Source organism: Saccopteryx leptura, chromosome 2 (genome assembly GCF_036850995.1).
Source record: "Saccopteryx leptura isolate mSacLep1 chromosome 2, mSacLep1_pri_phased_curated, whole genome shotgun sequence".
NCBI lineage: Eukaryota > Metazoa > Chordata > Mammalia > Chiroptera > Emballonuridae > Saccopteryx > Saccopteryx leptura.
In genome coordinates, this window is record NC_089504.1 from 214312819 (window position 1) to 214889534 (window position 576716).

The window sequence follows — 576716 nt, forward strand, 5'->3', positions numbered from 1 at the left end:
AACAGTTTCATTGGCTCCAAAAATGTGAAGTAACTGATACCGCTTTACTTGTTATTGTCAATCATTTGAATATTCTATCGGCTGATTTAAAAGAAAGATTTTCTGATTTAAAACAAATTGATTTCCCAACATGGATGATGCAGCCAATGTTAGTGGATTTGTCTGATATATCAAATATGCAGTATCAAGAAGAACTCGCAGAATTGCAAAATGATGAGTCAGTTAAAGCTTTATTTAATATCAAAGGAGCGATGGCATGGCTTTGTGAGGAAACAGAAATCAAATACCCAAATTCAACCAAATGTGCAAGAAAACTATTGCTACCGTTTCCATCTTCATTTTTAGCTGAATGTGGATTTAGTGCTGTAAATGATTTACTGGTAAAAAAAAAGAAATCGGCTGGATGTAACACAACGTGGAGACTTGAGACTAAAGCTAACCAAATTGGAACCTAATATAAAATCTCTGTGCAGCAAGCATCAAGCGCAAGGATCACACTAAATTAAAATAATAAATTAATATAGAAAAATCTGAATTAAAATTATTTGGAATTTAAATTTCTGTTTTTCATTATATGTTTTGAAATTTTACTTACTGTGTTTTGTTAACAATTTCATAGTGATTTCTTCCTAGAACCTATCATTTATGTTTATTAAGTGAACAAATCAATTTTTTAATGTTAAAAATTATGTATGTTACATAGTGGAGGACATAAAAATTTTAGAAAGGTTAAGGTGGGGCATGGCACAAAAAAGGTTGGGAAACACTGGATTAGACCCTCATTCTGGAATAAAAACTTAGCTGGGTATAAAATTCTAGATTGTTAGTTGGAGCTGTTTCTCTATTATTTTCTTGATTCTACTAATCTTGATAAGAAGACTGCTGTTTGTCTGTTCCTTGTAGTTATTCTGTTCTTAACCCTGAAGTTCTGTAGTTATATTATGTGTCTAGGGGTAGACACTATTTTCTCTGCTTGAAATTTGGACTCTGCTTTATAGTGAGGCGAGGAAAAGAATGAGTTCTTTGAGATTTCATAGAATGTTGGCACCAGAGCCAAAATGAGAACTCAGGACTCTGGACTCCCCAGTAAGTACTTATTTTATTTTATTTTTTTCTGAAGCTGGAAACGGGGAGAGACAGTCAGACAGATTCCCGCATGCGCCCGACTGGGATCCACCCGGCACGCCCAACAGGGGCAATGATCTGCCCACAAGGGGGCGATGCTCTGCCCTTCCAGGGCGTCGCTCTGCCTCAACCAGAGCCACTCTAGTACCTGGGGCAGAGGCCAAGGAGCCATCCCCAGCGCCCGGGCCATCTTTGCTCCAATGGAGCCTTGGCTGCGGGAGGGGAAGAGAGAGACAGAGAGGAAGGAGGGGGGGGTGGAGAAGCAAATGGGCTCTTCTCCTATGTGCCCTGGCCGGGAATTGAACCCGGGTCCCCCGCACGCCAGGCCGACGCTCTACCACTGAGCCAACCGGCCAGGGCCCCCAGTAAGTACTTTTCACACGGTCCTGCCTTCTTCCCAGGTGGGTGAGGTCTGCTCCCTGTTTCTGAGGCTATTTAGGTGATATGGAAGGGCAAGCAACCAGGGAGCTCACTTGCATGAGGATTTTCATTCTTTAATTGGATGTATCTTCATTGAGGGCAGGAATTCTAACTTTTTTTTTCTTAACCTTGTTGACACTGCAATGTCATGTACACTTATTTCAGAGAAAACAGACTTGGGAGTTGGGAAGACTTGGATTGGAACCTAAATTGCTACTGACTGCTGTGTGGTGTTGAAAAAAATTGTTATCTTGGAAGGTTATTCTTCTCATTAGTAAATTGAAAGTATCACCATCTTCCTTCTAAGACATATCTTCATATTTGGCAGGTGCTCAGTACAAGCCTGCTGGACAGGAGGTTGAAGCAGGTGATGGGGAACTATAAACAACTAACCTAAGAGCCACCCAAACACCACATAGTGCAAGATGAGGAAGGGACTATGCTGGGGTCCAGCCCCGGGGGGGACCCAGGGGTCCCACAGGAGGAGACGGCGTCGGCGAAAATCGAGTGAGAGAGCCGAATTCTTTTCTTTCTCTTTATTCTCTAGTTAACATTTACTGCCAGGCATCTCACCCAAATGCTAGTACAGCTCCTTTTTTATACACACACACCAAGTTACAATTACATGGTATTAATCATTGCTTCTGTTTCACTATGTTTACATGTTTCCAGATAACAGTTAATTTATATCTATAAACTACAAATCAGGTGGCAAATCATTCAAAGTACAACTACAAAATAACTTGAATAGCGATAAAAACATTGGTAAAAGCTTTTAAAGGATTAGTACTAACTAATAACTCAACTTTACTGTTGTTGGGAGTCAAGGGGCAGAGAGAGATTAACAGACGAAATCATTAAGGATTAGCAAAGGACCACCGCTTGCTCAGGCAAATGGCCTTGAGTTCATGCAGTATCCTAATTTTTCTCACAAGACTTCAAAAGGCTTGCTTATTAAGAAATTGTCATAACATCAAGAGTAACTTTTGCTTAAAGATATATAGAGTGCACCTGCAAGATAGCTTAGTAGCAACATAATATCAGAAGGCATTAATTGCTATTGCTTCTATGGATCCCCCCATATTTCTCTTTATTATCTGAACGAAAAACCCTGGAAAGTATATAAATCTCATGAGAATGTCTCACTGAGAAAGCCCAGCAACTGCCTTTAGTCATAAAACAAGTCTCTTAGCAAAACATTCTTTTCTTGCCGACTGCGCTCCCATCTAAGGCCACGCAACAGGCCACTTCACTACACTTTACCTAATATTCTAATGTCTAGTTAAACTTTATTCATTTACTATATTCATACACTAGTTAAGTTCTAACTTTATTCTTTCTAACATGATTAATAAGAAGAAATTCTCCTACAAACTTAACCCTTTATGAGAGATATTATGGCCAGCCTCTTATATTTATGAGCCCAGTTCAAGGGGCTTACAGGCTTTTCTGTGGAACTTACACCTTCTGTCTCATTTCCAAAGAAATTACTACAAATCTACAGGGAAAGCACGGTACTATTATCCCTGTGCCACAAATAATAGCACACACCCAGAAAAAGGGGGGATATAAGGCCAGATTAATTCAAAAAGTCAAAGGGGGAAGTATCGTTGTGCCTTTCCTTTGCGGTGACTTTGTCAACCCACAGCCATTGGTCTTCACTGCGGTGACTCTGTCAACCAGCAGCCGTTGGTCTTCTCTGCTGTGACCTTGTCAGCCAGCAGTTGTGGGTCTTCTCCTGCTGTGACCTTGTCAGCCAGCAGCCGTTGATCGGCTCCCGACAGGACTACAGATAGGAAGCGAGAGATTTGTTCTTCTATTGTCCCCATGACTTGGGGGCACCTCTGGATAAGAAGTGGTTCAGGCTTCTATTTGCATCACCATGTGGATGGTGTTGCTGATTTTGGCTACCACTATCTTGATTTTTCTGAGAGTGAAGAAGATTTATGAAGGAAGAAAGCCAGATCCCCAGTCCCTGGCTTACTCTGTGAATTCATTCCAGAGCCTTCCAGTATTGTTCCCCAGAGGTTTCTGAACAAGAAAGGGGGTGAAGTTTTAGTATTTGGTATGCTTTTGCTGGAGGTAGGCTAGTTTCCTCCAGCACTAAGGTTAACGGCAGTCTACAAATGGAGTTAGGTCGCTGCTATGAATAATGCTTCTTTGCTTCGTAATTACTTAATAATAGGGTAATACTTAAGAGGATTTAAAAATATGTAAATCTTTTTTTTTTTTTCAGGACAAAGCCTGTGCATTGAAGGGTTCTGAAAAGACAAATTAATCCACGTCAAATACAATGACTTAACCCTTTTGATGTAGGTGTTCCAGGTGCCCTATTGGTCTAGCCAATTCTTTGTAACGCTGCTGCTGTGACCCACCCGAGGTTAGTGCTAACACAGTTGAAGAAAGCATGTGGCTCCAGTAAAGGAAGAGAGCAAATCTCTTTTTTATAAAAATTCTGGCAGGTCAACTAGCCCTCTATCCAGCAGATTCCCCTAAAATTAAAGCTGTTTTATAGGAGATGCCAGATCCTGGGTCATACTTTGAGAATGTTCCCTGAGCTCTGTGATAACCACCCTGGGGTCACATCTGGCCAGGAGGCCACATGCCAAACACTTCATATTTAGGGCTGAATTTGCAAGTTTACAACAGGAGGGAAAAATACAATAGTATATGCCAGAAATACCTTGTCTATAGGAAACCTAAGGACACAGAATTTGTTGATCACAAACCTTGTATATTTAATAGTATTATGGTTGGTCCCTACATGACTAACTCTTCATATCCTCACCAACATTAGGTGTTGTCAGCCTTCTGACTTTTAGCCTTTTAGTTAATATGAAGTGGTGTCACATTGTGGTCTTAACTGGCATATCTTCAATGGCTAAGGATGTTGATCACCTATTTGTATGATTATTGTATATCTTTGTACTTGTCTACCTTTTTCTTTTTCTTTTTTTTTTTTTTTTTTCATTTTTCTGAAGCTGGAAACAGGGAGAGACAGTCAGACAGACTCCCGCATGCGCCCGACCGGGATCCACCCGGCACGCCCACCAGGGGGCGACGCTCTGCCCACCAGGGGGCGATGCTCTGCCCATCCTGGGCGTCGCCATATTGCGACCAGAGCCACTCTAGCGCCTGGGGCAGAGGCCACAGAGCCATCCCCAGCGCCCGGGCCATCTTTGCTCCAATGGAGCCTCGGCTGCGGGAGGGGAAGAGAGAGACAGAGAGGAAAGCGCGGCGGAGGGGTGGAGAAGCAAATGGGCGCTTCTCCTGTGTGCCCTGGCCGGGAATCGAACCTGGGTCCTCCGCACGCTAGGCCGACGCTCTACCGCTGAGCCAACCGGCCAGGGCCTGTCTACCTTTTTGTTTCAAAAACAATTCTTCAAAGCTTTTGTCCATTTTTAATTGGGTTACCTTTTTATTATTGAGTGGTAGAGGTTCTTTAAATATTATGAATAGAAATAATTTTATTAGATATATTCATTGTAAATATTTTACCCCATTCTCTACCTTGCCTATTTACTTTCTTAATTATCGGTTTTGATAAGCAAAAATTTTCAATCTTTATAAAGGTAAAATGATCAATTCTTTTCTTTCATGGCTAGTGCTTTCTGTACCCTGTCAGTCCAAAAGTTACAAAGATATTCTCCAAATTTTCTTTTAGAGGTTTCACAATTAGGTTTTTGTTGTGATTTTGTTGAAATCATCTACATCATGATTTAATTTTTATGTATGATGTGAGATAGGCATTAAGATTTATATTTACTCCTTATGTTTAACCAATTGTTCAAGCAAAATTTGTTGAAAAGACTCTTCCTCCATTGCCTGGCTTTGATGGCTTGGTTGAAAATAAATTGACTATATAGGTGCTGGCCTATTTTTAGACTATTCTGGTCCATTGATCTATTTACCTGCCTTTATATCAATACCATACTCTCATAATTACTAGAGCTTTACTAAGTCTTGAAATCTGGTAGGTAGTATAAATGCTCTGATTTCACTGTTCTTTTAAAATTTTGGGTCTTTTGGCATTTTCATGTAAACTTTAGAATCAATTTATTTTTATTTTTAAAAAGTCTGCTGGGTTTTGTGTTGAGATTTATTGAATCTATATATCAATTGGCATCTTAATTAACAGTATTGACCTCTACAATCCATGAATGTGGTATATATTTTTATTTATTTAGGTTTTTTTGAATTTTTCTCAACAATGTTTTATAGTTTTCTGTGACTAGGTCTTGCACATTTTTTACTAAGTTTAATCCTAAGTACTTTAAATTTTGAAGTTATTAATGCTAATTTTCAATAAATTGTTCATTTTTTAATTTTTTGTTGCTAGAGTATAAAAATTCATTTGATTGTCATATATTGACTTTGAATCCCATGAATTTACTTATTAATACTAGAAGTTTTGTTGTTTATCTTAGGATTGTCTGCACTCACAATCATATCTTCTGCCAGCAAAGACAGGTTTATATCTTCTCTTCCTATATTTATAATTTTATTTCTTTATTTTTGTCTTATGGAACAGAGCTAGGAACTCTAGTACAATGTTGAATAGAAGTGGTAAAAGTCAGCATCCTTGCCTTGTTCTCAACCTGATCCAAGAATAAATAAAATGTATTTTCTCTTAAGTATAGGTCACATTTTCCACTTATCTGCATGTTTTATAATTTTTTATTGTATTCTGCAAACTATGTATAAAAGAATAATAAAGACTGATGAACTTTTGTTTTGTTCAGTTTTTTCTTTAGAGATTGCAGTCCTTTTCCTCTGAATGCAGTAAAGATGAGAAGATAATCACTTGGCTTTCTCCTAGTGTCTAGTTGAGCCAGAGAAGTTGCAGGTTAACTTGGCGGGAGTTAACCTATGATTAGACAATCTAGGATACTAAGCTATAATCTTTTGGATCTTGTCAGTGTTCTGGCTATAAACAGGTTGATTGCAGTCTCAACTGAGGCAGAGGCATAGAATCTATTAACCAAAAGAAAACACAGGACTTAATACTTTTTCTGCTTAGCAACCCCTCCTCCATTGCCATTTTCATGACAAAACTTGGAGTGAGGGAAGAGGAAAATTGTTCCATTCTTCCCTTTGTGGCTCTTCTAGACTCCATTTTGTCTTGTCAGCCCATACTACCATCCAAATCCCAGCTGACAGCTCTTTGTTCGCACTTAGTTTTTTATCTATGGGAGGCCAACTCTACTTAGACCTCAGTATGGAAGCAGGAGGCTGTCATGTCTCTCTGCTCATCCATGCCTTTTTTTTTTTAAATTCAGTTCTCAAGGCTTCCTCTGGCCTCTCCTGTTTTTACTCTTATAAAAGTACAATTTGTCTTTTGTCCTAGTTTTTCTTGTTCTTCCCAGGGGAATGAAGGTCTTTCTCATGCTCATCTGAATGAGAAATCTCCTGTGCTTGGTGTTTGCTCCATGCTTTGTCCAGTCAATAGAATCATAGATATCTTTCCTTGTGAATACAAATGGTTTGCCTCATAATTTTAGAGCTTTAAACATTTTTACCTTTTTCTCCAGAAGTAATCTTTCCATTATATGCAACTCGGTAAAGTATTAAAAGCACACACACAAAATAAAAACAATCTCTAAACTAACCATTGTTAACTTCTTTTGCCTTCTTTTTTACTGTGGAATAATTTGCACACAGCAAAAAGTCCAAATCTTAAGTGTGCAACTCAGGGAATTTTATATATATTTATACTTTGTGACCAACACTCAGATCAAGATATAAGACATTTCCATTATGACTCTTTCCTGTAAATACTCCCTTTCAGAGATAACCATTATTTTGATTACTAGCATAACAGATTGGTTTTGCCTCCTTTACTCAAATAATGTCTGTGAAATTATCATATTGTCATGTGTCTCTGTTGTTTTTAGTGCTGTATAATATTCCATTGTATTTCATTGATGAATTATATATACCACAGTTTGCTTACTCATTATTCAGTTAATGGACTACTGAGTTGCTTCCAGCTTTTGGTTTGTTATGAACAAAGCCAACATGATTGTTCTTATACATGTTTTTTGTAAGTATATACACTAATACTTCTAATTTTACCTAGGGTAGAACTGTTGTATCATAGGGAGGTATATATATAGCTTTAGTGAAAATTTCCAGTTTTCCTAAGTAGTGAAACCACTTCATATTCCAGTAGTTGTTTTATATCCTCACCATCATTTGGTATTATCATTTTTTTTTTTGAATTCTGTCATTCTCTTGGGTGTGGAGTATAGCCTCATCAAAATCTAACTTGCACTTCCCTGATGCTCTCTCATTCTTTTTAATGGCTACTTGGAATTCTCCATAATGAATGTTCTAGAACTTATCCAACCAGTTCCTTATTGATGGATATTATCTTTGTCTGCAGTTTAAATTCTTACAAACACGGTGGAGTTACAAGGCTTTGACACACAGCTTAGAGCCCACATGGAAGTATTTCTGGGCACAGGTCACGAGGTACTTGGCACAATAGTATAAAGCTCAAGGGAGCAAGCCTGTCTGCAAAATCCACACAGTCTGTCCACAAGCTAGATCTCTAGCATTATGCTGCTTTGTCTTATGGGGAACAGTTTCCCGAAACCAAAACATATGAAGACATGAGACCTTTCCCATGCTGAGCCCACAGCACTTCTCCACACTTGATCTTAATCCAAGAGCCAAGAAGCAATAGCACAGCCACTTCTCAAGATGTTTCTTCATCTCTTGTTTCTTGAAATGCTCTTTCCTAGGATTCCCATTGCCTCTGACATCAGCAAAGATAGAATACCTTTCCCTGGCTGTTTTTTAAAACAAGGCATTTTTAAGAAAATAGTTTTGCTGCTTGTCACTGCAGTGAAGCAGACGAGTGACAACAGAAACCAATCAGAGGCAGTTATCCAGCTTAGAAGTCCGCCTGCAGACTTCTGGTCTCGCGGTCTCAGTTCTCTGTCCACACTGCCTGATCTCTGTTGCGGAGATGGGAATTAGAAACTCCTTCACTGGAGATTCTTTTCTCCCCCTATATCAGTCAAGTTTTCTACAGTTAAACTTAGAGGAACTCTTTCCTTGAAAAAAAAAAAAAAAGGCTTTTTCTTTTTAAAATTTCTGATACTGAGAAAGCTTTGAGTCTATCCAAACCCCAGAAGTTTAGGAAAAGCTTGAGATGACTGGGACTGAATCTTCCTGGGTCCAGAAACCCTTCTGAAAGCCACCCTCGACAGTGGTGATGTTTTCACATTCAGTCATTCTGGATTCAAATCTTGGATCCTCATCTATTTAGCCATGTCTGTTTGGGTAACCCTAACCTCTCTGTGCCTCATTTTCCTCATCCACTATATATAGAAAAGAGTAGGAGTCCTCTCATAAGTATGGCTGTATCTGAGCTCTTAAGACAGTGTCCAGCAATAGCCCACAGATATGCTGATACAATAATATAATTGTGATTTTCACCCCTAACAGACTATAGCCCAATTAGGAAGGGGCAAGGCATGTGAGAGATGTCAGGCATATCAGTGACCACAAGAAGTGACATTGGAACTATTATGGTACCATCAATGGAGTCATCAATAGCATAGGTTTTGGAACTAGACACACAATGGACTTTCCGTGTGTCTCTATGGTCTTCTTTACTCCCCTGGTTAGTTTCTGGCTTTCCTCCTGACAAAGAGAGAAAAGGAGTGAGCTCCAGGGCTGCACAGGCTGGTGGGTGTGTGGGGGTCCCATGTGGGCATCCCGTAAGGGAGTTTCATGGGGTTCCAATAAAAGGGTCTTGTGGGTCAGGGTCCCATGAGATGTCCCATAACAGTCTCATGAGGAGTCCTTCCTATGTGGGGTTATGTGAGGGGGTCCTATGAAATGGTCCTGTGAGGAGAATTCCAGGAAGGGGGTTCCTGTGAAAAGTCCCATGAGGGGGTGTCAGGACCAGGGATAGGGTGGGCAGGAGTCCAGCTGGGCTCTGTGCAGGCAGAGCACCATCAGCAACAGTAGGAAGCCTTCTTCTGTGAACCCTGTCCATGGGGTTTCTGTACTCCTCCTGCCCAGGGTGATAGCCAAGGACTCTTATCTCCTAGGATACTAGCCTGGGAGACAGAGGTCACATTATAAGTGTTTCCACCACCTCCCCTCACTGAAGTAATGCACGGGCGCAGCCTGAGTAGGCAGTTCTCATCTTCCTCCAAGTGGCATTTTGACAAAGTGTTTTGTTTGGTTTTTGAAGCTCCCAGAGCACGTGAGAAATGCTGGGCCTCTTCACTTCCAAGTAGGTAGCTGCTCATTAAATCACATGGGATTTAGTCCCGAAGGTGGGGTTCACTTAGGCTGTGCTGGGACTGGCATCAGAGAGCTAAAGAGCCCTCTCTTACCTCTGCCATTGTGTAAATGAATGTGAAGTCAGCCAAGAACCTCTTCTCTGAAGGCTTAATCAGGTTGGGACTGAGGGCTACTTGGAAGAGGTGACAGCCCATGGAGTCCATGTGCCAATCTCAGTTCTCAGGACAACTTGTGCTTTTGGATCTACCTGTTCATCTCTGCTTCTCCAGTTAGTGGGTGGGGGGTGGCCTGACACACAGCGAGATCACGTGTGTCTGAAACTTCTTGCTTACATTGTGTCCTCTGTCTCCTTTGCCATTCTCAGCCCAGGCATCCACATGAGCTCTGCCACAGAGAGACGTCCAAACAACACTACTGCAGCTGTCCTGTTAGCCTCTTCTGCCACATTTGGGAACCATCTGGGGGAAGTGGAGATCAAACGCAAGCCTGAGAGGAAACCTCATTAAATCTAACTGGCAAAAGATGAACAAATATGCAGAACTAAGGGACAGACCCACAGGAAAGCAACATAAAGGGGAAAATAGTGGGAAATCCAACCTAGGAACAATGTCCTTCAAGAGGCAAGATGGTGGACTGCAGTGGCTCAAATGCATTGAAAACTTCCGCAGTGCAAGCTGCAGTTATAATACCCTTATCCCTTTATTTTGTAGCCATGGGACAGGCACTTTTATTGGGTGTATGTATTCTGTTTAAACACTTCCCATCGTACTTACTATGCCCTTGGCACTGGCTAACTACTTTACAAAGATCACTCTAATCCTTAAGACAGCAGTCCACTATGGGTGCTATTACTGCTCTCACAGCCAATGGTGTACCAATAGTCAAAATCTGAGCCCAGGTGGTCATCTCCTGAGCCTGCATTCATATCTACAATTTAAAAGACTGATCAGACCAAGTGTGCTAATGACACAAAGCAACTGGAACTCTCATGCACTGCTAGTGCAAGTGCAAATGGTACAACCACTTGAGGAAGAGTTTGTCTATTTCTTTAAAAGTTAACCATTGCTACCATATGACCCGGTCAGTTCAGTCCTAGATATTTACCCAAGAGAAATGAAAGGATAGGTCCACATAAGGACTTGTATACAAATAGTCATAGCTGATGAATGTGTGAAGTAGTCATGGCCATACACTGTTAGTAGGACTACATTTTTGTAAACTTTTTTGAAAGGGCAAATTAACAACATCTGTCATTTTGTTTTCCCAAGAGAAATTTAGTCCCCAGCTTGTGTGAGGCCAGTTCTGTGGATTCCTCTTTCATTTGGGACATTTCAGTTGCTCTGAATATTCAGAAAACAATGGAAATGGAACTGCTATAGAAATACACAATGAAATATACAATATATTAGTTATATGTTTATTAAGATTTTCCTTTACATGCCCTATTTTTCTTGCTTAATGAAGTTGCATTAGTAAAATTATTATAAGTGGAAACTGTTGAAAACATTTTAATTGCATGGCTGTTGCATATTTGCAAAAATTGCTTATTAAAACTTCTAAACAAAAGCTAACTTCATAACTCAGTATAATTGGTATTATTTTTATCCCTAAATACTTCAAAGTGTATTTCCTAAAACCAAAAACATTCTATTATATAACCACAGTGCAATGATCACAGTTAGGAAAATTAACATTATCCAATGCTATCTAATACACTGATGCCGCGGACCAGCGCAGCTCCAAATAACAGTGCGGAATTGAGGAAACACACTTTGTCAGAACAAAACCGATGGGACCAGGAGGACTCCTCAAACTGCCTGGCAGTATCTGAGTGCCTCATAGCCCCAGTTCGCTTTATTATATAGTTATATGCAAATCAAGGACCCTGATACAAAGTTGCACATCAAAGGCTAAGACAGGAACTCTCCCAAGGCTAAAACAGGATAGTTAGTGTAATTTACACAGGATACATTAGTGAAATTTACAAACATCTGAAACAAACAAAGAGTCAGAGGAAGGGCATGTATATTGCTTCCTGCAACCCAAGGAAGCAAGTGGAGTGGGCACAAATACTCAGCATCAAAGCCAAATATGGAGATGGAGGGGGGAGAACTTAGCCCCCTGCCAAGCCTCGAATCTATTGTATAATGGCTTTTTGCCATTAACAGTCCACAACACACTGACTATATTCAAATTATGATGATTATTTCAATAATGTTTGTTATCGCTTTTACCCCCAGTACACTAGCCATTCCTGGATCACTTGTTGCATTTAGTTTCATATCTTTAGTCTCCTTTAATCTGAAGTAGTTCCTTAAGAAAAACATGATAAGACTAGAAGTCAAAACAAAAATTAGAAATGTCTTTTTGCCTGTATATCTTAAAACTTTGTTTAAAAACTCTTGTGTCAAAGGACTAATGCAAACCAATTTCAGACTTGCTAGGAAATGATGATGATGAAAACATATCAGAATCTAGGGTGCATAGCTCAGGCAGCGCTCAGAGGTAAACTTATAGCTTATACTTATATCAAGAAAAATAAGAGAAAAACAATAAATTAATTAACTGTCAACTCTAAAATTTAAAGAATAATAAATCTGAAAGCCAATCACAAGGCAAAGTCAGAAAATAGCTTGAAAAACAGAAGAAAAGTAGAATTAATTAATAAAAACCTGGTTCTTTGAAAACAACCAACAGAATAGATAAATCAGTAGCTAACCTCATCCAGAAAAAAAAGACAATAAATAACCACAACAAAAATCCTAAGAGAAGGAGGAGATGAACATTAAGATAGAGAAAATAAAATAAATCTTTAGCGATCACTTATAACTTGAACTCAAAACACTTGAAAGCTTGGATGAAAAAATAATTTTCTATGACCTACCAAAATTGAGTAAGTAAATATAGAATGGCTAAGCGACATATTCAAATAGAAAATTAGGACTTCTCTCCACCTCCCATCCTCAAATCACCAGGCTTCAAAGGGAGCTGAAAAGAAAAGTATATGATCATCCCCACCTATGCAAAAGAAGATCTATCCCCTCATCTTTTATGAATAAAGTTTAAAAATGTGTCTTAATGAGGTGCACTGAGCAAAGTCAGGACTGTGACCACCCATACTATTTAATATCTTATTAGAAACATCATCATATGCAGTTATACACACACACACACACACACACACACACACACACACACACACACACACACAAAGATTTGGAAAGAAAGAGCTAGAACAAGCCCTTTCAGATTGCAGTTTTGGTAAAAATCAAGGTAATAGACTGAGAAAATACTAAAAGAAAATTCACTAACATAGCAGGACATAAAATTAACATAGAAAAATAGGTAGTCCCTATAGAAACAATGACCAAACAATAATAAAAACAGACAATATAGGAATTAACAATGAATATGCAAAACATACATGAAGAAAGCTTTAATTTGAAAGACACTCAAGTAGACAAATAAATGAAAATGCAAGGCATGTTCTTGGACAGAAAGACTCAGTATTATGAAGATGTCAAGTCTCCTTAATGTATAACTAAAAATACCGAAGGGTTGTTCCTCTCCTCTGAGGCCTAGAAAAATTGATTCTAAAACTCATGTGAAAAAATAAAAGTGAAAGCATCACGAAAATGCTAAAAAAGATTTGCAAATGCAAATCTATCCATAGCAGATGTTAAACATACTAGAGAGTGTTCATAATTAAAAGTGTGGTTCTGGTGTATAAATAGACTAATCAATGGAACAGACTAGAATATTCAAAAATAGACCCACATACATATGTGGCGTTAAGTATGATAAAGGAAGCACCTCAAATTGGGGGGGAGGGAATTGAGTTTTTAATAAATGGTATTGGATGGTTTGGATAGCCATTTGGAAAAATAAAATTGGACCTATATGTCACACTGTATACTACAGGATAAGCTTTAAATAGATCAGAGATCTAAATATAGAACATAAAACCATATAAGTACTAGAAGAAAAGATGTGAATTGCTTTATAACTGGGAGTGAGGATATGTGTCCTAAATATTGTTCAAAATTCAGGATCAAAAGAAAAAATCATCAGTTCAACTATATTAAAATATAAAACATCCATGACAAAAAGAAAAAGAAAGCAAAAAACCAAAAATAAGTTAAGAACAAACACATTGCAAGTGGTCACTAAGGGGTAGTTTAGTTAATGTGAAAAAAGAGTTCCTAAAAATGGACAATAAAAAACTAAGATCAGTGGAATAATGGGCAAGAGCCATAAATACACCTTTTCTCAGGAAAAATGGATGTCATTGGCCCTCAATATACATGTAAGTGCTCAGCTTCGTTAGTAGTGAGAGAAATGCAAATCACTGCACTGAAATACTGGTTCTTAGCCATCAGGTTGGCAAAACCCCAGAGATTTGATAGCTAATTTCATTGGCAAGGCTGTGCAGAGAGGATCAGTATACATTGTTGACCACAGTGCAAAATGGCACAGCCTATTGAGGGAATCAGCCGAGTCCAACAAAGTTACAGATGTGTTTTCCTTCATCTGTCCTGGGGACGCACACATATGCAAGAGCAGGAAATGACACAAGCATGGGGGTTTTCTTTGCAGCCTTAGGATTGGAAAGCATCCAAATGTCTTACTTTGAGATGTTGCTTGAAACTATGGCAGACCACAAGATGGAGATCCCAATTGCTGCAAGGATTGAAGACTGATAGGGAGTAACCTCCAGCTTGTGTCGTTAAATGAAAATATAGAGTGAGGGTCTGTGAACACAGTGCACTCTCCTTTGTATAGAAACAATGTCAAAAAAAGAAACCCTGAAAGAACTAACCAGAAACTAATGAAAACGGATGCCTACAGGGAGCTGACCGGAGTGAGGCAGAGGTACAGTCTGAGGAGCACAGCTTCGCCAGGGTACCCTTTAACTTTTGACTTTTTTCCCCTTTTTTTTTCCCAAGTGAGATGAGGGGAGACATAGAGACAGACTACTGCATGCGCCCCAACTGGGATCCACCTGGCAACTCCAATCTGGGGCCGATGCTCTACCCATCTGGGTCCATGTTTGCAATCCAGCTATTTTCAGCACATAAGGCAGAGGCTCCATGGAGCCATCCTCAGTGCCTGGGGCTGATGCGCTGGGACTAATTGAGCCATGGCTGCAGGAGGGGAAGAAAGAGAAAGAAGGGAGAGAGGGAGGGTGGAGAAGCAGATGGTTGCTTCTCCTGTGTACACTGACTGGGAATTGAACCATGGACATCGGCACACTGGGCAAATGCTCTACCACTGAGCAAACTAGCCAGGGCAAACCTTTGACTTTTGAACCAGGTCAATATTTTACATATTTAAACAATTAAATTACTAAGAAAAAATTCACGATATTGAAAATAAGCTGAGAAAAAGTAAACCCAACTGCGTATCTAATTGATAATATAACCCCAAAAGGAAAAAAATCCTTTCAAGGACTTTCAGAACACTGTAGACTTACCCCCCATCTTTAGTGTGATGTAGGACAGAAAGGACCAGAAAGATCCCTTCAGTGTTTAGGGGAAAACAGATTATAAAAGGCAATTTTGTAAAAGTGTGGAAGTTTAAATATGGCCGGGCATTAGAGAGTGTTTAGGAATTATTTTTAGCTTGGTATATTGTATTTTGAACTTGATTCAGGAATGATATTGAGCTTGTGTAGAAAGCAGTCCTTATTTTTTTAGAGATGAACACAAGTATCTATGTGTGAAATGTCACGTCTATAATCCACTCTAAAATATTTCAACCATAAAGTCATGAAAGCAAGTATGGCAAATGGTTAACAGTGGTCACCTAGGAAGTGGGTCCAGGGATGTTCATGGCACTGCTCTCTACTCTTCTGTATGTTTGAAATGGTTCATGAATGAAAATGAAAATCAAAATGATGATTAACTGTATAAAACAAACCAGAAGGCTCTAATTCAGACAAGGGGATTGTGGGTGGTGTGGTCTCTTAAGCAACTCTTGAGAATGAAGTGAATGTGTAGAGAGTAAGGGGCTGGTCTCAGGAGGGGCTTGGGGTCACAGGCAGTTGATATAGTCTCCAAAACCTTTATGTTTAGTATCTTTTCTTATCCTGGGAAAGCAGTCCTTCAATAAACTAAGAAATTATTATGAGGCCTGTTCTCATAAGGAGCCGTTCTTCTCTACAGTCCAAGTTTGAGCTCAGCCTTCTATTCTACGTAAACCAGATGCTGTTATTGTCAGCCAGCAACTTCTCTGGAAACCATGACGGGTGCTTGGGAGATGGTGCAGCTGCTCCAATCAGCCCCCAAGAGAGAAGGGAGATTGCGTGTGTCTCTCCTCTGACCCAGCAGAGCACCCATCTGTAGGGCGGCAGGCAGGAGGGAGGGGTGTGGGGTCCTGAGCTAGCGGAGGGGCATGTGGGGTCTCAGATGCAGACTGTAACATTTTAGAAACCAGTCACTGGTGTAGCAGCAGTTAACTGGAAACCTTCTCCTCTCTTAGTCGAACATGAACCAAGGGCACCCGACAACCGATGGGTCGTAGACTCACAAAGCACATGTCAGCAGGTGACTGACTCTGGATGATGGAGGCTTTCCTGAGGGAATCATCCTGTCCCTGGCTAGGGGCACTCTCAGCCTGTCCATGGGGCTGAGGCTGGGTTGAGGGCATGTCTCCCATGTTCTTTTGGATGACTGTTTTCTGAAGTATCCAGGGTGTTTGGAGCCAAAGTGACATAATCCATGTTTAGGATTTAAGGAGCAAAATCAACTTATAAACACATCATCATTTTTTGATGAAGCACAATTTTGGACCCTTTAGTAGATTTTTAACAGGAAGAGTTTCAAGAGGGTTCAACTCCTGGCTTTATGGTGAGGCGGGGTTGAAAGCTATGCTGCACTTCAGTGAGAAAGTCTGTGGCTTACTGATGCTATAGCAAAGCACCACAAACTTGGTGGCCTGAAACAACACACGTTTATTTGTTTAGAAATCATTACATTTAGTTCCGGAGGTCAGTGGTCCAAAATGGCTCAGAAGGGTCAGGGAAAACTCGGTTTCCTGCCTTTTTCAGCTTCTAGAAGCCACCTGCCCCCTCCTGCATCTTTGAAGCCAGCAACATCCCATCTTCCAGTCTCTCTGACCCTTTCCCTTCTCCCATGATCACACCTTCTTCCTCTAGTAAGAACCTTTGTGATGACACTTCCCCTCCTCTGATAATTCAGGACAGTCTCCCCAGTTGGAGAAGATCCAAACTATTAGAGAGGGTGGGATGGGAACCAGCAGGAGGGCACTGAGCCTGAAATGTAAGTGGCCCCGATCGGTCGGGTATGCGGCTGCACCCAGAGGGTGGGTGGTCTTGGGGCTGTGACGGGAGACCTTCGGAAGGAGGAAGGGCCAACATGCAACCCCTAGGGAAAGAAGCTTCCCAGCTCCTCCTGGGGGAAAGGACCGCTGGGCTTAAATCCAGGAGTGAGGGGTGTGGAGAGGGGAAGTCTTAAAACATGACAAGAGTTTAAGAGGATTGGGGATAAGAAGTAAAGACAGTTTTCTAACTAACATAACTGCATAACAAGATATCAGCCATTTAATAGCTTAAAACCACACAAATGAACCATTTTCTGGTGTCTATGGTTCAGAGGTCTGGGCACAGCCCAGCTGGGGCCTGCTCAGAGCCTCAGAGGCTGGAACCAAGTTACCAACCCATTTTATCTGGAGCTCGGGGCCTCTTTCAGATGTACTGGTTGTTGGTGGGATTCAGTTCCTTGAGCTTGTGGGGCTGGGGCCCAGTTTTGTTGCTGGCCACCATCAGGTTCTTGCTGCCTGGCCCCTTCCACAGGCAGTTCATAGGAAGGCCCGCAAGAGAAAGCTCTCTGACGTCTCTGACCCACCCAGGAGAATTATCCCAAGGTCAACTAATTAGGAGCCTTGGTTACTCTGCAAAATCCCTGTGCCATTTGTGCAACATTCCATCCTAGTCACGCTCAGAGGAGGTATGGGGAGTGGGTGTACACGGGACAGGGTCAAGATAAAAAATAAATGCTACCAGGAACATAATAATAAAAGCCTAGAGGGAGGGATGCTCACAGGGATTTCTTGAAGGTTGGACGTGCTCTGGCATGAACAGACACCTGGCCACAGGGAGCAAGGAGGAGAGTCGAGGAGCCTGTGGAGCTGATGTAGACGGGAGAACCAGTAACAGCAATTTTGCCTCTCTCTTTTCTTTTCTTTTCTTTTCTTTTCTTTTCTTTTCTTTTCTTTTCTTTTCTTTTCTCTTCTTTCCTTTTCTTTTCTCTTCTTTCCTTTCCTTTCTCCTCCCTCCCTCCCTCCCTCCCTCCCTCCCTCCCTCCCTTCCTTCCTTCCTTCCTTCCTTCCTTCCTTCCTTCCTTCCTTCCTTCCTTCCTTCCTTCCTTCCTTCCTTCCTGTCTGTTCAAGGAAGTGTGCAGATCTTACAGGTACCGTCTGAAGAATTTTGACAAACACATACCCGTGTAACCCACACATCATCAAGGTAGACAACATGTTCATTATCCAGAAAGTCCCCATGTCCTCCCAGCTAATTCCCACCTAGAGAGGCAACTGCTGCCTGATCTCACCACTATCAGTTACTTTTCCTGTCCTCACACTTCCTGCAGCGGATCCTGCATCGAGTACTCAGCTGGCTTCTTGCATGCAGCACAGCGCACATGAAACTCCCCTGAAACCTCTGCTCCTTTTTGTCACGAGTCTAGTTCACAGCACAAGTGATCCACAATTTGCTTGTGCGTCCTCCTGTTGATGTGTGGTCAGGTTGCTTCTAGTTTCTGACTCTTATTAAAAAGGTTGCTATGTACTTTCTCTTATGTGTCTTTGTTTGAACATAAGAGCTTATTTTTTCATTGCTCTTGTCCAATGCTCAGCAGGAGGTGGTGAAGTTGTACAGTAGGTGTGTGAGTGGTTTTAGGAACTGTTGAAATTCTGAAGTGGTTGACTGTTTCACAGAGCCACCAGCAGCTTGTGAAGCTCTCAGCTTCCTGACAGTGGTGGTGTCAGTACAATTTCAGCCATTCTGGTAGGCCCGGAGTATTCACTTTGCATTTCCCTTAAGATGTGCCAGTCTTAACTGGAGAGGTGGATTTTAGTCTCTAGTCTAGGGGACCAATTGTCCTCATTTCAGCAGCTAAAAGGGAGCCCCTAAGTTTACAATCCTGCCTCAGGGAGGATGTCTATTTCTAGAGCCAGCCACACCATGGGTATTGCCAACACTGTCTCTTTACAAAGTGGCTGCCACACCAGCAGATGGGCACTCTGGCTGGACACATCTGTAGGCAGAGCTGGCTCCCTTAGGTCTTGGCCAGTGAAATGCATGGCCAACAGCCCTCTGACAAATGCCTCCCACGTGCTTTCAAAATTATAGATGGAAAAATGTTCCTTCCTGCATTTCCTTAGTATAAAAATGCACTATAATGAACAAATGTTCATTGTTTGATTATTTGATATAAAAAGTGAGGGTGGGGGCCCCAGATGTTTTGCTCAGTGGATAGAGCATTGGCTTCACATGCAGAAGTCCTGGGTTCGATCCCTGGTCAGGGCACACAGGGGACGCCACCACCTGCTTCTCTCCTCTCCCTCTCCCCCTGCTCTCTCCTTTTCTCTATTGCAGCTCAGCTGGTTCGAGCGTCAGTCCCAGAGGCCAAGGATAGCTCAGTTGGTCTGAGCATCAGCCCCAGACGGGGGTTGCCAGAAAGGTCCTGGTTGGGACTCACATGGAAGTCTGCCTCTTTGTCTACCCTCCTTTCACTTAAAAATAGAGAGAGAGAAACAAAGAGCAAGGATGGGTGAAAAACTGCCACTTACAGGCTATCAAAAAATCATGTACCTAAGACCATGCGCCTTGGGAGATAATGCAACCATTCAGCTGTCCAGGCGGAAGTAACAGCAAGGCCACGGGCACTGAGGCCACTTTCACAGACGGAGGTGAGAGCTGACCTGGCGCGTGGTCATGACCTGCAGGGCCGAGCAGCACTGTGTCAGGCTGAAGGAGAAGTTGCCATCAACCAGACCGTCCCAGGGGTCCTGCCTCCCTTCTTACACGTAGATAGATTATGGAATGAATATACCCTGCATGTCCCCAGTGCTGGCAGATGGATCCTGGGAGCTTCCAGGGTCAGCAGGTGGGGCCAACCTGATGGAGGAACCGATGGTGGTTGGGGGCCCAGCCCACTTCTTTAGACCCCATGTGTCCCCATTTTTTTTTTCAAGGAACACCCTTCGGAGGAGAAGGAAGGAATTGCAGCCTGGAGGCTCCTCAGTGGGTGGCAGGGCCCGGGAGAGAGGCCTGGGCATGGCCCTCTGCAATTCTGGGCTGGGAAAAAGGGGCTCCATGATCTAAAATACTGCTTTTATAAAGGAAAAGGACTCAGAGGTAATGGGCTTGAGGTTTCCTTCATAACACATTTCTTAAAAGTTGACTTTTGTAGAATGAACTTACTCTTATCTTTTCCTAGTGGGTGTGGGGAAGCGAGGGACTAAGAAGGACAGCATGGAGGAAAGTGTCGCTGCTTTCGGACTTGTGCTCGCAGCCAGCTGGTTCCAGTTAGAGAGATGATTCCAGCTAAAGATGAGTCACGGATGGATTAAAGGCGCACTCCCTTCTTAAAGGGGAAACGCATACTTCTGATTCTCATTTTTCTTCAGGAAGAGGTCCCATTGGAAGGGAGCCTGTGCACTACGGGCTGGGGAGAGGCAGGTGTCTTCCTCACCTGCCCAGGCCCAGGCCACCCTCCCCTAGGCCACCCTGTCCAGGCCAGCCCTCTGGCCTCCCTGCTGTGGGCATGTCCAGGAGGCCTGTGCTGCTGTGGCTCAAAACAGAGAGGGGTTTGATGTCAGCTCCAATGAGGGCACTGTGCCCCATCACAGCCCTCACAGGCAGGCATTGAGATGTTATGGACCCATTTTGCAGTTGAGAAAACAGGTAAAAGGGCAATTGACTGGCTCAGGTCTGTCTTGTAGGGCTGGGTGGGCACAGATGCAGGCCCCAAGAATGGCGGCCTAGCAGATGGAAACTGACCTGCTAGCAGTTGTCTGGTTCCTAGCTGGTCTGCATAGGACATGAATCCAGGGGATGAGATGAAGTGTCCATGCAAAGCCCTCAGGTGACTGGGCTGGTTAATTCCATGTGGAGGTGATGCTCTTCGCAGAAATCAGGATTTCGGGCATTGTCCCTGCCCCCCCCCCCCAATGGCTTTCCTGCAACTCAGCTCCTATGGTCACATATTGTGAGGCATCTGAGTCAGGGACACCCCTTACTCCGCTCAGACATCGGTGCCTTCTCTGAGGACCATTCACCGTGTTCCCTCCTGGCAAGGACTGAGGGGAGGTCCCGCTGCTATGGGTGTCTTATCCTGCACTCCTGCCCTCATTTGCTGGCCTACTGCAGCCTGTGGCCAGGAGCTAGCTACATCCTCCCTTCCCCCCATGACAGCCCTGCGGGATGAGATGAGCACTGGTATACCAATGGCTGTGATTTCCTCCTATGACTGTGAGTGGCCTCACCTGCCCCTGTGCCCCCACCCTTCCTGAAGCAGAGGTCCAATCCCCGCGATGGGGGAAGACAGGTTTCATAGCCATCTTGCTGGAATCCAGGGCCAGTTTTGCCTCCTGTGTCCCTACTGCCCTTCTGGGTTTTATCGTTATGGTGGCCACCTCTCTCAGCCCCCTGTGGTCGAATCTGCTTGTGATTCTGCCACCCAGGGCATCAGGGCCCCTCCAACCTGCTCCCCATCTATAGTTAGTCTTCATGTCACCGACATCTTACCCCAGAACTGAAAGAGGGGTGGCCATGGTCTGGCCAAGGCAAGCACTGCCCTGTCCGGCAACGAGTCGGAGGTGGGCATCCCACCAGATGCCCTAACCTTCTCCAGGCCTTTCTACTGACACCAAGTGCAAACATGGTGGGATGCTAACCCCTCAGAAAGACAAACACAAAGAGAAAAGTGAAAACTTTTATTTGGAGAATTTGCTGACAGGGGCACCGGTCAGAAGAACACAGGAAGAAGTAAAAATAAAACTAACAAATAAAGATGGTCTTCAGTAAAATACAGAGCCAATCACTCCCTTGAGGAAGAGAGCTCTGGCTTGTTTTTAAGAAAGCACATCACTGTGTGCCACCAGGTGGCCCGGGAGCTCAGGCCTGTGTACATGGGTGGGGGTTGACAAGATAGCACCTTTGTTCTTGGGGTTTGCGAGGGCATGGGGAGAACAAGACACTATTTCTGTTCTCTGGAGATGATGCCAACGTCCATGTGCTGCCCTGAGCTCTCAGGACGAGGCTGTGGGGACAAGGCTCAGGCACTAAGTGACGAGACCTTCATCAAAAGGGTTTAAGAAATCCTCAAGAACCTGGCTTTCCAAAAATCCTTGACTTTTGGACTTTGACTTTATGTTCCATACAGTTAATGAGGGGAGTAGGGGTGTCAGTGCACAACTGACACCCCAGAGAAATGAAGTTTTGGGGGTTCTGGAGGCTGGAGCCTGCGGAAGGTTCAGGATGTTAACCTGGGGTGGTGAGATGGGGTTCAGGTGTGCAGGGAGAGGGGCAGGATCCCACGACCGGGATGCAGACACCGGGTCACATGGTGGCTTTTTAAGCTTCTCCTTAAAAAAAAAAAAAAATTTAGCTAATCCGGTCAGTCAGGAAGATTTATGTCACATATTTACTTTGTTTCCGTTTAGGGGAGGCTGGCTAGCCCTGGGCCATCTTCCTGGACACTGTCTGGTAGAAGACACCCTGCAACAGGGACTGGTAGCTGGGCACGCGGAACAGGTGCCGCTCGCCAAAGGCCACGTCGTACTCGGCCCTCTTGCCTGTGACCAGGACACGGATGTGTGGCTCATTCACCTGGTGGCCCACGACCACCACGAAGACCTCAATGCCCGCCTGCTGGGCCTCCTGCACGGCCTTCTCAATGGTCTCCTCCGTGGCCCCCTGCGAGTTGCCGTCAGAGAAGAGCAGCAGCCTCTTCTTGGTGGCACCTGACGAGGCCTCGCGGTAGAAGCGGGTCACGTATCTGAGGGCATCGTTGACGTCGGTGGCGGCGTTGAAGAAGTCCATGCTGTCCACAGTGCTGGCCAGCACGGTGTAGTTCTGCAGGAACTGCAGGGCTGGGCGTCCCGGCTGCTGCTGCCTGGTGCCACTGTATTGCACCACTGCCACGCGCACATCCTGGGCGGCGTCTGCCCGGCCGGCCGTCAGGAAGCGCTCGGCCAGCCGCTTGGCAAAGCGCTTGGTGGTCTCAAAGTTGTGACTGCCCACGCTGGCGGAGCCATCCAGCAGGATAGTGATATCAGCTGGGGAGGAGAACGTGACTGCAGGGGGAGGGAGCAGGGCGGTTGTTAGCAAATGGCAGAGCCCACAACCCCCCAACATAACCGGGGGACTGGGCCAGAGGCACCAAGCCTGGGAGAGCCAGACCCCATCGGACTGACGACTGACATTATCTCCAGACCTTCATTACCGGGCGCCCCCCACCAGTGCCCTGTCCACACCCCAGATACTCACTTGGGCAGGTATAATCTGGACATTTCTTGTCTGTAAGAGAAAAATCCCATGTACCATGAACCCAGAGACAATACAGTCCACTGTTCCACCTGTCACCCCCAAATGAGATAACATGAGCACGTCCACATGGAAGGTGGGCGGTAGCCATGCAAACAAGTGGCTCCCCAGAATGCCTGGCCAACCCTCTACCTGGCCCACTCCACCCCACCAGGAAGAGGGGTCCCCTTCTTCCAGGGTGGATCTTTGAGGTGATGGAATGGTGCCCACACATTATTTTGTAACCCTCACACTAAGCCAGCAAGACTCGGTGAGGCCAAGTCTTGACCCATTCTGAGAATAGGGAACCAAGGCTCAGAGGGGAGAAAGGATGGACTGCAAGTCAGACATCATGTGACATGCTGTCCCTGTGCCAGGCTCTCCCTGGGAGATGCTGGCCGTGTGCCCATTGTTGGGGGAGAGGGCCCAACTCTGACCCCAGCAGCTCTCTCTGGCTGTCCACCAGCTGCCTGCACTGTGACCCTGCTTCCTGCAGAGCAGGGTGGGAGCAGCCCTGCAGCTGGCTGCCCCCACGCCCACCTATGCAGATCTGGGTGGTGATGTTCTTCAGGAAGGCATCCTCCAGCAGCTCGGCATAGTTCTCCTTGACCAACGAGATGCCTGGCCGGCCCGGGGTTGCTAGGCCTTGGCAAGAAATGTCGTTGAGTTGGTCAGAGCCCGCGACGAAGCCAAACACATCCTTGATGCCCACGGAGACCACCTGTGGGAGGGACAGCATCAGCCAGTCCTGGTGGAGAGGGCACTCTCCGCACGTTAGGCTGCGAATGTGGCAGCATGAGGCACTGATGTGGGCCCCACCTGGATATCAGGACCACAAAGCACAGTGAGTGGGGTGGTGTCCCTCTGGGTGTCTGAGCGGCCATCCGTGATGACCAGGGCGATCCGGTTGTTCTGGGTGGGTGGCAAAAGCCGGTTCCGGGTGTACTGCAGGGCCTCGCCCGTGAACGTGCCGCCTGCCATCCACTGCAGCTTCTTAATGGCTCTGCAGGGCCAGAGCACTGTCAGCGCGGGGCCAGGGCCCAGGTCAGGTACAAAGTCACCACTGGGGTGAGGGGTAGGGCCTGGGCCTACTGTGGGGGTTGGGTGGGTTCTTGGAGTTGCACATACAGCTGGCCAAGCATGTCACACTCACTCCTTGAGTTCCTGGGCATTCCTGATGTTGGGATCCCTCATGTCCACGTGCTCCTGCATCTGGTTGTGGCTATACTGTACCACGCCCGCGTGTGACTGCCCGGGCTCAAACTGCAAGTGGACGGGCACCGAGGTCAGGAGTGGCACCAGCTGCCCCTCCGCCCTCCATCTGTCACAGGCCAGATCAGGCAGCAACTCTAATAGGCTGGTGGGTTGGGATTTTGGCTTTTGAGAAACACAGCACGCTGTCTCCCAGGGCCCCCAGGACCCGGCCACTCTCCAGCTTGTGTCAGGACAGATCCCCACCACCCGGCAACCACTTTCCCCGGAGCGTGGAGGCCAGAGAGGGGCACACCTTGACCAGCTCATCCCGGCTCAGCCGGTCAATGACCTTGATGATGAAGTCCTTGGCAATCTCGAAGTTCTGCAGCCCGATGCTCTCGGAGCTGTCCAGCACGAAGAGGATGTCGATGGGGCCGCACTTACACTCTGCAGGGGCAGGGGCAGGGGCAGGTGCAGCTGCTGCTTTGCAGCATGCTCGAGGAGGAGGGGGCACAGTCCCACCACCCGCGGGCCAGTCTACCTCAGAGCTAAAACCACAGGAGCTAGACAGTGACACTCACCACAGCAAGCTGGGAAAGAGGAAGAAGATGAGATTAGGTGACATTGAGACCCCAAGTCCTATGTAAACCCTCCAGCTAGCTCCCTGGGCTTCCCTCACCAGGGTTCCTAGCCCCCTCTCAGTGGGAAGGGAAGGGAGGCCAGTCGTGGGGTTAAGAGTGGCCCAGCCCACAGGGATGTTCTCACTGGTGGGACACCCTCCTACACTTGCTTCCCCCTCCCTCAGGCACTGACAGCAGAACATACTCTTTCTAATTAAGGTAGCTATTCAAAGGTGGTGACACTCACAACACATTTTCATGATGATGTCCAAGATCTCGCATTCCTGAGAAAGGAAGACACTGTGTGAGGGGCTGAGCGGCCAGTCACCCAGCTGGGCTGCTCTGGGTGCTGGGGGTGAGGCTGGCCTTTCGGGGCATCCTCCCCTGGGACCACAGCCCGGCTGACAGAGGGTAGGGCTTCTCATGTCCTAGGGTGTGCCTTGCTCAGTAAACAAAGGCTTCTGCACAGGCACCGATTATGGTCACTGACATGTGGCTACCACGTGCCCTTTAAGTTCTCATGTGTTCCCCTGTGGCTGTCATGTCTCTCCATGGCTGTCACATGTTCCCTGTGGCTGTCACATGTCCCTCCAGTGGCCTTCACAAGTCCCCTTGTTGTTGTCATGGGTTCCCATCCCCATGGGACCCTTGGCCAGAGTGGTTGGTCCCTGAGTATGTTCACAGGCACCCTACTTACATCAGGTCCTGGCGGTCCCGTGTGTCCTGGGGGTCCCTGTCAGAGAAAAGATGGGAGAAGGGTTGGAGGGTCTTCCCTGAAGCCCCACTCGCCACATTCCCAAGCTGCAGGTCTGATAGGAGCTCTCAGCAAGCCCCCCTCTGCCCTTATGACCCCACCTTCCATTAGGAGCCCCTGAATGCCAGGGACAGTGGAGGCTTCTGCATATTAAAGGGCTGGCGGAGAACCAGTAATGGCGTCTACTCTACAACCACTGTCCAACAGTCCCTTTCCTGGTGGCCGGAGGGTGTGCTGGCCGGGGCCCAGTGAGCAGCCCACCTATGCTCACAGCCAGGGAAAGCGTCCTGTTCATTCAGACAGTGCTTCCTTTACGAGCAGGGGCCCCAGGCCTAGGTGCCAAGACCTCACCTGGGCCCCTGCCCTGAGCTTGGCAGTGCTTCTGTCACTGTTACCTGGTGACAGACCCCCTCTGCTCCCCATTCAGCACTCCAATGTACCCCTTAAAACCATCCATTCCCTCTGATCCCACCTGTCAAAGTCCCAACCTCCCCAGGCCTTCCCCAGAGGCCTGCTACCCAGATTCCCACCCTCCCTTACCCAGCCTCTCTCCACCCACTGCAGCTGCAGAGTCCCAGGTGTGCCCACCCTCCCCCCCACCCCCCTGAGCCAGCCATGCTTCCACTCACCTGGGGGCCTTCGGGGCCCCGGTGCCCCTTCGCACCTTTGGCACCACGGGGTGAAACGTCATTGTTCTAGAGGAAACAGCATGTGTCACAGACACAGCAACTGGTCCCTCCCAGTCCCCTCCCTCAGGATTTTATAACATGTGGGGAGAGTGGGGAGGTGGCTTCACTCACATCCTCTCCAGGGTCTCCAGCTTCTCCCTCGTCCCCCTTGAGGCCGGGGTAGCCTTTAGTGCCCTGCAGGTGATGGGGGGGGGCACACGGTTAGCAGGGTGCAGAGTCCCAGCGCAGGCATATGTGCTGGGCGGGGACCCAACCCAGTGTGAGCTGGGCAGCAGCTGGCCCACGCCTCCTGCGAACTCAGCTGAGCTCCTCAAGTGGAAAGGACTCGTCTACCGGGGGCATCCTGGCCGCTCTTTTCCTTCCCCAAATTTCTATCTTAAATCAGCTTTACTAAGCTACAGTTTATACGTATTTCCTTTCATTTTTAAGAAGAAATTAGCGTGCGGAGGACCCGGGTTCGATTCCTGGCCAGGGCACACAGGAGAAGCGCCCATTTGCTTCTCCACCCCTCCGCCGCACCTTCCTCTCTGTCTCTCTCTTCCCCTCCCGCAGCCAAGGCTCCATTGGAGCAAAAATGGCCCAGGCGCTGGGGATGGCTCTGTGGCCTCTGCCTCAGGCGCTAGAGTGGCTCTGGTCGCAACATGGCGACGCCCAGGATGGGCAGAGCATCGCCCCCTGGTGGGCAGAGCGTCGTCCCATGGTGGGCGTGCCGGGTGGATCCCGGTCGGGCGCATGCGGGAGTCTGTCTGACTATCTCTCCCTGTTTCCAGCTTCAGAAAAATGCAAAAGAAAATGCAAAAAAAAAAAAAAAGAAGAAATTTTAAAAGGAGAAAGACAAAGGAGATATTGTTTGCCCCACCCCCAGTACACATTTCCTGGGGGAGAAACAGGCAGAGAGCAGCCAGAGGTTTAGGGGAGGCTGGGATATGGCCCTGCTCCCATGCGCGCTGAGGGAGGTGTCAGTCAGCAGGTGCACAGTGGAGACATCCACAGACAGAGATACGTGTTAGGTGGAGGCCTTGGCAAAGAGCTTAGCCCAAGGATGCATGTGTTTGCAGTGTGTGTACATGTGAAAGTGTTTGCACAAGTGAGAATGCTTGCATGTGTGTGCATGTATGTTTTTGCACGTACATGTGCATATACCAGTAGCCTGGCAATGGGCGTGTACTCACGTTTATCCCAGGTGGGCCCCTGCTGCCTGGATAGCCCTGCAGGAGAAGGCAAGAGAAGGCAGGATAATCACACCGGGCTTTGACACAGGGCCCCCATGGACAATCCCAGCTACCAATTCCTGGGTACAACCCACCAGCCCAAGTGTGTCCAGCTGGCTAAAGGGGGCAGTGGGTGTGGGTTGGGGGCACTCACAGGGAAGCCAGGGAAGCCCTCAGTGCCATTTCCAGGGGGGCCATCTTCACCCTGAGGGAGCAGACAGTGTCTTGTCACAGTGGTAATGTCTCTAGACAGCGTGGGCACAGGAGTGGCACTTTTGTGTCCCTCAGCTTGGATGGCCTCTCCCAGCCTGGACTGCCCCGGGGGGCCCATGCCCACCTCTCTCCAGATCTTGGAGCAGGCAGACAGGTAAAGTGTCCACGTGTTCAGTGATCACAGTGACCGTAGTGACTGCAGTATCCATAGATACTGACAGGACGGTCACCTGCGGAGGATGCTTCCTGTCCGATGACTGTGACCAGGACCCTCAGTTAGACCCCATGAATCTGGGGCTTGAACCCAGAGTTTCCTAGGGTCTCAGGCAACCAGGTGCCAGCCTCTTCAGGACCCTGTGCCCTCAGGCCTGCCACTCACCCTTTCGCCCATCAGTCCGGGGTCTCCTGGGGGTCCTGCAGGCCCCAGGGTGCCTCTGGTACCCTAAGGAGAAGAGGAATGGGTTTGGGAAGAGGAAGTGGGCACAGGAGGAACAAGGGAGGCAGGCTCTGAGGCACAAGGTCTCAAAGAGGAGAAGGAGAGCGAGGAGGAAATAAAGCAGCTGCTGGGCAGTGACTAAGAGGATTCTAACCCCATGGTCCCGGGGCCAGTGAAGATGAAGCAGAACAGGACCCTGTGGGGCTCAGAGTCCAGCCTCCAGCATGACCACCAAAGGGAGCCTGGGACATGACCAGAAAGAACAGCCTGTGAGCCCAACAAGGGCGTTTAGAGGAATAAACAGAACCAAACACAGGTGTGGCTTTCTAAGCACATGTCAACAATATCTTGAAAAATTGTTAGGGTTTCAGGAAAATGCTCATAATGAAAAAACAACAACAAATCTTGTAAAGTCAGATTTGTAAGGCATAACACGCAAAGGAAGAAAAAGAAATTGGAAGGAGATAAGCCAAAATGCTCATATTCTTCATTTCTGGGTGGTATTATTTTAGATTTCAATTCTTTTTAATTTTTTTCTGAATTTTCCAAATGTTCTGAAAGTCATATAACTAAAATGAAATGAAACACTTCTAGGGGCCAGTGGCTCTCCCAGGGAAGTTCTAGGTGGAAGGGAGGGAGTCTGGCATCAGGGTTGGCCCCTTTTAGGGCCGACAGGGAGGGCTACTCACCTCAAGCCCTGGAGGCCCTTCGTCTCCTCGGTATCCTTTAGGTCCAACGGGGCCAGCATCGCCCTGCAAAGAGATGGACATGCCCCACTGGACCCTCTCTCTGCCCTACACCAGCCCTCCTGTCTTGACTTGCTGGCCGGCTTCACCTATGCCCTCCCTGGAGGCATATCAACTGTCCTTCTGGGCCAGGGTCTTGGTCCCTAGCCAGGCCAGAGGAGGAAGGACAAGTGTACATTCTTCACTGAGATGCTGGCCCCTGTGCCCCACCAGCTGTGACCCTGCACCCAGAAGCCTGTCTACTGGGCCTTGTCGTTAGGTTGGTATTTCCAGACAGGTCCTCCTGGGACGATGTCCTCTGATAACTACGTATAACCTCCCATCGTCCAACCTGTTCCATCAACTAGCCGGCGACCAGGAGGCTGCTGCTGTATTGCCGCCCTGGCCACAGCCACACAGGGTCCACCTGCAGCCCATGGTCCTGGCCCTGGTACTCTCACATAATTCAGGTAGTCTCAGCATCAGATACTTTGCATATTGACCACGAGGACCAGCAGTCCCCCAACTTGGGGCTCACAGTCTACAATGGAACATGAAAATTGAGGGGGGCAGGAAAGGGGATGGAAACAGAGGCCCTCTGTGCCCCAGGCCAGGCCTGTGGGAGGCCTCATCTGATAGTGCTTCCAGGACCCCACTAGCATACCCTGAGAAGCCCTCCCCAAAGACAGCGTAAGACCAAACAAGCTCTGGGCAGAATTTCTGCTGTGCTGCTTCAGCAGGCGGTCTGCTGGGTGGGTGCCTCCTGGAACCCAGTCCGCCGGCCCCACCACGCCTGGTGGGCAGCACTGGCCTCCACAAAGGCGGGAGGGGTGGCGCCCAGTGAAGGGTGGGGAGGAGGGCATGAGGCTGGCACCCTTTTCTCCACTGTCTGCATTTCTCAACTGCTTTTTCTTGAGATTTGAAAAAAATAAATTTCCCAGAAAGTTCCAAAGGGACACTCTGGTGTGGGAGCTGACTGCCTATTCGGTCTGAAGTTGTGGGGGTGGTGACAGGATCAGGAAAAAGCGGAAGTCCTAGAGGTAGAAACAGCGTTGAGGCCCAGAAGTTGAGCATCCAGAGTGGATGGACCCGGTTCCAAAGGTGCCTACACCTCTTCCCAGCCCCCCAGGTAGAACACCACCACCTCAGCTAGGAGCACATGCTGGAAGCAGACTGTCCCCAGTGGGGCCACAGGCTGGAGGGGCACAGGGCCTCCTCCCAGAGGAAGCAGTCACCCAGCATCACCAGGTGGCCTGGTGTGGGCTCCCCTCCCTCACACTCTGTCAAGTTCCCGTTTCACAGTGACTATCAATTACGGTGGCACCTGGGGACATATGACATGCAGGTGCCAGAGGGATGCAGCAGTGTGACCCCCAGTGATGGGTCCCACATCCAGTGTTCCATACTATCAGTGTGGTGAATGACTTCCGGCATGGTGCCTGGGCTGCAGGGACCACAGCTGGCCAGTCCTGGCAGCACAGACCCCACAGTGGGCACAGGGACGCTGTCCTCGGTCTTCCTGTCTGGCAGAGGCTGGCAGCATCACAGGCAGCAGCCCCAACCCAGCCTGAGCGTCAAACCTACTGTGAAGCCACAGTAATGACAATGTTGGAACTGGGGCAGAAACAGGGAGACGTGGGACATGTTACAGCAGCTACAGAAAGACACATAGATAAGGCATGAAAAGAGGATGAAAGTGCATTTTAAACCCTGGGAAACATGGTGTAAGTGAGAAATTGTGTTGTAACAACAGGCTTGTTATTCACGGAAAGTCAATCCGGGTACCATCTCACTTATAACCATATAGTATACAGGGGTGGGCAAAAATAGGTTGACAATTATAATATGAATAATACAATAATCAGTAAATAGTAATAATAGAATAAACTCTTTCACATACTCACAATTGTAAACTACTTTTGCCTACTTCAGTGAATCAAAGATACCAGCAAAAAATACAGTAAGAGGAGTAAACATACGAGGAATCAATCCTGCCAAGGAGCAGGACATCCTACACAACAAAATATCATAAATCTGAAAAATGTCTGCAGGCTCATCATATCAATGTGGGACAGAGACACCAGTGGGGAATGAACAGCCTCATGAACAGCCAGGTACAGTGACACCCGGATCCATGCTCAACGTTTCCCACAGAGGACACAGTTTTCACCTGAAAAACTGAAATGCACTCCAAGTCTGATAATATCTCATGTTGGAAAAGGCATGAGTACAATCTCTAGTACACTTTTGCAGATAACATAAGCTGGGGCTAGATAGACAGACCAGTAAAATTACTTGGCAATTATCTCTCTCTCACACACACACATCATCTGGCCAAGAAATTCTATTTCTAAGAATTTATGTTCTGGATGTAGCCTTGGACATATTTCAAGATGGATGGAAGATGGTGAATGGATGGATAGATGAATGAATGGGTAGAGGGATATATGGATAGATGGTAGATGGATGGATGAATAAATGATAGATAAATGATTAGATATATAGACAGACAGATAGATAATGGATGGATGGATGGGCAGACAGACAGAGACAAAGGAGCTGCAAAGTGACAGATGGATGTTGATATTTATTAGAGTATTTTTCTGTAAAGCCAAATACTGAGGACAATCTACTGGATGTTGAGAGGAGACTAGAAAGGCACATTCAGTGGGTTTCCACAGTGGGAAACTGAGAAGGCCTGGGCAGGTCTCCACCCTTCGTGACTCCTCCCCCAACCCAGCCCACTGGCAGGATCAGAGCCTGGGTTTCCTCAGGGTCCCACTCTCCTCCCCTCCCCAAGCATGGCTCTGGTAGGCAGCACATTCAGGAATTCTGGAACCTTCTATTCACTGAACATCCAAATTGACTTCCAGCCAGGATCTCATACCTGGGCTCCAAAAGCTGAGCAAGTCCCCTTACCCTCCACCCCACCCCTCATGTATCCTGGGAGCTTTGATGCCCTTATTTCAATGTGAGACACCACCATCCAGGGCTCCATCCTCAGGGAGTCAGCCTTACCAGGCAAGGGGGTGGGTTGTGCCCACAGCCCCTGGGATCCCTCACTCCCCTTCTGCTGCCAGCCTTCCTACCTCCCTTCCTTTTGCAAATTAGCTTCCACCCCCCTAGCTTCTGGCCCCAACCAAACCAGGGCATCCCTCCCCGCCCACTCTTGAGGGCAGAGATTGCGGGCACAGTGGAAATCTTCCCACTCAGCTCTGTGTCCTGCTAAGTGCCCACCAGATGACAAAGGGGTCCCTCTGTGAGTGCGGGGCATCTGGGGGCCACAGGGTCTAAGCCTGCCCTTATCAATTCCCACTTTGCTACCCCAGCTGCCCCCAGCCTTCTGCATCTGGCTCCAGATGCCCACACCCCAATATTTCCCAGGTCACACCCCCTACGAGAGTCCTCCCACAGCTTCCTGAGCTGCTGGGGGCCTGGTTCAAACATGGACACCTCTTCAGATAGCCAGGTTTCCTACCGGGTCTCCAGGGACGCCAACAGGGCCTTCTCGTCCCTGGTCACCTGGGGGTCCAGCTTCACCCTGGGGAGGAATAAGCTGGTGAGGTGGAGACCCAGAAGGGTGAGGAAAGAGCTGGAAGAGTCGCTGTCCACCATGTGCTCAGGCCCCATACTTCGTTCTCACAGTTTTTTATGTTTTTACCCCAAGGTTACTACGTACACAGAAGTTGAGTGACTTATGTGGTTTCAGGAGGCTGAGCAGGGAGGCCAGCAGCTACTCCTAAGGTCCAAGGCTACTTACTCTCTATGCGGACTCTTTTCCCGGAGGCTCACTAACAGGGTTGGGAGCTGGGGCCCATCCCGGGTGCTCTGACCTCTCCGTGGGCCAGCATGCTACCTAGCCGTATGGCCTGGCCTTCAGTCCCACTTCTTGATCTTACTCCATAGGGCGTGTTTGGAGAGGGTCAAAATCCAATTACCTCTGCTTTGATGTCCCTCCCAACCCCTGCATGGGGCTTCAGGGTAAACTCGTTCTCCCCATTGGGACACCTGAATATGCACCCGCCCATCAGAGCCTCACATGGTCTTGTTCTGGGGCTGAGCTGCAGCATTGCCCAGGTCAGCAGGGGGCAGAGGGCTCGGCCACATCTGGCCTTTCCCCCCAACTCTGGAGCTATGGGGTGGGGTCCATCTCCCCACAAACCAGGCACACAGTCTGCCTGGTGCCTCTGCTTTCTGGGTCCAGAAAAACCTTGCTACTGAACTGCGGGACCTGAGAAAGCTCAGCTTGGCCACTGGGCCATTCAAACCACAGGGCAGCAGCCATGGGGCAACCACCAGCCTCGCAGCCACAGGTCTGTGCAGTCACAGTGTCCCTGTGTTCCTGCTCTTGAAGGTTTAACCAGAGAAAGTTATTCCAAAGAAGACGGCTCTGTCCGCAGAAACATTCACAGGGTTGTAGGGGAGATGGGAAGTTGCAGGTATCTTTAAAAGGCCCGGGTGTGTGGTGGAGGGGGCTAAGGAAATGGGACCACATGGAACGCTGTAGAGCCATGACGGACAAGGAGCCAGAGCAGAAGACACAGAGCTGAGAACACAGAATGTGCTGTTGTGAAGGAAACGCGTGTGCACAGGACAAAACCTCAGAGAGCACACCCCTGCGTCTGGCCATTTCCTCTGAGAGCTGGTCCTGGGGATGAAGGGACAGATGCTGTGCTGCGCTGTGCTCGCTGCCTCAGTGGGGCCTGGCTCCCAGCCTCCCCTCTGATCCTGGGCCCAGAGCACAGCTCAGAGGTCTGGGCGGGGCTGGCTACAGGAGCAGCTGCACTTCCCGCACTGGGGTTGGGGTGGGGTGGGTATTGTCTTTGTTTGGGGAAACAGAAATCTAGGGGCCTAAGGGGCTTGGTGGCATATGTCCTGTGATTCTGACAGGCTGACCTCTGCCTGACCTCAGTCTGTCTCCCCAAAGAGGTGACGTCCCAGCTGAATGAACCGTGTGACTCACCGGGTCTCCTCTAGGGCCCCGCACGCCTGGGGTCCCTCTTTGTCCTCTTTCCCCAGGGCCACCCTGTGTGTAGAGAAGCAGAAGGAGGTGAGGCCTCAGCCCGTGACTCCACGATGCAGGCAGGATTCAAGGGCTGGGTGCAGGACTGGCTCCCACCCCCAGCAAGCCCCGTCTGGCCATGTAGCCATGTCTGGCACTAAACAGTGAGGCCGAGAGCCCAGAGTGCCACCCTGCCAGACTCACCCTTTCCCCAGGCGTGCCATCAGGTCCCGCGTTGCCCTAGGGTGGAGAGGAATGAACAGAAGCATTAGTTTAGGACAGAACTCAGCCCTAGTTTCAGGAACGGGGAGCAGGAGGCTGAACGTGGCTGCTCACCTCGTCACCGGCCTCACCCTTCTCTCCTGGCGGACCGGGGTCTCCAGGTTCTCCCTGGGGAGAGCAAGTGTGCACTCATTCATCTCTGTTCTGGCCAGTACCGGGACTTCAGCTGGCCAGTTCCTGGCAGCCCTTCCCAGGGCCTGGGCCCCACCAGGCTGTGGTGGAAGGAGGGGACGGGGTGGCCTCTCCGTGCCTGCTCACCTCATCTCCGGAGGGCCCCGTGCTCCCTGGCCTCCCAGGCTCCCCATCAGCTCCAGGCTCACCCTGGAAAGATCAGAAGGGTCAGCCCTGCCTGTCCTGTCCTGGGGGGGGGGGCAGACACCCTGTGCCAGCCCTCTTCACCCAGACTTCAGGCTGCTGCCCCCAACCAACTCTATGATCCTCAAATGTTTAGGGTTCCTCCCACCACCCATATCTCTGCACCACTCCCGCATGGTTGCTTTGCCTTACTGCCTGCTCCTTGCAGGGACAACCCCAGTTCTCATTAGTGAGGCCCAGTTTCCAGCGAGCTCGGCTCTAGGCCTACTCAGGAATGCATGAGCTGGAAGGTGATAACCGAAAACGCATTCCTGGAAACCCATGTAGTTAGGGTGCATGGGCAGACGACACTACTTCTCTGTCTCTCCTAGCACTTCCTGCTGCCTTGGGAAATCCCAACAAAATACCAGGAACAAAAAACTCAGCTTCAAGCCCAAACTGTTAAATCTGAGAGTTCACTTTCCTGCCCACTTGCCACCAGCACTGCCTGTTCTTAAGCTTTGGTTTCTCCATGAGAAGATAGATGCTGGGATGTGACATGGAGCTGCAGGCTGTGTGGACATTCCACAGGCGCTGTGGGCCACCTGCCCCGCTGCAGAGGCTGGAGGGTCCAAGACTCAGTGACACAGGGTGCAGGGAATGTTCCTGTCCTCTGGGCAAATGTGCCTGCCATCAGCTGTGATGTTTAACCAATAATCTTTGTTTTCTGCCATTATTGCCCCCCAGTTCCCCTGCCTGCCCACAGAGCAAAGTGGCAACCAATGACCCTCTGGGGCCATGGGCCTGGCCTGCAAACTTTGTGGTCACTCAGTATGCAATAAAGTCCTGGCGTCAGTCCCCAGGGGGTTCAGGGCACTAACCTTTCCTCCCTTTGGTCCAAATGCACCTGCATCACCCTTGGGCCCTGGGGGTCCTTGAATGCCCTGGTGAGAAGACGGCAAAGGTCAGTCCACAGTCTTAACCAAGCAGCCATCAGGCCGCATATCTGTACACAGCAAAGCCCTCTGGTGACTTTGTAATGTTACAAGGGACCCAACTAATTATAACCTCCTTTGCATTGTAAACTACCCAGGATTAGCATATACGTGTGATCTATAATGAAACCAGACTCCTTAGCCTTGGCATTTTATTGTTTTTGTCCATTTTAGGGAAGTTATTACGCAGGCTCAACAGTCTGCAAAAATGCAGGCGTTAGGGGGCCTGCAACTGACTGTTAAGAAATTTGGGCCACACAGCCAAGACTGCTCTAAAGATAACCTTCACTTCTGTAATCCCACTTAGCTAGGTGCCTGTATCCCGCTCTTCTCCCCCCAACCTCACCCTTGCCTAAAAATGTGGTTTCAGCCTTTAAAAGTGAACTGCTAAGCTTATTCGGGGCTGCATGATTTGAGTCTGTATTGAGCTCCATGCAAGCTGCAGGTAATAAACTCTTCAAATTTTTCCTGTATCTCCTCGTGTCTCTTTGGAACTTGCACTTTACAACAGTAAAAGCATCAGTAGAAGAGTTTGAGCTAATGTTCACACCTGAGAACTTACAGTCTTAAAGTATTGGTGAGAGAAAGCAACTTACAGCGAATCCAGGTGAGCCTTTGCAGCCCGGCAGGCCAGGGTACCCCGTCTCTCCCTGGAAGGAGGAAGGCAGATTTGGTGGTCAAGTCTTTTGGCTATTGCTCATCCAACCACCTCCCAGAAAAGCCCCACTCTAGAAGATACTCTGAGCTTGGCCAGGTGGCTTGGGGTCCATTGGGACCTCAGGCTTTGCAGGGAAAATGCTTTTCCTACTTCCTCTGACTTGCCCGAGAGTGCTCACCTGAGGTTCCTGTCTGTTCATGTCTGGAAAGGTACTTGGTTTTGCCCACTGTCCCTCCCTTCCCTGAACTGGGTTCCCTGGCCACCAGCCCTTCCCCGCGCTGGAAGTTACCTTCATGCCGTCCACACCATCAATGCCACGCTTGCCCTTCTCACCCTGTGAGGTGCAAAGGCCAAAGGATCAGGTGAAGGTCAGACAGTACCCACCCATGGGGCAGAATACATGTCCCCACTGCCATACTCACCTTGTAGCCCTTGGGTCCCCTGGAGCCCTGCAGAGACAAAAAGGGAGGGTGAGGGGGTGGTCTCCCCTGCCTCCACGGTCATGAGGAAAGTTCCCCAGAAATTGGCTGTGTTCTCCCAGGGAGGCGGAGGAGGGCAGTAAGGAGGGATTGGCCTCCCAGGTCCCATGGTGGGGGGCACCAGTCAACCCCTAGCCAGCTTGCTGAGGCCTGGCCACACTGGGGACAAGCAATGTTGTGCTTGTCTAGATGAGGAGGGCTGCTCTGGACCCAGAGGGACACGTCCCACTGTTGTGTCTTACTCACCTTCTCCCCTCGGCCTCCCTTTTCTCCCTACACGGCAAACAGAGGAGGAAAAGGGGGCTGTTACTGGTGTCCCAGGGCCCAATGCCCCGGGATAGCGCTGATGTGCTTTGGCTCAGCCCCAGGAAAGGCCACTGTGGAGAAGGAGGGGAGACATACCTTCATTCCTTGGTAGCCGACAGGTCCTAGGTCCCCAGGTCTTCCCTGAAACACAAAGGAGGGTGTGTGTTAGTCCCCCTTGCGGGCAGGTGCAGCCCCCATCCATCTGCCTTATTTCCTACTCCACTCCGGCCTGGTCAGCCAGAGAGACTGGGCTGGCTGGCTGCCCACTGGCACCACTGGCCCTGGCTACCCTGCTGGCTGGCATCTGAGGCAACAGGCCTGCTGTGAAGGCCCCACCTCTACTCCTGGGGTCCCCTCCAGAGAGCTCCAGAGAGGGGGAAGGGGAGGAGGAGGGGGAGGTCAAGGGCCCCCAGGAGGAGCTAGGTGAGGGTGTGGGAGATTGGCTATGGCTGGGGCAGAGGTTGTGGGACTTTTCTGACCCAGCCCCCTGCTTGCCACACTGAGCACAAGCTGTGTGTGAGTGGAGGCCTGAGGGATGGGTGGGGGAGGGGAGTCCACCGGGTGGGGGGTGTTGGATGGAATGTCTGTGCAGTGCACCCTCTGGGCCTGGCTGCCAATGGGGGCTATGTCTTCTGAGGACCAGGACCACGACACTCAGAAGCCAACTATCCTTCTGGAAGTTTCTGCAGCCTGGTCCTCCAGCCTCAGGCTTCTCAGTGCTCCCACCCTCAGGATCAGGCACTGGCACTCACGGGGTCTCCGGCTTCTCCTTTCTCTCCTGGGAGACCCGGCTTCCCTCGTTCTCCCTAGAACACAAAGCAGATTGAGGTTAGGGGGCAGTTTCTCATGTATTTCTGCAAAGTTGGTGAAAGGGACCCCTATTTCCTTGTGTGGTTTTCAGGTACTTTCCCCGTCATCCATGGTCCCACTTGGGATCTGCAAGGTCAGTTCCATGTGTCCCCTCCATCACGCCCCATGGGGTTGTGGGGCCACCTTGGAGGCTGGACAGAGGTCCCTGAATCTTTCTTCTCTTCCATCCTATCCCCCATTCTTGCTGCTGTGCTGGGCTCCCAGGTGGGCAGCATAGGCATAAAGGCCCCCCATGGAGAGGCTGGATCAGCTCTAGTGGTCAGTGGCCACATGGATGCATGCCACTGAAGCTGACATTTTTTAAGAGAAGCCAGAAATCTGGACATTCCTGAGCAATGTCCCAATTTGTAAATACTAGCAACAAGTCTTGATTTCCCAAATCCCCCTGGATAGGCCATACCTCACGCTAGCCCTGGGCCACCCCATTGGCCTTGGGGTCTCTGTGCCTGCACTCTCTCTCCATGGCAGGGGTACCTGCTCAGCTAGGGATGCCTTCATTGTCCCCTCATCCAACCCAGTGGCAAGTGCATGGTGAGTGCTCAGGACAGCTGAGTGGGCCCCACTGTGTCCCTAACCCCTGGGGCGTCAGCCTGCAAGGACATTTTTTCCTATGCTTACTTGACACCTCTCTCCCTCCTCGATGTAAGCAAGGGTAGGGTACAGCCACTCACCTCATACCCTGGGTCACCCCGTGGTCCGGGCGGTCCTCTGGCGGGCTGCAAGGAAGAGGGAAGAGTTATCCCAAGGTTCCAACCCAAGAGGCCCCAGGGTGGGTGACAGGCCCACACTTACCTGGCACTCGAAGGAGCAGCACTACAGGAGAAGGGAAAGAGTGACACGTCAGAAAGCCAAAGCACAGCTGCCATGCCACAGGTGTCTGCGGGTGCCCAGAGCGCTTGGCTTGGGTGCCCGGTGGAGAAAGGAGCCAGTGGTGACACCCTGGGCAGTGGGAGAAGGTACGGGTGGGAGAGGGGCTCTTACCACTTGTTCCACATTATTTTTCTGAAAACAAAATGAAAAAGTCAAGTTAATTTACATTTCCTGCCACAGGATTTCCCGACTTCCAGGTGTAGTAGGGTGGTGGTGCAGTGACCACTCACAATCATGTCGGTGATGGTGTCGATGGTCTGGCTAATGACCTCCTCCGCATCACGGTTCTGCCCCCAGTCGGCTGCCGTGAAGTTGCGCCGGTATGTGTGGTCTGTGGCGATGATGCTCAGACGTGGCTCCTGGGGTGGACACAGCAAGAACAAAGGTGACGGCAGGAAAAAGTCTGGGAGTATGGATCCCTCCCCTTGCCTGGTCCTCCCCACGCCTCCTGCACTGTGGCACCTGCATCTCTGCACAGGCTGTGCCCTGTGCCTCCTCCCCAGCCATAGGCCCAGGAAGGGGATCCTACCAGGTGGTCAGGCGTGATGGCCACTGAGAAGACTTTGATGCCCAAGTGCTTGGCTTCGTTCACAGCATCCTCCAGGCCCCCACATGGCTCCTTGTAGCCCTCCAGGGGGTGCCCATCGGTTACCACAATCAGGTACTTGTTCTCCTTCAGATGGGAGCCCCTGCAAGAGGGTGGGCAGCCATGAGACCTGGCCTGGATCCCTCAGGCCTCCTCTGACCCAGACAGCATGGGAGCCACCCCAGAGGGAGACCCAGACCCAAGCATTGCTCTGCAAAGTGGGATACTAAACAACGTTTCTCTTTGTTGAACTCGCTATAAAGTGGGATCATAAAAATGTGCATGAAACAGAAATCAGAGTTTTATAGGGTCACATTTCCCTAAAAGACTATTTTGGAAAATGCACATACAGCTAGGAGAGAGGCACAGGTCTTCACCTACCCTGAGGTGTCCTGACATAGAGCCTCACCTCAGACAGCAGGAGGGGATGGCTGAAGATATGCCCACCAGCGAGTGGGGGGCACTGGGGTTGTGGCTAGGCTGAGGCACAGCTAGGAACCAACTCTCTTTCTGGACATGGTGGCTGGGGGCTGCTCACCACTCTAAAGATTCCAAGTAATGTGCAGAGCCAGCATTGGGGACATAGATACTCTAACAGGAATCCCTTCCCTCTGTGTGACCTTCTCTGTCCCTGTCTGTTACATGCTTTTCTGTCTCTGCTCTCTGTGCCTGTCTGTCTCTCTAACTGCAGACATCACCTCTGCTTGGTCAAAGGTGGCAGTGATGGGGGCATTTCAGGTCCCTCCTGCCTTCACTGGTTGAGAAGACAATGGACAGCTCCAGGAAGGGATGAAGGAATTCAGGGTGACCTTTGGTGGCCTTGAGGCAGGCTGGGCAGTAGTCACTAGCATGATCCCCTTGGCCACTAGGACTGGTCCTGGAAAATCTTGGGAACCAAAGCTTAGTTTGCCAGTGGGCACCCCCTGGGTCATGGCGAGTTTCAGTGTAGTGACCATGCATGGATCACGAAGGTGGAGGCCCTCCAGGGACACGGGCCTGGGTAGCTCCCCAGAGGCAAGAGACTTGCTGGGTACTGAGGCCAAGCGCTGGCCCACAGAAAGAGCCACCACGTGTGCATGGGCCTGTGGGTAGGGGGTGCTCACCCAATGAGCAGCTCCTCCAGCCCCTTCTTAATGGCACAGTCCGTGTAGGTGCCCTTGCCAAAGTACTTGACCGCGTCCACGCTGGCTTTCAGGGCGTCGCGGCCGCTGGGCATGCGCGTGAGCCCGCGGATGATCTCCACCTCATCGCTGTAGTGCAGCGCACCTGCATTCCACACCAGGTTGCGGTCGCAGCGGTAGTACCTGCAGGCGCGGCGGGTGAGTGGTGCGCCTCCCAGGCCCCAGCCTGTGTCCACCCGGCAGCCCTGGCAGCCCTCCCACTCCCTGGGTGCTGTCCACCCAGCGCGAGATTCAGGTAGAAGATCGTCAGATCCCATCCCGCCCCAAAGGGAGGAGCTGGCCAGCCATGGGCTGGGCTTTCCATGCGGCCCTAAGACGCCTGGTCCGTGGCCTGGTCACCATGCCTGGGAAGGCCAGCAGGAAAAGGAGGCACCAGCTCCAGCCAGTGAACGATCACTACTTGTCCTCCAGGGATTACAGATGAGGAGTTGTGTGCGCCTGGCGGTGGGCAGGGCCATGGGGGATGACTCCTTAGTGGGTGGTAGTGGTCAGGGTGATGGGGCAGACCCCTCAATGGGGGGTGTGGGTTATGGGGGCTGGGCAAGGCCAGTTCTAAGCAGGACACTGGTGAAGGGTCCCTCTCTGCAGTGCACTTGGAACCCTAAGGCTCTCAGTTTTGCTCTGCCCAGGCCTGGGAATGGCCTGCCGTACAGCCTATTCAGCAGATGGAGTGACTGAGGCTCCTGTGACCATGTTAACAGTAGCAATCTCAAGAGACACCTATTCCAGGTCACAGGTAGGGAAGCTGAGGCACCAGAGACTGAGTAAGGGGCCAAAGGCACATAGAGGGGGATGCTGGCCCACATTGCTGCCCCAGCACCCCTCCTATACAGACCCCAGCATCCTTTGGCCCCATGGACCTGGACATTTGGGGTAAGTGAGGGGTTTCAGGTATCATAACACCCTGCATTGGGCAGCCATATCCTCTCTCCCTGCAGCCCCTTTTGGTTGGGGGAGATTCAAGGCCCTGGTCAGTAGGTCAGTAGGTCAGTAGGGACGGGGTGGATTAGGGATAGGGCCCTGCAAAGGCCGGGGGAGGGGAAGGAGTTGGTTTCTGATCTGTGTACCAACCTCCCCCCCCTTCCACCATGGGCGTGCCCTGGTCTTGGCCACATCCATTGCTCAGGACTCTTCCACCCCACCCTCCCAGTGCTGTGGACTCATCACACAGATGAATGAGCGAGTGGGTGAATGAATGAAGTGTGCCATGCCCAAACCCAGAACCAAGCTGGCACCTTTCCAGGCCCCTCTGTTTGCAACACTGGGTATGTTGGGACATTGAGTCCAGACACAGGCTCTGACCGGCCATGTAGGCAGCAGTTAGTGTTCAGGTGGTTGGCAAGGTCAAGGTCTGAGACCGACTTTCTAAACCTGTTCAGTTTGGGCTGGAAGGCATTTCTTCGTATGTGTTTGGGGTGACAAACACATTGTACCTTGGGCCAATCCTACTGACCAGGGCTGTCAACCCCACTCCATCTCAAAACTTTCTTTGCCCTATAGGAACCACTGTGGACATTGGGACTCGAGTGGCCAGGCCAACACTTCCCTTCTGAGATAGGGAATTTGAGGCTGGGCTCTGCCTGCTGGGCTGCGGCTGGCATGGCACCGGGCCGGCCTGTGCCCAGGGTCCACTGGCCTTTCCTCTGAGAGGCTCATTGGATTGCCGGGGAGAGGTCAAGGTGTGCCCTCCTACCTGTCTTTCAAGTTATCGATGAAGCGCTTGGTGAAGGACTTGACCTTGTCCACTAGGGCCCCATAGGGCTTCAGCCTCAAGGCCACACTCTCAGAGGTGTCCAGCACAAAGAAGAGGTCCACGGGACAGTCTGGGCCGGGAACAGAAGACCTGAGGCTTGTGCGCTGTGCCGCCTTTACCCGCTTTCCCTTCTGACTCCTCTGACCCCATCAGCCACCTCCCAGGACAGATACTGCCACGGCACTGGGCAGCCCTGGTCAAGAAAAACTAGCACCCATTGATGGGGGTGGGGGTGACTGTGAAAGCCCCACTTCAGTCCTGAGAATCCTGCCAGACCTCCAGGAAGGCAGGGAGCCCTGCCCTAGACAACTAAGACTACTTTCTCACTAAGTTTCCAAGCTGGATTTAAAACAACCAGGCGGCACGAGTTTCAGAAAAAGGTGTGTGGGAACAGGTAACTATGTTTCTGGACTGACTGCCCGGCAAGGAATCAAATGGAATTAACTGAGGTTGAAAAAAACCGCACTCAATGGTCAGGACAGGAGCTCACGGAGCGGAGCGAGGGAGGCTGATACCCGAATGACGGTCAGTCTCCTCATTGGGGCCCTCCTGACTCGCCTGTGGTGACCAGAGCCCCCAGGCCCTGCTGGAGGAGCCAGTGGGAACTGAACCCTGAGCTGATGAATTTAAAGCACCCTTGCAAAGCTCCCCATCTATAGCTCTCGTGTCCAGGGAAGAGGCCAGGGTCCTGCCCAGGTCTGGGTGCCTCTGGTCCCAGGCCCTGTCTCTCGCGGCAGCAAAAAGCACAGTCAGAGATGCAGCAAATCCACTCACCTTGGAAGGCAATGGCCCTCTCAGCCACCGAGAGGTCCTGTGCAGTGGCCCAGCAGGCCTGCAGCAGCAGGGGAAGCAGAGTGTGGGCCAACCTCATGTCACCAGCCTGCGTGTCACCATCAAGCGAGGGCAGGGGTCAGGGTGGGCTGACAGTGAAGACCAGAGAGAGAAATTGTCTGTGCTCTGCCGCAGTTACTGGAGGGAGGGAAGGAGGGGCCGAGGGAGGAGGAGTGGGTGGAGGAGGAGGAGGCTGGGCGGGCCCAGGGTTGCAGTGGAGGCCCGGGTCCCTCCAGCTCAGGCGTGAGTCACTCTGAAAGGAAAAGTCTCTGGACTCTGCAGCGGCTTTGAGCCCAGGACAAAGCTAAAGGATCCTGGCTAAAGCATTTACCGTTCATGGGGACTGTGCTTCTTGTGCACAGGAGAACAAAAATGCAGTTGAGTTTAAGATGTCTGAAAAAGAACTGTAACCCCAAGTATATTTCAAAAAGCTTGCGGCATTTTTTGGTTGTTTCCAATCTAGACACCTTCTTCTGGAATTGGTCTGCCTGTGCCCCAACCCTGTACTAACTACTTCCTATAAACATGCTGCTGTTGGTTTCAGTGTTTCAAATTCATTGCTTTGCCATATTTCTGAGTTATTTTTCAAGTATGTATTTCTTCAGTTGAGTCAAATATGTATTTGGAAAAGACATTTCATTTTTACCATGAGAAAACAAAGTTAACAAATACATATATTTGAAGCCCTGCGTGGGCGAGTTCTTGATGTGGTCAGACCCACTTCTTATGCCAGAGAAGGTTCCAGAAGATCTTGACTGGAGATGGAGCTCTTGACACTTGTCTAAAATCAGCCTAGGCCCTGGCTGGTTTGCTCAGTGGTAGAGTGTCTGCCCGGTGAGTGGAAGTCCTGGGTTCAATTCCCAGCCAGGGCAGACAGGAGAAGCACCCTTTTGCTTCTCCACCCTTCCCCCTCTCCTTTCTCTCTCTCTCTCTCTTCCCCTCCTGCAGCCAAGGCTCCATTGGAACAAAGTTGGTCGGGGCACTGAGGATGGCTCCCATGGTCTCTGCCTCAGGCGCTAGAATGGCTCTGGTGGCAACTGAGTAACGCTCTAGATGGGCAGAACATTGCCCCCTAGTGGGCATGCCAGGTGGATCCTGGTTGGGAGCATGCGGGAGTTTCTGCCTCCCTGCTTCTCACTTCAGAAAAATACAAAAAATAAATAAGTAAAATCAGTCTAAATGATTTATAGTTTTAAAACATACCAGAGTTGTCTATCATAAAGAAACGTTTGAGAAAAACTTCAGAAATCATACTTCTCAATGATTGTTCTAGGATTTCTTCCAACATTTCCTTCATTTCCCCCCACCTACTTTAGGGGATTTTTATAAACTAATTGTATGGATAATCTGGCCTGCCACTGATTTCATCCAGATTGTGATGTAGGCATTTCTCCCTGTGCCCTGGGGTTTGGTGCTGTGGTCTCCAGCTTATGGGCATCCAGTTCATATCCACACACAGGGCTGTGACCTGCTCACTCGGCCTCTCCAAGTCTGAGCTGTTTTGTCCTCAAAGAGAAGCAACTCTACTATCTTTGCAGGTCTGGGAGAAGAGTATGTTGTGTAAAAGACTAAAATAGTAGAGACCTAGCCAGGCCATGCGTGACTCCGAGATGGCAATGGGTGCTGGGCTGAGCCCTGTGGCTGGGAGTGATTTGTTACACAGCAGGCAAGAACGGAACACTGACTATAAAAATGGAAAAAAATGTCCACCTTGTTCACACAAGGCCAGAGTTACCTGGCCTTCAGGCCTAATTGCTTCTCTGGCCCTCCCTGAAATGGTCCATGTCATGTGCCAGTTTGCAGAACACCAGTGAGTGTCTGTTCCATGGGGAGGCAGCAGACTCCCCACTTTCAGTCTGGCAGCTCCTACGTTCAAACCCAGCCTAATTCTCTAGGGCATGGAAGGGACTGTGTGGGTTTGCTGAGTAGAAGGAAGTTCTTGCTCAGAGGGTACCAGCTCCAGACGGGCTGGAGGCACGTTCGGATTCACAAGAGCTCAGCAACGATGTCTTCAGAGAGATTTATTTTTCTTTTTACAAAAAAGTTACATGCTCATCATAAAGAAATTACAAATATAGAAAAACATCATCTTGTCTCACTGACTAGAGGTAATCAGAGCTAACACTTCCATGTCTTGTATAGTGTTTCTGCTTAAACATCTTTACAGATGTGTGGGCCCCTGGTATCCATCTGTTTATATACTTTCATCTGTGGTCTTTTCTGATGATAAAAGTGACGCCTACCTAATAAAGAAAATATGAAAAAGTACAGAAAATAAAAGGAAAATAAAAACCACCTTGAACCCTGTGTCCAGATATGCACAGCTGGCTTGCTGTGCTTCTCACTGTGGTGGGGCGGGGCTGTCTCTGACTTGTCACTCTCAGATCTTTCTCTTTCTAGGAGCCCTGCAGGGTCCTCCTGAGGGTTAGGATTGTCTCTGAAAATGTCAACGCCACCCCTTCCCAAATCCAAGCCAGTCAGTAGTCAAGTGTTTATGCATGAAATCTGTCCCAGCTCCTCTTGGGAGCCTGAAGGCCGTGAGGACATCTGTGTGGAGGGAGCTGGAGAGAGATGGGCCATGGGGGTCTGCAGGGACTGGGCTGGGGGAGGCGATGATCCTTTGTGGAGGTTAGCAGCAGGGCTACTTCAGATTTGAAAGGACCCTCTGAAGCACCTGGTGGCACACTGGCAGTTGGCCCTGGAAGAACCTAGCCAGGTAGGTGAGCTCTCCAGGTGAGAAGAATCAAGGCCCTGGGGCAGAAGGCAGAGATGGGCTGGGGTGCTCAGGAGGCTTGGGAGACGGCTGTCCCTGAGGACCTGGAGGAAAGGTGGTGTTGGTGACAGGGAGAAATACCTGCTCCTCTCTGGATCCTGGCACCCATGTTGGGCAGCTGTTTCTGGGAAGCTTTGGGTCCACAGGCATGGGGGGGTGGGCTGTCAGATGCGCCCAGAGGGCACAGGGCACAGAGCAGAGCTTTCCTCCATGGCCTGCACACCTCCATGGCCTGCAGTGTGTGTGTGTCTGATGGTGCCCAGGAGCAGATCTGTACCCTGGAGCACATGTCAGTCCCCTGTCCACCCTCTGGGCCACCCCCTGGGCCAGACTGGGACCCTGGAGACCTCCTGACAGGAGCCCTTCACGAGCCTCAGTGAATGGACCCCTGCTTTCTTCCCCTATTCCCATGTCCCCGTGACTTTTGGTGCCTGGAAGTCAGTGTGGGGAATGCTGTCGGGGCTTTAAAACCAAGAGGGTGGGTGAGAACCGGCGTAAAGACATCCTAATGCGAAGTGGCAGGAGACTCTGGTGCTGCCCAGGCACGCGGGGATGGGATGGGGAGGCGTCCCCGCTGTCTTCCTGGAGCCCCTGCCCCTCCTTCCATCTCCTTCTTCCACCTCCTCCTTCCCTCCCCCGTTCCTCCCATCCATTTCTGCTCCCATCCTCCCTCCATGGAGCAACAGCGCCCCCTCTGAGACACAGAACCCAGCCCTAGGGCAGGGCCTTCTTCCTTTAAAAAAAATTCTTTATCCTCCTCTCCCTCCTCCTTCCTTCCTCCACCTTTTTTTTTTTTCCTCTAAGAAAACATCCTGGCAACAAGTGAGGCACGGGGGTGGTCCAGCTCCTGCAGGCTCCTCCAGTCACAATCCAGGCCTGGGGGTGCCTGCACCCTTAGCTCATGTACACCCTCACTGTGTTTCAGCCAGGGGACCTCTGCCAGGAGCACCATTGGTCAAGCCGGGCTTGAGGGCGGGGCTGTCACCACCCCAGCCCAGAGTGCAGGTCCCACAAACACAAGGTCTAGTTCAAGAAAGACAGCAGGGCCTTTATGGAGGGAGAGCCGCAGGGTAGAGGAGGTGAGGACCGAGTGAGGAGAGGAGTTCTCACCAGACCTCCATTCTGGTCTCCAGGCCGGGGTACCATGGATGAAGCCCCCGATGGATGAAAGCTCCATGAGTAATGACCACCCATCTCGGGCATGGCCTGTGGAAGGCATGGACACCCCCGGGGGGCAGCAGGAACTCTCTGACTTTGCTTCCACTTAAATCAAGTCCCCTCTGCAGACAATGGGATGTTTCTTGCCAAGTGTAGGGGCCCCCCCATCAGCTCATCCCCCCTGCTTACCCCTGTTCTCTCTATGTCCTGCAGCCTCACACCACCATGTCCACATAGTGAAGGTGACTAGCAGAGTGACCCACACTATATCCCATGCCATCTGCCAGCCAGCAGTGCCCTGAGCACAGGGTTGGTGCAAAGTCAGAACACACAGCCAGTCCTCTCAAACCAGACTTTGACCACCTGTCCCCTGGGTCCTCCTTGGCAAGCTCTGGGCAGCTGCAGATCTCCCTCCCTCCACAGGCTTTTACCTATGTTTCCCAGTTCGGTGCTTCCTCATGTGCAGGAGGTAGGTGAGCAGAGTTTACCTCTTCCCTCCCCTTTATCCAGATGGGGAAACTGAGGTAGATTATCTAACCCATAGCCACACGGCAGATGAACCACTATGGAGACAGACCCAGGCTGCTGGCCTCGGCTGAACCCTCTCTGCACTGAGCTGGGCATCTTCCTGACCTGCCCAGGGCGGCTTGGACATAAGCAAAACATCCTTCTTGAGCTCCAAAAACTCAGGCTTCACCTGATAGAATTTTCTAGAAAAGGAAGACAAACATAGGTGGGTGAAGTGTCAGGACCTGGGGGACAAGCCCTGTTAGCATTTGTTGAATGGAACCCTTTTTTATTTCTTTTTAATGCCTCAACTATTGAGTGAATTTTCCTCCCAACTTAGAACATGATTCATCAAGGAAAACACTGTTTTCCACAGGTTACACATGTGGTTTCCATGGCATTGTGACTGTAGACCTTGGAGTAGGCAAATGCCAGCCAGCCTGGCCCTCCCTACCTCCCCACAAGGCACAAGACCCGAATGGCAGGCTCTGTCCTGGGTGCCTGTCCCTACCCTCAGCTTGGACAGACTCTCTCTCTGTTCTTGTCTCCAGGTAACCCCTCTCCAGGCCAGCTCTATCGTGAGGGGGCCAGGGCACTGGCCCCGAGCACCCAGGACAGAGCGGTCCTGTTCCCCAGCCTGTGTTTGCCAACTGCACATGAGTCAACTGGACAGGAGCAGCCAGTGGTCACGTCCAATGCTGGGGCTGATGGGGAAGGGCTGAGACAGGCGGTGGACCTTGGGTAGACCGATTACAACCAGGCTGGCCACCCAGGAGGAAGCCTGGGCCCGAGGGAGCATCTGAATCACACAGTCCTGCAGGCACTTTCCTCAGGTGAGGACTCCAGTCCCAGCTGACTGAGGAGCCTGCATCGGTTGGCAACAAGGAAGCCAAGACCAACAGAAAAGAGGCCGGGATGGGGAGGCAGCTCCCAGCGAGACCATGCATGCAACATCCTGAGGAGATGTTGAAGTTGCTGCTACGGAAGGGGGGGGCAGGTACCCTGGGCTGCCAGCCTGTTGTTGGTGGGGACAGGGACAAGCTTATCACTGGAATGCAGCCTCCAGACTTATTTGCAAAAATCACATCAAAATGCATGTTTGTGTGTTTGTTTTGCCTGAAAAAGTGCAGTCAATCCCACAGACACAACAATGGGATTGTTTGGTAAATTAGGGGCTAAAGTGAAAAGCCTGAACTGGGTGGATGAGGCCCCAAAACAAGTGCTCAGGAACGTTCAAAAGACGTCCCCTCAGAGACTGGGAGGGTCTTCTGTGCAGACCCAGCAGCACTCCTGGGTTGTCTGGGACATCTATGGATGCTCGCCTCTAGTCACTGGGCAGGTGGGATCAGGGCCCAGGAGGAGACATCCGTCTCACCATGGCACCGCAATGCTGGCCCACTACGTGTTTTTTCTGTCATCTCGCTTGCATTAGTTTAGTATAAAACTGCATTGGAAGCTCTGTTCTCTCACACCCCTCCCTCCTGGGGACACTGGCCAGGGGAGCCATCATCAACTGCACTTGAGAAACTCAATGAGTCCCTTTGGCTCTCTTTCCAGGGCCACGTGCATCATCTGAATTCATCTTTGTTCTGTTGCAAAGAACTGAGAATTTTATTTTCTGGTCAGAATCAAAAATAGAGGCTGTGCTTGTGGGCACCATGGTCTGAAAGAAACACGGAAAAAGGAGAGAGGAAAGAAGGAAGGGATAGAAAGTGGGGGTGTCCAGATGGGACATCTGTAACAGACTGATACCATGCAAGGGGCCATCTGAGTGTCCTGGGTGGAGGGGCAGCCACTGCTGGACTAATTACAGGTGGGAACCCGGTGCCTGAGGGCTGCTGTGCCCGCCCAGGTCACACAGGATGGTCAGGACAGTGTGGGAGTGGGCTGGCAGGCGATGGATGGACTTCCCACTCCTGTCAGAGGCCAGTCAGACCCCAGCCCTCCATCACTTTGTGTTGTACCACATTCTCAGTGTCCTGGGCAGTGCCATGATTTCAGGGCACTGCCCACCCACCTGTGATGCGAAGGTATTTGTGCCCTGAGTGAGCTGGATGAGGGGCTGGCCCAAGGACCCCACAGAGGACAGGTTGAGGATAGCAAAGCTCGCCAGGCACACTGTTGTGCCCAGTAGGCTCCCAGACAGGACTCAGGCTGTGTCAGAAGGGGAGGGGCCCTTGAGAGGCTGGGAAGTAGTGTCAGACGCCCTGAGGCCATTGCTGGGAGCTGGGGGCGGGGTGCTTGCATACGCCTCAGGGCTGGTCCACAGGAGGCCAGGCCCCAAGACCCAGGCCCTCATAGGGAACCCGTGCTGGCACAGGAAGCCTCACTGGGGCCACCCCCTGCCCCACACACCCAGCCGTCGTGACTCCACTGTGGGTCTGGATGGGTTAATCTTTTTCCAGTTACCTCACGATGGCCTCTGGTTCTATGGAAAAAGCAGAGCATCTGGCACTGATATTTTCTTAACGGCTGTCTGAGCCTGTGGGGGAAGCTGGCTGCTTTCCTCAGAGCCTTGCAGACTTCCATGGGGTTGGGGAGCCTGGGGGAGGGGGCTTCCCAGGCAGCACTGCCACCAGGCCCGCCTACCACCAGGGCCCAGAGCGATCCAGCAGGGTCACCGCAGCCAGCCCAGCATTCCTGAGAACAAGAGTCATTTCCTATGCTGCTGATTCTTGGGGCTGGGGTCCTGAAGGCAGTGAGGCTGCAGCGGGCACAGCTGGCCCTGGGCTGGCCCCTTGTGGGGTACAGTGAGGCACCTTAAGGGACTGCTGAGGGTTCCACCACCCTGAAAGCCTTCAGGGGTGGGGTTCCCACTCTTACCCAATAGGTGGTACCATGGGGGTCAGGACCCCAGCCTGACAAGCTGCCTCCTGAGCGGAAGACCTCAGGATTTTCTCCCCACCCCACAGCTTCCTCCAGGGCGGGGCACTGGGGGTTGAGGGCTTGGGCCTGGACCTAGGAACACTTGTGCTAACGCCACACTGGTCTTCTGGGGGCCTGGGTGCAGGGCTGCCATGGCTGGGTCCATGGCCTGTCCTCCCTGAGTCACACAGCAGTTCTGAGGCCCCATGCACAGGGAAGAGGAAGATGGGCCAGGGACCCCACAGGGCAGCAGTCCCCGCCACACCCGGGGTCCTCCAGGAGGCTGGCCCTGGAGGGAAGCACTGCTCCTCCTCCGCTGGGCCGGGTGCAGAGGGAAGCACTGCTCCTCCTCCGCTGGGCCGGGTGCAGAGGGAAGCACTGCTCCTCCTCCGCTGGGCCGGGTGCAGAGCCCTCAGCCCATCACTAGGACCTGTCCCAGCAAGCCCTGCCCCTCACTTCCTTCCCTGACAGCATCTGCGGGGGCCACTGAGACACACCACAGTTCAGGGAAGCCACTGCGTCTCCCCCGGTGTACTCTGAGGCCCGGTATCCCAGTGAGGCAGAGGCGGTCACATTAGGTCTGGTCCTAGCTGTCACCTACTGACTGTGTGACCTCAGGCACATCAGCTCCCAGAAGCTGTTTCCTCAAATCATCCAGAGTAATCCCAACATGTGCTCAGGGGGTGGAAGCTGGTGGAGGTGACAGGGTGACTGCCGGTGACCAGGCCAGGCTCCCAGTGAGACATCGGTCCAAAACCGAGCCCCTCCCCCCTCATGCAGTTCCTGTCTCCCCATATTAGCTCACATCCAGGGTTGGGCTATGCCAGCTGGTGGACCTCTGGAACATGCCTGGTTCTTGTGAGGCCTTGACAACGTCCATTTAAGCCCCAGAATATTGCTGTCCCATAGGAAAGGGATGGCAGCCGGCACCAAGGCCACTAGGGTCCCACTTCGTCAATCACCTTAAAGAAGCCTTGTTAAAGCTTCTCTGTGACCTGACCAGGCGGTGAAGCGTGGATAGAGCATTGGACTGGGACGTGGAGGACCCAGGTTCAAAACCCCGAGGTTGCTGCCTTGAGCGCAGGTTCATCTGGTTTGAGCAAAGCTCACCAGCTTGAACCCAAGGTCACTGGCTTGAGCAAGGGGTCACTCGCTCTTCTGGAGCCCCCCAGTCAAGGCACATATGAGAAAGCAATCAATGAACAACTAAGGTGCCACAACGAAGAATTGATACTTCTCATCTTTCTCTCTTCTGTCTGTCTGTCCCTGTCTGTCCTCTCTGTCACACACACACACACACACACACACACACACACACACACACACACACACCTTCTCTGTGGATTTTCCTTGGGCCCTTGAGGTGTGGGCCAGGCAGGGAGGGACTAGGGTCATCCTGTTCTGGGCCACAGGTGGGCACAGGGTCTGGGGTCCCAGGGATGAGCAGGGTTCACCAGAAGATGAGGGGGCTTCAGGGGTCCTGGCTTGATGTGCTTACTCCTGCACCCAGGAAACCATGTGGTCAGGTTCTGATGGTGGTTTCAGAGCAGAGGGAGGCTTAGGTGAATGTGGGCCCCTCACCCAGCAGCTGGGGTACTGGGGGGGGGGCTGGGACCTCTCTGGGAGGCAGAGGCCAGCAGGGAAGCACCCTCCCATCTGGGTTGCAGCTCCTGCCAGTGCATAGGTTCTGGATGGCGGGGCTTCAATGACAGTGGGGAGGTGTGGGTGGCTCAGCTTTGGGCAGCCCCATCCCTGAGACCCTCAGCCACTGTCCCAGACTACTGAACTTGCCGTCAGCCATGGCACTGAGTTCAGGAGCAAAGCCTAGGGCAGCTACAGAACAGATGAGCAGAGGCAGGGCAGTGGGCACGAGGGGCCAAGGTTGCAGTTGCTCTGCGTTTCTTCTCCATCCAGAGAGGCTAACCCAGTGTGGGGCCCACATTGCCTGCTACTCATAGCTGCCCCGCCTTCCTCTCCCTCCCCCCACAGCGGCCCTGAGCGAGCATCCTGGACTCAAGACAGAAGGGCCAGGGGCGCCCTCTGCTGCCCACCACAGCACTTGCACTGAGCAGCCCAGCCCCAGCAGAGGGGCAGCCCTGCGACCACCTTCATGAGGGACCTACTGATGCCCTGGAGATACACAGGCAGGACATGGCTTCCACCAGGGACAGGAACTTGTGCGACCTCCAGTTCTGCCAGAGATGCAGCGAGGCTGGGTTAAACTTTACGCTAAAGTCCTACCCAGGCCTTGAGAATGGGGTCAAGCAGGGCCAGCAGCCAGCAGGCTCAGTTCAGGACTCAGAGAACATGTGGTTCATCCTTCTGCTCTCGTCAGCCTGGCCAGCCTCCAGCCAGCTGCCCCAGGAGCACCTGCCCTGCTTTCTGAGCCCTGAGCTGGCCAGGCCAAGTGTCCCTGAACATTTCTACCTATGTCTATTCTTGTCTATTCTCTATCATCTGCCTGCCTGCCATACGCACGCACACACACACACACACACACACACACACGCACACACACACACACGCACACTATCATTCATCCAGCACGGGCTTATTCTAACCTCATTTTCATGATGATAACTCCCTTCTCTGACAGTGGGGACTGGCTCCCCTTACACACAATATGTGTATCTACTAGCTCAATCCAAGAACACACAAAAGCAGCTTTTGAGTTGCTAATCCATTCCTATGTGAAAAGCAAACCTACTAACTAGAGTTTAATATTTGTTTACATTCTTTTGTCTATAGCCTGAGAATATAGAGTCAAAATATTCTGTCAAAAAACTCTTAGGTCAGTTCCCACCCTTGCCCTCGCTGTCAGTGTGTTTATACTCATTGCAAATGCAGTTAGGCACACATTCCACTTGGCTTCCCCTTCCTTTTTCATTTCAGTCGTTCATGCTTCTGAGTATGTGAGACACTATCACAGTTCTGACATTTAGAGCTACAGGAAGACTACACCCCCAGGGCTGCCCCCCCCAATCACCTTCCCAACTCCTACCCTTTCTACTGTGTTGCCACTCAGAGACCCTCTCATTCTCTGTATGGCTGCAGAGACTCCAGTGGGTGGACGTGTGACTCCCATCAAATATCTGAAGGTGGCAGTGACACAGGGCCTGCCTGTTCGACTAACCCTGCCTTCTACTCAGCACTCAAAGGCCACACCCATTTGAAAATCCCCTTGAAAGCAAGTGTCTCATCCCCCCCAACCCAAACCACTTTCCTACTTCACGGATGTGACGAGGAAAACACACTTCTGATGCGGTGTGGGCGCGCACAGCTGTAGGTCCTAAAACATCATCCTTGCCTGGGCCTGTTTCCCTCCTTCTAAGCAACGTTCACTGGCATCTTTCCTCGTAGCGGAGAATAACATATAATTATTGCACAAAAATTGGAAGACAGAAGGGGAACATAACGTCTGTAATTGCCCCATACAGATGGAACATGTTGAAGTTTGTGCTTCTAACCTCAGTTTACGTGAAAGGTAGGTGGGTGACAGAAAAGCCAAGCCGAGCTTTGGCCACCAAATTTAGACCCACCCTAATCATAGGCCCTGAAAGAGCTGGGACTGAGGCCAACTGTGCCTAAAATAGGCACACTTTTTAAACAAGTATGGAAGCACATTGTACCAGCCCCTTTGAAACTTATGTTTCCTGAGGAACAAATCATTAGCATCTTGTTCTATCATTGGAGAAGGCGGTTTCCAGTGACAGCAGGTTGTCCCCCGCATCAGTATTTATTCAGAGTCCTGTTTTTTATTTCAGTTTTATTTCCCACTGCTGTAAGAATGGACATAAATATTTGAGTCCTTTATTGATTGTTTTCTCATGAAAGGCTCCTACTCGAGGACTTGCTGCCCGCCTCCTCAGTGGATGCTGGCACAAGATGGCATAGGAGAATCACAAAGGAAGTAGTAGTTGGTGGCAGTAACTCCCAGAGCCAAGAGAGGACAAGACACACCCACCTCGCTGGCCTGTGCCCAGGTCAGGAGGCCCCGGTTCTCAGCGCAGCTGTGGATCCGAGGAAGGCGGCGAGCACCAGCTGGGGTTGCTCTCTGGGCGGATGGATAGACAGGGCACCTTCTCCTATAAACACATGGACAAATCACAGTTTCCCAGATCCCAAGTCAGCGCAGCCAGAATCTGTTGATATCCCATATACACAACACCAATTACCACCATGCTTTACTCTTGAGAGGTTTATAGCATCTCTGGAAAGAATAGGAATCTGGTTAGCAGGAATTGGGGTTAGAAAGACAAAAGATTATCCCTCTGTGGTACCCTGGCCCTCCGGGCCATGTGTGACCTGTGACTGCCTTGCTGGCCACCCACTGTCTATGGCCCTTTGCTCCTGCATCAGCACTCTTGCTGCCTTGTGTGGCATCCACATTTTCATCATGGTCCAGTGGCATATGCCCCTTAGATAAGAAAGGAATTTGTCAAGCCTCAAAAGTCCACAAACCGTAAAGAAAAGATGGATTAACTTTGATTTGGTATAAACATCAAAAGACACCAAAGGTTCCCTAGAACAAGCTGATAATGCAGGCTATAATTGTAGCAACTCTACTAACACATGATTAATATCCAACACATATAAAAAGCTCCTAAAACATGATGGAAAAGGTAAACACACCAAAAGAAAAAGGGCAAGAGACATGAGAAGGCATTTCACTAGGAGGAACTGAGGTTGGTATTCAAACGTAGGGGAAGAGATCATCTTGGAAATCAGAGAAATGCAAACTAAAATCATAATAGGTATTTTACACCCACTAGAGAAGAAATGTGAAAAAGTCACCTAATTCTAAAACCTTTCAGATCGTGCTGATGGGAGCAACTGGAATAGGCACTTTGGAAAAGGGCTTGGCACGACCAAGTCAGCCCCACCACGCACTGACCCTGAGGCGCACATCTGGAGAATGACCCAACCAGGTGCAGTGGCCTGGGGCAGGTGTACCAGGAGGGGGCCTCCCTCAAGCAGCCAGTGGGCCGATGTGTGCATGGGAGCAGACTAAATATTAGTGTTTTTTATGAAGTATAAACCTTCGTGCTGTGTACCAGGAGGCTCCAGGAGAATGTTTATGTTGGCAGTCTTTATAACAGAAACTGGAAATAACCCCAATTTTTCCTGCGATGGAGTGGATACGTGTGGCCATACCCGGGAATAAATGCTGTTTGGCCAAGAAAAGGGGCTACAATGTCAAACCACACACAGAAGTTGCAGGGAAAATGCTAGTCTTAGAAAAGGCATTCAGGAAGATTCTACTTATCAATGCTTAAAAACACGCAAAACTCAGCAATACAATGTGTAGGCGTGCATCTATACGGAGGGAAATGGAAAGGGCAAGCCGCAGGTATGGTTTCCACCAGACTTGAGCGTGGAGAGGTGTCTACGGCCCTCTAACGCACACATGGAATCCCAACTGTAGGAGAGTCCACCTCTGCTCCTTACGCTACACGAGCTCTCCCCAGTGCAGGAGATGATGATACATTGCTTTTATATTTTAACAATTTTGCTGAGATAGTTTCCATATCATTAAATTTACCCTTTTAAAATGTTCAGTTTAATTGTTTTTAGTACATTCATAATTTTATGCAACTATCTAATTTTAGAATATTTCATCACTGCAAGAAAGCTTGTACCCATTGACATTCATTCTCCAGGACATTCCCACCCTAGCCCTTGTACCACCAGTGTGATTAAACTGTAAGATTTGACTATTCTGGACATTTCATAGAAATGAGTTCACATGATAGATGTATCTGGATTATTTCACTTAGCATGTTTTTGAGGTTCATTCCTATTGTAGCATGTATACAACTTGCCAAACAATATTTCATTGTATGCTTTCTCGTTTTTTATTTTTATTTTTGGTCTATCCATCAATTGATGGGCATTTTGGTTGTTTCCACCTTTTGGCTATTATAAATTATGCTGCATGAACATTTATGCACAAATGTCTGTGTGGACATGTTTTCATTTCTCTTAGATAGACCCAGGAGTGGAATTGCTGGGTCATGTGGAAAAGCCACATTTAATCTCCTGAGGAACTGAAACAGCCACACCATTTTATATCCCCACCAGCAGTATATGAGAAGCCAATTTCTCTACATTCTCACCAACACTTGTTATTGTCCATTTTGTTTATTCTAGCCTATACCAGTGGTGTGAAGTGGTCTCATTGTGGTCTTGATTTGCATTTCCCTGATGACCAATGGTGTTGATTGTGCTTTCCTGAGCTTATTGACCATTTGTTTATCTTTTTTGGAGAAATGTGTATTCAAATCATTTGCCCATTTTTATTTACTTTTTATTGCTGAGTTGTAAGAGTTCTTTATATATTTTAATTACAAGTCCCTTATCATATATGTGATTTGAAAATATTTTATCCCAGTCTATGGGTAGTCTTTATACTTTCTTGTTAGTGTCCTTTGAAGCACAAAGGTTTTTAATTTTGTTGAAAGCCAAGTTATTGATTTTTTTCTTTTATAACATGTTTTTTTGGTGTGTGTCATATCTAAGAAATCATTCATCCAAGGTCACACAAATATACTATATTCTCTACTGAGGGTTTTATAGTCTTTAGCTCTCACATTCAAGTCTACTATCTAGTTTGAGTTAGTTTTTGTGTTTGGTGTGAGGCAGAGGTCAAATTCATTCTTTGCATGAGAATACTTAATTGACCAGCACCATTGGTTTAAAAGATTGTCCTTTTACCCATTTCATCCTCTTAGCAGCTTTATTGAAGGTCAATTGATGTAAATGTGAGGGATTATTTCTAGACTGCTAATTCTACTGCATTATCTCTGTGTCTACCTTGATGTCACTACCATGCAGTCTTGATTATTACAGCTATGTAGTAACTTTTGAAATCAGGATGTGTGTGAGTTCTCTTTGTTCTTTTTTGATGGTTGTTTTCCATATGAATTTTAGGAGCTGTTTATCAATTTCTGTTAAAAAAGAAAAAGCCAGCTGAGATTTTGGTAAGTTTTGAGTTGAATATGGACATAATATTCTTGGTTGACAGTTTTTACTTTCAGTACTTTGAACATGTCATCCAACTGTGTTCTGCCCTTGTTTCTAATTAATATTATTGGGGTTCCCTTGAATGTGGTGAGTCATTTTTCTCTTATTGCTTTCAATTTTTTTTCATTATTTTGCATTTCAATATTTTTACTTTAATGCATTTGGGTGTGGATATCTTTGTGTTTATCCACTTAGAAGTCTGTCAAGCTTGGATAGATTATTGCTTTTCATCAAATATGGGAAGTTATCAGTCATTATTTCTTTGAATTTTTTCTATTCTTTTTTCTCTCACCTCTGGTACTCCCAAATGCACATGTTGTTGCATTTAATAGTGTCCCACATTTTCCTGAGGCTCTCTGTTTGTTCTCCATTTTTTTTCTTTTAGTTCTTCAGGTTAAATTATCTCTATTGATCTGCTTCAAGTTCACTCATTTTGTTCTGTCAGCTCAAATCTGTTTTTGAGTCTACTGATTTTTTTTATTATACATTACAACTCTAGAATTTCCATTTGATTCTTTTTAAATCATTTTTATCTCTTTATTTATATTCACTTGATGAGTTAGTGCCATAATGTTTTCCTTTACTTATTTTGTGTGTGTGTGTGTGTGTGTGTGTGTGTGTGTGTTTCTGAAGTGAGAAGCTGGGAGGCAGAGAGACAGACTCCTGCATGTGCCCAACCAGGATCCACCTGGCAAGCCCACTGGGGGTGATGCTCTGCTCATCTAGGGTGTTGCTCCATTGTGGCTGGAGCCATTCTAGCACCTGAGGTGGAGGCCATGGAGCTGTCCTCAGTGCTCAAGCCAACTTTGCTCCAATGGGGCCTTGGCTGCGAGAGAGGAAGAGAGAGATAGAGAGGAAGAGGAGGGGTGGAGAAGCAGATGGGTACTTCTCTTGTGTGCCATGACTGAGAATTGAACCTAGGACTTTAACATGCTGGGCCGACGCTCTACCACTGAGCCAGCCGGCCAGGGTTTTCCTTTATTTCTTTAAGCAAGGTCTCCTTTGGGTCTTTGGACATATACTAGTTCAAATCTTTGTTAGGTTCAACATCTGGGCTACCTCAAAGACAGTTTTTGTTGCCTGTTTTCCCCCACATTTTTCTGTTTCTGTCTCATAATTTTTTTTAATTGGACATTTTAGTCACTAAATTAGTCTAATCACATCACTAAAACAAGCAAACAAATAAAAAACAAGAAGCTGAGTTGGGTGATGTTGCAGTTTGCTCTGATTGCCTCTCTCCACAGAATCTCTGTGCCTTGGAGTGGAAGCTAAGGAGGAGGGGACTCACTATTCACCAGCTATTTCAGCTATGGGGGTGGGAGAGATGGGCACCTCCACCTGGCTGCAACCACCTAGGTAGTATATAGTTCTCCTATAGCACATAGTGCAGAAATGGGATGTGCCAACATCCACTGGCTGCCATACTGGTTCTTCCACTTTGGGACATGGTGAGACGGGCATTGCCACTTTCCTGCTGAGCCCTCCAGAATGGCTTCTACCTAACTCAGAGAACGGTAATTGTCACCATAGTTCAAATTCCATTGCCTCCCACTGCTCTGACTGAGTTTCCATAAATTTTGTGGCATAAATGTCTCTAAATTTGTCAGTTGGGCATTTGGCTAATCTCCAAAGACTTTAGATGATTGCCTTTGTTAATTTTGACTAATGTTTAGAATACATCTTTGGGGGAGAGGTTTTGCTGTGTTCTTCACACTGCTATTTCAGGAGTTCTCTCTGCTCCAGATTTATACTTTTATTTTATTTTATTTTAGGTGAGAGGAAGGGAGATAGTGAGACAGACTCCCACATGTGCCCTGAGCAGGATCCACCCAGGATCTGTGGTCAATGCTGGAGTACCAAGCTATCTTTAGTGCCTGAGGCTGATGCACTCAGGCCAACTAAGCTATCCTCAGTACCTGGGGCTATGGTCGAACCAATCGAGCCACTGGCTGTGGGAAGGGAAGAGGAAGAGAAGGGGAAGAGAGAAGGGGGAGAAGCAGATGGTTGCTTCTCCTGTGTGCTCTGACTGGGAATTGAACCCGGGATGACTATATGCTGGGCCAACATTCTATCCACTGGGCCACCAGCCAGGGCCTCTTGTACTTTTAAAAGGAAAATTAAAAAAAAATTATGGGTTATCTCTGGGTGAGAGATAATATTTAGCTCAGTTTCTCTCTTTTGGCTTACCTTTATTTTCTGACTTTCCAAATGAACATATATTTCTTAGACAATAAAAAAAAGACAATAAAATCTTGCTTAAAAGCGTTAGAACATGTGGGGCTGAAGCAGTCAGTCCTGATCCCACTTGCTCTGCATGTAACTCCAGGTGGCTGCTCCCTCTTCTCGCAAGCACAGGTTCCCCCACCTGACAGTCTTCTCACTCCAGTCCTGTTTATTTTGGGACTGGTAATATTTCCTCATAACTTTATCCTCAAAGTTCCTGGAATCTCTTTGTGTCAGCACATACCTCTCTCTGAGGCTTTTCTTCCCCCTGGCGGACCTAAGGACCTAAAGTTGACACAGCTTTATAGCTTGGGGGTTGGTTGCAGGTGTGTTTTTAGCTGTGTGGTTTGTGCTGGGACACAAGGCCCTTGGCAAGAAGCGCCCCCACATTTCTGGGGTTCCACTGAGGCACCAACAATGTAGCCTCCTCCCCCAGGCTGGGAAGATGAGGGATCCCAGGAGTGGGGTGACTTCTCTGGGCTCAGGGATGTGCCTGATGGTCTCCATGTGTCTTCATTCTCTCCCTCCAGTAGAACAAAGGCAACTCCCTCTTCTGTCCTCAATTAACAGGGTCTGCCTGGCTGGAACCAGAAACCAGCTCCATCTGGAGGAAGCTGCAGCGTGTTTGGAAGGGGTCAGTGCTGCAGAGGGAGGGCTGGACGCAGGCTGATTCTGAACTGGGTCCAGCAGCCACGCCTGCCTGCCCCGATCCGTCTTCAATTCACCCTTTCACTTGGGTTATTTGTACCACTGATATTTTGTCTTCTGGTCCTCACTGCATGCATTTCAGACCTTGTTTATTTGAAGATCAGAAATATGCCCAGGGAGACTGGGGATATGGGCGCCTCCCTTCCTCTGTTAGCTCATAAAATCCCATTGTGAGCTCATGCAGCTGAGGAGGGGTGGCTGGGATGTGGCCAAATTTTCAGACAAAAATCAGATCCAAATTTATACGTTGGCCGGGTCCCATTTTGGATAGTTCTTAGGGCGTAAATAGAAACAGAGCTTATGAATATATATGATCCCAGGATTAAATGACTTATAAATTTTTTTGTTCATGAGCTCGGTGAATTAACCAGAAACACATGGGCAGGTTTCATGTAAAAGCCATGATTTTACAGTCCTGCTCCTGACGGCACCTTCCAGGGTGCCGTGATGAAACCGGAAAGCAGACTGGCTGACTCCTTGCAGGGGCCACGCTCTCCCCTCCTTTCTGATCAATCGCCGGTGCTCTTGTTCTTTCCCTTGTGTGTGTGTGTGTGTGTGTGTGTGTGTGTCTTCTCTGGGCTGCACCCTATGGCTGAGGACATCTCTACCACATCAGCGGGTGCTCAGGTCCTTCGGGGAAAGAGCAGAGAAGTGCATCCACCTACCCAGCTTTTCTTCTGCACGGGGGTGGGGGGGCTCCCCGCCTCAGCCTGGTCACCGGGATCATGGTTTTGGGGTCCCCACTCTACAGCTTTCCCTCTGGGCTTTCCTAGCTTGTTGCCATCTGATGCTGGACACAATTTACAAGTCTTCTGGGAACATTCTGGTCATTCCTTGGGTTCTGAAACTTTGGTCAAGTGGACCAGGACTCCTGTCTGTCCCCAGGCGGCTGTGGTAGGAATCTAGATGGAGTGGTCAGTCCCCTTGGGCCTTGGCCTTTGATTCTGCACTCTTGTCCTGGTGGGCTCAGAGCGACATCTGACTCCCAGAATTCAACTCTCTGTGCAGCCCAGGCCTCCTCCTCCCCCTTTTTGCTGTCCTCAGACACAATGGACACGAGTGACTGGGGATGGGTCAGGGCTGTGGGTGCCTGCTTCACACACCTGGGGTAGCTCTTGAGGGGCCCTCCATGGCTCTCTGCTTCCTCCTAAGGTTGGGAGGTAGGGGGGCCTGGGAAATTTGTCTGGAGACCGAGTGTGCAGACAGAAGGGTCTGGAATGCTGCACAGTGGGTGCTGAATGGAAGGCTTGGAGAGAGAACATGGCTGTGACCCTAAGAAGCTGCCACCTAATCAGGAAAAGCCTGGCCACACCCAGGACGGGAGCTGCAAACGCTGCTGTTAAGTCACCATGTCACCATCTGAGGGCCCCGCCCTCTTGATATCAAAGCCCCTTTGTCTAGGGTTGAGGGGCTCCTGCCAGGATGAGCTCGGCATCCCCATCTGTAAAGCGAGTAAATCAGGTGATCCCTGAGACTTCTCAGGCCTGTGTATGTGCACACATGCACGTGCTCACAGGTATGTGTCTGAAGGGGGTCAGTATGCACTGTTATCTGAAAGAGTGGGGTACAGGGGTCAGCTCTGAAGGCGCATGGCCAGCCTGGCTCAACACCCAGCCTGCTGTGCCCCTTCCTGACGCTAGGAATGCAGATGTCACCCAGAGCCCGTCAGTCACGTGGGAGGAGGGGAGCCCCTGCATGCAATCAAGATTGAATAAGGCCAAGAAGGTAGGGAGGAGCTGCCCGTGCAGGGTCACAAGGCCCGTGGTGTGTCTGGGACTGGGAAGCCCCCAAATGCATGAGGACTGGAGCCAGGAGGTAAAGGGGTGCGTGGGTGGTGTGGCTGACCACTGTGGCTGTTCCTGGAGGCGGCAAGACCACAGCCTTGACCTGACTCAGTGGGGTTTGTGCAGAACCCACCACAGGGCCTCGCCCCCGCGCCTGCCCCAGATTTCCGTCAGAACCCCCAAACTGGGCCTCTCTGGGAGCAGGCGACTGGCTTGCCAGGCTGGGCACCCTGCCCTGACCACTTGGATCAGACCCTTACTCATGCAGACAAAGGTCGGGGCTGCGTCCCAGCCGCCTTGCCCACCCAGCTGGGCTCCCCCAAGCCTCGGCGCCAGCCCCACCCACCAGATGTTATTTGGGAAGGGAGGACACAGATTTTCCTTTTACTCTGTCTCCTTCTCTTCCTCCGTCCCCTTGCCGGCAATGCTGGCTGGGTGGTCATTTCCGGAGTCAGACTTGGGCCAGGACCCAGCTGTTCTCCAGAGCCCCGCTGGGGAGGGGGCTGGCTGATGCTCAGGGCACCTCCAGGGCCTTCTCTTGATAAACATGCCCACTACCTCATGGCAAGCCCAGAGGGAGGCTGTGCCCTCCAGCCACACACTGGGCATCACCCCTTCCCACCCACCTCATGTCCCCTGCTCCTGTGAGACCCCAGTGGCATGGGACCCAGGCCTCACCTGTGTATGGATGGGCCCACCTCCACACTCTCAGGTGAGTTGCTAGCCAGGCCTACCACACCTTAGGACCAATCTAGATGTGGCACGCGAGGTTCTTCAGTACATATGTAGTCCACAGGTGGCCCAGCCTTGTGGTAAAAATATTCAAATAGGTGCCAATGTGAGTTTTCACATAAAAATCCGTCTCCACAAATCCACACTGCATGGACTCTGCCCTGTGATAAGTGTGTTCTAAACACATCCTGGTCATTTCCTGCTGTGCTCCCACCTGAGCCCAGGCCCCACCTGCTGTGCCCGCACCTGAGCCCAGGCCCCACCTGCTGTGCCCGCACCTGAGCCCAGGCCCCACCTGCTGTGCCGGCACCTGAGCCCAGGCCCCACCTGCTGTGCCCGCACCTGAGCCCAGGCCCCACCTGCTGTGCCGGCACCTGAGCCCAGGCCCCACCTGCTGTGCCGGCACCTGAGCCTGATGGGTCTTTTTGGCCTCTGAGCCTCCACTGACTCATTCCAACCTCTGGTTTGAAAGAGAGAACCAACTCAGGTGGTGTTTAGCAGCAACCCCAAAGTCAGGGACCTTGAGTCCTCCTCTGTGTGAGGGGCTCTGTTCCGCACGTGGAGTGCCTGGCTGGGCACAGCCTGCTTGGTCCCTGGGCCCGCATGTCCTCTGTACTCTGACTCAGACTCTGAGCATGTGCCCGGCTGGAGGCACCTGCCTCAGGATGCTGGGTCCCTGCAGAGGGGCTGCTTCATAAGGTTGGGAAGATGGAGCACAAATGAACAGGTAACTGAAAAGAATAAAGCTGAACCACATTTGGCCTGCACCCCTGCAGAGCCGCTGGCCAGCCGACATGCGGCAGCTTCCCTGCTAGCATGCGCCACACAGCTCGGAGCTTCCTGCTGTCAGGGAATCTCCGCCTTAAAAATCAGACACAACTCTTTGCTCTTGTTAAATTGTGACCAGGCTGAAAACGAGCAGAGTCCTTGGGCCTCCCACAGTGTGTGCTCCCAGGATGCTCCCCAGGACCCATCCTACCTGAGGTCTAGGCTGGGGATCCCCAGGCCATGTGGCTAATTGTGTGCAAGTTTCTGCTAAAGACATTTGGGGATGAGACCAAGAGAACCTACTGCCAGGAACATATCACGCTGCTGAGGAAAGGGCTAATTCAGCCATAATTTAGCTTGTTTTACTCACGAAACATTTCCGGAAAAGAGCCCTGGGTTCAGACCTTCCCTGACAGCTGCTCCCATCTGGGGCAGTAACTTGCTCTTCCCAGAGAGCTGGGGCTGTACTCTGGGGGCCCTTGGGAAGCCATGGGAAGTTAGCCTGGCAAAGCCACCACCACCCCTTCCCACAGTCAGACCCTCTGAGGAGGGGGCTTGGGGGGGGTTAGGGACAGTGAGAAGGTGCAAGGGCCACCCCCACAATGGAGGGTGTGCCCGGAAGGAGCAGGCCTTCACGTTCTGCCTGTGGATGTGGGGCTGACAGAGCAGGGGGAGAGGGTGCTAGCCTGCAAAGGGGCCTCACTGCACTGGAGGCTGTGGGGTGGCCAGAGTGCAGGCAGCCAGACCTCCACACCCCAGCGCAGCTCAGCCCTGCGGTCCTCAGCCGGGTACTTCCTGTCTATGCTGGGGGGGGGGGGGGGGGGGGCGTTTCATGCCCAAAGGCCTGCTCAGCCCCAAAGTTACTTAATGAAGGATTTTCAAGACAATATGAACCACACCCAACCAGTGCTGGGGAGCCTGGGCTGGGCACGAGGAAACATGCAGAAAAGGACCGAGCATAGACAGGGAGCCAGTCGGGTCCCTCCTGCTGGCCAGGACACACTGACCACATGGGGAGGGAGGTGGCTGCTCCTCTGAGGACGAGGCGGTCTGGCTGGGTGGCCCCCACTGGTTTCTCTGAGAAGACCCATGGAGCCCACCACAGCACCCCGTCCTGGGGCCCATGGGGGAGGCTCTGCCTACAGGGGTAGGTGACAGGAGCCCAGCAGACCGGGATGGAGGGGCTCACCCCAGCACGCACCATCGCCCACAGCTAGAAAGGCCCAGGGAGCGTCATCCAGACCCTGAAGGGGGACCCTGGCTAGAGCCCGGGCCTCATGGGGTTAAGAGGGGACCCTGGTTCAGGTCTCACCCAGCTCCTCCACTGCATCTGCATGTCTGGGAATCTGAAGACCTGCCCCAAGCCTAGTGTGGGCACGGCAGGGCAGACATCCGATGCCCAAACACTCATCCCGTGATTTAGATTCCTCCCCTCCCCTCCTCCTACCTCTGGATGGCTGTGGACCTCAGGAGCCTGCTTGCCTTTGGTCTCCTATTTTTATGGGGATTCTAAACATATAAAACTAAATGTTTTTCTCCCATTAATCTGTCAATTTAATTATTAAAGCAGCCAAAGCACCTAGAATGGAAGATGGGGTATTTTTTCTGTCCCTACAGTTACATGTTGTGTGATTCCACTTAAAAGACTTTCTGGCAATGACGAAACTGCAGAGACAGAGAGCAGACTTGTGGCCACTGTGGATGAGGGCAGGAGGAGGGCCGGCCTGGAAGGGGCAGCACAAGGACATTTTGTGGGGCCAGTGGAACCGACTTGAATCTGAGTGGTGGTGCCTCTGTCCAAACCCACAGAACTGAACATGGTGAAGACCGAATTTCAGAGTACATAAGTTAAAATAAAAATGTAAAAGGTCCACAGCCTGGGAGGAAATGTTGGAAGAGCTGTTTTAAAGGAAACTAAAAAGACAAAAATAATGTGAGTATGAACCTAGATAGATCCCACTTCAGAAAAAACACAGTTACCTATGATCTCCTTGGGACTAGGGGCAGATGGATATAGACCAGGAACGAGATAAGAAGATGCACTTCTCAGCTGTGAGGACTGTATGCTTCTGTAATAGAGTCCCCTGCTCTTAGAAAGGAGGCCCCACTGACACATTCAAGGAGCCCTGTCAAGAGGTCTGCAGATCCCTGACAAATAATGGGGGTGGGGGGAGAGAGAGACCGAGATTCAGAGACAGAGGCAGACCCTGGCAACAACTGTATAACTTTCCAGATTTTCCATATGTTTTATTTATAATGAAGGTATATTTTTAATATGCTGTGGAGAAAATAACTCTAGACAAGTCTTAACATCTGGGGCTGCAATTAAATTCTAAATTCCTAAGCCAAGAGAACTCAACAGTATTTTCCAATCGCTCCTTCCAAGCTGGACGGATGTGTTCCTTGTTTAATAGGCTCTGCATCTGTTTGGAAAGTTCTAGAAACCAAATCAAGAATGCATTTTGTGGCCCTGGCTGGTTGGCTCAGTGGTAGAGCGTCGGCCTGGCATGCAGGAGTCCCGGGTTCGATTCCTGGCCACGGCACACAGGAGAAGCATCCATCTGCTTCTCCACCCCTCCCCCTCTCCTTCCTCTCTGTCTCTCTCTTCCCCTCCCGCAGCCAAGGCTCCATTGGAGCAAAGTTGGCCCGGGCGCTGGGGGTGGCTCTATGGCCTCTGCCTCAGGCGCTAGAATGGCTCTGGTTGTGGCAGAGCAAGCCCCAGATGGGCAGAGCATCACCCCCTGGTGGGCATGCTGGGTGGATCCCGGTTGGGCGCATGAGGGAGTCTGTCTGACTGCCTTCCCGTTTCCAACTTCAGAAAAATACAAAAAAAAAAAAAAAAAAAAAAGAATGCATTTTGCTTAGTCTTGCTTCTGTCCTCTGTACTATACTGTAACGCGCTGAGCAGGAAGCTGCTGCAACTGCTGCTGCCTCCTGGACACCTGGGCTTCCATCTTCCCTGTTGCTGAGGGCAGAGCCCCTACCACAGGGAGCGCATGGCAGGAAACCCGGGGGCCTGGGGAGGTGAGCACAGTGGGAGCTGTTGGTCTTAATCACAATGCTGGCCAGCAGCTGACCAACCTTCCATTTGTATTCAACTTCCTTACACAAGGATAATTTTTTCCCTGAATTTTAAATGACATGGCAAGAAAAATGACTATACTGTTTTATTTAAATTTCATCAGTAATTTCAAAACCAAGTATAATCTCCTATTTTCAAGTGTGCAATTTAAAAGATTTTTTTTTTTGCAAGTCACAATTATCCATAAGAGAGCATGCTGAACTCTCTTTAAATGACCTTTAAATCTCTCTCTCACACACACACGACTATTGGAGGCATATTTATCAATAGATGGACATCATTTCTTAATTATTATAAAAAAATAGAAGCCAAGGAAGTGGACCTGGGACACTCCTCAATTGTAAGGAAGACTCACGATGGCAAGGCTGCCCTAGGGTGGGCTTAGGGAGTGGCCTGGGAGCCCTCACTGGCGCTGGCCTGGTTTAATCAGGGAGGGACACGTGGAGACAGTGACAATCAGCACAGCTTCCATGGACTTTGTTTATGTCTTGGAAGTCTTCACTTGACTTGGGGCCCTGCTGCTTGACTTTGAAAGCCAGGCGGCAGTGCTAATAGCAGGGCTCAGGTCTCTCACAGGACACCTTCCCTCCCTGGCAGCCCCTGCAGCCCTCAGGCCTGTGCCTGGGCTCCTGGCCTCCTGCGGCTGAGAGGAAGAGGGAAGGCGTGTTAGGGAGATGGTCCCAAGGAGCAGGGGTGGGGGGCAGCATCCCTTGAGGGCTCGCACCTGGTGAGCACCACTCTGGGCCTGGAGTGAAGGCTGACACACACAATTAATACCACACACTCATCGGGTCCTTCACGTCTATCTGTGCAGCCTCCCAGGAGTCAAGAAGGAGGCACTGAGCTCCAGCAGCGAGGTGGACGAAGGAGAGTGTGGATGCACTGCTGAGACAGCTCCAGAAGCCTCCTGCTAAGACCCACTGGCCTCACAGCCAAAGGCACAGGAAATTTTTGGACATTCAGGAAGAATGACCATCAGTGGCTCCTCCCCTACCCTGAACACCCCTGGGCTCCTTCAGCATGGCGGGGCTAAAACAGCACAGCACCCTGGGTCGGAGTTGGGCTTGGGATTCTCACCTCCCGGCAATCTTCTGAATCCTTATTAATGTCAGCCATCAAGGCCACAAAGAATTTGTTACCTACAAATGTGACTGGATCCTCCGCTAGTCATTTCTTTAGAAACATGTCTTCCTCAAAGTTCCTTAAGATATAATGTTTGGGTAAAATACATACTTCAGTGGTTTTGATGGGGATGTTTTATGATTCGTGGACTTTCTGAAATCTTATTTATAGATGGTCCACTTTGCCTGAGCAAACATGGTTAAAAGATCCTGTTTAAATCGCAGTATTTTCTTTACAAAACTTTTCAGAAAGCACCTCCTTCTCTCTGAATCTCCGCCTGTCTGGCTTGGTTGCCTGTGCAGGTCACACTGATTTTTTCCTTCGGGCTACTTGCAGTGAAAACAAAGTGTTATGCAAAGAAATTTCTAATACTTAATGAAATGGGCCATTTCCAAACAAAAGATAATTTACCAAAACAGAGCACAGAAGATATTTTTAAAAATTCTAGACTGATGTGTCAGATAAACAGAGAAAGGTGTTTTAGCGCCCTCTCCTCCACTCCAGCCCCCAAAACACCAGGCCCAGAATACTGAACAGGAAAATTCTTTCTTTTTTCCTCATAGAACTTTTATTTCTAATTTTAAAAACCAAATTGTGACTTACCATCAATGATTAGTTCTACCTCCTGGGGAACCTGTTAAGATTGCCAAGAGCACGTGGCACTAACGCTATTACCCATTCCCAGGCTATCGAAAAAGGAGGACAACTTCTAAATTCTTTTTTAGAAGTGAATATAACATTGACTCCAAAGCCCGACAAAGACTAAAAATAAAAGGAAATTACAGAACCACTTTACTTATGAATATCAATGTGAAAATCCCAAATAAAATATTAGAAAACAGAGACAGGCATTACATTGAAAATAACATATAATAACTAAGTTATCACAAAGGTTGTTCATTATTAGGAAATATATTAGTAGACTTCATTATATTAATACCATCATATTGATATATGCTCAAAAAAGCATTTGTCAAAATTCAAGAGCTATTACTAATTAAAGTAAAACACTCAATGAAACAGGAACAAGTAGATACTTTAAAAATACAAACAACAACAAAACATCCCTATCTCCAATCACAGTTCAGGGGGGAGAGCGGAAGCGTTTTTTGCTAAGGTGGAGACCACCCATGTCCACCACTAGAATGTGCTGTTGTGCTGCACATTCATTCTGGTTCCAGTCAATGAAATCAGGAAAGAGAAGCAAATTAGATATAAAAACTGGTACGCAGTAGGTAAAACACACACTCCTTGCGGACCATTATAACTATGGGTTTCATGCAACATGATCAAACACAACACAGCTGTGCCAGTTAGTCTCCAGCACTTTATGTGTAATTCACGTGGTCCTCACCTAAATCCTACCTGGGAGGTACGTGATACCACATTTTACAGCAGAGAAAATAGGCATAGAGGCCAAATGGCTCATCCACACCCACACAGCCAGTAAGTGGCAAAGTCGGGATGAAATCCTGCAGTCTTCCCTCAGAGCCACAGACAATAGTCTATACTGGGAAAATCCATGAGAATCTCTTGAAAAACAACTGCAAATGATAAATCAAGCAAGGTGGCAGGACACAAAATTGATATATAGGACAAGAAGTAATCAGGTAGAAGATATGATAAGAGGAAACACTCCATTAGCCTGACTTGTGGTGGCATTGTGGATGGAGTGTCGACCTGGAATGTTAAGGTCGCAGGTTCGAAACCTTGGGCTTGCCTAGTCAAGGCATATACGAGAAGCAACTACTAGTACAAGCCGATGCTTCCTTCTCCTTCCTCTATCCCTTTCTCCTCTCTAAACACCAATAAATAAAAATTAAAAAAAAAAAGAAAAAAAAAGATCCCATTACAACAGCAACAAAAACAAAACAAAAATGCCTAGGAATACAATTAATAAGAAATGTGCACAATGAAGGAAAAATTAAAGCCCAGAAAATAAGTGAAAGATATGCCACGTTCTTGGACATGGAGACTCAACACATAAAGCTGTCAGTTCTTCCTAAGTTAATAAATTTAATACAATTCCAATAAAAATAACAACTGGTTTTGTTTTGGAATAAGCAAGCTTATTTTAATTTTTTTAATTTTTATTTTTTTCTGTATTTTTCTGAAACCGGAAACGGGGAGAGACAGTCAGACTCCCGCATGCGCCCTACTGAGATCCACCCAGCACGCCCACCAGGGGGCGACGCTCTGCCCCTCCGGGGTGTCGCTCTGTTGCGACCAGAGCCACTCTAGCGCCTGGGGCAGAGGCCTAGGAGCCCTCCCCAGCGCCAGGGCCATCTCTGCTCCAATGGAGCCTCGCTGCGGGAGGGGAAGAGAGAGACAGAGAGGAAGGAGAGGGGGAGGGGTGGAGAAGCAGATGGGCGCTTCTCCTGTGTGCCCCGGCCGGGAATCGAACCCGGGACTTCTGCACGCCAGGCCGACGCTCCACCACTGAGCCAACCGGCTAGGGCCTAAGCAAGCTTATTTTAAATTTGCATGGAAAATAAACAAAAAACCCTAAGTAAAAAAGACCCTAGAATAATAGTCAAAACAACTTTGAAAAAGAACGATGTTACCTGATTTGATTCAAGATACAGTATACAGCCACAGTGATTAAGAGTGTGGTATTGGTATAAAGATCGACAAATTGATCAAAGGAACAAAAACAGATCCTAGAAATAAACTCACCCATATATGGAGAACTAATTTTTTTTTATAAAGGTGCAAAGGCAGTTCAGAAGGGGAATAAAATGACAAAACTTATAGAATAAAACATATGAGAAAATCTTGTGATCTCGGGTTAGTCAAAGATTTCTTAAGTATGACACTGAAAGCACAATCCATAAGTGAACAAATAGATAGCTGAGACTTCATCAAAATTAAAAACTTTTGTTCTTCAAAAGACATCATTCAGAGAAGGAAAAGACAAGCTACAGACTTACAGAAGAAAATATTTGCAAAGCATGCACTTTAGGACTCTGTTGGTCAAATAAATTTGTAAAATATGATTTTTATGTTTGCTCTCATTGTGGGCTAGGAAGCGCCAGGTATATGTGGGTCTGTGAAATTGCAAATTACCTTCCTGCTTGGGAAGGGCCATTGTTTTGCTAATGTTTGCTGGAGGAGAGGTTTTCACGCCAGAAAGTTTGGAAAGAGAAGAAGGAGGAGGGCCTGACCTGTGGTGGCGCAGTGGATAAAGTATCAACCTGGAATGCTGAGGTTGCTGGTTCAAAACCCTAGGCTTGCTGGTCAAGGCACAGATGGGAGTTGATGCTTCCTGCTTCTCTCCCCCTTCTCTCTCTCTTCTCTAGTGAATAAATAAATTTTTTAAAAAATTAAAAAAAAAGGAGGAGGAGAAGAGGGAAGCCATGTTTTGCAGGGAGAGCAGAGAGAATGCAGGGTGCTGAAGAAGCAGCCAGTTTGGGCAGAGAAGGCGAAGGTGTGCAGATGGGGAACCAGAGCTGAGGGACTTTGCGAGCTCTACTGAGACTGGTGGGACCTTTGATTCTAGGAGAAACCGGAGAAGACTCTCCCGGTTGTGGAACTGGAGAATGTGTCAGTGGCTTTGGGAGCCCTGTGTGTTTGCTCACCGGCCCATGCAAGACTTGAATAAAGGAATGGCCCACCACTTTTTGGCTCTACTGTTTCTTTACCATCTGCCTGAATCCAATGAGAACCTGACGTGCCTGGCCATGACGGCCGCAACTCCTGGCCATACAGACTCATCCCCAGAACATATGAAGAACCCTCAAAACTCAATAAGCAAACCAAATTTAAAAATAGGTACGAGATTCAAATAAACCCTTCAGCAGACATGATCAAGATGGCATAGAAGCACGTGAAAAAATGTTAGCCACAGGAAATGCAAATTAAAACCACAATGAGATGCCTTTTCCCACCCACTGAGATGACGAGAATTAAAGACTGAGCACACAGATGTCACTGAGGGTGTGGGGAACTGGCACTCCCACACATGGGAGTGGGGGGGGCGATGTGGAATGGTACAACCACTGTAGAAAACAAGTTAGACGTTTCTTAAAAAGTTAAACATATCTATCACATGATTTAGCCATTTCACTCCTAGCTACCTGCCCACAGGAAATGGAAGAATATGTCCACACAGTTGCACGTGAGCGTTCACAGCAGTTTTATTTGTAGACACTTAAGGGCGAGCTGCCCTGATAACACTTCCTCACTGTGGTCTGGAGGCCCAGCTCTTTAGGATGCTGGGCATCACCTGAAGCAGATGACCTGCCTAGCACACAGTCATCCCATCTAGGCTCAGTCTCCTGTGCTGACTCCTGCTGGGTGTCCTGCGTAGAGCCACCTCAACGCTCCCCAAATTGTTCCTGGGCTGATGCTGCCACCCAACAGGCTCCAGAAGCACCTCAGAGACCGTATTTCCATAGTGGGCTGGCATATACCTCAACCCCAGCCTGTCCCAGACCATCCTCCACCTTCCCACACCTCGCTGGCAGCTTCTCCAGGCTCAGGCTGAGAGCCTTCTGTCTGCCTAGACCCTTTCACAGCCTGAATCCTGTCGGTTTTCCTACAAAATGCCTCCAGAATCCATGCTCCCTGGCCCAGCCCCACCTTCCAGCAGTGCCCACAGCCCCCAGAACCTGTGCTCCTTGCCCTTGTGTTACCTGCACCAGCTCAGGCACCCAGCCCTGGCTCATCGTCCCTCCACCTGCTGTCCTCAGCCCAGGCCATTGAGTCACCCATTTAACCCCGCACTTCAGATGCCCTCCTCATTGCTGGGTTTATCCCATCACGGGCCTCTATTGCTTTCTAAGGCACTTACTCACCTTGTCTAGTGGGCACCCGCTGCCCCCATGCTAATGGGGGTTCCCCACATCCCTGTCACTTCCCAGGTCCCAAGTGGTGGCCAGTGCATGGTCAATGTGTCCAATGGGTGAGTGAATCACAGAGATATAAACCATCTGGCATGTGATGTGGCCAAGTGCTGCTATGCTGTGTACCCACCCAACCTCGACCAGGGGACCCCAGGCACGGTAAGGGGAGAGTATCCCAGCAGTCTAGGCACACCGGGCGAGCGCCTGAGGTCTGGCTATAGACTGGGCTGACAGGAAGGGGACTCCTGTTGAGAGGCAGGTTGGGTGGAAGACCATCCCAGCCACTGCATGCCTGATGGAATCTGGGAGAGCAGTCTCTGCCCACTGTGGGTCTCCCTCTGCATGGCCTGTGTCTCACCTAGGGCTTCAGTGTCCAGTGGGGCTGTGGGTTCATTCAAGGTGAGCACAAGAGAGCCAAGCAGAGTTTGGTTAAAGTGTGAAATGTGCATGCTGGGAAGTGGCGGGGTCACTGTGTGTGGCCTGGCCTCCCAAACCCTCGGGGGCAGTGGGAGAGGCTGGTTTCACATGTTAAAAACTGGCACTCTGAAGCCAGGGCAAGAATGGAGTTTCCATTATTGTCATTTAAGTAGTTCTGCAAAAGTAAAACTAGAAAGACCTGTGTAAGTCAAACATTTAAGAAAGGTTTGGGAGAGACAGGACAGTCTTAATTTGTGTGAGAGAGAATCAATTTTGTCAGACAGCAGGTGGCCACAGGCCCGGGACCTATGGTGTGTGAGCAGGCACATGAGCACGTGAGTACACGCGAGGGGTCTGAGCAAGGGGCACAGAGAGGAGCCAGAGCCAGTGGGGGCAGCCCACGACATTTATTGAACTCCGACATGGTGCAGAGGTGCCTCCTGGTCAGTCCGTGCCCTGAAGCCACCCCGAAGCCACCTGGGACCCATGTGTGGCCCCTCCATGACGTCTCTGTGAAGTCAGGGCCTAGCACCCCCTTCACCCCGTTTCTCAGGTCAGGACCTGGCACCCGCTCTTCCTTCCCTTGGAACAAGGGGAAGGCTGCAGCCTGGCTCCAGCGTAAGACTTGCATGGACACATGGGCCAAGACACGCAAGGCTGTGAGGGGAACAAAGTCAGCAGGTGGGGCCGGGCGAGAGGGGCAGCCACGGTCTAGATGGGTGAGGAGTGGACCACTGGCCGGAAGTGCTGTCAAAAGGTTAAATCAACTTTTAAAACGGTTACGCTTACACTAAGGAACAACATTTCTAAAATGTCACAGATGGGAACGCCCCCAAGCATTGAACATAATAAGCACGGCACGCGGATGCATGAGCAGACTGGAGCAGAAGTTACTGAATGAGCAGATCGGGGCAGGCCTGGAGCTCACAAGAAGCTGTAGATATAGACTTGCTTTGTCTGCATGTGTAACTCTATGGTATAGATAATTTTGTTAGTAAAGAAAACCTCTATTTGTATTTGTGACAAAGGGCAGGCTGTCTGTACAGAACACGTGAGCCAGGTGGATGCCAGGGGTCGCGATGTGGAGGATGCTGGGCTGGATTAGAGCGCTCCCATCCCAGTGACCTCAGATGTCAGCCTGGAAGAGAGAGGCACAGGAAGATAGGTCACAGCGTTCTCATAAAGTAAGCTTAGAAAGGAAATTCGTCGCTCTGTGGCATCTTCACAGCCCTGGCATCTGTCTCCCTCTTAGTCGCTGCTCAGTAGCCTTGAATTGGAGACCAAAGCTTCTACTATTAGTAGAAGGACCCACAAGGGACCAGATCCATGGGTTCTTCCTTCCCCGCCCGCAGGAGCCCCCGCACCTGTCACCACATCAGGGGCACGATGAGAACCAGCTGGACAATCAGAGGCCACCACAACCATTTCTATGGCAACCACTTGAGGAGGGGCACTGGAGTCACACTGCCCACAGAGGCTGCCTCTCTGTCCACCTGGGCCTCCCTACAGCCTCTTCAACATTCTGGGATAGGGAGAAGGGGCTGATCTTGGGTGGAGGGGAAGCAGGGCATCTTCCTGCCCCCCTGAGAGGTCCCACCTCCCTGGGTGTGGTCACACTGTGTTCTCCAATGTGCCGTGGGCACGGAGACCCATGTGAGTGGCCCAGAAGAGTCATCCATTGCTCTGGGCTCCTGACATGTGCCCTGGCCGGGCCGCAGGACCTCCCCTCCCCCGTGGCATGACCTTGAACCCTCACACAACTCCCTCGGGCATGAGTCTAAAAGTGTCTGCATTGGGGGTCTTTGCAACCACACAACACATGAGAGCAGAATGATTTATTAACATTTCTCTGAAACTACAGAACCCCTAATGCTAAATCTCAATTAACCCAGGTGTGTGGCTGGCCCAGGCCCTGAATGGTACAGCCACAGCCTTCTTGCAAATACCCTCGCCTCTAACCACCCAGCCCCTCAGCAAAGAACCTTTAGGGTAAAAGGCCAAGTGGGAAAGTCCCCACGCCTGTGTGGAGACTTTCTCCAGCACTTCCCATGCCCAGGCCCAGTCAGGGAAGAGAAGCCCTGAGGAGACACTCCACACCCACAGCCAGCCAGTCTGAGTGTCCTGCCCCTTGACCAGTACTCACCTGGCATTGATGAGGTACTGGGCAAGGCTGATGTTGGCTGGGGTCCCTGTGATGGTGATCTGGCGCTCTGATGACCCTTCTGTGGCATTGGCGATTTTGATCTGAGCTCCAGACATCTGTCGAATTTCATTGATTTTGGTCCCTTGGCGTCCAATTATACAGCCTATTAGCTAGAAAAAAGAATGAAGGAATTTCTTAGAGAAGAGCCCACAGCAGCCCTAAGCATAGTGCGCAGAGCCCTGGGGGAAGCTTTTGAGAATGGGCCAGCCTTGGTCTCCACCGCAGGCCACCAACTCCTTGCCTCTGGAAGAAAGAGGCACTGCCTCCCTGAGGGAGGGGTAAGAGCTGTTGACACCAGGGTTCCAGTGGTGCCCTCTCTGCAAGCTGTCCCAAAAAAGCAGGAGATTGGTGAGTCACTTGCCCAGTGTCCTTCAGGGTCCTGGCAGATGTGGAGCCCAGAGACCCCGTATCAGCGCCAAGGCCAAGGCCATGTTGGTTCCTTCTTGGCTGGGTTCTCAGGGTGGTGGGATGTTTGTTTGAAGCCAGAGTAAAGCTTGCTGCTGCCTAAATCCTGTATTTTGGTAAACTTGCATGAAATTCTGAGGACACAACAGATGTTCCCTTTCCTTCCCATCCTATGACCTCTGCTTAAGAATGTACACAGCCATCTGAAGGAGTAGACGGTCATCAAGAATGAAGCAGCCAGAGAGACAAGAGCCAGGGCCTCCTTGGGACACAGGACCACCATGTGTGGGGCCAGACTGCAGCTTGAGGTCAGGACCAGCCCTGAGGCCCCTCCCAACCCATCTTGCTGTGCATGGGGGTTGGAGTCCATGGATAGGACTGAGTCTCTTCATTCACATGGGGCCATGGATGAGAGTTCTAAGCATGAACACAGAAAAAAGAGGCTGGACAAGTGGCATCTGTGCTGTTGGGTTTCCTGTCCACCATTCACATGGCAGCCTGGGCAAGGGTGTCAGCGTTTGTGATGACATCAGTTGTATGTCCACAAGGTGGTAGGTGCAGGGCTTGGGGCTGGACTGGAGGAAATCCATTTCCAAATGAAGCACGAGGACAGCAGCTCCCCAGGGCACAGGTGCATCTCAGCTCGCTCTTGTCCCTGAGGAGACTCACAGCATCTCAGTCTGTAAGGCCTTCTCGGCTCCTCTCCTAGGTTCGACCAGCTCCCTCACTAGACCTTAACAAAATCTGCCCAAATGTCCAAACCTCTGTCCCCAAGCTGCTTGGCTTCCTCTACCTCCTGCCCAAGTCCCCCCAAACTCCACCCACATCTCAGCAGCTTTGTCCTGCACCCCTCTGTGCCCGGCCCCGAGGTCAGGGAGAGGGACTTCCACAGTCACTAGCCTGAGACCCTGGACTCACTCTTCCTTGGCACCTCCCGCTGGCTGAGAGACCTAAGGGCTCCGCTCTGACTAGGGCCAGTCCAGGCAGGTGACTGGCAAGCCAACTGGGACAGGCCACAGGGGCAGCAGCAGCACTAGAGGAAGAATGAGGGACTAGCTGAGTTGCCCGAAGATGCCATCGCTCAGGAGGGCCCACCTGCTCTTCCCCGCTCTGACTTGGTATGTCCTCCCACTGTCGCTCTCTGTCCTCACACCTTCTTCAGCCACTACAAACTGAATGTCTGACAGCCCACTTTCCCTTCCAGAACCTCTGCCCTGCAGAGTGGGGGCCCTGCCCAGCCCAACCGTGCTGAACGCCTGTGTACAGCCTGCTCCCGAGAGCCATCTGGGAAGGTTTCCCTGGCATGCGCTCCTACATTCTCAAGCACATTTGCCCCCCCCCCATTTTCTTGTTGAAACCATTCTCACACCCACTCTCTCTTCTTCCCTGGCCTCAGGCATCCCCCTTCCCTGAGACTTCATACCCACGGGCCCCTGAGCTGTTCCCCCACCCATCCACTGCTGACAGAGAACATCTCTCTTCCAGATAAAACTGTGCATCCCAAGTGTTAATGAGAAATCACAGCTGCCGGTGTGGCCCCCACACAGACTGGGCTGAGCACAGGCTCTGCTAAGTAGCTAGAGGGGGATGTGACAAGTCACAGGACTCTCTAATATGAACAGGCAGCTCCAGCTCTGCCCTGGCTCTTTTGGCAGAAGGCATGCTAGTCCAGCCCTGCAAAACAAGGCTGCTCTTTCACGTGGCCTCTCTGGCTGTCTGGCCCATTGGACATTCAGTCCAGAGACCAGCTCTCCTCTAAGCCTTTGTGTCTCCATTGGACATTTAAAGAAAGACTACAGAAGTACTCTCAAATAACACAACCCCCTTCCAACCAGCTTTTCAAGTCAAACCCCACAGGCACCACGGGGCACACCTGCCCTGCCACATCTCCTGCCGCTACCTGTGTGAGTCTCTGTTCAAGCAGAAAGGGCCCAAGCATGGGGCTGCCACAGGAACAACCTGGGTGAGGCAAGCTGTGCAACAGGTGGTGAGGGCACCGTGCTGACTGTCAGAGATGGAGCCCAAAGCTAGCAGCTGCTGGGGGCAGCTCCACGCATGCTTCGGCCCAGACCCAGCCTGGTTCCTGTGACCACAAGGGCGGGCTGGCCGTGTTGTGGACCCTGTGCGTCATTTGGTCATTATGTTCATCTCGCTGCCCAGAGTTCCTTTGTGCAGGTAAGTTGTGGTGACATGTAGGTGTCAGCACAACTTCCCTTTATTCTAACTTTGATCAAGAGACAGAAATGGACAAGATGACAGGTAATTGTCCCAACAGACACTCGTTCTACTTCCTTCTCTCCAAGGTGGCAGGCTGCCCTGGGGCGCACGTCCCCTGCATAAGATCCTTTGCCAGGAAGGGTCAAGGAGTGTGTTTGGCAGGGCACACAGGTCCCAGAGGTGCCCTCCTTCTGAGGGGCTCCTCCAGTAGGAGAGTGGCAGCCCTGCTCTGGAAGGGGACCCAGGAAACAAACACACTAGCTCTATCCCCTTGCTTTTTAGGTTCATTTTGGTTTTAAAACAAAAGCCCAGATCAGAGTAGGATACCTGGTGTTGGTGAAATGGTGGTTTAAGAAAAGGCTACAAGCAGAGAGCCCACAGCAGAGAGGTGATTGCGTGTATTGTGCAGATGAAGAGCCCCGGAGCTGCTGCCTGAGGACTACCCACAGTGGGAGGACATGTCGCAGCCCTTGAAAGCAGAAACCACCTCCATCTGAGGAGGCAGGGCCACATCAGCCGTGCAGGAGCGGGGCCTGCCGCTGCCTGCAGCCATCTCTTCCAGCAGGCCCTCTTGTCCAAGTGCCCCAGTGCCTGTCTCCTCCGCACAAAGGGTGGGCCAGCCCGAGCTCACACAACTGGGCTTCCTGTGGTTCGTCCTCTTAAGGGAAGAGAGAGGATCTCCTGCAGGGCTGGTGTGAGGGACAACACAGTGAAGGCTACTGAAGGCTGCAGTTCCAGTGCAAGAAAGCCATGTCTCCCACGAGGCAGCTTCTCTGTGTTGCTCGGGGAAGCTGCCCCGCCAGGACACATGGCCAAGATCCTGGTGTCTTGGGTTGGGGATCCGAGTCAACATTCTGAGTATGATCCAAGGGTTCAGAGGATGATGCCGGGGGCACTGATGTGAAGGGAGCTTGAAAAGCCACCTCCTCAGCTGCGTCCAGGCAGGATAGACGGTGGGCACCAAATCCTGGAATCCAGACAAACCTGGGACATCCCACATCCTGCACACTCACAGAGGAGCCCGGACCCTCCAGAGACCCAGGGAGCATGAAACAGGCCACGCCAGAACCTCCCTTGGTTACCATTCACAAAGGGCCAACCTTGAACCAGGGTAGTGCCTCCACATGGTGTCAGCGGGGCCCTGAGCTCCCCAGCCTGCTCTGGCATCTGAATTCTGAGTAAGCTCTGAGGCCCCGTTTGCTCCTTTCTTATCTGGTATCTAAGGGCCTTTATGGGCATTAAACTGCTCAACGTGGGAAGGAAGGGAGAGGTCATGTGGTGGGGTCAAAGGGGCTTGGGCATACTCACATCATTGGGAATGGTGAGCTCGTGAGTGCTGGCCGGGGGGCTGGCATCCAGACCTGGGCATACCAAAGGTAGGTACACAGTTAGGCTGGAAAAAGGCTACTCATATAGCACCCAGTGCCCAGTCCATGCTTGGCCCACACAGGCAGGGGCTGGCCTGAGGGATAGGGTCAGTACAGTTGGAGGCCAAGGGCCCTGTGATCTCTTTGCTCAACTGCAATGCAACTCCCGAGTCCCAGCATCTCTCAAAACAAGGAAGAAAACCCCCAGCAGAACGATGTTTTACTTTTTCTCATTTGAGCACATCAGATGTCCCTCCTCTGCCATGTGGAGGGACATCTCTTGAAGCCCTTCACAGACACACAGGAAGCACCATGCTACGCAGGCCTTGGGGTGTAGCTACGTCTTGGCGACTCCACGGTGTGCCCAGGGTGCAACCCTTTGGCCCTGGGCTTGTCCTCCACAAGTTCTCTGTCCCCTCTGCTCCTCCTTCTCTCAGACAAAAAACACTCAGCCCCCTCTGCTGGCCACCAACCCTGCTGTGGTGTCCGCTGTCTCTCATTGTCCTCTGACCCTACACTCCCCAAAGGAGTGCAGGGCCTACTTCCAGGCCCGACGGCCCAAGCCCAGTGGCCCAGGCCCAGCACGCAGCTCTCCCAACCTGCTACTTCATTGATTCAAAACTAGACCGCCGGGCTGCTCGCTGAAAGGCTGCATTTCCGCATGGGTGTCCATGTTGGACCTGAAGACACAGCCTAATTTGTCACTAAACCCCAATCTTATCTTGACACACCTCAGCTTAGGGCTTGCCAAATCAAGACAGCTTTTCAGAGTTCAGGACAAGAGCGACTCTTGCTTTGTAAAGAGTGACAGCAAAAGGCACAGGGGGACTCTGGCAAGAGAACCTGTGGGGACCAAGGCCCAAGGTGGACTGGTTTCTTGTATCCAGCACTTCTATCTCCTTCTCAGGAGGTGTCTCAGACCCAAAGCCACAGCTGAGACCCTGCTCTTCTCCCATACCCGGGCCCAACATGGGCCCGGCATCTCGGGACCTACTGCTCAGCCCAGACCCTGAAGCCCCTTGGCTCCACCCATTCTCTTCACCCACAGCTAACTACACAGACTGGGCTCATGTACCTTCAGAATATTCTGGAACCTGAGCCCTCTTTCACCCCACACTGACCCCTTCTGGTGCCCTTGTCTCTCAGTCTAATCTCCATTCAACCCCAGAGAGGTCCCAACGAAACACAGGTCAGATGCCTTCAAGACTCAAAACTTGCCAAAGGTCCCAGCTTCTTCCCCGTGCCCCCAGCCTCCCTCCACGCTCCCCGACCCGGACCAGGGGCTGACCTGTGCCCACTCTCACCTCCTACAGCCCCACCCCTCTTCCTGCTTCTTCCTCCGCGGCAATTGTGTACCCAAAGCCAGATGCACTGTGGCCAGCTGTTTCACTGCTGTGAGTGACCCTGTGAGGGCAGGACTGTCCTGGGGCCTGTCGAGCATGAAGACTCAGTTGGCATGAACCGATTTGTCCTGAATCATCTGTTACTTTTCTTTTGCAAAGCTAAACCTAGAGTTTCTATTCTTTATCTCCTTTTAATAAAGGTACTTTCAATATAATTATTGGGTTGTTCAAGCATCTCTATGTGTTCTATAAATAGTGACACTTAAAATGTCATGTAAAAGATTTGCCCAGTCTGTCTGAGTCCCACACGGGAACGGCTCACAGCCCGGCTTAGGATGGATGTAAAGTCATTAGCCATGTTTGTTCAGCTCGGTATATTTTGATCGAGAAGAAGAAGGTATCCCATTTCTTTTCAAGAAGAAAGTAAAATTGAACTAATAATGTGAAGACACATGTTTAAAACTCGTATTCCTGTGTGTCAGGGCTCTGTGGCCAGGGTTAGTGCCTCTCTCCTGAGATGACGACAGGCCGGCTCTGGAGCAGAAACAATGCTTCCCCTACACAACTGAGCCTGCCTGGGAAGCAGTGCTGACATCAGCCTTCAGGATCCTGTCAGACGAGCCAGTGCTTCTCCTCATGACTGGCCTGTGTGGTCTGCTGCGATGGGGGACACCCATATGAGTCCATGTAAATGTGTGCATCATGATGAGAGCACGAGCTTCGGGTCCCACAGGGCCATCAGGGGGAGATCGTCACAGGGAGGAGTGAGTCCCTGTCCCTGAAGCCCAGCGGCTGTGGGGAGGGCACACCAGGGAAGGTGTAAGGCCAGAGCGGAAAGGTGGGGGCTGAGTGCCCTGGGTGAGCCAGGCCCTCAGGGTTCCCAGGCCACCTCCAGGAGCCCTTCACCAGAAATGATAGGAAATCATGTTATAGTCGCTGAGGACTCTACAGACACACATATATCACCCAGATATCAAGTTTTTTAGGGTTCGTATCCACTTCCATAAACAAAACATTCTATAAATGCTTTTTTCTAATTTTCATTCATTAAATTCTGCATTAACTTAAATAAAGGCTGCACCAAGATAGAACCCATTGCCAGCCCCTGGAACGTCAGGGCCAGTATCTCAGCTTTGAGATACCACGAGCCCCAGGGTGCGCAGCCTGTGGGGACGTCTTGGAGGCTTCCTCCAGTCTCAGCTGCATCCTGGGGCCCAGAACACACCAAGGGGGTGACAGCCAGCAATGCTGGAAACACTCCTCCCGCATCTCCTTTTAGCTGGACACTTGGTCTTCCACTCTGATCCAGGATTTCAACGGGGATGGGAGAGTGGGTGGTACCCCCCCATGGGAAACCTGCTATGTCAGGTTTCCATTGGCCCATCCCTCCCGCCCTGGTTAATGGGATCTACAAATCTCCGCCCTGCCCTGTGGTGTCACAGAGCCATTTCAAGTCGAATCAGAAAGGGTGCCCAGAGTGCTCTTATCCATGAGGTTGCGCTCCTGCCTCCTAGGAAATACATTTTGGGAAGGCGCACATCATGGAAAAGTTCGTACTGTAGCCCCCCCCCCCCCCATGCTGTGCCACTAGGAGAATAAATGACAACACAGACAGTGACTCTGCCATGTTCAGAAACTTTGGATGACTGGCAGCTGTGCTCTGAGCACTGTTGAAGCCCGTGACCCACCACAACGCTCCCAGCAGTGACCAAAGCAGAAGCTGGGAGCAGTGGATGTGAATCTGGTGAGGGCACCCCGGTAAGTCTCCGTGTGCCGAGGAGCCTGGCCGCCCCGTCCTCCCCAGGCCGTGCCCTGGAGCCCAGGCCTCCACTCTCCACTAGAGCACTTTGTTTTACCTGATGATGGGCCCATCAGATTTTGAGCTTCTTCGGAGGAGTGTAAAGGCAGCTTTTCTCCTGGAGAGCAAAGAAGAAACAGATTTAATGTTTTGCCCTCAAGGAGATAAGCAAGGTCACTTCAACTAGGGAAGCTCAAAATCTAGCGCACAGCAGACCAGTGTGTCTGGCTCTCACTGGCCACAGCCGCCAAGACGATGCTCTGTGTGTCATCGGAGGGATCCACCCCTACTCCTGTGCCCAGAGGGAGCTGAAGACAGCTGTGGCCTCTGCTGGGAAGTGGCTTATCTTGGTTTTCCCAGGGGCAGGGAAAGGTGCCATCTTGGGTGGGTGTCACTCCTGGGATGTGACCTGGCCTTCAGCAGAAGAGTGTTCCCACATAATTGTCTGAGCTCTGGTTCCCAGAGAGAACAGGCTCCAGAGCTGGTCAGATGAATGTGTTCAGCAGTAAGGGCCCCCAAGTTGCCTGTGGGCAGCAGAGAACAGGCCCAGACCCTTGAGGGGGCAGATGTCCCTTCACAAGATAGCCAGCTGTGAGGTGACTCACCCACCTCGGGGGACACAGACAGGCCTTCCATCTGGCCCTCAGCAACGTGCACACTGACATATGTTAATGCATCCTTGGCATTCACAACTAGAACTGTACCTGCTTGCTCACTGCCCTGAATAAAGACAGTTCAGAAAGAGAAAAGTCCCCAGGTGAGAAGAGAGGAGGTCAGAAAGGGCAGCTGGGTACGTACCGGGGAAAGCGGGGTTGGTCTGTCCGAGGGGAGGAAAGGGGGTTTGCTGCATGGCCAACTGGTGGAGCTTGGTCAACTGCTGGGGGTAGGAGGGACATGAGAGCTAAGAAGGTTATTGTCATCGAGTACAAGTCACACCAAATTAAAAAGGCAGTAACAGAACTTTGTACAAATAGATATAAAGAGGGGCCATGCGGACACATGGCAGACTCAGAACTCAAGGACTTGGCCTGGGAAAACCAATGAGCTGTTTGTCGGCGGGTGTGCTGAGCTTTCCTCTCCTTGGCTCCCTGGCAGCTCCGGCTGAACCAGACAGACTTCCCCAAGCACACAGCCTGGGGGGACAAGTACCCCTCACACCAGTGGGGAGGCTGCTCAGCCACTGGGCTTCTCAGGGAGGGTCGAGAGCCACAGAACAGGACCAGCTGGGCCTCTAATGCTGTCAGTTATGCTGTCACCCAGTGCTCTCATGCATCTGTGGGGAACCTATATGATGTTCCCTTCTGCAGCCTGCCCTGCCCCAGCCCTGTCCTGGGCCTGGGTCACTCCTGAGGCCAGCCCTGCCTCACACTCTGCCTCCTGTTACCTGCAAGAGTATAAGATGTAGTGCTGGAAGGCTCTGTGTTGGGCATGTGTCAGAGCGCCCAGGGTCCTCCCTGCATCTGTGCCCACTGTGTCTGATATCCCCTTGTCCTCTGTCCTCAGCCACTAGATTTTGGAGTAGGGGTTTTGAAATGCAGTTTCTTTAGTTATTTTATCTGAGTTTCATTTCTAAAAAAAAACTAAACATAACAAAAGACAAAGGTAAACATAAGACTTGGCCACATGTGGGACCATAGGCAGTGGCTGCGTGCTCAGGACCCTCTCACCCTTCAGAGATGCTGGGGCTGGATGTCCCTAGGCCTGGCTGGGCCACAGCGTCCAGGCCTCCCGCGGCCTTGAAGGATGGGCGGTGCATTCTGGGAAATGTCCTCATGCCCAGTCCTTTCCCAGCAGAAAGACCAGCCCTGATGCTCCCAGCACAGCTTCCAGAGCCAATCCTGGACTCATTCGGAGACAGAACAAGGACCTCTGCAAAACCCCCAGAGGCCAGTGGGTGGGGGCCCTCAGCGAGCAGAGCTGGTGTCCCCAAGTGACACGAGTATCTAAACACCCACACTTGTCCCATATTGCAGGATCTGGACTCCTGGAGCTCCAAAAAATGTCTCAAGGAGTCAGCAACTGGGTATTTGGGTTTCTGACTCCCCGGCACCTTCACAGACCAGCCCCTAGGGCCATCGATGAGAAGATTTGACGCTGGTCTCCGAGAGCCGGGCATGCTCTTCTAACAAGTTAGCTAATGTTCAGAGAAAGGCCAAACGCCCCTTCCTAGTGCATGGAGGGTCATGCTGACCCCAGATGGCCCCTCTTCCAGAACCTCCTGTCCCGTCTTCATCTGCAAGCCCTCTGGGGGCAGCCTGCGGGGACAGGGGTTTGTGATGTGCTGGACTGTCAGTCTGGCCACCTCCTGCTTCCATAAATCAGGGTCTCAGGCAGAGGAGTGTAGTCCCCAGCTGCTGCCTGAAGCCAGGCCACAACCAGCCTGTGGCCTTCTGGTCACACCTTTGAGGTAGAACATTGGCTGTGTGAGATGCTGGGATGCGGGTGGTCCATTTTCCTAGGCTGCTCCTGTAGCATTTCCAGTACAGAACTGTCCAGCTTCTTCCTCCATCTGAAAAGCAGCCTGTCCTCCTCCTAGGTGTCTCCCTGTCTCCTGGGGTGCTCCCTGACCTGCAGCACTTGGATGGGCCTGCTCAGGGACAGGCGGCCACATCCCAGGTTCCACGGGGCCACTCTATGCACAGTTATTGTGTTGGGGTCCTGAGGAGAGGTTAGGGGACTTGGTAACCTAGGGTCATATTCAGCTCTAAGAGTCCCTGATGGGAGGTGTTGGTCAAGGCCACAGCAGGGGCTAGGGTCTGATGGTCACCTGCTGCCCAGCACATATGCCCCTTGACCTAACTTCACTAGGCACAGTCTGATCTGCGTAGATGGGCATTAGAGCTCCTGAGAAAGGTGCTAGAAGAGCATGCCGGGAGACACTACCACAGACCAAGTGGTGAGATGTGGCTGCACGCCCTGTACTTTGGGTGAGATGCTTGAGAGGCCAAGGGACCCTATAGAAAAGGGGCCTGCAGGCATCTGAGACCCTGCTGCATAGGTGGGCAGCCTAGCAAAGGCTCCTCTTCTCAGGAACATCAAAGAGCCTTGTAGAAGGTCAGACAACAAATACCCAAAGGCATCCTGGGTTGTGAGGGCTAAGGAGTGCACAAAACCATCCTCAGCCTCCTGGAGACTGAAATGCATCAACTAAGTCTCCTGGGGATTGAACTGCACCAACTTGATCCCACAAACTCCACCTCCTACTTGGGGCTTGGGGCAGCGGTGGTCTCTGTATAAGCCACATGGAGCCATCAGGGCATTTGGTGGGGAGCTGTGCTCTGAATCCACCCACACAGAAGAGTTCAAGTTAGTACTAAGTTTTCCTCACAAAGAGGTAACTACAAGTTCCCAGGGTCCAAAGGAAACCCTACTTCTGGAGACAACGAACATGAAGTTGTAGAGCGCAGGCCAGTCCAGTCTGGCTCAGTGCAGTTAGTCACCAAGGACTGGGCATGCTTTGGGCTCTGACCAGCACTGGGATGTCCATGCCAATGCGGTGCTCACACAGCAGAGTGGCCTAGTGTGACCTGCCCCCGGAGGGCTCCAGTCCTTCTCCCAGGGGGACGGGGCCAGTGGGGAGCCTGAAAAGTCCCAACAGGCTGCTCTCTGCTTCTGTTCTGCTATCTCACTCTGTCACCTGCTCATGTGTCTGATGGCTAGGCTACCAAGCTCCCATGAAGGTAGGCCCTCTCCTATCTGTCCCTGCATCCCAAGAGTGCACAGCTGTGCATCCACATGGGAAAATAGTTTACAATATAAACATCAGAGGAGAACGGGGTTCTGGAGGCAGGAGAACCTGCCTGAGTCAGCTGCAACCCTGACAGCTCTGTTGAGACAGGCCCAGCCAGTGTCCGTGGGCCACCCTCCCCATCAGTAAACCCACGTGTAAATGGCAAGCTGTGAAGTACTGTCCAGGTTAGCTGGGTGAACAGTCATGGAAACTACCAGGAGCTTTCGCACCTGCTATGAGAACAGGCTCCAGCCATGGAAGCCCCCAGGTCTCTCCCTTGCCTCCTCGGCAGGTAAACGGAGGAGGCGCATCAAGCAAGCTTCGCTCAAGAGCTACTGGCTGTGTGTGATACAGGCACAGCCCCATTCACACCCAGGGGTCTGATTCCCCGAAGTTCAGCAATTCCCACTGCAACACACTTGCTGTTTTTTTATAAAACAATGGCCACACCAACATAATAAGTCCCCGTCCTTACTCACCCATGAGGATAAAGTGACATCTTGAGGAAGCACGGCACCAGCACTGTGGAGCCTAGATTAACACCCCCAGCAAGCGGACTGACCCAAGGACATCAACTAGCTTCTCTCATCTTAGCTCTGCCCCAAATTAGTTAAGAACTTCACCTTTTTGGGACTCAATTTCAACATTTTTTTAAAGGAAAGAGCAGGACAAGGTGCTATGAAAAATTCCTACATTTTGTTCTTTCTTTCATAAAAAAATAATCAGACTTTCAGTTCCCACCAGTGCCTATAAATCAAGAGGCAAGGAAGGAAAGAGGGAGCGAGGGAACAGCAGAGGATTCATATTCTAGATCTTTCTCTGTGGCTTGCTATTTCCACTTAACATTGTGTCAGAATATAAAAACACAGACAAATACTAAACACAGACCATTATTAAAACTTAAGTATCCATAAATAATGTGTTATCACAAAATGTACCATGCAACGGCCTCATGGCAGCACATACACCACCATAGTGGTTGGACATGCATTCACGTCTCCTTCCTGTAAAATGCTTGCGTCTTTTGTCCATTTTTCTATTGGGTTGATTTTTGGTGATTTACAAGAACTCTTTATGTATTTCAGATACTAATCTTATTTCAGTTTTATCTGCTGAAAAGATCTTTTCACCACTCTCCTTATGGTTTCTTTAGAGACAGAATTTTAAAATTTATTGTAGTCAAAGTAGTTAATATTTTCTTTATGGTTTATGTTTTAAGAAATGTTTCCCTGACCTGTGTACAGAAAGATATTCTACTATATTGTCTTCTAAAAGTGCTAAGTATTTCTCTTGCGTTGAAGTATTTCATACATAGGAGTGGTTTCTTTGTTTATATTGTAAACTATTTTCCCATGTGGATGACCAGCTGTCCTGGTATCTCTGTCACAGACCAGGCTCCCTCATCCAGATCCATGCTCTTTGGTCAGATCCACTTGCCTGCATTCTCACCTTGCACCCAAATTACACTGTCTCAGTTAGGACCGCCCTATTGTAGGTCTTCTAGTCACTAGGACAAATCTCCCTATCATATAGTCTCTTTACAAATATATGCTCAGAAAAATTAGGGAAAATTTCAAAATGAATATGAAGCTATAAAATATCCCTTAATTTTTGTGAGCAGTGTATATTGGTGATTCTTGGCTCTTTCATATAAAAATTTTAAACAGCTGGTCACAATTTTGATTGCAATTGTATTGCATTTTGTATCTCAATTTAGGAAGAATGAACATAATTAAGACACTTAGTATTCTTATTCATGAATATGATATGTCTCCATTTATTCTGGTATTTTGGTCTTCTTTAACTTTCAATAAAGAAAAGTTGTTTTAAAGTAATCTTTTAATTATTGTTTCCAACTTAACTGTTTTGTGGTCTATATGATTACAATTTCTGAGAGATGAGTCTTCTTTATGGTCTAGAACAGAGGTCTCAAACTCGCGGCCTGCGGGCCGCATGCGGCCTGCCGAACAATTTTGTGCGGCCCACAGACTAATCTACGAACTACAGTTTCTGGTCGTTTTGTGACACTGAAAAGTGTTGCGTAACAGTTGCCTTTTGTAGACCTAGTGCGGCCCGCCGAACGGCTGTAATCTTGCTCTGCGGCCCACATGCTGAGTTGAGTTTGAGACCCCTGGTCTAGAATGTGATAAAATTTTGTAAATGTTTTCATGAATTCTACAGTTATGTTGGGTGCAGTGTTCAATGTGTCAGTTATATCAGTCTCACTGACTGCACTGTTAATATCCTTTTTATTCTTGTCTACTTGACCTTTATTGAAAGAGAGCTATGTTAAGGTCCCAATACAATGGCTGTCAAACACTCTTCATGGTTTGTCATTTTTTTCTTTATATATGTTGAAACTATGTTTTAGGTGCATATAAATTTTGAATTGTTATATCTTCTAGAGAACTGAACCTTTTATCAACATGTAATGACTAAATTATGAATTTGCCTCAAGGTCTTGTGGGTGATATTTTCCTAGAATAGTTTTTTCTAGTCTTTCAGTTTCTCTGGGTTATTATTCTTTAGGTGTGTCTGCGTCTCTTTGAAAAGAAATAAAGGTAGATTTTTTAAATGTCTGACTGCTTTTGATTTTACTAAAAAGTCTTGTACTATGATTATAATTATCCATATAGACTAATTTCTGCCATAGTTTTTTTGTATTTCTAATTGCCCTGATTTTCTAGGGCTTTCTTTTTTTTATTACTTTTCTTCTTTTGTAATGATTAATAATTTTTTCCTTCATGACTTTCTTCTCTGTACTTTTATGGAGTTTATATAAATGAACTTTTTCTATTGTTGGTCACTTTAAAACTATTATTAACATGCACATTTAAAACCTAAATTCAACACCTCTACCCTCTTCCTGATGATAGTGACCTACCTACAGGATGTGTTAATTAGCCTCAACTTATCCTAGTCTTATGTATTCTATTTCTGTCCATTTAGATCTGTTATGTTAATCCCACAAATTAGACAGCATTAACACTGATTTTACAAAGTGTGTTTTCATTTACCCAAATGTTTAAATTTTAGTGTTGTAGAAATCATCAATATTCTTTGTATGGTTTGTGGTTGTATTAATGAAAGAAACAGTAGCTGTCTGCTCATACTCCTCCTTGTCTTTCTAGTCTTCCTTCTAGAATCACTTCCCTTCTCCAGAAAAGCTTCCATGAGAAGTCTGTTGGTCACAGCTGTTTGTCTGAAATGTTTATATTGAGGTCCTTGGAAGATGCTCTTTAGATAGAATTTTAGGTAGACAGTGACTTGCTTTATTATGCCATCATCTTCTGGCTTCTACTGTTGCTAGTCACTCTTGTTCTTTGTAATATTCTTTTTTGTCTAATTACTTTAAAAATTTCCTTTTGGTGTTTGGTGCTGTGTGGTTTTGCTTTGTTTGATTTGTCTAAAATGAATTTTTTTTTGTTTCTCTTATTTGGGATTTGTTGGATTCCTGAATGCAAGAATTGGTTCCTTTTATTAACTCTGAAAATTTCTTATGGCTTATATCTCTTAGGATCTCCCTCTCTCTATCTGTTATCTCTTCTTGGGTCACCAATTGAAATACATGTTCTTCTTGCTTATGGATCTCCCTCTCCATCTGTTATCTCTTCTTGGGTCTCCAATTGAAATATATGTTCTTCTTGCTCATTCTTTGTTATTGGTGTTCCCCAGACTTTTCATGTGAAAACAGGACACATAGAAGTCTTGGTGATGAGAAGAAGCAAGCTGGGAGGAATGGTCTGCCCAGAGCCCTGCCACTGAGTGGCTCAGTAGGAGAGGGTGCTGAGCCCTCTCAACCCCAGGAAAAGGGGACAAAGAAAGGAAGGTTTAGCTCAAGCCAACTATGATGACAGTTATCCAGACCTCCACTTTTATGAGGATAACTGTAGTGGCCTTGATCTGATAGTAGGTGGGCCATGGGCATCTCTCTACAACTTGGAGTTACTCAATCTGGAAAGAGCAGAGACTGGTGTGTGGCCATCAGCTGGTGGCCATGGAGAGCAGTGCTGGTTAAATTTTCCACATGTTTACTATGAAATCGAGGGACACCCTCAGTGCCACCTTCCACAGAGACACTGAGGAAGTGGAACAGGAAAGCCTACGTTCACAAGAATCTTCAAGTGTCCACAGTGAAATGTGTAGCCCAGCAGTCCCTGGGAAGGTGTAATTGTGCGTCCTTCCACTGATTGCTTTACTTCAATTATAACTCATGTGTTGCCACAGTTTCCCCATATTTACTTTCTAAAGGACAAGCCTCCTGGCAGATAGTGGTGCCCATATTACTCCCAATTACTTACCAGCCTCTGCTAAAATCAAGTGGCATTGGGAGTGAGCCCGCCCCTCCATTCACTGACTCCTCAGCTCTGGGCAGGTGGCCACTAGAAACTTGCACTTCCTTGTGTGTGCAATTGGATGGTCATCCTGACAGCTACGTCATGCTGCAAGGTTCAGGTCAGGAAGCAGAGCTGGCTAGTGCTTTGTCGCCTCTAGCATGTTACTTTTGTTGTTGCTTGCATTCAGCAACCTCTTTAAATGAGGGGATATTAAGTATAGGAGTGACGTGAAAATTGAAAACTAGAAATAAAGATCGCACATGAGGGGGTGTTTGAAGTTGACGAATTTCTTTCAAAAGAAAATAATTTCTTCCTGGTATGATCACATTAACGTGGCAGAAATACTGGATGAGAGAGAATGGGGCACTGTCTGTCCAGGCTTCGTGGCTCTCCATATCTGCTCCCGCTCCCATGCCTGGAGGCCTCGCTGCCTGAGGCCAGCGCAGGGCACATGGAAGGGAGTGGCAGCTGCTGGGACTGATAGGCAGGTGTTCCAGCACTCCAGTGGTCAGCCGCTTTGAGTCCTCCCACCACCCAGCTGTCCTTGTGTCTTTCCAGAATGTACGAAGAGTGATAAGCTTCCAGAAGGATTCGGGTAAAGGATGTGAGAGCCTGGAGGGAAACTGGCAGCGGGGTGGGTGGGAGGGGATGAGGATTCTTAAAGGTAAATCGGAAAGCCTTCTTTAAAACTGGGCACAGAAAAAATATCTATAATTTAGTTTTATATAAAGAAATACTCAGACCTAAGAAATATATTTTTCTAAGTCTGTGTCTGATTCAGATAAGATACAATATTAAGATGCTAAAAGATGACTATGGTGTGTCAGCCACTGTGGTTGAAATATTTAAATTGTGAATTTAGTTATACTATAAAATAAATTAGTACTTCCTGTAATTGTTATATTTGGGTTCTAAAAAATGAAGCTTTAAAAAATTACTACTGAACTCTAAGCTCAGATAAAAACTGCCTGTCTGGCCATCATCACCTATGTCACCAAATAGTCATTTTATATTTATTTTGGATGAATTGTAAGTGATTGTCCAAGTCTTCAACTTTCTGTGCCTGCAAGAAAAGCACTGATAAGAGCTCGCCCTAAGTCTGGTCCCAACAGCCAGCACCCACCTACTGCCGGTCACAGAGCAGGGCATCCCGCGCAGGAAGCCCTTCGACAGGAAGTAGCCACCTTTCCACAGAAAGCTCTACACAATGCAGTGAGAAAGTTACAGAACAGTGAGAAGTTAAACTAATCTGGAAAAAAACTGTCAAACTACTCACTTTTAAGAGAAACTGAGAAAATCAGAAAATCAGATGAAAAGAACAAAACAACTGATATAAAAATCAATCAACCAAACCAATCAAAACCCCTCATCCTCTCATAGGCACCTGTGCCTACATTGGACATTTCAGACCAGAAACACTTCCCTGTCAGCTCAGAGCCTGAGCCAGGAGGCAGTGGGGGTGAGACCACAGGCCTTCATCAGTGGGTTTGTGGGTCTGAGCATCGACCTTTGGGCCCTTCACTAAGGTTCTCCGGCTATAATAAGGTCAAAGAACCCTGTTGGGTTCTCCAGCTATAATAAGGTCAAAGAATCAGGTCTTTGAACCTGCTGCTGCACACACTCACATTTCTAAGAGACACAGGCCGCCCTGCCCCTGGTTAAATGAAGGGGGTGTGTGCCATCCTAGAAACCAGGCCTCTTGGCTCCATTCTGATCTCCCTTCCCCGCCACTATGAGCATTCCACTAGAGGCATGGAACCTGCCCATTGCAGTGCCGCTGATCCCACCTGGGCCACACACTCCATCACTCTGCATAGCATCCTGCATGTGGGGCCAGGCCAGCCCTCCCCCAGGTGCTGACATCTGCCATCCAGTCCCATGGGCTGTGGGGGAGACAGTGTGGGACATCACCCGTCTGGAGTGAGAAAGGTGCCCAGGCTATGGGGTAGCTTCCACTCATTGTTGAGGTCTCACTGCTCCCTTGCTCTGATTTTCACGAGTAATGCCATTTTCCTCCTGGGAGTAGGAGACGACAACTTTTTTAAAAAGCTATGGGTGGTTCTTTAAAGAAGGCTGAGAAGGTTCACACCTTCACTCCCTGACCACCACTGAGATGAGATCTGATTAAAATAAATTCACAGAAGGGTAAAAAGCATCCCAAATAATGGGTATGTGGGGAAATCTCTGGCAAAGCAAGGTATTGGCACGCATCCCGAAGGGAGAAGCTGAGGCAGCCATGGGCAGCTGCGATGGTGAGCGCAGGTGAGCAGGTTGTAGAACTGCGGTGAGCTGGCGCCAGAACAGCGTTACTGCACCAACTGCCTGAGGTTGGAGAGCTGTGTCACCTGCCCAGCTTCCAAATGGCAAGTGGAGCTCTAATGAAGACATTCAGGGCAGGAGGAAGATGGCAGGGGTGTGTGCCCAGCACTGATTTAGAACTATACCATCCTCACCACAGGGCTAAACCAGGAACCATCGTTACAAATGGCCTCAGGAGTTTGACACATGGGGATGGGCTTCTCTCCACCACAACCTCTATCCATTTCTTCCTACTTGTGCTGATTAACAAGGGGTTTTTATCGTATGTTTTTTTAAATTTACTGATTTTTAGAGAAAGAGTAAGGGAAAGAGAGAGAGACAGGAACATCAGTCTCCTGTATGTGTCCTGACCAGGGATCCAGCAACCTCTGCACTTTGGGACGACGCTCTCACCAACCAAGCTGTCCAGCCAGTGGTTTTTTGTTGTTGTTGTTTGTTTTTTCTTTTTAATAGAAAAACCATCAGTATTTCTTTTCTACTCAATAAAATATATCCTTCAATGATAGTGAACTGATGTCTGTATTTCCAATAAATGTACTTGCTTAGTGTAAATTACTTCTTAAAAACCCTCACCTGCCTGCCTTTGCAGCTTCCAAGGATGACCCTCCTTTCACCTGTCCAATTCAAAGTGCAAGTTTGCAGAAGAGCCCAGCAGGGGCCTGCCTGCCTGGCGGCACTCCCTGTCAGGAACAGCAGGAGGATCTGAAGCCTGGCAGATGTGCAGGATGGTACAGAGAAAGAAAGGGCTTCTCAAAACCGACTGCAGTTTGACAAAGGCGGCAAAACTGCCTGCCCGCCTTAGCCGCTTCTCTTATTTCCTTTCTCTTCCTTCACCATCTAGTGTCGCCATCTTTAACTGCTGTATCTATCCCCAGGAAGAAAGCCCTTCTGCTCTCCATTGCTGCCCACATCTCAGCCTTGAGAGCTGCACGTGGTCCTCTCAGCCCCCAGGCCACAGGAGTCAAGGATGCATGTGCAATGTCTTTGTCCTCCAGCACCAATATTACTAACTCTAGATTGAAACCAAGGCCTGTCCTGTTGTCCATCATACACATGTAGACCCTGTTTCACCTAGGGCTTCGAAATAGGATCTGTAGCCTCCCTAGTGTTCAGATACCCTGACCTATCTCAGACCTGTTTGACAGCAAATGTCTTAGGTGCTTGTAAGACACTGCCATTCCTGCTCATGAGGGGTGGGCGGGCACCAGGGACTAGGCAGTTCTGCAGTCACCGCTCACCCAAGGGCCTGTGTGTGGACGAAAGTCCCCACTGCAGCATCAAAACAATTTGCCATCAGGCCAAGTCCTCCACACGAGTAGAATTAGTGCTAAGAGGTTAAAGGTTATTCAAGGTCATATGGATACAACAGAGGTCAGGAACATTGAGAGCACGGTATTAATATTATGGTGTAATATTAATATTGTAGCAGTTCACAGCAGCATGCAGGTGATAGATCGTAACAAGAGAGAAGAGGAAGGAAACAAAATGAAAACTCACATCTGGGTGCGGGATGGCGTATTGTCCTTGGATTGTGTAGGCCTGGAGAGAAAGACAACATCAGCTCGGGAAGCGGCGGTCCTCCCCGCAGAATAGGCTCTCTCCCGGGTGAACTTCCACAAAAACAGGTCCCCGGCCTCTGCTTACAGCAATCCCCTCCCAGAGCACATCTCCACCAGCTTCAACCATGTAGAACAAAGGGCAGTGACCCGGGGTCAAGCCTCACCAGCGCCCCATGCTGGCAGGAGCTACAACCACACACAGGAGCCAGGGCGTTGCACCCACTTCCTAGAGGCCTGCAGGAAGCCAAGACAGTGGGGAGGGAGGGAAATGGCTCAGCCCTGAATGCTGCCGACCCCCCACCCGCAGTTTCTGAAAAGAAAATACCTAAGAATGATCTGATCTCTGTTATAGTTTACTAATTATTAATCTTTTGAAAATTTAATCAATCACGAGAGTAAACTAAACACTTTTAGGAAATATTTACTCCAAGAAAACCAAACAAACAAACAAAAACCTTTAAAAAGTGACCCAGAACCAATTCTGCAAAGCCAGATTAAAGAAGAAATGCACCCAAATCAGTCACAAGATTGACCAGTTCATCTTCCAGCCTGAGGATGGGGTGGCTGTTCTGACCTGAGGGGCAGCACACTCATGGCACAGCTCCTAGCGGGCCAGGTGGGTCCTGAGGCCTCATTTGGTTTCAGAATTTCATTGGCCTTCAAGACAGTGACTGTGACCAGCTGCAGTGAGTGTGGGGTCCTGCAGCCCCTCCCACCAGTCCCCACACAAACCCCATTGACAGGCAGAGGTCCCGCCCACCCCACCTGCCTCAATAATCCATCAGTTAAGATGCTTCCATAAACTCATGGCTAAAAAACAAACCACATGGAGTCAAGGGAGAGTAAAGCCCAAAGACTTGCCATCAGGCTTCAGTGACGTGGAATGTGCACACCAACCCCAGGCCAGCCACTCTCGGGGCTGTACGCGTGGGGTGGCTCAGGTGTGCGGGGACATGGCTTCCAGCACCCAGCAACGTGGGGCCCCACATCATGTCCTAAGTGTCTACCCTTAGCTCTGATGCCCACCTGTGCAGGTTCCTGTGAATCTGAGAGGGAAACGTTAGGCTCATCCATGAGTCACTTCCACGGACCAAAAACCGATGGTGGTTTCCAAGGTTCTGCCAAATGGCAGGTTTTGCATTTGCTGAGTTTTCATCATAAACAACCCAGCCTGAGAGTTAAAAGACCAGCCAACCACTGGACAGGTCACAGAGAGGCCCCAGTCTGGCACTTCAGGGGAAGCAAAGAAATCTTATCAGATAGATCAGGTTCCTGGAGGAAAGGCCAGGAGGCTGTCTGTGCTTGTGTTTTGAGTCCACAGAAGCTGTGTCCACATCTCACCTTGGGGCTTTTGGAGGTGCCCCAGACCATGCTCCAATGTGCCACCAAATATACACTGACATGGGACACATGCTGTCTCCACAGAGCCAAGCAGGGTGACAGGCTGGACTTGGAGCTCCGCAGCCCTGCATGTCTGAGCAGAACTGCATACGTGTTCCAACAGGGCAGGTCTTAGCCTGACATCTGAAGTCTCTGACTTATCTTCCTTCCACTTTGGTGGCTGTGGTCTTCAGTTCTGTTTAAACTGTGTGCACAGCCGACTGCCCCTCTGGATAGAAGTAGAGTAGAGGTAGACAAACAGCCAGGTAAAAGGTTCTGTTGAAATGAAACCTAGATTATCAGCTGGAGAAGTAGGAACTACCTCTCTGTAGCGGAGTGCCTGCCGGACAAGCTGTGCCCCTCCTCTGCCCCTGAGACCTCCAGGGGTGTGTCACTGCTGCGGGCAGGCCACCCACAGGGAGGGCTATCTTTACACAGATAAGAGGGGGTAAGATTCTCAGGCCACACATCTCTAAAGTCCAGGTGTGTCATATGTCCTATGTGGACAGTGTGTGGCCCAATCTTGGAGAATATCCCTTGCTACGTTAGGTTCTACTTACGTCCTATTTCTGAGTCTGTACTGTAGCTCCTCTGCCTGGCTATCTGTAGTGTAATGGTGACTTTCATGTGACTTTGTCCCCCATAGATGACCAGAACTAGCTATTGGCTAGACCAGACTGTCCCTAGGGCACAGGCGCTGGGTTAAGATGTTGGGAGCCTGGTGACAGCCTCAAGACAGGTGCCCTTGATGGCAGGGCCCGTCCTTGCTTTACAGGCAGGGAGAGGAGATGGATGGTGAGCATTGACCACAGTCTACCCAGCCAGGGCTTCCTGGGCCGTTGTTTATGTTAAGATTAATGTGCCTCCCTTTTGAATAAAGTCCCACACTTCACCAAATTAGTATGATCGTGGGTTTGTACCTACCTTAGGGTCGAGACCATACACGTAACTAACCTACTAGATAACCATAACTGTGGCGAGGGAAACAGACTTCTGAACAAGGCCTGCTTTGGTCCCCCCAACTCCCCTGAGGTTGGTGAGGAGAGGAGTACAGCAATGTACCCTCAGGGCCTCCGTTTCTAAGCGCTGTGGGCAGACCACCCACTTATCTTTACACAGAGAAGTTGGGGTGAGATTCTCAGGCCTCAGGGGCTGTTGTAGGAGGATGTATGAGTGTGAAGTCTCCTGGCAAAAGTCTGGGACATTAGAAGACTCAGCATGAGTCAGGTTCAGGAGACAGAGATGTCCCCAATACAGACATCCATGGGGCCGGCAGTGTCTGGACAGGTAGGACACTGCCACATAGGAACCACAGAGGAGTGCCGGTGTCCCTCCAATGCTACTAAAGCTGTAGAAACACAGGTCCCATACCTCCCCTAAGATGTGAGTCAACCCTGAAGATAAGATTCCTTTACATAGTAAAGAAAAACATGGAAGAAATTTGCTATTTGCCTCTTTTGTTTCTTTTTTAATAATCAAGTAAAACATAACAGCCATTCTCCCCTGACCTGGGTCCCCTCTGGTAAGTCTCTGCCTTGACTCTCCCTTGAACAAAGACACACATCATTGTCAACTGGACACAGAGCTCCTCCAGGCACCACTGGCCGGTGTTTCCAAGGTCCATCCACCTACTGCGCCTGAACGACTCTGGAGTGAGCAGGACAAACCAGCTCCTGCTCAGATGCCTCTGGGCATAGATCCCTCTCCTCGGCTCTCTTTAGGCCCTACTAAGTTAAATCCTGGCCTTGTATAAAATTTCTCTGTGACCCCTGGCTTTTCACACCCCTTCCTGGCAGGAGAGCAAGGAAGGCAGTGGTTCCAGCCAAAATAACTGGTGTGTGAAGTGGGCATTCCCGGCCTGCTGTGACCAGGAAGGCTCCCGTCTGGCTGGGCGTCTTTCCCTTCCTCGGAGACACGACTCTTCCCTCAGCTGCTCCTAGGAACTCATTGGTGAGAAGCTGGGAACGTGTGTTCCAGGGGAAAAGAGGGCCTTTGCTCTTCCAGTCCTAGTTGTTTCAACAGGGAATCATAAAAGTCACCTGCAATGCTCCTGGCCCTCTTATCTAAGCTTCTTAAAACTATTTGAGGATTAGATTTGAGCAGGCGCAGCCCGGACAGAATGGTGTGAGCAGGGAACCAGGGTCCTCCTGCACCAGGTCAGGGAGAAGATGTATCTGGGGCCCAGACTCCACAGGGCATCTGACTGGGCCCTTTCTGCCTGCCCAACCCCAGCCTTTCTTATGTGGCACCCATGCCCACCCCCTGGCCACTTTGGTGCCTGGCAGTGAGCCGGGAGAGCTCTGCGTCCAGCGCCCCAGGGGTGGAGACGTGCACGTGAGAAGGGAGAAAACCTGAGTGCACTAACGGGCAGCGGCGGGGGCTGCAGTAAAAGGCTGAGGTTGGCAGTGGAGGCCGCGAGCGGGTCGGCTCTTACCTGACCACCTGCAAAAATGACAGGGGTGGAGGCGGGCTTTGGGCGGTAGGGAATGGTGGCACCTTTCGGTGGGGACTAGGAAAAGGGACAGGAGAGGGAGAGAGAATGTTAGACAGTCCCGCAGTGTGACAGATGTGAGGATGGGGAGGCCTCCTTCCCAAGCCCGCCCACCACTGTACCCCAGCTGCCCCAGTTCCCCAGGCCAGCAGTGCCGGGTTGCCGGGAAGATGCCCCCAGGCAGGAGGGCACCTGCCCAAAACCATGTCTTCAGCACCCCAGACTCCTCCAGAGGTTGTTTCCCCCCTCCTCTTAACCAATGCCCTAATTGCCCCCACATGGGCACCAATCAGCAGGATGGTGGGGAGTGTGAGTCCAAGAATGGGGTTAGGGGAGATATGACCCTGTCCTTGACCGTGGGGCCCCACACACTGCACAGGCAGCCAGACAGCTGCCTCTGGGCCTGGGCGCTGCTGCTCCATGCATGTGTTAGCCCAGGGTTGTCCTGAGAGGACAGCTCGCCCTTCCTCTTGAGTCCTCTGGAAACAGAAGCCAGCTGTGCGTAGCTCCACCATGGGCACTCAGGACCAGGGCCCCAAAGGCCCTGCTTGGCCTGTGGTGATGTTCAACTGATGTCATCACAGCAAAGTTAGAAACATTCAATTTCACTATTTAAAAAAGGAGCCATTATTTTTTTTAAAAAGCATAGAGTCCAGATGAACTATTCAACCGTCACAATGAGGTTTGCTATAATCTCCTTTGATTATTCTGTGTCCAAAAGTATAGGATTCTTATCTTCTGATGAGTGATATTCTGAAATACCAGAAGTCTGCCAGGCTCTGATAAAGTCCACCTATCCCCTTGGTCAGAGGCAATCAGTCCCTCCTTGTCCCTCTGGTGGGTAGTCTTCCCTGGTTGAAGAGTCTACAGGCCAGGCCTGGTGATAGAGTTGGGAGTCCCCCAGTCAGTGGCACCATCAGCCATAGGCAGAGGGTAGGGAGGGAGGCCTGTCCCTGCTGGGAGTTCTGGAGCCATGGCCCGTACAGGCCCAGTCCACAACCTAGCCAGTTGGCTATGACTCAGAGTGCCCCCACCTAAGACACGCAGCCATGGGGGACCGCAGAGTGGGTAGCAGCTTCAACACTGCAGCCCAGGCCATATCACGAGAGCTTGAGCAGACTGTGCAACCTTTGTCCTGCTGTGTGACTGTGGCTGTGCTGTTTGACTTTGGCCATGTTGTATGACCCTGGTTGTGCTGTGCAACCTTGCCACAAGGCGGAAGGGGAACTGAGAGGGTCTGTGAGCTGACCCCTCTGGTGTCTGTGGTGCAGTATTTCTGCAGTTATGACTGCATGCCTCTGGAAATGTCTGTGGTCTAAACCACAGAGTGGTTGTGACTAAACGGAGAGTGAATGAGTGACCATTTTCACTGCTTCAAGCAGAGGCCTCAGTCTGGCTAGTGCTCCCATCCCTGAGCCGGGCATTATGCCCCTCATGCCATCAGACTAGCCCATCACACTTGCTCCATGGTGCCCTCTGACCCCACCAAGGGCAACAGCTGCAATCCCAGCACTGTGAGCTGTTCCAGGCCATCTTGCCAACCCTAGCTTGGGACTCCTGATTCCCGGTGTCCTCTGATGGAGGAGAGCCCTCTGAGCACAGCCTCCTGCACCACTCCCCTGGGGCAGGTGCAGCTGGGTGTGGTTCTCCACAGGCCCCACCCAACTTGCTGCACTGAGGGGCAACCCTCTCGGTGGTCATTTCAAGGGTGTGAGGCCCACTCAGTACTCATGCCTGAAAGTCCTCTGCTCTCTGCTCTATTTGTTCAGTTACTCTTCACTTAGAAATGCACTCAACTGTTCCCAGGTGTGATGAATCCTTCCCAGGTAGGACGGCTGCTCCTGACCTCCCGGAGCTTCACAACACCAACAAGAACAAGGGATTTCATCAGTCCAGTGCCTGTCATTCATATTTGCTGCATGTACTTCACCATTCACCATCCACGGGAGCCTGAGCCATCAGGAAGGAGACGGGGCAGTTCCAGCCATGGCCTGGGGCGTGCCAGCTCCCCACACAAATGGGGATCAAGCCTGTGTTTAGGGGCTGTCTGACCACAAACGTGACACCAGTAACGCCACTTGGGAGGAGTTCTGAGGAGACCATGAGTTCTGTTTCTGACTTGATTAGGGATGTGGGTGGGCAGCTGTGTAGATACTGGGTCACTCTGCCACCCTGAGGTGCCCACCGCTGCTTAACAGATGGACATTCACCAGCTCTCAGAGTCCTAGGCCTTGTCACCACTGCCCATGTGGCCCCTCCAGGGTCCCAGCGGCTGGAGGCTAAAGGGAACATGGACCAGCACCAATTGTCGCCACAACCAGTAGTTGGGGAAACTTCAGAACATTTAGAAAAATATTTTTGACTTCACAAAATACTATCATACTTCAGGAAAATAAAAACTATACAATTTTTAAAAAGAGTTGGACATGTGTTTTAACATCAAGCTCAGTACAAAAGAGAGATAAGCCACAAGCCGCCTGGCGAGACTTCAGTTCCTGGGAAAGACTGCTGTGGTCACTCAGGCAGGGTCTTAGGCCCGGGCCCAGGGGCCACAAGCATGGGCTAGAGGCAGGTCCAGGTGGCCCGGCCACCAGCACAGCTACTGCAATCTTTCATTTGAGGCCGGATGACTTCATTTAAACTTAAAGAAAGACGTTAACTCTTGATGGTTTCAATGACTCGTTGCATTTTGGGTACCGGTTGAAATTTTAATCTTAGGGTTTTTCTCCCCAAAATTTCAAGAAGCTTTGTATCGCTCAGCCATACTTTCTATGCTTCTTCTTTGGATTTTAATTCTTTTGTTTACTTCTCTGTCATTAACAACTTAAACATTTTCGTGTGCTTTTCTTAGGTCCTGCCCTTTGTACTTTGTGAGGCTCAGAGGCCTTCAGCAGGCCCAGCATGAGGAGTCTTGCCCGCAGTAAGCAGCCTTTCCACCTCCAGTGCCCGTCTCTATCAGAGACCGCTTTCCACTGCAGACCCCCTCCAGGGCAGACCCCCTCCAGTGCAGAACCCCTCCAGTGTACACCCCCTCCAGTGCAGACTCAGAGCGCTTCCAGTACAGACCCCCTCAGTGCAGACCCAGAGCCCCTCCAGTGCAGACCCCCTCCAGCGCAGACCCCCCTCCAGTGCAGACCCCCTCCAGCGCAGACACCCTCCAGCGCAGACGCCCTCCAGCGCAGATCCCCTGCAGTGCAGATCCCCCTCCAGTGCAGACCCAGAGCCCCTCCAGTGCAGACCCCCTCCAGTGCAGATTCCCCTGCAGTGCAGATCCCCCTCCAGTGCAGATCCCCCTGCAGCGCAGACCCCCCTGCAGTGCAGACCCCCTGCAGCGCAGACCCCCCTGCAGCGCAGACCCCCCTCCAGTGCAGACCCCCCTCCAGTGCAGACCCCCCTCCAGTGCAGACCCCCTCCAGTGCAGACCCCCCTCCAGTGCAGACCCCCTGCAGCGCAGATCCCCCTGCAGCGCAGACCCCCCTCCAGTGCAGACCCCCCTCCAGTGCAGACCCCCTCCAGTGCAGACCCCCCTCCAGTGCAGACCACCTCCAGTGCAGACCCCCCTCCAGTGCAGACCACCTCCAGTGCAGACCCCCCTCCAGTGCAGACCACCTCCAGTGCAGATCCCCCTGCAGCGCAGATCCCCTCCAGCACAGACCCCCTCCAGTGCAGACCACCTCCAGAACAGACCTGTCTCCACTGCAGATGTCCACCATTTTACTGAAGCCCCTCATGGAATGGAATAACTTCTCATTCAGTCCAGAAATAAAGGCAGGGGCTGATGCCTCCCCATGTGTTCTCTCCCCTAATATCTCAGTGAAGATGATGGACCCTCCCTACAGATGGCAGGCCCCAGAGCTGCCTCTCCCATAGTGCCCAGCATGGCTTCCACTCAAGTTGCCTTGGGCCTAGATCAGGGACCTAGGTCACATTTCTGACATCTGGCCACCACACAGCCCTGACTTCGTGAATCACCACAGACTTCTAAGGCACCAAAGCATTTGCCCACTGACACTAGGCAGCCACAGCCAGCTTGGATTGAGGGCAGGCTAGCTATAAGCATAGATGCAGAAACTGTACCTCCAGCATTACCACACAGATCTGCTTGACACACTGGATGATGGCGTCGGGAGTCCCTGAGATGGTCACTGCCCGCTCTGTGGAGTTGGGCAGCATGTCCCCAGCCACCTGGACCTGGGCACCTGTGGACTAGAGAAACCAGACATTGGAAGGTACACAGCAGAGGGAGGAGGCAGCGAATGTTGAACTAGCATTTCCTGGATCCTCTTGGGGGTGTGCCTAAGGCACAGTGCACTGAGAAGGGAAGCCACCCAACATTACCCCCATGTCGCCCCTCCACATATCCCCCTGGGGAGCTTGTAGGAAAGTCTCATCTGTCTCATCCCACAACCGTCCAGCACAGAGCTCATGCAGGGCAAGCATCACTGCCCAGGCTGCACTGTAACTGGCTGACAGGTATTTGCAGGAGACAAAGACAGAAAGGGAGTCACTTTTTCAAATATGTGGAATTCTGTCTCCTCTGTGGAGTGTTAGGTCACAGAGAATTATAGATTCTAGATGGACCTAAACTTTGTGGCCTCTTCCCGTGAAGGAATGAAGACTTGGTGGCCACCCTCTTTCAGGAAGGGAAGGATCAGGATTTCCTTGAAATGAATGAACATGTGACTATAAAGTCCACAGCTCCAGCCAACTCTGTCCCAGCTGGGATAGCTCTTATTCCTCCAGGAAACTGGGGACAGAGATCACAGGCCCCATGTGTAGGGCCTCCATGACCCAAAGCCACACAACTAGGGTGAGGTGCCACAATCTGCCCTGTCCCAAGAGGCCTGTCCCAGTCCCAGTGGGGGAACATGCCTCCTCACGGTGCCCAGCACCTCTACGCACGCCTCCTTATCCATCCAGTCACCCAGCACCCCCTGGGCTGGGAAGGGTCCTGTTACCTCCCTGATTTCCTTGATCTTGGAGCCACCTTTGCCAATCAGGGAGCCGCACTGGCTGGCAGGGACCACCAACCTCAAGGTCACCGGGGGCTTGCTGGTGGCAGGGCTGTTGCTCATGGAGTTGATGATGTCCTGAGGATGGAGGAAGGTGTGCGTGTTGCTGACAGCCTGTGCATGAACACCAAGAGTGCAGAGGGAGGCTCTGCCCCGAGCCCTGACAAAGCAGGGCAGAGGCACAGAGACCAACGAAGGCTCTTCCCTGAGCAGCTCGCAGGCCACGGGGAAGAGGACACGCGTGGAGACGCATGCACTCCTGGATGGAGGAGCACACGCCCTGGTAGATGGCTGAGTGTGCAGACAGAGGGCACAGTAGCTAGGCTGGGCTGCTTACAGAGGCTTGAAGGTGCAGTCAGGCTCAGAAGGACAAGGAGACAGTGGTGGGATGGACAGAAGGGGATCCACAGAGGTGTGTGTCAGAGCGGCCATGGTGCTGCTATGGACCGGGCAGGGCGCAGATCAGAGTGTGCCTGGCCTCAGGGCCTGACCTTTGTCCTTAGGGCCTGGCAGAACATGGGGGTTATGGACAGACAGAGTAACAGACTTTTGACATAAAAATGTATACTCCAGCTTGATCACCCTCTCAGTAAAAACATTAAATGTATATCTAAATACTTTTTGGCAATTTCAAAAGGACTAAAAACACATTAAAACTTTAGGATGTGACTCCCCGATACAAGTGCACAGGCACTGACAAACGCCCTCAAGGGATTCACTCTCTCATCTGTGTCCCCTTATCCAAGCCAAGTTACTTCACCCAGGGTGGGGTCACTGCTACAGAGACAGCTGAGGGTCGATGTGCTGGCTAGGGCTGAGGACACATCAGATGGGCATGCACACCTTCTGACTTTACAAGGGAGACGCTGGCCCATACCAGGTAGACCAGAGCAGGGAGAGTCCTAGGAGGCAGAGGAAGGGACAGAAGCTGAGAGAAAGTGTCCTGAGTGGGTTAGACTGTGACCTTCTCCACACAGAGGGGAAGAGGTGCCTGAGAACTGGCTGGGACCAGCCCTGTCCACAATCTGTCTTGAGTGGGTGCATCTTACCTCCTCAAACTTGTAGGCAATCATGGCAAAGGCCTTGAAGATGGCATCAGTTGGGCCCGTGATGGTCACGATTCTCTCTGGGCAGTTCCCCTCCGAGATGTTGATCCTGGCACCACTCTAGAAGGGAATTGGGCAAACCCCAGAAACTGGATTAAAACTGCAGGGCCAGGAACGGGCTGGCTTCTTCCCCAATAGCTGATGCAAACCCATCTGGTTGGCCTCGAAGGACAAAGCTCAGCACTACACAGTCAAGTTCTCTCCAGTACTATGCTCCAAGGTAAGGTTTGATTAGAGAGAGGGCCATAGTGACCAGGAAGGATGCAGTGTGCCCACACAGCTCCCATGGGAACTGCTGGGGTGTGTGCTGGTGGAGGGAGGCCCTCCGTGCTGCTGTGGGCTCCTCGTCAAGTGCAGTGGCCACAGAGGCCCTCCCACCCATCGGATACGGAACACAGCTGTAACACACAAACTCACCTCTTCACGCATCTTTTTCACAGTTTCTCCTTTCTGGAAGAAAGATTTAGACAACAGGATGAAGGGTCACTCAGGGGTCTACTACAGGCAAGCAGAGCGTTTGGTGCAGCAGTGTGAAGTGTTGGGAGCCCCCTGCACCTTGGTGTGCCCCAGGTGAGCGGTCATCAGCTCCTCAGAAGGCAGGCTCCCTACCAGGTGCTACCAGAACCTGACACATGGCACAACTCACTCAGCCCTCAGCACACCTGGCACATGAGTCCACAGAGGAGGAAACCCAGCACTTACCCTGGGGCATGTGGCTGTGAGGGTGGTGGGCTGGGTGGGACCCGGGGACCTGACTGGGCAAAACACTGGGCCTGGACCACTGCTCCATGGAGTGCAGACGGGAATACACCCAGGTCACAGCTGTCTCCATCTTCATCACAAAGCAGGACCAGGCCCATAGCAGGAAGGGAGGGAGGCACCGACTGAGGCGCACATGGAAAGAACTGGACTTTGAGCACTGCAGGGACCCCCACTGCATAGGGACCACTTGGGATACCAGGGACCCTGAGGTAGTCAAAATGGGACCAACAAGAGGGCAGCACCTCACCTCTAACCTCTCCCACAGGCACAGGCTCCAAATCAGCTCTGACTTTTCCCCGTGGGAATGTTTCTTCTATTTTGGAATGGCAATGAAGAGACTCACTGCCACTCACAGAGGAAGGTGACTGCTCTGCGGGATGGCTGGGCTCTCACACCCGGGAGGAAGGTCTGACTACCAGGGTGGCAGCAGGTGGGGCTCCTGAGCGACCCGCTGGGAGCCAATGAACAGGATGCTCTCATACCAGCCTCATAGTGGCTCGGCCTGAGAGTGAGCGACTTGGGATCCCCTGGGATCTTCACAGCACAAAGATGCGGCTGCTCCCACAGCACCACCCTCCCCCCAGCACAGAGACCTCGACAGAGGCAGAGCATGTGATTAATAATTACCTTCCCGATGATGCTTCCAACTTCCTGCAGGGAGAATCACAAAAGCTAACGTCATACAGCAGAAGGAGAAAAGCACTTGTGATAGGCTCTGCAAACCCGTCTGCTATGAGTGAGGAAGTGACATTTAGACGGTCACGAGAGGGCTTGCAGGACCTGTCTGGAGGGGCCCTCTGTGCCCTTCTGACCACCACTGACCCTGGTCCTGCTTCTGAATGACAGACAGCCGAGCAGAAGAAAATGGTAGCTACTTTTCAGTACAAGTCGGGAGGCATGCTTATGCACTAATAGCTGCAAGGAAACACTGCAAAAAACAGACAAAATGTAAAATCTCCCTTGATTTTGTGATGTAAAGAAAAGTTAGCATTGCCTTTGCTACTTGACTTTAAAAAGGTAGAACATTCAAAGGCACCCCTGAACTTGCCACCACAGTTCTAAAGCCTGGATCCAATGACAGTTTGGACATGTGGTCCTGGCCAGGCCTGCCTTTCCCTGCCCAGGACAGACCCATAGGGTGCTACCATGCATCTCATAGAGGTGGGGCCAGCCTGCTTATAGTTGCAGAGAATGACATCTTTCAAAATAAAACTAATTTATCTTATCACAACAAAGTCCTTAGCCATTATGTTTCTGCTCAGCCATGGGGAGGGAGTGTGGAGTAGGGCCTGGGGCAGCAAAGGGCAACTGGGTACAAGGTAGTAATCCCTCTAGTGGTCATTCAGAGGCCTCACCTCCCATGGGCAGGGTTTGGCACTTGTGGTGGCTGCAGCTAGAAGGTGAGGCCACATTCCTGATCCCACAGACTGCCTGTGCTGGTACGTATCTAGCTTCCAGAACCTTGACCAAATGCCACTCCCAGCCAAGGGAAGGAAAGACTGGTGGTCATCTTTCCATCACAGAAAGGGATGCTCTGAGTGTGAGCTCCCCGCTTCTGGAAATCTAGGGTGAGCAGAGCCATAGGAACGGGGTCAGAGCCTCTGCAAGCCTCCTGGCAGGAGACCACGCACGTCCTAAGAACTTCTCATGGCACACATGTGGGACCTGGAATTGGGGGTGTGAACTGCTGGGCCCACTGTAGAGATTAATATGTAAATAAAGATGCAAATGTGTAGGCATGTGATAATACAACATTCACACGTGTACATATATACACATATACATAGGCACATATGTATGTTTTCCAGCTCTGTCTGGGACCCAAGCTAGAACAAGGGTGACGATCACCCCATGTACATCGATCTGGGCCTCAAACACCATCCTCCCTTCAAAGAAGTCAGGCTTCTTTGGAGAAAAGCAGACTCCAGGACTGCGGCAGGGAAAGCATGAGTCATGAGCAGCTTTTTGGGCCAGAAGCCAGGCAGTGCTGTAAAAATGATGGGCCACGTCAAAGGGATGTAGAGCCAGCCAAGAGGGGCCCCCACAGGCTAAGTCAGGAGCAATCTGAGCATCGAAATAAATAATGACAGAATGGGGAATAATCAGATAAAACAGCAACCCTGAGTGCATGCAGTCATGAATGCGAGTGGGGAATGAATGAAGGCACCGGAAGCCCGCTGGCAAAAGGGGTATTACATAGTGTCTACACCCCCACATCGACCACCTAAGGATAGTGGGAGGAAAGCAGCACCAGGCAAAGATGCCAGGCAGGTGTCTCCCTAACTTGGTGATCAGTAATGGGACACCCTGAAATCGAGGCCTCCTAATAGGAAGGCTTCTGTGACTTTCCTGCCAACAGAGAGGAAATATAAAAAAAATTCCAGTGTGAAGGACATTCTACAAAAGAACTGGACAGAAATGTTCAAAGGTGAAAGGCCAAGGAAGGTCAGGGCAAGTCCTTCAGGTTGAAAGAGGCTGGAGAAGTGACAAGGACTTAGAGTGAGAGGCCACCTTGGCGTGCCCTGTCAGTAAAGGCAGTGCTGGAATGACCGAGACTGTGAATGGAGTCTGCAGTCAGGTAGCTAGAACAAATCAGCATCACTGTCCTGCCCTGAGGGGCGTAGGTGGCGATGCAGGGGACCGCCTGTGCACGTAGGAAACACAGTCTCTAAGGTACTGTTCAACAACAGGCTATCTCAGCAAATCATTTGTTTTGAATGAGTCCAGGAGAAGTGTACTTTAGGATGGACTGCTCTTGCTCTATAAGTCTGAGATTGCTTAGAATTTTTAAAAGTCTAATGTAAAACAAAGGCCCCAGCGGAGGGCAGGAACGGCCTTCCTCCCAGCTGGTCTGACACCTTCTGAGGAGCGGGACAAAGGCAGGGCTTGTGCTTCCGTACCTTCCCATGCATCAGCAGGCGGATTGTCAGGGTCACGTTCAGGCCACCTTCTGAGACCTTGGACTCCATCCTTCTCCAGAAATGTGGCCGGGGGTGGTGGTTTAAGGAGCCAAGGGTGCAGTGAGGAAGGACAGATGGGACCCAGATGGTGTCACCTGGAAAGAGAAGGCATAGCTACTATCTGAGAACATCAACGGCCAGCTTACTGGGGAATGTGCTGGCCTCTGGAGGCTTCCCAGGGCATGGGAAAATGACCTGCTGGGGCTTGGGGTACAGGGCAGTGGGGGGTGGGCCTCAGGAAAGCCCTCCAGGGACGGATCCAGCCCCACTGCTCAGTAACTATGTGACAAATGCAGGTCACCAAGCCCTCTGGCCTCAGTTCCCACCTCTATAACAAAGGAAGAGCTCTTTTAGCTGTCAGAGGGGCAGCGGGGTCACCCAGCAAGCTCTGGGGCCCTCAGGTACATACAGTGAGTGCCAACTCTGCTGAGAAGTTAGTTTTGCCCAATCCCTTCACATGGGTACCAGGATCCACACCCTCCCGCTGCAATCCTCTTCACCCTTAAAAAGTCAGGAAATTTCAGTATTGTGCCCTTGACATCTTGAGTTGAGATTCCTTGATAATCCTCACTTCTAAAGGGGATTTAGTCTCTATCAACTAAACTACCAAGTTGCTGAGCACCCCCTTTATAAGTTTTCAGAAAATACTTTACACCTACGTACCACTGGTCTGTTTAAGCCATACCTTCTGCAGACGGCTGGCTCAGTGCTTGGCCCACCAGACAAAGTAAAGGCTCTACTTTGTGAGTTACAGGCAAGGAGTGACTGCAGGCAGGGAGCCTCAAGTATTGGAGGGAGGAGCGTATTGTGCCCCCAGGCTACATGCCGGTGCTCAGGTCCTTGGGACTTGGCCTGAACAGGTGAAGGATGGAGGACAGTATCCAAGCAGTGACCAGAGTCTCCTACCCAGGTCTGCATGGGAGTCTTGGCTGCAGCTCCTTCTCTGGGAGGAGCAGTTCTTCCTCTGGGCTGGATTCTGAGGACAGGACTCCTCTACCCAGTGTATGGAGCAGCCTCATGAGACAGGCACCAGTGGGGAATTTAAGCAAGGTCAGGTGAGGGCTGGAGTGAACAGGGGGGAGGGGACTTTCATATCAGAGGGAGAGGGGTCTAGGAGATTGAAAATGCATAGCCCAGATACTGAGGGTGGCTAGGGAGCACCAGACCCTGACGCTCAGGCTGAGAGGTGCTAAGTCCCTCTGAGGGCAGGGGTCATAGTGAGTGGTGTTCGTGCAGCATTGATGGAGTATGAACAGGCAGTCTCTGGGACCCTATCTGCGCAGTACACACACAGGGGGCGGCTGGAGAGCCCCCTGCCTGGGAGTACAGAATCATGGCAGGGTATGGGGGTATAGGGGTGTACAGGGATACTGCAGAGTCACGAGGGTCCCACAGGAAAAAGGGGAAATGAGGGTTATGAGTGGCCCCCAAGGGAGCAGAGGACCAACTCGTCTTGGAGAGGGTGGGTGGGCAGCAGGCAGGGGAGCAGAGAACAGGGGCCATAGAGAGCTGACAGCAAAGTATCTTTGTTGTACAGAAAGGGAAGGAAGGGCTGGCTGGGAGAAGATTCCAGATGACCTGTGTTGCAGGTCCAGGCCCAGGGGTTCCACGAGAGACCCAGGAGGGGCCCTGGGCCGCCCCCGTAGAAGCCACCACCTGCCCAGGTGCGTACCTTAGCGTGTGCCAGGACAGTGGGGGTTGAGGTTTTGGAAGCCCTGACAGAAACCAAGGGCTGGCTCTGTGAGAGCTCCTCACACAGTGCTCCCTTCACACACTTAGTCCCTTCACTAACGAGGGAGTTACACTGCCAGCGGGCAGCCTCATCCTTCAGGAACAGAAGTCCTGTGAAGCCTGCACGTGTCCCCGTGCACCTGTGGGCTGACTGGACACTGGTCCTGTGATGTAACTTGTAAAGATGGGAGGCTCTGTCCACACACAGGAAAGACTGTAGGTTAAAAGACAAACTTTTCCTTTAACTTTATTTCCCTTTAATTTTTTGGGCAAAAACAAAAAATGTCTTTTTCTTATCAAAAATATTTCTCTGCTAAAAATATGCTAAAGGGAAAACAAAAATAAAGCACAGGATCAAAGCACATCCTATCACCTATATGCTGCGTAGGGGAGACCTGCAAAGGGCAATCACGGGTGGTTGATGGGCTTAGCACGCTTCAGCGTTAGTAAATATACACTTGCATTTAAAAATGTATTTGCAAACAGAAAGCCAACTAAATGGGAAATGATTTTTTCAAACGACAGCTCAGATAAGGGCCTAATATCCAAAATATACAAAGAACTCATAAAACTCAACAACAAACAAACAAACAATCCAATAAAAAAATGGGAAGAGGATATGAATAGACACTTCTCCCAGGAAGAAATACAAATGGCCAACAGATATATGAAAAGATGTCATCTTCTTTAGCTATTAGAGAAATGCAAATCAAAACGGCAATGAGATACCACCTCACACCTGTTCGATTAGCTGTTATTAGCAAGTCAGGTAATAGCAAATGTTGGAGAGGCTGTGGAGAAAAAGGAACCCTCATACACTGTTGGTGGGAATGTAAAGTAGTACAACCATTATGGAAGAAAGTATGGTGGTTCCTCAAAAAACTGAAAATAGAACTACCTTATGACCCAGCAATCCCTCTACTGGGTATATATCCCAAAAACTCAGAAACATTGATACGTAAAGACACATGCAGCCCCATGTTTATTGCAGCATTGTTCACAGTGGCCAGGACATGGAAACAACCAAAAAGCCCATCAATAGATGACTGGATAAAGAAGATGTGGCACATATACACTATGGAATACTACTCAGCCATAAGAAATGATGACATCGGAACATTTACAGCAAAATGGTGGGATCTTGATAACATGATACGAAGCGAAATAAGTAAATCAGAAAAAAACAGGAACTGTATTATTCCATACGTAGGTGGGACATAATAGTGAAACTAAGAGACATTTATAAGAGTGTGGTGGTTACGGGGGGGAGGGGGGAATGGGAGAGGGATAGGGGGTGGGGAGGGGCACAAAGAAAACAAGATAGAAGGTGACAGAGGACAATCTGACTTTGGGTGGTGGGTATGCAACATAATTGAACGACAAGATAACCTGGACTTGTTATCTTTGAATATATGTATCCTGATTTATTGATGTCACCCCATTAAAAAAATAAAATTATTTTTTAAAAAAAAAAAATGTATTTGCAGGCAACTTCAACACAGTCCAACTATTAGTTCTAATTATGCATAATTATAACATTTAAATAGCAAGAATTTTAACATGAAGGTATGATACACAGCAGGAGAATTTAACAATTATCCTTCCATATGAATGTCCTCTATCCCACTGTCTAGTACAGGAGCCACTAGCCAAATGTGCCTATTTCCGTTTAGTATCAAAAATCTACTAGTCACATTTAGGTGTTGAGTAAACGGCCTTGCGTGGCTGCTAGCTGCACATAGAGGAGCAGACAGAAAGCGGTCTGTCACAGAGAGCCCTGGTGAATGGTGCAGGGCACGTGGACATCAGGAGGGAAGGCCCCAGAAAGGAGAGGTCTGGTGGTGTGGCATGGGACAAAGCATCCTTTCTACAGAGGCACCCTGCGGCGAGCCCTTTTAACTCCTGTGTGCGGAAGGCCAAGTTCCCAGCACCCCTAAATGATTGTGCAGTGCCAGACAGGGGTGCCTGCCCCCTTTTTAATTAGAAACACCTCCTCCTGTGTCAGAGGACAGCAGGGCCCTGCAGCCAGCTGTTATGTAAACGTCTCCAGTCCGTGGTAGAGAAAGTGGGTCAGCGAGCGCCAGGGGTGCTGCAGGCTCCCGGCTGTCCACTGCCATCAGTCACACAGGCCAGCGAGCTGCTGCAGAGGCCAGTGCCTTCCCTCAGCGCACACTAAGGGTGTGTGTCACAGGGCTCTCTGCAGACTGCTGGGGACAAAGAGCAGTCCAGGGTAGTGGTTAAGGTCACTTATCAGTCAGTACCCTTAACCCCAAAGAAGCCACTCTGTGCCAGCTGGGGAGTGGCATGGGGAAGGCAGCTCCCCCCGGGTTGTGGGTCTCTAGGTGGGCATGGGTCATCCTCTGGCTGTCCTGCCAGGCTCCGGGACACCAGCTTATTCCAGCTAGCCCCAAGAGTACCCGGGCCTTGTACCCACCTCAGGGGCCACTGCTGCCTAGAACACACAGGAGCAGTGGGGGGATGAGGGGGAGCAGCAGCCGACTATTGAGGTCACAGTCACCCAAAATCAGAAGGGTGTCCTACAAATCAGTAGATTTTGCTCGCCAGGGAGGACCCCTCTTTTCTCTTTAGTGCCAGGGATTTAGTATATTTTAAAATGATTTAATGGAAGGAAAAGAAGCAGGCCTGATCCCCCTGCACGGCCCAGGAGGAGCTTGCCCATCTGCAGTCACCCACTGGGGAAGCCCATCCAGTCCGTGGTTTGAACATCACTTCGCTGACACCATCCACAGATGCACTTCAGCCCTGAACATGTCTGTACCCAACTGCCATAGAACCCCGATCTCCAACAGAGACTCAGATTCCACACGTGAGACTGCCAGAACTCCTACCCACCCAGGCTCCTGCGTGCCTGTCTCCCCTCGGTTTGTGTCACCATGCCTGCCATCTAACTGCTCAGGCCCGAACCCCACATGTACTTCCCTTCCCTGCCTCCACTCCATTCATTAGCAGATTCTGACACGTGAATGCACAGTTAACATATTTATCTATTTTCCAGTTTCTTAAGGAAGAAGTTGATGCCATCAAATTACAACCTTACTTCTTGCCTAGTACAGGTGTTTGGGTCTATAAACTTCTCTACATATGGCTTCAGCTGCATCCCACAAATTTGACATTTGTGCTTTTTATTCACTCATTTCAAAATACTTTCATATTTCCCTTTTGATTCCTTTTTTGCCTCATGAAATATTTGGAAGTGTTATTGAGTTTTCAAATATTGGAGATTTTCGGGGTATCTTTCTTTTGCTGATCTTAATTTAGTACCATTATGGTTAGAGAACATATTTTGTAATGCTTGAAATAGTTTAAATTTATGGAGATTTGCTTATGGACCAGAGTGTGGTCCATCTTAGCAAATCTGTGTTCTTGTGTAAAGGGTGGAAAGTTCCACAAATGTTAAAATCTGTCCAAGTCTGCCATCGTCGTATGGTTTTCTGCCTGCTTGTTCTAGTAAATACTGAGAGACGGGTTGAAACCTTTGTTATAGCTGTGGATCTGTCCGTTTCTCCTATCATTCTATTATCTTTAGCTTCATGTATTCTTTTTTTTTTCTTTTTTTTTTTCTGAAGCTGGAAACTGGGAGAGACAGTCAGACAGACTCCCGCATGCGCCCGACCGGGATCCACCCGGCACGCCCACCAGGAGCGAAGCTCTGCCCACCAGGGGGTGATGCTCTGCCCCTCTGGGGCGTCGCTTTGCCAAGACCAGAGCCACTCTAGCGCCTGGGGCAGAGGCCAAGGAGCCATCCCCAGCGCCCGGGCCATCTTTGCTCCAATGGAGCCTTGGCTGCGGGAGGGGAAGAGAGAGACAGAGAGGAAGGAGGGGGGGTGGAGAAGCAAATGGGTGCTTCTCCTATGTGCCCTGGCCGGGAATCAAACCCAGGTTCCCCGCACGCCAGGCCGACGCTCTACCGCTGAGCCAACCAGCCAGGGCTAGCTTCATGTATTCTTGAACTCTGCTATTAGCATTATAATGTTTGGCATTGTCATGTTCTGTCCACGCACTGACTACTTTATCATTATGAAAGATCATTTATATCTCTGGTAATATTCTTGGCTCGGAAATTCACTTTGTGTTAACATAGCTGCCCCAGCCTACTTTTGGTTAGTGCTAGTATGGTCATCTTCTTCTACCTTTTATTTTTAACTTCTTTGTGTTTGTGTATTTAAGTGAGTTTCTTGCAGGCAGCATACACATACCTACTTTTCTTTTTATCTTATTTCATTCTGCCTTTCAATTGACCATTTAGATCATTTGCAGTGGCTGCTGATGCGGCTGAGTTTAAACTGACCATTCCATCTGTTTTCTATTTTTACCATCTGTTCTTTGTTCCCTATTTCTATTATTTTTTTTTCCTCTGTCATCTTTTGGATTAAAAGCATGCATTTTATGATGCCACCTTACCTCATTTGTCCACTTATCAGTTCCAACTTTTTAAAGTTATCACAGTGGTTGCTTTGGGTTTTACTTATTACAGGACAACGTCCACTGGTCTGGGCCACTTTCCAAGGTGCACAAGAGCCTCACAGCAGTTGCTCCCACTCTGCTCTTGCCCGCACTGCTGCTGCCACACACTCCAGTTCCACCTATGTGATGAGCCCCATAGGGCATTACTATTTTTAATTTAAACTATGACCTTTTAAAGGAATTTGGATGACAAGAAAATGTCTTATTCTTACTCAATCTTCACTACTGAGTGTGCATTCAGATGTCCACCTACTGCCATTTTCCTTCTACCTGAGGAATTTCCCTTAAGATCTTTGGGAGTACAAGTCTGCTGGTGATGAATTCTCAGCTTTTGAGTGTCTGAAGCGTCTTTATTTCATCTTCAGCTTTAAAGGTCCTTTCACATGGCAGAGAATTCTAGGTCGAGAGTGCTTTTCTTTCAGTTTGGAACAGCTGCTGTGCTCACGTCCTCACTCATCCTGTTCCCAGAGGAGCCCGTCGAGTCTCACCTCTGCTCCTCTGTGTTGCGTGTTTTTCCCCTACCATAAGGGTTTTCTTAGTCACTGGTTTGCAATTTAATTATGATACGCCATGTTAGAGTTTCTCATTTTTTGTGCAAGGGGCTTCTTTGAACTTTTTGAATCTGTGGCCTTACAGTTTTCATCAAATTTGGAAAATGGTGGCCTTTTTTTTCCAAATATATTTTCTGCACCTGCCACTTCCCCACTTTTAGGGTTTCCAAATACATATATTGGCTGAAGTTGTGCCACAACTTGTTGATGTTCTGTTCATTTTCTTCCTGCCCTTTCTTTGTGTCTAACTTGATAGGTTCTGCTTCTATCTTTAAGTTCAATGACCTTAACTCTGAGATGTCCCACCTGTGGTTCCTCCCACCCAGGATACTTTTTATCTCAGACACTGTAGTTCTCACCTCTAGGAATCAGCCTGGATCCTTTCTTCTAGCTTCTACATTTCTACTTGCTTAGTTATAATAACGATTTCAACATTGGTATCCCCTAATGGTACAGCTGTCTCCATTTTTGAGTCTAGGTCAAGAAAGTGAACTCTGAATCAAGAGCGCACAGGCCACTGGTGACTTTGACAAGGGCTTTTTCTCTGGGTCACAGAGCAAGCACTCAGCAGTGCTGGGTTCCGAGCCAGTTTCCCAGAGCCAGCACACCAGCTCCCTTACAAGCCAAGATGAAGGAGGCCTGATGACCAAGTCGCTTCCTCATGCCTGCTGCTGTCCCCAGTCCCGAGGGCCGGCACACAGCTGTGGCATGACGGCATAAGTGGGGCCTACTCAATTCAGCTTGAGCTATAATGAGCTAGCCCAAGTCTGAAGTCCCCTGGTCTCCTGTGTTGAGCATTTCCAAAGCCAGAGTACCACTGGTGGAAGCTGGTCTCAACTCCCAGGCAGGGCAACAACAGCCTTCGCTGCTACCTTTACTTGTAAGGGCTCCCCCTGGTTTTCAAAGATTTGCCCTCTATGCCAGCCTGAAGAGAATTAGTGGGGATAGAGGTGGGTTTTGTGAGATTGTAATCCGTGTCTAGATGAAACCTCCATGTACAATACTTTAATGTTCTTCCCTCGCCTGTACCCCAAGGCCAAGGAGCACTTTAAGAAACACATATTTGTAGCTATTTCAAAGTACTGCCACAAGCACGCAGCTGGGAGACTAAGGTGTGGACTGTTCGAAACCTCAAAGCGAGTTAAAGGGAGAGCTGGTCTCTCAACACCAGTGCACGTTCTTTCCACCAGGAGTGGTGGTTTGACGGAGAGAGGGAAAGACAGCCGTGGGGGCCAGGAAAGTCAGGGGAGGGGTTCTGGAACACTGGGTAAGCAGGTGGCAGCCCACATTCCCACACTGCCTGATGTGAGTGCTGTCTGCCTGTGACTGTGACCAGGCTCTCTGCCCCTTGGCTCTCTGAAAGCCAATCCGTCGCTGGAGGAGCCCCTCTGAACGAGGTCTGCAGGGAGCCAGGTGCTTGGAGTCCCGTGCCAGGGCCATGTCTTCGCAAATGAGGCATCAGGAGAGAGGTGGGGAGGGTAATTCTTATACTTTCTAAAGACATCCCAGACTTTATGTGACTTAATGATTCTTCTCCAGTCAAATGCAAAAGAACAGGACACTGATTTCTGTGCTGCTGTCCCTGGAGCTCCCGGGAGCTGGCCCACAGCCCCTCGGAGCTTTCCTGCCCACACCCGCCGCCCCCACTCCAGCATTCTCTCTGGGCGTGAAGCAGACCGAGGGAGAGGTACAATCAGGAAGCAAACATATAAGGCGATCTACAAGACAACTTTATCATCATCGCCTGTATAGATTCTTTCCATGTGTGAAAAACACATTCATTTAAATTTCACTTAAAGCTCTTGACAGATTTAAGAAGTCAGCTTCAATGAGTGATTCTGTGAATGGTTGAAGGGGCATTTAGGAGGTGGCAGGAGGGTCCCAGTGAGGCTGTCACCCAGTCACTGCACAGGAAACCGCTGCTGCCAAGAGTGGAAGAGGAAGACACCTGGGAATGTTTGCTGACGGCCCCTCCTGGGAAGCTCGATGAAGCCACATAGCCCATCTGGATGTGGCACAGCCTGACCCATGAGGCACGAGGGGTGAGCACCAACAACCAGGCCTGAGCCTGCACTGCTGCTCTCGCCCAGCTCCTTCACCCAGGGACACAAAAATGCAAGGAGCAGATTGAAATTTGCCTTGTAGGTAATTGGTAATTAATAACTTTGTTAATTCAACAAGTACCATATTTCCCCATGTATAAGACACACCCTTTTATAAAAATTTGGGTTCTAAAAGCTAGGTGCATCTTGTATAGCAGTTGTAGATTTTTTACTTGCATTTCCCACTTTTTCGCACTTGTTTTTGCGCTCATTGTTGAAGACAGTGATTCATCATCAGACATAGATGAGGACAAGCTAATGGATGGGAGTTTTGAGAGTGATGAGGAGTTGTATGAATTTTATGACGAATAAAACTTGAGTTCAATAACTTTATGTAATACATTTATTTTCAAATTTCAGGCCCCCAAATTAAGGTGCATCTTCTATATGGGAGTGTCTTATACATGGGGAGATACGGTATTGCCTTGGTAATGACCAAGTTGCAGGCAGTGTGCTGTCCTACAAAGATAGATAAGCCAGAAGGGCCTATCAAGAAATCATTGTGGTGACAGAGACAGAAGATACAGAAGTCCCATAGAGCAGGTTTAACATGGGAGCCCCCTCCCCAATGTGAAGCCATCTGAGAGTGAGTCACAGGCCAGGATAAGTCCTCAGGCAGCAGTACTTGGGGACTGTGAGAGCTCCTGGGGGAAGCTCTGAGAAGGCCTGTCACCCCTACTTTCCAGAACTGCTGCTAGGACAGCAGTCTCTGCCCTAGGAAGGGAGTGCAGCTGTGCGATTCCAGCCTGGGACAGGAGGCCCTGCCCATCTTGTACCCTAGTGGACCCCTGGTGGCCCAATGTCTCCCCTAGTGGTCTCATGCTCACCCTGAACCTCAGTGCCCCTCTTGTGCCCCAGTGCTCACCTGGCCATCCTGCAGCGACAGAGCAGGGAGGCCCAGGCACTGGAGTCACCTGGATGGGTGTGCACCCCTTAGGGCCTGATCCTGGGAGCAGCATTTTCAGGTTGTCCTGATTGCTCTTGAGTGAAGCTACACTGGGGAGCCACTGCTCCTAATTACCACCCTGGCTCTCCCCCACTCCATCTGTTAGGACTTCCAGCAGGCTGCCCGTAACAGGAACCAACAACCACACCACTAGTGACCTGGTACTCAGAGCCTGCCTTTCTCCTTGAGAAAAAACTGGGAGGGGGCAGTGAGCGGGCAGAGGGGGGGGTCAGAGACTGTGGAGGTGATTGGCTGAGGACATGGAGAGACAGGGAGACTTATGACCATATGGCCCAGGGAGGGGGGGTTGTTTTTCACAATGGAACACCACTCAGCCATAAAATGGAACAAATTATTTACGCACTCAACAACCGAGGTGAATCTCCAGAGAATTAGGCCAAGAGAAAAAGTCAATTCCCGAAGGTTACACACTGGATAACTCCATTTATATAATGTTCTTGAAATGAGAAAATTACAGAAATGGAGAGCAGATGAGTGGTGCCAGGGTCTGAGGGGTTATGTGGACAGGAACAAGATGCTGTGGCTGTCACAGGGCAGCGTGGTGCCCTGTGCAGATGGAATGCTCTGTCTTGTTTATATTGGTGTCAATATGCTGGTTCCGATGTTCTCACTGTTGTATTCTAGATGTTACCGTTGAGGGAAGCCAAGGAGCATGGGATCTATTATTTCTTACAATTGCATATGAATCTAGTTACCTCAAATACAAAATTTATTTTAAAAAGCAGCCACTATGACCTAAGGTTGTATCAGACAGCTTTCAGTTCACAATAGATTAAGAGGTCCAAATATTTCCTCTGGTAATTCAAACAAAATAACCACTTGACACTGTATGGAAACATGAAAGTTATAAAACAATTAAAATCAGAGAGCAAAAATCACTAGCTCCTTTGAAGAGAAGCATATTGACCAAGTTCCTGGCCTTAGTGCTATATAGAGGGGCCTATTTCCTTCCTACACCCACCTACCCACCCACATACCCATGCCACATGCTCACCCACGCACATATGCACCACTCACACACACTTGCACCCACCGTCTCACATTCACCCACCCACCCACCCACCCATATACTCATTCATATACTTCACTTATACACCCTCATCCACTCACATACATATCTACTCAACCATGTAACCACCCACCCACCCACCCACTCACACACACATTCACTCACACCCACTCACCCACTGACCCAATCACATGCACACTTACTCAAACATGTACCCACTTACACTAATCTACTATACATGTACTCATCCACCTGTCCACACACCACTCACTCACACACACATTCACTCACTCACAATCCCCCACTCATACATGCACACACTCAGACTGGGCACAGCGGGGACTGTGGCAGACATGTTCCTTGAGAACCTCTACTAGCAACCTGGGCTCAGCCTGTCCCAGGAGATGCAGGTCACTCCGGGCCCAGCAGCACTTGGAGATGCGTGCAGCCCTTGTCCAGGGCTGGCCTGGTGCGAGGACATCATGTGCCAGCAGCCATTCTGCACAGCTCAGGGGCATGGGTGTAGATGGGGAGCGTTTGGGGATGCAGAGGGTACCCATGACTCTGTGGACTATAAAAGCCTGTGTCACTTTGCCCCAGTTTGTGGTAATGTGACTGTGCCTGCAAACATCACAAAGAAAAGGGAAAAGACCTCCCAGCCCTTGCAGGGTAGGTGCCACATGACCCCAGAGCGCGCTGAGACTCTGCTCCCGGTCCCTTTCAGGCTGGCACAAGAGTGCTGGCCTGCCCAATGGTCTTGACTGCAGTGCTCAGAGGACATGGCTCCCTACAGTCACACTCTGGGCCCTCAGCTCTTGTTCTGGAACACATGGAGGAGACACATCTTGCCTCTTCACCAATGACCTTTCATAACCTCCCCTTGCTGACACCCTCGACTATCTGCCCATTGCCTGTGTAACTCAATCCAGGCTGCTCCCATCCCCAGCACTGCCTCCAGGCCTATAGGTGCCATTCCCCCATTCTGCCGACCCCACCCCAGCCCACTGGCCTCTTCACCAATGACCTTTCATAACCTCCCCTTGCTGACACCCTCAGCTATCTGCCCATTGCCTGTGTAACTCAATCCGGGCTGCTCCCACCCCCAGCACTGCCTCCAGGCCTATAGGTGCCATTCCCCCATTCTGCCGACCCCACCCCGGCCCACTGGCCTCCCCTGCTGTGACAGGCTGAGTTCTCCTGCCCACCTGCCTGCCCCCTGGGGCCTTCTGCTGAGAGCATTCCCTGCAGGCCTCTAACTGCCAGTGCCTACTCTCCCTAACCGCCAGTGCCTCTTCTTTCCTGGGCCCACCCCCTCCTCACTGCCCTGGCCCTGTTGCACTGTGGGCAGAGGACACATTTATCTCCATTCAACACTGAACCCCCAGTTCCTAGCACCATCCTGGGCCCACAGGATGGCACGAGCAAGTTCAGAACAGATGTAAAGATTGGATGAAGTCATACAATGAGTGTTGAGCCCAGCTGCATTGCCATGACCTCACCGGCTATTCTGAACCAGAACTTCGTGATTTTTAAACTCAGATACTCAGGAAACAGCCAAGATTGCATTTCCATTTCTCCTTGTCCTCTCGTTTCCTTATTCATTCACTTGGTCATTGATGGTTTGCTGGAAGCTTCCATGTGCTGGGGTAGGAGGGGCTCCCTGGGGGACACACAGCTGGGGGCAGCAGACAGCCCAGCTAGCCAGGCAGAGCTGGAGACCCCTGGGCCTTCCTGTGGAAAATGGGAGCTATTCCCACATCTAAACTAGACAGGCTGTGATTTGCAACCCCACCAGCTCCCAGTAGAGGGCGGAGGAAACACGCATAAAGGCACAGGTCTTGTTAAGGACAATAGAAGGATGCAGAAAAATACAAGAAAAAAAGAATGAATTTCGCCCCAGAAAAGAAAACAAAGGACTGCCACACACTCTAAATTCTCTATCTACAAGATTCTTTTTGTCTGCATTTGAGCTGGTCTGATTTGAAAAGGCTTATAGTCCTGTTTTCAATTTCACTAGTTTCTGTTCTTATTTTATTATTTTCCTCCCTCTGTTTCTTTCTTACAGTTTCTTATGGTAGAAGCTTAGATTGTTTGGGGGCCTTTTCTCATGTTAGTATTTCATGCTATCATTTTCATTGATTTCCTTGTATCTTACAAATTAATGTATTTGAGTTCAAAATATTTACTAATTTTCTCTGATACTTCTTTGACCAGCACATTTAGAGATCTGTGTTTTAATTTTCAAGTATTTGAAATTTTTCTAGTTATTTTTGGTTATTGATTTCTAGTTTAATTCCACACTGGACAGAAAATATACTTTTGATTATTTCAATCATTTAAAACTCATTAGACTTTTACTCTTTTGCCCTGAATATGGCCTACCTCAGTGAATATTCTGTGTGCACACAAAGGCCGTGTATGCCCTTTTGTTGTTGGTGAGCAACCTGTAAGATCTAGCTGGTGCACTGTGTCATTTAGAACTTCTCCAACCTGAGTCCCCATCTTCTTGGTCCATCAGTTACCGAGAGAGCAGAGTTGAAACCTCCAACTGTAGTTGTGAATTTGTCCTTTTCCTCTTTCCATTCCACCAGTTTTTATTTCACGTATTTTGAAGCTCTGTCATTTGATACATATGCACATTTGGGACTGTTATGTCCTCCTGGTGCACTGACTGTTTTATATTCACACAATGTCTTTCCTTATGCCTTGTCATTTTCCTTATTCTGAAGCCTACTTCATGTGACTCCAGCTTTCTTTTTGGTAATGTTCACATGACATATTTTCTTGCCCTTTAACTTCTAACCCACTACTAGCATTGTATTTCACATTGGTGTCTTGTTAACTGCATAGTTACTGATCTTGCTTTTTTTATCCACTCTGATAATCTGTCACTTTTAATTGATCTGTTTATACAATTTACTTTTTTATATATGCAGATTTAATAATTATTAATTCTAATTAATGTGTATATAGGTATGTATGCACATTTTGAAATAATTTTAGGTCCATGAGTAGTTGCAGAAATCATACAGAATTTCTGTGTAACTTCAGCAGCTCCCACTTGACACAACTGCAAGGTATTATCAAAACCAGTGCTGGGCACGGGGAAGGCCCCCGTTTTACACACCCTTTGCTTGTTTGTTTGTCATGTACAGGTTTGCGAAATCGTTTCACAGGTATAAATTTGTCTAACCACCTGCACCAGCAGGATCCCCAGGAAGAAACTCCTGTATACTATCCCTTTATAGACACTCATTCCCCCAATCCGAACCCAGGCAACCACTGATCTAGTCTGCATTCCTGTACTTTTGTCATTTCGAGAGAGCCACATAAACTGAGACAAACAAACATAATCAGTTGAAAGTGGCCTTTTTTCACTCTGCATAATATTCTCTAGAGCTGCTAAGTTGTTGGACATAACAGAGACAGGTTCCTCTTTGCTAACCAGTAACGTTCCACTGAATGGTTGCATTGCAAGTCGTATGTCCAGTTACCAGGAAGGACACCTGGGTCGATTCCAGGTTTTGTTGATTACAAATAAAGCAGCTAAGAATGATAGTGTGCACATCTTTGTATAAACAGAAATTTTTATTTTTCTGATACCCAGGACTGTGATCATTGAATTGTATGTTAAATGTATGTCTAACTTCATAGAAAATTGCCAAACTGTGTGCCCAAGCAGCCATTTTCCATCCCCACCAGGATAGACAGACCTGGCAGTTCTGCATCTGTGTCAGCACTCGGGACTGTCAGTGTTCCCACTGCAACCATGTTAGCAGATGGAGTCAGATCTGGCTGTGGTTTACTGTGCTTTCCCTAATAGCAAAGGATGCCGAAGGTCTATTTATGAGCTATTTTCCATCCACTCATCCTGTGTGGAGTGTCTGCTCCAGTCTTTTTGTCCATTTTCTAACTGGATTGGTTTGGTTTCTTACCATGGAGTTTTAAGAGTTCTCTACATATTGGGGGTACAGCCCTCATTGGATGTGTGATTTATCAAAGACTTCCTCTGAGTCTCTGGTGTGCCTTTTCAGATCTTAAGAGAGTCTTTGCTAATCAAGTGTTTTTGTTACCAAGTGCAATTTCTCAATTTTATGGCTTTTGTTTAAAACTCTTATCTTTAATAAATGTGCCCAATTCTTTCTCCTATATTTTCTACTAAACAGTTTGTTGTTTTACATTTTACAGAGAAAAATTTGATCCATTTTGAGTTCATTTTTGTATAAGGTATGAAGTTTAAGTCAAAGGTTTTGTTTTTTGGTTTGGTTTACTTTTTGAATATAGATATCAAACTATTTCAACATTTCTTGAAAAGACTATCCTTTCTGTGTTAAACTACTTTATTACCTCTGTTAAAAATTAGTCGTCATACTTGAATGGGTGAATCCTGGGCTGTATTCTGTTTCACCGGTGCATGGGCTTATCTATGCACCAACATTCAATATCTTTATTACTGTAGTGTTAGAGTGCCTTAAAATTATTCCAACTTTATTCTTTTCAAAATTCCCTTGGATTATTTAGTTCCTTTGTGTTGGCAAGTAAAATTTAAAGTCACCTTGTTTATATCTACTACAATTGCCTCTGCTAGGATTTTGATGGAAATTGCATTAAATGTATAGATCTATTTGGGAAGCATCAGCACCTTTACTATGTTGAGTGGCCCACTTTATGAACACAGGATGTCTCTTACTTAAATGTGTTTGATTTCTCTCATCAGTGTTTTGTAGTTTTCAGCATACAAACTGTGCATATTTTTTAGACATAATGCAAGCATATAACTTTTGGAATTCCTATAAATGGTGGTGTTTTTTGTTTGTTTTGGTGGTGTGTTTTGAATTCTGGTTTCTGACTGTTCATTGATGACATATAGAATATTATTGATCTTTGTATGTTGACCTCTCATTCTTTTTTTTTTTTCTCCAAGTGAGAAGTGGGGGCTGCAGACAGATAGACTCCTGCATGCGCCTGACCAGGTTCCACTGGCATGCCCACCAGGGGTCGATGCTCCACCCATCTGGGGTGGTGCTCTGCTGCAACCAGAGCCATTCTAGCGCCTGAGGCGGAGGTCATGGAGCCATCCTCAGCACCCGGGCCAACTTTGCTCCAATGGAGCCTTGGCTACGGGAGGGGAAGAGAGAGACAGAGAGAAAGAAGAGGGGGAGGGGTGGAGAAGCAGATGGGTGCTTCTCCTGTGTGCCCTGACAGAAAATCAAACCCAGGACTTCCACATGCCAGGTCAACGCTCAACTGCTGAGCCAACCGGGCAGGGCCTGACCTCTCATTCTTAAACAAGTGAATTTGCTTATTAGTTCTAGGAGATTTTTGTAGCCTTAATGGGATTTTTCAATGTAGGCAATCACATCATCTGCAAATATAGTCAGGCTTATTTCCTCCTCCCAAGTCTGTATACCTTTCATTTCCTTTTCTTGTCATATTAACTGGCTAGAGCTTATAGCGCACTGTTCAGCAGGAATGGTGAGAGCAGACACCTTTGTCCTGTTAATGATTTTAGGAGGAAAGCATTAGTCTTTTACCATTAACTATGATGTTAGTTTATAGGTGTAGTTTACTCCATTTTGACTAGAACTAAAACCACATCTGATCTTTTATAATGACTAATAAGTTGGCAAACTCTGGTTATAACCAGTAGTACTACTTAGTGAAAGTCTAATAAAACAAAATTTTCCAACTGTTCTTTTTTTTTTTTTTTTTTAAATGTTCAAACCAACAGAATTCTAGTAAAAATATATTGTCATAACAAGATACATGGCTGTAAGAGCAGCAGAAGCAGTAAGTGGTACACAGTTCCAGGTGCTGCTTCAGAGGCAGGTCCCTCCACCCTAATGCAGGATGGCCAGGGCCATCTCTTTACATATGAGAAAAAAGAGAACAGAGTAACGATTGGACGGTTCCAGAGCTTGTGCTCCTGACCACTAGATAGGTCAACTCTATTTCCATGCCAGTGCAATATAAAAACCAATGATATTTGTTTCAGACTTGAAAGAGTCTGATGGTTGAAAGTGGTTTCCAGCTGTGAGGCTTTTTCTGGGTAGGAGGTAGAGGCAGTAAATAGATTTGGATATTAAAGTAGAAGTAGTTCCCAGCTGTCTGGGATTTATAACAGCATCAAGCTCAGGGCAAATGCACTAGCCTCCCCAATATGAGACTTCTTGCCCAGAAAAGGGAGCAGAAATCCTGCCAGCAAACCGCTACCCAAAGACTGCGCGGCTGCGGTGAGTGCCAGTTGGGGCCCCGTTAGCTGTGTTTTGTCCAGGGCTGTACCCGGCCTCAGCTGTCAGGGGGAGGTGGTTTTGCTCAGAACCTCAGGGGACGAGCACAGACTTGATTTATTTTGTTTAACAGCTCAGTGCCCCATGAGGCTGCCTGAGCCAGTACAGCAGAAACCGACAGAGCTTATTAGCTGCTTTCTGCTCCTTGAGAGACTCACAATGCAGATTGTGTCCTTGGGGCCATGGAGGGGAGGGCAGTTCTGTCCTGTAATGCTCTTGCCAGTCACGGTTAGCTTTGGAAAGACTGACAGGGTATACACAACTTGACTTCAGGGAGCATTCTGTACAGCCTGCTGGCTTGTCACTCGCGTCCACACAGACACATGTGCTGGGGCTGGAGAGCCAGCAGCCTGTCCCCCTTCCCTTCCTGCTCAGAGGCCCCAGTGCACTGGCCCCATGTCAGCGGCGGTGTGGAGTTTTCCTATTCAGTAAGGTGTGGGCTTTCCCCAGTTCTATCTCTGAAGAAGTGCCCAGTGTCTAGGGTATGACCCGCCTCGCAGTGTCTCTAACAGAGTTTCAGGTATTTCAACCATGTATTCAAGCTGAATAACAGCTCTGTAGAGGAGACTGGGCAGGCCTCCCTGAGACCCGGGTCTGGTCCTGGCCCTGCCACCCCACCTGCCCCTGCAGAGATGCGCTTGTGTGCCCAGCACCCGTACACAGCAGGTGCTCAATCTGTGTGCACACACTCTATCTTCCCACAGATGCTCTGGCCACAGTGGGAGGCCAGCCATGGCAGGGACATTCAACCGAACACTCGGGTCTTACCAGGAGCCTGGCACAAGGCACAGGAGCAAGGACCACAGGCAGCACCTCAAGTGGCTCTCAGTTTGGTGGAAAAATCTGACTGCACATTGAGACAGCTGGCAATTCCAAAGGTTGAAAATCCACCATCCCTACTTCAGCCCTCAAACATGTGCTCCAGAGAGGTCGGGGGTCCAAAAACCCCTCTTCTGGAAGAAGGAAAGGAGAGTTGCTTATGGCATCAGGGTCAATGAGACACAGCGCAGGAAAGGCTGGAGAACAGTCTCTGTGCTTCCACTGCACTGGGGAGCATTGCACGCCCCTCCCTCCTGCCCTTACCCTAGATGGAGACATTGCCCTGGTCATGGCTGGCAGACATCTGAGACCATAGGGAGAAACTAGATGTGGGCCAGTGGCAGCAAGAAAGTCAGAGAGAATGGCAAATGCACGGGGCCCACCCACTGCGGGGCTTGCTTGACTCGGCACTCTGCAGGCCCCAGTCAATGAACAACCTGAGTTTTCTGATGGCCTGTGACTGGGTCCAGTGCAGCCTGATGGGCCCTGGTGGTGAGAACAACAGCAGAGACAGAACTGTGCTGACTGAGCCTGTAGCAGTACGAGGCTGGGATCTGGCCTGATGACGAAGGTGTCTGGGTATTCACGCAGATGTCATCGTTGGCCAGACGCTCAGCACAGCAGGGAAGGGGGCTGCCCAGAGATAGATACCCCAAACCTGCCTCCTGAAACCTTCTATGTGGGGAACACGTACACTCCGCCGTGAGTCTACACTTCCTGAACTTCAGGGCCCCTGCAGGCCTTGCTAGGTGAGCACCCATGACACAGAGACAGGCCAGCACAGACAGGTACAGATGACAAGACTGGGCACATAAGACTCAGAAAAGTCTATAAATAGTTATAAGAAGGAATGGGTTTAAAAGAGTTATTGGAATTTACTTCTCTATACCAGCAAAGCTAGAATATATATATTTTTAAATTTCAATTCACAAGAACCTAAAAAAAAAATCAGAGTTGGGATAACTTTAAGAAAAGGCGTGTAAAACTTCTGTGTAGAAATCTATAAGGCACTGTTAGGAGAAATTAAAGAAGGACTGAGAATTAGAGAAATGCATATGTTCACGAACTTAAACAATAATTTAAGATGTTAATTCTCCCTAAATTGATCTGCATGTTCACTCCAACAGACAAGATGAGTTTAAAATGCATGTGAAAAATTCATCAGGCCAAGCATAGCCAGGACATCCCTGAGAAAGAACCAAGTGAGAAGACCTATTTACCAGAAAGTGAGGACAATTCAGTCTGTGCAACAGGGGCACTGGGGCACACAACTAACCAATGGACCACAACAAAAAGTCAGTGACAGGCACACACAGCGCAGGAAGCAGAAGACAGTCTTTCCAACCAGCAGCGCAGGTCAGCAGGGTCGGCAAGGACAGAACGAAACTCTGCCCTATTGAAGTCACCCCAGATACATTCCAGGTGGACTGTGGCTCGACATGAGAAGATAACATAGGACTTACCTAGGTGCAGTGAGGAGAAGGACAGATTGCTTAAACACAACAGACTCAATGGTTCCAAAAACACTAATATAATGGACTGCATTACAATTAAAGTCTGTTTGTCAACAGATGTCATTAGGAACGAGAAAAGGGGACCACAGAATGGGTGATGACATGTGCACTTCACTTAATCACTAAGGACTCTGATCCAGAAAACACTTATAGACTGCTCACAAAGAAGTGGGCAAAGCCCTGACCAGGCACACACCAAATGGCGGATGAGTCTCATCAGTGATCAAGGTAATGAAGGAAATGCAGGTTACAGTCACAGGTTGGATACCAGGATAGCCGACACTCAACATGACACAAGGCAGACCCCCACCCAAAGTCCTGGGGAGCACGGCCCGTGCTAGAAGGCCTGGCTGCTGCCCATATACTCACTGGCCCTACCCCTGAGTCAGCCTCAGCCCTATACTGTGACCCAGCACTCCAGCATCTGAGCAGCAGAAATTGTAACTAATATTCTTATCAAACACTAACAGAATCAGCATCTATGAAGAGTGATAATACACAAGACCAAAAGGAGTTTATTCTTAGAATGCATAGTGATTAACATCAGGAATCCTGTCTAAGTCATCAGTAAATTCAAGGAGAAACTCAATACCCATACAAATAACAATGAACAATACCTAATTCTGACACTGTGTTTACCGTGTGCCAGGTACACTGCTCGCTGAGACCCTGCAAGGAAGGCGCATCCCCACTTCACCTCAGACACAGGGGCAGGGGTCACAGCTGGGAAGTGGGGGACCAGGACTCAGTCCAGAGGCAAAGTCCAGATCCCTGCACTGAACACGCATACACTGCTTCTCAACAGCAGCGGGGAAGGCACTTAATGAAACTCCACAGTCACCAATGATAGACTAAGATCAAATTTAGGAGAAATGTCTTAAGTAAGGTAAAGATCATTTACCTCCCAAGAAAGCCCTGATTTTAAGTCTATGTCCTTGTGACCCTTTTTCACTGGGGTGGGGATGAGGTATAGAGCAGTGGTCCCCAACCTTTTTTGGGCCACAGATCGGTCTAATGGACCAGCCTTTAGGGTGGGAAGGATAAATGTATCATGTGACCGAGACAAGCATCAAGAGTGAGTTTTAGACGGATGTAACAGAGGGAATCTGGTCATTTTTTAAAAATAAAACATCGTTCAGACTTAAATATAAATAAAACGGAAATAATGTAAGTTATTTATTCTTTCTCTGCAGACCAGTACCAGTCCATGGCCCGGGGGTTAGGGACCACTGGTATAGAGCTTTTATTATAAAAAGGGACACGGATGATAATTTATACCAAGAGAAATGTGGCAATCAGGAAGAATTCTAGGTAACTATAACAAAAGGAAGAGTGCTGCGCTATAGCACGAAAAACAGAAGCAGAGAAGGCTAAGATTAGTTGCATTCATGAGATTTTTAAAGAAAAATAAAGCCCAGCCTGTGTATGAAGGAAGGGGGGGGCAGGGCCACACTGGTCTGCAGGGACCCTGTACAGAGGCTGAGCTCGCCGTCAAGCCCACTCCCCACACACACGTAGGGTCCGAGCACCTCTTCCTACAAGGGACATGTCACCAGGTGCTCACAGAGCCATGTTCCCACAGGAACTAGACTCTTCTTTTCCCTCCAGCACTGATTTATCCAGTGATCAATGTGGCGCCCCAGATAGACAGACACTGCAGCCTCTCTTCCTGGGGCACCCTGGGCTGGCCCTACGTGCAGTGCTGCTGAGGCAACAGCCCCTTCACTCCCTGGCAGGAGAGGTAGACTAGCGGCCAGTACTTGCCTGGAACCATCCTTCCTCTGCCAGATGCAGGGTCTGAGCAGAGGAGTGAGCCCAGGGTTCACACATGAGGAGCAGCTGTAAGGAGGCAGGTCACTGTCTGGGCCGCAGGGTCCGTCAGGGAAGCAGTGCCCCACCCTGACTGGTCAGGGCTGTACCCATGCACATCCTTGGCACTGCCCTAGGGAACAGGGGTGGACTCACGGCCTGCCCTCCTGCCCTGTCACCTCTGCAGCAGAGGGTTTTCTCAGCGGAAGGGACTCGGAGTGCAGGAGTAGAGGCCTGGCCTGAACACAGGTGCCCGCCTTTCTAAGAATGGGACAGTGCTGCACAGCTGTCTCAGGTCCTGTCCTTGGTTGTTGTCTTCATGGGATGTACACAAGTGTGGTCACCTCAGGGGTCCTGGCGGTTCTCCTTATTGAGGGGGCTGGCTTCTCTTTCCTAAAAGATGCAGGGTCATTTCAGCCTCCTGAGTAAGAGCAGCACCATGGGCATAGAGGGGTGGTAACACTACTAATGGAATAGCCCACTGTATGGTATGCAGACTAGACACAGGGCCAGCAGCATTGAGTGCTTGCCCACAGTCCCTAAGAGAGTGGGTTATGGGCAGGCAGTGGGCTATGGGAAGGGGACGCACCAGCAGCCCTAGGCAGCCTAGCCCAGGCTCCGGCCTCACTTCCCACCCTGCCATGTGCAGCAGAAGGGCCTGGGACCTAGTGGTCCAGCCTGTGACCATAGGGCGCAGGAGCTTCCAGCCAGACCACACTGTTCCCAGCCCAGGCCAGTCCTTGCACAGCTGCCCAAGGCACAGGGATCAAGTATGTAGGTCACTATGTCTTTGTGGGCCCAGGCGGGGCCAGAGGGGACTGCATCACATTCTCCATTTCACCAGCCTGAGCTCATGTTCTTAGAAGATTCACGCAGCGTTCCTGACTGAATCACGGATACTCTCAGTCACGCGGACAGAAAGCTAACATGAGTTTAGCAGGTAATTTCTTTCAGTGTTGTGATATTTTAATAATGATATTATTACAATACTGAGAAACAGCATCTGTTAAAAATAAAATAACTTTTTAAAAATGGTATGTGCCAAAGCAATTAAAACCATTAAGAATCTTCCCAATGAAGGAAAGGAAAACTGAGGGGGGAAAGGAAGAGAAATAAAGTCAAATGTGAGTAAAACTCTAAGGAGAATAAAATTAAGAGTGCTACAAGAAAAATAAGTGTTTTAAGTAGTTCAAAATAGACAAGATATATAAAGGTTAAGAAGGCAGAGACACCAACAGAGAACTAAAAATTAAAAATAAATTCAGGGGGAAAAAATCAAGACAAGTTAGATAAGAAACTACAAAGACAAAAAAAATCATGCTTAAAATACAGCTAATGGCTACAAAAAAATCAGAATAAAAAACTAAGATTACCATGAGTTGGAAATTAAGCCTGGCAGATTTGAAAGCAGCTTTCATAATGGAGTTGGGCCACAAAGATCTGTTGTGCAGACACAGGAGGCAGAGGCCTAGGGACACGTTCCAGAAATGAACACACATGCTCAAACCTGTGATCTGGCTGGGAAACACCTCCACCCCCCAAGTCCCTACCCTGTGTTCCCTGCTGGGCATGAGCTCCCTGTCCACTGAGGAAGGAGGACTGACACTGCCCTGAGCAGGAAGCTAAGAGCTTGAAGAGGACAGGCCAGGGGACCTGGTGGGGGCAGTGGTGCATCTATCCCCATGTGCCCTGCACTGTGCCAAGGGCTTTGAACTCGTGGTTAGGTCCCACCCTGTGGGAAGCCAACTGAGGGTCCCACAGGAGAGGGTCCTAATGACAGTCTGAGACCTCTCTCTGTCGGACTCACCCTGGGGAAGGGAGGGAAGTACTGAAGATGACCCCTGGGCACCTGAGGGTCCTGGCAGCTTCCAGGGGTGGGGACAACCTCATCAGAGGAGATGGTGGGAGGCAGCAAAGACACCACCTTCACCAGCAGTGAATGCACTGACCATGAGTTCCTGAGATGGGAGGAGGGGCGGGGGTCTGGTGCTCCTTTTGAAATTTAATCCCCTGACTTCAATCTGCTGATGGTCTCTTAATCTAAAAACTGTACCGCAGCCAACACATTTAATTTACTTGTATTGAGTACGGTTGCTCTTATCTGTGTTTTGGAGGAAGATATAGACAGTGTGTGGATAGCTGAGCTTGGTATTGCCACTGGCCAAGACACAAAGGCAGTTATAAACCCGTGCAGAGATGCTGCACTGGCAAAGTCAACAGGACAACCGACAGGGTACAGATTCTTGGATCCGGCCCTATTGCAAACAAGAGCTTTGCTGTGGGAGGACCTGAAATTTATCAAAAGACAGGTTTCTACTGACCTGCCCACAGCCCACCAGCAACCCCCCACCAGGGCAGGCAGCAGTCCAGGCTCCAGTGACGACACGCTGCCCTTGGCTTCCTCCCGCTTCCTCCTCAGCTCAAACACTGTATCCCAGCATGCCTCCCTGGTTCCTCAGTGCCACGGGCCAGGGTCTTTGCTGGCTGGGGCTGCACATGGGGGCTGAGGATGGGGATGCGATAGTGGTGATGTTCAGGAAAGCCCAGCCAGGCGGTGGGCTCTCTGTGCTTCTGGAAGTCTGGTCTGTTGGCTGTGGAGGGCAGGTGCTGTAAGTGCAGCCAGGGGACTGGCCAGAGCTCCTGCCATGCTTCATCCCTGGGAACTCCAGCCCAGTCTGAGGTAGGGCGCCCTCGAACCCAGGGTGTCGCCCGCTGGAACCAGCTGTCCATTCCCAGACACCACCCGGAGGTTCTTTGGCAATTTCAAGCTCGGAAAGTCAAAGATATACATTTCTTGGTTACCTGGACCAGTGGCTTTTAAAATACTTGATTGTGATGGCAGCAGAATCCTTTTTAAACCCACTGACTACCCACTAAAAACCACAAAATAAAAATGCAAAATAAATGTGGGCAGAATCACTCTGGCTAGGTGAGTGAGCAGCCCCTTGCTCGTGGGGGACAGGACCCCAGGAGTTCTGAAAAACACACAGATGGTATGACAGAACCACCCTGAATTCTCTCCCACCCTCACCAGGGCAGGCGTCGCTGTCACTGGAACCTTTTCTTAGCATTTCCAAACACCACACACACTGCCTTCTTGTTTTGCATTAACATTACAGTATGTGTTTAATTTATAGGCAAGAAATTTTAAATGCAGGTCTAATTTACAGGCAGGGAAATATACAAATCTTAGGTGTGCAGGTTGACTTTCACACAGGCACTGCCTATGTGATCAGTTCATGACATGGAACATTCTAGACCCAGAGAGATAAGTGCCTGTGGCCTGTCCTGCAGCCCAGTCAGCCCCACACAGCGCTGCTTGCTTCTGTCACCAGGGTTCCTTCCATTGTTGATTCTCTCCACGCAGTCTCCACCTTCCTGCCCGGCTTCTTTCCCCCGGAATTATGTTCCTGAGGTCTGGTTCTGCTGTGTGGCAGTCAGCCTCTCCAGTACTACTGACTGCCCTGCCTACTGGGGCTCCATCTTGGGAGCAGAGACATAGGACTGACCCTTGTTCTGTGAATGGGCATCAGCTAAGGAACAAAGTCTGCACCATGTGCACATTGGATGGAGACGTGGCTCTGCTGGAGCTGCGGGACGTGTCATCTTCATAAGTTTCCACGTGGGACACTGCTCACTTCCAGGCCCACACAGCACCCATACATCCTAACAGGGGCACGGAGGGCCCCTTTCTCCCTTATAAGCATCATGGACACACGTGTGGTGATGGTGGTGATGTGGGTTCCCAAGTTATGTGGAAGGCCTGAGTCGATGCTGCTCCATGCGGCCCCACGCACATCTAGCTGCCCCTAAGCAGGTTTCCTCTTGGCACTGCCATCTTGGACCCTCAGTTTGCTCCCATTCGACCTTTCTTAAGAATTGTAGTTTTATGTCTATGGGCTGAAGTTCCCTCTGTGCCCACAGCAGCTCCCCGTGTCCCCACAACACCCGTGTCTCTGCAGCATTGTGGGCCTGTGCCCTGAGCTGCTGCTGTCCGTTGCCAAGCCTCCTCACCCGAACAGTGCCATCAGAGCAGGGCTGTGAGCGTGGCACCACAGGCTGCCACCTTCAGGGAGTGCGCTTTGCTAGGGGTGCCCTTCCCAAGAAAAGATTGTTTTATTTTTTTAATTTTGAAATTAAATTTATGGGGGACATTGATTAGTAAGAGTACATATGTTTCTTTTTTTTTTGAGTACATACATTTCAAGTGAACATTTCTATAGCATTTGAATTGTTGATTGCATTGTGTGCCCATCACCCAAACAAGTTTGTTTTAAAACCTCGAAACATGTTTTCTATGAATCCTTAAGAACATCACTCTGTCTCACATACACTGGTGTTTGGTGGAAGGTTCTCATCGGGGTGTTTGTTTTTAATGGATATCTAACTGACATACACCATTCACTGAATAGTCTATCCATTCCTACAGATTTAAACACACACCAATTTATGAAAGCAAAACTGAACACAGAACAAGACCAAGCCCACCTCCCTGCAGGTCCACTTCCCTCTCACCCAGGACTCCTGTCTGGAAGTTCCATCTCTTGCCTGATAAGATGTTTTTTAACCAGGTTTTTCTTTTATCTTTTTGATCTGTTGGATTATTTTTAATGACAGCCCCTCACCCAACACACTTCAGTGTAGGGGTTGCAAGGGGCAGAGCCAGAGCTCGGCAAAGGGTGTGAGCGGCTAGTTTCCGAGCTGGCTGCCCTGCTTCTCTGGAGCATGACCCCTGCTCCCACCCAGGCCCGCAGAGATGTCTGGACATGACAGTGGCCCCTGCGGTTCCCCTTGCCACCCAGGAGACAGCCTGTGGCCACTCCCTTCCCAGGAGAGGGCACCATGAGGCATGGGCTCCTGTCTTCTTGAGCCCAGCAAACAGGATCACAGTCTCTCCATGCTCCCTCCTCTTTTGGTTTCCCATGAGCCACCTGCTTGGGAATGGGACGAACGGGCACAGACATAGATGGCTCTGTCAGACCTCAGCACCACAGAACAGACCTGTACACCTGTACAATGGAAAACCTGTGAGACCATACCATGCATTTCCCCGGCTCATAACTGACCTGAAGGATCATTAGACAGCTAAGCTTAAGAACATGGTAATTTGGCTAGGACTCTGCCTTACTGCAGCCACGGGTCACAAGCCTGCTCCACCAGGAGTGCCATGTGACCATCGTCTTCACTTTCACTCCTGTGTGGTTGATCCACTGGCTTTCACACTCACATAGACATCAGCACTACTGGGAAGGTTTGGCAAGTCAACCAGACCGCACCCCAGAGCTTGACTCAGGATGTCTGGGGGAAGGGGTAGCTGAGAACCTGCTGTTCCAGAAAGTTCTCAGGTGATAGTGATTGTCCAGGACTCTCCTGAGAACCAGTTCCTGTACAACTCATAAAATAATGTCGCCAACACTCGGAAGGAAGCCCAGTGCTCTCCTGCAGGCACGCTACTCCAGCTTGTAAGGACAGCGCCCCATCCCAGTACCAGCCTGCTGGTCTTCAGTTCCTGGCCCCTGCGGCTCCCACCTCAGCCAGAATGAAAGCATGTCCTCAAGAGCTCCAGCTCTGGGGTGCTCAAGACACCAAACCCTCCTGAGGCTTCTTCGCATGGTGACAATCTGCTTTATGGTGGGTGGGTTTTGCCCCTCATGCAGAGCCCAGGGATCTCACAGACAGGGCACACACCCACTGACACACAAAGTCCTAATGGTCCCTGGCACCTGCAGAAGGCCAGTCAAGCCCAACTCCATCACGTGCCCTTTTCAGTTCCCAAATGAGTCAAGGCCAAAAGTGATGAGCATGCTGCTAAGAGACCGGCCCTGTGTCTCCCAGGGGAGCATGAAAGAGAAGGACGCGCACACTGGAGTCAGGGGGCCAGGGACCAGCTGCGAGGACCAGTGGGCCCAGTCTTCCTGTTCTCTGTTAGGATGGTCATCTTCCGAGAAACGCAAAGGAGTCAGAGTCAGTTGCTTCTGCATTGTTGTTTTATGTTACTTCTAGAAAAACAATAGTCTATTCCGCCGTAAGAAAGGAAAAATCAACATCCCAGAACACTCGCTGGACAGACACACTTCTCATTTCCCCCCTAAAGGCAATAATTTGAGGGTATAACTTTGTAATTTTATTGATATGAACACACATGGTTGTCACACCAAAATATCTCAGTCTTGTTACCACAGGAAATAATTGGGTGGTCACATTACCCTAGAGCATGGCCATGGACTCATGTTCAGTGCGTCAGGAAAAGAAGACTATCAAAGACTGCATCAAAATACACAGGCCCTTCCCCAGACATGAAAGAAATTTTATAATCATAAATACAAAAAACACTAAAATTTTCTGCCTTATCTTAATGAGACAGTAGAAAGATTTCCCTTTCTTCAAAATTGGAAAATAAATAAGAAAATTCCTTTAGAAATATTCCATGAAATTGCTTCAAAGGCTGCAGCTGGAAGAAACTGGACATCACCTTAAAGAAAGGGCATTGCACAAGAGAAAGCTTCTTTTGTTACCAAGGGTGCAACTGCTCCTTTTTATATCTAAAATGTACAGGAATCGGTGATGTTTACATTTATTTCTATGAACTTGACCATAGACTCATGTTTCCTGGAAAGTTAGTTAAAATACAAATAAAATATAAATATTTTATCTATGAAAGGCAAAAATCTTTTTTTCCCTGGTAAACCATAAATACCATTATGACTTCAGTTTTGGAAAATTATTTCTGGCTACATTTTTTTCCTGCAAATCCAAGCAGGAGATATAATTTGTCTCAGAATGGTACCAGCAATCAGTCCACTATACAAATATTGTAGGGATTTTATTTGCCAAAATATGTTCATCAGAAGGATCCTGAACTAATGGAATACCTTAGTTCATTTATAGAACAAAAGACCAAAGTTTTGTTATTTATAAGCAATAAGATTTTTATTTAAAAGCCTTACAAATACTTTAAAACTATTATTCATCCCACATGTACTTCATCACCAAGGAATCACATTCACTGGCCTTTCCAGAGATAAAAGAATTATGCTGTTTAATAAATGTCAAATATAAAAGAGCCTGTTCCGTCCAGCAATAATATATAAGTATTAACCTTATCCTCACACACAGACCTCAGTGTGTTCATACCACTGGAAGCCAACAGCTCACCTGTTTCCTTGTAGGTGAACATTCCCAAACAAAGGCGCTCACCACACTGAGAGCTCAGGGCCCTGCTTTGCAGGGATGGCTGACATTTCTGAGCATGAAAAATCACATTCCCACACCTACCCCAGTATCACTAATGACAAACATCTATAAGATTACAGATTCATTTTTCTATATAATAACACTTTAATATTAGAGGGCTTATAGTTGACCTTGATCTTTTTAAAGGAACCAGACTGTTAAGATAAAGGACCCAATATTACGAACACCCTCATCTGATATCTAGATCTATAAGTATGATGCCCTGTCCGCTTTCCCGTCCCTGAGAAAAGCACCGCACTGCTGCAGCAGGACCTCCTGACACTTCCTGACGACAAGCACCCACCCCACTCCTCGCCCTAGATGCTGTGGGCTCCATGCGAACTGAGTCCACCTTCCTCGCCAGGGCAGCTTTAGCCAGGCCCCAGCACCCCCTTACCTCTGAACAGAGTGGCTGTGAGGTCGGGCACGGCTGGGTAGATGTGGCTATGAGACAGATGGTTACTCTCCCCGTTTAAAGAAGGGGAAAATTAGAGTGGTGTTTTGTTCTAAACCAAAGGAGGCTACAAATCCCATTGGCCTCAGGTTGGAAACCTCGTGACATGGGAGCAGGCACATGTGACCTACTTTTTGCCCAACTCCCCTCGTCCTGTTAGAGGGGTGCGCCTGGCACGGCCATGCTGTCATTTCAATGAGCCCTCCCCCAAACAGGGGCCACCGCACAAATGCCTGCAGGACATTCACTGCAGCCGCTAAGCCCTTGGAGAGGAAGAGGTGGGTGGGGGACCTCATGACTGATGTTAATCAAAATGCAGCTCTTCAGACTCGAGCTGTCACTGCCACTGTCCGATGTGAGGGCTCTGACCTAGGCAGTGGGGAGTGGAAGGGTGAACTGGGACCCAGGAGAGAATGTGGCGCATGCACCCTGGTCCACCCATCGGGACGGGCACTTTGCCACCAAGCAGAGAAAGTGGCCCTCCAGCTCCACCTTTTATTGAGTTATTACCTGTATCTCATCATCTCACATGCAATCAGGCATGGATAAATGACAAAACACGTATCAATAGTGGCACAAACATGGATGCAGAGTGGACTTGCTGGCTGTGAGGATAGGCGTGCGTTTGGCCAGAAGGCACTGAGCTGGCCACTGCACATGCCCACAAACTATGCTGTGTCTTTCTAACACCAGCAAAGGCACAGAGACAAAGGGCAGGGGCATACAGCTATCACTGACCATTCCTTACAGGAAAAATATTTAATAACACAAGTACTCAATACAATATACAGATGATGTATTATAGAATTGGATACCTGAAACCTATATAATTTTAATAACTATTGTCACCCCAATAAATTCCATAAAAATTTTCTAAAAATATATAAATAAAATAGCATGAGTATTAGATGCTACAGAAAATGCATATAGCAAAAAAATAATCTATAATTATCCAGAAAGACCAGTGATAGTAACATATTTCTGAAGTCTATCTATTCAGACTTTTTTCTAGTAGGTATGTGATACTATATTTTTAACAAAAATAGAGTCAAACCACCCATGATTGTTCTGTTTTTCTCACTTACCTTTATATCAAAATATTCTCCTGTGTCAACATATTTAAATTTACATAATGGTGATCAAAGTCCCATGGCATTCTATCTTCTAGGTAAGATTTTATGCATTTTTATGATAAGAATGTAACCAATCTGCTACAACTGTGTTTTGTTACATTTAATACACTTCAATCTTTGGGTGTACCTCTTTGTGTTCCTCTCTTATCTCTTTGGACTACATATTTATAGATATATTTTCTGGGTCAAAGGATGTACATGCCTGAAGCTCTGCTACATAGTGACAAACTGGCTCAGCCAGCCACATTCCCTGTCCTCCCCCACCCTTCCCAGAAGGCTCTGTCATTGGTGTCCAACAGAGCCGAGTACTGGGGACATCGACATTCAGTGTCCAGGCAGAGGAGGACATGCTAACTGTTAACGCTAAGGCAGGTCTTGCTGTGTGCCTGGCACTGCCAGCAGCTCCCTGTGTAGGATCTGTCCTTATTCTTCCAGAAACAACAGCACAGTCACTTATGGCTTGCTCATGGTCATAACGCTTGGGCTACTGAGGGCCCACACTCTTGCCCACTGGGTATCTGACAGCATCAAGTGTCGCTGAGAATATTGGGGGAAAACTGGACACTTACCTTGGGTCTGGCAGGAGCAGATCTGTGGACCTTGACAAGGCATATCTGGTGCAAGGTGAACTAATGGGACAGCAAGGCCAGTTGTCAAAGGGACGATAGAGAGGGGTGGTTACTCCAAGCCGATGTGCTATCACAGGCGTGCCGCCTGTCCATGTTCAGCAGAAGCAGAGAGGGGCAGGCGGGAGTCAAACCCACGAAGAGGTGAGAGGAAAGGAAGCAGCACCCACAAGGGACATGAAGGACCAGGGTCACCAGCTGAGAAGGAGGAGCTGAGGGTGTGGGGACCATGAAGGATATGAGAAGGTGCGGCCCAGAGGTTGAGGAAAATGGGAGATGGTGGCACCCAAGGCACCAGGGACAGATAAGCTTCACTAAGCTGGATGCTGCTGAGAGGGACAAAGCTGGGGGAGAACTGGGGACACGGCTGCAGGCAGTTTCAGGGGTGGAGGGCTCTGTCAGTGCAGGGGTGGAGGGGGGAGGGCTGGGGTGAGGAGGAGCAGAGGAAGCACACTGAGCCTACACCTCTGCGGGTCGGCCAGCACTGGTGCTCAGTGGCTCTGTGTTCATTGGAATGAGTTGGGCTGAGCGGTTGGTCACCTCCTCCTCAGCTGTGGGTTTTCTGTCTTAGTGGTTTCCACCCATTACTTCTGTGGCCAAGTGCCATGCATACACAGGGTCAGACACTGACCAAGGAGAGCATGGGTACCTGGCAAGTGTGGCCAGGCCGAAGCCAGAGGAGACAGAGCCCCACAGGGGGCCCCTTCAGCTCCAGGCTCCTGGCCTGGGGCTGCCTCTAGCCTGTCCTCCGCATGCACCTGAAGAACTCTGGTCAGCCACAGCTCTGCCTTACATAACCAGCCTTGCTCTCAACCACAGCCTGGGCCACACCAGTCATGTGAAAGGAGCCATTTCCTCCGGCTCCCATCCAAACCCAGAGCAAGGTCACAGTCTCCTGCAACCCGTCACTGACATGAAGCTGGCCCAGGCACCTGGAGGCTCAAATGGACTTAACCTTCCTCCATGGAAAGAAGAACAAAGCAAGGATCAAAATAGCACAGGACACAGGCTTACGGAATTGGGTCAAGCACCACAGGATTAAAAATGCTCAGCTGCAATTCAAAAAACCACCAAAGCCAGACAGCATCTGGGCAGGGTGGGCGAGCAAGCTGATGCTGAAGGGACAGCTAACCTCCAAAGAGTGGAGGAGGGGCTTCTTGTCAAGTCTTGTGACTTTTTAAGATGCACATGTTTCTTTGACGAGCACCTGGGAATTTGGATTAATACAAGAAACAGCCTGAGAGAGGGGATAGATAGAAGTGGCAAGGGGGGTGAAAATGGGGCAAAAGAGACTGTTTGGGGTGATGAGTGCACAATGCAGTGTGCAGATGATGTTTTATTGAGTTGCACACCTGAAGCCCCACTAAGTTAAAAAAAAGAAAGAAAGAGCTTGAAGCAGACTCCCCATGACCACTGTTGTGACCGTAGGTGAATAAAGAATCCTTGAGTGTCTTCTGAAGACTTAGGCAATGCCCTGTAATGTGCATGGGGCGGTAATCTAGACCTGGGCCGGATGGGACCAAGGCAGGCAAGCTGCCGAAGGACCTCAATGTACAGGCAGTTTTATCTCTGGGCTCTCCATTCTGTTCCATTCTAGAAGCTGAGGCCAGAGAGAGTCCTGCAGGCTCAGAACCTTGAAGCCCAGCAGAACCAATATGGACCTTTAGTGTTGGAGCACAGACTGGCATAGAGAATACATGCTCCTGCACACATGCACATATACTCACACACACATGCACTCATGCTTCTACCCATGTGCTCCTGCATACCCTCATGTATACTGGCACACATACTCCTGCACACAGGCTCCTACACACATACACATATGCATACATGTTCCTACACCCATATACACACACTACTATACCTGTACACACTCTTGCACGCATGTTCCTGAACACATGTACATATCTTCCTACACCTGTACACACAAGCAGAAACTGTCCTGTATACATGCTCCTGCATTCAAACACACACTGCTACACCCTTGCACACATGGCAGGACTGTCAGCAGCGCCAGCCCAGTGTGAAGTGCTTAGCACGGGACCATGCAAGTGGCTGGTGCTCACTCACAGGGAACCAGTAAAGAAGCTGACAACAGACCCATCTCTTCAGATTCCCTACCCAGCATTCTTTACAAAATGGCAGGATGAAGACCTACAGAGGTAAAAATGGGGATCACTTACAGGAAAATAGTTCTAAGAGAATTCTGTGATCCTTAAAAATTCAAAGGAAAGAGCCATAGAGAAACATTTCTGCCTCAGTGTCAACCTGCTCCTGCCAATACCAACTCAACGCTATGTGACTTCTCAAGAGCAAGCAAGGCAAGAGGTCCCCACGGTACAACAGCGCACCGACTGCTTTCTCTGTCAAACGTTACCAGTCATGGTCTGTCTCTCCCGGCACTGCTCCCCACTTGATATCCTGTCATGGACTACAGACTAGACCACATGGAGCATACTTCATTTTCAAAGGTGAGTCTGACTTTGTCACATACATTTTTAGCAAACGAACAAATGAGTAAACAAAAGACACTTTACAGCAACTCACCTTCCCCCATAAGCGTTTCTAAGAGTCAGAGCAGATCCATAGACACAAATGTTCAGACTTGTAACTTACAGCATCATTAACTGGAACTGGTGGTTATTTTTGTGGTGGAGCCCACCTACCTAAAACACAAAAACAATAGGGCATATGAGCTTACAAATTTATGACCCTGTCCACTAGGATCAACAGAGCAGCACATGTGTCTTAAGCAGGTACAAGGCAGCTACAGGTTAAGGAAATGTGGTGCCAGGGAGGACCTGCCTGGAACACGGCCCTATTATAACCCCAGTGAGGCAGCTATGAAACATGAGGGGCTTCCATTTTATAAATGACAAGTCCACGAGAAGTTTTCTGGTAGAGCTGTGTAAACTTTCAAGAATGTAAATAAAACAGTCAACTTCTTACTTATAATATTTAGTATATTTATATGTTTTATACTGATTTCAAAAATAACATTTATGAAGTTATATATTAGTTTAAATACATAGCTGGTTTTCCACTTTCATGGCTAGGATAGCAATTTAATTCAGCTGTGGCCTAGTAGCTCAGTTGGTTAGCACGTCATCCAGATATGCCAAGGTTGCAGGTTCGATCTCTGGTCAGGACACATGTAAGAATCAACTGATGGCCCTGGCCGGTTGGCTCAGCGGTAGAGCGTCGGTCTAGCGTGCGGAGGACCCGGGTTCGATTCCTGGCCAGGGCACACAGGAGAAGCGCCCATTTGCTTCTCCACCCCTCTGCCGCGCTTTCCTCTCTGTCTCTCTCTTCCCCTCCCGCAGCCAAGGCTCCATTGGAGCAAAGATGGCCCGGGCGCTGGGGATGGCTCTGTGGCCTCTGCCCCAGGTGCTAGAGCGGCTCAGGTCGCAACATGGCGATGCCCAGGATGGGCAGAGCATCGCCCCCTGGTGGGCAGAGCGTCGCCCCTGGTGGGCGTGCTGGGTGGATCCCGGTTGGGCGCATGCGGGAGTCTGTCTGACTGTCTCTCCCTGTTTCCAGCTTCAGAAAAATGAAAAAAAAAAAAAAAATCAACTGATGAACGCATAAATAAGTGGAAGAACAAATTGATCTCTCTCTCCCTCCTTCTTCCTTTTTCTCTAAAATCAATAAATAAAAATAAAATTTAATAATTTAATTCAAACTTTCCCATTTCAGCATGCAATTTTGTCCAAATAGAGCCACCTTCTGCACCATCTGATGTTTTTCCAGAGTGTATCATTTTTGCCTTAGTCTATTTAGGTTTTTTTGTACTTTGAATTTATGTTTATAGCTCAAACTGGAAATTTAATGCTCAGTCACAGTATCCATTTTCCTAACATCATCCTCTTTACTGTTTTTCAGTCTGTTCTGTAAGTCCATATTTATGACCTCTACAAATTATTGTTATAGACATCTTAAAAGACTTTACAACAGTATCCCAACATTTGGAATTGTGAGGTCTCAGCACCAAAAATAATTAGAAACCTATGTTAAGCATCTTTGCCTTTCTCTGAGTCAATCAGATAACCACTTCAGACAATAAACAGCAGCAATGACTCAGTTTGTCACCAGCTAAAATGTCTTCTCGATATAATATGATGAGGTTTAAAATGGACTATGTGAGCAAATACCACATTTAAGGAAATTCCATGTAAGAGAACACTGAGTAAAACCTCTTTTTTTTTTTTTTTTCATTTTTCTGAAGCTGGAAACGGGGCGGGGGGGGGGGCAGTCAGACAGACTCCTGCATGTGCCCAACTGGGATCCACCCGGCATGCCCACCAGGGGGGTGATGCTCCGCCCCTCTGGGATGTTGCTCTGTCGCATCCAGAGCCATTCTAGCGCCTGAGGCAGAGGCCACAGAGCCATCCTCAGCGCCCGGACCATCTTTGCTCCAATGGAGCCTCAGCTGCAGGAGGGGAAGAGAGAGACAGAGAGGAAGGAGAGGGGGAGGGGTGGAGAAGCAGATGGGCGCTTCTCCTGTGTGCCCTGGCCGGGAATCGAACCCGGGACTCCTGCACGCCAGGCCAACGCTCTACCGCTGAGCCAACCGGCCAGGGCAAAACCTCTTTATATGGGCACACAGCATCTCATTTGAGAAGACAGTCACACACAAGTGTTAATGATCAGAGATCAAGTAATGATTGCTGAGTTAGGCCTAAGGTCAGTGAATGAGAATTATCAGAAAGCAACAGAAGAACTTTTAACAGGGGCTAAGACAATTCAATAGGGAAAGAATAGTCTTTGTCACATATGGTTCTGGGAAAACTGGGTATCCACATGCAAAAGAATGAACTTGGGTCCTTACCTTACATCATATACAAAAATTAACTCAAAATGGATCAAAGACCTAGATTTATAAGCTAAAACTATAATACTCTTAGAAGAAAACATTGGGAAAAATCTTTATGGCACTGGATTTGGCAATGATTTCATGGATATGATAACAAAAAACAAAGGCAACAAACAAAAAATAGATGAGCTAGACTTCCTCAACATTAAAAACTTTTATGCATCAAAGGACACTAATAAGAAAGTAAAAAATATAACCTACAGAATAGGAGGAAACACCTGCAAATCATATGTCTGAGAAGAGACTAACATCCAGACTACATAGAGAAATCTCACAATTCAACAATTTTAAAAAATGTACAAAAGATTTGCATACATGTACAAATGGCCGATAAGCATGTGACAAGTAGCTAATCATTAGTCATTAATAAATGCAAATCAAAGCTACAACGAGATACCACTTCACACCCACTTGGGATGGCAATAGTAAAGTAGTACTAAGAAAAAGAGGAGTGGGGGGGGGAGGAGGAAGATGAAGAGGAGGAGAAAGGAAAGAAAGAAAAAAGTAGAAAATAACAAGTGTTAGCAAGGATATGAAGAAACTGGAACCCTCATATATCGCTGGTGCAAATATATGCTACAGCCACTTGAAAGCAGTCTGGCAGTCCCACAAACATTAAACAGAGTTACTGCATGACTTAGTGATTCTGTTCCTAAGTATATCCCGACGAGAACTGAAGACATGTTCACACAGACACTTGTACCTGAATGTTCATGGCAGCATTACCCATAATAGCCCCAAAGTGGAAAACCCAAATGTCTACCAATTGCTGAATGAAAAAAATATTTATACAATGAAATATTACTTAGCACAAAAAAGAAACAAAGGATTGAGAGATGCAACATGGATGGACTTGGACATTATGCTTTCCCATCCCATTTACGTGAGATGGCAATAGTAAAGTAATAGTAAGAAGAAGAAGACGCCTGACCTGTGGTGGCACATTGAATAAAGCGTCAACCTGGGATGCTGAGGTTGCCAGTTCGAAACCCTGGTCTTGCCTGGTCAAGGCACATATGGGAGTTGATGCTTCCTGCTCCTCCCCCCTCCTCCTGCCCTTCTCTCCCCTCCTCTCTCTCTCTCTCTCTCTCTCTCTCTCTTTCACACACACACACACACACACCTCTCTAAAATAAATAAATAAATAATCTAGAATCTGAACAGTGGATGAGTAAGTGACTAATATGACTAAGCCTGTATGGGAGAAGCCACCAGGAAACCCTGGTTCACACCATGGATTCTAGAAGGCTAATATGTGGCTCTCAAGATAAGGCATGGAAGTCAGGGAGTAAAAACAGAAATCATAATTTACATATTTCTAGAAGGAAGCCTCAGGTCCCCAGAAATCCTAATCACTAAGTGAGTACTCTTCTCTTCCATGGACAACTAGAGATTTCCTCCTGAGGAGGGTGACTCACTCAGGGCATGACAACTAGCAGTTCTAAATATAGGGAAATGCCAAAATTAAAACCGGAGTGTTATTTGGAAGAAAACAGATGAACAATGAGACCTCTTGCTGCCTTCTCTGAGTTCTTCTCAGTGTAGAAATATGTTGTGAAGTCTTGCAGAGTTAGGACAACAATTAGAGATAGCAAGGTGCCTTAGGGCAGAAATTCTGAGCAGATGAGAGTCCAGGGGCCTCCCTGACCCATACTAGAAACTGTGTGTGCTGGAAACAGCAAACCAGCAGGATAAGATTCAGCAACAAGAAATGTTTAGGCTCTCAGAACAGAGATTAGAAGTCAGCATGTTCCTTATCCTTTACTTCACCCCGTGGAAACTTCTTCTGTCTGCTTCCTTGGGTTATTTGTACTGGCTAATAGATATCTGAGTAAGGCTGAGTATGGGGCTTCAGTCCTTCGATCTGCTGACCAGAGCTGTTGTCTCCCCTGGCACCTTGGAGCATTTCATCCAGCTTCTGGGCAGTTCACTGTCACAGCTACATCTCAGAATGCCAGTCCACAGAATTATTCCCTCAATGAGTTAGAGACAACAGAAATAGTATATACAGATAGCAATCTCTGTTACCAATGCAAACTGAAAATTAATGAACTTTAACAAAAGGACAATTTACATCATTTTAGAAACATCTAAAAGAAACTAGTTAACTAAATATAAATAGTCCTATGTCACTAAATTGGTGAGGAACACCACAAGACCAGAAATCTGGACAGAGGTGTGACAGACACACTTATGCAATGTCCCACTTCTTCCAACATCACCAACACAAGCCAGGAGCCAAGTCCATCCAGCGTCCTGTGGGGTTAGAGACGAATAATGATGAAATCTCAGATAAGAAAGGTTGCTATTTGCTTTTCAAAACACAATTTGTATTAGGAGAGGAGACAGACCGAATGAGGGATGGGCTCTTTTCCTCACCACTACGGCCTTCCTTCGCTGCACGACCCACTTAGAACAGCAAAAGCCATGTTTTAACATCTTACTGAACTGGCTGCCACAACAAATCAGCTTCAAAGGACTAGTCTCCAAGGACATCAGATCCCCTCCTAGGCAGAGTCAAGACAAAAGCAGCCCATTAAGCTGCAAACTCCATACATGCCAGCAGATACACACTCACATGTTTTCACAGGGAAATGCACAGCTCACGTGGCTATCTGTGCTCTGTGCAGATACACACTCACCTGTGTGCACAGGGGCACACACAGCTCACGTGGCTATCTGTGCTCTGTGCAGACACACACTCACCTGTGTGCACAGGGGCACACACAACTCATGTGGCTATCTCTGCTCTGTGCAGGGCATGGGCTCCACCAGGAGTTGAAACATCAGACTATCACAAGGCCCAATGCTGCCCTTCCTGCTCCCACTGGCGTTTCCCTATGCCCTCGTCTTGCCAGGAAGGATAAGTAATGGGAAGGTATCTGAGAATGGTGTGGAGAAGGTGGCCTTGTTGAGTGGGGCGTTTTAGGCCATTTTAAGAATGGGAGCAGGTGGAATCTGCAGGAAAACAGGCTCTGAGAAGGTTGTGAGAAAAAAAACATGATAAACCATATTTTAACATGAGCAACCTGGTTGCTGGTATGGAAAACAGGCTGAAGTTGAAGAGGGGCAAGCGAAGCCAGGATAGAATTTAGGAGACTAAGCAATAATCCTGTCAAGAGATGATATCACTGTATGTGCAGCGAAGAAGGTGCATCAGCTGTGAGGGCCCATGGCTGGGAACTCAGTGTGATGAACAACACCCAACCCATACCCGCAAATGGCCCATCTGGTGTAGAGGCCAACGTGCCACCCTGTTACAGTTCACACAGTCTAGTGACAAGGTAATGAAAAAGCAGAATACATAAAAATACACAAACACAGCAGTGTGTGTGTATAAAACGTGGCATGTGCCATTGAGAGGTTACTCATTCTCCTCCAGCTCTCAGAGAAAAAAAAATTGGCCATGTTCTGACTCTGCGCAAGTTTCAACAAACACTGAAGACAGAAAATTAACAGACAAGGCTTTCCAGCCACCAGGCAATTAAATTAGGAATCATTAGCTTAAAGATAACTTTGTAATCCCCCTAGACAGCACATCTTTTCCATGCCTCAGTAAGAAATGAATGAAACAACATAACAATGAAATTAGAAAATAATTAGACTGCAACAATAATAAAATTATTGCATGTCTAAATCTGAGGCAAGCAGCTCAGATAGACCTCACAGGAAAAGCTGCAGCTTTAAAAGCACATATTATGAATAAGGAAAGGCGAAAACTAATGAGTGAAAATTCAATTTAAGAAGTTAGAAAAATAACAAAGTAGAAAGAAGATAAAATAAAGAATAGATCAGAAAGTAAATGAGAGCTAATTGAGAAAATGAACAAGTACAAAATTTATTTCTTCAAAGAAGTTCTAAAAATATACAACCTGCTAATGATACTGATCAGGAAGAAAAATTCAGAAGATATAGATGATGTTAGTAACTTTTTAAATGCTTAATCTTTATTTTGAAATGAAATTTAATGGGGTGACATTGATCAATAAGAGTACATAGGTTTCAGGTGAACATCTATCTCTATAGCATTTGAACTATTGATTATGTTGTGTACCCATCACCCAAAGTCAAATCATTTTCTGTCACCATCTATTTGTCCCTCTTTAGTCCCCTCCCCCAACACCTCCCTTTGGTAACCACTTCACTTTTATTTATGCACATGAGTTTCAGTTTCATGTCCCACCTATGTGTGAAATCATACAGTTCTTAGCTTTTTCTCATTTACTTATTAAACTTTGTATAACGTTCTCAAGGTCCATCCATGTTGTTGTAAATGGGAATACAGTATATCATTATTTCTTTTGGCTGAGTAGTACTCCATTGTGTATATGTACATCTTCTTTATCCAATCCTCTATTGAAGGACACTTCAGTTGTTTCCATGTCTTAGCCATGGTACATAATGCTATGTTGAATATAGGGGTGCAGATGGTAGTAATTTAAAGGAAGACAAGGGTGCCTGTTTCTGGACAAGAGGAAGGAGACACATTTCTCCCTATTCTTTCTACTGAGTACAACTAAAAATCTGGACATAAAATATGAAAGAGAAAAGAAAATCAATAAATGCTAAATGCTGAGACAACCAAGGGGTTAGAATTCTCTGATAAGGATCTTAAAGCAACCATCATAAAAATGCTTTAAAGAGCACTTATGAACATGCTTAAAGCAAATCTCTAAGAAGCTTCACATAGAAAGAGGATATGAGCAACTGATAAAACTACCAAATGTCAATCAAAATGAAATAAACAATCTCTATATCCCCATAGTCATTAGAAAAATTGCATTTATAATAAAAAGCTTCAGAAAAAGAAATCTCCAGGCCTAGATGGTTCCAATGGAAAATTTTAACAAACATTTACAGAAGAATATCTTTTAAAGAAAATAGAATACTTCCCAACTCCTCTCACCCAGATAACCAAAACCAGAAATAAAGACAGTACAAAAAAAGAAAACTACAGACCCATCTGTCTCAGGAACAGACACAAATAATTTTTTAAAATTTAAATTAGCAAAATGAACCCAGCAATGTATAAAAGAACCATATGCCATGACCAAATAAGAATTATCCAGGTATACAAGGTGGGCTCTGTATCAAAAATCATTTGGTATTACCCACCAGATCTACAAGCTAAGCTAACATTGTGCTGAAGGTCAGAGGGTCTGTGGATCACTCAGTCACATTCCTGATTCCTCCATGGAGCAAAGTTCCCTAGCCCATTTTGTAGCTCTCCTCAACCCAATGTGAGCACAGATGGCACAGGTCACTTTGCTGCCCTGGTGACAAGCATCCTGAAGATGTCCACCAAGACATCAATTAACCTGGACTGAGGTGTGACATGTTCAAGCCACAGAGACCTAGGCTATGCAGACAGTACGAAAACCAGTGGGGGGACAGCGCCTCCATACAGTGGGCTGGGCAGTGGCATCAGGTAGGGATGACAACAGAGCACAAAAGCAACAATTACTGCCTCTGCCACAGCAGAAGCAGACAGTTTGCTGATAGGAGGATGCCCTCGTTCCAAGAGGCCATATTGAAGAAAGTTCACAAGAGAGAAGAGCCCAGGAGAGAAAGGGCGCGGGCTGAGGCAGCACAGATGGGCAAACCTGATGGGAGGATGGGAGGGCCAGACGGTGCAGCCCCCTCACAGCCCGGAGGGCAGCCTCCCTCCACCCTCTTTTTTTTTTTTTTTTTTACAGGGACAGAGAGAGAGGAATAGATAGGGACCGACAGACAGGAATGGAGAGAGATGAGAAGCATCAATCATCAGTTTTTTGTTGCGACACCTTAGTTGTTCATTGATTGCTTTCTCATGTGTGCCTTGACCGTGGGCCTTCAGCAGACCGAGTGACCTCTTGCTCGAGCCAGCGACCTTGGGTCCAAGCTGGTGAGCTTTTTGTTTTGCTCAAGCCAGATGAGCCCGCGCTCAAGCTGGCGACCTCAAGGTCTCAAACCTGGGTCCTCTGCATCCCAGTCCGACGCTCCATCTGCTGCACCTCCGCCTGGTCAGGCCCTCCACACTCTTTATCTCAAGGCCCCCTTCAAGTTCTTCAAAGTCACTGGGACACCAACGTGCTCCCATTTGTGTGGGCTTTATCTCTCACTATTTACTTTATTAGAAATGAAAACTGACCCTGGTGCTCAGTTGGTTAGAGCGTCATCCTGACACACCAAGATTGTGTTCAATCCTGGGTCAGGGCACATACAAGAGTCAACCAGTGAATGCATAAATAAGTGGAATAACAAATTGATGTTTTTCCCCTTCCTCCCTCTCTAAAATCAATTTTTAAAAAGAAAAAAGATGAAAACTAAAGAACTTTAAAAATAGTTTATGTAATAATTTTAAAATGGCAATAATAAACCCAATACAAGTTAACAAAAGTAGTATTTTATGAGCAATATTTTCCAAAAGTTAGTGAGAAGTGTGGCATTGTTTTCTATTGAATATTTTTGTAAATTTATTTTTTTTAATTTTATTTATTCATTTTTAGAGAGGAGAGAGAGACAGAGAGAGAGAGAGAGAGAGAGAGAGAAGAGAGAGACAGAGAGAGAGAAGGGGGGAGGAGCTGGAAGCATCAACTCCCATATGTGCCTTGACCAGGCAAGCCCAGGGTTTCGAACCGGCGACCTCAGCATTTCCAGGTCGATGCTTTATCCACTGTGCCACCACAGGTCAGGCTATTTTTGTAAATTTCTTAAAGTCTGTCTTAATAGAAGACAGCAGGGCCCCCATCCTGCACCTGCTTCTGCATCTAACCTGTCTGGGTTGAAGTGTGTGAAGACAGCTGGCCTCACACGAAGATGCAGTTGGAACAGGGGAAGAGACTGCCATGGCCTTTCAGATAATTGGGTCGGGTTCTCTTTGTTTTTGGTCAGCCCCAACTGCCATGCCAGTTTTCTGACCTGTCCAGCCCCCAGTCCAGAATGTGCGAGGCAGGAGGAAACCCCAGGGTACCACTGTGTCCTTCCTCAGGTCCCCAGTTCACCTCTCCACTTTCCAGAACATTCCATGCTTGTTTTACATATAATGCCTGTTTAGTTGCATTCAGTGGGATGAACAAGAAAGCACCTCCTCTCCAGCCTCCTGGGAGCAAAAGCCCACAGCCCACTTTCAGTCCCACAGATGAGTCTGTACTTAAAGGACATTACGGAAATGACAGCGCAGAGCAGGGACGCTCTGGCGTCTGCTGCTGCCGCTCATTCACAGTGCTTTCTAGTAGTGCATGTGTGTCTGTCTTCTCCCAGCAAAGTCAGCTGTTCAGATCGATCGCTGTAATTGATGACTCCGGGACTTGTCTCACTCTCACATTTTTCCTGTCTTCAGTTGTATACTTTTGTTTCATAGCTAGTAATTTGGAAGTAACTGTATCTTAACGTGGAAAAAAATATTTGAACCTATTTCTCTGCCAATGTCAGAGGCAGTTGTGAAATGGAAGGTTCCACACGCATCCCCATATCCCACCGCCTATCCCGTGTTGAGACGACCTCACTGTCATGCCTGATGGAGGCCTGAGTGGACACCCCCACCTGGCTGCTCCAGCCAAGGTCCTTCTGACAAGGTCAGGTCGGGGGTCTGAGCCTCCTGGCCTCTCATTTCCTGCCATCTCAGTCTTCCCTCGGAAAGTCCTACTGAAATATGAAAAGAAATATACACAGAGAAGTGGTCTACAGAAGCCCTGAAAAAAAAGGGCATCCCTACTCCCCTACCCCAAACAGGCTGCCACCTCAAGGTCCCCTCATCCAGTGGGCTGCTCGCTGGGCCACAGGACTGAGGGATGCTGGCCTGACCTCAGGACCAGAGATGTCTTCTCTTTAGCTGCCCACCTGTGAAATGAGGAGCTTGGAGGTTTGCAAACATCTCCCTTGAAGAAACTCATTCCTTTCCAAAACAACTGCCCTCAAACCCTATTATACAACTGTGAGTGGGACTCCTCTACTACCGGTGAAAGTCCCATCTCTTTCAGTGGCCCCAGGTCCTGTGCGAATTTTTTGAGGTCCCCTCCTATATGCATAGGATCATATGTGTTCTTGCCAAAGCAACAGACTGAACGAAGAGAAGACTGTGGCAGATGCAAAATGATGAAGCAGAAGACCAATCTGGGGGCCAAACCTGGGATTTCATCAGAAGGAAACAGCATTGCCACCAATACCCCTCAAAAATCTCCCCTCACACACACATGCCTTGAAGACAAAGCCAGGTACAGAGGGTGAGAGCTCATGGCTTGGTTGTGGAAGCAAACAGCGTTTTCCTGCATGACCCCAGGCTATGAACAAGCAACCTGGTAACAGAGTGTAGGGAACATCACATTCGTATGGACCTCTGCTTCCATAAGCAAGTGTGAGGACTCTGGACACGGCTCTGAATGTGCCTTCTGCTATGATTTCACTTAGTGCCTAAGAGAATGAACAAACTGTATAAAAAGATAGAAATAAAGGAAGGAAGGAAAGGAGGGAGGGAGGGAAAGAAAGGGAGGAAGAAAAAGAAACTAGAGATCCAAAAGGTATACCAAGAATCTTGAATGTTCTAAACCCCAGGTACTCTATGAACTAATTTGCTGTTCAGCGCAGAGTTCTCTGAAATTGTCTAAAGTGTTCTAGAGAAATAAGGACATAGGTGGGACTTTGGGGAGGCAGAGTGAGGGCATGAAAAATTCTCTTCCCCCAAAATAATGGTAAAAGTACACAAAACTGTCCAAAAACAACCATTTTAGGACACAGGGAATCAACCAAAAGCATGTAACAAATTGAGAAGTATTTATTCCAGAAAATATACTGAATCTTGGATCTTATGACAAAGGGTGAGAGCTTTCCTGTCACATGTGTCCAAGCACAACTGCCAACCACTCTTGAGTGAAGACAGGCTTGCTACACAGGTGCAGTTCCTAGGAGGTCAGCCTTGAAAATAAACACAGGGCACTGGCTGAGACCTCACACTGTGGAGAGGACAGGTTCTACAGTCTTTCAGGCAGCAGGAAATTCAAAAGTGTGCTGTTGGTAAAAAAAAGGGTTATTACAGTTCTTTCGTTCCTGACAAACCAACACTGTTCAGGGACACAGGCAGACATCACCAAAGATCCTGAACCACAGACATCCATGTTGACCTGCTCTGTCCTGTGTGGATGCATGTGTGCTCACAGGTATGTGTGGCACATGCGTATGGTGGCAGTACAATCACACCTACAGAGATGCCAAGAGAAGAGCCCGGTGTTCTAGGCGCCAGAGGCAAGACCACGTGAGAACGCTTCTGGATGGAAGCATGGAGGGCACGGCATGGCTTGGGTGACACGGGAGAGACACAGGTGGCAGGTGAGCACGAGGATTCTGGAGGTGAATCCTGGACACGGTACGTGAAAACATGGACCCCTCCTGGGAAGGTGCAGGAGCTGGACATGCAGGCTGGAGCTCAGAGTGAGCTGGGTTGGAAATGGAACCAGATTTGTTGGCGCCTAGATGAGACTGAGCACCTCAGCCCTGAGCAGAGTTGAGGACCAGGCCCCAGGACAATGTGGCTGGAAGGGAGGAGGGCAACACAGCGAGTGCCCACCAGCAAGCGCCCACCAGCAAGCCAGGACAGTAGTAATGAACTGTAGAAATGATCCCTGAAAGTATAGTCTTGCCAGGACAGTAGTAAGATAAAAAAAAAAAAAGCATGAAGCACACATGCTCTCTGAGGTGGGTTCTGCTTCTCACAGTATCAAACCCAGCAAGTTCACCTGTTAAGGATGGCCTGCCAGCTCTGGACATAAGGATTCCTTGTCAGGAAAGAAGTGGCTAGACAAAGACAAATGGGGGAACTTTGTTCCCCATTGGAGTGTAATCTGGACACACACTGGTGTGGGACACTCGCTCCAACCTGTTGGGTGTCTGTCCCCGCATGGTTTCCCTCAATATCCTGTGTATGACAGTGTTGCCTCAGCCTAGACGGGATCCTCTCCAAAGAGGCTAAGAGGTTGATGGTCAACAGAACTCCCAAACTCAATGTAGGCAGTACTTTCAATCTTGGTATTGCTAGAGGCCCTGGGTCTCCCCATTGTAGCAAAGCCAGAATTGTGAGGATGAAAGAGCTACCTTGATGGCAAAGTTCTGGCCACTAGGTGGCAGCAGAACTCTGTGGTCTAATGGCAGTATGTACTTCAAAGGAGCTCTTCAAAAGACACACAGACTATGTCTCTTCCACCCAGTTTTGGTCTCTCACCCAGGGGTTTGTAGACTGTGGCCTTTCCCATTATATCTATCTTCTTTATTGTACTAAACACTGGTCCCATTTCCCAGATGCCAACTTCAAGGACAGCTGTCTATGGCCTAACCTGTATGCCACAGTGTATAGAGTGCTGACCTGGAACGCTGAGGTCACCAGATCAAAACCCTGGGCTTGCTCAGTCAGGGCACATAGAACAAGCAACAAGCACACAATGAACAACTAAAGTGAAGCAATTATGAGTTGATACTTCTCGCTCCCCCCCTCTGTAAAATCAATAGATAAAATCTTTTAAAAGAAAAAAAATTTTAAAAGCAAACAATCCTAAGTCTGTATGTGCCAAGTAACAAACCCACAAAATTCAGTAAGTAAAAACTGATAAAACTAAAGGAGTAACAGACAAACCCACAATTATATTTGGAAACTTCAACACCCCACTCTCAGAAAGTCACCAACAAATATAAAACTTAACACCAGCCACCAAAATGAGGTATTGAACACTGTTTGACAACAACAGAACACATCTCTTCTAAGTATCCATGGAGCATTCACCAAGGCAGACCACATCCTGGGCCATAAAATTAATCTTAACAAATTTAAATGAATTAAAATCCCACAGAGGGCATTTTCTAATTACGATGAAATCAAATTAGAAATCAGTAACAGAAAAATAACAGGAATGTCTCTAAACACTTGGAAATTTAACAACACACACCTATCCATAGGCCACAGAGGAAAGCTCAAGTGAAATTTAAGATGTACACTGAAGTGAATGAAAATAAAACATATCAAAACTTGTGGAATGCAGCTAAACTAGAACCGAGAAGGAATGTTAGGACTAAATGATTAAATTAGAAAAGATAAATGGCCTCAAACCTATAAGCTAAAATACCACCTTAAAACTAAAAAACAAAAACACAAAAATTAACCCCAAATAAACAGAAAGAATGAAATAGTAACTATACAAGTAAAAATCAATGAAACTGCAAACAAAAAACAGTAGAGAAAATAAGTGAAACAAAAAGGTGGTTCTTTGAAAATTTCATTGAAATTGACAAACCCCTAGCTAGACTGACAAAGAGAATAGAAGACACAGATTACCAATATTAAAAATGCCACAAGTGCTATCACTGCAGGGTCCACAGACATTAAAAGGACAGTTAGGGAATACTACCAACAACTTAACACATATAAATGACAATTCAGATGAAATACACCAATTCTTTGAAAACTACAAACTACCCAATATGAGATAACTATAACTCGCCCAATATGAGATAGGTTATTTGGATAATTCTATACTATTAAAGAAATTGAACTTGGTTTGAAAACCTCCCCCCCAAAAAGAATCTTCAGGCCCAGCTGATTTTACTGGAGAATTCTACCAAATGTTTAAAGACATTAACACCAATTCTACACAATCTTGTTCAAACAACAGAAGACAAGGGAATTCTATCCAACTGTTTCAAGATGCCACTATTACCCTAATAACAAACCCAGACAAAGACAGAACATAAGAAAACTGCAGACCAATGTTTCTCATGAACACTGATGCAAAAATCCTTAATAAAATATAACCAAATACAATCCAGCAATATATGCATATAATTATATACCATGACAACATGGAATTTATACCAGGGATACAAGGCTGATTCAATATTCAAAAATCAGCCAATGCAATCTATCATATTAACAAGCTAAAGAAGAAAAATAACATTGTATCATTGATGTACGGGGGGGAGGGGGGGGAGCATTTGACAAAATTCAATACCCATTATGATAAAAATTCTAAGCAAACCAGAAACAGAGAAAAACTTCCTCAACTAGATCAAGAACATCTACAAAAAATTACAGTTAACATCCTACTTAATTACGAAAGACTAAATGTTTCCCTCCAAGGTCAGAATCAAGGCAAGGATGTCCACGCTCATTCCTCTTATTCAACACAGCGCTGGAACCCTGGCCAGAGCAATAAGGTGAGAAAAAGAAATAAAAGGCACACATATTGGAAAGGAAGAAATAAAACTTCCCTATTTGAAGATGGACAGGATAGTCCATGTAGAAAATCCTAAGGAATCTACTAAAGTCTTCTAGAAACAACATGTTAGAAAAGTCACAGGATAAAAGATCAACATATAAAGTCAATTGTATTTCTACAGACAAGCAATAAACACATGGAAACAAAAACACAAGACCATTTATAATCACTTAAAAAATAAAATACTTTGGTATAAGTCTAGCAAACATGCACAGTACTTGAACAGGTATTGATCGACTTACGACCTATGCAACTTATGGCCATTCAACTTTACGACCACAATTGCTAGCCACGACTGCTCCACGTCTGGCAGCGCAAGCGTTGCCCAGCTGGGCATACGACAGTGCGGACCAGCTTCTGGCAGCACTACCATCTCCACGTGCACCATTTCAACTGTAATCCCAGACTCAGTCAAGCAATTTGTATTTTGTGTCTTGGATATTTTTCTTCAAACCCCTCACCAAGAGGAAATTGTCTTTGTCTTTGACTTAAAGATTTTTATAACATCATTTCACAGTACTGTACATATAGCCTACTCAACTTACGACCAAATTGTGTTACGACCGGTGTGTTGGAACCAATCGTGGTCGTAAGTCGAGCACTAACTGTATGCTGAAAACTACAAGACACTGATGAAAGAAATTAAAGATCTTAATAAATGTAGAGACACATCATGATCAAGGAATGGAAGAGTCAACACAGTAAAAATGGTAATTCTCCCCAAATAGATCTGTAAGTTTAATGCATTTCCTACCCAAATCCTAGCAATACTTCTTGTAGAGACCCAATTACTCTAAAATGTACATTAAAAGGCAAAGAAACTAGAATAGTTAAAACAATTTTGAAAAAACAAAGTGGGAGAAATCACTTTATTTTGTAAGACTTACTATACAGCAACAGTCAACAGGACAGGTGGGACTGGTGGAAGGACAGCCACACAGGACAATGGAACAGAACAGAGAACCCAGAGACAGGCCTACACAATACACACCAATTAGTTTTGATCAAAGGTGTAAAAGAAATAAAATGCAGGAAGGACAATCTTTTCAACAAATGATGCTGGAGTAATTGAGCATCTACAGGCAAATAAGGAAATAAACCTACTACAACTCACTCCTTACGCAAAAATTAACTTAGGAAAACATGAGGAAGTCTTTAGGACTGAGGAAATTATCAACTGTTTTTTTGTTTTTTTGTTTTGTTTTTTTGACAGAGACAGAGAGCGCATCAGAGAGAGGGACAGATAGGGACAGGCAGGCAGGAAGGGAGAGAGATGAGGAGCATCAATTCTTCTTTGTGGCTTCTTTGTGGCTTCTTGTTCACTGATTGCTTTCTCATATGTGCCTTGACAGGGGGGCTGCAGCAGAGCGAGAGACCCCTTTCTCAAGCCAGAGACCTTGGGCTTCAAACCAGTGACCTTTGGGCTCAAGCTAGCAACCATGGGGTCATATCTATGATACCACGCTCAAGCCAGAGACGTAGTGCTCAAGCTGGTGAGCCCATGCTGAAGCCTGAGACCTCCAGGTTTCGAACCTGGGTCCTCCATGTCCTAGTCCGTTGCTCTATCCACTGAGCCACTGCCCGGTCAGGCAAAAGTTATCTGATGGGATACTGAACTCCCAGTCAACAGCCAAAAACAGCCACCGCCATGTCAATGAGCTGTTTTGAACATCCACCACCTGAGGCTGCAGAAAGCAATGGCATGAGTCCAGCACCACCCAAGCAGGAACCGTAAGAGAGATATGCTGCTTTACATTGCTACCTGTTTGGATGAGTTTTAAAGTGGTGGTTCTTTCTGATGCTTGGGGTCGTGTCAGACCTTGCAGCTTGGCCCCGCACCATCTTTCTTTCTCCTGTCACCTGCTCTTCAGCCTTCTGAATCAATGCCTGCTCACCATGCATAGTCGGAGTCTCTACTTCTGTTACATGGTATTCTGGACTGCAGGCCTGTCCTCATACATGCACACACCATTGTTCCCAATTTTCTGCCGTTCCTATCTCCCTGCCCCTTCCCCTCTGCAGTTTCTCCCCAGAGGAGGAATACATGTCCTTACCCCATTGACACTGGGCTTGATGATGTTTGGCCAGTGGATGCTGGCTGACATGATGAGAGCAGAGGCTTCAACATGCTTGTGTGAGATTTTTCTCCTATGCTTCTGCTAGCCCCTGGAGAAAAGCATGCCTTGGGTAGCTACTGGGACAAGAAGGACAAGACTTAGAGGCTAGCCAAGCCAGCCTGCAAATGCATGACCTTGCTGTTGTGAGCCACTGTTATTCTGAGGTTGCTTGCTATGGAGCAAAACCTTATGACTACACTCTGCTCAAGCTATGGCTACAGCTTAAAATCTTTCAAAACATAGCTCAAATTTCACCACACCTATAGAGCCAGCCCATAATTTCCAAGATAGGAAAGGCCTTTCCCACCTCTGAAACACTGTGGCAAATTAGCCAAGCTGCTCCTCTAGCACCTCTACTTGGAAAAGCACGAAGGGGGTAGTTCAGCTAAATGTGCTAGAGCTCAGAAGGGTCCAGCTCAAAGGGCAGGGCATGAAACACTGTCACAACAGCAGATAGCCCCACACCAGGCCAGCACTGTGCCAAGCACTTAACACATGCTAATTCTACAAATGTGCAGTTGCTGTTATTACCTGCAATAAAGCCTGGACAGGTGAAGCAGCTTGCTTCAGGGGGAGTAATGGCTACCTGCACGGCTAGCGGTGCAGAGCCAAGAAGCACAGGCAGACAGGCTGCAGGTCCAGTGGCAGTGGCCACACAGCCTCTACACAAAACCTCGTGGGGCCCGGCCTGGCCCGGCCCTGGCCCTGATCACTCTTCCATCTGCCTCTCATCTCCCAGAAGCACCAGCCAGGGGCTGTCTCCAATCGCTGCACCTTGTGTTCCTCTTTCTCCACGGAATGGCCCCAACTTCCATCTCCAGACACCTCTGGCTGGTGACTAGTCCCTTTTAAGTCTCCTGTTTGTCTTTAATCAATCCAGGCACCTGGCAATAAGCAACCTACCAGCATTTGCTCTCATAGTAGCTGTTCGAAAAAAAACAAATTAACACTATCTCTGAACGTAGAGGACAGGATGTAGTTTAACAATTGAGTAAAAAAGAGAGAGAGAGAGGAATGAAAACCTGACCACCATGGTTCAGTCTACTTTAACAGAAACCCCACAGAGTGCATGCATGAATCAGCAGCAATAATGACAGTCAAACGAGAATGGCTATATGCTACTGATGTGAAGATCGTGTTTCCACAGAAGAGCAAGCATTAAAACATGCATGGCCAGATGGATCAGAAAGAAAAGGCAAAATGAATGCAGCATCGCTAGCCTAACACCCCATTGTGTTTCTAACAACGTAACACGGTCATCAAAGTGTGCAAGTGTGCAGTCTTGCGTTCAACTTAGTATCACCTCATACATCCTTGTTTCTTCTCTGATATGACACTTCGTTGCCCAACTCTCTCCCTCTGCCCATGGAAATCACATGCAGCACAACCATGACTCCAGGGAGGGGACTAACCATTCAGCACCTCCAATCCTACACGGTCAGGTGACTTATTTGGGATGGTAGGACTTTAATGGACAGAGGAGGCAAGACAAAGGCCCCAAAGACTCCTGCCAGGTGGCTCGCCCTGTGTTTTCCTGTGACCCAGCAGAAGAGAAGCGTGTTGCTGCCCCTTCAGCCCAGGTCCAGAATGAATGCAGAGCCGACCTGAACCGAGGGGTGAGTCTGAGTCCCGCCTGGCTAGCTGGGTAGGCAATTTCAGCTTCAGATGGCATGTATTTCACCAATAAATACTCCAGTACACATACAACCTAAGAATATTTCTCATAACTACCATGCAGTTCTCACATATAACAACAACAAAAAATTCTTTAATGTAACCCAATACCCGGTATATATTCAAATTTCCAATGGTCTCTGTCTTTTCACAGTTGCTCATTCAGTAATAATCCAAATCAGGTTTACAAAATGACCTTTCTTATGATATCTAATATTTTACTCTATAGCTGCCCTTTTTCTTTTTACATGCATTTGATTTGTTGAACATACAAGTCATTTTAGAATCTTCCAAATTCTGCACTTGGCTGAGTGCCTGTTCATGATATCTTGGTATAGCCGCTGGATTTGAATTTCTGTAAACGAGCAGCTAGCTCTGGAGGTTTGTGTCTATCCCTACTTGGTGCTGGGCTGTGACTTTCCCACGAGGTCAGAGCACAAGACAAAACAGAGCCTGGGTTGGCCCCCTCTCTTGGTGCCGTGGTTAACAGTGGGTCTGGTGGTCTCTCTGAAACAATAAGATGTAAGTAAAAACTTTACTGCATCTGCTATTTAATACATTTTTTGAAATATGGTCTCCATAGCAAAAGATAGATGCCTGCTGGATTCTTTCATTATTATTTACTGATGATTAAAACACTGAGTAGGTTTTGCCTAACAACCTCCAGAGAAGAATGACATTTCTATTCTTGTGATTCAGATTCACTGTGACTCATAGATTATTATGTATTTGCTATATTTCAATCCATTGCAGTTCCTTTTATGTTCATGATGTTACATCTCTGGCACCCAGAGCCTTTCAGAGGTGCCCCATGTGTGATTTTGAAATTACCTCATTAGTCTTGTGAGTTTCCTTCCCTTTACTCCAAACCAGATGTTTCAGGCCCATCTTGCACATTTACTTGTTTGTATAATAAACCACTTCTCCAAGAAACCTGCACCTTTGTAGACTACAATCTGGGTAGCAGAGGTGTTCATAGCTCCTAGAACTATTTCCATGAAATGTGCTGGAAAGTAAATCCTGTGGCTCATCTAGACAATGGAATACTTTCAGTGACAAAGAGAAATGAGCCATCAAGTTATGAGAAGTCACGAGGTAACATGAAGTAATATTAAATAACAAAACCCAATCTGAAAAGGCTGCATACTGCAATATTCTCCTTGCCCAGAAAATGGCACAATGTTTAGAAAAACTGAAGTCACACAAGGTATATCTGTGGCAACCACAGAATTAAATAAAAAATAACTAACAAAAAGATAGCATGAACTTCCCAAATATCTGAGAATTAAGCAACACATTCCGAACAACTCACAGGTCAAAGAAATAAACTGTAAGAGAAATTAGAACTTTTGATAATAAAGTGACTTTAAAAAACAACATCAGCATCTGTGGGATGTAGCCAAAGCAGAGTTGATGAAAAATGTAGAGCTGTATTAGAAAAGAAGAAAGGTCTAAAATCAATGACAAAAACTTCTACCTTAAGCTAGAGAAAGTAGAGCAAATTTAGTCCCAAGTAAAGAAGGCAGATGTGGCAGGCACAGTGATGCCCTTGCCCCAAAGATGCCCCTGCCCTAGTCCCTGGAGCCTATTAACATGTGACCTCACCTGGCAAATGGACTCTGCAGATGTGATCAAGTTTATAAACCCTGAGACGGGAGATTATCCTGGATTATCCAGTGGGCCCAATATAATCACAGAAGTACTTTAGGGTGTGGAACCTGTCTGAGCTGAGTTAAAGAGAAAAAGGTGAGGGATAGAGGGTCGGAGAGACATGCAACCTGGCCAAGGTGGGAAGCAGGGGAAGGCGCCATGATCTGGGGAATGTGGGACACCTTTATACACTGGAAAGACAAGGAAGCAGATTCTCCCACTGGACCCCCAATGGTAACCTTCTCAGAGATATCTTCTGGAGATCCCTGATTCCAACTGGACACTGAGGAAGGGAAGAGCTCAGGGAGGAGGGTCCAGTCAGTTCAGTGACTCGCACACTTTTAGGCCAGGTAAAGGGGACTTGGGAGAGAGGCAGCCCAGGCCTGGCTGGGAAGGGCCTGCAGAGAGCTCCTGGTGACTTCTCCTGAGTCCACAAGCATGGTGATGGTCCATATCTTAGTCCAGGATGGGGCCCCATATCCCCTGTGGGATCCAAAGCGCCGCCTGAATTCTGACCCTCAACCCTAACAACACACAGGGCCAGGATGTACGCTGAAGGTCAGGTTTGAAGACAAAGCTCCCTCCATGAGAGGGGTCACTGGATTTACAATTTGAAAAAATAAGTTTGATTTCTCACTACAAACTATTTCAAACCTAGAGACACTAAAAGCTATGAGACACCAGTGTATTAACAAATGTTAACACTGTGCTATATTTTCTTCAGCTTATTTTTAAATGAATAACAAAGAACAACAGCCCAGTAGCCTCTCCTCTGCTCTTGTGCCCCAGGCCGTGCCACCAGAAGTGGGCGTTCCCCTGCGCAACTGCACTTCTCCATGATGCATGAGCTTCTTACAGGATGTCCTTGTCATGTCAAGTGTTCAGAAAGACAGCATCAATGGCATAACACTACACATGTCCCTCTGTTGTTCACATTCAAGACTTATCTGTGTGGATACACATGAATCAACCATAACTCGTCAATCCACCAGAGGTGTATTTACATTCATTCTCCCTCACCACAGACCCCCCTGGGGGTGAAACTGAGGGTAGCACCAAACCCTGCATGTACTAGGTTTTCTCCTATACACACATTCCTATGATGAAGGAGCATTTATAAATTAGGCACAGTAAGAGATTAACAACAGTAACAAATAATAAAATAGAATAATAATAATATACTGTAATAAAGTTATGCAAATGTGGACTTTCTCTTTTTTTTTTTTTAATAAATTTTTATTAATGTTAATGGGATGACATTAATAAATCAGGGTACATATATTCAAAGAAAACATGTCTAGGTTATCTTGTCATTAAATTATGTTGCATACCCCTCGCCCATAGTCAGATTGTCCTCCGTCACCCTCTATCTAGTTCTCTGTGCCCCTCCCCCTCCCCCTAACTCTCTCCCTCCCTCCCTCCTATGTCCTCCCTCCCCCCACCCCTGGTAACCACCACACTCTTGTCCATGTCTCTTAGTCTCGTTTTTATGTTCCACGAATGTATGGAATCATGTAGTTCTTGTTTTTTTCTGATTTACTTATTTCACTCCGTATAATGTTATCAAGATCCCACCATTTTGCTGTAAATGATCTGATGTCATCATTTCTTATGGCTGAGTAGTATTCCATAGTGTATATGTGCCACATCTTCTTTATCCAGTCTTTTTTTTTTTTTTTTTTTATAATAAATTTTTATTTTAATGGGGTGACATCAATAAATCAGGGTACATACATTCAAAGAAAACATTTCCAGGTTATCTTGTCATTTAGTTCTGTTGCATACCCATCACCTGAAAAGAGATCATCCTCCGCCACCCTCCATCCAGTTCTCTCTGTACCCCTCCCCCTCCCCCTCTCCCTCCTTCCCTCCCCCCACCCCCCATAGCCACCACACTCCTGTCCATGCCTCCTAGTCTCGCTTTTATGTCCCCCCAATGTATGGAATCCTGCAGTTCCTGTTTTTTTCTGATTCGCTTATTTCACCCCGCACAATGCTACCAAGAGTCCACCATTCCGCTATAAGTGATCCGATGTCACCATTTCTCCTAGCTGAATAATATACCATGGTGTATATGTGCCCTATCTTCTTCATCCAGTCCTCTATTTTTTTTACAGTGATTAAAAGCCTTTAAGCAAACTCTTGGCCCATACAGCAAGAATCCCTAAAAGAGTAGTGTCCTTAACATGTTCCCCAAGTCTAAGATGGCCCCATCACCATGCCAAATCCCTGAAAAATGCACCCCAACCACAGTTCAGTCTGTTAGGAGCTGTCACAGGGAGCCGGAGTCCAGGAAAGTTCCCCACAGGAAAAGTCCGCATGGCACTGGAATTGTTGTCACCATTCTATACTTTGCAGCTCATGTCCAAGTCCCAATGACCGCTGCTTCTAGCTGGTAATGATTCAGGTAGACTGGAAAAAGCCATTTGCAGCATGCGTGGATATGGAGCTTCTCTTCTCCTCTGCCTGGAGAGATGAGACCAGGTTGCTTTTCCCTGGAGCTCTGTGACTGTGGCCTGGTAAAGAGAACCTTGGGATACACTAAGCTGGGTGGCAAAGGTAAATTCATAATACAAGTTGGCAAAAGGAGGAAAGAGAGCTCTAAATTAGGAGTAGGTCCCAGCCTGAAATATGAGTGGGGCATTGAGGTAGGAGGGATAAAGGAAACACTATATATTAAGCAAAGCAGCAGAAAATAGGACTATCAACACCCACAACAGAGATCTTTGAGGGAAGAATAAAAAACCTGACTATTCAGGCAAAATATACTTAAGTGGCCCTTGTGTGAATGAGATCAGTTTACCTGCTTCTTGGAAGAAATACCCTAGGCTCGTCCCCAGTATCGTAGATGGGGCCCACGGCCCTGGGCACCTTCAGCCTTCAGTGGCAAACCCCAGATTTCTGGGCAAGGTTAGGTCATAGGTGGCTGGAGCAGGGCTGGAAGAGACTGAACCCTCCCTTAGAGGAGCGAGGGGGAAGCCCACCTTCCAGTGTCCCTGTTTCCTCACAGCAGCGGTGTGTAAGCCTGGCAGGCTTTAGCTCAATGACCTTCCTTTCCACTATTAAAGCAGGACCCAGATGGCATCCTATGAGACTCCTTTGGGGTGTTGGAGCCTTTAAGGGTGTATCCTAAAAGCTGGTAGTTCCCCTGATCTCTATTGGGCTTTTTCTGCCTCTAGGTATCTTAAAAGCCATTCTCAGAAGATCTCGCTGAGGGGTTTGAGGATCCCCATCTGCCTATATAAATCTTTTCCATATATCTGGAGCTATTTGGAAAAAAGACAGAACAGTGTTAATAGCTAGATCTAATAAAGAAGGTAGTAGTTTGCAGGCGAAAAAGATTTGGTGTCTCCTGTTCAAAAGAAATGTAATTTTTTTTTTTTTTTAAGTAAAAAGCATGATATGGTAGACCCGTCGGAGTCATTGGCCTGTGTGCAGGATTCCCGGGTTCGATTCCCGGCCAGAACACACAGGAGAAGCGCCCATCTACCTCTCCACCCCTCCCCCTCTCCCTCCCGTTCGCCTCCCTCCCCCCGCCCACAGCCAAGGCTCCACTGGAGCAAATCCACCCTGGGCACTAAGGATGGCCCCATGACCTCCGCCCCAGTCACCAGAATGGCTCCGGTCCCAACAGAGCAACACCCCAGATGGGCAGAGCATTCCCCCCAGTAGGCATGCCAGGTGGATCCCAGTCAGGCGCATGCAGGAGTCTGTCCGACTGCCTCCCCATCCCCATCCTCAGAAATATACAAAAAATAAATAAATAAAAGAAAAAATACTCAAAAAAAGGGGGGGGGCATTCCCTTGTGCTTAAGCTCCAGGGAGCATGGAGTGAGCTTGAGTATGTCCTATGAAACATGGAGCTCTATGTTGACATATAAGTCTTTGAAGAAGGAGGAACTGCTGAAATAGTTTATCAGCATTTGTCCCTAAGACAGCAGTCTTTATAGTGGGAACACCATATGTAAATATTTGCTGTCTCTCTATAGATTAAGCGGGGAATATGGCAAATGCTGAAAAGCCATGATCTTTGTGCCCCTCCCCTCCCCCAACCCCCTCCCTCTCCTCCCTCCACCCTGTAACCCCAACACTGTTGTTCATGTCTCTGAGTCTCATCTTTATGTCCCACCTATGTATGGAAACGTATAGTTCTTAGTTTTTTCTGATTTACTTCTTTCACTCAGTATAATGTTATCAAGGCCCATCCATGTTGTTGTAAAAGATCCTATGTCATCATTTCTTATGGCTGAGTAGTATTCCATAGTATATATATACCAAAGCTTTTTAATCCACTCGTCCTCTGATGGACACTTGGGCTGTTTCCAAATCTTTGCTATTGTGAACAATGCTGCCATAAACATGGGGGTGCATTTCTTCTTTTCAAACAGTGCTATGGTGTTCTTGGGGTATATTCCTAACAGTGGTATAGCTGGGTCAAAAGGCAGTTCGATTTTTAATTTCTTGAGGAACCTCCATACTGTTTTCCACAGTGGCTGCACCAGTATGCATTCCCACCAGCAGTGCAGGAGGGTTCCCTTTTCTCCACATCCTCGCCAACACTTATTCTGTGTTGTTTTGTTGATGAGCGCCATTCTGACTGGTGTGAGGTGATATCTCATTGTGGTTTTAATTTGCATTTCTCTAATCATTAGTGATGTTGAACATTTTTTCATATGCCTATTGGCCATCTGTGTGTCCTCTTTGGAGAAGTGTCTATTCATTTCTTTTGCCCATTTTTGGATTGGATTGTTTGTCTTCCTGGTATTAAGTTTTAGAAGTTCTTTATAAATTTTGGTTATTAACCCCTTATCAGACGCTATGTCAAATATATTCTCCCATTGTGTAGTTTGTCTTTTTATTCTGTTCTTATTGTCTTTAGCTGTGCAGAAGCTTTTTAGTTTGATAAAGTCCCATTTGTTTATCCTGTCTTTTATTTCACTTGCCTGTGGAGACAAATCAGCAAATATATTGCTGCGAGAGATGTCAGAGAGCTTACTGCCTATGTTTTCTTCTAAGATGCTTATGGTTTCATGGCTTACATTCAAGTCTTTTATCCATTTTGAGTTTATTTTTGTGAGTGGTGTAAGTTGGTGGTCTAGTTTCATTTTTTTGCAGGTAGCTGTCCAATTTTCCCAACACCATTTGTTGAAGAGGCTGTCTTTACTCCATTGAATTGTCTTACCTCCTTTGTCAAATATCAGTTGTCCATAGAGCTGTGGGTTTATTTCTGAGTTCTCTGTTCTGTTCCATTGATCTATATGCCTGTTCTTATGCCAGTACCATGCTGTTTTGAGTACAATGGCCTTATAATATAACTTGATATCTGGAAGTGTGATACCTCCCGCTTTTTTCTTCCTTTTCAGGATTGCTGAGGCTATTCGTGTTCTTTTTTGGTTCCATATAAATTTTTGGAATATGTGTTCTATGTCTTTGAAGTAAGTCATTGGTATTTTCATTGGTATTGCATTGAATTTATAAATTGCTTTGGGTAATATAGACATTTTAATGATGTTTATTCTTCCTAACCATGCGCACGGTATATGCCTCCACTTATTCGTATCTTCCCTGATTTCTTTTATCAATGTTTTATAATTTTCCGAGTACAAGTCTTTAATCTCCTTAGTTAGATTTATTCCTAGGTACTTTATTTTTTTGGTTGCAATGGTAAAGGGGATTGATTCCCTGATTTCTCTTTCTGACAGTTCATTATTAGTGTATAAAAATGCCTCTGATTTCTGAGTATTGATTTTATATCCTGCCACCTTGCCAAATTCTTTTATCAGGTCTAGTAGTTTTTTGACGGAGACTTTAGGGTTTTCTATATACAATATTATGTCATCTGCAAATAATGATAGTTTTACTTCTTCTTTTCCAATTTGGATGCCTTTTATTTCTTTTCCTTGTCTGATTGCTGTGGCGAGGACTTCCAGAACTATGTTGAATAAGAGTGGTGAAAGGGGGCACCCCTGCCTTGTTCCTGATCTTAAGGGGATTGCTTTTAATTTTTGCCCATTGAGTATGATGTTGGCTGTGGGTTTGTCATAGATGGCCTTTATCATGTTGAGGTATGTTCCCTGTATTCCCACTTTGCTGAGAGTTTTGATCATGAATGGGTGCTGGACTTTATCAAATGCTTTTTCTGCATCTATTGAAATTATCATGTGGTTTTTCTCCTTTCTTTTGTTTATGTGATGAATCACGTTGATTGATTTGCGAATGTTGTACCAGCCTTGCCTCCCAAGAATAAATCCTACTTGATCATGGTGTATGATTTTTTCTATATATTGCTGGATCCGGTTTGCTAATATTTTATTGAGGATTTTTGCATCTAAGTTCATCAGGGATATTGGCCTATAATTTTCTTTTTTTGTGTTGTCTTTGCCTGGTTTTGGAATCAGAATTATGCTCGCCTCATAAAAGGAGTTTGGAAGTCTTCCTTCTTCTTGAATTTTTTGAAATAGCTTGAGAAGGATAGGAGTTAGTTCTTCTTTGAATATTTGGTAGAATTCACTTGTGAAGCCATCAGGCCCAGGACTTTTCTTTTTTGGGAGTTTTTTGATAGCTGTTTCAATCTCATTTGTTGTAATTGGTCTGTTTAGGTTTTCTGATTCTTCCAGATTGATTTTTGGAAGATTATATGATTCAAGGAATTTGTCCATTTCATCTAGGTTGTCTAGTTTTTTGGCGTACAGTTCTTCATAGTATTTTCTTACAATATTTTGTATTTCTGTTGTGTCAGTTGTTATTTCTCCACTCTCGTTTCTAATTTTATTTATTTGAGTCCTCTCTCTTTTTTTCTTGGTGAGTCTTGTTAAAGGTTCATCAATCTTGTTTACCTTTTCAAAGAACCAGCTCCTGGTTTCATTGATCCTCTGTATTGTTTCTTTAGCCTCTATGTCATTTATTTCTGCTCTGATCTTTATTATTTCCTTCCTTCTACTAGCTCTGGGCTTTACTTGCTGTTCTTTTTCTAGTTCTTTTAGATGCAGGGTTAAGTTGTTTATTTGAGCTTTTTCTAGCTTCTTGAGGTATGCCTGTAATGCTATAAACTTCCCTCTCAGGACTGCTTTTGCTGTGTCCCATAAATTTTGAGTTGATGTATGCTCATTATCGTTTGTTTCTAGGAATTTTTTAATTTCTTCTTTGATCTCCATGTTAACCCATTCATTGTTTAATAATGTACTATTTAGTTTCCAAGTGTTTGAATGTTTTTCAATTTTTCTATTGTGGTTGATTTCTAGTTTAATGCCATTGTGATCAGAGAAAGTGCTCGATATGATTTCAATCTTCTTAAATTTGTTGAGCCCGCTTTTGTGCCCTAACATGTGGTCTATTCTAGAGAATGTACCATGAGCGCTTGAAAAGAATGTATATTCTGCTGTTTTAGGGTGAAAGGTTCTGAAGATATCTATTAAATCAAGTTGATCTAGTATGTCCTTTAAGTCTGCTGTTTCTTTGTTAATTTTCTTTCTTGAGGATCTATCTAATGATGTTAATGGGGTATTGAAATCTCCTACTATTATAGTATTGCTGTTGATCTCACCCTTTAAGTCTATCAAAGTCTGCTTTATATATTTAGGTGCTCCTGTATTAGGTGCATAGATATTTATAATGGTTATATCTTCCTTTTGGATTGCTCCCTTTATCATTATGTAGTGACCTTCTTTATCTCTAACTATGGTCTTTGTTCTAAAGTCCATTTTGTCTGATATAAGTATTGCTACCCCAGCTTTTTTTTCATTTCCATTTGCGTGAAATATTTTTTTCCATCCTTTTATCTTCAGTCTGTGTGCATGTTTTGATTTAAGGTGTGTCTCTTGTAGACAGCATATGCATGGGTCCTGTTTTCTTATCCACGCAGCTACCCTATGTCTCTTGATTGGATCATTTAATCCATTAACATTTAAGGTTATTACTGATATGTAATTGTTTCTTGCCATTTTTTTTCTTTAATACTGTTTTTCTCTTTTGCTATATTCTTTTTTTCCTTTGATCTGTTTACAACAGGTCCCTTAGCATTTCTTGCAGCCTTGGTTTGGTTGCAGTGAAATCCTTGAGGTTTTTTTTTTGTCTGTAAAGCTTTTTATTTCTCCTTCAATTTTAAATGATAGCCTTGCTGGATAAAGTAGTCTTGGTTGTAGGTTCTTGTTCTGCATTACTTTGAATATTTCTTGCCATTCCCTTCTGGCCTCAAGTGTTTCTGTTGAGAAGTCAGAAGTCATCCTTATGGGGGCTCCTTTGTAGGTGATAGTCTTTTTTTCTCTAGCAGCTTTTAATATTTTCTCTTTATCATTTAGCTTTGGTAATTTAATTATGATGTGTCTTGGTGTTGGTTTCTTTGGGTTTCTCCTTAATGGAGTTCTCTGTGCTTCCTGAACATGTGAAATGTTTTCCTGCCTTAACTGGGGGAAGTTTTCCGCTATAATATGTTTGAACAAAGTCTCTATCCCTTGTTCTTTCTCTTCTTCTTCAGGAACCCCTATGATGCGGATGTTATTTCTCTTCATGTTGTCACAGAGCTCTCTTAGAGTTTCCTCAGACTTTTTGAGTCTCTTTTCTTTTTTCTGCTCTGCTTCCGTGCCTTTATTTATTGTGTCCTCTAACTCACTGATTCGATTCTCTGCTTCATCCATCCTGCTTTTAATTCCTTCCATTGTATTCTTTATTTCAGATATTGTATTTGTCATTTCTGTCTGATTCTTTTTTATTATTTCAATGTCCTTTTTTATATTTGTTATCTCTTTATTTAGGTCTTCATAATGGCCATCTATGGTGGTTCTAATATCTTTGAGCATCCTAACAATCGTTATTTTAAACTCTGCATCTGGTAATTTGGTTATATCTGATTCACTTAGGTCCTTTTCTGGGGATTTCTCTTGGTTTATTTGTGTTGTATTTCTCTGCCTCCGCATTTTCTCTTCATGGGAGTGGCTGTGATCACGTGCTTGGGTGCACAAGGATTGGTGGCCTTGGCCTTTGCCCCGCCCCTGTGTGTGACGTTATGCTCGTTCCTGAGGGCACTGGCGAGCACCTTTGTTCAGCTGCGGGTCTCCGCCTGTTTCCGAGCTTTCGCCCTGCCTTTGCAGGGTGATCCCACTCAAGGAACAGCTGCTAGCCTTGGCTCTACTGTTGGGCAGGGCCCAAGCTCAGCTCCGTAGCAGAACTCCGCCTCTTCTGGGTTTTTGGCTCCACCCCCGCGGGAGGAGCCGGCTACCAAGTCAGACTGCAAGCCTGGGTTGCACGGGCGGGGCAGGGATGTGCTCCTCTACCCTTGCTCCGGGGCTGGTTTCTACCCTTTCCAGGTTTCCCGCCCTTCTCCCGGAGGCTGGATTACAGGCTGCCGGCAGCTGAGCTTGGCCGCTTTTGCACGCCCCCTTCTCCCTAGCTGGGCAAGATTGAGCTCACACCTGAGCCCACTGGTGGCCAGCCGGATTCCGCCCCTGCCAGCAGAACCGTGCTTTTGTCTCCCGCTGCCGCCCGCTCTCCAGTGCGCCCTCAGCGCGTGGGTGGGGGCGTTGCAGCTCGGACCCCAAGATTCACTACTGTAGACCTGAAAGCTTCCTCCTTCTATGCTACTCTGCTCTGAATGCTGCGGGGGAGTTTGTTTGGCTGCTCTCCTGCTTCCCCTTTCTGGTATTGCTGTTTCCGGGGAAAATATTCACTTCAGCTTTGGGGAGTGACTCGTCCCAGGGGTCAGGGTGGCTATCTCCCAAAATGTTTCTCCCTATGCCTCCTAGATTGCACTCTCTTCCTGTTACTGTGGTTCTCTCCCCTCTCCTTCCGTTCCCAGGAGCCCCGGGTTAGTGTTTGTGAGAGAGATGTTATGCGCGGTCCCTTTAAGAAGGATCCTGGGTCTGAGAAATCAGACTCTCTCTCAAATAGTATCCTGACTTGTTTCCAGCTAAATACTGTCCTTACGCTTCTTCTGGGCTCTGGGTCTGCAGGCTGGGGCTTTGTTCCTGGGGCTCAGGATCTTTTCCCCTCTGCTAAACTCACTTCCCGCCACACGAGCCTCTCCCTGCTGCCGTTCGCTCCGAGAAGCTGGGCAGCCCTGTCCGCGTTTCCTACCAGTCTCTGTGTGGCTTCTTCAGCATTCCTTGGTTGAAGAGTCCTTTTAGTTTAGTCCAAAGTTGGTTTTTCCAGCTGATAGTTCATAAAATTAGTTTTTAATCCGCTTTGGTTCTGGGAGGTAGATGCTGGTACGTCCGCCTACTCCAGCGCCATCTTGTCTCTCCTCCAGTCTTCTATTGAAGGGCTTTTTGGTTGTTTCCATGTCTTGGCCACTGTGAACAGTGCTGCAATGAACATGGGGCTACATGTGTCTTTACGTATCAATGTTTCTGAGGTTTTGGGGTATATACCCAGTAGAGGGATTGCTGGGTCATAAGGTAGTTCTATTTTCAGTTTTTTGAGGAACCACCATACTTTCCTCCATAATGGTTGTACTATTTTACAGTCCCACCAACAGTGAATGAGGGTTCCCTTTTCTCCGCAGCCTCTCCAACATTTGCTATTACCCGTCTTGTTGATAATAGCTAATCTAACAGGGGTGAGGTGGTATCTCATTGTAGTTTTGATTTGCATTTCTCTAATAACTAATGAAGCTGAGCATCTTTTCATATATCTGTTGGCCATTTGTATCTCTTCCTGGGAGAAGTGTCTGTTCATGTCCTCTTCCCATTTTTTTATTGGATTGTTTGTTTGTTTGTTGTTGAGTTTTATGAGTTCTTTGTAAATTTTGGAAATTAGGCCCTTATCTGAGCTGTTGTTTGAAAATATCATTTCCCATTTAGTTGGCTGTCTGTTTATTTTTATATCAGTTTCTCTTGCTGAGCAAAAACTTTTTATTCTGATGTAGTCCCATTCATTTATCTTTGCCTTCACTTCTCTTGCCATTGGAGTCAAGTTCATAAAATGTTCTTTAAAACCCAGGTCCATCAGTTTAGTACCTATGTCTTCTTCTATGTACTTTATTGTTTCAGGTCTTATATTTAGGTCTTTGATCCATTTTGAATTAATTTTAGTACACGGGGACAGGCTGTAGTCGAGTTTCATTCTTTTGCATGTGGCTTTCCAGTTTTCCCAACACCATTTGTTGAAGAGGCTTTCTTTTCTCCATTGTGTGTTGTTGGCCCCTTTATCAAAGATTATTTGACCATATATATGTGGTTTTATTTCTGGGCTTTCTATTCTGTTCCATTGGTCTGAGTGTCTATTTTTCTGCCAATACCATGCTGTTTTGATTATCGTAAATGTGGACTCTCTAGTAATTTTCCAGTCCGCACCTACTTCTGAGCCTGTGTGACCACCCTTCACTTGTAGTAAATGGCTTGGTGTTTTCGGTTTCGGGGATGCCATGCTAAAGTCCTTGTAGAAGCGCAATGCTTTCTGGAACAGTACATTGCCATAAATATGAATGTTTTTGGTTCATGTCTCCTACCCACAAATTTAACCCTTTTTCATCTTAACTTAGCATTTATCACACACTGTGGCCATAACTTTTGCAGTTTGAGGTGCAACAGCAAAACTAACACGAGTTTCATTTTCTTTCTTTACAATTTCATGGATGGAAGAGACTTACCACATATCTCAGCAACCTCAGAACCAGCTTTTTTTCTTTATTAGGTTGAAAGCATTACCTTTTCACTGAAGGGGAAGTACTTTACGGTGACTCTTTGGCATCTCCAAATTGATAGCATCACTACTCTTGTGCTTTCAGCAGTTATTAAATAAAATAAGGGTGACTTGAACATAAGCCCCATGAACAGCCGACCCAATAACAGAGACTGCTGGTGTACAACATAGAGACGCAGGACAAAGGGATGATTCACATCCCGGGTGAAACGCAGTGAACAATGTGAGATTTCAACATGCTGTTCAGAATGGCATGAAACTTAAAATTTATGAATTGTTTATTTCTGGAATTTTCCACTTAATATGTTTGGACTGTGGCTGACTTTGGGTAACAACAGGTAACTGGAATAGCAGAAAGAAACTGTAGATAAGGGAATGTGCTGTATCCAGTCCCATGTAAACTTGGCATTTCTGAATATTCACACAGGAACCTGCTCAGGTATGTCGCCTTGTACATACATGCCTGGCTTTTCTGGTGTGTAATCCAGGGAGTGGGAATGCTGAGTCCTGGAGACATGACAGTCCACCACCTCCCTGGACTCTGCCAGGCTGCTCTCCCACAGGAAGTCCCAGTCTGGCTCCCCAGCAGCATGTGAGGGCTCTCCAGCATGTTAGCTGACCTTCCATATTTTCAACCTTGTTTACCAGCGAAGTTATAAAGAAGCCCTTCCCTGTCTTACTTCTCATTGGTGGGATTAAGGGCGGCTGGTGGGGGTAAGGGAGGCTGGGCCCCTCCGTGGGTACTGGCCAGGCATTTCCTCCTCCATGGCTCTGGCGTATTCTCTGCCCCATTTTCTAAGAATCACCTGTCCTTTGCCTCCCTGATCTGTAGCCTTCCCTGCATAATCTGCAACCAGGTTGAGCCCCTGAATGCATGAGGAGGTACTGCTCGGAGGGCACTGAGGACCCTGGGGTCATGCGTGATGTGGTAAGGGGAGGAGAGGCAAGGGAACAGGGCTGGAGGGCTGGTGGGACCCCCCAGTCATGAGGATAGGAGGTTTCAGGGACAGACTCCTGCTGGGTACCCAAGAAGACACTGTGGGAGGACAATGGTCAGGCCTGGAATTTATCTTGGGAGAGAGGTGCCCACATCCACATCCCTGCAAGCAGAAAGCCCAGGAGAACTGGCAGAATAACTGAGCTTTCAGACACTGCACCATGTAATGGTGGACAAAAAAAAGAATGTGCATGGAGTTAGGAAAGGAGCATTCCCAGGGGGTGGGGGCAAGTTGGTGTGGCCAGGAAGAAAGGTTTTCAGAAAGGAATACAAAAACAGTCAATAATTCATTGACTCTAAAAACTGGCAGGTCATGTGGAAGCTGCATCCATAGCTTCTTCAAGGCAGAAAGGAGACACACAGCTGGTCAAACGTGGACAAGACAGGCTGCTGCTCAATGTTTATTCTAAAAATTTGGGCCAAGCAGTTGCTTAAAGATAACTATGACTACAGATACTTAAAACAAAGGCATTAAACTTATTTGCAATGTGATTTGCTATCTAAAACATCCTGACGTACGAGACCCAACAGGACGTAATTTGTTAATGACATATTATAAACTCAAGATGCAAAAATAAATGTCTTAACTATATACCAGTAATAATTACACTAGAAACAAAAAATACAAAATATAAAATGATCAAGGATAACTTCAGTAAGGAGTATGAAAGATCTATAAAAGAAACTTACAGAACTTCCTGACTGCTTTGGATGGAACACAGGAAGACAGCTCTGTCTTGTCTCTGAACTAGAAGACCATCCCTCCCAACATAAATGGATAATTTTAATGGGAGGCCACCCAAAACCCAAGTAGGTTTTTAAAATCTGACAGAAGAACTCTAATGTTCATCTAGAAGGACAGAGGAATGAAATAAAGTAGAAATTTTTTAGGAAAAAATAGGATGAGTTCATGTGGCTTTTCTGTAGAAACAGACAAATAGCCATGAGAGGGAATGTATCCAAACACTCTGAGAGGGGCAAGTGCAGGCAGGAAGTTACTGTGGTGCAGGTGGCACTTCTCATCAGGAGGGATATTTTGATGAATTATAAAATGGCTCTGAGATGACCAGCTAGTCCTTTAAAAACAAAACATAACATAGCACAGCTGTCACTCGGCTTTGTGACACTGCCTCCCAGGCCTATCCCCACTCCTCTGTGCTGCTGGGCTGAGTCTGCAAACGGTACCGCCAAGGTTCACCTGGGCTTTGCTTCTCTGCTGCTGAACAGCAAATTTCCAGAACTTAGAGCTTCAACAATGCCCACGTATCAGCTCACAGCTGTGAAGGGCCGAGATCTAGACACAGCGTAGCTGGTTCTCTAGGGCAGTGGTCCCCAACCTTTTTTGGGCCACAGACTGGTTTAATGTCAGAAAATATTTTCAAGGACCGGCCTTTAGGGTGGGATGGATAAATGAATCACGTGACCGAGACAAGCGTCAAGAGCGAGTCTTGTTTAAGACACTCAAAAAATTGGGTATAGAAGGAAAACATCTCAACATGATAAAGGCCATATATGATAAACCATCAGCCAACACCATATTAAATGGCATAAAACTGAGGACTTTCCACCTTAAATCAGGAACAAGACAGGGTTGTCCACTGTCTCCACTCTTATTTAACGTGGTGCTAGAAGTTCTGGCCAGAGCAATCAGACAAGACAAAGAAATAAAAGGCATCCATATCGGAAAAGAAGAAGTAAAGGTATCAATTTTTGCAGATGATATGATCCTATACATCGAAAACCCCAAAGACTCCACAAAAAGATTACTAGAAACAATAAACCAAAACAGTAAGGTCGCAGGATACAAAATTAACATACAAAAGTCCATAGCCTTTCTATATGCCAACAATGAAATATTAGAAAACAAACTCAAAAAAATAATCCCCTTCACGATTGCAACAACAACAAATAAAAGACCTAGGAATAAACATAACAAAGAATGTAAAGGACCTATATAACGAAAACTACAAAGCATTGTTAAGGGAAATCGAAAAAGATACAATGAGATGGAAAAATATTCCTTGTTCTTGGATAGGAAGAATAAATATGATCAAAATGGCCATATTACCCAAAACAATTTATAAATTTAATGCAATTCCCATCAAAATTCCTATGACATTTTTTAAAGAAATGAAACAAAAATCATCAGATTTATATGGAACTATAAAAAACCCCGAATAGCCAAAGAAATCCTAAGGAAAAAGAATGAAAGTGGGGGCATTACAATACCTGACTTCAAACTATATTATAGGGCCACGACAATCAAAACAGCATGGTATTGGCAGAAAAACAGACACTCAGACCAATGGAACAGAATAGAAAATCCAGAAATAAAACCACATATATATGGTCAAATAATTTTTGATAAAGTGGCCAACAACACACAGTGGAGGAAAGAAAGCCTCTTCAATAAATGGTGCTGGGAAAACTGGAAAACCACATGCAAAAGAATGAAACTCGACTACAGCTTATCTCCTTGTACTACAATTAATTCAAAATGGATCAAAGACCTAAATATAAGACCTGAAACAATAAAGTACATAGAAGAAGACATAGGTACTAAACTCACGGACCTGGGTTTTAAAGAGCATTTTATAAATTTGACTCCAAAGGCAAGAGAAGTGAAGGCAAAGATAAATGAATGGGACTACATCAGACTAAAAAGTTTTTGCTCAGCAAGAGAAACTGACAACAAAATAAACAGAAAGCCAACTAAATGGGAAATGATATTTTCAAACAACAGCTCAGATAAGGGCCTAATATCCAAAATTTTAATGGGATAGGAACTATTTAAGAACTCATAGAACTCAACAACAAACAAACAAACAATCCAATAAAAAAATGGGAAGAGGACATGAACAGACACTTCTCTCAGGAAGAAATATAAATGGCCAACAGATATATGAAAAGATGCTCAGCTTCATTAGTTATTAGAGAAATGCAAATCAAAACTACAATGAGATACCACCTCACACCTGTAAGATTAGCTATTATCAACAAGACAGGTAATAGCAAATGTTGGAGAGGCTGTGGAGAAAAAGGAACCCTCATTCACTGTTGGTGGGAATGTAAAGTAGTACAACCATTATGGAGGAAAGTATGGTGGTTCCTCAAAAAACTGAAAATAGAACTACCTTATGACCCAGCAATCCCTCTGCTGGGTATATACCTGAAAAACTCAGAAACATTGATACGTAAAGATACATGTAGCCCCATGTTCATTGCAGCATTGTTCACAGTGGCCAAGACATGGAAACAACCAAAAAGCCCTTCAATAGAAGACTGGATAAAGAAGATGTGGCACATATACACTATGGAATACTACTCAGCCATAAGAAATGATGACATCGGATCATTTACAACAAAATGGTGGGATCTTGATAACATACGGAGTGAAATAAGTAAATCAGAAAAAACCAAGAACTACATGATTCCTTCCATACATTGGTGGAACATAAAAACGAGACTAAGAGACATGGACAAGAGTGTGGTGGTTACCGGGGGTGGGGGAGAGGGAGGGCGCGGGAAGGAAGGAGGGAGAGGGGAAAGGGAGGGGGAGGGGCACAAAGAAAACTAGATAGAGGGTGACGGAGTACAATCTGACTTTGGGTGATGGGTATGCAACATAATTGAATAACAAGATAACCTGGACATGTTTTCTTTGAATATATGTACCCTGATTTATTGATGTCACCCCATTAACATTAATAAAAATTTATTTATATAAAAAAAGAGTGAGTCTTAGACAGATGTAACAGAGGGAATCTGGTCATTTTTTAAAAATAAAACATCGTTCATGGCCCTGGCTGGTTGGCTCAGTGGTAGAGTGTCGGCCTGGCGTGCAGAAGTCCCGGTTCGATTCCAGGCCAGGGCACACAGGAGAAGCGCCCATCTGCTTCTCCACCCCTCCCCCTCTCCTTCCTCTCTGTCTCTCTCTTCCCCTCCCGCAGCAAGGCTCCATTGGAGCAAAGATGGCCCAGGCGCTGGGGATGGCTCCTTGGCCTCTGCCCCAGGTGCTAGAGTGGCTCTGGTCACAACAGAGCGACGACCCCGGAGGGGCAGAGCATCACCCCCTGGTGGGCATGCCAGGTGGATCCCGGTCGGGCACATGCGGGAGTCTGTCTGACTGTCTCTCCCCATTTCCAGCTTCAGAAAAATACAAAAAAACCCCACAAACAAACAAAAAAAACATCGTTCAGACTTAAATATAAATTAAATGGAAATAATGTAATTTATTTATTCTTTCTCTGTGGCCGGTACCAAATGGCCCATGGACCGGTACTGGTCTGCGGTCTGGGGGTTGGGGACCACTGCTCTAGGGGAAAGGGGCACACACTCAGGAGTCATTTGGCTGCACTGCCACCTAGCGCTGGGGCCTCTTCCTGCTGGCTCAGGTTTAGGTGAGGCTGCCAGCACTCCCGGGAGCATGCCTTTATCTGGAATCCTCAATGCTTCCAATCTCAAGCTTCATCCATTGCTGACTTCCTACTCAGACTTCACGGGTTCATGTACCTGGGTCAGGCCATGAACCTGCCCTCTGGTTCACTCAAAGTCCACTGACTAGAAGTCTTAGTTACACCTACAAAATCCCTTTGTCAGGTGACACAACACACTCGGGACCATGCCCACGTCCCAACCAGTCTCAAGGGGAAATTTAAGCAAGGCTTGCACAGCAGGATAAAATCTTAGGGCCATCCTAGATTTATGCCCACCATACCTCAAAGGCTGGCTTTCCATCAGGTTTTCCAGCAGGAGGTCCTAGAGAGAGGACTGAGGACAGAGGGCAGCAGGTTCTGCCTCTGGCTCCGCAGGCAATGGGTGGAGGGAGGCTTTTGCAGAGGCGGCTCCTTTCCCAACACTGGGCCCTTCCAGCATCTCCACTAGCATTGAAACTGGGCAGCTTCTCAAGGTGAGGGGACATTGCCTAGGACATGGTGACTTCTGGCCTGTGACTCTGCAGAGATCACAGGGCTAATCCTCATGGCTCAGCGGCTCTCAGCCTAAGCTTCTAAATAGGAACGAGAAAGCACCGACCTTTCAGCATTTCGAAAAGAACTCTGTAATTTGCAAAGTGCTACACAGATGGAGAATTTTAGGTTTTATATTCCCAGCATCATTCTAGAGTAAGAACAGGAGATAAGAGAAAGGAGCAGGTGTGGGAGATGCATTCCTTGTATTATTTCTGAAGGTGTCCAAGTCCAAACAATACCAAGATATCTGCTGGTGGGATTGGGAAGAAAGGAAGACCCGTGCCACATGCTCTCAAAAGTACGAAGCCCTCTTCCTTACACAGCCTGCACCAAGGGCCCCGTGGCTGGCTGCCCTGGCACCTCCAGACCTTCCCCTGCTCTGTACTCATGTCCCCTCCTGCTACCCAGCAGCCCAGTCTGGGGTCCTCCGGGTTGTTCCACCCTTCCTGTAGGTCTCTGCTCTCTCTGAGGCCACAGGGACATTCTAAGAGCCACTGATCTGTCTGTTTACAAGCCCCAGGCCTCCCAGTACCCAGGAGAAAGTGTAAGTCCTTCAGCCAGGTGTCCCCTGTCCCTTACTCCTTCCCACATCATTCATGCTCCATGTCCCCTCCGCTTACCCTGCTGAGCCCAACCTCAAGGGCCAGGCCATCACAGCCCTGAGCTCTCACAGCCCAGGAGACACTACAGACACTTGTAACTGTAATTATATTTCATGACTATTAATCCAAGGAGAGGTAAGGAAAGGAGGTTAAGCCATCAGAGCTGTTTTATTTGTCCAACCAGAGATGACAGGACCTTGGCTCCAATGAGACTTTGTGACCTGCTGGAATGGCGTGGGCCCGAGCCCACCTGTAGTACTGGATGGAAAGGGCCTGTCAGTGGGGCCGCTGTGAAAAGGCAAGGAGCAGTGAGAGCTAAGTGGTATGTGCACCCCTGCCGGGAGGCACCCCAACAAAGGAGCTCCCTCTAGCTACCCAGCTGAGAGACCACAGCTGGCTCATGAAGAGTCCCTGAAGGAATAGGAGGGGAGTTTGCGGAGGGCTGGTCAGCACCACAGGGCAACTAACTGGCCAGCTCAGTAATGTCATTAAAAGACATTAAAGGGACATGTGCCATGAGAATTACAAAGGTGATTTATTTCTATGATTTCATTTATTTAAACTTTGGTAGATCACAGAGAATAATCATATGGGTTTGAATCTTCACATGCTGCTTTTCTGTTTCCCTGCTATACAATCTGACCTCGTCTTGCTGGCATGATCCAAGCACGTGCTAATGTGATGGGTTGGCATGATGCAGGGAGGGGCCCGGTAGCACAGGCTGTCCAGAATTCCTCCCAAAAAGAAAGGTCAACCAAAGCAGAAACTGTGCAAGAAGCATACAGCAGTGAGATAAAAGGTGTGGTTTTCAAGTCAGAGAAGTGAACAAAACGGAATGACCAGTGCAGTGCCAGATGTGGGTCACCTCCTTGGGAAACCTCCCGGGAAAGTGCAGACACAGTGAGGAGAGCTATTGTGCATGTGATCAGGACTGAGCTGATTCCCTTCCCCCACAGGCACCTCCTTTCACATCAAGAGGTCATGCCTGACCTGTGGTGGCGCAGTGGCTAAAGCGTCGACCTGGAACACTGAGGTCGCTGGTTCGAAACCCTGCACTTGTCTGGTCAAGGCACATATGGGAGTTGATACTTCCTGCTCCTCCCCCCACCAACCCCAGTCCCCCCCCCCCCTCTCTCCTCTCTAAAATAAATAAATTTTAAAAAAAGAGAAGAGGTCACCACAGCCAGCAGGAGTGGGCCAGCCCAGGACACCAGCGGGCCTCAGACATGGCAGCCAGGACCTGGGGGAGAGAGCAGCTGATGAGGTCAGGCCAGAAGCCAGGGCAGCACGAGGGCTCACACAGGCTCGACCTCACAGATTTATCAGTCTACACAGCTCTCCTCCACAGCTAGGTCCTGGACGAGACTTCTTCAGGGCAAGTATGACAGAAAGACAGAGGAAGATGACAACAATGCTGTGGACAGAGCTGGAGAACATTCCAGGTTCAGGCAAGTGAGCATGGCAACCAGAATGGGCCAGGTCTGGGACCTCCGAGTTCAGCTGTCCTAACTCCCAGAAGGACACCAGGGTGCGAGTACAGAGGTACCAGAGCCTGGATAGGTGGAGGCATGGAGAGAATAGAGGTCCCCTCCCCTCACCCTGCTGATCCCACCCTCAGGCAGAAGGCGAGACTTCTTCCTGGGCACTGGCCAAGGGGCAAGGCTGTGTGGGAGGACGCAGGGCTTGCACGGTAGCACAGGTGCTGGGCCCAAGAACACAGATGGCCGGCCATGACCATGAGGAGCACCAGAGAGCCAGCATGAGAGGCAGCTCGGGCTGGCTGTGTGGGTGCAGTAGAGGCCTGGTGAGCAGGGAGCCTACGATCAAGATCAAGCCTACATCTCCACATGCCTGTGCCAGTGCGGCCAGGCCTATGGCCTGCCTTGGGAGCATCTCTCAAGCACTAAAGGTGCACAGTGCTACCAACGCGCCTGGTGCATCAGCCTCCATGCTTGGTCAGCCCAAGTCACAGCTCCCTTAGTTCTGATGGGTTTCTCCCTTCACCATAGCCTCTATCTATAAAAGGAGACATTGTCCCTACTTCACAGAAACCTGGTCCCAGGTCACTGCCAGGGTGTAGTCCATCTGTCTCAGAGCCCACAGGCCAGCTCCTGTGTCCTGCTCTCAATGGCCATGCGGCACGGCTCCCAGAAAGCTTTCTCTACATGAGAAGCCCCTGTGTGCTCAGCACTGGGCCCATCTCAGGGCTTTCCTGGGCCCGTCTCTCTTTGCCCTCAGTCCTCTAGCCTCCCCAGCACCCATGCTTCTGTGAACTGAGCACAGAGGACCACAGGCCATGGCTGGTTTACACTTAGCACTGGAGAAACATCACCACCACAGTGACAGTATGAAGTGCTGCAACAGGAAAGCTGCCCTGATGCCCAGTGCTCAGAACTCAGTGTCATTTCAACAGGCTACTTGTCCTCCTCTCGTCATATGTTTAAATTATATTCTGAGCTATTTCTTTGTTTTAATTAAAATTCCAGTTTAAGGAAAGTATTGAGAAACTAAAACAAAGTCTAGTTATAGCACCCTGGCTCCCCTTTGAATCCACACCCAGCACATCCAAGTGTCACTTCATCTTCCCAGAGCCTCCCAGGACATCCGTCCGGAAGAGAAGGCCCATCACGTTTTCAACTGAGGAGTTCATCCTACTTATTTATTGGACAATTTTTTATTCCAATATAATTTCAAATTTTGGGAAAAACCATATGAATATTACAAAGAACTTCTCTGCATTCTTAATGTTCCTCCAACTGTTCACGTTTAGGCCTATTTGATTGTCATGCATGTATTCATTCAAATACTCATTCATTCATTGGTTCTCCCTATTAATCCACACCTCTGAGAGTGGTTAGCAAACATCATGCTCCTTGACTCCCAGCACTTTAGTATGTATTTCCTAAAAACAGGGGCATATGGATAAACAAAGTACAATTATCAAAACTAGAACATTGTGCATCGATGGAATACTATTACAAACTTCCCCAGCCAACCAGTCATAGTTCCCCACCACCAGACACACTCTAACTTCATTTTAGCCCATCATAAACATAATAGAAGATGGCATTCTAGAACTGTGACGTTAGAAATGCTATTATCTACCATGCCTCCCTTCTAAGAAGTTCAGGAAAATGAATTTCATATGAGGTCAAACCCCACACAAGATTTTTTTAAGGACAGCCTGACCAGGTGGTGGCACAGTGGATAGAGCATCGGACTGGGATGTGGAGGACCCAGGTTCGAGATCCCAAGGTCGCCGGCTTGAGCGCGGGCTCATCTGGTTTGAGCAAAGCTCACCAGCTTGAACCCAAGGTCACTGGCTTGAGCAAGGGGTCACTCAGTTTGCTGTAGCCCCACAGTCAAAGCACATATGAGAAAGCAATCAATGAACAACTAAGGTGCTGCATCGAAGAACTGATGTTTCTCATCTCTCTCCCTTCCTGCCTGTCTGTCCCTATCTGTCCCTCTCTCTGTCTCTGTCACAAAAATATATATATATTTTTTAAGGACAAAAGAAAATAAGAAACAAAATAACATCCCTACTGACAATAAACACACACCATAAAAACATGAGAACAAATATAGAAAAACCATAATCTAGTATCTTTAAATTGATTAAAAGACATTAAGATAATAATGCAAGATAAAAAAAAGACATAAATCAGAATTAGAAAAACTCAAGAATGAGATCATAGAACTCACGAAAGAAGCTAGAACAAAAGAAAAATCTTTCAAAAATCAAGATGAAAGAGCGTCGTCCTAGCGTGCGGAGGACCCGGGTTCGATTCCCAGCTAGGGCACACAGGAGAAGCGCCCATTTGCTTCTCCACCCCTCCGCCGCGCTTTCCTCTCTCTCTCTTCCCCTCCCGCAGCCAAGGCTCCATTGGAGCAAAGATGGCCCGGGCGCTGGGGATGGCTCCTTGGCCTCTGCCTCAGGCGCTAGAGTGGCTCTGGTCACAACATGGCGACGCCCAGGATGGGCAGAGCATCGCCCCCTGGTGGGCAGAGCGTCGCCCCATGGTGGGCGTGCCGGGTGGATCCCGGTCGGGCGCATGCGGGAGTCTGTCTGACTGTCTCTCCCTGTTTCCAGCTTCAGAAAAATGAAAAAAAAAAAAGAACAAAAATCAAGATGAAATTAGAAGACACACCAGATCAAATAAACACCACAAAAGAAAATAGATGAAGAAAGAGAAAACGATTAAAAATAAAAAAAAATAATAATAAGGCAATGAGAATTCATGAGATGTGGAGAAAACAGGAAGTGCAGACACAGAGAGAGGACTGAGGACTGACACGGGGGTGGGCCAAGTGGACTCCAAGTCACAGCTCAACCAACTCTCATGTTAAAAACATATTTAAGACTAAATGCTTTGTTGGATTCCATCAGCTAACACTTTATTTATATGGTTTGCACATCTGTCTTTGGAAGGTAGAGTTACCTTTAGGTCATCTTGCGATTACTTGTACAATTTTTGCTGATCTCATAAACTGACTGGGGGAACTTTGGGTCTTCTCCACACACCTTAAAAGTCTCACTTACTTTCGGACTGGGGTCTAGTGAATGCAGATTTCTGAGAGTGGTTTCAGTCACTTCCACAGGGATGGCTTATTCAGACTGTCTACATATTGGAGCAATTTTGTTGATCTAAAATTTTCTAGAAAATTATTCATTTCATCTAGATATTGCAATTTCTTTGCATAGAGTTGTAAACAGAAATCTCTGAAAGTTTTAATAGCCACCGCATTTGCAGTGATAACTACTTCTGGTTACAAAAGTTTTACGTTTTGTCTTTTCCCCCTTGATCAAAGTTGCTGACACTTTAAGTATTTTATGGTCTGCTTCCAGTATTTAGTGCATCAAGCAACAAGTTTTCAGGTTCTACTGTATTCACTTCTCCTTTGTCTTAAATTATTTTGTAATTCTTTCTCTTAACATTTAGAGTCACAGGGTATCTCATTTTTTTTCAATGCTTCTGGTTTGACATTTCCTTCTCAGAACTGTTTGGCAGCACCCTTCATGTTGTGCTATATAGTGTTATCTCATTTATTAATCTTTAAACAGTTTATGCTATATTTGAAAGCATTCCAAACTCTCCACATATATAATGGAATCTGGTTACTTTTGAGTATAATTTTGTGGTTAATTTCCACTTTTATTGTACTTAATGACTTCTACTGTTGAAAAAATAAATTTTTCCTTAAAATAAAATATATGGTAAATATATATTTTTAAAAACCCTTTTTTTTAAACCATTGTAAATGGTCCTGGTATGTTTTTTTAAAAAAGAAAGAAGGAGAGAGAGGGGAAGGGAAAGGGGAGGGAGGGAGGGAGGAAGGAAGGAAGGAAGGAAGGAAGGAAGGAAGGAAGGAAGGAAGGAAGGAAGGAAGGGAGGGAGGGAAAAAGGGAGAAAGAAAGAAAGAAAGAGAAAAAAGGAGGAGAGGGGAGAGAAGGGGAGGGGAGGGAGGAATATTCTGGTTTGGAACTGAGTTTGTTAAGAACACTATTGAAATCTTTCATTACTACTTTTTTTTTGTCTTCTTAATATTTTTTAAATTAAAGTTTCCCGTTATGTTACTGGATTTGTCCATTTCCTGTTCTACAAGTTCTTCCTTCATAAATTTTACAGCTATGTTATTATGTACATAAAAGTTCATGAGGCCCTGGCCGGTTGGCTCGATAGTAGAGCGTCGGCCTGGCGTGCGGAAGTCCCGGGTTCGATTAACCGGCCAGGGCACACAGGAGAAGCACCCATCTGCTTCTCCACCCCTCCCCCTCTCCTTCCTCTCTGTCTCTCTCTTCCCCTCCCGCAGCCAAGGCTCCATTGGAGCAAATGATGGCCTGGGCGCTGGGGATGGCTCCATGGCCTCTGCCTCAGGCGCTAGACTGGCTCTGGTTGCAACAGAGCGATGCCCCAGATGGGCAGAGCATTGCCCCCTGGTGGGCTTGCTGGGTGGATCCCGGTCGGGCGCATGCGGGAGTCTGTCTGACTGCCTCCCCGTCCGTTTCCACCTTCAGAAAAATACAAAAAAAAAAAAAAAAAAAAAAAAGTTCATGAATATCATCTCTTTGAGGGGATTATAACTTCTTAAAATGAAGTATCTTTGTCCCACTTAAAACTTTTAATCTTTTTCTTTAAAATAACATTGTTAGCCCTGCTTGCCAGTGATTAGCATTTGCTTAGTACACTTCCCATGAATAAATTTTGTTTCTGTGTCATTTTTAAGACAATCTTGAGTTTGCCTCTTAACAGAGAAAATTAGCACATATTTTAACTAATGCCTACATGATGTCTTGCCTTATGTATTTTTTTATAATTTCTACTTTTTTCTTTTCTACACTACCTTTTGGTGACCTAATCAGGGTTTTTTTTTTGTTCCAGAATTTTTCCTCTACAAGACTGAAATTGCCACCATCTGTGCCTCTGACGAGCGGCTCCTTATAAATCGTTACTGTGTTTAAATGCACAGTTATATACCATAGGCTACAGGAATATTATCTACACATGCCCTGGAAAAGACCCAAAATTTAGTGAACTTTCATTTTTCTCCTTCTCATCACTCTATAAATACATATACATAAGATTTTTCTACTGTTATTTTAATTTGCACCCCTATGTGCATCAACAATTATTTAGAGTGAGCTACATGTCATACTGGATTCTTCCCCATCATTATCAGTGGGATCAAATATGACCCTTTTTTATATAGAGATGGTTGTCTTTTTTTCATTTTGTCAAGAATCCTAAGGGTGAGGCTGGTAACCTCTGAGTCCTTGACAGTTCTTATTCCTTGGCCCTTCAATTTGAATTCAAGTCCAGCTGTGTCTAAAATTCCAGGTTTGAAATCATTTTCCCCCAAGTACTTTGAAGATGTTGATCCAATTAATTCTAGAATAAAAACTTGCCATAGAGAAATCTGATGCCAACTGCTAGCCTGCTGAACACTTTGGGGTCTTCTCATATTTGGTGGTATCTTGAAATTGTGTCCCATATATGTCTGGGCAGTTCTGGTTTCTCACTTATCCGCCTCAATACATAGCCCTCTGACAGATTCTGTGCTCTAAGAAGGGTCCTTCTAGTAGCTTCTCATTATCCTTCCTCAGTTTTCTATGTTTCCTCCTTTTCATGCAACAGAAAATTATAGCTTCTCAAACTTGCTTTGGCCTTACCCTTATCTCTCACTCTCTCCATCTCTCTCAGTCCTCGACTTTCACTCTGGAGTAGCTCCAAGTCCTGCAGGTAGGCATTCTGGATTACCTCTAGATCCTCTAGGTCTGCATTCTGGAATAGGTCTGGGTCTTCTAGGTTTGCATTCTAGAGTAACTCTGAGTCCCCTAGGTTTGCATTCTGAAATAGCTCCTGTTCTTCTCAGTCTGCATTCTGGAATAGATCTGGGTCTTCTAGAATAATGCTGGGTCCTTTAGGTCTACATTCTAGATTAGCTCTGGGACCTCCAGGTCTACATTCTGGAATAACTCTGGATCCCCTAGGTCTGCATTCTGGAATAGCTCTTGATCCTCCAGGCCTGCATTCTGGAATACTCCTTGGCTTATTTGCCCAATCACTGAATCCTTTTTTATCTTGTCTGTACTATGATTTAAGCCATCCTGATTGTTCCATTTAGACTTACATTTCTTTCCAAAATCTTTGGTTGTTTCTTTTGAAGGAGAAAGATTTTCTTTTTTTGAGCATTCTTCTCTTTGTGCCACTAACTCTTCCCTTAAGGATCCTTTTTGTTGCATTTGGTGGTTCTTTCTCCTGTTGATGGTTCTCCTCAAACCAGTGACAGCTCTTGGCTATGCCCACAGCTCTGTTTTTGAGAGGCTTTGCTTGCCTGCCATGGATATGAGTTCCACTCACTCTGGTCTGCCTCTGGTATTAGGGGGAGAAGAAGTGGAAATATTTGGACTGCATCTGCCAAGGGTTTGTTTTCTGGAGTAATTCCTTGCTCTTCTCTGGAGTTAGTTGCTATCAGGACACACTGCCTGCTGCCCTGGCCCAAAGCACACACCAGCAATGGGAGTCAGGGCACATGGCCAGGGGTGAGAGCAGCTTCTAATCAATCCTCTCCAAGTCCTGGTGTCCACTAACCCTGAGCCGAGCATAAGAATTCTCATTGCTAGTACACTAGGTATCTCTACATGTCTTCTGGGATGTATTGATTCCATAAGCACTAACTGTTTCTATCTCTTAATAATGAATCAAAACATCGGACCCTCTACTTGCAATCATCATTGTTTCCACAAACATCTTGAGTTGCTCTAGTTGCTGTTGTCTTAGAGTGTCTGCCTATTGGGGGATTCCAGTACAGGTGACAACAGAGGAATGCTCTCAGGTAACCATCCTGTTCAAGCTGCAGAAGACTAATTTGTGTACTGATTTGTACTGTCTTTTAAAAAAAGAAAACACTATTTAGATTTTTTTTTATGCCCTGGAAAACGTAAATCCAGTTGATAAGCTGTCTAAAGTAAAAAACACCCTTTTTGAAGTTCTGGTTGATAAAATTAATCTCAGTAGCCAAGCCTGGAGGCTCGTGCATGGCCTCCACCTGTTTCCCAGCCTGGTCCTGGGAAGGGCATTGCCACAGAGGCACAGGGTGGTGGTGGTGGGGTGAGGGGACTTAAGGACAACCTGCCTGAGGTCCCAGCAAAGAGAGGGACAAGAAGCAGGACTTACACCTAAGTGACTGGCTGTTGGCCTGAGAGTGGACAGTGCCCTCGAGCTGGTGACAGGGCACGAGGTGGGCTCGGTGCAGTGGAGGCCAGGAATGAACAGCAGACTCGCTTTCAGGAGCAGAACCTAACTCCGCAGTCACTTTGTATTTATTTAAGACTAACCCTGCAATTTCCCTGTTGTCTATAATTACCCTGTGTCAACTTATAACACTTGCCTTGTAGTTAAATGGTTGGCAGTTACTATGGAAACCAATACTGTTCTCTAACTTGAAAAGGTAGTTGTATTTTTAAATTTTTTTAGCTGTATTCTACTTTGATAGAGGTTAATTTACAACTGCTGCCAACTTGAAAACAAAGTCAACTGTAGGCAGCTGCTGTTTCTGCTGTCCCACCCAGCTCTGCCCTGGGGAATGTAAGTCCATCCCTCTCTCAGGTGACCCCCCCTTACCATCATCTGCTCTTTTTAGGGGTGCTTGCTTCCCTTTGTCCTCAACTTGCTTCCTTCTTGTTCAGCAAAAGCAACAACCCTATTAAAATGTCACTCTCTGCCTAGTCCCTGCCTATACTCAGGCAGCTACATGGAAATGGAGAAAACACAAACCACCTCCACTCACACCACAGACCACACGCCAGCCACGGCACCCCAGTCGGCACACTGCGCACCTGTCAGCATATTGCACTCTCTGCTCCAGCCACGCTCCAATATTCCTGAAGAAACCTTAAGTTGAACCCTATAAAATTACCTTTTACGGCCCTGGCTGGGGGCTCAGTGGTAGAGCGTCGACCTGGTGTGCAGAAGTCCCGGGTTCGATTCCCGGCCAGGGCACACAGGAGAAGCGCCCATCTGCTTCTCCACCCCCCCTCCTTCCTCTCTGTCTCTCTCTTCCCCTCCCACAGCGAGGCTCCATTGGAGCAAAGATGGCCCGGGCGCTGGGGATGGCTCCTTGGCCTCTGCCCCAGGCGCTAGAGTGGCTCTGGTCGTGACAGAGCGACGCCCCAGAGGGGCAGAGCATCACCCCCTGGTGGGCAGAGTATCGCCCCCTGGTGGGCGTGCCGGGTGGATCCCGGTGGGGCAAATGTGGGAGTCTGTCTGACTGTCTCTCCCCGTTTCCAGCTTCAGAAAAATACAAAAAAAAAAAAAAATGACCTTTTACTATATGGCAAAAACATGTGAGTAATGGCAATTCCTAAGGATAATGTGCATTTCCATCTGATTCCTGTCTTCAAACCTCCTGGTCCACCTCCCAGGAGGGCTTCCTGGGATGGAATCCTTTGGGCACCAACCCCCACCCCCACCCCCACCCCACCGCCTCCATCAGCTTCTCCAGGTGGCCACCTTCCTGCTTCCTGGAGTTCAGCTGGCAGCCCCACCCGCACAGAAGCTGATCACTGTTGCTCCCACTGTGAAATAAACCTTCCCTAGTCCTTGCCTTGGGGTATCTTCTCAACCCTGTCCTGCTGCCTGATTGCCTCTGTTGCTCCTCTTATGTGCATACCACTTTCATTCTTGTCCCCTCCAATCGACAAAACTGCTCAAGTTGCTGATGACCTGCATGAACCCCAGTTCTCCCACCCCTACCGAGTTAGGGATGGAGTCAGACCTCATTCCCTGACCCCAACATGTATCCTTTGGGCCTCTGCATCTCCCTTACAGGTCCCTGGCTCAGACCCTACTCGGTCCCCTGTTCCATCCCAGCCAGTCAGGTCGGGACACCCAAACCCACCCCTGATCCACTTCCCTCCCCAATGCTGCTTTATGGGCCGCATTTCCTGCATGGAATCTGCACCAGTCCACACTACCAGCCTGTCTTTATCCCAGCACCAGTCTTATCTGTCCATCTGTGGACTCAAAAGTTACCTGAACCTGACCTGTGGTGGAGCAGTGATTAGCATCGACCTGGAATGCTGAGGTTGCTGGTTTGAAATCCCAGACTTGACCCATCAAGGCACAAACTATGAGTTACTTCCACCCTGGGTCCCTGAGCATCTATTCTCTACGTCGTTCTGCTCTGGTCGTTCCACCCCCATGCAGAGTGAAATCTCTCATAGGCCACAGTGGCCCACTTACACATCTCCACCTAGCTCACCACCTGCCATACTGTCCCCTGGCTGTTCCCCTGCCATCCTCACACTGAGGCCTCACAATGGCTGTTCCCTCAGTCTGGAGTGCTATTCTCCCTCCTTTACTTAAATGACACCTTCTCGGTGAGGCCAATCCTAATGGCCCTGTTGATCATTGACAACCAATCACAAGCATGTATGTGCACACACACACAGACACATACATATGCACACACACACTCCCTCGCTCCTGCTTTTCCTTTTCCTTTATCAATGGAGCTCATCACCTGCTTTCTCAGGTATGCAGTCTATCTTTGAGGACCCTCTCTGGGGACAGAGCCTGTCCATGTGTTTGCCAATGGACCTGACCCAGCCTAGAACTAGAAACCAGCACAAAGCATGTACTTGATCTGTCTTCTGAGTGAATCTGTTAAATCTGAGATTGCAATTCAATTTTCCCAGCCTCATTAGAATTATTCCTAAAATCAATTCTGATTCTGAAGTGTCTCATTACCTTCACTATGTTTCTAACCCGAAGAGAATCATCTGTGGCCAGTGAAAGCATTAACATTCTGTACAGATGAAGAATAACATCACCACAGATTCCAGGTTGCATCACGGAAGGAACAGGACGTTCTTTCTCATTTCACTACAAATGACCCTGTTAAAGGAAATGAACAGCTGAGAAGCAGGTCTGCGTCCCAGAGGCGTGAACACCAGCAGGTGGCGCTCACCCTATCAGGAGGTTAATGGGAGCCAGGGTGCAGTTCAGGGTTAAGAACCTCAAAAGTATTCAAGCAAAGGGAGCAACCAGAAGTGAGGACCAGGCCCCAAGTTGGGGTAGGAGAAGGGAAGGTCAAGATCTGGGCTGAGATGGGTCAACCAACAGGCACTGAGGTCGGGTGCAGGCAGGGCACAGGTGGGTAAAGCAGACCAGGAGGAGCAGGGGTCACAGGTGAATCATTGTCTGCAACAGGACGGGGCCGGGCAGGCAGGTCACCAGCAAGGGTAGATGAGAGTACCTGGGAGTGTCTCCTTCTCCCGGCCTGTGGACGCCTGTCCTGCCAGCCCACCTGCTTCCCCCGAGGGTGAGGACACTGTCCATCTACCAAAAAGCAAGGGAAAAGTGACAGCGTTACCTGATGAACTCAGCAAGGCCAGTGTTATGGCACACTTTGAAATCCCACTCAGCCCCAATCCCTTACCATTTCATATTGAGGGGCTCACAGAACACCTGAGATATACCTGAAATTTGGTTTGTGCCTATCAGCAGTTGTCAGACACAATCCCAGGTCACGGTGCTGCTCCCTGGTGAAGGGACACCGTGTATCCAATTGCATTCTTGCCCATGCCTCCCACGAGTGTCCCCACTGTCTCCCAAGGTGCCCTCCCGGCCTTTGCTCTAATCTACTCCAAGACCTTTTACCCTTTCCCTGCAGCTGGTATACCCTGAGTTGCACCTCAAAGCATCAACTACTCAGTGTGGCTTCTGACTTACATCCACTGTTGGAAGAGCAGCACCCTTGGTTACAGCAGAAGTCTGTTTTTAAAAATATGGCAATATATTTGGAAGAGTTCAGAGGTACCTGGCATGCTGTGGACCCCAGCCAAGTGCCACCGTCTACTTCAATGGAGTAAAGGCCTGAAAAGGAGGCCGTGTCCATGAGCACTGTCACCCACCTGGGAGGTCTTCCCTGAGACTCCTTCTGCAGTAACCCAGTCCCACCAACCCTAAACCTCCCCGGGAAGTGGCCCGGGTCTCAGGAGGCTCCTTAATAGAATTCAGGTGGCAGGAACACACTTCCAAAAAACTCAGATGAAACCTCAAGACGTAGTCATTATCTTACTCATACCTAAAGAATTATATTCCAGAAATAGGCACTGGATTATAAAGACATGCCAAATTCCTAAGAGGGGGAGAAACTATTCTTAAGCACATTATTATTTATAAGCACTTTGGTATTTATACTCCTACACCTAATACTTGCCAGATTAGAAAGCGGGTATGATTATTACCACTTTGACAGAGAAGGTAGAAGGCTCAGAGAGGGAACACAGGTATCAGGGTCGCAAGGAGGGAAGGCCCCGCTCCATGGGCACACTGCTGGCCTCTGGGGTGCGCGCCTCTGCAAGGAGGACAGATAGCTCCTTCAAAGGGTGAGGGTAAATTCAGGACACGCTGCTATTTACGGCATTTTAATGACTGTTATTCTGTGTCCCTTCTATGTAAGAGCAAGTTATGATGCCAGAACATTCTCTGCTCTGTGTGCTCCCCAAATGGTGGGTGAATTACTTCACTTCATGTTTCAGGTTTCTTAGTGATTAAATAATAGTAACAAACCATGAGTCATGTATAAGCATGGCAAAACACATAGATTCTTTTAAAAATAACAAAACTCTTCCTGGTCTTAGGTGATTTTCATAACTCTTCAAAATTAAAGAGTAAAAATATAAACAACCAAAGAAAAATCAGACTCGCTCCTACTTTGGGGAGCTCACAGTCTCCATCACCAACACTGTGGGCCCATCCAGGATGTTCTGTGTGGAGGGGGGAGACACATGCCTGCTCTACACATGGCACTGTGCTCTTTACCTTCATACATCTTAGGGTTTTCTTGAATCAGAACATGCACAGGTCCCTCGGCATAAGAATAAAATTACTGCACATTTTTAATTTCAGAGGTTAACCATAATCTTCTTCATATAGATCTCTACGAATTATACCCTGTCAAGTTCACAAGTGCTGTCTCTCCAGCCACTGCCCCTATGACTCAGTGTTCACATTCTGATCTCTCGCAAATTGAGAGGTGAGATATTTCCTCCTCAGTTTAACTGCTCAAGACTTTAAGCTCTTGTTTATGTTCACTGAATGCCTGGACCTTGTGTGTGAGAAAGGTCTGCTCGTGGACTTTGTCCACACAGAGAATACTGGTGACTCACCACGGATGGTTCAGGAATCGCCACATTTACATCCTCCCCACTACCCAGTGTGAGTTCTTATTAGCTATTTTTGGTTCTTTTACTGATCATCTCTATGAAATATTCTTACATGGTCTATACATCAGTCAGTTGGCCTGAAAACGTATGAACCAAATGGATCTGCCCTCAGTTCCCTCTACCTGTGCACCCCTCACCATCATCCTCCATCACTGCCATCTATTGCCACTGCTGCTTTTTGTGACATCTGCAATGTGAACACCCTATTCTCCACTCCCTGTACACTGTGTATGTGGGGTCCCCGGGCTTTCTCTGATTCTTCACCCCTTACTGCATGGCTCCATATGGAGTCTCGGACCATCTTCAAGGAGCTCTTCCAGCAAGGACATGGGAGAATCACTTTTCCCTAAATTCTCATATGTTTGAAATGTATTATTGAGAAAATTCTTTCTTTCCTAAAGATCTTCTATACTTTGCTACACTTTTATTTAGCATGAAAATCACTGTGGAAACAGCTGGGGCCAGTATACATAAATAGAAAAATGGGTGAACAGAAAAAGCACTTTACAAAAGAGATCCAAATGGCCAATGAGCACATGAAAAGGTACTCAAGTCTCATTAGTAATCAAAGATATGCAAATTAAAAACAAAAATAGATATAAATACACACCCACCAGACTGCCTAAAATATACAGTCTGGTAATTCCTTGCCAAGCGCTGGCAAGGACAAAGAGTAATGGGAACTCTAAACACCTTCCCATCACTTAGGCCAGGGGTCCCCAAACTATGGCCTGCGGGCCGCATGCGGCCCCCTGAGGCCATTTATCCGGCCCCCACCGCACTTCGGAAGGGGCGCCTCTTTCATTGGTGGTCAGCGAGAGGAACATAGTTCCCATTGAAATACTGGTCAGTTTGTTGATTTAAATTTACTTGTTCTTTATTTTAAATATTGTATTTGTTCCCGTTTTGTTTTTTTACTTTAAAATAAAATATGTGCAGTGTGCATAGGGATTTGTTCATAGTTTTTTTATAGTCCGGCCCTCCAGTGGTCTGAGGGACAGTGAACTGGCCCCCTGTGTAAAAAGTTTGGGGACCCCTGACTTAGGCTGTTCTCTTGTTTTGAAAATCCTTCTACTACACAGAAAAACAATGTATTCACTGATTGTAATGGGAAAACCATAAGTTCAACCCCAGCCAAAGACAAACAAACAATTTCCACAGGTAGAAAATATATCAAATGAACAGTAAGCACAAACTTATAAAAGTAACAAATAATTTAAAAGCAAATAAATACCATTTGCATTTGCACAAAATGTGATATAAGGAAAGCTTGACAGTATGCCTGGAGGAGGACCAGACTTAATAGGGTTCAGTTGGAGACAAATGGTACAAAAGTCACTCTTTGGGAAGCACATTCTTATTTCTACACTATATTCTTCACCAATTTATACTTTTTGAGGGTCATGGTTATTTTGCACTGTGAGTGCACTCACAGAGTGGCAGCACAGCGTAACAGCATTAGTCTAGGATGATGGCATATGGAGACAGATTCACAACAGAACAGAATGTGATGGGAGATGCAACCGCTGCAGCATCTTTCAAAAGACCTATCTGGTGTTCACCCAAACACTGTATACAATGACATTCTTCCCATAGTTTCTGGTGAAAAACATTATATCAAGAAATTGGTATATGTCCCCTGTTTGAAACCATAATGTTATAACATCACTCCATATTATTTATTTATGTGTTTGTTTCAGATAAAAAGGTCATTGTATGGAAGGGGAAAAGATGGTGCTCTAAACGCTGGTGGTGGTTGTGAAGAGCAATTGTGGGGAAAAAATTGTTGCCTGGAACAATCACTATGAAGCATGTCTGTATTCTGCTGGTCTGAGTAGAAGTGATGATAAAACCAGAAAGGATCAGCTAGCAAAGGAGACATGCATACCCAGGGCGCAGCGGCTCTATTCGGAGAGGCATGGCCACGAGACGAGCACCAGATGTAGACCGTGGCTCCAGGGAGAGCGATGGGCCATCTTGAAATCTGGCTGTTTCAGATTGTCTTTCTCTCTCTTTGTCAACAACTAGATGTGCCTAGATGTGAGAAGTGTGCTTTTTGTTTGTTCCCTTGCTTTCTGACTTATGCATTTCAGTGTAGGCTGTTTCATGAGTCCAGTAGCATATCTTCCAATGTTTTGAAAAGATTCATGGCCTTTACCTATTCAAATGTTTTTTAATGCACCTCCCCCACCCGAAACTCATTCCAGACCTTTAGGCTCTGCCCACAGGTCACTCACATTCTATCTTGTATTCTCTACTATCTTTTTTCTTGAACTTTAGTACAGATACATTGCATTGAACTGCCTACTCACTAAGCCTGCTTTCTGTTGTGTCCAGTCTTCTGTCCAGGGAATTATTCATTTCAGATCCTATATTTTTCAATTGTAGAATATATACATGATTCTAGATTATAATTCATTCTGGATCCCTTAGTTTCTACCACGAGTTCCAGTTTTATAGCATACAGCCCAGCTATTGGTCCTGCCTCTCCTTCCCCACCCACCCACTCACCACACTTTGCAGTGTTTGAACCACATGAAGGCTTTTGACCTGGACAATCACATTTCAGAGGACCTGGTATGTTGGCCTTTTCCAATTCTTACTGCTCTGCTCTGAGTCTGGCTATGGGTAGATGCTACACTAATAATCGTTGTTATTATGGGCACACGTTTCTGGTGACACCCCTGTTCAGGACAACATGCTGCCCAGAATGTGCTCAAAACTGGAATGTACATTTTAGTCAACCCCCACACTACACTGTTAATTAAGTTTACAATCAACCAAAACCTCTAAGTCTTTATTGACTACCCACCAAATTTTAATGAATCCATTCAACAGGTCACCTATCAGACCCTGAGTGGAATTTTAGGTAGCTTGTCATCCTGGACTCAAGACATACCATCTATTGGATATGAGCACAGGAAAAGCTTAATGTTACAAAATCTAAGGCCTGGTCAAGGCAAAAAGAATAGCAGTGTCATAAGGAAGGTGCAATTCTGTCGAAGATAGTGATGCAGACTCCTGGCTGAAGGAGAGGGAAGAGCAAGCTCTGTGAGGCATGATGGGAGGGCTGGTGGAAGAAGGCTGCTAGCCCAAGCACACGATTTCCCTTTCCGACTCCCAAACTGCCAAAGAGTCATGCAAAGAAATCAGAAAAACAAACTATGATGGTTACTAATGTGGAAACCTTACTGCAGGCTTCAGTGTGATAGCACAGATGGCAGGGAGCTGCAAGGCCCCTCCGAGACCTTCCAAGAAGTCAGAGAGCCCTGGTGGTGGGGTGGGAGACACTGGTTCCAGCCAAGTGGGGTGCCATGTAGGAGCCAAAGGTCACTTAATTTTTCTGGGATTAAATCCCAGAAAAATACAAAAAAAAAGAAAAAAAGAAACAAAGTTAGGTTAGAATTTAAAACAGCCTTAAACAATATAAAGTCCAGACAAACTGTAAAAGAAATGTAGGACTATGGGACCTGAAGGAGAACTTGTGATCAGGAGTGACACAGAGCCAGAACCAATCTGTATTCCACGTGGGCACGAGGGTTTTCTAGCACCTAAGAGAAATTACTGAAATCAGCCTGATGCCAGTTCCCTCTCTGTTGATGGGAATACTCAGATACCTTCGGAGGTAATTATAAGGGGGGTGGGACACTCCCTGGGAACCCACACCAGCCCTCAGTTCACACAGAGAGCGGTGCTTTCAAAAGGCCCTCCAAGGGTAGTTCGAGCTTGCAGGTACACCCACACCTTCTAACAGAAGGCACACTGTCACCTGGACTCCAGCCCAGTACTGGGAGGGCTATTTCCCTCCATCTCCCAAGGAGCAGGTCTTACTTATACCAATGGTGGAAACACCCTGGATCAAACCACAGAAGAGATGCAGGAGAGCACTGTGGGAAAGGCGCCGGCAGCACCGGTGGCCCTCGCACCTTGTGGGCCCTGAAATTTGCAGTGACAGTGAACAAAGGAGGAAGGGAGACTGTGCACGGTCAGTACAGGTACCCCGGGCCTGTGGTGGTGTCATCCAGAGCCTGGAATGTTGCTACTGGTGACAATTCCCCTGAACTTGAGAAGCAAGAGGAGGCCAACATTCTGGAACAGCCCTCTGCTGCTGCTGCCTCCCGCAGGTCTGTGCTCACACAGGACAGTGCAGTGATGTTCCCACACCCAAGTCAGAGGGCAGCAGCAGTGGGAAGGAGGAGACAGCAGGGATCATGGTGGCTGGGTCCACACAGAGACTTCCACCAGCTTCTGTCCTCTGGGTGAGGAAATGAGTTTCCAGGAGGTAGAGCCATCAGCTCTTATGCAATAAACACAGTAAAGAGGAGAGTTTTGAGCAGTCTTCAATGTTTCCTTTGCTAAACAAATTTAAATCCCCACAACTTAGAAAGAAAAGTCGTGCTGCTATATTACACTAAATCAAGTGAATTACCAGAAACAATCACACGAGAATGTGATAATGATATACTGGGAAATCTGAATAAGTCTCCCTTCGGATACATTTGCTTTGCCACCCATAAGAAACCAGATTAAATCCCAGTCTGATGCTAAGTAACAAGAATTCTGCTAATTATTTTCACTGCGTAATTGAAATGCCTTCAGCAATTTACTGTCAGTAAAAGCAAAGCCAAGTAACACCGTATCTAAAAGTAAGCATCTCCAATGGCAGACATCTTCATCCTGTTGAAGGGCTGTTGCTGGGGAGCATGAGGATGCCTCTGAAGGGAAAGACAACGACAGCTTTCAAAAGGGCTCGGCCTCTGCCATGGCTGCCATACAGAGGGCGGCCGCACAGCCTAAGGGGTCTCCCCTTAAAAAGGTTAAAAGACAGGCTCTGGATCAAGTGCCGGAGCCTGGAGCCTGGAGCCATGGCTGCCATGGGCAGTGGGCAGCAGAGAGCTGCGCAGGACCTTGGCTCAGGCTGCGGGCGGCAGCTGCTTGTGGGAAAGTGGGAGCCACAGAGGCACCGCCGGCCAGGGCGGCGAGGACTGGGGCCAGGCTTTCCTCACCCAGGCAGGTCTGCAGGGTGTGATTACATTCCAGTGAAGCTCTGTCCCTTAAAAAGGGCTCATTGAGACTGGAGGACAAGATGGCAATGGAGTAAGCAGACGTACCAACTTCCACTTCCCAGAACCAAAGTGGATTACAACTTAATTTTAAGAACCATCATCTGGAAAAACCAACTTTGGACTGAACTAAGAGGTCTCTTCAACCAAGAAACACTGAAGAAGCCACACTGAGACTGGTAGGAAAAGTGGAACCACGGAGAAGGCTGCCCAGCTCCCTGGAGCCAATGGCAGCCCAGAGAGACTCGCATGGCGGGAAGTGAGTTTAGAGAGAGGGAAGGATCCTGAGACCCAGGAACAAAGCCCCAGCCTGCAGCTCCAGAGCCTAGAAGAGGCGTATGGACAGTATACAGCTGCGAAACAAGCCAGGATACTGTTTGCGAGAAAGAGACATTTCTCCGACCCAGGATTCTTCTTAAAGGGACCATGCAGAAAACCTCTCTCAAAACCACTCACCCAGGACTTCGGGGGATGGGGAGAGAGGAGAGGACTGGAGCAATGGGAAGAGAGTGTAATCTAGGAGGCACAGGGAGAAACACTTTGACGGACAACCACCCTAACCCCTGGGCCGAGTCACTCCCCAAATCTGAAGTGAAAATTTCCCTGGAAACAGCAATACCAGCAAAGGGAAGCAGGACACTAGCCAAACAAGCTCTCCTGTGCACTCAGAGCAAAGTCGTTTAGAAGGAGGGAACTTTCAGGTCTACTGTATTGACTGGTAGGGTCTGAACTGCAGCGCCCCCACCCACACGGCTGAGGGCTTGCCCGAGGGTGGGTGGCGGCAGGACGCAGAAGCACGGTTCCAGCGGCAAGGGCAGGAACAGGCTGGCCACAACTGAGGCCCAGGTATGAGCTCAATTTTGCCGGGCTGCGGCGGAGGGGACATGGGAAAGTCGTCAAGCCCAGCTGTGGGTCTCCTGCAATCCAGCCTGCAGGGGAAGGGTAGGAGCTCCGGAAGGGGTAGAGACCCACCCTTGAGCAAGGGCACAGGAGCACAGCCTTGCCCAGCTTGTGGGAACCGAGGCTTGTGGCCTGACGCACGAGCCTGCTCTCCCGCAGGGGTGGAACAAAAGCCCAGAACAGGCAGAGTTCCACAACTGAGCGAGGGCACGCAGCCTCGCCTGGCCGGTGGAGCCAAGGCTTGCAGCTGTCCCACAAGCGGGCTCCTCCTGCAGGGGTGGGGCGAAGGCCAGAATCAGGCGGAAACCCACAGCTGAGCAGAGGTGCTCACCCCTGCCCTCAGGGCCAAGGCTTGCAGCCGGGCACAACACATAACCCCACCCGTGGGGGCGAGGCAAAGGCTTAGGCTACCGAGGATTGTACACCCGAGCATGTGATCACAGCCCCTCCCGTGAAAGAGAGGCGGAAACCACAGCAACAGCCCCACTGGGTTGGCACCAGCAACCCCCATACCCGAACACCTTAGGCAGCAGCAGCAGACGATGTGGCAGGCCTGCAGATAGACCACACCTAAGGAACACAGAGGCCACACCCAATGGACTCCAGTGGCCAAAACCTTCTTTTACACAGACAAAATGAGAAGGCAGAGAAATACAACACAAATGAAACAAGAGAAATCCCCAGAAAAGGACCTGAATGAGTCAGATATAACCAAATTACCAGATGCAGAGTTTAAAATAACAATTGTTAGGATGCTCAAAAATCTTAGAACAACAATAGATGGTCATTATGAACACCTAAATAAAGAGATAGCAAATATAAAAAAGGACATTGAAATAATAAAAAAGAATCAGTCAGAAATGACAAATACAATATCAGAAATAAAGAACACAATGGAAGGAATTAAAAGCTGGATGGATGAAGCTGAGAATCGAATCAGCGAGTTAGAGGACAAGATAAATGAAGGCACGGAAGCAGAGCAGAAAAAATAAGAGACTCAAAAAGTCTGAGGAAACTCTAAGAGAGCTCTGTGACAACATGAAGAGAAATAATATTCACATCATAGGGGTTCCTGAAGAAGAAGAGAAAGAACAAGGAATAGAGACTTTGTTCAAACATATCATAGCTGAAAACTCCCTAAATTAAGGCAGGAAAATGTCTCACAAGTTCAAGAAGCACAGAGAACTCCATTAAAGAGAAACCCAAGGAAATCTATACCAAGACACATCATAATTAAAATACCAAAGCTAAGTGATAAAGAGAAAATATTAAAAGCTGCTAGAGAAAAAAAGGCTATCACCTACAAAGGAGCCCCCATAAAGATGACTTCTGACATCTCAACAGAAACACGTGAGGCCAGAAGGGAATGGCAAGAAATATTCAAAGTAATGCAGAACAAGAGCCTACAACCAAGACTACTTTATCCAGCAAGGCTATCATTTAAAATTGAAGGAGAAATAAAAAGCTTTCCAGACAAAAAAAAACCTCAAGAAATTCACTACAATCAAACCAATGTTACAAGAAATGCTAAGGGGCCTGTTGTAAACAGATCAAAGGGGAAAAAATATAGCAAACAGGAATATAGTTTTAAAGAATAAATGGCAATAAACAACTACATATCAATAACCTTAAATGAGAATGGATTAAATGATCCGATCAAAAGACATAGGGTAGCTGCGTGGATAAGAAAACAAGACCCATACATATGCTGTCTACAAGAGACACACCTTAGAACAAAAGATGCACATAAACTGAAGATAAAAGGATGGAAAAAAAATTTTTCATGCAAATGAAAATGAAAGAAAAGCTGCAGTAGCAATACTTATATTACATTTTTTTTTGGTATTTTTCTGAAGCTAGAAATGGGGAGAGACAGTCTGACAGACTCCCGCATGCGCCCGACCGGGATCCACCTGGCACGCCCACCAGGGGCGAGGCTCTGCCCACCAGGGGGCGATGCTCTGCCCTTCTGGGGTGTCGCTCCGCCTGGACCAGAGCCACTCCAGCACCTGGAGCAGCAGCCAAGGAGCCATCCCCAGCACCCGGGCCATCTCTGCTCCAATGGAGCCCCGGCTGCGGGAGGGGAAGAGAGAGACAGAGAGGAAGGATGGGGGGGGTGGAGAAGCAAATGGGCGCCTCTCCTATGTGCCCTGGCCGGGAATCGAACCCAGGTCCCCCGCACACCAGGCCGACGCTCTACCGCTGAGCCAACCGACCAGGGCCGCAATACTTATATTAGATAAAATGGACTTTAAAACAAAGGCTATAGTAAGAGATAAAGAAAGTCATTACATAATGATAAAGGGAGCAATCTAACAGGAAGATATAACCGTTATAAATATCTACGCACCTAATATAGGAGCACCTAAATATATAAAACAGACTTTGAAGGATTTAAAGGGTGAGATCAACAGCAATACTATAATAGTAGAGGATTTCAATATCCCACTAACATCACTAGATAGATCCTCAAGAAAGAAAATTAACAAAGAAACAGCAGACTTAAAGGACACAGTAGATCAACTCGATTTAATAGACATCTTCAGAACCTTTCACCCCAAAGCAGCAGAATATACATTCTTTTCAAGTGCTCATGGCACATTTTCTAGGATAGACCACATGTTAGGGCACAAAAGCAGTCTCAACAAATTTAAGAAGATTGAAATCATATCGAGTACTTTCTCTAATCACAATGCATGACACTAGAAATCAACCACAACAGAAAAACTGAAAAACACTCAAACACTTGGAAACTAAATAGCATGTTATTAAATAATGAATGGGTTAACAATGAGATCAAGGAAGAAATTTTAAAAATTCCTAGAAATGAATGATAATGAGCATACAACAACTCAAAATTTATGGGACACAGCAAAAGCAGTTCTAAGAGAGAACTTCATAGCATTACAGGCATACCTTAAGAAGCTAGAAAAAGCTCAAAGAAACAACTTGACCCTGCATCTAAAAGAACTAGAAAAAGAACAGCAAGTAAAGCCCAGAGCTAGTAGAAGCAAGGAAATGACAAAGATCAGAGCGGAAATGAATAACATAGAGGCTAAAGAAACAATACAGAAGATCGATGAAACCAGGAGCTGGTTCTTTGAAAAGGTAAACAAGATCAATGCACCTTTAACCAGACTCACCAAGAAAAAAAGAGAGAGGACTCAAATAAATAAAATTAGAAATGAGAGTGGAGAAATAACAACTGACACAACAGAAATACAAAGGATTGAAAGAAAATACTATAAAGAACTGTATGCCAAAAAACTAGACAACCTAGATGAAATGGACAAATTCCTTGAAACACATAATCTTCCAAAAATTAATCTGGAAGAATCAGAAAACCTAAACAGACTGATTACAACAAATGAGATTGAAACAGTTATCAAAAAACTCCCCAAAAAGAAAAGTCCTGGGCCTGATGGCTTCACAAGAAAATTCTACCAAATATTCAAAGAAGAACTAACTCCTATCCTTCTCAAGCTATTTCAAAAAATTCAAGAGGAAGAAAGACTTCCAAGCCCCTTTTATGAGGCGAGCATAATTCTGATTCCAAAACCAGGCAAAGACAACACAAAGAAAGAAAATTATAGGCCAATATCCCTGATGAATTTAGATGCTAAATCCTCAACAAAATATTAGCAAACCGAATCCAGCAATATATGAAAATAATCATACACCATGATCAAGTGGGATTTATTCTGGGGAGGCAAGGCTGGTACAGTATTTGCAAATCAATCAATGTGATTCATCACATAAACAAAAGGAAGGAGAAAAACCACATGATAATATCAATAGATGCAGAAAAAGCATTTGATAAAATCCAGCGCCCATTCATGATCAAAACTCTCAGCAAAGTGGGAATACAGGGAACATACCTCAACATGATAAAGGCCATCTATGACAAACCCACAGCCAACATCATACTCAATGGGCAAAATTTAAAAGCAATCCCCTTAAGATCAGGAACAAGGCAGGGGTGCCCCCTTTCACCACTCTTATTTAACATGGTTCTAGAAGTCCTAGCCACAGCAATCAGACAAGAAGAAGAAATAAAAGGCATCCAAATTGAAAAAGAAGTAAAACTATCATTATTTGCTGATGATATGATACTGTACATAGAAAACCCTAAAGTCTCAGTCAAAAAACTACTGGACCTGATCAATGAATTCAGCAAGGTGGCAGGATATAAAATTAATACTCAGAAATCAGAGGCATTTTTATACACTAACAATGAACTGTCAGAAAGAGAAATCAAGAAAGAAATCCCCGTCACCATTGCAACCAAAAAAATAAAGTACCTAGGAATAAATTTAACCAGGGAGATTAAAGACTTGTACTCAGAAAATTATAAAACATTGATAAAAGAAATCGGAAAAGATACAAACAAGTGGAAGCATATACCGTGCTCATGGTTAGGAAGAATAAACATCATTAAAATGTCTATATTACCCAAAGCAATTTATAAATTCAATGCAATACCAATTAAAATACCAATGACAGACTTCAAGGATATAGAACACATATTCCAAATATTTATATGGAACCAAAAAAGAACACAAATAGCTTCAGCAATCTTTTTTTTTTTTTTTTTTTTTTTTTTTCATTTTTCTGAAGCTGGAAACAGGGAGAGACAGTCAGACAGACTCCCGCATGCGCCCGACCGGGATCCACCCGGCACGCCCACCATGGGGCGACGCTCTGCCCACCAGGGGGCGATGCTCTGCCCATCCTGGGCGTCGCCATGTTGCGACCAGAGCCACTCTAGTGCCTGAGGCAGAGGCCAAGGAGCCATCCCCAGCGCCCGGGCCATCTTTGCTCCAATGGAGCCTTGGCTGCGGGAGGGGAAGAGAGAGACAGAGAGGAAAGCGCGGCGGAGGGGTGGAGAAGCAAATGGGCGCTTCTCCTGTGTGCCCTGGCCGGAAATCGAACCCGGGTCCTCCGCACGCTAGGCCGACGCTCTACCGCTGAGCCAACCGGCCAGGGCCAGCTTCAGCAATCTTGAAGAGGAAGAATAAAGTGGGAAGTATCATACTTCCAGATATCAAGTTATACTACAAGGTCATTGTACTCAAAACAGCCTGGTACTGGCATAAGAACAGGCATATAGATCAATGGAACAGAACAGAGAACCCAGAAATGAACCCTCACCATTATGGATGGACAACTGATATTTGACAAAGGAGGTAAGAGCATACAATGGAGTAAAGACAGCATCTTCAACAAACGGTGTTGGGAAAATTGGACAGCTACCTGCAAAAAAATGAAACTAGACCACCAACTTACACCATTCACAAAAATAAACTCAAAATGGATAAAAGACTTAAATGTAAGCCGTGAAACCATTGCATCTTAGAAGAAAACATAGGCAGTAAGCTCTCCGACATCTCTCACAGCAATATATTTGCCGATTTATCTCCACAGGCAAGTAAAGTAAAAGACAGGATAAACAAATGGGACTATATCAAACTAAAAAGCTTTTGCACAGCTAAAGACAATAAGAACAGAATAAAAAGACAAACTACACAATGGGAGAACATATTTGACAATATGTCTGATAAGAGGTTAATAACCAAAATTTATAAAGTACTTGTAAAACTCAACACCAGGAAGACAAACAATCCAATCAAAAAATGGGCAAAAGAAATGAATAGACACTTCTCCAAAGAGGACATACAGATTGCCAATAGGCATATGAAAAAATGCTCAACATCACTAATCATTAAAGAAATGCAAATTAAAACCACAATGAGATATCACCTCACACCTGTCAGAATGGCACTCATCAACAAAACAACACAGAATAAGTGCTGTGAGGATGTGGAGAAAAGGGAACCCTCCTGCAATGCTGGTGGGAATGCAGAATGGTGCAGCCACTGTGGAAAATAGTATGGAAATTCCTCAAAAAATTAAAAATCGAACTGCCTTTTGACTCAGCTATCCCACGTTTAGGAATATACCCCAAGAACACCATAGCACTGGAGAACAAGAACACCATTTCAAAAGGAGAAATGCACCCCCATGTTTATGGCAGCATTGTTCACAATAGTGAAGATCTGGAAACAGCCCAAGTGTCTGTCAGTGGACGAGTGGATTAAAAACTTTGGTACATATATACTATGGAATACTACTCAGCCATAAGAAATGATGACATGGGATCATTTACAACATGGATGAACCTTGATAACATTATACTGAGCGAAATAAGGAAATCAGAAAAAACTAAGAACTATATCATTCCATATATAAGTGGGACATAAAAATGAGACTCAGAGATATGGACAAGAGTGTGGTCGTTATGGGGGGGAGGAGAGGAAGAAGGTTGGGGAGGTGAGGGGCACAAAGAAAACCAGTTAGAAGGTGACGGAAGACAATTGAACTTTGGGTAATGGGAATGCAGCATAAGCAAATGTCAAAATAACCTAGAGATGTTTTCTCTTAACATATGTACCCTGATTTATCAATGTCATCCCATTAAAATTAATAATAAATAAATAAATAAATAAATAAAAAGGGAAAAAAGGGCTCATTGAATACTTTTAACTAAAACTAAATTCTAATGTATCTAATCTGTTATGATTTGCTGTCAGATTCAGATATACAACTTAATTATTTGATATGTATATATATTGGGAAATATCACCAAAATAAATCTAGTTAACATTTATCACCACAAAAAATAAATGGTTAAAAGACAATTCCACCGGGATGAGTGTCAGGGAGCAGCTTGAAAGATAGAAGCTAGCACATTCTGCCAAGCAAGGACACTAGCAGTGGCTTTAGCCAACCTAGGTAGCAGTGGGGACTGAAAACCACAGGCACCTTATCAAAAAGTCAAACAAAATCCCAAACCACGTGAGCTCATTAAGCTCCATGAGACTGCATGCCCTCATTCACCCTGCTCATCCCTTGGAGGGTCTTTCCTTCTCATACTCCGGAGAAGGCAAGGCACGGACACTCTTCCTCTCTGAGCCTCTCGGTCCCATCTCACTGCTCCAACCTGGGGTACCAACATGCAAGCCAGGGAACAAGGGGCTGGTGGTGGCTTCTCAGGACAGGTCAACACAGAGCTGCCTCTGTCACCAGAGGGTTGTCTTATCCTGTGCATGTCCTTCCAACTCCCCACATTCATTAAAATGAAAATAAAAGAATGCCATCTTGGGAAGGTGAAATGGTGCAGCTACTAAGCACAGCAGTCTGGTGGTTCATCAAAAAGTTAATCATAATCTTTTTCTTTTGCAAACTACTACCTTCTTTATTTGATCCAGCTAATAACACTGTTCTGTCTTTTTCCAAATAGCTCCAGATATATGGAAAAGATTTATATAGGCGGATGGGGATCCTCAAACCCCTCAGCGAGATCTTCTGAGCATGGCTTTTAAGATACAAAGAGGCAGAAAAAGCCCAATAGAGATCAGGGGAACTACCAGCTTTTAGGATACGCCCTTAAAGGCTCCAACGCCCCAAAGGGGTCTCATAGGATGCCATCTGGGTCCTGCTTCAATAGTGGAAAGGAAGGTCATTGAGCTAAAGCCTGCCAGACTTACATGCCTCTGCTGTGAGGAAACAGGGACACTGAAAGCTAGGCTTCCCCCTTGCTCCTCTAAGGGAGGGTTCAGTCTCTTCCAGCCCAGCTCCAGCTACCTATGACCTAACCTTGCCCAGAATGCTGGGGTTTGCAATGGAAGGCTGAAGGTGCCCAGGGCCGTCAGCCCCATCTACGACACTGTGAACGAGCCTAGGGTATTTCTTCCAAGAAGCAGGTAAACTGATCTCATTTGCACAAGGGTCACTTAACTATGTCTTGCCTGAATAGTCAGATTTTTTTTTATTATAATAATTTTATTTTTTTAATGGGGTGACATCAATTAATCAGGATACATATATTCAAAGATAACAAGTCCAGGTTATCTTGTCGTTCAATTATGTTGCATACCCATCACCCAAAGTCAGATTGTCCTCTGTCACCTTCTATCTTGTTTTCTTTGTGCCCCTCCCCCTCCCCCTTTCCCTCTCCCATTCCCCACTCCCCCCCCCCCGTAGGCACCACACTCTTATCAATGTCTCTTAGTTTCACTTTTATGTCCCACCTACGTATGGAATAATGCAGTTCCTGTTTTTTTCTGATTTACTTATTTCACTTCGTATCATGTTATCAAGATCCCACCATTTTGCTGTAAATGTTCCGATGTCATCATTTCTTATGGCTGAGTAGTATTCCATAGTGTATATGTGCCACATCTTCTTTATCCAGTCATCTATTGTCGGGCTTTTTGGTTGTTTCCATGTCTTGGCCACTATGAACAATGCTGCAATGAACATGGGGCTGCATGTGTCTTTACGTATCAATGTTTCTGAGTTTTGGGGGTATATACCCAGTAGAGGGATTGCTGGGTCATAAGGTAGTTCTATTTTCAGTTTTTTGAGGAACCACCATACTTTCTTCCATAATGGTTGTACTACTTTACATTCCCACCAACAGTGTATGAGGGTTCCTTTTTCTCCACAGCCTTTCCAACATTTGCTATTACCTGTCTTGCTAATAACAGCTAATCGAACAGGTGTGAGGTGGTATCTCATTGCAGTTTTGATTTGCATTTCTCTAATAGCTAAAGAAGATGAGCATCTTTTCATATATCTGTGGCCATTTGTATTTCTTCCTGGGAGAAGTGTCTACTCATATCCTCTTCCCATTTTTTTATTGGATTGTTTGTTTGTTTGTTGTTGAGTTTTATGAGTTCTTTGTATATTTTGGATATTAGGCCCTTATCTGAGCTGTTGTTTGAAAATATCATTTCCCATTTAGTTGGCTTTCTGTTTATTTTGTTATCAGTTTCTCTTGCTGAGCAAAAACTTCTTAGTCTGATGTAGTCCCATTCATTAATTTTTGCCTTCACTTCTCTTGCCTGTGGAGTCAAATTCATAAAATGCTCTTTAAAACCCAGGTCCATGAGTTGAGTACCTATGTCTTCTTCTATGTACTTAATTGTTTCAGGTCTTATGTTTAGATCTTTGATCCATTTTGAGTTAATTTTTGTACAGGGGGACAAACTGTAGTCCAGTTTCATTCTTTTGCATGTGGCTTTCCAGTTTTCCCAGCACCATTTATTGAAGAGGCTTTCTTTTCTCCATTGTGTGTTGTTGGCCCCTTTATCAAAAATTATTTGACTATATATATGTGGTTTTATTTCTGGACTTTCTATTCTGTTCCATTGGTCTGAGTATCTATTTTTCTGCCAATACCATGCTGTTTTGATTGTCGTGGCCCTATAATAGAGTTTGAAGTCAGGTATTGCAATGCCCCCAGCTTCATTCTTTTTCTTTAGGATTGCTTTGGCTATTCGGGGTTTTTTATAGTTCCATATAAATCTGATGATTTTTTGCTCTATTTCTTTAAAAAATGTCATTGGAAGTTTGATGGGAATTGCATTAAATTTGTATATTGCTTTGGGTAATATAGCCATCTTGATTATATTTATTCTTCCTAGCCAAGAACAAGGTATATTCTTCCATCTCATTATATCGTTTTCGATTTCCCTTAACAATGGTTTATAGTTTTCAATATATAAGTCCTTTACATTCTTTGTTATGTTTATTCCTAAGTATTTTATTTTTTTTGTTGCAATCGTGAAGGGGATTATTCTTTTGAGTTCGTTCTCAATTGTTTCATTGTTGGCATATAGAAAGGCTATTGACTTCTGTATGTTAATTTTGTATCCTGTGACCTTACTGTATTGGCTTATTGTTTCTAGTAGTCTTTTTGTGGATTCTTTGGGGTTTTCGATGTATAGGATCATATCATCTGCAAAAAGTGATACCTTTACTTCTTCTTTTCCGATATGGATGCCTTTTATTTCTTTGTCTTGTCTGATTGCTCTGGCTAGAACCTCTAGTACCACATTAAATAAGAGTGGAGAGAGTGGACAACCCTGTCTTGTTCCTGATTTAAGGGGGAAAGCCTTCAGTTTGGTGCCATTTAATATGATGTTAGCTGATGGTTTATCATATATGGCCTTTATCATGTTGAGATATTTTCCTTCTATACCCATTTTGTTGAGAGTCTTAAACATAAAATTGTGTTGTATTTTATCGAAAGCCTTTTCTGCGTCTATTGATAAGATCATGTGGTTTTTGTTCTTTGTTTTGTTGATATGGTGTATTACGTTAACCGTTTTACGTATGTTGAACCATCCTTGAGATTCTGGGATGAATCCCACTTGATCATGATGTATTATTTTTTTAATATGTTGTTGTATTCGATTTGCTAGTATTTTGTTTAGTATTTTAGCATCTGTATTCATTAGAGATATTGGTCTGTAGTTTTCTTTCTTTGTGCCATCCTTGCCTGGTTTTGGTATGAGGGTTATGTTGGCCTCATAAAATGTGTTTAGAAGTATTGCTTCTTCTTCAATTTTTTTGGAAGACTTTGAGTAGAATAGGAACCAAGTCTTCTTTGAATGTTTGATAAAATTCGCTTGTGTAGCCGTCAGGGCCTGGACTTTTATTTTTGGGGAGGTTTTTAATGTTTTTTTCTATTTCTTCTCTACTGATAGCTCTGTTTAGGCTTTCTGCTTCTTCTTGACTCAGTCTAGGATGGTTGTATTGTTCTAGGAATTTATCCATTTCTTCTAGGTTGTTGAATTTAGTGGCATAAAGTTTTTCATAGTATTCTACAATAATTCTTTGTATATCTACAGTGTCCGTGGTGATTTCTCCACTTTCATTTTGGATTTTGTTTATATGAGTTCTTTCTCTTTTTTCCTTGGTAAGTCTTGCCAAGGGTTTGTCAATTTTGTTGATCTTTTCAAAGAACCAGCTCCTTGTTCTATTAACTTTTTCTATAGTTTTTCTGTTCTCTAATTCATTTATTTCTGCTCTGATTTTTATTATCTCCTTTCTTCGGCTGGATTTGGGTTTTCTTTGTTCTTCTTTTTCTAGTTCCTTAAGGTGGGAAGTTAAGTGGTTCACTTGGGCTCTCTCTTGTTTGTTCATATAGGCCTGAAGTGATATGAACTTCCCTCTTATCACTGCTTTTGCTGCATCCCATAGATTCTGTATGTCGTATTGCCATTTTCATTAGTCTGTGTATATCTTTTGATCTCTGCACTTATTTCTTCTTTGACCCATTCATTTTTTAAAAGTATGTTGTTTAGTTTCCACATTTTTGTGGGATTTTTTTCCTCTTTTTTGCAGTTGAATTGTAGTTTCAAGGCTTTATGATCAGAAAATATGCTTGGTACAACTTCGATTTTTCTGAATTTGCTGATGTTGTTTTTGTGGCCCAACATATGGTCAATTCTTGAGAATGATCCATGTACACTGGAGAAAAATGTATACTCAGTCACTTTGGGATGAAATGTCCTATAGATGTCTATCATATCCAGGTGCTCTAGTGTTTTGTTTAAGGCCACTATGTCTTTGTTGATTCTCTGTTTGGATGACCGATCTAGAGCCGTCAGCGGTGTATTGAGGTCTCCAAGTATGATTGTATTTTTGTCAGTTTTTGTTTTAAGATCAGTAAGTAGCTGTCTTATATATTTTGGTGCTCCTTGGTTTGGTGCATATATATTAAGAATTGTTATGTCTTCTTGATTCAGTGTCCCCTTAGCCATTATGAAATGGCCATTTTTGTCTCTGAGTACTTTTCCTGTCTTGTAGTCAGCATTATCCGATATGAGTATTGCTACACCTGCTTTTTTTTTATGTTATTTGCTTGGAGTATTGTTTTCCACCCTTTCACTTTGAATTTGTTTTTATCCTTGTTACTTAGATGAGTTTCCTGTAGGCAGCATACAGTTGGATTTTCTTTTTTAATCCATTCTGCTACTTTGTGCCTTTTTATTGGTGAGTTTAATCCGTTTACATTTAGTGTAATTATTGATACTTGTGAGTTCCCTATTGCCATTTTATATCTTGCTTTCTGTTAGTTTTGTGTCTTGTTTGATCCTTCTCTTTCGTTTTTCTATCTTTTGTTTTTATTTGGTTGTATTCCATACATCTTTCCTCTGTTGCTATCTTTTTTATCTCATGTGCTTCTGTGGTGGTTTTTTCAATGGTGGTTACCTTTGAGTAATGAAAAGGGTCCCTACCCTGTTCATTGTAGCGAACTATTTTGTGAGTACTTTTGCACTCCATCGTCCTTTGCTACTGTTAATCTCCATCTTCTCCCCTCCTTGCTTTTTGTTGTTGTCACAGTTTAAATTTGGTTTTATTGTGTTCTTCTTGGAGCTTTTACTTGTGGCTCTGTTTTTTTTTTGTTCTTTGTATCTGATTGGAGAACCCCCTTTAGTAATTCCTGGAGTGGGGGTTTTCTGATGATAAATTCCCTCATCTTTTCTGTTTCTGTGAATGTTTTTATTTCTCCTTCATATTTGAAGGATAGCTTTGATGGGTATAGTATTCGTGGCTGAAAGTTCCTCTCTTTCAGGACTTTAAATATTGGGGTCCATTCTCTTCTAGCTTGTAGAGTTTCTGCTGAGAAATCTGATGATAATCTAATGGGCCTTCCTTTATATGTTGTATTCTTCTTTTCCCTGGCTGCCTTGAGAATTTTTTCTTTGCTGTTGGTTTGTGTCAATTTCATTATGATATGCCTTGGAGTAGGTTTGTTGGGGTTAAGAAAACTCGGAGTTCTGTTTGCTTCTTGAACTTGAGGCTTTAGTTCTTTCCACAGGCTTGGGAAGTTCTCATCTATTATTTGTTTGAGTATGTTCTCCATTCCATTTTCTCTCTCTTCTCCCTCTGATATACCTATTATTCTTATGTTATTCTTTTTGATGGAGTCAGATAATTCTTGTAGGGCTATCTCATTTTTTTTAATTTTTGAGTCTCTTTCTTCTTCTCTCTGTTGTGCCTCAAGTTGCTTGTCTTCTATTTCCCTAATCCTCTCTTCTATCTGACCTGTTCTATTAGCTAAGCTTGTTACTTCGTTTTTCAGCTCGTGAATTGAGTTTTTCATCTCTGTTTGATTTGTTTTTATAGTTTCAATTTCCTTGGACATATATTCTTTGTGTTCATTGAGTTGTTTTCTGAGCTCCCTAAATTGCCTTTCTGTGTTTTCTTGTATATCTCGGAGGATTTTTAGGATTTCTATCTTGAATTCTCTGTCATTTAGCTCCAAGGTTTCCAATATATTAAATTTTTTTCTCCATAGATTTTTCTTCATCTAGCTGTGTTACCTCTCTTTCTTTTGTATCCATGATATTCGATTTTCTCTTCCTTAATGGCATCTGAGGGTGGTTTTGTTGATAGTATTAATGAGATTTAATAAAGAATAAAAAGTTAAAAAAATAAAAAATCGAAAAGAGTTGTTTTTTAAAAAAAAAATTAATAATGAAATAAAGAAAAATAAAATAAAATAAAAATTTTAAAAAAAGGAAATTATTCCCCCCCTCCTTTCTTCCTCTCCTCTCCTCTCCCCTCTTTCTTGAGAAAATCTTGTGGTGAACTGTGAATTATAACAAACAATGCCTGTAATGGAGGGCCTGAATTGGGGAAAAGTAATAAAGGGGCAAAAAAAAAGAAGAATAAAAAGGGGGGATATGGACCCACAAAAAGCAAATAAGAAAAAAATTTGGGTCAAGAATAAAATGATTTGCTTTTAGGTATTGGTTAACTAAGAGTTATGATGAGAGGAATAAGAGGAAAACAGAAAAATGGGGGGACAAATTAAAAAATTACTATTATATTTAGTGGAACAAGAACTAGATAAAATGGAGAGCCAGGGATGGGAGCACTGCTAGTGAGTTAAAAAGGTGAAGTAAAAACCCCCCAAAATGCCACAAACATAAGTTTGAGTCCCAGATAAGATAATTTGTTTGTTATTGAGGTTTGAATGAGAGGAGATGTAAAGGAGAAAGGAAGAAACTAATATAGAGGGAGAAAAGAAAGAGAGAGAGAGAGAAAAAAGAGGGAACCACTAAAAGAAGAAAAAAGAAAAAAGAGGAGAGAGAGAGAGAGAGAGTTAAGGGTTTTGGAGTGCAACCCTCATAGAGAGAAAGGAAGAGGAGAGAAAAGATAATGGGAGATGTAACACTTATGGGTAGTGTAGTTCAAGGAGAGGAGAGAGTAAGACCGGCAGAGAGTTAATCGGCCAAATTGGAGGAGGAAAAAAAGTATCAAGAATGAAGATAAGAGAAACAAACGAACAAATATAATAAAATGGGATAGGTTATAAAGTCTGCGGATTATTCTTGATTTTGAGAGGTTATCTTCTTGCTTTTTCTTTTCTCTCCCTCTTCCTGGTCGGTGACTCTGTACCCCGGGTTCTGCCCCTTTGGCACGCTCAGGTAGAGGTTTGCAGTTGATAAGTCTCTATGGCGATGTCATGTATTGTGCCTTAGTCTCGTTGGCAGTCGAGGCTCATTAGCATTTATAGGCTCCGACAGTGAGAGAGTCCGTGTTCCTGGAGCCTTTCTCCTAGTCTTTCCTTCCTCAATTAGTAGCCTGATAATCCAGCTATGGGGTTGCTGCTGCCTCTGCCTGGATAGTAAGAGGCTCAAAGAGCTGGCAACTCCCCACTCTATTTCCACTCAGCACAGGGCTCTGGGTAAGGCTCAGTCAGTCAGAGCTGCTAGTATAATCAGGCGGGCTTTCCGCCCACTCAAAGACCTCTGGCTCTGTCTGCCACTCTGTCCGGTAACACAGGCGGGCGCCCACTTCCGGGGCGCTTGGAGGAAACTCTCACTCACTGGCTGCGTGCGCAGACCAGGATATCCGGCCAGCAGTCTCACGCTCTGAGTGAAACCCGCAACGGCATGGAAAAGTTGCAGCGTTGGAATTGGCTCTCGCTCCATCCCCGTGCGCGGCTTTTGCAAGGCGCTGGGGCAGCCCGAGATTCCGCTTTGGCCCACACAAAGGCCCCTGACTCTGCCCCTCTGTGCGATAACACGGGCGCGCACTGCCGAGGCACTCGGAGGAATCTCTCGCTCACTCTCTGCATGCGCAGACCAGGATATGAGGCCGGCCGTGTTTCCCTCTGAGTGAATCCCCTACCAGCACGGAAAAGTTCCACCGTTGGAATTAGTTCTCGCTCCCTCCCGTGCGCGGCTTTCCTAAGGTGCTGGGGCTGCCCAGAGATTCCGCTTTCGGCCCACAGAAAGGCCTCTGACTCTGCCTCTCTGTGGGGTAACACGGGCACCCACTCCCGGGGCTTAGGAAGAAATCTCTCGCCCACTATCTGTGCGCGCCAACCAGGAGATCGGGTAAAATGGCTGCCCCGCTTGTATTTCTTTGTTTGGGTTCGTCGCAAGTGTTAGCTTGTATTGCCCGGGTTGCCACAGGATCAGTTTTTCCTCGGCTTGGATCTCCGTGCCACAGCCTGGTTCAGCCGTTTGTGCCGCAGCCTGGATCTATTCACCCCCTTTGCCCGCCTCAGTTTCTATATTCACGGATCCCAGAGAAAGCCGCCCTGTTTAGGTTAGTGAGGAAGGTGGAGCATTTCTTACTCCCTATTTCCTTCGGGGTTTGGTTATATATTTAGCCAATTTTTCGCTTGACCATACCTTCGGGTGTATTGCGAAACATCTGGAGGCTCCAAGGATAGGTTTTTCTGTTTCTGGTTGAAGATCTTGTTGAGTTTTGGGGGAGATTTATCAGTATCACTTCCTACCCCGCCATTACTCTGACGTCATCTCCAATAGTCAGGTTTTTTATTCTTCCCTCGAAGATCTCTGTTGTGGGTGTTGATAGTCCTATTTTCTGCTGCTTTGTTTAATATATAGTGTTTCCTTTATTCCTCCTACCTCAATGCCCCACTCATATTTCAGGCTGCAACCTACTCCTTACTCCTAATTTAAAGCTCTCTTTCCCCATTTTGCCAACTTCTATTTGCTGCCCAGCTTAGTGTATCCCAAGGTTCTCTTTACCAAGCCACAGTTGCAGAGCTCCAGGGAAAAGCAACCTGGTCTCATCTCTCCAGGCAGAGGAGAACAGAAGCTCCATCTCCACACATGCTGCAGATGGCTTTTCCAATCTACCTGAATCATTACCAGCTAGAAGCAACGGTCATTGGGACTTGGACGTGAGCTGCAAAGTATAGAATTGTGACAATAATTCCAGTGGCATGCGGTCTTTTCCTGGATGTGGACTTTTCCTGGACTCCTGCTCCTTGTGACAGCTCCTAACAGACTGAACTGGGGTTGGGTTGCATTTTTCAGGGATTTGGCATGGTGTTTGGGCCAACTTGGACTTGGTGAACATGTTAAGGACACTACTCTTTTATGGATTCTTGCTGTATTGGCCAAGAGTTTGCTTAAAGGCTTTAGCACTGTAAAAAAAATAGAAGACTAGATAAAGAAGATGTAGCACATATACACCATGGTATACTATTCAGCCATAAGAAATGATGGCATCGGATCACTTACAACAAAATGGTGGGATCTTGATAACATTATACGAAGTGAAATAAGTAAATCAGAAAAAAAACAAGAACTGCAGGATTCCATACATTGGTGGAACATAAAAATGAGACTAAGAGATATGGACAAGAGAGTATGGTGGTTACGGGGGGCGGGGGGAGGGAAGGAGGGAGAGGGGGAGGATGAGGGGGAGGGGCACAAAGAAAACTATATAGAAGGTGACGGAGGACAATCTGACTTTGGGTGATGGGCATGCAACAGAATTGAATGACAAGATAACCTGGATATGTTCTATTTGAATATATGTACCCTGATTTATTGATGTCACCCCATTAAAATAAAAATTTATTTATTAAAAAAAAAAGTTAAACATATAATTATCACGTGACCGACCCAGCTGTTCCACTCCTAGGGATATGCCACAAAGAGGTGAAAACAGGTGTTCAAACCAAACCTGTACAAGAATATTCATGGCAGCATTATCCGCAATGCCAAAGATAGATAAAACCCTAATATGCACGAATGGATGAATAGATAAACATATTGTGATCTCTCCATACAACAAAATATTATTCAACCATAAAAATAAATGAAATTGTGATATATACTACCATATGGAAAACCCAGAAAACATACAAAATGAAAGAAGCCAGACCCCAAAAGCTACATGTGCCATGTCAAGAACAGGCAAATCCAGAGGCCAAATACAGACTGGTGTGGCCAGGACTGGAGGAATTGGGGGGGGGACAAGGTTTTATTTTGGGGTTATGACGATGTCTTAGAACTAGACAGAGGTAACTGTACAACATATGAATGTACTCAATGCCACTGAGTTTTGAATAAATAAAATTTTTTTTTTATTTATTCATTTTAGAGAGGAGAAAGAAAGAGGGGAGGAGCAGGAAGCATCAACTCCATATGTGCCTTGACCACACAAGTGCAGGGTTTTGAACCAGCGACCTCAGTACTCCCAGGTCGATGCTTTATCCACTGCGCCACCAGAGATCAGGCTGAACTATACATTTTAAATGGCTATTCTCCTTGAACCAAGTCAGGCCAGAGAGGGCTCAAGAGAGACCCACGTATTCTATTTGGTAGCTGTTTCTGTGATGACAGTGGCCCTGGGCAAGGAGTGAGGAGTCGCATGAAGGCATCTTGTGGGCCAGGACTGGGCCAGGCACCTGCACTTCCTAATTACCCACCACAATCCCCAGGCAGAGCAGATCCTTGGCTTAAAGAAACTGAACAAGTTGCTCCCAGTCACATGTGGTGAGTGCAAGGCCCCATTCAAACCAGTTCCCATCCCCTACAAGGCATACCTGACCCAGGCCACAGTGAGCTCAATGTGAGCTGGTGTAGGAACAGTGCCCACATAGAGGGTATCCGCACCTCTAGGTTCTCCCTAAATCCAAGCTGGAGAGATGGCATCCCTCCAGAGCAGGTCTCCCCTAGAAAGGACCCCATGGCCTCTCTCAAGCAGCAGGGCAGATAGAAAAGCAGGAGAAAAGCCCTAACCCAGCCCAAGTTCTTGGCCTCCTTGGGGAGCATGTCTCTGCAGTGTCCCAGACAGGGCTTTCCTGCTGGCTCCTCCTGTACCGGGCATATGCCACCAAGAGCAATGAGCAGATGCCCTGCCTGACCTGCCCTGGGCCTCTACCACCAACGCTCCGCTGGCAGCTCCAAACCCCTGGGGCCCCCGCCCCAGTCAATAAAGCCAAACTCGACATACCTCTCCCTTCCCAGAGCACTGCATTTTGGGCACAGCCCCCTTGGCTCCCAGGAAGCTCACATCTGTCTCCACACTTGTAATTATCACTTAGCAAAGAGAATGATGACACCATTCTCTCCCTAGCCAGAATGTGGCACACACACAAAAAAACATTTTAAACCTCACCTTTAGGTTCTGTGACTGTTTAAATTAAAAGCATGAAAACACCCTTGAGTTGGCTTACTCCATATGTCCCCTATATGCACTAACTACATCTGTCTGCCCCCTCCCAGAAAACTCTCTCAGGCCCATCTGCCACATCATGTCCACATCTATATCCATGTCCAGCAGAAGCTGCCCAGTGGCCGCCCTATGTCCCCTACAGCTGGGTTTCTGTGAGGGGCTTCAGACAGCAATAAAATAAATTGAAACAGGCAGGAACAGGGTCAAAACCACCTACACCCTCCACGCCACAGGTAACCAGCAGTCAGATAGCTGACTATGCTGTATGTAGCACAATTGTATTTGTGAAACTGTATTTCAGAAACAGTCATTTCAATAAGAAAAACAGGGAGAGGAAACCTATGAACTAGACTTTCACATTTCTAATAATAAAGCTATCTTCCACCATTATTTCAATAATGAAAGCCACGTATAGCATTAGACAAACTATACGATTAGAAGCTAAACTAACTGGTTGTTTGATCCAGGTAAAACCAAACCAAACTATTAGCACACAAATCTGAGCAAGGTGGGGCCAGACCAAAACAAGCCAGTGACCAGACCACGGCTTCCAGGAGAATGACACAAAGGAGAGGAAAGAGCAAGTGTCCTTAAAAAGCCACGAGGGAGTAAGAAAAAGGTGGCTGTATTTGACAGATGTGTTCCATGCGTTCAGAGCAGCCCGTGTAAAGCAAAGCACATTCTCCCCGGCGCTGACAGTACTGTTCAGAGTCGCCACGCAGGAAGTTGTGCAGTGGGCAGAGGGGCTGCCCCTCCTATGGCCCTCCGCTTCTGCACCATGAACATACCTGAGCCGAAGATGGCTGAGGCCTGACCATTGTCACCCCCTCCACATCTGGGGATGCCCCTCTTCCTTCTATTCCTCTTCTGTGACAGGCATCCAACCAAACAAATTCCCTGCAGTTACTTCTGCCACCTGCTACCCATTCATCTTTCAAAAACTCTATGCAGAGAGAGTTCAGGAGAATAAAGGACAGAAGACCAAAAATGGAAGGAAAACAGTAACAAATCCTCGCCCATGAGAGCACTTTTCCATGGCTCTCCCCCACACACCATGGTACGAACACTGAAGGGCCATTGACCCTAAGCTTGTATCAGAAAGCCCTGCACCCAGCGTCCACACAAGGACTGGTACATGATCAGAGTACAGTGAGAGCTCAATAAATGTCAAATAAATAAATTATCATTCAAGTGTCATCTAAGCCAGAAATGGAGAATGTGATTTCATTCAAGGACTCAAACTCCAAAACCTCAGCTCTGCAAAATATGCCCCCAAAACTAGGAAGGCCCTTGCTACTTGCATTGTTTTGCCAGCGAAATGGCCAGTTATAGGAAGGGCAGATTTTGAGCACTTGTGTGCTCAAAAGTGACTTAATTTTGTCACTCTAAACTTGCTAAACTTCTAAGCAGGGGAGGTCAAACTCAATAATAAAGAAGAAAGCAAGTACCAAAAAAGTTAGATACATACTGCTTTTCAAATTAAATTACCTACACAAAAAACCATAACAAAAGACAAGATGATGTAATAACCACAAAAGTTTTAAGACATGGAAAAGCTCAGGCTCATGCTAACACTGCAAGGTCTGCAACTGGTCTGATCTACAAAAGTGATTTGGAGACGGAACTCCAGGGCCACTATCCCACATCACAGCAGGGGAGACCACTGGAGGAATTCCTCAGTAAGAGTAAAATGGTTTCACACATGTCCATAGATTCTATGATACTCCTTAGGTCCTATGATTCGATGATGAGAATGTTATCCCCCTCCCCTAAGAGTGGACTCTACTTGGTAACACACTTGTAAGGAATACAGTGTGCTAATATGTCCAAGATCAGGACATAACAAGCATGTGATTCCTCCTACTCCCTCTTAGGAATCACTGACTTTGGAGGCATGAGCTGCTACCATAAAGACACTCAAGCAGCACTGTGGACAGGCCTAAAGGTAGGGAACTGAGGTCTCCTGCTCTAAGCTACACAGGAAGCCAACTTGGAAGCAGCTCCTCCAGCCCCAGTCAATATTAAGGGGATGCAGCTCTGGCCAACATCTGCCACCTCATGAGAGACCCCAAGCAGAGCCACCCAGATAAACCACTGCTAAACTCCTGACCCACCAAAACAGTGAGGTGACACAGTTGTTGTTTGAGCCACTCATTGTGGGTTGATTTGGTAACCAGCAATAGAAAACAATATAGAAAGAGCAGTTGGGGTGGAATCCGTAGAGTAACAATTCTAAGGAACATCACAGTAAAGCCTGTGTCAGGAAGCCAGGGAGTTTCATGCAGAAGCAAAGAGAGAGAATGCAGATTCTGCAAGCTGAGCAGGGAGCTGCTGTCAGACTAGCAACAGGGGGCTCCATGCACAGTAACTTCCCTAGTGGGCTGCAGTGGCTGCTCCAGTGAATGCTGACAGAGGAAACAGGCAGGACAGCTGGGAGGCAGCCTCTGCTCCCTAGAGGCACAGCTGGCACACATCCCCAGAGGGGGAACCATGAAGCATACCCCCACCTGGCCGCATGTCCCTCCACTTTGTACCACCGTCACCAGAGACAGACATTCTCAAAATGCAAACCTCTTCTGCCAGTAAAGAAATTATATTTGGGCCCTGGCCGATTGGCTCAGCGGTAGATAGAGCGTTGGCCTGGCATATGGAAGTCCCGGGTTCAATTCCCAGCCAGGGCACACAGGAGAGGTGCCCATCTGCTTCTCCACCCTTCTCCCTCTACCCTCTCCTTTCTCTCTATCTCTATCTTCCCCTCCCACAGCCAAGGCTCCATTGGAGCAAAGTTGGCCCGGGTGCTGAGGATGGCTCTAAGGCCTCTGCCTCAGGCGCTAGAATGGCTCTGGTTGCAACAGAGCAATGCCCCAGATGGACAGAACATCGCCCCCTGGTGGGCATGCCAGGTGGATCCCAGTCGGGTGCATCCGGGAGTCTGTCTGACTGCCACCCCATTTTTAACTTTGAAAAAATACAACAAAACAAAACAACCCCAAAACAGCAATAACAACAACAACAAAAAAACGATATTTGAAGAAAACTGACACTCCAAACTCAAAATAAGAATTGTCATCTGAGAAATTGTAAAACAAATGATAATGTTAATGTGTATGTTCCAGGTAATAGACATGGTATTCCACAGCTGAGAGAGAAACAAATATATATCTCATGAGGGGAAGTATTGTTTTTTTAAAAATTCCTAATATGTAAGGATAAGGGTAAATGAACACAGCTTAAGAGCAAGGTGGAAAGTCAGATGATGAAGCTAAGGAACTTTCCAGAATGTAGAGTGAAAGAAAAGGGGAAAGTCTGAAAGATACCAAGGAAAGGGGTTTACGTTCCAGAAGGAATGAACACAGAGGACCCAATGAACAATATTCTGATTACATTTATAAAATCCAAAGATAAAGAGAAGGCTCTAAAACTTTAGCATGACAACATTGAACACTGAGACAGTGGAGTTTTCAGTGAAAAATTTTTAAATGGAACTTTTTAATGCATGTAGCCTATTAATATTTATACAAATTTCTCATATATCTGGACTTACATACCATTTTACGTTGTGTTTTCTATTTTCTTATGTTGCTATATTTCTTGTCTCCTTTCTTGCCTTCTTTTAGCTTTTTCCCTTCCCTATTTTATGTACTTTTTTATTTCTTACCCTAAACATAACCACATGAGTCCCTAACTTGCCAAAGTCTGATATCCTTACCCACCCAGCAACCCCAGGATCTTAAAACCTGTGACTGTACTCCCTCCCCTATTTTAGTTCTGTTGTTTTTTGCAAACCCTGGAAGGCATTGCCTTATTGCTTTTAACATCAAATGTGTGTTTGGATTAACTCACATGAACAAAACTGTTTTTAATTTCTTCTTAAATCTCAGAACTTCCATATGCTATAACTTTCTTTTCTCCTAAATAGTTCCTTTAGAAATGCTTTTAATAAAGGCCCATAGCTTGATACCCTACCTATCAAGTTATCTCAGTTTTTGTTTATATGAAAATGTGTTTATTTTGCCCACATTCCTGATGGTTTTATTCCTTAAGTATCACGTTCCTGAATGTGGGGTGATTTCTCGTCCCACCACATGGAAGATCTATCCATCTTCCTTTTTCCATCGGTGCAGTTAGAAGTCATCTGATGGCTTGAATGTGCCTTCTTTGAACAATGTTTTTTTCTGTTAAGATCTTTTACTTATCTTTATTATTCCAGAAGATCACTGTAATATGTCTAGACGCAGAAAAATTTCTCTTCATTCTACTTGCTTGGTATTTGTTAGGGTTTTGAAAGTGTACAATGGTGGCTTTATCAATTCTGGAAAACTTAGCCATTATCTCTTCAAATATTACTGCTACCTTGTCCCCTCTCTTCTCCTTCAGGAACACCAGTGAATTCCGTTAGGCCTTTTCAATCTCTCTACAAGGCTCTAATCCTTTCTTTCATTGTTTATATTGCTTTGTCTCTCTGTGCTATATTGTGGATAATTACTGTAATTATAGCAAAAAACCTTAGAAGGATGGTGAATATGGAAAAGAAGTTAAGTGACAAGAAGTGTAGAGTAAGAAAGTCTGACATAACATAATTGAGTTTTCAAAGAAGAAAATGTGGTAGAAGTAATATCTGACAAGATAAGTCATACGAAATATTAAAGGAAGCTACTCTAGTAGAAGGATTGTAATATCAAACAGAAATGGGCCTGCATGAAGAAATGAAAGAGTATTATAATAATTAAAGAAATTGAATTCAGAGTTAAAAACTGTCCAACAAAGAAAACTCCATACTCACTGGCTTTAATGTAAAATTTTAATAAACAATTAAGAGTGACAAATACCAATTCTCTACAAACGCCACCTGAAACTAGAACACTTTCCACTCATTTTATGAGGCCAACATTAAGAGCAAAACCACATAAAGCCATTTCAAGGAAAGAAAACTACAGAGCCAAATCCTTAATGAATATACATGCAAAAATCTCTAACAAAATCCTTTTTATATAATACATCATAACTAAGTAGGATTTAACCCAGTACTGTTAGTTCAACAGTAGAAAGTCAACTAATGCTTTTTACCCTTTTCATAGACTAACAGTGAAAACCATTACATCAATGTATGTAGAAAAAGAATTTGACAAAATTCAACATTTCATGATAAAAATTCTCTGTGAATTCCTTAACCTAATAAAAGGCCTCTATGAAAAACCCAACAGCTATCATCATACTTAATGGTGAGAAACTGAATGCTTTCCCTCCAGGATCAGAAACAAGGGAAGGGTACCCATTCTACCATCTCTAACCACCATCATAGTAGAGATTCCAGTAAATGCAATACTGGAAGGAAAAAAATAAAGAGCATATAAACTGGCATCTGTAAAAAAACAACAAAAAACACACTTAAGGAAGGTTGCAAGATACAAGATCAAAATACAAAAACCAGTTGCATTCATATACAATAGCAAAATAATTCAAAATGAAATTTAAAAAAATTACATTTACAATAACATGGAAAATAAAATTCTTAAGAATACGTTTAACAAAAATGCAAACTTATACTGTGAAAACAAAATATTGCCTGACCTGTGGTAACATGGTGGATAAAATGTCGAAAACCTGGAACTCTGGGATCTCAGGTTGAAAGCCTGGGCTTGCAGGGTCAAGGCACATATGACAAGCAACCAGTGAACAGTTAGAGTAAAGCAACTACTTCTTTCTCAGCCCCTCCTCTCTCTATAAAATCAATAAATAAAATCTTAAAAAGAAAAGAAAACATTACATTAAGTGAAAGAAGCCAGATACTAAAGGTGAATTATTATATGAAATGTCCAGAATCGGCAAAGAGACAGAGTAGATTAGTGGTTGCCAGGGGCTGGAGTTGGGAGGACTTGAGAGTGATTGCTAACAGGCATGGGGTTTCCTTTAAGGGTGATGAAAATGTTCTAGAAATTGACAGTGGTGTTAGTTGCACAAGCTAGTGAACATACCAGAAAAACACTGAATTCTACACTTTAAAATAGTAAATGTTATGATAGGTGAATTTTATCCCAATAAAAACAAAATAACAAGAGATGCTAACTATCCCCAAATTGATCGATACAGAGCCAACACAATTTCAATCAAAATCCCAGCAGTCCCTTTTGTAGAAACTGACAAGCTAATCCTATAATTTATATGGAAAAGAAAAGGGCTCAGAATAGGAAAACAACTTTGAAAAACAACAAACACTAAAGGAACTTACCCTCCTAATTTCAAGGTTGACTCTACAGTCAGCAAACTACTGAGGTACTGGTGAAAGGATAGATGTATTGAGTAATTAAACAGAACAGAGTCCAGAAATAGAACCTTATATTTGGTATACTCAAGAAGGATCAAAGATAGTCAATGGAGAAAATAATAGTCTTTAGACAATGTTGAAAGAAATTACACCCATAGGGAACAAAAGAAATTTTCACGTATCTTGTACCATATTTTAAAAAATTAGCTCATAGTAGATCAGAGGGGGAAAAAAATAAATCAGAGATCAAAATGTAAAACCTAAACTATACAATTTCTAGAAGAAAACACAGAAAATAATTTTTGTGACCCTGGAGAAAGTGTAGAATTATTGGCTAGGACATAGCACAAACCATAAAAGGAAAAAATTGAAAAATTTTTACTTTATCTAGAGTAAACACTTCTGCTTTTTTGAAAGATAATGTTAAGGAAATAAAGCCCATTCTGGGATAAAATATTTGAAATATTTATCTATGATACATGACTGGTATCTAGAATATATAACAAGCCCACATAACACTAAGAAAACAAACAGTACAAAAATTTTAATACATGAAGTATTAGAACAGAGAGTTCACCAAAGATGATATACAGATGGCAAATAGACAGAAAAAAATGTTCAGTATTATTAGACATCAGGAAAATGCAAATGAAAACTATAAGGTACCACTGCACCTCCACTAGAAAGAATACAATTTTAAACTGAACATCAAGTGTTAACCATTCCAAGAGAAACAAGGACTTTCACACATCATTTGTGGGTGTGCAGGTGATGAATCATTTTGAAAATGAATTGATAGTTTCTTACAAAGTTAAACACACTCCTTTAATAGGATCTGGAAAAGCTCAATCCTAGACATTTATGAAAAATGAGGAAAGCTTATAGAAGATTTATTCATAATCCTCTAAAATTGCTAATTTCCATATTTTTCAACAAATAGTGAGTGAATAAACAAATGTGGTTCATTCATTAAATATCATTCACAACAACAGAGACACATCTCAGACTATCACAGGGGAGTGAAAACCTAGACTCTGAGCTGCACGCTTTAACTCCACTTCCATGATAATCTTCCAATTACAATAAACAGACCAGTGGTGGGATTGAGCCGGTATGCACCGGTTCAGCAGAACCGATACCTAATTTTTTTGTTGAATTTGGCGAACCGGTTGTTAAAATGGCACTTGAAATCAGGATTCTCTCTAAGGTGGGTACCTGGGCAGCTGCCCAATGTGGAAATCACAAATTTACATTCCTTACTCTTTTTTAATGTTCATCTGCACAACAATGTATTCTTTTTTTAAAAATTTTATTTATTCATTTTTAGAGAGGAGAGAGAGAGAGAAACAGAGAGAGAGAAGGGGGAGGAGCAGGAAGCATCAACTCCCATATGTGCCTTGACCAGGCAAGCCCAGGGTTTCGAACCGGTGACCTCAGCATTTCCAGGTTGACGCTTTATCCACTGCACCACCACAGGTCAGGCACAACAATGTATTCTAAGCACCTGTGGTAATTTTCATTCTGTCCATAAGTGAAAAAAATTGCAGGTGAGGACGCCAATCAAGAAGCAATATGGAAATAACAGCTTTATTGTTTTTTGTCAGGTATTATTTAATATTTTTCATTAATAGTTTAAAAGTCTTTCTTATAACACAAGCTAGTCTTGTATACTTTTATTTTTCCTATTTAAGTATTAAATGCATGAAATAGTAAACTACTTTTCGGTATATCATTACTTTTATACTTAAAACTGTCATTAGGGTAGAGAACCAGTTATTAAATTATTTGAATCCAACCACTGAAACATACCTTCCTTGAGGAAAAGGGAAGAGAGGAGAGAAGGTAAAAAAGAATTTGGCCTGGTGAAAATATTCTATATTATGACTGTGCATTAATAGCTAATATCTGCATATGTTTGTCAAAACTCATAAAACTATCTCCATAACAAGTGAATTTTATACTACACACATAAATCATATCACAATAAATGATGTGGGAAAAAAAAAGAATCCCAAGAGGACAAATATAAAGAAATCTATATCTAGATACATGGTGCTAAAACAGACAACCACCAAAGACAGAAAATTTAAAAAATAACCAGAGTTTTAAAAATTCCTTTAAATGAGCACCAGTTAAATGGAAAGGTAGTTCTCCACAGCAATGGAAGACAAAAACCAGAGAGGGTAATCAGAGATAAAGTACTGTAGGATTCTGGTATCATTTGAGATGTGGCCAAAGAGACTGGTTCACTTTGGACACTGATAAATCAATACACACATAGGACAAACATGAACACAAGAAAAGCCACATTTATACAGAAAAGGAGAAAACTGAATGAAGAAAAAATTATTTGTCAATCAAGAAATGAGAAGAGAAAAAATAAACATAAGAAAGATGAGTTAAACAGAAAGATCAAAATAAGACTATAGGAAGGAGTTCAAATCTAGAAAATAAAGGAAAATTATTTGCTTCAGTCGTTAAAAGACAGAGATTATAAGCAAGGACACAATAAAATGCCATTAGACTCCATTCTGAAAGATTCATCTACAATAGGGGTAGTCAACCTTTTTATACCTACCCACTTTTGTATCTGTTAGTAGTAAAATTTTCTAACTGCCCACCGGTTCCACAGTAATGGTGATTTATAAAGTAGAGAAGTAACTTTACTTTATAAAATTTATAAAGCAGAGTTACAGCAAGTTAAAGCATATAATAATAATTACTAAGTACTTTATGTCAGATTTTCACTAAGTTTGGCAGAATAAATCTTTATAAAACAACTTACTATAGTTAAATCTATCTTTTTATTTTACTTTGGTTGCTCCGCTATCACCCAACATGAAAGCTGGAACACCCACTAGTGGGCGGTAGGAATCAGGTTGACTACCACTGATCTACAACATACAAATACAGAGAGACTAAAAGAAAAGGGGAAAAAATATATACTGGGCAAATACATCAGAAAATTTTACTTTAAAGCAAATAGACATTACCAGAAATAGGCCGCATCACATAAAGATAAAATGGTTCAGTTTATGAGCAAGATACAATGATCCCAGCCTTGCATGCACCCAAAACAAAGTCCCAACATTTTATAGACAGCAGAAATGAATGGCAACATTTTATATATAGCAGAAAATGAAGGGAAAATAGATTAAGTCCCCAATCACACAGTCAGATCTGGACACAACTATCACAGGGATCAATATATCAGCAAGAGAAAAATATCTCTAAGAATAGAAATGATTTAAACAGAATTGCCCGGTTTCATCTAATGAACACACAGAGCTTATACTCCGCACCAGCACAACTCACTCTGCCTGCTGTGCTCGACTGCACTCGAGCCACCCTCCAGTGCAGACCACACACAGAGACCACTTCGCCCACAACTCAGTGAGCCAAAAAATTAAAATATTTTTAAATACTGTATCTATAAACATAAACATATATTTTTAACATAGTATTTATAAATTGATACATAGTATTTTTTAAAATTGATATATTTGGAACTAAAACTTCTAAATAACTCAGAAGTCAAAAAGGAAATCATAGTAGAAACAAACTTTATGAGTGAAGTAATATAAAGCACGGGACATCTAACCATATCTAACCATCTGCACTGCAACAAACTGTATGTCAGAAGGGAGTGTTTAATTTTAAATGTTTATATGAAAAGAAAGCTGAATATGAATGCACAAACATTCAATAGAAATTGGAAAAAGAACAGGAAAATGAATCCAGAGAAGCAAGAAAGGAAAGGAAATAAGAACAGAAATCAATGAAATAGAAAAATCAATGTATTGAAAATTTTAAAATAAGTTAATAAAACATGAGCAGTTTTCTCTTTAATCTGAGAGTAGAAAAAGGCTATCTTACTATGACTACAAAAACAAGATTCAATAAAAGATAAATACGACTTTTTAAAAAATAAAAATGTCTGGCATGGCAAAAATGCCATGAGAAAACATTTATGACAAATAATAAATGAGAAAAATATTTGCAGTCTATATCACAGGAAAAAGAAATAATATTCCTCATATATAAAAACCTCAAACTTTTTAAAACTGAGAGGCAAAGAAAGACCAAAAGTCCTGTAGAAAAATAAGAAGCAAAGGACATGAAAAGTTTTAGAAACCTGTCTTTAAACTTAAGAAAAGATATTCCATTTCATTAATTGAAAGAGAAATGCAAATTAAACTATAGCGAGCTACCACAGCTCTCCTATCACTTGGGCAATAGCTTAAGAATACACTGGACAAGCTTAAGAATACATTCTGCAGGACAGGCTGTGGTAGGAAAGGGATGCTGATATACTGGTGGTGAGGACAGGGAATGGGGACAACCCCTAAGGAAGATAATCTGGAAACATCCAGCAAAACAATACATGCACTTTCCACTGAACCCAGATGTCCAACTTCTAGGAGCCAACCTAGAAGACATGATAACAAAAAATACAAGTGACATGGCTATTCATCATTGTTCATAATTGAAGAATAACATAAACTTAGCTATCCTAGCATGGGGGAGTGATGAGATAACTGGATATTCACACAATGGAACAGCAGCGCCAGAGAGCAGGAAGAAAAGAATACAGAAGCTCTCTGTGAATTGGTGTGAAGTGACTTCCAGGAGATATGGTCAAACAAAAAGACACCAGTGCAAAACAGTATGTAAAGATGGCTGCACAGGCCCTGGCCGGTTGGCTCAGCGGTAGAACGTTGACCTGGTGTGTGGAAGTCCCAGGTTAGATTCCCGGCCAGGACACACAAGAGAAGCACCCATCTGCTTCTCCACCCTTCCCCCTCACCCTTTGCTCTATCTCTCGCTTCCTCTCCCACAGCCAAGGCTCCACTGGAGCCAATTTGGTGGCGGCGCTGAGGATGGCTCCAAGGCCTCCACCTCAGGCACTAGAATGGCTATGGTTGCAAAGGAGAAATGCCCCAGATGGGCAGAGCATTGCCCCCTGGTGGGCATGCTGGGTGGATCCAGGTCAGGTGCATGTGGGAGTCTGTCTAAAGATGGCTGCACAACACAAAAAATGCAATTAATGCTGCTGAATGAGACACTCACACAATGGTAAAGCAGTAAAATTTCATATCACATATTGTTACAATAAAAATAGTAAAAAAAGGCATACATAACAACATATTTTATATATATTTTGTGTAAAAAAATAAGAAATTTAGAAAACATAGATATATCTGCTTTCCCAAAAAAATATTAAGACAAGAAGAATAAATCACAAAAATAAAATAGCAAAAGAGACTTGGTTTCCTACAACAGCATGCTGATGACTTTTTAACAAATGACTCTTAGGGATGGGAGGAGAGGCTCAGTCCAACCACCATGGACTCAAACCACCAACATGATGTCGTTGAACATGGAGTAGTAAAGGGGACGTACAGAAGTGGCTCTCGGGATCCGGTGAAAGGCCACTTTACAACACCACTGTCACCTACAAGGGATGGGCTAACCGGAAGAAAAAGGATTATAAGTATTGTCAATACAATAAATATTGTCTTTATTACATATACACACATATGTATGTGTGTGCATGTATGTGCGTGCATATATTTATGTACATATGTATACAGGTATGAGCACATATTTCAATCTCTGTCTATGGATAGGGCTTAGAAGCAAAGACACCCAGGAGCAATAAGCACACATGGTACCCAAATTTTGGTGTTCAATAACATTTCCATACTACAAGAAAGTAGAGCCATTCAAAGAGATGTTGATTCCGGGGCTGGGCAGGTTAGGTACAAGATGCACCTGAGACATGATACTGGAAAGTTAAAAATAAAAAGTAAAAACAAATAGGGAGAGGGGTGAAACGGAAGGAGGGAGGAAAGAAGAAAGGGTGTTATGGACTGAATGTGCCCCCCCTCCTGATTCATATGTTGAATACTCACTCCCAGTGTAATGGTATCAGGAGGCAGGACCTTTGGAAGGTGACTAGGTTGTGAGGGTAGACCCCCATGATGGGATTAGTGCCCTTACGAAAGAGGCCTCAGAACACTCAAAGGTTCTTTCCACCATGTGAGGACAGAGAGGTGTCTAGCTACAACTGAAGAGGATTCCACTAGAACCCGACTGTTGGCAGCACCCTGATCTTGGACTCCTAGCCTCCAGAACTGTGAGAAATAAGTATCTATTTTGCATAAGCCACTCAGTCAGTGGTATGTTGTCACAGTAGCCTAAGCAGACTGACACAGGGCTAAGACAGGAAGGGAAGGAGGAAGAATGAAATTACAGAAACATACCACATGGCCAGGAGACAACCTGGAGGGCTCCTGCTGATCTGGGACAATTTGTTCTCCAAAGTCATTGAGGAAAGTCAAGAATGATAAAGTAAAACAGTGATGAATTAAAAAACTGGCAGCATTGTTCACAATAGTGAAGATCTGGAAACAGCCCAGTGTCCATCAGTGGAAATGGATTAAAAAGCTTTGGTACATATATACTATGGAATACTATTTAGCCATAAGAAATGATGACATTGGATCATTTACAACAACATGGATGGACCTTGATAACATTATACTGAGTGAAATAAGTAAATCAGAAAAAACTAAGAACTATATGATTCCATACATAGGTGGGACATAAAAATGAGACTCTGAGACATGGACAAGAGGGTGGTGGTTGGGGGGGAGGGTGAGGGGGCACAAAGAACACCAGTTAGAAGGTGACAGAAGACAATTTGACTTTGGGTGAGGGGTATGCAACATAATTAAATGTCAAAATAACCTGGAGATGTTTTCTCTGAACATATGTATTCTGATTTATCAATGTCACCCCATTAAAATTAATTAAAAAAACAAACCAGGAAGCCATGAAACTAAACTGATAATACACAGATAAATAAACAGAAAGGGAAGAGGGGAGGGCTCTGCTCACAGCAGCTGGCCACGTGCTAACAGGTATACGCGGAGAGGGTTGGAGCTGGACAAACATGGTTTTGCAGCCACCACAGTAAAGACAGGTTGAGCCAAAACTCATCAGTGGAGTCTCAATTTTCCTGAAGAGCAGGATATCTGCATTTTTTTTTTGTTTGTTTATTTTTGTGACAGAGACAGAGAGACAGAGAGAGGGACAGACAGGGACAGAGAGACAGGAAGGGAGAGGTGAGAAGCATCAATTCTTCGTTGTGGCTCTTTATTGGGGCTCCTTAGTTGTTCATTGATTGCTTTCGCATATGTGCCTTGACGGGGGGACTACAGCAGAGCGAGTAACCCCTTGCTCAAGCCAGCGACCTTTGGGCTCAAGCCAGTGACCATGGGGTCATGTCTATGATCCCACACTCAAGCCAGCAACCCCACGCTCAAGCTGGATGAGCCCGTTGTCAAGCCAGAGACTTCAGGGTTTCGAACCTGGGTTCTCTGCATCCTAGTCCAAAGCTCTATCCACTGCGCCACTGCCTGGTCAGACATATCTGCATGTATTTTAAATGCCTTCCCACCAACTTCTTATTAGGTGCAAGAGGGAAAGTAGTCAGGACCCTGGGGAGAGACTGGGCAAGTCCTTGACCAAGTGAACAGCTTAATATTCCCAAATGGGCAGCCGGACATTCTATCTGTCCAGATGCAGGGTCCAACGTAGGGTCCAGATGGGCCCTGCAAAGGTCCATTTCACACAATGAGCGTCCAGCCAAAAATACACAAATAGAAACTCATCATGAGGAACAGAGGAAAGGGTGGGCCATCCTCTTTATAATTGCAATGTTATAAATGTGATAGGAAGGCTGTGAATATATTCCAGGTTGAAGGAGACTAAAGGCCCAAGAAAGCTAAGTGTAACACCTGAGCCTGGACTGGCTCCAGCCCTGGAGAGGAGCCAGTGCTGTGAACGATATGGCTGAATCCATCCAGAACACTGGAGTGCAATGCAGAGAGCACAGTTAGGTCAGCGATCACAGAGGAGCGAGTCCTATTCTTAGCAAACAGCAGCAGCTCTGCCGTACTCCACATCCAAACCCGTGGCTGCATCCTTGGGGACTGACTTCTGAGCAGCTTCCTACATTTTCTGTCTCTTTACTCTTCAACCTTTGTCTCTTTGCTAACTCCTCTTCAGGTTTTAAACTTATTCTAATCATTCCTATTTAAAAACAGACAAACAGCTCTCTCCTAGATCCACATTTTCAGAGTCAGACGTGTGAATAAGCAGCCCCCTTGATGCCAGCCTGGTTAATATGAACTGAGCTTTTTTCTTAGTCCTGCCAAAGCCTATGACACCTTTAGTTCTCCTCTTACTGTACTTTCTTCCCTTAACCTGGAAAAAAGAAAAAACATTTTGTGACAAGGGATAGTGTTACTCTGGGCACACTTAAAAAGGTACTCTCCCAAACTAGTATGAAAACCAAATGCTCCGATTTCCTGGAAGGTAATTTTGCCATGAGGACATGAAGTCTGAAATCTTACAATTTAATACTAATAAAATGAAAGGGTTAAGAAAAGTTCTAAAATGGGGTCTCTGAACTTATCTTTGCTCTGGTGCTAAATTTAGTGTATTTATTGACGCAGCAGGATAATCGAAGACCTCGGAGAACCGTGAGGGCTCGTGAAGAACTGGCCTGGAACACAGCAATGACTATGGAAAATGTCTTTTCACAAAGTCACATACTTATTTCTGAAAAGACACCAATATTCTCGCCCTCTGGCAAAAGGTTAAATGCCTGAACTTGCCATCCTCCTGGCTAGGTCATTGTTCCCCCCTGGGAGTGGGCAGGACAGGTAAGAAGATCCAGTCTCACAGATGGGGAACAAGTACAGATGGAAACAACGACCTAGCCACAGTCACAGGGTGACCAGGACAAGAGCTGGAAGCAGAAGGCCGTCTCTGGATTCCCAGACTGGCTCCACCAGTCCAGGTGGGCTCCTATAAGAAAGTTTTTCCCATGATTTCTGCTCATGCTCTGCCAAATTCACACAGGGCAATAATATGAACAGCTCTCCATTGTGCTCCCTGTAACAGCTGCGTTCCAGCTGCCGCCAGCCTGGCTGGCTCTGGTCCGAGGCCCAGGCCCTGCAAAGATGGTGCCCATGCACTCAGTGGAGTTGAGAGGCAGCCTGATAACCAGCATGTGAAGCAGGCGGGAGACAGTGAGTGAAACCCAGTGCATTCCTCAGTGACAGGGTGACAAAGCTGTGGGTTAGTTTCGGGACCTAAAAGAGCAAAATAGCCACAGCGCATGCTTAAAGTCTCCTTCTGACTTGGTGGAACTGCAGTGTCACTGCTGCCCTTCATACTCAAAGATAAGCCAGCCTCTCAACAAAAGCATCACAAGACCCACGGTAGCATGGGAATGTGTGCTCAATCAAACATTGTGACCTGTAAGTGCCACTGGACTTCAAGAGAAAGAAAATGGAAGCCTGCAATAAGCAGAATGAGTTTGCTTAAGCATAGAGGTAGAACATCCTTGGCCCCCGTGATTTTGCATGACATTCTCCAGTTGGAACACATGAGGCTGCTTGCAGACCTCCACACCTGGGGACACCTGACCTACATGTGTGAAAGAGCACTGGTCAGGGGGCCGTGCGTGAGCTGACTGGGCTGTGCACAGACAGGCTGGCTCCCGCTTGTCTGAATGTCTCCTAGAGGGGACTCGTCCTCCACCCCTGCTCACCATCCAGGGCCACCACAGACCAAAGACAACAGTTCTCAGATCCATCACTGTCTCTGCATGCGGGGCTGCCAGACAGCCTGGCAGTGCAGCCCCACAGGGAGGAGGGAATGAGTCATCTCATGAAAAGTAACCAGCCCTCCATGCCAGGCTGCAATACAACTTAAACCTCTGGGAGCACAGCACACTCTCACACCCTGTGAGAGGAAAAAGACAAAGGAAGATGTGTGCCCTGGATGAATGCCACTCGACTACAGGAGAGAGGAAAGCTACGAGGAGAGAGGAGCAAAGACCCCAGTGCCTGAGGTCTCTGGCTGCAACACTCAGTTCTCTCTCAGAGCCCGGTGAGGAAGGCCTATGCCCATCGTAAATAAGGAGTATAAACTAAAGAGTGAGACTGAAACCTCAGAGGAATCTGCTGTCAGCTAGGCTGGACACCTCCGTAGCCATCTGCACTTTACTATCGCTCTGCAGAGGATATAAAAAGTCCTCCCCTCCCAGAACTAGGACCTCCATACCTTCACTCACCTTCCTGGTCTCAGGGCCCACAAGTCAACAATGAGATGGTATCTTGGCGTGGGGGATGAGCAGGTGGGCACACCATGGATGCAGGAACTGCTGCCAGCACAATGCACAGGAGGCAGCTAGCACCTTGGCAGCGCTCCCTCAGGGGACATAGGAAGCAGCATTGCCCCAAAACTAGAGCCTCCTAGATCAAGCCAACATCCTGGCCTAACAGCATGTACACTATACACCTACCTGTCAAACAACAGCCCCCACTGCTGGTCCCCTCCTTCACTCTGAGGTATACTGACATCAAGCTAGACATGCCTCATCCATCCCTGTGGCACAGAGAGCTAGCTATTCCCCTCAATCCACTCTCCCACTTCCATGATGACAAAGCTGCCCAGGAAATGGCATGTCCCAGCCTCCCAGGGGCCACTCTGCCACATTAATGGTAGTTAGTTTTCCTGAATAACATTGTTGGTCTGCAGTAATCCTATATAACAGCACTGGTTTATAGTGGTCCTGTATAACACCATTGATACACAATTATCCTGTATAACAATACTGGTAAGCAGTGGTCTTGTAAGGCACTGTTGGCTTGCAGTGGTCCTGTGTCACATCATTGGTTTGCAATAGTCCTGTATGGCACTGCTGGTAAGCAGTTGTCTTATATCACACCACTGATATACCAATGGTCCTATATGAAACCACCGGTGTGCAGCAATCCTGTATGACACCTTTGGTGTGTAGTGGTCCTATATGACACTGTTGGTATGAAGTTGTCTTGTATAATTCCTTTGGTGTGCATAATCCCGTACAATAGTACAAATTCTGTTGGTTTGTAGTGGTCCTCTATAACACCATTGGTTTGTAGTAGTCCTCTATAACACCAGTGGGATACAATTATCCTGTATAATACTGTTGGTATGTGGCTGTACTGTATAACACCATTGGTTTGCAGTGGTCCTATATGACTTCATTGGTGTGCAGTGGTCCTGTATCACACTGCTGGTTTGCAATGTCCAGAGTGTACCATGATTCAAGTTGGCATAAGTTACATTTCACATCCTTGAATTGCTGTTGTTTACCCTCCATGTGCCTTTTCTGCTTCTGGAAGGTGAGAACACAGGAGATGCATGTACATTTGGTTGTATCAGAGGTCATGCCAACTGAGTGCAGTAGAGCCACACATAGAAAGGCAGGCCACCCAGAACCCTGGGCAATCCTAGCCTCTGGTCAGGAGGCCTCATGGAGTCCTGCCCACTCATCCCCAGGACAATTATGTCCAAGGGACAAACCTGACTTCATTAAGGCTGCCATGTTTGGGGAGCTCTGTTTCAGCTGATCTTGCCCTAGTACAGCCTCCACTGGCTCAGCTATGCTCTCAGCACATGTATCTCCCGAGTCTCCCAGCCCCCACCCTCAGCTCAGCTCACAATGGAATCCAAAGCCTCTGGAACACTTCTCCCTTGGGCCCACACAGAATTGAATCTGCTCCCAAACTTCAGACTCCTTTCTCGTTGCACATGCTCCTTCCATCCCCCCGCCCAGGTGTAACATTCCCTGGGTGTCGCTCTTATACTTGTGTGTCCCTCCTTACCCCAGTGACTTACAGTGTGTCCTCTGCAGGCTCCAGCCCACGACCACCAGTCCTAGCCAAGCTCAGGTCACCGCTCCTACATGACAACCCGAACCCCGAGGGCTCACTGTGCCCATCTTCAGTGAGCCAGACAGGCCAGGTTCTCTGAATGTAAAGCTTTAACTGGAAACAATAACAAAAGCAGTCTTCCTCAACAGGGAAAATCAGCTAGAAATTTTTAGAACAAAGACTGGAAATGACAAACATCTGATGAGAAGAGGTCATATCAAAACCAAGGGAATGGAGTTTAAAGTGTCTCAAAAGAAAATCGAGAGCTAGATACATTTGATAGAAAACAGAACACTCAAGAGACTAGAGAGATAACAAGATAAAACAATGTGCATTCAATGAGAAATTAGATAAAATTATAAATAATCAACATACTAAAAGCTATTAAATAATAAAAAGAGCTAAATAAAAAATGACATAGTTGACAAATCTGATAAAAAAAAACTGAAATAAGCATTAGAAAAAGAATGCAATAAGAGATAAGAAGACTGAAAAAGTATAACAACACAACATGTACACATCTGTGCTCATTACAGGAAAACTTCCCTGAAATGGACTATTTTCTAAGGAAAAATACTGAGGTACAAGATCAATACTCATGATAGATAGAAATAGTACAGGCATTCAAAACTCTGTCTCTAAAACAGGCTCCAGGCTTAGAGGTTTTGACTGGGGAATCTCATCAAATATTAGACCAACAACATTTGCATTCCTAAACAGATGACACAAAAATGTGTTACTTAAACAAAGGACACAAAATAGGGAAAGTTTCTCAAGTTATGTTATAGAAGCATATTATCATTTACCTAACACTGAAATGAATTAAAAATTAGCAAAAAAAAAAAAAACAAAAAAAAAACTTATATGGCTATCACCTTGGCCCTAACCCTAATCCTCACACTAACCTCCACTCTAACATGTACAGTGACCCCAACTGTAACGCTCACACTAACCCCCACCCTAACGGTAACTAATACTCACACTAACCCACACCCTAATCTGTACAGTAACTAATACTCACACTAACCCACACCTTAATCTGTACAGTAACTAATGCTCACACTAACCCCCACTCTAGTCCTAACCTGACTATCCATAACCTTATTACTCACCTTTATTCTAGTCCAAATAAAATATTGGGAGGGTATTACAATGGAAAGAGTATTTAAAAGTATCATTAAGAAGCTAAGAGGACTTATTCCAAGAATCAACAGTTGGAATTTCATCAGTGTATTTTCTACATTAAGAGTTGAAAGGAGAAAGTCATGCGACTATAATAGCAGCAAGAAACAACTTTAGTAAAATACAATTTTTGTTTTGATTTTAAAAATCAGACAACAGACTAGCAATAGGAGAAGACTTCTGTTACTTGATTTAAAGCATTTACCAGACAGCAAGCATGCTTCATGGTGAACATACTTGGGTCAGGTCCAGAATAAGTAAAAATCCAACAGACTGCTACACAGTCAATAACATCACAATAATTTTGTATGGTGACAAATGGATAGTGGGCTATTTGTGGTGAACACTTTATAAGGTCTATAAATGTGAAATCTCACTGTATTGTATACCTGAAACAAATATAATATTGTATGTCAACTGTACTTTAATTTTAAAAAATAGCTTTACATTCCAAGGGAAAAAAATAGATGTAAGGCCACAAATAAATAAATAAAGCATTTTAATACATGGCCCCATCCAAATGCATAAAAATTTACAGCTTTCTGGCCTGACCTGCGGTGGCTCAGGAGGTAAAAGCATCGACCTGGAACGCTGAGGTCGCCAGTTCGAAACCCCCGGCTTGCCTGGTCAAGGCACATATGGGAGTGGATGCTTTCTGCTCCTCCCCGCCCCTTCTCTTTCTCTCTCTCTCTCTCTCTTTCTCTCTGTCTCCTCTCTCTAAAAAATGAATAAGTAAAAAGAAAGATTTAAAAAATTTTTATACTTTCCTATACACTATAAAATATTAGAGAAATATCATAGGGAAAGTCCCTATTACAATAACCAGATAACATAAATAAGTTCTAAGAGTTCATAAGAGAAAAAGTATCTAAAGCAAAAAAGTTACAAAATGTAACCCAAAGGCTAGTAACAGAATGGAGAAATAAATTATCTTCCTATACTAGAAACTAATATTGCTGTTTCAGCAGTTTACAATTTAAATTATAGGTTTGACCTATCTGAAATGAAATCCCAATCAGATTAACTTTAACTAGAAAAATCATCATTCTAAATTTCATCTAAAAAGTGGGTAGGCCAAGAAGAGCCAAAATATTTTTAAAATAATGGCGATATCATATAAAGGTACCATAAAACTAAAATAGTAAAATTGTACCAACACAAGAACAAATAGATCCACTAGAAAATTTAGAAACAGACACTAGTATATACAATATTTTCATATAAGATGCACACATAGGACAAAAGTAGCAGCATAAATCATTGGGAAAATGAAGAATTTTTTTAAATAAACTTTAAAAAAAATTATTGATTGATTTAGAGAGAAAGAGATAGATTTGTTGTCCCACTTATTTATGCATCCATTGATTGATTCTCCTATGTGCCCTAACCAGGGATTTTTTTTTCCTTTCTTTTTTTTATTTTTTTATTTTTTTATTTTTTTTAAATAAATTTTTATTAATGTTAATGGGGTGACATCAATAAAGCAGGGTACATATATTCAAGGAAAACATGTCCATGTTATCTTGTCATTTAATTATGTTGCATACTCATCGTCCAGAGTCAGATTGTCCTCCATCACCCTCTATCTAGTTTTCTATGTGACCCTCCCACTCCCCAGCAATCTTGACATAGAAGAATAAAGTGGGGGGTATCACACTTCCTGATATCAAGTTATACTACAAGGCCATTGTACTCTAAACATCTTGGTACCAGCATAAGAACAGGCATACAGATCAATGGAACAGAACAGAGAACCCAGAAATAAACCCACACCTTTATGAACAATTCATATTTGACAAAGGAGGTAAGAGTATACAATGGAGTAAAGAGAGTCTCTTTAACAAATAGTGTTGGGAAAATTGGACAGCTACCTGCAAAAAATGAAACTAGACCACCAACTTACACCATTCACAAAAATAAACTCAAAACGGATAAAAGACTTAAATATAAGTCGTGAAACCATGATCATCTTGGAAGAAAACATAGACAGTGAGCTCTCCGACATTTCTCGCAACAATATATTTGCTGATTTATCTCCATGGGCAAGTGAAATAAAGAACAGGATGAATAAATGGGACTATATCAAACTAAAAAGCTTTTGCACAGCTAAAGACAAGATGAACAAAATAAAAAGGCAAACCAAACAATGGGAGAATATATTCGACAATACATCTGATAAGGGGTTAATAACCAAAATTTATAAAGACCTTGTAAAACAACATCAGGGAGATAAACAATCCAATCAAAAAACGGGCAAAAGAAATGAATAGACACTTCTCCAAAGAGGACGTACAGATGACTAATAGGCAGATGAACAAATTTTCAACATCACTAATCATTAGAGAAATGCAAATTAAGACCACAATGAGATATCACCTCACACCAGTCAGAATGGCGCCCATTAACAAAACAACACAAAATAAGTGCTGGCGAGGATGTGGAGAAAAGGGAACCCTCCTGCACTGCTGGTGGGAATGCAGACTGGTGCAGCTACTGTGGAAAACAGTATAAAGATTCCTCAAAAAATTAAAACTGGAACTGCCTTTTGACCCAGCCATTCTACTTTTAGGAATATATCCTAAGAATAATAAATCACTGATAAAAAAGAAGAAATGCACCCCAATGTTTACTGCAGCATTGTTTACAATAGCCAAGATCTGGAAACAGCCCAAGTGTCTGTCAGTGGATGAGTAGATTAAAACGTTGTGGCACATACACACAATGGAATACTACATGGCCATGAAAAAGTAGGAAATCTTACCTTTTGCAACAACTATGGATGGATCTCAAAACTATTACGCTAAGTGAAATAAGCCAGGCAGAAAAAGAAAAATATCATATGACCTCACTCATTTGAGGAATCAAATGAACCGCGTGAACTGAGAAGTGGAATAGAGGCAGAGGCGGGATGAAAGGGACCAGAGGGAAAGCAAACAGAGAAAAAGGGGATGAGAGGATGGGATCAGAGAAGGAAAAGAGAATAGTGAAATTATATATACATAACACAGTGTTATAGAGAGCATGAAAGCAAATCCTGGAGGGAAGGGGGGAAGGCGTTGAAGAGAGGGGGAAAGGGGGGATGTCGAGGGGAACACAGGGAGATGTATTTGGTGGGACACTTGAATCTATGTAAACACAATAAATTAAAATCAGTAAAAATTAAAAAACAAAACCGATGACATCACAAAAGAAAATATTGATGTAACTGCTCAAAACGTCAACATCAGATTAAAAGGTGAATGAGTCAACTGGGGAAAATACCTGCCATGAAGGTAAATGCATAATGTGTTTAGTAAAACAAGAGTGTTTTACAAATATGGAAAAGACTAAACTATAGTGGGAAAGCTCTATCTGCTGTACACACTGGGAACTGTGTATCTCATGTTCGCAGGGATACAGTAACACAGGCACTGTGCGCTGCTCTCATCTAGCCATCTCGAGATCAGTGTGGCAGTTACACATTATGCCAAACTGGCAGGGGTGAAGGGTAATGACACACAAACATGGGGACCACGAAAGTGCAGTGTCACAGGAGGGGGTTGCTCTATGGGTCTAGAGCTGCAGAGTTCAAGCGCCTGAGTAGAAAGATTTTTTTTCCACCAGATCTGGGGAGGTAAAGGCCATGTGAACCAGCCTCGTGGTGCTGACGAAGCCCCACTGGGGAGGACCAGATGGCCACGCAATCCAGCCTCGCCCTGGCAGAAGCACATCGGGAGGGAGGAAAGGGGCCCTGCTTTCATAATTATTTTTTTGTACAACAGTACTTGCTATATAACATTTCAATTTTATTTTTAACAAAATTATAAATGTACCTAGTTTTAAAGTCAAAGAATTCCACAAAATTTATGGTGAAAACAGTGTCCCCTCCCATAGGTGTTTCTTCAGCTCTTTTCCCTTCTTTTCATCCACATTTCTAATTCCCAGGTTCAGTTTGCTCTTCTAGAGTCTGTGTCATCCACTAACTTCCTACTATGAACATGAGAGGAGCCCTCCCCACACCTTACCCATTCAGGACTGACCATCAGTCATCAGGACTCGCTGTCAGAACGCCATCAGGATGGGCACACGGGGACCCTGGAACTTGATTCCTCCTCCGGCTGCCTCCCCCTGCACGTGCATCCTGGGGTTAATAAGGATTTGCTGGGTGTCCTGCTGCACTTATGTCAATTTATCTCCAAACTCTCAGCCCAGGATCACTCAAACATGGCAGGGAACAGCCTGCGATCCTACCCTGCAGCCACCATCTTCCTGCCCCTCATGACTCACCCAGCATGCTCCACTCACTCACCCAACAGTCCATCTCCGGTCGTCAGTGTTCTGGGGCCAAGAGGATGAAGACTGGCTCCACTTTCTGTTTAGGATAGTCCCCTCTGCTGTGCACGAAGACTCTATTCCACCCTCCAAGGGAGGAATCTTTAGTCTTCAGCCAGAGTGGGGAAGGGATTGTCAGGGTAAATGGGACAGGGGTCTGAGACTCTGATGGCTCCTTAAACAGGTTTTCCAACTATTTCCTATTTCAACCCTGTTTTTATTGCCATCCACCCCACCCCCAGGCTCCATTTTCAGAGTTATATGGTAATGTCACTCCTGAGACTTGGGGGAGACTCTCTGCAATGTGATGCATTCACCTCCCAGGCCCCCTAACACACACACACACACACACACACACACACACACACACACACGCACACACACACACACACACGCCTCTCAGCTTTCCGTTTCTCTACTAGGTCCCTCTGCTTGTCCATCTGATTCCCAAATTCTGTCCCTTCCTCTTTTAATCTCTTGGTAGCTTGTGCCCTACTAGTGGGTTTTTTAAAGAAGCAGAGGTCACTGTTAATTTAATCTCCCATTTTGGTTGAAAATCAAGAGAGGAATTTATTTTTAATTTTAAGATGGAGCTATCAAAGCCATCTTAGATGTTAACAGAGAACAGAGATGATCTGTCAGGGCCCAGAAGAAAGGCAGCACAACTAAGGCAGCAGCAGGTGCCTAAGTAAAGGAGAGGGGGCCTGCCCTAGGACACAGGGAGACCCAAGCAGGGGGCTGGGCAGGCAGCATTTGAGATGGGAAAGAGACACAGTACCAGCTGAGACTGAAGTCTGAGGAAGGATGGACAAGCATGGCCTCAGATAAAGAGCAAACCCACCAGGGAGGTATGGCCAGGGCTGGGGTGGGCATGGAAGCTGTGCCATGTCCCGTGGCCAGTCTGCTGGGCCATGTGTCTCCCTACAACACTGTACTGTTACTATGCTCAGAGGACACTCAATGACAGGAAGGGGCCAGGGTGTGTGTGAGAAAGTGATCACAGGGCTGCCCTGCGAACAGCAGGAATGGGGCCTCTGAGGGAGGAGTCCCGGTCAGCAAGCTCATCAGCACAGTCCTCCTGTCTGTACTCATTTTAGATGAGTGTTAAAGTTCTTTTTCATATGTTCCAAATTTTCCAATTCTATAGTGAAAGCTGTTATCTTAGTGTAATGCAGGGGGGAAAAAACTGGGAAAAGCAAATAACTAATTCAGTATGACAAAAAATAAAAAACTTCAAAGTAAATTAAAATGTCAATAAAGTTTTTGTTATCATTATCTCTTGATTCCCTGCTCTTAGGGTAACCCTGCCCCGAGCTGGGCTGGGAGGGGCCCCATCACCAGCTTGCTGTGAGAGCCTGGGTTCCCCTCTGCTTAACAGAGCAGGCTTTCAGGATCCCAAGCCTTGTCTCAGCAAGGGCGTCAGGCATCGCACTGAAGCCCAAAGACCGTCCCCAGTTTCACTATGTTAGACTGCCCTTCACCTCAGCCTAAGAAAGTGTGGAAAGTTCTCAGAGATGTGCAAATGGAACCCAAGTTCCTCCAAAGCCACCAGGTCCCCTGGGCATCACCCACCGCAGATGAGCTTTGTGCTGGCTCATCATATCCCCAGGAATCCCCACCGGAAGACACTGCAGGGCTCAACCAAGATTGCCAAGGGAAACAAAGCCATTTCTGTTCCAAGCAGCTGAGTCTCCTAATAGCTCCCTCCAAACCTGCAGAAGAGGCACTGGTGCCCTATAAAAAGCTGGCTGCCTTTACTTAACCAAACCTCGGGGAATTCCCGGAGTCTCTGCTGCAGCCCTCTGGAACCAGTCTTGATGGCTCACAGGCGGCGGCGTGCGCCTCTGTCTCTCATCCAGCATGGGCCTGCGGCGCTGCACAGCGCAGGCAGGTGGGTAGTCAGCCAGTCTTGCCCACCCTGGCATGTTGGTTCATCCCCAGAACGCAGTCCAGTCCAAACACAGGAAGAATTGGGACAACAACAGAGTCCAGGGAGAAAGAAGCCCAGTACATACAGTGAGTTGTTTATATGCCTGAGTTCCAGGAGCCCTTCCCTTGGGGTTTCTGTGAAAATTAGATCCAGATTTGCACAATTACAACGTTGGTCCCAAGCCAGGCGGAATTTGGATGTCCTCTTTGTAACAGCTTTAGTTTGAAAGAATAATCCGGCAAAGATGCAAAAATGACTACCTGGCTCCCCACTCCCATACTCAGCCCTCATTCCTTGCACAGCGAGAGTGACCTTGAGATGACCCTCTAGCCCCTGGTGTATCCCCAATGCCCACTGACCTCATTTCCTGCCCCCACTCCATCTCTCCCCTTAGTGGCAGCCATACTGGCCTCCTCACTTCTCCATGAGCACCCCAGGCACATCGCCCAGAGCCTCTGCTCCAGCTCCCCTGAGGCCTGGAGCCTTCCCCCTCCAACACCACAGGGTTCACCCCTGCACGCCTTTACCACTCTGCTCAGAGGCCCCTTCTCAGGGGCCTGCTCAGCCGCCAGGCCCATCCACAGTGCAGCCAGTGCTCCCGTAGCCCTCCCCTTCACTCCTCCATTGTGCCCCACCATCTGACACGCTGTTACTTATAATATTTATATTTCATCACCCCCACAAGGATGTAAGCTAAAGGCTTTCCAGAAGGGTGCCTGGCACATCACAGGCATTCCAGAAATACTTGCTGAAGAAAGAAAGGAACAAATAAGGTCTTTGTTCAAATAATTTGTTGAGTAATAACTCTCCTCTGCAAATGTTAATCAGGATTCGGTTGCCCACCAGCCCTAAATACCTATATGCATGAGGTCCCAACTCATCGCCAACATCTCCCAAGGGGGCTGATGATGAAGTCGCAGCCCTGCAGCAGGCAGCAGGCCCTGGAGGGACAGTGGGCTGTGCCTGTGTCACCTCCCACCAGGGTGGGAAGGCCCAGTACTCCATGGTGGCCACTTGAGGCTATCATCAAAATTACTCGGCCCTGGCCGGTTGGCTCAGCGGTAGAGCGTCGGCCTAGCGTGCGGAGGACCCGGGTTCGATTCCCGGCCAGGGCACACAGGAGAAGCGCCCATTTGCTTCTCCACCCCTCCGCCGCACTTTCCTCTCTGTCTCTCTCTTCCCCCTCCCGCAGCCAAGGCTCCATTGGAGCAAAGATGGCCCGGGCGCTGGGGATGGCTCTGTGGCCTCTGCCCCAGGCGCTAGAGTGGCTCTGGTCGCAATATGGCGACGCCCAGGATGGGCAGAGCATCGCCCCCTGGTGGGCAGAGCGTCGCCCCATGGTGGGCGTGCTGGGTGGATCCCGGTCGGGCGCATGCGGGAGTCTGTCTGACTGTCTCTCCCCGTTTCCAGCTTTAGAAAAATTAAAAAAAAAAAAAAAAAAAAAAAAAAATTACTCAGTGAGAAGGGCAGACACTGAGTTCGGAGCCACCTCACATCACCAAGGCAGCTCCCACTTACTCTACTCTCAGGAAGTGGACTCGGGCTCGTAAAGTCAGAGGCCACAGCTCAAATCCCAGTCTCATCATTAATCACCACAGTGACGTCACCTCCCCGAGTCTTGGAAATGAGTGGCACAGTACCTACCTCACAGGGTACATTGGGGACTAAACAAGGTATTCAGACCATCAGAACTGACACAAATCAGGCACTTCATAAACATTAGCCATTCTTATGACTATGTTTGTATTCCACACAAGACTGCTGAATACTTTCAGAAAATATTATTATAAGTTTTTTTTTAAAAAAAAAAGCAGACCTCTTAAGGACAAATTTAAAAGGAATCATTGCAAGATAGTTTTGCAAAACTTCAGTCAGAGCCACAAAGAGGAGTCCAATGGCCTGGGCATGCCATCATGGCCACAGTGCATACTCATCACTGCCCAGCTGGCGGGCACTGCCGGAGCCTGGGCCAAAGGCTTGTGTCTGTGCGGGCACAGTAACAACTGGCCCTCGGGTCCACTGCTGGATGGTTTGGTCAGGGTTGGACAAGAAAGGTTAATAGAAAAGGAGAAAATTGCCTCTATTTCAATCTTGGTTCTACAAACACCAGAAGGGAAATTGTGCATATCACTGTCACTATTGTTGCGCCCTGACTTGTAACAGGTCCGCTGTGTGACATAAAACCAGGCCACAAGGAAGCATAGCAAGACACATGGCTTCATATGCAAGCAAGATTTCACAAATCAACTGATGTAGAAAGAATCACTCAATTTAAAGACATAACCCCTATAAAAGCATTGTAAAAAGCACTACTTACATGGAACCATGTGAAGATCTTCTCTCTCTGTAGACAGCCCTGCAAACAGGTTAAAAAATAATTATAAAATAGCACAAAGAATACTCTATCAACTTAGATATCAAACTGAAGTAATTTATTTTAAAAATGTAATCATATCAGTTATTTGGAAAGTCAAGGCAGTTTTCCAGAGAAAGGATTCCACCAAAAGTAGAGTCTAAATTGAGTGTAAAAACTAAAAGATATCAAAAACACTCAGAGCCCCTGACTCCCCTACACTTTGACAGGACCAAGGAGACCTGCCTGTGCAAAGACTTCAATGGCAAGTAAACAATACTGTCAGAGTCGCCCTCAGGCAGCCCCAACGCTGCAGTTCAAAAAGGACTGAGGAGGATGGGGGTGGCAGCAATTACCAAAGGATGACATCCACTTCCATCCATGACAGAAGAAAAGGGATGACTCTCCCACCTCAAACAATTAAGAAAACAGACAAAAGAACTGAGACAGGGTGTTTAGACACAAGACAACAGACATCAACAGGACAATGATCCTTGAGGGAAAAAAATCATGTGATGCATCCTGATCACCCAGCCTGCAGTGCGGGGAGTGTTTCTAGGCTACAGTGCAGAAAGGAGGTCCAGGCAAAGCAACGGAGTCCTGAGAGGAGAAAGTGGGGTTGAAAGTCAGGAAGGCAACAGCAGCTGGAATGAGCAGGCAGAGTTGGAAAGGAGATAGCCTTACAGAGAAATGTTCCACAGACCTGTGGGAGATGCACTTCAGTCTTCACCAGCACTCCAATTAGCACATGTGAGTGAGCAAGCTACCTGTGACCAGAAAGAGCCAATAGAAGGAAGCAGGACAACAGGAGTTGTAGATCCCACAACTCTAGGAATGTGCTCGCTCCAGACAACCAGGCCAGGGAACCTTGTGACACAGGGGCCATGGGGTGAGCTCTTGGAAGAGTGTCACCTCAGCAGCAGGGCACATTAGCACCAGACAAAACTGGTGTACTAAACTAGGAACTGCTGCCTAACACTGTCCAACAATAAGCCACCAAAGGATCTCAACTTTCCAACTAAAATTCATTCCAACAAGAAAATTTAAGGTATTTAAAAGAATACAGAACCCAACAACATAAATTGCACAATGTCTTCCACCTATTCAAAATTAACAGGTATGCAAAAAAGCATGAAAATATATCTCATGAGAACAGCTGATCAATAAGAAAAAGATCCAGACATCACACACAAAAATAATTAGTACACAGGTCCTTAAAATAGTTATTATAAATGCACTGTATATGTTTAGGAAAATATAACATGAGACATGAAAAACATTTTTAAGAAGACCTAAATCAAACATCTAGAAATAATATATATATATTATTTCATTATATATATAAATTAGTCAATATGCAACAAAACAATATTACAGACAGAAACTATCTAAAATGAAACACAGATAGAAATACCCTTTCTTCTCTTTAAAAAAAACCACAAATATGTGTGTAATTGAGAACTTAAAGGGGAGGCCAGCTTCAAACAAAAACATATTTAAAAAAATAATGACAAAATATTTTCAAAAATTGATGAAAATTATGAACCTGTATATCCAAGGAAGTCAACAATTCCCAAGCAGAAAAAAAATAAAGGAAATTAAACCAAGGTACATCATAAGCAATTTACGTAAAGAGAAAAATCTTAAAAGCAGCCAGAGATAAAAGAAACATGTACAGAGAAACAAACAGCCATGGTGGAGAGAGGACTTTTCAGAAATAGTGTAAGCCAGAAGTTAATGGAATTCTATCTCTAAAGTAAAGAAGGGGGAGTGACGTCACAGAAATGGCACCGTGAGCAGCGCGTCCGACAGATCTCCCCAAAATCACAACAAATTTATCAACTAGAAACAGGAAAGTTTATCTTCGGAGCATTCCGGAGTTCCACACAAACTGAAAGCGAAAGGACTGTTATCACTTGCATCTGAGAGACGAGGGTGTGGAGGAAGCTACCGCAGGGACGTTCATTCAAGCCGCGAGGAAGTGCGCCTGTGGTGGTGTGCTATCAACAAGACCACCCTCAGATGCCAATAAGAAAGAGGAAATCGAATATTATGGATACAAAAGAAAGAGAGGTAACACAAATAGATGTGGAAAAATCTATGGAGAAAAGACTTAACATATTGGAAGCCTTGGAGCTAAATGACAGAGAATTTAAAATAGAAATCTTAAAAATACTCAGAGATATACAAGAAAACACAGAAAGGCAATATAGGGAGATCAGAAAACAACTCAATGAACACAAAGAATATAGTACCAAGGAAATTGAAACTATAAAAACAAATCAAACAGAAATGAAAAACTCAATTCACGAGCTGAAAAACGAGGTAACAAGCTTAGCTAGCAGAACAGCCCAGATTGAAGATAGGATTAGTGAAATAGAAGACAAACAACTTGAGGCACAACAGAGAGAAGAAGAAAGAGACTCAAAAATAATAAAAAACGAGAAAGCCCTACAGGAATTATCTGACTCCATCAGAAAGAATAACATAAGAATAATAGGTATATCAGAGGGAGAAGAGAAAGAAAATGGAATGGAGAATATACTCAAACAAATAATAGACGAGAACTTCCCAAGCCTGTGGAAAGAACTAAAGCCTCAAATTCAAGAAGCAAACAGAACACCGAGTTTTCTTAACCCCAACAAACCCACTCCAAGGCACATCATAATAAAGATGACACAAACCAATGACAAAGAAAAAATTCTCAAGGCAGCCAGGGAAAAGAAGAGTACAACATATAAAGGAAGGCCTATTAGATTATCATCAGATTTCTCAGCAGAAACTCTATAAGCTAGAAGAGAATAGACCCCAATATTTAAAGCCCTGAAAGAGAGGAACTTTCAGCCAAGAATACTATACCCATCAAAGCTATCCTTCAAGTATGAAGGAGATATAAAAACATTCACAAATACAGAAAAGATGAGAGAATTTATCAACAGAAAGCCCCCACTCCAGGAAATACTAAAGGGGGTTTTCCAACCAGATTCAAAGAACAAAAGAAAACAACACCACAAGTAACAGCTCCACCAAGAACACAATAAAACCAAACTTAAACTGTGACAACAAAGAAAAAAAAGGGGGGAGAGAATGGAGATTAACAGTAGCAAAGGACGATGAAGTGCAGAAATACTTATAAGATAGGGTACTACAATGAATATGGTAGGTACCCTTTTCATTACTTAATGGTAACCACCCTAGAAAAAACCACCTCAAAAACACATGACTTAAAAAAGGTAGCAACAGAGGAAAGAAGTATGGAACACAAACAAACAGAAACAAATGATAGAAAAACAAAAGAGAAGAATCAAACTAGATACAAAATTAACAGAAAGCAATTTATAAAATGGCAGTAGGGAACCCACAAGTGTCAATAATTACACTAAATGTAAATGGATTAAACTTACCAATAAAAAGACACAGAGTAGCAGAATGGATTAAAAAAGAAAATCCAACTATATGCTGCCTACAAGAAACACATCTAAGCAACAAGGATAAAAACAAATTCAAAGTGAAAGGCTGGAAAACAATACTCCAAGCAAACAACACCCAAAAAAAAGCAGGTGTAGCAATACTCATATCTGATAATGCTGACTACAAGACAGAAAAAGTACTCAGAGACAAAAATGGTCACTTCATAATGATTAAGGGGACACTGAATCAAGAAGACATAACAATCCTTAATATATATGCACCAAACCAAGGAGCACCAAAATATATAAGACAGCTACTTATTGACCTTAAAACAAAAACTAACAAAAATACAATCATACTTGGAGACCTCAATACTCCGCTGACGGCTCTAGATCGGTCATCCAAACAGAGAATCAATAAAGATAAAGTGGCCTTAAACGAAATACTAGAACACCTGGATATGATAGACATCTACAGGACACTTCATCCCAAAGCAACAGAGTATACATTTTTCTCTAGTGTACATGGAACATTCTCAAGAATTGACCATATGTTGGGCCACAAAGACAATATCAGCAAATTTAGAAAAATTGAAATTGTACCAAGCATATTTTCTGATCATAAAGCCTTGAAACTAGAATTCAACTGCAAAAAAGAGGGGGAAAAACCCACAAAAATGTGGAAACTAAACAACATACTTCTAAAAAATGAATGGGTCAAAGAAGAAATAAGCGCAGAGATCAAAAGATATATACAGACAAATGAAAATGAAAATACGACATATCAGAATCTCTGGGATGCAGCAAAAGCAGTAATAAGAGGAAAGTTCATATCACTTCAGGCCTATATGAACAAACAAGAGAGAGCCGAAGTAAACCACTTAACTTCACACCTTAAGGAACTAGAAAAAGAAGAACAAAGAAAACCCAAAACCAGCCGAAGAAAGGAGATAATAAAAATCAGAGCAGAAATAAATGAAATAGAGAACAGAAAAACTATAGAAAAAATCAATAAAACAAGGAGCTGGTTCTTTGAAAAGATCAACAAAATTGACAAACCCTTGGCAAGACTCACCAAGGAAAAAAGGCACAGGACTCAAATAAATAAAATCCAAAATGAAAGAGGAGAGATCACCACAGACATCATAGATATACAAAGAATTATTGTAGAATACTATGAAAAATTATATGCCACCAAATACAACAATCTAGAAGAAATGGATAAATTCCTAGAACAATACAACCTTCCTAGACTGAGTCATGAAGAAGCAGAAAGCCTAAACAGACCAATCAGCAGGGAGGAAATAGAAAAAACTATTAAAAACCTCCCCAAAAATAAAAGTCCAGGCCCAGACGGTTATACTAGTGAATTCTATCAAACATTCAAAGAAGACTTGGTTCCTATTCTACTCAAAGTCTTCCAAAAAATTGAAGAAGAAGCAATACTTCCAAACACATTTTATGAGGCCAACATAACCCTCATACCAAAACCTGGCAAGGATGGCACAAAGAAAGAAAACTACAGACCAATATCTCTAATGAATACAGATGCTAAAATTCTAAACAAAATACTGGCAAACCGAATACAACAACATATTAAAAAAATAATACATCATGATCAAGTGGGATTCATCCCAGAATCTCAAGGATGGTTCAACATACGCAAAACGGTTAACGTAATACACCATATCAACAAAACAAAGAACAAAAACCACATGATCTTATCAATAGATGCAGAAAAGGCTTTTGATAAAATACAACACAATTTTATGTTTAAGACTCTCAACAAAATGGGTATAGAAGGAAAATATCTCAACATGATAAAGGCCATATATGATAAACCATCAGCCAACATCATTTTAAACGGCATAAAACTGAGGACTTTCTACCTTAAATCAGGAACAAGACAGGGTTGTCCACTCTCTCCACTCTTATTTAACGTGGTGCTAGAAGTTCTGGCCAGAGCAATCAGACAAGACAAAGAAATAAAAGGCATCCATATCGGAAAAGAAGAAGTAAAGGTATCACTTTTTGCTGATGATATGATCCTATACATCGAAAACCCGAAGGACTCCACAAAAAGATTATTAGAAACAATAAACCAATACAGTAAGGTCGCAGGATACAAAATTAACATACAGAAGTCCATAGCCTTTCTCTATGCCAACAATGAAATATTAGAAAACGAACTCAAAAAAATAATCCCCTTCACGATTGCAACAAAAAAAATAAAATACCTAGGAATAAACATAACAAAGAATGTAAAGGACCTATATAATGAAAATTACAAAGCATTGTTAAGGGAAATCGAAAAAGATACAATGAGATGGAAAAATATTCCTTGTTCTTGGATAGGAAGAATAAATATAATCAAAATGGCCATATTACCCAAAGCAATATACAAATTTAATGCAATTCCCATCAAAATCCCTATGAGATTTTTTAAAGAAATGGAACAAAAAATCATCAGATTTATATGGAACTATAAAAAACCCCGAATAGCCAAAACAATCCTAAGGAAAAAGAATGAAGCTGGGGGCATTACAATACCTGACTTTAAACTATATTATAGGGCCACGATAATCAAAACAGCATGGTATTGGCAGAAAAATAGACACTCAGACCAATGGAACAGAATAGAAAGCCCAGAAATAAAACCACATATATATGGTCAAATAATCTTTGATAAAGGGGCCAACAACACACAATGGAGAAAAGAAAGCCTCTTCAACAAATGGTGTTGGGAAAACTGGAAAGCCACATGCAAAAGAATGAAACTCGACTACAGCCTGTCCCCGTGTACTAAAATTAATTCAAAATGGATCAAAGACCTAAATATAAGACCTGAAACAATAAAGTACATAGAAGAAGACATAGGTACTAAACTGATGGACCTGGGTTTTAAAGAACATTTTATGAACTTGACTCCAATGGCAAGAGAAGTGAAGGCAAAGATAAATGAATGGGACTACATCAGAATAAAAAGTTTTTGCTCAGCAAGAGAAACTGATATAAAAATAAACAGACAGCCAACTAAATGGGAAATGATATTTTCAAACAACAGCTCAGATAAGGGCCTAATTTCCAAAATTTACAAAGAACTCATAAAACTCAACAACAAACAAACAAACAATCCAATAAAAAAATGGGAAGAGGACATGAATAGACACTTCTCCCAGGAAGAGATACAAATGGCCAACAGATATATGAAAAGATGCTCAGCTTCATTAGTTATTAGGGAAATGCAAATCAAAACTACAATGAGATACCACCTCACCCCTGTTAGATTAGCTATTATCAACAAGACGGGTAATAGCAAATGTTGGAGAGGCTGTGGAGAAAAAGGAACCCTCATTCACTGGTGGTGGGACTGTAAAGTAGTACAACCATTATGGAGGAAAGTATGGTGGTTCCTCAAAAAACTGAAAATAGAACTACCTTATGACCCAGCAATCCCTCTACTGGGTATATACCCCAAAACCTCAGAAACATTGATACGTGAAGACACATGTAGCCCCATGTTCATTGCAGCACTGTTCACAGTGGCCAAGACATGGAAACAACCAAAAAGCCCTTCAATAGAAGACTGGATAAAGAAGATGTGGCACATATACACTATGGAATACTACTCAGCCATAAGAAATGATGACATCAGATCATTTACAGCAAAATGGTGGGATCTTGATAACATTATACGGAGTGAAATAAGTAAATCAGAAAAAAACAAGAACTACATGATTCCATACATTGGTAGAACATAAAAATGAGACTAAGAGACATGGACAAGAGTGTGGTGGTTACCAGGGGTGGGGGGAGGGAGGACAGGGGGAGAGTTAGGGGGAGGGGGAGGGGCACAGAGAACTAGATAGAGGGTGGCGAAGGACAATCTGACTTTGGGCGAGGGGTATGCAACATAATTTAATGACAAAATAACCTAGACATGTTTTCTTTGAATATATGTACCCTGATTTATTAATGTCATCACATTACCATTAATAAAAATTTATTTAAAAAAAAAAAAAAAAAAGTAAAGAAGGGAAAAATTGTTGACCTGAAATACCAGATATAGTGAAAATAACTTTCAAATACAAAGGCAAAATGAGGATTTTTCCCAACAGTCAAAAGCTAAAATAATTCATCACCAACATACCTGAACTATGGAAAACATTAAAGTCAGTCCATCATACAATAGGAAAATGAGATCAGAAAGAAATCTTGACTTACATAAGAAATGAAAAGCTCTGGAAACAGAAAGTTTATGAATAAATAGAAATGCCTATTTTCCTTAATTTCTGAGATTGTTTTAAAAGATAATAGACCAGTTGATGCAAAAAAGTAACTGCATATAGTGGAATCTGTAACAATGCAGAAGTAAAATGGCATGACAACAATGACATGAATGCCAGGTAAAAGTTACTGTTGTTAGTTTTTATACTATAAGTAAGTGAGCATAATGTTATTTGAAGACAGGCCATGGTAAGTTCAGGATATATAAAATGAGTCCCAAGGCAACCACTAAAAACAAAGAGATATAACTAATAAGCTAGTAATGGTGATAAAATTGCTCATAAATACTCAATCCATAATAAGGTAGAAAAAGAGGATATAATAAAAAAAAGAGACAAATAGAAACCAATAACTTATCATAACAGTAATCACATTAAATATAAATGGTGTAAAAATCCTAACTGAAATAAAGAGATGTTAAGATTTGAGTAAAAAAAACAAAAACAAAAACAGGACTCCTCACATAGACAAAATTTAGGAGCTCAGAAACACGTACAGATCATTCTAGGTTTAAAAGATATCATGACAGAAAAGCCAAGCTCTGCTTGCCAGTACTGAGCAACCTTCAGTCCGGAACAGTTTAGAATACTGAAAGATATATTTGAAAAGACCATGTATCCACACTGGGTTACCATAGCAAAACTTAATTCAGCTACTCAACTTGAGTTAGTATTAAAGATTTGGTTCAAGAACCAGCACATCAAAAGGAAAAAGCAGAAGCTACAAACTTGGCCAAGTCTGGCACTAGAAGCACCAAACTAAATCATTTCAGTGAAGGAGGAGAGAGATCTCTTTACTCATAACTTCTACAAACACTTGTTCCAGTATTGTGAATGCCTATGACCATGTACCACCTTAGACTTCTAGTGTCGAGCAACCCGGAGGGGCTGGTGCCTCTGTGTGGAATGCATCATGGGATTCCAGCCTCATGATCTCCAACAAATATGTCTGGTTGTCTCTGATTCTCCTTGGGCCTCCATTCCCTATGACACAGATAATTTTATACATCTGTATCTCTTACCTGGGGATGGTCACCCCAGCAGTCTAGATCAGTACCTCTTCCCACAGAGTCCTGGTTGAGGGGTATGGCTGGGACTGATCTTCAATGTAATGGCTAATACATCCACAGCTCTTGAGAAAGGTCTGTGATCCAAATCTTGCCAAACTGAGAGACATTTCCAAATACATTTAATGGGTCAACTCCAGTTGGAAAAGATCAGTTGTTTATCTTTTTCTATAAGAAGAAATCCCTCTACTTTCCATCATTGCCTAAAATTTTTGTCCTCTGGTTCTCCTGAGACAAATTTCAGTATCAAGGACAGTCACTGGTGCCTTTGGAGAAAGCAGAAGCCAGCTACTTTTCCTTGGGTCTAGCCTATCCCAGTTGAACTTAGCACCATGAAAACACCCCAACTAAAGTCAATACCATGTAAAAATTCCTGTTTCCTAAGGATCATCTTTATTTCTTACACAAAAAGGAAAGAAACAACAAACATTTAGGCAAGTGATATCAGCAAGATTGGTGGACCGTGAGGTCCCAGCGCTTGTACTGCCAGAAAAACAATGATTAACAGCTACTTACTGATAAAAATAGCTCTGAGAGAGCTGTGGAGGACAATGCAAGAGCTACAGCACCCAGTGTAGCACGGAAATCAATGATGGACACTTAGAAAGTATGGGCAGCATTTTACCTGTATCAGTCCATCCCACATATCAGTATCAGTCCCGCATAGCTTGCCACCAAAAGGGATCCCCTCAGTTGCAACCTACCCCTTTGGAGGAAAAGGAGAGGAAAAGACCCCAGCAGCTTTCTCCAGCAACAACCCAAGCAGCCTTTGTGGCTGCCAGGGACACCCAAAGTTTTACCACTAAGGATTCCCTCAGTCTTTGCCTATGTTAATCTCAGCTGATGGTGCGGCTCAGAATCAATGCCACTGAGCCCCCCAGAGAAGAAGCCAATGCTGTGATCCCAACCACAGTCGCCCTGGCCTACTACATGAACATCCATACCCTCGACTGTTAGGTATGAATAAAATGAACATTGATGGAGTTCAAGAAAAGGTTTTAATACAAGGTAGTGCTGGCCAAAAGGACCTCCTAGTGACCCCCAGGATTAAAGAGCCCCAAATGAGTCTGCTTTATTTATTCTGGTTTGGATACATTTTGAAAGCCAAGATTCAAAGATTATAATGAGAAATCTGACCTGCAATTGCTTCAAACAATGGTTAGAGAGATGAATCAAGATGAAGGTTGACAAAAGAACCAAGGTCCCTTGACTCAACCCCTCACTGGGGATCCAAAACCTTTGCACCAGAGGGGGTAAAATGGCCAGGAAGTGGAGAAGAGAAGTTTCTGGACTTCTTGACATGGGAGCTCCACAAACTGTGGTACCCAAATCATTGGTGAAGCCCTGGCATGAGCTACATTTAGATTGAGAGAATATACATGGTTGACTGTTTATAAGAAACTCACTTGAAATACAATGATATACATTGATGAGGAGATAAGGGTGAAAAATGATGTAACATGCCAACCCTAATCAAAAGAAAGTTTGAATGGCTATACTAACATCAGAAAAAGTAGGTTTCAGAGCAAAGAGTATTATCAGAAGTTAAAAAGGGCATTACATAATAAAAGGTCAAAACTAACTAGACAGAAGATGAGTAAAGGATATAGGAGACTCAACACTATCAACTACATTACTTAACTGACATTCATAGAGCACTCTACATCAGCAAGTTTCAACCTTTTTCATCTCATGGCACACATCAATTACTAAAATACTGTGGCACATCAAAAAGTAAATATTTTGCAAATCTGACAAAAAAAATAGGTATAATTTTGATTCATTCACACCAGATGACTATTGTTATGTTGGCTGTTGTCTTTTTTTTACTTGATAATATAAAAGAAAAGAGTTCAATGCCCCTGACTAAATAGTCAGGTATGTCACGTTTTAAAAATTCTTGTGGCATGCCGGTGTGCCATGGCATACCCAGTTGAAATCATTACTCTACATAATAACAGCAAAATACACACTCTTTTCAAGTGATCATGAAATATTTTCAAAGACCATTCTAAACCACAAAAAAGGTTAGCATCCTATATAATTCTATTAACACGAAACATCCAGAATACATAAATACAGAGTGATAAAAAGCAGATTAGTGGTATCCAGGGGATGAGAGAAAGGAGAAACAGGGAATGACCATTAAAAAATTCTGAAACTGGGTGGTGGTTGCACAACACTGAATGCCACTGAATTGTACATATTAAAATAATTAATTGCATATTATGTGAATTTTACTTCAATAAAAAATAAATAATAAGCCTGTGGTGGCATTGTGGGTAGAGCATTGACCTGGAACGCTGAGGTCCCTAGTTGGAAATCCTGGGCTTGTCTGGTAAAGGTACATACAAGAAGCAATCAGCAAACAATTAAAGTGAAGCAACTACAAACTGATGCCTCTGTCTATCTCTCATGCTCTCCTGCCCTCTCTCTAAATATTAATAAATAAAATCTTTAAATAAATAAATAATAAACAATAAGATATACAAGAGAATGTTAGAAGCTATTGCATGCCAATAAATTTAACAACTTAGAGGAAACAAAGTCTTGGAAGAATCAAGCTACCAAAACTCACTCAAGAAGAATTAGATAATCCTATATTTATTCCAGAAATTGAATTCAAGCGAAAACCTTCCCATCAAAAAAAGAGCCACCAGCTAGCTTCAATGGTGAATTTTACCAATTATTCAAGAAAGAAGTAATAAAAATTCCTTACTAACTCATTCTGAAAATTTAATACAAGAGAACACTTCCCAGCTCATTCTATGAAGCAAGCATTAACCTGATATCAAAACCATAAAAAGACATTACAAGTTAACAGACCAAAACTGTACTTCTCATAAATATAGATGTAAAAGTTCTTAAATTTTAGCATATGAAATTCTAGACTATAAAAAAAAATCACAACAAAGTGAATTTCAACCAGAATTGCAAATGGTTTAATGTTTAACAATATCAATTACATTAATATGTGGATGTATCATATAAACAAACTAAAAAAGAAAAACTAAAAAAAAAAGAATTATATGACTATCAAAATAGATGCAGAAAAAACATTTGACAAAATTTAATATCATTCATGAAAAAAATTCTCAGCAAAGTTAGAACCATTTTCTGAACCTGATGAAAGACCTTGGGTTAAAACATACAGCTGGCCCTGGCCGGTTGGCTCAGCAGTAGAGCGTCGGCCTGGCGTGCAGGAGTCCCGGGTTCGATTCCCGGCCAGGGCACACAGGAGAAGTGCCCATCTGCTTCTCCACCCCTCCCCCTTTCCTTCCTCTCTGTCTCTCTCTTCCCCTCCCGCAGTCGCAGCTGAGGCTCCTTTGGAGCAAAGATGGCCCGGGCGCTGGGGATGGCTCTGTGGCCTCTGTCTCAGGCGCTAGAATGGCTCTGGATGCAACAGAGCAACGCCCCAGAGGGGCAGAGCATCGCCCCCTGGTGGGCATGCCGGGAGGATCCCGATCGGGCGCATGCAGGAGTCTGTCTGACTGCCTCCCCGTTTCCAGCTTCGGAAAAATGAAAAAACAAAACAAAACAAAAAAAACATACAGCTGACATCATACATAAGGGTGGGAGACTGAGTGCTTACCCCCAAGGTCAGGAACAAAGCCAGGATGTCCCCTTTCAGCACTTCTATTCCACAAGATGCCAACCACACCAAGTTCATCTATCAATTCAATGCAATCTCCATCAAAATCAGAGCAGGCTAAGCTTATTCCAAAATTTGCATGAAAATATAAAGAGAATAAGGCAGCCAAAATAACTTTGAAATAGAAAACACAGTGGAAAAACTTATACAAAATAAGCTTTGTCTTATTTCAAGATAAAGCTAGTCATAAAAATAAACAAATTGATTTAAAAAACAGAATGAAGAGTCCAGAAATAGTCCACACTCTGTTAACCACGTTTTATATTTTCTGAGTTATGCTTTGACATCTGGGTCTTACTGACCCTGGAAGGCTGCCCCCCTAGAGTCAGCCAATTCCTAGAGACAGGATAAACAATGCACTAGGGCACCTTTCACACACAAGCCCACCAATCAGAGCCCAGACTCCACCCCTCTCTATGGGCCCTCACACTATGGGTCCTCCCCCTGCCCTAATCACTGAGATGACCAGGGACAGCACCTCTGTCACAGAGCCTGCTAGATGAGTCAAAACAGCCCATCCTGAGTCTGCTGACCCTGTCTTGCCCTTCACATGAAAATCACAATCAATCTTGTGTCCAAGGTTTCCCTTCACCTCCTCTGCCTCTCAATCAACCCTGGTACTTCCCCATGTGGCCGTACATAGCATGGTGTACCTTCTATTTCTAGGACTTGTGCAGCTCAACTTCTTCCTTCATGACAGTCCTTTTTCCTTGTCTGCTGGTCTTACCATTCTTGAGTTAAACAAGTCCCAGTACCATTAAAAACATGCACACATATACAGTCAGTTGATGATTATTTATTTATTTATTTATTTATTTATTTATTAAGTGAGAAGCGGGAGGCAGAGACAGACTCCAGCATGAGCCCTGACCCATATCCACCCAGCAAACCCCCCTACCAGGCAATGCTCTACCTGTCTGGACTACTGTTCCATTGCTCAGCAGCCGAGCTATTTTAGCACCTGAGGCTAGGCCATGGAGCCCTCCTCTGTACCAGGGGTCAACTTTGTTTGAGCCACTTGAGCCATGGCTGCAGGGAGGGGTGGGGGAGGTAGAGGAAGGGAGAAGCAGATGATTGCTTCTCCTGTGTACACTGACTGGGAATCAAACCCGGGACTTCCACACACTGGGCCAACGCTCTACCACTGAGCCAACCAGACAGGGCCTAGTTGATTCTTGACAAAGGTTCCAAGGCAATTGTTAAAGGAAAAGGATAAGTTTTTCAACAAATGGCACTGTAACAACTATATACCAGGAGGGAGAGAGGAGGACCTTGACATTTTCCTCACATCTTATATAAAATTTATTCAAAACAGAACACAGACTTAGATGTGATAGCCAAAACTAGAAGACTTCCAAAGAAATAATAAGAGAAAAATCTTACAGACCTCCAATTTAACAAATAATTCTTAAGTATGATACAAAAGACATGATGTATACAAGAAAAACACTGATAAGTTGAATGTCATCAAAAACCTAAAACCTTTGGCCTTCAAAAGACACTTATAAAAATGAAAAGCCAAGCTAGACCGGGAGAAAATGTTTGCAAAGCAAGTGACTCATAAAGATCTATATCCAGAAAATATAAATAACTCTCAAAACTCAGTAAGAAAATAACCTAATTTTTTAAATGAGCAAAATATTTGATTCTATACTTCGAAGAAATTGCGGATAGTAAATAAGCACAGAAAAAGATGGCTTAGTGCAGCGTTTCGATGCTTTAGGCGACCCCTGTGTTTTGGTCGTTCGACCCCCGCCGGGGTCGTGACCCACAGGTTGAGAACCGTTGGCTTAGCGGAAGAGAGAGAGGCAAGTCTGATGCCCAGGCCAGCCAGAACCCAGCCCAGGGGTGAAGCATACAGACACCTTCCTCACCATCCTGAATGCCATGGTAGAAGAAACCTAAGACACACAAACCTCCAACAGAGGGACACAGATATCAGAAATAGCCGCACTCCCTGCTGGGCAGGGACAGGCAGGCCAGGTAGGACCGAGTGATCCCAGCAGCTTGCAATGCACTGACAGGAAAAAGCACAGGGCCCAGAAGAACATGAGTGGTGGGCACCGCCAATGCCCCCAAGTACACAGTGGGGACCTGGGGACAGATCACAGTGCCCCTCAGGCGGCTCCAGACAAGGTCTTTCTGGAATTGGATCTGGGTCCTCTGTTCCTGTCTACTGACCACTCGCTTCCTTAAGTAAGCCCACACAGTCTATTGCCACAAATACTTTCTTTCCTGATAATTCCCTAAACTAATCTCCCTGTCTCTGCCCTCTGCTCCAAGCATCAAATGCCTACCTGAACAAGCTACCCAGATGTATAGATCAAAAGTCCGAAACTAATCCCACCCCACACCTGGCCTTTTGGAGGACTCCCTGCCTTAGTTGTTCAGGCCCCTGGGAGTCATCCCCAATCCTCTTCACCCCATCTTCCTGACCCTTCTCCAGCAAGTCCCTCAACTCCACCTTAGGAGATCCTCTAGCCGCACCCCCTCCCCTGCTCCACCTTGGCTGACAATCTGCCTCCCTGCAGGCTGCAGCCAGAGCTTCAGAAAACAGGAAGGCCTTGGACTTGGTGAACTTGTTAAGGACACTACTCTTTTATGGATTGTTGTTGTATTGGCCAAGAGTTTGCTTAAAGGCTTTAATCACTGTAAAAAAAAAATAGAAGACTGGATAAAGAAGATGTGGCACATATACACTATGGAATACTACTCAGCCATAAGAAATGATGACTTCGGATCATTTACAACAAAATAGTGGGATCCTGATAACATTATATGGAGTGAAGTAAGTAAATCAGAAAAAAACAAGAACTGCATGATTCCATACATTGGTGGGACATAAAAACGAGACTAAGAGACATGGACAAGAGTGTAGTGGTTGGAGGGGGGGAGGGAAAGAGGGAGAGGGGAAGGGGAGAGGGGCACAAAGAAAACTAGATAGAAGGTGACGGAGGACAATCTGACTTTGGGTGATGGGCATGCAACATACTTGAATGACAAGATAACCTGGACATGTTTTCTTTGAATATATGTACCCTGATTTATTGATGTCACCCCATTAAAATTAATAAAAAAAATTTTTTAAAAAGAAGAAAGAAAACAGGAAAGCCATATGACTTCCCAGGGCACTAAAGATGACGCCCAAACCCTCAGCTTTATTTCCACTTTTACGCCCCATTCCCAAGGGTTCCCAAGCTCATTTCACCTGGGTCTGCTCCAGCTGCTGCTGCTCCAGCTAGGGACACAGTATGTGAGCTCCCTCAGGCCACCAGCTCCACTGACACATCTTCAGAAAGGTCTCTCTGGACCACCTGCCAGGAGCCACCTCCCTTTTGTTGGCCTTCCTGTGCTAATCCACTTGTCATGTGCCGTTTTAAGTTTTTAAGCCATTTCCTTTGTTTTCGGTCACCTGCTCCCCAATCCAAATGAGCCACAGGGACTCAGGAGCAGCGTGTGTCTGAGCCTGGGAGAGCGCTGGGTGGGAAGAGGGCCCCCATAGCCTGTTGGACAGGTACACACGCGAAGAGACAAGTGAACAAACAGCTGCACCAAGCAGTGGCCTGCAGGAGGCTGGCTTCTCTCCCTGGGGCAGGACCCTGAAGGGGAATAGGCAGAACTGTAAGAAGTTTGCTGGGGGGCAAACTTTTTCAAAATCATATAATGAAACAATATTTGATAAGGAAAAAAAAAAGACATTGTACCCACCACAAGAGACTTACAATTCAACTAATCAGGGAAAAACACAATCAGGACATGTCTGATTAAATGTCATCTGCTCAGGGTTCATATGTCCCAGCTGAAAGCTTCTGCTGGCCACATAAGACAGCCCAGATCCCAGGCTCATGCATACTCACATTTGAACATGACACCTTAGTGTCATATACATAACCCACATCCATAACATAACTTATCATTGGAAAGATATTTTAAAAGCACAGACTAGAAATGAGAAAATTAACATGTAAAATCTTATTCCTTGTGTGGATTTAGTGATATATACAAATAATAGTCATGCTCTTATTTGTAATCTTTCTACTTTTAGGCACATCTACTGTTAGGAGAGCCTACCAGGAGTGGAAGCACTCCCTTCCTGAGAGACAGTTCTGTCCTTCTACTGCCCCTCTAGGGCCTGAGTAGGCCCCATGTTCCAGAGCCTGATGATGATGAACAATGTCAGCAGACAGCTACAGGAGGCAGGTTTCCCTCTAAATCCCACTGAGGCCCCCATCTTAGCCCCAGGACCCCCACCATTGCCTTTTCTCCCTCCCATGGCCTCCTACGCATATCCACATATCTGAATGACACTGCTAGCATTTTACATCAAAGTTTTAATGATCGTTACAGAATGGGTTGTCCCTCATTGCTGGGTAGGTGGGCTGCGACCCTGCAGGTTTTCCTTGGAGTGGCTCCTTCTGACAGGAAGTCTTGATTTCTGGGGTTCTCCTGTCAGGATAGAACAAGCAAGGAGAGACTAGCAGTGAACGGGGGCAGCACTAGAGGTCACTCACTAGAATGTTTTAACCCACCTCTTTCAAAGACTACTTCCTGAGGGCTTGGGCTAACACTGGTGGTTTCACAGTGGGGCACACAAACATGACTCCTAGGCACCTGCTCATAGGCTTCATTTTTGCTCAACAGGAGCTCACACTTTGACAGCTCTCAAAAAAGGAAAATCAAATACCACTGTTTTTACCTAAAACTAAATAGGCCATAGCAAAGATCCAACTTCAGGAGGAAGACAGCCTTGACTCCACATTTCTCCAGATCTGGGAGACCAACAGTCACATTCACTCGCCACCTGCAGCAGAGCCAATTCAGAGTTCTGCAGTGCCAACCAGAAGTCAGGAGTAACGAGTTTAAAACAGCTTCTCCCGAGGAAGGACAGACAAGGATGATTCAACTTCATTGCCACCACAGAACCCCCCAATGCAATTACTGTTGAGGTAATTATGCTCTTGGTGATGGTCTCAGCAGAAAAGAAATGAGGTGGCCAGGGGTTGAACTTCTTCACTCCTTTACCTCAAAAAAAATACTATCTTGGGGCCAAAGCATAGTAGTGACATGGTCAACGAAACCACAGAATATAGACCCTGAGAGCCGTTTGCCAGAACTGAGCCTGGCTATGTCCTATTGTGGTGTGTCAGTTGCGCTCCCTGCCCTGGGACAGCAGGCCCTTCATCATCCCGCATGCCCCAGTGCACGTTTCCTCCGTTCAGAAGCTCAGGGTCACGCTCACAGCGGCTGCCACATCCAGGGAGCGGGCATTGTTTGCTTCCTTTCCTATGTAGGATAGATCATCCTCTATGTGTGTGAACAGAAAAATGCACATTCATGTTTCAATCCCTTTAAATTATATTGAACTTTATTCACTATCAATTTCCAATAGTTTATAAAAGAATTTTATATCAATCTCAGCACATAGACTTATTATATTAAAATTTTTAAGCTCATGGCCCTGGCTGGTTAGCTCAGTGGTAGAATGTCGGCCATGTGTGTGGAAGTCACAGGTTCAATTCCCAGTCAGGGCACACAGGAGAAGCACCCATCTGCTTCTCCACCCTTCCCTCTCTCCTGTCTCTCTATCTCTCTCTTCCCCTCCTGCAGCCAAGGCTCCAGTGGAGCAAAGTTGGCCCGGGCACTGAGGATGGCTTCATGGCCTCCACCTCAGGCGCTGGAATGGCTCCGGTTGCAACAGAGCTACACCCCAGAGGGGCAGAACATCGCCCCTTAGTGGGTTTGCCTAGTGGATCCTGGTCAGGCACATGCGGGAGTCTATCTGTCTGCCTTCTGCTTCTCACTTCAGAAAAATACCAAACAAACAAAAAAAATTTTAAGCTCATTATACCATATTTCCCCATGTATAAGACGCATTTTTCCACAAAAAATTTGGGGTCTAAAAACTGGGTGTGTCTTATACAGTGGTTGTAGTTTTTCTCACTTGCATTTCCTGCTTTTTTGCGCTTGTTTTTGCACTCATTGCTGAAGACAGTGATTCATCATCAGATACAGATGAGGACAACCTTACAGATGGAAGTTTCGACAGTGATGAGGCGTTATATGAATTTATGATGAATAAAATTTGAGTTCAATAACTTTATGTAATACATTTTTTTTTCAAATTTCAAGCCCTAAAATTAAGGTGCGTCTTATACATGGGATCATGTTATACATGGGGAAATACAGTATTTACTTTCTTAGTTTTCTGAGTGGGTTGCTGTTATCATCAGAATCAGACATGGGAAATCTGTTTGGTCTCTCACCAGGGTACTGAAGTTGCCTAAAGTACATCTACTAGACTTTTTAGACAACTCCCCAAAGAAAAGAATATTTCAATCAGTGATTGAGAATTAGCTCTGTACACCCCTGCCTAGGACCTCCCAAAGACAGGCTACTAAGCACTAACAGGCCCTGTCAGGGACAAAGGCCAGGTGCTCAGTTGCTGCTCTTAATACAATATCCTATAATTGTAAAGCATACGCCTGCTCTTGGTGTATAAAGTTTGGAAAGTGTAGAAAAGTGCAAGAAACCAATGCCCAAACAGAAGCACTAACAGCAGAGTGTATTTCCTTCTAGTAGTTTCTCATTATAATATTTATCTATATATTTTTAAAACAAAACAAGATAGACTATATGTGCCTTCAAAACAATATATCCATGTCTATAATATTTGTAGAAAATGTCCACAACAGCTCGGTGTTAGGCTTTCACTAATGTTTATTGGATATACAGAAATATTTTCTATGAAAATCAAACATCTATTATTTGAAATTGCTTGCATTATTTTTATGGTTAGAAAAATGCTTCTATATATCAAAGATCAGACTACTTTTTACATAATTCTTCCCTACTTAATAAAAATGTTTTTCTGGCCCTGGCCGGTTGGCTCAGTGGGAGAGCGTCGGCCTGGTGTGCAGAAGTCCTGGGTTCGATTCCCGGCCAGGGCACACAGGAGAAGCACCCATCTGCTTCTCCACCCCTCCCCCTCTCCTTCCTCTCTGTCTCTCTCTTCCCCTCCTGCAGCCGAGGCTCCATTGGAGCAAAGATGGCCCGGGCGCTGGGGATGGCTCCTTGGCCTCTGACCCAGGTGCGAGAGTGGCTCTGGTCACAACAGAGCGACGCCCAGGAGGGGCAGAGCATCGCTCCCTGGTGGGCGTGCCGGGTGGATCCTGGTCGGGTGCATGCAGGAGTCTGTCTGTCTCTCCCCATTTCCAGCTTCAGAAAAATACAAAAAAAAAAAATGTTTTTCCTATAAGTATAAAAGTGATGTATGTTCATTTAAGAAAATTTAGAAAACTCAGAAGTATGTGTAAACAAAAACTAGCAGTGATTGCAGTGTACAGAAACAGACGCAATAGACCTTTTCTTGAGGCCTTTAAAATACACAAAAAATACACTTGCACACACGCATGAATAGCCATACTTTACATCAGTGGTAGTCAACCTGGTCCCTACTGCCCACTAGTGGGCGTTCCAGCTTTCATGGTGGGTGGTAGCGGAGCAACCAAAGTATAAATAAAAAGATAGATTTAACTACAGTAAGTTGTTTTATAAAGATTTATTCTGCCAAACTTAGCAAAAATTCAACATAAAGTACTTAGTAAATAATTATTATTTTATGCTTTAACTTGCTGTAACTCTGCTTTATAAATTTTATAAAGTAAAGTTACTTCCCTACTTTATAAATCACCATTACTGTGGAACCGGTGGGCGGTTAGAAAATTTTACTACTAACAGATACAAAAGTGGGTGGTAGGTATAAAAAGGTTGACTACCCCTGCTTTACATCATATAGACTGTTCTTTTGCGTAATTTGGTCTCATATGCTGGTGGATTTCTTCACCTTGTGCATCATTCCTATAAATGCTAACAGCCACCTAATGATCAATTGTGCTGTAAGTGCAGTAACTAATTTACTGACTCCTCTACTAGTAGCATCTGGGCTTCCTCCCAATAGCTCATGATCTGAACTCACGATATAATGAACATTTTCTGTACATAAATTTAATGGTTATCTGATTATTTCCTGGAGGTAAATTCTAAAGAATAGAATTTTCAGCCAAAATGCCTGAATATTTCTAAAGCTTCTGGTACACCAGGACTAAAGTGCTCCAGAAACTCGTCTCCCTCCAATCACAGAATGATGATGTGTGAGTCGGATCTGTGATTGCTTGCCAAACTCCTTATTATAAACCTTCTCAAAATATGCCAACAAGATGGTCCAAGAATGACAGGAATACATTATTCATTAACAGTCCAGTTGGCATCTTCTCACATTTGTCGGAACTTATGCACCTTTTGTAAACTGCCTGCTCAACATTCACCAGCAAAGTATCTAGATGAGAGCTAATGAAACACGTGAAGATTATAAAAAAGGAGGACACACAATTGATTTCTAGCCAAAAGTTCAACAACTATAAGTAAATATATTGTAGCCTGATCAGGTAGTGGCTCAGTGGATAGAGCATCAATCTGGGATGCTAAGGACCCAGGTTCAAAACCCCAAGATCACCAGCTTGAGCATGGGCTCACCTGCTTGAGTGTGAGGTTGTCAGCTTGAGTGCGTGACCATAGACATGACCCCATGGTCGCTGGTTTGAAGTCCAAGGTCGCTGGCTTGGCTGGAGCCCCCCAGTCAAAGCATGTATGAGAAACAATCAATGAACAACTAAAGTGCTGTGAATATGAGTAGATGCTTCTCATCTCTCTCCCTTCCTGTTTGTCTCTGTCTTTGCCTCAGTCTCTGTCTCTCTGTCTCCATCTTTCTCTTGCTCACTTAAAAAAGAAAAAATATATTGTAGAAAAGAACAAATTCAGGGTTTTTTTTAATAGTTTTATTTAGACAATTAATTTTAATGGGTTGACACTGGTCAACTAGAGCCCATAGATTTAGAGAAAACATCTCCAGATCATTTTGACATTCGACTATGTTGTATACCCATCACCCAAAGTCAAATTGTCTTCTATCACCCTTCATTTGGTTTTCTTTATGTCCCTCCCCTCCCACCATCTCCTCCTTTCCCCTCCCCCTGGTAACCACCACACTCTTGTCCATGTCCATGAGCCTCAATATTGTGTCCCACCTATGTATGGAATCAAACAGTTCTTAGTTTTTTCTGATTTATTTATTTCACTCATTATACTGTTTTCAAGGTCCATCTACGTTGTCATAAATGATCCGATGTCATCATTTCTTATGGCTGGGTAGTATTCCACAGTATATATGTACCACATCTTCTTTATCCAATCGCCTATTGAAGACCTTTTTGGTTGTTTCCATGTCTTGGCCACTGTGAACAATGCTGCAATGAACATGGGGCTGCATGTGCCTTTACGTACCAATGATTTTGAGTTTTGGGGGTATATTCCCAGTAGAGGGATTGCAAATTCAGGTGGTTCTATATCAGAATACACATTTTTTAATGAACCTAATAATAATCTAATTAAATTAAGAGAAAATTTCTGAATTCAGAGCCACACAAGGGTTGTTCCCAGTTCTCTCATTAAAAGTGGCCACCACACTCATGTGAAGCCTAAAGTCAAGATTTTAGCCTCTAACACTGCTTTCCACAAAAAGAAAAAAAAGTGCTTTGCCAAGTAGCTGTTTCCATGACTTGAGGCAGGAGAAAATAGAGGGCTTCAAATAGGGAGTTCTGACCAAAAAGTATGGTGCCTTTAAATGTCTGAGGCAGCATTGGGGCAGCAGCTGACAGGGTCCAAGGCCCAACTGTAGGAAGCTCAGTATAAGAGAGAATCATTATTAGTTTAATCTGCAACAGGAGCTCAGGCTGAACTCAAGGTCCAAATCACCCTAGAGCCTGCGTCCAAGTTACCCAGCCTATCGTTGGGTCTGAAGTGCAGAGCCTTACCTGCTGATCTGCCATGCCCTGGTAGGCCATCTAACCCCTTAGAAAGGTGCACAGGTAAGCCTCTGTAAAATCACTGCACCCTACAAGGGGAAGAGTGCTAGAGAAAGTCATTAAAACTACAGTGCATATATTTTTTAAAGTTTACATGCAGTAATAAATTTTGTAATCGTTGTATTTCTGCCTGCTTTTACTGCTAATGTATTTAAAAGAATAATTTTAACTCTGCTTAAATTGTTTTTAAAATGACAATTATACATATTTAACATATTGAGCCCTAAACAAAGTACAAACAGCTGCAAATGTTCCTCATAGATATTAAGACCCTCCCATTTCCCGCTAGTTTGTATATTTTTCATGATCTATCTGGAGATACCCTCTCCTAATCATGGGCTAGTACATTAGCCTTTGAATGTGGTACATGGTGATTTTCTCTACAGAAGTTTTGAAATCTGGCATTCTTTTACCTTCCAAGTTTGATGTTATGATCGAAGAAGTCAAAGCAAAATCACTGACCAGCATTCCCTGCTACCAGGTGCCAGCTTTTCACACCCCCTCAGCCAGTCCTCAGCTGTCTTTTCTCACCTCTCCCACTGGTGGCACCTCTGGCCACTCTAAGAACATTGGCTGCTCCTCCCCTGTGCCATGGATACCCAAGAACTGTGACATGTCACCCACATCCACCATGAAGCCCACCCTCTCTCCTAGAGTCTCCTCTCACATGGCTCAACTGCACATCCCTCATTCTGAGGCAAAATCAACGTCAGGATGAGAAATTGTGAACAGGTAGCTGGATACAATTCAAAATCACACAAATCACACTTCTCTCCCACATGGCTCTGCCCTTCATGGGTCAGGTTCCAAATACTAAACTGTACGTGGCTCTGCTGAGCTGTCTCTTCCAGCACTAATACCACTGTTTCAGGTGTTTTTTTCAAGTGCAGCTTACATTCAATATTATTTTGTACCAGTTTCAGGTATACAGCATAGTGGTTAGAGAATCATATACTTTACAAAGTATTTCTCCACCCTCCCCCCATCTGGCACCATACATAGTTATTACAACACTATTGACAATGTTCCCGGACTGTGCTGTACTTTACATCCCCACGACTATTTTGTAACTACCAATTTGTACTTCTTAATTTCTTCACCTTTTTCACCCAGTCCTTTAAGCCCCCTCCCCTCTGGTAACCATCAGCTGTTCTCTGTATTTATAAGCCTGTATCAATTTTGTTTGTTCATTTACTTTGTTGTTTAGATTCCAAATGTAGGTGAAATCTTATGGTATTTGTCTTTCTCGGACTTATTTCACTTATCATAATACCCTCTAGGTCCACCTAGGCTGTCATAAATGGTAAAATTTTGTTCTTTTTAGGGCCAAGTAATATTCTATTGTATACATGTACCAAATTTTTTTCAGCCACTTATCTATTGATGGGCACTTGGGTTGCTTCTCTATCTTGGCTATTGTAAATAATGCTGCAGTGAACAAAAATCAACAGTGTATGGCTGCTTATCCTATTTGCTATTGAAATATAGAAAAGAAAAGCTTTTAGCATGAATAACCCTTAGAAGAACTTACTTTCCCTAAAACAAAGAGACTTTTGGCAGGACTTACTTTTCTAAAAAGACTTCCTATTCCTGGCCTTGAGGCTGGTCTCCCGGACTGTGGCCTTGGGCTAGCTTTGCAAGGTTGCAGGTGTTCTCAGAATGTTTCTCCCTGAATTAACCCTATAGATAAACATTGTAAGAAAGCTTATTTCACTGCTTTGTACTACTGCTATGCTTCCTCTCCTCCCCATTCCTCAGTCAGTATATAATTTTGCCTTTAAAAGCTCGTCCCAGACTGTACTCGAGACTGCATTGATTTGAATGACTTAGGTCTCCATGCGGTCCTGCAGCCAGCATTAAAGACTCCGTAATTTGGCTTCTTGATTGTGTAGCAGGACGTCTGTTTCTTGCTGTTCCAATACAACAGTATCAGAACATTCTATAAGGCTAAAAAAAAAGAAATCAAAGCATCCTATTTTGTATCATACACTGTTGATTTTTCAAAAACTTGCTGGCTAGTTGTATATGCTTTCTTTCCTTGTTACATTTAGAAGTGGTTGACCAATTTTCTATAAAATATGGTGTAATCACATTCAATTTAGAAAAATTTTAATTATAAAACATGGTAGACAGATGACATCATTGGGAATAATTACTTTACTCCTCCATGAAAACAAATAGAACAATGTCAAAATTTTCATAATTAACTTTTTAAGAACTCTGAAAATTAACCAAAGGCCTGCAGCATTCCATGGATCATTTATTTGTCCAAGAAAATCAACTGGATCTTGGTAAGAACAGCAAGCTGTGTGGTGTTTTAACTTGTCTGCCCCTGTTCCTTCCTCCCAGCTCCACCACAGCGTGGAAAACCAGCAGCCTGGTGGCCTTGGAAGGGCAGGAGATGGCAGGCACACCTTCACAGTGGTGAACACCTGCATCCAAAAGGAAAAAGACCCCACCTCAACTACCTAAACTTCCATGTTAAGAAACTAGAAAAACAAGAAAATCCAAAGTAAAGAGAGGAAGGATATAATAAACCCTAGAGCAAAAATGAATGACAGAGAATAGAAAAACAAATCAAAAGTGGGTTCTTTGAAAAGATCAACAAAACTGACAAGTCTTCACCCAGCTGACCAAGAAAAACAGAGAAAGGACCCAGTTACTAAAAGTAAGAATAAAAGAGGAAATGTTACTGACAATCTTACAGAAATAAAAAAGGATTATAAGGAAATCTTATGAACAATTTTACATCAACAAATTAGATAAAATGAATGAATTCCTATAAACAAATATAAACTATAGAAATTGACTCAAGAGGAAATAGGTAGAGGTAGATATAGATAATACACAGAGGGATATTTCAGTGGAAGAGAATCAGAATCCACAATCCCTTATACTTACAAGTCAATTGCTTTTTGATTAAGGGGTACCAAAATGATTCAATAGAGAATGGCAACGGAACGTTTCAACAAATGCTGCTGAAACAATTGGATATCACATGCAAAAGAACAAATTTGGACCCTACATTTCATGTCACATACAAAAATTAATTCAAAATAGAACAAGGACCCAAATGTAAGAGCTAAAACTATAAAACTCTTAGAAAAAAATGAAAGAAATATGAAAGCATGACCTTGGATTAGGTGATGGTTTCTTACACACCACACCAAAGTATAAGTGACAAAAGGAAAAATAAATTCAACTTCAACAAAACTTTGGGTTTCAAAGGTAATATTAAGAAAAATAAAACACAACCCACAGAATGGGAGAAAATTTCTGCAAACCTGATATAACATACAGAAAACATAAAGAATTCTTATAGCTCAACAATAAAAAAAATAATTAAAACAATGGACAAAGGATCTGAATACACATTTCCCCAGAGAATACACAAATGTCCAATAAGGACTTGATAAGCTTCTCAATATCATTAGTCATCAGGGAAACACAGGAATCAAAATCACAATGAGATACCACTTCACACCCACTAGAATGACTATAATCAAAACACCAACAATAACAAGTGTTGAGAACATAGAGAGATATACTGAAACCCTCATGTAATGCTGGTGGGAATGCAAATGGTGCAGCCATTCCGGAAAACACTCCGACAGTTTCTCGAAAAGTTAAACATATTGTTGCCATGTGACCCAGTAAGCTCATTCTTATTTACCCAAGAGAATTGAAAATATATGTCCATACAAAAACCTGCACACAACTGTTCATAACAGCATTATTCATACCTAAAAAGCAGAAATAACCCAAATGTCCATCAATGGATGAATGGATAAACAAAATATAGTATATCCACACAATGGAATATTATTCAGTTGTAAAGGGAATAAAGCACTGATATGTACTAAAACATAGATGAACCTTGAAAATATGATACCAAGTGAAAGAAGCCAAACACCAAACAGCACATACTGTTTGATTTCATTTATATGAAACGTCCAGAAATCCACAGACAGAAAATAGAGTAATAGTATCAAGGGACTTGGGAGAGGGGAGAAACGGAAGTTACTGGTAGTGGGTACAAGGTTTCTTTTGGACTGTTGAAAGTGCTCTGAAATTGGATAGTGGTGATGGTTGCACAGTTCTGTGAATATACCAAAACCACTCAATTATACACTTTAATGAGGTGAATTTTATGTATGCAAATTATACCTCAAATCAAAAAATAAATACAATAGGCATTTACGTTCTTACTATGAAGGATAAAGAGTTGTCACATTTTGCTTTATTTGCATTAGGTCTCTACTAACAGTTCTTGCACATACAGCTAAAGCTGTATCATAGACTCTGGGTGATCACCGCCCTTCTCTATAACACCATAATGTAAAGATGCCATGTCATCCTTGACAGTCAGTGTCCACACCTTTCCCGACCATGTAAATATCCAATAACACCATACTGCACTCATACTTTCAAATTTTGTTTTCTTTTTTAGTCAGCATTGCTAATGAGATTTATGCATCTTGATATTCATAGATCTAATTCATTCATTTTAGTGCTGAATAATTTTTGACTGTCTAAATATAACAAATGTCTGGGCCCCCTTACTGGGGCCAATTAGGTAGTTTCCACTGTTTTGCTATTACAAATACTATAGGATCATATTCTCAAGACACTGTGAGTTCTTCTACAGCAAATCCCTGACAATGGCACTGGTGTGTCATATGATGTGCACGTTATCCACTTTACTATGTAACCAAATTCATCTCCAAAGTAGTTATACCAATCAAGGAATAAAGAGTAAAGAGTTCCCATTCCTCCATACATGGATATCATATGTATGTGATCTCCAGTATTTATTCATTGAATTGTGTTTACCAATCTGATAAGTATAAAATGATCTCATTGCTTTAACTCCTATTTTATGGATTAATAGAAAAATCGCAGTTTTCATACATTTTAAACTTTCTGATTTCCTCATGGTGCAATGTCTTTTTCTCACCTTCAACTACTGTGTGATTATTCTCTCTAGACCAGGGGTCGGGAACCTTTTTGGCTGAGAGAGCCATAAACACCACATATTTTAAAATGCAATTCTGTGAGAGCCATACAATATGTTTAACACTAAATACAAATAAATGTGTGCATTTTATGTAAGACCAACACTTTTAAAGTACAATAAGTCTCTGAATTCTTTTTTTATATAGTTTTATTAATTTTAATGAGGTGACATCAATAAATCAGTGTACATATGTTCAAAGAAAACATATCCGGGTTATCTTGTCATTCAATTATGTTGCATGCCCATCACCCAAAGTCAGATTGTCCTCCGTCACTTTCTATCTACTTTTCTTTGTGCCCTTCCCTCCCTCCCCCTCTTCCTCCATCTCCTCTCCCCCCCTCAACCACCACACTCTTGTCCATGTCTCTTAGTCTCGTTTTTATGTCCCACCTATGTGTGGAATCATGCAGTTCTTGTTTTTTTCTGATTTACTTATTTCACTCCGTATAATGTTATCAAGATCCAATCATTTTGTTGTAAATGATCCAATGTCATCATTTTTTATGGCTGAATAGTATTCCATAGTGTATATGTGCCACATCTTCTTTATCCAGTCTTCTATTGAAGGGCTTTTTGGTTGTTTCCATGTCTTGGCCACTGTGAACAATGCTGCAATGAACATGGGGCTGCATATGTCTTTACATAACAATGTTTCTGAGTTTTTTGGGTATATACCCAGTAGAGGGATTGCTGGGTCATAAGGTAGTTCTATTTTCAGTTTTTTGAGGAACCGCCATACTTTCCTCCATAATGGTTGTACTACTTTACATTCCCACCAACAGTGTATGAGGGTTCCTTTTTTCTCCACAGCCTCTCCAACACTTGCTATTACCTGTCTTGTTGATAATAGCTAATCTAACAGGTGTGAGGCGGTATCTCATTGTAGGGTTTTTTTTTAAATATTTTATTTATTGATTTTTAGAGAGAGAGGAGAGAGAGAGAGAGAGAGAGAGAGAGAGAGAGAGAGAGAAGGGGGAGGAGCAGGAAGCATCAACTCCCATATGTGTCTTGACCAGGCAAGCCTAGGGTTTCGAACCGGCAACCTCAGTGTTCCAGGTTGACGCTTTATCCCACTGCGCCACCACAGGTCAGGCTCATTGTAGTTTTGATTTGCATTTCTCTAATAACTAATGAAGATGAGCATCTTTTCATATATCTGTTGGCCATTTGTATTTCTTCCTGGGAGAAGTGTCTGTTCATGTCCTCTTCCCATTTTTTTATTGGATTGTTTGTTTGTTTGTTGTTGAGTTTTATGAGTTCTTTGTAAATTTTGGATATTAGGCCCTTATCTGAGCTGTTGTTTGAAAATATCACTTCCCATTTAGTTGGCTGTCTGTTTATTTTGTTGTCAGTTTCTCTTGCTGAGCAAAAACTTCTTAGTCTGATGTAGTCCATTCATTTATCTTTGCCTTCACTTCTCTTGCCTTTGGAGTCAAATTCATAAAATGCTCTTTAAAACCAAGGTCCATGAGTTTAGTACCTATGTCTTCTTCTATGTACTTTATTGTTTCAGGTCTTATATTTAGGTCTTTGATCCACTTTGAACTAATTTTAGTACAAGAGGACAAACTGTAGTCGAGTGTCATTCTTTTACATGTGGCTTTCCAGTTTTCCCAGCACCATTTGTTGAAGAGGCTTTCTTTTCTCCATTGTGTGTTGTTGGTCCCTTTATCAAAAATTATTTGACCATATATTTCTGGACTTTCTATTCTGTTCCATTGGTCTGAGTGTCTGTTTTTCTGCCAATACCATGCTGTTTTGATTGTTGTGGCTCTATAATATAGTTTGAAGTCAGGTATTGTAATGCTCCAGCTTCATTCTTTTTCCTTAGGATTGCTTTGGCTATTTGGGGATCTCTGAATTCTTTTTAATAACATTGTTATGCTGTTGCTAACCAATGATGAATAAATTACTTCTTACCATTAAAGTGACTTTTGGTGCTGCATGGTTTTGCTGATGGCTTTGTAGTCTGGTTGATACATGGTGAGGTTAAGCTTCATGCAGGCGTTAAGACTTCCATCCATTAAACGTGATCGTAGGTTGGTCTTAACATTCTTTAAATGTGAGAAAGATTGCTCACATGCATACATAGAGCCAAACATTGTCAGTACAGCAATACTCACACGCTGTGTGTGGTATGTGACCGGAAGCGCGTTCCAAACTTTGACAATCAGCTGGTCCGCAGGTTGAAGTTTTTTCATTTCTCCCCACTTGTGTTTGCTTGCCAACTCTGCTTCCTGTAGAGCAAGTCTTTCCAAATCTTCATTCAGTGACTTGAACTTATTCACCCACATGTCTGAGGCCTTCAGGTCAGTAGCTTGTAGCTCAAAATCTCTGACGGAGACACCGGGATGTAACTCAGGTCAGTGCTGTCCACTGCCCACTCGTGTGGATGGGTGATGAACTTAAAAAGACAAGTGCACTCACAAAATTCTCCAAAGCGCGCTTTGAATGGCTGTAGATTAGATGTGTAGCCCGCTAGGTGCTGGAGATCAAGATGTTGAGCAGGGTCACTTGCCATGCATGCATCTTTAAACTCTCCCAGTTTTTCAAAGTGTAGTAAATGACCTGTTTCAATGTTGGCAATGAAGAGTTCCAGCTTGTTTTCAAATGTAAACACTGCTTGTTGAAGGGATAAGACTGTATTTACAACGCCTTGCATTTTCACATTCAGCTGGTTCAGATGTTCAGTCATGCCCACGAGATAGTAGAACTTCAGGAGCCACTCAGTGTTAGCTAACTCAGGATGCTCGACGTTTTTCATTTCAAGAAAAGTCTGGATTTCGCTCAGACAAGCTGCAAAATGGCTGAGCACCTTCCCTCTTGACAACCAATGCACATTGCTGTGCAGAAGCAGACCAGGATAATTATTCTCAACTTCATCCAGCAGTGTTTTAAACTGGCGATCATTTAAAGCTCGGGCAACAATAAAGTTGACCACTCAAATGACCAGCGACATCTCCTCACCAAGCTGCTCGCCACACATCTGAGCACAAAGCGCCTCCTGATGTAGGATGTAGTGAAAACTTAGGATGGGTCTCTTTTCATGTTCACGAAGAAGCACTATGAATCCTCTGTTTTTCCCCACCATGCACGGAGCACCATCAGTACACACCAAGATACGTTTATCCGTCGGTAGATTTTTTTCTTTAGCGAACTCAGTGAAAGACTTGAATAAATCTTCCCCTCTTGTTATCTCTTTCATAGGCAAAACAGCAAGACTTTCCTCACATAGTGTGTCACCAGCAGCATACCTTGCAATCACGCTGAATTGGGATAAATGGCTTACGTCTGTTGACTCATTCAAAGCGAGAGAAAAGAATGGTGCTGCATTTATGTCCTTCACTTGTGTTGCCTCAATTTGATTTGCCATCATGGTGGTACGATTGTGAACAGTTCTTGCCCACAGAGGCATGTCTTTTATTCGTTTGATTATCTTGTCTTTATCCAAAAAGTCTTCAAAAAGTTCACTGGCAACATCAAGCATGAATGTTTCGGCATACTTCCCATCTGTGAATGGCTTTCCGTTTCTCACAATTGCTAAAGTACCAGCAAAGCTAGCCGAATTCCAGTTACCTTGTTGGGTCCAAACACAGAGTTGCAGCTGACTAGCTTACACTGCACAGTAGCTCTTGACATGCTTTCTTCCTGCTGTCCCCCGCTGGATATTTCGATGCAAATGTAAAATGGCATGTGTCAAAGTGCCGCTTTATATTTATATTTGACCATTTCATTGATGCAATTTTATCATTGCATATTAGACACACTGCAGAACCTGCTCTCTCCACAAAGGCGAATTCCTCTGTCCATCCCTGCTGAAAAGTACTATACTCCTCATCTTTTTTTCTTTTAGCCATCTTCTTCATTAAAAGAGTTTCTGCAATTAGCTAGCTGACTACTTGATTAAAAGGAGAGAAGTTTACTTCCTGACCTCACAATGACCTGTGTACATTCCGCATTATCCAATAAAAATTTGGTGTTGTCCCGGAGGACAGCTGTGATGGGCTCCAGCCACCCGCAACCATGAACATGAGCAGTAGGAAATGAATAGATTGTAATACATGAGAATGTTTTATATTTTTAATGTTAATATTATTTTTAATAAAGATATGTCTGTGAGTCAGATGCAGCCATCAAAAGAGCCACATCTGGCTCATGAGCCATAGGTTACTGACCCCGGCTCTAGACTCTTGACATTAATCCTTTTCAGATTCTATGACTTTTAAATGTATCCTCCTATCTGTAGTCTGTCTTTTAATTCTATGAATACTATCTACCACACAGATGATTTTCTATTTAATATATACAGGCAAATAAACCAGTACTTTTTTTACAGTTGGTGCCTTTTGTGCCTACACTCAGATGTCAAAGATAGTCTTGACATGCTAGTCTGTTTGATAGTCTTTTTTTCCATAAGTCTTAGTTTTCCCTGTTCACACTCAGGATTTAATTCCATCTAGAATTCAGTCATACATGAAGCATTAGGTGTGGATCTAATTTTATATTTACCATATGCACAGAAGATTATCGCAATATTTACTAAAAGGTCTATTCTTTCCCATGGACTTGTAATGCAACCTCTAGCATTATAAATTCCTACGTGTGTGAGTGTGGGCATTGGAGTGTGTGTGTGGATGTATGTGTATGTAAGAGGATATGTGTGAGTAGGAGCATGTGTGGGTGATGTGTGTGTATGTGGGGAGGGTGGATGTGTATGTTCCCTACCTCTGTTACACTGGCATATTTGTCTGTCCCTGGGCCAATAAAACAAATCCAAAATATTATACTTCTATAATAATAAGCTTGATATTGAAAGAGCAAGTCTTCTCTTGTTTTTTCCCCCCAAATCACTTACTGTTTTGGTCCCTTAATCTTCACTATATTTTAGAATCAGCTTTTCAAAACCCATAAGAAGCCCTGCTAAGATTTAGTTTTGTACCTAACTGACAAATGTCATCTTTCAATATTGATTGTTCATATCCTTAACAAGATATAGCTAATATTGTTATTTATGGCTTGTCTTTTTATTTTTGAACAATCTTAATAAAGTTGGACAGTTTTCTTTTCCTTTACAAAGAACCAGCTTTTTACTTTATTACTCCTATTCTTTCTCCCCATTTCACAAATTTCTATTCCTACTTTTCTCATTTTCTTCCTTCCACATTCTTTTGTTCTCCTAACTTCTTAACTTAGACATTTATCTGATTAATTTTGAGCCTATTATTTTTTTCAAATACATAACTCTAAGGATACAAAGTTTGGCCCTGGACAGTTAGCTCAGAGGTAGAGCATCCGTCCAGCGTGTTGAAGTCCTGGGTTTGATTCCCACTCACGGCACAGAGGAGAAGAGCTCATCTACTTCTCCACCCCTCCACCTTTCCTTCTCTTTATCTCTCTCTTCCCCTCCTGCAGTCAAGGCTCCATTGGAGCAAAGTTGGCCTGGGCACTGAGGATGGCTTCATTGCCTCCACCTCAGGTGCTAGAATGGCTCCTGCTGTAGCTGGGCAATGCCGGGCTGGATCCCGGTTGGGCACATGCTGGAGTCTGTTTGTTTGACTGCATCACCATTTCCAACTATGGAAAAATAAAAATAAAAATTTTAAAAAGGATATAAATTTCCCCTCCAAGCACTGCCACGATCTATAAGCCTCAATGTACATTGTTAGAGTCAGTCAATTCTGCACAGTTTCATGTGGCTTCTTTAATCTGAATGATTTTTAGTGTTTTAATGTCAAATACATAAACTTTCCTTCTTTTATACGTTCATTATTGATTTCTGACAACTTCATTGCTCAGAACACATTGTCTGAAAGAATTCAAGATTGTGACCATTTTGAAAATGTTTCACAGGCTTCAAGAGAAAACATATCTGCTAGTTGGTTGCAGTATTTTTTTTAATACGACCAAGAGAGAGCACGTTCAAATCAACTACACTTTTATTATGTCTTTGAATCTGAGGGAAGGACATTAAAATAGCCCATATCACTATGGATATATCTATTTCTCCTTGTAAATCAGCCAGTTTTCCTATATATTATAACTAATATTTACATATATATATGTAAATCCTGAATTAGCCTATCATTACCATAACTATTATCTTTCATAATCATATAGAAATAAAATTATATATTAAAAAGCTTTTTGTCTCTACATGCATTGAATCTGATATTAATAAAGCTATACTCGTTTTATGGTCTTTATTTTACTATAGTAATAAACAGTCTAGTATATTTATTTTATTTATTTTTAATTTTTTTATCTTATTGATTTTAATCTATTGTCTTTACATAGATTCAAGTGTACTACCAAATATATCTCCTCCCAACACCCGTAATCCCCTCAACATCCCCCTTACCCCCTCTCCCCAATGCCTTCCCCCTTTCCCTCCAGGATTGGCTTTCCTGCTCTCTATAACACTGTGTTATGTATATATAATTTCACCAATTACGTTCACTTCTCTGATCCCATCCTATAATCTCTTTTCCCTCTGTTTGCTTTCCCGCTGGTCCCTTGGATCCCACCTCTGCCTCTATTCTCCTCCTCAGTTCACATTGTTCATTGGACTCCTCAAATGAGTAAGGTCATAATGATATTTTTCTTTCTCTGCCTGGCTTATTTCACTTAGCATAATAGTTTCTAGGTCCATCCATGTTGTCGCAAAAGGTAAAATTTTCTACTTTTTCACAGCCACATACTAGTTCATTGTGTATATGTGCCAAAGTTTTTAATCCACTCGTCCACTGACAAACACTTGGGCTGTTTACAGATGTTGGCTATTGTAAACAATGCTGCCATGAACATGGGGGGTGCATTTCTTCTTTTGAATCAGTGACTTGGTTTTCGTAGGATTTATTCCTAAAAGTGAAATAGCTGGATCAAAGGGCAGTTCCATTTTTAATTTTTTTTTTTTATAATTTTATTTTTTTAATGGGGTGACATCAATAAATCAGGATACATATATTCAAAGATAACAAGTCCAGGTTATCTTGTCGTTCAATTATGTTGCATACCCACCACCCAAAGTCAGATTGTCCTCTGTCACCTTCTATCTTGTTTTCTTTGTGCCCCTCCCCACCCCCTTTCCCTCTCCCATTCCCCCCTCCCCCCTGTAACCACCACACTCTTATCAATGTCTCTTAGTTTCACTATTATGTCCCACCTACGTATAGAATAATACAGTTCCTGGTTTTTTCTGATTTACTTATTTCACTTCGTATCATGTTATCAAGATCCCACCATTTTGCTGTAAATGTTCCAATGTCATCATTTCTTATGGCTGAGTAGTATTCCATAGTGTATATGTGCCACATCTTCTTTATCCAGTCATCTATTGATGGGCTTTTTGGTTGTTTCCATGTCCTGGCCACTGTGAACAATGCTGCAATAAACATGGGGCTGCATGTGTCTTTACGTATCAATGTTTCTGAGTTTTTGGGATATATACCCAGTAGAGGGATTGCTGGGTCATAAGGTAGTTCTATTTTCAGTTTTTTGAGGAACCACCATACTTTCTTCCATAATGGTTGTACTACTTTACATTCCCACCAACAGTGTATGAGGGTTCCTTTTTCTCCACAGCCTCTCCAACATTTGCTATTACCTGTCTTGCTAATAACAGCTAATCGAACAGGTGTGAGGTGGTATCTCATTGCCGTTTTGATTTGCATTTCTCTAATAGCTAAAGAAGATGAGCATCTTTTCATATATCTGTTGGCCATTTGTATTTCTTCCTGGGAGAAATGTCTACTCATATCCTCTTCCCATTTTTTTATTGGATTGTTTGTTTGTTTGTTGTTGAGTTTTATGAGTTCTTTGTATATTTTGGATATTAGGCCCTTATCTGAGCTGTTGTTTGAAAATATCATTTCCCATTTAGTTGGCTTTCCGTTTATTTTGTTATCAGTTTCTCTTGCTGAGCAAAAACTTCTTAGTCTGATGTAGTCCCATTCATTTATCTTTGCCTTCACTTCTCTTGCCTGTGGAGTCAAATTCATAAAATGCTCTTTAAAACCCAGGTCCATGAGTTGAGTACATATGTCTTCTTCTATGTACTTAATTGTTTCAGGTCTTATGTTTAGATCTTTGATCCATTTTGAGTTAATTTTTGTACAGGGGGACAAACTGTAGTCCAGTTTCATTCTTTTGCATGTGGCTTTCCAGTTTTCCCAGCACCATTTATTGAAGAGGCTTTCTTTTCTCCATTGTGTGTTGTTGGCCCCTTTATCAAAAATTATTTGACTATATATATGTGGTTTTATTTCTGGACTTTCTATTCTGTTCCATTGGTCTGAGTGTCTATTTTTCTGCCAATACCATGCTGTTTTGATTGTTGTGGCCCTATAATATAGTGTGAAGTCAGGTATTGTAATGCCTCCAGCTTCATTCTTTTTCTTTAGGATTGCTTTGGCTATTCGGGGTTTTTTATACTTCCATATAAATCTGATGATTTTTTGCTCTATTTCTTTAAAAAACGTCATTGGAAGTTTGATGGGAATTGCATTAAATTTGTATATTGCTTTGGGTAATATAGCCACCTTGATTATATTTATTCTTCCTAGCCAAGAACAAGGTATATTCTTCCATCTCATTATATCGTTTTCAATTTCCCTTAACAATGGTTTATAATTTTCATTATATAAGTCCTTTACATTCTTTGTTATGTTTATTCCTAAGTATTTTATTTTTTTTGTTGCAATCGTGAAGGGGATTATTCTTTTGAGTTCATTCTCAATTGTTTCATTGTTGGCATATAGAAAGGCTATTGACTTCTGTATGTTAATTTTGTATCCTGCGACCTTACTGTATTGGCTTATTGTTTCTAGTAGTCTTTTTGTGGATTCTTTGGGGTTTTCGATGTATAGGATCATATCATCTGCAAAAAGTGATACCTTTACTTCTTCTTTTCCGATATGGATGCCTTTTATTTCTTTGTCTTGTCTGATTGCTCTGGCTAGAACCTCTAGTACCACATTAAATAAGAGTGGAGAGAGTGGACAACCCTGTCTTGTTCCTGATTTAAGGGGGAAAGCCTTCAGTTTGGTGCCATTTAATATGATGTTAGCTGATGGTTTATCATATATGGCCTTTATCATGTTGAGATATTTTCCTTCTATACCCATTTTGTTGAGAGTCTTAAACATAAAATTGTGTTGTATTTTATCGAAAGCCTTTTCTGCGTCTATTGATAAGATCATGTGGTTTTAGTTCTTTGTTTTGTTGATATGGTGTATTACGTTAACCGTTTTACGTATGTTGAACCATCCTTGAGATTCTGGGATGAATCCCACTTGATCATGATGTATTATTTTTTTAATATGTTGTTGTATTCGATTTGCTAGTATTTTGTTTAGTATTTTAGCATCTGTATTCATTAGAGATATTGGTCTGTAGTTTTCTTTTTTTGTGCCATCCTTGCCTGGTTTTGGTATGAGGGTTATGTTGGCCTCATAAAATGTGTTTGGAAGTATTGCTTCTTCTTCAATTTTTTGGAAGACTTTGAGTAGAATAGGAACCAAGTCTTCTTTGAATGTTTGATAAAATTCGCTTGTATAGCCGTCAGGGACTGGACTTTTATTTTTGGGGAGGTTTTTAATGTTTTTTTCTATTTCTTCTCTACTGATAGCTCTGTTTAGGCTTTCTGCTTCTTCTTGACTCAGTCTGGGAAGGTTGTATTGTTCTAGGAATTTATCCATTTCTTCTAGGTTGTTGAATTTAGTGGCATAAAGTTTTTCATAGTATTCTACAATAATTCTTTGTATATCTACAGTGTCCGTGGTGATTTCTCCTCTTTCATTTTGGATTTTGTTTATATGAGTTCTTTCTCTTTTTTCCTTGGTAAGTCTTGCCAAGGGTTTGTCAATTTTGTTGATCTTTTCAAAGAACCAGCTCCTTGTTCTATTAATTTTTTCTATAATTTTTCTGTTCTCTAATTCATTTATTTCTGCTCTGATTTTTATTATCTCCTTTCTTCGGCTGGTTTTGGGTTTTCTTTGTTCTTCTTTTTCTAGTTCCTTAAGGTGGGAAGTTAAGTGGTTCACTTGGGCTCTCTCTTGTTTGTTCATATAGGCCAGAAGTGATATGAACTTCCCTCTTATCACTGCTTTTGCTGCATCCCATAGATTCTGATATGTCGTATTGTCATTTTCATTAGTCTGTATATATCTTTTGATCTCTGCACTTATTTCTTCTTTGACCCATTCATTTTTTAAAAGTATGTTGTTTAGTTTCCACATTTTTGTGGGATTTTTTTCCTCTTTTTTGCAGTTGAATTCTAGTTTCAAGGCTTTATGATCAGAAAATATGCTTGGTACAACTTCAATTTTTCTGAATTTGCTGAGGTTGTTTTTGTGGCCCAACATATGGTCAATTCTTGAGAATGATCCATGTACACTGGAGAAAAATGTATACTCAGTCACTTTGGGATGAAATGTCCTGTAGATGTCTATCATATCCAGGTGCTCTAGTGTTTTGTTTAAGGCCACTATGTCTTTGTTGATTCTCTGTTTGGATGACCGATCTAGAGCCGTCAGCGGTGTATTGAGGTCTCCAAGTATGATTGTGTTTTTGTCAGTTTTTGTTTTAAGATCAATAAGTAGCTGTCTTATATATTTTGGTGCTCCTTGGTTTGGTGCATATATATTAAGAATTGTTATGTCTTCTTGATTCAGTGTCCCCTTAGCCATTATGAAATGGCCATTTTTGTCTCTGAGTACTTTTCCTGTCTTGTAGTCAGCATTATCCGATATGAGTATTGCTACACCTGCTTTTTTTTGGATGTTATTTGCTTGGAGTATTGTTTTCCAGCCTTTCACTTTGAATTTGTTTTTATCCTTGTTACTTAGATGAGTTTCCTGTAGGCAGCATAAAGTTGGATTTTCTTTTTTAATCCATTCTGCTACTCTGTGCCTTTTTATTGGTGAGTTTAATCCGTTTACATGTATGGTAATTATTGATACTTGTGAGTTCCCTATTGCCATTTTATATCTTGCTTTCTGTTAGTTTTGTGTCTTGTTTGATCCTTCTCTTTCGTTTTTCTATCTTTTGTTTTTATTTGGTTGTATTCCATACATCTTTCCTCTGTTGCTATCTTTTTTATCTCATGTGCTTCTGTGGTGGTTTTTTCAATGGTGGTTACCTTTGAGTAATGAAAAGGGTCCCTACCCTGTTCATTGTAGCGAACTATTTTGTGAGTACTTTTGCACTCCATCGTCCTTTGCTACTGTTCATCTCCATCTATTCCCCCTCTTTCTTTTTGTTGTTGTCACAGTTTAAATTTGGTTTTATTGTGTTCTTCTTGGAGCTTTTACTTGTGGCTCTGTTTTTTTTTGTTCTTTGTATCTGATTGGAGAACCCCCTTTAGTAATTCCTGGAGTGGGGGTTTTCTGATGATAAATTCCCTCATCTTTTCTGTTTCTGTGAATGTTTTTATTTCTCCTTCATATTTGAAGGATAGCTTTGATGGGTATAGTATTCGTGGCTGAAAGTTCCTCTCTTTCAGGACTTTAAATATTGGGGTCCATTCTCTTCTAGCTTGTAGAGTTTCTGCTGAGAAATCTGATGATAATCTAATGGGCCTTCCTTTATATGTTGTATTCTTCTTTTCCCTGGCTGCCTTGAGAATTTTTTCTTTGCTGTTGGTTTGTGTCAATTTCATTATGATATGCCTTGGAGTAGGTTTGTTGGGGTTAAGAAAACTCGGAGTTCTGTTTGCTTCTTGAACTTGAGGCTTTAGTTCTTTCCACAGGCTTGGGAAGTTCTCATCTATTATTTGTTTGAGTATGTTCTCCATTCCATTTTCTCTCTCTTCTCCCTCTGATATACCTATTATTCTTATGTTATTCTTTTTGATGGAGTCAGATAATTCTTGTAGGGCTATCTCATTTTTTTTAATTTTTGAGTCTCTTTCTTCTTCTCTCTGTTGTGCCTCAAGTTGCTTGTCTTCTATTTCCCTAATCCTCTCTTCTATCTGACCTGTTCTATTAGCTAAGCTTGTTACTTCATTTTTCAGCTCGTGAATTGAGTTTTCATCTCTGTTTGATTTGTTTTTATAGTTTCAATTTCCTTGGACATATATTCTTTGTGTTCATTGAGTTGATTTCTGAGCTCCCTAAATTGCCTTTCTGTGTTTTCTTGTATATCTCGGAGGATTTTTAGGATTTCTATCTTGAATTCTCTGTCATTTAGCTCCAAGGTTTCCAATATATTAAATTTTTTTCTCCATAGATTTTTCCTCATCTAGCTGTGTTACCTCTCTTTCTTTTGTATCCATGATATTCGATTTTCTCTTCCTTAATGGCATCTGAGGGTGGTTTTGTTGATAGTATTAATGAGATTTAATAAAGAATAAAAAGTCAAAAAAATAATAAAAAAAAATAAAAATTGAAAAGTGTTGTTTTTTTTAAAAAAAATTAATAATGAAATAAAGAAAAATAAAATAAAATAAAAATTTTTAAAAAAGGAAATTATTCCCCCCCCTCCTTTTTTCCTCTCCTCTCCTCTCCCCTCTTTCTTGAGAAAATCTTGTGGTGAACTGTGAATCATAACAAACAATGCCTGTGATGGAGGGCCTGAATTGGGGAAAAGTAATAAAGGGGCAAAAAAAAAAAAAAAAAGAGCGTATGGACCCACAAAAAGCAGATAAGGAAAAAATTTGGGTCAAGAATAAAATGATTTGCTTTTAGGTGTTGGTTGTCTAAGAGTTATGATGAGAGGAATAAGAGGAAAACGGAAAAATGAGGGGACAAATTAAAAAATTACTATTTTATTTAGTGGAACAAGAACTACATAAAATGGAGAGCCAGGGATGGGAGCACTGCTAGTGAGTTAAAAAGGTGAAGTAAAAACCCCCCAAAATGCCACAAACATAAGTTTGAGTCCCAGATAAGATAATTTGTTTGTTATTGAGGTTTGAATGAGAGGAGATGTAAAGGAGAAAGGAAGAAACTAATATAGAGGGAGAAAAGAAAGAGAGAGAGAGAAAAAACGAGGGAACCACTAAAAGAAGAAAAAAGAAAGGAGAGAGAGAGAGAGAGAGAGTTAAGGGTTTTGGAGTGCAACCCTCATAGAGAGAAAGGAAGAGAAGAGAAAAGATAATGGGAGATGTAACACTTATGGGTAGTGTAGTTCAAGGAGAGGAGAGAGTAAGACCGGCAGAGAGTTAATCGGCCAAATTGGAGGAGGAAAAAAAGTATCAAGAATGAAGATAAGAGAAACAGACGAACAAATATAATAAAATGGGATAGGTTATAAAGTCTGCGGATTATTCTTGATTTTGAGAGGTTATCTTCTTGCTTTTTCTTTTCTCTCCCTTTTCCTGGTCGGTGACTCTGTACCCCGGGTTCTGCCCCTTTGGCACGCTCAGGTAGAGGTTTGCAGTTGATAAGTCTCTATGGCGATGTCATGTATTGTGCCTTAGTCTCGTTGGCAGTCGAGGCTCATTAGCATTTATAGGCTCCGACAGTGAGAGAGTCCGTGTTCCTGGAGCCTTTCTCCTAGTCTTTCCTTCCTCAATTAGTAGCCTGATAATCCAGCTATGGGGTTGCTGCTGCCTCTGCCTGGATAGTAAGAGGCTCAAAGAGCTGGCAACTCCCCACTCTATTTCCACTCAGCACAAGGCTCTGGGTAAGGCTCAGTCAGTCAGAGCTGCTAGTATAATCAGGCGGGCTTTCCGCCCACTCAAAGACCTCTGGCTCTGTCTGCCACTCTGTCCGGTAACACAGGCGGGCGCCCACTTCCGGGGCGCTTGGAGGAAACTCTCACTCACTGGCTGCGTGCGCAGACCAGGATATCCGGCCAGCAGTCTCACGCTCTGAGTGAAACCCGCAACGGCATGGAAAAGTTGCAGCGTTGGAATTGGCTCTCGCTCCATCCCCGTGCGCGGCTTTTGCAAGGCGCTGGGGCAGCCCGAGATTCCGCTTTGGCCCACACAAAGGCCCCTGACTCTGCCCCTCTGTGCGATAACACGGGCGCGCACTGCCGAGGCACTCGGAGGAATCTCTCATTCACTATCTGCACGCGCAAACCAGGATATGAGGCCGGCCGCGTTACCCTCTGAGTGAAACCCCCTCCAGCACAGAAAATCTCCACCGTTGGAATTAGTTCTCACTCCCTCCCGTGCGTGGCTTTCCCAGGGCGCTGGGGATGCCCAGAGACTCTGCCCTCGGCCCACAGAAAGGCCTCTGACCCTGCCTCTCTGTGGGGCAACACGGGCACCCACTCCCGGGGCCTAGGAAGAAATCTCTCGCCCAGTAGCTGCGCGCACTGACCAGGAGACCGGGTAAAATGGCCGCCCCGCTTGTCTTTCTTTGTTTGGGTTTGGCGCGAGTGTTAGCTTGTATTGCCCGGGTTGCCACAGGATCAGTTTTTCCTCGGCTTGGATCTCCGCGCCACAGCCTGGTTCGGCCGTTTGTACCGCGGCCTGGATCTATTCACCCCCTTTGCCCGCCTCAGTTTCTATATTCACAGTTATCAGAGAAAGCCGCCCTGTTTAGGTTAGTGAGGAAGGCGGAGCATTTCCTATTCCCTATTTCCTTCGGGGTTTGGTTATATATTTAGCCAATTTTTCACTCGACCATACCTTTGGGTGTATTGCGAAGCATCTGGAGGCTCCAAGTATAGGTTTTTATGTTTCTGGTTGAAGATCTTGTTGAGTTTTGGGGGAGATTTATCGGTATCGCTTCCTACCCCGCCATTACTCTGACGTCATCTCCCCATTTTTAATTTTTTGAGGAATTACCATACTGTTTTCCACAGTACTGTACCTGTCTGCATTCCCACCAGCAGTGCAGGAGGATTCCCTTTTCTCTGCACCCTCTCCAGCACTTATTATGTGTTGTTTTGTTAATGGGCACCATTCTGACTGGTGTGAGGTGGTATCTCATTGTGGTCTTAATTTTCATTTCTCTAATGATTAGTGATGTAGAAAATTTGTTCATCTGCCTATTGGCCATCTCTATATCCTCTATGGCGAAGTGTCTATTCATTTCTTTTGCCCGTCTTTTGATTGGATTTTTTATCTCCCTGGTATTGAGTTTTACAAGTTCTTTATAAATTTTGGTTACTAACCCCTTATCAGATGTATTGTCGCATATGTTCTCCCATTGTTTGGTTTGAATTTTTATTTTGTTCATCTTGTCTTTAGGTGTGCAAGAGCTTTTTAGTTTGATATACTCCCATTTATTCATCCTGTCCTTTATTTCACTTGCCCATGGACCAAGTGAAATGCTTGCTGTGAGAGATGTCAGCGAGCTTACTACTTATGTTTTCTTCTAAGATCATGGTTTCACGGCTTACATTTTTTTATCCATTTTGAGTTTATTTTTGTGAATGGTGTAAGTTGGTGGTCTAGTTTCATTTTTCTACAGATAGATGTCCCATTTTCCCAACACCATTTGTAAAAGAGACTCTCTTTACTCCATTGTATGCTCTTACCTCCTTTGTCAAATATGAATTGTTCATAAAGGTGTGTGTTTATTTATGGGTTCTCTGTTCTGTTATATTGATCTGTATGCCTGTTATGCCAGTACAAAGCTGTTTTGAGTACGATGGCCTTGTAGTATAACTTGATATCAGGAAGTGTGATACCACCCACTTTATTCTTTTTTTTTTTTCAAGATTGCTGAGGCTATTCATGTTCTTTTTTAATTCCATATAAATTTTTGGAATATTTGTTCTATATCTTTGAAGTATGCCATTAGTATTTTAGTAGGAATTACACTGAATTTATAAATTGCTTTGGATAATACAGATATTTTAATTATGTTTATTCTTCCTATCCGTAAACACGGTATATGCTTGTTTGTATCTTCCTTGATTTCTTTTATCAATGTTTTATAATTTTCCAAGTATAAGTCTTTAACCTCCTTGGTTAAATTTACTCCTAGGTACTTTAATTTTCTGTTGCAATAGTGAAGGGGACTGTTTTCTTAATTTCTCTTTCACACAGTTCATTGTTGGTGTATAAAAATGCCTCTGATTTCTGAATATTAATTTTATATCCTGCCACCTTGCTGAATTCATTTATCAGGTCCAGTAGTTTTTTGACTGAGACTTGAGAGTTTTCTATGTACAGTATCATATCATCAGCAAATAATGATAGTTTTACTTCTTCTTTTCCAATTTGCATGCCTTTTATTTCTTCTTCTTGTCTGATTGCTGTGGCTAAACTTCCAGAGCTATGTTAAATAAGAATGGTGAAAGGGGGCACCCTGCCCTGTTCCTGACTTTAAGGGTATTGCTTTTAATTTTTTCCCATTGAGTATGATGTTGGCTAGGTTTGTCATAGATGGCCTTTATCATGTTGAGGTATGTTCCCTATATTCCCACTTTGCTGAGAGTTTTGATCATAAATGTGTGCTGGGTTTTATCAAATGCTTTTTCTGCATCTATTGATATTATCATGTGATTTTTCTGCTTTCTTTTGTTTATATGATGAATCACATTGATTGATTTGCAAATATTGTACCAGCCTTGCTTCCCCAGAATAAATCCTACTTGATCATGATGTATGATTTCTTTCGTGTATTGCTTGACCCGTTTGCTAATATTTTGTTGAGAATTTTAGCATCTAAATCAGGGATATTGGCCTATAGTTTTCTTTCTTTGTGTTGTCTTTGCCTGGTTTTGGAATGAGGATTATGCTAGCCTCATAAAATGAGCTAGGAAGTCTTCCCTCCTCTTGAATTATTTGAAATAGCTTGAGAAGGATAGGAGTTCTCTGAATATTTGGTAGAATTCACCTGTGGTGCCATCTGGCCCAGGCTTTTGTTTGTTGGAGAGCTTTTTGAAAACCGTTTCTATCCATTTGTTGTAATCGGTCTGTTTAGGTTTTCTGATTCTTCCATATTGGTTTTTGGAAGATTTTGTGTTTCAAGGAATTTGTCCATTTCATCTAGGTTGTCTAATTTTTTGGCATACAGTTCTTCATAGTATTTTCTTATAATATTGTGTATTTCTGCTGTGTCAATTGTTACTTCTCCACTATCATTTCTAATTTTATTTATTTGAGTCTTCTCTCTGTTTTTCTTGGTGAGTCTAGTTACAGATTCATCAATCTTGTTTACCTTTTCAAAGAACCAGCTCTTGGTTTCATTGATCTTCTGTATTGTTTCTTTAGCCTCTAAGTCATTTATTTCCAATCTGATCTTTATTATTTCCTTCCTTCTACTTCCTCTGGGCTTTACATGCTGTTCTTTTTCTAGTTCTTTTAGATGCAGGGTTAAGTTGTTTCTGAGCTTTTTCTTGCTTCTTAAGGTATGCCTGTAATGCTATGAATTTCCCTCTCGGGACTGCTTTTGCTGTGTCCCATAAATTTTGAGTTGTTGTATGCTCATTTTCATTTGTTTCAAGGAAATTTTTTATTCCTTCCTTGATCTCATTGTTAACTCATTCGTTATTTAATAACATGTTATTTACTTTCCAAGTGTTTGAATGTTTTCAGTTTTTCTATTGTAGTTGATTTCTAGTTTCATGCTATTGTGATCCAAGAACATGCTTGATATAATTTCAATCTTTCTAAATCTACTGAGACTTGTTTTGTGTCCTAACATGTGGTCTATCCTAGAGAATATACCATGAACACTTGAAAAGAATGTATATTCTGCTGCTTTAGGGTGAAAGGTTCTGAAAATATCTATTAAGTCCAGTTGATCTAGTGCAGAGGTCTCAAACTCGCGGCCCGCCGAACAATTCTGTGCGGCCCACAGACTAATCCACGAACTACAGTTTCTGGTCGTTTTGTGACACTGAAAAGTGTTGCGTAACAGTTGCCTTTTGTAGACCTAGTGCGGCCTGCCAAACGGCTGTAATCTTGCTCTGCGGCCCACATGCTGAGTTGAGTTTGAGACCCCTGATCTAGTGTGTCCTTTAAGGCTGCTATATCTTTGTTAATTTACTTTCTTGAGGATCTATCCATTGATGTTAGTGGGGTATTGAAATCCCCTACTATTATAGTGTTGGTGTTGATCTTACCCTATATGTACATCAAAATCTGCTTTATATATTTAGGTGTTCCTATATTAGGCGCATAGATATTTATAATGGTTATATCTTCCTGATGGATTGCTCTCTTTATCATTATGTAGTGACCTTGTTTATCCCTTACTATAGCCTTTAAAGTCTATCTTGTCAGATATAAGTATTGCTACCCCAGCTTTTTTTTTTTTTTCATTTCCATTTGCATGAAATACTTCTTTCCATCCCTTTATTTTCAGTCTATGTGTATGTTTTGTTTTGTGGTGGGTCTCTTGTAGACAGCATATGTACAGGTCCTGTTTTCTTATCCACACAGCTACCCTATGTCTTTTGATTGGAGCATTTAATCCATTTACATTTAAGGTTATTATTGATATGTAGTTTTTTATTGCCATTTTATTCTTTAAGTCTACATTACTCTTTTACTAATTTTTTTCCCTTTGTTCTGTTTACAACAGGCCCCTTAACATTTCTTGCAGCATTGGATAGTTATAATGAATTCCTTGAGTTTTTATTTTTGTTTTGTCTGGGAAGCTTTTTATTTCTCCTTCAATTTTAAATGATAGCCTTGCTGGATAAAGAAATCTTGGTTTAAGTTCTTGTTCTGCATTACTTTGAGTATTTCTTGCCATTCCCTTCTGGTCTCAAGTGTTTCTGTTGAAAAGTTAGATGGCATCCTTATGGGGGCTTTTTTTGTAGGTGATTGACTGCTTTTCTAATTTAGCTTTTAGTATTCTTTATCTCTTAGCTTTGGTATTTTAATTATGATGTGTCTTGGTGATCTGTTTGGGTTCCTCTTTAATGAGATTCTCTGTGCTTCTTGAACTTGTGTGACTTTTTCCTTCATCAATTTAGGAAAGTTTTCAGCTATGCTTTCAATCAGGTTCTCTCTTCCTTGTACTTTCTCTTCTCCTTCAGGAACCCCTATTATGCAGATGTTGTTTCTCTTCATGTTGTCACTGAGCTCTCTGAGAGTTTCCTCAGACTTTTTGATCCTCTTTTCTTTCTGTTCTGCTTCTGTGCTTTCGCTTATCTTGTCCTCTCAATCACTGATTTGATCTCTGCTTCATCCAGCCTGCTTTTAATTCCTTCAGGTATAGTCTTCATTTCTGATATTATTTGTCATTTCTATCTGATTCTTTTTTATGATTTCAATGTCCTTTTTGATGCCAGCTATCTCTGTTTAGATGCTCATTTTGTCCATCTATTGTTGCTCTAAGATCCCTGAGCATCCTAAAAAACATTATTCTATACTCTGCATCTGGTATCTTGGTTATTTCCATTTCATTCAGTTCTTTCTCTGGGGATTTCTCTTGTAGACTCATTTGAATTGCACTTCTCTGTCTTCCCATTTTGTCTCTGTATAGACTACTCCTTTGGATGTGTGGTTTGTGTAGCTAGCTGAGTATAGGGTTGGTGTTGTCTGCCTCCAGCTTTCAGTTGTGTTGTTTCTAAATCATTGAGATGGCTTCAGCTATTTGTAATCCTCTGTGGGTTACTTGTATGCTGCTACTCCTCTATTCACTATTTGTGCCAGCATTTTCTATGCCTTAGCTGGGTCTGGTGTGAGAAGCCTTTCTTTAGCATACCACTCTAACTAGGGTTGTTAGGTCCTGAGCTGATGTTCTCCATATCTGGCTGCTGGATGTACCAGCCCTGAACTCCCTGGCCGGAACCTGGTGCAGACCAGTGGGGGTCACTGCTTATGTCTGGCCCTTAGCAAGCAACCTTCTTGGAACTACAGGTGATCTAGAATTTGTGGCTGCCGCTGCTGGGTCTGATGCCATTGTAAATATCTGCTGCAGTCCTAGGACGGCTTTTGTCTACTCTTGGCCAGTGTGTGTGGTGGTCTATTTCTGAGGTGTGGTCTTTCTGCCGGCCCCCCGCCTCCTCGGGCACTCAGGCACTGGCACTACCCAGTATGCTGGCTTGCGGGCCACAGCTCTGGCTTCCACCTGCGGACGGACAGGACGCCCCACCCAGCTCCACCCCCCACAGGTGTGCTGGATGCTTCTCCTGGCTCCTCCCCCCACCACTGCAGCACAGTCTACCTTGCTGGGCTCTGCTCCCCACTACCAGGCCCTCCCTCCCTTCAGAGGGTAGTGAGCAGTTTGGGGGGGCAGTGTGGTCCAGACCTCAGCACTCAAAACCTGTGTCCTTGATGCACCCCCTGATTCTAAGTGTCTCTCTGCACTGAGTGGAGTAGGAGAGCCTCTGGTGGGTGGGGTAATTACTTCTCTTTGCTGGCTTGGTTCTCCCAGAAAAAATGGTCACTTTAGATTTGGGTAGTGCCCCATACAGAGGTCAGGGGGGCTGTCCCCCCAGTCTCTCCCTGTGCCCCCGACACTATACTCTTCTCTCACAACTCTAGTCCTCCTTGTTCCCAGAGCCCCGGGTATGTGGCTATGAATAAGGTTTTCTGCACAGTAGCTTTTAGATGGAGCCTGTAACTTGGCTCTTTTTTCAGCTAAATACTGTCCGTACACCTCCTCTAGTCTCTGGGGATCCAGGCTTGGGTTCTGGTCCTGGGTCTGAGGACCCACAACTCTCCAGGCAACCCACCCCACCCTGAGAGACCCTCCAGGCTGCCTCTCACTCCTGGGAGCAGGGCAGCCCTTTACTCATCTCCACCCTTCCTACCAGCTCAGTGTGGTTTCTTCAGTGATGCCTGGTTATAGATTCCTCTTAGTTTAGTCCAAAGTTAGTTTTTCAAGATGACTGTTCGTAAATTAAGTTGTAATCCACTTTGGTTCTGGGAGGTGGGAGTTGTAACGTCCGCCTACTCCATCACCATTTTCTCTTTCTAGTATATTTATTTTATATGACATAATTGCAAAACACTCTGCCAAATAGTATTATTGAAAGCATTTGAGGGGATTTTGTGTATTGTTTAAATCTTATCTTAAGAACTCGCTGGTGCCCTGAAACACAAGATCACCTAGAGCAGTGGTCGGCAACCTCATTAGTCAACAGAGCCAAATATCAGCAGTACAACAATTGAAATTTCTTTTGAGAGTCAAATTTTTTTAACTTAAACTATATAGGTAGGTACATTCCTTATCGAGGTAGCACCCACATGTGGTATTTTGTGGAAGAGCCACACTCAAGGGGCCAAAGAGCCACATGTGGCTCACAAGCCACAGTTTGCCAACCAGGGACCTAGAGGACCAGATTTGGGTTGGAAATGCAAAGTGCACCGAGGCAGCTCCAGGGCTTCTGGCATAAGCAACTAGACAATGGAGAGGTGGCAGGAAGCTCACGAATTCAGTTTTAGACCTGTTACAACCAAGATGCTTGTTAGCCTGGCAAGTGGAGATGTCAAAGAGGCAACAAGGTAAATTAGTTCAGGTTGATGGGAGAGGTCCAGAACAGAGAGTGGGTGGGAGCCCAGGAGGAGGGAGGGAGGTGGAAGCACAATCAGGCACATCACAAAGAATGGAGACATAGGAGCCATGCAGCGCATTCAGAACGGTATGTGGTGACAACCAGCCCTTTAGAGGAATAGACAAAACCAAGGGTAGAAACATAAAAGCTCAAACTGAGACAAAGAACACAACAGGAGTTTGATCAAGCACTCTGTGCATGTCCCACCCTGCTGCCCTGGCAACAGGCCCCCTTCTTCAAAGGAAACCACGACATGTAAAGGAAGAGAATGGAAATCAGAGGCAGAGCCAATACAGTCAGATCGGCTCCTCTGTTGGACAGGTTTTGGGAAAAGTCACTGAAGCAGACAAAGAACCACACCTTGAAGAAAGCAATCTGCATATGACTAAAGGGTACTTTTTCACCTGTGCCCACAAGGGAACAGTTGAGTTGTTCCCTTGAGCTGACTCTGGTCAAGTCAGTCAGGAGTCACACAAGTACACATCTTTCCTGTCACTCTCACTGGCATCTTCTCAAAGAGCCACAAACTGAGATAAGGTAGACCCTCATCCTGAGGGCCCTCATGGGATGGTTGGAGTGGCAGCATGCTGAGAGGAGTCCTCCTTACACTGTGCTCCCTGCACAGTTCAGGCAAGCTGTGGCCTGCAGAGAAGGCTAGTAACAGGTAATCAACAGGGTGAGACACAGCTTCCAGGAACCCACACTGTGTCAGGAGACAACTGTACACCAATAACCACAGTGCCATGGAAGGGCAAAAGACCCCTCCGCTGCAATATGGTAACAACTAGTGAGTGGCAATCAGCAAAAGAAGACACTGCTTCCTCCTGTGTAGACAGGGAAAGCCACATGGCCAGACCAGGAGAGTGTGTGCCAGGCCCTGTGGGGAGAATTGGTACCCAAAGTCTGCAGAGAGACAGTCCTGATGGATGAAAAGCTAGAACCAGGTCAGAGGCTCAGCCCAGTCTGGCGGAAACACATACTACATAAGTGGGAAAGGTGGCAGGGTGAGCTGGAGACAGGCTGCAGGCCAACGCCCACCCGAAGACCCGGAACATGTGGCCATGAGGCGTCTTAGCTTTATCTGAAAGATAATAGGTTGCCAAGGACAACTTCACAGCAGTGGAGGCATATTTAAATCTGAAATTATATTACTATTGGAGTAACTTCCTAAAGTCTAGATAATTAATATTATTATCCCCAAAAAACCATGTGGTGCTGGGAGATTTCCATCTAAATTATATCAAAGCAACCCTCACTAAAAATGTGTTGTCACAATTAGTATATAAATATAGCTCTGGAAAATAGCTCAAGTTAATTAGATGCTGACCACAAACCAGTGCTTATATTGTCAAGGGAAGACTTGGAGTAAATCATTTGGAAAGGAAAATGTTTACTTGAAAGGTAAAACAGTCTTCAAAGCTGACTCACCAAATAAAAAAAAACACAGCAAAGATGAAAATTTGGGAATTGTAAATTAAAATGAGATACAGCTACACACCTGTTAGAATTGTTATAATTTTAAAAAACTGACAATAACCAATGCTGGCAAGGACCCAGAACAGCAGGAACTCACTCTCATTCATTTCTAGTGGAAATGGAAAATGGCACAGCCACTTCGGAAGTTTCTTACAAAACTAAACGCAATCTTATCACATAATCCAACAATTATACTCCATGGCATTTGCTCAGATGAGTTGAAAACTTAATATCCAAACAAAAATCCGCATACAAATATTCATACTAGCTTTATTCATAGTTTCCCCAAACTGGAAGCAGTCAAGACATCCTTCAACACATGAATGGATAAACAAACTGTGGTACATTTGCACAGTGGAATATTACTCAGCAATAAAAAGAAATTAGCTATCATCCTTGGCTGGGTAGCTCAGTGGTCAAAGCGTCGACCAGGCATGCCAGAGGTCTCCAGTTTGACCCCCAGTCAGGGTACTTATGAGAAGCAATCAATGAGTACGCAACTAAATGGAACAACTGGGTGAAACAACAAGTTGATGTCTCTCTCTCTCTTTCTGCCTCGTCTTCTTTCCTTCTCCCCTTCCTTTCTCCCTCTCTCTCTCAAATCAATGGGGAAAAAATTTTTAAATCAGCTATCAAGTCACACATACACACACACACACACACACACACACACACACTAGATAAATCTTAAATAAACATTGCTAAGTAAAAGAAACCAATCTGAAAAAAGCTACTTACTGTACAACTCCAGCTGTAAGACACTCTAGAGAAGACAAAACTGTAAATGGCAAACAGGTCAGTGGTTCTCTGGGGCTCAGGGAAGGGGCTAAAGGGGTGGAGCCCAGGGGCTTTTTAGGGCACTTAAGCTATTCTGTATCATACTGCAATGGTGACTACAAGATAGTAAGCATTTCTCAAAAGCTAAAGACTTCAAAGTACAAAAGTAAACCTTAGTATATGCAACTTCTCAAAAAGTCATTTAGGATGTCAGGGGAATCCCAGGATGGAATGTGGAATGCGACAAAAGAGTCTCAGTATGTTACAAATGTACAAAACAACCACGAGTGGTGGAGAATAAGGCACTGACCTGAGTCACTCTGGAAGTGAGTCAAGTCTGTAAGAATAACAGCAAAACTAAATGAACTTAAGCCCGGTGCTCTAGTGGACCAAGCTGTCTGTCCAGAGGTATGTGTTAACAACTCTGATACTGCTGTGCATGGATACTGGAATTGAACGAGTGGACGGAGGATGATGGAGCTGGGTGTACCACTGCTGGAGTTCCACATAAGCAAAGGGAGGAGGATGGAATGATCCATGTGGTGGTGAATTATAACTGGAAATGTCAGCACTTACTTTTCAGCTCCTAGCTACACATAACTACATAAAGAAGCATTTTTAGACATGTATGCAAAGGTTAACACAGACACACATATTTCCCCTGTTCTGTCATCTAAGAAGGCCTACCAAGCACTGAAGCTGGCCAGCTTCTCCCTCCAGGCTGGGTCCTGCCAGAGACCCCTTGGCCTCTCTTCACATAGCCAAGACACAGCAAGGTGGCTGGCCACCCAGGGCCTTGCCCACCTATGAGCAGAGCTCTCTGGTCAGGTGGACATTTTTGTGAACAGCGCAGATGCTCCCCGGGGGAACAAAGGATTCTTCCTATGTGGAGAAAGATTAGGAGTCATCTTGAATCTGTGCCCTTGAAACCGAGCCAGAGTCTAAAAGCTTTTACGGAGCCACATGCATCACAGTCATCAATATGCCATTAGATCCTGGACATTAATTCCCTAAAAGTATTTCTGAACCTTTGAAAGGAAAACCCTTTACCATTTTAAATTTCCCCATCCCCCTACCAGAAGCTACAGTTGGGGGCTTTTCTTTAACTTTATTTTTCTACCTTCATGAAGCTTACTTAGATAAAGCAGTGTTTTGCAAGGGATCCCTTTCACTCTTATTTCCTGAATATTAGGATGATCCCCCTTCAGCTTACAAAAATTCTATTGTCCTCAAACCGTAAGTGACAAAAAAACAGTAGCGTTCCCCTCCAGGTTTCTTATCAACAGCTGGGTCCCTGGAAGGTTTTGGTAGTCAGGGAACACAGCATCCCAACAGTCTCCCAAGAGAATTGGAGTGGGTTTTTAGAAATCATCTAAGCTAACTACCCAGGCATGGGGACTCCTAGTGCTCAACCTCGTACTGCCATCCCCTCCCACAAGGTGGCCTCATCTTTTGCCAGAACACGGGCACAGCTAGAGCCCCACCCTGCTAGTTACCCCACCCTTACCCCCCGATGGTAACCCAGGCTGCCACTCCCCAACACAACACTGTGATCCTAAGTGTGCTCCTTTCACATGGAACCACTCCAATCCTTCTAAACAGAAGCCTTTCAAACAGCACCCAACATCTCAGAGGGAGGGGGAGGGCCCTGCCAGATCCTCCTGCCAGGAACAGTCAGTCAGACAAACCTTCCTCAGTCCTATGGCTGTTACTCAGGCTTGGCAGTCAGGAAAACCTGAGCTGAATCCTGACACTGGTGCCAGTGTAATGACCTTGAGCAAGCTTCTTGACTCGTCTAAATCTCAGTGTCCTCCGCAGCACCCAGGGCTGCATGAGCAGTCTCAGGGCAGCACGGTGAGTGCTCAGCACTGCAGCCTAGTAGATGGGTCAGTGCATGGCTCCACTGTGTCTCCACTAACATTGGAGACCTGCCACACACGCTAGTGACAGCCTCACCCTCTGATCCCCTCTCTAGGAGACTAACAGACAGGAAGCACATTAAAGCAGGACTATCACCTCCACCACTTGTATGCCATGCTCCTAATAATGCAACCTATATTTGCCAACTGCCTCTGAAATCAATCTTATTATGCCTCCTAAAAGGAGGATCATTTTCAATGGCCCAGAGCCTCTCATAATGAGCTCATCAGCAATGCAGAACCCCAGGCCCCACACCTGCTGGATCAGCATCTGCCGTTTTTAAAATCCCAGTGACTCATATGTACATTGAAGTTTGAGAAGCAGTGGCCTAGATCCCTAGAGACCAAAAAGTCTTTCAATTCCAAGGATTCTGTCAGGGACTATTTCAGACTAGAAAGCATCCTTTTCTTACCACTACTACTATTAATAACACGTCTACACACTCAGCCAGCTTGAAGAGTAAACAGAGACTGGCTTCAAGGGCCTGGAAATAAGAGTTGTAAAAAGAAAATATTGCTGACAAGCCTCATCACCATGAGACTTCCTGTCATCTTTTTACCAACTTCCCTCTAAACACTTTCTCCTCTGTTTGATCAAAGTTTGCAGAGATAAATAGTGATTTTTAAAAAAATAAACAGACATTCAATTCCTAGATGTAAGGTCGCTGGGAACTCAAACAGTCTCAAATTAAGGAAGAAAATGAAAAGGAATTCACTGGCATTTTCTGACATCTTCTGAAAGCCAGTGAGTTCATCCTTACTGTCCACAGTGGACTGGCACCACTTCCCTCTGCTGACTAGAGGTTCTTAACCTAAGCTGCTAAAAGGCCTCCCATGCCATTTGGGATTTGTGCTAACTCAACGAGCATTCGCTGATTAAGCCAAAACCTTTTCTCATTCTAAAGCATTTACTGTATAGGTGGGGGCTGAAGAAGGGGAGGCTGGGCAGAGGCGGGGTGGGGAGAGGGAAGTATAGGAAAGCAGCAACAATGAACTCTATCACACACCAGTGCACTAGGCTCTGACTATTAGAAACCAACCTAACTGGGCATCTGGGCAGAACACAATAGAAAGAATAAGTCTGTACCTTGGACGCTACAAGGCTTGACTAGTTTGGGGACCTGAGCATTGCTAGTCTGCCAAAGCCCACAGGAGACTCTGACTCTCCTGCGTGTTCAGGGTGGAGAAGTGCAGGACCAAGGAAAAGGGTCTGCTGGAATCATTACCACTAGCATTCCATAGTAATGAGGTGGGTTTTCTAAAACACAGCACTCCTAACATAATGGTGTAAGTTACTGCATGGCTACAAGTGTCCTAAATGGTAGAAGTCTCTAAGACAAACGGAGGTCCTTTCCAAGACTGGTGTTTGCACAATATAAATGCACATGTACAAAAGCAGTAGTCTGTCCCAACACTGGACATCCTCTGTGCCTCTCCCACCTCTAAATGGACTGAAATGGGGAACATATGGTGAGGCCAACGTCTCTCCCTGCTGCTGGGCGTGTGGCAGGAAGCAGTGGACAATGGTGCGCTGCCCATTTTCATATGGCCAATGAGCTAAGAATGGTTTCTGCAATTTTAAAAGGTTGAGGAGATAAAGAATGAGACAGACATCACGTATGGCCCGCATACCTAAAATATTTACTATGTGAACCCTTACAGAAAATGTTCAGACCCCTGGCTGGTGACAACCATAGGTGTACAGATGTCCCCAGCACCAGGCACTTTCTCTACCAACCTCACCATCAAGAAAGCCCTAAAATGCCTTGAAAAGGTGAAACTAACATATGCTCAGTCATCTGAAGAATCTCAAGAGAAAACACAGCCACTAAGCACAAGCTCCCTAAGGAGCAGGGAGAGGCTCCTATTTACAGGTACACAAAGCGAAAGGGCCTGGCGGTCAATGACCACTGTGCCCCCAGGCTGAGTCTCGCTATGCTGGGGGCCTAACTGAACTGCCAACAGGAAGTCCAAGATGTCCACAGAGGCTCTTGCCAGGGTGAACCTTATTTAAAAACATTCCTAGGACTAAGTGCAAACTGCAATGTCCTTGCTTGGGCCCACAGTTAACCCCAGCACTTGGCTAATCCTGGTAAGGGTGTCAGAACACACAACACACAGCAATGATTCACACTCAGGAAGCAAAGTCTGAAAACATGCTGCACAGACAGCAGACCCAATACTAATGAAGAGGGCCAGCAGAGGGTCAGTGCCCCTCCAACCAGGCCTAGGCAACCCCTCTGACTCTACAATCAGCTTCCCAAAACCCAAAAAGAAAGGCATGCTTCCCTACAACAGCCTCCATGGAGGCTAAGAGCGCTAGCCAGGCTCCCAGAAACCAAAGCAAAGCAGTGCTTGGTTATCTCCTCAATCAACTGTCATGATGTAGTCAACAGACAGGAGCACTCTGTGTCACATACCTTGCACTATATCGCATCTCTCTGTAGGTCATTTGGCTCACAAAATTGATTTAGAAGAGATTACTCAATTCCATTTTGCATTTTCATGTTTTGGAACTCTGCCAGCAGCAACTTCTGTTCTTCCAGAGGTCAGGAAGCTATGGACAAGACAATCTCCTGCTGTTGTAAATGGAACTCCATATTCCCTTTATGAATTTCCTGTCAATCTTCAAATTACTTCAAATACGATTGCCCTTCATTTAGATAGTGTTTTATGTCTCCATGTCTACCTTCTTCCCATATTCGATTACCTCGTCGGCTGCAGACAGCTCTCCCTGGAGCCCCTCTGGGCGCCGTGTCAGAAGGAGTGTGGGTAGATGGGGACAAGGGGGGCATCTGCAGCCTCTGGTTTGCAGCAAGCTGGCTGACCACAGCATATATAAGCTAGCATGTCTTGCATTTTAAAAACTCCTGCTCTTGGTCCCACTTCCCCCACCAACCACCACCACAGCCCTGTTATTTTTCTTGCAGAAAAACAGGTGAACAATTGTTGCTGTCTTCTCCTCACTATGTTCAGGCTTTACTTGTCCTTTCCTCAGCCACCAGCCACTCTACGTTGCCAGTGTCTCCTTCAGCATACTCACATTTGATACCTGTCACCCCATCTGCTCAAGTGCTCCCTGCAGTCTCTGTCACTGGACTAGCTGCTCTTCTCAGTCACTCCTAGAGAAGTGTCTTCTCCCAAGCTCCTGACATCAGAGGGCCCCATCTTGGTCCTAGGTCCTCACCCATCTCTGTACCCACTTTCAAAAACCCTGTCCATCCACCAAGATACACAGCAGTGTCAAATCTCAGTCTCCATGTCCTAGTCTTCTCTCCCCAGCCCTGACTCATGTAGTGGCTCATTCCTACCTCCTGTGTGGCATATCTTAAACTGGAGCCTCACACCTCCCCACTCCTCCAACCCAGGGCACCACGGGATTCTCCATCCCTGACCACAACATGCCACCTTTCAGGCTGTCTAGGCAAAAATCACTCTCAATGCCTCTCCATTTCACACCACAGGTCTATATGACCAAGCCCTGTGAGCCCTACCAGCCAGCCGTGACCAGAATCAAACCACTGCACAGCCACTGCCCTGCTGCACACCACCATCACCCTTTCCCAGGTTAATAGGATGACCACCTAACGTTTTAAAGTATATTACCTTAATTCCGCAGGTTATGTAGAAACACCAAGGCAGGATACAGAAGTTTTAGGAGGAGATTTACTAATAAGCCAGCTACATATGACTTACATGAGGTATAGCTAACCCAAATCGTGCAGCCTCAAATACAACTCTTAGGCTAGTTATATACACTTGATCACATACACATTGGGGGAAAAGGAGGAGGAGCATGACACAATAGTCAATCATTAACAAGCTTACAACGTTCGTCTATAGGATTAAAGGAAATAAACATTCTTACATGTTAAAATTTACAAGGTAACACAATAGCGATAAATGTTTTACATATCAATACAATAGCGAAAAATGTTGTTTCACATATTAAAGACATTTCTAAATCTCTAGTGTCTACCCCCCATCCCTGTCGCCACAGCAAAATGGTTAGTTTAGGATAAGGAGAGAGGCCAAATGAAAATACCCTTGCTAAAAGTGTTAGGGCTAGCTTATTAGAAAACCTAATCAGCTAGTCCCCGCTTATTTAGTTTACAAGTTTTTATACATATAAAGGATTTCAAGAGGGATGACTATTAGAAAGCATATGAAATGTTACAGAATGCAGGTTTTACAAGCAAGGGGGAGTGGGCCCATGATCCCTTTGTCTAGACCAGCGGTTCTCAACCTGTGGTCGCGACCCCGGCGGGGGTCGAACGACCAAAACACAGGGGTTGCCTAAAGCCATTGGAAATACATATTTTATTTAAAAATGTATTGTATAATAAATATGTATTTTTCCGATGGCTTTAGGCGACCCCTGTGTTTGGTTGTTCGACCCCTGCCGGGGTCGCGACCCACAGGTTGAGAACCGCTGCTCTAGAGGTATAAGTCACTCTCAGGACTCCAGGAGGGGAGGAAGAGTTAGAATCAGTGTAGGATATGTAAACATTGTCTCCTAAAAGGATCTTATTGAAGGGGAAGAAGTTCTTTGTTGTCTAGCAAGTAATGGCTTCAGTTCTTCCAGAGAACTATAGTTAAACTATGATTAGTTACTAACTTTTTTTCTTTTCAGAAAGGAGGGGTAAGGGGGCCTGACTTCCTTCCAAAATACTAATGTTAATTTTTGCAATTCTTCAGCACCTTATCACACTAATGGGCTCTTCCTTCTGTCCTTGACCCAAAAAGAGCAGGCAGGGTCATCCACTTAAGAGCTTAAGTCCATTCATGTCACTATTCTGCTCAAAACCCTGCAATGGCTCCCTATTTCCCACAAAGTAAGAGCCAAAATCTTCCATTGGCCTATGAGGCTGAGGCTCGACAAAACCTGCTTGCCTTCTCCCGACCCACCATTACCTCCCACCCACACCATCACTCTCTCAGCATCTCCTCCCTTCCACTTGCTCCACCACACCAGCCTCTCCCATTGTCCCTGCCAGTTGCTTTTACTGTCCCCTCATCTGGAATGTCCTTCTCTATACTTATATGTCTAACTTCCTCACCTGCTCCACACCTCTCGTCAGATGGCAACTGCTCAACAAGGGCAGCCACCCTCCCTTGGCCAGCATCAACCCTATCCTGGCACTACCTGCTATCACAACACACTCCTTTATACACTTCTGTGGGAGACTGCAAGCTGACAAAGTCCTCATAGTTTAAGGCTTAAGCTAAAGGTTAAGCTCTTCCCCACACCTCAATGTTGGGTGTGAAGCTGAGTGCTTTTACTCATCCCATTCCCCTATCACTTGCTTGCTTAAGTTGCTAGAGGCATGCCCTTCCTCTGGCCCTTTGTTCAACTATCAATTTCAGTTATGCATGGTGGGGGATTCCTGTTTATACCTTAAGAGGATTCCTGTTTATGCCTCAGATATGTGACTTTGTATGGGAGCCTTCCTTATTTGCATACAGCTCTGCACTATATACCCTGTTTCCCTGAAAAAAAAAGACCTAGTGCAATTTTTTTTAAGCTTAGAAATATAAGGCCTCCCCTGAAAATAAGACCTCACACGTCTTTAGGAGCAAAAATTAATATGACACTCTTATTTTCGGGGAAACAGGGTAGACTGTTGTACATGAAAATAGAGTCACAAGAAATTCTTGATGGAATTCAGAGTTTGGCTGGTTATGCTGATTTTTGTGATGACATGACTACAGTATATTAATAAATGTTGATTTTCTGTTCAACAATAAATGCAAATTCTTGTTCATGGCAAAATAAGACATCCCCTGAAAATAAGACCTAGTGCGTCTTGAGGAGCAAAAATTAATATAAGACACTGTCTTATTTTCGGGGAAACGGTAATAAAGCAAACTGGGGCTTTTGCTTTAAGCCATCAGCTTGGCAATGGATCCTCCCGACCACGGTTCCCATCTGAGACCCGCAAAATGAGTAGCGCTGGTTCACAACACACTTCTTAGTCACTGTGTCTGTCTCCCCCAATAGAAGGTAAGGCTCCTTGGGCAGGGGTCGCCATCTATTCTGTTCACTGATATCACCCAAGCACCTAGAATGGGCCTGGCACTTGTTAGGTGCTCTATAAATCTGAATTTTGAAATTGTTGGTCTCAAACCCTGAGTTTCCTGGAAACCAAAATAAAAGGGGGAGTAAAGTCAGTGTAGTCTGAATGATGTACTTAGTGTTTGAAGAATGGCAAGGGTGCCAACGTGGTTAAACTAAATAAAGTCAGCTGGGGCAAGCAGCAGGAAGTGAGTCCAGGAGCAGGCAGAGCCAGGTTGGGTGAAACTAGGAACCACGTACTTTGTACTGTGAGGGTCACAGGAAAACCCTGGTGAGTTTAGACAGAGGGATGGCATAATCCCAGAACCTATATTTTTAAATAAATTTTTGATTTTGATATAATTGCAGATTTGCATGCAGTTGTAGAAAGGGTACATAGTTAAAGAGTTTCCCCCTAATAGTGACATCTGCAAAATTATAGTGCAATATCACAACCACAATACTGACACTGACACAGTCAAGATATAGGACACTGCCATCCTCACAAGGATCCCGTGTTTCTTTTACAGACACAACCATATTTCCCCCACCCCCATCTCCTCCTTACCCCTAGCAACCACTAATCTGTTCTCCATTTCTATAATTTTCTCATTTCAAGAATGTTCTATAAGTGCACCACATAGTATGTAAACTTTGGGATTGGCTTTTATCACTCAGCCTAATTATCTGGAGATTCATCCAAGTGGCTGCATCTATCAGTCCTTTTTATTGCTGTGTAGTATTCCATAGTGTGGATGTGCCACAGCCTGTTTAACTGTCCATCCACAGAAGAACATCTAGTTTGTTTCTAGTTTTTCACTATTATAAATAAACCTACTATGAAATTTGTGAATAGCTCTTGTGTGGATAGTTTTCCTTTCTCTGGGATAAATGCCCATGAGATTATATTGCTGGGTTTTGTGGTAGTTACAAGTTTAATTTTACAAGAAACTGCCAAACTGATTTCCAGAGAAGCCATTACCATTTTACATCCCCACCTGCAATGTACGTTCCTCTGCATCCTAGCCAGCATTTGCTATCATCACTATTTTTATTGTCACAGCCATTCTGACTTGTGTATAGTGATATCTCATTGTGGTTTTAATTTGTACTTCCTAAATGACTAATGATGTTGAGTATCTTTTCATGTGCTTATATCTGCCATGTGTATCTTGTCTCTGATGAAATGTCCCTTCATGTTTTCTGTGCAGTTTCTAGCTGAATTGTTTTTTACTGTGGAGTTTTGATATTGCTTCATGTATTTTCATTACCGGTCTTTTCTTAGATATGATTTGTAAATATTTCTCCCAGTCTGTAGTTTTTCATCATCTTAACAGGTCTTTTTGCAGAAAGTGTTTAACTTTCATCAAGCTCAAATTATTAATTTCCCTCCTATAGATGTTTCATGTAGTCTAATCCTTTTTCCAGCCCTTGCTCTAAAATACATTTATCCTACTTCTAAGTGTTACCTAGTTTTGCATTTGTGATACATTTTGAGTTAATTTTTATATAAGGTATGAAGCAGATTAAAGTCATTTCTAGTCTATGAATGGTGATTATTCCAGCACCATTTGTTAGAAAGACTAACTGACCACCACTGGATTGCTTTTGCAATTCTCAAAATCATTTAAGAAAATAATTTCTCAAAAACATTTGGGCATATTGCTGTGATCCTCTATACTATTTTCTAAACTGGGTTCCCTATACTGTTACACTGATCTCTGTCCATCCTTCTGATGTACCATAGTCTTGATTACTATGGATATAAAATTTAGAAACTAGGCAGACTGATTCCTCTCCCTTTAATCTTCCTTTTCAAAATTGTTTTAGTTCTTCTGCTCCTTTGTTTTCCATATTTATTTTAGAATCAGGTTTTCCATACCTATAAAAGTTTTTACTGTGACTTTTATTGAAATTGCATAAAACTGCTATAATATAATAGTTTGGGCAGAAGTAACATTTTTACTATGTTAAATTCTCCAATCCAAGAACATGGCCTGTCTCTCCATTTATTTAGACCAACTTTGATTTTTTTCATCAGGATTTTGTAGTTTTCAGCATAAAAGTCATAATTTTTTTTATATACACCTACATCTTTTGCTTACGTTTTAGGGATTATATTATATTTTTAGTTTTGGTATCCATGTGTTTATTGTTAGTATGCAAAAATTAAACTGACTCTTTTGTTTATTTGAATTGTACAACCTGGCTAAACTCACTTATTAATTCTAGTTTTTGTTTTTGTAGATTCCCTTGGGTTTTCTACATTTTTATGACTTCCTGAGAGTCTATAATTATTTTTAAAATAAAAGTTTTTTGTTTTTTTTTTTTAGATTTTATTTATTCATTTTTATTGGAGAGAGAGAGAGAGAGAGGAAAGAGACAGAGAGAACAGGGGGAGGAGCAGGAAGCATCAACTTCCATATGTGCCTTGACCCGGCAAGCCCGAGGTTTCTAACCAGCAACCTCAGCATTCCAGGTTGATGCTTTATCCACTGCTCCACCACAGATCAGGTCAATGAAAAGTTTTAAATGTATGTGGGATACAACTAAAGCAGTGTTTACAGGGAAATTTATAGGTCTAAATGCTAATGTCAGAATAAAAAATAAGCTCCACAGTCTTAGCTTCTACCTTAAGAATTTCAGAAAAGAAAAAAAAATTCTAAAAAAGTAGAAGAAAAAATAAAAATCAATAAAAGGAAAGGTGAAAAACTTAAAAATCAATGAAAGCACATTTTATATATTGAAAAGTCAATAAAACTAACTGCTAGCTAGACTGATCAAGAAAAGAAAAAAACACATTACAAATCAGTAGTAAAAGAGAAGATATCATTACAGATCTTACAATAATGAAAAGGATAATGATGTGATATTAAGAGAAACTTTGTCATTAAACTTGATGACTTAAAACAATCAACACCTACAAAAACAAATTACTAAAACTAAGAACACAAAAATCTGAAAAATTATAAAAAGTTAAATTTTAATTTAAAATCTTCCCACAAAGAAAATATGAAGTCTGGACGAATTCTATCAAAAATTTAAGAAAAAAATAATATAATCTGACACAAACATTTTCAGAAAATAGAGGAGGAAACACTGTCCAATACATTTAATGAGGCCAGCCTTATCCCAAACTACAAGGAAACTAATGAGCATCTACTTCCCTCATGATCTTAGATGTAAAAGTCCTTTCAAAAGTATTAGGAAGTCAAACTCAGGAAGATAAATAGATAGAAAGATAGATAGATAGATAGATAGAGAAATAGACAGAAAAAATATCTACTAGGATCAAGTGGAGTTCAATCTAGAAATGCAAGACTGGTTTAACATTACTAATTCAATAAAAACAATTCAAAATACTAACAGAACAAAGGAAAAATAACCTATAATTATCTCAAAAAATACAAAAAAGGAACTCGACAAAATTCAACACACATTCATAAGAAAATTCTTAATTTAGAAAACAAGAAAAAGAAGGGAGAATCCTCAAGCTGATAAAGGGATTTATGAAAAACAGAGCTAACATTCTAATAACGGGGAATGGCTGAATGCTTTTCCCATAAGATAAAGAACAAGACAAGAAAAGTCGTTTTCCCATTGGCATTCAATACTACATTGAAGGTCTGAGACAGAAAATTGGAAAAAATAAATAGAAATAGAAGGCACAAAGGTTGGAAAGGCATAAGTAAAACTCTATTTTCAGATGACAACAAGATCATGGGCTAAAGGTTATTAAAACATTAAGTAACTTTAGCTAAACTGAGGCTATAAGTTCAATATACAAAAATAAACTGTATACTAGTTAACAATTAAAAATGTAAATCTTTTAAAATAACCAGTTATAATAGCATCCTAAAACATGAAATATTTAAAGGGATAAATTTAACTAAATATGTGCAAGATCTGTGTACTTAAAGCAAACCTCCACACCTTGCCTGTTTCTAGCACAGAGAACCCTTGGAATTTGTTGAAGTATGAAAAGATCAGGTGTCTTTTGTTACATTACTGAGGTGACCTGGAAAACCTTTAGGTTACCTAAGGGCCTGGCTAGCAGTCATCAGGGAAACCATGTGATTAGAAGGTTGGACATTTCAGTTCCACCCCAGACCTACAGGAGTAGAGAGGAGGTAGAGATTGAGTTCAATCACCAAAGCCAATGATTTAATAAACCATGCCTAGGTAACAAATCTTGCATCAATTCTAAAAGAACAGATTTTGGAGAGCTTCCAAGTTGGCAAACACCTGGAGATTCAGGGGGACTGGTGCACCTGGAGAGCATGGAAGCTTCAAGCCCCTTCCCCTATACTTTGCCCTATGCAACTCTTCCATCTGGCTGTTCAGCTGAACTGTTTATAATATCCTCTCTAATAAACTGTAAACATAATTAAATGTTTCTCTGAGTTCTGTGAGCCACTCTAACAAATCAATTAAACCCAAGTGGATGGGGGGCAGATCGTGGGACCATCCCACTTATAGCCAGTCAGTGAGAAGGCACGCATCTGAAGTAGGGCAGGGGTGGCAGTCTTGTGGGACTGGTGAGACTGCGTCCTTAACCTGTGGGATCTGAACCTAACTCTAGGTAGACATTGTCAGATTGGGTTGAGCTGTAGGACACCCTGCTGGTGTCAAAAGAATTGCTTGGTGGTATGAGAAAAAACACACATTATCAGTAATCAGTAAAATTCAGATTCAAACCACATAACAGTACCGCTACACAACCTCCAGAAAGGCAAACATGAAGACAGAAACCATCTAACAACAATAACAATGCATTGTTGGTTAGATTGCAAAATGGATCAAGCTACTTTAAAAAACTATCTGGCAACTATCTACTAAAAGTAACCCTATGACACAACAATTACACTTCTGGGCATATATGCAGGAGAATGTAGGTATGTCAGCCAAAATACATTAAGAATATGTAGTTAGAACCTGACCAGGTGGTGGCACAGTGGATAGAGCGTCGGACTGGGATCCTGAGGACCCAGGTTCGAGACCCCAAGGTCGCCAGCTTGAGCATGGGCTCATCTGGTTTAAGCAAAAGCTCACCAGCTTGGACCCAAGGTCACTGGCTCGAGCAGGGGGTTACTCGGTCTGCTGAAGGCCCATGGTCAAGGCACACATGAGAAAGCAGTTGATGAACAACTAAGGTGTCTCAACGAGCAATAAAAAAACTAATGATTGATGCTTCTCATCTCATCTCTCCGTTCCTGTCTATCCCTCTCTGACTCTGTCTCTGTAAAAAAAAAACAAACAAAAAAAAAACCCCAAAACAATCCCACAAGAATATGTAGTTAGAGAAGCTTTTTCTTAATAGCCTCAAAGTGGAAACATCCCAAATGCCCATTTGTGATAGATCATTTGAACAAACAGGCACCTTGTGCTATTTATGTATACTGGAATACTATACAGCCATTGCAACTGTAAACAAAAAGTTGATTAGGTACTCTGTACATAAAAGGGATTTTTACTCAAGAACAAGAAAGGATTTTAATCTGTACATGGTGAGCCACATACACAAAAAGGAAAAAAAAAAGGCAAGAAATGGCAGTAAGTTCTTTTCAGAGACAAAGAGGAAGTTAAAAGAAAGGGTTGTTATCCCATGAAGCTTTGTGGTAAACCAAGTTCTTCCTATAGAGCTATGGAGACCTCGGATTCCTGTCCTGGTTGAGGTCTCTGTCATAAATTTTTATTTTTATTTTATTTTTTGTATTTTTCTGAAGTTGGAAACGAGGAGGCAGTCAGACAGACTCCAGCATGCGCCCGACTGGGATCCACCCAGCATGCCCACCAGGGGGCGATGCTCTGCCCATCTGGGGCATCCTCTGTTGCAGCTGGAGCCATTCTAGTGCCTGAGGCAGAGGCCATAGAGCCATCCTCAGCGCCCGGGCCAACTTTGCTCCAATGGAGCCTTGGCTGCGGGAGGGGGAGAGACAGAGAGGAAGGAGAGGGGAAGGGGTGGAGAAGCAGATGGGCGCTTCTCCTGTGTGCCGTGTCCGGGAATCGAACCCGGGACTCCTGCACGCCAGGCCGACGCTCTACCACTGAGCCAACCGGCCAGGGCCTTTTTTCTTTTTTTTTTTTTGTATTTTTCTGTCATAAATTTTGACAGCTGTAAATAAAAATTCCTCTTAACATCATTTTGAACTGCTCTAGCACAAACTTATTTAGAACACCCTCTCTATGGATTTAATTTTTTTATCTTTTCCCTTTATCACACTAAACACTCTTTAAAAATCAAAAAGGGCTTGTTTGCCTACTTATAGTAGCTTACTAGTAAGACAGAGATAGAACATGCAGCCACACCTCATTTTTTAATGAGACATGTACTGTTTATTTCCACAAACTGCAGAGGGCATTTCTTCCATTCTGTGGAAGCAGAGGACACCACCCAGGTTCAGACGTCATAGTCATGCACTCACAAGACTCCAGGTACCCACCTTGGAAGATAAGACAACTTTTCCTACTTTAGTACTTAGAAGTCTAGCCAATAAAAGGACAATAGCTATCACATTACACACCAATAAAAACTATCTAAAACTTTAAGCAAACAATCAGTCAAGAAGGTCAATGGGAGGACCTAGGGCTTACAATACTCTTGTACTCTGCATCATCACAGGAACTCTATAGGACGAACTCTGTTTATTATAAAGTTCCATGGTTCTAACTTATCCCTCCCTTAACTTCCTTTTCCCTTTTATAAATACCCCTCCACCAACCCCCTTTTCCCCCAAATAAGGCCTTTTCAGTGACAAAACACCTAGTTGATACTATTTTTGAATCAACAACACTTACTATGTGCCAGCCCCATTGTACAGTCTCCAAGATCAAGCTGAAATGCCTGTCCTCTCTAGGGCCTTCTTCCATCCCTCCAAGTGTCTGCCTCTCCAAAGCTCCATGTTCTTCCTTTGCTCTTCTCTGATGATGCAGAGCTGATACTTTCTGGTGATGAGAGTTCTGTTCTTGTATTACCCCCTCCCCCATTGGACTGCATGTTCCTTTGGGGCGGGGCCATTGCTCACCTGTGTTTACATCCTCAGCAGCCACCAGGACAGGGCTTTTCTGTAAACAATGTGTTGGGCTAAATTCCTAGCATCATATCTCAGAGTCTTTCTGAAGGAGAAGGGGTTTAAGGCTCACCTGATGAAAGCAAGGGCCAGCACATGACACAGGAAAAGAAAGAGCAATCTTTGTGATGGCTCTGGTATGCTGCAGGGACAGTATTAATTCCAGTAGAGCTCTTGGCCAGGACTTTTGGGAGCCAAAAGGCTGATGAGCTCATCGCTGAAATGCTGGCAAGCATGCTGGATCTTGGCACAGCCCCAAAAGAATGTGATGTGAACATTACCCGCCATTAAGCTGACTCAGAGAACAAATGATTAAGTTTCTGATAATCAAGGAGAAGATTCTGGCTTGGCCATACTTCATTCTGTTGCAACCTGAGTTTAATGCACAGTGAGGGATGATTTCAGCCCAAGAAGGAACAGCTCTGATGTAGTGTGTGTGTTCTCAACCAGTCCTGCCTCACAGCAGGGTGCAAGACACATTTCACTGACTTTCTAATGTTCTACCAGCCATTCAGAATCCTCTGTGAGCAATCGTATTCAATATCAGGCTATAAAATAGGTGATTCTGTTTATAGAAGCCATGCTATTTAAAGACCAGCTAGCTCATTAATGTCACCTGCCACAGCCCTGAGCTCGACACGGAAGAAAATCTTCATGCACCAAGGAAATGAAAGACGTCAGAGAGCACAGATCACTTAATCCACACCTCTGAGGGCATCAGAAAATAAGTCCCCAGGCAGGAGTGGCTCCCAAATGACCCAAAGGCTAACAATCCCACATCATTTCCCACATTTTCATTATTCTTTCATTCTGGAGTCGGAAGTGTGTGTGTGGGGGGGGGGGGGGGGTGAGACTCCTGTGACTTAACTAACAATAGGTGATGGTGGCACTTAGAAGGTAAACCCAAGTTCACTATGCCTCCTTTCCACTCCACCTCTCCTGCTGTTGGTCACTAACACCAACCTCACTGACACTAGTTTCCAGAAAGAGACACAGGCATTAGAAGTCCAAAGGCACATAAAATTTACCATATCGGGGAAAAAAAGCCATGTTTCTGACTTCATTTCTAGCCCCCCAAAACTGGGGGCAAGATCCATTCACAACACTGATAGATAGTGTCTGCCCTACAGACACTGTACTCTGTGATGGGATATCTAGCCCAATGATTTCTAATTGGATTGCTAACATTCTGCGGTCTGTGACTCAAGGCCCTGCCAATTCCCTTCTTTTTAGAAAGATTCAATCATGTTTAACACATTCTAGGTAATAAATTAAAAACTGAATCTTATGATTTAAATTTTTTTTCTCATGATGATCTGGGAACTGAAAGGGAAATGCAGTTAATTAGAACTCCCTACTCCCCAGTTCCTGTTAGAAGCAGCTTTACTGTTCTTTCCATAAAGAAGAGCACTGGAATTAGCCCAGAGTTCCCACCCAGGGAGAGGCACTGAGGCAGAGCTGGGTTGAGCACACGGCACCACACTATGCAGACACATAGGCCTGTGTCCCAGCACTTGTCCAGAGACAATGACATCCCTGGTCCAAGAGGCATGCTTCTTTACCTTTGTTTTCCCACTGATAACCAGTGATTTCAAGTGAGCCAGCCAACCAACAGGTCCAGATCTGGTCAATCCCTCCTCTTCAGCCACCACCTCATTCTGATACAAAGCCCTCTGCCTTATACAGTTGTCCCTAGGAATCTCTGAGAGATATTAGTTCTTAGACCCATCGAGGATACCAAAATCCACAGATGCCCTAGTCTCTAATATATAATGATGTAACCTACACACATCCTCCCATATATCTTAAAATCATCTCTAGATTACTTAAAATATTTATACATAATACAATGTAAATGTTGTGTAAACAGCTGGTATACTATTTTGTTTCTGGAATAACAAGGAAAACAGAATCTGTAAAGTGTTCAGTACAAACACAACCATTGTAGGCCTAACTACATAGTGCACATTAGCAAAAATGTAGTATTTTTTTTAAATAGTTCCAATCCAAGGTTGGTTGAATCCACAGACACAGAACCCACAGACAGACAACCTACATATCTGGAGGCCCCATTGTATCTTCTTATGCAGCGTTTCAGTTGAGAGCTTGTCCTACCAACCTCATTAAAAACTGGGGGACAAAAAAACCCCTTTGGATCAATACAACCATATATAATACCTTTGATCTACATCTTAGCACTTAGCACAGAGGTCTGTCTAAATCCCACTAACAACCTTGGTACTGCTAAGTGTTGTCAAATGACAAAAAGTCTGGAGTCAATCGCCATCACAGAGCAGAATCGCCGGGAGGGCTTCTGAGTTGAAAATCAAATTCTGCATCAATTTCTAAAATTATTTACAATATTAAAGTTGTAGTAAATCCCTCCGTCAATTTCCTTCCAACGTCAGTATTTCAGTTGAACCTACTTTCCTGTTAGCATTTACCTAAAATTAATAATTCCATTTTCTAATTCAGTGTTTGGTGACAGCTCATTGAATCAACAGTTCTCTGAGGTTCTTCACCAAAACCACCCGTGCTAACACTCAAGCCCCCCACCCGCTAGTATCCTATGACTCGACCCTCAGTTCTCAAACTTTTTGAATGCAGGACCCTTTACATTTCCTAAAATTATTTTTAAATTGGTTCTATCAACTCACATTTACAGTACCTGAAATTAACACAAGAGGCTTCAAAGTTATTTAGTAATTCACTCACAATGAATAATAAAACCATAACAGAATATCAAAAACAAAAATTTTTAATAAAAATAACTATTTTCTAAAACAAAAGTAAATAAGTGGAAAGAATTTCTGGAACTCTTTAATGTCAGGGTTAATAGAGGACAGCTGGATTCTCATATCTGTTTCTGCACTTGATCTGTTGTTCTGGTTGAAGCATGTGAAGAAAACCCATCTTCACATGGATATGTGGCTGGAAACAGAAGACATATCTTAATAGGTTTATCAGATCACCGTGGATGTTACTCTTTGAAAGATTCATACATCAACACTTGACAAGTGGTCACGTCTTAAAGGTTAGTTGCAACATGAAATCTGAAACCCTATTGATAAACTTTTAGAACCGTATCACAGTAAATCCCATCATCTATCAGTCTTGCACCTAGAATAGATATTTTGTTCAGGCATGACTGTCATAACATTGTATATTAATCATTTGGAAAATAATGGTTCACTAAGTTATGCAAATCTCCCAAATGTTAACACATTTCAATATAAATGTAAAAAAAAATCGTATTTGTTAAAATCACCACCTGAGTTTATCAGAAACATCTTTAAGTTTGGGAAGTTGTCAAGCTCACCATGGTGGATACAAGTTTTCCAAGATTCTGTTTTTGACTGAAAACTCAAATTTTATCAGTTACAACAAATACAGGCAGTTATTTCACCTTTGAAGTGACAGGTTCAATTTTCAGACGTTGTTGGCCAACAACACACATCTGAATAAGCACGGTTTGTCTGCCGGTTATTCCATAAAATACGAAATGTTCCACGAGAAGAGGATCTAGTTCAGCTCCCAATCCATAGAAAGCACAAGTACTTTCCCTCAAAACAACCATTGTAATTCCATCTGCAGATGTGAATTATACAAACTTCCAATTCTGTCTCTCAGAATATTAAAAAGACAGATGCTCAAGGGTCAAGATTTAATAAAATTAATAATACTTATGGTTTCATCAAGGCACAAGCATTCTTAAATGACGTCGGCTTTTTGTATGTGAGGGGGTGGTGGTGAAAGCCACTATCACTACAAGTAGAGTTTGGAGCCCAGCCTTGATGGTGCTCAGATGCCCACGGTTCTGCCATCCCTCACTTTTGTTATGAGCTCAAATATCAACACAGTCAGAAAGGAAATGATGTCTCAGTACCATTATGAAAATAGTTGTGACCTCACCCACCACATGAAAGGGTTGCAGAGCACCCTGACAATCCATAGGTCACAGATTTCATGGGTGTACTTGGAATGTTTAGAGAGCCGAGAAGAGGGTTGGAGACCCAGGTCTGCCTCCACTGATGAATAAACATATCTACCATGTCCAGCCCTGAGCCTATTATCAGCTTATAACCAAGTGTCCTTTGACCACTCATCAGATAAGTACTACCTATCAGAGTGCAATTTAATTCTCTGTTCAAGAAGGGCTTGTGACTCCCTTCCAGCTCAACATTCCAATCTGATTCTTTACCTAATGGTGCTACAATTGATACCGCTGGGGCCTCACCTGTGGTCCCCTGGTAGATCAGCCAAGCCCAGGTCTGCATATAGGAGTATGCCCACCTGAACAAGATCTGACACAAGGCAGACAGGCCCAGCCAAGAACTTCAGCCTCAGCACCCGACAGGAAACAGAGGGACTGGCACACCATGGGGCAGACTCACTGAAATGATCCCCCCACTCATTGCTCCTAGGCACATACTGCTAGGCCTGAAGTAAAAGAGGCCTACGGCCACGCTTTCCTCAGCAAACACAAGAACTATGCTTCCACCTCAACCATGCTCAGTTCTGTAGGTGGGAGAGCCTCCTGGAACCCTGCCACAGAATGGCAGTAAGTGGGGACATTCCACTGGCTCCACAGTATCCCTGTTGGCCCAGGAGAAGCTGTGCCCAGAAGATGCAGTGGTTCCTAGAGCAAGAGAAACAGAAACAACAGGTTCCATATGGAGCGTGTCCAAGAACAAGAACCTCTGGGGACACAAATATGCCAGAAGTAGAGGTGCTGTGTGGGCGTTGGAGCCCAGCTTCCAGAGGTAGGGAGGAAAGGCAGCCGAAGTGCGGGTCAGTGGTCCAAATGTCATTCCAGTGTCCTAAGATAAACATAGCTATTACATCTTCTCTCAGTATCACCCTCCACGCTAATCACATGGAGAATACATGAATTTGAAAAGACCATTAAATCAAAACTTTTCATTTCCTAAGTGAACCTAGAGAGGTATGGCTATCTCAAGATGAACAATTTCTCAGTAAGAAAAACAATCTAGTCCATTATTAGTCATTTAATTAAGGAGATAATTAATCAAATCTAGAAAATTCAGGAACAGTTTAATCAAAGGCGGTTGAAGAAGACATTAATAAGAAACACGCTTCTATTACAAAATCTCCTGTGTTTAAAATTCCATGAAAACTCAAACTGCCAGTCTGGGACACTAAGTATTACAGATGATTATTAACTATGCCATACTATAGATAACTATAAACTGCACTCTCATTGTAACACCACCTTGGACTGTTTTTAATTGCTTAAGGATAATTATGAATAGAGCTGAGAATTCTCAGAAAAAGCACCGACTCAGTAACATTCATTGAAGGACATGTTCACTGGCCCTATTCCCTCTGTGAAGCTGCAAGTTTCCAGGGCTGGCTTGGGTACCTTAAAGTAGAATCACTTGGCTTTAAAAGATGAACTTAGTGTGCTATGGGTAAATTATTAATCCCCCAAAGTACTTTAGGATAAAATAATAATGTCTTATCTACCAGAGAGCTTTACTATTGAATGTGTTTGCATGTCTACATCTCATTTCACTTCCACAATGGCCCAAAGAGAAATACAAGCCAGGTACTCATATACCCCTTTCTTCAAAGCAGAAAGAGATGCAAAGCAAGGATGGGCTCCTGGCCCCAGCTACCACTAGGCAAAGAGGGGTGCCCTGTGAGTCTTCTACATCCTTGCAACATGGACTCAAAATGGTTTTCTTCATCAATTTTATTTATCTTATTTATATACCAACTTAGCTTTTCTTGTAAGAAGTCAGAAAAGGGCCCTGGCCGGTTGGCTAAGTGGATAGAGCACTGGCCTGCCATGCAGACTTCCCAGGTTCGATCCCCAGTCAGGGAACACATGAGAAGTAACCATCTGCTTTTCGCTCCCTCTCCTTCCTCCTTCTCTCTCTCTTCCCCTCTCACAGCCAGTGGTTCAGTTGATTCAAGCGTCGGCTCCGGGAACTGAAGATAGCTCAGTTAGTCTGAGCATCAGCCCCATACAGGGATGGCCAGGTGGATCCTGGTCATGGTGCATGTGGTCAGCTCTAACTCCCCTCCTCTCACTCAAAGAAAAAAGAAAAGAAAGAAATCAGAAAAGTTTGATTTTTCCAATGTTAATACAGTTACAAACAAGAAAGATGTTCTACCATGACGTCCCTTGTAATGACTGTCTAGAAAACTGCCACAGCTTCATTTCTAAGTGGTAGGGAAATAAAGAATGGGTAAAAATAACTCCCAAAAAGAAAGTTTACATCAGAAAATTTCCTTTTAAATCCTCTATCATTAAATACGTAGTTCAACAGAGATGAATCAAGACAGAATGGATTTTTTGAAGAGGAGTGATGCCATAATAAAAACCACTGTAGCCCCAGCCAGATAGCTTGCTTGTTTGGAGCATCATCCTAAGCATGGATGTTGCCGGTCTGATCACCAGTCAAGGTACATAAGGGAACAGATTGATGCTCCTGTCTCTCTCCCCTCCTCTCTTGCTGAAATCGATAAATTTTTTTTTAATTAAAAAAAAAAAAACTGTCAGTCTGCTGGCCCTGTTTTTGCATAGCAAAGTATTTCAAGTGATCACCTAAAGGCAGACTACACTGACACCCACTCTCCAGCTCCGGGAGTGAAGGAAAGGTAGTGCCAGCAGTCTGGGTCACTGTTAGCCACGGTACTTAACTGGGCATCACAGAAAGAGCATAGACAAAAACTGACTGACTTGAGAGAGACAGAAAAGCACCTAGAAACAATCCAGAAACATAGGGCCGCCTAGTGGGGAAAGCCAATCTTTCTGCACCCCAGGAGTACTTAAGGCTGAAAGTGTTTTGAGAAGCAAAGGCGCCACAAAGACTCCCTGATGAAAGGAAGGGTGCAGCTGTGCACACAGATTAGAGTACAGGGTTTCTGTCCCACCCACAGCCATGCCTTCAAACACACTGAATAGAAAGAGGCAATCATCCCAGGTCTCAAATTATTCCTCAAAATAATTCTACAAATACAATGTCTAGCACTTGCAAAAAATTAAGACACCAAGCAAGAAACAGTCAAAGTCACAGAAAACAAAAGCAAATCCACAAAGACATGAGAAGTTAGAATTACCCAATATAGACTACCAAAAAACAAAAAACACATGCAACAATACAAAAACAAACAAATCCATTTTTAAAAATGGGCAAAAGACTTGAACAGACATTTCTTCTCTAAAGAAGATATACTGGAGAAGGGAAAATGGCGACAGAGTAGGCAGACGTTCCAACTCCCACCTCCCAGAACCAAAGTGGATTTCAACTTAACTTAGGAACAATCATCCTGAAAAACCAAACTTTGGACTAAACTAAGAGGAATTTATAACCAAGCAACACCAAAGGAACCACACTGAGTTGGTAGGAAAGGCAAAGATGCGGAAAGGGCTGCCCAGCTCCCAGAAGTGAGAGGAGGCCCAGAGGGTCTCTCACGGTGGAGTGGGATTACTGGAGAGTTGAGGACCCTCACCCATAGGACCAGAACCCCCAGCCTGGAGTCCCAGAGACTAGAGGAGGCGTTCGGACAGTATTTAACTGAAAGTAGAGCCGGGTTACTGTTTGCGAGACAGAGACAGAACTCTCAGACCCAGGCTCCGTCTTAAAGAGACCGTGAAGAAAACCTTGTTCACAGCCACTTACCCGGGGTTCCGGGAGCAGAGAGAGCCGAGAGGACTGGAGTTGCAAGAGAAGAGTGTAGTCTCAGGGGCACAGGGAGAGACTATGGGGGATAGCCACCCTGCCCCCTGTACTGGGTCACTTCCCAAACCTAAAATGGACATTCTTCCTGCAAGAACCAAGCAAACAAAGGGAAGCAATTACCACACCCACCAGAGGCTCCCTTGCTCCAGTCAGTGCAGAGACACTTAGAAGCAGGGGGCACATCAGGGACACAGGATTTGAGTGCTGAGGTCTGGGCTACACAGCCCCCAAACCTGCTAAGTACCCGCCAAAGGGTGGGAGGGTCCAGCTGTGGTGACAGCCACGGCACTTTGCCCATGCAGCGGACGGGGACAAAACCCAGCAAGGCAGTCCACATGGCAGTGGTGGGGGGCTAAGCCAGAAGATGCCTCCTGACATGCCTGCCACATACTTCTAGGAGGTGGAATCAGGTGGCCCATGCAACGGTGAGGGGCAAAGCCTGGAGGAGGTTCATGTGCACCCAAGTGGGGGAGGGGAAAGACGGAGCCCAGAGAGCCAGCCAGGCAACCCAGAGGGACAGAGCCCAGGGAGGCAAGGAGTCACCCACACTGGCAGAGCAGCCTGAGCTGCGCTGCGGCCTGCGAGCCCATGCTGGTTACCGAGTGCCTGAGGAGGTGAAGGCAGAGAGGGGCCAGCGGAAAGACCTACCTTCAGGAATACAGAGGCCTCACACACTGGCCAAGAGTGCCTAAAAGCCAGTGTAGGAGTACAGCTGATAGTTACAACAGCATCAGGGCCCAGCAGAGACAGACACAAATTGTGGTTCACCTGTAGGTCCACAACAGTTGCAAAGGGCAAGTCAAAAGCAGTGACCCTCACTGGTCTGCACCAGATTCCAGCCAGGAAGGTCCAGGGCTGGTAAATCGAGAGGCCAGATACAAAGAGCATCAGTTCAGGACCTAACAACCATAGTTAGAGTAGTATATTAAGGAAAGGCTCTTGACACCAGATCCAACTAAGGCATAGAAACGCTGTCACAAACAGCAAAAAGAGTAGTAGAAGACAAGTGGCCCACAGAGGATTACAAACAACTGAAGCCATCCCAAGAATATTTAGAAACAACACAACTCAAAGCTAGAGAAAGACAACACCAACCCTATACTCAGCTAGCTACACAAACCAAACATCCAAAGGAGCAGTCAATACAGAGACAAAATGGGAAGACAGAGAAGTGTAATTCAAATGAATCAACAAGAGAAATCCCCAGAGAAAGAACTGAATGAAATGGAAATAACCAAGATACCAGATGCAGAGTTTAAAATAATGATTGTTAGGATGCTCAAGGATCTTAGAGCAACAATAGATGGACAAAATGAGCACCTAAACAAAGAGATAGTTGGCATCAAAAAGGACATTGAAATCATAAAAAAGAATCAGACAGAAATGACAAACACAATATCAGAAATGAAGACTACACTAGAAGGAATTAAAAGCAGGCTGGATGAAGCAGAGAATTGAATTAGCAATTTAGAGGACAAGATAAGCAAAAGCAAGGAAGCAGAACAGCAAAAAGGAAAAAAGGATCAAAAAGTCAGAGGAAATTCTAAGAGAGCTCTGTGACTACATGAAGAGAAACAACATCCGCATAATAGGGGTTTCTGAAGGAGAAGAGAAAGAACAAGAGATAGAGAACCTGACTGAAGAAATCATAGCTGAAAACTTCCCTAAAGTGATGCAGAAAAAAGTCACAAGTTCAAGCTCAGAGAATCCCATTAAAGAGGAACCCAAAGAGACCTGCACCAAGACACATCATAATTAAGATACCAAAGCTAAGAGATAAAGAAAGAATACTAAAACCTGCAAGAGAAAAGCAGTCAATCACCTACAGTGAGCCCCCAAAAGAATGACATCTGACTTCTCAACAGAAACACTTGAGGCCAGAAGGGAATTGCAAGAAATATTCAAAGTAATGCAGAACAAGAGCCTACAACCAAGACTTCTTTATCTAGCAAGGTTATTGTTTAAAATTAAAAGATAAATAAAAAGTTTCCCAGACAAAAAAAAAAAAAACTCAAGAAATTCATTACAACCAAACCAATGCTGCAAGAAATGTTAAGGGGCCTGTTGTAAACAGAACAAAGAAGGAAAAAGTCTAGTAAAAGAAGAATATAGATTTAAAGAATAAAAAGGCAATAAACAATTACATATTAATAATAATCAAAATGTAAATAGACTAAATGCTCCAATCAAAAGACTCAGGGTAGCTGAATGGATAGGAAAATAGGACCCATACATATGCTGTCTACATGAGACCCACCTCAAAACAAAAGATACACATAAACTGAAAGTAAAGGGATGAAAAATATATTTCGTGCAAATTGAAATGAAAAAAAAGCTGAAGTAGCAATATATATCTTTAAAACAAAGGTTATAGTAAGGGATAAAGAAGATCACTACATAATGATAAAAGGAGCAATCCAACAGGAAGAGATAACCATTATAAATATCCATGTGCTAATATAGAAGCACCTAAATATATAAAGCAGATTTGATGGACATAAAGGGTGAGATCAACAGCAATATTATAATAGTAGGGGATTTCAATACCCCACTAACATCAATGGATAGATTCTCAAGAAATAAAATTAACAAAGAAACAGCAGACTTAAAGAACACACTAGATCCCTGGTTGGCAAACTGCGGCTCGTGAGCCACATGAGGCTCTTTGACCCATTGAGTGAGGCTCTTCTATAAAATACCACATACGGGCGCTACTTTGATAAGGAATATACTTACCTATATAGTTTAAGTTTTAAAAAATTAGCTATCAAAAGAAATTTTAATCGTTGTAATCGATGCACTGTTGATACCTGGCTCAGTTGACTAATGAGTTTGCCAATCACTGCACTAGATCAACTGGATTTAATAGATATCTTCAGAACCTTTCACCCTAAAGTAGCAGAATATACATCCTTTTCAAGTGCTCAGGGTACATTTCTTAGGATAGATCACATGTTAGGACACAAAAAAGTCTCAATAGATTTAGAAAGATTGAAATTATTTCAAACATCTTCACGGATCACAATGGCAATGAAACTAGAAATCAACTACAATAGACAAACTGAAAAACACTCCAACACTTGGAAACTAAATAGCATGTTATTAAGTAACAAATGGGTTAACAATGAGATAAAGGAAGAAATCAAAAATTTCCTTGAAATAAAATAAAATAAACATACAACAACTCAAAATTTATGGGACACAGTCCTGACAGGACAGTTCACAGCATTACAGGCATACCTTAAGAAGCAATAAAAAGCTCAAATAAACAAATTAACCCTGCATCTAAAAGAACTAGAAAAATAACAGCAAATAAAGCCCAGAGGAAGTAGAAGGAAGGAAATAATAAAGATCAGAGCAGAAATAAATGACATAGAGGCTAAAAAAATACAGAGATCAATGAAACCAAGAGCTGGTTCTTTAAAAAGGTAAACGAGATTGATGAACTTTTAACAAGACTCACCAAGAAAAACAAGAGAGAGGACTCAAATAAAATTAGAAATGAGAGTGAAGTAACAACAGACACAGCAGAAATACAAAGGGTTGTATGAAAATACTATGAAGAACTGTATGCCAAAAAATTAGACAACCTAGGTGAAATGGAAAAATTTCTTGAAACATAAACTTTTTCAAAAATCAATCTGGAAGAATCAGAAAACCTAATCAGACCAATGACAACAAATGAGATCGAAACAGTTATCAAAACCTCCCAACAAACAAATGCCCTGGGCCAGATGGCTTCACAGGTGAATTCTACCAAATATTCAAAAAAGAACTAACTCCTATCCTTCTCAAGCTATTTCAAAAAATTCAAGAGGAGGGAAGACTTCCAAACTTCGTTTACGAGGCAAGCATAATTCTGATTCCAAAACCAGGCAAAAACAATACAAAGAAAGAAAACTATATATAGGCCAATATCCCTGATGAATTTAGATGCTAAAATTCTCAACAAAATATTAGCAAATCAGATCCAGCAATACATGAAAAAAAATCATACATCATGATCAAGTGGGAATTATTCTGGGGAGGCAAGGCTGGTATAATATTCGCAAATCAATCTATGTGATTCATCACATATACAAAAAGGAAGGAGAAAAATCACATAATTATATCAATAGATGCAGAAAAAGCATTTGATAAAACCCAACACTCATTTATGATCAAAACTCTCAGCAAAGTGGGAATATAGGGAACATACCTCAACATGATAAAGGCCATCTATGACAAACTCACAGCCAACATCATAATCAATGGGCAAAAGCAATACCCTTAAGATCAGAAACAAGGCAGAGGTGCCCCCTTTCACCACTCTTATTTTACATAGTTCTGGAAGCCCTAGCCACAGCAATCAGACAAGAAGAAGAAATAAAAAGCATCCAAATTGAAAAAGAAGAAGTAAAATTATCATTATTTGCTAATGATATGATACTGTACATAGAAAACCCTAAAATCTCAGTCAAAAACTACTGGACCTGATAAATGAATTCAGCATGGTGGCAGGATATAAAATTAATGTTTAGAAATCAGTGGCGTGGTGGCACTGGTGGCTCAGTGGATAAAGCATTGACCTGGGACTCTGATGTCGTCGTTTCAAAACCCTGGGCTTGCCAGGTCAAGACACATATGGGAGTTGATACTTCCTGCTACCTCCCCCCTCTCCTATATAAAATAAATAAAGTCTTTTTAAAAAATAGAAATCAGTGACATTTTTATATACCAACAATGTACTGTCTGAAAGAAAAATTAAGAAAACAATCCCCTTCACTATTGCAACAACAAAAAATAAAGTACCTAGGCGTAAATTTAACCAAGAAAGTTAAAGACTTGTACTTGGAAAATCATAAAACATTGATAAAAGAAATCAAGGAAGATACAAACAAGTGGAAGCATGTACTGTGTTCACGGATAGGAAGAATAAACATCATTAAAATGTCTATATTACCCAAAGCAATCTATAAATTCAATGCAATACCAATTAAAATACCAATGACATACTTCAAAGATATAGAACAAATATGGAACCAAAAAAGAACACGAATAGCCTGAGCAATTCTGAAAAATAAAAATAAAGGGGGGGTATCACACTTCCTGATATCAAGTTATACTACTAGGCCATCGTACTCAAAACAGCTTGGTACCGGCATAAGAACAGGCATACAGATCAATGGAACAGAACAGAGAACCCAGAAATAAACCCACACCTTTATGGACAATTGATATTTGACAAAGGAGGTAAGATTATACAATGGAGTAAAAACAGTCTTTTTAACAAATGCTGTTGGGAAAATAGGACTGCTACCAGCAAAAAAATGAAACTAGACCACCAACTTACACCATTCACAAAAATAAACTCAAAATGGATAAAAGACTTAAATGTAAGCCATGAAACCATAAGCATCTTAGAAGAAAACATAGGCAGTAAGCTCTCCGACATTTCTCACAGCAATATATTTGTCGATTTATCTCCACGGGCAAGGGAAATAAAGGGCAGGATGAATAAGTGGGAGTATATCAAACTAAAAAGCTCTTGCACAGCTAAAGACAAGGTGAACAAAATAAAAATTCAAACCAAACAATGGGAGAACATCTTCAACAATATGTCTGATAAGGGGTCAATAACCAAAATTTATAAAGAACTTGTAAAACTCAACACCAGAGAGATAAACAATCCAATCAAAAAATGGGCAAAAGAAATGAATAGACACTTTTCCAAGGAGGACATACAGATGGCCAATAGGCAGATGAAAAAATGTTCAACATCTCTAATCATTAGAGAAATGCAAATTAAAACCACAAAGAGATACCACCTCACACCAGTCAGAATGGTGCCCATTAACAAAACAACACAGAATAAGTGCTGGTGAGAATGTGGAGAGAAGGGAACCCTCCTGCACTGCTGGTGGGAATGCAGACTGGTGCAGCCACTGTGGAAAACAGTATGGAGATTCCTCAAGAAATTAAAAATCGAACTGCCTTTTGACCCAGCTATACCACTTTTAGGAATATACCCCAAGAACACCATAGCAGTTTGAAAAGAAGAAATGCACCCCCATGTTTATGGCAGCATTGTTCACAATAGTGAAGATCTGGAAACAGCCCAAGTGTCCATCAGTGGACGAGTGGATTAAAAAGCTTTGGTACATATATACTATGGAATACTACTCAGCCATAAGAAATGATGACATCAGATCATTTACATTTACAACATGGATGGACCTTGATAATATTATACTGTGTGAAATAAGTAAATCAGAAAAAACTAAGAACTATATGATTCCATACATAGATGGGACATAAAAATGAGACTCGGAGTCATGGACAAGTTGTAGGGGTTACAGGGTGGGGGTGGAGGAGAGGGAGGGGGTTGGGGAAGGGGAGGGGCACAAAGAAAACCAGTTAGAAGGTGACGGAAGACAATTGGACTTTGGGTGATGGGAATGCAGCATAATCAAATGTCAAAATAACCTAGAGATGTTTTCTCTGAACATATGTACCCTGATTTATCAATGTCACCCCATTAAAATTAATTTTTTTTAAAAAATGTATACTACCCTTGCTATGGTCAAAAATATAAATGATCCCAAAACACTAAGATTGCAGGTTTAATCCCAGGTCAGGACACATATAGGAAGCAACCAGTGTATGCACAACTAAGTGGAACAACAAATGAATGCTTCTCTCATTCTTTCTCTGTCTCCCTCTCTGCTCTCCTTCTCCCTTCCTCTCTCTGTCTCTCTAAAATCAATCAGTAAGTTAAAGCTATATTGAGAGATTTAAAGCTATAAAAAGTAACATAGTTTAAAATATTTTTAAAACTCTAGATCTGAAAAATAAAAATATCATGAACAGGTTTCAAAGCCAATTCAGTACAAGTAAAGGGAGAACTGATGAACTAGAAACTAGGTCAGAAGAAAATATTCAAACTAAAGCTTGGAGAAACCAAAAGCTGGAAAATACAAAAGAGAGAGTCTGAGAATATATGGCAAGAACTCTATCACATTTAATTAGTGTCCTGAAAGAAAAGAGAGAAAATGAGGCAGGAGCAATATCTAGGATAACGGCAGCAAATTTTCCAGGGTTATGAAAGGTATCAGGTCATAGATACAAGAAGTTATCATACTTTAGGGAGGGAAGCATGAAATCTGGTGAAACTAAAGAAACCTAAGGACAATGAGAAAATCCTTTAAAAGCAATAGGAAACACAGAGATTACCTCCAGAGGAACAGCAGGTACATTGACTACTGACTTCTGAACAGGAAAAATGAAAGCCAGACACTGTAAAAAGATATCTCCAATGTGCTGAAAGAAAATAATGCCAACATAAAACTCAATATAAAGGGGAAAAAATCTTTTAAAAATAAAATTGAGAGGGTGATGTCAGTGAAAGAAACAAAGTAACAACCTCCCAAAATTTCCCCCTCCACAATATTAATGAAAAATATAGCAAAAAATTGTCAGACTCAACTCTCTCAGGTATCTTGGAATTTAACCAAATGCTTGCAACAATCGAAAGAGCATTTGTTAAATAAAAATGGTTGAATCTCCTTAAGAAGAACAAATCTGTTGTGTCTTAACTTGATCTATTGCTATCCCCCCACCTCCAATGCCACCTCAACTCTATAGTAGCCTTGAAAACCACAGTCTGCAATCATGGTGAGAACCAGCAGTCTGGAAAACACAGAAGGGGACAGAATAGGATTAGTACTCTTGCAAAACCCATCCCCACAGAACTACCATTTTTTTGACACAGCTCATGGGTTCTACTTGCAAAACAGTTTTTATTTAACCTGAATCAGAGCTTGCCCAATGCCAAAAGCATTCTACCTAAAGATGTATTTCAAAACAGAAGCAATCATTTAATTTTTTAACTACCTGAAACACCAGACAACAGCTGGAGCAAGTAATGCATTAACCCAAAAGCTTAAAAGGAAAAGCTAAGGAATGAGATGTCTACAGGAGATTTGAGAAACTTCAATATGTTCCTTGAAATCTAGAAGGCTATTGTATATGGAGAGATGTATATATATCTAAAGTTGTATGTATGCCCAGGAAAGAACCGAGATGTTGTAAGCGTTCACACTGAGCTGAAGCTGAGGCTCCACACAAGCAGGAAGTGAAGACTAAGGCACAACTGTATACTGCCTGATTAAATGTTGAAGCATGCCCCAATATATACACAGAACCCCTTGGGAAACCCTAGAAGATTTATTGATTCCTGGCATTTAAGGAAATCTCTGTACAATCATTAGATGACCACTAGAGTAGCCAATCAGAGACTTTAGTGGAAACACAAGACAGGAATGCAGACTTTATAAAGTTATTTTAGGAAAGTAACTAAACAAAGAAAAACTACGCGAAGAAGCAGCAGCACAAAAACTCCAAAGGAAAGAGGATAACTGGATTTTCAGAGTTGTCAGTATATTATTCAAATATTCAGTTTTCAACAAATCATTATGAGACACACAAAAATACAAAGGTATGACACAAAAACAAGAAAAAAGCAACCAATAAAAAGTGTCCCTGAGGAAGCACTAATAATAAACTTACAAGACAAAGACTATATATAACCTATTTTAAATATGTTCAAAGAACTAAAGCAAATCATTTCTAAAGGATTAAAGGAGAGTATGAGAATGATGTCTCACCAAACAGAGACTATACATAGAGATAGAAATTATAAAAAGGACCTAAATAAAAATCTTGGAGCTAAAAAATACAATAAATGAAATGACAAATTCATTAGAGGAATTCAACAGCATATTTGAGCAGACAAGAAAAAATTGGTGTACTTGTTGATAGGTCAACTGAAATTTTCCAGTCTAAGGAACAGAAATTTAAAAATAAGGAAAAAAATTAACAGAACATGAGTTAAGCCCAGTCTCTCTCCCCTACCACAAAACCCCACTGTAGTACAGTACTCCCCTTGAATAAAGTCTTCCTTACAAGAAAAAAAAAAAAAAAAAAAAAAGAACAGCACACACCTGTGGGACACCACCAATAACCAGATATGTATAATGAAACTCTCAGGAGAAAAGGGACACAACAAGTATTTGAAGAGAAAAATTATAAAAGAAAACAACTATCAAGATTTTTATATTCAGCAAAATTATCCTTCAAAAAAGCAAAGGAGGGGGGCAGTGCCTGATCAGGCAGTAGGGCAGTGGATAGAGCATCAGCCAGGGACCCTGAGGACCCAGGTTCAAAGCCCTGAGGTCACTGGTTTGAGCACAGGGTCATCGCTTGAGTATGGGATCATAAACATGATCCCATGGTCAGTGGCTAGAGTCTAAAGGTCACTGGCTTGAGCCCAAGGTCACTAGCTTGAGCAAGGGGTCACTGGCTTGGCTGGAGCCCCTGGTTCAAGGCACATAATGAGAAAGCAATCAGTGAACAACTAAAGTACTACAACTATGAGTTGATGCTTCTCATCTCTCTCCCTTCCTGTCTGTCCCTCCATCTCTCTCTCTCTCTCTCTCTCTCTCTCTATTTCGCAAAAGAAAAAAATAAAAAGTAGGGAGAAAAGTGAAGGAGAAGTTAAGACATTTTCAGATAACAAAAACTGACAGACTATGTTAGAAAACCTGCCTTATAGGAAATACTAAAAGAATGCCTTGAGGCTAAAGAATGCCTTGAGACTAAAATGCAAGAATGCTAGCTAGTACCTCAAATCTAGGTAAAGAAATAAAGAGCACCAGTAAAGGTAACCACAGAAGTAATTATAAAAGACAATATAAATGTAATGTTTGTTTGCAACTATTTTCTCCTACCTGAAATAAAAGATAACTGCAAGAGTCAATTTTATAAATCTGAGTTAATGTACACAGAATGTAGAGAGATGTATTTTTGTAAGACATAACAACAGTATATCGGACAGGGAGGAAGTCGAGATGTACAGAACAAAGTTTATATATCAATATATTATGGAAATTAAATTGAATGAATCCAAACTAAATTCTTATAAGTTGTTAATAGTAAGAAGCCCCAAGCAATCCCTAGAAAACAACTAACAACAACATTAAAAAAGTAAAATAAATGACAAGGGAATTTAAAATGCACAATAGGAACTATCTAACACAAAAGAAGGCAATAATAAAGAACATAAAATTAAAGACATGACATATAGAAAGCAAATAGCAAAATAGCAAGAATAAATCCCACTTTATTAAAATTGCAATAAATGTAAATGGATTAAACATTCCAATTTAAAGGCAGAGAATGTGTTGTATTATTTTTTAAAAACATGATCCAATTATATGCAATATACAAGAAACACTCTTAAATTCAAATACAAATAAATTGAAAGTGAAAAGATATATACCATGTAAACAGTAACCAAAACAGAGCTATAATGGCTATACTTACATCAGACAAAATGGCCTTGAAAACAAAAACTGTGACTAAAGACAATATATACCACTTATATACATACGTTTCTAAAAACTGAGCCCCAAAATTTATGAAACAAAGAATTAACAGAAATGAAGGGACAATTTGACAATTCAACAATAATAGCTTGAGATTTCAATATCCTATTTTCAGTACAGGATTGAACAACAAGACAGAATATAGGAAGGAAACAGAAGATTTTAATAACCCTATAAAACAACTTAAAAAACAGAAAACACATTTTAAATTACACATGGAACATTCTCCAGGATAGAACAAGTAATAAGCCAGAAAAACAAGTCTCAGAATTTAAAAGAACTGAAATCATACAAGGTATGTTATCTCACAGCAAGAGAAAGAAATTGAAGCCAATTAACAGAAACCTAAGAAATTCACGTTTGTGGAAATTAAACAAAAGAATTCTAAATAATCAAGAAGTCACAAGGAAAATTAGGAAATACTTCCAGACAACAGAAAATGAAAACACAACATACATAAACTTATGAGGTAGCAAAAGAAGTGATTAAAAAAATTACACCTGTAAATACCAATACTAAAAAAGAAGAAATATTTCAAATTAATAATTAACCTTCCACCCTAAGAAATTAGAAAAAAGCAAACTAAACTCAAAGCAATCAGAAAAGAGAAAAAGAACAATTAGAGCAAAAGTAAATGAAATAGAAAATAGAAAATAAAGAAAACCAATGAAACCAAAAGATAGTTCTTGGAAAAGATTAACCAAACTGACAAATCTAAACTGACAAAAAAAAGAGAGAGAAAACTTAAATTACTAAAATCATATATAAAACTACCAACCTTACAAAAATAAAAAGGATTATAAACATTATAAATAATTGTTTGCCAAAAAGTCAGATAAACTAGGTGAAAAGGACTAATTCTTAGGAAGACACAAACTCAAATTGAGTCAACAAGAAATAAAAAATTTGAATAGTCCTAAAATAAAGACATTGAGTTAATAACTGAAAATCTTCCCACCAAAATAAATAAATAAATAAATCCAAGACTAGATGGCTTAGTGAATTCTACCAAACATTTAAAGACAAATTAAGACAATCTTTCACAGACTCTTCCCCCCAAGAAAAATTTTTAAAGGATATTCTCTATTAAATCTAAGGCCAGTATGACCCTAATATCAAAACCAGACAAAGATATCACAAAGAATAAGAAAACTATAGACCAATATGTTTTAAGAAAACAGCTGCAAAATTCCTCAATAAAACACTGATAAACTGAATCCAACAATACATAAAAAGGATTATCCACTATGGCCAACTGGGATTTATCCAAGGTTGGTTCAACATACAAAAATCAGTCAATGTAATGCAAGACATTAACAAAATAAAAGACAAAACCATATGTTCATCTCAACAGATGCAGAAAAAGAATCTGAGAACAAAAACACCCTTTCATAAGAAAAATATTCAATAAAATAAAAACAGAAGGGAAATTCTTCAACCTAATAAAGGGCATCTACAATAACCCACAGCTAACAACATACCTAATGGTAAAGACAAAGCTTTCCCACTAAGAGCAGGAGCAAGACAAGGATGTTCACCCTTGCCAGAATAATTCAACATTATACACTGCTCACAAAAATTAAGGGATATTTCAAAATAAATATGAAGCTATAAAATATCCCCTAATTTTTTTGAGCAATATATTAGAGGTCATAAGCATGGTAATTATACACAAGAAATAAAAATAACAGGTATTTAGATTAGAAAAAAGTAAAATTATCTATACATGCAGATGACATAATCGTATACAGTACATAGAAAATCCTCAGGAATTCACTAAAAAACTATTACAGCTAATAAATCCCATGCTTATAGTTGGGAAGACTTAATATTGTTAAAATTACAATACTCCCAAATTGGTCTACACATTCAGTGCAATCTCTATCAAAAATCCCTTTCATGCAGAAATTGACAAGCTGTGTCTAAAAATCATATGAAAATTCAAGTAACCAGGAATAGCCAAAACATCCTTAAATAAGAACAAAGCTGGAGGATTCACACTTCTCAATATTAAAACTTAACACAAAACTCTACTAATCAAGATTGTATGCTTCTATCATAAAGACAGATATATGGATCAATGGAATAGAATTGAGAGTCCAGAAATAAGCTCATATTTTATGGTCAACTGATTTTCAAGAAAGCTTCTAAGACCTTTCAATGAAGAAATAGTCTTTTCAACAAATGGTGTGAGGATAACTGGCTAGCCACATGCAGAAGAAAAAAGTAAAACTCCTTCACACCATACATAAAAACTAAATCAAAGTGTAGCAAATACCTGAATTTAAGAGCTAAAACTATAAAACACTTAGAGGACAACACAGATGGGAATCTTTGTGATCTGAGATTACGCTATGTTGTCTTAAATACAACACCTAAAGCAAAAGCACAAAAAATAGATACATTAGACATCAAATTAAAATTTTTTGCGCTTCAAAGGATACTATATAGAAAATGAAAAGACAACTCACAGTTGGAGAGGAAATATTTGCAAATTATATCTCTGATAAACAATATATGAAGAACTCTTATAAATCAATAAAATAAAATAATAATACAATTCAAAGATAATACAATTAAAAATAGCCAAATGATTTGAGCCTGACCAGTGATGGCAAAGTGGAAAGAGCGTTAACCTGGGAAGCTGAGAACATAGGTTCAAAATACCAAGGTCACCAGGTTGAGCATAGGCTCATCCAACCTAAATGCAGGCTCACCAGCTTGAGCGAGGGATCATCGACATGATCCTATGGTCACTGGCTTGAGCCCAAAAGTCACTGACTGAACCCAAAGTCACTGGCTGGGCTGGAGCCCCCTGGGTCAAGGCACATATGAGAAACAATCAATGAACAACTAAAGTGACACACTTTGAGCAGACGTTTCTTATCTCTCTCCCTTTCTATCTGTTTCTCTCTCTCTCTCATTAAAAAAAAAAAACAAAAAAACAAAAAAAACTGGCCAAGGGATTTAAATAGACACTTCTCCAAAAATAATACACAAATGGCCAATAAGCACACAAAAATGTGCTCATCAGTCATTAGAGAAATGTTAATCAATACCATAATGAGATACTATTTCACACCCACTAGGACAGCTGGAATCAAAAAACAAAACAATAACAAGTGTTGATGAAGATGTAAAGAAATTAGAACCTTCAAACATTGCTGGTGGTAATGTGAAATGGTACAACTTCTATGGAAAGAGTTGGCCAGTTACTCAAACGGTTAAGCATAGAATTACTATACAACTCAACAATTCCACTACTAAGTATGCCCCAAAGAACTGAAAAGACATAGGCATAAAAAAACTTATACATGACTTTTCATGACTCATTACTCATAACAGCCAAAAAAGTGGATACAACCCAAATATCTTCCTACTGATAAATGGATAAAGAAAATGTAACGCATCATACAATGGAATATTACTCAGCATAAAAAGAAATTAAGTATTGACACGTTACAACATCAATGAATCTTGAAAATATTATACTAAGGAAAGAAGCCAGACACAAAGGCCACATATTTATAATCCCATTCATATGAAATGTCCACAATAGGCATTCCCAGAGATAGAAAGTAGATTAATGCTTTCCAGGCACTGTGGAGAAAGGGAAGAATGTTAACAGGTATAGGTGTCTTTTTAAGGCAATGAAAATGTTCTAGAATTAGGTAGTGATGGTTTTACAATCTTGTAAATATACCAAAAACACTGAATTAGAAACTTTAAAGGGTGAATTGTATGGCATGTAAATTATATTCCACAAAATATTTAAGTCAATTTGAAAGAACTTTTAAAAGAATAAAAGTAAAATCAAAATACTATTAGAAAAAATAGGGAGTGTCTATCAGCAGCTGACCTGCAATAATGGAGTGGCTATAGAAGATTCTTCAGGCAGAAGGGAAAGGACCCCAAAAGGAAGGTCAGAGAGAATAAAAAGCAAAAAACAAATAAAAATGTTAATAAATCTAGATGAACACTGACAGCATGTGAAATAACAACACTGTTAATATTAATATCATTTCCTGGAGTTTAAAAAGGGCACTCAGAATTAAAATACACAACAAGAAGCACATATAAATCTGAAGGGCGTGAATGGAGTTCAAGTATTCTAAGAAACTACGATCTCCGCATGGCCCAGGAGGAAGATATAACTGCATTCTCTGGAGAAGTTAATAACACATTATCTAATTTACATAGTAACCAAAAAAAAGAAAAGAAAGAAAAATAGAATATAATCAATGTACTGGAAGGGTGGAAAAGTAGAGTGATTTTTAAAAATTATGATACTGGTTTAAAATAATGCAAAAAAAGAGAAAATATAAACACAAAATGTAGGACAGGAGAAATACAGGAATGGGTAAAAGCAGGTTTATAATTGTAATACAATAAATAATACAAAAATAAACTGTTCTGCATACTCACAAGTGTAAGCCTAATTTTGCTCACCACTTTATATAATAAGATTGTGGATTTAAACTCAAATAGATCAGTAACTACATTCAATATAAATGAGTTCAATGTTCCAATTAGAAGACAAAGTTATCAGATCAGATGAAAAAAATCTAATTGCATAATCTAAAGTATAAGAATATAATAAGGTTGGAAGTAAAATGATAAAAAAACAAAGATATCATGCAAATATGAGCCTAAAGAAATCTGAATGTCTATATTAGCATTAGATATATTATACCACAAAGGCAAAGATTTATTACTAGAGATAAAGAGAACCACTCATAATAATTAAAGTTTCAATTCATCTGGAAGATAAAACAATTTTAAATTGTCATGTTCCTAAAACCATGGCCTCAAAGTATATAAATACAAATTGACAAAACTACAGAGAGAAATGAGACAAATCCATAATCATAATGAAGCTGTATAATTATTTAATAATAGATATAACAACCAAACAAAAAAAAATAGGAGTAAGAAAACAGAAGATGTAGTGCTCACTTCGGCAGCACATAAACTAAAATTGGAATGATACAGGGAAAATGAGCAGGACCCCTGTGCAAGGATGACACTAAATAAAAAAAGAAAAAAGAAAACAGGAGATGTGAGTAATATGCTTATTAAGTTATTTGATGACATAGAACATTGAACCTAATTCTTTTCAAGCACACAGGAACATTTGAGAAAACATAGTTCATATTCTGGGGTATAAGGCACATCTGCAAGCTTCAAAGGTTTAAAATAATAAAAAGCAAAAAATTTAGACAATGCGATTGTACTGGAGAATAAAATTAGAAAAATATGCATGTCTAGAAATTTTTAAATATTCTTCTAACTGACCTAAATATAAAAAAAAAATTATAATGAAAGTTAAAAACTACACTGTCACAGTCTACTTGGGCTGCTATAACAAGATACAACAGACTGGCAGCTTAAACAACATTTATTTCTTGCAGTTCTGCAGGCTGGGGAATCCAGGTCAGGGTGCCACTGTGGTTGGGCTCTGGTGATAGGCCTCTTCCTGGTGTACAGATGGCTGCCTCCTTGCTGTATCCTCACAAGGGAAGGAGAGTGAGTAACCTCGGGTCCTCCTTATAAGGCACTAACTCCATCAGAAGGACCCTACACGCATGACCTCATCTGAACCTGATTACCTCCTAAAGGCCCCATCTCCAAGGATGCTTTGGGGGTTGGGGCGTCAACATATGACTTTGGGGGGGCACAATTCAGTATATAGTATATAGTAAACAGTAATGAAACAACCTCAAATCAAACTCTGTATAATGCACTTAAAGAATTATTTATAAGGAAATGTATCACCTTACATGCACATTATTAGTAAAAGAGAAAAGCTGTAAATTAACGAATTAAGTATTCATCTCAAATTAGAAAGAAAACAGCTGCAGTAAAGAAAAATTATAGGCCAATTTCACTCACAGATCTGGATGCAAAAACCCCAAACAAAATATTAGTCATCAGAATCTATTCAATATATTAGAGGAATAGGCTAATATGAAGTTATGGTGTACAGAGATGATCTGTGAATAGTAAAATAAAAGATTTTTATTTTGTGTTTTATGATCATCTTTAGATATTTTCTAAATAACCACTCGTTGTTTCATGAATCAAGAAAAACAGTTTTGAATTAATAATATTCTGCTGATCTCAAAACTCCATGATGTCCACTATCTAATGAATGGAAAGAAGAGAACATGAGCTAGCCACTAAATAGCCATTTCATCTGAGTTATCATAGGTTACAAGACCTAATGTGTCTCAGTGTCTCTATTTGGTTGAGAAAAAAGAAAAGGTGGACAGGAGTAGAAAAGAATTTACAAAGACAAGATGCGATAATAGCAATTCATAGGCTTTTTGCAGACATTAAGGGAGCAATCTCATACACAACTGTCTATAAATAGAATCCATACTGCACTTTAATGAATAATTTAAAAGCACTTTGCAAACAAGGTTAAGAAAACAGAAACCTAAATGCTCAAAAATCAATAGTTCTGTCCTATCCCAACCTGGTGAATTACCGAAACAGACTGAGTTTTATAATATTTTTTAAAAACAGTGGAAGCTGCATGGTTAAGTATCAAAAGCCTTAAAAACTTCTACAAGCTCTGAAAAAATAATTCTGCCTTTAGAAATTTATCCTTCAGAAATAATTAGTGATATATACAATTATTTTTTTACAGAATAGTTATCAAAGCATTATTTATAATGGTAAATACTTTAAAGCAGCATAAATTCCAGATATTGGGAAGTGATTTAATAAATTGAGACACCAACTGAAATAGTATGCAGCCATTCAAAATCATATTTTAGAAGAATATGATATGACATAGAAAATACTATCTAGTGCAAAAAAATTGTTCATAAAACTCGTTATGGAATGAATCCCAAATTTTAGGATATACAAAGCATGTATACATAAAAGTAGATAAAAAATATTGGCTATCTCTGTGTGTAAGATTATGAGTAAAGTTTATTTTGTTCTTTATACTTTCCACTTGCTCCAATTTCTCCACACAAAACATTTGTATTAATTTTACAAATAGGAAAAAAAACATTTTTAAACAATAAAAAACTGACTACCTCAAATAGATTCAAACACCCTTCATCAACCCAAACCCACTTCTAGTGAGAATAACTGGGAGGTCAGTACAGATCTGAAAGATTTGTTTTCTATAGCTGCATAACAAACTATCACAAACTTAGTAACTTAACAATATACATTTCTTTATCTCATAGTTTCTGTGGGTAAGGAGTCTGAGCAGGCTTAAATGAGACCTCTGCCTAGGGCAGGGGTCCCCAAACTATGGCCCGCGGGCCGCGTGCGGCCCCCTGAGGCCATTTATCCGGCCCCCGCCACACTTCTGGAAGGGGCACCTCTTTCATTGGTGGTCAGTGAGAGGAGCATAGTTCCCACTGAAATACTGGTCAGTTTGTTGACTTAAATTTACTTGTTCTTTATTTTAAATATTGTATTTGTTCCCGTTTTGTTTTTTTTGTTTTTTTTAAAATAAGATATGTGCAGTGTGCATAGGGATTTGTTCATAGTTTTTTTTATAGTCTGGCCCCCCAACGGTCTGAGGGACAGTGAACTGGCCCCCTGTGTAAAAAGTTTGGGGACCCCTGGCCTAGGGTGAGGTCAATCTGTTGTCCAGACCATTTTCTTATCTGAAGGCTCAACTGCAGGAGAATCCAATTTTAAACTCACTCAAGCTATTAACAGACATTGTTTCCTTTCTGTAGGACTGAGGGCCTCTGCTTCCTACTGGCTGTCCCTGCAGGCCACCCTCAGCTCCTAAAGCAGGGGTTGGGAATCTATGGCTCGCGAGCCAAATGTGGCTCTTTTGATGGCTGCATCTGGCTCGCAGACAAATCTTTAATAAAAATAATAATAACATTAAAAATATAAAACATTCTCATGTATTACAATCCATTCATTTCATGTTCATGGTTGCGGGTGGCTGGAACCAATCACAGCTGTCCTCCGGGACACCACCAAATTTTTATGGATAATGCGTAAGGTACAGGGGTCATTGTATGGCTCTCACAGAATTACATTTTAAAATATGTGACGTTTATGGCTTTCTCAGCCACAAAGGTTCCCGATCCCTGTCCTAAAGGTTACCTGCAATTTTTGCCATGTTTATAACTTAACATAATCACGTAAGTGACATGTCATCACTTTTACCATATTCTATGAGAAGCAAGTCACAGGTCCCACTTCAATGGGAATGAATTATACAAGAAACAATTATTACTGGTTAATACTTCTAATGAACATATGTACCAAAATCTTAAATGAAATATTACCATATTGGATCCCATAATAATTATTAAATGTAGTACATCATGATAATGTACAGTTTAATATACAGTTTTTCCCAAGAAAGAAATGATGGTTTAAAATTAAAAGAGTAAACTATTTCGCCTCAGTCATAGTTTAAAGAAAACATAATAATAAAACCACCTAAAAGGTGCAAAAAACCATTTGATAAAATTCAAAATCAAGCAATAAGTTTAAAAAACATTTTGTCTTAGTAAGACCATCCTTAACCTAATAAAAAGAATCTACCAAAAAAAAGTTAGAAAACTTCACATTTAAAACTTTAAAAGCCAACAACAAACAAACAAACAATCCAATAAAAAAATGGGAAGAGGACATGAACAGACACTTCTCCCAGGAAGAGATACAAATGGCCAACAGATATATGAAAAGATGCTCAGCTTCATTAGTTATTAGAGAAATGCAAATCAAAACTACAATGAGATACCACCTCACCCCTGTTAGATTAGCTATTATCAACAAGACGGGTAATAGCAAATGTTGGAGAGGCTGCGGAGAAAAGGGAACTCTCATCCACTGTTGGTGGGACTGTAAAGTAGTACAACCATTATGGAGGAAAGTATGGTGGTTCCTCAAAAAACTGAAAATAGAACTACCTTATGACCCAGCAATCCCTCTACTGGGTATATACCCCAAAACCTCAGAAACATTGATACGTAAAGACACATGTAGCCCCATGTTCATTGCAGCACTGTTCACAGTGGCCAAGACATGGAAACAACCAAAAAGCCCTTCAATAGAAGACTGGATAAAGAAGATGTGGCACATATACACTATGGAATACTACTCAGCCATAAGAAATGATGACATCAGATCATTTACAGCAAAATGGTGGGATCTTGATAACATTATACGGAGTGAAATAAGTAAATCAGAAAAAAAAACTAAGATGAATCCATACATAGAAGGGACATAAAAATGAGACTCAGAGACATGAACAAGAATGTGATGGCAACAGGGGCGGGAGGTTGGGGGAGGGGGGAGGGGGTGAAGAAGGAGAGAGGGGTTAGGGGAGGGGAGGGGCACAAAGAAAACCAGATAGAAGGTGACAGAAGACAATTTAACTTTGGGGGAGGGGTATACAGCACAATCAAATGTCAAAATAATCTAGAGATATTTTCTCTCAACATATGTACCCTGATTTATCAATGTCACTGCATTAAATTTATTTAAAAAAAAAAAAAAAAGAACTACATGATTCCATACATTGGTGGAACATAAAAACGAGACTAAAAGACATGGACAAGAGTGTGGTGGTTACCAGGGGTGGGGGGAGGGAGGACATAGGAGGGAGGGAGGGAGAGAGTTTGGGGGAGGGGGAGGGGCACAGAGAACTAGATAGAGGGTGACGGGGGACAATCTGACTATGGGCGAGGGGTATGCAACATAATTTAATGACAAAATAACCTAGACATGTTTTCTTTGAATATACGTACCCTGATTTATTAATGTCACCCCATTAACATTAATAAAAATTTATTTTAAAAAATAAATAAATAAATAAAACTTTAAAAGCATTCCCTTTAAAGTTAAAAACAGTATTAGAACAACCTTATCACTACTTTGTCTATTGGTCCAAACTAAGGAAATAAGAAAATAATAAATAAAATATTTAAAGACTAGGAAGGAAGAAATGAAATTATCTTTATTTACATGGAGAAATTGGAAACAGATCCACACATTTGTGAAATCTGGTATGTTTCAAAGGTAGCATTGCAGAGCACGGGGGAAAGGATGGTACTCAATAAATGGTACTGGTGCAACTGCTTATGCATTTGGAAAAAATCTAAAATTATATCTCTACCTCATACCTCACACAAAAATAAGCTCAAAGTAGAATATTAAAACAAATATTCAAAAAATGTTTTTAAAGAGGAGAATATCTTATGACCTGTGGTAACAAAGAATTTATTAAATAAGACTTGTTAACCACAAACCATAAGGAAAAACTTGATAACTCTGACTACATTAAAATTAAACATCTGTTCATCAAAACAGCATTTTAAAAAGATAAAGGACACAAATAGAATCCAGAATATATAAAGAACTTCTAAAAAGCCATAAAAAGGACAACTGAGGCAACAAATAGACAAACAATATATGTATACAATTTATAGAAGAAACTCAAATGGATAAGAAGTCCTCAAATGCCCTAATAATCAAGTAAATACATATTAAAACAGTGATATATTTCATATCTACTAGACTGACAACAATGAAAATATCTGAATATATAAAGGATTAGCAAAAATGTGAAGAAACATCCCCCTTGCAAAGTACTTTAACAACAGCTCTGAAGTTAGAATTGGGTCTACTCTTGACTCCACAATTCCACTAGTGAATGAATACCAAGTCCACTCTCTCCTGAGTGCTCAGCATAGAGAAAAGGTAGGCCAGTGGGACATGGAATCAGTCAGGAGTATGGGGAGAGATTGAGCAGTCTGCTAGGTGAAAGTCTTCAAATGGGACCCAGGACAGGTAAGATAATAGTAGATGCCAGTCTTGCCAGGAGATGAAACTGGCATGGGGATCAAAACCATGCTTACCTGGGGCAACCTCCTCACAAACAGCAACTGAATCAGTTTATCTTCTACAGCCAATGGGATTCTGTTATTTCCCCCTTAAACTTGACCAGCTAAAACTTCCTAGAGCAGAGTCCCAGTTTATATCAGTTTCCTGTGGCTTTTCTATCAAATTTCTACAAATTTAGTGAATTAACACACACAAATTAATTAAATTACAGATCTGAAGTCAAACATGGTTCTCACTGAACTAGAATCAAGGAGTCAGCAGGGCTGAGTTCTTTTCTGGAGGCTCTGGGGAAGATTCTTGCCATTTTCAAAAGGAGGCTGCCTGTATACCTTAGCCCATGACACCTTCTATTTTCAAAGCCAGAAATGACAGATAATCTTCCTCATTTCACATCACTATAACAATGACTCCTCTGCCTCGCACTTTTACATTAAAGCACCCTTGTGATTACTTTGGGCCCAACTGGTAAACCAAGATAATACCTGTTTGGTTTTTTTGACAGAGACAGAAAGAGTCAGAAAGAAGGACAGATAGAGACAGACAGGAAGGGAGATGAAAAGCATCAATTCTTCGTTGTGGCATCTTAGTTGTTTGTTGATTCCTTTCTCATATGTGCCTTGATGGGGGGGGGGGGTACAGCAGAGCAAGCGACCCATTGCTCAAGTCAGTGACCTTGGGCTCAAGGCAGCGACCTTGAGCTTCAAGCCAGTGATCTTTGGGCTCAAGCCAGCAACCATGGGGTCATGTCTATGATCCTATGCTCAAACCAGTGACCCCACACTCAAGCTGGTGAGCCCATGCTCAAGCCACATGAGCCTGCGCTCAAGCCGGTGACCTCAGGGTTTTGAACCTGGGTCCTCCAAGTCCCAGTCCTATGCTCTATCCACTGCGCCACTGCCTGGTCAGGCAAGAGAATATCTGTATTTTAAAATCAGCTTAGCAACCTTCATTCCATCTTCTACCTTAAATCCTTTTTGCCAAGTAATATAACATATTTACAGGTTCTGCGGATTAGGATGCAACCACTTTAGAAAGTCCTTATTCTACCACACAACCTCTTCTCAAATCTCCCCTACACACACACCTCTATTAAAGTCCCAACCCATGACACCTCCAACCTCAGCACCACCATGTAGCCTGTTCTCCCATTACACCAACCTTCTTGTCTTTTTCTAATTGATTTACACTCATCCACACCCAAATAATTACAATTCATCCTCCAGAGTTCAGCCCAAAGGTCACCTCCTCTCTGAAGCCTCCTTTGATTCCCAGCCTAAATGAATCACCCTTCTTCAATACACTAACCAGCTTTTCTGTGATACCAATTGCAGCCTTGAGGATGGCCCCCTATAACTACCTGCTTATATGTCTTTTCCTCGGTCCAAAGTGGTGAGCCTTTCAATGATAAAAACTGTGTCTCATTCCCCTGTGGGTTTCCAGATCATATCACAGAGCCTGGCAAAGAGTAGGCACTCGGAGAGTACTTCTGAAGCTTGCAGGAGGCAGAAGAAAGCTGCCTCAACAAAAATAGATGCAAAGACTAACCTGGTTAAGTGTACAACCAACAGGGCCAAAGAACTGGTAAAAATGCTCATAACAAAAACACCTCAACAATCCACTGCTTACTTTTATGTGCAACTTACTATCATGTCAAAGAATCTCTGTACCATGAGTAACACCCTCTATTTTATATTGCTAACCTGTGGGGCAATTCTAAAGGAACAGGCAAAATTATCCTCAAGAAAAATAAAGGATTTATGTAAATAATTCACAAAGATGTCCACAAAATTATAGAAGAGTAAATGTTCCAATGCAGCAGAAATGCCTGACAACTGCCCAAGGGCTCCACCTCCAAGAAGGGTGGGAAGCACCATGCCAGTGAGTGTAAGAGGTGCTATAATCGACCCTGTTTAGGGAAAAACAAACTGCTTCTATGTACAAATATCTGAATATATTATAACAAAGGTACATTTTTAAGAGGTGTTTGTTAATCAAACAGGGTACCATTTAATTTCAGTGATTTGCTAGTTGAGCTCCATAGCTAGCAAGAAAATTCCCGTCTGGGGAGGAGACTAAGCGAGGGAATGGAAGTTTTGAGTCCACACCACTGTCCACTTGAAAAAAGAGACAATAACATGGCTTGAGTTTTTTAATGCACACTTCCTTCAGGTTCAATAAAACTCCCCTGTTTTACTTTTCTTTAATAGTGTGAATTCTGAAATTAATTTTAAAACATACTCCAAAAACCACTCTTACATTGGAAAGAAAACCTGAAGATGAAAAACAGATGACACACATTCAGCACCACGGACAGCGGACGCACTACTTGCCTGTAGAATCCTTGCCACCAGGGCTAAGAGATACCAGAACGGCACCCCAAATCCAGTATTCATCCTAATATTTAAGTTTGGGGGTGATTCTAATATATAAGCAGGTATTTTTGTTTGTTATGGCCCAAAGGACCAGCCTTCTTCACCAAAGGGAACAACTTCTAACAAAATGATTCAGTTACCACTTTTGCAATAATGAGATTTCTTTGAAATTATAAATGACTTTGCCATTGACACATGGCTACAAGTCCAGAAATTGGCCAAAGGGCAAGAAACTGACATTGTTGAAACTAAAACACTGCATCCAGTCTTGAATGGCTGATTGTTTCAAGGACCTCATAGAAATTTTGCAAATATAAACGCAGCATGCTCTAAGCTCCCCACTAACAACAGGGAGATAACTTCTTTTTAAATATCTAACAAAATGAGTAAGTGTTGAAATTTTCTTCTAAATACCAAAAAAATAGTAACCATAAAGCTGTATATTTTCTCTAAATATGCATATTAATAATGCCATCTGAAAAAGTGAAGTTCTGAGATCCAATATCACTAGTAATTAGCATCACCTTTGACAACACCCTGAATTCCAAACAGGATACCGAATCTTTTCAGTTATAAAGACTCCTTTTACCATCAAACCTTTTCCACAAGTTTATAATATTAAGTATTAACTAAGAAAATAAGTGAAGTTATACAAATTTTAAAACACCTATAATGAACTTGCACTGTACAAATGGCATCTACATACGAGAAAACAATGGTACTCAAAAGTGGCCAATATTAGTTGGTCAGTGACTGCATTTATATTTGAAGACCCCCCTGGTTTCCAATGGATCTCAAAGTCTGAAAACACCATCCAAAACTACTCCAGCTCCTCTAATGTAAGGATCAATGAGGTCTTTTGGGATCTTGCCAACAAACCCTCCAGAGTGCCACTGTTCTTCAGTCTCTTTGGACCAAACTGGGCCTCTCTGAGTCATTTTAACATAAGTTATTCCTGTGCATGAGGAGACTGGGAATCAACTCTCCTCAACAGGAAAGCTCCCTTGCACGCTTCTTTGGTTCCCACATCTAGACCAAGTTTAAAGAACAGGAAAGGGGCAACAGCTCACCCCTAAAAGCAAGCTAAATTTTGGAAGGATATGTGAAGGCCTGTGCCAAAGGAATGTTGAACTGGAGGGTCTGTATGTTACCCAGGCTAGTCTCAAAGGTCTTTGGTCAAGGTCTGCTAACCCTAGTATACCTTTTCAACACAGAGTGCTGTCAGATCACAGGCAGGGCCCTGAATTCCATGCTGCCTTCCTTGAAGAGACGGCAAGAGGAAAATAACCCTGTGTACGAGATTTAAGATCTGACTTCTTGTTAACTTTCAAATGTGTTACGTGAATAATATACTTCAAAGTAGGAAAAGAAAAATTAGAAGGGCCACCAGGCAAAAAGAAAATATAAACTTCCACTGAACAATGCTTCCAAGAGCCGAACACTGGTGGGAGCAATAAGAAACACATTTTGACCCCAGTGAAACAAGAAAATTCGGTGACCAAAAAAGAAAAATGTGCACCTGCTCCCAGGTAACCTGCTTTTCGCTTTAACACAGGAGTTCACGGAGAGACACAGACATCTCCTCTAAAGGGCAGCTACGGTGTTTGAAGGAGGGGACACAAGGGCACCGCGCGGGTCCCGCTCTCCTGCGTCCCGCTCAGCACCTGCGCGTCTGCCGCAGCTCTCCCGCGTCCCGCCGCACAGGGCGCCGGGGATGCTGCCCTCACTTACTTTCCCAATCACATGCGAGCAAGTTTAAGTCGTTTGAAACTTACGCCTCATAAAGCCCAGAAAAAATTCGGGCAGCTGTTCACCCACAAGCGAGCCTATCCAGCCGTTACTGAAGACAGTGTTTCGCCAACAACTTCTGGGGAAGTGGGGGAAGGGAGATCCGGAGGCACCTCGTCACCCGAGTCCCAATACCCACCCCTGCCCAGCCCCGGCCCCCGGCCCGCTCCGCCTCCTCGGAGAGGTGGGCCGCAGGGCGCTAACCCGGAGGGCCGCGGGCAAAGGGGACAACGGGGATCCGACCTACTCGCCCGTCCGCCGGCGCCGCAGCTGCCGCCCAAGTTGGCCGAGCCGGGCGGGGCCTCCGCTCTTTCGGCCTCTCGGAGGTTCGGTCAGCCCGAGACGCGCGCCCCCGCCCGCAAGCCGGCGGCCAAAGTTGGCGGCCGCCGGAGGTCGCCTCCCGAGACACGATCTCCCGCCTACCGCCCCGCCCAGACCCCAACCCTGGCACGGCCTTCGACCTGGGTCGGATCCCCACCGGGACCCCAACTCCTGGGCCGGACCCCAGCTCCACCTGTGGACCCCGCCCGCGACCACTCACTCACCAGAGGGCGTGCCCGCGGGCCGGCCAGCGGGAGACCGGACCGGGATCGGGGGTGGGGATGGGGTGATCCAGGCGGTGGCGGCCGAGCCTGAGGCGGCAAGACTGAAGAGTACGTGGAGATTGAGGCGACTAAGGCGGCCGTAGCAATTCCTCGCGCTCCAGCCAAAACGCTGCGCGCAGCGCGGGCCCGCCCCCTCTGTGCGGATGACCAATCCCGTGCGGAGCGCCGCCTCTGGCCCCGCCCCCTCAAGTACAGGATCCCCGAAAGCGGGCGTCGCGGACCAATCGAACGGCCGAACGGTGAGTGGAAGACCAATCGAAGCAGATAAAGGTCTCCCGAAAGAAACCAACAGCGTCTCGGTGGCAGGGGCTGAACCGGACCAATAGCGTTGGGGGCGGTACGAAAAGTTGGGGCGGGTAAGGAGGCGGGGTCTTGGCCAGGCTAGTCACAGGCCGGGGTGGGTCCGGGGCGGGGACGGGGCGAGACCCCGGCTGTTTGTGAATGGGAGGGGGGGGGGGGACCTTAAGCGAACAGGTTACTATCCAAGGCGGGGTCTGGGGCGGGGCAAGGGAAGAAACCACAGGTGGGGTGCGTCCCGGGCGGACCCCTAGCTAGGGCGTGGCCTAAGGGTCCCTGCGTCCCAACAGCAGAGTAAACCTGTACTCACCCACTCCCTCCTATCCCACCCGTGGGGGTCGTTCGGTGGTCAGTAAAGAAAATTAGCCTATTCCCAAGACCCGCTGAGTCCTTTCACCTGCTCATCTGCCCTTACCGGGCTGGGCTCCAACGCCTCCAGCGAGCCCCGTTACTCAACCAGTCCTGGCACTTCGGCAGGTGCCCCCTCCTTCCTTCCAAGCCGCGGAATCCGTTTGTCCCGCAGTGTGCCCGTCTGCCCACGGGGCCGACCCAGGACGCTAGTGGGCTTGTGCATGGACGTTCGCAGGTGACTGGTTGGCACACCTGTCCGCAGGAAACCCGAGGACAAAGACCGAAGCGGGCTGAAAAGCTGGGCTGTCCTCGGGGACAGAGCATTCCGGGTGTTTCGTGCCATTATCCTTTTTCTATACCTCCTGGGCTGCGTTCTGCTGTTTTGTTTCTATTCCGGTCATTTTCGTGGCTCTGAACCTTCCTGTCCCATCTGTGCATTGTGGCCTGTACTCAGCAAGAATTATTTCTTCCAGCACAGCATCCACAGGCACTGCGGTGGCCTCGGACCCTCGAGAACCACCGGGAGGAGGGGCACCCGGCCAGGCGGAGTCCTGGAGCGTCGCCCTCACCAGACCCCAGAGCTCTGGACGGTGTTCAGCTTTGCTCGGCCTCATTCGGCCCCGAATCAAGGGAGGGGTCAGCCGGCCGCCAGAGTGGGGCTTGGGGAGGAGCCTGGGAACTGCTGTGTCCTCCGCAGGCATCCCCGTTCTGAGTCTCATTGACACCGTTTGCTCCTAGACTGGGGCAGGAAGCATTTCGTACTGCTTTGTGGGCTGTGAAGGGTAGAAGGAAGGCTTCAGGAAACCCACCCACTCAAAGTTAACCATTATGACCTCTTCTTTTGGTGGAACTATTAGAAATGGCCTAGTACTGGAGCCTCACCACAGGACACAAGGGACCCTGCTGGCGCACCCAGAGGCAGCTATGGCTGGGCGACACCCAGAATAAAAGTTCTGGAGGGTCCACACCAGAGGGGGTTCAGGATGGGGGAGGTCAGGAAGAGCTGCCTGCTCATGTCTTCGGTTGTCATTTGTGTAGTTCAAAGACAACCTTTAAAAAAGAAAGGGTGTTAGCTGGAGGGTGAGAAGAGGCTGGGTCCCCTAGAAAGGCAGCAGCAGCAGAGTCCATGAGTACTTCCTAGGATGAGATCAGGAGGCAGGGGCCACAGTAGCCCCTAACAGCAATGTAGGTGGCACCTGTCAATCAGAGCTGGGAGACCAGGCTCAACTGTGTGCTCTGGGGGGTAGGAAGGAGGATGTAGCAACAGAGGGAGACAGAGTTCCTGGTTTGGTGGTCCCACAGTGGAGAGACTGGGATGTGACACTGGTAACTGAACAAGTAGGGATGACAACACCACATCCAACAGGACTTGGATCAGGGGATAGGTTGCAAGGATTTGCCACATCTTGACTTCATGGCTCTGACTGTCAGCTTCAGTTTGACTCTGAGGGCAAAGGGGCCGGAAGGACCCTGGGGAAACTATTCCCAAACCAGAGTGCACTGTGAAAGCACAGGCAGAGCACCCTTATCCCTACCCCACCTCAGATTACAGGCTGCCAGCCTCCCACTTCCTCATCCTCTACAGGAGCCCAAGGCCTTTCAGCTGCTTTCATTGCCTCCCGAAAGACACAGTTAGTCATTAGGAAAGTAATGATAGTGTTTTCAGGACAGCATGTTGGACCTAACAACTTTCAATTATTTCCAGTTCCTGGGAGGAAAAGCAACTCATCTCCTGCCTCCGCCCTTGTCACATGAGACAATTCGTGTCTGCTGGCATATTATCATAAATTAGCAAATCTCTGAAAGCTGAAGAGTCAACTGGAGCAGCCCCCACCCCCACGCCACAACAGCTGGGCAGGGCGGAGGTGCCTGCTCTCTGCCTTGCCCCTGAACGGGACCAGCCGCCTCCAGGTCTCCACCACCGTGTTGCTATGCTTTCCTTGTGTTAGCACCCTGCGTGTGCTTTTACCGCTGTCACTGCGCCCCTTCCCATGAGAAGTGTACCCAGGGCTCATGTTTATAAATAACTCCATGGTGTCTTGTTGAGGGGTTCAGGGTGCGGGGAAGGAAGGAGCTACATAATTATAATCCACTTGGAATGTCAGATCTAACCCCGGGAAGCCTTACAGCGCTGGCCTTCTTGATTGTCACACACATTCATACCACCAGAGAGCTGGGGGTGGCCACATTATCACAGGCTGGAGCATCTGGAGAGGTGGGGAACAGAGCCTTCTTGTCTTCATATTAGAGGGCTTAAAAGGGCAGGCGTGGGGGGATGGGGGGATGGGGGGATAATTAAGCATAGAAACAGTCCCAGTGGTAATTAGTGTTAATGTCCTCCTAGGTGAGTAGATCTCCCTCTGACACTCTTGCAGGGGCATCTGACGTCTTCTATGGAGTGCAGGGTGTCTGATACTTTCAGTAGGGCCTCCCCCCACCCGCCCCAACCCAACCAAACCCTTCAAGGGCCTGCTACAGTGACAACTTCTGTCATCACAACCACACTTAAGCTTACTTAAACACAAAGACACAGTTTAGGAACAGGGTTATGCTAAAGTTTAGAAAACACTGAGTCCTCTTCGTAGGACCACACCCCCAGGCCATCCATAGAGTATCAACAGCCTGCCCCTCCCTCCCTACATTGCCACCACTGTCCTCACAAAAAGCTTCCTGTAGGCAGGGCAGGTCTGCTGAGCTCAGAGGTGATTCTGTGGTAGCCAGGGTTGTGCCATGAAAATCAGGAAGCAGGCACACTGGTCTGCACACACAGGTTCCTCCCTGTGACATCAGAGCCAAAAGACAGCACCTGACTTGTTTTACCTGGTTGCTGAAACATCCGATTGCAGTTTTATTAGGTGAGGCAATCAAGGGGTCTCCTCCTGTGCCCCTCACCCACCTCCTAAACAATGGTGGGTAGGTCCCAGAGATAGGTTGCAAAGTTAAGGCTAACAAGCCTCTAAGGTGTTCACTTGGATGATGGTGTTGCCAGAAACAGGCTGTAGAAGAAGCAGTGAACAAAGACTGAGCCCCCTAGAGAGATGCACAAGAAGAAGGACAGAGACAGAGAGAGGCATAGAGACAGAGAGAAAGAAAGAGACAGTGAGAGACAGAGAAAAGGAACAGGGAGACAAGAGATTGAGAGACAAAACAGGAGTGACAGACAGAACTGGTCCAGCCAGCCCCAAACTCCCAAGGATTTGTCAGGCTCTGGACTCTCCAGCATCCTCTGGATCCCACCCTGCTTTTATCTTTATATATACATATATAGGCAAGGTTTCTAATATTTTGTATAAACAAGAGAGATACTGCCTTCTTTTTCCTCTCTGAAAAGAATTACCACATCTGGTCACATCACGCAGGGATAGCAATAACTTGGGTCATTCGGACTTCCTTCCTTTTTCGGAAGAATTTCAGGGTAAAAGTGGCAGCCAAAATCCCAGCCCTCCTCCATGTGCCTCAACAGCACCATCAGGGTTCTACAATGAGAACTACTTTCTTTGAGTCACTCCCCACCCTCTGCCCGCCCCCCTTCACTCCAGGTAGCAGGTAGAGACCAGGAGAGAAATGCAAGTTTTCTGACAGCTTCGGGAAGAATGCACCCCCAAGTTGTGTGACTGAATGTGGGGACGTTGTGGATGCTCCTGCAGCCTCATATATCTGCATATATCTGTCTAAAATGGACTCCTATTCACTTGCTGCTTTTTAAATTAGGGTCATGTGAAACTTTTTAGTTGACATAAATGAGAATCTCCAATCGTTATTAGTGGTGATGACTTAAACGCATAGTAGACCACTTTTGTAATATAAAGAGAGGGAAGGGACCAGCTGGGCCTGACCCTCCACACCCTCATTTAATTGAGACCCTTAACTTCTAAGGTTCTACCTATGTGATCTGTCTTTCTACTTGACTCCTGCCATCAAAGACCTCTGATGAGCCCTGGCCAGTTGGCTCAGTGGTAGAGCATCGGCCTGGCGTGCAGGAGTCCTGGGTTCAATTTCTGGCCACGGCACACAGGAGAAGCGCCCATCTGCTTCTCCACCCCTCCCCCTCTCCTTCCTCTCTGTCTCTCTCTTCCCCTCCCGCAGCCAAGGCTCCATTGGAGCAAAGTTGCCCCGGGCGCTGAGGATGGCTCTGTGGCCTCTGCCTCAGGTGCTAGAATGGCTCTGGTTGCAATAGAGCATCGCCCCCAGATGGGCAGAGCATCGCCCCCTGGTGGGTGTGCCGGATGGATCCCGGTTGGGCGCATGCAGGAGTCTGTCTGACTGCCTCCCCGTTTCCAACTTCAGGAAAATACAAAAAAAAAAAAAAAAAAAGACTCTGATGAGAGTCTTAAGGTCAGGTGAAAATGCAAGAATGTAAGTGTTGAGAAATAAAACATTAAAATGTAAATTAAGGAGGAATCTGTGAGCCAGGCCAGCCCAGGCACTATGACTGCTCAAGCCAGCAGGAGCTATGGAGTTTGCAAACTCGTGAGCAAAGGCAAGGCTAGACAAGGCAAATCCTCAGATGGTCTCAAGTGTGCTGTGCCAGCCATTCCCCAAGGTGCAGAGCCAAGGACCCCATGGCAGGCCCTGTAGACAGAGCCAAAACAACAGAAAATGTCATCTACCATGTGCAGTGCAAAGGTAGGTTCTGTCCCTCCCCCAGCCTGACATCCTAGCACCTCAAGTCTGCTCCCTTTGTGCCTAGTTCACCCATAGACAGTAGTCTCTCTCCCCATCACTCTCCCACCTGCAGAGGAGAATCCTTGCCCCTTGTCAGCCCAGTACCTCTCCTTTTCCATCTTTGTCATGGGTTCCAGCTCAGCGACTGAGGACAGAGGTGGAAGCAGTTCTGCTTTTCCATCCTTGAGTCCCAGTGCTGCGGCCACCAAGAGCCTCAGCTCAGCATTATCAGATCCGCTGAGCCATAGGTTGGGTGAATGCAGTAGCAATCCATCACATGAGGATTGTGGCTGAGCACATGCCCAGTGGTCTAGACAGTCATGTCACCCACCTCCATCACACCAGTGCCTCTTCCTCCACATACAACCCATGGCCTCATAGGGGTTCTCTATGGTAACTAGTAGACGAATTCTCACCTGAAGCACAGATGGGGCAGCACAATATGTTGGTGCCAACCAGAAATGGATTACTGCCACATTGCTACCCCTTCTGAGTGGTCCTATAGGTGGTGAAGGGCAATCATCCTAGTAGAAGAGCTATGAGCACAGTACTTAATTATTTCATTTATATAGATTGATAAATATCACAGGTAAGAATACTTTTAGGCTCCAAGACAAGCAACCCACATGGCTTGGGCTATTGATCAAGGACCTATAAGGAGCAAGATTATAAAATTGCAAAGAAGTTTGGGAGAAGAGGCACGTGGATGGTCCTGCAAAAGAGAGCCCAGGGCATGAAGATCATTGTGGCTTATATTAATGTGCTCTAGAAAGCACCTCCTCCAAAGGAAGTACCAAACATCTAGGTGGACTGGATGACTCATCAGTGGATACCAGCCAGCCTCTGTCCTCAGCTACTCCACTGCTTATGTCAGTGTCCCATGAGGAGAGTGGCCATGAGAAAAGGGATGATGGCTATACATGGTTCTGACTGCATGGCCGTCCCTTCATCAAGTCTGATCTAATGACTGCCACTGCTAAGTGCCAGCAGCACAGACCATACTTCAGGGACACCAACCAGCCTCTTGGAGCTAACAAATGACCTTGGAGGATAAGAGTAATTTGTCCCTTACAGCATTTGATATATACTTTTGCCCTTGTCCTTTGTGTCTCCCAGTACCCCAACCAATGATTTACAGAGTTCCCAATCTATTGACAAGCTGTCTATGGAAGACTAAAGATGACCACAAAGTCTTTGATACTCCTTCTTTTAAAAGGTGAAGTTTATGCTTCTCTTTGAAACTGGGTGGGTTCTTTGGTCAATAGAATATGACCACAGGAGTGATGCTGTGCCAGTTTTCTGGGCTAGCCTTTAAGAATTCTAATTCATCTCTCCTGGAATGCTTGCTCTGGGGGAAACCAGCCAATATGTTAGAAGTCTAACTGTCCTGAAGCTGCCATGCTGCGAGTAGACCCAGGCTAGTTCCATGTAGAGGTTGAGTAGAAAGAGAGATATCCCTGCAGCCCCAGCAGCGTCTACCATTTCAGCTCACTGAAGAGGCCTTCCGATGGCCCCAGCCTTGCCACCATATGACTGCACCACATGAGGGCCAAAGTGAGAACCATCCTGTTTAACCTGACAACCCCTAGAACGGTAAGAAATAATAATAAGGCATAGTTTTTCATTGCTAAGTTTTTATGTAGTTTGTTACGCTGCATTAAATAATAAAACTACTTCATACAACATTGTCTTGCACAAGATCTATTTCAAAGTAAAAAAAAAATTATGAAATTGGCACATGACAATGGCACTTACTAGTGTTATCATGTGCCCCATCACCTAGAAACAGCTAGTAAGAATGATAGGCTTGTCAGTGGTTCAAGTAAGGTACTAGTTCTGGGCCAGCACCCCGCAGAAGGCAGTCACTATTCTCTTAGAACACAGAATTTGTGCTGGAACAACAGCCAGCCAATGGCACTGAGTCTCTAGTACCTTAAATACATGCTCCGGGAGCACAGAGGCAAGTTTTGCCCTTTTTACCATTACTCTTGGTGAACCACTTGCATGATTAGAGGTCTTGTCACTGCAGTCTTAGGCTCTGCTGGGTGAGAAGTCCTGATTCCCTGGTTAGGTTGGAAGAATGCTTCTGCCAGAGTTACAACTAGACTGGAAGCCATAACTATTATTTGACCAGTCTTGGTTTTCATGCTAGTGGACAGGCAGGCAAAGAATGGACTTATTGTACTGGTGGTAATCAACCCCAAATTCCACGAGGAGCTAGGTTTGCTGCTGCTCAGTAGAGCCAGGTAGGAAGATGTCTGGAACTGACAGATTCACTGGGGCACTTGGTGTATGTGCTGAGTGATAACTATAAAAAGGTAGTTGCAGCAGCCACAGCCCATCAAAAGCAAAGCAACTAAGTAAGGGCTTGATTCCTTAGGGCAAACAACGCAGACTAATGAAGTTCTGTCTGAGAGAGACTGATCTAGAAGGGAGAGGAGAAAGGAGATGATGAGTACCAGTTTCAGTGCTGAGATGAGTTGTAGCAACAGGTACCACAGCCTGGCTTGCTAACTCTTTTCATAACTTTTTGGTAGATGTGACTAAACATCTTGAACAATCATACTCTCAGAAAATAAACAAAAGCATCTGTTTTCAGGAGACATTGCAAGGGGTGGACTGTATAGTCTCAGTTTGAGGATCACTTAGGGTTGGTGCAATTGCCTTGCTGTCTGGCTGGCTCAGCCCTGAAAATCTTGGCCTTGCTTCTACAGTCATAGAGCTGGGTTGCTATTATTGCCACTGCAGCCACGACATATGATTAAGTATACTAGGATGGCTGTTGCTATTCCCTCATGTCATGTGTGAACAAGACTCAATGATCATTCCCCAAGATCATGATGGAGGCCTCTTGCCTGCCTTCTTGGGACTTTCTTGTTGCCTCTGAGGGGTGAAATGCAGAAAGATATGTCACCACTCATACACATGGAACCTGAAAGTCTGAAAAAGCAAACACCCTCTGAGGCAAACTGACCAATGAGCAATAGGAGCTAAAAGATCAACTCTAACCTCTTCCATTCCCTGTTCACACAGGTCAGAGTTCCAGGAGCATCACGTGGCCTCCCTGAAGACAGAGGTATCAGCCTGTGACACACAGTGACCTCCCTGATATTTGTTTTCCTGCCTCCCAGCCTGAGCCCCCTCTTCCCTCACTCCTCCAGGATCACACTCCCAGGAAAGTGTTAGTGCATAAAAACTGCCTCAGGCTCTATTTTGTAGGGAAACTTGGCTAAGAATAGAAAACAACAATAATAAAAAATTTAACTACACAGCTTGGTTAAAAGGAAAAAAGAGAACTCTTATAATGTCCGAAAAAAAGTGATAAAATAAAGTCACAGTTGTCATGGGAGCTGACACTGGAGCAGTCCTCAGGGAACAAGGAACAAGGTCAGACCCTGCAGTGGTGACAGCTTGAGCTTTCACATGCAGGTCCAATAAGAGATACGGTCTGGGCCTAGGTGAGCTGGGACAGCAGCCTCCTACACAACACGGGCCCTGAAGGGGCCTCATGAAAAAAAGACTAGAAAAATTCTACCCACTGTGCTAAGAAATTAGCAGATCTCTCTCTCTCTCTCTCTCTCTCTCTTTCTCTCTCTCTTTCTCTCTCTCTCTCTTTCTCTCTAAAGACTCCCCCCCCAAAAAAAAAATAAAAACTCTGAGCACATGACATGCGACAGTATAAGGTCTGAATTTCCACTCATTCGTGGAGCATGGATTTCCAGTTAAGAAACCAAAATAAAAACTTGTCTAAGTGATTGATTCTTGGTGCCTGGGAAGAAGGAAACATATATTTTCCTGTAAAGGCACTTCTACAACCCAGATGAGCCCACAATGGAATATTCAAGCTGTACAAGGGGAAGAAACAGCATGAAAGAGTCGACAGATGTAAGAAACAATAGGACTTGTATCCCCCAGAACCATAGACAAATTAGAGAACGGAAACAACAATAAAATAAAAAACAACATGAATAAAGAAAAAACAAAATGTTTAAAGAAGCAAATCATTTAGAAACTCTAGAAATGAAAAATATAATTATAGAAATGAAAAATTCGAGGGAGAGGCTAAAAACAGTCGATGCAGGGTAGAAACAAGATTCAACAAACTAGAATACAGAGATGAGACTATCATCCACAAAACTAAGCATAGAAAGATTAAAAATTATTTAAAATATGGGCCATAAAGAGATGTGAAAAATAGAATAAGAGGATCCAAGTTAGGCAGTCAGGCAAGAACGAGAAGGAAGCAATATTCAAAAAGAGAATAAGAAGTTTTTAAGATGGAAACTGTAGTAGCTTTCTGGGGCTGCCACAACCAAATACCAAAGACGAGGTGACTAAATCAACAGACATTTATTTTCTCCTAGTGCTGGAAGCTGGAAGGCAGAGATCAAAGTGTCACAGGCTGATTACTCTTGAGGTCTCTCTCTTTGCTGTATAGATGGCATCCCTTCCCTGTGTCCTTACATGGTCATCTTCTGTGTGTATCTATGTCCTGACCTCCTCTTGTTATAAGGACACCACCAGTTCTGTTGGATTAGGGGCCACTCTAGTGACCTCATTTTACCTGAATTACCCCCTTAAGGATACTGTCTCCATATACCGGCCACATTCTAAGATGCTGGGGTTAAAAGTACAACACATAAATTTGAGGGCATACCATTCAGCTCACAAGAAAGATGCCTGAAGATTGAAAATGAGGGAATCAGCACTCTGAGACCTGAGCAAAATTAAAACAGAACTCCCCAAAAGAAGAGAACTAGAGAGCCTGACCAGGCAGTGACACAGTGGATAGAGCATCAGATTGGGACACGGAGGACCCAGGTTTGAAACCCCAAGGTTGCCAGCTTGAGTGCGGGCTCATTCAGCTTGAGCAGAGGCTTACCAGCTTGAGCACAGGGGTCACTGGCTTGAGCGTGGAATCATACACATGAGCCCATGGTTGCTGGATTGAGCCCGAAGGTCACTGACTTGAAGCTCAAGGTCGCTGGCTTGAGCCCAAGGTCGCTGGCTTGAGCAAGGGGTCACTCACTCTGCTGTAGCCCCCTGGTCAAGGCACATATGAGAAAGCAATCACTGAACAACTAAGGAGCTGCAATGAAGAATTGATGCTTCTCATCTCTCTCCCTTAGAAGCAGAAGTCCAGGGGTCACGGGAATGTTTCCACCTGAATCACATGTCCCATCCTTCTAGGGTCCATATGCTGGGTCTCCAGCCCCTGGAATTACCTGCCAAACTTTTTAGGAGTGCTTCCAAGATTTGCGTGTGCCTCCCCAGGGCAAACCTAGTCACCAGCATGTGCTCAGGCCAATGGTAGGCCAATGGGTAGAAGTTTTCAAAGTGTGGTAGACAGAACTTGGCTGTTTGTCCCTATCTGTCTGTCCCTATCTGTCCCTCTCTCTGACTTTCTCTCTGTCTTTGTCAAAAAAGAAGAAGAAGAAGAAGAAGAAGAAGAAGAAGAAGAAGAAGAAGAAGAAGAAGAAGAAGAAGGGAGAACTAGACAGAAAAAGTTGATGTCCGGGAAGGGCAACATGTGGTCGGCAGACGATCATCAGCATCTATAGGTGTCGGGATCAAATGAACCTCCATGTCCAGGGCAGCTGCATGTCAAAGAGAAGGCATGTGCCCCACACCACCATTGCAGGGTGGCTGGAGGCATTTCAAACTGACAAAGCCTGAGAATTACAGACTATCTCCAAGGTAATCACTAAGAGCCATAGCCTAGTAGGAGGGAGACTGAACCCAGAAGAAAGACATGGGACACAGAAGCAGTAGTGAGAGGTGTAAATAAGCTTTAGATGTAAAATAAACGATATAGTGAATGATTTGGGGAAATGTGAAAGTAAGGTGGAACAAAGATAGCAAATCTTGGGTTTTTCCCAATGACCCCTGGTGGGTGGAGAAACACCAGAGCTTCTCTTTGCAGTCAGCCCTTGACCTAACACCATAAGTATGAGCAATGTGTCACTATGGTGGGGCCAACTCTGCTGCTCCCACATCAGACCACTCTTCCGCCCGTGGGACAGAGACATTGGGACTTCTGTGCTGTGAGAGGTGACAGAGGCCCTCTCCCACTGGCCACTACACACCATGTGTTGTTCCTGCCTCTCACAGGTCCAGGCCACCACCAGCAAAGGCAGCAGCCCCAGCTGCTCCGCACCAGCGAGCAGTAGCCTGGGCTCCATCTAGCAGAGCCTGATAGACTACGGGCTTTGTTCCCCTCGTCTCTCTCATCATAGTGGGAATTCTCATAGCAGGCCCACCTGGCCTTTAAGTGGCCCATGGCAGCTCAAGCCCTACTTTCTCTATCCCCAGCCCTGTCTCACGCTGGGGTGAATGAGCCAGCTCACTTAGCCAAGTTCTGTCCACCACACTTTGAAAACTTCTACCCATTGGCCTACCATTGGCCTGAGTACATGCTGGTGACTAGGTTTGCCCTGGGGAGGTACACGCAAATCTTGGAAGCACTCCTAAAAAGTCTGGCAGGTAATTCCAGGGGCTGGATACCCTAGAATTACCTGCCAGACCCTTCTAGCATATGGACCCTAGAAGGGTGGGACATGCGATCCAGGTGGAAACATTCCCGTGACCCCTGGACTTCTGCTTCTACAGGGAGAATCAGAGTAGAGCCCTAGAGATTTGAAGGTATCCTTCAGGTCTCAGGGCTACATTCCAGGTTACCTGTGCCCAGGTATGTGGATTGATAGGTGATGCTGCTTCACATTAATAACCATCTCTCACAAAGTAGGTGTTTTAAAAGACACACGTGTGGGCAAAAATGCACACACACATAGGTGTGCACATGCATCCAAGCATGCACACACACACACATCACCCCACAGCCCGAAGACAACATTACTAACACGAGCCCAAGGGGTGGCAGGATGAGATTGCTGACCCCAGCCAGTTCCCACAAGATGTTCTAATCAGGCCTGAAAGCAGAGTGCTGGCACAGATTTTAACAAAAATAAAAAGATCTTATGGAATCTATCCTTTCAGGTAAAAGTAGAGTTTTTAACAATCAGTGAGAAAATAAAAAACAGATTATGTGCTCTGAAAACTGATATTTGAGCTGTTTTTAATGTTATGTGACTTGTTGCCAAAAACTGTTAAATTTGTCACCTATACCAATTCTCATGTTTGTTCATTTTTAAAAGGTAGAAACATTTTTTCTAATCTGTTAAAAAAAACTCTTCCAAATAAAAGCTTTTAGTGAATTTTGAATCCATTTGTTAAAAAACATATAAATGCAACTCATTGTAATAAGTTTGCAAGAACAGCAATGATGTATTTCAAGGGAGATGGGAATTTACCAACCAAATTTCATCAAAAGCTTTTGCAAAATTGGATGGATGGACTGAAACAAATAATACTGTGATTTTGGACGTGCAGCTGACAATGCACTTTTTTTTGAATTTACATATAACTCAGAGGTTCTTTTGTGTTTTTACAGCCACATATTGAACAAGACACACACGGAAACTCAAAAACATTGGTACTCAAAGACACATGCATTCCCATGTTCATCACAGCATTATTCATGGTGGCCAAGACTTGGAAACAACCAAAGTGTCCCTCAATAGAGGATTGGATCAAGAAGATGTGGTACATATATATAATTGAATACTACTCAGCCATAAGCAATAATGACACATTGCCATTTACAACAACATGAATGGACCTTGAGAATATTATACTAAGTGAAATAAGCAAAGCAGAAAAACCTAGGAACTATATGATTTCACACATAAGTGGAATATAAAACTGAGACTCATGGACACAGATAAAAGTGAAGTGGTTACCAGGGGGAAGAGTGAGGAGGGAAGGAGAGTCAAGAAGGACAAATATATAGTGATGGAAAATGATGTGACTTTGGGTGATGGGCATACAACATAATCAACAGTTCAAATGTTATAGAGATGTTCATCTGAAACCTAGCTGCTCTTATTGATCAATGTCTAAATAAAAAGAAAGAGAAATAAGCCTGTCTTAGACCCTGGAAATCACAGTTTCCCTGTGGGCCAAACCAGGCGTTGAAGGAATGAAGCATATTAACTCACACCAGCCTCCCTAAATAGTATTGTAATTATTAACTTTACATTAGTAATAATGTTAAATTGAGTGAAAAAGTCTTTTCTCATTTTTGTGTATATTTTATAGCATATTTAATATTTTAGGACAATTATGCCCATATTTTAATAGATTACATATATTTGGGGGGGAATTTGCTCAGATACTTTTTGACTGATGGGTAGGTGACCAAAAATGTTTAAAGACCACTCATCAAATTAAAGAATTTAAGAAATATTTTTAAAGGGAAAAAATACACAAAACCACGAGGGGAAATCAGGAACAGCAGAAAGCAAAGTGCAGCCAGACAAGAGTTTTACACGGACCGACATACATTGTGTGTTGATTCTCATGTGAGCAAAGGATTGGATCCCTCCTGCAAGGCAGCCATTCACGGCCCCTCTGGCACTGGTAGATACTGAGCTAATAGACCTAAGTCATTAGTACCCAGCATACTGTAATTGCTCCATCAATGCTGCTGAAGTGATGAGGTTGAACTGTACCATTGGCCAGTACTAGATGGTGTCTGACCTACACACCAGCGTTTTGGAGGGGGAGGGAGCAGCTGTAAAGGAACATGGCAGATCTGAGTCTCCAACGCCCACATTTCCTGCCCAGGTGTTCTTCCAGAACTGGCCGCTTGCTCTGAAGAGATAGGACCTGTGTCCACTCCCCTCGAACCAAGGTGGGCCCCTTTGGATACCTCAGTTCAGACCATGGATGCTGCAGAACATCTGCAGCCAGGCCGAAAGGACACTCCAGCTTTTGCCTGAGTCAGTGCGAATTAGCAACCATTCTCATCCCTGCCCCTCCTGGAGGCCCTTCTGAGCACCAGTGACTGAGGCCTGGGTGCTAACTGTGGTCAGTGGCAGCAGGAGCTGTGGTTTGAAGTCCCAGCTGCTCATTTCTGAATGTGAGACTCGACAAGCCATTTGGCTCTGTCTCTCTTGGGCCAGTCACCTGGAGTGCTGAGGCCCAAGTAAAAAATTCTCTAGCCTGAGGCCATCAAACCGGAGAAGTCACATGGAGAGACCCATGGACACAGTAAGAGCTCCCTTGGACCCCACAGTGGAGTCCTCCCAGCCAGGCACAGTTGTGAAGGAGCCTTCGGTGGTCCCCAGCCACCATCCAAGTGCAAGAGAACCCAGGACCAAACAGACAAAAGGAAAATGATTACTCCTCTTTAAGTCACAGAGTGTGAGGGCAGTTGGTGCTGGCACCAAATAACTGGACCAAATGGCTTGTCGAATCTCACGCTCAGAAATGAGCAGCTGGGACTTCAAACCACAGCTCCTGCTGCCACTGACCACAGTTAGCACCCAGGCCTCAGTCACTGGTGCTCAGAAAGGCCTCCAGGAGGGGCAGGGATGAGAATGGTTGCTAATTCGCACTGACTCAGCAAGCACCCAGAGGTGCATTCTACAGCCACACATGGAGGGGAGGCCAGGACCCACGGCTGTCCCAGAAGAGGCTGCTGATGTTCCCCCAGGCCTGACACCACCTGCCTAGGGACACCTCTCACACCATCGGTTACCAAAGGGGCAGCTCATACTGCATTTTATAGAGGAAACTGCATACTGGTACACACTACCAACTGTGCCTGCTTCTTTAAAGTTCAGTAAAGGTAAAATTTTCATCAATCTGTAGCTAGGACATGTCCTCAAAGCACCAGGATTAACAGCTCAGTATTATAGCGGCGCATGTTCATTTTGTGATGTGCTGTGACAGCCTCTCCAGGAGGTGGGACCATCCCCCAGGATCAGTCCTGAGAGCCCTTTAAACAAGTTGTCTCAGCAGAAACTCCCCCCACCACGTCCCTCCGCCCTGGATGTCCTGCCAGACTCTGTGTTACTCATGATAACAGATGACACTCTGGATGAAACTTGGCATTAAAATATTTAAGGGGGAAATCTGATGAGGATGAAGAGCCTGATCCTTCCCGGGGTTTATATCTTGGCATGAGGAGGGCTTCTGATTAAAAACCTTCCGTCCTGGAAACGAAGCTCATAGTGCTTCCTGCTGCTTGTCACTTGAAACAAGAGTATTTGGATTAAGCTTATTTTTCTCTTTAAGCTGCCCAGCACATACTTTGCCCTGAGAGTGATTTTACAAAGCAACGATATTTATTTCCTGAGTGATGGAAAATTGTACCCCTCCGCGTGGCCTGCTTATGTAAGAAGAGAAGTCATGAAAGGCACCTAAACCAAGTCTGATCTATAGCCCATGCCATGACAGTCCTCACCCTCCAAGTGCCACTGCATTATTTCTGTTACGCATGTAACAGTATCACTGGGTTAGGTCATACTGTCAAGTCAAACCTGGCCAAGGGGGAGGGGCCAGGCCTTAGTAATCTCCCTATTCCCTCTCCCAAAACAGGGTTCACAGAGAGCCTGTGTTATCCTGGCTGCCTGACTCAGATATTCACTCTCTCTGAGCCTCAGTTTCCTTTTCTACATGGGAGATGTAGACATCCACATCCTGACTTGGTCATGAGGTCACCATGAAATCTAATAGCATCACAGGTTATTTGAAATCAAGTTAAGCAAGGCCCAATTAGCCATCCCAAGGAGCCAGTAGGGTCAGTCAGGTTGGTGGTGTGGGTGGTGGGTGAAGAGGAGGTGGTACAAACAAGATAGGATCCACAAGGGCTGGCTCTCAGCAAGGCCCCCTCACCTCTCATTCATCTTCCAGGGTGAGCACAAACTGCCTCAAGCAGCCTCTCTGACCCCCCGCCCCCCAGAACCCCCTAGAAGCGTTTTTTTTTTATTTTCGCTGGCAGGGCCAGCCCCTCTCTGATCTAATGTCTGTCAGTGGTGGTGACTATTAGGAGTGCTCAGGAGTCTAGAGTCCTGCGACAGCCCTCCTTATCTCTACCACAACCCATGTGGGTCCCCTTCACTCTCTTATCACCATTGGCAGAGTTCTGATCTCCTTCCAGAGCTGTTGTAGGGGGGGGGCTCTATTCCAATCTCAATGTGTGCCCAGCATCCAGAACATGCCAGAACATAATGGAACATGGTGGAACACAGAATGAGTCTCTTGGTTGGGTTTCTGCTGATTCAAGGAGGTAGGAGCTTGAATGAAGGGAGGCTGAAACAAGGCAGTCAGCTCCCCCCAGGCCCAGTGTCCATTTATAAAACAGATTCAATGAAGGAGAAGTTGTTTAGGGAGCCCCAGCACTCACCTTCCGAGTCTAATGTTTAAGTGAGTAAGATGAAACTAAGAAGAGATGCAGCTACTGATGGCAGAGCTATAGGGAGCAGGACCAAGAGAAGCTAGGCAGAGTGGATGACGTTTCTATGGAAATGGGCCGCCCTGGATGAAGCCAGGCCACTGGGCAGGCATGGAAGCAGAAGGAAGTTTCTGGAATTATGGTGTCTGTGTGCCCAAGAGGGAATAGTTTCCTGTGCCTCAGTAATTCACTGAAAGCCATGCCTGACCTTTATACTCTGAACAATCCCCATCCTTATCCCTGGAACCTGTGAATGTGACCTTATACAGAGGGAAAAAGCTTTGTGGGTGGGATTAAATCATAGGTTTTAAGCAGTTGAGAGATTATCTTGGATTATCAGGATGTGATCCAAATGCCACCCCAAGTGTCTTTATAAGAGAGAGGCCAGGGAGATTTGAGGCAGATGGGAGAAAAGGGACTGTGAGACCATGAGGCACAGATGAGAGTGGCAGTCAACAGAAGCTGAAAGAGCCAAGAGGCTTGAAGGAGGGGGCCCTGCCAACACCTTATTTCCACCTAGAGATACTGATTTTGAACTTCTGGCCACCAGAACTATGAGAGAATAATTCTTTCTTGTTGCAAAAGCCACTAAGTGTGTGAGACTTTGTTAGGATGGCCCCACACAGCTAGTGTACTGCACAGGAGGGAAGGAGAGTGGGGGGGGGGGGTGAGATGGGGAATCCCAGCACTCGGCCCATCAGCTGATGGTCTATTACCAGCCACTCAGAGGAGGAGGCAAGGCTGGGCCATGAGATCACAAACTTGCTGTGTGTCAGGACCTTATCCAATAGGCCCTGCTTGCTACAAAATGCTGAATGTTGTGTTTCCTTTAAATCACTGGTTCTGCTTAATGAAGGCCAGTGTCATCCAGCTGTCACTCCACTCTTATGAATTCCAGGGTGTGACCCATGCGCTTTGTTTGTGTCCCACCCACTGTTAGGCTGATAGGCACAAATCCAGAAGTGTCTAAAGTACAGCAAGACCCTCATGGTTGTGCCTCAGAATCTGCCCCCTCCCCTGGGGCTTTCAGCCATTTCCTGGGGCCTCCTCCTCCCACCGGGAGCCCTTGCCAGGCCTTCAGGGAAGACTGGCCCAGCTCCAGCTCCAGCCCGCCCAACCGTCTTTCTCCACCACGGTCCCTTCACGTGCTGCACATCTGCTGGGACATTGCTCAAAAATACAAAATGCAGAGGTCCCAAGGAGTCCAGCCCAGGGTCAGGCCCCGTTAGGAGATGGGAGGTCACAAGATGTCCAGGAGGAGGTGACCTACCTAAGACCATGTAGCTGAGACCATGCTGAGCAAGTAGGGATGCATGGTCTGGTCATCTCTGTCAGAAGCCCTCTGCACAGGAGTATACTGTCTAAGAATAGAAGCTCATTCTATGTGCCAAAATGTTAACAATATTTTAATTGACTAATTCAAAATTTTAGTTTAAATATAATTTAAACTTCTAATTTTTCTGAAATGTGTTTTATGATGTTCTGTGTCCTTATATATATTTGAAACGCAGACAAAACTGCACTACAGGGCTGGGACACAGGATGCTGGAGATGGAGGGGGGCAGCCAGAGCTCCTGAGTGAGAAAAGTGACAAGGCAGCCCACGTAGGCAGAGGATCAAGTCCTTTCCCTAGGGTAGCTTGGGGGTGAGGTGGGCAGTGGTATGGGAAGATGTTTGTTCTGCAGGTGAGCCAACGAGGCAGAAGGCAAAGAATTAGGTGGTGCAGAGCTGAAGGACCCGCCAGCCTCTCTCCCCTGGTCTGGGGATGGGCAGAGCCTGACATGCCACACCCAGGTGCAGGGGCCAGGGCGCAAGGCAGGTGATGGGATCCCCGTGCATTTCACAGATGCTAACAGCAGGTGGTGGCGCCCGGGGGGGGGGGCACTTGTGGGAAGAACTTGGGGACTTGCATGGTAGATGGGACAGGGCAGGTGACAGCAACCCCCATATAGATATCTACACCAGGTGCAGCAATGAGACTGCAGCCAGCAAAACCACATCTGGGGCCCTCACTGCCAGACTAGTTTAATAAGTATCCAGGAAATGAACCAGGACAGTAGGTGCTTCTTCCTACAGATTTGCAGGGTCCACACAGGATATGTGGGAGTGAGGGCTCCTCCCGGCCCACGTCTGCACCGCAATGTTTTATTCACTATGTTTTACATCTTTCATGGAGTTCCCGCCCCAGAGGCCTCTGAGGAACAGCACAGCTTGTCCTTGTCAGCCACTTGGACCTTTCAGAGCAGGATGCTGTAGCTTCTACTCAAATCAGGATGATCAGTCCTGTCAAGCAGAAGCTGGTTGTCAGGACTGAGTTTTAAGGTATTGCTTTAAATAAACAATTGTGCAATATGGGAGGAGAACCCAGAGGGGTGTGCCATCTGAGGGAATCCCAGGAGCACCAGCTCCAAGCCCCTCTGCTGCAAGCTCCAGCAATATCCTGGGCGAGCAGGGCATGCTTTTCTTTCTAGGTCTGCAGCAGAGACCAGTCCAGAGCAGGGGGTCTCCCCAAATTGGGGTTCAGTGGCCCCAATGCTGCACATCTATCTCCAAGCGTGTCTGCCAGAGACTCTGGTCTCCATGGGCCTCGTGGGCATCTATAGCTAAAAAGGACAGTTGCAGACCTGCTCCCTGAACCTGGAGGAGGGGCAGGTAGACACGGGGTTTTAATGCTCACCCTGTACAGTCTCAGAGTTGGATCCCCAGGAGCTGAGTGTACACAGTGGCTCTGCTCCAACAGCTCAGCCAGAGGGACTAGAGCAGGAAGCAGCACAGAGTCCACATATCAGATCAAATACACACAGCCACATATGCCTACGTGCACATGCAGGTGCACACATGCATGCAGGCACATGGATGAAAGGGAGCCCTCCTGGTAGAAGGAAATGACCCAGAAGGAAGGTAGGGATCAAGGAAGGGATGAAGAGCAGGAAAAATAGTAATAAAGAGAGGCAAATATTGTGTAATAATAACAATAATGACTCCCAGGTTTAAAATGTAAGTAGACGTAAAACATTTAAGAACAATAATTCAGAGGGTGGGTTGGAAATGGAATTAAGGAGTTCTGAGTCCCCTAGGAGGTGATGGAAGTAATTTATAATGGACTTTAACAGTCAAATATACACGTAATTTGAGGGTAATTACTGAAAGCATAGTGAAGTCATTTATAGCTGATAGACTAATAGGGAATAAATATGGAATAAAACAATCAATTTGAGAGAATCCAAGAGAGAAGGAATAAGGAACAGGTGAGAGAAACAAAAATTAAACAGGAATGCACCAATGCAAACACAAACATAGTAAGTCACATGTAAAAGGACCAAATACTTCCGTTAGGAGATAACACTTGTCAGACTGAACCCTTAATATAAAGAGTAAGGATGAATGTACAAGGGAGACCAGGCACACCCAACCTCGAAGAGCACTGGTATGATTGCCAGTGCGCAAGGATGCTGAAAGGCGGGGGCTCTGGGGGAGCGAGGGGTTTCTTCACAGCAAGGTGGCTTATCTCCTGGGAAGATGGCTCTAAGACAGACTCCCTCTGAACGCAGTCCCAAAATCTAGCAAGCGACCTTGCAGAGTCAAAGGCAAAAACACACCCACAGTCACACAGAACGTTTAAAGCATCTTGTGGTAACTGATAGACCGTGCAGGCAAAACCTGGGCATGGGTGGTGAGGGCGTCACCCCATCGACTTGTAAATAACAACCCACAGGTGTGAAGGCAGCCAGATGGTGCCGAGGACTGCCCGACTGGTCGCAGTCTTGCCATAGAGGCACCCTTGGGCTTCCTGAGAAAAGCTGTCTGCATTCCTGGGGCCGCCCCATCCCTCACAGGGTTAGTTTTCAAATTATTTTCAGATTTGTGTGACTATATTTTCATTTTAGATTTTTGCACTCACAAGTAAAATGGGTTGATGATTTTCTTTGGCTATTGAAGGTATCTAATATATGGTAAAGTAGCCTCTTCTGGTCTTTATTTATGGATAGCCACGAATATACCAGGTAGGTGTTTTTTTTTTAATTTTTATTTATTTATTCATTTTAGAGAGGAGGGGGGGAGATAGAAAGAGAGAGAGAGAGAGAGAGAGAGAGAGAGAGAGAAGGGGGAGGAGCAGGAAGCATCAACTCCCATATGTGCCTTGACCAGGCAAGCCCAGGGTTTCGAACCGGCAACTTCAGTGTTTCCAGGTTGACGCTTTATCCACTGCACCACCACAGGTCAGGCACCAGGTAGGTTTAAACAAATGGAAAGGTATATGGTTTCCTTTTTTTCTACTTCAAGCATTAAATTAACAATCCTGTGGGTGTCTGTGCACACATGTGCATGTGTGTGTGTGTGTGTGTGTGCGTGTGTGTGTGTTTACTGAGAGTGGCAGGCACAGCTTCTGGATGAACAGGTGTGCCTGTGGGGGACTCCACACAAACATCTGCAGGTTGGAGGGCTCTAAGGTGTGCTGGTGGAACAGAGCTAACTCCTTCTGGGAGCTGACTCAGGACAATAACTCAGGCTTCTGGTCCACTGCCCAAGGTCAATGATGCCTGACCAGAGACCTGACTGGAAGGAACAGGAACAGGCCAACAGTGGTCCCTGGCTCGCTGTCTAACCACCAAGGTGAGAAATGGGCAGCTAGACACCAGGAAGGAAGAGAGAAGGCAACTTTGTCTGAATGATCATCTGTGTAAATGTAGCTTATTTCTCGGTCTTCATGGCTCCTCCTTGGGGCTCATTGGCTTCAAAGCTTCAGATGCTCTGGGACCAGTGGTGCCCTTGGGCAGAGCACACACATCCCCCAGCCTCTCATCAGCTCAGGCAGCACATTAGATGCCCAGAGTGGGAGGCCAGCGGCCATGCCCTCTCAACATGCCCAAAAGGCCTTGCCCACGTGGTTAGTAAAAGTCCATCTGCCCATGCCGTGTCTCTCACACCAGAATCTAATCTATTAAAATGCCCTTTGCCACTCCTCTTTCTGTCTCTCCCTCTCTCACTCAAAAAAAAAAAAAAAAAAAAAAAAGCCCTTTGCCTCTGTCTTTAAGCTTTTCTTCACTCCATCCTTCCCAGTGTCTTTACCTTCAGCCCAGTTCAAGCCCCCATCACAGCTTCCAGATTATTTCGAGAGCCTTCTGAATGGTTGTCCTGCTCCCCAGGGCCCCCATGCTCACCCTACTGTTTGCCCTGAACACAGTTGCCAGACAGATGCTTGTGAAAACTGAAGTCAGAATATACCCTCTCTGCTCAAAGCTCCCACTGTTTTCACATTTTTCTCAGAGTCAGAGCCCACATCCTCCCTGTGGCCATGGGCATGGGCCCCCACTGTAGCCACACTGATGCCAACATGCCTGGGCCATTGGTACAGGAAACCCATGCCCACTTGTTCAGTGTCAAGTGAAACCTTTTCCAGTACCCTTCACCCCATCTTGCTGCCTTGTCCCACAGAGCCCCCAGCCAGCCCACGGTTCACTCTTGCTGGTGGCCATCTTCTCCCTGAGTACACAGCTCCTGGACCAGGGTCCTGGCTATTCCTACACCATTTCCCTAACACCTACACACAGCGGGCACTCAAGCAGGTTGTGGTGAAGGACTAAACAGTATCTGCCTGCTTGAGACCCTCTAGAGCAATGGTCCCCAACCCCAACCCCCCGTGCCGGTCCACAGAGAAAGAATAAATAACTTACATTATTTCCATTTTATTTATATTTAAGTCTGAACAATGTTTTATTTTTTAAAAATGACCAGATTCCCTCTGTTACATCTGTCTAAGACTCACTCTTGATGCTTGTCTCGGTCACGTGATACATTTATCCGTCCCACCCTCAAGGCCAGTCAGTGAAAATATATTCTGACATTAAACCGGTCCATGGCCCAAAAAAGGTTGGGGACCATGCTCTAGAGCCTGCCCCCCCCCTTTACCCTGACCCTAATCCTAACCCAGCTGTAGTGCAGGGAGCAGTTCTTCACCTCCCACATATCTGTCTTCAGCCTGCTGGATTGGACCAGGGACCAGAGAAGGTACACTCACCCTTTTGGTGGCATCTGAGAGCAGTGTGGTCCCAACGCTGTGGCAGCTGTGGGCAGCCTGGGCTGGTTTCTTTCTGTTCTCAGCAGGGGAGGGGAGGGGAGGAGCCATTCAAGGGTGGGGTCTACAGCAACATAGCTCTGTGCCAGAAGTGACCTCCCTTGGTCTCCTTACAGAACCCTGGGTGAAGACTCAGACTACTTACTCGCTGTGGAATGAGGAAGCATTCATGGGTAGGGCCCAGGCCAGAGGGGGCAGCCGTTCCCACCCCAGCAAGTAGCCCAGAGTTGAGGAGACAGCAGATTTCTGACTATGGACTAAGCTTCATCCCTCAGCTGCTGTCATGGGTCCTTCTCTACCAGAAACTGCCTCTGGCCCCTGACTGAGTCTCCCTCTCAGAGATGTTGGGGACAGACCCAGGGTCACCTTTACAATCTGACAAGACAGGGACCCTCCTGCAGCCCCATTCGGCCATTCGGCTGAGCTGGAGTATGAATATTTGATGAGGCCATGCAGATGAGTCAGGATGCATTTGCAGCCGGGAGGGTGACAGGCGGAAGGAGAGAGCTAACACCTCGTCTCTGCAAAATCCCTGCTGGCCTCACTGAAAAGGTAGGTAGGGGCACCTGGGGGCCTCCAATAGCAGCAGGAGAGTGGGTTTTGTCCCCACATCCCAGAATGTGACATCTCCGAAGGGGCTGCAACCTCCAGAGGCCAGGGAGGGCCCACAAGAACAGAGCAGGCATCGACCTCAGCCCAGTGTTCTGCACAACCCCATCCTCCCAGTGTGGCCTTGATTGCCACTGTTCGGGAGGCACCAGCAGTGCCGCCAGAATTGCCGGTTCTGCCCCAAAATGAATGGAGCGCTGGCTGGGTTTTCTGCTCACCTGCCACCCACCCCATCCCTTGTGCTATGGAGCAGGACAGCGAATACATGGCCTTCTGGTTCAGCCCTGCACCTGGACAGGTGGCCAGCATCGTGAGTGTCACTTTGCTCATGTGTGATATGGGAGGAGGAGGGCGCCCTGTGGAAAAGCCCACTGAGACCCCCAGTGGCGGTTTCTTCTCCAGGGTGGTAAACACCCTCTCTCTCAGTCTCTGCTAGGGGGAAGTGGGGAAGGAACAAGCACATTTTCCAGGGAAATGAGTCTGCTACTCCTCTGAACATCCCCTCTCCTGTTCTGAGTACACAAACATCTTGACAATTGTATTTCAAAATATTGTCAAAGCATGGCTGAGCTGGCCAAGAGTGAGGGATGCAGTGAGAATGCAGAAGCATCTAGAAAGAGGACTCATTGGGGTTGAGCTCTTGTGACCTGAAGCCCCAACTGTGAAAGCCCATAGCGGGGATGGGGAAGCCTCAAGCCTGGCAAAGAGAGGGGTCCCAGACAGAGACCCCATACATAACACTGGGTCTCCCAGTGAACCACATGCTCAAAAGGAAAACTCTGGCCCTCAGAAGGATTTGGGTTGGATCTAGAAAAGAAAGTAAAAAAGAAAAGAAGTTTTCTCTGAGAACTCTCAGCACAAAGCCTGACTCACACAAGTGAAGGGCCAGCTATCTCATTACCTCACGGTGAACAAGAAACCCGAGACAAAAAATGTGGTTCGATATGGTCCAGGTTGGTGGTAACTTGGGGAATATGCCTCAAGAAATCAAAGAAGGTATTGAAAATTGATGGACAAGAGATTATCATAGGAATAATAAAGGACTAGTAAAATTAAAACCTTAGCAAATAGATTAAGCAGCAAATTAAATGCAGATGTATATAAAATTAGTGAGCTAGAGGATGTATTAAAGAAGTCACCCAGAATGCAGCACAGAGAAACAAGGGATGGGAAATAAGCTCTTTTTAATGGTTAGCACTGTACAGGCAATAAAAAGGTCCCATGTGGCAGAATCAGGGCTCCAGGAGAAGAAAGAAGATGAGACTGGGCTAACGTAACAGTGAAGAGACAGTGAAAGAGAAAGACGCCCTTTGTCAGATTTTAACGGCTTAATGGAACTAAGCGGGGCAACTTGAAGAAAGCCACACCTAAATACATCATGTCGAGACTGGAAAATTTCAAAGAGGTTATAAAAGCATCTATAGAAAAGAGTAACTCGATTAAATAGCAATTAAACTGACGTAACAACAGTGGAAGCTTTAAAACAGTGATATTTTCAAAAGTCTAGGAGAAAACTTTCAACCAACTCATGCTCCTCTCATGAAATTATCTTTCTAAAAAACAAAAATATTTTTGTTAAACAAAAATTAACTATGATGGAAAAACTGGGCCCAGATTTACTTTCCCACATTAAATAACCAGAAAGCTGAACAAAATATGAAAGAAGATGTTTTTAGACATTGGGCAAGAGGCAGAATTGAATATAGTGATCCCGGGAGACAGGAAACAAATGAGATAAGCCTTCTATGTTCCCCCCACACCCAGCCCTGCCGGCCTTGCTGTCTTGCTGAGCTGGAGGTAGAGTCAGGAGTATGGAGAGGCTAAAGCAACTCGAATTTGCAGGGCTGGGTACCAGAGAAGAGGAAGCCAGAAAGAAGGAGAAAGGAAAGAGGAAAGTGAGAGAGAAGGGGAGAGAGAGCTGCAGGGAGTCCGCTTGGGTCTGGGGCTGAATGCTGACCTGTGGAAGCAGGTGAAGAAGCTATGTGTCCCAGGAAAGAACCACTGCCCCTGACTAGTGCTGGGCTTACCTTGTCTGTCTACCATCTTGACCGCTTAGGGGAACAAGAGGATGCTTCACTTCACTTCAGGCACAATGCTCTAAACCAGGGGTAGTCAACCTTTTTATACCTACCGCCCACTTTTGTATCTCTGTTAGTAGTAAAATTTTCTAACCGCCCACTTGTTCCACAGTAATGGTGATTTATAAAGTAGGGAAGTAACTTTATAAAATTTATAAAGCAGAGTTACAGCAAATTAAAGCATATAATAATAATAATTACCAAGTACTTTATGTTGGATTTTTGCTAAGTTTGGCAGAATAAATCTTTATAAAACAACTTACTATAGTTAAATGTATCTTTTTATTTATACTTTGGTTGCTCCGCTACCACCCACCATGAAAGCTGGAACGCCCACTAGTAGGCGGTAAGGACCAGGTTGACTACCACTGCTCTAAACAGATATCTTGAGCCCATGGTCAGGGTTGGTGGGTTACAATGGCCCTTGTGTGTCCCATCTCCTGGCCCAAGGTCTACCAGGGAAAGGTGGAAGAAGCTCTTAAAAGGGACCTGGACCTGAGACTGCAGAAGAAAACTCCCAAAAAGGCAGCAGGGAGGGGAACCCCAGCAGCAGTCAGGGGCCTAGATGAAAAGGGGTCCTTGACTTCCCAGGGGCCTCTCTGCAAGACCAGCAAGATTCCACATCAATAGCTGGGAGGCTCTATGTTGGGCAGGGGAGAACCGTGGAGCCGGTGATGATGTGTGCAGAGGGGTCAGTATGTGTGTAAGTGTCTGGGGCGTGTGGAGATGCAGGTGGGAAGCATGTCTATATGGGGCATGTGTGTGCACATGTGTGGTGGGGTGTACACGTTAACAGAATCACAAGTCCGCAATCACAATTGAAGTTCTTGATTCTTTCTTAATAATGATATCCTAAAATTGGAAGAATATAAGAGAACGAGCTGGTCTAGTTATACTGACCTGGAAAGATCTCCTGAATATGTTATTATTCACTATGTCAAGTCAAGGTTCAGAGCAGTATCACATGGTGTACCCGTTTTGGTGTTGTAAATATATACATGTGCAAATTTACACACCCACACCTGCACATATACAGTTTCCGAAAGATCCTGCAGAATTACAGCAGCAGGGAGCAGAACTGGAGTTTGTGGGGGCCAGACACAGAGGAGCCTGTATCTCTCATTTTATTCCCTTCATTGTATTTAAATTATATTATACACAAGTATTAGTTTTATACCAATTAAAAAAAAGTAAGAAGAGGAAAAAAGAAAAATCAGTTTAAAATCTGATTAACTTTATTTGCAGAAGGTATCCAGTTGGTTTCCTAGTTGCTGTGTCAAATCAAATCAGTGACAGAATTAATCTCTCTCAGTCTCTTTTCAATGGAGAGAAGCACAGTATTTAGACATCAGTCCACTTATTATAAAAATTGAAATGTGTGCCCCCACACAGCAAACCTTGTAGGGGACGTGAATGTTCCATACTGCCTTTTAAAAACCTCTTTGTCCCTGAAAATCCTCACAGCCTGTCTCTTATCTTTCCCAGCTCAGTGGCGCAGGTTCAGATGAAGATATTCTTAGACCCACTGTCGTAAAATGGAGCTGTCCCACGTCACTCCTGCTCTCTTTCTCCATTAGTCAAACAGAGTGGTGCTAACTGCAAGGTGACAGAGACTCACACTGTCTAGGTTTTAAAGAAGGCTCCTATCCTGTTACTGAATACCCTCTCAGAGGGTATCAGCTCCTTCTCCAGGGCCACACCACTCCGCAGTCACCAGAAAAAAATATATAACCCCTGGGCTAGAACTCTGGATCTGCATTTAATGGGGTAGGGCATGGACACGCTCCGCACAGATGCTGATGACACTTCCCACCTGGAGACTCTGCTCAAACATTGTCTCCTGCCTGTGCCTGTCCCACCACCTGTCACCCCAGAAGCCCCACTGCATGTTTGTCTGTATTTGTCTCCCCACCAAGATGTGAGCACCACAGAGGCAGCAAGTGTCCATTTCCTTGTCACTGATATGCCCCCGTTCTGTCTTCAGGAGCTCCTATAGTCAGGAAAGGTGGGAAGATGAACTCACTGTCTAGGGCTGTGTCCCTCACAGCCACCCATGTGTGGCCTGGATCCGCCCCAGTGGAGTAGGCAGGACAGCCATGTGCCTCTAGCCCAGGCCTTAGGTAGCAGCCACTTCCCCCAGGCTTACTCTCCCCCTCCTTCAACTGACACAGTGAGGAGGGGGCCCCAGATGGAGGGACCTCATTCTCTATAGGGAAAATTGCGGCAGCCACCCAGCAGCCCCAGGGAACACTCTCCTGTGCTGGAGCCATTGTGATTTGGGGATTTGTTTGTTACACACCTTCCACTCCCCTTCTTTCTCCCTCCTTTCCCTCACTGGCCCCACCCACCCCGCAAACTCTTTTCTCCATGAGTTGCTATCTAGGGTGGAGGTAACAATGTCTGAATTAATAATTAAAGAACAATGATGACATGTGATGGAGGGTAGGAACCTGATTAGAGCAGGACTTTAGAAGAAACACCCTGAAGTCGTGACATTTGGGCTCGGTTCTCAAGGCTGAGTGGGAGGCATGGAGATGCAGAAGGTGGTGAGTAAACATCTAGCCAGTAATTAAAGCCAGTGTGAGGGGGAAGATTCTATCAAACTGCAAACTTGTTATAGAAGTAGGCACAGGGCCACCTCGGGGCAAATGACAAACCCTGGATACTAAAACAATGCAGATGTGCACCAACACAGATGCTCCCAAGGTGATAAGATTCTGAGCCACATGGCATCACCCCCATCAGTCCACTTGGGCTTCCAGAGCTCAGGAAACGTCACCCCCCTCACAACTCCAACACCCTTTTTCCTCACACCTTCCATCAGGAAATTAATCTTGTGCAAGTATCTCATTATAGATGTTGATAAAGCAGCTGGATGCTTCACAGGAAGCAAAGCAGTAGCTTCAAGGAAGGAGAGGCTGGGGCAGGAGGAGGGGTCCTGGCCATGGGCATGAGCTGCACATTCCCAGGGACCACCACACGGAGAACCCCCAGCCTCTCTGAGAGGAAGCCCCTGCATCATCAGCTCCAGTGGGTGTAACAAAGCACCCCAGATGGGATGGCTTAAGCCACAGACATTCATAGTCTCACTGTCCTGGGGGCTGGATGTTCAAGGTCAAGGTGTCACAGGGCTGGTTCTCCAAAGACCTCTCTCCTTGGTCTGTAGACATCTGTCGTTCCTCTGTGTGACTCTCCTGATCTCCTATTCTCCTAAAGATGATAGTCCTATTGGATGAGGGCCCATCCTGGTGACTTCATTTAACTTAGTCATGTCTTTAAAGATCTACCTTCAAATGCAGCCACATTCTGAGGTGATGGTATCAGGGCTTCAGTATATAAATTGGGGGGCACAAGTCAGCCCCTAAGGACCCCAACCCCATCTCAGAGGCTGAGGACAGGATCAGGGGCCACATTGGGGCCCACTTTTCTGACTCTGCTCTACTCCCCTGCTGGGCTCACTCACCCTCCACAGGGAAGCTGTGCTAAGTCTAGAAGTTTCCCCAGTGTAGAGCTCACTGACCACTCCAGCCCCCAGGGCCATGGCAGCCTCCCATGATATGTTTCAGGGGCTCAAAGACTCTCAGCAGCTCAACCAGCAGCACCAGGGGTTCTTCCCACCACCTCAGCCTTGGGGCCATAACTTACCTGGGACCCAGAAGCCCAGAAACCTGGTGCAGACATCTTTGTCACTGCTTTCAGGATCCAAACACTCACAGAACAAGTCTTCATGATCTGGGGTGGGGCGGGGCTGTGCCCTGATTCCAGGTGTTCAAAGGTGTGGTGGGAAGGCCCCCCTCTGCACAGGTGCTTCCTCCCACCCACTGGGCTCACTGGCCCCTCCCCATGGCCACTGACAGGCCCGGCCCACCCTGGACTCACCCTGAGTGTTCACAAGCTCCTCCTTACCCAGCCTCTTGCTTGGCTGCACCAGGCCCACATCAGTGTTGTAATTACTTTTAGAATCATAAGAAAAGCAACTTCTAGTTCAAAAAATGTTCCATATATAATATTGATACATTCGTCTTCATATCAACGCAGCTATAAGAGAATTTTTACCATTTTTTATGGAAATGGACTCAGGAAGGTAGGGCAGTCCTCAGGGGTCAGGGGGGCCCCACACCTACCACAGCACCTCTCAGCATCTGGCAGCATGAACCCTGTGGTTTCTGGAGCATCTGCTGGTGGGACCTTCCCCCTTAACTCTCTGGGCCCTGGCCCTTGGCAGGAGCCCAAAGCTCTGTGTCAAATTGAATTTCACCAATTCTTGTTGAACTGAGTTCAGCAAGCTTTTGGATTCTCGGAAATCCCCTATGGAATGAGGCCACAGCTGCCCCTTCTTGCCTTTAAAAAGGTGCAAATCACTCCCTGGTCCCAGCAGGAGGTGGGCGCAGCTGGCAAGATTCAGAGCCAGAGGTTTTGGAGCAGAGCCAGCAGGCTGGCGCTGGGTAGTTGTCCCCCCCACCCCCGCCAGCCTTCGGGGTGGCAGGGGGCACTGGGGAGCCAGCTAATGGGTAGAGGAGGCTGCATTAATGCTGACCTTCCAAGGAGTATTCCTGGGGCAGAGTCACACTGTCTGGGGAGATTTACAACTCCTGGGCCAGAAGAAGGGTAGGCACTATGGTAATGCCAGGAGGGTATAAGCTCTCTGGCCTAGGCCAGTGTTGAGCTGGTGCTGAGCGTGCCCCTAAAGCCTCTGATTCAGGCACTGTGCTTTGCCAGCCCACTGAGGCTGCCTGTCAGCAGGAGGACAAAGACTTTTCCCAGCCTCTCTTCCTGGCAGAGATGTGGGCCAGCAGACCACAAGTGCATTTCTACATTTAAGGGGCAATGAGTGCTGTGGAGAGGACTGGGGGATGCCAGAGCTTTAATTAAAACAAACAAACAGCAAGCCTGGCTAGGGGAAAAGGGGACACCTAGGTCTGACATTTGTAGTCTGCCCCGCTCCACAAACATCATCAGCGATGCCGACTCTCTCGCAGGTCCTCTTTACTGGAACAGGGAAGGACAGTGCAGTTCCGGGCATACGTGGGTGCTGAATCACTGTGAGGCACTGGAGTCCTGCAAAACACTGTAATGTGTTATTGCACTGAGGCTGGTCCAGCTTGTCCCAGTCTGGGCAGAAGCTGGAACTAACATTCCATTCCCACACTTGATAAGGCCAGGTGAGCTGGGAAAACACTCCTGTGTTTCCTTTACTCTTAAACAGAACATTTCCATCCTGACACTGCTGGTCACCAAGTGTCAGGTTTTCCCCACTAAGGTGTTCTTCAACTCCAGCTGGATGTTCTACAATTCCAATCATTCCTGACATCATCTGCCTGGAGTTAGCTTCAGACCCCGCAGGCTCGGGGCTCAGTCCCACAGCACTGCCCCCATCACGTCGAATACTAATCATAAGTAGTTTGTCACTTGTGTTTCTGACCAGCTGGCTATAGGTCAGAGGTCCCCACAACCTCTCCTTGGATGTGATTAATTTGCTGGGACAGTACAGAGCTCAGGGAAATACCTGTATTTACCAGTTTATTAAAGGATACAGTAAAGGACACAGGTGAACAGCTGGATGAATCAATGCATAAGGAGAGGTCCGGAGGGCCCTGAGCACAGGAGCTTTTGTCCCTGTGGAGCTGGGGTGCATCCCCCTTCCCACCCTCTCAATGTGGATGTATTCACCAACCTGGAAGCTCCCCAAGCCCTGTGCTGTTGGCTTCCTCATGAAAGCATGATTAATCATTGACTCTATTTCCAGCCTGTCCCCACTCCTCTAAGGATGAGGGATTAAGGGCTGAGAAACTTCCAAGCCTCTAATGATGGCTTGGTCTTTCTGGTGACCAGCCTCCATTCAGGAGCCACCCACAGTCCCTTCATTAGAAAAAAAGAGGTTCCTGTCACCCAGAAAATTCCGAGGGATTTAGGAAGTCAGTGTCAGGAACCAGGGACAGAGACCGACATGGATATTCTGTCTCACAGCACTCACAAGCACCCCTTTTTCAGGTGAATTTTCCAAGACATTGCCTCCCATGTGAGGCCCTGGCCCAGCCCCTGGAAGATGGAGTGTCTGTTCCTTCTGGACAGGAGGCAGGCAGCACAGAGGGGCCTGTGGTCTCCACTGCATGTCCCCTCAGCCCTGATAACAATGAAACAAGTCTGCATCTGTGACCCATGAGAACCAGGAAGTGTGCTGTTTCAGAGCTTTTTTTTTTAAGAATTTTTTTTTAGATTTTTATTTATTTATTCATTTTTATTAGAAAGAGAGAAGAGGGGGGAAGAGATAGAGAGAACAGGGGGAGGAACAGGAAGCATCAACTCCCATATGAGCCTTGACCAGGCAAGTCCGGGGTTTGGAACCGGTGACCTCAGCATTCCAGGTCAATGCTTTATCCACTGTGCCACCACAGGTCAGGCTGTTTCAGAGCTTTGAGCAAAGCTGCACCCCCATCTGCATCCTGAAGGGCTCCCCGGCACTGACAGCTGATGGTCCTTTGTCTTCAGTAGTGAGAGCTGGGTTCTGCCAGTCAGTGCAGGATGGATGCTCTTGGCAGGGAGGGAAGATGGGATCTCCAGTGTGGGGAGATTTCCTGTTGTCAGTGAAAGGACACAGACAAGTGACAAGAGAGGTCTTCACTTGTGAAAGATGAAAAATCCAGCCGACTCACATTTCCAGTGAGTGAAAGATGACACAAGATATAATCAGCTAATGGCATGCAGGACAGGCCTGATGCTGACAATGTGAGGGGCCAGGGGCCAGGGGTCAGGGGCCAAGGAGGAATGGTGGGACCTCTGCGCTGGGAATACAAATCAGCTGTAAAAGACTGACAGGCAATCTCAGAGAGATGGAACAATGACCACAGAGGCCCAGCCACAGCGCTGGCCAACAGTCTAGTTGGATGAAAGGATGGATGCAGGACATCCAGCTCCAGCTCCGTTAGGCTCCGTTAGAATGCACCAAGGTGGGAGGTCACAGAAAAAAGCCAGGTTTCTGGCCACCTGCTGAGGGGCCTATTCCCTCCCTCTCCTGAGGGGTCCCATCCTGGACTGCCCATCTTTGCCCTGCCCATGTATTCCTGGATGAGGGCCAAAGACAAGCTGATCAATCAGCTTGTACCTGGTAACAAAAGCCCTACAGAGAATTTCTACAAATCCAGCACCCAGCATTGGCAGGGTACCCCTGCCTTCCACACCTGTACATCTTTCTCACCCACATTTCACAACAACGTCCCTGCAGAGCTGTCACTCCCCAGAGGGAGGGGTGCAGATGAGACCCCTATAACTGCTGAGAGGCCACCCTTTGCTTTAGGCTGACCAGAAGGGGATTCTAGCGGTGGGAGCAGGATGGTCAGGGTTTCCTCTTGGCCAGCAAGGGCACAGCCCAAAGGACAGGACCCAGTGAGTGTCAGAGAAGGAGCCATGCAAAACCTGTTTCCTGTGGGAGAGTCTCTCCTTCAAGGATTCAGCTTCAAAGTGTGCCCAAAACAAGACTTCTCTAGGAGTCCATCTGCACAGGAGGTTGGAACCATCTGCACAGGAGGTCATCAGAGCATCCGTGGGCTTCATGGGGACATCGTGGTGTCCATCTGCCATGGTAAGATGTTAGGGTGTTTGTCTGTCATGGGACATTGAGATCAGGTCCAGGAGTCAGGACATGGGGGTCTTGCTCCTGGCAGGTATGTCTGAGTGATGCTGGCATTTTCCACACAGGGTGAGGGGCAGTTAACATCTTGTCTGTTGCTTACCACCATGACCAAGAGTCCACGTGTTCAGATCACAGGAGTCAGGACCAGACTGTACCCTGTTTTCTCTGCACCTCCAGGGTGAGCCTGGCAGATGGATGTGCTGGGGAGACTGACATGCAAACTCCTGAGCCATGGGCCAGTGGGAGGGGGCCCAGGCCTGGAGCCTGCTTGGGTAACAAGCTTTTCCTACTTAGAGGTCAAGGGGCTGTTGCTCACCTACTTTATGGAGAAGGGAACAGGATACGTGGAGGTGCCAGGCCTGCTGCCCACAAGTCAGGGGTCTGTAGGAGACACGGGTCCTGTGTGAGACAGGATGAGGTGGGTTCTGCGCCAACCTGAGGATGGAGGGCAACTCTCACGGTGCAGAGCACACCATCATCAAGGTGGGCACAGCAGTTCATTTATGTTGCCCATCACCGAGGCTGGAGAGTGGACAAACCAGGGGCACTGACAGGCGGCTGTGTGAGAACAGGCTCCAATGTCAGAAACAGACAAAACCCACCGATGGGGAAGGCCATGTGGGTTCCTGGGGGGGTGACTTGGAGAGGCTCTGTTCCCTGCTGTGGATGTCAGTAGGAGGTGAATCACTGTAAAAAAAAATAGAGGACTGGATGAAGAAGATGGGGCACATATACACCATGGTATACTATTCAGCTAGGAGAAATGATGACATCAGATCACTTACAGCGGAATGGTGGAGTCTTGGTAGCATTGTGCGGGGTGAAATAAGCGAATCAGAAAAAAACAGGAACTGCAGGATTCCATACATTGGTGGGACATAAAAGCGAGACTAAGAGGCATGGACAGGAGTGTGGTGGTTACGGGGGGGGGGGGGGGAGGGAAGGAGGGAGAGGGGGAGGAGGAGGGGTACAGAGAGAACTGGATGGAGGGTGGCGGAGGATGATATCTCTTCGGGTGATGGGTATGCAACAGAACTAAATGACAAGATAACCTGGAAATGTTTTCTTTGAATGTATATACCCTGATTTATTGATGTCACCCCATTAAAATAAAAATTTATTAAAAAAAAAACACTCAGAAGTAAACCCAAATCCATTCAGTAAGAGCTAATTAACCGCAATTATGCATATTTATGGAAAATACTGGGAACAAACTTCTAACCCTGCAGGAAATTCATGACCTTGTCTTTGACACTAGGTGTTGCTTGAAAATCGGAACACCGCCCTCGTCCCCATACATGAGTGAATGTGCATCCCTGGGTAGATACATTTGGGAAATAGGAGACTAAGAGGTGAGCATGGCTTCTCTGCAGGGTCTGCGGGATGGAGGGAAGGGGCAAGGATCTTTGCATGGGGTGTTTCTTTTTGGGACAGTGCACACTTTGAGACCCACTATGCATACTGAGGTCCTTCTTTGTTCTCTTTATTTAGAAATGACTGCTTGAGACATATGATGGGTCCAATGACATAAGGAGAGTGTGATTAAGACGATACTATAAAACTCATCCACCACAAGTGCACTGACCTGGAGGCTCCAAGTATTTTCCTAGTCCTGGGCCTACTTCTATCTGTGTCCAGGTTCCTGCTCTCTACCCTCCATGGCCTCTACCAAGGCCAGGTACTCCCTGGGATATCTCCTTGGACAAGGCTATCCAAAAGGCACTGAGCAGCGTTCTGAGTGCCGTCAGCTGCCAACAAGCAGCCCCTGGTCCAAGTTTCCATGCCTGGGAAATGCTAGCAGGAAATGCACAGATACCTTCCAGGAGCAGCCTGTGTGCCAAGTGACCCTGTCCCAAGGTGGACCTCCAGCTGATGTCCTCAGATACCAGCTTCCTGGCCAGATGCCCTGATGTGGAGTAGGGGACTTCCTTCAAAGACTGGTTCTGGCGTTGGCGAGACCACCCGGCTCTGGACCTTTGGTATGTGTGTGACGTCCCCAGACCTCAGCATCCTTTCTCAAAAAGATACCTGGGTGGTAGAGATGACCAGTGTGCCACTCACAGAGAAGAAAGAATGGGGAGCTGACTTGGCTTTGAGGTGGAGGGAGTTTACAGGAACCGAGGCGTTCATGTCTGAAGCCACTGAGAACTGGAGGATGGAATTAAAACTGTGGCTATTACCACTGTTTTCAGAAAATCACAGCAGGATTTCTGTGCATCTTCTGGCAAAGATAAATTTAACATACTAACAACAAGTACACAGACAAGCTGGCAGAACCTGTGATAGACGTGACACAGCGGCCCCGTCTGGGGAGACGCAAAGGCCCACCCAGCTTCTCCAGCTGGGCTCGGGTCACCATCCCCACAACCTTCATCGGCCTCGCAGGGCTGGAGAATGTTGGGATCTTTCCTGCCTCACTATGGCAAGAGCCGTGCCTGTTGGTGGGAAGGACCCATCTATGGGTGGTGGGGCCGGTGTCCAGACTGTTTAGGGTCAAGAAGACTGCTCTGGGACAGAGACAGGCCTGTGACAGGGCCCCAAGGCAAGTGGCCCAGAATGCCCACCTCACCTTCTTCATCTGATTGTGCTGGAAGGACACATGGGCAGGACACTCTTCCCTTAGCTGTGGCAGCCACTGGTTCCTGCACACTGGGAACAAGCAAGCAGGGAAAGACAGAGGCAGAAGAGAAATCCATGCAGCATCATGCGGAGGCCTAGCCAACCCAGCAGTCAGAGATGGCCTGCCCCAGGAGGGTAGGCTGTATGAGAACATAAGCTTGCTGGGTATCCCCAGCAAGGAGGGACAAAATATGGCCTGAATAAAACCCTGGCAAAAAGTCAGGAGGAAAGAAGAGATGGAGATAAAGAGGGGCTGGGTGCAGGTGGGCGTTCCAGAGAAATTAAAATGCAAAGCACACGGTAGGTAGGGGACCAGATGCCGTGGGAACTGGATCAACCTGGGTGACCAATGGCCTGGATGTGACAGTGGATGAGAAGACATGTTCCTACTCAAACAAGGACTGTAGATAGTTTTGAAGGATACACAAAAGCAATTTAAATGAAAGAATCAAAGACATACCTGGGATTACTTCCCCTGGACTGAGAAAGGACCTGTTTACACAAGTGGAATGATCCCAAGTGGCTTTAAAGTGTCAGAGCAAAGAAACCCAGATAAGCATAGAGAACTAAGTTGGATTATAGGAGTTCTGAAAGCACCCTGTGGTATTCTATGAAGAAAGAAAACCTAGAGAAGAACCTCAAAGAGCAGGCCAACAAGGGAAAACCAGCCTGGTGGGCACCCGCCTGTGCCTGTGCTGCACGGGCAGTGGCTGACGGTGAAGGCTCAGTGGCACCTCGCCCTCCCCTCCTGGCTTGGGACCCTGGAACATGGTCCAGTATCTTCTCTGGGCTTGTTTCCTCTGCAGATGGAGATAATGACAGTTCCTGCCTCATAATGTTGCTGGGAAGCAAAGTGAGTTACTGCTGTGAAGACCTGCCACACAGCAATGTTCCCCCTGTGGGGCCAGTCACAGTATATTATATTGTATTCTTTGTGCAAATGAACAAATACAGAATCAACTTCAATGACCTGAGAGGTCAACATACCCTCTAGTTCTAGAAAATGTGCTTCCATGTGCTGGTGTCAGGTGAATCCTCTAAGTTCCAAGAGACAGAACCCTCCAGTCAAACTGGGTAAACGTGCACTTGGTAATAGATGCTGACTCTGGTAAGTAGACAATCTCAGATAGAACTAACTTCAGGCATGATGTGATCAGGTTTCCAGCACATCTCTATAAATAGCTTTTATGCAGTCTTCTACCCATCAGACTGATCCTCACAGTAGCTTCCCTCATGATGTCCAAGTAGCTGCTAGTCCCAATTTTCACACCCAAAGAGAGAGAGAGAGAGAGAGGGAGAGAATGAATGCAAGAGTGCTACCATAGAGGACAATGTGACTCACTTGACCAGGCTGCCACTCTCCTGGGGAAAGGTATCTCTAACATGGGCTGTTTGGCGGATGGTGGACGCCCAGCCACATTAGGGTAGTTTCCAAATGATGCGGGAAGGCTGCTGAGCCAACAAACCCAGATTCCATACAGTGCAGCCACCAACTCAGATAAGATGATGGGAGTCTGGCCAGTGGGACCACCAAGCCTGCTGGTGGCCAGGCCTCCTCTAGCTCTTTACCTTCAGCTCTGTCCTGTCCCAGGACTGGGAGTCATCCTCAAAACCGCATACTTTACCCCAAAATTCAGGTTAAACATCCCACCTCTGCTGAAGCATCCCTGGTGTTTTCTGTCTGGTGTGTGCCCCGTGGCTGACCTCTGACCTCTGACAGCTCCACACACTCTAGGAGAGACTTGTTTTCCCCGGAAGCAGAGCTGCAGGGTTAGGGGAGTGTCCAGGCTTGTTTCTTACAGAAAATTAGTGTCCTTCCCTTTCAACTTCATAAGAGTTGAAATCTGAGTCCACCCCGAGTCCTTAAATGTTCCATCGCCTACAGGGAGGAGAAGGCAGGGCCCAAAGAGAATCACTTTCTCAAGGTCAGGCAGCCCAAACAGAACCCATCTCACTACAAACGAACTCAAATTCATCTACACAGCCTGGAGCACAGGCGTCTGCCAAGTTACGGGGCACCCGTACACCCATCCTTCTGAAATTCAGGTGTAGGAGGAAGTGTGAGCTTTCAGAGTATGTTGCATGGGGAGGCTACACGTTCCTTTGGGCAGAAACAGGGAATCCACAGGGTCATCCTCAGAGACGTCTGGTCCTTGTTTCTGGGTGGAGGGGGCGGCTGGAGCCCAGGGCCTGGTCTCACATGGAAATCCAGCCTCCTCCTAGGGACACGTGCCAGGTCTAGCCTTGGCAGCTGTGTGAGCCTGGCACCCAGAGCAGCGGAGGCCCATTTGACAAATTAAAGACATGACGAAGGGGAAAAAAATCTCTAGAAATTTCTGTCCCAATTTGGTCCCTGGGGACCAAAGCTGGTTACCCGCCATCAGGACAGCTGGGACCTTCCTGCCATGTTGCCCAGCGGGCTGGTCCCACTCGGTGGCTAAGGAAATGGCAGTTCTCACATGGGCTTCCTTTTTAAACGTGATTCGTGTTCAAAGAATTCAGAAGACACGTTTTTCTTAAAAAACAATGACTTATTCTATCCAAGCTGCGTGCTGTGCGACAAGATTGGATGGCACTGAATCAGGTCCAATGACGCAGCTCCGCTTGGTTGTGACAGTTTAAATTATTTGTGTTGTGGATTTGGGCATCTTCAAAGTACACCTAGCATTTGAAAATCCAGACAGAACTTGAACACACTTTGAGGTAAATGCAAGAGGCAGCACTGTGGTCTCTGGGTCTCTACCCCGTCCCCTTGCCCATAACACTGACAATTCAGATTTTATCAAAACCCATAATTCCAATTTCTTGGATTGTTGAGTTTTCTCCTGCAGCTTTATTGGGAACACAGATAAACTGCACAATTCAAGTGAACCGTTGATTTGCATGCACCTCGGAAGCGATCACTAAAATCACGGAAATGAACGTCCTCACGCAAGTTCCTTCCTGCCCCTTGCTGTCTCCGGTTCTCAGGCCAGTGTCGACCTGCTTGCCACAATTATCAACTGATCTGCCCCTCCCAGAATGTCATTCAAATGGAGTCATTTGCAGGTATACCTGTTAGCCGGGTATCACATGTGACTGGATATAACCACCTCAACACCCCCCTCCCACTCCCCCACCCGTGATGTTGTGTGGTCAGCAGTTCCTTCCTTCCCCTGCAGCACAGTCTCCCCAGTGTGGATGCACTACATCTACTGCCCCCTAGTGATAGACACTGGGTTAGTGCCCACTTCTGGTAAGTACAAATAAACCTATGGTTTGTTTCTCTTGGGTAAATACCAGGAGGTACGGTATGGCTGGGCCACACAGAAGGCGTGTCTTGTTTGCCTGTTTCCCAAAGCAGTGATATCCATTATCTCCCCATCATGGTGGACAGCAGGGCTAGTTGCTCCACCTCCTTGGCAACACCTCAAACATTACTCTTTGCAGTTAGCTATCCTGGTGGATGCGTAACGTCATCTCACTGGGGTTTTAGCTTACGTGTCCATAATGAATAATGACACATTTTCATGGGCTTGTCATAGGTAAAATCATGGCTGGGCTTTCCCCCCTTTAATTCTTTTTTAAAAAAAATTAAGTTTATTTTTATTACTGTTTTAGATTTATAGAGAAGTTGTAAAGCTAACACAGAGATTTTCTACATGGCATACTCCCAGTTTCCCCTTTATAGACATCTTCTATCAGCACAGTACATTTGTCACAGCTAAACCAATACTGACGTGTTAGTACTAACTAAAGTCCACACATTGTTCAGACATTATTAGTTTTTAGATAATGTCCTTTTTCTGTCCAGGAATTCATCAAGGATACCACATGATGTTTGGTCATCTTATCCCCTTAGATATCGTCTGGGCTGTGACAGTTTCTCAGACTTTCCTTGATAACCTTTACAGCTTTGCAGAGATCTGATCAGGCATTCTGTAGGATGTCCCTTAATCGAGATTAGCATGATCATTTCTGATGACTGGACTTGGGACAGAGGATGTTGGGAGGAAGACCACAGAGGTGCAGCGCCCTGCTCACCACATCCTATCTAGGCACCTGCTATCAACATGACCTGTCACTGTGTTGACCATGGTCCCCTGGCAGAAGTGTGTCTGTCAGGGTTCTCTACTCCACATTATTCTTCCCTCCCATACTGTTCTCTGTTGAAAGTCTGAGTTGTGAGTGCTGGTGGATGATGCTATATGCTTCTCCTCTCTGTCCTAGGACATATTTAGGGCCCCCAGCATCAGGTATGGATGGCCAGAGCCTGACCTCAGGCTCCAGGGTCCCAGCACCTATTCCATAATCAGGAATGGCTCATGTCACAGCCTTCATTGAAGTGTGGATTATGGGACAACCATGATGACAGCATAGGAGTTAACCACTAAGACAAGGCTGGGAGTAAATGTGTGGCAGTTTAAAATATAGAGCCATACCACCCTGGCCGGTTGGCTCAGCGGTAGAGCGTCGGCCTAGCGTGTGGAGGACCCGGGTTCGATTCCCGGCCAGGGCACACAGGAGAAGCACCCATTTGCTTCTCCACCCCTCCGCCGCGCTTTCCTCTCTGTCTCTCTCTTCTCCTCCCGCAGCCAAGGCTCCACTGGAGCAAAGATGGCCCGGGCGCTGGTGATGGCTCTGTGGCCTCTGCCTCAGGCACTAGAGTGGCTCTGGTCGCAACATGGCGACGCCCAGGATGGGCAGATCATCACCCCCTGGTGGGCAGAGCGTCGCCCCTGGTGGGCGTGCCGGGTGGATCCCGGTCGGGCGCATGTGGGAGTCTGTCTGACTGTCTCTCCCTGTTTCCAGCTTCAGAAAAATGAAAAAAAAAAAAAAAATATATATATATATATATATATATAGAGAGAGAGAGAGAGAGAGAGCCATATCACAATGAGATATCACCTTACACCTGTTAGAATGGCTATTATCAAAAAGGCAAGAGACAACAGTGCTGGTGAGGATGTGGAGAAAAGGGAACCCTTATGCACCATTGGTGGGAATATAAATTGGTACAGTTACTATAAAAAGCAGTATGGAGTTTCCTCAAAAAATTAAAAATAAAGCTACTGTATGATTCAGCATTTCCATTTCTGGGTGTTTATCTAAAGAAAACAAATAATAATTTGAAAAGTTATATGCATCCCTGTGCTCCTTGAAACATTATTTACAATAGTCAAGATATGGAAGCAACCAAGTATCTATAGATAGACAATTGAATAAAGATGTTGTATATAGATACAGGTTAGGGCAAAAGTAGGTTTACAGTTGTGAGTATGCAAAATACAGTTTATTCTTGTATTATTATTCATTGTATTATTTTCTATACAAACACCTGTAAACCTACTTTCGTCCCACACAATACAATGGAATATTACTCAGTCATAAAAAAGAGTAAAATATTACAATTTTCAATAACATGGATGAACCTAGAAGGTATTATGCTAAATGAAATAAGCCTGACCAAGAAAGACAAATGCTGTATGATCTCATATGTGAAATCTAAAAAACAAACAAATAAAAACAAGTGAATAAACAAAACAAAACAGAAATAGACCCATAGATACAGAGAAAAGTTGATGATTGCCAAAGGGGAGAGAGTGGGGGATGAGAATAAAATTTTTTTAAATGATGAGGGCTAAATGAAGCGTGAAATACAAAAAGAAAAAAAAACAATAAAGCTTATAGTAGGAAAACAGTTAAAATAAATACAAAAATAAAATATTGAGCCACTTGGCAGCTTAATTTTGAAAACACAACTTTTAAACTATCTCCTACTAGGTGGCCTCGATTTTACCCTCCAAGAAAGGGAGCATGTGTGGAAACAGTGACGAGCTTCCTCTTCATTAGACACAGGAGACTTTGCCCTAATTCTCCCTGCCTGGGACCCAGGGGCCAGCCAGGCAGAAGGTTGTGGGTACAGCTACCACACACCCCATTTTTTTGAGGGAGCAGTTTCTGCTGGTTCGAAGAGGGTCTGTGTTGTTAACTGTGCCATGAGCTCCTGTCCTGAGCGATGATGCTCTCTTCCCTCCTGTCACCCCAAGGACCATCAAGTTCCCCCAAGAAGGAAGTGGGGTAGAGGCAGGTGAGGATGACTATCACAAGGACCCTGACTCCTCCCGGGTGGGCAGTGCCATGCTGTTCCTGGTGATTTACACCCTGCCAGCTTGTCCTCACCTGGCCCAGGTGAGTCAAGATTTAGTCACTGGAGGGTAAAAGCACTCTCATGGCTCGGTCCTGTAGCCAGCCCAACATGCACAGTGGGGCGCTAGGTGGGCAGTGGCCACTGGACGGCAGCAGTAAGCTTGGCTGGGCTGAGGGAGGTCACTTGGCATCAGGGCCTTTGTGGAGGGCCTGGCCTGGGAAGACACAGTCCCAGAGAAGAGACAATGGCGTGTGCAGTTGGCCTGGTGCAGGGACTGCCACCCATCTGCAAGTTTCCCCCGGTTCTAGTCCCCCCACAGCAACTCCAAAATTACCTGTTTCTGTCCAAGCACACCTGGCGGTGCCCGTTTGAATATGTTGGTGTGGTTAAGAGGCATCAGTAACAGCTCACTGAGTCCTTTCATGTCTATTGCTCTGCCTTGGGTGGCTGGTCCAGGCTCAGGTCCTTAGTTTCCCCACACAGCCACCCATCTGCCCACTTGCTGCCTACCAGCTCATCTGGTGTTCAGTGGTTTAGTCAGCACAGTGTTTTGAAAGAATCCAATTAGTTTTAATTAGTACCAATTTAGTCGATTTTAATTAGTTTTAACTAATTAAAAGATTTTAATTAGTTAAAAATCAGGGCTTTCAAATAGAAGTGTCAGATTTCAGGATTCCTTTGAGAAGTCAGCAGCACCAATAACACCAGCACCAACAACACGGGCCACATCCCGGTGAGAGAGGTGGTGGTCAGTTGAATGAGTGGGTAGGGTCGGCGAGTGGAGCTGCAAGTGGGTGGCCTTGGTTCCTGGCTCCATCCAGCCTCCTGCCTCCTTTCTGTCCTTGTCACCCCTGCAGCTGGAGACCTTGCAATCTTGGGTGGAAACCAACAGTAGTTCCATCTGGGCTGAGTCACCACCATAGACAGAGGGTTGTGATGGATGCCGTCCAAGTGACAATTTGTGTGGCAGGAGGCGCCTCCTCTAGAGGACACCCAGCAAACTCTCCCTTCCTTCAGGGGAGCATGGATGTGGCCTGAAGGCACACTGTAGACAACTCCCCTAATCCCCAGGCTCCTCTGTCCCCCTCTTAAGCCCTCCCCAGCTTCTTTGAGCTTCGAAGCTCTGACTATGACCCAGCTGCCCTTGGGCACAGGTTCCTGCCCACACAGAGGAGAGTGCCGTAGTTAACAGATTCACTCTGCCATCCCCCCCTCCCAAAAAAAACAACCAAAAGCTAGGTCTGATGGGCAGCCCTGCATGAGCCTGGACAAGTTCCCTCAGGGTCAGAAAGAACTGGATCAGCACCAGGAACTGTGCCCTTGCCTGGTGTCCTCCTACTTCCTGCCCAGCTCCCCCTCCCCAGGCCTGGCCTTGCCAGTGCAGGGGATACAGTGACTGCTCAGGCTGATCAGACTGATCATAAAGAGGAGGCACAGCCCAGGCCGCCCTCTGGGCCACCACTGCCCAGCCTGGTTGCTATCTGCTCCGAGGGCCCCAGAGGCCTGGTCATCAAAGGTCCCAGAGCCAGAGGGCAGTGAGGGCAGATAAAGGTAGGTGAGGTCCAATAAGGGCAGATGAGGGTGGGTGAGTGCAGATGAGGACACGTGAAGGCAGGTGAGGACAGGTAACAACAGGTGAGAACAGGTATGGGTAGGTGAGGGCAGGTGAGGTCCAGTGAGGGCAGGTGAAGGCTGTGTTGGACTCCAGAGCTCCTCCAATCCCATGTCTTTCTTCAAAAATCCTTCCACTGCTGAGTCTGGTGTCTCCTCACAGACATATTTTAGACACAGTTGCCAGGCATATCATCTCCATCACTGAGCACTGTTACTACCCATGACCTCTTTGCTAACAGAGTCTGGCCACTGTCTACTACCCTGGGCTCCAGCCTGAAGGTCTGTGATCCGCCCTCACCTACCCATACCTGCCAGGTTCGCCTGAGGGGACCTCCACCATAGCCCTGTGTTCTGGTGCAGCCCAGCATGGAGGTGTGAACCCTGATCACTCTCCGTCCTACATGCGAACCAGACAGTGTGCTCAGCCCCTTGGTTCCCAGGGAAATTCCTGTAGGTCACTTTGTGCCATATTCCTCACACTTGAGTAGAGGAGCCCACCCTGAAATGCAGGTGTGTGATCACATGGCCCTAACCCCCTGCACCCTTCCTGGCATTGATGGGCACTCTCTGAACCAGGCTTGGGTGCACTCCCTGCCTGACCCCTGCCTGCATCTCACCCAGGCCACAGGGCTCTGCCAGCCCTCCTCCTCCAATGGGCACACTCCTCCATCTCGTTCCCTTCCCATGCCCCATCCTGACCCCCCAAACCATGCCTCTACCTGCCTACCACTGGTCAGATCAAATGGTCAGAGTGTGTCTGCGTGGTCCCTGCATCCAGCTGGGCTCTTAGGCTCCGAAGTGCAGCTGCCTAGCCCTGAAGCTCAGAGCTGGAGCCAGCACCTGACGACACCAAGAGCCACCTGCCATCTAGTGGCCACATCCCCAACCTGGGTAGTTTCACATTCAGAGAAAGGACTAAAAAGAGTTCCGGAGCCACAGTGCAGCATGATACTACTTAAAATTTTTAAACCGATCAGATAACAGAATACATTTTGGAAGCAAAGCCATGGAATAGCCCATGACCTGAATTCATGATGGGTCTTTCATAGAATAGCCCTGTGACTCTAAATTCATGACAAGTCCTTCTGAGGAGAAGAGGAAGGGTGAGATCAGGCTGTGCTGGCTCACTTGGTTTTTTATTAAAAAATGTAAACAGCCTTGGTCAGATAGCTCGGTTGGTTAGCGTGCCTTCCCAACACGCAAAGGTTGCTGCTGGTTCGGTCCCTGGTTAGGGCACAAACTGAAATAGATCGATGTTTCTATCTCTCTCTCCCTCCCTCTCTTTAAAATCAATAAAATAAAACTTTTAAATACACATTTAAAAATAGAAACAAGGCAAAATGTTGAGATTTGATAAATCTGGATGGTAGGTTAAAACTAAAATAAAATTTAGTAGGAAAAAAACCAAATACTAAAAAATTTTCACTTATCAGTTTGTCATTGGCAATAATAGCAGTAGTAAAAATAGTAGCACAACAGCATTATACACAACAACCAGGTGCATCCATGGATGAACAGATAAACAAAGTGTGGTCTGTCCACATAATGGAATATTATACAGCCCTAAAAAGGAAGGGAATTCTGACACCGACTCTAACATGGATAAACCTTGAGGACATTATGCTCAGTGAAATAAGCCAGACACAATAGATCAATACTGTCTGATTCCACTTATATGTGGTCCCTAGAGTCATCAGGTTCAGAGATGGTGGGTGCCAGGGGCTGGGGAAGAGGGTAAAAGAGTGAGTAATGTGAACAGAGTTTCAGTTTGGGGACATAGGAATGTTCTAGTTTGGGGACATAGGAATGTGTGGTGATGGCTGCACAACAATGTGAATGTGCTTAATGCCACTGAGCTAGCTGTACACATTAAACATGGTTAAAATGGTGAATTTTATGTTATGTATATTTTATCACAATGTGACAAAAAATGACAGCAATGTCCACGGTTGGTGACGTGGTGGGGACCTGCCTTTGACGGTGGAGTAGAGATAATAGGCGGGAAGTACGATAGCCTAGCCCAGCTCCTCTGAGACTCTCTCCTGGAGACATACTCGAGGACCAGCAGAAGATTTTGCCTCAAATATGTTTATTACAACCTGATATGGTATCGCATCTCTTGTCTCCTCAGACAGCAGGATGAATGTAGGCACCAACAGAACTCACAGACCACAGGTGTGCGATGCCTACCTCTGCCCATTTCTATGGGAAGCAGCACCCCACTGCCTTATAGCCTTATGTGGGACCCGTTCCCAGTGCAGGGATGGGCCCTGACCTGCCTGGTCTAAGCTGTCTGCCCAGCCACACAGGCACATCAGTGTTCATTCTCACCCTTGTGCTGACCCCTCCTCTGGGACAAGGTAGGCCATGGCAGCTTCCTGTGCCAACAACACACACCTTCCTTGTTTGGGAGAATCTGTCCACTCAGTTTCTCTGGAGGAAAGAGCTTTTACTCTCTTAGGTTTTGTGTTAAAAACAAACAACAAGCAGCTGTGTGTTTTGTGAGTATCCTACTTCCATCCAGACACAGGGGCAGGGCAAGCAGCTGGGCAGAACCTCACAGCTGGACATGCTCAGCCCAGGCCCGGCTGGGAAGACAGTGGTGGGACTCACACAGGGTTCGTCTGCGTGCCCATGGCTCTGGTTCAGGCAGGATCTGCCTCCAGGTCCGCTGTTCAGGGCAAGATACATGTTCCTGTCCTGGGGATGATGATGATTCAGTGTCCCACCACCAGGACCCTAAGGAGGTCCTGCACTCTGGGACCAGGTCTCTGCACACTTGGGAGCTGCTAGGCACTGGTCCTGGCTCAAATTCTAACTTGTCCTCCGTGATTGTGTTGCCTGGACAGCTATGACCAGCCTGGTTCCCAGTGACCCCCTGAGTCCTCAGGGCCAAAACAGAACCACACTGCTCCCCAGTGGTGGCTGTTCATTCCTGCACCTGACGTTCTTGCCTACATGGTTCATTCCGATTATTGGTTTATTGAATGGTCTAACAAACAGCATAATGCATACAGCACAGGAACCAGATGCACTTGTTGTGAGCAAGGGGGCACTCCCAAAGAGAGTTACTCACACAGGTTTGTGTCTTTCCACAATGTCAGGTTTCTTAGAATAGACTTCCTCAATAAGCCAATAGAATTACACACAGGTTACACACAGAGAGGAAAAGCTTATGTGATAGAAGCAATCAGAGCAAGCATCCAGCATGAAGTCCCAATCCCTGGTGACATCTGCAGGTGGCGAGGTGGGCATCAGTCTCCATCCAGACAGCTGCAGTGGCAGCACATGTCCTATGGAGTGGAAGTCTGGCAGGACTCCAAGCATGACCCATTATGTAGCCAACCTTGAGCATAAAGTGGTCAGAGCTCTGAGTTCTTATAGCCCACCAGGAATGCAGGTCCCATTCATATTGATGTCCAGATGGAGTCCTTATCCAAGTGTCCAGATGTGTGGTTTTGAGCTTTTCAAACCCCTCCAAAGGGTGTTCCCATTTCATCTCACTATTTTAGTCTAGACATAGCACTTGACATAACTGTCATGGCTGACAGTTACCCCATATTGGATTGTCAAAGGTGTCTAAAAATTCCTCCCTGCTCTTGCTCTTTGGCACCCCACCTTAGGACTTGTCCTGAAGACCAGCACCTGCTCAGCCATTTTTGGTACAAGAACCTGGTAAAAGGACAATTCCTGTTCTTGTGGGGCTGCAAGGAGGCTGGTAGGGGCCAACATGTGACACATAGATCAATCAGGGAGAGAACCAGAGTCAGCACTTGGAAGAAAGGAGGGAGGAAAAGAAAGAGGGAGAAAGCAGTGCTGACCTGTGAGTCTCAAGCTGGACCTTGAACTCTTAAGCTATTTCAACTTTTGTTTTCAAAGATTTTATTAGTGATTTTCAGAGAAAGAGAGAGGAGGAGGTGTGAAGGAAGGAGCAAGAAGCATCAATTCATAGTAGCCGCTTCTCATATGTGCCTTGACCAGGCAAGCCCAAGGTTTCGAACCGGCGACCTCAGCATTCCAGAGCTATGCCCTATCCACTGCGCCACTACAGGTCAGGCTCTTTCAACTTTTTTACATGCTCACACTCTCAAAAACACACATACACACTCAGACACTTCACACACACATATGCCTACTGTGAGTCAGAAAAGTAACTTTCTACCTTTTAAAGTTCTTCTGGCTGAACTAATAATCATATTAACATTATGCAGATTAACAGGAAAAAGTGCTCAAATTTATTGTTTATATACCCAGGGGCCCAAAGAATGTGGGCCTCGGGACAAATCAGACAGTTGAGGCTTATGTGCCATCTGAAGAAGGGATGGGGGAAGGCAATTCTCTGGCAGGTGGAAAAGCCAGTGTTCCATAGGTAAAGGTTTGCTGGGCCACCTTTAACAATGGGACACAGAGGAGGCTCTGATCAAAGGGACCTTGCTAGGCTCTTCCTTATCACACTAGTTCATCTGTGATCATGACTCCCCTCAGGGAGCAGGTCATTTATCTAAATCCCTCTAGGCAGTTAGGGAGAAGGTCAGAGTTTTCTCCTGAATCTTTTCTGTCTTAAAAATAATCAGCTTAAAATAATCAGTATCCCAAGGTGGCAAACTGGTGACCCTCAGCACGCCCACACACACATAGAAAAGATTGTTTGTCTTTGAGGAAGGCGATAGTACATCACTCCCACTAGAAAAGCTAACATTTAAAAAGCTGACCATGGCCTGACCTGTGGTGGCACAGTGGATAAAGCGTCAACCTGGAAACGCTGAGGTTGCCGGTTCAAAACCCTGGGCTTGCCTGGTCAAGGCACATATGGGAGTTGATGCTTCCTGCTCCTCCCCCCTTCTCTCTCTCTCTCTCCCCTCTCTATAATGAATAAATAAAAAATCTAAAAAAAAAAAAAAAAAAAAAAGTAAAAAGCTGACCATACTAATTGTTGGCCAGGGTGTGGAATGTGCGATGGAACAACCACCTTGGAAAACATTTGGGCAGCTTCTTGCAAAATGAAACACGCATCTATAATAAGATCCCACAGTTCACTCCAGGCATCTACTCAAGAAGCGAGAACTTATGTTCACACAAAAATCTGTGCATAGGTGTGTGTAGCATTTTTATTTATAATCGCTAAGACCAGCAACAGCCCAAATGTTTATCAAGGAATGAAGGATAGATCATATAATGGAGACCACTCCCTTAAATCACAAGGGAAGAACTGCCAGGTGAGTCCCAGAAACACTGCTGAGTCTCCCTGCCTATAGAACTGTCCCCAGGAAGCAGATGGCTGCTGGGGTGCTGGGGTGCGGGGTGGCTGGGAAGGGGCTGGGAGATCTGGGAGGACGAAAATGGTCTGTGTCTGGGTACCTGTGGAGGTGAAGCAGAGTGTTGTTGGAAAGCATTGAACCACATACTCACAATGGGTACAATTTACTGTATGTGAACTGTATCTCAATAAAATGATGCCTTAGAAGCCTGCACTGCTGTAAGTGGGTGAAAGGCCTGGGGCAGGTGGAAACCATGGGGCCTCCACTTCTATCTCCCTCCCCTCATCTCCTGGGAGTCCAGCCACAACTTGTGCAAATGCTTTAGAAGAGAATCATGAGCCTGGCAGGTGGAGGGGGATCTGAGAGAGCAAGATGCTGGAGCCCAGGGGAGAAGTCATGGGGCACAGGGAGAGGCTGCTGCCTGGGCACTCCACAGACTGGAGGGGGTGAAGTGGTCAGGGCCCAGTCATATTTGACGCAGGGCCCTGGAGCCCTGAGGTGTTGTGGGGGTGGGGTGGGGGTGAGTGAGGGAAGTTAGGTGTGCTCTGGATGGGGACACACTTGTGGCCACACAGGTGTGATGTGACTGTCTTCTCAAATAGAGACCCCTCCCTCTGTACCAGGGGCAGCTAGCTAGCTCTACCAGGCAAAGACTCCTGCATCTCTCCCGTACTGTGGGGCCAGTCTCTCTCCCCTCCCAGGTTGATGCACTCAGATGTTCCAGAAATGGACTCAAGTGGTCAGGGCATAACACAGACCCTCCTGTTCCCGCATTCTCCGGGTTCCCAGGCTCTCCCACATTCTGTTAGCATTCTGAGAGTTCCCCTCCAGCCCGCCCGGCCCAGGGCAGTGTCTCCCCTGGGTTTGGGGCTTGCCCTGGGGAAGGGTGCCTCCCATCACTCTGAGACACTTTGTGCCCCACAGGGCCAAGTGGAGCGTGGCTCTCTGGCCCTCTCCACACAAGTGACAGCCAGTGGTCCTTGCAGGTTCTCCCCCCTAGTGCCTTGTACAAGTGAAATGTGAAGGGTGGGTCCTTGCTGGAATGTCCTTGGCTATTTTATCTTATTCAGTTTGAGAAATGAACTTTGAAATTTATTTGCCAAATTTCAAAAAACAAAAAGATCCTCCTGAGCTCTAATGTGAGAGCAGAGCTCAGTGAAGAGGGCCATGGGGATCTCTTCAGACTGAGATCCGGGTTTTCACAGCCCAGGGCTGAGCTTGAAGTGGTTCCGAAGGTAAAGTGCAACGAAGGGTGCTGTGGGGGCTGGGGGGCTGCCTGGACCCCTGGGGCAGCCTCGGGCCTGTCCTCCGCGCCTGTTTTCTGTGCAGGCACCCTCAGTACCCACATTTCTTGGCGTAGAGCTTATCTCCCTTTCCACTGGCTGGTGGGCTGTTCTGTCTCCTGACTGCCACAGCCCCCACACAGCAGTGCTTCCTCTGTCCTGTGACATTCATTTTATTCTCTTTCTTGGTTAAGTTGCCCAGAGCATTCACTATACCATGTAATTTTATTTATTTCTATCTTTATTTATTACTATATTTTATTTATTACTATCTTTAAGGTGAAAAAAAGAAAGCAGTTTATTTTTTTTCCAATTTCAGTAATGAATTTCTGCTTTTCTCATTGTGTCATTCATTTTTACTTTCACTCATTTTGTTGTTCCTCTTCTACTCCAGTTTCTGAGTTAACCACTATGTTTCCTTAATTTTAAAAGTGAAACTAAGAAATAATACAAAAATCATTGCACAATGAAGTCTCCTTAGATGCCCCTCTGGCCAGGTCCTCCAGATGTTTGTGACATGAGCTTATCCTGAGTCTATAAAGTAGAATCATGCTTGTTTGATTTTCTCTTTGACCCAGGATTCATTTGGAAGAATAATTGAAAATTTTCAGCTAGTTAGGTTTTCTTTTTCTTGTAACCAGCATTCTTTATTTTTTAGAACCACTTAATTTTAACTGTAGAATATCTGCCTAAGGATGAAGAATTACAAGTTACCTCCAACCTTTACTCTTCAGTATTAAATATCGACAAAGGCTCTTTACATAGATAATTTTTCCATCAACTAGTTAGGTTTCATTGCATCTTTTGTTTCCTTAATATTTTGTTTTGTAGAGTTTAGTTCAGAAAATGTGGCCTAAGCGATTTTTCATCTTTTGAAATTGTCTTTTACACTCTCGTTTTGTATTTTCTATGCGATCTGTGGCCTTTGCCCCAGAGTCCAGGTCTCCTATGGCTGAGTGCAGCTGTGCTCTCCTCTCGTCCCACAGACTTAACTCTCAGGTCCCCACACACGTGCATGTGTTTCACCCATGTATCATGCACTCCCTTATCCATTTCGCTCTTTCCCTTGAGTTCTGCTTTCGTGCATATTTCTGGGCTGCTCATCACATTGTTGCTGGCATGTCCCTCACAGGCTTTGCTTTTCTGCATAAAGGCAGTCCACCTTGAGCTCTTGACCTTGGTCCCAGCCAGCACCTGTCTGGGTCATTCCACGAGGAAGGCCATGCTGGGCACTGCAAGAGGAGACTTAATGACTCTGGGGGGTAGGGACATGATGAGTTGGAGGAACCTGGCCCAAGATGACATGTCTGACCTCTATGCCAGCCCTGTACAGCACCCCCTGGCTAGAAACTGCATTTGGCCTGCAGCTGCTGACCTAAGCCCAGCTTGGGGAGGCTGGTCCAGTGCTGGGGAGACCTAAGGGCCCTTCTGGGAGAAAACTACCCAACCAGCTGACCGGATACAAGCAGAAAAAGGCCGTCAGATGCCTGGTGGACTGCACTGAAGGGTTGACTCACACCCATTGCCTCAGAGGACGTCTATAGGCTCATTTCCTTCTTAGCAGGTTTTCCTTTTCTCTTTAAATTCAAGGCTGATAACATTCCGGCTGTGATTTTGCTGTGTAACTTTGTAATATGTCACCATTTGGGAAAACTGGGTGAAAAGAACACAGGCTCTCTCTGTGTTACTTATTACAACTCCAAATGGATCTATAGTTATTTCAAAATAAGTTAATTAAAAGATATACAATGCTGATAGATTATATGATTAAAGAAATAGCTATCCTGTTGTTAAAATGTCAGGCTATTCAGCAGAGAGTAGTTTGTTCTGCATTGTTGTTATATCCAGGGAAACTGTTTATATGCAATAAGTTAAATTCTTGAAACTTTTATTGACTAGTTGGTCTGACTCCTTCCCCACATCACAGCCACCTGTTTTTGCTACAATGCTGGATCACAGACAATCCAAACTCAGTAGCTGCCAGAAGAAAGAAAGCATTCTTTTCCACCCACAGAGCCACAGGTGGCCCTGGGATCAGCCTGCCCACTGGGCTTTGGGCTGCAGGGGGTCCTACTGCTCTCCTCAGGTTCTGGTCCTCCTTGGATCAGCAACAGCCAGGTCACCTTAAGAGTAAGAAGCTAGAGTAGATAAGGCAAGTCACACCTCCAGGCACATTTTATCCCCCCCCCCCTTATCTGCTAACGTCCACTGGCCCAAAGCCAAGAGGGGAGTGACTCTGGCATGCCAAGGTCCTGGTCAGGGGTGGCTGCAGTCCACAACATAGTAGGGTGAGGGAGGGCTGTAGAACTGTGTGCTCAGTGGGCTGTGCCTTCCAAGTGGACCCTGCTCCCAATAGCTCTGAGTGCCTGCCTTAGCTTACATGTCTCCCCTTGTTTGCTCCTGCCAGGAGGTGGTGAGTGGTGGGCACCTCTTTGGGGTGGGGAGAAGCAAGGTTGGGTGGGCCAGGGGTGGGCTGGGTGCTGCTGCACAGTACAACTACAGAGCCTATTTGAGCCCTTTCAGGAAGGAACAGAGTCCTTGTGGGCCTGCAGAAAGACCTTGGCACCCTGTGAGCAGGTGCAACTGGATCCCACAGGTGGGGGAGGCTGGGGGTCAGGACTGCTGCACCCTCCTGATCCCTCCATACTGTGGCACCTAGGGATCAGCTCTTGCTCCCTCTGTGACCCTTGCAGCAGCTACCCCCACCCTGCAGAACCAGCCTGCACATGTCTGAGAAATAGATTAAGAACATAGAAATACTTAAAGCTACAGAGACTAAAACACAGGGTCCATTCCCCAAAGTGACACTCACCCCAGAACATCAGTTTCTGTACATCTCTGAGTTTGGTGATTACACTTTTTACCAGCTACCCCTGCAGAGCCTCCTGAAGCCAACACCCTGGCTCCTGTGGCTACTCCTGACAGCAGGCACCACACCAAGGATTCTGGAAGCTCTTCATCACCTGGGAGCCATCCAAGACCAACCACTCTTCCCTTGGAGAATGACTCTTATGGGCTGCTGTCACCAAGGCCCAGTCATACACTGCAGCCCTGGCTGGCTCTTCTGGGAGCAGCCATGATCAAAGCCTCTCCACTTGAGGCCCCCTCAGACATACAGCTCCTGTTGGAACTCTGGGCCTCCTGTACCAGGAAGCTTCTAGAAGCCCTGCCTAGCACAGCAGCTACAGTCAGCCAGGGTGTTGGAGAAAGGTGTGGTCCAGCCAGCATTTTATTTGGCTCCACACATGCCAGAGAGAATGCACCAGCGGAGAGACTGGAGGAAGCCATATATCTTCAGGCCCTTGTTGTTGGGTGTGGGGGGTCATGGAAAGACTGCTCTCTGGGCAACTGTGCATGCCTGTGCTTGCTGCGGGTACCACCCTTCTCGTCCCCAGGCCAGACCATCCAGCCCATTACTATGCTCCTATGGGCAGGGTCCTTCTCACCGAGGCCTCATGAGGGTCAGTGACTCATGCTACATGCTGCCCTCGTCCCCTATACCAGTTGTCTTGCTTTCCCCTCCCTCCCTTCTTTCTTTTTATTTATTTATTTTTTATTTATCGATGAGAGAGAGGGGGGGGGGAAGGGGGGTGGAGGAGCGGGAAGCATCAACTTGTAGCAGCTGCTTTTCATATGTGTCTTGACTGGGCAAGCCCAGGATGTCAAACCGGCAATTTAGCATTCCAGGTCATCACTTTATCCACTGCACCACCACAGGTGGCATCCTTCTCCTCTTTCTAGTAGCAGCCTCATCCTGCTCCCCAAGGGGCTGCACTGTTGGTCTGGCCCATCCCCTAATTGGTCTCCATGTCCCTGGACAGCACCCCCTCATACACAGGCATGGAGAGGGAAGGACAGAAATCCTTTTCCTTTATCCCTTCAGTTTGCTGAGTGGGGCCTTTGGGTGGTTGGGCTCCCACACACCCATGGAGCAGGCCTATGTAAAGGAGCCAGCACAAATCAAGAGGAACAAGGAGGAGGGTCCTGCCAGGGAACGCGCTCCCTCTTCAGCTCTCCATACCTCCCAAGAACACACTGAGCACCACTTAGAAGCTCTCCTTAAGGCCTCCTGACAGTTCAAGACTAGAGCAACAGGTGGCCACTCATGCATAAGGCTCATGGCCGGGTTCTTGGGGGGCTTGGAGAGGCACTCACACACTAGGAGACCCACTGGTCCTCACAGAGCTCTGGTGTGTATGCTGAGCAAATGCTCCCACCAAGCTCTGGACAGAAGACAACCCAAACCCCAGTCCTCTGCCATAGCCAGACCATGGGCAGAAACGACTCTCTGGCAATGAGTGCCTGGTGGCCAACCCCTTTTATGCCTGTGTTTTGGGTGGCACGTGGGCCTAATAGATACTTCTGAAGTTGTGAGGCCAGTCTCCTGATTCTACCCAGCAGAGAAAAGGGGAGAGTAGTGGGGGACTCTGAAGGTGCCCCATGATTCCTCAAGCCTGCGGGTCATAGCTTGGGTACCCCTAACCTCCCCAGTCATGCCCCAATCTGCAGGCAGCCTCGAGGGTGGAGATCATTGTCCAGTGGCTCAGGGGCCAGTGCCCCCAATGTGTTATGGGCCTCACTGCACCATGAACAGGCCCAGTCCAGTGGGGTGAGCTGGCTGTGGGGAGTAGGGAGGGGCATTAGCAGGGAGTCTGTGGGTGTCCTCACGTGGGACCAGCAGTCCCCTTCCTGGAGGGTGGGGGAATTCCACAGAGAGGTCACTTGGGTTATGCGGCCCCCTTCGTCTTTTTACCCCTCCCCACATCTGTTTTTATCTCTCCCAGGGTGTGAGACCTGGGTCCTGTGCAGATTGGCCAGGGTAGCGTGTCTATAATGACCACCTCCTGTGTGCTGTGCATAGCTTTGCAGTTTTGGCCTCTAGGGCCTCTCTAGAATAGCTGGAGGCCAGTGGGCCCTCCCCTTCTCCCGCTGTCTTCCTCCCTGCACTTGTCCTGCAATGCCCCACTACCTGCTTAGTAGTGCAGTCTGGGTCCTGCAACTGCTTCTCTCTCAATGAACTTTCTTTGCTGGGAGAGGGGATGTGTAGCCTTGGGCCACATTTGGGTACCCCACCCTCAGCCCCTACCCTCTACTCCCTCAGCTTCCTGATGCTCTGCGCAGAGCCTGACTGGTTCATGCTCAGTCCTGAGGGGACAGTGGGGGAATGCCCAGAAGCACCAGCTGGACCCGGCACTGGGCACATGTGGGCTAGGGGTGCTTGTGGTTTGTGACCCCAAGAGCAGGTGTCTGTGCCTTGTTGGAATCCTGAGGCAGCCACCAGACTAAATGTGGGTCACGATGAACCGCACAGGTTGCTGCTGCATGGGGGTAACAGTCTTGTCCTGCCTGGCCCAGCAACCAGTCTTTGGTTTGAGCTTGGGGGTAAGCCAGGAATGGAACGTTTTAAAATGAGCCTAAAAGAACAAGCACATGAACTTCTTGCTCAGGATGGCAGGTGGGGGGGAGGGGCAGGGCCGCAGCAGGGGTCAGGGGGCCGGCACTCATCCAAGGGGCGGTCAGAGCTGGGGTGGGGGCGGGGGCGGGGGCGGTCTCCCTCCAGATCGGTCGGAGAGGGCTCTAGGACTTTCTCGAGCTGTGACCTGGGCGCTGGGAGGGTAGGCTCGAGGAGGCTCCGGAGGGGCTCTGGGAGGGGCGGTTCAGTTGGAGTTGCAGTTGGCGGGGCAGCGAGGTGGAGGTGGTTCAGTGGGGTGAGGGGGGAGGTGCCCACCGGACTCCGGGAGGCGCCTAGGGGAGGGGTGGGCTATTGGAGGCTGTGGCGGGGGAACCGGGTGTTCCAGTAGGGGGCTCGAGGGGTTGGGGAGGGGCCTCCTGGGAGGGTGGTCCAGTGGGGGCTGCAGCCGGGGTCCCAAGGACGCACGGGGGTGGGCGGTGCTCCCTATTCGGCGCCCAGGCCTGCTCCACGAAGGAACCGCGTGACCCAGGGAGGTGAAGGGGGCGGGCCGGATGGAACTGAGACCCAAGACGCGAACAGCCCCCGGCAGGGTGACTGCTGTGCCCGCGGGAGTGCTAACTGGGGCAGCTGTCGCGGAGGGGAGGGGGGGGGGGAGGGGAGGGAGGGGCGTGGTCAGCTGCGAGGGCCCCAACTATTTCCCGACAGCGCCCGCGGCCGCGGGGTATTTTGGGCGCTGTGGTTGGCTCGCAGCTTGTGCATGGCTCCGACGCCCAGGACCTCGCCGCTCACTGCCCTGGTAATCGGCTTGCGGAACCAGGATGTAGAGCCCTAGACAAAGAGGGCTCGCGTTCGCGGTCTTAGGGGTGAATGCAGAGTGCGCGAGGTCTGGGACTTAACGATGAATGCAGAGGGATGCGGGCCTGGGGCGCGGAGTAACAGCATGCACCAAGGGTTCTAGTTCTCAGCTGTAATGCAGAAGGATGCAGGCCGGGGACGCGGGGGCTGTGAGTACCTGGGAGGGGGAGCTCTGAAGTAAGTGCGGCCAGGGGCGCGGGCTGGAGTCTCAGAAGTGAATGCCGGGGGAATGGGCCGGGGCTTGCGTGCAGATCGCCCTGGGCTCACGGTGACAGAACCGTTTCTAACAGCTGTGGCCGTGGGCTCCACGTGCTGCCCCCATTTCCTCCACTGCGCACGTAGGGGCCCCGTGTTAGCGCGCCCGCCGCCTGCTGCCACCGCAGCATTTCTGCATGTGATCGTGGCGCGCACGGTCTGAACCTCTGCGACGCGGCGTCCTCGCCTCCTGTCACCTCCCTGCTGGGCCTGCTAGTTAGTGCTGTGAGTCCCGCCCCGCCCCCTTCCCCCTGCGTCCCCGAAGCCCCTGACGCGTCGCGGATCAGTCCTGGCCTTTTGTTCACCTTCTCTAGAGCTCTGTATGTGCGGAGCAGCTCTTCATGCGTTTGCCACCGAGCACGCTGGAGGTTATCTCACAACCTGGATAATGTGTCCTCAAGCCCTTTCCTGAGTGGGCCCTTCCAGCCGCTGTAGTAGAGAACTGTTCCCGAGGGTCCTGGCTACTTCCCCGTCTGAAACGCTTGTCCAGGAGAATCCAGGCTCTCAGTGTGGTCATATCTTAGGGTGCCCAGCCCCAGCCTGCTGATCTTGTCTCAAATTCCGGTTAGAATTGAAGCCGGCTCGAAATTCAGAATGCATCTACCAGGAGTCCCCACATTTTTTACACAGGGGGCCAGTTCACTGTCCCTCAGACCGTTGGAGGGCCGCCACATACAGTGCTCCTCTCACTGACCACCAATGAAAGAGGTGCCCCTTCCGGAAGTGCTGCGGCGGGGGGGGGGGGGGGGGGGGGCGGATAAATGGCCTCAGGGGGCCGCATGTGACCCGCAGGCCTTAGTTTGGGGAGGCCTGATAGACTAAGTTATTTTAGAGACTGCCCAAAGTGCAGGGGAGGGATAAAGTCCTTGCAGCTGCATGCTGGATGCCCCCTGCTCATAAGGGAGATTGGGTAGGTGTGATGGGTCACAACATAACAGTTCAAATGTTATGGAAATGTTTACCTGAAACCTATATACTCTATTGATTGGTGTCACCCCATTAAATTTAATTTTCAAAATAAAATTTAGAAGGAAAAGAAAGAAAAGGGAGTTTGGAGCGCACATTGAATCTGCAGAACCAGGATCCTCTGGCCCAGCAGAATTGCCTCCTGCAGGTCTGGAAGGCCAAATGGTGTGTCACCCTACTGCCTCTGTTGGACTGCATCCCTCCGCCTTTTTGTCTTCTTGTGTTGTCACTGTTAATTGCTCTCTTTTGGAGGGTGGCTTGGTGGATTTAATAACCCCAAATGCTAAGTCATCTGTCCTGGGCAAAGATGACTAACACCTCCAGTGTGTTTAAACTTGTGAGTTGGGTGTCTATAGACTTGGTGGCAAGTGGGTTTAGTTTTACTCCTTGCAACACAGAATCCTGTCATGTGATCTGGTGGAGATGGGTATGCAAAGATCTTTTTCTTTCTTACCAGCAGGTGTTTTTAAAATGTAAGGAACCTCCCTGGGTTACCTGGGAGAATAGTAGCTGATTTAAAACACAAAACAAGAGAATTGGTGTTTGCATTTGGTTTGATCTTGGGTCTCCAACCTTCTCTGGGAGGACAGAGCCAGGGGGAGCCACTGGTGCTCCACACTCTTCCCCAGGGCAGGTGCAGAAGGGAATAATGGAGAAGTGTAAAAGCCTTCTCCTAAAGGCATGCTACAGGTCCTGGGGGAAGCCACCCCCTGATCCTCCGGCTGGCCCTGAAGAGGCCTGAACTTGCATGGGGGGCTAGGCTGGGTTCAGGGCACTTGGGGTCCAGGCCTGGGCTGCTGCCCAGTGGTCCTGAGCTTGGGCACTTCACTGGCCTTCTGTGCTGCTTCTGTGCTGTGTCCTTCCCCCTCACCTTCCTGGAGCCTAAGGCTGGGTGGGGGCCTGTGTATAGAAAAGCAGTCTGTGCTTTCCACGCTGGGGACTTTGAGTCTTGTCCTGGAATGGTGACTGCCTGCCAGCCAGTGTTGGTGATTACGCTCACGTGAGCTGACAGAATAAGACTTAAGGCAGGTGAACCCCGCCCTGGACAGCAGGGCCCAGCCTTGGTGGCTGACAGCCCTGTCTTCTGATTCTGCTCTTTTTTGCATCTCAGCCCCCACACAGCTAGCTGTTCCCCCTGGAGCTACTGAGTTCCAGCCACACCACCTGCGGTGCCCTGGACTGAGACTCTGCTTTGTAAACATGCTTTGGCCCTGTGCTGCTCCACGTTTTTTCCATATTGACTGGTGTTAAAATGAATTTCAGATAAGACCCTGGATTTTTGGCCCTTGCTTCTGTGTGGCAGCCAGTGTTCCTGGGATGGGGCTAAACTCCTCCTCTTGACCCCGTTCTGTCCAGTTCACTTTGTAGTCACCCTGTCATCCAGCCCTCACCTTTTTCACAAGTTTTTTTTTTATTTTTTATTTTTCTGAAGTTGGAAACGGGGAGGCAGTCAGACAGACTCCCGCATGCGCCCGACAGGGATCCACCCGGCACGCCCACCAGGGGGCGATGCTCTGCCCATCTGGGGCGTAGCTCTGTTGCAACCAGAGCCATTCTAGCGCCTGAGGCAGAGGCCATGGAGCCATCCTCAGCACCCAGGGCAACTTTGCTCCAATGGAGCCTTGGCTGCGGGAGGGGAAGAGAGAGAGAGGAAGGAAAGGGGGAGGGGTGGAGAAGCAGATGGGTGCTTCTCCTGTGTGCCCTGGCCGGAAATCCAACTCTGGACTCCTGCACGCCAGGCCGACGCTCTACCACTGAGCCAACTGGCCAGGGCCTTCACAAGTTTTTGAGTGTGTGTACAACAGTGTGGTGCACAGGAGAGAGGGACATTCCAGAGGTAGGGGACTGTAGCCTCCCAGGGTGGTCCTTTAGTTCAGAGAAATGTAATCACTAACTGACCCAGGCCTGGAGTCCTCAGGGCATCCCTGTAGTTGGTCTTGTCTCCACAGGCTCCTGTTATGTAACTCAAGAGGAAGGGAGGAACTGTGCTGGTTATGTGGACCAGCAGATTGAGCCCTGCACTGGGTGGTGTCCCCACATTACAGGGGTGAAGCTGACAGGACGACCTGCTTAATGGGTCAGCCTGAGGGTGGGCTGAGAGGGAAGGGGCGGAATTTGTAGGACTGAGGAGGCAGCTTTGGGTGCTACCAGGAGAGGCCCATGTGAGCTCCATCCCTCCTGCCCTGGACCCTGGGTGTATGCAGATGCTCCTCTAACTCTGTGTGCTCTACCCATGTTGGGGGCTCCCTGCCCATCAACTGGGGCAGTTCCTTGCATGTCCAGCCTTCTGGGGAGTATGACTGGTTCACCTGGGTTGTGACCCTGGAGGACTGGGTGGTCGGGTGTGGGGTTGCCCTGAAGCCTGAATATAGGGAGTGATCTGGTCCAGACCAGCCAGGAGTCCTAAGGCCATGTCTCCTGGGCTTGCTCACTCAGTCACCCAGGGGTGTGCCTGTGAGACACGTTAAGGTGCAGAGTCCTGGGCCAGGCCCAGACCTAGACTTTCAGATGGGGTAGGGCCCAGAGCTCTTTTCTGATGAGCTCTTAGTGTGTAAGAAGCGCTGCCTGGAGGTTTCAGAAGCTGTAGGCTGGCAGGATGTAGAAAATGAAACCACATGTGTGCTTGTTTGACACTGGAGTCTGTCTGAGATCTGTGCTGTTGCCCCAGGGTTCTGGAACACCAGGTAAGGAAAGTTTCCATTGCTTCTGGGAATGTCAGGAGGGCCAAGTATGGAGCTCCTGAGGAATAAGAAAGGTGGGGGCTCCACTCCTAGGGACCCTGGGTTTCTCCCCATGCCAGCTGCTCAGGTGGGTGACTGTGTGGTTGCTCTTGTGTCCAGGGAGCATTGTACTAGGTATGGGAAAGTGAACTGAAGGGTGTCCTGGAGCTGAAATGAGGTCCCTGGTGGTGTGTGCACACTGAGGTAAGTGGCTCTGCCTGTGGTACATCCCATGGCCTGGGGCTGCCCCCTCCATTGAGGGGCCTTCCAGCTGTTTGGCAGCTCCAGAGGCATTGGAAAAGCAGCTTTGGGCTTATAGGCCTATGTACTCTTTCCTGGGTACCAGGGTAGGAGACCAAGTTTGAGCTCTTCTGCCTGGCTGATTGTTTAATTTGGCCCCTTGAAATAATGGGGGCCCTTCCAGGACCATGTAACTTACAGGACACAGTTGCCTTCGTTGACGTCTCCCTTTGAAATCCTCTGGAATTCTGAAGCTGCCCCTTGCCCTCCCCGCACCCTTCCTTGTTGCCCCATAAACAAACCCACCAGGCCAGGCTTTTTCAGGGGTTTCACTACACCCCCTCCCACCTCATTTTTCCTGAGTCACAGAAATAAACACAGGCTTAGAAGGTGAAAGATACTCACCCATCAGACCGGTTTCCTTTGCTAAGGCCCTAGGCCTGCACAGAGTGATCAAGTACGAGGTCTGTCTGTGCCCTCAGTAGCTTCTGGGGGTCTCTGCTGTCACCTGGCTTTCGTAGGCCTTATCCTGGGAGGACTGTGGGAACATTTTCTGCTTGGATGGTCTCTGAGCAGCATGCTGGCCAAGTGCAGGGGACTGAGTGCCCAGAACCTGGTAGTTCTTCCAGAGCAGCGGGTTCCACATCTTGGGAACTTTTTGTGTCCACTGTTTGGGGATTGGAGGGGATTTCTCCCCCAATCCAGGCCCTCCATGGTCACCCTTGCAGAATAGGCCGTGTAGTAAGGAGCACAGAACTGTCTCAACCTCTCTCAGCCCAGCCACCCACCCCCACACCCAGTGCATCCCCAACTCTGTGGATGTGGGATCCTTAGCCACGAGTGGGTAAACCCTTCCTCATTCTCACAGCATCTGCTTAGCATGGGAGCCCTTCTCCACCTGGCACAGTCTTCACGGCAGCTCATTTTTTTACTCTCTTTCATAAAGGGGAACTTTGGGCCCTGGCCTGTTGGCTCAGTGGTAGAGCTTTGGCCCGGCATGTGGAAGTCCCAGGTTTGATTCTCAGTCAGGGCACACAGGAGAAGCAACTATCTGCTTCTCCACCCCTCTCCCTCTCCCTTCTCTCTCTCTTTCTCTCTCTCTAATCCTCTCCTGCAGCCATGGCTTGTTGGAGCAAGTTGGCCCCGGGTGCTGAGGATGGCTCTATGTCCTAGCCTCAGATGCTAAAATAGCTTGTTTGCTGAACAGTGGAGCAATGGCCCCAGATGGGAAGTGCATCGCCCAGTAGGGGGCTTCCCTGGTGGATCTGGTTGGTTGGGTCAGTGTACATGTAGGAGTTTGTCGCTCTGCCTCCCAGCTTCTCTCACTTATGAAAAAAAAAATAAGTGAACTTTGTATCAGTGCCTTAATAGAAAACCAATATCATGTAGCATATAGAGAAGTAGTAGTAAGAATAAACAGCAGATAACTCTGTATTTGGATAACTAAACATGATCATCTGCTCCTCTCTGTTAGAAAGGGTGATTGGTGGGCATAGGAACAGTGCCATCACCCCTGTACCAAAAAGAGGTGCCATCCAAAGCCCCTGGGTGAGGCCACCCTTTCTCAGCTCATGGTGGTCTGGAGCTCTGTCTGTCCCTTGAGGCTCCTTCCTTCACCCAGTCACAGCCCTCTCTGGCTAATACTTCTTTGTTTGCCTCCCTGTCTGCTCTGAGCTCTACCAACAAACCCCATCTGCCCATCCCCCAGTCTTTTGCATGGAGTCTCCCCAGAGGCTAATGGGACAGCGAGAGCAGGCTGTCCCTAAGATCTCTCCTGGGGAGGGACATATGCTCAGCCCAGCAACCACAGCCACTTGCTATGAACACTTGAAAATCATGGTATGTTTGGGAAACTGGGTTTTAAATTGCGTTTAGTGTTAGTTAACATTTCAGGATCCCCACAAGGCTGTTGGTTACCAAATGAGACCGGGAAGCCCTGGAGGCTCCCTAGAGGTGGGGATAGCCCAGTCTGGATGGACATGACATCCGGACTGCTACAAGCTCCAGGTTGAGAGCATAGGGCTGGGGCTGATGAGCTCCTCCCCAACTTCATGTGGATGTGGGATCCTGACTGAGTGAGAAAGTGGGGAAATGAGTTCTGGAGAGGACAGGAAGTGTTTGTGAGCTGCTGAGCTGCCCCGACTCTGCTCTTCCCTCCAGGGGCAGCACCACCTTCAGTCCCTCTGAGACCGTGTGGGGCCTGGGCAGCATGGCACCCTCTGGCCGAGCAGTGGAGAAGCCGGTACTCACGAAGCCCCAGCCGGAGCCTGGACGGGAGCCTGGACTGGGCTGTGAACTCCAGACTTGGCAGTGCCTGGTGTTCTCCCTCTGCTTCTACGGCTTCATGGCCCAGATGCGGCCTGGGGAGAGCTTCATCACCCCTTACCTCCTGGGCCCTGACAAGAACTTCACACAGAAACAGGCATGTGGGCTTGGTGTGGGCAGAACGGGCCTGTGGACAAGGGGAATAGCAGACAGGGACATCCCCTGGATGGGGACACAACTGGGGCTGTTGAGGTTAAGCAGCCATGTGGTGTCCTGGGTCCTGTCCCCAATCCTTGAGGGGGCTCTGAGGGGCCTGATTCACTTATTAACTAGGCCTGTTAAAGAGTGACAGTGGCCACAGAGGGGCTCTTAGCCTGCCGTGGGTCTCTGAGGGAGGAGTGCCTCTGTGGGAGGGGTGCCGGAGTGAGAGGGTGCTCCCCTGCTGGCACCTGCTTCCAGCAGAGACTGGCAGCTATTTGCCTAAAGGGATTACTCAAGGAATTTTCCTTTGCTCAAGGACCAAGGATCTTGTTGAAACCTTACTAGTGAACTCGGCACAGGTGAGTCTCGGGTAGGAGGAAGAGGCAGGACATGTTCTGCCCTAGTGGCTTTCCTCTCCAACTTTTGCTATTTCCTTCTCCATAAAATAAAACAAAAAAACTTAGAGGGTGTTGGTTGATGAAGCACACCGTCAGGGCCCCGTCTGAGCTCTGGTCACCACCCTGCTCGTCTACCTGGAGATCCCCGGCTGCCCCAGAGCTGGTGCTGGGCTGCTCACCCCCCAGCCTCCTCTGCCCTTCCAGTGTGGCCTCTGGCCTCTCCACCCTACATTCCTGTCGCTGGACCCTTCTGGGTCCCACTGTGCCCTTGATTTTTTTGGGGAAGGCCCTGGCCTGGAGCTCAGCCCCTACCCCTTGCAGACCCTCTTAGTCAAATGTGATGGCTGTCTTAATGAAGCCTGTCCCCTTCAACCAAGCCATCTTGGAAAGACGGAAATGGCCACATACTGGCCCACATGAGCTCCAGGCCCTGTGTGTCTGCCACTGTGTCTGATCCTATGGTCAGTGCTGGCTGCTGGAGCAGGTCACTTTCCCAGGTGAGGCTGGGTAGGGGGGCTGAGTCTGGGGCCTGCAGGATTGTCTCCTGTGCCCCCCAGACCCTCCAAGGCTCCTTTGAGTAACCAGTCCTTCACATCCCTTGCTTGCTGGTCAGCTAGAGGGCTCTACTTCCTTAGAACACTGATCTGATCTTAAGGGGGGCCGGCATCATCAGCCATGGTGATTACAGGAGTCATGTATGTGAAGCTCTGTTAAGATGACAAGAAAAATCTCTATAGCAAAAAAGTTGTGAGTCCCATTCACCTGCCCTCTCAGGTTGCACATGAACTGATTATGGGGTGGATTCCAGAAATTAAAACCATTCCACCGAACTTGGTGTCATCACAGGGATGATAGGCTTGTCTGGGAAATGAATGTGGTCCGAGATTGCTGGGCCTGCTTGGGAGAGTCACCCACTTGGGTTACAGACTCTCTTACCTAAGTCACAACCTAGGGAATTAAACCACAGTGTTACCCAGGCCCTTTCAGTTTGTCACTCCCAAGGGAGAGGCTGCAGCCAGTGTCCTGGACACCAACACCTGCTCCCTCTGCCTGTGGCCACAGCTTCCAGTTTCTTGCCCCTGTTGACCTCCTGCCCATCTGATAACCGCTGGATTTGTGTTTCCTCAATTTCTGCCATGGCGTGTTTCCTAGCTGTCCCTGTGCCATGCCTTTCTCCATTTCCTGAGGGCTGTCTGCCTTCTGCCTTGGGGGATCCCCAACTTTTTCCTGTGGGTCACGTGTTTTTCCCTGCTGGCTGATGTCCTTCCCATGCTTACAGTGTCTGTTTATGCTAGAGCTTCCAGTTTTTGTGCAGCCAGATTTTCCCTCCTGCTACGCCATGAGCATTACCTTACAAGCTCTCCATTCCCTGACATGCTGCCTTTGGGACAGTCCGAGGCCTTCAGTTCCTCTGCACCTAAGGTGCCTGGGTCAAGTCCTGCAACCCTGCCCCCGAGGGGAGCCCTGCCAAAAACATTTACAAGACAGTTCTTCTGGCTGGTGGCCAACACTCCTGTCACTGGCAGGATCCTCAGTGCCCTCCCCTCCATTCCCTTTCTGCCCTGTCCCTGCCCTCCAGTCAGGAGGACTCAGCTCCTGTTCAAGTGCTGATGGATTTCAACTCTTGACGCCTTTTCCTCTTGGATTTTAGGTCACCTGTGGCCTGGTTCTGCCCCCATCATCCCAGTGGTCCTCAGAACCCACCATCCTGGTGCCCTGTTCCTCTTGCCAGCCCCACAGTCCTGGCCCCCACCCCCAGCTTGTCCTGGCTGCCTTGGGGCCCTGGCTGAGCCTCCCCTCTTCAGAGAAGCCACTATAAGCCCTCTGGATTCCGATCCCAGCACAGCTCCTAAGCTCTTATCTGTCCTAGGACGCCCAAACACTAAGGTATTGGGAATGCACCCAGGAGACGCTGGGCTCAGGCCAGCAGGAGGCTGACTTCTTGCCGGTGTCAGGGCTCTTGACAGACACTGCCACATGGATTTTGTGGGCTCCCAGGCCCATGGCCCTTTGTTGGACATTGTTCTCTGCAGGAGAGGCAGAGAGTAGGGTGGAGATGGGAAAGACCAGCAAGTCATCTGCCAATAGGTCTCATCAGTGAAGGGCTAGGGACTGTTTGATGTTCCCAGATTTTCCATAAACACGGTCCAGATCCCTGTAGCTGGGCAGTGGCTGTCGATGACCAAGCACAGGTTATTCAGCTTCCCACAGGGGACTGACTTACACCAAGAATGTCTAGGAATGTCCTGGGAGGCCTTCAGCACTTGTTTTGGGGACCACAGCCTTTGGGGTCAGCCTTGGATTCCTATGGGCATGTGGGTTCAGGAGGCTGCTGGTTAGGGAGCTTTGGTTGGAGTCTTCCAGCAGCCTTCCTCTGAGACCCTGGAGGCTTGTCAGTGTGTGTGTCCAGTCTGGAGTCCTGAGCAGACTTGGATGAGCTGCTCCAGCTGGCTCATCAGCAGCACATCTGGGTGAGCAGATGCCAGGGCTGTAGAAACTGTGGGTAAACCAGCTGGAGCGTGTGGTTCCAACCAGCCTCCCAGTGGGCCCCACATGCTGACCAGGGCTCTACTGTGGCCCTTGGCTTCCATCTGTGAAATGAGGCCTTGGAGCCTGCTGGCCACTTGGGGCCAAGGGCCACCTGTGCTGGTGTTAGCAGATGGTCACACTCATGGCACAGTTCTGGTGGGGAGCTCCCAAAGAGAGCCATCAGCGGCTGCGGTGCCAAGCTGCACAGGGTCATGAACCTGCCATCCTGCAGGTCACCAACGAGATCACGCCTATGCTGTCCTACTCCTACCTGGCAGTGCTGGTGCCCATCTTCCTGCTGACAGACTACCTGCGCTACAAGCCAGTGCTGTTCCTGCAGGGCCTGAGCTACATTTCTGTGTGGCTGCTGCTGCTGTTTGGCCATTCTGTGCTGCACATGCAGTTCATGGAGTTCTTCTACAGCCTCACCATGGCCGCCCGCATCGCCTACTCCTCCTACATCTTCTCGCTCGTGCACCCCTCACGTTACCAGCGCATGGCCAGCTACTCAAGGGCCGCCGTGCTGCTGGGCGTCTTCACCAGCTCTGTGCTGGGCCAGCTGCTCGTCACCCTGGGCAAGGTCTCCTTCACCATGCTCAACTACATCTCGCTGGCCTTCCTTACCTTCAGCCTGGTCCTCACGGTCTTCCTGAAGCGTCCCAAGCGTAGCCTCTTTTTCAACCGCAATGAGCCTGCATGCAGTCGAGCCTCACCTTCCGAGTTGGACCAGATGCACCCAGGCCCTGTCCAGCCCGCAGGCAGGAAGCTCAGTCGGACGCTGCTGGCAGCCTGGTGGGACTGTATCCTTGTGCGCATGTTCCGGGAGCTGGGGGACAGCCTGCGGCTGCCACAGCTGCGCCTCTGGTCCCTCTGGTGGATCTTTAACTCAGCCGGCTACTACCTGATTGTCTACTATGTGCACATCCTGTGGAATGTGGTTGAACCCACTACAGACACAACCAAAGTCTACAACGGTGGGGTGGACGCCGCCTCCACTCTGCTTGGTATGCCCAGCCGGCCCTACCTGCCCCACCTGCTTTGTCTACCCCATGGGGATGACAGTAACTGTCCTGTTTCTACAGGTGCCATCACCTCCTTTGCTGCGGGCTTTGTGAAGATCCGCTGGGCCCTGTGGGCAAAGCTGGTCATCGGAGGCATGACAGCAGTGCAGGCCGGGCTGGTCTTCCTCATGCACAGCACGAATAGCATCAAGCTATGCTATGTGGCCTTTGTGCTGTTCCGCGGCCTCTACCAGTTCCTGGTGCCCATTGCCACGTGAGTTGGACTGTGTGGGGGTGGATGAGAGGCCAGTGGGCCCAGGGCCTGGTGGACAGCAGGCTGCAAGTGGCCATGCACCATCCTCCTTCACGGTGGGGGACTGATAAGCTGTATGCATGTATTAAGAGGCATGCCTTCCAGAATGTCCTGTGGCAATTAAAAGTGGTGTGTGCCAAGCAGTGTGAAGCAAGTTTGGTGGTGGGAGGATCAGTGAACCCTGGACACCTTCAGCTAGGGGCCCAATTGTTCCCTTGTTTATAGCATGTCCATCCCAGCTGCCTGCCATGACCCTGAGGCTCAGCAAGGAGTCCTTCTGTGTGATGTATTCTCTGCTTCTCCCACCAAGGCCATTTGGTGTCTACAGGGATGGGTCCTTGCGAAGTTTTTCCTCCCCCAGCCTTCCTGCCCTGTTTTCTAGGCCCCAAGTGCTGCTGCAGTCCTGTCCTGGGTAACCCCATGGCCTTTCTTACCTCTGCTCCCAATGTGGGGACTAGCAGCCTCTGGCCAAGGAGCAACCAGGTATCCCAGCTTACCTTCTGTCCAGGCCTCTACTGATGCCCTCATGTTCCTCACACCCCCGGGCACCCTCCTGCGCCTGCCCAGAGACATCCTGATAGCTGCTCACCAGCTTGCCTGTGCTTTCCAGAACCTCCCCCTGCCCACATCCTGCTTGTTCCTAAGACCCTCTGTGCTCCTTTGAACTGACCTCTCACAAAGCTGCATGCTTACGTTCCCCGTGCTCACACCACACAGGCACACGGGAGCCCGCCTCCCTGTACCTCCCACACCCAGTGGGTGTGTCTGTTTACCATAGCATCCCCAACCCCCAGCGTGAGGCACCTCCAGTGCTATCCTCCTGCCAGTTACACCCATGTAGGAACATCTGTCCCCACCTCTTCTTGAGCTCAGACTGTATCCTCAGTTTCCTGACCCACTGCAGTCCCCTGTTCATGGCATGGTGGCCTTACCTCCCTGTGCCATCTCACAGAAGATCCCAGTACCAACACTTCCCTCTCCACTTTCAGCCTGTACCTGCCCTGGGGTCTAAGAGCCTGACCAAACCCGGGGTCCTTCCTGTCCTGCTCCTGAGGGCCAAGTGTTGCCAGATACCCTGACCACACTCTTGGCAGAAAATACCATCTCAATTAGCTGTCCAAAATGCAGGTGTAATTGGTCCTCTTGGTGACAAGTGACATGCCACCTGGCTAATCCCCAACTGATGGGGATGCTGTCTTCAATATCTTGCTATGACAGATAACACTGAGATTAATAGTCTCTCAACCTGCGTTTTTTTTCCAAATTCTGATAATGGCCCCTGATGTTCCTAGAAAGGGACTGGCCAGGTCAACAGGCATGCGCTTTAGCAAGGGGGTGTTGGTAGATAGTGCAGATGCCTGCCAGGCAAGCACACTGCCCCTGTGACCTGAGGGCCAGCCTGCCTGTTTAGTGCAGCTGGGCTGGTTCCTCCCTGGTATTAGTATTAGTGGCCACTTTATATCTGTGGACTCTTTCTGTTGGGATCTCTTTATTCCTTATTTACCTGTAGTACACTTAGAACTATCATATGTGCCAGGAGCCTTTAATCATGTATGTTATGCTTTGCATTTAATCTGACTTGTGAAGTTTATGGTGTGCCATGTAATACTCATGTGGATGGTGTGGTGTGTATGGGGTGGCCTCTGCTGTGCCTTTGGGGCCTGACTCAGCTCTGGTTTCCCAGGAGTTAATCTGTCTTTTCAGACCTAGATTGACAAGGTCTCTTCTCAGTTCGTGTCCGTCATGTGAGCGCTCATTCTGTCATCTCCTGTATTTCCTGCCCCCTGGATTCCAGTACAGCAGAAGGCCCTTGGCCCTGGTCATTCTCTTTAAAGGCTTCTTGGATATTTTTGTTTGTTTGGTCTCCACAACTTGAGACGATTTCTTGTCTAGTCATTACTTTTAAAGGCGCTTCAGGGATTTTAATTGGAAATATGCACAAACATTAATTTTTTTGCGGAGGACTGGGAGCCCTGAGCATGTTAATTCCACTTGCTCTTCTTATTTAACTGTTCTTTGTCTAATTTATTGAATCATTTAATGACTTTAAAATCATTAAAGACTTTATTTTTTTTATTTTTTTATTTTTTTTATTTAATTTTTTTTGTATTTTTCTGAAGCTGGAAACGGGGAGAGACAGTCAGACAGACTCCCACATGTGCCGACTGGGATCCACCCGGCACGCCCACCAGGGGCGACGCTCTGCCCACCAGGGGGCGATGCTCTGCCCCTCCGGGGCGTCGCTCTGTTGCGACCAGAGCCACTCTAGCGCCTGGGGCAGAGGCCAAGGAGCCATCCCCAGCGCCCGGGTCATCTTTGCTCCAATGGAGCCTCGGCTGCGGGAGGGGAAGAGAGAGACAGAGAGGAAGGAGAAGGGGAGGGGTGGAGAAGCAGATGGGTGCTTCTCCTATGTGCCCTGGCCGGGAATCAAACCCGGGACTTCTGCACGCCAGGCCGATGCTCTACCACTGAGCCAACCGGCCAGGGCCCCATTAAAGACTTTAATTCCAGAATTTCTCTCATGATGCTCTGCCTATTCTCCTGAGGATGATCTTTTGAGAGTGCTGTAGTAAATATGATTCTCTCTGTGCCAAGGTTACTAGGGGACTTTTAAATGTCTTCCCAAGGTTGCATTGGGCACTGTTCTGCGTTCATTTTCTGAGTCATTGAGAGAGGATGCCATGGGTGGCTGGGGCACTGGGCTGGTCTCCAGTGGCCTTAGTGGGCACAGCCAGTCATCAGATCACATGGCCATTTTGTACTTGTGGTCACTTCCTGTCTCTCCCGGCCAAGGCTGATCTCGGCCCGTTTTCCTATTAAGTTTTCAGATTGCGTCTTCTCTTTCTAAGGAGCTCTGTGCCCTGGTCTTTGGAGTCAACACGTTCCTCGCCACTGTTCTCAAGACCATCATCACTCTCATCGTTTCCGACAGGCGGGGCCTGGGCCTCCCGGTCCGCTCACAGGTGAGCCCCTGTGTTGGGTTTGCTTCCTCAAGGAGGGGGACCTCCCAGTGCCCACCCAACCAGCAGCATTGTCCATCCCCTCCATGGGGTCCAGACTACCAATTTGGGCAGGGGTTCAGGCTCAGATCTGGCAGAGCTTGTGGGGCCAGTGGCCTGCAGCTGGCCTGAGAATGCTTGTTTTTTTTTTTTAGACAATTTTAACAGGGTGACATTGGTCAACTAGAGTACATAGATTTAGGGAAAACATCTCCACACCATTTGATATTCAATTATGTTGTATTACCCAAAGTCAAATCGTCCTCCGTCACCTTTTATTTATTTCTCTTTATGCCCCTCCCCTCAACCCTTCCCTCTCTTCCCTTCCCCTCCTCCTGGTAACCACTGCACTCCTATCTATGTCCGTGAGTCTCAATTTTGTGTCCCACCTATGTGTGGAATCATACAGTTCTTAGCTTTTTCTGATTTATATAGTATGCTTGTTTTTTTTTTTTAAATACTTTTCATTTTTGGATAACTGTTCATTTACTTGCAGTGTTAGAGGTAATCCAGAGTTCCATGTACATACTTCATTACCAGTTTTCCCACTGGTCACATCCTGCAGTTCTCTTGGGCAGTGTTACCACCAGAATATTGACCTTATAAGGTTAAGAAGCAGAAGCTTCCCGTGGGGTCCCTCAGGCTGCCCTCTCATAACCATACCACCTGACCCCCCCACCTGCTTTGATCTCTTGCTCAGTGTTCTTTTTCCTTCCTGTTTTATCAAGGTTCTGTCTTTATCATCTCCTTCTGGTTAAGAGAACCTTCTTTAGCCATTCTTTTAGGGCAGGTCTGCTGGTGTCAGATTCGTTACTTAGTTTTTGTTGTTTTTTGGTTTTTAACCTGAGAAGGTCTTGATTTCTTTTTCCTGAAGATACAGGTTTCTAGACTGACAGCTTTTTTCAGCATGTGAAAAATTTGCCACTTCCTTGTAGCCTTCATGGTTTGTGATGAAAAATTCTGTCATTCTGATAGTTTTCCCCTAAGTTGTCATTTTTTTAATGGCTACATTCAAGATTATTTTTCTTTGTCTTTAGCTTTCAGAAGGTTAAATATGGGGTAAAATGTTCTTACTACAGCTGGGTGAGGGTGAGTCTTGAGTCCGTAGGGGTGGGTTTGGCGTCGTTTCCACCCGGTGGATGGGAGTGAAGTCCAGGCTTTCCGTGTGGTCTCTGGGGGTGAATGTTCCAGCTCCCACTGGGCCTTGAGCAGCACCATCCCATGAGGCATGGGCCTCCTTACAGCCTGGGTAACAAGGGTGGGTCTGGCCGGAGCAGAGCTATTTCATCTGTCACTTCCTGTCCTGCTGGGATGTCCCTTTCCTGGTCCTCTGGTAGAGAAAGCAGCTTTCTTGGGGCTTCGTTTTTCTGCATGTGTTGCCATTTCTGGGTTGCTGGCTTCTTCGGTTTCAAAATACCTGCATCAAAATGGAAACAAAGCCTGGGACCCATCACACATCACCCTGCTGTGCCTTGGGCTCTGGGGTCCCTAGTTGGGCTGCCTCTTGCCTTCAGAGCCACTTTCTTATGTAGTGCTCTGTGTGGCACCAGCATTCAGTCATACTGAGGAAGAAATTAGGAGACATGCAACTTCATCTTCCTGGGAGCAAAGTCCTCTATGGTTCCCTTCCTGGTTCACTTTTAAAATGAACAGGTGTCCTAGCAGGCTGAGTGTGCTGGTGCTGCTAGGGGCTCAAAGGGGGACTTGAGCCTGGTCTGGCCCACAGACACCTTGAGACCACCCAGACCTCCTACCCCCCTGGTGGTCGAGAGAATCAGGAGAGACATTTCTAGGTGTGCATCCCTTTGTATCACTACTGTGCACCTTCGCCTGTCCCCAGGGTAGCCACTGGCTCAATGCATAGGGGCTGCCTAGGTCTCAGGCTGCCCATCTTGACCGGGCTCCAATGCATGCACAGGTGTGCACGAGCCTTCAGCAGTGGAGGAACTGCGCATGGAGCAAAGGGTACATGTTTGCTCACGTAAAATGACCAAAGTACCTGGGGGTAGATCACAGAGGCCACAGAGAGGGACCCGAAGTGCCAGGGTTCTGCAGGAAAGCAGCGGGAGATCTTCTAGGGCTGTGCCTAGTGTGGCCGGAAGAGGATGGAGGGCAGGCCTTGTGTACTGGGGACCTGCTCCTAGGGTGGTCTCTGACCCCTGGGTGCCCATCCCACCCTTGCAGTGTTATTATGGCTGCAGAGCAAGAGGAGGGAGAGGGAGGAATACACATGCACACGGCCTGCTCCCCAGCTGCCCTCACAGTGTCTCCTACCACTGCTCCCCCTCCCTCCTCTCCCAAGCCCCATCACATCCCAGGCTGCCCTCACCTCCCACCCTCACCTGCACCTCTCTCTCTTCCAGTTCCTTGTCTACTTTGTGTACTTCGTGGTGCTATCCTTTGCCTACTTCTTGGGAGCTGTGCTGGAGAGCCTGTGGCACTTCCAGTGGGGCCACCACCAGCCCCTGCCCCTGGCCCAGGAGCTAAAGAGCCCCTCAGAGGAGAAGGCCATTCAGGTGCTGAGCCTGCAGGATGGGGCCCTCTGCAACCTACAGCCTGAAGCTACGACCCTGGCCCCAGAGGACAGCGCATGGGCCACAGGACCAGGCTTGAGGGAGCAGCCTGAGGCCAAGGCCTGACCTGGCCAGACCTGCTCCCTGCCCAGCTGGTGAGTGGCCAGATTCCAGACTCCCGAGGCAGCCTGCTGTGCGTCTTCAACCTCCTTACTAAGCCTGGAGCCTTGGCGACTCAGAACTGTCCTGTCCTTGGCAAGTTACCAGTCCTCTTAAGCCTTGACATGTCAAAACTGTCATGTCCCTGGCAGGTTGTTTATTCTTTTGGAATCAGAAAGCTGGATTGCTGGCATTGTTTGAAATCTATTGTTTAGATTATAGAACCAATGACCAATGGGGCCCCTATGTGGTCTGCTTCTGTGATACCCACCTTGAGGGCCACTTGCCTCAGAAAGGGGTGCCTTGGCTTGTCCTGTGGTGTCCTTGAGCCCTATGCCTCTCAGGCTCACATTCTGACTTTGCTCTGTAGCCTGCTTGGGACACTGCAGCAACTGCTGGGCCACGGTGGGTTGCCTACACATGGCTGGTGTTGGGGTACCACCATGCACTTACCAGGCTTTCCCACCTTCACCCACCTTGGGAAGCAGATTCCACTGGTCCCTGGGGACCGGTGAGTGCCAACTCAGAGGACACTAGCCCCTGTGGGGTGGGGGTGGGAGCCCAGATTCCAAGTGCCTGTGACATTCCTAGTTGTCCAGGTGCTCTCATTTTAAACAATGCTGTGTTCCTTTTGTTTTTGTTTCCTCCCTCACTGGGCTCTGTTTCTGTGGGAGAAATGGCCCGGGACCAGAAGGCACTTCCCCGTTGTGTGGAGGCTGGGGTGCTGGGGCCTTTGGGAGCTGGCTCCTTCTTTGCTCTGAGCCCTCAATCATCCTTCCCATTCTACTTGCCTGCCCACACGCCAATCCACAGGACACGCCAGCCCACAGGACACGCCAACCGGGGCTCTTCTGGAAACCAGTTGTGTCAAGATGTGAGACCTAAAACACATTAAACAAACCATGTGACCTGAGTGAGGGGTTCATGATTCCAAGAAGTCCTTGGGCGGGGGCATGCTGGGATCAATTGGGAAGCCAAGAAAGGTGCCCCCAGGCACAAGAAGAGACCCAACAAGGGCTCATCTTGTACTTGATGCTACCCCCTAATGGCCTTCTGCCCTCATGCAAGGTGGGGTGGCTGAGCAGTGCCTGAACTGGCAGGGTCCAGGGAAAGGCCGCTGCTCCGAGCTAGCCTGGCATGGGGCATCAGGAACACACTCCTGCCTGAGTGGTGGCTGAGTTGAGCACCTGAGAGTCGAGGAGGAGGGCGTGCACAGGGGTTGGCCCAACTCACGGCCGACAAAGTGGGTCAGACTGATGCTTTGGTCCCTGAGCGTGTCTACTACATAGGCCACCACTGCCCCTCTGACAATGCTGGGAAGGGGCAGCACTGAACTCAGGGCCCAACACTCTTCCCCTTTTATGCAGGGGTGGGATTCAAATAATTTAACAACCAGCTCTCTGCCCTAATGACTGTTTTAAGAATAAAAAATATATATACTGAAAGGTACTGTAGTTTATTATTTCATGCATTTAATACTTAAATAAGAACAATAAAAGAGGCACACAAAATTAGATTATAAGAGTTTTTGTTTATTTTTAATGATTTTAATTTGTGTTTACACAGATTCAAGTGTCCCACCAAATATCTCCCCCCACCCCTTTATTCCCCTCGCCCCCCCCATGCCCTCTTCCCCCAATGGCTTCCCCCCTTCCCTCCAGGATTTGCTGTCCTGTTCTCTATAATGCTGTGTTATGTATATATAATTTCATTACACTCTTTCCCTTCTCTGATCCCATCTTCTTTTCTACTTTCCCTATGACTGCTTTTCCTCTGGTCCCACCTCTGCCTCTGTTCCATTGTTCAGTTCATATTGTTCATTGGATTCCTCAAATAAGTGAGGTCATATGGTATTTTTCTTTCTCTGCCTGGCTTATTTCACTTACCATAATAGTTTCCAGGTCCATCCATGTTGTTGCGAAAGGTAAGATTTCCTTCTTCCTCACGGCAGCGTAGTATTCCATTGTGTATATGTACCGCTGCTTTTTAATCCACTTGTCCACTGACAGACACTTGGGCTGTTTCCAGATCTTGGCTATTGTAAACAATGCTGCCATAAACATAAGGGTGCATTTCTCCTTTTGAATCAGTGATTTGGTATTCATAGGAAATATTCCTAAAAGTGGGATAGCTGGGTCAAAGGGCAGTTCCATTTTTAATTCTTTTTTTTTTTATATTTAAGTATAAACAATGTTTTTATTATTTATTTACTTATTTATTTATTTATTTTTTGTATTTTTCTGAAGCTGGAAACGGGGAGAGACAGTCAGACAGACTCCCGCATGCGCCCGACCGGGATCCATCCACCCGGCACACCCACCAGGGGCGACGCTCTGCCCACCAGGGGGCGATGCTCTGTCCCTCCGGGGCATCGCTCTGCCGCAACCAGAGCCACTCTAGTGCCTGGGGCAGAGGCCAAGGAGCCATCCCCAGTGCCCGGGCCACCTTTGCTCCAATGGAGCTTTGGCTGCGGGAGGGGAAGAGAGAGACAGAGAGGAAGGATGGGGGGGGGGTGGAGAAGCAAATGGGCGCTTCTCCTATGTGCCCTGGCTGGGAATCGAACCCGGGTCCCCTGCACGCCAGGCCGACGCTCTACCGCTGAGCCAACCGGCCAGGGCCTGTATTGATTTTTGAAAGATTATATGTTTCAAGGAATTTGTCCGTTTCACCTAGGTTGTCTAATTTTATGGCATACAGTTCTTTTTTTGTTTGTTTGTTTTTTGTACTTAGAACGTGTATTTTCTTAGTATAATTAGAATATTGAGACAAAGAATAGGATCATCTCTTGGTTTCTCTATATGACTTTCTGATTACAAAAGTAGTATATGTTCTTTGTCAAAAATATGAAAAATATAGAGAACTCTAAAGACAATAAAAACCACCCATAGTCCACGATCAAGATACAACTTGTTAAACATGAGTATTTTTCTTTCCTGTTACACTTGTAACTATTATTGTTGTTATTATTTTGTTTCACATATTTTTTTATTAATTTATTGTGTTTACATAGATTCTAATGTCACCTGTGTTCCCCAGTACACCTCCCCTGTCTCCCTCCCTGTAAACACCCTCCCCACTTCCCTCCAGGATTTGTTTTTCTGCTCTCGTCCCGTTGTATCACCCTATCATCCCTTTCCCTCTGTCCGCTTTCCTTCTGGATCCTTTGATCCCGCCTCTGTCTCTATTCCGCTCCTCAGTTCATATTGTTCATCGGATTCCTCATATGAGTGAGGTCGTATGATATTTTTCTTTCTCTGCCTGGCTTATTTCACTTAACATAATAGTTTCTAGTTCCATCTGTGTTGTTGCAAAAAATAATATTTTCTCCTTTTTCGTGGCCCCATAGTATTCCATTGTGTATATGTACCACAGCTTTTTAATCCACTCATCCACTGACGGACACTTGGGCTATTTCCAGGTCTTCACTATTATGAACAATGCTGCCATAAACATGGGGTGCATTTCTCCTTTTCAAACTGTGCTATGGTATTCTTGGGGTATATTCCTAAAAGTGGGATGGCTGGGTCAAAAGGCAGTTTGGTTTTTAATTTCTTGAGGAATCTCCATACTGTTTTCCACAGTGGCTGCACCAGTCTGCATTTCCACTAGCAGTGCAGGAAGGTCCCCTTTTCTCCACATCCTCGCCAGCACATACTCTGTGTTGTTTTGTTGATGAGCGCCATTCTTACTGGTGTGAGGTGATATCTCATTGTGGTTTTAATTTGCATTTCTCTAATGATTAGTGATGTTGAGCATTTTATCATATGCCTATTGGCCATCTGTATGTACTCTTTGGAGAAGTGTCTATTCATCTCTTTTGTCTATTTTTTGATTGGACTATTTATATTCCTGGTGTTGAGTTTTACAAGTTCTTTATAAATTTTGGTTATTAGCCCTTTATCAGAAGTGTTGTCGAATATGTTCTCCCATTGTGTGGTTTGCCTTTTTATTTTGTTCATATTGTCTTTAGCTGTACAAAAGCTTTTTAGTTTGATATAGTCACATTTGTTTATCTTGTCCTTTATTTACCTTGCGTGTGGAGATAAATCAGCAAATATATTGCTGTGAGTGATGTCGAAGAACTTATTGCCTATGTTTTCCTCTAGGATGCTTATGGTTTCATGATTTACATTTAAGTCTTTTATCCATTTTGAGTTTATTTTTGTGAATGGTGTGAGTTGGTGGTCTAGTTTCATTTTTTTGCAGTTGGTTGACCAATTTTCCCAACACCATTTGTTAAAGAGACTGTCTTTACTCCAGTATGGTATCACCACCCTTGTCAAATATCAATTGTTCATAAAGGTGTGGGTTTATTTCTGGGTTCTCTGTTCTGTTCCATCGATCTATATGCCTATTCTTATGCCAGTATCAAGCTGTTTTGAGTACAATGGCCTTGTAGTATAACTTGATGTCCGGAAGTGTGATACCACCCTTCTTTTTCAAGATTACTGAGGCTATTTGTGTTCTTTTTTGGTTCCGTATGAATTTTTGGAATATTTGTTCTATATCTTTGAAGTATGTCCTTGGTATTTTAATAGAATTGCATTGAATTTATAAATTGTTTTGGGTAATATGGACATTTTAACGACGTTTATTCCTCCTATCCATGAAGACGGTTTATGGTTCCACTTGTTTGTATCTTCCTTGATTTCTTTTATCAATGTTTTATAATTTTTTGAGTATAAGTCTTTAACCTCCTTGGTTAAATTTACTCCTAGGTATTTTTTTGTTGTTGCAATAGTGAAGGGGATTTTTTGCTTAATTTCTCTTTCAGACAGATCATTGTTGATATATAAAAATGCCTCTGATTTCTGAGTATTAATTGTATATCCTGCCACCTCGCTGAATTCATTTATCAGTTCCAGTAGTCTTTTGACTGCGACTTTAGGGTTTTCTAGGTATAGTATCATATCATCAGCAAATAACGATAGTTTTACTTCTTCTTTTCCAATTTGGATGTCTTTTATTTCTTCTTCTTGTCTGATTGCTGTGGCTAGGACTTCCAAAACTATGTTGAATAAGAGTAGTGAAAGGGGGCACCCCTACCTTGTTCCTGATCTTAAGGGATTGCTTTTAACTTTTGCCTATTGAGTATGATGTTGGCTGTGGGCCTGTCATAGATGGCCTTTATCATGTAGAGGTATGTTCTGTGTATTCCCACTTTGCTGAAAGTTTTTATCATAAATGGGTGCTGGATTTTATCAAATGCTTTTTCTGTATCTATTGATATTATCATATGGTTTTTGTCCTTCCTTTTGTTTATGTGATGAATCACATTCACTGATTTGCGAATATTGTACCAGCCTTGCCTCCCCAAAATAAATTCCACTTGATCCTGGTATATGATTTTTTTCATGTGTTGCTGGATCCAGTTTGCTAATATTTTGTTGAGAATTTTAGCATCTAAATTTATCAGGGATATTGGCCTATAGTTTTCTTTCTTTGTGTTGTCTTTGCCTGGTTTTGGAATCAGAATTATGCTCACCTCTTAAAGGAGCTTGGAAGTTTTCCCTTCTCTTGAATTTTTTGAAATAGCTTGAGAAGGATAGGAGTTAATTCTTTGAATGTTTAGTAGAATTCGCCTGTGAAGCCATCTAGCCCAGGGCTTTTTTTTGTTGGGAGTTTATTGATAACTGTTTTTATCTCATTTGTTGAAATTGGTCTATTTAGGTTTTCTGATTCTTCCAGATTGATTTTTGAAAGATTACATTTTTCAAGGAATTTTTCCATTTCACCTAGGTTGTCTAGTTTTTTGGCGTACAGTTCTTCATAGTATTTTCTTACAATCTTTTGTATTTCTGCTGTTTGTTGTTACTTCTCCACCCTCATTTCTAATTTTATTTATTGGAGTCCTTTCTCTTTTTTTCTTGGTTAGTCTTGCAAAGTGTTCATCAATCTTGTTTACTTTTTCAAAGAACCAGCTCTTGGTTTCATTGATCCTCTGTATTGTTTTTTTAGTTTCTATGTCATTTATTTCTGCTCTGATCTTTATTATTTCCTTCCTTCTACTTTCTCTGGACTTTACATGCTGTTCTTTTTCTAGTTCTTTTAGTTGCAGAATTGTTTTTTGGGGGTTTTTTTGAGCTTTTTCTAGCTTTTTAAGGTATGCTTGTAATGCTATGAACTTCCCTCACAGGACTGCTTTTGCTGTGTGCCACCGATTTTGAGTTGTATGTTCATTTTCATTTGTTTGAAGGAAATTTTTTATTTCTTCTTTGATCTCATTGTTGACCTAGTCATTGTTTAATAATATGCTGTTTAGTTTCCAAGTGTTTGAGTGTTTTTCAGTTTTTCTATTGTAGTTGATTTCTAGTTTAATGCCATTATGGTCAGAGAAGATGCTTGATATGGTTTCAATCTTCTTAAATTTGTTGAGACTTATTTTATGCCCTAACATGTGGTCTATCCTAGAGAGTGTACCATGAGCACTTAAATGTATATTCTGCTGCTTTAGAGTTAAAGGTTCTGAAGATATCTATTAAATCCAGTTTATCTAGTGTATCCCTTAATTCTGTTGTTTCTTTGTTAATTTTCTCTCTTGAGGATCTATCCATTGATGTTAGTGGGGTATTGAAATCCCCTGCTATTATAGTATTGCTGTTGATCTCTCCCTTTATGTCCATCAAAGTCTGCTTTATATATTTATGTGCTCCTATATTAGGTGCATTTATATTTATAATGGTTATCTCTTCCTGTTGGACTGCTCCCTTTATCATTATGTAATGACCTTCTTTATCCGTTACTATAGTCTTTGTTTTAAAGTCTATTTTGTCAGCTATAAGTATTGCTACCCCAGCTTTTTTTCATTTCCATGAAATATTTTTTTCATCCTTTTACTTTCAGTCTATGTGTATCTTTTGTTTTGAGGTGCGTCTCCTATAGATAGCATATGTACAGGTCCTGTTTACTTATCCATTCAGCTACCATTTGTCTTTTGATTGGAGCATTTAATTCATTTACATGTAAGGTTATTATTGATATGTAATTTGTTTATTGCAATTTTATTCTTTAAAGTTACATTCCTCTTTTACTATATTCTTTTCCCTCTCCGTTTTTTTTTTTTACAACAGTCCCCTTATCATTTCTTGAAGCATTGGTTTGGTTTTAATAAATTCCTTGAGGTTTTTTTGTTTTTGTTTTCTTTTTTGTCTGGAAAACTTTGTATTTCTCCTTCAATTTTAGACGATAGCTTTGCTGGATAAAGAAGTCTTGGTTGTAGGCTCTTGTTCTTCATTACTTTGAATATGTCTTGCCATTCCCTTTTGGCCTCAAGTGTTTCTGTTGAGAAGTCTAATGTTATCCCTATGGGGGCTCCTTTCTAGGTGATAGCCTTTTTTGCTGTAGCAGCTTTTAATATTTTCTCTTTATCTCTTAGCTTTGGTATTTTAATTATGATGTGTCTTGGTGTAGATATTTTTGGGTTTCTCTTTAATGGAATTGTCTGTGCTTCTTGAACTTGTGTGACTTTTTCCTGCATGAATTTAGGGAAGTTTTCAGCTATGATTTCATTGAACAAGGTCTCTAACCCTTGTTCTTTCTCTTCTTCTGGAACCCCTATGATGCGGATGTTGTTTCTCTTCATGTTGTCACAGAGCTCTCTTAGAGTTTCCTCAGATTTTTTCAGTCTCTTCTTTTTGCTACTCCGCTTCCGTGCTTTCATTTATTTTGTCTTCTAAGTCACTGATTCAATCCTCTACTTCATCCAGCCTTTTAATTCCTTTCAATGTAGTCTTCGTTTCTGATATTGTATTTGTCATTTCTGTCTCGTTCTTCTCTATGATTTCCGTGTCCTTTTTGATGCTTTCAATTTCTTTACTGAAGTGTTCATTAAATCCATTCATTGTAGCTTTGAGATCTTTAAGCATCCTAAAAATCATTATTTTATACTCTGCATCTGGTAATTTGATTACTTCAAATTCGTCCAAGACTTTATCAGAGGATTTATCTTGTTGAAGCATATGACTTATGCTTCTCTGCCTACCCATTATTCTCTGTATGACTTACAGGTTTCTTCCAGCTGTGATCTCCTTACCTAGTATAGCCTCTTTGAAGTCTTGAGTTGTTTGTTTTCTTCTCAGTTTTCTTTACTCAGTGGTAATCTTGTTTACTGATATCAGCAGGGTGCTTATTTGGAGTTGTATCAAGGAATGTGGTGGGTGTAACCTGAGACTCTGAAGTCCTGATCTGCCAGCTGCTTTTTGGGGGCAGGGTGCTTTCTCCGTTTCAGTAGGGGGAGGTGTATCTCAGATCTCCATGGAAACCTGAGTTACTGCCCCTCCTCCCCACTTCCTGTTTTCAGCTGTGTCTAGTTGCTCTGATTAGAGCTGGAGAGCTTTCTGGAGGTGGGTCATCTGGAACCACTTTATGCTTGTACTTTCTTGAAGGTTCAACCACTCCTTCAGCTATGGCTGCCTCCACACTGGATGAGTCAGCTTCTCAGGTCATCCCATGCATTTCTCTGCCCGTCACCGTCAGTCTCTCTCTCCCCACTTTCCTTTTGGAAGACAAGCCAGCCATCTCAGCTCACCTCGTTCCCAGGTCCCCAGGCAAGTGGCTGTGAGTGATATTCTCTGCTCTTCTTGTAATGAGAGACCTTCTGGGCTCTCAGTCTCACTTCACCTTTGTTCCTGGAAGCAGGGGAGACCCACTGCACCTCGGCGCTCTCTACCAGGGTTGATGTGGCTTCTTCTTTGCTCCTTGGTTTTTTAGACCTGTTCTTTTAATCAAAAGTTGGTTTTTCACACTGATTGTTCCTAAATTAACTTGTAATCCAGTTTGGTGGTGTGAGCTGGGAGTTTGTGCATCTGCCTACTCTGCTGCCATCTTGGTCCCCTCAGCATTTAGTTATTCATAGTATTTTTCTACAATCCTTTGTTTTGTATTTCTGCTATGTCAGTTGTTACTTCTCTCTCATTTCTAATTTTATTTGAGTCCTCTCTCTTTTTTTCTTGGTGAGTCTGGTTAAAAGTTTATCAATTTTGTTTACCTTTTCAAAGAACCAGCTCTTGGTTTCATTGATCCTCTGTATTTTTTTTTAGTCTCTATGTCATTCATTTCCTCTCTGATCTTTATTATTTCCTTCCTTCTACTTCCTCTGGGCTTTATTTGCTGTTGTTTTTCTAGTCCTTTTAGATGCAGGGTTAAATAGATTATTTGAGCCTTTTCTTGCTTCTTAAGGTATGCCTATATTGCTATGAACTTCCCTCTCAGGACTGCTTTTGCTGTGACCCATAAATTTTCATATGTTGTATGTTCATTTTCATTTGTTTCAAGGAAATTTTTTATTTCTTCATTGATTTCATTGTTAACCCATTTGTTATTTAATAACATGCTATTTAGTTTCCAAGTGTTTGAGTGTTTTTCTATTATAGTTGACTTCTAGTTTCATGCCATTGTGATCCAAGAAGATGCTTGATATGATTTCCATCTTCTTAAATTTGTTGAGACTCGTTTTGTGCTCTAACATGTGGTCTATCCTAGAGAATATACCATGAGCACTTGAAAAGAATGTATATTCTACTGCTTTAGAGTGAAAGGTTCTGAAGATATCTATTAAATCCAGTTGATCTAGTGTGTTCTTTAAGGCTACTGTTTCTTTGTTAATTTTCTCTCTTGAGGATCTATCCATTGATGTTAGCGGGGTATTGAAATCCCCTACTATTATAGTATTGTTGTTGATCTCGCCCTTTGTGCCCATCAAAATCTGCTTTATGTATTAGGTGCTCCTATATTAGGTGCATATATATTTATAATGGTTATCTCTTCCTGTTGGACTGCTCCCTTTATCATTATGTAGTGACCTTTTTTATCCTTACTTTAGCCTTTCTTTTAAAGACTATTTTGTCTGATATAAGTATTGCTACTCCAGCTTTTTTTCATTTCCATTTGCTGAAATATTTTTTTCCATCCCTTTACTTTCAGTCTATGTGTATCTTTTGTTTTGAGGTGTGTCTCTTATAGACAGCATATGTATAGGTCCTGTTTTCTATTTTTTAAAAATTTTTTTTTTCTGAAGTTGGAAACAGGGAGGTAGTCAGACTCCCACATGCGCCCGACTGGGATACACCCGGCATGCCCACCAGGGGGCGATGCTCTGCCCATCTGGGGCGTTGCTCTGTTGCAAACAGAGCCATTCTAGCGTCTCAGGCAGAGGCCATGGAGCCATCCTCAGCGCCCAAGCCAACTTTTTGCTCCAATGGAGCCTTGGCTGTGGGAGGGGAAGAGAGAGACAAAGCGGAAGGAGAGGGGGAGGGGTGAAGAGGCAGATGGGCGCTTCTCCTGTGTGCCCTGGCTGGGAATCGAACCCAGGACTCCTGCACACCAGGCTGACGCTCTACCACTGAGCCAACCGGCCAGGGCTGGGTCCTGTTTTCTTATCCACGCAGCTACCCTATGTCTTTTGATTGGAGCATTTAATCTATTTACATTTGAAGTTATTATTGATATTTAGTTGTTTATTGCCATTTTATTCTTTAAATCTACATTCCTCTTTTACTAGATTCCCCCCCCCCCCCATTTGTCTGTTTATAGCAGGCCCCTTAACATTTCATGTAGCATTCGTTTGGTTGTAGTGAATTCCTTTAGTTTTTTGTGTTTTTTTTTTTTGTTTTTGTTTTTTTTTTTTGTCTGGGAATCTTTTTATTTCTCCTTCAATTTTAAATGATAGCCTTGCTGGAAAGAGAAGTCTTGGTTGTAGGCTCTTGTTCTGCATTACTTTGAATATTTCTTGCCACTCCTTTCTGGCCTCTAATGTTTCTGTTGAGAAGTCAAATGTCATCGTTATGCGAATTCCTCTGTAGGTAATATACTGTTTTTCTCTTATAGCTTTTAGTATTCTTTCTTTATCTCTTATTTTTTGTAATTTGATTTTGATGTGTCTTGGTGTTGGCCTTTTTGGGTTCATCCTTAATTGAACTCTCTGTGCTTCTTGAACTTATGTGACTTTTTCCTTCATCAATATAGGGAAGTTTTCAGCTATTATTTCTTTAATCAGATTTTTTATCCTTTGTTCTTTCTCTTCTCCTTCAGGAACCCCTATGATGCAGATGTTATTTCTCTTCATGTTGTCACAGAGCTCTCTTAGAGTTTCCTCAGACTTTTTGAGTCTTTTCTTTTTGCTGTTCTGCTTCTGTGCTTTCGCTTCTCTTGTCATCTAAATTGCTGATTCGATCCTCTGCTTCATTCATCCTGCTTTTAATTCCTTCCAGTGTGGTCTTCATTTCTATATTTTATTTGTCATTTCTGATTGATTCTTTTTTATTATTTCAATGTCCTTTTTTTATACTTGCTGTCTCTTTAGGTGCTTGTTATGTTCATCCATTATGCTCTAAGATCTGTGAGCATCCTAACAATTATTGTTTTAAACTCTGCATCAGGTAATTTGGTTATATCCGACTCATTCAAGTCCTATTCTGGGGATTTCTCTTGATTCATTTTGGTTGCATTTCTCTGCCTTCTCATTCTGTCTGTATATAAGAAGGGTGTGGCCACAGGAGTCCAATGGGTGTGGTCTGAGTTCCTTAGGTGTGGTCTGTCTGCAGGCCCTCCACCCCTCTGCCACTGCCTTGGGTGTTCTGCAGAGGCGTTGCTGGCACCAGCCCACTGCAGTGGTCACTGCGGTTTACACCTCTCCTCCACGGGCAGGACTGCGCTTGCACACTCAGCCGCAGGTATCAGCTGGTTTCCGGCTTTGCCTTGCTCCTGTGGGGCAGGACTGCAGGAGGAACCCTTTCACTGGCTAGCCCACAGACGCGGTTAGACAGCTTTTGTGTGCCCCTTCTGTTGCTGCCGCCCTCAGCCTCCACCTCCGCCAAGGGGACTATGCTTCTGCGTCCTGCCGCTACCCACCCTCCAGTGAGCCCTCAGCCGTGTGAGTAGGGGTGCTGCTGCTCAGACCCTAACACTCAATACTGTAGTCCCGAAAGCTCCCTCCTTCTAAGGGACTCTGCTCTGAGTGCCACGGGAGAGCTTGTTTGGCTGGTGTCCTGCTTCCCTTTGCTGGTATTGCTGGTTCCAGGAGAAATATTCACTTTAGATTTGGGGAGTGACTCAGTCCAGGGGTTAGAGTGGCTGTCTCTCAAAGTGTTTCTTCCTGTGCCTCCTAGATTACACTCTCTTCCAGCTGCTCCAGTCCTCTCTTCTCTCTCATCCCCTGGAGACCCAGGTGAGTAGTTGTGAAAGAGATTTTCTGCGTGATCACTTTAAGAAGAATCCTGGGTCTGAGAAATCTGTCTCTTTCTTGCAAACAGTATCCTGGCTTGTTTCGCAGCTAAATACCATCCATATGCTTCTTTTAGGCTCTGGGGCTGCAGGCTGGGGCCCTCCCCTCTCTGCTAAACTCACTTCCCACCACGTGAGTCCCTCCAGGCTGCTGTTTGCTCCAGGGAGCTGGGCAGCCCTCTCTGCGTTTCTGCTTTTCCTACCAGTCGCAGTGTGGCCTCTTCAGTGTTTTTTGGTTGAAGAGTCCTCTTAGTTTAGTCCAAAGTTGGTTTTTCCAGATTGTCCTTAAAATTAAGTTGTAATCCACTTTGGTTCTGGGGGGTGGAAGTTGGTACATCTGCCTATCCATTGCCATTTAGCCACACTCTAGATTATAAGTTTTAAAATATTAATGAAAAAATAATAATACCTGACAAAACACAATAAAACTGCTGTTTAAGATATTTCCATATTGTTTCTTGATTGGCATCCTCAATTACAATTTTTACCTATGGATGGAATGAATATTACTACGGGTGCTTAGAATACGCTGTTGTGCAGATGAACATTAAAAAAGAATAAGGAATGTAAATTTGACACCCACCTTAGAGAGAATCCTGATTACAAGTGCCATTTTAACAAACAGTTCACCGAAGTCAACAAAAAAGTAGGTATTAGTTCTGCTGAACCAGTGTGAACCGGCTGACTCCCACCACTGCTTTTATGCTAGGAGATGGAGCAGGACTTCATGGGTTGGGGGGGTTCTCACCTCTGGTCATTGACCCCACAGTTCAGGGCTCTTACCCTTGCTCTGGGATGCCCCTGGGCAAGAACACACATTAGCAGCTGGCCCAACTGCTCCCTCTGCAGCCTCTCCATGTGCACTGCACAGCCTGCTGCTCAGATCCTGCCTCTAGGCTCCCAGAACTGGCTTTCTCTGCTTTTCCTAAGCCCCTTGCCCATCGGGGTGGGGGTGGTATTTGTCCCTGGGGGCACAGGTGAGGCCCTGTTCTGGAGTTTGCATGGGCCTCGGTCAGATACTTCCTGGAGTCTTGCTGGCTGCAGCAGCTGTGTGCAAGCAAGGGAAGTCATGAGACCTGAGAAGGGATAAGTCTTCCACGCACACCCAGGGATTTTCAAGCACACCCGTGTACAGTCGTGTGTGTCTGCACACTGCACACCTGGGCTGCCTCAGCGTCTGCCTGTTGGGTGTGTGGGGATTTAGGCCCTTGAGAACTGGTCTCAGGACAATGAAGGCCACCTATAAACCAGTATTCGTGTACATGGTCATTTTTATTTGGAGTCCATTTAGAACCACTAAGTCACCAGGACTAGCTCCTCTGGTTTATGGCTGTAGTGCGTGGACAGCAGATCTCAAGGGTGTTGGGCTCTGGCCTGCCACCCCACCCAGTATGGCCACCAGTGGGGACACCCACCCGCTTCCCTAGAGACCCACGGGTACCCTAAAATGTCTCCTGAAGTCCTCCACTAGGACAACTACATAGGTTTTATTTTTATTTTTTTTTCTGAAGCTGGAAACGGGGAGGCAGTCAGACAGACTCCCGCATGCGCCCGACCGGGATCCACCTGGCACGCCCACCAGGGGGCGATGCTCTGCCCATCTGGGGCGTTGCTCTGTTGCGACCAGAGCCATTCTAGCACCTGAGGCAGAGACCATAGAGCCATCCTCAGCACCCCGGCCAACTTTGCTCCAATGGAGCCTTGGCTGCGGGAGGGGAAGAGAGAGAGGAAGGAGAGGGGGAGGGGTGGAGAAGCAGATGGGCACTTCTCCTGTGTGCCCTGGCCAGGAATTGAACCCGAGACTCCTGCACGCCAGGCCGACGCTCTACCACTGAGCCAAGTGGCTAGGGCCTTTTTAAAATTTTTTATTTTATTTTTTTATTTTTTTTCTTCATAGGTCTTAAAGATGCATTATGGCGGACAGCAGTGAGCAGGGAAAAACACATGGTCTCACCCACTGCCTGCACATGGGGCTCATTTGTGGACATGGTTCAGTCCTGTCCTGTCCCAGCTGCAACTCCTCCACATGGCCTCCACCCAGGGCTCAGCAGGAGGCAGTCTGGCAGGGAGCAGGGGCCTGGAGTCCTAGCATGTGCTCCCAGGCAGAGCTCAGCCAGTGTGGGTGTTGGGAAATCTCACCCTAGGTGCTGACTGTGGGGTCGGGGCCAGAACAGGACACTGCCATGGTTTGTGGGCCCCTCAAAGCACCTAGCACAGCCATGGCTGGGTCAACTCTGCACTGTTTGTGACAGTACACCTGGGGGCCTGGGGCATGCATACCTTCCCAGGGCAGTGAGTGCTGGAGGCAGTAGAGACAGAGCCCAGCCTGTCCCTGGTCTGATCTGAGGACTGTGCCCTGCATTAGGAGGCCAGGCCAGCTGGGGCTTGGGAGGGGGCAGAGCAGAAAAAAAGTTGACACCAGGCTTTCTGTTTTAAAGTTTTTAAAAAATACATCTTTGGCTTTCATTTATTTCTGGAGGATTACACGAAATGTGAATCACACAGGAAAGTGTCCCAGCCAGATACCCTCTCTGGGGTGCCGACTGCTGGTCCCTGCCCGGCACTGGGGGCTTCTCTGCTCACCCTGCTGCCTGGCTTCCTATCTGGCCATTTGTCCACCTGTCCGTGTGAGCTGCGCAGAGCCCTAGTTGGAGGAGGTCATGAAGCTGTTCTCAATGCAGAGGACGATGAAGGCATTGTGGCAGCTCGCAGCCTTCTGCTCCAACAGCCTGCCTGCCAGCAGCGAGGAGGCCTGGCCCGTGGCTGTTGCAGACTCAGTCCGCCATGTCTCGCAGTAGCTCTCAGTCAGCCGGCGCCCGCTGGGGTCTGAGCCGTGCCACACACTCTTCTGTGGCCTGTAGGACACATGGGATGTCAGACTCACTGGGACCCTGCTCCTTCCGGGATGGAGGCCACCCCAGCCAGAAAAGGGCTTAGACTGCAGCTGGATGTGGAGGTGGGAGTCAGGCCATCTCTAGTCACTAGGGATGCCCCCTTGGACCATACCCCATGCAACCACTGCTTTTGGGAGCACAGCTAGAGAGCAGGCTCTGTAATCCTGATGACTGATGCCCCAGGGCTGGGTGCTTCTCAGCAAGGGCAGGGCACATACTTGTCTCACACCAGGGCCACCTTTTAAGAGCATGAGCTAGGGGAACAGGCACCCTCACACTCAGCCAGCACAGGGATGTTGGTGTGAGGGCAATCTGACAACTTGCGCCAGTATTTGAAGTGCACACATCCTCCAATGGGAAATTCCACTCTGGGGAACTTCTAGGAGAAATCACTTGCTGTAATGTCCACATGACGGCAGGAGCTGGGTAATCCTGGCAGGGCCCTGGGGCATTGGCCACTGGCAGTCTCCCGGGCAGCAGCAGAGTGCCTGCCCAGGGAGCAGGCTCATGAGGGTGTTTCACACAACACACAAAGAATGCTCTGTATCACTAATCCTCTTCTGGATTTTGTGAGTTTTTAGCAGTGAGCACGTATCAGGTATAGCGTCAGACCAGGGGTGGATTTAATAGGCACACCAGGTGCGCGCCCTGGGCCCCAACTTATAAAGTGCCCCGCAAAACCCCAACCTGACACTTTTTTCTAATGTAAGGGGCCCAGTATTTTTTTCTGTGCCCGGGCCTCAACCGACCTTAATCTGCCTCTGGGTCAGACCAGAGACAGGGAGGTGCACCTGGATCTGGGTTCTATGAGATTTGGAGCCCCACCCCAGCAGCTGGCACCTACCAGGCAGGGTGCTGTAGCACGTCTCTGCCATCGAAGGAGAAGATGCGGGCCCCAGGCTTCAGCTGGCCCTGGGAGCCTGAGAATAAGGCCTCCCAGTTGGGAAACAGCTCCTCGTCCTGTGGAGGGAAGTAGGGGTAGGTGCCTTAGCAGACTAGGCACCTTCCCCAGCCTGGAACCCTGGTCTGGGGAGAGTCCACTGCCTGTGGTCCTAAAACAGTGCACTGGAGCATCTGGAAGGTAGGCACACGGTGATGGCGAAGAGCCATGAAATAAAGTCACATGAAGGATGCTGGCTCAGGCGCCTTCCTAGGTTCTCAGGGGCGTGACCAGCCCAGTGCTCCCCTTCACCCCAGCTCTGGGAACTGTACACACTGGGCAGTGCACCCACCCTGAGGTTGACGATAGGCACAGTGGCACGGTCAGCACGACGCACGATGCTGTAGAGGTCCTGCAGGCGTGATGACAGGAAGGCGCGGAAGGTGCCCGCCAGTCCCGCAGCACGTGCCTGCTGGAAGCACTGCAGGTCGGCGCCACGGATGCCTCGCAGGCCACCAGGTTGTGGCCCATTGAGTGCGACCAGGTGCAGCTGCAGGAGAGCCGTGATCAGCTGTGGTTAGCTGCCGGTGACATCAGGTAGCAGTCCTGGGCACTCCCTCCCCCCCCCCCCCCCCCGCCCCAGCCCTGCATAGATAATAGGGGTAAGTCTGAGCACAGGCTGGGCCTTAGGGGACTGAATGCACCCACCAGAGCCCTAGAGAACTAGCCTGGGGCCCCTCAGCCCAGGGAGGCAGAAACATTTGGTTTGTTGGGGGCCCAGAAAGCAACGCTGAGCCTGGGAACGGGCGGCAGTCAGCTTGAAGTGGCCACCCTCCCTGTCTGCCTCCTAAGCAAGTCCTTGTCCTCAGGCCTTGCCAGCCACATCTGTGGAAAGAGGCTCTGCGGGGTCTCTGTCTCCAGTGCTGTCATACACACCAGCCCAGCTTCTCCAGGACATATGCAGGGATTGGGCTCAGAGGCAGGCATCAGAGGGCAGTCCCTGGCCTGGAAAACCCTCCCTGAGGTTTTAGTCTGTGTACACCAAGTGTTTCAGCTCAGGAGCTAGTGGGCACGCGCCCCCTTGGGGTCACTCACCACAGGCTGGAAGTCCTGGTGGGTGTGGGCGGGAGTGCCGGTGGGGTGGGCTGGCCGGGGGTGCACATAGGAGCCGTGGTGAGGGACTCCAGGGTAGGGCTGGGGGTCCAGTAGGCGTGGGGGCCTGGCCAGGATGTCATCTGCCCGCCAGGGCCGTGCGGTGGAGGGGGGCAGTTCCCACCCAGGGTGCGGGTTACCCTCATGCCGCTGCACCAGCGGGGGCTGCAAGGCGGCCACTTCGTTGTCCTGCTGACCAAGGGGTAGACAGCACATGGTGCGGGGGCTCCTATACCTGTCAGCCCCACAGTGAAGCCCTGTGGTCCCCTTCAGGTTCTGCTCTCCTGCCTGGGCCAGAGCACCCCATTCATCTGTGTTCTTGGTTGGCAGAAGGCTGGACAGGAGTGGTGAGCTGAGGTGCCAGGCGGGAGCCAGGCCATCCTCTTTATGCCTAAATCAGGTTGATGGCCTTCTCCTCACACACTGCCAGCTCCATCACACTCAAGACTCCTCTTTGTTGTGGCCTGGGGGGCCCTCAAGTGACATCTCTTGACATTGAGGCCGCCTCCTCTCTATAGCTCAGACACTGGGCTGTGACAGCAGGGGCCCGTTCTCAGTTCCTCCAGCCTTTGTTCCATTCCCACCACAGAGAGGTGAGGAAACCTCCACTTTAAAACCCCAGCCCTGTGCCCCCACCTGATTTATGACTGTTACCTACGTATGCTTGTTACTTGGTACTTACTACCTGTTGGTAAACTATAATTACAGGTCATATAATGTATATATATTTATACAAAGTATTTGTATTTATGATAATTACACAGGAAGTTTCATGTAATCAATATATTGGCAAATCTATTATCTTTACTGTGCATCTCCCCCATATAACGTCAGATCCCAGGGGCATGGCTTTGCCTGTCCCACGCCCAGCTGTACCTCATGCCTGGAACAGTGCCCAGCCTACGGGAGCAACCATGACTATGTGCTGAATGAATGAATGAGAATGCACACGCTGGTCCTCACTCTAGGCCATTTGAGAAGTCATGATTTTTCAAAGGAGTCTACAGCATTGGGATGTAAACTTAAGTATTTTAATCCATTTTTCTACCCATTTCCCTCTTCCCTGTTTCCCTTCTGTCCATCGTCTATCCATCCTAGAAGGGTCTGTCTTCGTGCGTTGCACTCTAGATAAGGGATGACTAAGACTCAAATGAACAGTGGCTTTTGGCCTCAGAAGTCTGGGGAGATGATGGGCATGGACTGAAGGGCCTCATGGCCTGTGCGCCCCACCTCCCCAGTAGGGTGGCCCCAGGATCCTAAAGCACCAAGTGCTGTTCCAGAAACATGAAGCAGCACACCCCTCACACCTCCTGGTCATCCCCCAGGCTTGAAGACTCGCACCCAGGAGGCAGCGCACAGACCACCAGCACACCCCCCACACCTCCTGGCCATCCCCCAGGCTTGAAGACTTGTACTCGCAAGCTGACAGCTGGGGATGTGGCACTACTCACCGTCCCACGTGGGAGTGGCATCCGGGCCGCCAACTGGAAGAAAACACAGGGTCACTCCAGTGACCTGACAGATTGGCACCCACAACTGGCAGCCCTCCCAAGTCCTCTTGCCCAGCCGGACCCTCCCCCACCTCATGGAAGCTGGCATGGCTGCATCTAGTGCCCACCCAGTGCCTGGCACACTATATATTGAATATCTCCAAGCACTTTAAAGTGTGAGGGCTACTTCTCTGTAAACATAAAACTTCTAAAAAATTCTAACTTAAAAAAGGTAGCACGAGGAGCACTAGCTGTCACTTGTCCCTGTAGGGTGCCCACCTTAACAGGATGGTTCTGACCATGGCGGGGCTTGCTGTGGGTGCCACTTGTGACATGGGTCCCTGCTCTCACTTGTGGCCTCCCTTCCTCCTCCATGCAGCGCTCCCCACCTTGCACCCCATGAGTGAGGACAGGAGATAACCGTCCATGTACAGGGAAAGGCCATCCAGAGAACTCACCAGGACCTTCCGGAACCCATTCCGGACACGGACGTACAGCTCCTCCCTCTCAGCCACAAAGATGAGCCAGCCCTCTGGGACCTCGGGCACCTTGTCCAGCATGGTCTGGTACGTGGGCCAGATCCTCACCTGTTGGATGCCCAGGACAATGGGGTTCCACTGCACACAGAGGCAGCATCGGGCTCAAGGGGTGAGAGGTGGGGACAGGGATGGCAAGATGGTCCTGACGGGGTGGGATGTTTAGGGAACCACATTTGGATATTTCAGGGTACTGAAGTGGGGACATGGATGCTCCCAACAAAGGACAGTCCTTGAGACTTAATTAGGTTACTTCTCATAAGGCTGGCCCCTGAGAACACCCTGTGTAGGGTGGGTGGCTGAGGCTGCCCTCGGGATTAAGGAAGAGAGGGACTTGGCACGAAGTGCCCAGTTACCCTTGAGCCCTGTGAATCCCTGGGCCACCAGACTCAGCACAGTGGTCCTGGCCGCTGGGACCTACTCCATGGCTGTCCTCCTCCCCCGCCCATCTCAGTCCTGAACCCCAGGCACCCACTTCTGCTTCAGAAACCACATTTTAGGGTTTGTGTCTGCCCTGGGACAGGGCCAGCCTCAGCACCAAGGTCCCTGTGGGGTCCACCCAGGATTCCTCTGAAGCAGCCGCCCCCCCACAGGCCTCCAGAGGGAAGGGTGGCTGGGCAGGCAGCTGGGCAGTAAGGGTCAGGGGCAGGAGGATGCTTACCCCTGAGGAAGTGCCCATAGTCCCGGGGGGTCCTGGGGGCCCAGGCGGGCCTGGGGGGCCAGGAACACTGATAGCTACAAGAAAGAAACCAGAGGTGGACACATGCCAGCCCCAGCTGTATGAGACTAGGGCCCAGACACTCCCCTTGCCAAACTTACTCTGCCTATAAGGGCCAGGAAAGGAAGGGGGTCCTGGAGGTCCTGGGGGCCCAGGAGGCCCCTGGCGCCCTTCGTAGCCAATGCCAGGGGGTCCCTGAGGTCCAGGTGGGCCAGGCGGGCCCCTGATGCTCTCTCCTTTGGGACCCTAGGGCAGACAAGACATGTGGCATTGTCAGCTTGGTCGCCATGCCAAGGGCATTTAAGTTTGAAGAGCTGGGCTACATCTGTCAAGAGCCTCTATAGGGATCACAGCCTCTGAACTGTCACTTCCCTGCCCATGCCCCAGAGCCTTGGAGAACCTCCAAACCACACCCCCTGTCCCTTCAGCTAGGGTGTGATCCCAGCAAGTGGACCAAAGCAGCCACTGAACAGAGATGTAGCTCCCGAGGGCCCTCACTGCCTATCTGTCCCCTCGGCAGAAGCTGGGCACACTATTTCCTGGAATCTTTTGGGGGAGATGGTCTCTCTGAGGGGACTTGGTGAGGTCCTGAGCCGAGCCAGAGGCACAGCACCAGCAAGAGAGTAGGCATGAGAGTTGGATAAGGGCCCTACCCTGTCCTCTCTTCCCTGGTTGGATATTGGAGATATCCCCAGGGTCAGTGTGCCCACCCTAGGTTGGGGGTCAGTGACTAGACACTCACCACGCCTGATGCATGCCCCCCATAGGGTTGGAACCAGGATGAACGTGCTCGAAGCCCAGCCTGCAGGGCACAGCCTGTGGGCCTCATCATGTGTTGGTGCCAGACTGGCTCTGCCCTCGGCTCCTGGCCTCAGGGGCCTCTGGAAAAACAGGCTCTGGCACAGGCCTGGGTCTGTGTGTGGGCACCTGCAGGGTGGCCTAGGGCACAGACTTACCGGAATCCCAGGGTAGCCTGGTGGTCCAGGGGGTCCAGGCACACTCGAGCCGAAGAATCCGCCACCCCCAGACTCGCCCCTTTCTCCTTTCTGCCCAGGGTCCCCTTGGTCACCTTTCTCCCCCTATGAATAGAAGTACTTGTTTGAGACAGGCCAGCTCTCATTGCTGGTGTGGGGAGAGGCAGGTGCTGACCCCCACAGGCTTGCCAGGCCTTCTGCTCCATCTGAGTGAGTCTCCACAAAACCAAGCCAGCATCCCACGTGGGGGCCCAGCAAAGAGAAGGGCCTGGCAGGGCAGTGGTCTGAGGAGAGCTCAGCAAAGGAATAAGGGGTGTCACCCACCTTCATTTCAGCCTCCAGCTGAAGGAGGTCGAACGGGAACTGGCCTATAAGAGATTTTGGGTGGGGCCTCAGTGAGGTGTCGGTACAACATCTTTCATTTATAACCCCTCACACCCATCTATACCTTCTTTCATTTCTTTCTATAAAATCCTTCATTTCTGTTTAGAGATCCTTTGCCTATTTCGTTACACTTACTCCCAGTTACTTGATTTTTTATTTTGGATATTTTTGTTAATGGTGCCTTTTTTTCCCTTTCAGTTTTATTGATGTAACTGACATCCAGCACTGTCGACGTCTGTGAAGAGCAGAGTGACTCAACTTAGATATGCTGTGAAATGGTTACCACAGGAAGTTTACTTACCATCCATCATCTCATATGGATGCAAAAAGAAAAGAAAAACACATTTTTTCCCTTTGATAAGAATTTTGGGGACCTAGTCTCTTAGCACTCACCAAGTACACCAGAGGCCAGTATTAACCGTAGTCACCATGCTGCACATTACATCCCCAGGATTTATTTATGTTGTAACTGGAGGTTGGTACCTTTTGACCCCTTCATCCAACTCTCCGTCCCTCCACCCACACCTCCGGCAATGACCAACCTGATATCTTTCTGAATGGTACCTTTTCAAAATTTCATGTCGCTTAGGACTGGTCACTGATTTTGTAAACTGCCCTCATGACGTTGGTGAATTTACTTACAATTCTAACAGTTTATCTGTAGCTCCTTTGGGGTTGTTGATGATCAAAAATGTGTTGTCTATGAAAATGGCAGGTTTATTTCTTCCTTTCCAAAATGTGTACCATGGGTTCTCTCCCTGCCCCTCTCCTGGCCAGGCCCTGCGCTCCCACTGAGGATGGCGGGTGTCGGTCCCCAGAGTCCCCAGGGACACTCCACCCGGTAGCAGGCTAGCTCCTTTCCCAACGTCATGCTGCACTGCACCTCCCTCGTCAGTCATACGAGGGGCACTCAACACCCAAGGTGGGCCAGCTCACGTGCTGTCACCACTGGGCTTCCTGTCCTGGATCCTTCTCATTGCATGGGGGGGTCCCCGCTGCTCCAGGGTCATGGTGGATGCAGAGTGAGGGCCGCACGCGAGCCCCCGTGCACCCGCTCCCTTCAGTGCCGGCATCCTCATCCATCTGCTCTGGGAGTTTTCTAGCCTCTGTTGCAGTTTCTCTGTATCTGGGCACTCTTCCAGCTACAGCTTCGGTGTAGACACCGTGCTTGCTTCCACTGTCATCGGAGAATACACCGTGCATGAGGTCACCTCTTTCCAGCGTGCAGACTTGCTTTCACCTGGCATGGGCCCCCGTGTGAATAGGCGGTGTCTTCCATGTTGGTGCCAGTACCAGTGGTCCAGGTTGTCTCCTGTTAAGATCCTCCACCTCCTGACTAACCTGTCCTTTCTCTGCCTGTCCCATCACTTACTGAGAGTGGGGTTAAAATTTCCTGGGTTTCATGTTTTTCCTTTTAGTTCTGTTAATTTTTGCTTTTTATATCTTGAAGCTATGTTGTTAAGTGCAGACCTATTTGGACTTGCTGTATTTTCCTTTCGTTTGGTGGGTTTGCTTTTATCATCACAAATGTCTTATTTCTGGCAATGTTTCTGCCTTTAGATGCACCGTCTGACTTCTCACACGCACATGTGCTTTCACACCCTACATTAGGGAGTCTCTTGTAAGCAGTTTTGTTTTTATTCCACTGAACATTTTTAGCCTGTTTGTTTTGAATGCAGTTACTGATGAAGTTGGCTTTAAATTAACATTTTACTCTATTTTCTATTTGTTCTACCTGTTCTGTGCTCCTTATTCCCTCCTTTCTTGTCTTTTGAACCAAGCTTTCTATGTTGGTCTTCTTTTCCGTTGGTTATTAACTACACATCCCTTTTCCATTCTTGGCTCATCCCTGAGGGGATGGTGCACCCTGGACACTTGGGATGTCAAGTGCCTGCGGGAGGCCTGTGCCTGTGGGAGGCCTTCTGGGCTTCCTGGGCAGGGCCTGTCTCAGAGCCCTGACCCCTGCCGCACTGCCGGAGGGGCCCCAGGGTCCCACTGCCCTCCATCTGTGTCACAGCAGCAGCACTTTCTTCTCCCCACAGGGCCCCTCACCATCTCCATTGGAGATACCAGGTCTTCTCTGGGTGGCAGCCCTGCTCTTCAGCGGGTGGGGTGATGGGACATCCTACTTGGCCATTACCTTGGCCCCACTGTCCTTGTCACCCCCTGGGCCCTGTGGGAGTAATGGGGGCAAGCAGTCCAGCCCCAGCCCCGCAGGTCCTGTCAGGGCCCTGCCAGCCAGGAAGGGGGTTCCTTCCTCCCGGAGGGTGGGAGAGTAACCACAAGCATAGCCCCTCAGCCCAGGGCCAGCCAGAGCACTCTCACCTGGTGGTCCGGGCAGGCCTACTTCTCCTTTGTCACCTTTTGGTCCAGGAGGCCCCTGGTGCCCTAGAGGGACAAAGACGCCAGTGCCCATTATCAAGTCTGTGACAGAAACATGCTCTTCTGAGCTGACTCTAAATTATGAACAGCAAGTGGGTGGGCACTCCCATCCAGGATCATCCCCAGGGAATTCATGCTGCCTCAGAGACAGCTGAGCAGAAAACGCCAAGTCCTGGAGCATCCAGCACCCCTGAGGGGCCTCCTGCACCCAGCTCTCCCAGGGGCACTAGGAGCCCTCACCTGGCAACCCTGGAGCTCCAGCAGGGCCAGACTCCACAAACGCCTGCAAAGAACGTGCCAAAGGTGGTCAATGAGGGAAATGCTCTGAAAACCAAGGCCACCCACCCAGAGGTCTCTTCAAGACCACAGCCACCCGCATCCCGAGACAGGGGTACAGGGAAGGGAAGAGAGAGACATAGGGTTTGGAATCAGGAGCCCTGATCATGACACGAGGAGTCCCTTGTGAGTTTACTTCATGTCTCTGAGCCTCATGAAATGGGGATGTCCACCCTACAAAGGACCATGGGGCTTGGTGCTGAGGTGCCCAGATCCAGAGAGCCCTCCCAGCTCCTGGCCTGCACTTCCCTTAGGGGCTTATCCTCTAATCGACTATGGCTTCCGAAGCAGGCAGCCCAGCTCCCGCTCCCCGGCTCCCTCCCAGATGTGCCCCACCCGCCCCACACAGAAGCTATGGCTTAGGCTGCCTCTCCCTGGGCTTGGTGAGGGTGGCAGTAGAGAGGCAGGAGCAACCAGGGACTCTGTCTAAGGAATGGGGAGGGGAGATTGGGTGCTGGGCGACTTACATTGCTGTCATAGACAGGGGTCCCAGGAAGTCCTGGGGGCCCTGGAGGCCCTGGGGGGCCAGGCGGACCCTGTGTGGGGGAAACAGGAAGTTCTGGTCAGTCATGCTCACAGCAAGGCTATGGATACTGGCCACGGTGGCAGATATGGGCAGCAGCATTTCTGAAAGTCACCCTGGTCACTCCCTAAGCCACTGAGTGTGGCCAAGGAAGGAGGGGTTGGAAACAGAATAGATGTGGGATGCACCAACCAGGGATACATGCACAGCCATTTCCTATCCACCTTTAACACTCAACAGGGTGAAAAAAATTCAAGAGCCTCTCTCCCTTACTGACAAGCGTGACCTATTGTTGCTATCTGTTCTTGATTTTCCAGAACAGCCCTGTTTTCGTCCACAAGAGGGAAGGATGCCTTCATGAAGAATCAGCAGCAAAGGAAAATTCAGAAGAGCAGATTGCCTGGAACACTAAGCTCAGGACCACCGTCCCTGCCAGGCTGGGCTCACAAGTGCTCGGAGCCAGGACCAGGGAGAATGCAGGAGGGACCCTGGGCTGAGATTCAGGGTGGGTAGAAGACATGACTACAAATGCCTTACCCTGCAGATATTACTGAAATAAAACCTTTGGCTCAAAAGATGGCAGAGTTACTGCAAGTTATAACATGGCATGGAGTGAAGAGAAGCATGTAGCTCAGAACCCATGCCAACCCAGACACCCCTTTCAAGAAGGGGCATCTGTGGGCTGGGGCTGCATGTGCATGTGTGGGCATGTGAATGTGTGTGTTGTCCACCTGTATGAATGTGCATGGGGTCTGCGCATCAGAGGACAACCACCGAATGGTCACACCACAGGGCCCCTGAGAAGCAGCCTCCCGAGATGACCCTGGGGATCCAAGACTTTCCAGCCAGGCCATTCCGGGTGCTGGGCTTCCCCAGGTGTGCCTGGTCCACCCCTTGCAAGAAACTCACCCTTGCACCAAATCCGATGCTGGCATCTCCAGGCTCCCCTTTTTCCCCTTTGAATCCATTCATCCCAGGACGACCCTAGGGAGCAAGGTGGGGGAAACTGTTGGGTGTTGTCCAAAACCTTGGCCTTAGCCACTATCTCAGTCCCCACCAGGGCAGACCTAGCCCACCCCCAGCCTCATACCACCCCAGCCCTCAGGCCTGGTGGGCTGAGCCCAAGTAGCTCCTATCCCCACCTAGGGCCTCCTGGGGATGTCGGCCCCTCCATGGTCCATGCTGCTCATGAGCAGGGCCGAGACTCCTCGCCCATGTCCCAAAGAGACCTGTGTTCAGGCAGGGGCCACCCTTGGGGGAGGACTGTACAAAGGATGACAGTCCATCCCCTAGGGTCTCATTGCCCCTGTTGGCCTGGGCCTCTCTCTGCCTACTCTCCTCACACAGCAAGAGACCCCCAGCCCTTACCGGTCGTCCAGGGAAGCCAATCTCTCCCTTGTGCCCAGGCCGTCCATATGGACCCTATGGAGAGAAGCAGCCACATTTCAGGTGAGCAGAGATAGACTCTGCAGTGGTCTCCCACCAGCCCGGCCTGAGCTTTAAACGTGAAGCTGGGATGTAAACTGGCCACTCGTGCTGCTTAGCAGGCAGGCAGTGACAGGTGCCTTTCAGAGCACCACACACGTGTACAGGTCAAGGAAGTGTGGGCCTACTCACCGGTGGTCCGCGGAAGCCGGGTTCTCCCTGAATGGAAACCAGAAGCACTGTTAGGTGGCCACAGGTCACCTGGGCATCCCCAAGGGGTCCCTGTGCCCATCTGGATGCTCTCTGGGCAGCTGACCACAAGGGAAGGAAACAGCGGCAGAGAGAAGGTGCTAGAGTGGAGTTTCTCTCCTAGGGTGCATGGATGGGACACACCTTGGGGTGTGAAAGCCTGGGGGCTACCCTGTACGTAGTGTCCTGATTAAGAGTCACCAAGCCCAGACCTCAGTTACGATGCCAGGTGGGGCTGGCAGAGTTTTCTCTGGCCTGGAGTCCAAGATCCCATGGCTCATCCCCAACAATTGTGGGGGCTTTGGGACCCCCTATAGGCCTGTACCCACAGCCACATGAATTGGGAACAGCTACACACTATGATCCACCCACGGGCCTGCCTGGAGGGTCACCTGCTAGGGGCAGGGGACTGAAGGCACGGGCCCCTCAAGGAGGCTGCTTCTGACCTCAGCCATGCCCTGCTCCCTCCTGAAGAAGGGTCAGGACCTCAGCCCCAGCCACAGTCCCAGGGCTGAGGGGTAGCCAGACAGCAGAATGGGGCAGCTCTCCCCAGGCAAAGCTAGGGACTCCATTTCTGGTAGGTGAGGCCAGGTCAAGGAGCGCAGAGCTATGGTCCTGAGTGTCCCCAGCCTCTGTGCAGAGCTGGCTCAACTGACAGGGACAGGCTGCGACCAAGGGCTAGCTGGGCTGGGCCCATCCGGGCATGCAGGCTTGGGGGCCTTGAGGACCCTCCCCATGTGTTTGTGAGAGAGGAACAGACAGGGAAGGGCAGGGGGACCAGGCTGTGGAAGTTTCCAGAACCCTGCCCAGGAGGCTTTTGTGTATGGCCAGGAGCTAGCCCCTCTCAGGAAGACAACCCCCACCCAACGCTGGCTCCGCGGCCCCTAAAACCCCGCCCCTCAGCCTGTACAAGGAGTGAAAAGCCAGGCGCAGGTGGTTGTCTCACTTTGGCTCCTTTCTGGGTGGGAGCCAGCACTCCGCCGTCGGGGCTGAAGATTGTGCCCGGCTCACCCTTCTCGCCCTAGAACAGCAAGCAGCATGGTTAGGGAGGCCAACTCCAGGGGAGAGGGTCCTCATACCCACCACAGCAAAGTCCCAACTCGGGCATCCACACCAACAGTCCAGAACCAGTGCACGTGAGTGGGCCTCCCTTTCTGGGGGCTCTGGTTGGGTGTCTTAGTGGGTCCACCATGGGTCACAGTAAAGTGAGGGGAGCAATGGTGTCAGAATCTGTCACAGGCTTTAGGTGGGCTGTGGGGGCTCCCAGGTCCCCCCCAGAAAGTGATCACCTGGGTAAACTGGGACTGCCCCTTAGAGTCACAGATGGGGTTGTTCCTGAGAAGATGGTGCCAAGCCCCTCACCTTGGGGCCTGGGAGGCCCTGCTGGCCTCTGGTGCCTTCGTCTCCCTTTGGCCCAGCAGGTCCCTGCAGAGAGACAGGCAAGAATGAGGGCCCACATGAGCGACTCAGTCCCCATGATGACCACTCACACTCTCTCCCAGCATAGCTGCCCAGGATGCGCCTGCTCCACCTTTCCCGAGACCCCGGTGCTAAAATGCGGGGGCTTCTGCTAAGGGGTCAGGAAGTTCCTCAACCTTGCAGGTGCCCACTGGGCAATGGGAGGGGCTGAGGCTACTTACGGGGAGGCCCGCATATCCTGGCTGGCCCTGGGGGAGAGAGCAACAACGTCACTGGGGGAAGGGGATGGACTGGCACCACGCAGCCAGACAGTCCAGGCAGGACCTTGACGCTCCAGACCTTCCAAGGCACATACATACCTTGACTCCATGGGACATGGCCACTGCTCTCTGTCACCAAGGTGGCAGACATGCAAAATCACAAAAAGAAAACCATATTTACAATTAAAATTCCACTCTCATTTCATCACTGTCACAAGACCAACAGAAAACCAGAAATTAAACATGGGACTAAAATTTGTTTTTAACAGTCCTTCTGGCTTGTGTCTCAAGGTCCCTCAGATGAGAAGTGAAGCTGCTCTTGGGAGCCTGCCTCCTGAACCACAGACCCATCCGTGACCCTGGGACCAGTGCCCCGCCTCCTTGTGCTGTGCATTGGGGGCCAGAAGGGACACCTCAGCATCTGAAGGGGTGACACTCTGACAAGTGGGATATGTTGTCAACAGTGTAGCTTGGGAAGGCCTTCCTTTGACAGTGAGAAACCCCACAGAAACAAGGCTGGAAACGCCAAAATCTTTGGGCGTCACCTGACCAACATCCTCCCAGCCTACATTGAATCAGAGCATGGCCCCCAGCAGCCAACCTTGCCCTGGCTGTAACCCGCACTGGGGGTCCAGGCAGAGCACACGTCCACCCATGCAGTGTCCTTACATCCTGCTCTGACATGTAGATGATAGGCCCTGGGATTCCGGGAGGTCCGGGAGGGCCTGGCACCCCCACGCCATCCTTCCCTGGGTCACCCTGAAAGAAGAAACCCATGTCCAGTACTCGGGTTGCTTGTAGCGGAAGAATTATTACAGTGGCTCTGGCTGGGACCCCAAAGCCTACCCAGGACTTGGGAGGGGTGCCCAGCATCCACAGGGTGTGAGGAGGTACCCTGAGAGCCCCTCATACTTGAGGGTCTTCACTCCAATTCTCCAAGACCACGTGGAACAAAGACAGCACCCCCCCAAGGTCGCCATGCACTTAGCACCCCACCTGTGCACCCAAGTCCTCCCCCCCACTTACTTTCTCTCCCTGGTTCCCTTTTTCTCCTTTTGGTCCCTGCAGAGATAGGAAGGAAATGTTTCATCATAAACAGAGCACATGCCCCTACCCACCCCTGGCACCCCAGACTGGTGGGACCCACTTTGAATGAAGGTATGGAGAGTTCTCCTCTCACTGAACAATGGAGTTGGGGGAAGGAGGGAAGGAAATATGAGCCAGGCAACCACAGGAAACTCCCTCAGGCAGCCTTGGCTCTGGACTCATCCCATGGAGTAGGGTCTCAGGGCCCCTTGGCACACAGAGAACTAAGTTAGGGGACTGTCAGAAAGACACATTGGGGTGCTGGCTCTCACCCTCAGTGTGTCACCCCACCCCCAGCAGCCCTGGGGAGTCACCTACTTGGGCTCCAGCCACACCGTCTCTGCCAGGGAGACCAGGAAACCCGGGAGGTCCATCTGCACCGACATCTCCCTACAAAGGACACAAGGAGAGGACCATGTGTCTGACATGGCCCAGTGAGCCAGTGCTGGGGAGGTGACAGGCCAAGACTCACACCCAGGAACGACTCAGCCTCCTTGAAGCACTCAGAGGTCGAGGCGGGCAGGACAGGGTTGGCCATCTGGGGTTGAGGGAGGGTTAGAGGACTTGTGTGGCACCCATGACTTCTGTAGCAGAGCCAGGAAGAAGCAGGGAAACCTGGGTAGGGGTGTGCCTGGGGGTGAGCACCCTTGGGACAAGTAGGTCTTACGTTCTAAGGAATAAAGTCAGAGTCGAGATGGCACAAGGACAAACCAGGGGAGAGTGGAGAATGGCCTGGAGGGTGGCCCTGCAGACTCACTGTTACTGAGGCTCTGAGGGGACTGGGCCAACAGGGCCAAGGGGGAATACCCAGCCAAGCCTTCTGGCCTCAAGCTTAAGGACCCCTCCCTGCCCCCAGACCAGGCCTAATAAAATTGCCAATTTCCTTACCTTGGTTCCTGGTGACCCAGGTGTTCCAGGATCCCCCTAAAGTGGGTGAAGAGACTCTGAGTGCAATGCCAAAGTTGGGCTGGCTCAACACATGGCAGCATCCACCCATCCCCAAAGAAAGGCAGGAAAGGGCTAGTTATTCAGGCGGCCTCGCACACTGCTTCCCTTCCCCCAGCTCAGAGCTGAGCATCGTAGGGACTGAGCAATGGCCTGTACGGCTGGGGTCAGCCACATGCTGAGGGCACACCATCATTATCATTCCCAGAGGACTTCATTTTTTACAATTTTAGAAAGCTAATAAGTATGTACTTCTAAAACCTCAACTTTTGAAATGTCACAAAGTTTTGTAAGTCAAACAAAACATTCTAAAAGGAAGAGAGAGATGAAACAGCAGAGGTGGATTCCACAGTGGGCCCTGTGTACTCCAGTATCCATGTGGGGGGAAATAGGAGCATAGAACGGCCTGAGGGGGATCCCTCCTGGGGGTTCCTCCTGCCTTCACCACCCATGGGGAAGGGAGGAGGTGACCTCCAGTGACAGGGAGGAGAGCAGAGAGCAAGCAGGGAGAAGAAAAGATGAGATGGGGGTGGTCCGAGAGAAGCTCCCAGGGTGTGCAGGGTGCCACCTGCTGTCCTGGAGGCTGTAAGGGTTCCTTCCAGAAGCTCCTCTTTCTCCCTAAGTCAGCACTTCAGATGCATGAGGCCAGGGATCTCAAGTCACCCAGCTTTAGGATGATGGGCCAGACCCCCACCCCCACTCTTTCCACCCACATGCAGGCTGTGGGTAGGAGTACGTGACTATTGTCCTCATTAACTCCCATGGTAAAGGGGGGACAGGAAGCAGTAACTAACTCCTGGCTGGGGGTAGGTGTGGCAGGGGTGCTCACTATTTAATCTTACACTGACCTTGACTCCAGGCCTGCCGGGTGGTCCCTGTGAGGCAGAGAAGAAAGAGACTGTTAGAGCTTGGTCTGGCTGGGAGACTTCACCCTCCCACAAGAAAACAAGCCCTTGTCAGAACTGCCAGCTCCTACTGAGACAGAAAAAAACTGAGTCGGTCAACAGGAGCCAGCACCCCTCCCCTGAAATCCCACTGAGAGGGTGGTTTGTCCTTGATACCATCTAGAGCCTCACAGACATGACACACTAACTGCAGTGGATGTGCCAGTGCCCAAGCCAGCCCCGAGCCAGCCCACCTGGGTGATCAGCTCAGATCACCCCAAAACAAATAAATTTTCATTTTATTTAACTAAAAATAAGTGCATCTGAACAGATGGAATGCTGCCATCTAGCTGGTTTAGCCTCGCTGTGACCCCCGAGGGTCTCCATCACCTCAACTCACCTCTGAGGCCTGAAACAGTCCCACCGACCCCTCCTGAGGTCCCGGGGCATTGGAGCTGTGGAAGTGGGCCTGAAAGCCTGAGAGAGGGGACCTAGGCCTCCAGGTCTCACTGACTCTGCCCTCGAGATCCTCCCCACCTTTGTGTCACAGCAACGACTCTGTCACCTCTGGTTCACGCCTCACCTGATGCTGCAGCAGCTAACTGCTACTGACAAGAACTAGTACATATAAAGAAAGGTACTGAGTTGCGATGGTACAGCCATCTGAGCTGACTATGGACTTAGTCTCTGTCCCAGTAGAAATTCTTGTTGATGTTGTTCAAAATGGAAAACTCGTCCAGCTGCTCCCTCCAGCCAGCTGAGGCTTCCAAGGCGCCAAGCAGAACTCAGTGACAGATGTCCCAGAAAGATGCATCTTTCAGGGTTCATTCCACCCACGTTCATTCATCTCGACCACATGGGGGAATCCCAAGGGTGGATAGTGCCCTGAACTCGGTGGCCCCGCTGGTTCCGTAGTGCTGCTCCTGGTCCCTACGTGGGCCTGTCCCAGGGAAGCCCCCTGCCTCAGGTGCCCCCAATGCCCCCCAGAGCTGACCAAGCCCACTCGCAGACAGTACCTGCTGCCCATCAGCGCCTTGGGCTGTCAGCCAGAAGGGTCCCCCGGAGCCTTCCATGTCATCCTGGAGAACACATGACTCAGGTCTGTGTCTCTTCTTTTAAAAGAGAGCCAACCCGAGGCCAGACACTGGCCCAAGATGGGATCCAGCCATGACTGAACAGGGTGGACTCCAAGGGCCCAGTCGCCTGGCAGCAGCTGTACTCGTTCTTGAATTAGAAGCGTCTGCCTGGGGGCAGGGATCTTCTGGGTGGGCGCCCATTCAGCCTCTCTTAAGTTTAGGTCATTGATTCTTGCTCTGAGTTGCGCCAGGGGCCTGGCTGGGTGATGGTGTCCAGTTTCTGCTTTTGTCTCCCTGGAGTAGCCCTTCAGCATCATTTATGGGGCAGAGTCCCCGAGAAGTGAGCATTTACAGAAGTGGGCACCAGTTCCCTCCCACTGCCTGTGGCTCCACCATGAGGCACTATCCAGTCAGTGATGTGACTCAGGAGACACACACACACTCACTATGCCCAAAGGCCAACGATCCCTGTCCTGCTGAGCCCGCCCAAATGCTCATAACTCACATGTGGACACCAGTGTGAGTTGTGGCAGCCAGTGTGGGATGACAGGAGGAAGCCATGGGGCACAGACCCAGACTTTCTGGGGGCCAGGAGCGGCTGGTACTCACAAACCCTGCGGGAAGTCCTGGTCCTATAGGTCCGGGGCGCCCTGGGAGCCCAGGGGGCCCTGGTGGTCCTGCTGGTCCAGGGGACCCTGCCAAGCCATTCTCTCCAGGAGCGCCAGTGGGGCCGGGGTCTCCCTTGCTTCCCTGCACAGGTAGAGAGACTGTCATCACTCTCTGCCACAAGAGTAGGTGTCAGCTGAACTCCGAGGCAGCTACTGTGGCCCAACATACCTATGTTTCCATAAACTTTCTGTAAATCTGCAAAGCCACAGAGATAAGTAACACTCTGAGAAGCAAGCAAATCCAAATGCACTTCTTCTGAATTTACAAGGATTTCAACTACTTAAAAATTAAACAACTGAGCGAAAACCAGACACACATTCCTGAGACATTCATTCCAGGGAAGCAAGAAGCTCATGGCTTGGGGTACACTGTGCACAGAGCATGCCGCACACACAGGGCCAGGGGGATGGGGATGAGAGCCAGGAGACATTGTGGCAGGTGAGTGGGAAGGGTGAGGCTGGAAGGAGCTGGGGGAGGTGACAGGGGGCTTAGAGCGTCTGGGAGACATGGGACTATGTTACCACCTAGCAAGGTTGGGGTGGGGTGCACAAGGCATGGCCACTGGGAGGAACAAGAGCCAAGAGGCAGGTGTAACATGGGATTCCAGTCTCAGACGCAGGCCTGCCGCTCGGACCTTGAGGGTCCCAAGGGCCAGGCAGGAGCCGGTGTAGGGGAACAGGGACACTAGGACCCAAGACAAGTCCCCTTCATGCCAATTCCATGGCTAGGCACACCCCGCCCCCTTGTGTCTACCTAACTACTGAGCCTCAGTTTCCTCATCTGTAAACAAAGGAACAGGCTATAAAGGACACATCAAGCCCACTAGCCCACAGCAAGGGCATGAGTGTGACCACTGCCTGAAACGTGCTCCAGCCTGGGCCACCTCCAGAGGCCCCTCCAGTGAGGAGGTCCTCCCACTACTTCCTCAGCCAGTGCTCCATGGGTTGGGACAGGACCCCCAGCTCTCACCTGTTCACACATCTCTTATCACCAACTCCTGGGTGGGGGGCTTGACCTGTCTGATTTCACTTTAACAGACACTTAACATTTTTGACTTTTTACTACCCACTTTACCCAAGGGTTAATTTTATTGGAATCAATTTTAGTTTCTTGGCTTTACTCTTAGTGCCTTTCATCTGTTTATCATATTTTAAAAATCTCACCTAGTTTTTGATATTTAAAAAGTTCTTACTAAAATGTTTGTTCTCTGAAACCTCTAATCTCATCCACTTCCCCCGCCACCCCCCCGTTCCCTACTCAAGGTGTACAGATCTAAAATTCTCATCAGGTTACTTAAGGTTTTTTTAAAAAAGTCTGAGTTATCATTTTATCTAAATATCTGACTTTGGCATTCAGTTATATTTCCACAGGCTGGAATCTGGTGCCATGCTGGAATGATATCTAACTTTGCCCCAGCTGTAATCCCATTGTCGTTTCCTCACCCACCCCTGGGCCTTATTCATTTGTGGACATGTGTTTATACATACACACCTTTACTCTGAGCTCGACTCTTCCTTAGGCTCCTCCTAATCTCTAGCCCACCACTCTGATGCCACTGGCATCCTCCTCCTCACATCCCCTAAGGGTTTCCTAGCAGACCCCACGCCAGGTGCTCTGCTACCTCCCAGCAGCTTCTTTGAGTGTTAGCCCCTTGGACATGCTGGGGAAGTTTCTGGTTAGGCCCACCCTGTCCAGCCTGTGGAGGGGCTAGATCCTCATGGGTACCTGTGGGCCAGCTGTGGGGACTGGGGGGAGCAGGTGGCACAGACATAGCAGTGAGATCCCAACGGGAGTGGCATCCCCTTGTGTGAGAGCATCAGGGACCTGCTCTGAATCTCAAAGGACAAATGTGATGCCCGCTGCCGGGGTAATTCCTGACAGGGTGGACAGAGTCAGGGCTGTGGGCCAGACCCCATGATCAGCACCAAGGATAGCTCACTCCCTCTCTGCCTGCCTGCCCAATCCTGCGCCCTCCTGGGGGGCGGGGGTTACTTCCACCCAGCAATCCTCCCCATCTGGAAGTATGTAAGTAAGTACCTTAGGTCCTGGGGCGCCTCCTCTGCCCTGCAGGAAAAAGAATAATTATAAAAACAGACCAATGAGCAGCCAGCAAAACAAAAGGGCACAGGGTTTCACTCATTTATCCTGCCCTCAGGGTCACTGTTTTCCCATTTATGCTGACTTTTTTCTGATTTTCTTCTCTCCTGGATCTGGGAGCCAGGATATCTGAGCACTACTCCCAGAAGACGTGCATCTAAAATTCCAAGTGCCCCTCTTGGCCCTGGTGTACCTCTGGCTGTTCTCACCACTGCCTCTGTTTGAGGTAAGAACAGAGGCTCCAGGAGATGCTCAGACATGGGGGGCCAGGACTGATCCCACTGCTGAGAGCGTGCCCTCACCAGACTGTGTGCAGAGTGGTGAATGCCCCAGGAGAGTCCTTCTAGTTCAGTTGGCCAAAGCAATGAGCACAAAAGGGTGCATTTTAATGTGGTGGCACTGTGAACAGAGCATCAGTCTGGAATGATGCTCCAGGTTCAAAACCCTGAGGTCAAGGTTGCCAGCTTCAGCATGGCTCATTGGTTTAAGCGCAAGTCACTGGCATGAGCAAGGGGGTCACTGGCTAGGCTTGAGCCCCTCAGTCAAGGCACATATGAGAAGCAATCAATGAACAACTAAAGTGAAGCAAATATGAGTTGCTTCTCCCTCTCCCCCCTGCAAAATCAATTAAAAAACATACTGCTCACAAAAATTAGGGGATATTTCAAAATGAATATGAAGCAATAAAAAAAAGAGGCATTTGATTTTTTTTTTATTAAACAAGAACATCAGAAAAGCAAACGACAAGTCAAAGCAAGTTGTTTGATTATACAAATGAGATGCAAAGCCAACTTTTATTTCATTGGTGAAAATGCACTATACAAAAGGCTGAAAGTACTGGGGTATCTGCACTTTTCCTGATCTTCTAATTTTTGTAAGCAATGTAATAAAATAAAATAAAATGCACCCCCAACCCCCGGCTGAGCCCAAAGCAGCCACAACTCATGGAAGGTGCCATATGGAAGTGTCTCCAAATGGCTGGAAGTTGGCACCTCCTTCCTGTTCATTCACTGAAAACTAGGAGAAAATCATGGCCCCAGTTAGAGGTTTGTGCAGCCTCAAAAATTTCTCCATTATTGATGCCACCAAAACTGAAACTTGAGGTCCTGAATTTTTACATGAGCCCAGTGAGTTGTGGCTCTAAGCAAACTCGGGAATCCGAGGCTCCTTGCTATTGCACTATGATGACAGTGGTGATGGTGGCTTCTTGTAAAGCCACACACAATCTTGGGTGTTGCCACCCTTGTGGCATTTCTCCTCTATGAGGTCACTAGGGCCAAACCCCACATCCAGGGTTTGGTCACCCTTTGGCCACATTATGTGGCTATAGGTCATGTCCACCCTAGACATCAGGAGAAATGACTTACAGAGCTGCCTTTCTGGCCGGACTCTCCTGGTTGCCCATCTTTTCCTGGAGCACCTGGAGGTCCCTGGAGGAGAAAAAGCAGAGTGTGTGATCAGAGGAATTCAGCAGCTGAGAAAGTCGTGAGCCAGCAGATGATATGGGTAGCCACAGATTTCCTGAGAATCAAGGACACACCTGAATCCTATGGCTCACAGAGACCCCTACACTAATGCAGGTCAGAAAGCTCGTGCTGCTCTGCTCAGTACTTACATTTCTTTCCTTTTTATTTTGAGTGGCTGATCAAATTGGAGAGCTGCTAATCCATGGTGAGTGGGCTGCCTTATCCATGCTGTTGGGGAGAACCCTTACTAAATAAAGTAAGACCATCTGCTGTCAATAGAATGACTCTACATTCTGGTGAATTACGCACCCAGAATATGTTATCAAGTGAAAATCAGGCTATGCACACCTGGTTTCTGTGATTGATTACAATAGCATCATCTGTGGGCACCACAGGCCACCATGTCCTCAGTGCTAGAAGCAGGGAAGTAGCTGGGCTCTAAGGTCCTTGTGAATAGTGAGCTGACCAAACTTGGGCTCCTTACAGACCCCAGTAATTGGTCAGTGAGGTCTACCCTGATCCCATGAGAATTACTCCTGGAGACAGACTCTGTGAGGTCAGCTGACCACTGAAGGACAGGAGAGATGAATGGCACTGCATTCGGTCACTCATCAAGTCAGCATCCAGAATTACCAGGCTCCTCCCCAGCTAGGATTCAGAGGACAGGAGTACAGAGGTGGTGAGGGGGACTTCTGCCCAGGAAGAGGCCCCACACTTGGTGTTTCACCCATTCCCAGCTGACCCTGATGGGGCAAGGGCCGCTTGAGGGGATGCAGGTCTTACTGGGGGGCCAGGGAGCCCACGTTGTCCATCTCGCCCAGGCACACCAGGAAGGCCTGCAGGTCCTGGGATGACTGAACTGTTCACCCCGAAGCGTCCTGGCTCTCCGGGCAGGCCTGGGACACCTGGGGGCCCAGGGGGGCCAGGGAAACCTCTCGGGCCCTGGACATAGAAAAACACAGATCATGCATACAGCATCTACCAAGGGACAGCCCCACCCTGGTCTGGCCCACCCCTGTCCCCTACAATCTACTTGTGCATAGAAGACAGTGGGGTAACAGCTACCCGGGCTAAGGTACACTCACTCTGAGGCTCTCCAGGTCACCGCTGAACCCAGACCCCTCCATGTCAATGAAGGTCTGAGAGAAAGAGTCCAGACATCCATCACCCAGAGCCCAGAACTGTCCACCTGGCCCAGGCCCTGCCTGCACTCAGGTGGGAGGCCTGCCCACCCCTGCACTATGCTGTCCCTGCTAAGCACTGCCCCATGTCACCACCAGGTCAAGATATTTATAACGAAGCAAAGAGTGAGTGAATATGAGATCCTCACCAAGTGAAAGAAGCCTGAAGGGAGGTCCGACTGAGGCCCAGAACCATCAGGAGGGCTCCAGCCCTACCCTAGGTCCCACAGTATGGCCCTGGCCCTGCAGGCAGGAGCTGATTTCCCTGGGCTCTGACACCTCCCAGGAAAGCTGGTTCTGGAATCGAGGGTCAAATAGGGGATAGGAGGGTCCTTCCTCTGGGACTGTGGGCAGACCCTCACGGTGGAAGAGGTTGCAGGTGGACTCACCAGTTTGTCATGTCTGAAGGAGGGTCCTGGTGGCCCCGGAGGCCCTTGTGGACCCGGGGGTCCTCTTGGCCCTACCCCAGGATCTCCCTGGGAACAGAAGATGCCCGTCACACCAAGGAGCACAGCCTCATTGTGGTTCAGGGGTCCAGATGGTAACGTGGCTCACCCACAGCCCCAGCCAGGTTAGACTCACCTTTTCACCCTTGGGACCCACGTCCCCTGGGGTTCCCGGGAAGCCTTGTGGCCCAATGTCACCCTGAAAGACACAGGCAGGCAGCTCAGACAAGGAGAAGGCACCTCTGTGCCATCACTATCTGAGATACCAAACATGCAGCTTTGCGGCTTTTTGCCCAGAGTATCTGATCCCCTGCAGAGCATCAAGGAGGGGACAGAGCTGAGCCTGAGCTGGGACCAGAGGTGGACACCTCTGACCTCAGGGATTCCCATAGTTCTGCACAGGACCCCATCTTACAGACAATGTCTGGGTTAGGGTTAGTGGACATTTTTATTAGAGAGTGGGTGCTCTGTCTGTTATGTGCATGGATGTACACCATGCGTGTGCTACTTGGGTAAGAGGGCAAGAGGCCCTCATGGCCTAAATGACCGGCAAGGTGTTTGTATGTCCACAAGTGCTTGGAAGACTGCAAGATTTCTCAGTCTAGAAACTGTGCAAAGCTCATGCACTCTATAAGGCATGTTAACTGAGTCATTTAAATCCTGAATCTCACACGCACACACACACACACCAGCTGTAAAACGGGGAGGGTAATTAGGGATCGTTCAGGTGTCAAAATGAAATATCCTTTCTCCTTCAGAACAGTTTTAACTTGAGTCTTTCATGTCCAAGGTTGGTCATGCGACACTCCTTCCTGCATGGCTGGTCTGTCACTTCCCAAATTTTTATTTGTAACCTTCTTGTGCCATTTTATCGCATTTCTTGAAACTAGTATTTATTGATTTTTATAAATCCAAACTGAGTGTCTTAAGACAAAAAGTCTCACATCTATTGTGACTGTGACAAGTCTGCACTAACTCCTGCAAATGCGTCTTCTGTTCCGCGCTGGCCTCGCTGCCTCCCAGCCACAGGCAGCCTGCCGTTTCTCCGCTGCACGCTGTTTTCCTCTAAGAATCTGGAGCTGTACCTCCTTTTTCTTGTCTCTGTTTTTGGGCAGTTAGCCTGTCTCAGTACATATGCAGAGCTTTATATTTTTCTAGCAACAGTTAGATCTATGTAATTTTTTTAGACTTATATTTTCTTAACAAAGTTAAGCTGCATTTTCTAAATGGCTTCATTTTGAAATCTCTTCACTATGTTGAGCTTAAGGAGCATCACGGGATAGAGTCCAGAGGGTCTCACACAAGTGTCACTGATAAGATCTGGCTCTGAGAAGAGCAAACTTACGGGTTTTCCATCTTCCCCAGGGTCACCCTGGAACATGCAAGAGAAATGGTTAGTGAGGGACTCCTGAATCTCTGTCCGCACCTCATCAGACGTGGAGCTGGACCCTGGGCTCTATGCCCTCCATAGACCTGACTCCTGTGGGAGGGCCATCTGTGCAGAGGGGAAGAACCTTCCACCCAGCATCTGAACGCCTTCGTAGCTCTGTCTGCAGCCTCCCTGCTACCCTCTAGCGCTCCCCCCACGGAGGGGAGTGGCCAACACAGCATACCCTGTCCTGGGGGCTCCATGGTCCTCAGGGTCCAGCTGCTCTGCTACATCAGCTGCATCCTCCTGCCCAAACTGCCACCCCAGCTGGACCAAGGGGAAACATATACTTACTGGCTCACCATCCCTTCCAGGGGTTCCATCCTTCCCTGGTGGCCCTGGGAGTCCAGGAGGTCCCTGTGGCCCAGGGACAGCCCGTGCATCAGTGCTCTGCACCACTGGGCCTGCAAGACCCTGGGAGGAGGAAAGAGCACTGCTGGGGGCCACACATACACTTACCTGCCCACCCACCACCTTACTCTCCTGTGTTCTGGGCTGGGCTCGGTACCACACAGGGACATGCAGGTAAGCACATAGTGGACACACACAGGAAACACAAGAATGGACATGCACAGAGTGCACTGACATTGACAAGGGTCTGCTCAGTTGTCCCCCTATCCCTGACCACATACTCCTCGTGCTGTGGGTCCAGAGCTTTGTTGGGTCCCCGTGGTTATAGATCAGGAAGGTGGCCTCACCTCTTCCAGGACATCCCCAGAGCTCTGGACACTCCTGTCCCAGCTGGTAGCTGTATTTGAGTCAGGAAAGGTCTGAGCTGGGGGGAGGGGCAGAGGTCAGACTCCTGAATGATAGCCCCTGTTCTCAGCTCATGCTCCCCCCTAGGGCTGTTGTTATCACCCAAGTACACAACCAGCTCTCTCTCACACTCTCACACTCAACACACTCTCCACTTCTCTTGTTGAGCCACCTGAATCCCCTGCATTATCACAACCCTCTCCCATAGCATGCCACAAGTCTCCCAAGAACAAGCACACTTTCAGACAACCCAGTGGCCACATTTGAGAAACTCAACATTGTCACATAGTGACCTAACACACAGCCTGATTCAGATTTCCCCACTGCCCAGCGATTTCCTTTGTAGCTTTTTCGGGAATGCTGACAGTCTGGGAAACAGGGCCCCACCAAGGATCCTGCCTATAGGTCAACTCTGGCCAAATCAGTGCCCTGTCTGAGCTGCACACAGGTCTGGATGATGCACACGACCTACAGCTGTGCAAACACCACCACACAGAGAAGAGCCAGGCCCCTGCCACCTCCGTACTTGTGTGTGGCCCTATCCCCCATTACCCCCGCTCTTCATAGCTCCCATTTGTCAATCTCCTCACTGGGTGCAGGGTGGCACCTCCCCCTCTGAGCTTGACATGTAATTTGTGGGTGACCTTTGAGGCTGTTCCCTAAAACCTTTCACCCAATCATTCTAGCATCACTAAGTCAATTAGAAAACGCAAGACTCATGTTGTGTTTAAGTGTCACGTGCACTTGGTAACTTGCAGAAACTCTGTCTTCTATGGGAAGTTCAGAGACATTCTGACCTTGGCTGGGGTTTAATTGGTGCTCTGGGGACAGCATAGCGGCAGAGCTTGAGGACTGGTTTGGTTTTGAGGCCGTTCAGACCAATGTGGATTGGACGACTCCCAAGGGAGCCTATACTGTCTAAGAGCTGCACCAGCATCATGGGTGTGCACAGCTCTGGGCGACATCTGACCTATTTCAAGCAGAAATTGAAGCCACACCATGTGTGTGCATCAGCGGTCATTCCACAGTGGGGGGGGGGGCAAACTCCCCTACCCCACCAGATGGATGCCCAAGCAGCCCATCCCTAGCAGTCATAGGACCCACTGAGAATCAGAAGTCAGCCACAGAAGAGCAGCCCAGCCCCTTCCCCTAATGGTGTGGGGTGGAAACCTCCCAGGACATATTCTAAGAATCAGCATGCTTTAGGCAAATTTAGAACCTCTGCCTCTGCGAACACTGAAAACAAAAAGGACACCACTGAAGAAGATGAAGACCTCACTACAGAGAGACGGCTTGAGTTCTTGGGTTGGGAGACTCAGTCTTGAGATATCCAAGCTCTTCCCCAACATTGATTTATGGATTCGATGGCATTCCAACCAAAACCCCAGCAGGTTGTTCTTATGGAAATTGACAAACTGATTCTAAAATCCGTAAGAAAATGCAAAGGACAGAGAACAGCAAAGCCATTCTGTAGAGGATGCACAGGTCTGGAGGATGCACACGACCCAATCTCGGGCCTCCTCGCACAGCCACAGAAACGACTGGCAGTGTGTGACATTGTCAAGACAGAGAGATCCACGGATCAGAGCAAAGTCCAGAGACAGACCCTCACAGACAGACAACTGGTTCTCAAAAAAGACTCCAAGACAATTCAATGGGAGGAAGGACAGGTTTTTTGATACATGAAACTGCAAATAGGACATGTATAATGAAAAATGAAAGAACTGAGGTCCATACTTTATGCCTAGATGGCTCCTGCCCTGGGACCCCAGCTACACAGCAGTGAAGAGGGTAGTGCTGGGCTGCCCTGTGGGCCAGGGGGTGTGCGTCCCTCACCCAGCACTCCAAGGGGCTGGACATTTCCCCTACCTTGCCCATCCTGTCCGTGCCCTTGAGAAGCATGTCGCTGACAAATGCCGCAGGCACCAAACCACATTCTTAGCTCACTGAGGAAAATACATGAACAGTGGGACCCTGGAGTAGTGATGGTTAGTTCTCACTCATTTGTTATTTTCAGTTTCTAATTTGGCTGAATTGAACATGTATTATTTCAGTAATTTAAAAAGCAATCAGCCCTGGCCAAGTAGCTCAGTTGGTTGGAGCGTTATTCCAACATGCCAAGGTTGTAGGTTTTATTCCCGGTCAGGGCACAGACAAGATCAACCAGTGATTGCATGGATGAGTGGAATAGCAAATCAATGTTTCTCTCTCTTTCCTCCTCTTCTCTTCCTCTAAAATCAATAAATTAAAATTTTTTTTCTTCAAATAAAAAGCAATCAATTTTTTTTTTCTAAATAAAAAATGTCTATAGCCTGACTGGGCGGTGGCACAGTGGATAGAGCATCAGACTTGGATGCAGAGGACCCAGGTTTGAAACATGAGGCCATTGGCTTAAGTGCAGACTCATCCAGTTTGAGCATGGGCTCACGAGCTTGAGCAAGGGGTCCCTGGCTTGAGTCCACAGGTCGCGGGCTTGAAGCCCAAAGTTGTTGGCTTGAGCAAGGGGTTACTCAGTCTGCTGTAGCCCCTAGTCAAGGCACATATGAGAAAGCAATCAATGAACAACTATGGTGTCGCAACGAAAAACTGATGATTGATGCTTCTCATCTCTCTCCTTCCTGTCTGTCTGTCCCTATCTTTCCCTCTCTCTGCCTCTCTCTCTGTCCCTGTCACACACACACACACACACACACACACACACACACAAAGTCTATATAGCCTGACCTGTCATACAGTGGATAAAACATCGAACTGGAATGCTGAAGTAGTCAGTTCGGAATCCTGGGCTTGCCCAGTCAAGGAATAAGAGACCAATGAACAATTAAAGTGAAGCAACTATGAGTGGTTGCTTCTCACACCCCCACACCTCCTTCTTTCTGTAAAATCAATAAATAAAATCTTTTTAAAATGTCCATATAAACTGGGGTGGACCCATTATAAGAGGTTCTGGGCAGAAAAGTCTCTGCCCTCACAACCTACTCTCCTGTCCTCCTAGTGACCCACTGGCCCCCAGACTGAGCAGTAGAATGTCACTCTGATAGCACATTCAAGGCAGTCCCACAAAGATCACAAAAATAATAAAATAATAATAATAATAATACAGAAACAAACTCTGAGAAAGAGAAGGGTATGTCCAAGCAGCTGCTTTGCCCTGACCTGGTGCAGCTTGTTTCCACAGATGACCCGATGTGCCAGGGTGGGGTGGGAGGGACCGGCAGGTACCAATCACTCCCCAGTCTGGGGCTTGTATTTGCAATGTATAGGAGCCCTCCACCCCAGCCACACACACACACTCACAGTACACAGACACACACACAGCACTGCACATCTACCATTAACACGCACATATAGCACTAATGTGTATACCCACCCATAAGGGCTTTACCTTCTATTAAAGACACAGTGGTTTGTTCTTCTATTTCTTCTGTTCTGGAATCTTCCAAGTTGCTGCCTCCAGCCAAGGGAGGAGAAGTGACCGGGGGAGCCTCGGGGAGGCTGGGCTTTAGGGACACTCCCTGGAAAGGCAAGGGTGGGAAAACAGCTGTTAGCAAACTTAGACACCCTGTGAATGTGCATGCTGGCAAATGTCAGGTTTAGATTTATTTGGCTTGTAAAATAATATCTTTCTAGACTTTAAGAAAGATGAGAAGAAGCCATTAGGACATCATCTAAGTCAGGAAGAAGTTCAGGGCCCTCCAGAGCTGTTTTCTTATAAACAGCCCATGGGGTGGGGTCCCCTCAACTAGAAGCCCCACCTGGAAAACCCAACAAATCACTGAACTTCCCAAGCCCCCCAACTTCTCCCATGCAATGGGGGTACCAGCACCCATTCCTTGGGTGTGGCCCTTCAGTAACATTCCAGAGCCCTGACTCCTTCCCATGGTCCCATCAGAGAAGAGCAAGTGGTCAACACTGTCACAGATGCCCTAGGACTGAAGGAGCTCTGATGGTTCATTGCACATGCTGGGTCTGGCTGTGACGTGTCCTTGGTGAGGGTCCTGACCAGGCACTCCACGGCTGGGTGATTGCCACCCACCCCACCTGGGGGCAGGGGATAAGGCTGCTCTGCTCTGAAAACCGGTCTTCCCTGTTCCCAGAGGCACCATGGAGCTGAGATGTGGTTGCAAGTGGATATTCAAATATAGACAAGGCACTTCCTGCCCTACATTTGGCACACACTCCCTGGGGACACTGTGTATGGACAATGGTCATCCTGTGAGTCTTGTTTGAGGGTCCCCCCACTGCCAGGTGGGTAAGCAACAGGCAGAGTTGGACAGCAGGCCTTTCCCTATGGCTGGGGACTCCCACCTGGACCAGGCCTGCCCACCTCGTAGAGGCTTCTGCCCAATTCCTCCAACAGTCAGAAGCCATGCTCACCAATGACTTGCTAGCGGAATCCTGACCCGAGAGCCAGTCCAGGGACAGGCTATGGGCTCAGGGTGAAACTGTTCAAATAGGGATCCCATTTTTGGTCTTTGACCCTTGAGACTATTAAGAGAAACCACCAGCTGTGGCATTTCATCCCTGGTTCCAGCACAGCACAGACACCATGGTTTTGTGGGTTCCCTGAATCCCCAGTGGCTGGTGTGTGCCCCGGGCACCCTAGGTAGAGAGAGGAGCAAAAATGCAAATTCTCAAATCCAGCCTGCATTTGTGAGGAGGAGGGTTAGCGGTCAAGGAACACATAAGTTTGTCTGACCCTTAGCAGAGCTGTTTTGGGTCACTACCCACTGACTTGTGTTCAGGGGCTCACCAGGCACCAGAGCCTGCACACAGGTGGGTGAGCCTCCTGGCTCTGCTTCCCTAAAAGCCACCTATTCGCCCTCTACCTGGCAAGGGTCCACCTGGGGCAGGATGTTGACTGTCCGTTCCAGGGCAGCTGAGCACTCTGCTTATTACTCCCTGGATGCTCAAGCCTCTCTCACGTCCCTGAGACTCACTCCCTCCTGCATGTTGTTTCAGGTGGCAAGAGCTGGGAAACTTACCTAGTTGGCCTCGTGCCGCCCTACGTGGCTTTCCCCTTCTTTGACCCTCTAGTCCTTTAGGGCCCTACCCGCTAATGAGGAGGCACAAACAGAATGACAAAGTCCCTTTAGAGACTCAAGGGACATGTAGAATTAGATGAGATGAAGCACAGCTCAGGTTGGGACAGGGCCCTGGGCACAGACCCTGCTATACTCACCGCTTCCTTCCTGAGAAGTTCCCGGTTCTCCTCCAGCCCACTTCCGAAGTCTCCTGATGCCTGAAGGGTTTACAGGAAACAAGGAAGGAGCTATTGACCAAAATCCCGGCCCCAGCAGGGCCTGGAGATCCAACTAGAGCAGGTCCTGCCTGTCCCAGGCCCATCCCAGGCTGGGGCAGAAGGAGAAGGCAGAAAGAAGTGTGGGGGGGATGTCTCATGGCTGCCAGGAGGGAACCAGCCCTCTACTGAGTGGTATCAGATGGTCATCAATGAGGTACATCCAGTCACACCAATTAAAATGGCCCATTGGAAATCAATCTGACTCCTGGCTAGACATACAGACAACCATAAAAAAAATATGTTCCCTTCTTTCTGCTTGTCATCCTGTTCCTGAGTCACTGTCCTGGGAAATGGCCCAGAGGACAGAAGTCCTGCAGAGGTTTACCAGTGCACAGGCCAGGACAGGGACAGGGAGCAGAACAGAAGGCAGCTGAGGGGGCGTGGCCTGACGACCTCACTCCATTCACCACTGTGTCCACTGGGGGCGGGTTTTGTGACCTGAAGCCTCCTCCCGGACACAGCTTTCCTCCTGTCTGTCCACACCCGAAAACGGGTGGATTTGCCTCCTTAGGTCCCATGTGGTTGTGTGCACACACACTCACACACCCTCCTTCACTCACACTAACAAACACACATACATTTTGCCATGCTGACTGCTATTGATTGTATCACCCAAGGCCTGTCCTGGGGACAGTTTCCATCCAGCACTCACTTTATATTCCATGTGTGTTTTAAATGGAGAGTTCCAGGGGTAGTGAGGCTCTTTTTTACACTGCTGGGCAACTGAACATGTTACTAGGTTCCTGGTACTTGAAATGGCTTTTTTCAGAGACCTGTCTAGTCTCACCACTTTGAAGTTCCCAAGGGGAAGGCCAGCTCTGACTGGCTTGGGCTCTGCTTCCACAGGGTAGGGTGGGGGAGTTGGGGAGAGACTCACCCCATCATCATCATCATCGTCATCGTCCTCCAAGCAGTGCAGAGGGCTCACCTGGGGGTCCCTGCGCACCCTTAGCTCTGCAATCATCCCCTAAATGCAGAGGGAGAGAGAGGTCACTGACAGTCCTGAGTTGGGCACCAGGGGCACAGAGAGACCCTGAGTCATGGGGCCTGGCACTGTCTGAGGTCCAGATTTCAGTGGGTGACAAAAGCCAAAATGAGAGGGGCTCTTGTCCTGGGTCAGGACAGTCAGTGTTGCTCCTAGTAAAACCTCAGATACAACAGGAAACAGCATTGGATTAACCAGGCAGAATCCAGTCTTATTCTCTTTGCAACACCATTTTTCATAAAACAAGAAGAGAAGCCAAGGACAAAACAGCCCACAGCGCTTGGAGTGACCTTTTGATGCTCTGTGCATATGGGCTGCTCAGCCCATAGTCAATTTCATCCTTTCACTCACTCACCATCTCCATCCCTCCCCAAAGCAGCCCCTCCACATGCTCCCAGCCCCGCACTGGGCACCAGGACATGGCGGCGAACAGGGCCCTGCCACACAGATCTTAGTGTGTAAAAGAGGGGCTCGTGCCTAGGCAGAATGGAAAGACAAAGCTGAGGTATGTCACTGAAAGTGGTGTCCGAGGGACAGGAGGCAGATGGCAGTGACTGGCGGGAGGCTGAGACAGCAGCAGATACAGGAGGGACAATGTCTTAAACTGTGAGTGAAGAACACCCACCTCAACAGGAGGCAGGGAGCGGAGGCCGCTGCCAGCTGGGGAGAGCACAGGTGATGAGTCCTCAACCCTGGCTGCACTGCGGCCCCAGGGCAGGGGTGCAGGAGTGGCTCCAACTGAATCTCAGCCCACTCCCCAAAGTCAAGTGTGTGAGGCTGGGAACCCAGGGCCTCCCTACGCCCCACATACCCAGGTGGATCCTGTGCCTTTGAAATGTGATGTCCCCGGGACACAGAACAAGTAGGCTCTGCTGTGCACTGTGATTTCTGTCTTCGATGCCACTTTCTAAAAGGTTTCCCTACTAGAAAATTATCAGTGTTCTCAGTGAATTTTCTAATATTTTCTGTTTTCGATTTAACATCTCAATCCACTGGGATTTACTTCAGTGCATTTTTTCCTAAATAGAGACCAAGTTTTGTCAATTCTAAGGTACATATTTCAACCACTCTTTAATAGAAAGGTCTAGGTCAGAGGTCAGCATATTCTGTAAAGGGCCCGTGTGTCCAGGCCTTTGTCACAAAGACTGTGTTGTACCAGAAAATCGACCAGGACAATATGTAAAAAGTGGAGTGTATCTGTCCAACCAAACTTTAGGAACACTCACATTTTAATTTCATAAAACTTTCATGTGTCACAAGATATTTTTTTATGCTAAACATTTAAGCATGGGAAGGCTTTCTAGCTCGTGGGCTGTACGAAAACAGATGGCAAGCTGGACGTGTCCGAGGGCCATGTGTTTACTCCAGCCTAGATAATTCTGTTTATTCCTCCAAATGCCCTTCGGACTCTCTTTATCAGACAACCCTTGATCTCATAACCTTCTTATCCTGCTCCAACAAGGAGCACATGCCCACAAACAACCAAACACTCAACTGAGCCTTCACCTTGGGCTCCACTCATCTTTCGAGGCTCAGCTCAGGCTACCTCCTCCAGGAAGCATCCCTGGACTCTCTCCCTAGAAGGGTTAGACTATCTGGGGGTCAGTTCTGCCTCATCCCATGTTCCCCTTTCTACCCTCACTGTATCACCATGTCCCATCTCCCTATGTGTGTGCCATGTGTGCACATGCCTGTGCATGGCTTGTGTGCATGCATGTATATGCACCTGCGTGTGGGGAGAGTGGAGGGAAGGCACACACTCAAGTGTCCTCCACCATCCAGGCTCCAGGGGCGCCAGTGCCCAGAGGAAGCACAGGCCATTCCAGACTTAAAAATTCCAGGGTCAGCCTGACCAGGTGGTGGCGCAGTGGATAGAACGTCAGACTGGGATGCAGAGGACCCAGGTTCAAGACCCCGAGCTCGCCAGCTTGAGCACGGGCTCATCTGGTTTGAGCAAAAAGCCCACCAGCTTGAACCCAAGGTCGCTGGCTCCAGCAAGGGGTTACTCGGTCTGCTGAAGGCTCACGGTCAAGGCACATATGAGAAAGCAATCAATGAACAACTAAGGTGTCGCAATACGCAATGAAAAACTAATGATTGATGTTTCTCATCTCTCTCCATTCCTGTCTGTCTGTCCCTGTCTATCCCTCTCTCTGACTTACTCTGTCTCTGTAAAAAAATTTAAAAAAAAATTTTTTTTAAAAGAAAAAAAAATTCCAGGGTCAGCATTTGGGGTCAGGTCAGGGGTAAGAGGCAGCATAACATTCAAGATGCAAATTCTTGGCACACCAGCCCTATTGAGGAAGGAACAGGGAGGACCGCGGATGACAGTCACCAAGATTGACAACTTCTAGGGAGAGCAGGAGGGGAATGCCAAATCTTAAAATTCTGGAATGCCCCTTGGGGGCACTTTGTATGTGAGGGTTGGGCAGTGGCATTTCTGGCACTTGGGGGTCAAGAGCTGGATGTCCCTGTGACTGTCCATACTCCGACACCTCCTGTGAGGCTCTGGGCTCAGACAGGTCAGGCCCACCACTGGGCTGAATAAAGAGGGCAAAGGAGGGTGTAAGAGCTCAGGGGGTTGGCACTCTCCCAAGGACATAGTTGGGAAAGACATCACTCATGCAAAAGCCACGAGACCCACTACAAATATTGAACAGACTTAAAACCAAATGTTACGAAATCCAGACTTTTCATTAATAGAAACTATTTAAAATATGTTCTGCCACTGCAACACTATGGGCTGTGTGTCTTAAAGTTGTATGTAGACTATCAGAACCCTTCACTGTGAAAGCGTGTCACTGAGGTCGCGGGTGTTGGAGCTGCCCCCTGGGACCTTGACTCCAAGGGCCCCCAGGATTTTCTAGGGGGGCCTCTCTCTGACCCACCCCTTCTGCCCCTGCCTGGAAGGGCACATATCCTAACTGGGCAGTGGGGCTTCTTGACTATCTGCATGAGAGTATCTGGCTGCCTCAAGGTTGGTTCCCTAGGTCACAACCGGGAATGTCCCTCCACTACAAACACCTTTCCTCTGCTCTCCATTCCATGGAGTCGGGACATCATGTGGTGGTTTCAGTGCTGTGTCTAGGTTATATCTGCATATGTCACTTCCCATGAGTGACGGTTCGAAGCATTGGTCATAAAGATCGGTACCAGGTAGAGTGGGGTCAGTATGACCTCAGGAATCCCAGCGCCCACTTGGTCAGGAATGGTGGGTCTGGTGTTACTGAGCTTGAGGACCATGGTGGGAGGACTGTGGGGGTTGGGGATGCTCATATGTTCTCTACTTGCTCTGCGCCATCCTAGCATCAAGCCTGTCCCAGTGGCCCAAGCCTAGGTGGCCAGTGGGCAAGCTTTTGGCTTCAGCAGGACAAGCACTTATTTATGTAATGCAGCCAACAAAGCCACATTGAAGGAATAGTGACAATGTCACACAGTATGAACACAAGAGACAAACAAGGGATGTGCTGGGAAAAGGACAGGCCCAGCCCCACCTGCCCAGAGGCTAAAGACAAGGGTTCAAGGGATTTGGGGGTATCATCTGATAAACAGACACTGAGGCCGAGAGAGAAAGCCACAAATGAAACCCCAGAAAAGAGGAAGGTGGCTTCACCAAGATAGGAGCAAGCAGGGAAGGAGGAGACGGGAATTCTCCACAAAGAGAAAAGACATCAAGAAAAGTGACCACTGAGCACTTGAAATGGTCAGGAAGGAACGGTACGTAACAGTGAACAGGAGTCGGAAGTAATGTGTTAATAAGCAAAACACTGTAATAACTGGGTAGAGTAATATATAAATCTTTCCAGCTAGATTTATAATGAAATCTGACAAGAATAATAAACTGAAAAGATCAAGGAGGTTCCAGAATTTTCTGAAAGCAGGAAACAATACAGGTTCTGTAAGGACCTGCCAGCATGTGGACCAGTCCAGGGGGACACCTAGTGTCCTCTCAGCACCCTGAGCTTTCATTTCTGCAGAATCGTATAAATCAAATGACTTGAGTGATTCTTTCTGAAGAATCTCAATTCAGAAAGCCTAAGAAACCTTGTACTAAACAGGTCTGCACCAGACAATAGGCTGCTTCTCTCACCTCTCTGACCAGACATCCATGCTGAAAATCCCTGAAACTTCTAGTCTATGGGGATAGAGAAGCCAGGTTGTGCTTGACTTGGCTGGATGAGATACAATAAAGCCAACAGGAAGCACAGCTACAGCTCAGAGCCTTAAGCTACCCAGTTTCAGTCTTTCTAACTCTCAAAAACTTTACTGGGGTGGTTAATGCCATGGGTGTTTTCTCTAGGCCAGATTTAACCATATAAACACTTGAAATATCCCAAAAGTTTAAAAAAAAATCCCAAAAGTTAAAAAAAACCCAAAAAACAAAAAGCACGGTAGAAAGGCAAATGACAAAATGAGAAATAAAATTTGCAGCACACAAAACGAAGGATTGGTTTCTCATATGTAAAGAGTTTGTATAAATCAGTAGGAAGTGGTTGAACCCATCAAAACAAAAATGTGAAGAACATAAGCAGGCGTGTTCCCAAAAATGAAATACAAATAGTCAATTAAAAAAGTAAATGAAAGTCTGTCTTCACTACCAACCAAGAAATGCAAATTAAAACACCCGGATGCATCTGCACAAACAATATGTGGCCCTGGTGAGACCTAAGGAGAGAGCACTTTGGCATCCTCATTGCATGATGGTGTGACTACCAACCTCCCCTCTTAGCATCCTAAGTTCTGGGCAGCCCCTGTCCCATTAGCACACAAGCATCTTAACTGTCAAAGATGTATGGAACAATGGCGTACTTTTCTATCTAGAAATGCCCGGGAGGTCACACAACAAACCGCCAGTAAACAGCCCCTCCCTGGATGGAACCACTCTCTGTGACTCCTTCCAGTTAATCATGTTTGGGGATCAAAATGAAAACACAAAGAGGCCCAATCTGGTATCAAAGTCCTGCTGGCTCCCAGACCCCATGGGTGAAAGTTTCTGCTGAAGGTGAAAGGCCAGCTTTCAGAACCCGAATCATTAGGACTTAGAACAACTTCAATCAAGCAGCTTTTGTCTGGGCAATAATTAACTTTCTGTCCCCTGAAGACACATATCCTGTTAGCACATACAGGGACCCCTGTCTGAGGCATGCCAGCTGCAGACTGGCTGTAATGGTAGAATTGAGTCAAGGGTGCTCATGCGGTATTTCCAGGAGGCAGGGGGCAAGTCTCTGCTAAGGTTCCAAGGGTAGGGGCCGAGAGCCCAGGAGACCCCACCCAGGCTCTGGAGTTTGCCTCCCCACAAATGACAACCCAGGGGAGGGGTCTTCCCTGGCGACACAGTATAGATAGCCACCTGCTCAGCAGTGCTGGACAAGTCCTGCCCACACTGCTCTGAGTGGGCGCTGAACAGTTTGGTAAAATAACAATAACACCACGATTGATGTTGACACTGTTGTGAAGCCCTGACCCAGCCCAGTGGGCATGCAGCCTTCAGGGGGCACGGCCTACCCCAGAAGGGCTCACGCCCATGTGTACCCTCCGCTGTTGCAATCTTAAAATTCTTAGATCATGGGGCCCGTCATTTGCATTGTGCAAAGACAGTGGCAGGGGCTGGTATCCAGTCAGAAAGGTGGTTCCAAAGGGGTCTCAGAGAAACCACTGCAGCCCAGGGAGACCCTTGCTGGGGCTGCCACTGGGCCAGAGCACCAGGGAATAAGAGACATACTGGGGCCAGGCAAACGAAGGAGCCCTGGGGCCTAAAGTTAGGAGGGGACTGATGGCCACTTCCCCTTGTCCCAAAGCCCAGGCCCACACGCCAAGAGCTGGTCTAGCCCTCAGCAGCAACCAGAGTTACCTGGAACTTGTCGGGGTCCGCTCCTCCGGCCTGAGCCACGAAGAGGCCGGAGCCAGGCTCCAGCTCCAGGCCTTGTGGGGATCGTGCCAAGACCACCCTCTGGAACTCCTCACAGTCCACAAAGAGTGTCGCAGTGTCACCATCCACACTGAGTGCAAAGCGTGTCCACTGGCCAGTGAAGGCAGGCAGGCGAAAGCTGGCGGCCGTGTGCGTCTGGGTCGCACCGGGCTCAGTGTACAGGAGCTGGATGTGCTGGTGGCCATCGGTCACGCCCGACAGCTTCACACCCACTGAGACCACTGCCTGGGCTGCATCAGTGATGGCAAACAGCACCCCTGCATCTTTAGTGGTCGGCCGCACGTGGAAGAGCAGCGCAAAGTCATGGAAGAATGCACTGGGGAAGTGGTACCTGGCCACCTGGCCGCTGTTGGCGTCTGGGCCAAAGACGTAGGCTGGTCCCATGTCGGGGTCATCGATCTTGGTGACTTGTTGGGGTAGGGGATCCCCAAGCAGCTGGAGGAGCCCCACCTCTGTGCCTACTCTCTCTGTGAAGAGGAGAAAGACATCTTGTGAGGCTGCGTGCAGAGGACCAAAGGGAAACTGAGCCATACATCTGGTACCTGCCCTACTCCACTGGGCTGCACTGGCCAGGGATGTGGACGGATATCCTAGCTTATCCAGACACATGTTTGGGCAGGGCATGGTGGCCACAAACCACAGCACCATTCCTGCAACATTTGCAGGCCCAAGGTAGACGGGATGCAGCAGGAACCATCCCAAACCAGTATGTCAGGAGGGGAGCAACAGCGCGGCAGTGGGCAAAGGGGGGTCATGAAGGGGCTGGGGGTCTGAGCCCACCCCCAACCCTGCCCTGTACTGTCCTTGCCCCATGCTCAGCCCGTCCCTCCCCACCTCCGTCACCACCCCACCCCACACATCATCCCCAGCCTCACACCCACCCTGACCCCACCCCACACTGGGATCCACAGGAACAATGCAGGGCATGGGCAATAACTTCACTCACTCCCTTACAAATAAGGAAAGAAAGCCACACATCAGGCCCCCCCCCTACACTGTCCTCATCAGGAACCAGCCTAGAAACAAGTGCCTAGGAGGGCAGAGAATGAGAGGGGCTCTGTCTCCTAGCAGGGGTCCCCAACCTTTTTTGGGCCACGGACCGGTTTAATGTCAGAAAATATTTTCATGGACCGGCCTTTAGGGTGGGACGGATAAATGTATCACGTGACAGAGACAAGCGTCAAGAGTGTGTCTTAGACGGATGTAACAGAGGGAATCTGGTCATTTTTTAAAAATAAAACATTGTTCAGACTTAAATATAAATAAAAACGGAAATAATGTAAGTTATTTATTCTTTCTCTGCGGACCGGTACCAAATGGCCCATGGACCGGTACCAGTCCGTGGCCCAGGGGTTGGGGACCACTCTCCTAGAGGACCCGGCTGAGCTTGATCGGGTCCTACAGTTTCCATGTCTGCACTGACTCTGAGTGCAGAAACTCACGTCCAGTCCCCCAGGTGGATCAGGATTTACAAGACATGACAACCTAGCTGAGGCTGTTGCATGTGACTTCTGGGAGGCAGGGTGACCTGGAAAGTAGCCATATAAGGGGAGAATGACCAATGGAAGGTCTGCTCTCTCAACCCGCTGACACCCCACTGATCTCACCCTGCCTCCTGAACACCCAGGAGGCTCACCATCCCTTCCATTCACTCTCCTCAGGAGCCTGCAATCAGAACAGCCTGTGTGTCCCCTTCCTTGGGCCACCAGTGTCACAGGTTCTAACTGACATCCCCCCCTTTGGCAGTCCCTCGGTAGCATATGCCCAGGCTGGGGATGCAGGCGCGGTACCAGGTTCTCTCCCCCATATCTTGTCCATCCAGGAGGGACCAGAGGTCCAGCTGTCCATGATGCCGACCTGAGCCTGAGCAGGGTCTGATTTGACCATGTGCCTAGACCTGCCCAAGCCCTCGGGTATACAGTATAGAGGAGGCTGCTTCCTGGGCGTGTGGGGGCCACTAGTAGTCGGGACTGACACCCTAGGGAACAGGAGTACTAACCATTTGGGTGGAGGGCAGTGCTACCTCCTTGTGCAGCAAGTGTGGTTGCTGCTAGATTCAGGACAGACACCAACTCAGGAGGAGACCAGTAAATCGGCAACTTACCACATACCACTTGACCAGGCGGAGCCTGAATTCTGGGGCAGAAGTTAGCCAAGAGGCCTGACCCCAAAGCCTTTCATCTCGAGACTCCCCTCATTTAGAATCTGGGGGGGGTAATACCTCCAAAGTGTGAGTCACACAGGGGAGATGTGCTTCTGGAAGGGGCTGTGGTGTGTAGGTGTTCTGAGGAAGGTTGCAATGAGCGAGTACATGTGAGTGTGTGTGTATCTATGTCTGTTTATGTGTGATGGGCACCTGGGGTCCAGCTCACCAGCAGGGCCAAGCCAGCCTCGCAATTCCTGGGGCAGACAGATAGGGAGGAAATGCGGAACCCCAATTTCCTAAGGCAAGTTGTCTTTCAAGAGTCCCTGAGAACAAAAATGAAAACAAGAGAAAGGGCCATCGCAAGAGGACATGCACTGTGGGTACTGCCAGGGCCGGTTTCCCGGGGTCCGCAATGAGGCTCTGCATGGCCCTGACTTTCTGCCATGTGGCCAGCACTGCCAGTCATCTGGGGCTCCCCTTGGCCTTGCCCTCATCCCTCATGCAGACGGGAAGTGGGGGATAGCCAGGTGCAACACAGGCAGCAGCTTCAGTATAACAGCAGCCTGGCCTCAGTGCCTGCTGAGAGTGAAGGACCCCTTATGAGAGGAGGGGGCCCTATAAGACCCTTCCCTGTTGGAGATGAGCGGTCACTTCCTGCTCAGAGACAGATTGCTGTCCACCAGGATGGCGATTGCTATGATGGTCCTTTTGTATCAAAAGTACCCGGCCTGACCTGTGGTGGCGCAGTGGATAAAGCATCAACCTGGAAATGCTGAGGTCGCCAGTTCGAAACCCTGGGCTTGCCTGGTCAAGGCACATATGGGAGTTGATGCTTCCAGCTCCTCCCCCTTCTCTCTCTCTGTTTCTCTCTCCCACTCTCTCTCTCCTCTCTAAAAATGAATAAATGAAAAAAAAAAAAAAAATAAAATAAAGACATTCTCCTATTCTACAGTTGATTTAAAAAAAAAAAAAAAAAAAGTACCCGGGGCCTAAGTGTCAAGTCAGGGAGAGGTTTCAGATTGGGAAATAGGTCTCTCACCAGCATGGGTGCCAGAGCCATGGTGTCCTGACTCAGCTGTCCCCATTGTTCACAGACATGCTCCACCACCACCTCTCCTTACACAGAGATAGAAAATTTCCAAATTAATTGAGAATCCAAAATGCAGTAGCTGTTGACTCTCTGGGCTGGAAGATAGCAGCATGTTATATAGGCAGCTCCAAGGACCCCAGAGAGAGATTCATGAACAGTTCCTTCCCAACATTCTCCTGTTTTTTCTCCATGAAATTCCACAGGTTCCCATCAGAGCAAGTCTCTGAATGCCATGGGCATAAGATCACTGACAAGTTCTCCAGTTCAGACACCAGGAGCGTGAGCAGAGGATGTGGCCACTTCCCTGTGAGGCGTTTGCAGCTGCTATGCTGGAGGTGTGGCCCAAGGCACTGACCCTGCTGTCTTGGGCAAGAAACCAACATCTCTCCAAGAAGTGAATGTCGGCTCTTTGACAGCTCAGAGGAATGCCTTCACAGAATGCAGTGTCCCGGAATGTGGTGGGCAACAACTCTGGCAAGCCAGGGCCCATCTTGGGGCCACATTCCCCTCTCGGATCAAGAAATTGAGGAAGTTGCCTAGTTGAAGACAGTTTTCCTTTCAGCAAAGAGGCCAGCTACGACCAAGTGGGATTTATCCCAGGTATGCAAGGCTGGTTAAACATTGGAAATCAATGAACACAATGCATCACATCAAAGCTAATGAAGAAAAATCACAAGATCATATCAAAATTGCAGAAAAACCACTTGACAAAATCCAATATCCATTCATGATAAATACTTTCAGTGAACTAGGCATAGAGCAGAATTTCCTCCACTTGATAAAGACTATATACAAAAACCTACAACTAACATCATATTTAGATCAGGTACAAGGCAGGAATGTCCCTGCTCTCCACTTCTTTTCAGCATAATATGGAAAATCCTAGCTAATGAAATAAGACAAGAAAAGGAGAGTACACGGATTAGAAAGAAAGAAATAAAACTGCCTGTCTGCAGATGATATAATCGACGATGTAGAAAGTTCAAAAGAATTAACAACAACAATAAAAAAAAATACCCCACACCCTGGAGCTAATAAGCGATGATAGTAAGGCTGAAGGGTACGATATAAAAAAATCAATCACCTTCCTATATGCCAGCAATAAACATGTGGCATTTGAAAATAAAAGCAGAATGCTATTTACAGAATACCAAAATTAAATACTTAGATACAAGTCTAACAAAATATGTACTAGATCTATATGAGGAAAACTATAAAACTTTAATAAAAGAAATTAAAAAAAGAACTAAATAAATGTAGAAATATTCCACATTCAAGGATAAGAAGACTCAATATTTTCAAGATGTCAGTTCTTCCCAACTTGATCTCTAGATTCAAGGCAATCCCAATCAAAGACTCAGGCAGTCATTTTGTAGCTATCAACAAACTGGTTTTAAAGTATATCTGGAGAGACAAAGACCCATATTAGTTAACACAACATTGAAGGAGAAGAACAAAGTTGGGTAACTGACTCTACCTGAACTTCAAGTCTTACTCTAAACCCACAGTAACCAAGAGAGTATGGCATTCCTGAAACAACAAAGTGATTACTGAAACAAAATAGAGAACTCAGGAATAGATCCAAATAAATACAACCAGCTGATCTTTGACAAAGGAGTAAAGGCAATACCATAGAATAAAAATGATCTTTTCAACAAATGGTGCTACAACCAGTGGACACGAACGTACAAAAAAATTAAATATAGACACAGACCTCATACCTTTTACAGAATTAACTCAAAGTGGATCACGACCTAAATGAAAAATGAAAAACTATAAAACTCCTACTAAATAACATAGGGAAAACACTTGATGGCCTTGGATATGGCAGTGACTTTTTAGATAAAACATCAAAGGTACAATTTATGAGAAGATATTATTGCTAAACTGGACTTTATTTAATTTCTTTCAAATTAGAAACTTCTGTTATGCAAAAGGTACATTAAGAGAATGAGAAGACAAACCACAGACTTGAAGAAAATATTTTCAAGACATGTTTCTGATAAAAGATATATCCAAAATATACAAGAACACTCAAAACCCAGTAAGAAAATAAACAACCCGATTAAAAAATGGGTCAAAGATCTGAACAGACACCTCACCAAAGGAGATGTAAATATGGCAAATAGGCTCATGAAAAGATGATCCAAATCACACTCATCAACAATGAGATACCACTTCACACCTATTAGAATGGCCAGGATGCGGAGCAACAGGAACTCTCATTCCTTACCCATGGGAATGCCACACGGTGCAGCCACACTGGAAAACAGCTTGATACTTTCTTACAAAATTAACATACTCTTACCCTACAATCCAGCAATCACACTCCTTGGTATTTACCCAAAGGACTTGAAAACTTGTTTCACATAAAAACCTGAACATAAATGTTTATAGAAGCCTTATTCATAATTGCTCAAACTTGAAAGCAACCAAGATGTCTTTTGATAGGTGAATAAACAAAGAAATTGGAACATTTAAACAATGGAATAATATTCAATGATAAAAAGAAATGAGTTATGAAGCCATAAAACAACGTGGAGGAAACGTTAATGCATATTAAGTTAAAAAAAAAAGCCAGTTTTATAAAGCTACATAATATATTATTCCAATCCTTTGACATTCCAGAAAAGGCAGAATAGTGGAGATAATAAAAAGTTCAATAGTCAGTAGGGGCTGGGGAAGGGAGGAATGAACAGGTGGAGAATAGAGGATCTTTAGGGCCGTGAAACTACTCCGTGTAATACTGTAATGATGAACACACGTCATTATACAGTTGTCCAAACCCACAGAACATACAACATGAAGAGTAAATCCTAACACAATCCATGAACTTGGACGATAATTGTGTGTCAGTGTAGGCTCATCGATTGTAACAAATGTACCATCTGGTGCGGATGTTGATGGTGGAGAAGGCTGAGTGTGTTGGGGGCGAGTGGAGGCATATGAGAAATCTCTACCTTCCCCTCAGTTTTGCAATGAACCTAAAACTGCTTTAAAAAAATAAAGTCTTGCCTGACCTGTGGCGGCGCAGTGGATAAATCATCAACCTGGAATGCTGAGGTTGATGGTTCGAAACCCTGGGCTTTCCTGGTAATGGCACACATGGGAGTTGATGCTTCCTGCTTCCCCCCTGTTTTCTCTATCTCTTTCTCTCTCTCTAATAAAAATGAATAAAATTTAAAAAAAAGTGAAACTCAATTTGAAATTAAAAATAAAGTCTTTTTTTAAAAAATGGTAATACAGCATGAGGCAGCCTGACAGTTTTAAAAAATCAGGCAAATGATAACAGAAAGTAAAAAAATATTTCGACATTACAGGCAGACAAAACAGAATTCCAAGTTGAAAGCCATTAAAGTGGGACAAGGGGATGATACTTTTGGTGCACCACTGACCATCCACGTGCACCCAACAACAGTGCCTCCAATACACAGCAAACTGCAACAGGTGGGTGGGAAGTTCTTGCTCAGGATGCTATCCCGGAGACACCTGCTTCCCTCTCTCTCCTGTTAGAATAGAGCACAAGTTCCTCAGGGACCCACACCAAGAAACTCCCCGAGCTGCAAAGTGAAGAGCGCTCACACCTGTCGCTTTATTACCTACAGCAGAAGTGCAAGTCAAGTGTCTGGAGCAGGTAAACACCCTAACCTCAATATCAAAGAGAACAAATATCTCTGGGGACATCTAAGATAGTAATGCCTGACTGAAAGACTAATAAACATAGTGAGCAAATGGAGGCACCCCATGTCCCGGGGTGGGGACACCACGGACATGGCAACACGACTGTAATGTCCAACTCTGACTTCTTATCAACACCACCCACAAAGGCCTCAGAGGAAAGCTTCTGATGACCTAGAAGAGAAAACGCTGATGGATGGTCGGATGAATTTTTGAAATGTGTGTGAATTCCTAGAACGCAGGGCCAAGCATGCTGTCACCCAGCACCCATGTCAGGACCCACATGGGGTGCTTGAGTAGAATGCAAGAAACAAAGACGTGACTAGACGAAGAGCAGGGGCCATTAGGGCATCATCTGAGAGAGAGACGCTGGAGACATCTACAGGTCTTCCATTGAGAAGGGGGGTAAAGAAAATACCAGACCACCCAAAACAGGAGCTTCTCTCTGCAGTTACAGGGAGATGTCTTGGACATGTTTAGGAAAAGAGAAAAGGTATGCAGAATATGATCTCATTTATGCTAAATAAGAATCAAGAGTGCATGGATGTGAGCATGTACATGCATGTGCACACACATGCCACAGTAGACAGAATAATGACCCCAAAGATGTCCTCACTGCAACATCTGGAACCTGTGACTGTGAGTTCACACAGGGAACGGGATTTTGCAAGTGTGATTACAGTGATGGCTGTTGAGATGGGAAGATCATCAAAGAGAACCACTCTAGCAGGGACAGAGAAAGAGGTACAATGAGGGAAGAAGAGAACCAGAGATGGCAGCATGAGACAGACCTGGCTGACCTTGTTGGCTCTGGAGATGGATAAGGCCATGGACCAAGAAATGTGGGTGGCCCTCAGAAGTTGGAAAGGGTGGGAACAGAATATCCCCCATAGCCTGCCGAGGAATTGCCCAGAAACACCTTCATTTGAGCCCAGTAAGAGGATCTCTGACTTCTGACCTCCAGGAGTTAAGATGATGTAACTGAGTGGCTGTAAGCCACTAAGTTTGTGGTCACTTATTACAGTAGTCCCAGGAAACTCCTGCACACACATCTATGCCAATACACAGAGGGGACAGAGGATGCCTGATCCTGGTCATGATGAGACTTGAGTTGCATTCAGCCTTCTCTTGTGCAGCTTGGATCTTGATGACAATGTGTCCACAGCTAGTTCTGGGATAAAAACCTGACACAGGAGAGAAGCAGCGAGGGCAAGGTGAGGGGAGAGTGGTCCTGCGGGTGAGAGCAGGGGATGAGGGCGCCCCCGCCCCCCCCCGGGCTGGCATGTGCTGCTCTGCATACTTCCTCTTCCTCAGGACCAAGGGTGCAGGTCAACAGAACCTGCCCCTTCCAGAAGGGTCTGCCCACCATGCCCCCATCCTGTCCCTCTGACCCGAGCTCCTCCTTGCCTGAGGTGGCAATCCCCTACTAGCCCACCCAACGTGGACACAGTGAGGACCTGGGTGGGACCTGCTCTGCCTTCCCCAGGTGAGGGCCTCACTTGCCTTTTTCTGTGGCTGACCCTGCTCTGGGCCCTCAACAGTGCGCTGACCAATGGCCAGCTCTGGCTCCAGCACAGGGCTCCCAAGGTGGCCCTCTCCTTCCTGACCATCTCCTAGAGTCCCAGCCACTGGCTGGACTATCCCCCAGTCCCTCCCACACCCCATCTTCTTGGCAGGGCAGGGGGTGGGACAGAGAGGAAGCAGTTACAGAGAAAGCCCTTCCAGCAGCTGAACAGAGCTGAAGCCTTCACCTTAGGCTGGTGTGTTTGGAACCAGGTGACCTATCCACACCCCACTGGCCCACCATGAGGGGAGTGGGGGCTTTCCCCACCTGAGTCTGCAGCCACCCTGCAGGGCACACTCAAGAGGAGAGATGGAGAAGGTGGTGTGGCGGTCGAGACCCTGGGCAGTTCTGAACAGGCCCTGGGAAGGAAGTAGCACCCAGGCTCAGGTCTCCCCACAGAGATGTACCCCCACACACAGCCCAAGGACCTCACTAGGCCAGTGATGGTTGTACCCCAGCACTCCCCACTCACTAGGACTTCTGTCACTGAGGGGAGCATTCACTAACATAGGGAACGGGCCTTCCTGGTTCTCTCCCTTCTCACCCGACCTCTCTCGTCCTCTGCATGCCCCCAGCACGCAGGGGTAGGAGGTCCAGGTGGTGAGCAGTTACCACTAAAAAGCCAAAGGAGGTAGAAAATGCCAGTGGGAGCCTTCTCAGCCAGGCCACAACCAGGAAGGTCCCGGTGAGTCAAACATCTGAAGCCCACCTCCAGCCCGAGGGGGCATGAGCAAGCAGTGAGCACTGATGGAAGATTCCCCAGGACTGTGCTTGGAACACAGCCTCCCTCACAGGCCAGGGACCCTGCCAATGGTGCAGATGTCCAGTGAGAAGTCCCCGTTAGGCCACTTGGCTGACCAGGCCAGCTGCACTTAAGAGAGGTTTCACACCCCACATCCCTATGTTGCTGACCCCTCACCCCCAAAGCAAACTGAGGCCTCGTCTTTGGCCAAGCAGCAGGTCTGGTGTATGCAGGCCTGCCTGTCCCCATGGAGGACACAGAAGAGGTGGGCTGTGGGGAGCAGTCAGGCTCCTTGACATGGAACCAGGGCCCTCCTGGCAGCATCATTCCTGTGAGGAAGCCCCTGCCACACAAACTTGGTGCAGACTGAGTAAGAAAGAGGCCCCTGCCAGCCCAATATTTGGGTGTTCCAGGCACAAAGTGTGTGTGGGAGGCAGAAACATGCAGCTCACTGTGGCCCCCAAATAAGAGCCTTCTATGCCTACAGCTCTGGACTCGGCCCCTGACTCCCCCACCCCAGCCCTGCCAGCTCACAGGAACAGCACAGAGCCCCCCATTCTGCACATCCGGGCCCCCCTGAGGGGGCCTTGTGCGAGCTGTTCCTCAGCCAGACCCTCCCGGCCACTCTGGCTCATGAACAAGGCTCAGTCTCCCTGTCCCTCTGTCTGCAGCAGCTGTCAGCCACTGGTGTGCCCCTTCCCTGCTGCTGGGTATCACCCGTCACTGGCACTTGTTCCTGCCCTGGCTGGGGCCAGGCTGCTAGCCGCCCCCTCACTTTCCTTCAGGCCTGGTACAAGGTGCCAGAGAGCCACCCACACATCCCTCAGGGGCCCAGCAGGAGGACTCCCCCATCACGGGTCCAGTGCAGCCACCCCACCCCCACTGGCCCCAGCTCCACAACCTAGTGACTGCAGAGACGGATGAGTGGTCAGGGCTGTTCTCCACAGGAAAGGAAGGGGAGGGGACATGCAGAACCTGACACAAATGGGGCCACGGCTCGTAAGAGCAACCAGGGAGCAGACTTGGGGTGTCTCAGAGGAGTAAATGAACTAGAATGCTGGGGCAGGGGCCACTCCCCACACATCTGCCACGGTCATGCACAGAACCTAGGGTGGTGTAAGGCCTCTCCAGCTTTCGGCCTTCCCCCTGCAAAGGGGCCACCACACTCCTCCTGCCTCCTGAGGGTTCGGCGGGCACCTGAACATAAAGGCCCAGCACTGGGGCGGGGGGCTGGGGAGGGGGGTCCGTGCCAGTTTCACACCAACCTTGTCCGGGCTTGCACGAATGGGCAAAAGGAAAGCATGGAGGTGGGCAGGCCGGCCATTACCTGCAGCCAGCCCAATGAACACACAGTACCCATCCTCCTGGGCTGGGAGCGAGGCACAGGTGACAGGCAGCCTGTCTCCGTCCAAGTGGCTCCAGCATGAGTCCTCCAGGGCCTCACAGAACTGGCAACAGGGTGGGGGGGGGGCAGGCAGGGGGCCTGTGCCACAGGGCGGGGCCAACAGCAGGCAGAAGAACCAGACGAGGAAGCGATGGCAATGCGTCTGGAGGAGGCCCCACCAGACCCAATCGGCCTCCAGCACCTCCTCTCCGCTTGAGTGGCAAGGTAGTTGGGCAGGCAGCAGCTGCCAGCACGGCAGATAGGCTGAACTACAGGGGTCAGCCGGTGGGACCCGAGCAGTGCGAAGTTATTAGCAAAACCAGGCCCCACAGAATTAGCCATGGGAGGAACCCAAGTACCACTGTCCCCAGATAAAGCAGAGAGTGAGATTTGAGACAGAGTGGCAGCAGAGTCGGAGGACAGAGCCGAGGAGGCAGCGTGCATGCCCAGGGAACCCATCACCAGGGGGAAGGTAAGTGGCGTGCGCTTGAGGATGTCAAGGTGCTGGTGCTGGTGCTATTGGCCTGCACAGAATGCCACAGGCACAGCTCCTTTGCCTTCCAGATCCGGAGGTCAACCTGAAGACTGCAGCCTTCCCCAGGGAAGGGCCCCACCTGGTGTCTAGGAGAGAGCTCTACCTGGGGACGCTGGTGGCACTGAGGGCTCCCTGAGCAGTGCCCAGGGCCTGTCCAGGGAGGGAGGTGGCTGGGTGGAGACAAGCAGGCTGCCAGCATCAGTCCTCTGGGTATCCGGAGAGCTCAGGGACCCACTGCTCAGCCAGAGAGCGGTCCCATTCTCCTGAGGTGCACTGGAAGGCCCAGGAAGAATGAGGGGGCCTGTGGGGGGCACAGGTTCCGGTGTCTCCATCCTGGTAGTATTCTCGGTAGGGGCAGTGTCATCCCACAACAGGACGAAGTTCCGGATACCCATAGCCACATTCAGGATCTTGGCTGCGACGCCAGCAATATTCTCTTCCTTTGTGTCCGGACTCGTAGTGGAAGCAGCGGAGGCAGGAGGAGAAATGGAGGCAGGAGGGGAAGTGGAGGAGGGAGGGGAAGTGGAGGCGGGAGGGGAAGTGGAGGCGGGAGGGGAAGTAGAGGTCTCGTCCTGGTCCAGGAGCAGCTCAGTGCTGGTAGGGGTTGTCCCAGGCTCGGTGGGGCCATCCTGAGGGGCCACATGTGTGATGATATCCTCTGTGGGCTGCACAGGTGGGTTGCCTGAGGGCATGGAGCGCAGCGAGGATGTGGGTCTACTTGTAGAAGGGGCCAACCACAGCCAGTCCAGCAGATCAGCCCGGGCAGCAGCAAGGCAGCAGGTGAGCAGCAGCAGCAGCGGCAGGGCAAGGCGGCCGCTGGGGTCGGGAGCCATCAGGGCTGTGTGCACCGCGCAGAGGGGAGGGCGGGGAGGCGTCTGCAGTCTGGGAGGTGGGGCCAGCCTGGCTCCCGCCCTCCCCACCCACAGCCTGCAGCCAGTAATCCCATTCATGTTTCCAGGAGGCTCTTTCTTCCCCCTTTTCCCTCTCCCAGAAGACAAAAAGACAGTAAACTTTAAATCAAAGTGAACTTGAGAACTTCGCACACCCCCTTAAAGCAGCCACAGATTCCAAGAGGCCAGAAGGACATTGAAGCCGTCACAGTGGAATTCCCAGTTCCCCGGGCTGGGCGCTGGAAGAAGCCTTGTCGCTCCTCACCAGACTGCAGCTGGGTCTTGCGCTGTCATGTGTGAGAATGGGGCTCTGGGCCAGCACTCTGGGTCCCGGGGGAAGCTTCTGGAAGGATGCTCTTCTGGCCTGTGGCCTGGGCACCTTCTACAGAGCCCAGCTTCAAGAGAAGATACCTGGCACAGCCCCCTTGGCGTGTCTGCTCTGGACAGGGCTGGGAACCATAGCCCCCAGCCCTGCCCACCACCACACTCTGCTCACAGAGCTGCCATAGCTGAGAACAACCCAGGAAGCCTGGCCTGGGGCCACTTCCCTGCAGGCAAACTGAAATTTGTTGTAAGTCCAGTTCTATGGGAACTGTTGCTTTTGAGACGTTCAACATCCTAGGAGGAGCCCTGAGGGACTTGGGCTCCCACCTGCTTGGAGATGCTACTCCTCAGCCTGCCCGCCCCCCCGCCCCCCACTCCTCGCAGACGCAGGCCTGTCCTTGGCTCCTCTCATCAGAGATCACTCTTCGGGTTCAAGCACTGGTGCCACATGGCCTTTTACAACACCCCATCCCTTTCTTCATTGGTTAGAAAGGCCCCCTCAGGGGCTGACCCTGCTCAAATCACTTTCACCAGCACTTTTCAGAGTGGAGCGGGGGTTTCTAAATTAATCCCTGAGAACTGCTTGAAAGGGAGGGAACACAGCAGCAGTTGGGTTTAATAAATACCAAGGGAAAGCAAGATTATAAACTGTACTGAGACTGGGCGCTGCCACTGATAGCAGGCTCCACACGGACAGACGTCTTCTCCTGCTACCTCCGACCACCAGGTCTGTCTCTGTGTGGACAGCAGGGACTGCCAGGCCATCCGAAGTCCATGAGATGGGGCTGGTGAGGCAGCCCTGCCCACAGCTCAGGAGCCAGCCCAGCGTGGGGCCACCTCCTCTAGGCTCTGTCTTCACCAGGCACCTCTTCTGGGCGTGTCTTAGAAAGGGATGGGATCTGGGGCATTGCTGCTGCTCCAGAAGGCGTGAGCCAGGCCAGCCTGCAGCTGGACAGTTCCCATTGTGTCCCAAATCTTTCCTTTATAAAACCTCAGGTAACATTTCCTTCATCCAAAACACTAAAAGCATGCTGCTATGTAGCCATAAGTCCTGCCAGTGCCTGCTTCGGGGCTGCCTCAGAGTTACGTGTGCTGGTGTCTGACTTTGATTATGGCAGTCACCCTTCGTACGCAGCCAGGCCAACCCCAATGCCCAGCACCCACCCTCTGTGCTGTCCTGCCAGAGTGAGGGTCCCCAGCCCTGGGCAGCAGCAGGAGAAGTAAGGATGGGTGTAAAGCCAGGAGCCAAGGCGAGGGCTACCATCAGAGCAGCCAGTCCCATGCACGTTCGCATTGGATTCGGACAGTCGGTAAAGAAACAACGGAGCCAAAAGCTGGTGGGCCATAGTCTTTAATCCTAGCTTGCACCCTGCGGGAAAGTAAAAAACACACACTGGGCTCCAAAACCCACTCACATTCAGTGCTCACAAAGCTACTGACTTATCCGAGTTTCCTAGAATCAAAGGTTTCTAGCTCACCAGCCTTATTCTCCTCAGTTCCCCATCTCCTTCATTCTCCAGCATCAAACTGCACAAACTGGCATCTCACTCAGCACTCCACCATCTTGGCTGCTTCTCCTGGCCACATGGCCTCTTTCTGCTCTCTGCTCTGCTCCCTCTGCTCTCTCATGCTAATCATCTCAGGAACCAAGAGCGCAAGCTCCCGCTCCGACCCCATTTTATAGTGTAGAAATCCAAACCCTTAATCCAATATACAAAATAGGGAAGTCTCTAATACAAAGTCACTTCTCTGAGGCATGATTGGATTGGACCTCCCCACATCAAAAAGGGTGGGAAAGGCTTAATCCCAAAACCAAGCCCCAGGCTACAAGGATTCTCAACACACATTAATATCACCTGGGCGCAGTGTCATCTTTAACAAAGTGAGCATAATACATTTTATCTGCCCAACAGTGGGGGTGGGCTATGTATCAGCACAAGGACCCCAATGGAGAAAAATTGCTCCAAGGTCTGTCCTATCCAGCACCTCATAGCAGGGCTGTTCATAAAGCAGAGATGCTCTGCCCACCAGGCAAAGTGACAAGTGCCCGCTTTCATTCTGTGTACCTGTGCCTGGCATGGCCGTCAGCCAGCGTATGAATGAAGAAACTGAGGGAGGGAGACCAGAGGCATGGCTCCAGATTATAGAGCTCAATAGAGGAGAGCCAGATGGGACTACACACGCACATTCTGATGCTCACATAATCATATACACTCACACTTCCACACTGTTTTTATTTATTTATTTATTTTTATTTTATTTATTTTATTTTATTTTTTTGTATTTTTCTGAAGCTGGAAACGGGGAGGCAGTCAGACAGATTCCTGCATGCGCCCAACCGGGATCCACCCGGCACGCCCACCAGGGGGCGATGCTCTGCCCCTCTGGGGCGTCGCTCTGTTGCGACCAGAGCCACTCTAGCGCCTGGGGCAGAGGTCAAGGAGCCATCCCCAGCGTCCAGGCCATCTTTTGCTCCAATGGAGCCTCGGCTGTGGGAGGGGAAGAGAGAGACAGAGAGGAAGGAGAGGGGGAGGGGTGGAGAAGCAGATGGGCACCTCTCCTGTGTGCCCTGGCCAGGAATTGAACATGGGACTTCCGCACGCCAGGCCGACGCTCTACCACTGAGCCAACTGGCCTGGGCTCCACACTGTTTTAACCACCACATTCCACACTAGATCTCACATGTGCTCTGCGCACCAGCTGTCCATCCCTTCTGCCTGAATCCCCCCCTCACCCCACCTTCTCCAGGCTGCACCGGCATTCTCAGCCTGCCCCCCACCCGCTGCACTGCATGCAGCAGCGAGAGCAGCTCTGTTGAAGCAGGCCTGAAGTCGTGTCCTCAGCTCAGAACACTGAGGATTCGATCAATGAGTGCCATCCAAAGGGCAGGGCTTGGATGTTTGGAGTCAGTATTCACGTTTTTGGACAGCTGAATATTGTGTCCCCTCTTGACGGGGGGGGCATCCCATATGCCAACATCTGTGTCTCAGCGAGGCCTTGTTACCAACATTAATACCCATGATGCCCAGAATTCTTAGAAATGCCCAGCAAATAGTCTCCTAGAAAATTCACTGCCTCTAACATGATTTTATGCCTAAAGCATGTCTAGAAAAATCTCAGGACAGAAATTCCAAAGGTCCTCCCCCATCTCCTTCCTGGATGAGAGAGAAAACTATGGGCTCATTTGTGGCAGAGCCTGACTCCCTGTTGGGGGCTGGGCTGCCACGTTATCAGTTCAATGGCCCTGGGCACTCCAGTCATTCCCTGGGACAACATGGTTTCCAGGCATAGCCAGGAGCGAGGACTAAGGAGCCGTAGCTGCAGAGGAGGAACAGCGGCTGTTGCCCGGGTTGGGGGCAGGCTATCCGGGAGGGCAGCAGCAACCCCTCTACCCTGAGCCAACCCTGCAAGCTACAGGGCATCCCTCTACCTGAACACTCCAGGCCACACCCTTCTTGCCCACTTCTGGGGCCACTGCCACATCCAAGCACTTGCAGAGCACCACCTGCCTGCAGAGCTGTCTGGTGACTGTCCCATGCAGCCAGAGGAATGCACCGGGCATCTCTGCCTGAAGGTTCTGCGATATTATCAAACAGTGAGGGTGCTTTACAATGGAGAGGAGAGTTCTGGGCCTGAGTGGAGACAGCTAAACGGCACTGTGAGTCACAGGGTGGCAGTCAATCTTCATGAGGTTCTGAGAGCATCCTTGGAATGAACCAGTCGAACACTCACTGTGTCTAGTGAGGGCCGCTGACCACCAGCAAAGCACCCTTCTCTGCCTTCACTCCTCCTCATACAAAGACTTCCTGTCCTGCCTGAAATGCCCTCCTCTTCTCTGTCCACGACACACACAGCTTAGGGTCCCAGTCCACCGACAACCTCCACACCTTAACCCACCCTCAGGACCCTCCACGTGTATGTGTGTCTGTGTCTAAGCGTGGATGTGGTTGTGTCTCCGTATGTACATGTACATGCATGAGTGTACACACACGTGATGTGTTTGTGTGTGCACATACATGTGTGTTGTCTGTGCCTGCACACTTCCATGCACTCCCATGCAGATGGTTTTCTTGGGATTCCCAGTCCAACACGGAAAGCCCTGCCAGGCAGGGCTTGATGGTCACCCCTGGGACTTCACAGCTGCACAGCACGTGGCCTGGGGAGGGGCTTTAGAATTCTGTACATGGAAGGTGAGCACACACCTTCATCTGCATGGCCTCACTTTGAATAAGCCCCAAATCCACCACCTTCTGAGTGCTTCCAAGCCCTCTCAGGTCCCTCTGTGTGCCACCCCGGTCTTTCACATGCCCGTCTTGGGCCAGCATCCAGGGCACAGGGGCACCATCCTCACTTATCCCCAGAAGCAGCACTTGGGATTGCTCCCCCTCCAGCACCATGGGGATGAGGGCCACCATGCCTTCCTTGAGGAGTTTCATCCTGCATGAACCCAGCACCAGTCTCTTCTTCCCGAAGGCCCTGCCTCCCTCTGTGGGAGATACACCCCGCCTCTCGCCCTTACCTGAGCCAAGGTTTGTTCTGTCTTGTTGGCCTGTCTGGTCTGGATTCCTAAATAATGTGGTCTTTTATTTTCATTTTTTTAAAAGTAATAAACACCCACATGTGACAGAGAAAACTGGCTCTGAATATAAGGACGTGAGCCTACCTTAAGACTCATGCCCTGACAGTGAGCTTCAGAGACTGGTGTTCATTTTGTTCAACACTCAGAAACTCTTCTCACCCCTCATGCTGAGGCCCCGACCTAACCCCTCAGACTGTCCCCTGTCCATGGTTGCTCCCTGAGTCAGTAGTGTCCTGCAGAGACCCCTCCTCAGGTGCACGCAGTCCTCTCTCTTGCTCTTCCCTTGGGGACCAGAGACTGTCAGGAGACACATGGGCCTGAGAGGAGCCAGCCAGCCTTGCCAGGTGTCCATGTCCCCTGACTGATGACCAGCCCAGCCCTGTCAGGTGTCCTTGAGCCCCCACTGAACGGACCCAAGAAACCACATTCCCAGCACTCACTGCCCAGGGACAAGCTCTGTGAGTGGAGGACATGTGGTCATCCATCCAGGGTACTCACCAAAAACCTGAATGCAAATGTGAGGAAGCAGCTGGACATGGCAGCCGGTGGGCATTTCATTAGACAGCTGGCTGGACTCTCCATAAATGTTCCTGTTGTGAAAGACAAGGTGGGAGAGGCTGCGCAAGAGTAAGAAGGCTGAGCAGTCATGACCAGCAGTGCAGTGCTCAGGCTGCTGTGGCCCCAGGGCCACGGAGCTGCCAGCCAGCTTTGTGCAGGACAGGGGACGGCACTGAAATACAGTCTGAATGTCAGAGGACAGAATGGAGCTGGTGTGAGCATCTTTGCTTTAGGAGATGTATGCAGAAGTTTGAGGGCATTGGGCCAGGACGCTGTAATACACTTTACCAAGAAGACACATGTCCTTGCACGTCGTGTGTGTGTGTGTGTGTGTGTGTGTGTGTGTGTGTGTGTGTGTATGTGTGTGTGCATGCGCGCACGCGCTCTCATGCATGAATATGGACATGGACGGGTGAGAAAATATTGGTGAATATCAACTGATGAATCGAGGTGAAGACACACCTGAGCAAACACCACACCATCCCCTCAACTTTTCAGTGTGTTTGAAGTGTTCTAAAGTTTGCAAGGAAAGAGACTTCTACCCCACATCGTCTTAGAACCCCCTCTCCATCAGCATTATCTCAGGAAATGCAGGTGACTCAGTGGAGGGTGGGAAGAACTGCTCCTCAAGCACGTCCGCCCCATGACCCGAGCCCCCACGGAGGGGTTAACCCTGCTGAACCTTCAAACCAGAGGGGCTGGGAGAGGTGTGGGGCCAGTGAGGCACTAGTTTCTCTAGACATTGTAATTTATAAGTTCACTTATGCAAAATAAAAGATCTGAAGTGCTCTCAAAGTCACATTTTAGAATTCACAGAAATCATTCAAGCTTTATCCCAAAACAAAGCAGAACTTTTAAAAATTCCTTTAAGAACCAACAGTTCTCCTTTCTTTGCTCTTTTTCAAAGACTGGCTATTCGGGGTGAATTAATATTAGGATTGGTTTGCCAATTCCCATAAAGACATCAGCGGGGATTCTGATCAGGCAGTGTTGGCTTTGGAGGGTGTCTGGGGGAGAGGTGCTGTCTTAACAAATGTGAAATCTTCCAACTGGTGAACACGGTTGTTTTCACATTTATTTAGATCTTCCTCCATTTCCCTCTAAGTTGCTTTTTTAAAGTTTTCAGAGTATACATTTGCATCTCTTTGGTTACATTTATTCTAAAGTATTTTATTATTCTTAATGCTTTTGTAAATGTAAGTTTTTCAAATTTTATTTTTGGATTGTTCATTGTAAGTGTACAGAAATACAATTATTTTCTTTAAATATTGATCTTGTATCCTGCAACCTTACAGAATTTATTAATTAGTTTTAATAGTTTTTATAGTGGATTCCTTAGGGCTTTGTATACACTTCTCACAAAAATTAGGGGATATTTTATCACTTTATATTAATTTTGAAATATCCCCTAATTTTTGTGAGCAGTATACATACGACATGGTGAAGAGAGCACAATGCTGAACAGAAATGGTGAGAGGGGCACCCTTTTCTGTGTGATGATAGGTGATAACTTTTATAAGGTTGAGAAAGTTCCCTTCTGCTCCTATTTTGATGAATTTATTTTTTATCACGAAAAGGTGTTAAATTTTGTCAAATGTCTTTTCTGTGCCTACTGAGATGATCACATGATTTTTATTTTTATTCTACTGATACGATGTAATTATCAATTTTACTAACATTAAAACAGCTTTGCATTCCTGGGATAAAGTCCACTTAGTCATAATGTATAACTGTCCTATGTTGCTGGATTTGATTTGTTAGTATTTAAGGACTTTTGTGTCCACACTGACAAGAGATATTGGTATGTAGTTTTTTCTTTTTGTGTGGGACACCTTTTTCTGTGTTTTTTTTTAATCCAGGTAACACTGGCCCCATAAAATGAGTTAGGGTCCCTCTTTTTTATTTTTAATTTTTATTTTTTTAAAGATTTTATTTATTCAATTTTCAGAGAGAGAGAGAGAGAAAGGGAGGAGCAGGAAGCATCAACTCCCATATGTGCCTTGACCCAGGGTATCAAACAGCCCAGGGTATCAAACAGGTGACCTCAGCATTCCAGGTCGATGCTTTATCCCACTATGCCACCACAGGTCAGACGGGTCCCTCTTTTTTTTTTTTTTTTTTTGTATTTTTCTGAAGCTGGAAACAGGGAGAGATAGTCAGAGAGACTCCCGCATGCGCCTGACCGGGATCCACCCGGCACGCCCACCAGGGGCGATGCTCTGCCCCTCCGGGGCGTTGCTCTGTTGCGACCAGAGCCACTCTAGCGCCTGGGGCAGAGGCCAAGGAGCCATCCCCAGCGCCCGGGCCATCCTTGCTCCAATGGAGCCTTGGCTGCGGGAGGGGAAGAGAGAGACAGAGAGGAAGGGGGGGTGGAGAAGCAAATGGGCGCTTCTCCTATGTGCCCTGGCCGGGAATCGAACCCGGGTCCCCCGCACGCCAGGCCAACGCTCTACCACTGAGCCAACCGGCCAGGGCCAGGGGTCCCTCTTTTTTAAAATGTTTGCTAGAATTCAGCAGTGAAGCTGAGCTTTCCTTTATGATTAGTTTTTGGATTATTAAATCAATCTCTTCACTTGTTAAGATCTATTCAAACTGTTTATTTCTTATTGAGTTTCAGTAGTTGGTATCTTTCTAGGAACAAAATTATCTAATTTGTTGACATACGGTTGTTCATAGTAAGAGGTTAGAACATTGTTTAGGGGTTAGAACAAATCTGAAGAATTCACAGTTCCTAATCTAAGTAACCAAGACAGTGTGGTACTAGCACAAGGACAGACATAGAGATCATTGGAATAGAATTGAGAGTTCTGCAATAACTCATACATCTATGGCCAATGGATTCTCGACAAGAGTGCCAAAACCATCCAGTGCGGGAAGAATAGTATTTCAACAACGGGACTGAGACAGCCTGACCAGGCGGTGGCGCAGTGGATAGAGTATTGGACTGGTTTGAGACCCAGGTTTGAGACCTCAAGGTCGCCAGCTTGAGTGCAGGCTCATCTGGTTTGAGCAAAAGCTCAACAGCTTGGACCCAAGATCACTGGCTCAAGCAAGGGGTCACTCAGTATGCTGAAGGCCCGCGGTCAAGGCACATATGAGAAAACAATCAATGAACAACTAAGGTGTTGCAACCAAAAACTGATGATTGATGTTTCTCATCTCTCTCCGTTCCTGTCTGTCTGTCCTTCTCTCTGACTCTCTCTCTGTCTCTGTAAAAAAAACCAACAACAACGGGACTGGGATAATAAGACTGCCACAGGCAAAACAATGACGTTAGACCCTTATATCACACCACACACAAAATTAAATTAAAATGGACCAAAGACCTAAATGTAAAAGCTAAAACTATAAAACTCTTAAAACAAAATGTAAAACTAAATCTTCATGACCCTGGATTTGGCAAAGGAGTCTTACATTTACTACAAAATGCCTAAGCAACAAAAAATAGAAAAACTGAACATCATCAAAATTTAAAAGTTTTGTGCTTCAAAGGACAACATCAAGAAAGTGAAAAGGCAATCCACAGTTGAGAGAATATATTTGTAAATCGTGTATCTGATAAAAGACTTGTATCTAGAATATATTATAAAAAACTCCTACAACTGGACAATAAAAGGACAAACAACGCAATTTAAAAGTGGGCAAAGAATCGAACAGATATTTCTCCAAGGAAGACCTATAAATGGCCAACAAGTATGTGAAAGAATGCTCAACGTCACTAGTCATTAGGGAAATACAAATGAAAACCACAATGAGATACACCTCTCACTAGGATCAGAGATGGATTTAATGGGGGCGCAAGCCCTGGGCCCCGACTTCTGAAGGGCCCCACAAACCCCCAACTTTACACTGTTTTCTAATGACACCAAGTTTGATTTCATTTGTGTAATTTTAACATTCATAGTATATATTTTTTTACTTATTTAAAAATATGGTTAACATGTATTGGGGTTTTTTTGTTTTGTTTTTTTTGTATTTTTCTGAAGTTGGAAACAGGGAGGCAGTCAGACAGACTCCTGCATGCGCCCGACTGGGATCCACCCGGCATGCCCACTAGGGGGCGATGCTCTGCCCATCTGGGGCATCGCTTTGTTGCAACCAGAGCCATTCTAGCGCCTGAGGCAGAGGCCACAGAGCCATCCTCAGCGCCCGGGCCAACTTTGCTCCAATGGAGCCTTGGCTGCGGGAGGGGAAGAGAGAGACAGAGAGGAAGGAGAGGGGGAGGGGTGGAGAAGCAGATGGGCGCTTCTCCTGTGTGCCCTGGCCGGGAATCGAACCTGAGACTCCTGCACGCCAGGCCAACCCTCTACCACTGAGCCAACCGGCCAGGGCCGGTTAACATGTATTGTTATTTTCCCTGCCTCTCTCTTTTTTTAAGGGGCCCAATATTTTTTTCTGTGCCCAGGGCCTCAACTGACCTTAATCTGCCTCTGACTAGGATGGGCTAGAATAAAAAAGCCAGATAGTAACAAGTGTTGGAGAGAATGTGGAGAAATTGAGACCTTCACATTTCACTGCTGAGGACATAAAATGGGCAGCCACTTAGGGAAATAGTCTGGCCATTCCTCAAACTGTTAAACACAGAGTTACCCTATATCCCAGAAATTCCACTCTAGGTGTACACCCAAGAGGAATGAAAACATGCCTCCAAACACAAAAACAATTGCACACAAATGTTTACAGCAGCATTACTCACATCAGCCAAAAGGTGGAAACAAAGCAAATGTCTATCAACTGCTGAATGGATAAACAAAATGTGGCCCGCCCACACAATGGAGTATTCCTCAGCCATACAAAGGAAGAAAGCACCAACTCACAACAACATGGGTGAACCCTGGAAATGTTATGCTCCGTGTAAGAAGCCAGATACAAAAGGCCACATATTGTATTGTTCCATTTACACAAAATGTACAGAATAAACCCATAGAAAGTAGGTTAGTAGTTGTTCAGGGCTGGGGGTAACAACTAAAGATTTTTGTTTTGTTTTTTAAATGATAAAGATGTTTTAAAATGGTTGTGATGATGGCTGCATGTATCTTGTAATATACAAAAACCACTGAACTGTGGGCTCTGAGTTAGTGAATTGTACAGTATGTGAATTGGATCTCAATAGAGCTGTTCAAAGAAAGAACCAAGAGAGACCGCATCAGATTTCAAACCACACAATCTGAAATGCTGTTTAATTTGCATTGATTTGATTGTTAGTGTGACTGATTTTTAAAATATATTTGATAAAAAGCATTTCTTTCCATTTCTTTCCTTTGTAAATTCCTGTTTAACTTTTATTCATTTTCTAAGGGAGTATCTGTCATTTTTTAAAGGCTATGGGCTTGGACCTTGGTCATCTTTGCTGCTAATGAAGTTTCTGAAGCTTATCACCGGCCTCATTCAGGGGACACAGGGCTCCCGCCCAGCTCACAGTTTGCACACCAGAGCTGCTGTGGTTGCTTCTGTGCCCTCGAGGCTGGCATTTCCTGGGCGCCTACTATGTACAAGGCACGTTAGGACCATGCTCCTCGGCCTAGAGAACGAAAATCTCACAACCAGTCATCACCATGGGCACTTCCCTCAGGAAGATGGGAGTTCAGGGTGGGAGGGGGCTGGCCCCCAGTGAGGACGCCCTGGCTCCAGACCCCACACTAAACCCTATCCTTGTGCACTGATTCTTCATCTTGTAGGAACATACTTTCCTTCATTCATTTAACAAATTCATTCCTACTGTATGCCCAGCCCTGCTCCAGGCACTGAACTACCTCAGTTACAGTGCAGGAAAAGCCCCACAAAGTGGACATGAAGGAGATCAACCAGGTGGGAGAGAGCAGAGGACAAACAGGGTGACCACCCAGAACGGGATGTGGTACCAAGGGGCTGAGCCTCTTGGAAGATGATGGAAAATATCAGAAATGGGTCCTCCGATCCCCCCAGGAAGCATGTTACCCACCAAAGGACACCAAATTCCTCTGTGGTGACATGGCCTCCTGGGCAAACACCAGGAAGGGAACAGATAGCCTTGCAGGCCAGCAGAGATGACAATCCCCTTTCTAGGTCTCATTCCAGAATATGCTTAGCATATTCTTTACTAGGTGCAGAGTCCAAGCAACCTGTCCGTGAACAAGGCCACACAACAGGGCACACGGGGGACAGTGTTTCTTTCAAATAAAGGTTCTTGACCCAGGAAGTTAATATTTGACCAGTGTTTTCACTGGAGCCTCCCAGACACCTGGCACCATAGAGTGTCACATTGTGGCTTCATCCTCCAGAGAAAAAGTGAACTCTAAATGTAGGTTCACCCTCACGATCCCCAAATACAGTCACAGCCCAGCCGTACCCTCATGACCTTCTAGACACATGAGAGCACATTGGATGACAGGCCTTGGCCAGGAAGGGCAGGTAGGTGACAGCACCACTCAGTATACCTTTACAACCCAAACGCTGAGCTGGGCTGCCAAGGGTGGGGGCAGAGGGGCAACAAGCAGAGAAGACGGAAACCAGCCGAGATGTTAAGCAGTGGATGGTCCAGTTAGGTTTTAAGAGTTTGGCAGGTTGCTCATTAACTGGATTTCACTGGAGGCTGGAGGGCCAGCTCCTGCACCAGGTTCCCACGGGGAGGGGGCAGGGAGCAGGGAGCAGCTGACCTGCTCAGTTTCCACCCATGACAATCGCGCTCCAGTCTGATTGGGGTCACAGATCAAGCACCTCCCATGTGCCAACACCCCAAATCTGCCAACACGCCCAGGTCCCACACCATGGCCTTGGGCCTGGCCACAGCTCCATGGCTGACAAGGGTAGTTGAGGGACCCCAGACCCCACTCTGATCACAGACCACCACATGGGCAGTACCCAGGACTGCTCCTCACCTCATTTCCAGCTGCATAGCAGATATCTAGAAATAGTTATTAACAGGGGGAACACAAGAGGTGGGGAGGTCACCCAGCATACAAAGGGTATCTCCCTCATGGACTCAGAGGGAGGGGACCCACAATGCCATGTCAGCAAAGGGCCCTGCTGCCTCCACGGATTCCAGGATGGCACCACTTACAGGTACCACACTCAGGGCCCGAGCCACGGCCAGTCAAGGCAGGAGACTGATGCCCACCAGCTACAGCTGCCCTTCTTAATTTGATGTCCACCTGAGTCCTTGGATGCCCTGAAGGGCACTTCCTCAACAGCAGGACCCTCACTCATTCCATAGGGCCATGCCCTGGCGAGGAGAAGATGCACAGTCTGCCTGACCCTCAGAGGACAAGTGTGAGTGTGCCACTCTGGGTTCAGACACAACAAGAACCAGCCTTGGGCTAGCCCCCCTTCCCAAGCCTGAGTGCCAGCCCCACAGGGTTCTGCGGGGAAGCGGGTGGGCAGGGTGGTGCCCAGGCAGGGCACTGTGGACCCCGCGCTCCCGTCACCTCTTCTGCTGGGTCCCTGGGTGCTATGACCCAGAGGCTGACCGAGCGCATGCACATCGTGCCATGCCACAGGAACCTGGGGGCTTAGAAAGTGCCAAAGATGCTGCAGGTCAAATGTGGCCCCAAAAATATATGCTTGAAGTCCATGGCAACTGTGAACAGGACCTTCTCAGGAAAAAGGGTCCTTGCAGGTAGAAATAGTTAAGGATCACGAGATGAGATGAGATCATCCTGAGTGGGCCCTGGATCCAATGATAAGTGTCCATAGAAAAGACAGAAAGGGAGAGACACATGCAAAAGAGAAGCCCCATGATGATGAAGAGACTGGGCTGATGAGGCCACAAGCCAGGGATGCCTGGAGCAACAGAAGCTGGAAGAGGCAGGAAGGACCCACCCTGAGAGATCCTGGAAGGGGCCCGGCCCTGTGACACCATAACATCAGACTTCCAGCTTCCAGAACTGTGGGAATAAATTTCTGCTGTTTTAGGACCCCCATGTATAATAATTACAATGGCAGCCCCTGGAACTCATAGGGATGCGAAGGACAGGTGGGAGCAGTACAGGGGCTGAGGGGGATGGGCAGGGGGAGAAATTAGCAGAACTCATTCAGAGCCCAAGTCTTTCTTAAGCTGACAGGGTGCTGACCCCAAGACCTGACCACTAGAAGTACTGGTGTCCTCATCTGCAGTAGAAACAGCCCTTGTTTAGGCACCAGGCATACTGGGTACATGATTGTCTGTACAAGGTGAGGCTGTGTGGAGCAGAGCAAAGGTCCAGTGGCCACTAACGCCAACTTGGCCCTCCTGGGGATGACCCATGGAACACAGCACTGAGACAGCCACTGATGGCAATGTCGAGAAGGAGAATTATACTTGGTCTTGTCACAGTTGCCTCTCATAGTCCACCTAGGCCCCTTGACAGAGTTCCAGTGCCATGGTGGCCTCTATTGGGACATGGCCCCCCATCACTGCTGACTCACCTCATAAGAAGGTGACCTCATATACCATGTATGTATAAGATGTACCCTTTTTTGAAAAATTTGGGAACTAAGAACTGAATGCATCTTATACAGTGGTTGTAGATTTTGTTGTCCTTTTTTCAAATTTTGGGCCCCAAAATTAAAGTGCATCTTATACATGGGAGTGGCTTATACATGGAGAAATTTACAGTACATTGTAGGGACCTTGGCTGCCTGCTTGGGGTCAGTGCAATGCACCCTTCACCTTTCTCTGGCCTCAGCCAGTGGTCTGGCCCTTGCTTCAGGGTCAGGAAGCAGAGAGAAGCATGTGCCCTGACCCCACTGGGACTCCAGGGCCTCGTGGCCACAGACTCTACAGACACGGGCTGCGATGAGTTCCATTTCCTTCTCCTTGTGAAAACGTGACCTCACGGATGTGGGCAGGTATCAGTGTGAGAAACAACTGAAGAACCTGTCGGACCTCTCAGCAGCTTCTCCTGGTCATGGTGTGGATTTTACGGAAGGGAACAGGGAAGCAGAGAGGCATCCGCTACCCCGGGACGGGGTGGGAACAGGCAGACACTGGCGCTCGGGGGTTTTGTTTTAAACCATTAAAATGCCCAAATGCTCACTCCTGCCCACTCTGTACTCACAGCTGTCTGCAGGTTCCACCCAGGCTCCTGCCCTGCCCCACATCTCTCCCCCTCACGGCAGCAGCTCAAGCCTGCGCCCTGGGCTTTCATTGCTCTCAGCCACTTTTCTCTGTGTATTTACAGTCTTTTTTTTTTTTTTTGTATTTTTCCGAAGCTGGAAATGGGGAGAGACAGTCAGACTCCCGCATGCGCCCGACCGGGATCCACCCGGCACGCCCACCAGGGGCGATGCTCTGCCCCTCCGGGGCGCCGCTCCGTCACTCCAGCGCCTGGGGCAGAGGCCAAGGAGCCATCCCCAGCGCCCGGGCCATCTTTGCTCCAATGGAGCCTCGCTGCGGGAGGGGAAGAGAGAGACAGAGAGGAAGGAGAGGGGGAGGGGTGGAGAAGCAGATGGGCACTTCTCCTGTGTGCCCTGGCCGGGAATCGAACCCGGGACTTCTGCACGCCGGGCCGACGCTCTACCACTGAGTCAACCAGCCAGGGCGTATTTACAGTCTTTATCAGAGAAAGAAGTGGGTGTGTTTAACGTAGGGGACAAGAGAAACCATCAGAATGTCATGTAGGTCACGTGGAGGATTTCTGTCTGCCCCTGGCGTTTTAATAAAACATGACAGGTGCCTCCCAAACTCAAACCTCTCACTCATCGCCGCCAACAGGTTTATCTCTAAACTGTGCTGGGCTAGAGGCACGTGACCTGGGTCCCAGCGCCAAGCTCAGCTTTGCACCTGTCACCCTTCAAACACCCACTGCTGGGAAACTATTTCTGGGAGAAAATGTCTCATTTCCTTAAAAAGATGGAGCAAACTACAGGAAACATGGTTCTCTCCATAAGGAAAGACCAGGCCCCTCCAGGAAAAGTACTCGTGCATCTCACATTATTGTCCGTGAGGGGGAAGGAGAGGAGGCGCTGGTCTCCCCATCAGCCAGCCCCACTCCACGTGCCGGGGCAGCTCTGGCAGGACCTGCATAGGGGGGGGGGGTACACACCACCTTCTGTTGGCATCGCTCCCTCACCCTGTATTTGTTCTATAAGATAAACCAGGGGGGTGAGAAGGACTGGGATCTAAGAGACAGAAAAGGACGGGCATTCGATGGTCCCTTCCACCCCAGAAAATGACAAGCTGGATTCTGAAGACAGGGATGAGAGTTCCGGAGGTCTGGGCAGATTCTACAAAAGCAGTGCTGGGAGGTGGGCTCCTTCCAGGAAGGTCTGTGTCACCCCAGGGCCTGACCTGCAGGATGAGGACAGGATTTGCCAGGGTCCATCCTGAGGGTGCAGTAAGGCCACCTACCAAAGTTTAGAACAACCACATCTCATCCAAATGCATGCGTCCTCATTTGACCCACTCACCTTAATTGGGGAGAAGTTGGGTCCTCACCCAGCTCCAGCCCTGCTCCTACCTTCCACTTAACCTGGGGGCTTAGAAGCCGCTCTACCCTGGGCCTGGATCCTGGTGTGCTGGGCATGCCAGGGGTAGTGGTGGTCTGGCCTTAGGATTTTGAAAAGCTCCTGAGTGACTCCTATGGGCGGATGGGTGTGAAATAAATCACACAGACCCAGGCTGCTCGGGGCATGTAGGACAGACACCCAGGCTCCCGGAGCAAAAGGTAGGCCGTGGCCTTGAGCTTTGGAGTTACACACCTGGGCACAGGCCATGCTCAGGCCTGAAGTTCCCACTCTCCTTAGAGCAAGGAGTCCTGCCCAAGAACCACCCACTTGGGGACCATCTCCACAAGCCAAAAAGTTGGGGGAACATCACAGCCCCCACATCCTTCCATAACCTCCCCCACCTCAAGGGATGGCACATGTTTGGAGAAAGTAATCCACATGGCAGGGGTGGGAGGGACAGGGAAGCAGCGGTACGCCCGGGATTTCTGTCTGCTTTCACAGGAAGTCGCCCAGACACACTTCAGTCTAGCTACTCCCCTCTGTTCACTTCTGGCTGAACACACAACCAGAGGTTATGATTCACTTCACAGGCTTGTACCTAGCTCATGGGCTTGGGTGTTCAGTTTACAGGGAGGGAGGGTCCTTCTGATGCCAGGCTCTGTGCTGTCTTTTCAAATCCTGAGCCATACTTGCTTCATGCATCCAAAAGTGTCCAAATAGGCAATAACTCGAGGAAGACCATGCTGAGTGTGACCGGTTTGCAAACACTGATGCTATCTATCTACATTGTGGGTGGAAGACAACCTAGGTCCTGCTCCATGGACAGGCTGCCATTCTAAAATATGACCACAAGGGGGAGCCACACACTCGAAATTTCTCACCTCAGGCTCTGCCCACGGGTGGGAGAACTGAACCCAAAGTTCACTTTTGTTCTTCACTTGGTAAGATTTTATAAAATTATAAAAACAATGTACATGCTGTAATACATAAAGGCCTAGGAAGTAAGGTCAATAACCCCTGGGTCCCGGAGACCTCTGCATACTCTTGAGCCGCTGTCACTCAGGACTCCCCATGGCGGGGAGGGCTGCACCATGTGAGGTGCATGGAACCCAGCTTTGCTCTGTGCCAGTGGTACTGGCAGAACAGGTGCGTTTCTTTCCCTGGGCTTTGTCTGGCTGGGTCACTCACAGTGATGCTAAACTGATGTCCTGACAGGTGAGTGCTTTGATTTCTTTTTTAAAATTTTTATTTATTTATTCATTTTAGAGAGGAGACGAGAGAGAGAGAGAGAGAGAGAGAGAGAGAGAGAGAGAGAGAAGGGTGGGGAGGAGCAGAAAGCATCAACTCCCACACATGCCTTGACCAGGCAAGCCAGGGTTTTGAACTAGCTACCTCAGCGTTTCCAGGTCGACACTTTATCCACTGCACCACTGCAAGTCAGGTTGATTTCTGAAGCACAGACTCCCAAAATGGGGTCACCAGGTTAATGAGATGAAATCACAGAATGTAAGTAAAAGAGAGGGTGGAGCTCCCCCCTCAACAAGAAGGCCTGATCACGAGTCCCAGGGCACAAAAGCAGCCCTTTGACACTGCCTACTGGTGATAGGGAGTGGTGGTGTTCAATTTAATCTGTGTGAATGTTGTTCAATTTAATCTGTGTGCATGTGAGAGGAACATGAATCTTCGTGGCCAGAGGGCAGAATAACACCCCCCCCCCCAGAGGTCTGCACCCTACTCCCTGGGGTCTGTGAGCATGTTATGTTACCTGGCAAAGGGGACTTCAGGTTGAGGGTGGATGAAGGTTGTTGCTAACCAGCTGACCTTAGAGATTATTTTGAATTATCTGGATGGGCCCATTGTACTCACAAGGGTCCTAGAATGGGGAAGAGGGAGGCAGAAGAGCCAGAACCAAAGAGATGGCATCACAAAGAAGACTGATGAAGGAAGGACCACAAACCACGGGAAGTGGGGGCCTCCAGAAGCTGGAAAAGGCCAGGAAACAGACTCTTTCCTTCAGAGTCTCGGGGGGAAAACCAGCCCTGCTAACACCTAGATTTCAGCCCAAGGAGACCCCCATCAGTCTTCTGACCTCCAGACTATAAGAGGATAAATCTATGCTGTTTTAAGGCACTAACTTTGTGGTCATTTGTTACAGCAGCCCCAGGACACGCATCCACCCTGCACTTCCTGCCTGTTTCAGGTGGGGCCTTCACCTGCGATTGCTGGCACCCGCATCTTCCCACTTGAGGGGTCCTTCTCCATCTTTGCCCCGATATTCCAGGGGACCCTGTCAAGGCGCCCTATTTACAGAGAACACACTTCTTTCTGGTTTGTCCTTGTTTTTCTGCCACACTTACGTTGTCATTTGGCAGTCAATCCTTCTATCCCTCCTCATGGTCTGAAGGTCCCGTCCTGTCCCCGGAAGCCACTGGACCATCTCCTTTACAGCAGCCTAATGTTTCCTTTGAACCTCTGGACCTCTATGCTATTGCCTCTCAAACTGTAGGCAAGGAGCAGTTTTTCCCCAGATCCAGTGTGGTACATACTTTTGTAAAACATAATTAAAATGTCCCGTGATGCTAAATGGCTATCAATGTCTCTACACAAGTACTGTCACTCTCTGTACCCACCTCAGCACAGACGGGAACAATGCTGCCCAAACACCCTGGCCCCCAATCGCTCTCAGGAACTCTGGGTCAGTGTCTGGAGTTCACTCTTATGTCCTGTCCCAGGAGGGCATCTAATCTGTGTTCTTCCAGCTGCACAGGCAACCCTGTGAGCGCCAGTGAACAAGGAAGCTGCTTTCCACAAGAATAACGCTCTGGCATCCCAGGTAACGCACACTACCGTGGAGCTGGTGTGGGCCAGGCGCCTGCCATCCAGGGGCCAAGGGAGGGTCCAGCGCCACAGGGCCTCAGGCAGGCTTGAACCCTGAGGGGCCCCCTCCCTTTCCTGAGGAAAAGCTGCCCCACAAACCAGTCTCACAGACAGGTCTAAGCCCTGGACAAGGCAGAGGGCTTCCGGGCAAGGCTGGCAGAAGAGAAAGGAGACATTGGCAAGAGAGCTTGGAAAGGAGGAGACCATAAAGCGTGCACCCATCCGGGTATGTGTGCGTGTGAATTGTACGTGAGTGTGGGAGTGGGTGACCCATCCCACCTCCAGAACTCGGGCACTTGAACCAGCCCAAACCTCAGAGGGGACAGGGACACCAGTTGATGAGAGACGCTGGGCTCTCGGGGGGCAGCCCACTAGTCTTCACACCCCTTCTGCAGCCTGGGCAGCTCTGTCCTCAGCCTTAGACCAGCTGGCATCTGACAAACTTGGTCTTTTCACCTAATAATATCCATCTTGTTCCAGTTAAAAGCTGGAAATGGATATCCCATTAAGCTTTAAAATCACCAAAAAATGCTATGTGCAGGAAGTTATAAATATGAGCATTGATTCATCTGAAGACAAGCTGGTTTTATGGAGGCGCCAAGCATAGGCCTCTTCACACACAGCCAGCTCATGGGGGCCGTTTTTCCCTCAGTATGGTGGGCGGTGTCCTGGACAGCTGCTCCTAGCCACATCCCACAGGTAGGGGAGGCCCGGTGTGCACCTTCCCCATCGCCCAGAGGGCCAGCTCCCCCACCCTGTCACAGCCCAAGGAAATGACTGTTAAAGTCAGTGTCACCCACGCCACGTCTCGCTGAAGAGACAGAGAGGGAGAGGGCACCAAAGGCAGGATTTTAGATGCATTCCCTATGAAACTGTTCTCAGAGAGGATGTCGTTTGCAAAGCCCCAAATCACCCGAGCCCCAGGCCAGACCTGACCCCTTCACCCCATAGGAACCTCCTAGGTGGCCTCAGCCCCTCTCCATCGGCGCCAGTAGGCAAGGTCCAACCCGCCAGGAGCCCTGGCCACGAGGAGGTGGCACCATATCTCTCCCCAGCTGCCTCACACTCACCCCAAAACCACCTGGTTTACAGTCACATGGTAAGAAAGAGGGTGCTGGGATAAGGCTCGAGTTGCAAATCCAGTCTCATCTTCCCTCTGGGTTTCTTCCCTGTGTTGACTGTCTGTGTAGTTGGAATCGTGCTGCCTAAAGATGCCAGAGTCTAGAACTGTGGCAAGTCACTGGCAGACCCAGGAAAACCCTGTCTGTAGGGCACACCCAGCAGAAGGAACAAACTCTCTAGAACAGTGGTCCCCAACCTTTTTTGGGCCACGGACAGGTTTAATGTCAGAAAATATTTTCACGGACCGGCCTTTAGGGTGGGATGGATAAATGTATCACGTGACCGAGACAAGCGTCAAGAGTGAGTCTTAGACGGATGTAACAGAGGGAATCTGGTCAATAAAAAAAAAAAATAAAACATCGTTCAGACTTAAATATAAATAAAATGGAAATAATGTAAGTTATTTATTCTTTCTCTGCAGACCGGTACCAAATGGCCCACAGACAGGTACCGGTCCACGGCCCGGGGGTTGGGGACCACTGCTCTAGAGGGCCATTCACCACATTTGCGCCCCTCCCCCCACTGGAGGAGCCTCCCTGCTCCTGGGCTGGTGTTAAAGGGCAGAGATACTGCTGTACCCCCGGTCCTCTTGCAAAGGTGCCACTGTCACCCCTGCCTTGCACCCCATGAAGCCATTCCCTCTAGGTTTCCAGAGAGCTTGCCTGTGGGCCTGGGGGTCCCTGAGAGGCTCTCTAACATCACTTGGCACCTGTCCCCAGCTAAACGCTTCTCAGTACCATAACGACATCCTCACAGAGCCTCCTGTAGCCAGAGCTCTTGTAAGCCCATTTGCAAGAGAGAAAAACTGAGATGCAGAGAAGACACAGGACCCACTAGAGTGGCACAGCTGGCCAGAGGTGCTAGCAGTCAGGGTAAAGGAAGCAGCCATCGAGGCACACAGGGAGCCGGGGTTCAGGAGTGCATTCTGCTGTGGCCCCTCACGGGGTCTGCAACCTATTCTTGCAGGGGGTGCTCTGAGAAGGATAATCCTGAGACAAGTAGGAGGGCTTTGGTGGAAGGATCTGCTTGGGGCCCACCACACAGTTCCCAGGCCTTCTCTACCCTCTGGGCCACCCAGGGCAGTGCCCAGCCTAGTTCAGATATCTTCATCTTCCAAACAGACCACAATGGGACCATGGTCCCATCCACATATGTGGCGGGGAGCAAGGACCTAGTATTTGAAAGTCTTCTAAGACTATACCCATAAAAAAAAAAAAGACTTTTTCTTTAATTTTAAAAGATTGAACAGAAAGTTCCCTCCTATCATCCAAACTTCCTCCTGACCTCAGAACAGACTATGGTGATCCTCTCTCCTTACTCTTCTATAACACTCCCAGGTCAAAATAAATTAAACATTAAAGAGACTCTGTGACCCCTTTCTAAATGAAACCATTGTCACTATTTTCTTTGGCTAAGCTCTCCAGTTGTCTCAAAGAGGATTAACATCTGTGCAATGGCCGGTTTTCTCTGGGACCTATTTGGCGTTTTCTCAGTCATTACAGGAAACGGGGTGAGGAGGGTGCCCTGGGGGGGCTTTCTCAGGGTCAGCTTAGCAGCATACTTGGTGTAACTCCGGAAGTCTGGTGGGAGGACAAGGGGGTTGTTCTGACAAGTAAAGCAGTGAATCTTTGCATCGAGGAGCCCCAGGGGCATGAGAGTAATGTCCCCTGAGTGACCTGCTCCAGAACCTCGAGGATGACACGCAGGAGCAGAGACCAGACCTCTGAGGGCTGCCAGGGCAGCCCCGCCCACAGATGGGCTAATCCTCAGCCAGGCTCAGAAGAGGCCTTTGGGGGTGCCATTCCCCAGACTGAGGTAACCCACCCACCCCTGGACCCCTCCCAGCCGGAGGCTGAGGCCCTCGGCGCAGGGCAGGCCCAGAGCCAAGGAGGCACCTGGTCGTTGGTAAGTCTTTGCTCTGTTTACATCCAACCCCAACCTGATTGGACCAAATCACCAGAAGACATGAAGGGTGGGATCCCGAAGCCCTCTGCAAACACTCTCCACCATGGACTGCAGAGCCAGCTGGGCACTGCTCAGGATGCTCGCACACCTCCCTTCCTTCCACAGCCCACCTGTGCCCCAGCCAGCCTGGTCCTCACCTGCCCCCTGCACTGGTCCTGTGCCCATGTCTGCAATGGCCTCGAGTACAGATATTGAGAGCCACAGAGAGCAGCTAGGGGTCCTCCTAGGGCCTTGAGGAGAATGCTACGAGGTCTGGAAATGTACTGAGCACAGCAACTGGGTCCTTGAGAATGTCACCTTCTGGAGAAATCAAAAACCTCCACTGTAATGCATCCTCCTCCCCCATGCCATCAGGGTCTGCCTTCCCTGTACCCTGTGACTGTTGAGTGGGGTGTGTCCCGCCCACCTAACTCCCCTTGGCTGTGAGCAATGGGACCTGGGTGGACCTGGGCTCTAGCACTGCTCCTGCGCGTAGCAGCAGGAGCTTAACAAAGGTCTCTGCAGACACCTCCCTGCTGTCCTTAGACCCCCTGGGAGGGACCAGGGTAAGACCAGCTATAGCTCTGTTCTGTTTCAGGCCCCCTCCCAAGCCAGCCTGACAGCCCAGATAAGCTGTTATGATTGGAATGTGACCTCCCGGGATGTCAACCCCCAGCCCTACAAATAAATCACCTGCAAGACAAATGACCAGGCGCCTGCTGGACAGCAGTCTGCGTGGGCGTGCCTGTTCCTCGTGTGTTCCTGTTAGTTCCTTCAGACCCCCCCCCCTGCCTCGGTCCCTGCGCCACCCACAGACTGGCCATGTGTGTGGGGTGGTGACCATGGGGTGACTGTGCTGGTGGGACCAGCCCAGCTTCTTGGGCTGGCATGTCCCTGCTAAGAACCTGCTGATGAAAGGGCTGAGGTTGGGGGCTTCAGCCGGAAATCTGCCCAGCCATAAAAGGCCTCTCGCTGTGGTCTTTGCCTAAAAATGAAAGCGAACTCACCCAAGGAATCAAGAAACCTGAGGCTGGGACCAGCCCACTCCACATTCTTGGGTTTTCAGAGGCTTAGGCAGCCACCCACATTCTCTACTTGCCTTTGTAATTGGACCCAGGGTCACCAAGAGTGGCCCTGATCCTGCTCTGGTTGGACTCAGCCCCTCCTCAAGGCACCTCAAGGCACCCGACCTGGAAGCCCCTCCTGGGGAAGCAGGCAGGTGGCTGAGGGCCTCAGGTGGCCCCCCTTCCTGCCATGTAATCCCTTCAAGCAGCCTGCCCTGCAGGCGGGCAAAGGAACCTACCACAGCACATGCAGGACACCACCAAGACCCCCCAGGCCCAACCCCCATTTCGTGGACACACAATCCCAGCCCCTGCACCTGGACAGAAGGACCAGCAAGGCAGCCAGGAGTCCACGGCCTGGGGATCATCACCTAGGAGCCATGGCCAACTCATAGAGGGAGGGGCTGAAGCAACAGCTTAGACGTCAGTGGGCATGGCAGGGATGTGTCTGCACAGAACCACCAGTCAGATAGCCACTGACGGTTACCGCACAGAATGATTTGCAGCCCAAGGAGCCCCTGCTTCTCACTCCTCCCGCCCGGTGTGCTGGGTCCCCTGCTCAAAAGCCATAGCCCCAGTAGATAGATGTTTCCATATATAAATATTGCTTCAAAAGTTAAAGAACTTGGCCCTGGCCAGGTGGCTCACTGGGTTAGAGCACTGTTCTGAACACCAAGGTTGCAGGTTCGATCCCTAGTCAGGGCACATATGGGGAGTGACCAATAAATGCACAACTAAGTGGATCAAATGAATGCTTCTATCTCCTCTTTGTCTCTCTAAAATCAATCAATAAATTTTTTTAAAAGTTTTTGAAGAATTTGCAATGGAGTATTACTCAGCCAGGAAAAGGAGTAAAGCACGAATACAGGCTACAATGTGGATGATCCTGGGACACGGATGTTCAGAAACATGACAGAAGCCAGACCCTGGAAAGACACATAATGTAGAACTCTGGTTTATGTGAAATATCCCAAGCAACAAACCCATAGTGACAGAAGCAGGTCAATGGCTGCCTCGGGCTGGGGAAAGGGAGGGAGGGGCTGACTGATGAGTGGTTTCGGAGCTCAGAAGGTTCTGGAAGTAGAGGTGGGGGTGGTTGGATAACATTGTGAGTGTTCTAAAGGTCACTGAATAGTTCGTAAAATGGTTAATGTTTTGACGTGTAAATTTTACCACAAAGAAAAGGAATCCAATTGTTTCCCACCCGAAGAGAGGGAGCACAGAGTGCAGATAGACACTGCCCCTTTAGGTCCTGGGGTCTCCTGCCCTCCAGTCCCCCACCGCCGGCCACACCGAGCCAGTCACCACCTGCACCTGGTAGGCTGAGGGTGGTCGCCACCATGCAGCACATTCAAGATGAATAGCCTCGCTCACCCACTTCTCTCTCTCTCTCTCTCTTTCTCTCTCTCTCTCTCTCTCTCTTAAGTGAGAGGCAGGGAGGCAGAGAGACAGACTCCCACATGCACTCTGACAGGGATCTACCTGGCAAGCCCCCTATGGGGTGATGCTATGCCCATTGGAGGTCGTTGCTTTGTTATATAGCAAATGAGCTATTTTAGCACCTGAGGTGAGGCCGTGGTGCCACTCTCAGTGTCCAGGGTCAACTTGCTCGAATGAGCCATGGCTGCAGGAGGGAGGGGAGAGAGAGAGAAAGGGGAGGGAGAGGGGGAGGGATGGAAAAGCAGATGGTCGTTTCTCCTGTGTGCCTTGAAAGAGAATCGAATCTGGGACTTCCACACATTGGGCTGGCGCTCTACTGCTGAGCCAAGTAGCCAGGGCCACCCACTTACTTCTCAAATCCTGAAGATACCTGGATTCTGATCCCACACAGCATGAAAAGGGATGCATATGAAGGGACAGGAAGGGGCAGTCAGGAGGACTGCGTGGGGGTCACATTCACCGACCTAGGCTCCTACCAGGAGACCCAGTGTCCTGGCTCCTTGGAGGATTCAGAAAAGCGGCCAGAAAATAGTCTTCATGATGGAGGCCCCAGGGCTATGAGTCATAGCTCCTGTGCTCCTCCTTAGTCAGAGCTGTTATTCAGGCCTGAGCTCATAGTCCAGGTGCCAGCCCAAATTCCTGAGTCCAATACCCAAGGCCTTGCCTTCTTGCTCTGTTAGACCCAAAGCAGCAGTAGCCGCAGCAGGCTCAGCACTCTCCAAGCTGACTGCCAAGAAGTCAGAGTCAACTGTCTACTGAGCATGAGAATCAGAACCCAGAGGCTGGTGGCATTCAGAACAGTCACCAGCACTGGATACTCAGGGCCAGCGGGACCCCACTGCCCAGCAGTGGGGCTGATGCACCAAACCACAGGAACAGAGAAGACCAAAGCCAGTATCGTCCATATGTCAATAACTGAGCCCAACCTCAGCACAGAGGCCTTGCAGCCCTGGACGCCTCCCACAGCTTCCCACCTGGCCGAGGATGGCGGTGTCCTGACACGCAGGCAGTGAGGTCAGGGCCGATGGGCCAGGGGCAGGAGGGGGCTTGCCTAGGAGGGGGCGGCGTCCCACCCACAGGCTCAGCATCCTGGCCCAGCAGCATCCCAGCCAGCGCCTGGAGGTGGGGATGGAGAACGGGACACCTTTTGGGGCTGCCAGTGAGTGAACGGGGACCCTGCATCTGCCTCCCGGGTTCCACACCCAGAAGTGACTGGGCTGATGGCAGGGAGGGGGCCCAGGACACGAGTTTTCTCTGGGAACGTGTGCTCACAAAGGAAGGAGTAGTGGTGGGGAGGGAAGGCACAGAATCTGAGATGAGACGGGGAGGAAACATCCAGACATAAGTAGCAGCTCGGCCGTCCCCAGCTCGGGCCACCCCATAGTCACATTAGTAGAGGTTCTACAGATGACCCAGCCCCGTATAAATGCTCCAAAGGAAGCCTGGTTTTACATACCCCCCCCCCACATACACACATGCATGCACACACACGCACACATGCAAGGAGGGACATTCTGTTCTCAGGACCCTCAGCAGCAGGGATAACCAGCCATGTGCTTGGAGAACACCTGGTTTAGAATGGCCTTCCCCCTACTGCCGCTCAGCCCCATGCTGCTCACAGCCACAGCTGCTCAAAGCTCTTTCTACCACTGGGATCCTGAGTGAGTCTCAGCAACTCCTGAGGTCTGAGGTCCTCCCATACCCCCAGCAGCCAGCAGCCCTGGGACCACCTGATACTGCGGGGAGGAAAGATACAGGTGGCTGTCGACAATCACTGGGGTGAAAATTAAGTCATCCTTTCAAAAAAAGAGGGGGGGGGGGGCGGTAATCTGGCCAGTTACTGTTTGGCCAAGCCTGAGCTAACTCAGCATCAACCTGGGTGACTCATGACCAGGGCCCTGCAGCAGGGACAGAGAGAAGGTGCTGACGTGGGTTGACCCTACAGAGACAAGGACTTAGAGGATGAGGCTGATCCACTGTCCTCAATGAAGTCAAGTGACCACACTCACCCTAGCAGAGGTGGTCACCCAGGCTGGTCTGCACACTTCAACTTGACCTCCTATGGTCCTGTCCCCACCTGGGAAACACCCAGGGGGTGGCGGCTCCCACATATTTCTCTCTTCAAGTCACCCAACTATGTTCTGGGAAGAAATGCGGAGGTAACAGAAACTGCCCAATGTCTACGGCCATACCACCCTGAACGCGCCCGATCTCATCTGATCTCAGAAGCTAAGCAGGGTCGGGCCTGGTTAGGACTTAGATGGGAGAAACTGCCCAAGGCACCCATACGAGCGAGTAAGACTAGTAAAGTTCCCAGGACCTGGGTGACACCCAAACGCAAGCCATCATTCTCAATCTCCTGAGCTCAATGATGTCATCTCCAAATCTGAGCCCCATCCTACAGATAAGCAAAAGGCAGCAATAGCAATGACACCTGGTCACAAGGAATGATACCAGAGGCCTCTGAAACCTTCTAGAAATACCCACCAGGGTGCAGAAGGCTACCCCCACAGAACAGTGTCTCCAGCCAGACAACGCTGGCTCTCACTTGGCCCATGAGCATTCACTGTGCCCCAGGACAGCCATGCCAGCCTTTCCTGCTCCCACTTGGCCTCCGGCCTCAGGACCATCATGACCGCTGATGGGCAGTGTCCACCTGGCAGTGGTCAGGGGGCTAGGCCAGACGGTGAAGGGGCTCTCTCGGCCTGGCTTCCTACATCCCCTTTGTATTCCTGCAGCTCCCTACCAACACCTTCAAAACCCACCCAGCAAGACCAGAGGTGCAGGAACGCCAATGCATCACGACTATCAGTCACTAAAACCGGTGTCCTGCAACCCTCGGACTGTCACTAAAAGCAGGGACCAACAATGCCTCTGGCCTCATTTATAAGTCTTTCATTAAACCCTCATTCCAAAGGCCCCCCATCAATCCACTGGGAAGCATTTATTAAGCCCCTACCGTGTGCTTGGCATACTAGGCACCAGGAGGTTGCAGTCGCTGCCTGGGTGGAGGTTCCTGCCCTGGTGGGAGGACATAGCCAGGGCACCAATGCCGAGGGCATCAGGCAAGCAGGGTAAGGACCAGCACCTGGAACAGAGGGTCCAGGTGCCAGCTCCAGGGGGTAGAAGGGTTTGCCAGGCAGGGTAGAGGTGCTTGAATCAAGTATAATCTCAAATCGGAGTTTCAAACATTAGGGGGACCCCTAAGGTTGGGCCAGCTCAGCACACAGGTGGTCCAAGGCCACAGAGAGGGCCAATGGGGAGTTCAAGGTGGCATCCAGGATGGGTTTGCAGCCTCTTCCCTTTAGGATGGACCAGTGACCAGTGAAGGAACCCCTGCCTGGGCTCCCTAGAGGGCCCGGATCCTCAGACCCCATCTATAACAGTACCCTGAAGGACATGAAGGACAGATAGGTAAGGTTAGGAGCAGAGGAGGAACAGGAAGAGGAGGATGTCCAGAATAAGGGCATGATGGGGACTGAAGAGTATGGGAGGAAGCTGAGCTCAGGAGGGCGGGGAGTGTGCGGGGGGGGGGGGGGGCAGAGAGGGTGCACAGTGGCCTCTGAGCGCATTCCTGGGGTGCAGGTTCCACTCCAGTTAAACCTCAAGGTGAGCTTGTGAGAGCATGAGTGTCTATATGTGAAGCATGTGTATGTCAGTGTGTGTAAGTCAGCATGCATGAGCATAGTTGTGTGTGTGAGCATGTTGGAATGAGGTGGGGGGAATAAAGGGAGCAGGGGCCCCAAGGTTAATGTCAGGGGGCTCCCCAGTACATGCCTGCATATGTAGTAGGTACAAGTGCTTGAAGATCCCTAAAGTGCAGTCACCCCAAGAGGTCCCTGTGGAAAACGTTTATGTGGTACAATGGCTATCTCCTGTGAAGCTAGTCCCTGGGTCAGTGCCAAGATCTAAAAGGCCCCCAGCTTCCCCACTGTCTCTAATTCCTGGGAAGGTGCAGGAGTGAGGTTCTCCCTAAAAGAAAGGCACCATGAGTACGTGGCCAAACACTGAAATAACCTGAGCTTCATTCATCTGCTGACCCTTGTGTCTCCTGCAGGCTGGAGCAGAGAAAGGCCTGAGGGAGCAACCACAGGAATCCAGCCAGAGGTACCCCAGCCAGACGAAGAGCGGGACAAGTAGGGAGAGAACCTAGTTTCTCATTCTGAGTGATTTTCACAATGCTGGCTGCCAATGATTCCACCTCTGAGGGCAGGGGTCTGGCAGGTGAGCAGCGCTGCAGCCCAAACCCCACAGGGCAGAGGGGCATGACTCCCTTACTATCAGGAGGGAGGGGGCTATGTGCTCAGCTACATTCTGCACCCCTCACCTCAGGCCTCCCCAGGGGTACATGGGGGAACACATGACAAAGCCAGGACACATGACTATTGCCTCTTCCCAAAAATGGTCAGATGGAAAAGGCACTGTGGAGCAGTAAGAGATGGGGAGCACTTGCTGCCGATCGATCCCAGCTGCCACCCACTGGGGATTCCTCCCTCTTCCAACTGCTATGACCCCTGTGACCATCACTCCCACTGTTCTACCCAGATGGACGGTAGCTCTGCCTTCGCGGTCCCTTTGCAGGAGACAGATGCTAAGTGCTTAACAAAGGATTTAAAATTTTGGCTAGAATGAAAATGTTTCCCAGGACAGTCTGATCTCATCCAGAGCCCACCTGTCTGTCCATCTGTCTGTCCTCCAGGAGCCCAGAGGGTGCTGAGAAGGATACCCACAGGCAGCAACTAACCTAACACAGTAGAAAGCAGTGTAGATGCCGCCAGGGAACTTGTGGGGAAGCCTGTCTGGAGCCTCAGGGAGGGGCACTTTCCAGCTTGCGGGGCACATGGGTAAGAAGCTCAGACAAGGAATTAGCCAAGTGCCCTTCCCAGTAAAAGGCAGGAGTGCATAGAACTGAGCTGGGGAGCAGGGCCTGTACCTGGCTACACGTAGCTTCCAAAAGAGGCTGAGGGTCCCCCCACTGCACAGCCTCCCCCACCCTACCCCAGCCCAGGGCCCCAGGAGCTGCAGCTCCTTCTTTGCGTGAATCTTGCACCACTGTCTCTTGGTGCAGGAGGGCAGCTGGTCTTCTCTGTGCAGTCTTCCCTGCCCACACCCCACTGCTGGCCCCATGAGGTTCCAGAGAGCAGAAGGAGTGGAGCCCCCACTCTCTCAGAGCTTCGAGAATGCCAGACATAATCCTGTTGCCAGGATACAGGCCCAGGAAGAAATGAAATTGTGCTGGATTAGTGTCTAGACAGCACGACCTTTCCCCTCCTTCTCTAGATATAAATGGGTGCCAAACTGTCAGGCATCGTGACCTGATAGTATGAATAAAGGAGGAGGTTGTCTGCGGTACTTCATGTGGACATTCCTGCAGTGAAAGAGCCATCCACTACCTGCTCTGCGGGTGCAGTGTGAGCCAAGCCCAGGACTTCAAGCTGTGCCCAGGCTGGGCACAAAGGGGCTTTCATCCCAGGGGACCTCTGTCTTCAATTGGCAATGAAAGAACTCCCAAATCCTCGCTTCCCAGTGCCCCTTGCACCCTCAGGGAAGAGCCCATTAACTCTGTGTTGCTCATGCTCCTTGCAGGCTGAGATGCAGAAATGTAACTGACAGGGGGCCTGCCAGGTGATCAGTGTCCACCAGTGGTTCCCTCCATCACCTCCTGCCCCCCAGGGGCCAGTGTGTGGCTCACGTGGACCTCAGGAGTCAGTGGGTGCCCTGAGCACGTGATAACCTGGTCCCAGCATGTGGCCTGGCCCGGAACTGTGCTATTTGTATCCAATTCCACTTTTCTCTAGAACAAAGGTCGAGAACCTATGGCTCATGAGCTAGATGTGGCTCTTTTGATGGCTGCATCTGGCTCGCAGACAAATCTTTAATAAAAAATAATAATAACGTTAAAAATATAAAACAGTTCAAAACCCTGGGCTTGCCTGGTCAAGGCACATATGGGAGTTGATGCTTCCAGCTCCTCCCCACCTTCTCTCTCTGTCTCTCTCTCCTCTCTCTCTCCCTCTCTGTCTCTCTCTCTCTCCCTTTCTCTCTCCTCTCTAAAATGAATAAAAAAAAATTAAAAATATAAAACATTTTCATGTATTACAATCCATTCATTTCCTACCGCTCATGTTCATGGTTGCGGGTGGCTAGAGCCAATCACAGCTTTCCTCTGGGACAACACCAAATTTTTATTGGATAATGTGTAACGTACACGGGTCGTTGTATGGCTCTCATGGAATTATATTTTAAAATACGTGGCGTTCATGGCTCTCTCAGCCAAAAAGGTTACTGACCTCTGCTCTAGAAGCTGATCTTTTATTTCTCTTTCTGCCCATAAAAGCATTCAAACAACTTCTCCGAGCCACGTGGGCCCAGCTCCCCAGCCGAGTAACAGACAAAATGCATATTTGAAAATTGCAGCTGAGAACTAGGTTTGCAAAGTGAACTTCAGGGAGGGGAAAGGACCAGGCGTCCTGTAGTGTTTAGGGTCCAAATACTAAGAGTGCTTTCCTGTTTGACTGCATAATTTCACAAAATAAAATTATTTTATACATCATGACAGTTGCACGATTCAATCAGACTGTCCCCAATCTCTTCCCTCAGCACAGTGCCCAGTGAAGGCTCTGGGGGTTGGGTGGGTCCACCCACCTGTCCTTTGGACCAAACTCTCTGACATCCACCTGACGTGACCCCTCCCACATCCTACAGGCTCCAGCATGCCGATGGATTTTTTTGAGGGTGTTCATCACCCAGAATCACCTTCTTTCTAGTTGAAGTTTGGCACCGCTTCAGTTCTGGTAATGACGGTGGTGGCAGTGACACATGCTGTGAATGTACTTAGTGGGCAGATGTGGGCTGCAGCACTCCAGTCCAATGACTGCTCAACGGCTGGTGAGGATTAACAATCCAATCCATCTAGCATTTAAACCTGCTCATGGCAGTCAGTGACCAGATTACAAAGGACAGAGGGGAGAGGGGTAGCCAAGAACTGCCAGGCTTCACCCTGTGGCCCTAGATCTCTGAGTTTCAGCAGAGAAATGCCACCCTGCCCCTCTCCCATTCCCAGACCCTGAAGTGGAGCTTCCTGCCCACCCCCTCCCAAAGTCCACTCAAGCCTATTTCACAGAAGACATCGGAGTTCCCCACGGCCCCAGTCATCTGGCCAGGGACTGACCTACCCTTCTAGGTCAGCCCTGGTGCTGCTGACCCCACACGGGCCCAGGGAGTCGGAGGTGAACTGGGAGCTAACTGTACCCAGAAAGGCCCTGGGCAGCCTGCAGCTCCAGAGCCCTCTCCCTGCAGCTCCCTGCACTCTGCTGCTTTCCTCACTGCCCACAGAACACAAAGCCCACCCAGAGGGCCAGGCTGAGCTCTTGGCCACACTCCTGGATATCCCTCTGCTTTTGCTAAACGTGTGAGTTCTCAGAAAAGATCCCCACACCAAAAACAGGTTAAAAACATCCAATCTATGGAGGCGAATGACAGGTGTAACTTCAAAGTTTCGAGAGCACAGCTACCCGCCTGAGGCCTGCGTGGTCGTTTTATAAGTAAGACCAGCCTGCTACCCTGGGCCCACCCACCATCCCAGACAACAGAAGGCCCATTGCAGCATCTGGATGACTGAGGGCTCACACGCACTTGGTCCCTCGGTAAACATCATGTCCTCTGTACACCTGGTCAACTTTACCTTATAAACTCTTTCTACAATACCCTGGGGTGTTGGGCCATTTGTCGCTTTCTGGGAACCTGTTTTGTACCATTTGCCTCATTTTCCAAAAATAGAACAAGGCAAGTCACTGTCTGACCTTGTGGAGGATAACACTCACCCACTGCCCTGCGAAGGCCCGCACCAGGGGCTTGATTAACAGCACCATAGCCAGCAGGGCTGGCCCAGGCATTTTCGCATGTGCCACCTTCACTGATCCCACTCATCCACTCTAGGTCTAACCACCTCCCTCCCTAGCTCAAGCCCCCCACCCCTCCGAACTCACTGTGGCCCCAGTTTGCTGTTCCCAAGGTCATCCTGGGGACTGAGAACAGGAGGTCCCACTGAGCTCTAAAAGATTCCAAGGCCATGGCCCCATCTTTAACTTCTCTTAGCCCACTGCCTGGGATGCTTGTGTGTAGGACAAAGAGGAGCTCTATCCAGGCTTCAGGGGACATGGAGGACATTCCAGGGGTCTTGCACAGGTTGGGGGAGATCCCCAAAGCCTTAGCCAGTGGTCAGCAAACTCATTAGTCAACAGAGCCAAATATCACAGTACAATGATTGAAATTTCTTTTGCGAGCCAAATTTTTTAAACTTAAACTATATAGGTAGGTACATTCCTTATCGAGGTAGCGCCCGCACGTGGTATTTTGCGGAAGAGCCACACTCAAGGGGTTAAAGAGCCTCATGTGGCTCATGAGCCGCACGCAGTCTGAAGCAGCACTTTATAAACAAGAGGCTTTGCAGTCACCATCATTGTACCCCTTCCAGTGACCTTGTGATGTGCTGCCCCATGTTAGTGGCTTCAAACAACACAAGGTTGCTCTCACACAGTTCTGGAGCAAGAAGTCTAAAGTCAACGTGTCGGCAAGACTGCGTTCATTCCAGAGGCTCCAGGTTCTAGAAGCTACCTGCACACTCAGCTCACAGCCCCCTCTGCATCTTCCCAGTAGGCAGTGTTCCAATCTTCTAGTCCCTCCCTTCAACCTCTGCCATCTTCACCTTTCCTGTTCCTGACTCTGACCCTCCTGCCCACCCCTCCTAACTTATTAGGACCCTGGGATGACTGGTAGGGCCCCTCTGGGTAACACAGGATCGTCTCCAGCTCAAGAGCTTTAGTTCCCATTCACATAGCCCTTTGAACCATGTAAGGCTCTGTAAATTCGGACACAGATATCTTTGAGGGCTATCATTTGTCTGACCACATGTGCCATGGAAGTGGAAGTATAAACGAGGGGTTTTTGTCTTGATTCTTACGTGTGGGGTCATTTGGAATGCCAGCCCTGCATCGACTCCCTCACTGGTGGGCGGGGCTGCTTGCAGACCTGCTGGTGCTGGCTCTCAAGGGCAGCAGGCTTCCACACCAAGAGATGGGGCTGTCACAGGGCTGGGCCAAGACAGGGATGAGGGGTCACAGGGATGGTGGCTGCATCTGTCTAATATGTCAGGTTTCCCTCACAATGACAGGAGAGTTTGTGTTAGGATGGGTATTTTTTTCCTTTCTGCTATCTAGGCCTCCCATGGCAATCTTAATTATTCTTACAATATAAAGTTATGAATTATGATAAAGAGTTCTGGCTGAGCCCAAGCTCCCTGGGAGTGGGGGCTCATTTTAGCCAGAAAGCAGGCAAGTCTTGGCTGCCCCTGGGGACTGCCACTACCCTGAATGAAGACGAGTCCTCCTCAATGCCTTGCAGCACTAGGAGGGTCAGCTGAAGACCCTGAGAAGTGAACAGAATAACAGCCAGGTCTCTGAAGAGGGGCCCAAGGACCAGGAGCTCTGGATGTACATCTGGGTGCAGAAAGGGCCTTCCTCTCCCCCTGCCAAGGGGCCAAGAGGCTTTGGGAGAGAGATGGCTCAGTGCGGGTGGTGACATGTTTGGGGTGATGGAAAGTTGTTTAGCTGAAATAATTATTTATTCTAGAAAAAGTCTCTCCCAGCTCCATTGATGGACTGGCTCCACTGGGCACCTGCCTGCCTGGAACCAGAGACTCTTCACCTATCCCAGGGGATTTCCTAGGGGACCTGCCTTTTTAAAACCCTCCGACTGGCCTGACCAGGCAGTGGTGCAGTGGATAGAGCGTCAGACTGGGATGAGGAAGAACTCAGGTTCGAGACCCCAAGGTTGCCAGCTTGAGCGCGGGCTCATCTGGCTTGAGCAAAAAGCTCACCAGCTTGGAACCAAGGTCACTGGCTCCAGCAAGGGGTTACTCGGTCTGCTGAAGGCCCACGGTCAAGGCACATATGAGAAAGCAATCAATGAACTACAGTGTCACTATGAAAGACTGATGACTGATGCTTCTCATCTCTCTCCGTTCCTGTCTGTCTATCCCTATCTATCCCTCTATCTGACTCTCTCTCTGTCCCTGTAAAAAAATTAAAAACAAACAAACAAACAAAAAAACCCTCCAACTGCAGGTGAGAGGAGGAAGGTGTTTGAGCCAGAGGCCCCTGGAGGCGGAGCCTGGGGGCCCTGGGGTAGAGGCAGCAGTTTGGAAAGCTAGGGAAGGGGTGAGTTGTCATCTTCCTTAAGACCCAGGGACAGGTGGAAAGGACCCCGCAGGTAGGGATTAATGGCACATTTCCCTATTTCTGGTTGGAAGTATGATGGGACAGGTGACAGAGAGGGAGCTGAATGCTGTTCTGAGTGCTCCCTGACAGCACCACATCAGGCTATGTCCAGATTTTCAAAGCCCAGAGCGGGGCTTCGATCCAGGAACAGGTAGGTCTGTTTGCCAGACAGCTCGGCACCTCATCAGCAAGAATAAGAGGCCCAACTTCTCAGATGTCTCAGGACAGCCTCATGGAATCTCTGTGGGAGATTAAAAAAAAAGGAGCAGCCTGACCAGGCGGTGGCGCAGTGGATAGAGCGTCGGATTGGGATGCGGAGGACCCAGGTTCGAGACCTCGAGGTCACCGGCTTGAGCACAGGCTCATCTGGCTTGAGCAAAAAAAAGCTCACCAGCTTGGACCCAAGATCGCTGGCTTGAGCAAGGGGTTACTCGGTCTGCTGAAGGCCTGCAGTCAAGGCACATATGAGAAAGCAATCAATGACCAACTAAGGTGTCGCAACGAAAAACTGATGATTGATGCTTCTCACCTCTCTCCATTCCTGTGTGTCTGTCCCTATCTATCACTCTCTCTGACTCTCTCTCTGTTCCTGTAAAAAAAAAAAAAAAAAGGAGCAGACAATAGCTCAGTAACTAGAACCAACAAGCAGAGGCAGGTGTGTGCTCCCTGGAGTCCTGCAGTGGACTACTGCAGTGGCATGGCCCAGAACACCTGGAGGACTTAGTGATGGGAATTCAGGGGCTCTGTCTAAGGTCTGATGTCTCAGCAGGCATAGCCACGTGCCAGCCATGTGGATCTATTTCCTGCTTGCAGTGCACACCAGGCCCTGGCCTGACGGCTGAGTCAGAGCCTTCCAACATTATGGGGTCCTCAGAGCCTAGTGAGGGGTGGTCAGAACGCATCCTAGGAAGCCTCATCCCAGGAAGTACGGTGTGGGCTCCCTACTGTTATGCCCAGGAGGAAGCACCTCCCCGCCTCACAGATCAAAGACAGAGGCACAGACAAGGAAAGAAACCTGCCCAAGGTCAGGACCAGAGCTGGAATTAACACGTGTCCCATCCATGAACACAGAGTGAATGGCCATGTACAGGCTAGCTGTCACCGTCCACAGTTTAGTGACTCCATCATTGTTTCCCTCAGGGACTAGCTCTATGCCATACCCACAGAGAAAGAGTCAAGATCACAGCTAACATATAGTGTGTGCCCCCAATACACACTGCTTACCAGCCTTGCACACCCTTGCTCATGGAATCTTCACTATCCCATATCACCCTTGCAATAAGTACATCGAGCCCAGCTATGGTCTGAGCCATGTCCATTGCTCATGTCCCACCCCTAAGGAAACAGGCCATAAAAACAAGAGAAAACCCCCCCACAATTCCATGCTTTAAGAAATACCACATCTGGCCCTGGCCAGTTTGCTCAGTGGTAGAGCACCTAGCGTGTGGATGTCCCAGGTTCAATTCCCAGTCAGGGTACACAGGAGAAGTGCTCATCTGCCTCTCCACTCCTCCTCCCTCACTTCTCTCTTTCCCCTTCTCTCTCTTATCCTCCCCTCTTGCAGCCATGGCTCAGTTGGAGCGAGTTGGCCCTGGGCACTAAGGATGGCTCCATTGCCTCCGCCTCAGGTGCTAAAATATGGCTCCGGTTGCAACGGACCAAGGGCCCCAGATGGGCAGAGCATCACCCCCTAGTGGGGTTGCCAGGTGGATTCTGATTGGGCCGCATAGTCTATCTCTGCCTCCTCTCCTCTCACTAAAGAAGGAGAAGGAGAAGGAGAAGGAGAAGGAGGGAGAGGGAGAGGGAGAGGGAGAGGGAGAGGGAGAGGGAGAGGGAGAGGGAGAGGGAGAGGGAGAGGGAGAGGGAGAGGGAGAGGGAGAGGGAGAGGGAGAGGGAGAGGGAGAGGGAGAGGGAGAGGGAGAGGGAGAGGGAGAGGGAGAGGGAGAGGGAGAAGGAAGAAGAAGAAGAAGAAGAAGAAGAAGAAGAAGAAGAAGAAGAAGAAAAAGGAGAAGAAAAAGGAGAAGAAAAAGGAGAAGAAAAAGGAGAAGAAAAAGGAGAAGAAAAAGGAGAAGAAAAAGAAGGAAATACCACATCTCCAATTGAAGGACAAACTAAAAAGATATGCAGAATCTGCCACTGCAGAGATGCCCCCATGAGCACACGGAAATCAACAAGGACAGGCAGCACACCCACAGTGGACATCAGGCCCAGGGAGAACCTCACTGGCCAGTTACCATATCAGAGCATCACCTTAACTAGTGAATGAAAACTCACAAAATAAAACACTTTAATTCATTTTTTTTTGGTCAAATTAGCAAGATGTGGCCCTGGCCGGTTGGCTCAGCGGTAGAGCGTGGGCCTGGCGTGCGGGGGACCCGGGTTCGATTCCCGGCCAGGGCACATAGGAGAAGCGCCCATTTGCTTCTCCACCCCCCCCCCTCCTTCCTCTCTGTCTCTCTCTTCCCCTCCCGCAGCCAAGGCTCCATTGGAGCATAGATGGCCCGGGCGCTGGGGATGGCCCCTTGGCCTCTGCCCCAGGCGCTAGAGTGGCTCTGGTCGCAGCAGAGCGACGCCCCAGAGGGGCAGAGCATCACCCCCTGGTGGGCAGAGCGTCGCCCCTGGTGGGCGTGCCGGGATCCCGTGCTGGGTGGATCCCGGTCAGGCGCATGCGGGAGTCTGTCTGACTGTCTCTCCCCATTTCCAGCTTCAGAAAAATACAAAAAAAAAAAAAAAATTAGCAAGATGTTCAGAATGATAGTGCCCAGACTGCCAGGGAAAGCTGAGTGCAAATTAATGACATCCAGTTGGAAGGATGTCCTCCAGAAGTCCCCAGCACCTACTTCCTATACTCAGTCCCAATATTGGTCGAGGGTGCTCCTAAGGTTAGGAGCAGGAGGACTCAAAGCACTCAGTGAAACTCAGACCCCAGGGTGAATGTGCTTTGCCCACCTGGGAGGTAATAATCTATACTGCCTTCCTCATCCTTCACTCATGCGGGCCCCCCATGGGAGAAAGTCTGGTGGTCCCCTCCTGTGCTTTGGTATAGGCAGGACACCTTGCACACAGAAGGCAACAGAAAGCTAATGGCTAGATGGACAAAGAGGCCATGGGACTGGACTCACACTGCAGGATCCAGTAGGGAAATCAGCCAGGCCTTACCCACCATGTCCCAGCCCTGGACCAACCAGGAGGCAAAAGTCAGGCGTTCCAACAAATGCCATCCCCAACACCTGGTCTCTTTAGCCCTAGCTTGGAAGAGGTCACAGACATTGCTTTCATGGAGTCAGCAAGACCAAGGGACCTCAGAGGAAGGTAGGGCCACCTCAGATAGTCTTCTTCCTCCCCCAAGTTCACATTGCACCAGACCCACCGGGTGAGCAGGGTCCCTACTGGCTGGATGGCTCATCTGCAGAGGGTCCTGGAGTATCACTCCCTCTCCTCTCATGTCCCCATCTTCCTGGACAGCACAGGGCGGGCCACTCTTGCCCTCACCCTGTCAAAGCAGCAGCATCCATGTGGACCACATGACTTCTCCCAACATGCAGGGCCCTGGTGTATAAATGTTAGCATGGAGAAAAGCTCTCCCTTCTACTTGGAAGCTGAGGAGTGCCTGGATCCGGGTCCTTGCAGGGGCCGTCCAGCTTCCAGCTACCAAGCAGCTGAATCAGCTGCTCCTCTCGAGCCCTCACATCCCAGAAGCTTGCTTTGGATGGCGGGGGCTACAAGGCAGTTAATGGATGCTGAGATGTGCCCCCCCAGCACTGCTTTCACACCATTTCAAGTCACCCCAAAACAGAGGGGTGCCTCTTGTATTCGTGCAGAACAGCCCATGCTAGCAGGTTCTCAGCTGGCAGGGACTCAGCTGCCAAGTCCTGGGACTGTCTCAAAATTTCTAAACTTGGATTGAAAACAGAGAAGGCCCAACCACGGCTAATTCTGAATCCACTCAAAACAACAGTGCAAATGTAAAACTGAGTTCTTCAGACCAAAATTAAATGAAAAACTGAATGAATAAAAATACAAACAAATAACACAAGATATTTGCAGACTTTCAGCCCAGGCCTCCCCAAAAGCAGCCAATCAATTCATCAATAGCACGTGGTGCTGTCGCCATTACAATGCATCGCAAACTTGCTCCTCACACGATCCCCACCCCATTACCTTTCTGGCCCTGTGCCCAGCCTTTGGTTCTGATCTGACGTCCTTTCCCTGAAAACACCCTATAAAGGTCAACCCTAACCCAAGACCAGTGCCTGGGCCGACTGGACCCAGCATTGGCTCATGCCCACCACAGAGTCTCCTGGTCTTCCAGGGCTGACCAGAGCCCCACCAGCCACCCCAACCTAGTGCTGAGTACCCCTGCCCCATGCTGTCTTATCACAGATCAGCCCAGGAGTGACCCTGTCTGCCAGCATGGAATTCCAGAAAGATGAACGGGCCTGCAAACAGGTTCTCCTTTCTGGGGCTCTCGCCGAGGATAGCCAGAAAGGCCATGCTCAGGCCTGCCTGTGCCAGAGAAGCGGGCAAGCAGGACGCGCTCCTGCAGGCACAGCGGGTGGAGCAGACACTCTGTCCTGCGGTCTCCAAACTGAATCTGACTCAGCGCATCCATGATCAAAAGCTCCTTCTGACAGCCATTCTGCAGTGGCCCAGAGCACCAATCTAAAGCATTATGCCATTGGCCAGCCAGCAGGCACTCTTCTTCCTCCTGTTGTTGGCACTGAGTAGTTCTAGGAGCACAACAAAAAAGCACCCTGCCCACTGGGAGCTTCCTGTCTCCTTGAGATACACCAGGTGGTATGTGCAGACACAAAGATACCTTGTGTGATGTAAAGATACAATGTGTGGTATAAAACACAGTGTACATTATCATATGCACTGTGTGGCTTTACAAAGTGACCACCTGCTGCTCACAGCAGTGTAGAGGGGATCCCCAGGTTCGGGGAAGGCACAGCTGTCTCAGTCCGCCTCAGGAGGATCCCGAATTGGACCAACATGCTGGCTCTTCCTGAACCGAAGGAGGACAGGAATGGGCTGAGGGGCCCCACAGGACCTGGCAGAGGGCTGTCCCAGACCTAAACCAGCAGGGATAATAGGCCCAGAGTCCAGAGAAGCCATGTGACCTGGACAAGCAGGCAGTTCTGGAGGCCAGAGCATACGGTATCCCTCCCATCTGTTCTCATCATCTTTCTGGGCCACTGTTGTCTAAATGTATCAAATTTAATAATGTTCTATAAGCACATCAAACTTATATTTCAATATTTTACCCCTCCCCTCACCAAGTTTTAAGGAGTTTTACATGTCAGGTCCTGTGATACCCACTTTCAACCAGGCTGGTACTGAAGCATTTAACAGCTGCTGCTTAGCCAGCTGTGTTCTGGTGGGAGGGCTGCAGTCCAGGGCAGCATCTGTTTCTCACAGATAACAGCAAACCCAGAGCCTTCTCAGAGAGCAGTGTGATATCTGTGATGGGGCCCTGAAGTCACCTGGGTGGCTACGCCTCCACCAGGGCTACAGGTGTGTCTTGGCAGAGGGGTCACTACAGACAGAACCCTGTCTGGGAGCTGCTCATCAGTCAAGACTGCAGCAAGACCAGCTTGCTCCAAGCCACACCCTCATCTGAGCCCTGAGCCCCCATCCTGGAGGCCACCCCCTTTGCTGGTCGGTCTTTCCCAGAAGTCCTCATGTCATGAGGGATGAAGAGGCTTGTTGAACACTGAGTTAGAAGACGGGTCTTTGCCATATTTCTATCACTGTCTTCCAGGAAAGTGCCAGGGTGGACTAGGGTCTCCTACACGTACTCCAGCTCCAGGCCCTACAGGGGTTCAGTGTGCTCTGATCTGGGCAACATGGAGAGCCTTACACAACCCTCTTTGGGGCTGGGTGAGCAGCACCTTCCTGAGAAGCAGCCGGGCCACCCAGCCCTGGATGGACAGCTGAGCAGCAGGGCATCACGGTGACTCCTTCGCCTGGGCAGCACCCAGGCTGCTTCCTGGAGCTGTTCTGGAGCAGTGCCACTGCCCACACCAGAGGCAGGGCAGACACTTGACACAGGGTTCCTCTGAACTCCCAGGGACCCAGAAAACCAAACCTTTCAAAAGCCTGGATGAAGAGAGAACCAGGTATGTGTGTGTGCATGTGTTTATATGCACATACATGCATGTGTATTCATGCACGTGTGTATTTTTTAAGGTTAAGCGAGGGCAGGTAGAGTAGGGTTCTCCCGGAGCCCCACATGCACTATGTTTGGAGTGAGTTTCTGGATGGAGTCGGTTTTGCTCCTTCTAGGTTTCCTTGCCTAGACTTCTCCCATCTCCTTCTTTTAAAGGAAAACAGGAGTACCCTGAAAAACAAGTTTTTCTGAAATTCAAAACTATCTTAGCGGTCCCACACCTGAACCCTGAAGACTCACTAGCAGGTGAGCTCTGGTGACAGCTTTACCTAGAAACAGGCTGGCCTAAGACAAGACCTCTTTCCCATCAGCCTAGGTCCTCGATGACAGACACCATTGATGTGGGGCCATAGGGTGCTGGCTGTGTCTTATGACTCCAACATGGCAGCTCCCTCCAGAAATGGGGGGGTGGGAGCAGGGACCTGTGGCCTTGGGTGGCCCAGAGACCAAGGGCCTAGGGGTGGGGAAACTGACAAAGCCTGATACTGGGGTCACATGTGGGAGAAGCCAGAGACAAGATGCCTCAGAAGCCCAGCTAGATGCTGTCCTGCCTCAGCCCGACTCTGATTCACAAACACCTCCCAGGGTCGAAGGCCATTTTGGCACCAGTGAGTCCACACACTTCCACCAGAAAAGGGGTGCAAGACAGCATTGAGCCTCCAGAGTCATCAACACTGTTCAGCCCCTGCTTCTGCCAGGCTTCTGATAAAGGGGGAAATGCACAAAACGCCACCCGAGAGCATCAGAGCCCAACGACTAAATTTTGCAAGAAACAGCAAGTCAAGTGCATCACAGAGACATGAAAAAATGCATCATTTTTGGTCAGAAAGAAAAGTGTGCAAGTCTGCAAACTGGGCCTCAAGTCTTTGGTTCCCTAGGGTGATTTTTAAGGGTTTCTAGAACAAACTGAGCCCCTGTTAAGTCAGCATTTCACACAGGTTAGTTCTCCTGTAACACCTACAGGGGGCAATTATCAACCCATTTCAAGGGGACTTGGTCCCAGCCAGGTATGGAACCTGTATCCTCCCAGTCAAAAAGACAGGGTGGGGGTGGGGGTGGGGGTGGGTGGGGGGTGGGCAGCAGCACACAGCCCCTGGTGAGCCTGCTTCCTGCTTTAACCTCCAGGTGTAGAAAAAGCCACATCCTATATACCCTGTCAAGGGGCTTTCCTTCCTTCATTCTTCAACAGACTTCCACTGCAGCCGTTTTTCAAAATGGTCACTCCCCCACCCCAAAGTCTGCACTGACATGAGCACCCTACCCTCAGACCTCAGGACTTCATTCCACCAAAGCTTGCTGACATGACATGTTACTTTTTGCAGGGAGAGTGAAAGTCCTCAGCCTTGATCTCCTCTCCTTGATAAGGATGTTTCTGAAGCTGGGGCTGGACACTCCAGTGCCTGTACTTTTCTCCATGTTACCTGACTGTAAATGAGGGTTTAGCCTTACAAATTCCTGCTTCAGGAGCAGGAGTCTGGGCCTTAGGGTGTCCCTGTACTCCATAAACTGAGGGGACAGGCCCTGAAACCATGAGTAGCCACCCCAAATGGCCTGAGTGATCAGTAAGAACTCAGGGCTCTAACTGTGAAAGGGCAAACATGTCCCCCAAGTACCCCCTGGAGTGAATGAGAAGTTACCTGCTATCTACAAGCAGGTGCTTTTGGCAAATGTTTATGAGAGGTACTTCTAATAAGGTCTGCGCTACTATTTAACCTAAGCCAACTGGAAACAATGGAACAAATTATTACTTGTCTCTCCCCAGAATGACTTCTCCTCTGTCTGGTCCCTACTCTCTCAACAGCTGTGGCATCCAGGTGTTGCTTCCATAGTGACCAGTTACAGTCTCCTGCTTTCACTGGAACCAAGAGGAGACGAATGTCTATGCACAGCATCCTAGTTCTACCTGCGACAAAACCCGGGACTCTGGAGGCGGGGATCCCCTGGGGTCTGGCATCCTCCTGGCGCCGCCACCTCCTCACGGGCCATCATAGGGTGTGTCGCGAAGAGGACCTGGCAGCCTCATGGTCAGGAACCAGGTCCCAGAAGCTGGTGGCAGAGGGAGTTTTAGCGCGGCTGGAACTGCGCCCACTGCACAGTTTGCGGCGCACGCGGGAAAAGCAGCGGCTGCAGCCAAACAACGGACTTCTGCGCATTGTTCTGCCGAAGCTCTGCAGCATCAAAAGGGACCGCGCGCAACCCGACACCGCTGCGACCGCGGGGACAGAGGCCTGGCGGCCCCAGCGAAGCACAAAGGCTGGCCCTGGGGAACCCGAGCAGTTTTTGCTCAACAGGTTGGAAACTAAGTGGCTTCGATCCGAACTGCACCGTCTTTCCCGGAGATCTGCCAGCTACCGCGCGCAGTCACTCTAGGAACCCGGAGGCGCACGCAAGCCATTGAGGCCACTCAGGAGCTAGGAAGGACGAGGCCAATGACGGCGACACAGGCCTGGCGAGCGGGCGGTGGGTATGCGGGCGTCTCCTGAGCCACTGCGAATGGAACGACCACAGCCCCTCGCTGGCCCTCGGCCGGCAGAACGGACGGCCAAGCACACCAACTTTCTCGCGGAGTCTCCAAAGTTTGGTCACGACACGAGGGACTCACGGTGGGGACGGCCCACACCACCCCGAGCCCAGCCCAGTGCCTGAATCCTGCGATGCGCGGCGGTGGCGCGAACCCCCATAGCCAAAGAATGAATGGCCGGCGCAGAACACAGAGCCCGGCCCCACCCCGACCCTCCTCCGCCAGCCTCCCTAGAGCCACTAGTGCGCGTGGGCAGAGCCGGGGCCGCCTCCTGGGGCCGAAGTGGAGATGGGCTGGAGGTGAGAAGGCCACCACCGCCGGAACTGCCAGAGACCCTCACAAAGCGCCGGGTGCAGGCGGCCTGGCGCGCGTACTTTCTCGTCCCCTCTGTTCTTACCTGGCTCCGCCGAGGTAAGGACTATGAGCAAGACTAGGAGCCCGAGCACGTCCAGGAGGCGCCGCCGCAGCGGCCGCAGCCAGGGCCACCTGCGGACGACATGCCACAGGTTAGTTAGCCGTGCGTGTCCCCCGCCCGTCCGTGCGACACCGCTGCCCCCACCCGCCTCGCAGCCCCCGCGGCCCGCACCTCGGCGCCATGCTCCACTGGCCGGACCGTCTGCGCCGCGGATGCTGCACCCTCCGCGGCGGTGCGCCCGCTCGGCCCCCGCGCTCCGGCCGCCGCCGGGACGCGCAGAGGGCGGGTCTCGGGGCGGGGCGGGGCGGGGAGGACCGCGGGACGAGCAAGGGGCGGAGCGCGGAGGTACTGACCATGGGGGTGGGGCGCGGCGGGGCGGGAGGCGGGGCCGTGGGGCCGGGAATCTGGGAGGGCTTGGGCGTCCGGCTGGACCAGGAGGTGGGCTGGGCTTGGCTGGACTGGGCTGGGTGGCGTTGGGAAAAACTCGTGCATAGAGAGGTAATCGACCGCTCCCTGGGGTCCGAGCACCCCCGCGCGGTAGAGTGGGGTGTTTTCTCCTTATTCTCAGTCCCAGCGCGCGTGGGCCGCCCGCGCCCCCGCCCCAGGAGAGAGCTGCTCCTGCAGCTGCGGGAGACGGCACGTGGGGTCCGGGCTCCAAGCTGCGGGCAAGGTCCGGGTGGACGCAACCAACCCCGAGTTTAATCGGGATGGTGTCTTCCCCGACTCCCACGGGAGTCGTCCTCTGGCCCTCAGTCTGGTGGGAACAGCGGGAAGGTGGGCGATTTGAACAAAGATGTTTATCACTGAGCGACAACGGATGGAAGAGGAGGACACTGGGCTTCTCCTGTCCAGCCTCATGGGCGCATTAGCCCACGTGGCGATGGTGCGTCCAGCCTCTCTTCCTTGTAGGCTCAGCTCCAGAGATAGCGCTCCCCAGACCCCACTCCCCACTTGGCCCATCTTCATCTCCTACGACCGCTCGGGAAGGATTGCCCTGTGACCCACGAAGCCTTAGATGGCCTTCCCCACGAGTGCCCACCCGGTCCCCTGCGGTGTCCCGTGCCCACTTTACAAAGTGGAGGCTCCGGGAGGGGCGCTGTGAAGGCCAGCTTCCTCCACTCTGTCTGGCACGCCCCTGCCCCCAGGACCTGGCCCAGGAGGCCCCTCTCCCTCCCGGAGGTCCAGCTGTCCCTCACCAGAGCCTTCCCAACCTCCCCCCCACCCCCACCCCCCAGTTATGTCTGCTCTGTTTCTAATGCCTCAGGTGGGTGCTCCCGACACAGAACTCAGCTCCTTCCTCGTGGCAGTTGTGCATTGAGTCCTGTCCTCAAAGGCATCCAACAGGCCTCTCAATGCAGAGAGCCTACTCATCCCAGACCTCTTGTAACTTGCATTTGCCTGTGTCTGGTCCTTGCAGGAAACAGAGGCCCCAGCTCCATTGTTCTTAACTTCTATATGTGAAACCCACTAGATTTCTACTAAACGCCCACCTCAGTTCCACTGCCCTTCCTGGCCCAGTCATCTCCTGCCTGGACCCCTGAGCAGCTTGGCAACTAGACACTTGCCTGCCCCCACTCTCTAAGCCTCTCTACATCTTCCTTGTGCCCCTCCCACCCCCAGCACATCCTGCTGGACACTCCCTGACTTCACTCTTAAACCAGCCTAGAAACCTTGTCCCTGGCCAGTCCCTAGCCACATGCTCTTCACGGCAGAGACAACTTTACTCCACTACCACCTCCCTGACAACTGCCCTGAGCACCTCCCCCTAGCCCCTGCTCTCCACTGTGCTGCAGAGGGGCCTGCCTGGCTTCTAATCCAGTCCACATCACCCCTACCATGACCTGCACCTGCCCTGGACCCCAGGTCCTGCCCATCCACCTGCCTGCTTCCATTATCAGCTGCTCAGAACCTGGAGTCCTAATCTGGGTTGCATGACAAGGACATTTGTAGTACATGGTTGTTGGTCAAATAAATTTGTAAATATGATATATATGTTTGCTCACTTGTGACTTATATTGGGTGTGGGGGACAGGCTATAAGCAGGCCAGGTCATTGTAGCCTAGGGTTTGGTTTTGGGACTAAGCTTTTCCCCACACCCTTGACTGATTGTATGATCTGGGTGGTGCACTCTCATGAGGAATCCAATTATGCCTTGGATAAGTGACTTTGTATCAGAGACTTCCTTGTTTGTATATTGGATTAAGGGATTTTGGTTTTCTACACTATAAAGTGGGACAGACCAGGAGCTGGCTCACTCAGTTCCTGCTATCACGATTTCAGGGGCTTCCCTGATCCCTTGCCCTTCATGGGAAAAGCTGGTTTTCTGCTTTTCCTTTGTCTTCTTTTGTGGTTTGCCTGTCTTGGTGAGACACCAATAAATAGGATGGCCCACCATCCTCCGACTCCGCCATTTCTTTATCGTCTGCCCGAATCCAATGGGAACCTGCATGTGAATGGCCACGATGGCGGCTCCTGGCCTTACAATGGTGGAGAGACAAATCAACTGAGAGGTTGTGGCCCCTGTTTTTTTAAAAATGAAGAAAACATCATAGAGCAGAAGATTAGCATACACTCCTTTGCAGTTGTTGGGCAGATAAAATATATTATGCTCACTTTGTTAAAGATGGTGCTGCCCACGTGAAAGCCCATCTGGCAGGTGATGGTATTGGTTGCCCTTCTTGCTTGGGATGGGCATTATTATATTGTGTGTTGGAGGCGGGCTGTGGGCAGGCAGGATCCTTGTAGCCTGGGGCTTGGTTTTAGGACTAAGCCTTTCCCACCCTTTTTGATGTGGGGTGGTGCACTCTCATGAGGAGTCCCATTATGCCTCAAATAAGTGACTTTGTATCAGAGACTTCCTTGTTTGTATATTGGATTAAAGGTTGATTTCTATACTATAAAGTGGGGCAACCGGGAACTTGCTCTCTCTGTTCCTGAGATTAGCATTAGAGAGGAGAGCAGAGAGAGGCCACGTAGAGGAGACCAGGAGAAGCAGCCAAGATGGCGGAGTGCTGAAGGAGAAGCCAGTTTGTGCAGAGTTTGTGCAGGGAGAAGGAGATGGGGAACAGAAGTGAATAAGTCTGGTGAGCTAGAAACTTTTGATTCTAGGAAACTCGGATAAGTCAGTAGCTTTTGAGCACTGAATGAGTGGGTTTTGTATCCCAGTGGGTTTTGGAGCCTTGCTCGCCGGGTGCGAGCTAGGATTAAAGCTAATGGCCCACCAGTTCTTGGCTCCGTTGTTTCATTACCGACTGTCCAAAACTAATGCAAACCTGCATGTGAATGGCCATGATGGTGGCTACTGGCTTCACAGCAGCAGTACAGTACTTTTGTTTCCTGTGTAAATGGAGGGTTCCTGTGGTGTGTGTGTCTGTGTTGGACAGGTATTTGTGCAGTAGGGGTAGGTAAGTCTGTGGGTGCTGTTTGTGCATGTGTTAAATGTGTGTTTTGTGTATGTTCACATGCACATGTGTGCAGTTGGCATGTCCTGGATCTTAACGGCACCCCTTCATGTGACTTCAGTCGCTCTGCCTGACCACCAGTCTATTTGTAGCCAGAACTCTGCTCCAGGGGAGGAATCTGAAAGGCAAGAGCTCTTCTCTTTCTTCCATCTCACCTGCCCTCAGGCCCATCCTGCTTCCGCCCAACCCCACCCATTCTTACATCTGCTGTCAGAGGCAGAGGACTTGCCTCCGCAGGTGTGACTGATCTGCAGCCCAGGAGGGAGTGGCTGGGAGTGGGAGGGCAGTGCACATGGGGCTTGGGACTCATCATCTCCTTGTCCTCCCCAGTCACCACTTTGGGGTCACCACCTCTCTCTCCTCTCCCCACCACCTTGGGGTCACCATCTTTCCTATCCCCAAGTGGAAGGCAGGGTGCGCCTATCTTTGTGGGCTTTGGAGGGAGGGCTGGCCTCAAAGGGCCGCTATGTAATGAAAAGTGCAATCAACAACAAAAAGTCCTGCCCTGGCCGGTTGGCTCAGTGGTAGAGCATCGGCCTGGCGTGCAAGGGGTCCCGGGTTCGATTCCCGGCCAGGGCACACAGGAGAAGCGCCCATCTGCTTCTCCATCTGTTGGGCAGATAAAATGTATTATGCTCACTTTGTTAAAGAGGCCGTTGCCCAGGTGGTATTAATGTGTGTTGGGGTGGGCTAAAGGCAGGCAGAATCCTTGTAGCCTGGGGCTTGGTTTTGGGATTAAGCCTTTCCTACCCTTTTTGGTGTAAGGTGGTACAATCCTATCATGCCTCAGAGAAGTGACTTTGTATTAGAGACTTCCCTATTATGTATATTGGATTAAGGGTTTGGATTTCTACACTATAAAATGGGAACGGAGCGGGAGTTTGGCCCTTGGTTCCTGAGGTTAGCATGAGAGAGCGGAGAGAGTAGAGCCAGCAGCTAAAGGAGGCCACGTGGAGGAGGCCAGGAGAAGCAGCCAAGATGGCGGAGTGCTGAGTGAGATGCCAGTTTGTGTAGAGTTTGTATCTGGGATAAGGATGCAGATGGGGAACTGAGGAGAAGAAGGCTGGTGAGCTAGAAACCTTTGATTCTAGGAAACTCGGATAAGTCAGTGGCTTTGTGAGCACTGAGTGTGACTGGGTTTTGGAGCCCAGTGTGTATTTTTACTTGCCCGCCGGGTGCAAGGTAGGATTAAAGGCTATGGCCCATCAGTTTTTGGCTCCTTTGTTTCTTTACCGACTGTCCGAATCCAATGCGAACCTGCATGGGCCGGGCTGCTGTGATAGTGGCCCTGGCCACGGCTGCTGGCTTTACACCATCCCTCCCCTTCTCCTTCCTCTCTGTCTCTCTCTTCCCCTCCCGCAGCGAGGCTCCATTGGAGCAAAGATGGCCCGGGCACTGGGGATGGCTCCTTGGCCTCTGCCCCAGGCGCTGGAGTGGCTCTGGTCGCCATGGAGGCGACCCCTCCCCCCCCCCCCCCCCCCCCGAGGGGCAGAGCATCGCCCCCTGGTGGGCAGAGCATCGCCCCCTGGTGGGCGTGCCGGGTGGATCTCGGTCGGGCGCATGCGGGAGTCTGTCTGTCTCTCCCCGTTTCCAGCTTCGGAAAAATACAAAAATACAAACAAACAAAAAAAACCCCAAAAAAGTCCTAAAGTAAAGCTTTCTACTGTGAACACTTCTGATTGCTCAACTCACAGTTATACAAAAATAAATTTGGGGCTCATTTTTTTCATTTTATATCTTATCATAAAGTCATTGCTGTATGTTTCCACAGTTTCCATGGCATTCACATCTTTTTCTTATTAGAGCTTTATTTTTTCCTTTATTCACTGTGGGGGTTCGGAACAAGTTACCCCCAGATGTGCCTGGGTGGTATGTGGATTATTTTGAGTTAAAGGCAACTCAGACCCTTTGGGCTCAAGAGAAACTTCTGTCCCTCCTTCCACTACCTAGAGGAATTTAAATTAGGAACTTTGACCATAATAAGAGTTATCACCAGAAATAACTTCTTTTGACCAATATATAGGGCAAGGCAAACTTCTAAGACCGTATATCTGTTCTTCTTATCGTCCTGACCCTCCTTACCTCTGAAGCCCCAGGAGCCTTACCTCATCCTCAGCTTGGAATGTCACATATCCCTCATTCCCCATGTCTGTCCTTGGACGTCTCATGTATGTGGGGTTCCCGTGTGTACAGATGTATGTGTTAAAGTTGGGTGTTTTCTCTCATTAATCAGTCTTATGTTGATTTAATTATTAGACTGGCTGGAAGAACTTGGATTGGGAAAGGAAAATTTCTTCCTACCCCATAGTCCTCAAGGAGCACACGACCACTTTAGAAAAAGCAAAAATATAAGTGTGCACATAGAAAAAGAAGGCCTTAATTCTCCCTCAGCTGCCACTGTTGTGTCCTCCTGTCCTTGTCCACAGAGACCGCCCCCCTTGCCTCAGGGGAGGTGGACACTGTCAAGTCATCCCAAGGACTCAAAAGTCCCAGTGGTACCAAGTGCTAGGGGGAGGGACCACAGCAAGTCTAGGCAGCAGGGGGCTCCTCAGACTGGGCTGAGGAGGCAGGTAGAAACATCAGGGGTGGGAGCATTTGGGGCAAAGGCCCCAGAGAGAGGGAACCCCGTTGTGCCCAGACTCTGAGCGTGGAGTAGGGTGTATGGACCTGAACTCCAGCTCCAGCCACATTCATTTTTTTTTAAGAGTCTTAATTAAATTTATTGGAATGACACTGGTTAACAAAATTATACAGGTTTCAGGTGCACAATTCTACAACACCTCTGTACACTGTATTCTGTGTTGACTACCCCAAGTCAAATCTCTGTCCATCAACATTTATGTCTCTTATATCCAGCCACATTCTTGTCTGTTCTTTGTGTTGATTTTCTGTTCCCTCTGGTGCTGTGTGTCCCACATGTCCTTATGCAGGAGAAATGATAGAAATGACAGGAGTGCTGTGCTTGTCCCCAGCTCGGCCTATGAAGTGGACACTGGTCCAGCAGTAACCAGCCAGTGCTGCCCATAAGACTTGACTGGTGGTGCTCCCATAGCTGGAGATAGAGGCTCCTGGTTCACTCACACCCAATGCTGGGCTTACTTTTGTATTTGTTTTTAAATTGGGTTTTGTTTTAAATTGACAGTATTTTCCAAAACCACAGTGGGTTTCTTCAAGCCCAAGGCCTGTGCCTTGGGCATTTGTCCTGCTCCATGGGCAGTGGGTCCTGGGGTGGGGACTACGGGTTAGTGCAGGGAAAGAGGTGGAATAGGCAGGAAGGTGCCCCAGGGCCAGCTGAGCAAAGGCCAAGGACATGGAAAAGGCAAGACATGGGACCTCTACCCAGGTTGTCTCTTCTCCCCATGTCCAAAGAGATACCAGGGAGCTTACCATGTGCTAAAAAGTAACTTTTTTACATCAGAAGAGGAAGAAGTTATGCACAGACAGAGAGAGCCCTCTGTGAAAAGCGCAGTATATCCAGAAAGTGGATCTGGTTCCACACCAGGTCCTATTCTTCAGTTGTCAGGCTCTGGTCACACGGTCCATCCCAATCTGAGATGCAGTTAGGACTCCTCATGTCCTAGCCACATGGATAAATGGACAGAGTTCCATCCATGAGCACATCTTGTCTCTGCTGGTCTCTGTCCACGCCCCCCCCCCCCCCCACACACACACACATAGTTCCCACACTCCCATCACTTGGCTCCAATGCCCTGGTTTATTCTTCCCACCACACTTATCACTACAGGAGTGACGGTTTGTACTTACTGGTCTTCATGCCTGCTGCCTGCACCACTGGTTCCCTGCCAGCACTCAAGCACACCAGGCATGTTTTACCTTTACTATGTTTGCACCTGCAGCCCCCAGGGTGATGCCTGCCTCTGGTGAATGCTCAACAAGTATCTGCCAAGTGGAAGACCACATGACTCCGTTCCTGCCCTTCTTGTCCAGGGTTGCCTGCGGCCGGTGGCTCATCTGGATGTCAGCTCTGACCAGCCGAGGCATGGGCAGCAGGCAGGGCAGGCGAGGGAAGCCAGTGTTCATGGGCATTTATTTTAGCAGGATTTGGAAACAGCATGTGAATGATGAGACGTTCACAAAATGGCATATTATACTGTCATGAAGAAACCTAATTAAAGAAGAGATACTTATGCAGAAAAGTGCTGTCTGACAGCAGGCACACAAGGTGGTGCTGTGATATGGCTATGCTTGTGAGAACAGCAGGGAGCCCAGCTGAGAGGCAGTTTGCTGAGGGCTTGAATTCTAGGAGAGCTTTGATCTTTCCTCTGTTCTTTTCCACATTTTCAAAGGTTCCTAATAAACATTTTTATTAGTGTCAGAGCCATTTCCTCATTTCACTGCTGTAGGGAAATGCTTGAACTCACAGTGAGTCAAGGTCGGGGGTGGGGGGAAAGAGAAGGAGGAGAGGAGGGGTCCCTAAATTCTCAAGTGCATCATCTAAAGACCTAGACCATCCTATTTCTCAGGATGGCCTCACCCCCACAGAGACCACACTAAGGTGCATCAACACCACGGGAAACACCAGGCTTTGTATGTTGCACAGTGCTGCCAACTCACGTGGGTAGAAGCAAGAAGTCCAGGTGATTCCTTCCTGCCAGCCTGGCAGCCTTCCGCAAACAGCACAACCTGGCCCCTTTCCTTCCTGACAGGCGGCCACATCACAGCCTCCGTCAGATGAGTTAAGGAGTGTCGCCTCACTGCACCTACTCACCCCCATGGGCTGGGATGACTCCTCAACTTTGTACACTCCCAACACCACACACTGACCCACACACAGCCTGGGTCTGTTCACATGCAAGATCAGCTTCAAAACATTTCCAACCCCACTCCAAGAGGGGTGTGGGCTCTGATCTTGTTCCCAGCCCCCACCTTCCCTGTCTGCAGCCCCCGTGGTCCTCAGCATCTGCTCTGACTGCCCAGCTTCCTGGGGAGTCCAGCACTTGCCGCCACACACGCTAGTTCACTTTTTGGCAGAGCACTTACCACTTTCTAATATTCTTATTCCCTTATTTGTTCATTTGCTCATTTATTTGCTTATGGGTTTCACACTTCCCTCTGTTGGAATTCAGGCCCTGACACAGTTTCTTTGCTTTGTTCACCAGTGAACAAAAAGAAGGAAGGAAGGAAGGAAGGAAGGAAGGAAGGAAGGAAGGAAGGAAGGAAGGAAGGAAAGAGGGAGGGAGGGAAGGAAGGAAGGAAGGAAGGAAGGAAGGAAGGAAGGAAGGAAGGAAGGAAGGAAGGAAGGAAGGAAAGAGGGAGGGAGGGAAGGAAGGAAGGAAGGAAGGAAGGAAGGAAGGAAGGAAGGAAGGAAGGAAGGAAGGAAGGAAAGAGGGAGGGAGGGAGGGAAGGAAGGAAGGAAGGAAGAAGGAAAGGAGGAAGGAAGGGAGAGAGGGAGGGAAGGAAGAAGGAAGGAAGGAAGAGAGGGAAGGAGGGAGGGAGGGAGGAAGGAAGGAAGGGAGGAAGGAAGACAAGTAGCCAGACATTTGCAGATCAAAGTGCTTCTTCTCAGTCAGCACTAGAGCCCCAGTTTAAAACCTTCAGGGCAGAAGGTTTGTTGCTACCGCAGCCTCCTGCCTGCCTCCTTTACCTGGCACCTTACATTTGAGCAGTTTGTGTATCCCTCCCCACCCAACCCCCACTCCCAATGAAAGCCAGAGCCATTTGAAGACACTCTACTGACATGATTATAACGCATTATAAAAACTCCAAATGTTAGTAATAAAATGAAATTCCCATTTGACCTGCCTCTGCATCTCAGTCTCCTGCCAAGTATAGTCTCCACTATTATCCTTCTGCTGGTTTTTATAAAATGCATTTTATGGGTAGTTGTTACTCCAGAAATGTAGGGAGTTGTTCTGTGAAATTTTAAAAGCAGGCATGAGATAATGCTCCCAGTTCTCAAACTTGCTTTATTACTGCAATACCTATTGTTGCTCTCTCTGTGTCACAACAAATGCATTTATGGAAGTGATTGCATACATATTCCATGCCATTGAAATAACATACATAGTGATCCCACCATAATGAGACTTGGGTTGTATTCAATATTTTTTGTTTCAAGTAATGAGAAGAGATGGAAACAGTGAGAAAGAATGAACCAGAAATGCCAAAGCTGAAAAGCACAATAAAAAGGAATGAAGAGTGATTTTGACAGGCTCATCAGCAAACTCAACTTCACCAACAAAAGACATGGTGAATCTTAAAATAATGCTACAGAAATTATCCAAATTGAAACTGGAAAGAGAAAAAGAGTGAAAAAAAAAGAGGTGGGCATTCCAGAGTATGGGATGATATCCAACAGCCTAATGGTCATCCCTGGAGTCACAGAAAGAAAGGAGCGGGTGGGAGGGGGGAAAAGGAAATAGCTGAAGAAAAATGGCTGAAATTTTTTCAAGATTAATGACAGACACCAAGCCATGGATCAAGGAAACACAGAGAACATACAGCAGGATAAATGCCCCCGAAAGGTAAAGCAAACAAGCAAACAACACCAAACGGAAAAGACCCATGTGCGTAACATACTTAAACCAAAGTGGGAAAGAGAGAGAGAAAACTCTCTAAGGCAATATGAATAAAAACACACATAGAGATACATTGCGTGCAAAAAAACAAAGGGAAGAATTAGAGCAGCATTCTCTTCAGAAATCATGCATGCTAAATTATAATAAAAGCATTGATTTAGAATTCTATACCAGGGAAAATGTCTTTTGAAATTAAGGATTAAAAAAGAAAAAAGACAATCTCAGAGAAGCAGGAACGATGGGAATTTATTGCAGGAGCAGCTGCTCCTTAAAGAGTGATAAATGACGCCCAGTGGTCAGGAGGAAATGGAGCGTGTGTGCCAACCGAGTCCTCACAAAGAAAGAAGAGTCTTAGAGATGGAAGAGAGATAACATACAATTCTATCCCCCTTATTTTTAATTGCTATAAACGATAGCTTTTTTCCAAAGGAAAAATAATAGCATTGAAAAGTGTTGAGCACATATATAAAAGTCAAATGTATGCTAACAGGAAAGTTGGGAGGTTGGAATTGGGAAAATATTGTTATGAGCTGCTTACACTACATGTGAAGTTATCTGATACTATCTGCATGTAAAATCTGGTTAAGATTTACATTTTAAACCCTAGGGCAAACACTAAAATTTGTTTTAAAGAGATGTAAGTAATAAGTCAAGAGGACATAAAACAGAAGTACAAAAATTGCCAAGAGAAAGCACAAAAGAGTAAAAGAAAAAAATGAAACAAATAAAAAGACACCTAGCAAAATTATCATTTTAACTCAATCTTATCAATACTCACAATAAATGTGAATGGTCTAAACATACCAGTTAAAAGATAGAGATGGTCAGATTGAATGAAAAATCCAACTAAATTGTGTCTACAAGAAATCCATGTTAAATATAAAGACATATATAGATTTACAGCATAAGAATGATAATACATTTTATTCAATCACTAGCCAAAAGAAATCTAAAGTAACTACATATTTTGATGTCTGATGGATCTCATAAAAAAGAATATTAGTACCTGACCAGGCAGTGGTACAGTGGATAGAGCATTGGACTGGGACACAGAAGACCCAGGTTTGAAACCCTGAGGACATAGGCTTGAGTGCGGGGCTCATCTGGCTTGAACGCAGGCTCACCAGTTTCAGTGCGGGATTGTTGGCTTGAGCATGGGATCATAGACATGATCCCATGGTCACTGGCTTGAGTCCAAAGGTTGCTGGCTTGAAGCCCAAGGTCGCTGACTTGAGCAAGGGGTCACTCACTCTGCTGTAGCACCCCCTTCCCCATCAAGGTACATATGAGAAAGCAATCAATGAACAACTAAGGTGTCACAACGAAAAATTGATGCTTCTCATATCTCTCTCTTCCTGTTTGTCTGCCCCTATCTGTCCCTCTCTCTGTTTCTCCACCAAAAAAAAAGGAGAATATTATCATAGATAATGATGAAGGAGTCAGTTCTACAAAAGGGCATAACAGTCATAAATAAGCATGTTTGTTTCTAAATAGTAGGTTTTAAAATATATGAAATAGAACTGATTGGATTAAAAAGAGAAATAAACCGATCCCCAATTATAGCTGAAGAAGTCAACACTCTCAGCAATTGCTAGAAAAGAAGACAGAGAAATCATTAAGAGTGTGGAAGATGTGAACAACACTATCAACTACTTAGACCTCATTGATACTTATAGAAAACTCTACCCAACAATACTTCTTGAGGAAAAGAACATATTTTTCTCAAGTGCACATTGACAGTCAGCAAGATAGATCATATTCTGGGCCATAAAATACATCTTCACAAATTTAAAAGAATATAAATCATACAAAGTCTGCTTCCAGGGCATTCACTTCACAAACGAAAAATTAAGAAATAGATACCTGTAAAGTCCCAAACTGTTTGAAAATTTTAAACATTTATAAATAAACCATAAGTCAGAATGGACTCTAAGGGAAATTAAAATATATATTTTGAATTAATTGAAAATGAAAATGCAATGTCAAAATTTGAGGGAAGAAGCTAAAACAATGCTTACTGGGAAATTTATAGCACTGACTACTCATGAAAAAGGAGATCTCAAAAGGACCTCCACTTCTACCCTACAAAACTAGGAAAAAAGAGCTGATCACACACAAAGAAAGTAGAAGAAAGGAAATAAAATGTATCAGCACAGTACCTGGTGAAATAGAAAACAAACAAACTATGGAGAAAATTACTGAAACCAAAATCTGGCTGTCTTTCTTTTGTTTTATAGAAACTTGAGGTATACTAATCACTAAAAAAAAAGAGTTCTGGTGTAAATTCCCAATGTCAAGAATAGAAGAGCATACATTGCTACAAACTCTGCGGCTTTTCAAAAGATAATATACAGTGTTTCTCTTTATATATATATAAAGAGAAAATTATATATATATATAATTTTCATTTATTTATTTATTTATTTATTTATTTATTTATTACAGGGACAGAGAGAGTCAGAGAGAGGGATAGATAGGGACAGACAGGAACAGAGAGAGATGAGAAGCATCAATCATCAGTTTTTCATTGCAACACCTTAGTTGTTCATTGATTGCTTTCTCGTATGTGCCTTGACTACGGGCCTTCAACAGACTGAGTAACCCCTTGCTCAAGCCAGCGACCTTGGGTCCAAGCTGGTGAGCTTTTTTTGTTGTTGTTGTTGTTCAAGCCAGATGAGCCCGCACTGGCAACCTCGGGGTCTCGAACATGGGTCCTTCCGCATCCCAGGCCGACGCTCTATCTACTGTGCCACTCCCTGGACAGGCAACAATGTTCCTCTTGAAAACATATAATATTCTTTTTCAGAAGTAATATTATAAACAATTTTAATCTATGCTAATATATTCTATAGCTTAGATGAAATACACAAATTTCTTGAGAGACACAGATTATTCATACTGATACAAAAAGACATTTTAAAAATCCAAATAGCTCTGTGTCTGTTGATGATATTAAGACATAACCGAAATTCTTCTTAGAAAGAAAACCCCCGTCCAAATATGTAGCTTCATGCCAAGTATTAAAAAATGTTTATTGAAGAAATAATTGCAAACCTGTACAAGCTCTTTCAGAAAACAGAAGAGGGAACACTTCACAATTCACTTCATAAAGCCTGAATTACCCTGGTATCCGACGAAGACACTATAAGAAAACTATAAACCAATATCTTTCATGAGTATCTATGCAAAAATCCTTAACAAAATGTTAACAAATAAAATCCAATTATATGTAAAAAGGATAAGTACATCACAACTGTCTAGAATTTATTCCAAGAATGCAAGGTTGGCTTGATATTCAAAAGCCAATGTTATCTACTATATATTACATAGTGAATATAATAATAATTATTATTATAGATCACATAATTCATGTTGAAAAAAATTAAAGCTTTCCCCTTAAAACAAAAAACAAAAGATGTTACTGTCATTATTTTCACCCAATATTGTTCCAGAGATCTTAGACATCTAGATGGTCTTTAGTCAAAAGAAAAAAGAAAGAAAAGGTATACAAATTGAATGGAAAGAAATTAAAATGCCTATTCACACATGAGATGGATCATATGTACAAAATCCTATGGAATCTCTGTATGAGCTATTAGAATTAATAAGTGAGTTTAGCAAGGTTGCAATATATAAGAACAATTAAAAATTTGATTGTATTTCTATATGCCAGCAATGAACAATTAGAATTTGAACTTTAAAACAATATATATACAATAACATAAAAAATGAACTATCTAGGGATGAATTTAATAAAAATATGAGCAGAATTTGTATGCTAAAAACTATAAAACATCACTGAGAGACATTAATGAAGTTCTAGATAAAACAAGTTACACTATGTCTTTGGATCAGAAGACTCAATACTATTAAGATGCCAATGCCCACAAAATGGATCTGTAGATATAACAAAATACCAAACTAAATCTAACAGTTATTTTTGTAATATAAGTAATCTAATTATAAAATGTATATAAAAGTACAAACAACCAAGAACAGTCAAAATATTCAAAATATTTTGTTTTTGTTTTTCTTGTGACAGAGACAGAGAGAGACAGAGAGAGGGACAGATAGGGACAGACAGGAAGAGAGAGAGATGAGAAGTATCAACTCTTTGTTGCGGCACCTTAGTTGTTCAATGATTATTTTCTCATATGTGCCTTGACCAAGGCGCTACAGCAGACCGAATGACCCCTTGCTCAAGCCAGTGACCTTGGGTTCAAGCTGGTGAGCCTTGCTCAAACCAGATGAACCTGCACTCAAGCTGGCGACCTTGGGGCCTCAAACCTGAGTCCTCCATGTTCCAGTCCAACGCTCTATCCACTGTGCCACCGCCAGGTCAGGCCAGTCAAAATGTTTTTAAAAAAGAAAAACAGCCTGACCAGGTGGTGGCACAGTGGATAGAGTTGGACTGGGACGCAGAGGACTCAGGTTCGAAAACCCAAGGTTGCTGGCTTGAACATGGGCTCATCTGGTTTGAGCACAGCTCACCAGCTTGGACCCAAGGTCGCTTGAGCAAGGGGTCACTCAGTCTGCTCTAGCCGCCTGGTCAAGGCACGTATGAGGAAGCAATCAATGAACAATTAAGGTGCCTGTTGGGCAGTTAAAATATATTATGCTCACTTTGTTAAGGATGGTGCTGCTCACGTGGAAGCCCGTCGCTCAGGTGATGGTATTGGTTGCCCTTCTTGCTTGGGATGTGCATGATTATATGATATTAATGTGTGTTGGGGGCGGGCTATGAGCAGCCAGGATCCTTGTAGCCTGGGGCTTGGTTTTAGGACTAAGCCTTTCCCACCCTTTTTGATGTGGGGTGGTGCACTCTCATGGGGAATCCCATTATGCCTCAGATAAGTGACTTTGTATCAGAGACTTCCTTGTTTGTATATTGGATTAAAGGTTTTGAATCTACACTATAAAGTGAGGCAGACCAGGAGCTTGCTCTCTCTCGGCTCCTGAAATTAGTATTAGAGAGGAGAGCAGAGAAAGGCCACGTGGAGGATGCCAGGAGAAGCAGCCAAGATGGCGGAATGTTGAGGGAGAAGCCAGTTTGTGCGGAGTTTGTGCAGGGAGAAGGAGATAGGGAACAGAGGTGAATAAGTCTGGTGAGCTAGAAACTTTTGATTCTAGGAAACTCGGATAATTCAGTAACTTTTTGAGCACTGAACGAGTGGGTTTTGGAGTCCAGTGTGTGTTTTTACTTGCCTGCCAGGTGCAAGCTAGGATTAAAGCTAATGGCTCACCAGTTCTTGGCTCCGTTGTTTCATTACCATTTGTCTGAATCTAATGAGAACCTGCATGGGCCAGGTTGCTTTGATGGAGGCCATGGATACTAGCTTTACAGTGCCACAACAAAGAGTTGATGCTTGTAAGGCCAGGAGTCACCATTGTGGCCATTCACATGCAGGTTCAGGCTTAGTCCTAAAACCAAGCCCCAGGCTATCAGGATCCTGCTTGCCCACAGCCCGCCCCCAACACACATTAATATCACCTGGGCGATGGGCCTCCACGTGGGCAGTGCCATCTTTAGCAAAGTGAGCATAATATATTTTATCTGCCCAACAATGCTTCTCATCTTTCTCCCTTCCTATCTGTCTGTTCCTGTCTGTCCCTCTTTCTGTCTCTCTCTGTCTCTGTCTCTGTCACACACACACAAAAAGAAAGGAAAACAAATTGAAAAATGTAACTGACTTCAACAATTTATTGTAAAGCTACAGTAATCAAACCAGTACAATTTTAGAGGAAAGATACATCTATGGATCAATGAAACTGAACAGAGAATCAAGGATATATCCACGTGTAAATGATCAGTTGATTTTCAGCAAAAGTGCCTGTTGGGCAGATAAAATGTATTATGCTCACTTTGTTAAAGAGGCCATTGCCCAGGTGATATTAATGTGTGTTGAGGATCATTGTAGCCTGAGGCTTGGTTTTGGGATTAAGCCTTTCCCACCCTTTTTGATGTGGGGCGGTACAATCCAATCATGCCTCAGAGAAGTGACTTTGTATTTAGAGACTTCCCTACTTTGTATATTGGATTAGAGGTTGTGAAGCTACAGTATAAAGTGGGGGCAAAACGGGAGTTTGCCCTCTTGGTTCCTGAGATTATCATTAGAAGAGAGAGCAGAGGAGAGCAGAGAAAGGCCAAGTGGAGGAGGCCAGGAGAAGCAGCCAAGATGGCGGAGTGCTGAGTGAGATGCCAGTTTGTGTAGAGTTTGTATCTGGGATAAGGAAGGAGATGGGGAACAGAGGTGAATAGGTCTGGTGAGCTGGAAACCTTTGATTCTAGGTGTAAAGCCAGAAGCCACGGCCACTATCAAAGCAGCCCGGCCCATGCAGGTTCGCATTGGATTCGGACAGTCAAAGAAACAACGGAGCCAAAAACTGGTGGGCCATAGCCTTTAATCCTAGCTTGCACCCGGCGGGCAAGTAAAAATACACACTGGGCTCCAAAACCCAGTCACACTCAGTGCTCACAAAGCCACTGACTTATCCGAGTTTCCTAGAATCAAAGGTTTCTAGCTCACCAGCCTTATTCTCCTCAGTTCCCCATCTCCTTCCTTATCCCAGATACAAACTCTACACAAACTGGCATCTCACGCAGCACTCCGCCATCTTGGTTGCTTCTCCTGGCCTACTCCACATGGCCTCCTTCTGCTGCTGGCTCTACTCTCTCCTCTAATCATCCCAGGAACCAAGCGTCCAAGCTCCCACTTCATCCCCATTTTATAGTGTAGCAATCCAAACTCTTAATCCAATATACAAAACAGGGAAGTCTCTAATACAAAGTCACTTCTCTGAGGCATGATTGGATTGTACCGCCCTACATCAAAAAGGGTGGGAAAGGCTTAATCCCAAAACCAAGCCCCAGGCTACAAGGATTTTCAACACACATTAATATCACCTGGGCTACCGCCTCACGTGGGCAGCATAATCTTTAACAAAGTGAGCATAATACATTTTATCTGCCCAACACTAGGAAACTCGGATGGGTCAGTAGCTTTGTGAGCATTGAATGTGACTGGGTTTTGGAGCCCAGTGTGTATTTTTACTTGCCCGCCGGGTGCAAGCTAGAATTAAAGACTATGGCCCACCAGTTTGTGGCTCCATTGTTTCCTTACCGACTGTCCGAATCCAATGCGAACCTGCATGGGCATGGGCTGGGCTGCTTTGATGGTGGCTCTGGCCCTGGCCTCTGGCCTTACAGTGCCTAACCTCCTTCTAAGTCTCCCTCTCCCAACACATGACAGTTCAGATGTGACAGAGCAAGACCTGTGTAAATGGATGAAGCAAATTGGCTTGAAAGCTTTATGTCTCAAATATGGTTCAGGAAGACTGGCACAATTTCCATCAAGAAATATGCCCCATAACAGTTCACCCTCTGAGGGGACTTCAAATCAAGGGCAAGTCCACCAGGTATCCTTAGCACATGCAGAGACCTGCAAGTTCAGGTGAATTGTACCACTAAGGGGCTATTTTTATCATCAACATTGTTCTGCTAATGTTTACTTTTATCAGATTTGCAGGAAACTAGAACTAGAAAATTAAACCAATATCAAGCCCACCCCTTGAGATGATAAAGAGTTATGCTAATCCTTTAGAATTTACTAAACAGACAATAGCAAGTTTCAGAGAAGATAGGAGTCTGTGTCACCTTCCTCTATCCACTGCGTCCCTCCCAGCTCTTTTGATTTTGTCTCCTGAGCTTCTTCTGAGACCATCACAACTACTACTATCAATCTAGTCTAAACTAGAATACTCACAAAGCCACTCCATGCTCTCTTCCCTAATCCAATATATCCTTCCTCCACCCCGCCCCAGAGCGAAAGACAACTCCAATGCTGCTCAATGGCTGATGATGGCTGTCACTCTTACAGCATGGTGCCATGGCTACAAATCATGCTGCTGGCCCTGCTTTCTCTTCAGCTTCATCTTGAACCTTCTCTATCCATCTCCCACGTGCTTCCCAGCCTTCATTCTGGCCATGTTCCCGCCTTCTCTGAGACTTCTTTCTTGGTATTCCCTATGCCTGGATACCCATCACCTCTCCTCATGAGGCTTCCACAATGGCTCCTCAGGTCTCATCCCAGGAGCCCCTTTTGTCTCCTTCATGACACCATATTCCCCTGCTGCTTAGAATGTGGTCCTCCATATCCTCAGCACCTGAGTGGGCAAGTCTTTTTCGGCTGCACTCTGGCTGGGGGGAAGGGTCATTCTTATCTTCTCTTTGCAGCTTCTTCAGACACCTTTTCATTGCCTGCATTTTATTCCTGATTCGTAGATTCTAGAAAACCTCATGGATGGTTTTTTTCTCAAAGTTCTTTCATGTTTGACAACATACACTAGTTGCCTTAATGTCTGAGGTTCAACATGGCTTAGTGTTGGGTGTGTGTTGAGTGCAGTGTGTTTACAATCTGCTTTGCTAGTGTGTTTGCTATTTAGTGAGTGTATTTCAGCGTACCCATGTCCAGATGCTCTTGGAGAGTTCTAGAGGCATGGCCTACTGGTGAGTTTCATTGCTGAGAAGGATGTCACCATGTTCCTGCATGTCTACCTGACCCCTATTTCTTCTTAGATGGTGCAGACAAGTGGTTCACAGCTTGACACTTTCACTGGGGTTCTAAATGTTCTTCCAGGAGCATCCTCTGCTTGGCAGCATGCTGGTTCAGAGGTGTTGGGCAGATAAAATATATTATGCTCACTTCGTTAAAGACGGCACTGCCCACGAGGAGGCTGTCGCCCAGGTGATATTAATGTGTGTCTCTGTGGGCAGGTAGAATCCTTGTAGCCTGGGGCTTGGTTTTGGGATTAAGCCTTTCCCACCCTTTTTGATGTGGGGTGGTACAATCCAATCATGCCTCAGAGAAGTGACTTTGTATTAGAGACTTCCCTATTTTGTATATTGGATTAGAGGTTGTGAAGCTACAGTATAAAATGGGGGCAGAACGAGAGTTTGCTCTCTTGGTTCCTGGGATGATTAGCATGAGAGAGCAGAGGGAGCAGAGCAGAGAGCAGAAAGAGGCCGAGTGGCCAGGAGAAGCAGCCAAGATAGCGGAGTGCTGAGTGAGAAGCCAGTTTGTACAGAGTTTGTATCTGGGATAAGGAAGGAGATGGGGAACTGAGGAGAATAAGGCTGGTGAGCTAGAAACCTTTGATTCTAGGAAACTCGGATAAGTCAGTGGCTTTGTGAGCACTGAATGTGAGTGGGTTTTGGAGCCCAGTGTATGTTTTTACTTGCCTGCCGGGTGCAAGCTAGGATTAAAGACTATGGCCCACCAGTTTTTGGCTCCATTGTTTCTTTACCGACTGTCCGAATCCAATGCGAACCTGCACTGGCCAGGCTGCTTTGATGGTGGCCCTGGCGGCTGGCTTTACAAGAGGCGTCCACACTCATGCATGCTAAATCACAGTCTGGGCAGCATGCGTGGGGAGGAAGACACCACTTGAGTTAATGAGAAATGGGTGCTAACTCACCTGGACTGAGGGCCTGACTGTCTGGCTCACAGCTTTGTACAACAAGTTACAACTGAGGAGCATGTGCACGAAAGGAGTCGACATTACCAAGGAAGAGGAGCCCACGACCATCCAACTTACTCTTGTGTCTGACCACCATGTGCACTGGACCCCATGGGCTTCTCTCCTCAAGAATTTAACCAAAAATGAGCACAACTCCTCTTGCCTGTGGCAGAACTGAGCAAAGCCCTGACATGAGGGTGAGCAGCAGGATGTTCTTTCTGTGCAACTCACCACTCTTCCCCATCCACCTGGGCTCCCCCTCTGTTGCCGAGATCTCTGCCTGGATGCAAGGGCACTGGCCCCTCAGAGACAGCTCAAATGTCACAACCACTGTGAGTTCCTCTGTCCAGTGAGGGTGGGTGGGCCACAGCTTCTGGGAAAATCTTGTAGGTCCTTGTGAAGTTGCTACTGAAGTACAAACACATCCCAGCTGACACAAGGGCCTGTTGCTCACCAACTCTGCTTTTGTCTTGGAGGACCTCTGGCTCTAGCACTGACTTGGGAGGGGAGTCTGTGACTAGGGAGAGTTTCTTAACCTCTCTGTGCCTGAGTTTCTCTGTGCCAGGGCTCTGGAGAAGACCAGTGGCATCACGGGGTGAGTGGTGGCATGTGTCAACACTGAGATGAGGACTGCGCTGTCTGAGCCTGGAAAGATGCTCCATGTCACTAGTCATTAAGGAAACTCACTTAAGACCCCAGTGAGACACCTGATGTACCTATTGAATGGCCGAAATTAAAAGACCAACTATGCCAAGTGTAGCGAGGGTATACTATAGAGGAACCAGAACTCTCACCACTACCCATACAATATAAATTACAAGAACCACTTTAGAAATATAAAAATGTATAAATGATAACCACTTTGGAAAACAGTGTAGAGTTGGGTTTTTTTGTTTTGTTTTGTTTTTTTGTTTTTTCTAGGCCATGTATGCAGAAGAGATTTGAAATGGTTATTCCATCTCAATTTACAATGGCCCAATGTTATTTTATCCCATGCATATAACTGCTTATATCACTGAAAAGACTATAGCAGCAAATAAATGAGAAGGCAGTGTAGAGTTTTTTAAAAAGGTAAACATACACCTTTTGTGTCCCTAGAATACACACAGGCTGGTGGCCTATCCTGTTGTGTGACCACAGAAGGTCCACATGGTGATGAAGACAAATCAGTCTGGCTGAGACACAGTCACCCCAGGTATGTGAGTGTCCTGTGGCTTAACCAACAAAAATCTATTGTCTCACAGTCTGTAGGCTGGACGTACAAGATCAAGGTGTGGGCAGGGCTGGTTCCTGCTGAAGCTGTGAGGGGAACCCACTCCAGGCCTCTCCCCTCTTCTGCTGTCTGCTGGCAATCCCTGGTGTTCACTGGCTTGTACAGGCATTACCCCAATGTTGGCTTCCACCTGTGTCTCCTCCCCTTTCTTACAAGGACACTAGTCATATTGGATTGGAGGCCCGCCCTATTCCCGTCTGACCTCATTGTAACTTAGCTAATTATATCTGCTGTGACCCTATTTCCAAATAAGGCCACATTCTGAGCTGCTGGGAAAGGCATGGATTTTGTGGGCACACTATCTAACTCAGTACAGCAAGTGCTGGAGTGGCACAGTCACAGTGGGACACATAAAATTACTATTGTTTCCTAGAAGGCCACTCTGAGGAGTGACAGATGAGTGTGTTTGGTTTGCACCTGCCTGTGAAAAAAGTAAGCGCTCATTGCAGCAAATGGTAGACTTGAACAAGTGGATTTTTCTTGCAGTTCCAAGAAGGCTTCTTTAAAATCTTGCCCCTTGCAGGTGGCAGAAGTGTGGTACCCACCACCACCTCCACAACCCCCAGACATTCAGCACAGACCACTTCAATTCAATGCCAGCATCTGCATTTCTTGGCCTGAGGCATTCTCTAACTGAACCAGGCTGGAAGTACAGAACATCAGCAAAAAATTCCCCAAAAGACATAAAAGGACAGTTTATTTGAGCAAACCAGGGAGACACAGCCTCCAGTGGGAAGTGAAGTGAAAGGAGAGATCATCTTTTATAGAGAAAGTCTCCATCCAGGTTCCCATTCAGGTCCATTTATGCAAATGTGGACTTTAAGTCTGACCAGTTCTGATTGGTTGATATAGAAGCAAATGAAGGGTGAAATTTGTACAGTTCTGATTGGTCAGGGCTGATGACAGTTTATTGGTTATGTGGTATTATGGGACTTCCCTGCATGGTTGACTCAGAGGATACAAAGAGGCAGGGCACAGTGCAGGAGGCTTAAGTTCAGGCAGTGGGTCTTCCCAGAGCACAGAGAATGGGAGAGTCTTCGGTCAGCAAATGCTGCTAGATGCTAGTTTGGAATGAAGGCCCAGTTAACCACAGGGAGTCCATTTATAGGTAATTCCTTCTCAGAGTTCACAACAGGAATTCATTCTACCTTTACCCCACCCCATGAGCAGCTCTCAACCCATTGAATACATACAGCAGATGCCTTTCTCCTAAACCTTCATGGAAAAAGACAGACCTACCATGTTCATGATTAGCTAGACTAAATTTCTGTGAAGACATCCACTGTCTTGGCCCTGGTCAGGTGGTTATGTAAATAAAGGTCAAAGTCACAGGTTCCTCAGTTCAGGACACATGTGAGGAGTAATCAGTGGGTGCACAACTAAGTGTAAAGAGTTAATGTCTCTCTCTCTCTCTCTCTCTCTCTCTCTCTCTTCTCTCTCCCTTTCTCTCAAATCAATGAAGAAAAAAATTTAAAGACATCCAGTGTCTCTAAACTAATGCTCAGACTCAACACAATTTAATTAAAATAACTGCAAAAACTGAATCCTAGGCTTGTATGAAAGAACAAAAGCCCAAGAGTTGTGCTTATAGAAGAACCAGGTGGGGAATTTGCCCTGCTGGGTATTAAGATGTCTTAAAAGATATAGTAAATAGGCCTGACCAGGCAGCGGCGCAGTAGATAGAGCGTCGGACTGGGATGCAGAGGACCCAGGTTCAAGACCCCGAGGTTGCCAGTTTGAGCATGGGCTCATCTGGTTTGAGCAAAGCTCACCAGCTTGGACCCAAGGTCGCTGGCTTGAGCAAGGGGTCACTTGGTCTGCTGTAGTCCCCAGGTCAAGGCACATATGAGAAAGCAATCAATGAACAACTAAGGAGCCACAACAAAGAATTGATGTTTCTCATCTCTCTCCCTTTCTGTCTATCTGTCCCTCTCTCTGTCTCTGACACACACACACACACACACACACACACACACACACACACACACACACACAGAAACAGTAAACAGGGCAGTGTAGTAGTGTTGGCAGAGAGGTAGCAAAAAGATTAACCAAACAGGGTAGAAAGTCCCAAAACACTGTCTCAAAGATGTAAAAACAAACTGGACATGTCAGGTTTAGTGGGTAAAGATGAGCCTTACCAGCGGCTTAGAAAAAAAACAAATCTCTCAGATTGTGACTCAAAAATAATAATAAATGACAAATAGACTAATGTAGGTGGAAAAGGAAAGATATTTTAAAGTGACTATAAAGAAGAGTATTTTAAAACACAAAACATTCATCCATCAACGACAAGATCGATACATTCAACTACATTAAAGAACTGTTGATTAAAAGACAAAAATAGAAGTGAAAAGACCAGCCACAAACTGAGAAAAGACGCTTGTCTCAAAGAATTAATATCCTGAATAATAAAGAACATCTGTAGATTAAAAAGTGAAAAAGACGAACTACAATAAAGAAAGATGGGCTTAGGAATAAATGTCACAGAAAATATGTATGAATGGCCTGTAAAGAAATGAACAATTGCTCTCCTTCAGTAGGAAACAATGGAAATCAAAACCCACAGATAACCCCCGTATATGCACCAGTGTCAGTGAGGATGGGGAACAACTGGATCACGTCTGAATTGCTGATGGGTACATGCAGTGACACTGCTTTGGGAAACTACTTGACATTTCCTAGTGAAATTAAAGCTATGCATGCCCAATGATGCTACAATGCCGTTCTCAGATATGCACCTGGAGCAGTGTTTTTCAAACTGCAGACCCACTAGTAAGTGATTAAATCATTTTTGAAGGGCACAGATTAGTGATGATGATGATGGTGATGGTAGTGCTATGATGTGAATAATAACAGCAGCAGCAACAATAATAAAAATAGAACAGAAAATGCTAAGAATTACTGCACACAAGGGCAAGTATTGTTCTATAACATTGGTTTCAGTTGTGTGTGTGCACTGCATCACCATGAAAATAAGGTGATCAGAAAGTTTGGAAAACACTATCTTAGAGAAATGCTTGCACAGATGTGTACCTGGTGACATGCACAAAAGGGCTCATAGGAGGAAAAAAACTAGAACCAACCAAGTGTCCTTCAGGCATGGAATACTATATAGACGTGAACACAAACTACAGACATATTCCTGCTTATGCTCAGATTTATTCCCTAGCCATTCCTTGCTCCACTCTGCTCTGTACCCCAAAACCACATTTCCCATGCTCCCTTGTCAACTGGCTATCATTGAGTTTCAGCCAATGGGAAGGGCTAGCAAGAGACTGAAAGATGGGAGGGAGAAGCCAGGGTATTTCTCCCCTCTGTCTTGCTTCAGGGCACCTGTCGGTCAATAGTGCCTTCCTTCCATGGTCCCAACATTCACCCAGTGGTCTGCCTTGTTTCCCAGCAGGTGGCCTGGCTTCTGGCTCTGGTAATAACCACCCCCTGGCTTGCTCCCTCCAGCTCGAGGACAGTGGTCTTGCTGTTAATCTCTGGCTGCCTCACTCCGCCCACTTCAGCCCTTTCCATGCCTTTGTGTCCAGCTGCCCACATTCTACCCCCTCTGTTGAACTAGTTGTTGTGGGTGGTCTTCCTGACATTTGACAGCCTGAGTGATCCAAGGAACACACAGCGACATGAATGCACCTCAGAAATATTATCCTGTGGGGGAAAGTTAGTAGAAGACATACAACATGATTTCTTATAAAGGTCTGTTGGGCAGATAAAATATGTATTATGCTCACTTTGTTAAAGTGGTGCTGCCCACGTGGAGGCCGTTGCCCGGGTGATATTAATGTGTGTCTCTGGGCAGGCAGAATCCTTGTAGCCTGGGGCTTGGTTTTGGGATTAAGCCTTTCCCACCCTTTTTTGATGTGGGGTGGTACAATCCAATCATGCCTCAGAGAAGTGACTTTGTATTAGAGACTTCCCTATTTTGTATATTGAATTAGAGATTGTGAAGCTACAATATAAATTGGGGGCAGAACGAGAGTTTGCCCTCTTGGTTCCTGAGGTTAGCATGAGAGAGCAGAGAGAGTAGAGCCAGCAGCGGAAGGAGGCCACATGGAGTAGGCCAGGAGAAGCAGCCAAGATGGCGGAGTGCTGAGTGAGATGCCAGTTTGCACAGAGTTTGTATCTGGGATAAGGAAGGAGATGGAGAACTGAGGAGAATAAGGCTGGTGAGCTAGAAACCTTTGATTCTAGGAAACTCGGATAAGTCAGTAGCTTTGCGAGCACTGAATGTGATTGGGTTTTGGAGCCCAGCGTGTGTTTTTACTTGCCTGCCGGGTGCAAGCTAGGATTAAAGACTATGGCCCACCAGTTTTTGGCTCCGTTGTTTCTTTACCGACTGTCCGAATGCAATGCGAACCTGCATGGGCCGGGCTGCTTTGATGGTGGCCCTGGCCGTGGATACTGGCTTTACGAGGTCAAAAGCCAAAACTGAATTATTTGTGTTCATAAGGTAAAACTATAATGAAAAGTCTTGGGAAAGGGCTCCTGGATGTTCTAGTCGTGTGGTGCAGCCAAAACCTTTGGAGCTCCACCCACACTCCCAGGGCCTTTCCAGTACAGGGCACACCCTAGATGAGTGAACCACCAAGACCTGCCCTTGCCTGAGGGTTTCTGAGATGCATACAGCCAGCCAGAGTGTCCACTCCCTTTTCCACCCGAGGGGCTAACTGAGCCAAATGGTCTACCAGATGTCTGCAGGGCCCAGGTGGCAGTTGATTTAATCATATGCCCTTTGGTGGCTGATTCCCTTCCATCTCCCTTCCCCACCATTCATTGTGTCTCAGGGGTCACCTCCTTGCCTGGAACTCTGTCTCAAAGCTGGCTTCTAGACAACCTGAAGAGACAGTGGTGTGTTTGGGGGTGATATTTATATTCTTGTTCTTTAAACTTCATAATGCATTATGAACACTTTTTGGATATGTGGTGTCTCTTACAATAAGGAAAGTAAATAAAAAACAGTTAAGAACAGAATTACAAGTGTGAATGAATATTTATGACAAATGTGAACTCTCCAGGAAGTTCTTAGTTAAAGAGGAGCCATTGAGACCAGGTTGCCCGCCTATGCCATTGGAGCCATGTTGGCAGGGGCTGCAGAGAATAACCAGGCACTGTGGATTCCAGGAGGGGGGAGGGGCTTGTGAAGACCGAGCCCAGATGCCCTTGCCACTGCCCCCCTCCCTGGCTCCCTCCCTTGTCCCCCTGTCCTCTGAGCTCAAGCAGGCTTTCCCATCTGCTTCCCTTTTTCCTGTTTCCTATCTGCCTTCTCTTCTCTTACCTCAGTTTCCTTCCAGGGGTTTCTGTCTAAGGAGAAGGAAAGGTCAGGCACAGGGGCTGGCAGCGGAGGAGACACTGATGGCCAACAGGATGTCTAGGTTTGCCACTTCCTTCCAGCCAGCTTTGCTTGGGACGCTCTGGGGTCCTGTCTGCCTCATGACAGAGGTTCTAGAAGAGTTCTTAGCCTGAATTGACGCTCGCCCTCTGCCCCGAGGCTCTTCCAGCACCGGAGCTCTCTCTTTGCACAGCTGACAAGTCTGTGCAAAGATCCCCTTAGAGAATCCTTTAGCTTGTCTTAATTTTATTTATGGCAAAAGGGAAAGAGAACCAGCTTGGGAAGCCAGCCAGCTCTAAGTCACAGGGTTTGAGCTATAGAAAATACAGTGACAAGGAGCCAGCCGTGGTGGCGCCTGCACCTACCTGGCCCTGTGGCCCAGCTGATTGGGTTTGGGAGAGCTCTGAGTTGATTTTCTGGCTGTTCTGATGTTTGGGCACCACCCCTCATGCTGATAATACTATCTACACTTATAAAATAAGAAACACAAATGATCAACTATTGAAAATTACTTGGGTATGTTGAGGTACATCAATAAATGAAATATTATGCAATGTGGAAAATGCTGACAATAAGGTCTGTAAGGATGCATTGTATGGAAGACACACAAGTGAACACATTGTACAGCTAATACTATAGAGTGTAGATGCAGAAAACTAGAGGAAGGCAAAGAAAAGCACACAAAAACTATAGAGGTGATGCAGGAGGGGTCTCCCTGTCTCGCTCCTTCCCTGGTTCTGGTCTCAGTTCCTCCCTTCTGTGCTGCGTTCCCCTCCCTTTGCCCTCCTCACCCCTCTCACAAGGAGCAGAGAGACATTTTAAAGATTGTATCTAGCATTTTAGCCATTCTTTACCAGGTATTTATCGACTCTCACGATATTTACACCACTACGGTTGGGAGGAAACCAATAGAAAATGAATCTCCATCTCTAAGAATGTATGTTCTGTCAGGAGAGACTCACACAATTTCAGTACAGAATGACCAGTTTATCATCAGGGTGACCATGTCACCACTGTTTAAAGCGAGACACTTATGAGAGTAATGGGGTCATTATTAAAAGCAATATCAGAAAAAATATGCGTGACTGTCCCTGGAAAGGGAGGTGGACACTGCAATGTCCACACTGCAGACACATATAGGGCCAGTACCTCACCCGAGGGAGGGTTTCCGTAAGCCCACAGATATGGAGACCTTGGGGCCCTACAAGCAGCTCTGAGAGGAGAGAGAGGAGTGAGTCGGCTGAGCCACCTGGAGACTGAATCCTGTCCCTACGCCCCCCCTTAAGCCAGCCTGCACTTCTCTCCTAGCTCTCCAGAAATCTCCTCATAGGCAGGTGGGGGTCACACTTCAACCATTAGTTCAATGTAGCAAATTCTCATTAGCCCAGTCTGTGGTGCAGAGCACACCACAGGTGATCCCATGGGTGGTTGGTCCCACAAGTGAACCTATGGGATGTTTCCACAGGATGATTCCCAGCAGGGTCCTGATCCTGGTGGTCAGAATCCCCTGTGAGTACTGCTTTTAGAAATGCAGATTCCAGGCCCCTATTGAAGACCCTGTGGGGTCAGACCTGCAGAGACCATGCTTAGCTGGAGATCCCAAGTGGTTCTTTTTTTTTTTTTAATTTTTTTTTATTTATTCATTTTAGAGAGGAGAGAGAAAGAGAGCGAGACAGAGAGGGAGAGAGAGAGGAGAGAGAGACAGAGAGGGAGAGAGAGAGGAGAGAGAGAAGGTGGGGAGGAGCTGGAAGCATCAACTCCCATATGTGCCTTGACCAGGCAAGCCCAGGGTTTCGAACTGGCGACCTCAGCATTTCCAGGTTGACGCTTTATCCACTGCGCCACCACAGGTCAGGCTTCAAGCAGTTCTGATGATGGGTTAGTCTGGGGAGCTAACTAGGGCAGGGCAGGTAGTTGTGGGACACTCTGGGTGCCCAGCCTCCACGCTGAAGGTACAAGACCTGAGAGAGATGTCAATGCCACCACCCCTGCAGAATGTGCCTCCGGCTGTACCACTGTGCTCACCCTATGGGAAGGGACTTTAGAGTTTCCTCCATGCCCTCCTCTTTGGGCAGATGGGGCATCCATGAGCCAGAGAGCAAGGCAGGCTGCCCTAACACTTCTAGTTTCTGAATTTTGGATTTTGAGAACCACTGTCACCAGGTCCCTGAGGGAAGGACGTAAACTGGTATCTCAAAACATGGGAGTTGGAGGACACTTCGGCATCACCTGGCCCTGCCTCACCTGTGCACCAGGCTTCTTCCTGCTTCCCGAGAAATGTGGCACCCCAACGTCAATCGGGCTCCCTGCACGATGGGCACCGCTGAGGGAGGCAGGCCTCTGTTTTGTGCTGCTCTCATTGCTAGAAAGGCCTCTCTTACATGAATTTGAAACCTGTCACCCTGTAACTCTACTCCGTCTAATGGTCGGTGTGACACCATCAGGAATGGAAAGGGAGTAACTGAAGCTGTTATTTTCAGGTGCTATGATGGTTAACATTAAAACCCCAAAGAGTCCACAAACATATTGCAAAAGGTAATAGGAGAGCTTAGTAAAGTCACTAGATATAAGATTAATATACAAAAGTCTGCTGGTTTTCTATGCACTAGTACCAAAAAAGGTGTGGGCAGGTCACACCAGGGATCAGGGAGGGTCATTTGCCTGAACCCAGAGGAACGTCTGGGGTGTGGCTTTTCAGGAGCTGTGGTTTTTGGTAAAGAGACTGCTGACCCTTGGTGACTGGGCAGAGGACCTGGGGAGTCCATCCTGATCTTGTTCTGTTCTCAGTCTCTGCTCTTCTTGCCTGTCTGGAGCTGAACCCACCAGAAGGCAAAGAGCAGGGGTCAGGGTGCAGGCTGCTCTCAGGACTCTGGCATGGAGTAGGTACAGAAGGGGAGGAGAGCTGGCATGGGAGCTGGACGTCAGGCACACACCTGGGGTGGTGGAGGGGGAAGCTCAACATGTTGGCCTGTGTTACAGTGAAGAACTTTGCTGGTCAGAGGAAACCCTAAAGAAAGTTAAAAGACACATGCAAAGGGGAGAAGATGTTTACAATGCATGTTGTATGGCCAGTAGCCACCGTCATGGCCATGCACATGCAGGTTCACATTGGATCTGGGCAGACAGTAAAGAAACAGTGGAGCCAAAAATTGGTGGGCCTTTCCTTTATTTAAAGTCTTGCTCCAGCCAGCAAGCAACACACAGGGAAAACACTTCCCTTTCACTCAGGGCTCCCAAAGCCACTGACACATTCTCCGGTTCCACAACCAGGAGAATCTTCTCCAGTTTCTCCTAGAATCAAAGGCCCCTCCAGTCTTAGTGGAGCTCACAAAGCCCCTCAGCTCTGGTTCCCCATCTGCACACCTTCATTCTCTCTGCACAAACTCTGCAAAAACATGGCTTCCTCTCTTCTCTTCTCAATACTTTCTGGCTAGAAAACTTCTCCAGCAAACATTAGCAAGACAATTGCCCTTCCCAAGCAGGAAGGTAATTTGCAACATACCTAGCACTGCCCAGCGCCATTTTTTAACACTAAAAGTGAGCAAACTCAAAAAATACAAATTTTACAAACTCATTTGCCCAACACATGTGATGTAAAGAGGTGGCTTTGTGGATGCAGAGAGAACGTCTACAGGTCAACAATGAGATCACGGCCATCCGAAAAGAAAGTGGGACACGCGCACAGAGCCCAGAGCAGGGATCCTGAGACGCTAGGCAGTGTAAGTGCACCATCCACCATTATACCCAGGTGTTTGGAGCAAACTTAAAAATCTGATCATACCAACAGTTAAAGAAAATAAAACCCCTGGTGTCTCGTCACTGCAGGGGGCTGGAGGGAAAGTTTAGATAAGTGCAGCCACTCTGGGAAATATTTCCACACTGTCCCCTGAGTCTGAGCCTGTGGCCCCCTACTTCCACTCCTAGGAAAACAGGCAGTGAAAATGTGTTTGTAGCAGCAAAGCCCAAGAACAACCAGGTGAGAAACCCTGGAGGTGTCCACACGTGGAGCAGCGACCAGAAAAGGTGAGCACAGAGGCAGCAGCCCCATAGGTGTGTCACAACTGCGCACATGGTGAGAAAGGGGAGCTCAGAGGTGTCCTACAACATGATGCCTTTTCTATATGGTTAGAAGCAACTAAAACAGGAAATAACTTTTTAAAAGAAAAGACGCAAGATGCAATCTAACCAAGTAAGAAGAAAGGCAAAGAAGCAGGGCCTGGGGGACACAATGGTCTCCCTGCTGGGCAGCAGGGACTGGAGGGGCTTTAGAGGTTGGAGGGAGGTCCTGCAAAGTCCCTGCTGTTGCCTGGGGTGATTGAACCCTTTTCCATTGTTTAAGGTAACAAAGTAACACATTTACCCAGCAGCAGCCCTGTGGGCCCGCTGGGAGGGAGTATGTTGGGTTAAGGACCTCAATAAGCCCAGCTCTGTGCACTGTAAGGCCCAAGAAAAGGGTGGGCAGGGGCACCCTCACACCTCCCATGCTGGCTGAGTGAGCAGTTCCCAGCCTCAGTGCCCACTCCACTCTCCACATTTACAGGCGGGATTTCCAAGGCCACTCCAGTGTGCTGAAACAATCATGCCTGCCTTAGCCGGCCACACTGGGAAGCATCCAGAATTCCTCAGAGCTGTAGAGCCGTGACCTTTGAAGACAGAACGGAAGTTCCTGGGGCCTGAACTGCTGCCTCCAACTCTGTCTTGAGATTCCTAAGAGAGGGTGACAGAGAAGCTCCTTTTAAAGGCAGACTGCCCAGAGGGATGTGCTCAGAGGTCACAAAGCTGGCTGGCTGGTTCATGGGTGGACGACTGGGAGGTGGCATATGGCCCCCCTGGAGACTAGGGACAGTGTCCTACACGCATGGGAAGGGCAGAGTAGGCAGAAACGGTTGCCAGCCTTTGGCACTGCCCATGACCAGCCTCTGTCACCATCCCCAAACAGTCCGTGGGGCTCAGAGAATCTGTGGTTCTCAAGAAACACCCCGGATTCCTGAGAGCCATACTGGACTGTAATCTCCTTCTTTGGGCCAGAAGCTGAGGAAATATTCATGTCTTCCCTCCCCTTTGTGCTCAGCTTGATTTGGTAGACAGCATGATCATTGCTCTAGAATCTTCTGGCACAAACAGGAGCTGAGATGCACTTGACGGTGCCTGTGGCACACACCTTCTCAGGTTGTTTGTCACAGTGGGAACACCCTTGCTCACTACATTCACACATACACACTCCCACACACAGCAGCCCTGACCCTGCACTGAATCTCCTTAGTCTCCATTCAGCCAATCATGCGGTCCCCCTGAAGAAAGCCAGGCCCCATTTCCCAGCAAGGGTGGTCCCAGCCAGGCCTCGGTTTCAGGATACCATGGCATTTAAAGTGAAACAGAACCAGTAAGAACCAAATCTGATGCAGGCTGAAATCTGTGAGTGTCACAGACGTCCTCAGCACAGCTGATTCCATCATCTAGGGGGTCACCTCGGCAACACTGGGCTGTTGCTCTTGGGAAAATACAGGGTGAGCCTCTGGTCACATTTTTATAACCCACCAACAGATAACCTGCTTAGTGTATATTTCTGCTTGAAAATATCTTAACACAGACCATTGACTCATGACCAATGAACTCACGGTGATGGCGTGTCACTCAGGTCTGAAGGAAGCCTGTCTATGTTTCCTCTGTGGAACCCATCACAGCCTCCTTGCACTGTAGAGATTAGACGGCACTTTGGCACTCGCCTGGAGTCATTTAAAATAGTGAAACCGGCCCTGGCCTGATAGTTCGGTTGGTTAGAGCTTTGTCCCAAAGCTCAGAGGTTGCTGGTTTGGTCCCCCCATCAGGGCACCTACAGGAACAAATTGATGTTCTTGTCTCTCTCTCTCTTTTTCCCTTCCTCTCTTTCTAAAATCAATTTAAAAATTTTTTTTTAAAAATAATAAAATAAAATAAAATGATGAAACCACCAGTGAGCAAAGCCATGGCCTGAGCCGACATGAAAGGACACGTTCAGTCTGAAGGCAAAGGGCAGTGTCACCTGCGCCACCTCAGCGGGGAGCATGTGTCAGCAACTGTTCACTGCTCTGCATGGGTCCACGAATGGCCACAGACACACCCCAGCACTGATTTTGTGGTTACACATAAACTTTAGAGAGTAGGTGAGCTTACAAAGGAGACGTGTGAATAATGAAGTTTAAGTGAATTTTCCTTGAAGAAATTGTGGATGAGAAGAAAAATGAAAACAACCCATCAAGAGTTTGTCCTGAATTTATGCTGCTGCCCAACCCTGGGGGCCTGGAGGCTGGGCTGCACCCCAAGTGCCAGAGGCAGCTGTTCGGTCTCAGTGGCGGGATGGGCATTCCTAGCAAGTTCCTCGTCATGCTGCTACCTGTGGCCAGCCTCTCTGGGAGCTGGGCTCTAGTCTCCTTGTGCAGGGAGCCCAGTGGGGGCCCTGGCACAGCCTTGTGGGGATAGCAGGGAGGCTGACTGGGCAACAGCCCTTGTGGGTGTCTTTTTGTGGGGCAGCCTTCATATACCAACTATGAAGCAAGTTCTTCCACCCCAACCACCCAGCCCCATTCGAAACCTAGTTCGTGGCATTGATTTCAAGCCCAGTGGAGCCTCCCCATGAAGCTGTGTGATCCTGGGATGCTGGGTTTTAAAGGGACATAAAAGAAAGTTTTGTCATGGATGATATATCTTCTGTTGTCCTTTGGGATAGCTAATGTAAAAATAGTTGGGATCTGCAAGGTCACAGTGACTCTTGTGGCCTATTTTAGTACAAAGTTAGATCTGGGAAATACGGAGCGGACGGGCCCTCTGCAGGGCTGACTGCAGTGAACAAGGCCAGCTCTTCGCCTGGGCTGTGTTGGCATTCAGGTTTGTTTCCTGCCTTTCCTATCCTCAAAACAGCTTCTTTTATCTGCACAGCACTCAGTGGAGCTGCCGCTGGGGAAACGAGGTTGTAATCTTGACATTTTCCCTGTGAAACTGCCCATGAAGGAAGCCCAGGTGTGTGTCCCCCACCAGCCCCACAAACCTGACCCAGCCAGGGACTGTGAGCCAGCCAGTTTGGGGGCCGCCCTGGGCTGCCAGCCCGGAAGCCCTGACCTGTGGCAGGGGAATTCCTAATGAAAGGGATGTGCCTGACCCTGCTGTGTGTTCCCAGGCATGGCCACGCTGATGCGTGTGGGGGCTGCACAGGACAGAATTCCTCACATAGCTCAGGATCCCCAGGGGGCGGGAGCTCAGAGCAGGGCCATGATTAGAATTTCGCTTCCATGGGTTGAAGGGCTCCTTGGAGATTACTTCTGCGCACTTTAAAGCTGCTCCTGTGCCTCAGTCTCGGTTCCTCCCCACCCCACCCCCAGGATCAGCATCAAGCTCCAAAGGGATTGAGATGCAGGAATTGATAAAATCTAGGGGAACTAGCTAGCCTCTAAGTAGGAAAGAGTCTCTCAACTTTTGTTTTTGTTTTTGTTCATATATATATATATATATATATATATTTTTTATTTTTTTTTTATTTTTATTTTTTACAGGGACAGAGAGAGAGTCAGAGAGATAGGGACAGACAGACAGAACGGGAGAGAGATGAGAAGCATCAATCATCAGTTTCTCGTTGCGACACCTTAGTTGTTCATTGATTGCTTTCTCATATGTGCCTTGACCACAGGCCTTCAGCAGACCGAGTGACCCCTTGTTCAAGCCAGCGACCTTGGATCCAAGCTGGTGAGCTTTTTTTTTTTTTTTTGCTCAAGCCAGATGAGCTCGTGCTCAAGCTGGTGACCTCGGGGTCTTGAACCTGGGTCCTCCACATCCCAGTCCGACGCTCTATCCACTGCGCCACCGCCCGGTCAGGCTGTTTTTGTTTCTTAAAGCAAAATTGTCCCTCCCCATTGCTAGAAAGTGTAGTCCACGCAGAGACACATTGGTCTGCATCTGAGTCAGCACAGAGGGCGAGGCAGCTCCTTCAGCTCCAGCCTCTGTTGCTCGTGGATCCCTGTAGAAAAGGGTGAAGCACACCTGCTGGGGGTTCCTCAGGAAGCATGGCCTGAGTGCTCTGCACCCTTGCCCGGCCTGAAAGCCGTTACTAGATGGCAGGGGCGCACAGCCTGTCCCCTTCAGTCTAGATGGGCTGCCAGCTAGGACATCTGCCTGAAAGCACACCTCGCCCACAGGGAGGGCCCTGCCTTGGGCAGGACAGAGGCAGGATGCTACCTCTCCCTCCTCCGAGCTTTCCCCACTGGGATGCCCACAGTCTGCTGGGCAGGGATTACTCAGCTTGTTGGATCTGCCTCTGTCTCTACCCTACCCCGATCATTCTCCTTCTCTCAATCTCCATCTCTCTTCCTACATGCATACTTACGTCCACCTCCACCTTCACCTCACTCCCATCTCTTCTCTGACTTCATCCCCATCTCCATCTCTAGCTCTAGCACTAGTGCCATCCATCTTTATAAAATGACTGGTGACCTCAGAGGTAGTCACAAACCCTTCAGGGCTGGTTGACCCTGGAAATGGTCTGTGACAGCCAACCCAGGCTGCACACAGGAGAACTGAGATCCTGCCTCCACAAGTTGGGCACAGCCACCAAAAACCCAAAAGGAACAGAGCCCAAGACAGTCCCTGTTCTCCTGACTACCAAGCCCCACATGCTGACTTGTGACTACATCCTTGACTCTGGTGATGGGCAGGGTCCAGTGAATTGGCAGGTGGTTCTGGTGAAGGTTTTGGGTGAGGAAGAAATGACTATGAGGCCAGAGTGTCCTGCAGGAGTTGGAAATATTGCTGGGTAGTGGATGGCAAGTATGTCCGCCATGCGATGCTGGTCTGACCCCAGCGCAGTGCTCCTCCAGCCCAGCTGAAGGAAGCCCCTGGAAAATGAAGAGCACCTTCTGCTCCTTCCTGGAGGTGTCTATGTCTCAGAACATAAGTTTCCTTTTGTCTTCACTGAGAAAGCACATTTTGTTGTGGAAAATGAAACCAGAGAACCCATTCAACCAAGAGCTGTGAGTAGATAATTAAAACATGCAAACCCACCCCAGGGCAGTGGGACAGTGCCTCACATCTCGGAACATCCTCACCAGGTGTGCACACACCTGCACCTGCGTGTATCTAGGAGGCCAGTACCTCCAGGCCACCACCCCAGAGGTGAAGTAGGGCCATAAGCACATGTTCCTCATCACTCAGCATTTTTGGGCTTTCTAGTTTTCACACCACTCACCACGTCCTATTAGTGTTGTCTTTACTGAGTTAGAGAAATCAGACACCCCGATTCCAGTCTCTGAGATTTCTGACCCCTGTCTGGTTTTCTTGTTTTAGTTCATCTAAAAAATCTGCCTCTTAGGCATGAAAACAGCTTGGAACTTCTATTACGTGCTGGGTGTAGACTGCCCCTCCTTGACACTCCTGGGAACTCTGAGAAGGTTGAGCAGCCTTCACAGCTAAACACAGGGCACAGGAGGCTGAGACTGCAGGCACTTTGGGCTGTGTTCTCTTTGCCATTGTGTTCCTGCTGCACCAGGATCTTTGGCTGATTGCTGTTGACAGATCTCCTTCCTTATGGAAGCCAGAAGCCGGAAGCCAAGAGCTAACTTGGCCATGTGCTCAGAACCAGTGGCACAGTGGAAAGTCACTTGGGAACTGAATTCCCCACCCCACGCCCCACCCTCAATGCTGTGCCCCACCCACAGGGGCCAGAGCAGGGTTTTTGGGGAGGCACCAGACGTTAATGTGCTTGGCAAGCTCCTTGTGATATGATTATGCAACCAGGACAGAGGACCTCGGACCAGTATGCCCGAAGATGATACAGGGTAAGGTGAGAGCATCTAAGGAATCATTTCAAGCTTTAGCGGTACTCTTGTCACACTCAACTAACACAGTCCCTGCTTCAGGGCTCACTGCCCTCTGCTTTAAGGGCTAACTGGACCCCTCAGGATTCACGCCTGGGAAGCTGGACGCCAGCCTCTGTGCCATCAAAGGTACCATCCTGTGTCCATTTCCACCAAATGACCAGTGGCCAGCCCAGCATTTTTGTTTGTTTGTTTTGTTTTGTTTTTTTTCCTGAAGTTGGAAACGGGGAGGCAGTCAGACAGACTCCCGCATGCGCCAGACCGGGATCCACTGGGCATGCCCACCAGGGAGCGATGCTCTGCCCATCTGGGGCGTTGCTCTGTTGCATCCAGAGCCATTCTAGCACCTGAGGCAGAGGCCACAGAGCCATCCTCAGCGCCCGGGCCAACTTTGCTCCAATGGAGCCTTGACTGCGGGAGGGGAAGGAAGAGACAGAGAGGAGGGAGAGGGGGAGGGGTGGAGAAGCAGATGGCGCTTCTCCTGTGTGCCCTGGCTGGGAATCAAACCCGGGACTCCTGCACGCCAGGCCATGCTCTACCACTGAGCCAACCGGCCAGGGCCCAGCCCAGCGTTTTGACCAACCCTACCACAAGGACCTGGGGACTATGGGTCAGAGGAGGAGAGTGCGGTGTGCTCTGGGTGATGTCTGTAGGGAGACAGAGTGCCTGCAGCCCTGCACCTCGTTTTCCACAAAATGTAGATCAAGCCAGTCCTGGATCAGCAGGAACAGGATTGTGCAACAGATAAAAGTGTGTAAGGCTTGTAGTCAACAAGTCCCTCTCGGGGAGGGGTTGTGACCAGAAAAGGCAGAGGTAATAGTTCCCTGACTGCTCCTTAAGCGGGCTCTCTACCTGCAGGGCATAGAGTTCAGTAGCCCCTTGTTGGGGCATTTCTGCCGCTGTTGCACAAGCGGACAGCTCCAATCCCAGCTTCCTTTTCTGAGGGCCCCTCCTGCAGACAGCACCCACTCCACAGCCAATAGCTCTACCAAGAGCTTCCTCTTCACACCTTCTTCTCTCGCTGTGTGAGTGTCCTGCAGTGGCCAGAGCAAATCCCTGCAAACTGGGTGAACTGAAACAACAGAAACTCATTGTGTCACAGTTCTGAAAGCCAGAGTCCAAACTGAAGGTGTGGGCAGTGCTCCCTCCCAAGGCCCTGGGGGAAGGAGGCCCTTTCCTGCCTCTCCCAGCTGCTGGTAGCTCCTAGCACCTCTGGGCTGTGGCCACATTGTCCAGTCTTCAAGGACAGCACCTTTGCATCTCTCTGCCTCCTTGACACAACCTCTCCATCTATGTTGGATCTCCCTCTGCTTCCTTTTTATAAGGACACATGGGGCCCCCTGGAAGGCCCAGAGTAGCCTCTTCCTCTCAAGATCCTTAACTTATTTCCATTGGCAAAGACCCTGTTTCCAAATGAAGTTACAGCCATAGGTCTATGGGATAAGCCTTGGTGTCTTTGGGGGTCACTTTTTTCTGACCAGCCTCCTTATCCTTAAACTGGACTCCCAGGGTGCCCTGCAGGGGCCACTTCCCCATCCTTCACCCCAGAGGGCAGGTGTTGGTTCAAATCTGCCTCATTCTCCACTGACCAGTGCCTGCCTTTAAGGACCTCGCGGTCCATAGCAGCCTGGCTCTGACCGGTGGTAACTCAATGGCTCCTTCCTGGAGGCCCAGAGAGGGCAGCCAGCCCTGACCCCACAGGAAATGAGGCTCTGTCAGGAAGCTAGTGGGTGGCTGAGAATCCCTGGTTTGGTAACTCCTGATGCCTCCTGGGTTCATGTGTCTACCAGTGGCAGGAACACTTCAGTTCCTGCATTTGTCGCTTCTTCCTGTTCTTTGCCCCTTCTCTGAAAACCAAGGAAGAGTCTGTGCAACTTCATTCTTAGTCACATAGAGTTCCCAGAAGTTAAACTACAGCTGTTGTGTCTCCATCAAGCACTCAGGTCCCCATCACTGCCGGCGTGCATCTCTCTCGGCGGGGACACCACCCTGCACACGCCTGTGTCTTTCTTTCTCAGTTCATTCTTTGGCTGCAGTTGTGCAGGCACCTAATAACCACAGGACATCCATGTCCCGCTTTGATGGCAAGGCAGCAGGGCTTCTTGTTCTTGAGGAGCAAGACCAAGGACCTTCCCTGTGTGGGATCGCGAAGTGATAACAACATGCAGAAATGCCAGGCTGATCTCTGGGGTGTGTGCTACACTGCCCATTGGGTCTCTCGGCATATCTGAGACTGTGGGGGACACATTAGGAGATCAAGGGAAGCACCAGATTTGGACCAAGCCACATGGGCTGCAGCATCCTGATAGGAAAGGGTGCGTTGCCTAGCTGGGGGCTGCTGGGCACCACGTTGTCCTGGCTTCCTTTAGTTTCATCCCCCACTTGCCTGTTACACTTCCTGTTTCCTCCATCTCTCCCCCGACCCCAGCCCACAGGCTTGTGCCCCAATAAAGCCTTCGCGCACAGGCTTCCCCTCGAGTGTTCTGGGGACCCGAAAGAAGGCGGCAGAAGAGGGACAGGGGCCGGCCAGAGTGTCTGATGGAGGAGATGGAGAGTGGAGGTGAGCAGTGGGGATGTGGAGGGGCTTGAGGCTGGGAGAGAACTGAGCAGGTTCTGAGACACAGGGAACAAGTTGGCTCTTCTTGGCTTCTGTCCCTCGGTTTCCTCGTTCCTGTCAAATATATTCTCCAGGATTGCAGGAGTCTATGTGTTTAGGAGAAAATGCAGGGAGAGCCCGCTTGCTTCATGTGTCACAGCAGAGCAGCAGTAGAAAGAGGGAACGTGATTTGTGCACATGCGGGTACCCAGATGGGGGAGTGAACGATAGGTAGATAGATGATAGACAGATGATAGATGTAGGGAGAGGATGAGGTGGGGATGGGGTCTATGCAGCATAGTCACATTTTAATGCAAGGACAAGCACCATGGCACTGGAGTTAACTGACCAAAAGGAGGAATGGAGGCAGACAGCACGGAAAATGAGTGGGGTGCTTCAGGAAGAACACCTACTGTGGTGGACTTCACATGGTGGTTGTTCGAGGGGCTCTGAGCAAGTTCACTGGGCTCAGACCCAGCGCCATGCTGACCCGGCTCTATAGCCTTCCTGCCTCGGTTTTCTCACCTCCCTGGCTGGGTATGAGGCGGGGGTGCTGTCCATACCTGTGAAGTCAGAATGCCTAGACACTAGCTTAGAACAGAGGTGAGGCTCAGTCCAGGTCTGTTGGTCTGAGGGCTGGATGGACAGACACAGAGAAGGGGTATGGGGACATGGGGACAGAGGCGGGGCCGAGGCTGCGGCCTCAGTGGGGGAGGTATCTGTGAGGCCATCACGCTGCAGAGATGCAGAGCAAACTGTTACTGCTGATCCATGGCTAGAGTTATCAGAAATCAGGTATCCCCCAGATCCCAAATTCCAGGAACTAGTGGTGAGGGCTTCACAGTGAGCGTGTGCAGGTCTCCTGTGACCTGAGTGGCAGGGACTTTCTCACCTGAAGCCCATGAGCCTCAGAGGAGGACGGGGTGGGTGGACTCAGTCAGGCCAGGCCAGGAGAGGATCCTGGGGGATCTGGGAGAAGTCAGTGGTTCAAACTCCTCTGGTCTTTGTGGCTCTGCCAGGACTCAGACCATAGCCCAGTTGTCATGCGAAGAGGGGCCTTGGAGGGACAGGCAGCATTTGCCCACTGTCCCTGTGCACTAGGTTAAAACAGCAGAGATGTGAAACCCCAATGGGCCCAGGAATGGTCCAGGAACTGTGAACTTAAACAGGCTTGGGATCCCCCACAAGTTTGTTTATAGGTTCAGTAAGAGTCCAGCTCCAGGGCTGATGTGTTTGTTTGTTGGTGAAGCTGCTGTTCCTTTCGGGTCTCTGGTGGGGGAACAGGACCAGGGCTTGCTGGAACTCTTCTTTGCAGAGGCGGTGGAGGCTGTGCTCACAGGGGCTGGCTTTTAAAGTCTCTGTGGGTTTTTAAAACCCTTGTCTGCTTCCTGGAATGTGGCTTTTCCTTGTAACAAAGCAAATGTTTTAATGTTTGTTTTCCTTTAGCAAATAAATATTCGGCTCCAACAAATGTCAGAGAGAGGCTACAATAAAACCCAGCATTGGTGATGAATGGAGGGAAAAGATGGTCCTCCCCCCTTCTCTTCACAGCATAAGTCTCCAGGATGGGATTTTCCAGGGAAGTCACACACCCTAAGACTTCTCTTCCCTCCCAGGCCCTTGAGGACCTGGGCAAATTTCCGCACGTATGACTGTGAGATTCCTTAGGCCCTGTGCAAAGGCCTGGTGTTTCTGATCTCTTAGGGGCTGGGACCCCCGAGCTCCAAGGGAAGGCCCCCCACCTGCCAATGCTGATGTTACAGCTGTGTCTTAAAAAGTACAAGACTGGTTCATTAACCCCTGACTCCCAGGTCTCTGTGGGGCTACGGCAGCCCTTCTGAGTAACCCCTATCAGAACAGGAGGTCCGGCTCTTAGACCCTATCTCCCCATTGACCAGTCATTTCCATGAAGGGAGAGTGGCAGCCGCTGAGTAGACTTCCTAGGTAGTCTCAGAGCCCATGGAGCATGCGCCTAAAAATGATCCCAATGTCCTCCTTCAGCTAGTGTGTCCCCCTATTTGGGTCACCATCACAGGAAAAAGTGCCTGAAAGAGAATGAAGGAGTGTGTCCAAGAAAAATAGATTTCTGGTCTGATCACGTTCACTCTCACTCCCACACTCACACTTAGCATGCCCTTACACTAACACAAACACACACACTTGTGCACATTCACACACCCTGATGCACACGCACATCACACCCTCACTCACACACGCACACACATCATGTTCACACACACCCTTGCCCCAGAGCTGGGCCCTGTGTCCGCTGGCTTTCCCAGCTCTCGTTCACGCCATCACAAGAATCAGAGACCGTTGTGGGAACTGAGGTTTGTGACAGGGAAAGAATGACACAGCCTGCAGACGTGTCACCGCTTCCACACGTTCAGGGCTCTGCAACAACAAACGCTGCAAACAATTCCAGGAGGTCGCTCCTTCCCTCTGTGCCAGGATGATATAATAGGGGATGGAAAACAGAAACCATTCCGATAGTCCTGGGCCAGCAGCTACAGACAAAGGACTCATGCTGCCACCGCAGCAAAGGCAGCTACAGCACTGATGGCTCACACGGACCTCGAAGCTCCCAGGGCAGGGCACCATCTGCACAGCCAACTCCCCCTCCTTGAAAAAACACGGTAATAAAAATACCTGTGTCTGACCCTGTGTGCCAGCACCTGGGTGCCCATAGCCTCCTTGGTCAGACGGAGTCTCCAGGTCCCTCAGGGGTTTCTACTCTTATCACTGACTCAGGAGTCATCCTAGGGGCTGTGCTTGGAGGTGGGAAGGAGTGGAGCTGTGAGTTGGGCTCCCATGAGGGAAGGAGGGCGTGGCACCCACCAGAGGGTAAGTGCTCTATGTCTGGGTCACTCTTTCTGTTTCCGGAGGACAGAGCTTCTTGGTGGGCTGTGCTGGTCCCTCTGGACTGTACCCACTTCTAGGGTGTCTTTTTTCTCTAGGCAGTGCTGGGACCTTAATGGTGAGCCTAGCTGTATTCTCTGAGCCTCACTCCAGGTTGAGGGCTTGTGTGATCTGCCCCAAGGCAGTGTCACCTTCCTGGATTCCTCAGGTTCCCCAAAAGCTGTCCAGCCACCCCACCTCATCTTCCTTAGGCTGATTCTATTTAAAGCACCAAGAAGCTGGGAGCCATCCTGGGCTGGACCCACCACAGAGTCAGGAGCTTGGAACAGTGCAGGATGGTGTACAAGGTGATTTGGAGCTAACAAACGCCCTCACCCCTTGGGAGACCAGCCCCAGGCTCTGGAACTCTGTCATGGCCTGGTCAGACCTCCTGGATTCCACAAACTGCTCCGGTGTCAGCTCATGGGGGCTGCAGCCACTCACTGACCACATAGCCTGCCAAGCCCTTACCCAAGTTCCTCACCCATTAAGAACTCCCATGGGGAGGAGTCCACAGTCAAACCCAGCCTCGAGGGCACTGCCCCAAGAATGGTCCAGGCCAAGTGGGGGGCAAGGAACTGAAGGGAGTGTCAAGAGGATCCTCACCCTTTCTCAGACCTGCTGACCCTGACCTTCATGGCAAGAGCACTGCAGGCTGTAGACTGATGGCCAGCTGAGGGGGTGATTCTTTTGGGGGGACCACCCAAAGTTTTTGCACATTATTGTCAGTGTCTGAACTTGATAAAAGCTGGGGAAGGTGGACGTGACAAGGGTGTCACCCTAAACTTAAATGAAGCAGGCTGGTCAACTTGGGTATGACCCACACAGAGGGCTGTGAGGCAAGAATACTCATTTGCTAAGTGCCTAGAAGACTGTGGTGGCCAAGGGAACATCCCTGGAGCTGGACTGTCCAGACCAGTGTGTGTGATGGGAAAGTAATCTAGCCTCTGTAAAATGAGGATGTTTATTTTTTTAATTCATTTTAGAGAGGAGAGAGAGCAAGAGAGAGAGAGCGAGAGAGAGAGAGAGAAAAGGGGGGGAAAGCAGGAAACATCAACTCCCATATGTGCCTTGATTAGGCAAGCCCAGGGTTTCTAACTGGCTACCCCAGCATTCCAGGTTGATGCTTTATTTACTGCACCACCACAGGTCAGGTCAAATGGTGATGTTTAATAACCCTGCCTTGCCTGACCAGGCGGTGGCACAGTGGATAGAGCGTCGGACTGGGATACAGAAGACCCAGGTTCGAGACTCTGAGGTCGCCAGCTTGAGCGCGGGCTCATCTGGTTTGAGCAAAGCTCACCAGCTTGTACCCAAGGTCACTGGCTCGAGCAAGGGGTTACTCGGTTTGCTGAAGGCCCCCGGTCAAGGCACATGTAAGAAAGCAATCAATGAACACTAAGGTGTCGTAAGAAAAACTAATGATTGATGCTTCTCATCTCTTTCCATTCCTGTCTGTCCCTATCTATCTCTCTCTGTCTCTGTAAAAATAAATAAATTTTAAAAAATTAAAAAAATCTTCATTTAAAAAAATAATAATAATAACCCTGCCTCAAGGACGCACTATGAGGATAAAGTGCATAAAGCAACCCCTCCCCCAGTCAGTACAAATGAGTGTGTGTCATTTATGGGTTCCTTGACCTATAGCAGGCAGTGGGGGGATGAGCCTTTCACTGGCTGTGACCAGGAGCATAAATTGAAGTGAGGTCTCATGCTCACCTGCCCTGGGTCCCCACCTTCCCCACCTCTGTTGAGTAAATTGGAGTCTCTTGTTCTCTGGCCCAACCATGTGACTAGTAGCCAATGGGGTGTCAGCAAACATGGTACTAGCAGAGGCTTGAGGAGCATTTTGCAGCTGGACATGTTCATATGGTGCCTCTGTCACCACCATTAGACTGTGTCTGGTCTAATTTGATAGAGGTGCAGCAGCACTGTCTTCAGCCAGCCAGCCCCTGAATGTGAGTGAGCCCAGACAAGATCAAGGTAAATACAAAATAATAATAATAATAATAATAATAATAATAATACATTCACATCAGAACCAGTCTACTAAAAACTAAAGATGAAGAGGAAATCTTAAAAGCAGGAAAAAAGGCAACTTCTTTCATAGGAAACCAAGACTTATAGCTAACTTTCTTAAGGAAACAGTGGATATCAGCAGATAATGGAACAACCAAAGATTTTATGAGGTTTTAATTAATTTAATTGACTTTTTAAATTTTGAGATGGTTTTGGCTTTACTTGTAAGAAGACTTACAAATTCTCCATTTGCTCTTCCTTGAGTGCCCCCTTATGTTAATACATTATATAACCTCAGTACAATGATTAACACTAAGGAATGATCACTGATACAATACTATTAACTAAAAGACATATTGCATTAGTATTTCAACAGTTTTCACTAGTGTCCTTTTTATGCTCTAGGATCCCATATTGCATTTACTCTCAGATTTTAGTTTTCTCCAATCTGGACAGTTAGCTTTTTCTTGTCTTTTACAACCTTGACATTCTTGAAAAGTACTGACTAGGTATTCTGTAGAATGACCCTTTATTGGGGTTTGTCTCATGTTTTCTCATGATTACAGCTGGGTTTTGAGGAAGACCACCACAGAGGAAAGTGCCCTTCCTAACACCTCACATCAGTGGACAAGTTATCAAGGTGCCTTGTTACTGGCGATGTTAACCTTGATCACTCAGGTAAGGTAGAGGCTGCAGGCTCTTCCAACACAAAGTTATAAATTTCCTCTTTGATGCTCTGTCCATTGGAAGGGAGTCACTCTGTCCAGGTCACACTGGAGAAGAGGACAAGAGAGTGTCCCCTGCTGGAGATGGCAGGACAAACGAACTTGTGGACTCATGTTACAACCATCACAATACTTAATATTGATATTTTGAGCCTGCAAATCATTTTTGCTTTAATGTTTTGCCTCCTAATTTTAGCATTTATCAATGGATCTTGGCTACAGCAATCATTACTTGCTATAATGTTATAATAATGATTTTTCTATTTACTGCATTCCTTCTACATTTACTAATTGGAATTTACTATAAGGAATAGTTGTCCCTTCTTCAGCAGGCAATTCAGTCATTATTTAAATCAATATGGACTCATGGATAATTATTTCATTCTTTGGGCTATAAGTCAATGATACTGTTATTTATATGTTGATCAATAACCAAGAATGTTACATCCAGCAATAATATCTTAGATGAAAGCAAAATAAAGACATTTTCAGATAAACAAAAACAGAGAACTTGCCTCCAACAAGCCAGCACTAGAGGGAAATTCTAAAGTGAGTTGTTCTGCTGAAGGACAGTTGTAGCCACATATGACACACAGTGAAGAAGGGCACGAAGGCAGCATGGAGGTGAGGTGCCAGTGAAGTCACTAGAGACTGAGGACACTGAGTAAGGATATCTGCTGGGATTAAATATGTACAGAATTGCACATCATGGTATAGATGAGGTAGGAAGGGAAGGTATTAGTTTTTCATTGCTACATAAATGGTTACCACAAACTTAGTGGCTTAAATGAATCTATTATCTCACAGCACTGTCAGCCCAAGGTCTGGTTGCCTGGACGGAGATCTCGGCTCAGGGTCTCACACAGCCAGTCAAGGCACTGGCAGGCTGGCTCCTGTCTGAAGGCCCAGGGCAGGACCCACTGCTGAGTTTGTTACTGTTCTTGGTAGAATTCTTGCCCTTGCTGTAGTAGGGCTGGCGTCCCTTCTTTTGTGGCTCTTGCTTGGGGCTTCTGCTCTTGAAGCTGCCACATTCTTTGTCACTGTTCCTTTCACTCCAAACCAGCAACACAGGTTGGGTCTTTCTGCTGCTCTGAATCTTTCTGACTAAAGCCAGAGAAAGTCTTCCTCTCCTAAGAGCTCTTGTACTTAGATTGGGCCAGTCTATAGCCATACCACCCTGAACGCTCCCGATCTCGTCTGATCTCGGAAGCTAAGCAGGGTTGGGCCTGGTTAGTAGTTGGATGGGAGATTGGGCCACTGGATGAACCAGGATAATCTTTGTATTTTAAGGTCTGTAACCTAAATAAATCTTTGAAGTCTCTTTTTCTATGTGACATAACATGTTCACTGGTCCTGGGGATCCATATATGGACATCTTTGGGGGTCATCTAATCTACTACAAAGAATAAAAGAAATCCAAATGTCCAAAGGCCCTTTTCTGGAAAGGGATAAAAGTACAAACTTCTATTAAAATTCAAAGATGTACTTAGAATTCAAAGATGCATATTGTAATTTCTAAAGTAACCACTAGAAAACAATAAAAAAATGTATAACAAGAAAGCTAATAGAAGGAGAACCTGGAATAAGTAGGAAGAGAGTTGATAAAATTTAAAAGAGGAGAATTAAGGAGAGAAGAAGAAATGAAGATCAGGGCTTGGAGAAAATTAATTGTAAGATGAGGGTTGTAACCCCAAAGGTGTTGAAAGTTACATTGATGACAAATGAACTAAGCACTCTAAAACACTTTCAGGCTGGACTAAAAATAAAACACATCTAATAATATTCTGCTTATAAGGAAAACATCTAAATAAGCACACAGAAAGAATGAAAGTAAGAAAAGCAAAAATATGCCATTCAAGTGCTATAATTGAAAGGAAGCTAGTCCTGCTACCCCAGGAGGGAGGACAGATCATGAGAGACCAGAGCCGTGGGGGAGGGAGGTCTTCTCAACAAATGGGGCTGAGCTGATTGGATATCTATCCAGGAGAATGCATAACAAAAATGTGTGTGTGTGTTTGGGGGGGGGGGGGTATGGTACATATATACAGTGGAATATCACTCAGCCATAAAAAAGAACAAAATCACAAAATTTTGCTATTTGTGAGAATATGGACCTAGAAGGTATTATGGTAAGTGAAATAAGCCAGACAAAGAAAGACAAATATCATATGATTTTGCTTACATGTGGAATTAAAAAAAAAAAAAAGAACAAACAAAATAGAAACAAACTCATAGATACAGAGAACATTTTGAAGTTTGCCAGAGAGGAGGGGTGTAGGGGAATAGGAGAAAAAGGTCAAGGGATGAAGAAGTACAAATTGGTAGTTACAAAATAGTCATGGGGATGTAAAGTACAACATAGAGAATATAATCAATGATATTTAAGAACTAGGTATGGTGCCAAATGACCAATAGACTTATTGGGATGGTCACTTTGTAAGGTGTATACATGTCTAATTTGTATGTTGTACCCCTGAAAATAATATAATATTGTGTGTCAACTGTAATTAGAAAAAAATATTTTAAAGATAACTATCCAGGAAAAAAAAGAATCTCAACCCCACTTTGCATCACCCTAAAACATCAATTCCAGACAGATCACTGCTCTCAAGGTGAAAGGTAAAAGAATGAGGATTTAGAATATGGCATAAGGAAAGCTATAACTGTAACCTGAACAGACCAGAGAAAGTGTGTGTCATAAAGACCACATGGAAAGCGTGAGCTTCTGAATGAAGAGATCAGTTGGCGTTAGAGAAGGTGTTACCATACATATCAAGTCGTAGAATTAATAAGGGGTGTGTTCAGATGACTGCTTCGTTTCCCCCTCCCTTCTCTCCCCTTTCCTCTCTCTGTCTCTCTAAAAATCAATCCATAAATAAAACCCTAGCTGGATAGTTTGCTTGGAACATCTTCCTGGTGTGGAGGTTGCGAGTTCGATTCCCTGGCCAAGGCACACACAGGAGCAGCTCAATGTTCCTGTCTCTCTCTCCCTGCTCTCTCACAAAAAAAAGGGGGTGGGTTGTCTAGAGAATTAAAAAGAACTCTCACAAATCAAAAACAATGAAGTGCACAACCCATTGGACACATGGTCCTAGACTTAGTCACCTCACAGTGGAAGACACCCCAGTAAATACATCATTAGTCATCAGAGTGATGAGATTCTGTCCCACTAGAATGGCTAAACTTGAAGATTGACAGTTCCAGCTGGGGCCCTCGCACAGCGCTGGTGGAAGGGCAGGCTGTTACAGCCACTTTGGAAAACCGCTGGTCATATTGCTCTAGCGTCTCCATTTCCCACACGTGCCCTACAGAAGTACCTGCTCATGTCCACCCACAGGCAGGCATGGGGATATTTCTAGCAGCATGTTCTGATGCCCTGAATTGCAACAAGCAAGGGTGGTGTGGTTTTGACATACCCATATGATATTGGAACTCAAGTATTAGAAATTTAGCTTTAGTAATAGCATTTAGTTGTAATTAATAGGATTAATGATTAATGCAAGTAAAAAGTTTTGTTCCAGGAGCTGGATGCATGAATGGGTGAGGATGCAAGTAATTCGCCTTTGTGCCCCAGGCCCAAGAGATCCACAAACAAGATGGTATATAAGCCCTAGTGCTCCAAGGACCAAATGTCTGCTGACAAGGACACAGATAAAGAATTACTGGTCAGCAGATGGGGAAAAAATGCTAGAGAAATCCCTGGACTGCAACTTTTATCTGATTAACTTTTCCCTAAATTCCAAATCCCTTACATACCCTTTCTTCCCCTTATAAAAAACGTTTGCTGAGATGAGGTGTTAAGATGGTTTTTGGGTACAGAACCCCCATCTTCTCAGATCACCGGCCATCGGAAAAAACTGCTCATAAAAGATTTAATCCTTGTCTCTGTGTCTTTGGTTGAGTGGTGACAGGCAGCATGAAAAACGGATATTTTTCCAGTTTCACACCAGGAAATCAAGTACTGCTGCACACAGCAATGAGGTGCACCTCACAGACACACAGATGGGTGCAAAGGAGATGCCCTGTCAGGTGGCGCAGGTGCTGTGGGAATCTAGGTGGGGGTGCCCCTAAAATGCTACCTTGGCGGCACCTTACTCTCCCTGTCCTGCCTGGCCCTGACCACAGCTCCGACTGTCTGGCTTGTCCCCTCTCTGGACTGTGAGTTTCTGGGTGTGGAGATTGCATGAGTCGATCCACACAGTGCCTGGCACGGAGCAGCAGCCTGGCGAGGATTCTCTGAGTGAACTGAGTGGGCCAGATTTACTCAATGATGATGACTAACTCGGGGTTCTGCTGACTCATTGGTTCCTTTGGCTTTGGATGTTTCTTGACTGTATGTTCTGAACAGATGGAAATTTCTTGGCCTCTGGGCCTGAAGCAGTGGATATTTGGTAAATGCATCCAGAAGGAAGTAGCCAGATTATGAGTCACACAAGACACTGGAACTCTGATGGGGTAAACAGCTTTCAACAACTCCTGCTCATTTAGGACCAAAGGAAGTTGGGAGCTGGAGCGTGAACAGTGAACTGGAGACTAGCCAGAGTCTGAACAGCCTCATTCTTGCTTTTTACCCCATTAAATGTGGAACCCGTGACACTGGCACATCCTGGGGAGATGAGCTAACAAAATCACCCCGTCAGCATTTTCATCAATGCAATGCATCCAGGCCATCCATTCCCAGGGAAGGAGAGCCAGGCCCTGACCTTCTGTAAAGCCCAGGGCTTCATGCAGATGGGAGACGCTGGCGTGCTGTACAGCCTCCTTCTAATTTTTTAAGGTGCCTCTCTCAGGCCCAGGGCAGATTAGATATCAACAAGGGTCTCAGATGTGCTAGCAGCACATTCAGAGAGAGCTCACAAGACCAAGGTGGAAAGGAGGAGTCAAAAGTCAGACTCTCTACCTCACCCCAGGTCCTCAGGGGTACCAGTCATCTAATTGCCCCCACAGGGTAGGGGAGAGCAGAAGGCACTAGAGAGAGGGCTGAAGGTCAGGGAATGAAGATCAGTGCCCTTGGCAGCCCTCCAGGCTCAGAGCAGCTTTGCAAGCGGGTCAGGGGGCCTGGGGATGGGACCCGTGTTAGAGGTAATTGGGCCAGCCTAGTAGGGGAGGGTGGATCTCAGGCCCTTTCTGCACTGGGTGAGGGAATGTTGCCCAGATGGCTACCTCATCCTGGCTTTGGAGACAGAGAATAATTGTCTGGCTTTCTGCCCACATTCCCAGTTCTGTAGGATTCCCAGGTCCACCTGAGACATCTGCTCAATATCCGTTCTGTTCTCACTGCACTTTAGGCCAAGGTTGGCAGCACAGTGACCTCCCACGGCCAGCTCCTCTTAGACTCCTGGACCAGCTGCCAAGACACTTGGCCGGCTGGACACTCTGCCCCAGCCACTCATTCCAGACCACATACATACATGGGCATGGGCATGTGCATGCCTGAGTGTGTATGCATATATGAGCATGTGAGTGAGCATGCATGGATGTGCATGTGTGCATGCATGAGGGTGTGTGTGCATGAGAGTAAGTATATGTGTGCATACATGAGTTTGTGCATGCATGAGAGTGAGTGCATGTGAGTGAGCATGCATGGATGTGCATGAATATGCCTATATGCATACATAAGTGTGCCTGTATACACATGTGGGCATGTATGTGAGCATGCATGTGCATATGTGTATGTATGAGGCTTGTTACACCTACTGTCTGTTCCTTCTGCCACTGAAGATTCCCCTCTTTGTCATCTGTCTTATAAACCCCTTCATAACCAGAGGCCTAAAGAAGTCAGGGAGCACGTGGGGCCAGCATTCCTGATGGGGATCCCTGAGATGGAAGGGCGGCCAGGCTGTGTGGAGTAGCTGGGTTGATGCGGCTGAGAGGCAGCCGGCCAGCTTCATGTGAAAGCTCTGAAAGGTGACCAGAGTGGCCTGACTGTCCACCCCACAGTAGAAACAGTCTAAATGCTGACCTACCAGAATGTGGAAAAAGCACTTGGAAAGAAAAGCAAATGTTCACGACTTTAGTGATAGAAAGGCACAGGGCAGAGTCTTGGTCCCTGGGGTTAATGACCTGCCACCCATGCACAACATGGAGCCAAGCAGGCAGGGGTGGGTCATTGTGAGATCCTGCCTTGGAGCCCGAGACACTCTGTGTGGACTTCCTCTCTTGGGCCATTCCTGACTACCAGGACCAAATGCAGCCCACACAATGGCCAGGTTTGAAAAGGCAGCTCCCTGTTGAGGGAGAAAAACTGGCCAAAGGAGACACACCCAGGAAAGGAGGAGTTTGACAGAAGGCTGTTTGCAAGGACTGTTGCAGTAACCGGGGTCAGCCGCAGCAGAAGCATGCAGGGTGAGGCGTGAGCAGTTACCTGAAGCAGCAAGGGAGCACCTTGATTCCTTTTTCTTTTCACTGCCATCTCCCACTATGGCTGTACTAGGAAATAAAATTAAAAACAAATCTGTTTTCAACCCAGAAAAGCCTCCCTATAAAGGTAGAAGAGAAAGAACCAGATTCTATTATTGAATAAGCATTAAACCACAACGGGGTTCTCCTCACAGGCAACTGGCTGGAGCAACTGCAAAGGTGAAGGGATCTTCACT

General features: G+C 46.9%; 4 protein-coding genes and 2 non-coding genes across 34 annotated transcripts; 2 read left to right on the plus strand and 4 right to left on the minus strand.

Annotated features, from left to right (window-relative positions):
• Positions 1–21753: 21753 nt before the first annotated feature.
• On the minus strand, positions 21754–43454 carry COL6A1 (collagen type VI alpha 1 chain). The gene is made up of 35 exons (XM_066369978.1): positions 43252–43454; positions 42418–42547; positions 40647–40847; positions 39487–39646; positions 39188–39316; positions 39069–39089; positions 38880–38900; positions 38759–38803; positions 37970–38023; positions 37314–37358; positions 37158–37184; positions 36855–36881; positions 36722–36766; positions 36371–36424; positions 35661–35723; positions 34744–34806; positions 34540–34593; positions 34408–34443; positions 34165–34227; positions 32680–32742; positions 29166–29228; positions 28420–28482; positions 27982–28032; positions 27789–27824; positions 26728–26790; positions 26557–26622; positions 25871–25906; positions 25421–25457; positions 25135–25143; positions 24867–25000; positions 24513–24622; positions 24179–24362; positions 23900–24080; positions 23324–23353; positions 21754–23130 (listed from the first exon to the last, which is right to left on the minus strand). The coding sequence occupies exons 1-35, from the start codon at positions 43346–43348 to the stop codon at positions 22508–22510; spliced, it is 3084 nt and encodes a 1027-aa protein (XP_066226075.1). The 5' UTR covers positions 43349–43454; the 3' UTR covers positions 21754–22507.
• A 30245-nt stretch (positions 43455–73699) lies between these two features.
• PCBP3 (poly(rC) binding protein 3) lies at positions 73700–368033 on the minus strand. Of its 18 annotated transcripts, XM_066369982.1 has the most exons (18): positions 345303–345450; positions 245575–245613; positions 191543–191625; positions 191035–191181; positions 141577–141695; positions 108244–108398; positions 105971–105994; positions 104999–105031; positions 104525–104641; positions 103422–103553; positions 102541–102669; positions 98338–98481; positions 94531–94572; positions 83446–83524; positions 82706–82765; positions 79448–79500; positions 75458–75627; positions 73700–74452 (listed from the first exon to the last, which is right to left on the minus strand). In XM_066369982.1, exons 5-18 carry the CDS (start codon positions 141584–141586, stop codon positions 74416–74418), a joined length of 1185 nt encoding a protein of 394 aa, XP_066226079.1. In that variant the 5' UTR covers positions 141587–141695; positions 191035–191181; positions 191543–191625; positions 245575–245613; positions 345303–345450; the 3' UTR covers positions 73700–74415. The 18 variants fall into 18 exon arrangements, with proteins under 18 accessions (XP_066226079.1, XP_066226080.1, XP_066226085.1 ...); XM_066369983.1 differs by lacking the exon at positions 191035–191181; XM_066369988.1 differs by lacking the exon at positions 245575–245613 and having other exon boundaries at positions 345303–345434.
• LOC136396529 (U6 spliceosomal RNA) lies at positions 334701–334807 on the plus strand. The gene has a single exon (XR_010749808.1). It is a non-coding gene; the product is annotated as a U6 spliceosomal RNA (small nuclear RNA).
• Positions 368034–397593: 29560 nt separating the features above from the next.
• SLC19A1 (solute carrier family 19 member 1) lies at positions 397594–443161 on the plus strand. Of its 10 annotated transcripts, none has more exons than XM_066370007.1 (6): positions 397594–397684; positions 407881–408142; positions 411346–412117; positions 412196–412388; positions 415249–415390; positions 417790–419612. In XM_066370007.1, the coding sequence occupies exons 2-6, from the start codon at positions 407930–407932 to the stop codon at positions 418063–418065; spliced, it is 1596 nt and encodes a 531-aa protein (XP_066226104.1). In that variant the 5' UTR covers positions 397594–397684; positions 407881–407929; the 3' UTR covers positions 418066–419612. The 10 variants fall into 10 exon arrangements, with proteins under 10 accessions (XP_066226104.1, XP_066226101.1, XP_066226107.1 ...); XM_066370004.1 differs by lacking the exon at positions 397594–397684 and adding an exon at positions 400819–400886; XM_066370010.1 differs by lacking the exons at positions 397594–397684; positions 417790–419612 and adding exons at positions 401372–401480; positions 442904–443161.
• On the minus strand, positions 432742–526204 carry COL18A1 (collagen type XVIII alpha 1 chain). Of its 3 annotated transcripts, XM_066370001.1 has the most exons (42): positions 526088–526204; positions 525899–525987; positions 470113–470657; positions 464154–464243; positions 463157–463216; positions 461360–461489; positions 457917–457993; positions 457513–457632; positions 457135–457161; positions 455926–455988; positions 455733–455819; positions 455248–455301; positions 454946–455104; positions 454064–454126; positions 452637–452663; positions 450540–450680; positions 449871–449933; positions 448819–448845; positions 447914–447949; positions 447344–447415; positions 446966–447001; positions 446609–446698; positions 446039–446068; positions 445901–445927; positions 445623–445685; positions 445207–445281; positions 444204–444230; positions 443955–444008; positions 443496–443570; positions 442531–442599; positions 441968–442010; positions 441671–441733; positions 439286–439329; positions 438944–439066; positions 438089–438233; positions 437931–438004; positions 437192–437320; positions 436695–436727; positions 435187–435435; positions 434444–434641; positions 434056–434171; positions 432742–433172 (listed from the first exon to the last, which is right to left on the minus strand). In XM_066370001.1, exons 1-42 carry the CDS (start codon positions 526096–526098, stop codon positions 432962–432964), a joined length of 3915 nt encoding a protein of 1304 aa, XP_066226098.1. In that variant the 5' UTR covers positions 526099–526204; the 3' UTR covers positions 432742–432961. The 3 variants fall into 3 exon arrangements, with proteins under 3 accessions (XP_066226098.1, XP_066226096.1, XP_066226097.1); XM_066369999.1 differs by lacking the exons at positions 525899–525987; positions 526088–526204 and adding an exon at positions 481433–482190 and having other exon boundaries at positions 435187–435432; XM_066370000.1 differs by lacking the exons at positions 525899–525987; positions 526088–526204 and adding an exon at positions 481433–482184.
• Positions 526205–546343: 20139 nt separating this feature from the next.
• Positions 546344–546480, minus strand: LOC136396087 (small nucleolar RNA SNORA20). The gene has a single exon (XR_010749510.1). It is a non-coding gene; the product is annotated as a small nucleolar RNA SNORA20 (small nucleolar RNA).
• Positions 546481–576716: the final 30236 nt, after the last annotated feature.

Coding starts and splice junctions, on each gene's coding strand:
- COL18A1 (XM_066370000.1), bottom strand. CDS start 482,162: ATGGCTCCCGACCCCAGCGGCCGCCTTGCCCTGCCGCTGCTGCTGCTG. Junction 447,416..447,913: donor CTGGGTCACCAGGAACCAAG/GTAAGGAAATTG, acceptor TGTCCTTTGTAG/GGAGATGTCGGTGCAGATGG. Junction 435,436..436,694: donor TGCCACTCCCACGTGGGACG/GTGAGTAGTGCC, acceptor CCCCTTGGTCAG/CAGGACAACGAAGTGGCCGC.
- PCBP3 (XM_066369979.1), bottom strand. CDS start 139,012: ATGCCTTGTCAAGGTCCACAGATCTGCTCCTGCCAGACCCAAG. Junction 105,032..105,970: donor TTGGAAGCATCATCGGGAAG/GTAATTATTAAT, acceptor TCTTTCTTCCAG/AAAGGAGAAACTGTGAAAAA. Junction 83,525..94,530: donor ACGCCATCCCGCACCCAGAT/GTGAGTTTTCAT, acceptor TCCTACCCCCAG/CAGTTGACCAAGCTCCACCA.
- SLC19A1 (XM_066370007.1), top strand. CDS start 407,930: ATGGCACCCTCTGGCCGAGCAGTGGAGAAGCCGGTACTCACGAAGCCC. Junction 412,118..412,195: donor CGCCGCCTCCACTCTGCTTG/GTATGCCCAGCC, acceptor CTGTTTCTACAG/GTGCCATCACCTCCTTTGCT. Junction 412,389..415,248: donor TTCCTGGTGCCCATTGCCAC/GTGAGTTGGACT, acceptor TTTCCTATTAAG/TTTTCAGATTGCGTCTTCTC.
- COL6A1 (XM_066369978.1), bottom strand. CDS start 43,348: ATGAGGTTGGCCCACACTCTGCTTCCCCTGCTGCTGCAGGCCTGCTGG. Junction 40,848..42,417: donor ATCGATAACTTGAAAGACAG/GTAGGAGGGCAC, acceptor CCGCGCCTGCAG/GTACTACCGCTGCGACCGCA. Junction 25,907..26,556: donor GGGGCCCCGAAGGCCCCCAG/GTGAGTGGAAGC, acceptor TTTCTCTGACAG/GGACCCCCAGGACACACGGG.